General features: G+C 42.8%; 3 protein-coding genes, 5 long non-coding RNA genes, 2 other non-coding genes and 1 pseudogene across 69 annotated transcripts; 4 read left to right on the top strand and 7 right to left on the bottom strand.

Moving 5' to 3' along the window:
- The first annotated feature begins 1542 nt into the window (after positions 1-1542).
- Positions 1543-47283, top strand: LOC145528340 (uncharacterized). The gene is made up of 5 exons (XR_014070305.1): positions 1543-1887; positions 9125-9191; positions 42939-43138; positions 44751-44988; positions 45870-47283. It is a non-coding gene; the product is annotated as an uncharacterized LOC145528340 (long non-coding RNA).
- On the bottom strand, positions 32262-370675 carry TJP1 (tight junction protein 1). Of its 50 annotated transcripts, none has more exons than XM_081546603.1 (31): positions 370367-370675; positions 366547-366673; positions 284448-284580; positions 248230-248381; positions 123718-123774; positions 100048-100172; positions 99014-99116; positions 82216-82492; positions 78759-78862; positions 78000-78168; positions 77665-77812; positions 64849-64988; positions 63820-63925; positions 60933-61083; positions 58804-58912; positions 56083-56302; positions 55670-55854; positions 55476-55571; positions 52989-53071; positions 52064-52274; positions 51659-51759; positions 48244-48594; positions 46727-47072; positions 46215-46345; positions 45985-46082; positions 44416-44643; positions 42062-42237; positions 38947-39412; positions 37542-37759; positions 36487-36630; positions 32262-33770 (listed from the first exon to the last, which is right to left on the bottom strand). In XM_081546603.1, exons 5-31 carry the CDS (start codon positions 123763-123765, stop codon positions 33676-33678), a joined length of 4629 nt encoding a protein of 1542 aa, XP_081402729.1. In that variant the 5' UTR covers positions 123766-123774; positions 248230-248381; positions 284448-284580; positions 366547-366673; positions 370367-370675; the 3' UTR covers positions 32262-33675. The 50 variants fall into 50 exon arrangements, 47 of the variants coding, with proteins under 47 accessions (XP_081402729.1, XP_081402721.1, XP_081402730.1 ...); XM_081546595.1 differs by lacking the exon at positions 248230-248381 and adding an exon at positions 203840-204001; XM_081546604.1 differs by lacking the exon at positions 248230-248381 and adding an exon at positions 198589-198832.
- On the bottom strand, positions 169502-169617 carry LOC145530769 (U4 spliceosomal RNA; annotated as a pseudogene).
- On the bottom strand, positions 212743-216403 carry LOC145528344 (uncharacterized). The gene is made up of 2 exons (XR_014070309.1): positions 215304-216403; positions 212743-213253 (listed from the first exon to the last, which is right to left on the bottom strand). It is a non-coding gene; the product is annotated as an uncharacterized LOC145528344 (long non-coding RNA).
- LOC145528343 (uncharacterized) lies at positions 248416-252567 on the bottom strand. The gene is made up of 2 exons (XR_014070308.1): positions 252441-252567; positions 248416-251719 (listed from the first exon to the last, which is right to left on the bottom strand). It is a non-coding gene; the product is annotated as an uncharacterized LOC145528343 (long non-coding RNA).
- Positions 272386-279379, bottom strand: LOC145528345 (uncharacterized). Its single transcript, XR_014070310.1, has 2 exons — positions 279268-279379; positions 272386-273138 (listed from the first exon to the last, which is right to left on the bottom strand). It is a non-coding gene; the product is annotated as an uncharacterized LOC145528345 (long non-coding RNA).
- Positions 334139-334210, bottom strand: TRNAG-UCC (transfer RNA glycine (anticodon UCC)). The gene has a single exon. It is a non-coding gene; the product is annotated as a tRNA-Gly (tRNA).
- Positions 351353-351425, top strand: TRNAW-CCA (transfer RNA tryptophan (anticodon CCA)). The gene has a single exon. It is a non-coding gene; the product is annotated as a tRNA-Trp (tRNA).
- Positions 370676-370746: 71 nt separating the features above from the next.
- Positions 370747-421227, top strand: TARS3 (threonyl-tRNA synthetase 3). Of its 7 annotated transcripts, none has more exons than XM_081546628.1 (19): positions 370747-370997; positions 379984-380043; positions 381410-381606; positions 387006-387129; positions 388937-389058; positions 390171-390288; positions 392447-392511; positions 395473-395551; positions 396420-396566; positions 397379-397477; positions 399184-399350; positions 401978-402140; positions 408990-409127; positions 410800-410877; positions 410957-411057; positions 416330-416434; positions 418571-418643; positions 419278-419392; positions 420717-421227. In XM_081546628.1, exons 3-19 carry the CDS (start codon positions 381431-381433, stop codon positions 420863-420865), a joined length of 2019 nt encoding a protein of 672 aa, XP_081402754.1. In that variant the 5' UTR covers positions 370747-370997; positions 379984-380043; positions 381410-381430; the 3' UTR covers positions 420866-421227. The 7 variants fall into 7 exon arrangements, 6 of the variants coding, with proteins under 6 accessions (XP_081402754.1, XP_081402749.1, XP_081402748.1 ...); XR_014070292.1 differs by lacking the exon at positions 370747-370997 and adding an exon at positions 378465-378833 and having other exon boundaries at positions 416330-416443; XM_081546623.1 differs by lacking the exon at positions 370747-370997 and adding an exon at positions 378465-378827.
- Positions 421228-423253: 2026 nt separating this feature from the next.
- On the top strand, positions 423254-449182 carry TM2D3 (TM2 domain containing 3). Of its 5 annotated transcripts, none has more exons than XM_081546630.1 (6): positions 423254-423371; positions 423716-423808; positions 426293-426450; positions 431029-431203; positions 432700-432775; positions 434877-435628. In XM_081546630.1, the coding sequence occupies exons 1-6, from the start codon at positions 423281-423283 to the stop codon at positions 435040-435042; spliced, it is 759 nt and encodes a 252-aa protein (XP_081402756.1). In that variant the 5' UTR covers positions 423254-423280; the 3' UTR covers positions 435043-435628. The 5 variants fall into 5 exon arrangements, with proteins under 5 accessions (XP_081402756.1, XP_081402759.1, XP_081402757.1 ...); XM_081546633.1 differs by having other exon boundaries at positions 434767-435628; XM_081546631.1 differs by having other exon boundaries at positions 423254-423375; positions 423726-423808.
- On the bottom strand, positions 442153-442915 carry LOC145528334 (uncharacterized). Its single transcript, XR_014070299.1, has 2 exons — positions 442769-442915; positions 442153-442449 (listed from the first exon to the last, which is right to left on the bottom strand). It is a non-coding gene; the product is annotated as an uncharacterized LOC145528334 (long non-coding RNA).
- Positions 449183-488897: the final 39715 nt, after the last annotated feature.

The raw sequence follows: 488897 nt of genomic DNA, 5'->3' as shown, positions 1-488897 counted from the left end.
TTTCAAATAGCAAAACTGCTATTTCAAATAAAAACAAAGACAAAAATTCACCTGGACCCTCTCAAGATTTTCCGGCAGAGACAAAAAGCCCCCTTTGTATGTTTTTTTTTCTTTTTTTTGTAGGAGACATCCAGAATAGGTAAACACACCGAGCAAGAAAGAGAATTAGGGGCTGTCAGGGGCTGGAAGAGGGAGAAATAAGAAGAGCCTGCTTTGGATACAGGGTTTTATTTGGGGGGAATGAAATAGTCTGAACTAAGGTGGTGATGGTTACACAACATTGAGAATGTACTAAATGCTCCTCAGTTGCACAATTTAAAATGGAAAATGCTTAACATTTTATTATTTTAAACTTGAAACATAAACACATAGAATGTGACTTTAAAAAAAATGTGAATGAAAAAATAGATAAGTAAAAACAAAGAGAAAAAATGACAGAGGAAAGGAAGTAAAGTTCGGGCGTGGGAGTAGGTTGATGGTGAGGATCCGGAGCTGATGGGATGCTGGGTGCAGAGCCGGATCTGCCCTTGGGGCTAGTGCTTCCTGAGACAGCTCTGGGTCTCCGGCAGGGGTGGTAGTTCCTCACTGGGCTCTGGGTCTCCTGCAGGAACAAGTGTTGATGCTCCCTCCCTGCGGGATTTGTGGATCTGCTCCTTGCTCTGGGTCTCCTGTAGGAGCAGATGTGGGTTCTCCTGCAGGAGCTGTGTGTCCCGACCAGGCTCTGGGTTGTCTGCGGCAGCAGGAGCAGATGCTGGGGCGCGTTGGCCCTTTGAGCATTGTGGCGTCCCAGCCCCTCACTCGGGGAGATGGATCAGGTGTCCCCATCAGTCACCTCCTCGCTTATCTCTATGTGGGCTCTGCAGCCAACCCGGCCCAGAGGCGTCAGAGCCCCGCCCGGCCATGACCATGTGGCGACCTTCTGCTCCCAGATCAGGCCCAGACCCGTGTCTGTTCAGATCTGCCCGGAGGGCTTGGTGTAAGCCGCAAGCAGAAGGGCGCTGCCTGCACTCTCCTTCCCGCCCAGCCAGCTCTGACAAGGTGTGTGGACACCAAATGTCCACCAGGCTTCTAACGCCTCACCAGCCTGCTCTTGCTGGCGGCCGACCCACAGCACAGAAACCCCCACCCCCACACAGCCAGGGAAGGGACATGAGGCTACTCGGGTGGGCTCAGAGTGGTGGCCTGGGCTGGCCTGCCCGAGGGCTCCATTTCAGTGTGAATGTCCAAAGTTAAATGGATTCAGCAGTTCAGCTGGCAAGGAGCGCTATGTCCAATGAACTTTGAGGCAGGCAGGTTCTGCACCTCTCGCACTGACCACACGGTGGTGCTGAACTCACCTCTCTAACCCACACCACTTGAACGGTCCACTTCATGCGCGTCCCACGTACATCGTGCACGTTCCACTTCGTGCACGTTCACGTGATTCACGTGACACGTTTTACGTCACGCACGATTTACATCATGCACGTTTGCGTCACGCACACTTACGTAATGCCCGTTAACTCCATGCACTTTCCGTCGCACACATTTTACGTCATGCACGCATCCATCATACGTTCACGTCATGCACGCTGTCACGCACGTTCGCATTGCACACGTTTTACATCACGCATGCTTTGAGTCATGCACATTTACGTCATTCGCGTCACGTCATGCACGTTTTACGTCATGCACGTTCTACGTGGACTGGGCTCTGAACGCTGCTGACAAGCTGTGTCTAGTCAGCCAGCGCAGGTCTTCGGCTTAACTGACCCGCTCAGCGTCTCTGCAGTTGGGAGCTCAGTCTCCTTACTACTTGTTGGGTTTGGCTTCAGGACAACACAAGGCTGCTTCCACGCTTACAGGAGCTGGGTTTCCTGCCCACCCAGATGATCCCAGGAGGACAAGGTGAGGAGGAAGTGGGGAGAAACTTCCTGTGGGCGACTGACAGCTGAAGGTGTCACTCTTCAGAGGATACGGGAAGGATGTGGTGTGAAGAGCTGGGTTTTTGGCCAGTTCTTTGTGGGTGTAGAGGGCCTGTGGCACATGGTGTCAAGCCTCCCAGCGCTGTTTGTGGTGGAGCTGCTGTGCTGTCTTCCCCACGGGCTGCACCAGTTCACCCGGTTCCTTTATGACAGAATACTGAATGGTTTGTGGCCCAGCCCTCTTTGTTTATCCGCTTACACGCGGTGGACATTCGCATTGTTCCTTTCGGCTGTTGTGAACAGAGCCGCTATTAGAACGTGTGTGTGCTGTGTTCAGTTCTTTAGGTTCTTGTCCTGGCAGCCTGAGCGCGGGTTGGAAAAGAATTTCCAGATGCAGAGCATTTCTGAAGGGAGCGAGTGTATTAAGAATGAGGAGCAGAGATGATGTGGGCGCTGCAGATTCAGCCGGTGGGGGAGAGACCGCGGGGTACTGTTAGAACAGGGGCAGCTCGAGGGGGAGCCAGAGCTTTTTCTGGGTTAGTAGCCAGTTCTTACAGCCTGGGGGCAAAATTTCTGCTCAAAGGGTGGCATTTGAGGTGATTGGCTAGGGCGCTGTAGAGTGAGCCCCAGGAATGGGCATTTTTGCCTAATTTGGGGTCAGGGAGCTGGTGAGTAAGGATCGGGGGCGGTTACATTGGGACTCAGGCTGTTCCGCTATGACCTTAGTTCTGGGCTCCTTATCTGTGGTCTTGGTGCAAAGCCTACCACCTGTGCCCTTGGGTCAGGATTCCACAGGTCTCTTTCTGGAAGGGTAGTTGTAGTAAATATCGGGGCTTCCCAGGTGACTCAGTGGTAAAGAACCCACCTTCTAATGCAGGAGACACAGGAGACCGGGATTCAATCCCTGGGTCGGGAAGATACCCTGGAGAAGGAAATGGCAACCCACTCCAGTATTCTTGCCGGGAGAATCCCATGGACACAGGAGCCTGGTGGGCTACAGTCCATGGGGTCACAAAGAGTCAGACACGACTGAGCGACTGAGCAACAACAACATAGTAAACATAGGTTGCACCTTTTTCCCACAGGTAATGTTTAAAGGTTCCAACTTCTGTGCATTGTTGCCAGCATTGGTTCTCTTTAATTTTCTTGATTTTTAGTTGAGTGTGGAAGAAGTTATTGAATTGTGGTTTTTTGGTGGTTTTTTTAAGATAAAAAATTTGTATTTTTTTATTGTGGTAAAAAGTTCATAAAATTTATGTTAAGCATTTTTCTTCTTCAAATTGGAATATACTTGCTTTACAATATTGTGTTAGTTTCTGCTGTACAATGAAGTGAATCAGCTACATGTATACATATATCCCCTCCCTCTTGAGCCTCCCTTGAGCCCTCTCATCCCATCCCTCTAGGTTGCATTGTGGTTTTTAACCTGCATTTCCACCCTGTCTTCATCTGCTTGGTGTCCATTTGCATGTCTTGTGTGAAGGAAGGTCTATTGAAGTCTTGTTGGTTGTTGTTGATGAGTCATAAAAGTTTTTACTATGCCCTGGATACATTATCTATTTAAAATTTCTTTAAAATGTTCTATTGGAGTATAGTTGATATGACAATATTGTATTAGTTTCAGGTGTACAGTAAAGTGATTCAGTTCTACATAAATATGTATCTATCCTTTTTTGAACACATTTCCCATTTAGGTTATTACAGAATATTGAGTAGAGTTCTTTGTACTATAGTGTAGGTCCTTGTTGGTTATCTATCATTATTTTAAATACAGCAATGTGTATTTGTCCATCCCAAACTCCTAATCTATCCCTCTCCCACCCATGTCCCCTGGAAATCGTAAGTTTGTTCTCCAAGTCTGTAAGTCTGTTTCTGTTTGGAAAATATATTCATCTGTACCCTTGGTATGTCTACATCTGTCCTCACCTGGGTCCCCCCTCACATCACCAATTACAAGAACTGAATGTTTGCTCCCACATCTCAGTGGGAGTAGCCGCCCCTCCCACATCTCAGTGGGAGTAGCCGCCCCTCCCACATCTCAGTGGCCAATGCTCACATTCTGCTGAAACCCGAAGGCAGATCATTCAGTTCAGTCGAGTCCAACTCTTTTCAACCCCATGGACTGCAGCACACCAGGCTTCCCTGTCCATCACCAACTCCTGGAGCTTGCTCACACTCATAGCCATCGAGTCAGTGATGTCATCCAACTATCTCATCCTCTGTCGTCCCCTTCTCCTCCTGCCTTCAGTCTTTCCAGCATCAGGGTCTTTTCCAGTGAGTCAGTTCTTTGCATCAGGTAGCCAAAGTATTGGAGCTTCAGCTTCAGCATCAGTCCTTCCAATGAATATTCAGGACTGATTTCCTTTAGGATTGACTGGTTTGATCTCCTTGCCACCCAAGGGACTCTCAAGAGTCTTCTCAAACACCACAGTTCAAACGCATCAATTCTTCAGTGGTCAGCTTTCTTTGTGATCCAGCTATCACATCCATACATAACTACTGGAAAAACCATAGCTTTGACTAGACAGACCTTTGTCGGTACAGTAAAGTCTCTGCTTTCTAATATGCTATCTAGGTTTGTCACGGCTTTTTTTCCAAGGAGCATGCATCTTTTGATTTCATAGCCATGAAATAGTCACCATCTGCAGTGATTTTGGAGCCCAAGAAAATAAAAGTCCGTCACAGTTTCCATTGTTTCCCCATCTATTTGCCATGAAGTGATGGGACCAGATGCCATGATTTTAGTTTTTTGAATGTGCAGTTTTAAGCCAGCAAATGCTGTATGTTTTGGAGTCTTAATTTCTCACTAAATTTTGCATTTCAAGAGTCATCTCATTTAGCACCCTGCTTTCCATTCCTGTAGATCCAATAGTTGTTCAGTTTCAAAAATGTAAATAAACGTGTATGTTGTGAAATGATGACCACATTCAAGCTAATTAACACATCTGTCATGTCACTTGTTTGCATGTTTGTTTGTTTTTTTTCTGGTGAGAACACTTCAAATACATTTTCCTAGCAAAGTACAATATACTCCATAACTGTTTCACCAGGCTGTGCTTGAATCTCTTCAGTTTCTTCATCCTGCAGAACTGAATTTTTATATCATTTGAACAACATTCCCCGTCTCCCTCACAGCAAGTTCCTGACAATCACTACTATTCTGTCCTGTTTTGTGATTTGGACTTTAGTAGTTTCCACATATAATTGAGATAATACAGTGTTTTCCTTTCTGTGTTGGCTTATTTCACTTAGCATAGTGCCCTTCGGGTTCATTCGTGTTGTCCAAATGGAAGGATGTTCCTTTAAAAGGCTGAATAGTATTCATTCATATATATCACATTTTTAAATCTGTTTATGCTAGACACCAGGGCAACAATAGTGAGAGAGCACTTCAGATTTCTAGATGCTTACATAAAAAAGTATATTTACATAAACGGTGATAAAAGAATAGAAATTACCCTATATTGCTGATGGGAGTATAAAAAAATATATCCAGATAGGAAAACTAATTGGCTTTTACTTATAAAACTTTATCTACCCATTTAGGGAAAAAAAATAAACACAAAACAATGAAAATTCTGAACTTCTAAGATACCCCTTCTCTCTGAATTTCTCCAGCCATCTATGGTTAGCTTCTGTTGTATGCAAATATTGTTTTTAAGTCAAAGATAAGGAAACAGGTGAATCTCAGGGTTATTCTGAGATGCCCAGTGCCCAAATCCCAGGATGTTATGAAGATAAACTCCAGTAATATATGAGGGGCTTCCCTGGTGGTGCTAGTGGTAAAGAATCCGCCTGCCAATGCAGGAAATGCAAGAGACAAGGGTTCGATCCCAGGGTTGGAAAGATCCCCTGGAGAAGGAAATAGCAACCCACTCCAGTAGTCTTGCCTGGGAAATCCCATGGGCAGAGAGGAGCATGACGGAGTACAGTCTTATGGAGTCGAAAGAGTCGGACACAAGTGAGCTTCTGGGCACACAGTACTAAACAGTGCACAGTAACCTATTTTCAAACACATAGCAGATGCTCAGTAATTGTTGCTGTACTGACTATATACATATGTTGTCCAATTAGAGACTCATGTTACAGCCTTTATCAGCCTTCTATAAACTGTAAAATGCCAGCCAAACATGTGATCTTTCAAGGCCACGATGGTGGTCATTAGTGGAATTCACAGTAGTTGTGTCGAGATAAGGGAGTTGGTGTGAGGGGTTTGGGTGTGTTCTGCCTGCTTGCTTGCGTGCAGTGACACTAAAAACGGGTCTGGGGGCTGCATTGGCACAAAGAAGAAACTGGATAAAGATGCCAGATCATGGGTCCCTCTCCAGACCTGCAGGGTCAATTTCCTTCACAGGTCCTGGAATGCTTTGTCTGCATGTTTAAATTTGAGAGGAAAGATTTACATAAATGCTTATCACTCTAGGCTTACAATGAAGATGATGTGGTGAGATTTAATAACTATAACCTGTGTCCCCTCTCATAGATCCTATTGGCCTGGGCGGGAGGCTGTTTTTCTGAAATGAAGTAGAGTTGACCATCTGTATTGTATTTGATTCAGGTGTGCAGTGTAGCTTCAGTTGAACATAATTTACACAAATTACAAGTAAATTTGTTTTAATTAGCTGCTCTGGGCAGTTCCAGGGTGAAACCAGGGTTACTCAAGAGGGCTCTCAGATATTTTTGTGGTGAATTGAGTTCAGTCTTTAGTTGAAGAAAAGGTAATAGTCTGTGTGGGCTTCTCAGGTCGCTCAGTAGTAAAGAATCCGCCTGTTAGTGCAGGATACATGGTCGATCCCTGGGTGGGGAAGATCCTCTGGAGAAGGAAATGGCAACCCACTCCAGTATTCTTGCCTGGAGAATCCCATGGACAGAGGAGCCTGGCGGGCTACAGTCCATTCCATGGGGTCAGCAAGAGTCAGACACAACTGAGCCACTGAACAATGACAGTAGTCTGTGTGGGCGGGTCAGGTCCATGCAGCCCATGCTCCCCTCTGATGCCGCAGGGTGAGTGGCCAAGTGTGTGTAAACAGGGCGGGAGAAAATCGTGTTCTGGTCTCCATGGAGGTACTTGTGTTGTCCTGACTCTGTCAGGTGGCCTTTCCTGCATTTCTGGGTCTTTCTGCCTCTGAGTATGGGGGGGAACATGTGAACGGGCTGTGCTGACACCATTAGAAATACACAAGTGTGATTTCTGTACGTAGTATCACTGGAGAAAGAAACTTCGAAATGGAGGAGGAAGAGGAAGAAACGCCAGGGTCTCCCTTAAGTATTGTGACTCAGGTTGGTGGCTCTATCACCTTTTATTGCAGAAATCCCATGTGTTTAGAACTTGCAAACACTTTTGTAAATCCAGTGGGCCTGCTCATCAGACTTGTTTTCAGTACTTTTCTTCCTAGTGATAGCCAAGGGTAGATCTTTTCAACATTTCTCTCTTATCCTCCACCTTCTCTCCATCGTCTCCATCCAGGCTCCCTATACGACATGAAGGATTCCTGCCATGAATTACTGATGTGCAAATGTTAAAACTGTTCCCTTTTTGGTACAGATGAACCTATTTTCAGGGCAGGAATAGGGACACAGATGTAGAGAACGAATGTGTGGACGTGGGGGAAGGAGAGGATGTGATGAATTGGGAAATTACCATTGACATATGTGTGTGTGTGTGTATACAGAGTTGTTTAGTTACTAAGTCATGTCCGACTTTTTGGGATCCCATGGGCTGCAGCTCTCTCCAGGCTTCCTTTTCCTTCACTATCTCCTGGAGTTTTCTCAGATGTTCAAATATATACTATTATGTAAAATAGCTTGCTAGTAGGAAGCTGCTATATAGAATAGGGAGCTCAGCTCGGTGCTCTGGGATGACAAAGAAGGGTTGGGGGGGAGGCTCAAGAGGGAGGGGATATATGTGTGTGTGTTTTATATACATAGCTGATTCATATTGTTGTACAACAGAAACTAACAAAATATTGTAAAGCAGTTAGACTCCATCCACCCCAGAAAAAAGAGTAATGGATTATAAAATTACTTAAAAAAAAAAGAGTTCCCTTTTTGTCTTTCAAATCAATGTGGGGATGTGTTGATATACAAAATTCCCACTGAATGTGCAGCTGGGTCCTGGGATGTCACTGATGAAGGACCGTATGTAGGTTCTGTATGGAGGCAGCATGGGTCTGTGTAGACAAGAATTCTGAAAATGCACCAATAAAGCAGATGGCTATGCTGTCCAGAACCTGGAGTGCTGAAAAAGAAACAGAGCTCTCAGTTGCCTCAAGGAAAGATTTACTATTTAAAATACACAAGGGTACAGGATACAAGAGTTAATATGTGGCTTTAAATGTTCTTAACCCTGATCTCATGACTAGATTAATGGATTTTTTAAATTTGTTTTTTGTTTGCTTGCTTTTTTGTAAAACCAATGCAACAATGATGAGCCCTGTGTACATGGGGCAGGTGATATCAATTTGTCCCATCATAGCTAACGTTCATTTTGTTCATTTGGCTCAGAAGCCTGTCTGCCAGATTCCTCAAAAAGCTAAGAATTTTACAATTATCATTAATAGAGTGCTGGTGGGATTTACTGAGAGATGTGCATGAACCATCGCGTTTAATCTGAAAAGTCCCCTGTCTAGTTCATGTCCCTTTACCAGTAGATTGCTGTGGAAAATGACACCTCTCGGTTTCGTTCAGTCTTTTGTCGGTAAACATTCTGTAAATTTCGTATTCCACAGTCATGTCACAATTTTTCTCCTCTTTATTACTTTTTGTATCTTCAAGAAAAGAAAACAAGAGTCTTATAGTATGTGTTCAGGTATCTTAAAATGCCATAATACAACCAGCACAAAAGAGAAATGAGATCATTTCAAGGAACTAGGGGTTTATGGATGCAAAGCAAATCTTCACAATGTATCATCTCATCCTTCTCGTCTCTTGAGTTGACCTCATCTTTCACTCTAGATCATTCTAGAGATTCATAAAATAATGTTTCCTGTATCTTAAAGTCAAATAGTCATTCCTTAATTTGATAGAGTTCCTTATTTTTGGAAATAGAGTTAAGGATCTGTGAATGAGAAATACTTCCTGCATATTTTAAAGTATCTGTCAGGAAATGGTATTTGGTGGAATAATTTTCTATAACGTACAGTGTCCTCTCTTCTGTGAACACAGAACAGGGTTGGACATTGTAGAATCCCCGGGGTGATTCCCGTTCCTTTTTTAAATAGGTCTTGACGTCTGGAAGCTGAACCTGATCACCTTTTTTGAGCAAAGGAGACAGCAGTCATCACCCAGGTAGGTGGGAATGAATGAAGCACGTGGCACAACTGTGAGTTCAAAGAAGGGGAAGGAAGCTTAGTTTTTAAATGAGGGTTGGGAAGCTCTGCTTCAGTGGAAATTACTTTGAGGATTTATTTATCAAGGTTTATATCTCCTGCGTCACAGAGGTGCATCTTCTGAAAAGGATGAGCAGGGAGTAGGGGTGGAGCCATGGCAGGGCTTAGTTGTTGTTTTAAATATTATCTGAACTGACCTTAGCTATTGGCTCTACGAGTCTGATATTGGAAGAGGGACTGTTCTGTGTGGGGCTGCTGAAGCAGTTTAAGCCGTGCTGTCAGAGGTTGATGAGGGGCCTCTTGTGTTTATGTTTCTTGTGTGGTTCTGGTGGCCACTCCCTGACCCAAGCTGCTTTTGGGTCACGTGCTGCGCCGTTAGAGGAACTGGGTCAGGTCCTTGTGAGTCTTCCCGCGCGCCCTTTGTGCCTGTGTGACGTTCTGGGCTGAAGGAAAGGACAGAAAGGGGAAAGTTGTCAAAACCCCAGGGGTAAGGACAGGGGAAGGAGGGAGAACTGGTCTGAGCTACAGTTGTGGTGCCAGCTCCCAGCTTGCCTGAACTTGGAACTTAGGTGAGTGGGCGTCATTACAATGGGATTTGAGCCTGGTGGTCTGGAGCACCGGGATGGTGGAGGGAGGAGCCAGGCGCTGCGGGTGCTGGCCCTGGGAGGGGCTGGTGTGGGCAGAGTCCTGTGTGCACCGCTCAGTGTGCAGAGGGTTCTCTGATGGGAAAGGCTGGGTGGTGGTCTTACCAGGGTGAAGTCTGCTCAGGCGAGGGCGCAGTTGGGCTGTGTGTTAACATCCTCAGTGAGGTGGGGTGGGGAGAAGTGGGGAGAGCTGCTCATTGAGGCCTCAGGCCACGCTGCACATGGATGAGGTGTTTAGGGACGAGATAAAGATACTCCTCAAAGTAAAAGCTGACTATGTGGTGTTCAAAGGTAAACTTATCGCACGTTCAAGTTTCCAAGAGTTAATTCTAGTTCTCACAGCCTCAGATCAATGGTGGTTTTGGAGCACTTCGTCTGCAGGGGTTGGGGGAGAAGTTTTCTAGAGAAGACACCACATCAAAGCAAGGATGATACTTGACGGTATCTTAACCAGAGAGCTTGGTTTTGGAAAGCCCGGTTGGCTGTGTGTTGGTTAATCTTAATTTATAGTCTCAGGTTAAAATGTCTTGACTCTGGATTAAGTTTGCTTAAATAGGTTCCCAAAGCATTAGTCGTTCATGTGTGCATGCTAAGTTGCTTCACTCGAGTCCAACTCTTTACAACTCCGTGGACCAGAGCCCACCAGGCTCCTCTGTCCATGGGATTCTCCAGGCAAGAATACTGGAGTGGGTTGCCATGCCCTCAACCAGGGGATTTTCCCAACCCAGGGATCAAACCCGAGTCTCTTGTGTCCTGCATTGGCAGGCAGGTTCTTTACCACTAGTGCTACCTGGGAAGCCCAACCTCAGCCTAATGACCTCCTTGTTTAAGTACTTTAACACTGGAAATGCAGTAGGGGGGATATTATACTTTTCATCCATTTGCAAGGCAAGTCAGCAATTGTTCGATTAATGTAGAAATGCAGTCAGTGGGAGCAACAGTTTCATGCCCCAAACCACCAGGTAATCCACATGTGTACAGATCGAAGATCCAGTCTGTGATAGCAGGAGAAGAGCACACGCGAACATGGAAATGCATAACTAGGAAATGTTTCCGTAAAGTCATCTTATTCATAAGTACCATGAAATATAGTATGATGATGTCTGTTGGAATGCAATAGATCCGTTTCTGCTGGTGTGGAAAATATCACCTTCCTATATCATTGGTTAAGGATGGCAATTTGATTGATAGAAAGTTTGATTTAACAATATGTATGTCAATATTGAACCATGTACATAATATTTTGGGCTTCCCTTGTGGCTCTGCAGTAAAGAATCCACCTGCCAATGCAGGAGATGTGGGTCTAATCCCTGGGTTGGGAAGATCCCCTGGAGGAGGAAATGGCAACCCACTCCAGTATTCTTGCCTAGAAAATCACATAGACAGAGGAGCCTGTCAGGCTACAGTCCATAGGGTCACAAAGAGTCAGGCATGACTTAGCGACTGAACAACAATAACATAATATTTTAGTGTTTGTGTATGTGTGCATGTGTATTATACAAGTTCAAATGTAATTTAAATGACACATTTCATAGCAAGGAGGATATGCTTGGAACTGAGGATGTTACATCTGGAAATAAAACTTTAATTGCCTCCAGAGGTGGTTGATAAGTGGGCATTTTTACTTGACTTTTATTGTTTAAATATTTAATAATTTTGTCTTTTATAATGTTTATTATTTTATAATTTGATCCTATATGTAGTAGTTTTTTTTCACTGCCGTAACATAAGACCACACATTTAGCAGTTTAAAAAAATTTCTGCAGTTCATAAATTAGAAATCCTGTTGTTTTGGCTGAACTTGCTGTTTAGGGTTTTTCAAGGTCAAAACTCAGGGTGTCATAAGGCCTAGGTTCTTATCTGCAGCTTACAGAGGACAGTCCACTGCCAGGACCGTTCAGGTGCTAGTCAGAGCCTATTATATCCTGGTGGCTTCCATGCAAGTCCTCATGCTCACATCTTAAATCCTGTATCCCCCAAAGAGAGAAGAAATATAGTGTGTCATTGTTTTACTCTTTTTTTTCTCAAATCCTTTACTGTATATTCAGTTGAAGGGATGGTCACAAGGATTTTAGGGGAATAAAGTAATTTGTTATGTAGGTATGTAATTTGTCTTAAGGACTCAAATTAGAAACTGTTCACTATTGGATTATGATTTGAATGCAAATCATGGAATTAATGAAGAGGAGAAAAAAATGAGTGCCCCTCACACCACCGCTGCAACTGTCATCACCTCACCTCCATCGCTCTCCTCCATCATTATCTAATCCTCAGTGTGACCTCAATGTCCTCACCTGTGTGACGTTTCTCTCTAGAACTAATTCTTCCCCATCTAGGCTTCTTTATTGCTCTCCCACATCCATCCTATGCATTTTAGACCTCCATCCCATTGAGACCTCCATCCCCCTGATTCCAGAGGTCTAAGCCCAGCCTTCCTCCATTCCAAACCCTTCATCCTTCATGTCTTCCTTTTCCCTTGCCCTTTATTCTCCCCACACTCCAATGACTTCCACCCATTTCTCATGTTGTACTGTATGTCCAGTGCTCAATGCTCCAGCCATCAGGTATCAAGGTTTCATCGTGACCCTGCATCTATTTCCTCCAACCCTATCATTCCTGACTGCAATTTCCTCTGCAAGCCTTTGGAACAGTTTGAGAAGAATAAGTGTTAATTATTCTCTAAATGTTTGTTATAATTCATCTGTGAAGCTGTCTGTTCCTGGACTTTGATTTGTTGGAAGTCTTTTATTTTTAAATTTTACCTTGGTGTATAGTTGATTTACAATGTCCTGTTGGTTTCAGGTGGACATCAAAATGCTTCAGTTATATATATATATAGGTATCTATTCTTCTTCAGATTATTTTCCTGTGTAGGTTATTACAGAATTTTGGATAGAGTTCCCTAGGCTATACAGTAAGTCCTTATTGATTATCTATTCTACATATACTAGTATGTGTATGTTAATTCCAAACTCCTAAATTATCCCTTCCCCTAGCCTTTCACCTTTGGTAATGATGTTTTCAATTATCTGTAAGTCTATTTATGTTTTGAAAATGTGTTCATTTGTATCATTTTTTAGATTCCACATGTAAGTGATATGATATGATATTTGTCTTTTTCCCTCTGACATTATTTCATTTAGTATGACAAACTCTTGACCTGTATGCAGGTCAAGAAGCAACAGTTAGAACTGGACATGGAACAACAGACTGGTTCCAAATTGGGAAAGGAGTATGTCAAGGCTGTATATTGTCACCCTGCTTATTTAGCTTATGTGCAGAGGACATCATGAGAAATGCTGGACTGGTTGAAGTACAAGTTGGAATCAAGATTGCTGGGAGAAATATCAATAGCCTCAGATATGCAGATGACACCACACTTACAGCAGAAAGTGAAGAACTAAAGAGCCTCTTGATGAAAGTGAAAGAGGAGAATGAAAAAGTTGGCTTAAAACTCAACATTCAGAAAACTAAGATCATAGCATCCAGTCCCATCACTTCATGGCCAATATATGGGGAAACAATGGAAACAGTGAGAGACTTTATTTTTTTGGGCTCCAAAATCACTGCAGATGGTGACTGCAGCCATGAAATTAAAAGACACTTGCTCCTTGGAAGAAAAGTTATGACCAACCTAGACAGCATCTTAAAAAGCAGAGACATTTCCATCTAGTGAAAGCTATGGTTTTTCCAGTAGTCATGTATGGATCTGAGAGTCGGACTATAAAGGAAGCTGAGGGCTGAAGAATTGATGCTTTTGAACTGTGATGTTAGAGAAGACTCTTGAGAGTCCCTTGGGTGGCAAGGAGATCCAATCAGTCACCCTAAAGGAAATCAGTCCTGAATATTCATTGGAAGGACTGATGCTGAAGCTGAAGCTGCAATACTTTGGCCACCTGATGCAAAGAACTGACTCATTTGAAAAGACCCTGATGCTGGGAAAGATTGATGGCAGGAGGAGAAGGGGGCGACAGAGGATGACATGGTTGGATGGCATCATTGACTAAATGGCTGTGAATTTGAGTAAGCTCTGGGAGTTGGTGATGGATGGGGAAGCCTGGTGTGGCGCAGTCCGTGGGGTCGCAAAGAGTTGGAGACGACTGAGCAACTGTACTGCACTGATGACAAACTCTGAGTTCATTCATGTTGCTGCAAATGGCATGATTTTATTCTTTTTATGGCTGAGTAATATTCCATTGTATGTATGTACCACATTTTCTTTATCCATTCATTTGTCAGTGGACACTTATGTCGCTTCCATGTGCTGACTATTGTAAATAGTGCTGAAGTAGACATTGGGGCTGCATGTGTCTTTTTGAATTACAGCTTTCTCCAGATACACACCTAGGAGTGAGTTTGCTGGATCATATGTTAGCTCTATTTTTAGTTTTTTAAGGAATGTTCCTACTGTTCTTCATAGTGGCTGCACCACTTTACTTTCCTATCAGTGGTGTAGGAGGGTTCGTATTACTCCACACCATCTCTAGTGTTTATTGTTTGTAGACTTTTTGATGATAGCCTTTCTGATTGGTGTGAAGTGATAATTCACTGCACTTTTGACTTGCATTTCTCTCATAATTAGTGACGCTAAGCATCTTTTCATGTGCCTCTTAGCCATCTGTATGTCTACCTTGGAGAAATGTCTATTTAGGTCTTCTACCCATGTTTTGATTGGGTGGTGGTTGTTTTTTTTTTTTTTTTTTTTTGAGCTGCATGAGCTATTTGTATATTTTGGAGATTAATCCCTTATCAGTTGCTTCACTTGTAAATATTTTCTCCCATTCTGGATTGTCTTTTCATCTTGTTTATGGTCTCCTTTGCTTTGCAAAAGCTCAAGTTTAATTAGGCCCCATTTGTTTATTTCTGTCTTTATAATATTTTTCTTACTCTAGGAGATGGTCATAAAAGATGTTGCTGTGATTTATGTCAGAGTATTCTTTCTGTATTTTCCTCTTAAGAATTTTATAGAATCTGGCCTTACATTTAGGTCTTTAATCATCTTTTAGTTTATTTCTGTATGGTGTTAGAGAATGTTCTGATTTCATTGTTTTACATGTAGCTCTCTAGTTTTCCCCCCCACACTTATTGAAGAGCCTGTCTTTTCTCCATTGTATATTCTTGACTCTTTTGTCATAGAGTAGGTGATCATATGTGTGTAGGCTTATCTCCAGGGTTTCTATCCTGTTCCATTGATCTATATGTCTGTTTTTGTATCAGTACCATAATGTATTACTTATGGTAGCTTTGTAGTAAGTTTGAAGTCAGGGAGTCTGATTCCTCCAATTCCATTTTTCTTTCTCAATATTGCTTTGGCTGTTTGGGGTCTTTTGTGTTTCTATTCAAATAGTAAAATTTTTTGTTCTAATTCTGTGAAAAATGCCATTGGTAATTTGATAGGGATTACATTGAATCTGTAGATTGCTTTGGGTAGTATAGTCATTTTCACAGTATTGATTCTTCCAATCCAAGAACATGGTATATCTCTCCAACTGTTTGTGTCATCTTTTATTTCTTTCATTCAGTGTCTTACAGTTTTCTAAGTACAGATCTTTTGCCTCATTAGGTAGGTTTATTCCTAGTTATTTTATTCTTTTTGTTGCAGTGGTAAATAGGATTGTTTCCTTTATATCTCTTCCTGATCTTTCGTTGTCAGTTGGTTATCCATTTTAAATATAGCAATGTGTACATGTGGATCCCAAACTCCTTATTTATCCCTTCCCTCTGCCCTTCCCACATGGTAATCATAAGTTCTTTCTCTAAGTCTGTGAGTCTTTTTCTGTTTTGTAAATTAAGTTTAACTGTATCATTCTTTTTAGATCCACATATAAGCAATATCATACAGTATTTCTCTTTCTGTCTGACTTATTTCACTCAGTATGACAATCTCTAGGTCAGTCCATTTTGTTGCAAACGGCATTATTATTAACAACTGAGTAATATTCCAAGGTACATATATACCACATTCTCTTCATCTGTTCCTCTGCTGATGGACGTTTAGTTGCTTCCAGCTCTTGGCTATTGTAAACACTGCTGCAGTGAACACTGGGGTGCATGTGTCTTTTCAGACCATGTTTTTCTCCAGATATGTGCCCAGGAGTGGGTTTTCAGGATAATATGGTAGCTCTATATTTTTTAGTTTTTTAGGAATCTCCATATTATTTTCAATAGTGGCTGTACAATTTACATTCCCACCAACAGTGTTGGAGGGTTCCCTTCTCTCTGCACCTTCTCCAGCACTTATTGTTTGTGAATTTTTAACAAATTATTTAGTTAGTTATTTTTGCCTGTGTTGGGTCTTCATTGCTGCGTGGGCTTTTCTCTAGTTGCGGTGAGCTGAGGCTACTCTTTGTTAAGGTGCTAAGCCTTGTTGCGGAGCAAGTGGCTCTAGAGTGCAGACTCAGTAGCTGTGGTACACGAACTTAGTTGCCCCACGGCATGTGGGATCTTCCTGGACCAGGGATTGAATGCCTCTCCCTTGCATTGGCAGGTGGATTCTTAACCACTGGGCCACCAGAGAAGTCTGTGGATCTTTTGATAATAGCCATTTTGACTGATGTGAGGTGATAAATCTCATGATAGTTTTGATTTCATTTCTCTAGTAGTTAGCAATTTTGCACATCTTTTCATGTGCCTCTTGGCCATGTGAGTGTCTTCTTTGGAAAAATGTCTATTTAGGTCTCTGCCCATTTTTTGATTGGGTTGTTCATTTTGATGATATTAAGCTTCATGAGCTGTTTGTAAATTTTGGAGACTAATCCCTTATTGGTCACAACATTTGCAAATAGTTTCACCACTCTGTGGGTTGTCTTTTTGTTTTGTTTATTGTTTCCTTTGCTGTACAAAAGCTTTTGAGTTTAATTAGGTCCCATTTGTTTATTTTTGTTTTTATTTCCATTACTCTGGGAGTTAGATCTAATGAGATCTTGCTGCACTTTATGTCAGAGTGTTCTGCCTGTGTCTTCCTCTAGGAGTTTTATAGTGTCTGGTCTTATATTGAGTTCTTTGATCCATTTTGAGCTTATTTTTGTTTATGATGTTAAAGAATTCTCTAATCTCATTTTTTGAATGTAGCTGTCCAGTTTTCCCAGCACATTTATTGAAGAGACTGTCTTCCCACCATTGTATACTCTTGCCTCCTTTGTCTTAGATTAACTGACCGTAGGTATGTAGGTTTATTCCTGGGTGTTCTGTCCTGTCCCATCAGATCTTCATTTCTATTTTTGTGCCAATACCATACAATTTAATGACTACAGCTTTTTTTGAAAATTATTTTATTCGTTTATTTTTGGCTCTTCTGGGTCTTCATTGCTGTGTGGGCTTTTCTCTGGTTGAGGCAAGGGCTATTCTCTACTCGTGGTGCATGGGCTTCTCATTGCCATGGCTTCTCTTGTTGTGGGGTATCAGTAGTTGCAGCACGTGGGCTCAGTAGCTGTGACTCCCTGGCTCTAGAGCACAGCTCAGCAGTTGCTATTCTTGGGTAGTGGTGTTCCACTGCATGTGGGATCTTCCTCATCCAGGGATTGAACCCATTTCTCCTGCATTGGCAGGCACATTCTTTACCACTGAGCCACCAGGGAAGCCCAATGATTGTAGCTTTGTAGTACAGTCTGAAGTCAGGGAGCTTGATTCCTCCAGCTCTGTTTTTCTTTCGCAAGATGGCTTTGGCTCTTCAGGGTCTTCTGTGTCTCCATACAGATTTTAAAATTTCTGTCCTCATTGTTGTGTATAGTGCCATTCATAATCTGATAGGGATTGCATTGAATCAGTAGATTGCATTGAGTAGTATAGTGATTTTCACAATATTGATTCTTCCAACAAGAATATCATATCTTTTCCGTTTGTGTCATCTTTGATTTCTTTCATTAGGATCTTACAGTTTTGGGAGTACAGGTCTTTTGTTTCCTTAGGTAGGTTTATTCCTAGGTATTTTATTCTTTTTGTTTCTGTGGTAAATGGGATTGTTTCTTGAACTTTTCTTTATCTTTTATTGTTAGTGTATAGAAATGCAACAGATTTTTCTGTAATAATTTTGTAACTTGCAACTTTAGCATATTCATTGATGAGTTCTAGTAGTTTGCTGGTAGCATCTCTAGTATAATATTTTCTATGAAGAGTGTCATGTCATCTGCAAACAGTGACAGGTTTTCTCCTTTTCCAATATAGATTCCTTTTACTTCCTTTTCTTCTCTGATGGCCATAGCTAGGACTTCCAAAACTATGTTAAATAAAGGTAGTGAGAGTGGACATCCTTATCTTGTTCCTGATCTTAGAGGAAATGCTTTCAGTTTTTCACCACTGAGTGTGATGTTAGCTGAGGTTTCTTGTATATGGCCTTTATTATGTTGAGGTAGGTTCCCTTTTTGCTTACTTTCTAGAGAATTTTTCTCATATATGGATGTTCACTTTTGTCAAAAGCTTTTTCTGCATCTATTGAAATGATCATTTGGTTTTATTCAATTTCATTTTCCTTTTAATCTATGTCTTTTAGTTTTGATATTTTTTGGCAGAGATTTCATTTTTGAACTTTTTTTCTCTGTAATTACCTCAACTAAGGGAATTTATGTGTGCTATCTCTGTTTTGGCATGTTATAAAGTGTTTTATTAATTGAAATATGATTGACATAGAAAATTTCAGGAACACAACACAATGATTCAACATTTGTATATATTTCAAAGCAATCACCATAATTAGTCTAGTTTCCATGGGTCACCATATACACTTACAAAATTAATTTTTTATTGAGAACTTTTCCCATTTAGTTTCTTAGTTACTTCCAAATTGTCAATATGGTAATTTTTACTACAGTCACCTTGCTGTACATTTTATGTCCATTATTTTATAACTAGAAATTTGTTTCTCTTTTCCCCCTTTACCCATTTGACAACCCCCTACCACCATTCCTCTCTGGCAACTATCTATCAGTTTTGGTTTGTGTTTTTGGTTGCATGTATAGTGAAATTACGGAGAAGGCAATGGCACCCCACTCCAGTACTCGTGCCTGGAAAATCCCATGGATGGAGGAGCCTGGTAGGCTACAGTCCATGGGGTCACCAAGAGTCGGACATGACTGAGTGACTTCACTTTCACTTTTCCCTTTCATGCACTGGAGAAGGAAATGGCAACCCACTCCAGTATTCTTGCCTGGAGAATCCCAGGGACGGGGGAGCCTGGTGGGCTGCCATCTATGGGGTCGCACAGAGTCTATGGGGTCGCACAGAGTCAGACACGACTGAAGCAACTTAGCAGCAGCAGCAGCATAGTGAAATTATACAGTGTTTGTCTTTCTCTGACTTACCTCATTTAAACTAATAATACCAAGATCCATCCATGTTGTCACAAATGGCAATATTTCATTCTTTTCTATGGTTGACCAATATATGTATGTGTATAAGGGTACTTACATACTGACACACACATGTATCTTCTTGTAATATATATGTGTGTACAGATATCTATATCAGTGCTGCTTACTTTGTGTGTGTGTGTATAGATATCACCTATCAGTGCTGCTTACGTTGTTTCCATTTCTTGGCTATTATAAATAACAGTAAGTCCCCTGCATACAAATGAGTCCAATTTGTTTGTCAGTCCAACAAAGTTAGCCTGGGTACCCAACTAACACAATCAGCTATATGGTACTGTACTATAAAAGGTTTATAATACTTTTCACACAAATAATACATTAAAAAACCCACAAAAATTAGTTTTCATCATATGGTACTGTACCTTGAAAATTACAGTAGTGCAGAACAACAGCTGGCATACAGGGGCTGGCATCAAGTGAACAGGCAAGAAGAGATACTGACTGGAGGAAGGAGAGGAGGTGGGAGGTGGTAGAGCTGAAGGATCATCAGCAATATGAGATGGAGGGCAGGCTGCAACGTTACTCATGCCTGTTGTTGATGGCTGAGGTTCTGGTTCCTTGCTGGATTCAGTTCTGTCTACATCTTGAAAAAATAATCATGTGATGTCTGGGTAAAAGCTCTTTTTTTCTCATCATGGATGACACAGTAGGGCTGGATTGCATTCTGACAGCTGCTGCAACCCTTGTGTACCATTCTACATTCAGTCCTGGGCCTTAAAAACTAACAGTGCCTCCTCAAACAAAGAGAATCTCCTGGCCATTTCCTGCGTGGTGAATCTCTTTGGTTCTTCAGCTACTTCTTCTTCCTCTTGTCTCTCTTTGTCCTCTCTCTGGGACTCCAGTTCCATCAGATCTTCATGAGCTACTCATGTTGCATAGCAAGGAGGTCAGTGTACTTGTCCTTTTGCAGATCCAGCTCCAACTTCTCACTGAGGGTCACTGAGTTGCTGAAGATCTCTTTGGACTCTTCATCAGCCTTTTCAAATTCACAGTATCGCAAACAGACTGTCAGCAAAGATTCTCCCAAACCCTATTCATGGTGCCAGCCATAACCTCACTTCAAGTAAAGTCATTGTTTTTTATGGCCTTGTAGTTGTTATAGTCCTTACAAAATTGTCGCAGCGTTGTTCCTGTTTCATCACTCACCTTTGCTACCTGATGAAAAATGTGATGTAAATAATATTTCTTGAAAGTCGATATAACTCCCTGGTCTATAGGTTTGATGAGCAATGTAGTGATAGTATTCAGTAGCAGATGCGTTACTTTGACACTTGGATGAAAGTTGTCCTTGAATGGTGCATAGCCTGGAGCATTGTTGAGTAGTAAAAGAGTGTTGAATGGGAAATCCTTCTCCAAGCACCTCCAGGATAAAGTGGTGGAAAAACCAGTCCTGGGAAGTGGCCTGTGTAACCCAGGCTTTGGGGTTGCTCTTCCACACAACAAGAAGAGAGCCCTTGACTATGTTTTTAAGGGCTCCTGAGCTCTCTGAATGGTAAACTGAGAGAGGCTTCAGCTTCACATTGCCAGAAGCACTGCCACCAAACAGAAGAGTCAGCCTGTCCTTTGCTGCCTTATAGTCTGGCATCATCTTTTCCTCCTTACTGGTGTAACTTCGATCTGGCATCCACTTCCAGCCCAGTCCTGTCTCATCCACATTAAAAATCTCTGTGGTAAATGCACCACTTTGTCAGTCATTTCTTGAAGCATTTCAGGAAATTCCCGGGCAGCTGCTGTATCTGAACTTGCTGCTTCAACACCTACGTTTATGTCATGAAGGTTGACGATGGTTCTAGCCTTGAACCAATGAAATCAGCCATGGCTGGCGTTAAAGGATGCACCCTCTGATGCTTCACCGTGTTTCCTCTTCAGGTCTTCATACAGGCTTTTAGCTTTCTCTTGGAGCAGCGTTAAGATGAGCTAGGCTCGACACTGATGCAGATTGTGCAAGCACACACTGAGGAATTTCTCCATCTCCTCCTTAACTTTTCCATAATTTTTAAATATTATTGTTGACATCATCGGCACGGGAAAATCCACATGTTCGGTGATCATGTTCTTGTTCTTTAGAATAGTGCCAGTAGTTGAACAGTTCATGTTATAAGAATGAATGATATCTAGTATATTTTTGCCTTGCTTCACTCTAAATTATTTTCATTTTTGTTTCTGTCGTTATCCCTTGGCACTTCTTAGCAGTACCAGCTGCATCACTGCTGCTTTTACCCTTGCTTCCAGACATCCTGGGCTTGAAATAAAGATGCTGGACTAGTGTCCACTATACAGGACTCTACAGTGAAGTACACATGGACTTAACCAGCTGTAGAGGATGCACCCACTTGACAGTGTACACCAGTTGTGAACTAACTTATGTCATCGGACATGTGAACGCACATTCACATCTTTGAAAGCTCGCAACCTGAGGGTTCATATGTAGGGACTTACTATAATGCTGTAATGAACATGCACATATGAGTCTCTTTTTTCAAATAAATACCCAAAGGTGCAATTGCAGGATTGTGTGGTGGTTCTATTTGTAGTTTTTTGAGGACTTTTCATGTTCTCTCCACAGTGGCTTACCATTTTACATTCCCACCAGCAGTGTGCTCAGACTCTCTTATCCATATTCCTGTCAACAGTTGTCATTTCTTGTCCTTTTGATGATAGCCATTCTGACAGGTGTGAGGTATTATCTTATTGTGGGTTTAATTTGCATTTCACTAATTATTAGTGATGTTGAGCATCTTTTCATGTGCCTATTGGCCATTGTTATGGCCATCTATTTTGGAAAACAAACAAACAAACATTTATTTAGATTTCTCCTCAACCCATTTTTTAAGCAGGATTGCTTTATTATTATTATTATTATTATTATTATTGAGCTGTGCCAGTTTTTATATATTTTGGAAAGTACCATATATTTTATATATTTTGGCTGTTTGGTGGGGAGTCATATATAAGATCATATTTTCTGAAAATAAAAATTTACTTCTTCCTCTCTCTTTTGGATGCCTTTCTATATCTTATTTTCATGTCAGATTACTCTAACTCAGACTTCATTACTGTCTTTATTTAGAGTGCTGAGCGTGAATACCCATATCTTGTTCCTGATTTTAAAAAGCTTTCAGTTTTTCACCACTAGTACAAGGTTACTTGTAGGTGTGTATTATATTGTCTTATCTTGAGGTATGCTCCTTCTATTCCCACTTTCTTGAAAGCTTTTGTCAGAAAAAGATATTGAGTTTTGTTAGTTGCTTTTTCTGCATCTATTGAGATCATATATTTGTATTTCATTCGATACTATTGTTTTTCTGCATCTATTGAAAGGATCATGTATTTATTCTACCATCATTGTGTATACTCTCATCAATAGATAGGTTTAGATTCAGATAGATAGATACATAAATATTGTCATCATCCTTCCATGATAGAAATTCCACTTGATTATGGTGTATGTACTTTTAAATTTGCTCTTACATTTGGTTAGATTTTTGCTGAGACTTTTTGCATTTATAGTCTTCAGATATATCAACCTATACATTTATTTTCTTGTAGTGTTCCTTATCTCACTTTGGTGTCAGAGTAATTCTGTCATCATCAAAAAGAGCTTGGGAGTGTTCCCTTCTCCTCAGTTTTTTTGGGAAGAGTTTGAGAATGTTGGGTGTTGATTATTTTTAATGTTTGGTAGAATTCACCAGTGAATCCTTCTGGATTGGGGCATTTCTTTGTCAGGAAGTTTGTCTTTATTGTTTCAATGTATTCATTTATTATTGGTCTATTCAGATTTTCTATTCATGAATCAGTCTTGGTAGGTGTCATGCCTACCAATCCTGGGAACTTATTTATTTATTATAACTTATCTAATTTCTTGGTAATTGTTAAAATATGGGTTCCCAGGTGGCACTAGTAGTAAAGAACCCACCTGCCAGTGCAGGAGACATAAGAGACACAGGTTCAATCCTTGGGGTGAGAAGATCCTCTGGAGGAGGGCACGGGAACCCACTCCCATATTCTTGTCTGGAGAATCCCATGGACAGAGGAGCCTGGCTTTTCGGTCCCTTGTATTTCTTTGTCTCCTCTCTCATTTACCAGACATTTTGATTTCTCTTTTTTTCCCCTTTGTTAGTCTAGCTTAAAGTTTATCAGTTTGCTTTATTTTTTAAAACGCCAACTCTTAGCTTGATTTTTAACTCTTGTTTTCTAGCCTCTTACTATGCTAGTAGCCCCTTCTTGCTGCAACTAGAGAAAGCCTGCTCAGCAATGAAGACCCAGCCCAGTCAAAAATAAATAAATAAAATTTAAAAGTTATTTTTAAAAGAATTTTAAAAAGTAGACCTAATGGATATACACAGAACATTTCATCTAAAGACACAAGAAAACACATTCTTCTTAAGGGCAAAAAACCATTCCCGAGGATATATCATTCCTGGGCCACAAAGCCAACCTTAACACATTTGAGATTAAAATCACATGATGGGTTTCCATCTACAATGATATGGAACTAGAATTCAGTAGGAGAAAAACGGGAACATTTTATAAATCCATGGAAATTAACACACTCCTGAATAACCAATGGGTGAAAGTAAAAATGAAAGAAGTTAGTATTTTGAGAGAAAGAAAAATACAAAATACCACAATTTAGAGAGTACATCAAAAGTAGTTCTTATGTGCTTACATTAAAAATAAGTGAGTTTCCAAAGAAAACAACTAATCTTTACACATCAAGGAAGTAGAAAAAAGAATTAAACACAAAATTAGGAGAAAAAAGTAAAGACAGAACTAGAGAGAAGCCCGTGTGCTGCAACGAGTGAGCCCACACACTCCAGAGCCCATGCTTCACAGCAGGAGCAGCCTGCACACCTAAACTAGAGAACACCCCGGTGCCACAGTGAAGGGCCCGTTCACAGCACTGAAGACCTGGCACAGCCTCCCCCCCCCAAAAAAATGGTAAGATCCAAGTTGATGCTTTCTGTGAGATATGCCCTTTGGATTCAAAGACACAAATGAGTCAGCTCTTCGCATCAGGTGGCCAAATTATTGGAGTTTCAGCTTCAACATCAGTCCTTCCAATGAACACCCAGGACTGATCTCCTTTAGGATGGATCAACTGAATGTAAATAAAATACAACATATCAAAATTTAAGGAATAAAGCTAAAGCCCTGTATAGAGGGAATTTATAGTTTTTCAATGGTTATATTAGAAAAGACCTCAAATTGATGCACCTCTATCTTCAAAGGCCCAAAAAGAACAAACTGAACCCAGCTAAGCAGAAGGAAAGAATAAAAACTAGAGCAGAAACCCATTCAATGAGAAACAGCTGTTAGAGAAAATTCAGTGAAATAGACAAAAATTGATTATTTTACGTTTTCTGAGGTTGGTAAGTGTACTGCAGTTATGTAGACTAGTTTGTTCTCAGGAAATACACACCACACCTGCAACCTGTGTTCAGATGACTCAGAAAAAATAATCTGAGTGTCTGTGTGTCTTCTCCCTCCCCGTTAGTTTATATGTTGAACACATAACCTCCAGTGTGGTATATTTGCGCATGGGGTTTGCATGGGAGTGATTAAGGATTTTTTCCCAAAGAATAAAAGATAAATCCGTTTTTATTTACACTTTATAATAGGAGATAATTAAGAAGCAAAAATAGATGACAGAGAACGACTATGTGGAAGAAAAATTTTAGTCATTCTTTTATTTTTTTGTATTTGAGTGTAGTGGATTTACAGTGCTGTGTTATTTTCAGGTGTACAGCAGAGTGACTCAGTTATATATATATATATACACACATATATCCATTCTTTTTCAGATTCTTTTCCCATATAGTTTATTACAGAATATTGAGTAGAGTTCCCTGTGGTATACAGTAGGTCTCTTTTGATGATCTGTTTTACATATAGTAGTGTGTATATGTTAATTCCAAACTAGTAATTTGTCCCTCACCCCCTTTTCACTTTGGTAGCCATAGGTTTATTTCCAAAGTGTGTGAGTCTGTTTCTGTTTTGTAAAAAATTTATTTTGTAACTTTTTTTTAGATTCCACATGTAAGTGATAGCATATGGTAATTATCTTTCTCTGACTTACCTCATTCAGTATGATTATTTCTAGGCCCATCCATATTACTGCAAATGGCATTATTTCATTATTTTTAATTGCTGAGTAATATTCATATATATGTATATATATATATGTTGTTGTTCAATCACTCAGTCACGTCCAACTCTGTAACCTCATGGACTGCAGGACACCAGGCTTCCCTGTCCTTCACTATCTCCTGGAGTTTGCTCAAACTCACATCCATTGACTCAGTGATGCCATCCAACCATCTCATCCTCTGTCATCCCCTTTTCCTGCTCTCAATCTTTCCTAGCATTAGGGTCTTTTCCAATGAGATGGGTCCCATTTGCAGTCAGTCCAAAGGACTCTCAAGAGTCTTGTCCAGCACCACAATTTGAAAGCATTTCTTTGGCACTCAGCCTTCTTTATGGTCCTGTTGTCACATCCATATGTGACTACTGGAAAAACCGTAGTTTCCACTATACAGATCTCTGTTGGCAAAGTGACATCTATGCTTTTTAATACATTGTCTAAGTTTGTGGTAGCATTTCTTCCAAGGAGCAAGCATCTTTTAATTTCATGGCTGTAGTCACCACCTGCAGTGATTTTGGAGCCCAAGAAAATAAAATCTGCCACTGTTTCCATTGTTTCCCCATCTATTTGCCATGATGTATAGGGAACGGATGCCATGATTTTAGTTTTTTGAATGTTGAGTTTTAAGCCAGCTTTGTCACTCTCCTCTTTCACCTTCATCAAAAGGCTTTTTAGTTCTTTGCTTTCTGCCATAAGTGTGGTGTCATCTACCATATCTTGGTATTTCTCCTGGCAATCTTGATTCCAGCTTATGCTTCATCTAAGCACAGCATTTCACATGATGTACTCTGCATGTAAGTTAAATAAGCAGGGCGACAATATACAGCCTTGATGTTCTCCTTTCCCAATTTGGAACCAGTATATTGTTCCATGTCTGGTTCTAACTGTTGCTTCTTGACCTGCATACAGATTTCTCAGGAGGCTGGTCAGGTGGTCTGGTATTCCTATCTCTTTAAGAATATTCCACAGCTTGTTGTGATCCACACAGTCAAAGACTTTAGCATAGTCAATGAAGCAAATGTTTTTCTGGAATTCTCTTGTTTTTTCTATGATACAGCAGATGTCAGCAGTTTGGTCTCTGGTTCCTCTGCCTTTTTAAAATCCAGCTTGAACATCTGGAAGTTCTCTGTTCACGTACTGTTGAAGCCTAGCTTGAAGGATTTTGAGTATTACTTTGTTAGCCTGTGAAATGAGCCTAGTTGTGCAGTAGTCTGAACATTCTCTGGCATTGCCTTTCTTTGGGATTGGGATGAAAACTGACCTTTTCCAGTCCTGTGGCCATTGCTTAGTTTTCCAAATTTGCTGGTATATTGAGTGCAGCACTTCAGCAGTAGCATCTTTTAAGATTTGAAATAGTTCAGCTGGAGTTCCATCACCTCCACTAGCTTGGTAGTAATGCTTTCTAAGGCCTTCTTGACTTCACACTCCAGGAATGTCTGGCTCTAGCAGAGTGACCACACCATTGTGGTTGTCCGGGTTATTATACATACATACATGTACCACCTCTTCTATATCCATTCTTCTGTCGATGGACACTTAGGTTGCTTCCATGTCTTGGCTGTTGTAAATAGTGCTGCTGTGAACACAGGGGTGCATGTATCTGTTCAAATTATACTTTTTTCCAGACATATGCCCAGGAGTGGGATTGCAGGATCATATGGTAGTTTTATTCCTAGTTTTATAAGGAATCTGCATACTGTTCTCCATAGTGGCTGTACCAAGTTACATTCCTGCCTACAATGTAGGAAGGTTCCCTTTTCTTTACATCCTTTCCAGCATTTATTGCTTATAGATATTTTGATGATGGCCATTATGACCAGTGTAAAGTGATACCTCATATACTTCATTGTAGTTTTGATTTATGTTTCTCTAAAAAAGCTATGTTGAGCATCTTTTCATGTGTTTATTTGCCATCTGTATGTCTTCTTTAGAGAAATGTCTACTTAGATCTTCTGTCCACTTTTAAAATTATTGACCTGCATTAGCTGTTCATATATTTTGGAGATTAATCATTTGGTCCTATTGCTTGCAAATGTCATCTGCAAACAATGAGTTTTATTACTTTTCCAGTGTGAATTCCTTTTATTTCTTTTGATTGCTGAGGTTAGGACTACCAAAGCTATTTTGAATAAAACTGGCTAGAGTGGACATCCTTGACTTGTTCCTGATCTTACAGGGAATGCTTTCAGTTTTTCACCATTGAGTATGATAATTAGTCGTGGGTTTGCAATAGATGCCTTTTTTATTGTGTTAAGTTCCCTCTATGCCCACTTTCTCTAGTTTTTTTCATAAATGGGCATTAAATTTTGTCAAAAGCCTTTTCTGCATCTGTTGCAATGATCATATGGTTTTTATTCTTCAATTTGGTGATGTGTTCTATCACACAGATTGATTTGCAGATACTGAAAAACCTTGCATCCCTGGGATAAAGACCAGTGCATCATGGTGTATGATCCTTTTAATATCTTGCTCGATTCAGTTTGCAGTTATTTTGTTGAGGATTTTTATATTTATGTTCTTCAGTGATATTAGTCTATAATTTTCATGGTGTCTTTGCTGGTTTTGGTATCAGGGTGATGGCTGTCTCATAGAAGGAATTTCACAGTGATTCCTTCTCTGCAGTGTTTTGGAATAGTTTCAAAAGGATAGGTGTTAGCTCTTTTCTCAATGTTTGATAGAGTTTGCCTGTGAAGCCATCTGGTCCTGAACTTTTGTTTGTTGGGAGGTTTTCAATCACAGGTACTTAAGATTGGTTTGTTCCTGTTTTCTGTTTCTTCCTGGTTCAGTCTTTGAAGTGTGTACCTTTCTAAGAATTTGTCAGTTTTTTCTAAGTTGTCCAGTTTGTTGGCATATAGTTTCTTATAGTAGTCTCCTATGACCCTTTGTATTTCTGTGGTATCCATTGTAAACTTTTTTCATTCTAATTTTGACTTGAGCCCTCTCCCTTTTTTACTGTATGCATCTGGTTGAAAACTTTTCTATTTTATCTTTTAGTTTTGTTGTTAGTTTATTTGTCTCTATTTCTGCTCTGCTCTTTATGATTTCTTTCCTTCTACTATATTGGGTTTTGTTTGTTCTTCCTTTAGTTGCTTGAGGTGTGAGGTTAGATTACTTGAGATATTTTGTTTCCTGAGGTAAGATTTTATTGCTATAACTTTCCTCTTAGAACGTTTTTTGCTTCTTTCCATTGGTTTTGGATAGTCATGCTTTTGTTTTCATTTCTTTGTAGGTAATTTTTTGCTCCCTATTTGATTTCTTTAGTGATCTGTTGTTTAGTGACATATTGTTTAGCCTCCACATAATTCTTTTTTACATTTTTCTTCTTATACTTGATTCCTAATCTTATGGCATTGTGGTCAGAAAAGATGCTTGATAGGATTTCTATTTTCTTAAATTTACTGAGACTGGCTTTGTGGCCCATCATATGACCTATCCTGGAGAATGTTCCGTGTGCCTGAGAAGAATGTGTAGTCTGCTGCTTTTAGGTGGAATGCTCTGTAAATGTCAAGTCCATCTGGTCTAATGAGTCATTTAAGGCCTGTGTTTCCTTATTGATTTTCTGTCTGGGTGATCTGTCTGGTGATTATAGTGGGGTGGTAAAGGCCCCTACTATTATTGTGGGGCTTTCACTTTCTCCTTTTATGGCTATTAGCATTTGCCTTATATATTGATACTAAGGTGCTCCTGTGTTGGGTGCATATGTATTTACAATTATGTTTTCTTGGATTGATCCCTTGATCATTATAGTGTGTCCTTCTTTGTGTCTTATAATCAAGTCTTCATTTTAAAGTCTATTTTGTCTGTTATAACTATTGCTACTCCAGCTTTCTTTTGATTTCCATTTGCATGGAATGCCCTTTTCCATCCCTTCACTTTCAGCCTGTATGTGTCCCTTTATCTGAAGTGGGTCTCTTAAAGACAGCATATATAGGGGTCTTGTTATTTGTATCCATTCAGTCAGTCTGTGTCTTTTGATTGGAGCATTTAATCCCTATACATTTAAGGTAGTTATCAGTATGTATGTATATATGTATGCAGTTTCATTCTTTCATATTTGGCTTTGCAGGTCTTTTTACTTCCCTTCCTGTTTTGCTCTCTTCTTTTTGATTTGATGAACATCTTTAGCATTTTGCTTCAATTGCTTTTTCTTTTGTGTGTGTGTATGTATTGTAAATACTTGGTTTATGGTAAGCATGAGGTTTTGGTATAGCAGTCTATATATGTACAAGATTGGCTTAAGTCGCTGATCACTTTATTTCCAATGTGTTTCCAACATCCTGCATTTTTTACTCTACTTTTCTTACAGTTGCTGGTTTTGATACCATGTTTGTGTATGGATGATTTCCTACATTTACTATTTGACTGCATTTACCAGTGAGCTTTCCCATTTGTAATTTTCTAGTTTCTAGTTAAAGGTTTTTCTTTTCCACCTAGACAAGTTCTGATAGTACTTGTTATAAAGCTGATTTAGTGCTGCTGAATTCTCTTAGCTTTTGCTTGTCCATAAAGCTTTTCATTTGAGTGCCTTGCTGGGTATTCTTGGTTGTAGGTTTTTTCATGACTAAATATAATGTGCCACATACTTCTGGTCTGTAATTGCCGCTGAAAAATCAGCTGACAACCTTATGGGGATTCTGTATGTATTTGTCTTTCTTGCTTTTAATGCTTTTTCTGTCCATTTGATTATTATGTGTCATGGCATGTTCCTCCTTGGATTTATTCAGTATGGGACTCTGCACTACCTGGACTTGAGTATTTCTTTTTCCATGTTAGGGAAGTTTTCAGTTAGCATCTCATGTATTTTCTCAGGCTCTTTGTCTCTCTTGTCCTTCCTGAACCCCTGTAATATGAATGTTGCTTGGCTTAATGTTGTCCCAGAGGTCTTTTATACTGTCCTCATTTCTTTTCATTCTTTTTTTTTGGGGTGGTGTTCTTTTGTGTTGGAATATAATTGCTTTAGAATATTTTGCTCGTTTCTGCTGTACAATGAAGTGGATTAGCTCTATGTATACATACATCCCCTTCCTCTTGGACCTCCCTCCCACCCATCCCTTCTAGGTCATCACAGAGCACCAAGCTGAGCTCCCTGTGCTATACAGCATTCCCACTAGCTAGCTGTTTTACACATGGTAGTGTGTATGTGTCAATCTTAATCTCCCAACTTGTCCCACCCTCCCCTTCCACCATGTCCACATGTCCCTTCTATTCCTTCAAATAGGTTCATCTGTACCAATTTTTAAAAATTGCACATATAAGCATTAATATATTTTCCTTTGTTACTTCACTCTAGGTCCATCCACATCTCTACAAATCATCCAACTTCATTCTTTTTTAGAACTGAGTAATATTTCATAATATGTATATGTACCACAATCTCTTTATACACTCATCTGTTGATGGACATCCAGGTTGCTTCCATGTCCTGGCTATTGAAAACAGTGCTGCAGTCAACATTGGGGTACATGTGTCTTTTTCAGTTATGTTTTCCTCAGGGGTAAATGCCCAGTAGTAGGATTGTGATGTCCATATGGTAGTTTTATCCCTAGTTTTTTTAAGGAATCTCCACAGTGGCTGTTATCAGTTTGCATTCCCATGAAGACTGCAAGAGGGCTCTTTTCTCCACATTCTCTCCAGCATTTGTTTGTAGATTTTTTGATGATGGCCATTCTGACTTGTGGGAGGTGATATACTTCACTACAGTTTTGATGTGCATCTCTCTAATAGATGAGAAGATGCTCAATACTGTTATTAACCATCTGTATGTCTTCTTTGTTTAAGTCTTTTGCCCACTTCTTGATTGGGTTATTTTTCTGATATTGAGCTGCATGAGCTGCTTTGTATATTTTGGAGATTAATCCTTTGTCAGTTATTTGATTTGCTATTATTTTCTCCCATTCTGAGGGTTGTCTTTTCACCTCGTTTATAGTTTCCTTTGGCTGTGCAAAAGCTGAGTTTAATTAGGCCCCACTTGTTTATTTTTGTTTTTATTTTCATTTCTGTAGGTGGTATCATACATAGATGACCATAGGTGCATGGGTTTATCTCTGGGCTTTCTGCACTGTTCGGTTGGTCTGTATTTGCTTTTGTACCAGTACCATTCCTATATACAAACAACAAAAGAAAAGGAAGAGAAATTAAGGAAAGCATCTCATTTACCACTACAACAAAAAGAATAAAATACCCAGGAATAAATCTACATGGGGTCACAACGAGTTGGATACCACTGAGCAACTGAAAAAACAAAAGGAGGCAAAAGACCTGTACGCAGAAAACTTACAAAACACTAATGAAAGAAGTCAAAGGCTAAGGCATATACCACCCAAAGCAATCTACAGATTCACTGCTATTCCTATCAAATTACCAATGGCGTTTTTCACAGAACTAGAACAGAAAATTTTACAATTTGTATGGAAACACTAAAGACCCCAAATAACCAAAGCAATCTTGAGAAGGAAAATGAGAGCTGAAGGAATCAGGCTCCCCAACTTGATACTGTACTACAAAGCTATAGTAATCAAGACAGTATGCTACTGGCACAAAAGCAATTATAGATGCAAACTATACCTTAATTTATCGCCCCCAAAATATAGCAACATCAGAAAATGTCCATGTTATGTTTCTGGGAAACTGTAAGGAAGAGACAAATTATGTACCAGTTGGCCCTCAGGAATATGAATAAACATAACCCACCCCCATTACGGGCACAGTGGGAAGATGGCCTGTCCTCTGCCAGGCTGCAGGGAATCCCCTTGCCCCACCCAAGCAAAGCCCAACACGGCAGCAGGTGATGACAGTCGGTCTGCAGGATTTTATACTAGGTTGTCAAGTTGCAGGACACTAGAGACAGTGGGCAAACAGACCAAACAAGCACCTTATTTTAAAAAGTTTTATTCTGCAGATTTAGAAATTCGAGTTTTTAATAACTGTAAAAGAAATCCAGTCACACCTAATGATTAACAGAATGTAGTGGTGTATTATCTAAACAGAAATCGTGCTGATGTGCCATAATAAATTGTCTATTAGTAAAAAAATACACTTTAGGGCACAGCATTGTATCACAAATTACAGTAGGGATACTTTGCAAGAATTTATTCAAACTAGAGAATTCTGAGTAACTGTGTCTTCTGAATGCAGCACTTAAAAATGTAACAACTCTGTGCATTCTTTTTTCTTAAAAAATGACCTTGTGTGTGTCATAGAAATGCTGTTTTATTGCTGCAGAAGTCGAAGTTCAAGGCTCAAGAGGTACAGGAGAGAATACAAAGGTAGCCTTAAGAAACTTGGTTTTGTTTATGTATAAAAAAGGTAAAGTTTATAAAAGTTAATTTACAAACCAAGAACAAAGTGGTATGCACGCATTATGTACAAGCATCCTTAAAACGTCAAAATTTATCAAATGCATTGCCAAAAGAAAAACAACCACTGCCTCTTGCCAAAAAAAAAAAAAACCACCCAAAATCACACCATTATTTTCTTCTGGGTGATCACACATTTCTGAAACGACCAAATCCACAATTTACTCCATCTTTTTCATGATACAGTATCTAGATGCGCACAAAGCTATAAAACTTAGTGATACACAGACAGAATGATCTAACAATTAAAAACATGAGGGTAAGGCATTCCTGCTGGTCAGTATGTCTGTGGTGATATGGTTAATTTATAGATCCAGAAGAGGCCACGGAACCAGTCTCATGCTTTGGTGTCCTTCCCTAAGAAAAGTGAGTTTTCGTATACAGGAAGTCATTGTCTTCACTTGACCCGCACCACCACCACCCCCCCAACACACCACAAATTCCCCTTGCTGTACATATCTGTTAAATCCACTACACTGGTTATATATTCGAGGCGCATTTTAAAAACGTGTGCATATTACCTCATGCATAATAAAATAAATGTGTGTGCAGGCCAGGGCCATGATAAAGTCTGAAACAGTGTACTTTGGAAAGACTAGAACTCAAATGCACCCCATTTACTGGCTGGTATTTTAACGGAAATCAATGTTAAGCAGTGACCATATAAAAGTACAAAAGTCATTACAAAGCATCGCATCTCTAAGCATCCATCGCATCTCTAAGCATCCAGCCCACACCAGGCCCAAATGGACAGTGGGCAGCATGTTCCCAGGCACGCACACTCAGCCTCCCCCATCCAAACACAGCGCGTAAGACTAACACACTGCAGGATCAACTCCAGGAAAAGGTACTACTTGATAGAGTGGTTCCATTTTAGATTTAGTAAGTTTAACCCAGTTTCACATTATTTAATCAAGTTCGTATATTTTAAGGATTAAAAGTGGTCAATCAGGACAGAAACACAGTTTGCTCCAACAAGATAATTTGGATCTCCAGGAAGACACTTGTTTTGCCAGGTTTTAGGATCACCTACAAGAGGAAAAAAAAAGTCCACGTCATTTCTGGTTCTTAAACTGCTTGCAATCATGGGGCAAACGTAAAACATTCAGACACAAACTTCCTCTACTCCTTTAGCATACCACACTTGCACCAAAGCTCTTAGTGCTTTAGCATACCACACTTGCACCAAAGCTCTTAGTGCTTTTTATTTCATTGCAGACCCACTGGAATTGAAAGACCCAAAAGCTGTTGCAGATTTCTGTTGTTTTTAAGTTCATGCCTTTTAAAAAATAAATACAAGTCAGGGTAATTATATGCCTGGAACAGTTCCAATTTGCCCAAGTCCAAACACTCATTAAAAGTACCCTTCTTTCACTTTGACAAGTCTGGACTAATTGTATGATCACTCCATTTGAGCTGAGTATAAGAACACATTTCTCATACTTGACACACCAAATGAAACCCTGAACATTCTACAGAATTTGGTTCTTAAAGACTCTTCCCTGGGAATTCTGGGGTGGTCCAGTGGTTGAGACTGTGCTCCTACTTCAGGAAGTATGGATTCCATCCCTGGTCAGAGAACTAGATCCCACAGGGAGCGCCCCCACCCCGCCTCCACACACCCCACCAAAAGACCCTCTTTCCCTCTACCCAAAATAAAAAAAAAGTGAGATTGGGCCAGTTTCTCAGCCCACTCTGGCTGTACAGAAAAACCATCACGAAGCTTCAAAGTCAGTGAGCTGTGTGAGACTGAAGCCAGGCCTGGGCCCTTAACCAGGTGACTTGACATTCACAGTTGCAGCTAAGCAACCCTGGCAGTGGACTCGGCATGAAGAAGGCTTGGGATGGCCTGTTGTCTCCTGTGTCCATGGTAGTGTTGGTGTTAATCACTGAAGTTGTGTCTGACTCTTTGTGACCCCATGGACTGCAGCCCACTGTCTATGGAATTCTCCAGGCAAGAATACTTGGGTTGCCATTCCCTTCTTCAGGGGATCTTCCTGACGCAGGGATCGAACCTGTGTCTCTTACATTGCAGGCAGATTCTTTAGTCTAAACCACCAGGGAAGCCTACAGTAAAGTCACTGTCAAAGCTGCTGCCTGCACAGCAACAGTTCTTCACCAGGAGCAGTTGTACCCCCAGGGAAAAGTTGTACCCCATCTTGCACATCCCCCCAGGGGATGGTGTCCAGAGGCGATTTTGGGGTCCCAGCTGGCATCTAGAAGCCAGGGAGACTCTCAAACACCCCACAGAACCTTCAGGAGACTCTCAAACACCCCACAGAACCTTCAGACAGCAGGCTGTCCATTACCTCAGCAATGTCATGGGTCACATGAGTTCAGAGGGGTTCAATTCAAAGATACATGTAGGTTTATGTAATACTTCAGACAACAAATTGTTCAGGCACCGAGATAAGGTTTTCCTCAGAGTTATCGTAACTATCTTTAGGTTCAAAATTCTTTTCAATACACTCATTTTTCTTGGATTAAGTCAGTAGCTATCAAAATCTACCCTTGACTTTTTAAAAAAGAAATTTATAGCAGCAAAAGTATTCCAAAGTCATACAGAATTACACAGGAGCACATTTCTCTTCCAGGTGTAGGTACTCAAATTTAACACAGGAAAAAGTTGTTTCAATCTAAAAAAATAATGTGTTTTATGGCACAAGGCGAACTATTTGAAGCATACTGATTTTCACTTACAGTTAGGGCTCTCAACCTGTTTTGGATCTGAGGACGGTCACAGCTTATACTAAGACCTAACTTGCAGAATATATATTTTAAGTGTAATTTTATTATTAATGTCAATTCACTACCTCAAACTAGGCTAACACAATGTTCTCAGTGGAGGCCCTGAAGAAAGAGCTTTAATATTTACTATGTAAAAATCAACTTTTCCCAGAAAATGGGGAACTTGTGAATATATATAGTATTTTATGTTATGTAGTATTAAACTATGCTCTTTACACCATAAAACTTTCACTCATACTGTACCAAATTAAAACTGCATAATGGATCATCTGATTTATCAAAAATTCAGAAAATTTTTTCAGAAAATTCAGAAAATTTAAATTCTAAAAGTGATCTATACCAAGAATATAGAAAGTTCTAACTGACTTAGTCACCCAAGGAAGTGAGAAATGTGAAAATGCAATGGAAGCCTTGAAATGCAATGGAAGCCTTGAAATTAATGATCCTGACAGCAAAAAAGCCATTTTAAAATAGTGTGTTACAGAAGTATTTAGGGTTTTACATGGAAAAGCCATGGCCAAGTATGATCACAGTGTCTTTATCTTTCAAGTTTCTCTAGTGTATGTGTATATACACACACACTCTACAAAGTAATATATATGCACTTTGTACATTGAGAAATTAAAGAATAGTAACAAAAAACAAGTTATTACATAAATCAAGTCGTTTTTGTAAGAAGATGAAAATCCCTATGTATGCAGGACAGTATCAATTCTCCCACCACATCTTAGAAATTTTGACAGATAATTTTGTTGACCACCGTGAAACTGTCCACTTTTGGCCAAATCATCCATGTTAAAAGGCAGAGGCTTCCCCACCTTGCCCTTCTCATTTACGATAGATACACCACAAGGAAAAGTCCACAACACCGGTGATGCCTACAAGGCCACAAGAATGGAGGGCAAGTGGCTCATGATCGGCGTGGGTAGCGCCATCAGCCCAGGCTCAATCAATGACAGCACCCAAAGCCCCAAAGGACAGAGAGAAGAGAGCGTACCCGACGAGGAGTCGGATGATTTTAGAGCAAAAGACCAACCGTCAGGAGTCATGGACGCACAGTGTGGTAGGCGCAGCTCCACAGGCTTCAGGAACTTGAGGCCATGGGGCCCACACATCACTAGGGGGCTCAGCAGGGTCTCACCTGAGGGAGGGGGGAGCAGGGAGAAGAGATTAGACAGCCACCTCCTTCTGGACAGTTCTTCTCACCCTTCTCCTAACCACAGGCCTTAAAGCCAAAAGGGGGTTAGTTCTCTGAGTGGCGCTGACCAAGAGAAATGTAACAGAGACTCCAGATATAATTTAACATTTTCCAGTAGCCATGTTACAAAATAAAAAGAAACAGGTGATGTCAATTTTAGTATTTTATATAACCTAATATATCCAAAACGCTATTTCAAAAGTGAGCAATTCACTACATCTCTGGAACGTCTAACCCATCTCAGTTAAAGCAGCCACGTGTCAGGTGCTGCAGAGCAGCACACTGCTGGTGGCCGCAGGGTCCTGATGGTATGAGACACACGTCAATGCTTTACAGAGGTCACTTACACCTTATGTTTTTAATGTTGTATTTGCTACAGAGTTAAGTGAGTGAAAATGATCTATTTAAGGAAACAAGCAAACACTGCTAAAATAATTCTAAAAGAAGTTGTAACGTGGTTCATTATCATGTCATCCTGATTGATCCAGAACAGTGAAAAAACTAAAAGCATTCCCAGATTCCTGAAACAGCTCAGAGGCACAAGCCACGGCAGCCAGTGGGGATGCATCCTCCCTGTGCGGGGCCTGGGGGTGATGAGGGCTGATCCAACAGCTTTACTTGCACCAGCAGGCGGCTGCTCCGAGCGAGGCCACTGGAGTGGGTGTTAACCTGTTACCTAATCCATCTCTAGAGCTGCCAAGGGTAAGGGACTCACAGATGAATCTGGGGGAGGGCAGCCAGGACTGGCTGGCAGGCCCCTCCCCAGCAGAAGGAACCTGAGGGCGGCCAGATATCCTGTCACGCGGCCCAATATGCCTGCAAGAGCATGCAGGCTGCTTGAGGTGCGCACCCACCCTTCTCTTTGTCCAAAGGCGGCAGGATGCTGTTGTCGCGGCACACCTTGAAGTAGATCTCCTGTTCCACCCCCTCAGGAATGGCTCCCTGGGGGATGATGATGCTGACACCGGTCTCAATGGAGCTCAGCACCCCACCATTGCTGTTAAACACACCACGGGCAGTAGCCACCACTGTGTGACCGTCTTCATCTTCGTCCTCCTCCACGGCTGAGGGACTGAGTTCAGAAACAGCCAATGAAGTACATTGCTAGTGACACACAGAAGCTTCCGCTTCCACGGCTGTGCTAATCAAGCGTATTTCTCCGCATCATTAAGAAGTTATTTTAGTAAGTAAAGTTTCAGTGACAGATCCTACTCACTGGGATAACTAAGCATACACTTCCTGGACAAGTTGTTTTGCAACCAGAACATGCAAAGCCTGATACACTGCTCACCCAACATCTTACATCCATGAAAGTGGTGTTTTAAAACTGATGGCACATCATGTTTTGATAGCTTGTTTTTTTCCTTCTTAGTGATATGTAAGACAACAGTGGCATCTTAGACACGATAGAATATACACTCACTAGGCCTCCTCTCTCTCCACTGAGGATTTCTGGTGTGCACACATTTCCCTCCCCACCCAGAGCACAGACATCCAGCTCCATGAAGTCATGAAGACCCTGGTGCAGGCAGACACATGTGGAGAGAAGCCAGCCTGTTTGTGTGGTCACACAAGGCGGAGGGGATACGGTACCAATTCTCCTTCAAAAGTGGGGGCTTTTGGGATCTCCCAGAGTTAAGTTCTGAGCCAGGACTAAAGGTGAGCAGCAAGATATGTGGACAAAAGTGTGAGGGCCTGCAGCCTCATTCCTGAGTGGCCAGAGGCAGGGGTGGGCCTGTTCCTTCGGGACCCTGACTGTCCCTCTGTATCAGCGGCTGAGGGAGGCTGTCACGGTGCAGACAAGGGAGGGGTTCAGGGAGCCAGCCCCAGGCAGACTGTCTTCTTCTCATCTGCTCACCATCTGACCACAACTGTTAAGAAAGCGTTTCTTTTTACCTTCGCTGCAAATGAACAGTGGGTGAGGAAACAAACTCTTTCTGAGACACTCTCCAGATGTGCCTCCCCGGCTGGAGGTCAGAGGTCAGACCAGGGCCGTGTCATGCTGAATGAGCTACAGTGTCCCTCAACCTGGTTCTTACACAGCAGGGACAGTGAGTGAGGATGGCTGAGCCACATGAGCAGCAGTTTCAGGACACCACTAACATCATCTCTGCAGAATCCCTGCTATGGCAGTGGTTCCAGCGTTTGGCATGGCACCACTCACCTTCAAGTCTGAGCTGAGATCATCAGGGAAGTACCCCAACTACACCTGACTCACATGAGGCCGATCACCAGGCCGGGCAAAGACAAGACTCTTACCTCACGGGCACTGCTCTTGGCCCTGTGCTAACACTGTTTACTTGGTATTTCAGCTTGTTGTCTGTGTGGACAGAGAAGGTCTCCACGCCACTGTCAAACTCAGGAGGCTGCGCAGACTTCAGAAGGGTTTTTGGAGAAGCGGGGGCTTTGGAGGACAGGTCAGGTTTGTGTGTGGTTTCATTCGGCAGGAGATTGTGGTTGAATTTAGGACTTTCAAACTTGCGTTCGAATGGCCGTGCAGAGCTTGTGTATGGTTTTGGTGTGAATCGATTGTATGCTGGCGTTTTCTGCGTCTGCTCGACCCCATTAGTTGGGGCTTTCTCTGGGAAACTCTTTTGGGAGTAGAAGGCAGACTGGGCAGCGTCCTCTCGGGGGGCTGGCCTGTAAGCTGCTGGCTTATTCTGAGATGGAGGTGGGTCCGGTTTGGACATTAACGAGTTCTGAAAATCCAACGACATGGCATTACCTGAAAAAAACATATGTAAAGAAGTATTTCAAAAACTTCTGAAAATAATTTAATCTGTAAAAAATACTGAATTACTATGCTGTACATCTGAAACTAGTATAAAGTCAACTATATACTTCAATAAGAAAAAGTAAAAAGTATATTCAGTGGTGTGAATAAAAACAGAGTTAGAAATCCATCTCTTACTGACTTTAATGGTTGGTGAGATGGAAAAGATGTTACAACAGGCCAAGCATAAATCCACCTGGATGAACAATTTTCTCATCAAAGTATCAACAAGTATGTTCTGTGGAGACTATGGTATCTGTGATTCTAAGCTTGGTCTCTAGGAATAAATCTTGAAACAGTTTTTCATCCAACAGAAAATAGAAACCAATATGCCTTTCCCTTCCTGAAATAAGCTTCAACACCACCACCTGGTTCTCTCTCCCACTGTAACTGGTCCTGGCGTCAAGAGTCAGTGCCTGGGGCTGGTTGCCAGTCTGAGGACCACATGACCCTGGTGGCTGTGTGTGATCCTGAGGGAGCAGGAAAAAGCATGGTGTGACACCTGGACAGCGCTGATGCAACTGGAGTTGGGGCTGTGCCTCCGGAGACTGGCATCAGAGGAACTCCACTCCAGTGTCCGTAACAAATGAGAAGCAGAATGACAAATGTGTCTATGTGAAAACAAATTGGTACTACAAAACTCACCATAATTAAAGTCAAAAAAGAAAAGTCAGATTGGGAGAAGCTATTTATAACATGCACAACTGATAAGAATTAGGAGAAAAAACCCTGTATGTCCATAAGAAAGAATCAACCAATAGGAAAACAGGCAAAAAAACTGAACAGGCAAAAATACAAGTGAAAACGAGACTAAACCAGTAATCATAGCAAGATCACTATTAGGAAAATTAAAAACCAAAAAACACGATTTCACATCCACTGAATTTGTAAAATGTTGAAAGTGTGGTAATGCCAAGTCCTGGCAAAGATGTGGACTAACAAGAGTTTCCATGTACAGATCTTCCTCAATTCCCCTGGGAGTGTTACAGCAGAGTGGTGAGTATCTCATGTGATTCACTGAATGCTGTCCTGAGAGTAAAAAACTGGCTGGCTGGGTGCAGGACAGCTGTAAGGATGTCAGCTGTTCACCCCTGTGATGGGGCGGCTGACTAGGGCTCTGCTCACTGCCGCTGCTCAGTATCACGAGGGATTGTACTACTCACTAACCTGGGAGAAGACTGAAATTCAAAGTACAGTTTCTACTGAGTGTGTTTTGCTTTTGCACTGCAGTAAAGTGAAAGTGTCATTAAGTCAGGGACCTTCTGTACAGCTGGTGGCAGTGTAAAATAACACCCACTGCATTCTATGAAATAATTAATATCAGTATTTGACACACTCTTCCAGAAATGAGAGAAAGAGGAAACCTGTTCGAGCTCTCAACTTTGATACCAAAACCAGACAAGGACAAGAAAATTATAAACTCCAATTTCTTGTGAGCACAGTAATGTAACTTATCACAGAAGAGAATAAAGGAAATAAATCATAGGATCCTTTACAGTGCGTTTGGCCTCCTGTGTCCTCGGACGTGCAGCCCGAGTGGGGGGTGGGCGCTGTACTCCACCAGTCCCACGGGACTTGTGCATCCATGGGTTTCAGTGTGCACGCGGAGGGGGGGGTGTCCTGCGGATACCAAGGACAGCTACACATAAAGAAAAGTCAGCTGATAGAACGTTTTCAGCAAACTAGAAAGGATGTTCTAAAGATAATGAAGGGCACCCAGAGAAGTCACACACTGCCCATCTGCTCTCCCAAAGTGGGAGCTGGAGCAAAAGAGGTGTGCTACTATTGCTTCTACTCACACTGCACTGCACGTCGCAGCCATTGCAGAGAGGCAAAAAAAAAAAAAAAAAAAACACAGCAAAAAACAAAACAAAAAGGCATAAGGTTTGAAGAGTAAAAAGTTAAACTTTGTCTGCACATATGACAGTGTGTAAAGAAAATCCTAGCATACAAGTGACATCAAATCACAGCCCTGGGAGTGGACTCCTGTGACTACAGAACAGTACTGTCAGCAGCAGCAGGATGTGAGCAGGATATGTGAGCTGTGTGTGTCCTGTGAAGGCACCAGAGGGGGTTGGGGTGGGGCTACAGGCCCTCTCAGGGTGTCTGGGCTGCATGAGGCTCAGAAGAGGTGCACTTGCTGAGACGCAGGAGATAGCTGAAGGAAGCAGGAAGGCGGGGAGGGCGCCTTGGGCGAGGGTTGGCATGGGTGAGGGAGACGGTTTACTGATCACAGACATGGAGGACAAGACACAGGCAGACACGCAGGGACACTCCCAAGATGTCCCTGCTGAGAGACCTCGTGCAAGGAGGGATGTCACCATGAGTTTTACAAACCACCCTTCATTCAGTTTTGGACATACCGGGCAACTCCTCGTCCAGAAATTGAGCTGTGTGAGGCAGAATAAAATCCATCTAGCTAAAAGGCAACAGCCATGAAAAAGATGTACTTTTAACAAAATCCTTAACTTTTCACTGTCCTAAGCCCATAGGTTTCAACTGTGTCTTTCTTACATAAACCCACTTTTGCTTAGAAAGTATGAGAATTTAGCCTCGCAGGTCTGACTATAACAGCCGTCTGCCCACTCCTGAGCCGTCTACCTTCACTGTGCGCCCCCTTGGTGTGTGCGTGGAGGCCGAGAGCCGTGTTGGGGCTGGGCTGAGCACCCTGGCTGTACTGAGCGGGCAGTGGCGGAGGGGGGGGCGTCGCCTGCAGCGGGTCATAGCGCTTCTCCCCGAACGACCTGTCCATAGCTTCAGCCTCAGCAGCCTTCCCCCTGTGAAAAAACGAGGACACATCAACACCTGAAGATGGATGCATGTTACCAAAGAAATTCCCATTCTTCTAGGCATCCCCAAGTTGTTTGCTTTCAATTGAGAATTGCACAATTTATTCCCCACAAGTATGGGTACCCTACCAAAATACACAAACTAAGTTAAGCCATCATCAGCATGAGAGATGTGAAGACACTACAGATACAGTAAGAATATTAGTAAGTCATCCAGAAGATGGCAACCAAAAGGCAGATGAAATTTTGGGTACACTTGTAATATTTAAGATGGTTGTTCACAAAAAATTGTAATGATTGGTAAGTTTAACAAAGTCTTGGCAGTATTTTGAAGAAACATTTATTGGGTCAAATCCTCCTTAGATTCCCATCTGCTTTTCCATCTAAGGCACCGGCTGGGCACCAGAGGATGAGGCAGGGGCTAGCAGGCATTTTTGCTAAGGGCTGTGCAGGAATGTTTCGGCTTCTTGGGCCACACAGTTTCTGTCACAGCTCTTCAAACTCTGCCCCAAAGCAGCATTTAAGGGACAGGACTCTGCTGTGTCCAGTAACATGGACACTGTGGACTTTAAATCTGCCCTTGACTTACCAGATCCGTTCTCTGTTTAGCAATTCCTAGAGGAGCAAACATTGCTTGATTTTAAGACTCATTTAAATCAAACTGTGCCATGTATGCTTCTTTTTTTCAGATTGCCAACTGTTCATATGCAAACACGTAAAATTCACAAAGAAGATCTTTACAACAGGACCCAGCTGCAACTTGAGCTCTGCAGAGTCCCGATGCACCTGCTTTACGTGCACACACAGTAGCACAGAACTTGGGAATGTTCACAGATTCTGGTCACAGTCCAGTTGCATGGTCAGCTCAGACTACACCCTTAGGATGATGGTAAGTCTGCCACGTGTGCACTGTGAGGGGCCCTCACGGTATAGCTCACACTAGTGTCTTACATGGATGCTCCTGGACCAGCTGTCAGAGCTAGTCTAAGAGCCAAGAAATTTAGATGATGGCAAAGCCAGCACAAGAGCAAAGTCAAAGAAAACAGTCAATCTAAGTTTGCCACAAACAGAGCTATGTTTCCGCCTCATGTTATGTTAATGTCTCAACTTGGCTACACTGAAACCAGTCCTAGTAGTTAATAGTCCTAGTTACTGAATCAAACACTGCTACTGCAGGTGTCCCAAAAGAGACTATCTAGATGGAACTTTTTTAAGAGGACTTAATAGCCTCTCTGAGCTCAGACACAGCTCCAAAAATTTTCCTTTCCTGTTGCCTTAGGACTTGCTTACCATCACTGTGTAAACAACTTTCTTGTAACACATCCACATCTGTCTTCATTATTGTGAGTCTCTTCTGCTCAAGTATGGGCCCACCTGTGCCTGCGTGGGATTACACTCCAGTCTCAGAACCAAGTTCGCCACCAGTCAGGGCTGAACCAGAGGCAGAACCAGAACACACGCAACATAGGAACCCACATAGGCACAGGTGGGCTTGTAGTTTGCAACACAGAAAAATCCACAAAAAAGAAAAGCAACCAGAGGCCCAGTAGACAAGTAAACAGAAGGGTGCAGCACAAAACAGGAAGATGATGGGCAGGACCTCGGAGCTCAGTCCCCGTGCTGCCCCCTTCACAGCGCCGCACGTTGACAACTGGACCAGAAGTCACTAAGTCCCCTCAAGCTGAAACAATGATAGAAGGCAAGTTTGTTCTTGCCTTGGGAAAAAACCAAACAACTCTTCAGTATCTCCCCTCAAACATCACTCCCTAGCATAGCCTGCTTTTATATTTGAAAAACAAAAACCAAGAAGAATGACGAGAAGCAGCACTGAGTGTGCCACGTGGGAAGGAGGGACTTCAAGGTCAGTCTCGCTCACCCTTTTCCCTTTGTCAAAGCACTTGGACCCTTAGAACCCTTTGACTTTTAATATCTTTTCTAATGTAAGAACCTCACACAGATGACACCAGTCTAAGAACAAAGCTACACACCCCAGGCTGGATAGCATACATGCTGAACCGCTTAGCACCCACAGAAATCAAGTATATGACACAACTAACGTTTCCCTTCAGAACACACTGAACTTCATGTGACCGAGTCCACTTGAAGCAAGTGAACCTTTGTTTCATCTTAACTTTGAAACTTTCCGTATGAAATGAAGTGACTCACTTGGAAGAGTAACCGGCAAACTGTGGCTGAGATTGGGGGTGAGCCGGCCTGGTGGGCTCGGAGAGGTGGCTAGGGGGGATGTGGGCGGGGGGCTTGGCCTCAAAGCTTCTCCGATCGAAGTAGGAGAGCTGCTTCCGGTAGTACTCCTCATCCTCCTCGGGATCATAGTGATTTGCCCGAACGATGTCTTCAGGTGGCTTCACATGAGGCCTCTGTGGTTCGGGGATCCTGACAATGAATGATAGATGGAACAACTTTTGAGACATTAACTTGACAAGGAGAACAGAATAGGTACCTCTGACCTTCCACTGACACCCTAACTACTCATGACCTAGCTGAGCGGGGCAGACATCAAGGCCAAAACTTGGGCCCCACGTCCACACGTCACACTCAGAGGGCAGCCTTCTAACACAACCCATCTACTGAGCTTGACAACCACCTGGTTAGAAGCAGCTTATCAGAGAAAAGACAGAACGGAAGGCAGACAGTGGGGAGCTCCAGCACGTGCACCATCGTCAGAACAACAACTGAGAATTCAAGACCTTGACACTGGGATCAACAGATGATGCTCAGGTAAGGAAGGAGCTAGACAACGATGAGGGAAGCACGCAGCAAAGGAAGTCAATCATTAGCAAAGTGAGGTATTGTTACTTAGGCCCTGCTGGGTAATTCAGAAACTCAGCATCAGAAACAGATAAACTAGGTTTCACACTAAGAAGGAGGGCTAAGCTTTCAGTTATTACACATTTACTCTGTGTAGAAGAGCTCGCAGAAGAGCTTATCTGCTAATGACCCCAGCTAAAGGAGACACCTTAGTAGTTTACACTCGCATGATGAGCACCAGGCATCAGGAAAACCATAAGAAAATGTACAGATTAGACAGTAGTTCCTCTTATTACAAGCACAAATATAAGTGAATGAAACATTAGGCCAGAGAACTGCTCAGACGCAGCCCATCACTCAGCAACAGCAGGGGTAGCCACAGTGAGGAGCATGCACAGCAGGTCCCCCAAAGCTGTGTCCCGCCCAGTCATCCTGGTGCTGACCGTGCTCCTGGCCACGGCAGGCACGTGTCACGGGCTACATGCTCACTAACAGATTATGTTTGGGCTTCCCGGGGTGCAGTGGTTAGGACTCAAGAGTTCCACTGCAGGGGGCATGGACCCTCCTCAGGGCACTAAGATCCCACATGCCGCAGAGTACAGCCAAAAACTTAAAAGGTTAGTTCAGAGCTATCTCAGCTATCTGTTTTCTTGTCGCTAAAAACTAACAGCCTGTGTGCTAACAGCACTATTACACTAAAAACATCTTTCAGAAGTTAGGGCTCTAAAATTGCTAAAATTGTATATTAGCATATGTTAGAAATTTGCTAGAAAATTGTTTTCAGATTTGTTTACGGAAAGGATAACAAAGATGTGCTGCAGAAGATAAAATGAAGTTATTTGTCTTTCTAGGACCACTGTTTCAGTGGGGACATGGCAGATTTCAAGTGAAGACCAACAAACCCCCTGCCTCCCCGCCCCTCCCCAGGGGGCTTGTTCCCCATCCGTGAGGCTGCAGAGCACCCACCTATGTGCTGCTCTGTCGTGTTCACTGAGCTGACTCGGAGCAGGGGCTTTGGGACCTGGGATGGGAGCACCTGCCGGTTTTGACGTGACTTCTGGGGGCTGCAGAGAAGAAGACACACATCCTTAGGCAGAGATCAAGAGAAAACAGGTGTCGCTTAGGCGTGTTGCATGCTCATCACTAAATGTGTTCTGCACACAAGGCAGGGAGGGAAACCATAATCACATCTTTACCTTGAAACTAGTGGAATGGCTCTCATCCTTCCTGTTCTCCATGGAAGCAGACCTCTTGTTCTCAAACATCTTCACTCTGGTGAGCACGGATTGTGGCTTCATGGCTGGGTCTTCCTCCTCCTCGGCCGGAGCTGGGGGTGGAGGCAGGGGTTTGGTGCCTGTGGGTGGGACTTCGGGCTTGTGCTGGGATGGGGGGCCGAGTGGCGGAGCGAGCGTGGTGCTGTGCAGAGGCTCGTAGTGGCCTGGGCCTGCCCTGGAGGGAAAGCCCTGGGCTGGCGCTGGCTCGTAACTCCGAGGGTACTGGTCCAAGTACGGCTTGGGCTCAGGGGGCGCCTTGGGGCCAGTGGTGGAGTAGGGCTGCGTGTCAGGCCGGTACCTTCCATGCACGTCATACCCAGGGGCGGGGGCAGGCGGCTCTTCATGCCGCAAGGTGGAGGTCCTGGGCAGTGGGTCGTAGTGTGCTCGGCCTTCATAGGACAGGGGCATTGGCTCCTCAAAACGGGGGAAATAACCTCGTTCTGTGGGCTCCGCGGGAGGCTGACCATCAAGAGGCTGGGGCTGGTAGGGCTGCTTGTCGTCGTAGTAGGGCCACTGCTCCTCGTAGGCGAGGAGGCGGTCGTCATAGCGCAGACGGTGGTCATAGTTCCGAGCATACTGCTCCGGGTAGCTAGAGGCATCATATCTGTATGCGGGCTGCTCCAACTCCCTGCCGGCCTGTCGCTCTGTGTACGAAGGCTGCGGCTCGTAGCTCAGGCCTTGCTCCTTGTCTGGCCTCTGCCCAGAGTGAGCCACAGCCGGCTGCTTCAAGACATGGTTCTGTCTCATCGTCTCCTCGGGGTAGGGGTCCTTCCTGTACACCTGTGTAAACAGCCATGCGTAAGGACACAGGCTGGCTTCAAATCCTAGTCTAGTAAGAGACAGAAACGACATGTTCTACCCTTTATTACCAGGACAGAAAGAGATTAGTGGAGAAAGCAAGTTTAAGTGAAAGCTCAAAATTTATAATGCAAGTAGGGGCTTTTATGTTTCAGCATGTATCGACACTAAATGAAGTTTAGTAGAAAATTAATGCATTCAGCTGTTGATTCCACTTGATTTGGACACTGAAAATGAAAATCATGAAGAAAATTTATGAACATCGTAGTTTAGAAAACATAAAGCAGTTTACAATGGATCTGAACGATATATTAAGAAATTTTGGAAGACTCTAAAAGCCAAACATTAAAAAACCTATAAAAGTATTAGGTACCAATCCCAGTTAAAAGGCCTATTTAAAGAATCAGGCACCACTGGAAGCCATGCAGACTGCAGAACCAGATGACTCATAGTGATTTGAGAACATGGTGTTGAGCCCACAGTAAAAGCAGAGGACACTCGAGGGAAAGCAGACGTGCTCATGTGGCAGGCTGACGGGGAGCAGCGGGTGAGGGCAGCCCCCGCGGCACAGGTACCTTTGCTGGGCCCACATGCGACGACAGGGACGGCTCTGGACCTCTGAGCTGCACGTGAGCGGCCTCAGTGCCTGGAGCTCGTAAAGAGTCGGCGTGTGGTGAGTCAGAGGAGGGGGGAGCTGGGCTTGGCTCCTCCAGTCTGACATTAGTTAAGTCTACGTGAGGATTAACAGCAGAGGCTGATGGTGCCGGGTTTGTTTCAGGCGAAAGGTAAGGGCCTGGAGATGAGGCTTCTGCTTTCTGTGAAGTGTTTAAAATATTTTAAATATAATGCTGCTGTTCACTGCTAACTCCCCACTTCCATTTATAGTGGTTGATAGACATACATTTTAAGTGTGCTGAGTAAAAAAACTGTGACCTCATGTCCTGAGGTATACTGTCAGTATACATGTCCTGTCAGTATACTGCTGTGTGAGATTCTAAACACACAGTTTAGAATTAAGTCCTTGGTATTCTCAAGTTGAAATTAGAGATTAAATCTTAACCTGGAGAAAGGATACCACATTGTTTAAGTCAGTCACCACATCCTAGACTTTGATAAGTACCTCCACCTGCAGAACATTGATGCTGCTGCTTACCTGTTGAGAGGCTGTTTTAAATCCAGGGGAGTCTATTCTATGGCCTGGCTGTGGCTGCACTTGTGGTGAGTAGGGAGGATATGCCTGGTGGTCAGGATGCATTCCAGAGGAGTCCTCTCTGACAGGCTCAGAGGACCGGGTAATGGCAGACTCCGGGGGAGTCCCCACCTCATCATTTAGGGTCTCATCTAGTTCTTGATCAGTGTAGGCCCCGCCTTCTGTATCTGTGTCTTCATAGTCAGAAGTGTGTCTACTGTCCGTGCTATACATTGAGTATTCACTACCTGGGGCTGACAGGTAGGACAGACGATCATCATGCAAATCAAGGTCATCACTTGTAGCACCATCCGCCTGGGTCAAATAAAAGTAAATTAAAAATTTTATTCAGTAGTTTTGTAAGAGATGGCCTTTATTTCACAAGGGAACTGAAAAGAATACTTGTCCTCGGAGAAATCACAGCTATGTCTAGAGGCTTCTGCTGAGGAAAGGTCAAGAAGACTTCACAAGCACGCATGCGAACACACAAAGCACCCTCGGATATCTGAAGGGCTTGGATGAGTGAGGTCAGCTGGCTGACCATGACAACACTGGACCCTGATGCCCAGCCCCAGAAGACAGCAAAGGAGCCCTGGCCCTCCTCTGGTTCGTGGAACCTAGTCACTTGCTAGCCTGTCAGCCCAGGGCAGGGTGAAGAGGGGGATGTGGCCAGGCCAAGCTCACAGAAACAAAGACACACCAACTGACAGAACATCACGCATGAGACTAGCATGAGACTAACTAGGAGATAAACGCCACAGTTCAAGCTGAGTAAAAGACCTTATGTATATATAAAATCTATATATGAAGAAACACTACTTTTTAAAAGTTGGTATTTGGCCCTAGAGCTTTTATAAAACACAATGGAAAAGCATCAGCTAAGTGCTGGCTGCCTCACTAGGAACTGCTGTTAGAACATAACTCCTCTGCACAGATGCAGTCAGTGTCCAGTGGAAGCGGGGGTGGCGGTGGGGGGATGCAGGAACAATGCTCTATGCAGGATTAAGAGCTGAGTCGGCTCCAGGCTCCACTGAGTGTCTCCTGAGCCAGTGAGAGAGAACACACAAGTATCTAAAGGAACGGGAACAACAGGCTGTCGGTGCACTGACGTGACGCTACTGCCTGGACCACACACAACAGCCGCCCCCTGCCCCGGAAGACCCAGAGGTGGGGTGTGGCTAGAGAACTGGAAGATGTGGAACCCAGAATTCTACCAGCACAGACTGACCGACAGACAAGGCCTGAGCCACCTGAAGGGCACTTCCTCCAGTCTTGATCCTGGCTCTGCGGGAGCCTGATCCTGAATGCCTCCTCCAGGTGGGAAAAACCAGCTGTCCCTGACCAGCGGTTTGGAAAGCCACGGATGATGGGCGGAGTCTCTCCCACTGCAAAACCTGCCTGCTTTCTCCACTCTAATCTCCACTTGCAGAGCCCGCAAGACTACAACCCAGGGGCCAGTTGGGGCAGTACTTACGGCCCTAGGGACGAGCAACTCATAACTCTGATCTGCTGCAGGGTATGAAATGCAGAAGGAGCAAGAACCAAGTGCTTGGAGCCAGAGATGACATATGCCTCCTGTTAAGAAAGCCCCAGGATGACTTTTCTTGGTTCAGTAGGGAACATACAAGACCATCAGAACTGCAGAGAGGAACTCTTCCTGGAAACCAGGTGGAAGTCATTAACTCAGGGGAGTTCAGGGTGGAAATGAGAATCTATTTAAGAATCTCTTAACTAAATAGAATCTCTTAGTTTAAGAATCTATTTGGAAAAAATAGAGTGGAAGGGGGGGGATAAGTCAAACTTGATTTAAATTGTAACACCTTTTCTGATTTACAAAATGCATCAACCTATTATTCTAATAGTAAATGACTTATGAGACCTATTAATATAGGTCATTTTAATTAATTTTTTAAAATTTTCCTCACACACAAAAATAGTTGCGGAAGTTAGGCCTTCATTTTAAAATCCAAGCAAAGGAAGCACACAGTAATATCAGAGAAATCACAGAAAACTAAGATTTGTGGAATAAAAAAACCTCTCAGGTAGGCAAGTATATTTTGTGCATTTATAAACTAATAGCACTTCAAAAATCACCAATGAAAGCTAACAGTCTAGCTGACGAAGGCTGCTAGCGGAATTGTGTTGTCCTGGACAGTTAGTATGGAGTGGAGGTGATCATACTCACCCAAGGCCACAGAGTAAGTTAGTAAGTATGTCGTGGGAAGTGCTGCAGTGAGTTGTTCCACCTCTATCTATCAAAGTTCCCGGCTGACACGGCAGTGGTCAGGGGGGTCTCATGATCGCATGTGAGTGGTACTGACACGTGACTATGGGTGGGAGCAGCCACCACCACCTCCAGATGTCAGCGTTAGGACATCTCTTCTCGCAGAGGTGGTGTCTTCCGGGTGGGAAGCAGGGGTCCTGAGCATGCAGCATGCACTGCACTGGCCTCAAGGGCCACAGCCAGGCAGGGGAAGGGGGAGCATGCAGGGGAAAACACAGCAGAAACAAGCTGAGGAGGAAATACAGAAACAAAATAGAAGAGACATTCTCAACTTTCCCTAGCAGTGGAAACACACTAACAATGTATTCATCTGAAGGCAAAAGACATTTATAACAAAAGCTTCTTTAACTGTGTATTCTGAGAAAAGCATTAACACCCAACAAAATCGACATCCTGTACCATTAAGAACTGCTAGAAGCCCAGACAGGCCAACAGCAAAAGACAGTGCATGCTACTGTACAGAACACCAGAATGCAAAGCCAAAAGTCTGGGCTGCGTAACCTGACTTTTCCAGTGTGTCTCAGGGATGTTAGTTAACAGGTACTGATGCAGAAATCCCTCAGGTAGGGACTCAGGGCCATGCTTGCAGCAAGCAGCAGAGCCAAGTCCCTCACTGCAGCCCCTCCGACCCCCACCCACCACGCTGCCGTGTGTCCATGCTGCCCCAGAGCCGGGTCTGAGGACAGTGGGCCCTGCCCATTCCCTGCCTTTTCCTCCATACAAGTCCTGGATCTCACATGCAGAGGACAACACTTTGTGGGCCCTTATCGAGACCACTCAGCCCCTTATTTCCAGAGGAGGAAGGAAGCCAGGTTCACACTCATTCTCGGTCAGGTGGGTGGAGTTGGAGCTCAGCCCTGCTCTTCCACATCAACAATTCTGAGACAGAGAACACCACCGGATGGTAGCTCAGTGGGCAGGAAACCTCCGAATCCTTTACTACAAAACAAATTCCATAACCCCACATGCAAACTGTGAAGACCTAGACACTAAAGCCCCCAATTCCTCCAATACGTTGATCCAAGTAGAAAACAGTGTCTCAAAGGCTTCTCTTACATGAGTTATCAAATGGGTTAACAATAGGAAACTTCTTACCTTTCCCTCAGAAACCCATACCAACTGGTTCTGTTGTTGTTGAATTGCTTCTTTCAATGCACCATACCAGCCATCATTCATTGAATTTAAGTTAATTGTAGCTGAAAACAGACAACAACATTTTCTCTGGTTAGAACACTGCCACCAAATAAGAATTCACTCAACACTGCTTAGAGCTCAGCCTCCTCCACTGAGTTCTCTGACAGATGATATCTGAGGACACACCCCTGGAAATGTCTGTTTTGGCACCAAACCATTTCTTTCCATCAACAGCAGCCATTAACACAAGAGCAAGCAAAACAGGCAAAGGTTATATGTGTTTTAATATTTAAACAACACAACATTTTTGCCCACATATTATTGCATAGAAACTGTAAGATGAAAGAAGGCCTTTAATGTACTCACTTGTAAAAAGATGGTGATTATTTTTACGAAGTTTATGAGACCGCTCATATAACTTCCTGGCACTTTTCCGAGATTCTGGACATAACCTCATCCGCATTGTTTTCACACCCTGCTTAGAGTCCGGGTTAAGGAATACCACGATTGGATACCACTGGGCATAGTTCAGACGGTCTACTGCATTGGGCGTTACATCTAGTAAGGCATGTTTGTCCTAAAGACAGAAGGAGAAAGCAGACACAGACACAAACACAGGTAACTGAGAACCATCACCTTTAGAAGTCCGACCCAAGACTATGTTCCAGCAGGAACAGATGTTAACTCCAAACTGTCTCAGGAGCATGTCAGGAAAAGGTGTATTCTCAAGTTAATGCTATATACTTTCTAGCGCAATATAAGACAAAGTCTTAACGAGCTCACTTTTTTTTTTTTTGCTTACTCACAATGTTTAATTTATAAATTGAGTTGCACAAAGATATGTAAAACCACATATAGCAGGAAATACATTAAATTTAGAAAGATTATTCTTTCCCATTTTATTTTACACCAACTCTCCTGGCAGTTCACTTTTAAGACAGCCCCAATACTTGTGAGCAGAGAGTGAAAATAAGTGTAACATTGTAATGGTTCTGACATAACCCTGTGACTAACACACATTCCTATCATCTGAGCACCAAAGGGCGACCTGAACTGTCCCACTGTGACAGCCGCAGTCTGCCCACATGAGGACACTGGATCCCTTTCTGTGGTGATGACAGCTCATCACCAGCAAGTACTACTTACCGTCCCTGACACCAACTGTTACAATGTCTGGCTTAATTTTCTCATGGTAAGCCAGTAACAACTTGAGAAAAACTACCTCCTACTTTCAATTTAGCCAGACGCATCCCACAGCTTATAATGAAGAGGTCAACCTTCAGGAACGTACCTGATCTATTATCTGCTTTATCGTGTGGAGGCGAATAATGCCGGAGCTACGCTGGTCGGTTCCTGCATCCCGAGGTTCACTTTCTAGTCAGGAAGTCAGGAGAGAAACAAACCATCAGATTTCCACTGGTGAGACCAGGCCCTCGACTTCCGGGCACTAACAACACCGAGGGCTCCAACTGCTGGGTGTCAGCAGCAGCCCCGTGTCCCTCCTGGCCCACGGCGATACAGAACTGCGGCCACGTGTCCTCTTCAGGGCTGCTCCGGCTGAGAACACCCGGTGACATCAGTGCTTCGTCCCATCAGAAAGCAGGTGGGCGCTCACCCCAGGTGCACGATTCCAGGGGTGCCCCCATCCAGCAGCTGAACAACACTGGATGTAGTGTGCTCACAACATCAAACTAATGCTTCACAGTGAACAACCTTTTAATCAGGAAGCGGAACTTCACCATAAATTGTCTACTGGTCAAGAGAAATTGCCAAAATGGCAATTCTCTCAAGTGAAAATCAGCTTTTAAAAACTAATATTGATGAACTTGCTTCCATTAAAGTCAAGAAAGTAAAATTATAAATTATATGTTTGGTCCAAATATTTAAATTTAAAGTGATGTGAGTTTTTTAAGACGCATGTTTTCAAAAATGTTCCAGCTATTCTGAGGCAGAGATGTCGAAGTGCGGAGGTCAGGTTGAGGGACAAGGGGTACAAGGCCCTCCCAAGACAGAGGGCTAGATTCCAGTCCGCTGGACACAGGCAATGACGGCGAGAGCACCTGGGAGTTCTGGCTGGAGAAAACGCTACCAGTTTCTAAATTCAAATACTCTCATTCAATTCAAAGAGGGTACATAACTAAGCGATCTGAACCCCTTTTGTAAGACCCTGGTTGTAGAATAAACTCAATTAAATCCATTAATCAATGCTTAAGACAGAACTCTGTAGGTCTTCACACTTGTTCTTCCTAAATTTAAAAGACTTAGACCTGGTTACGGGTGGTATCTATAACCACCAACTTCTTTAGGCAAAGTGCTATCTATAAGCACAACCAAAAAAAGATCTCTTCTGAAAAGACTAACAAACTGAGTGGAGAATCAGAAGTGAACATTTTCTAAATTGCTCAAATTTTACTATCATTTGTCAGCATCTTCTGAGTTTCAGGACACACATGTCTTCATTCAGCTTCACCAGCAAGCAAATGAAAAGTAATGTATACAACACAAATACAAAAGCAACACCCTGCTCATGTAAACCAGCCCCTTGAGCTCACGGCACCAGGGGCAGTCAGAGGGCTACAGCAGCAGTGGGGAGTGCACTCGTCTCCAGGAATTCTAATGAACCCAGCACACACACACACACACACACACACACACACACACGCTCGCATAAAGCTACTGGAGTGTTTACACCCAGCAAACAAACTGCACAGATTTATGCACCCTCTGTATTAGTAAAATATTTGAAACAAACTATAAAAACAAAGGCTAACCAAACCACAAATTGATTATAGAACAGATAATAAAATGAAAATATGAGTTATCCACTAAGAAGGAAAGTGGAATATAAGCTTTTCTAAACAGTATAAAACTTCATAAAAGTATGAAGGGTGGGGAGGGTGGAAGAAAATACAACAGGGTAAAATTCAGGGTGATGAGCCATGTCAAAACTAATTTTCTAATTTTTCCAAATACAAAATGGTGTATTTCTAATTAGAAAAAATGTTTTTTAAATTTTTACATGTAAATTAAAGCAGGCCTAAGGGAAATGGCAACCCACTCCAATGTTCTTGCCTGGAGAATCCCAGGGACAGGGGAGCCTGGTGGGCTGCCGTCTATGGGGTCGCACAGAGTTGGACACGACTGAAGCAACTTAGCAGTAGCAGCAGCAAGGGGTCGTAACTAAGTCTGTGGATTTAAACTACTATGGTAGTTAAATTAAGGAAACAATGAAAGAGTCTGCAAGCAAAACCTGTAAGGCATTTAGAGCACGACTTCCTCAGTATCTACACGTAATATCTACACATAACACCAAAGCACTATAAATCTCTGCAGTGACTAACAGCATAACCATGCTTCTGTTACCTTTTGACATTGATATTTGAGTTCTCTATTTGCTTAATGACTGAAAAAGCTGGGCTGGAGCCAAAAAGAACTGGGTTCAGAGCCGAGTGTGTGACTTAACTGGTAGTCCTCATGACGCCCCAACTAGGGAGGTGGGCAGTGCACCCAGCTTGCCCAACTCCGGGTGAACATTCGGACAGCTGCTCTGGGATATTGTCAGGATTAAACATGACTGTGCGCTAAGGGAGAGGGACCTGGCAGAGTAAGGACACCATCACTCAGGTTTCCCTCCAATTAAACATGCGGGGTCAGCGGCAAATTTTCACTTACAAAAGCGTTACTTCTATTAGGTGAATGGGTCAGATCTACCTTTAGAGGAATAACTAGTAGAGAAACACCCTCAACCCCACTGAAAGTCTGAATCAAGACCACTTACTTGCGATCTGGTAAATATCTGGCTCCTCTCTTGCCAGCTTCTCCCTGGCAACATCAGCTATTGGTCCAAAGATGGTTACGGGCCTCAGGAATCCAGCTGAGAAGATTCAGATGGAAAAAAGCAATTTATGCTTTTTCTGTCTTAGGCAAACCGACATTAAAAGATATTAGGCTGGTTGGCAGGAAACAGACTACCTTCTCGAAGAACCACCCTCTCATACGCTGGGAACTTGGTCTGGACTGGCTGGGCCGAGAGGTCTTCTCGGCTCTTGCGCAGGTTTCTCTTGGAGCTGCGCAGGCCTCGGAACCTCCAGAAGTCGGCGCGGTCTCCCCCCGCTGTCTTGGGAAGTGTGTACTGCACGCTGGCTAACTGCTCAGCTCTACACAAGAGAACACAGAACAAAATGCACAAAGACTTGTGGTGGAACACAATGTCAAAACCCTGAACAGAAATTCAAATGGAATGTAAACCTTAATGCTTAAATTAAAATAAAGGAGTTGATAAATCTAGGTCAGTCTTAGACATGGTGAGTACAGTGAAGACTCCCCGTGGGGCTGAAATCTCTTCCTCATTCCCTAACCTGCAAGACGCAGGGGAGGGCTCATACCTGTTCTTGTTTGGGATGATGCCGCGTTCCACCTCCTTATGGTTTTTGCCAATCCGAATGGCAAGCCAGGAGCCCAGCTTCCCATTGTACAAAGTGTCCACAACACGGAACACCTCTCCTTTGTTAAAACTGAGTCCATAGGGAGATTCCTTCTCATATTCAAAATGGGTTCTAATATAGAAAGAATCACCCACATCGGATTCTACAATGCGACGATAAACTAAATGGAAACAAAATATAATCAATAGTGGAGAAAGAAATTAATATGAATAGAATACATTAGGTGAAGATTCTATTGATAACGTTAACAATGACAAAACCAACCGCATCCAACTAACAGTTCAGTTCAGTCACTCAGTTGTGTCCGACTCTTTGCAACCCCATGAATCGCAGCATGCCAGGCCTCCCTGTCCATCACCAACTCCCGGAGTCCACCCAAACCCATGTCCATTGAGTTGGTGATGCCATCCAACCATCTCATCCTCTGTCGTCCCCTTCTCCTCCTGCCCTCAATCTTTCCCAGCATCAGGGTCTTTTCCAATAAGTCAGCTCTTCGCATCAGGTGGCCACAGTATTGGAGTTTCAGCTTCAGCATCAGTCCTTCCAATGAATACTCCGGATTGATTTCCTTTAGGATGGATTGATTGGATCTCCTTGCAGTTCCAAGGGACTCTCAAGAGTCTTCGCCAGCACCACAGTTCAAAAGCATCAATTCTTCGGCACTCAGCTTTCTTTATAGTCCAACTCTCACATCCATACATGACCACTGGAAAAACCAGCCTTGACTAGATGGACCTTTGTTGACAAAGTAATGTCTCGGCTTTTCAATATGCTGTCTAGGTTGGTCATAACCTTCCTTCCAAGGAGTAAGCGTCTTTTAATTTCATGGCTGCAGTCACCATCTGCAGTGATTTTGGAGCCCAGAAAAATAAAGTCAGCCACTGTTTCCACTGTTTCTCCATCTATTTGCCATGAGGTGATGGGACCAGATGCCATGATCTTAGTTTTCTGAACGTTGAGCTTTAAGCCAAGTTTTTCACTCTCCTCTTTCACTTTCATCAAGAGGCTCTTTAGTTCTCCTTCACTTTCTGCCATAAGGGTGGCGTCATCTGCATATCTGAGGTTATTGATATTCCTCCCGGCAATCTTGATTCCAGCTTGTGCTTCCTCCAGCCCAGCGTTTCTCATGATGTACTCTGCATATAAGTTAAATAAGCAGGGTGACAATATACAGCCTTGACGTACTCCTTTTCCTATTTGGAACCAGTCTGTTGTTCCATGTCCAGTTCTAACTGTTGCTTCCTGACCTGCATACAGGTTTCTTAAGAGGCAGGTCAGATGGTCTGGTATTCCCATCTCTTTCAGAATTTTCCACAGTTTATTGTGATCCACACAGTCAAAGGCTTTGGCATAGTCAATAAAGCAGAAATAGATGTTTTTCTGGAACTCTCTTGCTTTTTTGATGATCCAGCGGATATGACAATTTGATCTCTGGTTCCTCTGCCTTTTCTAAAACCAGCTTGAACACCTGGAAGTTCACGGTTCACATATTGCTGAAGCCTGTCTTGGAGAATTTTGAGCAATACTTTACTAGTGTGTGAGCTGAGTGCAATTGTGCGGTAGTTTGAGCATTCTTTGGCATTGCCTTTCTTTGGGATTGGAATGAAAACTGACCTTTAGCTCATTTCTAAATATTCTGTCTCATGGGCATCACCGTGACCTGGTGACATGGTGACTCTTGGCACGCCCCCCTCCTGGATGAGGAAACTGCTGCAGACACCCGTCAAGCAACTTGTCCAGAGCCACACGTTTCCTGCTTCAGTCACCTAACAGTCTAGCCTCAGCCCTGCACAGATGCTCCCGCTCTCTGAACTATGGCTCTCAAATGAGGGCAACCCCATACCCGTCGGGTTAGAGGGCTGGCATGCATGGAGACGTTTCTGATAGCACCAATCATGTGCTGAAAGAAGGTATGTGCACTACAGACACCTAGTGAGCAGAGGGAGGACTTCAAACAGCCTGAAGTGTTAATACACAGGACAGCCTGCACAACATTACTTGGTTCAAAACATCAACAGTGCCAAACTTGAGAGACCTTGTCTGTTCTAAATGAAAAGTGCATTTTCTTAATCACAGAAAATTAGGCATTCTCTTGAAATTAATGCCAACAAACATCAGAGCATACTGCTTAGAAACATCAATACAAAATTCAGAAGCTGCCCATGTACAGTTCTGTGTGGAAGAGTATACAATTTTCCCACAGATGGCACTCTTACTTAAACAGAAGGCCAGAGACTCTGGCTGGTCCCATTATTGTGCTGTGCTAACACGAACAGTGTAAGATTGTTGATGTTGTTTAGTCACTAAATCGTGTCCGACTTTTTGTGACCACATGGACTGTAGACCACCAGGCTCCTCTGCCCATGGGATTCTCCAGGCAAGAATACTGGAGGGGGTTGCTATTTCCTCCTCCAGGCAATCTTCCCGACCCAGTGATCGAACCCGCATCTCCCGAATTGGCAGAATTCTTTACTACTGATCCACCAGGGAAGCCCCACGGTGTAAAGGCTGTGTGCCCCTAAATGACAAAATCCGTGGGGTTAACAAAGTCATTTATCACTCGGCTTTGAGTGATTTATTAAAAACATTAACATTAAAATTCCTTTCTAAGTAGTCCAGCATCTCCAGGTTTATTTTCTCGATTTCCTGAGAGTAACTCACCGTCTTTCTTCTTCTGAGCCAATATGGTCACTTCTTCTCCTTTTGGGAGATCAAGCAGGAAGAGGACGGCTTCTTCTCTTATGATATTTGTGAAGTCTACATTGTTTACCTGTTAAAATAACGTTTCACAAATTACTACTGGCCATATTTTAAGACGATAAAAACATTTAACTACACAGGAAACAAGTATTTCTAGAGTTTATCTACTCTAGAAATATCACATCTCCAAAAGTGAAAATATTTATTTTTGGAGAGAAGACCCTAGTTTGTAACAAGCAGAAACCAAAAAGTGAGTTAAAGTATAAATTCATTTAAACAGTGACAATGCCACCCAATATTAGAGATCATACACTGCAAGTTCCAACCAGTTCAGACCAAGAAAGCCAACTTCTAATTCCAATGATTATTGTAAAATCTCTTGATTTAAACTTTGAAATTAAAGTCCTGGCTGTACAACAGAGCCCTACTTCTTAGGACTCTCTGAGAAGCAATCAGAAGGAAACAGCGTGTGTGCTGTGCCACCTCAGTAAGAGCATGTGTACAGCACAGGCTCAGAGTCTGCCAGGTCAGTGCTCACTTGTATCAGATACCCCTGAGGACCTAACTTAAATGTCATCAGTGACTGTATGCAGGGTAACAGGGAGATTTCCTTCTATTCATCTTCTGGAAGTTTTCCACATTAAGAGAAAATGTTTTCAATAGGTACTACCTTAGTGATACAAAACAAAAATAAATTATTAGAAAATATTTTTAAATGACATATGATTACTTCAAACAGCATATGGAGTGGGTAAGAGAATAGGTCTACTTAATTATCAATGTTGTATCTGAGAAAACAGAAGCATTGTAAATACAAGGTCAAGTGGATATCAGCCAGGCAGAGCCAATGAATGCCCTGACCTTCTTCCATGCAAGTGTGAAGGGGAAGGAGGACAGAGCGGTCACAGGCAGCCACCACGGCTTGAGGGAGCTCACCCCACGCTCAAAGGGTGGTTTCCGACTGCGAGCTGCTGCCTCAAGTGACCAAACCCAACATGAAGACAGGGAAGCAAGAGGAAAGAGGGGGTTGCTGAACATGTGCCAGGTTTTAGGAAGAATGATTAAAGAAGTGTTGGGAAAAGAACTGAAACATTTATCGACTAGGAGGGCCAGAATCACAGTGTTATGGAATCCAAGGAAGAAAGTAATTACTTAAGAAAGTTAAAAACATAAGTAAGAAATACAGAAAAACGAGGGCTGAAGATGCCATCAGGTTGGTGGTGCCTCACGGAAATTCACCCTGGGCTGTGGTGAAGGTGGAAGGCAGGCCCCATGGCCTCATGACACAAACAGGCAGGGAAGGGCACCACCTTACCTGCAAGTTCAACAGCCAGAGGAGAAAGAGACAGCAGAAGGCAGATGAGGAACCAACGGGCAGGGAAAGAGAACTCAGAACAAAGCAGTCAGACTCTGGGGCAGGAGGAGAAGGAAGAAGAGAGCAGAGCAGAGGTGAGGTGGGAACTCCCACTTGAGAGCTGGTCCTCTGACTAGAATGGGATGTAGTATATCCAGCAGGAGGTGTGGATATTTTAAAAAGAGAGGAGATGAATAAAGATGGTACTATGTTACTAGATAACACTGCTTATGGAAAAGAAACAAAAACACAAAGAGCCCACCGGCACACTGCATCTAAGCTGGGCTTTCCTGGACTCTCATCCTTTTGGGTGTGAAGCTTCAGAGTGAGAGCGGCTTACACGTGTACTGGATGGACACCCGTCTTGGCACACCTGAGCCACAGCCCCACAGGCTGCGTATCTGATGCTGCCCTGCCGGCAGGCTGGGGCCCACAGCAGAGTCCAGCCAGCAGGAATGCTCAGCTGAACTGGAGATAACTGGGAGACATTGTGGGCTCCAAGACTTGGTTTTTCCACATTCTACAAATATGAGTGATTAAAATGAAACCAAAGCAGCATACTGTGCAGTCACACCTAACACAGACGCGAGCAGAGCAGAGGCAGGAAGGGGAGACCTGATGGAGTCCCACGTTCTTTAACACAGATGACAAGCTCATCATAACAGATCTGCTGTGTCTGATGCCTTGCTCTAGAGACCTAAGTATCTGAAACCATGTGAGCTGATCATGGACATACCCTGAGGATCTGGTCGCCCTCTTCCAAGCCTTCTTTGGCAGCAGGGCTGTCTTCAAGAACACCAGCTACAAATATGCCAACATCGTTTCCACCAGCTAGCCGCAGACCCACACTATCTCCTTTCCTGAATTTTACTAACTTCATGCTGGGCCTGTTAAAACAAGTATTTCATTTGAACCAGTTAAGAGAAGCTTAAACAGTTACAGCAGACTGCTATAATGAAAACCATATTTAGAATAAAACAAAGGACTATCACATCTGAAATTTCCCCCACATCACTAATTTACTTAATAAAATTTAGCATCAGAACTCCAAATCAGATTTAATAGCACTTTCTTTTAATTTCTAATTAACAAAAATAAGTTCTGAAATATCCAAATGTAATATGTTAGTACTGTTTTACATAATAATTGTAAAATTACTTCATGAAAACATGTTTTCCCAACTCTGACTCTTGGATATACACATTAACAATAGCTAAAAACTCTTCCATTTTTCCCATCCCAGTTCATACCATATCATCTCTACTGAATAACTGAGAAGTCCTATTGTACAAAGGTAGAAATTGAAGTGTAAACTGACAAATTTCCCTAATACCAGGAGTCAAAATCAAGCTCTAAGCACTGTGCCCGACAGACAGTGATTTTCAAACTCCACAGCCAGGGGCTCTTGCAGTAGCTCACACAGATTACTTGTTCTGAGGCCCCTTTGAACTTTAAACCAAAAAGCTCACCATCCAGCCTTTCTGGATGAGCCCATGTTAATCTCTGGCCCCTTCATGCTGGAAAGAATGGAGAAGAACTAATGAAGACACATTAATTCCTCTACTATCAGCACAGGGTCAAAACTCTTGACACTCCTGAAACAAATACTAAGAATGTCACAGAAGAATGGCTACTAGTAACTACACATTACCCTTTTTGGTAATTAATAACAAATTACATACATAATTACAAATTACCCTTCTAGGTTTCCATAGCTATCCCACATTTGGAGACAAGAAGACACAAGTCTTTTACACCTATCTGGACATGAAATGTAGAAAAGTTCTTTTAAAGTAACAGTGAGCAAATAAGTAGAAGTTAGTAGTAACTAAAAAACACAACTCAACCAATGGATGAATGAGTTGAGGGGACAGAGACAGATACCTACTTCTTTAAACCAACTAAAGACCACCTTGGCTTTTAGGACTTATAAGGTAGTCCCACTAGACCTGGTTTCTTCACATGAGCTAACCATGAACTGGGCAGAAGCCTGAGAACATGTAGATCAGACAAGGTCACTTACTGCCGGGGCTGGTGGCACCGGAGGTCCCCTGAATCTATGGATCATGGACGATGAGCCCCTTGCTCATGGTGGAATCTACTTTTCCACCTGCATCAAGAGCCTCCTCTCCCAAAGTCAACTATCCAGAGAGCTCTTTTAAGCACTCCCTTTAAGTCTTTAAGATTCCAGGGCCCTAAATCCTCTCCTAACACTGACCAACCTAGAGTGCCTCAAAAGGTAACAACAGTGGACTGCAGTCGGCTTCCTTCAGGAAGACCTGGCTTTTAAAAACCACCATTTGAGAACAGCTCCAGGCTCCATCTCAGGGTCATGTGACCGAGATGGGATACTTTATTCTTGGCCGTCTGTTGTGTTGACTGCACACAGCAGCAGAAGCCTCTGCCTCAAACATCCACAGAGTGTGAGTGAACGACCCCAAATACAAACCCTGCCCACTCCTCAGTTCTCTCCATACCTGTCCTTCAGGGCTCCTTCTGGCAAACAAGTCTCTGGAATCTAACAAAGTTTTGGTAAACCTTATAGAGTCAGGAAAGTGCTCAGGCAGGTCTTAAGAGAGGAAAAACAAGAAGATAATTCCTTTCCGATTTATAAAATTTTGAATTATCAGTTACCTAATGTGTAATTTTAAACTTGTGACACTCCCACCTATTTCAGGAGCTGTTTCTACCATGCTGGGTCTTAGGGTAACAACCCACTTTCCTTCAGCACAGAGAAGAGATGAGAGCAGGGGTCTAGATCTAACCTACTTTAGGAGATTTGGTAATTTTCTATTATTGACATCCTGTCACCTCTCTTTTACCACAGAGGCATCAAAAAACTAGATGATCATGACTGTTTGAAATCTGGATATAAAATCTACATCTCAGTCTCAGTATATAAGATACAAAGTAAAGAAATGTTTGGAAATCAAACACTGACTTCTGAGGTGCTGACTGATCTAGAGCAGGTTCTCAGGGTGATCCTGCCTTTGGGAATATCTGGCAGCATCTGCAGGTGTTTTTCGTTGGCACAACCAGGGTGTGTGTGTGTGCACGTGCACACTACTGACCACCGCTGGCTAGGGATGCTGCTCAGCACCCACAATGTATAGGACACTCACATGATAAACAGTTATCTGGCCTCAGTCAAGGTGCTGAGATGGAGAAACACTGATTTTTTTTTTAAAGCTAGGGATTGAGGATGCCTGTGAAAATTCTCATGTTTAACCAGAAAGTTCTTCTTCTTTTTGGTCACACTACATAGCATGTGTGATCTTTGCTGACCAGGGATTAAACTCATGCTCCCTGAGTTGGGAGTGTAGATTCTTAACCACTGGACCACTACTGAAGTCAAGAAAACAATTTTCTAATTTCTGATCCAAAAACTAGGTAGAAATTAGTGGTGAAAAAGAAGTAAACATCCACAAAAGTATGTTTTCCTCTAATCTCTGATTCTATCATATAAATAATTTAAAAACTAAACAAATAAAAGTCTAATCAGAGCATTATGCAGCACACACTATGTATAAAAGCGTTTGTAATACAGGTCACAATTGAACACTCACTCTAAACCATGCTCAGTAACAGGCAGAGAAGACAACACAAGTTTAAAGCCACATTACCGAAGAATGCCATCTTCATGAGTTGAATTGGGCAGGACGCCATCAGATGGACTGACAGGTAAATCCACATCTGGCTGTCCTACCTGGGCATACACAGGCTTTGGTTCTGAAAGAAGAGAAAATCTAAATTGTGCAGGAAACACTGTACAAAATGGAATAACAGTACAAGCAACCACTGCATAACCAAACAATAAAGTCTGCAAAATACAGTGAAAATGGAAGTTCAGAGAACCTGATCAGGGACATATATGCGTCTATCAGGGTACATCTTAGAGTCACATATTCTGATATCTTTATAACACATATGCACATCACATAGTCACCTGTGCTTTCCATAGCTCCAGCTGTTAAAGTCTGAATAAAATCTACTTTTTAGGGAAGAATAACAGAAGAAGAATGTATGAAGAGAGAATCCCTACATTTCTCTCCTGGGACTGTCACTTTCTTAACTATTGTAAAATTTATTTTTAAATATCTACATTCCTGTGACTAAGCAAGCAGAGGAGAAAGAGGTTTTGGGAGAAGGACCTGAGGGACAATAGAATCGGAACCTCTAAGCCTTTCAAGCAACCCTGCAGGATTTCAGAACCCTGTAGGTTGTCACGTGTGGTCTCGTATCCAGCTCAGCATGGTACACTCCATGTAGAGTTTCTGAAAACACTGTCCACTGGCAAGATAACTTTTAAAAGTGTCTGAAGTCAATCTAATGTTTCCCTTTAATGAGCAGTGTTGAAAAACAACCTCACTCACTGTGAACAGCTGTGAACCACGAATAATCACTACGTAGAAAATTTGAAAAACATTCAAGAATGCCTACTCATCTACAGTGACCTCCTATCCACATAGAAAATGCTGGAAATACAGAAAAATTCCATGGGTAGTTACCTACATGGGTAGTAGGTAACAGCAATAGTAGCAGTAGTAATAACTGCATCTTTGTATCTCCTGTAAATATAATTCTGGAAATTGTGAAACAGTTTAGTCTGACTGAATGTTTTCTGCACTTTGTATTTCATAGGTGAGGCTTACCTGGAAGATTGGGTGCTTGTTTCTCATTTCGCTCAACTACAACTTCTTCCACTGTTTTAGGCGTGTGATCATCTGCATGCTTTACTGGAGTCGAGACAGCCCCGGGTTTAGAAATTCTCTCTTCTTCTCTGCTCCGGAGACTGTACATCAGTAAAACAGAAAGTTATGAGCACACCATGAAAATCATTTGTAAAGAGTACAAGAACAGCCAAGACAATGTTGAGAAAGGATGACAAAGGACTTGCTCTAAAAGATATCAAAATACTGTAAAAAACTTAGTAATTGAAACTAGTGTAGCACTGCCACAGAAAGAGAAAAATAGATCCATGCAGAAAAACAGAAAATGGAGAGATACATCCACAGGACCAAAGTTTACCATGGAAGCAGCAGGCCAAAGCTGCTGGAACAGAATAGTGTAATAAGCAGTGTCAGAACTGTTCACTAATCTAGAAAACCTAGCTCACTACGGGTATCCATGACATAAAAGTAAATCAACTTCAGATCAAGTCCTAAACATAAAATACATTAAAAAATTTTTTATTATCAAAAATACTTTTAAAGTAAGTCTCAATTAACAAAAGCCATAATATATCAAGTGAATACATAAAAAGCTTTAAAAGGTGTGAAAATAATTGGAAAAAATGTCATATGTTGAACCAAATGAATTTTAAGCTCAAACAACTGAATATTAGCAATTTGACCAAACAAAATGTAACAGAAGTTCAATTTAAAACTACACATTGATCCAACAATACATATAATAAGAATTTGATATTTAGAATATGTAAGAACTATACATCAGTTTAAAAGAGACAATTCAGGGAAAAAATGACTACTAGGAAAAGGAAATTCACCAATAAAGAGTGAATAAACACAGACAATAAACAAAAAATATTCAACCTCACTAGTAACGAGGAAAATGCAAATACAAAAAATTAGAGCTCTTACTACTCGTGAGAGTTCTCCAATCATATCAAGCTGTAAGAAGGACAGGGAGATACAGACATTTGGAAAAGGACAAGAACAGCCAAGACAATGTTGAGAAAGGATGACAAAGGACTTGCTCTAAAAGATATCAAAATACTGTAAAAAACCTAGTAATTAAAACTAGTGTAGCACTGCCACAGAAAGAGAAAAATAGATAAACACAAAATAAGTATAAACACAAAAAAAGAGTGTACAACTACTTGAGTGAAAGACAGGAGTTATTTATCAAAACAACAAAAAAAATGCACATACACAAAAACCTGGAATCCTACTCTTAGATTTATCCTGAAGAAACACACACATACATGTCCAAGAAGACTTTATAAGAATATTTACTCTTGATAGCAGTTCGACTAGCAATAAACAAAACTCAGTGCCCATCAACAGTTCCCCCAGAAAAATACAAACTATAAAAAGTGAATTTATCTATTTATATATATATATATTAAAAAAGAGGCCAATACATATGCTTCACATAAAAAGATAAATCACAATCTACCATTTAACGTATTGGTAGAAGATTTTATGGCTGAGTTCTCCCAACTCTGAAAAACCTAATAATATTTTTCTTCAATTATCCTAGACCAAAGAAAAGTATGGAAAGCTCCCTAATTCACTTTTTAAAGACTTTTTATTGTAGAAAATCCCATACATACATACAGAGAACAGTATCATAAAAATCTCATGTACCTATCTTTAGTATTTTTCAACTTTCTGTTGATTAGCAATTCAACCTTAGGCTAGCAGAAGCTTAACACCCAAATCTTGACAATTAACAGTACCAAACGAGAAGACAAAAATATTTTAAAAGATAAATGGAGGGAAAAAATTCCAAATAAAATACTAAGGGAAAATAACACTGTATTAGAGGATTATTATACTGATACAGTGGTCACAGCAGGGCTGTTTCAAGGGTGCAAGACCAGTTCAGCATTAGAAGTCTACCACATAATTCTATCCAAACATTACAGAAAAAGTTAATACTGGTCAAATAAGCATGTGAAAACAATCAACAGTCATTCCTAATAAGTCACAAATAAAGCAAAGATCAGGCAACATAATAATGAAACTATTTTCTGAAACCAAGAGCTATTATCATATTATGGAGTGAAACACTGAACCTATTTGCTCTAAAATCAGTAACAGCACAGTGACACCTGCCAGCATTACTGTTATTTACCACTATCTGAAGACTCATGACAGAATCATGCGATAATGCGCCTGAAATACTGGCAGAAAACTCTTGTGAGTATAAAAGAATACTAAAAATTATTTGAATTAAAATAACTTTAATTACATTGAGAATTAAATATCCTCAACAATCAGATGGAAATGAAAGGGTAAAAATGTATCTCCAATAACAGCATTAAAAATTATAAATTCATACAAACCTAGACTAGGGGAGATCTCCCTAAAAAGCAAGATAAAAATTTAGAAGCCATGAAAAAACAACACCCCAGAAAAATGAGCAACAGAAATGAGCCAGAAATATACTAAAGAAGAAATCAACATGGATAATATCACAAAAAGATGGTCAGTTCCACTACTAGTCAGGAAATCAACTGATAATAAGAAGTTACTATTTTGCAGCCATCCGACTGGTACACATTGAATTCTGAGAAACAAATGAAAGCGCTGCCATGTATGTATCACTGAATCCCTTTCCTACACACTTGAAACTAACATTGTAAATTAAATGTACTTCAATTTTAAGAGCAAGATAAAAAAGTAAACACTGCTTTTGGAAAGTAATCTGGCATTAACCATGAAAAATTTTAAATGCCAACACACTCTTTTAAGTATTTTAACAGTTCAAAAAGCTAATACATGAACCCATGGACAAAAATGAAAAAGACCTAGAAACAGACTTTCCAAAATATGGAAAATTTCTGATCAAATGAAAAAGCTAAAATGCTTATCTTGTGTTATGTGAAATAAGCTAACAGCTGGGGAATAATGTGCAGAGCCTGATATTTTAAAATTCTTTGTAAAACACACAGAAACTCTATATATGATGCTAAACATTGACAGGAGTACAGAGAAAAGCTTACTTCAAGTCTGAGATCCAGATGTAGTGGAGTTGGTAGCTGTGGCCTATGTTACTTGTTCTAATGAGCATACAATGCTTTCATAATTGAAGATAAAAAACTAAAATCTTAAACTTACAATGAAACAGTGTTGTAACTAGAGATATGGAAATAGCCCCAAAACAAAATGTGAAGAACAAATGGCAAAATACATGTGGTGAGACACCACTGAGGTATTAAAGACCACTTTTCCCCACAGCTGCGCGTGTGTGCACATCCACACACACACCCACACACTCCATGTGCAGAATTACCAGTCAGATGGGGGTGACAGCGGTTCACAAAGGGGGAAGCAGATACAACAGCAGCCCAGAGAAACCTTAGATTTATCTTGACTGTTTCAATTTTCAGGTGGCTCATACAGTAAAGGATCTGCCTGCAATGCAGTAGACACAGGAGACATGGGTTCAATCCCTGGGTAGGGAAGATGCCCTGGCGGAGGGGGCATGGCAGTATTCTTGCCTAGAAATCCCATGGACAGAGAAGACTGGTAGGCTACAGTCCATAAGGTCACATCTTCTTATAAAAGACTGAAAAGTTTTTAAGTATTTTAAAATAATGATTATTTAAAGATGAAATTAAGTCTAACTTTAAAGAATTTAATTCCATAGTGCATATTATTAGCAGTCCCTTACCAGGAAAAAAATTTCTTCCTGATGTCCTCCTGAAAGAATAAACATACTTTTTTTTAAAAAAAAGTTTTCAGAGTTCTATTTTTAAGGTAGTTTAACTACTCTGGGGAGGGTGTATTCCAGTTTTAAATACTATATATTAAAAGAGCTGCATGTAAGTAAAACAATCTTTTAGTAAAACACACACACACACATATGCCAAGATATTTTCTAGCTCAAACCAGAATGAACTACTTTTAAATCATAAAAAGTTAAACTTTTTAGCTATTGCTTATGTAATAATGGGGTGGGCTTCCTTGGTGGCTCAGATGGTAAAGAATGTGCCTGCAATATGGGAAACCCAGGTTCAGTCCCTCGGTTGGGAAGATCCCATGGAGAAGGGAATGACTACTCCCTCCACTGAGCTACTCACTATTCTTGCCTGGAGAACTCTATGAACAGAGGAGCCTGGTGGGCTACAGTTCATGGGGTTGCAAAGAATGAGACATGACTGAGCAACTGACACTCTATGTATTAATATCTCACATACAATCAAAGTATAAATAAGTACAATTAAGCTATCTGCAAACTGTTCTAGGCGCTTCATAATAAAAAGGGCAATACAAAATAGTAAATTCTTCTTGCATTCTTTGCTCTAAAAATACAAATGTACATATGAACATTTTGAAGAGAACAAAATTAAAGAACTACATAATTTTAATAGTTCTACAGAATCTGTTGCTTTGCAACTGGCTTAAAACTATCTGTTTACTAAAGATCACATTTCTGGACTTTCCTGGTGGTCTCGTGGTTAAGAATCTGCCTACCAATGCAGGGTTCGATCCTTGGTCTGGGAAGATCCCATGTGCCACGGGGCAATTAAGCCCGAGTACCACAACTACTGAAGCCTGTGCTCCACAACCAGAGAAAACTGCATTGAGAAGCCCATACACCATGACTAGAGGTTGCTCCCACTCTCTCTAACCAGAGAAAGCTCATACGCAGCAACAGATTTTTTTTTTCAAGTCGTAAGTTTAAAAAACAATTTCCAATTCCAATTGATTTTCTTCCTTTCCTGTAACTGAATAAAAACTTCCTGAATCTACAACATGACTAAGTAACACTGATGATAACTAAGAATCAAAGATAATATTTTAACATGAACATCCTCCCCAGACGTAACCTGTAATAGGGCTCCTGCTCCATACAGCACACAAAAATCCTACAAGTATTTCATTTTTGGCTAATTTTCATTCTCTTCTGACTACCATCTTTCATTAACGTAATTACTACACCTTAACACTGCAGATCACTGGAACTCACATCATTCTATTAAACTGTTCACACGACCAATATTTTAACAAATCATTATTCTTTTTAGTGCATTTCCATTCTCTACCAAAAGGTGGAGGCATTATTCAATACATATAGATATAGAGCCATGCTGTTAATAGAATCATGAAGTTGTTTATGTAGCTGGAAATTTTCTGAAACTCTTAGTAAATAAATAAATGAGGTGAAATCAAATAATACATTTTAACTCAGTATACTTAAAATATTAAGAATCATAAGTCATAAAGTAATCATAATCAATTGCAATAAATCAGTAAGTAATCATAAATTATAAATGAGGTATTTTACACATCGTTTTTTGGTGTACTCAGCCATCAAACTCCAGTGTGTATTTGAAAGTATTAGCTGCTCAGTTGTGTCTGACTCTTTGTGACCTCACGAAGTGTAGCCCGCCAGGCTCCTCTGTCCATGGGATTCTCCAGGCAAGAACGCTGGAGTGGGTTGCCATGCCCTCCTCCAGGGGATCTTCCTGATCCAGGGATGAGAATCTTATGTCTCCTACATTGGCGGGCGGGTTCTTTACCACTAGCGCTACCTGGGAAGCCCCAAAGTTCTGTAGAAGACGATTGTTAAGACAAAGTCTCTTGAGAGAGTTTTTAGTCACATAAACAAACTCAATGGAAACAGAGCCTTAAGTCTTATCCCGAAAAGCTCTGTGTGAGAATAGCAGATATAACACACACTCAACCAGATCAGTAAGAGATGGCTTTAACAGCAAGACTTCAGGTGTGAAGTCTGGGGTGTGAATGTCTGGGGCCATTTTAGTGCAGGCAGAGGGCAGGCAGCTGGGTCAGAGGGACCTGGAGAGACAGGCACAGGGGAAGGGGTTTCCTCCTCCGTGTCCCCTTAGTAGGCAGGCAGGCGGCAGGCAGCGCACACTGGGGAAGGGCGCCTCAGTGTCAGGAGATTCCCGACACTTCCAAGAGCGTTCGGGCACTCGGTCTCTGACTAGACAGCTCCTCAAGCACTGCTTCCCTGGGCCCTCAGAGGGCAGGTTCCCTGTAAGTCCACCCAGCGACACCCCATGGTGCGCCTCCGGCGTGTAGGGCAGGCTCCACCTCAGCACCACTACTGCTGACTTCCTCACATGTGAGCCTCACATTCCTCAGAGTTCTCTTTCATTTCCTACTAGCTAATCCTCTGTCACTTCAATCTCCTTATCTTTAACCTCTCTATATTAAACCTGTTCTGCTGAAACTGTGCTTTCGGTTTCTTGGACCCTGATGAAATATACCAGACTGCCAACTCTTCAAGTTTTATTTCTGATTTCTAGCTCTCAAACACCTCCCAATGGACTGGTTAGATCTTATTTAAAAATAACCTGAATATAGGAAATCAACTGAGTCTGAATGTTCACTGTAATAAAACATCCTTTTATAAAGCCCATTTCCTGTTACCTAAGAAATGACTCATCCTACGGAAGCAAATTTATACTTTCTTTTCTGAAACATTTATTGCATACAGGTTGGCAAGAACTACACTGTTTAGAATGAAAACAAAAACTAGGTGCCCTTTGAAGATCACTGGACTATCTCACCCCTTAATTAACAGTAAAAAATAGAAACTCAGAAAGTAACTTAAACCAGGCTCCCAAGTTCTTCTCCACTGAGAGAGTTCAGCCCTAACACATACAAGGAAGAAAAGCCAAGGTGCACTCAAGTCTGACAACTCACAATGCTCCCACCAGTTAATCCCCTAAATTATATATGCAAACACACAGATATTACACACTGCAGTTTCTCCTTGACAGCAACTCAAAAATTACAGCATGGCACAGTGGATTAGAGGGTGAGCAAGGCAGAGTGAGTGCTATGGAGATTCTGGGCAGGTGCTCAGGCAGAGAAGCGAAGAGCTGCCCCTGAGCATGCTGAGAGAGCAAGGAATGACCACCATATATCCACTGGGCTGTATCTGCAAGCTAAGCTCTCACAATTTACAATCTGTTCTTTATACACTGTAATGCTTTCTAGAAATACACATGTTGTGGTGTATGCTTTTGAAGAAATAACGACTGCACTGCTCACTGTGACAAGGGGCTTTCATAATGCCTATCAGTCTGCAGAGATTCTCCTCCTGCGTGTTTGTTTGTTTCGATGGTGACAACGCTGTAACCTAGCCACCTGAATTAGAAAGAAAACAGACCCATCATTCTGCAAGTGTAATTTTTGAAGAAATAAACAACTTTTAGTAAGGAACGACTAAAGAAAAACTAAGAAGGAAGGGCACCCTTGCCAGGGCTTCACTGGTTGGATGACTGTTAGGCACTTGGATTAATGTTTTGAGTAAAACAACTCTTGACTGTGCAGGATGTTTGGCTGACCTTGTATCAAGACCAGTGTTACCACACTCTTCATTTTTATTAACATTTTCTCAAAGGGAATAAAGAACTGTCCTACATTATTTAAAAGCAGAAATAAAAGTCCACATACTTACTACTTTTATATGTAAGTGGAGTGGTCTGTTTTTAACTATTTTATGTTTTATAGTGTACTTGTATAAGAAAATAATTCCCAGCTGATGGAGTAAATAGAATGTATACTTTTTACTTTAAAAACAGTGACAATAAAGTATAATATTAAAGCTTGCCTTGGTGCCACTGGGCCCACAATCTCTGCTTAGAGGTTAAAATCCATCACTACATAATATCCACAACATCACTACACGGGGGTCTCCATTAACTAGAGAAACGTTATCAACTGTGACCGTCCCTTCAGCCTGGTCCCTTACAAAGAGTATGAAAACACAAAACGTCACTCTGGAGTTCTAATCCGGTAACCTAAAATTCCCAAGGATTGAAAGTAACAGTCAGCGCTTACCCTCAATAACAGAAGTTCGAGATGGGTCATCAACATTCCACTTACTTTCCAACGTTACACAAAGAATCTTACCAAAAAACCCTTCAGTAACAATTCAACTTAGAAACAACTGTGTTAAAGTTTCACATTCTTCCCAACCAATTTTCCAAAACCGGAAAAAAAGAGAAAAATTTCCAAGAACTCCAAAGCACCCGCTCCTCTGCTTCTGTGGTCCACCCCACTGGCTGCCATGCTGTTCTCCCAACAAGCTGTGAGCTGCCCTCTCTATCTTACTCTGGACCCGTCCTCCACTGTGGCCCCTTCTCACTGGCTCCCCTGAAGACAAGGTGACCAGAGAGAAGCCTTCTTTCCATATATACATATGTATATAAGAAACGACTAAGTAATACAAAATGTAACCTTTACAATTCATATTTTCTACACATGAACCATATCCTAATTAGTTTGAACTTTTACTGAAATAGAGTTTTTCAACAGTGTACCTGCTTATGATAAATCAGTAGCACAAGAGTCACATTAAAACAGTTTATAGAACGGAACCAAAGCACAAACATATGTTGCCCCTCTACAGAGAAAACTCACAAAATGAGCCTGTTAAATAACTGTAACGACTAGGGAGAGTGCAATATAGCCAGGCAGAGGCTTGGCACTCAATCTGCACCTCAAATACTCTATAGTGACAAGTCCGCTTACTGACAGTCCTGTCAATCAGTACGAGGCAGTGCCCCAGTTAGGATCCCCAGCTCCATCCTGAGCAGAGTCTCAGTCCAGAGCAGGCAGTGGAATGACACTGAATAAAGCATACAGAACAAACCTGGCAACAAGCATCAAGTGATTTAACAAAATCACTGTAATAGTTCTCTCTACACACACACAATTTTTTAATTTACAAACAAAACTATTTTAACATCCTAGACCAGGGAGGGACTGGCAGACTTTTTCTTTAAATGGCTCCGTGGGCCAGGCACTCTCTGCCAACTTTTCATAATTATGACAGTGTAGGATGGGTTCCAATAAAACTTTATTTGCAAAACCAGGCAGGAGGCTGGATCTGGCCCACAAGCTGCAGTTTGCCAGCTGCTTTGCAAGACAACAATAAGGGTACACTGTTCATCTGATTATAAGGAAGAATTGAGCACGTGTGTTGTGCTCAGAACTCAGCTCTCTAAGAAAAGAACATCATGTAGAGGAACCTACATAGGTCACAACAAGGGCAGGCTCTGAAGGTTTCTGTTCCCTTGAGTAACCTTCCCCTTCTTTCTCTACTCCAGGAAGGACAAACACTTGAGTCAGAAGACCAAGAGGCCTTAATCTCTTGTCAACAACATAACCCTGGACTTTATCCTTAGCTTAAACTGACTAGCCTACGAAATGAGGAAATCTTCTCAGAAATGGTCAATGTGAGCATATGGGAAAGCACATGTGGACAGTCTACAGCATGAACTGTTTCTACTACTAATCACTGTAATAAAGGAAGCTGCTAGTACCTGTGCCAGGTGCTACAGTCACCTTTCACAACTTTGTGGTGTATGATGCCTTCTCTACAGCAAATGAGGAAACTAAAGTTCAGAGAGGGATTCAAGAAGGCAATGGCACCCCACTCTAGTACTCTTGCCTGGAAAATCCCATGGACGGAGGAGCCTGGTAGGCTACAGTCCATGGGGTCGCGAAGAGTCGGACACGACTGAGCAACTTCACTTTCACTTTTCACTTTCATGCATTGGGGAAGGAAATGGCAACCCACTCCAGTGTTCTTGCCTGGAGAATCCCAGGGACGGGGGAGCATGGTGGGCTGCCTTCTATGGGGTCGCACAGAGTCGGGCACGACTGAAGCGACTCAGCAGTAAGTAACCAGCGACAGGCTGGGGCTCAAACCTAGGAAAACTGGCTTCAAAGTCCAAAGAGATGACTGCATTCTGTTGCTTCTGACAACAGAAGGTTACTCCATTTCTGAAAAAACGAAGGTTACTATTCTCTGCAGATAACTGCAGTCTTACAAACACAGAGATATTCAGAAATCCGGGGGGGGGGGGCAGTTGTGTTTTACACACTAAACTGAAACTTTTTTCATTTGTCTTTTCGTATCACTTTTTAAACAGCAGAATTATAACATTTGTAAAACAAAAGCATCTGTTCAAACAACAAAAGGAAAATGTTCCATGCTGTTTTTTTATAGGAGGATTTTACTCTCCTACTATATCTAAAGTAGGATGAAACACATGCTGGAATCAAGACTGCCAGGAGAGACATCAATAATCTCATATATGCAGATGACACCACCATTATGTCAGACAGCAAAGAGGAACTAAAGAGCCTCTTGATGAAAGTGAAAGAGGAGAATGAAAAAGTTGGCTTAAAACTTAACATTCAGAAAACTAAGATCATGGCATCTGGTCCCATCACTTCATGGCAAATAGATCGGGAAACAATGGAAACAATGACAGACTTTATTTTGGCAAGCTCCAAAATCACTGCAGATGGTGAATGCAGCCATGAAATTAAAAAACACTTGCTCCTTGGAAGAAAAGTTATGACTAACCCAGACAGCATATTAAAATGCAGAGACATTACTTTGCCAACAAAGGTCCATCAATAGTCAAAGCTATGGTTTTTCCAATAGTCATGTATGGATGTAAGAGTTAGACTATAAAGAAAGATGAGCAGCAAAGAAATGATGCTTTTGAACTGTGGTGTTGGAGAAGACTCTTGAGAGTCCCTTGGACTGCAAGGAGATCCAACCAGTCCATCCTAAAGGAAATCAGTCCTGAATCTTCACTGGAAGGACTGATGCTGAAGCTGAAACTCCCAATACTTTGGCCACCAGATGCAAAGAACATTCATTGGAAAAGATGCTGGGAAAGACTGAAGGCAAGAGGAGAAGGGGCCAACAGAGGATGAGATGGTTGGATGGCATCACCGACTGATGGACATGAGTCTGAGCAAACTCCGGGAGTTGGTGATGGACAGGGAAGCCTGGAGTGCTCCAGTCCATGGGGTCGCAAAGAGTCAGACATGACTGAGTGACTGAACTGATATTGAACTGATATCTAAAGTGTTTCTCAAAATGCAAGGACCCTTTAAATTAAAACTGCACAGTTATCTGGATTTTAATAGTAACTTTATGGAGGAAATGAAACCTTTAAGCAACTGGGACTATTTTTCATCCTGCCTTTAGGCAGGCTACTTAAATTTTCAGGAATTATATTATCAGCACAAACATCTGGAAATAAATCTGCAGACTTTTTGTCTTCTGTAGCCGAAGTACTGTCTTCTCCTTAGAATCTGCTATGTGGTAACATGCAGAAGAGAATGCTATTATGTTAGAAACTGAAAGTATTATTCCCTGCCTCCATCCCAGATGAACTCAGAAGCAGGCCCAAGATTCTTTATTTTTCAAAGATCTCATATAATTGGTGTCACCTATAAAGAATACTTGAGGCCCCCAAGAGAAGTAAAATACTCCAATATAATAGAAAGATACCTAAAAATTTTAAACTCTCTTCAACATTTAAAGTTACAGATGCTGAATATTTAGGAAATCTAAATGAAAAATGTAGGTATTAAAAAGACCTATCTAAAGTTTAGAATCTGGTTACAATAGATACAAATGGCCAAAATTTTGATGAGTATTTCTTTCTTTTTAAAGCAAAATCATGTCCAAACTGCTTGCCACCAGCCTGGCTTCTAGGGGAGAGAACTGTGTTAGGACTGCACCATGCCCCATGGCTCATCTGGGGGTCAGCTCTACTGCTGTGTATGTGCTGTGGGCAGCCGTCCTCTTCCAGGTAAGGGATGCGCTGTGTCAGCAAGATTTTCAGAATTAACATGTTAACGTACAGCAGTTAAAACTAGTAATCGGTTATAAGTCAGTTTTGCATGTGACGTACTATAATATTCCTTAAAAAATCATTGTAATGTTAATCACAAAGACCAGGGTTAATACAATTTATAAATCTAAAATCTGAAATTCAGAGAGAATCAGCTTCACAAATAGCTAAAATCAGCAGTGTGCAACAACTGTGTCAGGGTGATTTCTGACAGTCTTCAGGAAAGCTCTCTTCCGGGAGATACTTCTCATTTGCTTCCTCAGCGTCCTTGGGAAACACTCCGTGTATCCACTTCCGGGCATTCTATCTGTTTTGTTTCTCTTGGCAGTTTTAGTGACTTCATGGCTTAGGTGAACACCACCCTCACGCAAGTTAGTCACAAACAATCACAGTGAATCTTACACTGGTCAGCTCTAGACTTGACTAAGTGCACACAGAAGAGCCCCACACGGACTGCTGCTAAAACCTAGGTCCACTGTTGGCCTACAGAGCCCCGTGCACGTCCAGAAATCTTGCGTAAAATGCTACATGTATCTGTGAATGTGCATCTTTCTGGAGAGGAGGATCATCTTTTTTTTCAGATTCTCAAATGTGCATGTGACCCCCTCAGACCATGAACTCAAGTAAGTCACATAATACTAGCATAGCAGACCCTTTGACGTAAATAAATATCACACAGCGTACTTTAAAGGGAAAAACAAAAGTCCAGGTTTATCTCCACTAAAAGACTTCTACCATACACATTTAATTTGTCCTAAAGCTTGTGAGCATCTTCTAATGCAGTGGATCAGCAAACTGCAGCCAAGAGCCAACTGTTTTTTTTTAAATAAAGTTTTACTGGAAAACAGCCATGCCCATTAATTTACGTACTGTCTACAGTAGTTCTGAGCCACTAACACATAGCTGAGTGGTGACAAGATTTGGGTCACATACCTAACACATTTACTATTTGGCTTTTTACGAAACAGTTTGACCTCTGTTATTTTAGGTAAGAAATATATAAATGATAGAGAACCACAAAGCAAATTTAAGTAATCAAAAGAAAACCTATCTTCTAGTTTTATTTCTAAGCAAAACCAGAAGCATGCACCAAGCACACACCACTGTTTTACTTTACACAACAGAGAGTGATTACCTGCCACTGCTGGGCTGCTGTGGAGAGTGTCTAGAATGGTCAGACGGCTCGGACCGCTGGTCAGGAGACCGAGTGCGGCTATGACGGGGAGGCCGGTCGTGGGATCGACCTGAATGGTCTGATGCCAGTGACTGGATTTCTGAAATGTCTGTTAAACAAAAGGGTGCTGTTTATTTTCCCAAGATTATACTAAAATGATAAAGGAAATAAGTTACTAAATATAATTTCCCATACAATGGTAGATTTAAGCATTAACTTAAACTCGAACATGTCCGACCTGCCCACTTTAAGCAACAGATCATCTTGAGGGTCTCTAGAAACAGAACCAAACTCACCGTCCCTCTCGGAGGCGTCGGCAGAGTGGATGCTGTCAGAAAGGTCAGGGACATTCAGCAGGGTAGCCCGCTCATCTCTCTGAACCACCATCTTTAACTTGCCCTTAGACCTCTCGATCAGCGTCTTTGCATCTGTCAGTGACATGTTTTCCGTCACGGTACCATTTATCTGCAACAGAAAAGAAACTGTAGTTTGAAGCTAAATGACAAAAATACAAGCATTAACTTAGTGAGACATGGACAAGCAATATCTCAGCTGCTCCCAGGCTTGCTCTGAGAGCTAAAATATTCCCTTTACACTTTCCTAAACTATCAAAGTACCCCTCCTTTCCGAAATGATAAACCTTCACTACACTCACTGCATGGCTGCTCTGCCAGAGGCGCCCGCGTCACACCCTCTACCTCTTCCTGGTTACTTTCTGTGACTTATGAGCAAACCAATAAAGCTGACATTTCAGTAACATCTGAAGGAGTCATCAAAACCACTTAAAGTGGAACAACAGGCTAATGTGTCTACAAAGTAACTCCTGTTAGTGAATAATGTGTCTGGAGCTATTAATTCTCCAGAATGACATGATGCCCAAAGAAAAGCATCAGTATTGACATGGAGTAATAGTCATGGCAGGCTATACAGTCCCCCAAATACTGATTTCTAATTCTTCTTGGAAAAATCCATTCAAATATGAAAAGGAGCTATGTGGTCACACTAGAACTTGTTTTCTATTGCAGTTCATCAAAATGTTAAGAACATGACTATACCTTCAATACAACATCGCCTTCTTGAATATTGCCATCTCTTGCTGCCAAACTATCTTGTGAAATTTCCTTCACAAATATATGGCTGGCCAATCGAAGACCATATTCTGAAATAATATATTTAAATGTCTTTAGTGTAAAATCCCAAGACACTTAAATAGAGTTTAAAAGTATGAAACGAATAATCACCGCATAAAGAAAGTTTTTAAGTACAAGCAATAAGTTATTCTTGGCGTTCCTGCAAAGAAGACATTACTCGTGTCATCAGAAGTTGTCACCATCAGTGTGAAAGCACAAGGCAAGTCTGTGGTCCAACAGCAGACTGACACTCATGCCCTCACTGTGAGGAGAGAGGAGACTCTAAAGAGAAGACCATCCCCTCTGACCTGTCAGGCTGATGTACCAGGTTCTTAGAAGGTTTAATGATAACAATTCTGAAAACAAATACCCTGGGAAGCTCAATGATTTTAGTGATGACTTGTATTACCACGTGTATACTATTTTTGTTTTCCCCAGTTCCTACAGAAGAGGATTTTGGGTCCTAAACCCGTCCAACTCTGAGAGGCATACGCAGTGTATCAGCATGAGCCACTAGAACTAGGGCCTGGAAGGAGCCAAGCGGAGAGGAGAGAAGTTAAGGATGCCAGTCCTTCCAACAGCCAGCAGAGCACCCAGGATGCAGCAGCAGAACAGGAACCGTGGGCAGGGGAGCAGTCAGAACTAAAGACAGTATCGGCAGAGTCCAAAAAACCATCCAGGGGCCTGCAGAGGGATGGACTATTTTTTTTAAAATTAGAACAATATACAATCAGCAATGGCACCCCACTTCAGTACTCTTGCCTGGAAAATCCCATGGACAGCAGAGCCTGGTAGGCTGCAGTCCATGGGATCGGGAAGAGTCGGACACGACTGAGCGACTTCACTTTCACTTTTCACTTTCACGCATTGGAGAAGGAAATGGCAACCCACTCCAGTGTTCTTGCCTGGAGAATCCCAGGGACGGAGGAGCCTGGTGGGCTTCCGTCTATGGGGTCACACAGAGTTGGCCACGACTGAAGCGACTTAGCAGCATAATGTCTATAGGAACAGGATTGCTCCTGGTTGTGTTAGGAATCTAACGGGGGGGCAAGAAAAATAGAAGGGAAATAAGTGTTATTTTTAAGGTGGGCTAAGACCTGCTACTCAAGCTTTTAGAAGTTACATCAAAGTTACAGTTTAACTTAAGGTAAATATACAAAGAGTGTTGTCAAACAGAAATAGAACTGGGACCAAAAAAAAAAGACTTTACAGGATCTATGCAGTCCACTCTGTGCTTCAGAAACAGTCATCATATCTCACAGAAATAAAGTGTTGATTAAAAGACTGCCCTTACTTATATTTAAAAATTATAAATGGCCAATACAGAGATGACTGAAATATTCCCTATATATGAAAGTATTATTTATCCCAAGTATTTCTCTGGTAAATATGTACGAGGTGGCAGGCTCTACAGAGAAAAGCAGCAAGCAAGAGGCAGCCCCGCCCTCTGGCAGCACGGAAAGGACACCACCACAGTCTAGCTTCGGTGGAGCTCAGAGCTGGCAGTACAGCACTCTGTGCCAGGGGGGGTCTCAGAGGGCACCTCCCCCTCGGCCCTGAGAAGCCAACACTAAAGTTGAAGCTCCATCTAAGAAACACTGCCACTAAAGCTGAAAAGTGAGGTTGTGTGGTGGGGCGGTGGCACAGAGAATGGCTAAAAACAGACACAGCAGAAGGCATGAAGGGAGACAGGCAGGCTTGATGAAGCCTAAGTGTAGGAAGAGTTAGACACAGCAGCGCCCCAGAGGCCCTGTAACCCAAGGAGCAGAACCAACAGGAGCCCCAGAGACGAGCTCATGAGGGTGAGTGAGTCCAATTAAGAAAGGGTGGTGTGGTGCTCCTCACCAAGCCCCACCACCCCACCACCAGAACCCATGTAGGTTATCTTGACAGTAGTGATCGTTTTCTAGTGTGTACGCATCTCAAGCATCACACTGCACACCTCGGATATACACAACTTTACATACTAACACATACTGTTTATCACACGTCAGCAACAATGGGAGAAGAGAAGGTGCCAGTGGCTTGGATGAGGGGTGGGGGTGGAGAAGGGAGGAGCAGGACAGCAGGGCAGGCGTGCACTCAGCAGACACAGGAAAGCAGAGGGGAGACGGTGGCACAGGTAACCACGCCACAATGAGCATGGCTGGCCTGAGACACCAGGTGCAGAAGGACAATCAATGGGCTACTGTGTAAGAAACATGAGGAAACATTCCAAGAGGGACACGGGAGTTTCGCTGGAGATGTGCTGAGTCTGAGGGCCACGGAGGACGCTTCAGTTAACAGGTCTGAGCCAGCCGGGACCCTGGGGTTCACACAGGCATGGGGAAGGAGCTGCACCATCATGAGAGCTCCTCAACACCCCAGGGAGACCCCAGGAAAGAATTCACAGAACACTGGAAGGTAGGATGAGTATAATGAGCTTGCCATGGATACAGAAGGTGGGGGTAGCCCTGACACCGCAGCATTGCAGAAGCCAAGAGAAAACATGAAAAAATGGAGTGGTGAACTGTGAAATGGTGCTGAAAAGACAAGATACAGACTGGAAATTCCTACTGGATTCAGTGTGACCAGTTCTAGGAGCAGATACCAGAGCACCCACCAGATACTGAAGTGTGGGGCAGTGACTAGTTCTGGGAGCAGGTACAGAGAGGGGGCTGAAGAGTGGATGGTGAACAAGAAGCAGCAGTTCTGAACACAGACCGTCTGACTAAGGAGTCCCGTGGACAAGGGGGCGGAAGCCGTGAGCAGGGGATGCGTCAGGTTTCCGAAAAGCAAATCAAAGCCAAGCTGGAAAGACTATTGCACCGTTTCATCAAAGCCGTCATCACCAGTGCTTTCCTGTGTGGGAGAGACACACCCACAGCAGTGCTACGAGGCCACCACCAGACTCATCCAGTATGGACCGTGACTACCTGAGGGCAGGCAGCCAGGCTGCAGCCGCAGTTTTGACAACTGTGTCCTTTCTTTTAGAGTAGCATCCCAGCTCTCCATCTGGGGCAGCAAGCTGCCCTCCCTCCCCACCCAGTACTCTCGGCCTGGATGCGGATGCAGCCACGACTAAGCCCAACCCAAGCCTGACCACAAAGTCAACACTGAGCTGCAACCAATGCAGGGACAGTAGGGCACCTCCTGTATTAGCCTGTCTACTCATAGAGCTAACCTAACACTCCTACTGGACACGTTAACTGCTACAATAAAAAAGAAGAGGAAACCGACGACCCCTGAGGCCTGCGGTGACAGGATGTGCTTTTAAGCAAAAGGACACAGAACAAAGGTAACAAAAGACAACAGAGCAAAAATGTCAAGAGACAGCAAATTTACTTCTCGTTAAAATCAGTCTTAAAATTCTCATGTGAAAATGCTAAGTTGGCAGAAATACCTTCATTCTTCCGGGATTTCACTAGGGTGACTTTGGTGGGTCTGGCAGGCTGACTGGAGGCCACGGACCGCCTGTCGGACCGCGGGGACAGACTCCTCTCCCGACTGGCACTCCTATCTCGGCCCCAGCTCTTCTCGCTCCTCCTGTTTGCCAGGGCCCCACGGCCACTTCTCGGGTCGTGCGCCTCCTCGTCATAACTGTCCTCTTCGTTCTCAGACACAGGCTCAGGATCAGGGCGACTTACTGGGATCTGAACTTTCTTCTTCCTTCGAATGGTCTACAAATAAGAAAGAGGACGGTAAGAATTGACAGATGCACCTTCAGTTCTTTGGAGGGGAAAATCACATTTTTCTGATCTCATATTAACTATGAGTAACAGGTATAATAGATAAATATAACCAATTACTAAGAAACACATTTCCATACTGGTTATCTTTCCTGCTTTACTGGTAAAAGATCTGGTTAAGAAGCACATTGGCATAGAGGGCTAATAAAGTTTTTACTTAATTCAGAACATCTATGTGTAATCATCACGAGCTTAAAGGGGAACTAGTAACTACCAGTGGTCTGAATAAAGGCGGGAGTGCTGTACTCTTAACACCATAGAGCATCCTGCAGAGCTACCAAACCACTGCAGGCCCAACTCCGTTCCTTACAAGCTTCAGAATCCATCAGTACCAAGGATCACAAGTGTCCTGTGGGAACTCTAAGAGGCAAATTCACTGCACCTCCGCACTAACACTGGACGAGTATGCTAGAGCTAATAACTTCATGATACTTTATCAATATAAACTGCTCTCAGATTCCCTCTCCAACATGTGTAACTTCTGGTCCAGGTATGAACATCTTCTGGCTTTTCTTCCTGGCTGGCTCTGGTGCTGATTAAGTTTTCCTGTCCATTTCTTTCCCTCACTTTCCAGAAGATCAAGGTCTCTGTGCACTGTCTGCTCACATAGAGGCCGCCTACTCCCTGGCCTGCACCCTGTCTCCCCACACTGTGTACCCTTGCTCTCATCAGAGATCCGCAAGATCTCCTTGGGGAAGACTCCTTGTTTTCTACTTCTGACACCCTCATCTACTAAAACTCTTACCTCTCCATCTTGTTTCTGACTCCTGCATGCCCTCCTGTTCTCCTAAGTCCATTAACTCCCTCCTAGTTTCAACAGCCTTCTTCCAAGTTTGACAAGATGTCAGGCTTGGGTATTTAAATGATTTTCTCTAGTCCCAGGACCCCACAGCCCTGAGCCTGCTGAGTCAGGACCTAGCCGCCCCAGAAGGCCAGCACCAGCCCCTGTACTCCCAGGGCCCTGTGGACAGAGACCCCAGGACCAGCCTGCCTACCCTGGGCACTAGCCCTGGACACACAGGACCCTGACTCTGTCCACCAGCAAGCCAACACCAGGACCCCTGGTCACACAGCTGGCCACCCAGTTCTACCCACCAGCTGGCTGACAGCAGGACCCCTGGCCACGGAGCTTTTTAATAAAATTTGACATCCATGTATGATTGGAAAAAAAAAAAACCTCTCAACTAAGTGCATATAGAGGGAACATAGCTCACATAAAAAAGGTCATATATAAGCTCACAGCTAACATCATATTCAATGGTGTAAAGCTGAGAACATTTTCTCTAAGACAAGGATCCCCACTATCACTCTTTCGCTCAAAGTACTATTGGAAGTCCTAGCTCCAGTAATCAGACAAGAAAAAGAAATCCAAACTGGAAAGGAAGAAGGACAACTGTCAATGTGTGAGGATGACATGATATCACAAAGAAAATCCTACTAAAGACATCACCAATAAACTACCAGAGCTCATCAATAAGTTCAGCAAAGTTTCAGAATAAAAAACTAATAAACAGAAATCTGTTACATTTCTATACACTAACAACAAACTATCAGAAAGAGAAATTAAGAAAATAATCCCATTTATAAATTACATCAGAAAATAAAATTCCTGGGAGACAATCTAAGGAGATTAAAGACCTGTATTTGGAAAATAGAAAGACACAGATGCAAGAAATTGAAGACAAGAGGAAAAGATGGAAAACTACATCAAGTTCATGGGCTGGAAGAATTAATGTTAACACAACCACACCATCCAAAGCAATCTACATATCCAATGCAATCCCTCTCAAAACACCAGTGGCATTTTCCACAGAACAACTAACTCTAAAACATGTATGGAAAAACAAAAGACTGACTAGAAAAAAAAAAAACAACCCAGAAATAATCCTGAAAATGAATAAAGCTGTAGGCAACATGTGTCCAGATCTCAAACTACTCTACATGGTTACAGCCATCAAAAAAACCATGGTATTAGCACCAAAACAGACACATAAATCACTAGAACAGAACAGGAAGCCCGGAAGATGAATCCAGACTTACACAGGTAATTCATCATTGACAAAGGAGGCAAGAATATATAGCTCCTCAATAAATGGTGCTGGGAAAATAGGACAGTTACATGTACAAGAATTCCACTGGACTACTCTTTCACAATCACAATAAACTGTGGAAAATTCTGAAAGAGATGGGAATACCAGACCATCTGACCTGTCTCTTGAGAAACCTGTATGCAGGTCAGGAAGCAACAGTTAGAACTGGACATGGAACAACAGACTGGTTCCAAATAGGAAAAGGAGTACGTCAAGGCTGTATATTGTCACCCTGCTTATTTAACTTATATGCAGAGTACATCATGAGAAACGCTGGGCTGGAGGAAGCACAAGCTGGAATCAAGATTGCCGGGAGGAATATCAATAACCTCAGATATGCAGATGACACCACTCTTATGGCAGAAAGTGAAGGAGAACTAAAGAGCCTCTTGATGAAAGTGAAAGAGGAGAGTGAAAAAGCTGGCTTAAAGCTCAACGTTCAAAAAACTAAGATCATGGCATCTGGTCCTATCACTTCATGGGAAATAGATGGGGAAACAGTGTCAGACTTTATTTTTTGGGGCTCCAAAATCACTGCTGATGGTGACTGCAGCCATGAAATTAAAAGACGTTTACTCCTTGGAAGGAAGGTTATGGCCAACCTAGATAGCATATTTAAAAGCAGAGACATTACTTTGCCAACAAAAGTCCGTCTAGTCAAGGCTATGGTTTTTCCAGTGGTCATGTATGGATGTGAGAGTTGGACGGTGAAGAAAGCTGAGCGCCGAAGAACTGATGCTTTTGAACTGTGGTGTTGGAGAAGACTCTTGAGAGTCCCTTGGAATGCAAGGAGATCCAATCAATCCATCCTGAAAGAGATCAGTCCCGGGTGTTCATTGAAAGGTCTGATGTTGAAGCTGAAACTCCAATACTTTGGCCACCTCATGCGAAGGGTTGACTCATTGGAAAAGACCCTAATGCTGGGTAGGATTGGGGGCGGGAGGAGAAGGGGACGACAGAGGATGAGATGGTTGGATGGCATCACCGACTCGATGGACATGGGTTTGGGTGGACTCCGGGAGTTGGTGATGGACAGGGAGGCCTGGCGTGCTGCAATTCATGGGGTCGCAACGAGTCAGACACGACTGAGTGACTGAACTGAACTGAACTCTTTCGCACCACACACAAAAAATAAACTCAAAATGGATATAAGATTTAAATGTAAGATCCGAACCCATAAAACTCCTAGAAGAAAACACAGGCAGTCCACGGATCTGCCTCCTCAGGCAAGGGAAAGAAAAACAAAAATAAACAAATGGAACTACATTCAACTAAAAAGCTTTTACACAGTGAAGTTAACAATCATCAAAACGAAAAGGCTGCTGACAAAATGGGAGAAGATGTTTGCAAATGACATGACCCACAAGGGGTTACTATCCAAAATATACCAAGAACTTACAAAACTCAGTATCAACAAATAAATCAGTAACTTGATTGAAAACTGGGCAAAGGATGTGAATAGACATCTTTCCGAAGAAGACATACAGATGGCTAACAGGCACATGAAAACATGCTCGATATTACTAATATTCAGGGAAATTCCCATCAAAACCACAATGAGATATCACCTCCTACCTGTCAGAACAGCGGTTATTAAAAACACAAGGGCAAATGACAAGCGCTGACGAGGGAGAAGTGCTGAGCGTGGAGAAAAGGGAAACACTCAGGCTCTGCTAGTGGGAATGCAGACTGGTGCAGCCACTATCGAAAACAGCATAAACCCGTCTCAAATAATTAAAAATACAACTATCATATGATCCAGCAAATTCCACTCCCATTTATCCAAAGAAAACAAAAACACTAAACAGAAAAGACGTTTATGGGAATCCCTTGGTGGTCGAGTGGTTAGGGCTCCACCTTCCACACCAGGAGGATCAAGTTCAATCCCTGCTGCTGCTGCTAAGTCGCTTCAGTTGTGTCCGAGTCTGTGTGACCCCATGGACGGTAGCCCACCAGGCTCCTCCATCCCTGGGATTCTCCAGAAAAGAACACTGGAGTGGGTTGCCATTTCCTTCTCCAATGCATGAAAGTGAAAAGTGAAAGTGAAGTCGCTCAGTCGTGTCCGATTCAGTGACCTCATGGACTGAAGCCTGCCAAGCTCCTCTGTCCATGGGACTTTTGAGGCAAAAGAGTACTGGAGTGGGGTGCCATTGCCTTCTCCAGTTCAATCCCTGGCCAAGTAACTAAGATCCCACATGCCACAAGGCCAAAAAAAAGTAAGAAAAGAGAAGACATTTGCTCTCCTATGTTCAGTTCAGTTCATTCGCTCAGTCGTGTCCGACTCTTTGTGACCCCGTGAATTGCAGCACGCCAGGCCTCCCTGTCCATCACCAACTCCCGGAGTCCACCCAAACCCATGTCCATTGAGTCAGCAATGCCATCCAACCATCTCATACTCTGTCGTTCCCTTCTCCTCCTGCCCATAATCTTTCCCAGCATCAGGGTCTTTTCAAATGAGTCAACTCTTTGTATGAGGTGGCCAAAGGATTGGAGTTTCAGCTTCAACATCAGTCCTTCCAATGAACACCCATCTCCTTTAGGATGGACTGACTGGATCTCCTTGCAGTCCAAGGGACTCTCAAGAGTCTTCTCCAACACCACAGTTCAAAAGCATCAATTCTGCAGCACTCAGCTTTCTTCACCGTCCAACTCTCACATCCATACATGACCACTGGAAAAACCATAGCCTTGACTAGACGGACTTTTGTTGGCAAAGTAATGTCTCTGCTTTTAAATATGCTGTCTAGGTTGGCCATAACCTTCCTTCCAAGGAGTAAGCGTCTTTTAATTTCATGGCTGCAGTCACCATCAGCAGTGATTTTGGAGCCCAAAAAAATAAAGTCTGACACTGTTTCCACTGTGTCACTCAGAACACTCCTATGTTCACTGCAGCATTATTTACAATATCTAAGAAACAGAGGCAATGTAAGTGTCCATCAATAGATTAATGGATAAAGAAGATTTGATACACACACACACGAATACTACTCAGCCGTGAAAAAGAATAATGTTGTGCCATTTGCAACAACATGAATGGACCTGGAGGTCATTATGTTAAGTGAAATAATATGTGGAATCTAAAAAAACAGATGAACAAACCTAACAAGATAGCTCCTATTGGCCGCCACCCCCGGCCCCCGGCCCGGCCTAGCTCCTCTCAGCTGCCGCCCCCAGCCCGGCCTAGCTCCTCTCGACCACACTTCTGCGCGGATCGTCGCAGCCGCCTCGCTTCTGTGTGGACCGTTGCAGCTGCCTTGCTTCTCCACGGACCATCTCAGCCTGGTGATAGAAGCAAAGTCCGATGCTATAAAAAGCAATATTGCATAGGAACCTGGAATGTTAGGTCCATGAATCAAGGCAAATTGGAAATGGTCAAACAGGAGATGGCAAGAGTGAATGTCGACATTCTAGGAATCAGCAAACTAAGATGGACTGGAATGGGTGAATTTAACTCAGATGACCATTACATCTACTACTGTGGGCAAGAATCCCTTAGAAGGAATGGAGTAGCCATCATGGTCAACAAAAGAGTCTGAAATGCAGTACTTGGATGCAATCTCAAAAACGACAGAATGATCTCTGTTTGTTTCCAAGGCAAACCATTCAATATCACAGTAATCCAAGTCTATGCCCCGAACAGTAACGACGAAGAAGCTGAAGTTGAACGGTTCTATGAAGACCTACAAGACCTTTTAGAACTAACACCCAAAAAAGATGTCCTTTTCATTATAAGGGGCTGGAATGCAAAAGTAGGAAGTCAGGAAACACCTGGCGTAACAGGCAAATTTGGCCTTGGAGTACAGAATGAAGCAGGGCAAAGGCTAATAGAGTTTTGCCAAGAGAACACACTGGTCATAGGAAACACCCTCTTCCAACAACATAAGAGAAGACTCTACACATGGACATCACTAGGTGGTAAATACTGAAACCAGACTGATTATATTCTTTGATGCCAAAGACAGAGAAGCTCTATACAGTCAGCAAAAACAAGACTGGGAGCTGACTGTGGCTCAGATCATGAACTCCTTATTGCCAAATTCAAACTTAAATTCAAGAAAGTAGGGAAAACCACTAAACCAACCATTCAGGTATGACATAAATCAAATCCCTTATGATTATACAGGGGAAGTGACAAATAGATTTAAGGGACTAGATCTGATAGAGTGCCTGATGAACTATGGACAGAGGTTTGCGACATTGTACAGGAGACAGGGATCAAGACCATCCTCATGGAAAAGAAATGCAAAAAAGCAAAATGGCTGTATGAGGAGGCCTTACAGATAGCAGAAAAGAGAACAGAAGCGAAAAGCAAAGGAGAAAGGGAAAAAAATTCCCATCTGGATGCAGAGTTCCAAAGAATAGCAAGGAGAGATAAGAAAGCCTTCCTCAGCGATCAGTGCAAAGAAATAGAGGAAAACAACAGAATGCGAAAGACTAGAGATCTCTTCAAGAAAATTAGAGATCCCAAGGGAACATTTAATGCAAAGTTGGGCTCGATAAAGGACAGAAATGGTATGGACCTAACAGAAGCAGAAGATATTAAGAAGAGGTGGCAAGAATACACAGAAGAACTGTACAGAAAAGATCTTCATGACCCAGATAATCATGATGGTGTGATCACTCACCTAGAGCCAGACATCCTGGAATGTGAAGTCAAGTGGGCCTTAGAAAGCATCACTACAAACGAAGCTAGTGGAGGTGATGGAATTCCAGTTGAGCTATTTCAACTCCTGAAAGATGATGCTGTAAAAGTGCTGCACTCGATATGCCAGCAAATCTGGAAAACTCAGCAGTGGCCACAGGACTGGAAAAGGTCCGTTTTCATTCCAATCCCAAAGAAAGGCAATGCCAAAGAATGTTCAAACCACCGCACAATTGCACTCATCTCACATGCTAGTAAAGTAATGCTCAAAATTCTCCAAGCCAGGCTTCAGCAATACGTGAACCGTGAACTTCCAGATGTTCAAGCTGGTTTTAGAAAAGGCAGAGGAACCAGAGATTGCCAATATCCGGTGGATCATCGAAAAAGCAAGAGAGTTCCAGAAAAACATCTATTTCTGCTTTATTGACTATGCCAAAGCCTTTGACTGTGTGGATCACAATAAACTGTGGAAAATTCTGAAAGAGATGGGAATACCAGACCATCTGACCTGTCTCTTGAGAAACCTGTATGCAGGTCAGGAAGCAACAGTTAGAACTGGACATGGAACAACAGACTGGTTCCAAATAGGAAAAGGAGTACGTCAAGGCTGTATATTGTCACCCTGCTTATTTAACTTATATGCAGAGTACATCATGAGAAACGCTGGGCTGGAGGAAGCACAAGCTGGAATCAAGATTGCCGGGAGGAATATCAATAACCTCAGATATGCAGATGACACCACTCTTATGGCAGAAAGTGAAGGAGAACTAAAGAGCCTCTTGATGAAAGTGAAAGAGGAGAGTGAAAAAGCTGGCTTAAAACTCAACGTTCAAAAAACTAAGATCATGGCATCTGGTCCTATCACTTCATGGGAAATAGATGGGGAAACAGTGTCAGACTTTATTTTTTGGGGCTCCAAAATCACTGCTGATGGTGACTGCAGCCATGAAATAAAAAGACGCCTACTCCTTGGAAGGAAGGTTATGGCCAACCTAGATAGCATATTTAAAAGCAGAGACATTACTTTGCCAACAAAAGTCCGTCTAGTCAAGGCTATGGTTTTTCCAGTGGTCATGTATGGATGTGAGAGTTGGACGGTGAAGAAAGCTGAGCGCTACAGAATTGATGCTTTTGAACTGCCGTGTTGGAGAAGACTCTTGAGAGTCCCTTGGACTGCAAGGAGATCCAATCAGTCCATCCTAAAGGAGATGGGTGTTCACTGGAAGGACTGATGTTGAAGCTGAAACTCCAATACTTTGGCCACCTCATGCGAAGAGTTGACTCATGGAAAAGACCCTAATGCTGGGAAGGATTGGGGGCAGGAGGAGAAGGGGACGACAGAGGATGAGATGGTTGGATGGCATCACTGACTCAATGGACATGGGTTTGGGTAAACTCCAGGAGTTGGTGATGGACAGAGAGGCCTGGCGTGCTGCGATTCATGGGGTCGCAAAGAGTCGGACACAACTGAGCGACTGAACTGAACTGAACAAGATAGAGATGGAGTTACAGATACAGAGAAGAAATGGGTGGTTGCCAGAGGAGAGAAACAGAAGAGAGAAACCAAGAGGTACAAACTTCCAGTTGCAAAATAAATGGGTCATGGGTGTGAAATGTATGGTATGGGAAACACAGTAACTATGTTAATACTTTTGTGTAGTGACATAACATAGCTAGACTTGTCTTGGTGACTTTGAAATGTAGAGAAATACAGAATCACTGTGTTGTTAAACAGGGACTAACACAGTCTTGTAGGTCAATTATACTCCAAAAACGAACAAATTTATAGAAAAAGAGGTCAGACTTGTGGTTATAGAGGTGGAAGGGGTGGGGGATTGGATGAAGAAAATCAGAAAGTGTTAAGTTTCCCTTTACAAGATATATGAGTAGTAGGGGTGTCATGGACAACATTACAAATGTAATTAAAGTTGATAAGATTAAATCGTAAGAGTTTTCATTACAAAAATTTTTTTCTATTCCTTTAATTTTGTCTCTCTATGAGGTGAGGGATGCTCACTACACGTACCATGGTCATCATTCCATGAAGCCACATCAGCCTGCTGCACCCCTTCAACTTGCACAGTGTTGGCTGTCACCTGTGTCTCAATAAGGCTGGTTATATGCCAGGACAAACCCTGATCCTGTGCTAAGTCCCCTTTGGGTGGCCGCATCCCCCTACTCTATGATGACGTCATCCTCTACAAATTCATCTTACTTCAAAGAATCCTTTCATTTCTTCAGTAATCCTCTCATCTACCTCTGGCTGTCTTAGATTCCATGGAATCAACTAACAAGGGTGCCCCAAAACTTTTCTCTGAAACGTCATTCATCTGGGCTGATTTGCAGAGATCAGTCACTTCACATCCCCTCCACTCCTACATGTTTTCAGTATCTCATTTATTTAGTCTTCCTTCCTGGTCTCAAAGACAAGTCCACCTTCCTCCTTATGAGCAACACCCTTTCAGAGGAGCTTATTCTTATCCCTCCTCTCCTGCATGACCTTTCCTCATCAATTACCACCCCCTGCCCCAGGTACCACCCTATTTACCTTCAGTCTGTCTCTGCCTACTAACTGGCATATGCATGTGCTACTCATTTCCAAGTCATCTTTTCTCTTCTTTTTGTAGCTAACTTTATTCAAAGGGCTGCTCCACACTTAATACCATACCTTCTGACCACCAAGAGTGATCAGAGAAGGCCTCTCGGAGGGAGTAACATTGAAGCTGAAGGTCAGCAAGGAGCAAGATGCTAGCATGTGGAAAGGACAGGCAGCCGAGGCCTGTGCTGAACACAGAGAAGGCTGCCAGCGCTGCTGCTCCCAGTACCACCCTGCTAAGCCCTTCCCAGCAACATTCCCTGTAAGGTACCCCTAACTGCCTCCCCGAGTCTCGCCTCTATTTCCATCTCCTACATGTGGTATTAGAAGCTATTCTGTTAGCACTTGGATCTTCAACTGCTCCCTAGTAAGGTATAATCATATCCATCCAGCTTGTGGATGAATCACAAGCTGGAATCAAGATTGCTGGGAGAAATATTAACAACCTCAGATATGCAGATGACACCACCCTAATGACAAAGTGAAGAAGAACTAAAGAGCCTCTTGATGAGGAAAGGAAAAAGAGGAGAATGAAAAAGTTGACTTAAAACTCAACATTCAAAAAACTAAGATCATGGCATCCACTCCAATCACTTCAGGGCAAATAAATGGGGAAAAATGGAAACAGTAACAGATTTTATTTTCTTGGGCTCCAAAATCTCTGTAGATGGTGACTGCAGCCTTGAAATTTAAAAACGTTTGCTCCTTGGAAGAAAAGCTATGGAAAACCTAGACAGCATTATTAAAAAGCAGAGATCCAGTAGTCATGTGTGGATGTGCGAGTTGGACCATAAGGAAGGCTGAGAACTGAAGAATTGATGCTTTTACACTGTGGTACTGGAGAAGACTCTTAAGAGTCACTTGGAAACCAAGGAGATCAAACCAGTCAATCCTAAAGGAAATCAACCATTAATATTCATTGAAAGGACTAATACTGAAGCTCCAATACTTTTGCTACCTGATGTGAGGAGCTGACTCACTAGAAAAGACCCTGATGCTGGGAAAGATTGAAGGCAGGAGCAAAAGAGAGTGGCAGAGGATGAGATGGTTGGACGGCATCACCGACTCGATGGACATGAGTTTGAGCAAACTCTGGGAGATGGTGAAGGACAGGAAAGCCTAGTGTGCTGCAGTCCTTGGGGTAGCAAAGGGTCAGACAAAACTTCGCGACTGAACAACAATATTAACAAGATATAAACAGGGCTTCCCAGGTGGCTCAGTGGGTAAAGAATCTGCCTGCAATGCAGGAGATGCAGGTTCAAACCGTAGGTAAGACAGATCCCCTGGAGGAGGGCATGGCAACCCACACTAGTATGCAAGCTTGGAGAATCCCATGGACAGAGGAGCCTGGTGGGCTACAGTCCACAGGGTCACAAAGAGTTGGACAGGACTGAAGTTACTGAGTACACACACATACACAAGGTATAAACAAAAACAAGTAACCAATGGAGTCCTCAAAGCTTTCCCTATCATTACCCCAGGAGAGTGAGTGTACACTACTCCTCTGAAACCTGTGCCTGAAGCCCTCTCCATCTCTGGTTATGTGCATTATGCTGATGACTGTGTGTACCTCCCCATGGAGCCTGTTGAAATTCAAGTTCCCTGAGGAGAAGTATTTGCACCTAGTTAAGTGTTTAACTCACTGAAAAATATCCAATCCTGCTATGATTCTCCATTTATACTATGAATAAACCTACAAAGGCTTGCTGATCATGCCTGATGTTAACACAAATATTTTCTCAGGTTTTTTTTTGATGTGGACTACTTTTAAAATCTTGACTGAATTTGTTAACAGTCTTGCTTCTGTTTCATGATTTGGTTTCATGGCTTCAAGGCATGTGAGATCTTAGCCCCCTGACCAAGGACTGACCCCTTCCTCATCGCCTGCACTGGAAGGCTAACCAGCCTGAATCACTGAACTGCCAGGAAGTCCCAACTCTGAAAATTCTGACACAAAAGTTGGGGGAAAATGCTTACTTCAAAACAGCTTAGCTGAATAAAAGATTCAAATATAAAATAAAATAATGAAATTACATAGGTACCAGAATAAAACACAAGATACTCACTTTTATAACTCTGCTAAGCACCAAAGGCTTAGACTTTTGTAAGCACCAAAGGCAGAGTCAAGTAAAAGTCTGACAGATATGACAGGATAAAAATGAAAACATTTCCATGATGAAACAGGGTGACAGAAAAACAAACCAAAAAATACCATAAACTTACACACACTCAAAAAATAACTGGAAAAACAACATATGCTGTATATACAACAAAAGGCTAATCACCTTAATATACAAACACTAGTGTGACAGCATCACGATGGAAGGACATAGAAACAGGCAAAGAAACATCACGGGAAGTATACACACCACATGATGATCAAATCCACTTGTAATTTAAAAATCCTCATTTGACACAACAAGAGAAGCCACTGCAATGAGAAACCTGTGCACCACAACAAGAGAGTAGCTTCCACTCGCCCCAACTAGAGAAAAGCCCAAGCAGCAATGAAGATCAAGCACAGCCAAAAAAAGAGATAAGACTCCTTATTTGACATAAGTTTAGTCCATCGGTTTGGCAGAGATGTCAAGGGCTGATAAAATTGGACTCTCTCAAAACCTTACTGGTTCTCTGACTGGCAAAACAGCAACGCATGTATCTCAAGTCATTCATGCCACCTGACTCCAAAAAGCCACTCCCAAGAAAAGGAACTGAACAAGCAGGTACAAAATGACAATCCTCAACACAACTTTTAAAAAATATCTGTGGGAGCTGGACACTTAAATGCCCCTGGGCAAGCGGGGAAGGAAGAGTGAGGTGTGAACACACCGAGACAGTACACAGCCATGCATTCACACAATTGAGCATTCACACAGCTCATCTCTGGAAAGTTTCTGCCCATTCACTTCATAATGCTTTTTTGGTATGTTCAGAATTTTAGTAAAAATTATACATGTTCAGTACGCTATAAACACTTTTTCTATCTTCTCTTCACCTACTGTTAAACAAAATTAGGCATATTTATGGTAGTTATATTATCAAAGGAGTTCTAAGATTTTATTTCAATGGAAAAGAAAGTTACTGAGCCTAACACCCAGGGGGGTCTTAGTTTATGGAAAGATATAAACTGACAACCATAAATATGTAAGAGAACAGGGAAGAAGGAAGACTAGTAGATCAGAAAGCAGGAGGGAAGGAGCCAGTTACTCAGAACTGGGGAGGGGTGGGGAGCAAATATAAGATCTGAGGTTCTCGTTATGGCTGGAGGTAGAGACATCCTACAATGAAAGACCATTCTAAGATACTATGACTTTATCCTCAAACAGTGATGAAAAACTTGGCATCAACAGATGATATGATCCACTCTCTTTAGATGCAGAACTGAACAACTACCCTCTGCTGACTGAACAGAATTCCACCCAACCCCCTACAGCTTCTCCCTGAAGAGCAAAATTACTTCTCCAACCTGAGTTCCACCATCCCAAATGACGCAGCCAAGCACAGTGACAGGAAAATTCAGGTTGCTTCGTACATGTGCTGTTTCAAATACATAACAGAAAATCATTGCTTCTTACAAATCATTCCTATGGTGAGAAAAGTCTGGAGTACAGGTAACAATTTTCTTGGATGTATTATTGATGTGGGGCATATGTACTAAACATTCTGCATGAAAAAACAAAACAGTTCCATATTCCGGAAGAATGAAGTTGGAGCTAAAGCCCATAACTTCAGGTACAGGAGGAAAAATTCAATTTATCTAAGGTACTCAACTGGAGGCCTTACAGATAGCTGGGAAGAGGAGAGAAGCGAAAAGCAAAGGAGAAAAGGAAAGATATTCCCATCTGAATGCAGAGTTCCAAAGAATAGCAAGGAGAGATAAGAAAGCCTTCCTCAGCGATCAGTGCAAAGAAATAGAGGAAAACAACAGAATGGGAAAGACTAGAGATCTCTTCAAGAAAATTAGAGATACCAAAGGAACATTTCATGCAAAGATAGGCTCGATAAAGGACATAAATGGTATGGACCTAACAGAAGCAGAAGATATTAAGAAGAGGTGGCAAGAATACACAGAACAACTGTACAGAAAAGATCTTCACGACCCAGATAATCACGATGGTGTGATCACTCACCTAGAGCCAGACATCCTGGAATGTGAAGTCAAGTGGGCCTTAGAAAGCATCACTACAAACGAAGCTAGTGGAGGTGATGGAATTCCAGTTGAGCTATTTCAAATCCTCAAAGGTGATGCTGTAAAAGTGCTGCACTCGATATGCCAGCAAATCTGGAAAACTCAGCAGTGGCCACAGGACTGGAAAAGGTCCGTTTTCATTCCAATCCCAAAGAAAGGCAATGCCAAAGAATGTTCAAACTACCGCACAATTGCACTCATCTCACATGCTAGTAAAGTAATGCTCAAAATTCTGCAAGCCAGGCTTCAGCAATACATGAACCGTGAACTTCCAGATGTTCAAGCTGGTTTTAGAAAAGGCAGAGGAACCAAAGATCAAATTGCCAATATCCGGTGGATCATCGAAAAAGCAAGAGAGTTCCAGAAAAACATCTATTTCTGCTTTATTGACTATGCCAAAGCCTTTGACTGTGTGGATCACAATAAACTGTGGAAAATTCTGAAAGAGATGGGAATACCAGACCATCTGACCTGTCTCTTGAGAAACCTGTATGCAGGTCAGGAAGCAACAGTTAGAACTGGACAGGAAACAACAGACAGGTTCCAAATAGGAAAAGGAGTACGTCAAGGCTGTATATTGTCACCCTGCTTATTTAACTTATATGCAGAGTACATCATGAGAAACGCTGGGCTGGAAGAAACACAAGCTGGAATCAAGATTGCCGGGAGAAATATCAATAACCTCAGATATGCAGATGACACCACCCTTATGGCAGAAAGTGAAGAACTAAAGAGCCTCTTGATGAAGGTGAAGGAGGAGAGTGAAAAACTTGGCTTAAAGCTCAACGTTCAGAAAACTAAGATCATGGCATCTGGTCCTATCACTTCATGGGAAATAGATGGGGGAACAGTGGAAACAGTGTCAGACTTTATTTTTTTGGGCTCCAGAATCACTGCTGATGGTGACTGCAGCCATGAAATTAAAAGACGCTTACTCCTTGGAAGGAAGGTTATGGCCAACCTAGATAGCATATTTAAAAGCAGAGACATTACTTTGCCAACAAAAGTCCGTCTAGTCAAGGCTATGGTTTTTCCAGTGGTCATGTATGGATGTGAGAGTTGGACGATGAAGAAAGCTTAGCGCCGAAGAATTGATGCTTTTGAACTGCGGTGTTGGAGAAGACTCTTGAAGAGTCTCTTGGACTGCAAGGAGATCCAATCAATCCATCCTAAAAGAGATCAATCCTGGGTGTTCATTGGAAGGTCTGATGTTGAAGCTGAAACTCCAATACTTTGGCCACCTCATGTGAAGGGTTGACTCACTGGAAAACACCCTAATGCTGCGTAGGATTGGGGGCGGGAGGAGAAGGGGACGACAGAGGATGAGATGGTTGGATGGCATCACCGACTCGATGGACATGGGTTTGGGTAGACTCTGGGAGTTGGTGATGGACAGGGAGGCCTGGGGTGCTGCAATTCATGGGGTCGCAAAGAGTCGGACATGACTGAGCGACTGAACTGAACTGAACTCAACTGGAATATGCAGCAACTCATCCAAAGAACACTTACTCAATTTATAAAAACCAACAATTATAAAAATTAGCAATTTGCTTCTGTAAACAGTACAATCTCATGTTATAAAAACTGTGAAAAAACTCTACCATCAACTAGCCAGTCTGCACATGAACCACACTTTAAGACAACATCAGAGTTACAGCTGTAAAAACACAACTACAATGGAAGTTGTGAAACACCCACACATTAGAAGCTGCCTGTCATTTGGAATGCAGTAACTGAATACTGGGAGTGCTGCCATGAGAAAAGCAGGGACACTGCTGCAGAGTGTCCACACCAGTGGACACGGCAGCCTGCACCCAGTGACAGGGCCTCCGACTGGGGGTGAGGGCAGTCTCAGGAAGCAGCCCCCTGGCTCTCAGCACAGCTCCCAGAGGTCATACCAAGGCAGGCCTCCTCACTACAGCTCTCTCCTCTCTGCTGGGTCCACTGTGGTTCAGCTTGTCTGCTGCAAAGCAGAAGGTTCTCAGGGGACAGGGCAGGACAGTCTCTGCCTTGTGCTCCATACACAGGAGCCAAGGCCTCACAGAACCTCAGTCAGGCATTTCAGAGTTTAGATGAAGAAGAAACGGGGCAGCAAAGTGGCTAAGGTGCTCCTCCATGAAGAAATATACATGTATATGTATATATGTTTTTGGCCACACGTGTGTGGGCCCCTGGTTCTCAGATCAGGGACTGAACCCATGCCCTGCAGTGGAAGCACAGAGTCCCAACCACTGAACAGCCAGGGAAGTCTCTAGGTAGACATAATTTTTTTAAAGTAGGATTTTAACATTAATTCTATTCTCTGTCACAACTGCCTAGTTTTAACTGTGATTTGAGGCCAGTTACTGAGAGATTACTGAACTTTGTCTCTTACTAAAAACAAGAAAAACAGAGGGAAAAAAACAACTTCTTAAATATGAAGTAAGAGCCTAGCAAACATACAAAGAAACAACAAAAGTACCCTGAACAACTCTTAACAAAACAACTCTTTCCACTCTCTCTTTCCTCAAACTGTATCACAGTAACAAGGTAGCAACATTGTATGTGTTTAAGGGATGGCATAAAATTTACCCATTAAACAAATCTTGTAACAGAAAAATAGGGCTATAGACTTTAAACTGATTATATGTGAAGATTCCACCTAATTTAAGTGTTTTTTTTAAAAAGAAACTATTAAGCCATAAAGAAGTTTTAACCAGGAATTCATTCCTTCCTTCTACAATCAAAAAAATTCTGGAATCTGAGCTTTGAGAAAATACACACTAGTGACAAAACACACCATCAGTATCAGAAGAGGTGTTGTATGTGTAAATAACTAACCTTGAACTACTGTCCCAGATTTTATTTTCTTAAATGGGAAGAATGAAATCAAACACCAAAAACATATCAACAGTACAGCTGGTACCTTTATAAAGTTAGAGGTAAAAACACTTACAATTTTTGCATTTTTCCCACTTTTCCTTAGTTGCTGAACAGCAAACGCATGCTCAACATTATCCATGGAGACTCCATTAACCATGGCCACCCGGTCATTTTCTCTAAAGAAAAAAAATGATCAAAACATGTTCGACAAAATCACACAGATAAGTTTATAAAGGTGTTTTCAAGGTAAGATTTTAAAAAGATATTCCCATTATGGGCTAATTAATCTATCTTCAGATCAATAATTATAAAAATGTACAACTATTTTCTTTCAGATTGCCCACAAAAAATGTTTAGCAAGTAACTAACCACAGGTCATTTATTATTTACCTATTAATACAAAGGTTCCTGAAAGGATTGAACAGGTATACTGTTGTTGTTGGTCAGTGGCCAAGTCATGTCTAACTCGTTGCAATCCAGTGGACTGTAGCCCACCAGGCTCCTCTGTCCATGGGATTTCCCAGGCAAGAATACTGGAATGGGTTGCCATTCCCATCTCCAGGGGATCTTCCTGACTCATGGATCGAACCTGGGTCTCCTGCATTTGCAGGCGGAATCGTTACCACTTGATCCACCTAGGAAACCCTGATCAGGTACTACAGCACACAAAATGACTTCTGCTGGTACAGTTACATGCATTAATGATACTAAGTCATAAGCCTGGAAAAAGTTATTCTATCTTTAAAGATAAAGCCTTTCTCCTTTCAGTTTTCTTTCCATCCTCCTAATCATACTCATGTTTTTCCAAGTGCATTTTTTGCCTCTCTTCAATCTTGCTAATCTTCCTGCTTAACAAGAAATGGTAAGACTCTTGGTGAGCAGCTTCTGAAAGCTAGATTCTATTTCAAACTGAGTAACAAGTTTTCTTTTCACTATCTTTATTTTTTACAGTGACCTACTTAAGGTAAGTGAAACTAGCTTTCCATTTATGACAGATAAGCATAAACACATATTAATTTAGAGGAATCACTAGCATGACGTGCTGGTGGCAGAAGGCAGGAGAGTACCTGTGACCTGGTGCCCACGAGGAGAAAGAAGCACACTTACTGCAGCTGTCCTTCCGCAGGCCCCCCCTTCAGCACGTCTGAAATCACGATGGAGGTTTCCCCGCTCTGGAAATGTGGATTATCTCTTCCGCCAGATATTGCAATTCCAAATCCAAATCCAGGAGCCTGAAGTAACAATTAGAGTAAAATGTCATTATCAGGTCATCCTCTACAATCAGTCCTACACAAAACACTCCCCACTTGTCCAGACACACATGAGGATGAGAGATCCTGGTATGCAAACACAGCTCTAAAGAATGTAATGCTGGGTGGACCAGAACACTGAAAACTGCCAACCACGCCAAGGTTAAGAACTAGAACACACTTAAGAATTCTCAACACTGAAATTCTCAGTTCCTTTTTGTTTTCAGAAGGTTTCTTGAGGGAACTGTCAGTGCCCCAGTATGATCACCACAAACACTGGCAAACAATTCATAGACAGTTTTAATAAGCATATACATCAGAAGCTATTTTATATAATAAAATATCAATAGCTATGAAAATCAACTTCCTTCACTTACACTAAGAATCTCTATTGAAGTAATACACTAAAATGTCTTTGTACACTGTATTCAACAGAAAGTCCATTAACCATATCAAGCACCACTATACAACATTTTTTTAAGTTATGCTTTAATGACTATCACCACCAAAGCAATCGCAGTCTTTAAGTACTGCAAAGCATTGAGCTCATCTCATGGTGGCACATAATCCAAATTTTTGTTACAAAATTCAATTTTCCTTGCTGGAAACAAATATTATCAGTTGTCTTCCTTGAAGGAACAGGTAGTTACTGGAGAAAAATGCTTGTCAAACATTCCAGTCTGGATAATCATTCCTTCAAATAGTAGAAATGCCTTATGCATATTTCCCATTTCAATATATGGTGGCATGATAGTATCTTTTAATTTTTATATTTTTTAATACTTTTATTTATTTATTTTCTGACTATGCTGGGTTTTCGTTGCTGTGCATGGGCTTTGTCTAGTTGCAGCAATTACGCTCCAATTGTGGTGCATGGACTTCTCTTGTTGCAGAGCAGGGGCTCTAGGGCACATGGGTTTCCGTAGTTGTGGCTCCTCTGGCAGATGATTTTTAAAATGTCTTTTCAAAAGCTGACATGGTAAAACTAGTAACTTTTACTGCTTTCAGTTACTCTGCAGCAGAACTAGAAGTGTTCTTAGGAGCTGTGCATGCGCCCAGGGCTCCCCAAGGGTCTAGTGCCACTCCGTGATCTGTCAGGGCTGAGGCCAGACTCACCTCATACCTCTGCTGCCGAACCTTCACTGCAAGTATCAGCACAGTGAAAAAGACAAGTGACATGTTTGTGCTGTTATGGAAATAGTTTGTCCTAAGTACAAAAAGACTTCAGAGACCTTCGGGGGTCCTCAGCCCATACTTCTAAAACACTAACATTAAAAACCACTGAAAAATGTGGGGGAAAAAAGAGCCAATGAAACAGATAATTCACAAAAGATATGAAATGTTAAAACTCATAATTAGAGAAATCCAAATTAAAATAACACAGAGAATGGTAAAAAATTAAAGTACAACAGTACATTTTGTTGAGAAGGCTACAGCAAAATAGGCCCCACTGCTAATGGGCATGCAAAGTGCTGCAGCTCTGTGAGAGAGGAATGTGGCAATCTTAACAAAATCACAAAGTGTTTACTCACACAACAGTAAGAAAACATACATGTGCACAGTCATTCACTGCAGACTGTTACCTGCAAGTACTGGAAAAAACTAATGCCCAAGGGTTACCTCCAGGGCAGGGTGGAGAAGGGTATGTTCAGTTCAGTTCAGTTCAGTTCTGACTATTTGCAACCCCATGGATTGCAGCACGCCAGGCCTCCCTGTCCATCAGCAACTCCTGGAGTTTACCCAAACTCATGTACATTAAGTCGGTGGTATCATCCAACCATCTCAATCCTCTGTCATCCCCTTCTCCTCCCGCCTTCAATCTTTCCCAGCCTCAGATCTTTTCCAATGAGACAGTTCTTTACATCAGGTGGCCAAAATATTGGGAGTTTCAGCTTCAACATCAGTCCTTTCAATGAATATTCAGGACTGATTTCCTTTAGGATGGACTGGCTGGATCCCCTTGCCGTCCAAGGGACTCGCAAGAGTCTTCTCCAACACCACAGTTCAAAAGCATCAATTCTTCTGTGCTCAGCTTTCTTTATGGTCCAACTCTCAGATCCACATATGACTACTGGAAAAACCAGAGCTTTGACTTGATGGACCTTTGTTGACAAAGTAATGTCTCTGCTTTTTAATATGCTGTCTAGGTTGCTCATAACTTTTCTTCCAAGAAGTCTTTTAATTTCATGGCTGCAGTCACCATCTGCAGTGATTCTGGAGCCCAAAAAATAAAGTCTGTCACTGTTTCCATTCTTTCCCCATCTATTTGCCATGAAGTGATGGGACCAGATGCCATGGTCTTCGTTTTCTGAATGTTGAACTTTAACCCAACTTTTTCCCTCTCCTCCTTCACTTTCAGCAAGAGGCTCTTTAGTTCTTCTTCACTTTCTGCCGTAAGGGTGGTGTCATCTGCATATCTGAGGTTATTGATATTTCTCCTGGCAATCTTAAGGGATGTATTATTCTTTGGCTTTTTTTCCTCCTTGGGAAGAAGCTAGGACTAATCTTTTATTCTATATGCTTTAATGCTGTGCACTTGTATCTTGCTTGATAATTCTTTTGTTTAAAAATTTAAAATGTAACACAAAAATATTAAAGAAATGCCCCAAATGAAAATGTCAGGAACTCTCATGGAGGGGAGAGATGAGTAGCTACTTCTGAGGATTTGCTTGTGAACAGTGAATGCAGTTCTGGCTGCAGGAGACGGGGCCTCAAAGCCAGCCAACCACAAACTGCTGGGCGTCATCCTGCTGCATCAGCGCTCCCTACACTCTCTTCATGACTACCCAGGAGGTCTTTGATGCGGTGCCTGGCTGCAGATGAGACTCACTTGGGATCAGTGTCAAAAGTGCTTGACGATTTCCAACCCCTCAACCAATACCAATTAAATAAAACTAGATGAGGGTGATGGCAGGTATTCTTTTAAAAATCTCACATCATGCAAAATGCCAGGCTGGATGATTCCCAAGCTGGAATCAAGATTGCCAAGAGAAATATCAATAACTTCAGATATGCAAATGAAACCACTCTAATGACAGAAAGTGAAGAGGAAATAAAAAGCCTCTTGATGAAGGTGAGAGAGTGAAAAAGCTGGCTTAAAACTCAACATTCAAAAAACTAAGACCGTGGCATCTTGTCCCAACACTTCACAGCAGACAGATAGGGGAAAAGTGGAAACAGTGACAGATTTTATTTTCTTGGACTCCAAAATCACTGCGGATGGTGACTGCAGCCACAAAATTAAAAGATGCCTGATCTTTGGAAGGCAAGCCATGACAAAACTAGACATATTAAAAAGCAGAGACGTCACCTTCCTGATAAAATTCTGTATCGTCAAAGCCATGGTTTTTCCAGTAGTCATGTATGAATGTGAGAGTTGGAGCATAAAGAAGCTGAGCGCCAAAGAATTGATCCTTTCAAACTGTGGTTCTGGAGAAGACTCTGAGAGTCCCTTGGACTGCAAGGAGATCAAACCAGTCAATCCTAAAAGAAATCAACCCTGAACATTCACTGGCAGGACTGATGCTGAAGCTCCAATCCTTTGGCCACCTAATTCGAAGAGCCAACTCACTGGAAAAGACCTTGATGCTGGGAAAGATTGAGGGCAGGAGGAGGAGAAGGGGATGACAGAGGATGAGATGGTTGGATGCCATCATTGACTCAAAGGATATGAGTTTGAGCAAACTCTGGGAGACACTGAAGGACAGGGAAGCCTGGCATGCTGAACAGCAACAAAGTGATTCTAACGGGCAGTCAGGGCTAAAAACCTCAGCCTTAAACACTGTGAACATCAGACGTGAGTGACCGTCAACTCCACAAGGCTCAGCAACCCCCACACTCCCTCCCTCCCAGGGAAGGCCCCCTCTGAAACCTGTGCAGACTGACACTGTCACCACTGTTTCATCTGGCCTCTCCTGCATTGCACCACAGTCTAGTCTCCATTGGGCTGCAAGGATTATTATTCTAGAGCAAATCTGATACTGCTGTTCTACTACCCTCCACATTTGCAGTATCCTGAAAGGCACGGCCAACGTGCTTCCCAGCACCGGTCCTGGCTCTGACCCTTGTCACCCCTGTCCCCACTTCAGCAGGCCACGCATATCAAGCTCTGAGTTTTTACATTCTTCTCCGCTTGGTATTCCTATGGCTCCTCACCCTTCGACATTCAGGTTCACCGCTGTCTTCTAACCATCCCAACCCTCCACGGGCAGCAGTCCTGTCTTGTAGGCTCCCTGAGCACCACGCCCACTCCGACTCCGCACAAGCACAGTAAGTAACCTAGATGTCAGAGCTCCACTTGGGAGGGAGCTACACATGCTTCTACAGTCCCAGCTAAGCCCAACCCTGCACTGCTCTAACACAAAGTGGCTGATCAACGTTAGTGCGTAATGCACTGTAAGTATCTGACTGACTATTCAATTTAACTCCATTTCTCTTTACAGAGTTATTTTTTTTTACAACTCGCACAAATTTGAACACTATATACTCATTAGCAGCCATAGTAGTTCCAAGGATTTTGAATTTTCTGCATCTCCAAATAAAGTCAAGCAGGGCAACTATACAACAAAAACCCACAGACATTCACAACAAAACCAGGTAACCAATACACCTTATTGAGGACGCAGGTGGAGAGGAGCAACACCTGTTAGACCTGCATGCTCCCAACTTGAGAAGAGAGCCACAGGCAGCTGACATCGCCAAAACCAGAGGAACCTCCAAATAACTGACATAATAGCAGCTGAAATCAGTCATCAATGAGAGCAGGAGCCTGCAGAGAGCCTCAATGGTGGGAGCGGTGTCACCCCAGGATTTCTCAACACGGACCTGCCAGGTCCTGTAAAGACTGTGGGTTCAGACTCCAGGGGACAGGAGAGCAGAGCATACAGAGGGCACAGGCCTAGAAAGTGTCCGAAAACAGCACCTATGCTTCTTGAGCACGACTATACACACACAAGAAGACTAAGCCAATTTCTAAAAGCTCCAGAAAGCTAATTTCCCATAAAAATGAACAAAAAAGGGATTATGATAAAACCCCCAACAAAATTACTATAGAAGACAATGAGCAGCAGAATATCTCTAAGGAAAATGAAAGCATGGCAAAAAGAGTGCTCAAAAGAAAGAAAAATAAAGGATCAAAACTGCAACTTTTATGAAACAAGTGAAAAGACATAAGGAAAACTTACAGGACATAACAATACAAACAAGAATTTTAAAAACTAAAAAATGAGGCCGACAGAATTCATGCTAATTAGAAAATTTTAAAAGCGATCTTATATAGGGGCACAAATAAACATACTACCATGAAAGAAACAAAGTAAAACATAGAAATCATTTTTAAAACAGAAATGATTCAGGGATTTTTTAAAAAAGGATTTGAGAGGAAATGACAAATAATGAAGACAGGCAAAGAGATACAACATATAAATAAAAGGAGTTCTAAAGAATAAAACCAAAATAAAAGAAAAAATGAAACAGTAGAACTAGAATTAAATAATATTTCCTTTTCTATATACATTATATAGATAGATAAAAAAACTGTACGTACTCAAAGGACACAAATCCCTGTAGATATGAGAACATCAATTCAGAGGAAACACCAAAATATATTCAAGTAAACCGACTAGATATTAAGGAAGAAGACTCATTCATATCTAGGCAAAATTTTTAAAGAAATAAAAATCAGATTATCATCACATTAGGGTAGTGACCCATTATGCCAAAAATACAGGGAAACAGTGAGTTATGGGGTTTTATGTCCAGTAAAGCTAATCTTCAAGTATAGAAGGGGAGAGATAAGCTACTAAACATATAAAAAAAACCTTAGGGAATGTTGGTTTTCATGATCCTTTCCTAATAGAAAATAACTTTCTGACAATCAAAATGACAAGTATCACATGAAAAGGACTGGTGATAAATATACACCTACTTACAATACTAAGATTAAATGAGGATTAAAGGATTAAAGGGTTAAATTTTATAATAACTATATGATCAAGATAGTTGTAAAACCATTTCTTTAAATGCGGAGAGGAACAGGGTGAGCATTTGGTAAAAGATCTTTTAATACTGTTTCTAATAATCAAAATTGACAGTACTATAATCATTATTATCCCAAGGCAACTGTAGACTCTGTATTGGATTTACAAAAAGACTAGCACGGTGCTTTTCAGAGGGATTTTCAAAAGAAATGGAAAATAATCCACTTTTCTCACATATTTTAACCATAAAAAAATTTAGATGTATCAAAATATAGTTGATTTTCATATCTTTACATGAAAAAATGTCCAAGATAATGATTTATTATGGTGATGGGAGAACTGGTTTAAAACAGTATAATATGATCTCATTTATTTGTATGCACACACACATACATGGCCATAGTTTTTGGATGAATTAAAAGCATCAGAAGAATTTTATTTCCATCATATTTCATTCTTCCAAGACCACAGGCAGCCACAAGCAACACTAACCTGTACTTCTACCTTTGCCTGGAAGTGAAACTAATCTGATGATGAACAGGAGGCCTACAATCTGTTCAGCTACTTTCCAATTTCACTGGACACTAGACACGCCCACCCCTTTACATGATAATTGCTTCTGCGCAGAGTAGTTACGACAGAGGCTATATGGCCAACAAAGCGGAAACTATTTACTGTCTGACCTTTTGTATCAACAGGAATGGTTTGCCCACTCATCTGCTGAAATTTTTTTTATTTTTTAGTTGAAGGATAAATTGCTTTACAGAATTTTGTTGTTTTCTGTCAAACATCAACTTGAATCAGCTATAGGTATACATATGACCCTTCCCTCTTGAACCTCCCTCCCATTTCCCTCCCCATCCCACCCCTCTAGGTTGGTACAGGAACACCTGTTTCAGTTCCCTGAGACACAGCAAATTCCCACTGGCTATCTATTTACATATGGTAATATAAGTTTCCTCGTTCCTCTCTCCATACATCTCACCCTCTCCTCCCCTCTAAGTATTTCTTGATCCCTTAAAAGACTTTTTAAAAGGGGGGAAAGAGTCCTGAAAGTTGCTGGCTGACTCAGTTGCCGAAATAGAACTGTACAATATGAACACAATCCCCTCCAAAGACTCTTCTGTCTCCTTCAAAAATGCTCAACTCTTTCAAGATTCTCCTTGCCTTTTTTCCCTGTTTTTATGCCAAATTTCTATATTTCTACATTTATTCTAAAACTTAATTCTAACTTTTCTCACCTTACACACACAGTTTACTTCTACAGTTTCTGTCGTTTGCCTCCTCTTCCCTTCTTCTTCCAATCTTCCCTCAACAATCTATGGAAACTGTTCTAGTTATATGTTTTCACAGTGAACATGGGGTCAAAAAATTTTTGGACCAAATGGATCTTTGGCAATCATTTGCTCAAGTTGCTTTTCACCAATGAATTCAGGAAGCCTGGAGTCCTATACTCACTTCACTGCCTAATAACTAAACCACACGTAGGATCTCTGTGGACTTGGTGAGAGAGATGAGGATTTTCTCAACTCTGATACGCTTCAGTTCTGTGAGATCCCAAGAGATCTGAAAGACCTGTTCAAAATTAGCAGTGAGCCCATATTAGGTCAGAAGTCTCAAGACCCCTAACAGCTTTTCCATTGTACCTTGGTAGTTTTCAAAATGTTGTTTAAACCTCTATGACTGTCAAAGTTGTCTTTTTGGACCTCTACATCCTTCATCAGATGCTTGGCTACTCTGTGTGTGTCCCCACTGACTCTCACACTGTGTGTGCCTGTGTCCCCACTGACTCTTACACTGAGACTCCTACTCCTGCAGATCTGGTTCCAAAATTACAGCTTTCATTTTTATTCCTATTCCACTTTTCCTATTTCCAGCTTTCTATAGGACACCTCCAGAATACCCCCTTAGGGAATACCAGACCACCTAACCTGCCTCCTGAGAAATCTGTATGCAGATCAAGAAGCAACAGCTAGAAACAGACAAGGAACAAGGAACTGGTTCCAAACAGGGAAAGGAACCAGTATATTGTCAACCTGCTTATTTAACTTATATGCAGAGTACATCACGCAAAATGCCAGGCTGGAAGAAGCACAAGCTGGAATCAAGATTGCTGGAAAAATATCAATAACCTCAGATATGCAGACGACACTACCCTTATGGCAGAAAGCAAAGAGAAACTGAAGAGCCTCTTGACGAAAGTGAAAGAGGAGAGAGAAAAAGCTGGCTTAAAACTCAACATTCAGAAAACTAAGACCATGGCATCTGATCCCATCACTTCATGGCAAATAGATGGGGAAACAATGACAGCCTTTATTTTCTTGGGCTCCAACATCACTGCAGATGGCGACTGCAGTCATGAATTTAAAAGACGCTTGCTTGTTGGAAGAAAAGCTGTGAGCAACCTAGTTCAGTTCAGTTGCTCAGTCATGTCAGACTCCCTGCAACCCCATGAACCGCAGCACGCCAGGCCTCCCTGTCCATCACCAACTCCCAGAATTTACCCAAACTCATGTCCGTTGAGTTGGTGATGCCATCTAACCATCTCATCCTCTGCCGTCCCCTTCTCCTCCTGCCCTCAATCTTTCCCAACATCAGGGTCTTTTCAAATGAGTCTGCTCTTCACATCGGGTGGCCAAAATATTGGAGTTTCAGCTTCAACATCAGTCCTTCCAATGAACACCCAGGACTGATTTCCTCTAGGATGGACTGGATGGATCTCCTTGCAGTCCAAGGGACTCTCAAGAGTCTTCTCCAACACCACAGTTCAAAACCAACAATTCTTCTGCACTCAATTTTCTTTATAGTCCAGCTCTCACATCCATACCTGACTACTGGGAAAACCATAGTCTTGACTAGGCAGACCTTTGTTGGCAGAGTAATGTCTCTGCTTTTCAATATGCTATCTAGGTTGGTCATAACCTTCCTTACAAGGAGTAAGCGTCTTTTAATTTCATGGCTGCAGTCACCATCTGCAGTGATTCTGGAGCCCAAAAAAATAAAATCAGCCACTGTTTCCCCATCTATTTGCCATGAGGTGATGGGACCAGATGCCATGATCTTAGTTTTCTGAATGTTGAGCTTTAAGCCAACTTTTTCACTCTCCTCTTTCACTTTCATCAAGAGGCTCTTTAGTTCTTCTTCATTTTCTGCCATGAGGGTAGTGTCATCTGCATATCTGAGGTTATTGATATTCCTCCCGGCAATCTTGATTCCAGCTTGTGCTCCATCCAGCCCCGTGTTTCTCACGATGTACTCTGCATGTAAGTTAAATAAGCAGGGTGACAATATACAGCCTTGACGTACTCCTTTTCCTATTTGGAACCAGTCTGTTGTTCCATGTCCAGTTCTAACTGTTGCTTCCTGACCTGCATACAGGTTTCTCAAGAGACATGTCAGGTGGTCTGATACTCCCATCTCTTTCAGAATTTTCCACAGTTTATTGTAATCCACACAAAGGCTTTGGCATAGTCAATAAAGCAGAAATAGATGTTTTTCTGGAACTCTCTTGCTTTTTCAATGATCCAGCGAATGTTGGCAATTTGATCTCTGGTTCCTCTGCCTTTTCTAAAACCAGCTTGACATCTGGAAGTTCACGGTTCACGTATTGCTGAAGCCTGGCTTGGAGAATTTTGAGCACTACTTTACTAGCATGTGAGATGAGCAACCTAGACAGCATATTAAAAAGTAGAGACTTTGTCAACAAAGGTCAGTCTAGCCAAAGCTATGGTTTTTCCAGTAGTCATGTATGGATGTGAGAGTTGGACCATAAAGAAAGCTGAGCACCGAGGAATTGATGCTTTTGAACTGTGGTGTTGGAAAAGACTTAATAATTGAGTCCCTTGGACCACAAGGAGATCAAACCAGTCAATCCTAAAAGAATCAGTCCTGAATATTCATTGGAAGGACTCATGCTGAGGCTGAAGCTTCAATACTTTGGACACCTGATGAGAAGAACTGACTCACTGGAAAAGACCCTGATACTGTCAAAGATTGAAAGCAGGAGGAGAAGGGGGCGACAGAGGATGAGATGGTTGGATGGCATCAACGACTCGATGGACATAAGTCTGAGCAAGCTCCGGGAGTTGGCGATGGACAGGGAAGCCTGGCGTACTGTAGTCCATGGAGTCACATAGAGTCGGACATGACTGACTGGCTGAATGAACTGAACAGGACACCTCCAATCGGGGGTGTCCCTCTCTAAAACTGCCTTTTTCTCCACAAGACTTAACTTACCACCAATGTTCTTTAAAAAAAAAAAAAAAAAAAGGCCAAACTTTGGCCCCTTTATTATCAATGTCACTACTTTTTATTTGATTCATTTTATTACATATACATGTAGTTTATGTGTTAGAACTACAACAGTTTTGAATTTTAGGTATTATATTCCATAAATATTCCTTATATTTAAAGTTAAATTTTACATGTAAGTGAGAAGAGCATTGTATGCTGAGTCCAGAGACCTGCAATCAAGATGCTCCTCTTTGGGACCATTTCTCTAGACCTTTCTGAGACTTAAGTTTATTCCATGTGGTTATTGACATCTGTTGTAATGCTGGGAAAGATTGGGGGCAGCAGAGGATTAGATGGTTGGATGGCATCACTGACTCAATGGACATGAAATTTGAGCAAACTCTGGGAGACAGCGAAGGACAGGGAAGCTTGGCATGCTGCAGTTCATGGGGTCGCGAAGAGTCAGACATGACTCAGTGACTGAACACCACCACAGAGAATTAAATAAAGGCTCTGAAACATTCATAATGCACTCTATAAATATACACAATGGTATTCAACCAGATAAAACAAGCCTAGCTTACCTTATATCCTCACCTCAGTATAAATGCTTACTTCTACCCATCATACACTAGTTGGAAGCTATTCAACAAACATGCAGAATTCCACCCTCCTGGCCTGTTTTCTTAGAACAGCTTTATTGACATATAAATTCATGTCACAGCTCGTATCAGTACTTCATTTCTTGTTCAGCAATATTCCATTGTGCAGATATAACACATTTTGCTTATTCATCATTGGTGAATGGGCATGTGGGTTATTTGCAGTTTCAGGCTACTGTGAATAATGTTGCTATGAACACTCACGTTAAACCTATTGTGTTGGTATCCGTCTTCATTTCTCTTGGGTATACGCCTAGGAGTAGAGCTGATGGTCACATCTAATTCTATGTTTACCTCTTGAATACTTTAGTTTACCACAGTTGGCTCCACCAGCCAACATCCACATCTTCGTCAACACTTATTACTGTCTGCTTCTGTGATCACAGCCATTCCAGAGGGTGCCACTCTCACTTTTGACATATAGTTCCCTGATGGTCAATGCCACTGAGCACCTTTTCATATGTTTACTGAATAGTTCTGTATCTTCTTTGGAGAAATGTCTTATCAAAATCTTCAGTCCATTTAAAAAACTGATTTCTGTATTCTGAATTTCTGTATACAAGTCCCTTCTCATGCATCCTTCGTGCTCAGTCACTCAGTCGTGTCCGACTCTTTGTGATCCCATGGACTGTAGCCCTCCAGGGTCCTCTGTCCGTGGAATTCTCCAGGCAAGAATATTGGAGTGGGTTGCCATTTTCTCCTCCAGAGGATCTTCCCAACCCAGGGATCAAACCCGCATCTCCCTTGTCTTTCTGTACTGCAGGCAGATTCTTTATTGCTGAGCCACCAGGGAAGCCCCTATCAGATACCCAACGTGCAAATATTTTCTTTCTCCCATTCTGTGGGTTATCCCTTCACTTTCTTACTGAAAGTTTCTTGGTTTCCTTTGAAACACAAAAAATTTTAATTTTGATGCAGCCTCATTTTACCTGTTTACTCTTTAATTGCTTGTATTTTCAAGATCTTAGCTAAGAAATCACTGCCTAACCTGAGGTCATTAAGATTTATTCCTATGTTTTCTTCTTACATTTAGGTTTTGAGCACGTAGGTTAATTATGTTCTTGGTGTGCAACAGGAGGCAAAATTCACTAGTTTCCATATGGTCAACCAGTTATCCCAGTACCATCAGTTAGGACTATCCTTTTCTCATTGAATTATCCCAGTCCCTTGTTTCAAGGTTATTTATTCAACTACCTCTCTATCTGAAACACTTACCTGCTTGACCTTGTATTATCTATCTCTTAACTAGATTCCTTGCTTTCAACATACTTTCCCCATTTAATTTTTTTAGTTTTAGGTGTACAACATACTGCTTAAAAATTTTTTACTCACATATATTTAACTTATAATATTATTTTCAAGTATACAATATCATGATACAAGTTTTTATAGATTATACTCCTTTCATAGTTACTACAAAAATATTGGCTATAATCCCATCCTATATAATATAACCCTATAGCTTATTTTATAAACAGTAGTCTTATCTCTTAACCCCTCTACTCCTATCTTGAACCTCCCATTTCCCCTCTTCACTGGTAACCAGTAGTCTGTTTTCTACATCTTTGTCTGTTTCTTTTTTGTTATATTCACCAGTTTTATTTTTGATTCTGCATATCATCTTTTTCTGTCTAATAAGTATAATACTCCCTAGGTCCACCCATGTTGTTGCAAATGGCCTTATTTCATTCTTCTTTATGGGTGAGGAATACTCCATACTGTCTGGTGGCTCAGACAGTAAAGAATTTGCCACCTGCAATGTGGGAGAGACCTGGGTTTGATCCCTGAGTTGGGAAGATCACCTGGAGAAGAGCACGGCCACCCACTCCAGTATTCTTGCCTGGAGAATCCCAATGAACAGAGGAGCCTGGCAGGCTACAGTCCATGGGGTCGCAGAGTCGGACACAAATGAGCGACTGTGCACAGCACAATATTCCACTGTGTTCATGTACCACATCTTCTTTATCCATTCACCTGCTGATGAACACTTAGGTTGCTTTAGTATCTTGGTTATTGTAACTAGTGCTGCTACGAGCACTGAGGTGTATGTATCTTTACAAATTAGTTTTTGTTTTCTTCAAATATACACCCAAAAGTGAACTGCTTGATTGTATGGTAGTTCTATTTTTGGTTTTCTGAGTAACCTCTGTACTGTTTTCCATAGAAGCTGCACTAATTTACATTCCCACCAGTGAACTAGGGTTCCCATTTCTCCACATCCTCACCAACACTTGCTATTTGTAGACTTTTTGATGATGGCCATTCTCAAGGTCCCAAGAGGTCCTGGGGCTGGTGTCAGTCTGCTGGCAGGCAGGGCTGAGATTCAAGGGACCATAGGGCTGATGCCCACCCACTAGTGAGTGAAGAGAGGTTCTAGGGCTAGTACCAGCCAACTGTTGGGCACAGGCAGGTCCTAGGGTCTCTGGCTGCAGGGATGAGGAGTCCTAGAGCTGGTGTGGAACTGCTGGTGAGAGGGGCTGAGGCCCAAAGGGTGCTGGGCTGGTGCCTGCCCACTGGTGTGTGAAGCTGCTCACAGGGCTGTGCCAACTCACAAGTGGGTGCAGCCAGGTCCTCGGGTCTCTGGCTGCAGGCCCTGGGGGTCCTGGTGCTAATGAGCTGGAAGGATGATTCCAAAATGACCCCTGTCAGCACCAGGGGCCACAGGTTAGAATGAGCTCTCCAAAATGGGCGCTGCCAGTGTCCGTGTCCCCTGGGAGCCCTCTGGTTGCCTCCTGACTCTCTAGGAGGCTCTCCGAGATAAGAAGGTGGATCTGATCCAGGTTCCTTTCAAATTACTGCTTCTACCTTGGGTCCTGGACAGTGTGAGACTTTCTGTGCTCCTTTAAGAGCGAAGTCTCCACTTTCCACAGCCCTACTGGGGTTCAAAGCCAAGGCCTGGGGTTTCTGGGGACTTGACTTCCTGGTGCAGGACCCCTGGGCTGGGGAGCCTGATGTGGAGCTCACACTCCAAACCTCCGGGAGAACCTCTGCAATTATGATCATCCTCCCAATTTGTGGGTTGCCCACCTAAGGGTATGGGTCTTGACCATGACTCCACCCCTCCTACCCATCTCATGTGGCTCCTTATCATCTTTAGTTGTAGATCTTTATATCCCCGATCTTGGTCATCAGTAACTGCTCTGTAAACAGGTGTTCATTCTGGTGTACCCACGAGACCAGGTGAGCTCAAGGTCTTCCTTCTCTGCCATCGTGGCCAAGCCTCTCTCAAACTTCTCTCAACCCTTTCATTCTTTAGTATAGAAATATCATTTAATCTTTCACATATTAATAATACTTTTTCAGAAAATAAAAAAGTAGAGAGAACCAACTCATTCCTGAGCATTTATTCATTTCTCAAAGAACTATAAACATATACGTGTTTTCTAAGGGAGAACATCTGAAAGTAAAGAAAGCCGTGGGTACGTCACGGGAGGGAAGGGTGGGACACAGGGCCCCCTGGATGCACTACCATCTCAAGCGACAGACCTGCACCTGCCAATACTATAGCCATTGTATACACGACTACTAAGCACCCAAAACGTGGCTATTCTTACCTGAAATGTGCTGAAATTGCAAGATGTGCATCGGTTTTGTAAGACTCAGTATGGAAAAGAAAAAGCAAAGTATAGTATATCAATTTTTAAATATTAATTACATGTTGAAAATGACAATATTTTGGATATACTGAATTAAATAAATATCTATTATAAAATCAATTCACACACAGTTTACATTTTTCAATGTGAAGACTAGGAAAATTATAATTACATTGTGGTTTTTATTATATTGCTACTGGGCAATGCTGCTATTTTATCTCTGAAAAGCGACTGTGTTGAATATATAGGCCTCCTAGGAAATTAAGCTTCATTGGGCATAACTAAGTACACCAAGCACTAAAAGGGTAATGCAAGAGGAGATGAGATAAACAACCACTTGGGGTATATATTCATCTATCACTGAGGATAAAAAAAATCCACGAAGCAAGGAATGCTGCCTATTTCTTTTCTGATAAACTTTCCAGAACTACAACAGTGTTTGGTTTACACTGGAGCTAAATTACTCAGTTTTGAAGAATGAATAGGATTTCAATGGTTTCTAGTATTCTAAGAAGAGTTTCCTCTGAAGATGCAAACAGAAGAATGAGGAAATACAGAAGCATATCATGTATTATTCTGGACAGTAAACAGCAGAAAATGGTAGTTTAATCCACAGGCTTTTTATTCTTTTGAAAAACAAAGTTACCTTCGCTTTTCACGTAACTGACTTTGGATGTCAAAGAAGATAGATTTGCCTTTATCTGTCAAGACACAGTGTCTATATAACTCCAGGTTACTCCCAAAAGCACATAGCCTCAAATTATCTCCTTCACACTCCTGTTTCAAAAGTTCACTTGGCTCACCTCTAGGAGAATGACTGTCTCATTCCTTTGCCAGTGTTTCTTAAATATGTGATGCTAGAGGCCACAGCCCTCCCTTTCAAACATGTGGTTTTAAACATACACATGAGGGGTTCCATCCCAGACGGAAAGAATTTAGATCTTGAGGAGTGGGGATGATCCAGTTACTCTTCTTTACAATAAACCTAGAGGGCTACTGCTCTCCATCAGTGGTCAGCAGATCATGGCCTGCAGGCTAAATCCAGCTAGCTGTCACTGTGTAAATAAAGCTCTCCTGGAACAGAGCAACACCCATCTGTTAACCCACTCTCTATGGCTGCTTCTGCAACCATAAAATAGCTGTGACAGAGATGCATGGCCTGCAAGGCCTGAAGTATTTATTAGCTGGCTCTTCACAGTAAAAGTTTGCTGACAGTGCTCTAGATAGTCCGTATTTTATTCTGGATCAACTCAGAAAACCAAAGGAAAGACATTTGGAAGACAGTTCTGCAGCCTCAGAGAATGAAGTCAACTGAATTATGCTTTGGTGTTAAGTCTCTGGGCTTACAGTGACAGGTCTATTTTTAAAAACCTTCAAAAACGCTTCCTGGAGGGATGGTTGCTGAGGATCCATTCTGTCCTACTCTCTCTGATGAGGCCCAGAGGCACACAGCTCTGTGTTCCCGCACAACAGTAAATGTGTTTGAAAACCAAAAAATTGTGAATTATACACACTCATCTTCTCTCCGAGTTATCTTCTGATGACATTTTTTCTGGGCTGGTACCCTCCTCAAAGCAAAGAAACCTGAAGCCCAGGAAGAGTGAGAGAAGGGAATCCACACTGAGCTTCTCTCCAGACGGGATTTCCAGACCTTTTCCTGAGAACCACCAGTTCCATGAAGAGCTGGTGGGACGCTTTTAAATTAACACATTCAGAACATCACTCTTGTTTCTTCACCATTCAGAATCTTTTCCTACTTGGCCTAAGCCAATGAGACAGATCTGTAGAAAATAAACTAGCATTTGCCCAAAACTGAGAAAACCTGGCAAAACAGTAAAAAAGGAGAAACATACTTTAGCTAATTTAAGTGTCTTATTTTATTTTACTGATTTAAAAACTAAAAAGGTTATTAGGGGAAAAAAAATGTAATGTGGTATGTGGTTAAATTACACCCTATTGTCTCAAATGATCTAGCTTCTACCTTAAGAAATTATAAAAAGAACAGCAACTTAAACCCAGTATAAGTAGAAGAAACATTAAAATAAGAGCAGAAACCAGTGAAATACAAAGCAGAAAATTAAAAAATATCACTAAAACAAAAAGCAGGTATTTTGAAAAATCAATAAAATTGTTGTAAACCTACAGCCAGACTGACCAAAAAATAAGAGGCACAGATTACCAATATCAAAAGTGAAAATATTATAGATCCTAAGACATTAAAATAAGGGAGTGTTGTGAACAACTTTATGTCTATAAATTTGATAATTTAGATAAACAGAACAAATACCTCAAAAGGTACAAACTATCAAAGCTACAAAAAAAATCTCCAAAAGCTAACAAAGAAGAAATATATAACCTGAAGAGTCCTATACAAAATCAAAGAAAATAAATGTTTAGTTAAAAGCTTTTTCATGAAGAAAACTCCAGAACCAGACAGCTACACTGTGAGTCGAGGGAACTTCAGCTGCACATGGAGTCTGCCAGGGAACACAGCAGGGAGAAGACAGGCAGCCTTCCTCACTCCTAAACCAGCACATACACAAGAAAAAAGTACTAGCTAATGAAGGCGATGACACCCCACTCCAGTACTCTTGCCTGGAAAATCCCATGGACGGAGGAGCCTGGTAGGCTGCAGTCCATGGGGTCGCGAAGTCGGACATGATTGAGTGACTTCACTTTCACGCATTGGAGAAGGAAATGGCAACCCACTCCAGTGTTCTTGCCTGGAGAATCCCAGGGACGGGGGAGCCTGGTGGGCTCTATGGGGTTGCACAGAGTCGGACATGACCGAAGCGACTTAGCAGCAGCAGCAGCAATATCCTAAACCAGCACACACACGAGGAGAAAGTACTAAGCAATTCCTAAACCAGTACACACGAGGACAAAGTACTAACCAATATCCTAAACCAGCACACACACGAGGAAAAAAGTACTAACCGATATTCTAAATCAGTACACACACAAGAAAAAAAGTACTAATCAATAAGCTAAACCAGTACACACACAAGGAGAAAGTACTAACCAGTATCCTTCATGAATGCAGAAACAAGTGTCTCCACAGAACATCAGCAAATCAATCCAGCCATATATAAAATGAGCAACACATCACAACTAGGCAGAATTTATCCTGGGAATGGAAGGCTGTTCAACTCCAAAAAGCAAGAAACTGAACATACCAACAGACTAAAACCTTTAGAGTGATAACTTTAACCAATTTAATGATAACCTCCATCAATACTTAGGAAGAAAGCATGGGCAAAAATCCAACATCTATTCATGACTTTAAAAAAAGGCCTTTTAGCAAAGTAAGTATAAAAGGGCACTTCCTCAACCTATTAAATGGCAAAATAGAAACACAGGCCACTTCTTTAACCTCATAAAAGGCATCTACAAAAACCTTACTGCCAACATCACACCGTACAAGGGTGAAAAAGATGTCTGTTCACAGTACCTATTCAACAATATCCTGGAAGTCCTAGCTAGTACAGTCAGGCAAGAAAAAGAAATGAACAGCTTATAAATCAAAAAAGATGAAATAAAACTGCCTCTATGCACAAATGACTGCCCACATAGAAAAATGCAAAAGAAATCTACCATGAAAGTTCCTAGAACTTGTAAGTTTAGAAGTTTCAAGTTCACTATTAAACAAAAATCAACTGTATTTCTACATATTAATACACAATCAAAAACTGAAATTTAAAAACTATTTACAACAGCATGAGGAAACATAAACTATGCTTGTCAAGAAATCTTAACAAAGTGTGTGTAGAACCTGTATGCTGAAAACTACAAAACAGTACTAAGGTAAATGGAGAGACATACTACATCCATAATTTATACTGTTGAGGAATACTCAATACTGTTAAGATATCAATTCTCCCCAAATGGATCTGCAGATTCAATGCAATCCCAATGAGAATCCTAGCAGATTTTTTTTGTAATTTGACAAACATTCTAAAATTTATATAGCAAGGCAAAGGAATTAGTTAAAATAATTAAAAAAAAACAGTACATTTGGAGGAGTCACACTATCTGATTTCCACACTTAATATAAAGCTATAATTATCAAGGCAGAAATAACTAGCAACAGGATAGACACATAGCTCAATAGAATAGACTAGGGAAAGACCCACACATAAATGGCCTTTTTTTTTTTTTAAAGATTGTTTTTGATGTGGACAATTTTTAAAGTCTTTATTATATCTGTTACAATACAGTTTGTTTTATGTTTTTGCTTTTTGGCTGTGAGGCATGTGGAATCTTAGTTTCCCAACCAGGGATTGAACCAGCACTCTCTGCACTGGAAGGCCAAGTCTGGAACACTGGACCCCCCAGAAGGGTCCCAGTCATTGATTTTTGACAAAGGTAGAAAGCAATTAAATGAGGAAAGGATAACCTTCTCATAAGTGGCTGTTCAAAAAAGTGGACATCTGTATTTAAAAAAAAAATCCCTTGCCCTTATTTTATAATACATACAAAATTTAATTAAAAAAAAACAACAACACTTCCAGAAGAAAATAACAAGAATAATAACTAGGACCTTGGGTTTGGCAGAATTCTCAGATACAAAACTAAAAGCAAAATTGATAAAAGCAAAAACTAATAAATTAGACTTTATCAAAATTGAAAATGCATGCTCTACAAAAGATACTGTTAAGAGCAGGGAAAAGGCAAGTCATAGGGAAAAATATGTGCAAAACAGTATCTAGTAAAGAACTTGTATCTAGAAGATATTAAAACTTTCGAAACTCAGTAACAACTTCTGTGCACCAAGGGATACAGTCAACAGAATGCAAAGGTAATCCATGAAATGGGAAAAACAACATTTACAAGTCATGTATCTATCTGATTAGGGATTAACGACCAGAATATAGAAAAACTCCTACAATTCAACAAATAAAACCCCAATTAAAAAACTGACAAAGGAACTGGGGGAAAAAAAAAAAGGAACTGAACAGATGGTAAATTCTGTCATGTGTATTTTACCACAATTTTAAAAAACAGTAAGTGTAAAAATTAATACGCAAAAACCTCAACTAAAATAGAGTTAGGTGGCCAGCAGGGGACGCGCTTGTGCACTGTGCTATTAGCAGAGCCCAACAGGAATAAGACTGACTTCCTCTTCCTGCCTGCCAGGAGCTCCACTGTGACAGACTGTCACAACTCAGCCAGTGAACAACCACAATACCCTGGGCTCTCGATTCCTCTGGTGGACTTGCTGATTACTTTAGCCCTCCCAACTTCCTTTTCCCCTCCATAAAAGAGTGACCTTCTCCATCGTCTGCTGGGGTCCTGCACTGTCTCACCATGGTTGCATTCCCTCAACTGCAATTCTTTGTTGATCCCCAGCAAACCCACTTTTGCTGGAGAAATAACTGTTACTCTATTTGTTTAAGGTCAGTATAAGAAAATAAACAATTTAATTAAAAATAGGCAAAATATGTGAACACATTTTACCAAAGAATACTGGAGTGGGTAGCTATCCTTTCTCCAGTGGACCTTCCCGACCCAGGAATCGAGCTGGGGTCTCCTGCATTGCAGGCGAATTCTTTACCAACTGAGCTATCAGGGAAGCCCTAAAGAAGATACATAGATGACAAATAAGCACATAAACAGATATTCAACATCATTAGTCTTTAGAGAACTACAAACTAAAACTACTATGACATACCACAACACACCTATTAGATTAGATAAAAAGGAGGAGGAAAACAACACTCCAACTCTGATACAATCAACTGTGAGGATACAAAGTAACTGGAGCTCTTATGAGCTGCTGGCTGAGATGCAGAATAGTACAGAAAGTATGACAGCTCCTTATAAAAGTTACACATTCACTAACCATAAAACCCACAACAATGCATTCCCAGGAATTTACCCAAGAGAAAGGAAAAGGTATGAGCATACAAAAACCTGTATACCAGAGCAGATTTATTCATAATCACCAAAGGTATCCAGGCTGAAGAATGAATAAGCAAATTATTCTATATTCATACAATGAAATGCTACTCAGCAATAAGAAGGAACTAACTACTGATACAAGTCCATCACAGAGAAATGTCAAGTGCATTAGGTTAAGTGTAAGAAGCCAGTCTCAAAAGACTACATACTATATGAGTTCCTCTCATGACATTCTGGAAAAGGCCAATGTACAGAACAGAAAACACCAGTGGTTGCTAAGCGCTGAAGGTGAGGGCCTGGGGCTGACTACAAGTTGCACGTGGGAGAACCTCAGGGTAACCAACTGTTCTAGCAGTGGTGCTTATGTGATTGTCACAGGGCTAAATGCGTTTGTCAGACTCGGGACTGTACACTAAGGATGAATTTTAATGTGTGTAAATTATACCAATAAAAACAATGAAGGTATTAAGAAAAGTAATGCAATATGATAAAATAGTATCAAATTATTCTATAAACACTAGCTAACTGAATATTTATAAGGCATGATGATATATGTTTAATCTGATTTAAATGTTATCTATCAGGATATTTCAAACAAATTCAGGCCATACCTTAGCACTATAAATTAACAGTTAAGGTTAGTATTATGATTTTTTTTTTTTTTTTTTTACTATTTAGGGAGACACAAAAGAAATCAAGTATATTTTATCTGAAATCACTGTTTCTTTTCTAAACAATTAATTTACCCGTGAAGTGATGGGACCAGATGTTACGATCTTAAGTTTTCTGAATCTTGAGTTTTACGCCAACTTTTTCACTCTCCTCTTTCACCTTCATCAAGAGGCTCTTTAGTTCTTCTTCGCTTTCTGTCATAAGGGTGGTGTCATCTGTGTATCTGAGGCTATTGATATTTCTCCCAGCAATCTTGATTCCTTCCAGCTTGTGATTCACCCAGCGTGGCATTTCGCATGATGTACTCTGCATATAAGTTAAACAAGCAGGGTGACAATATACAGCCTTGACATACTCCTTTCCCGATTTGGAACCAGTCTGTTGTTCCATGTCCAATTCTAACTGTTGCTTCTTGACCTGCATACAGATTTCTCAGGAGGCAGGTCAGGTGATCTGGTATTCCCATCTCTTGAAGAATTTTCCACAGTTTGTTGTGACCCACATAGTCAAAGGCTTTGGCGTAGTCAATAAAACAAATGTAGATGTTTTTCTGGAACTCTCTTGCTTTTCTGATGATCCAGTGGATGTTGGCAATTTGATCTCTGATTCCTCTGCCTTTTCTAAATCCAGCTTGAACATCTGGAAGTTCATAGTTCACGTACTGTTGTAGCCTGGCTTGGAGAATTTCAAGGATTACTTTGCTAGCATGTAAGATGAGTGCAGTTGTGCGGTAGTTTGAATACTCAGAAAACTAAGATCATGGCATCCAGTCCCATCCCTTCATGACAAATAGACGGGGAAACAATGGAAACAGTGGGAGACTTTATTTTCCTGGGCTCCAAAATCACTTCAAGATGGTGACTGCAGCCATGAAATTAAAAAACACTTGTTCTTGGAAAGAAAAGCTATGACCATCCTACACAGCATATTAAAAAGCAGAGACATTACTTTATCAACAAAGGTCCATCTAGTCAAAGCTACAGTTTTTCCAATAGTCGTGTATGGATGTGAGAGTTGGGCTATAAAGAAAGCTGAGTACCGAAGAACTGATGCTTTTGAACTGTTGAAGAAGACTCTTCAGGGACCCTTGGACTGCAAGGAGATCCAACCAGTCAATCCTAAAGGAAATCAGTCCCAAATATTCATTGGAAGGACTGATGCTAAAGCTGAAACTCCAATATTTTGGCCTCTGATGCGAAGAACCAATTCATTGGAAAAGACCCTGATGCTGTGAAAGACTGAAGGCGGGAGGAGAAGGGGCCGACAGAGGATGAGATGGTTGGATGGCATCACTGACACGATGGACATGAGTTTGAGTAGGCTCCGGGATTTGGTAATGGACAGGGAAGCCTGGCGTGCTGCAGTCCATGGGGTCGCAAAAAGTTGTACACGACTGAGCAATTGAACTGAATTGAATTTACCCATTGCCTATCATGTGCAGATTCAAAGATTCACAAGATCGCAGTTTAGGAACATGACTTTCCCCCTCTCTAACTTGCTAGTAAGGGACACAGCAGGTAGAAACAGTACGTGTAAAACGTCTGTCTGTTCTCTCATCTCTTTCTGCACATTCTCCAGGGAGAAGGGGAATCAGCAATCAGCTCTCTTCAGAGGGAGGAAAAGGGAGACCTATGGGCAGCGCGACTTTATGCCAAGTACAATTAGGTGGCATCAGCCACATTTTACACCTGTGGAAACCAAAGTTTTAGAAGTGAGTTGGACCACAAGTGCTCATTTCTAAAGGGAAGCAGGCAGTACTAGGATTCAAATTCTGAACAGGTTCATTTCAGACAAAGCTCTTACTCTTTTCTTTTAACATAAGTATTTTAAAGCTATCATTTACTTAATACTCATTTCAGAATTTTCCATCTAGTTCTAGAGCCACATGGCATGCAGTACCTTAAGTTCCCTGACCAGGGACTGAACCCATGCTCTCTGCAGTGGAAGTGCACAGTCTTAACCACTTGACCTCAAGGGAAGTACCACAAAGTTCTTACTCTTACCCAGATCACTGTGATTTGCTCTCTGACCATCTGCAATTGCTTAAGCAACAGCTTGGTTCTACATGTTTCAAAACAAGGAATATCTTTTAAGATTTTACTACTTGCATGACCTTGTTCAGTTTTAAACTCCAAGCTTACAATACATACTTTTATACTCAGAAACACTAGAACAGTTTAGTCATATACACCAGCATACGGTGTCTTTTATCTGATCACTCAAAACTTAAAATATAAACCACTTGATTTAAGTCATGATTAAAAACAGCAATATACAAATAACAACCGAAAGGATATATGAAAAAGTAATCATGCTCACCTTTGACCTTAATAAAGAATTTATTGCAACTCTAATTTTAAACAAAGGATTATAGAAAAGTTCTTCCCCTTTCTTCTGGCTTCCTGACATCTGGCTTTCCTCTATTGTTTTCAGAAACTGCCAGGATCCTGAGTTACACACAGATTATTTACTCAACAGAACTCACCCTGTGAAGTGTCACCGTGTGTTGTTCCCATATAGCTGTTTCCTCCATTGTTGTGTTCTGACAGAGGAAAAGAAAAACAATTATCTTTTAAGGGAATGTCTTTCAAAAAGTAGATGAGAACCTCTAGCAAACAATTTAGCACAGTAAAATACCAAAATCCATACTTTTAATATTAGGTACTCTGAAAAACACTTAATAATTACAGAAGATTTTTTGCTTGCTTCTGTTTTTGTTGCAAGAGACAGGAAAGTACACATAGGAACTTCCTTTGTTTTAACTTAATTTGGACAGATGCCACCCTACACTCACTTCAGGCCAGCTGAAATCAGTGTTCAAGCTAATTCTGCAACTTAACAGTGACAGAAGTTAAAATAGCATTTTTAAAGTATCTAACAACATAAAACATTTAAAAGCTTTCCTTACACTGTGCAAAGAAAGAAAACGACAAATATCTCTGAACTCAGTAATTATAAATATACATATTACAGGAAAACAGATAAGACCATTTGATAGGTTTGGTCAGTGGTTGCTTCAGTACCAGCTGAAACACTACTGCTCAACCTAGTTTCATTTTACTACAGAATTATCTTCAAGTTTTGTTTATTACTCTGAAGGAAAAAAAGGGTGGGGCTTTTCTAGTATACACATCGTGCACACAAGCCCATACCAAAAGAAGAACAAACAATTCCACCCCTAAAGAATCCCTGGGTAAAATAAGTGATGCGAGCACCCAGAGTTGCTGCTGCTCAAATGTCCGTATAGTTCAGGTTCTTCTCCTGTCAAAGCTATTACTGAAGAGGGAAATAAATCACCATCTAAAGGATGGGCACTAAGGAACTGAGAGTAAATTTCTTATAAATTGGGTTCGTTTTGGCTCTTGGAGGTTTAAAGTAATTCAATCTCTTTTAATGTTATCATTCTCTGCAGCTGGGGTTGCTGAACATATACAGACATTTACAACTTGTCTAAAGGCTTTCTAGAATTATCCAAAGGTAGGGTGGAAGGGAGAACGCTGAGCAGGACACTGCCAAGCCATCGCTGTCACCCAGTGTTAGCGACGTCTGTGCCACAGGTGAGCTTTGTTTTCCCACTGCATTGCTGTCACGAGCATCATGAGAAGGTATCCACCATGGGGCCGTGGGCCCACTTCTTCCCACAGCAAATTTAATCGAACATTAATGCCCCTTGAGAAAATGAATCCCTATGAAGAAAGCCCGCTTCCCTAAATTCAGAGCCACTAGATGAACTTTCCTGCCAGATGAACAAGAGAGGGAGAGAAAGGATCCCTCTGTCCACTCCCATAGATAAGAACTGTCCACCAACGTTTTGTTTCAATCTTGCAGTCAAGTGCAGCAAAATCTCCTTTTAATGAGACCTCTACTGGAAACAAAGCTATTTTGTTTTTGTTTTTTTAAAAAATGACCAAGATCTATATATTTTAAAAAAATTCCTCCATCAATGTGACACAGTGATGATAGGAGTAATTCTGCTAAACAGAATGAGTCCTACTAAATTACACATGATAAAAATAATCTGCAACTGCCAGTTTGTCCAAGCTTAGCTGACTTATGAAAAATAAGAATTGCTTGCATGGCTCTAAGCTCATCATGCCTGGATCCACTTCTTTAATCAGCAGCACTGCTTTTAAATCCTTTCCTAACAAGGGCAAACTGAAAGTTATCTGATACCAGGAGAGAACCTCCATAACATAACCTTTGGAATGAAAATTTATTGTCCTGCATATAGTCTGAATGGCCACATAGCTTTTCATTTTGTAAAAGAATATAAGTCAAAAGAAAAAATTCATTTAATGTGAAGGGAGGAAAAGTAGATTCTGAAACAGCTTGTATACTGTTATCCTCATTTTTAACATGATCACTTTCAAATAGAGCAAAGTTTAAACACAAATATGAAAACAAAGGATACATAAAAGGATATACAGCATGTTAACATGATCATCTTCAAAGTGAGGGGACTATGGGTGATATTTCTTCATTAGGTTTTTTTTTTCTTTTCTTTCTCTATTCCCAATCAGAATAAATTGCCAAAATATTTTAAGACACTTTCATTAAATCCCACTTCGAACTTCAAGTATCTATTTTTAACTTTGCTTTTAGGAAAAATCAAGTAATATTTAAGAAGATTACTTTATGTTACTTATAAAAATTACTCTGTTAGAAAGGGGTTTATACAATAAGGTCTTAATGTACAAGCTTCTGGAGGAGTACAATAAGAGAAATTTAGATTATTTTACATAAGGGGAAAAATAAGAATTCTAAAACAATGGTGCTCAGCATTTTAATCAAAATTAGTATGTTTCTGGCATTTTAATCAAAATTAGTATGTTTCTTCAGAAAAGCACACACCTCAACCAACTCAATGGGTTCCCCAGAATGGGTAACACAGCAGCTCACTTCTCTGATAAAGCCGAACACAGCTTTATCAGCTCAATTCACCAGAGGGAGACAAATGAACAAGACAGGGGCCAACAGAGAATGAAATATGAAAAAGGATGTTCAGTCAGGCTCTTAGCCTACACACTAAACCAACTAAATCTATAACATAAGTTGTTATGCCCTGCTCATCCTTATCGTTTAAAACACACAGAGGCACACACAAGTATTCCTAGTTTAAACCATAGACCATGCCATGTCTTTCCACTCTCAGGCCTTTGGCTTCCATCACTGGCAAAAGCAGCAAAATTCTATCCACTCTTGTCTAACTAGGCAGACTTTATGAAGACTTCTGAAGGCATTGAGGGGTGAATAAGTGGATGAACACACAGATTTGTGAGAATACAAATACAGTAAAGTACAATGGTAGCCTCTTAGTTGATGAGATTCAAGTCCTCACTGTAATTCTTTCAACTTTGCTCTATTTGAAACTGATCATAAAATGCTGAGGGGTGGGGAGAGCAGATTCTTAAAATAAATCACTCAGTTTTATGAAGGCTAAAACTGAAATAAAACATTTTTAGTACTACTAAATTTGGACTTCAGAAATTTTGATACTTTAGAAAAAAAAGGAAAGGGATTTTCTCCACCCCAGGATTTTCTCCTCTGGGGTGGAGAAGGAGAAACTGGGGCAGGCAGGCAGGAAAATTTATTTTCACTGTGAGCACTTCTCACTTAACAGCATTCTGTTAAGTTCATCTACTACTTACTCAAATAAGTAATTTAAAAACATCATCCTTATTATAAAATTGCTTACTACTCGTTATTTTTCTTACTGGAAAAAAAAAAAACGCATAATTGTGTAACTTGCACAAGGATTTTCTGGTAAAGAGTCTCATTCCCCAAATATTCAGGCTTGTGGGGAGACCACAAGTAACAAAGTGTTGCTCCAATAAGAATGACTCCAGCACTATCACCCCTGTAATTCTGAAACATGCTGTTAAACAGAAAATGAAGAGGCCACGAACACGAAGATCAGAGACCAAGTCTGCCGTTAAATAGCTAAGTAACTTGGTGTTCCCCATTTAGGGAATGGGATACATCAACTCAAAGAGAAAGCCCTGTCTAGCTTCAAAATCGTACTAGGCTCTAATTCCAATTCCAAACAGGCTGCAAATTCATTAATTAGGTAACCAGTGTGGGCATCAAGAACAGCGACACTCTTGGCCACTGGGCTCTGAGTTCTATACACAACTTTAAAATCAGCATCCACTGACCAGAATCCCAATTTCTGAAGAAGCAAAAAGCTGCATTTCAGAAAGTGCCAAGAGTTTGTTTGGTTTCTTTGTTCTAAGCTCCAGCTGGCAAAGATACGACTCAGATCACCAACTGTGAAGGGCTTCCTGCCAAAACTTCAGATCCTGATTTTAGGCGGCTTCACTGTCCTTTCGGCAGATTCCAAGTGGTGGAAAGACAGGAAGCTACAAGAATGGACAAGACAAAGAGAACCTGTATGTTGTTGTTCAATCACTAAGTCGTGCCCGACTCTTTGCAATCGATCCCATGGACTGCAGCACACCAGGCTTCCCTGTCCTTCACCAACTCCCAGAGGATGCTCAAACTCATGTCCATCGAGTCAGTGATGCCATCCAACCATCTCATCCTCTGTCGGCCCCTTCTCCTTCTGCCTTCAATCCTTCCCAGTATCAGGGTCTTTTCCAAAGAGTCAGCTCTTCACATCAGGTAGCCAAAGTATTGGAGCTTCAGCATCAGTCCTTCTGATAAATATTCAGAGTTGATTTCCTTTAGGATGGACTGGTTTGATCTCCTTGCCATCCAAGGTACTCTCAAGAGTCTTCTCCAACACCAAAGCTCAAAAGCATCAATTCTTAAGCGCTCAGCCTTCTTTATGGTCCAACTCGTACATCCATACATGACTACTGGAAAAACTGTATCTTTAACTATACAGATCTTTGTTGGTATTGTCTCTGCTTTTTAACACACTGTCTAGGTTTGTTGGTATTGTCTCTGCTTTTTAACACACTGTCTAGGTTTATCATTGCTTTTTTTCCAAGGAGCAAGTGTCTTTTAGTTTCACTGGTACAGTCACCATCTGCAGTGATTTCAGAGCCCAAGAAAATACAGTCTGTTGCTATTTCCATTGTTTCCCCATCTATTTGCCATAAAGGGATATGACCGGATGCCATGATCTTCGTTTTTTGAATGCTGAGTTTTAAGCCAGCTTTTTCACTCCCCTCTTTCACCTTCATCAAGAGGCTCTTTAGTTCCTCTTTACTTTCTGCCATAAGGGTGGTGTCATCTGCATATCTGAGGTTATTGATATTTCTCCTGGCAATCTTGATTCCAGCCTGAGCTTCACCTATCCTCACATTTCACATGATGTACTCTGCTATAAGGTAAATAAGCAGGGTGACAATATACACCCTTGACACACTCCTTTCCCAATTTGGAACCAGTTCTTTGTTCCATGTCCAGTTCTAACTGTTGCTTCTTGACCTGCATACAGGTTTCTCAGGAGGCAGGTCAGGTGGTCTGGTATTCCCATCTCTTGAAGAATTTTCCAGTTTGTTGTGATCCACACAGTCAAAGGTTTTGGCATAGTCAATGAAACAGAAATAGATGTTTTTCTGGAACTCTCTTGCTTTTTCGATGACCCAACAGATGTTGGCCATTTGATCTCTAGTTTGATTCCTCTGCCTTTTCTAAATCCAGCTTGTACATCTGGAAGTTCTCAGTTCACGTACTATGAAAGCCTAGCTTGAAGAATGTTCAGCATTACCTTGCTAGCATGTGAAATGAGCACAATTGTGTGGTAGTTTGAACATTCTTTGGTATTGCCCTTCTTTGGGACTGGAAAGAAAACTGACCTTTTCCGGTACTGTTGTGACTGCTGAGTTTTCCAAATTTGCTGGCACACTGAGTGTAGCACTTTAACAGCATCATCTCTTAGGATCTGAAATAGCTCAGCTGGAATTTCATCACCTTCACTCGCTTTGTTCATAGTGAGGCTTCTTAAGGCCCACTTGACTTCACACTCCAAGATGTCTGGTTCTAGGTGAGTGATCACACCATCGTGGTTATCTCGGTCATTAAGATCTTTTTTGTATAGTTCTTCTGTGTATTCTTGCCACCACTTCTTAATAACTTCTGCTTTTGTTAGGTCCATACCGTCGCTGTCCTTTATTGTGCCCATCGTTGCATGAAATGTTCCCTGAGTATCTCTAATTTTGAGAGATCTCTAGTCTTTCCCATTCTATTGTTTTCTTCTGTTTCTTTGCATTGTTCACTTGGGAAGGTTTTCTTATCTCTCCTGGCTATTCTATGGAACTCTGCATTCAGATGGGTATATCTTTCCCTTTCTCCTTTGCCTTTAGCGTCTCTTCTTTTCTTGGCTATTTGTAAGGCCTCCCTAGACAACCATTTTGCCTTTTTGCATTTCTTTTTCTTGGGGATGGTTTTGATCACTGCCCTCTATACAATGTCACAAACCTCTGTCCAAAGTTGTTTAGGCACTCTGTCTATCAGATCTACTCCCTTGAATCTATTTGCCACTTCCACTATATAGTCATAAGGGATTTGATTTAGGTCATACCTGAATGGTCCAGTGGTTTTCCCTACTCTCTTCAATTTAAGTCTGAATTTTGCAATAAGGAGTTCATGATCTGAGCCACAGATCATGACGATCTATATCTGGGAGAAGACCAAATCCAGGATGGACTAAACTAAAAGTCAGTGTTTCCCAAATGTAGGAAAAATCTTAACTCCTTAACATTAACTAGACATACAGCCAGTCAAAACCTACCATCCTTATGGCTGTAATTTTATAACAATCCATTCATTTATTCAATTCAGACTTTGATGCTAAGTGCTGTGGAGGTCAAGAATAGAACCCTCTCTTCCTGAGGGGCTCAAGGAGAAGGTTTAGAACACTATATAAATGGTGCATATGAGGTACCACAGCAGGTGGAGAGGACAAGGCTTGCTGAGAAAATAAGAGACTGAGTCCCCAAGAAAGCAACATTTGAGTTTAGGCTTGAAGGATGACCAGGAAAATGGGGAAAGATGGTTCCAGAGAGGAACCAGCATGTCAACAGGCTGCTGCTGCTGCACACAGAGCTGCTGTCATGCAGGTAAAAGAGTCACTGGAGCAGTACATCAAAGGCCTTGTGATGTCAGGCTAGCAACAGTGAGCTCAGTGGAAAGACACTAAGGACTCAGTCTGACACTGTGACGTGGAAGACAGAGTTGAGGCAGGGCGACCAATTAGAAAGTAGAAGTGAAGGAAGAGGAGCTAAAGAAGATGGTGAGAGGTTTCTGAACTGGACAGCTGCATGAAGAAGCCAGCAGAAGAGATGACGAATTCAGTTTTAGCTGCCTTTAAGTTGAGGTGCCTGTGGAATACTGAAGCAGAGATATAGGCAGTAGGCCGGTGGATACAGGAGATCTGGTGCAGATAAGAATCTAGGAGTAATCTACAAAGTAGTTCTGAACCCAAGGGGAAAGCTCCAATTACCAAAGCACTAAGCTGACCCTGTGTAACATGAGTATTCTAAGGGGAAAAAGGAAGAACCACAGGGACTGGAGATGGAACAGCCAGCAAGGAACTCACACAGAAGTGTCACTTGATAGTGAAGGAAAGGGAAGCCTGGAGTGCTGCAATCCATGGGGTTGCAAAGAGTTGGACACAGCTGAGAGACTGAACAACTGTCCAGAAAACATGACAAAATAGAAAAATCAAGATATCATAAAAGAATACAATTTTCATGTATTTTTAAACTGTTGGACCTTTCCATATCAAATATGTATTTAAAATAGTTTATTCAGGGCCATCTCTTAAATAAAGCATACTGAGGATTCTTTGCTGATGACCGTGATCCTCACTAGGAAAACCAGGCAGTAAACAGAGCAGTCACACTCTGGTGGCTCCTACTGGGCTTTTTCTTCTCTGAGCAGAGCCGCTGCACTCAATTGTTTCTGAATTCTCCTGCCCTATAAAGCGTTGGGTTTCTTTTTCATTTTGCCTTCCTTCCAAAACAAAAATAGAAAGCAAGATCACCTATTGAGATAAGGTGAGCCAGAAACTTACTAAGTACAGCCTAAGTTTTAGTGAATAAAACAGATGCCCCCATCCCTCTTTGACCTTTACTTGCTGTTGTTCAGTCGAGTCCAACTCTTTGCGACCCCATGGACTGTAGCCTGCCAGGCTCCTCTGTCCTTGGAATTCTCCAGGCAAGCATACTGAAGTGGGTAGCCAGGCCCTCCTCCAGGGGATCTTCCTGTACCAGGGATGGAACCCGTGTTTCCTACTTTGCATGCAGGTTCTTTACTGCTGAGCCACGGATGCCCCTTTGACCTTCAGTTAAGCATTTAATTTCAAATGTGATCATTGCTACACAAATGAAGTGAAAAGAAAGAGACTAGTGTATGTGCTAAAAAGTGGGGAGAATATACATTTGGATTGATTTGAAGGGCTGTTATGCAAACTTTCAAAACAGAGATGTCCTGTTCAAGAGATAATAAAAAAGATAAATCTGAAGTCAAATGAAGAGCATCAGGAATTAAGCAAATCTCACAAATACAAGATAACTCGCTAAAGCATAAGAACTAAAAATAACGATCCAAGTAACCAGCAGCAACTGAACCTCTACTGAGCCTCTCAACCTCAACTGAAAGCAACTAAACCGAGCATCCAACACTCTGCTATTTGAACTCCAGCTAAATTTTCTAATACTTTGTTGTGTATACTCCTTGGCTGAGAATTTAGGAGACATCAGATACTGTTTGATAAAATGAATATGATTAAAAAATATTAAGAGCTAGAAAAAAGGCATAAGTGGACCTAGGATTTTTTTGGTTGATCAAAGTTTAAGTAAGTTTACAGATAAATTGCCTATTTGCTGCTGTCCTAAGATCCAAGTGAAAGAATATCAGCTAAGTAAGTCACCATTAACCATTATAGGCACACGAAGGGATAGTTACAGACAATCTCAAAAAATCAGTGCTTTCCAGTTATCAGCAATAAAACTTCTTAGGTTGACATTTTCTAGTGGCTAAAGATGGATAAAAGACCTTTCAAACTTTTTCCAGGTAGAAAGGGAAGGGAAAGGGACTGCAGAGATGGGGAAGTGGTATTTCTGAGTGTTCTCTGTGCACCACTCCTGCTTTATGGTACAGAATCCTCCACACACTCAAATCCTGGAGGGAGGGATGAGTAAAAAATGTAAACTGTTTTGTGTGTACACTAGGAGTGAACAAATGCACTGAAGATAATGAGAGGTGGGCTTCTACTGCTATAAATAAGAAAAGGAGGAAGAATAAACTGAATTGTATGATGTCAGACCAGACTCTGAGGTATCAGTATAAACCCACGGTTTAAATACACATGTAGACAGATACAGAAGAAAGAGAGTTCTGTACATCCACATACACATCCCTACTTTCCAGCTGTCTGCTGAGAGCCTAGCAGCATGAAAAGCCCAACAGCAATGAGCACCGCTAGCACAGAGACCTTAACTTCTAAGTACTGGTCTCTAGTAAAACAAACTAGAATTTCTCAGAGAAGGAGTTGGCTGCAGGGTTGGGTCAGAGTAAATTCAGGATGAACCTGGAATATTATGCAGCATTAGAAATGAAAGGACTGCTCAAAAAGTTATGGGAATTTGTCAAGAAAACACAGGAATCAGCAGGAAAGAGTTTCTAGAGGCCAAATCCAGAATAACTTGAGCAACAAAATAATGATAGTAATAGATTTTTAACCCATAAAATAACCCATGAATCCATATGATGTAATCAAATATGTAAATGCAAAAGGGACAGCTCTTTGTTAAGAGTGGAACTTCAATTAACAAATGTGGGAAGGAAAGGGGGTTACAGAATTACCATCAGGCAAACTCCACCAATTGCTGCAGATGAAGATCCAACCAGAGAGGATAAAACTGGTGGGTGAGTGCTTAAGGATTAACATGATTAGCACAGCCTCAAATACTCTTCTCCAAAATATTTATAAATTAGAAATATAATAACTTTCCAGGAGAGAACATCATCATAACCAAAGTAAACATTACCAACAGTAAGATATACCACATCATGAACTCCTTAACATGATATACAACATGACATGAAGTATTTTATAGTATTCTTGCCAAAAATGCACCATCTCATCCCAGTGATGAAAACACAACAGAAACCGAACTAAAGAAAGTGAAAGTCGCTCAGTTGTGTCCGACTCTTTGTGACCCCATGGACTATACAGTCTAAGGAATTCTCCAGGCCAGAATACTGGAGAGGGTAGCCTCTTCTCCAGGGGATCTTCCCAATTTGGGATCGAACCCAGGTCTCCCACATTGCAGAGGGCTTCTTTACCAGCTGAGCCACTAGGGAAACCCAAGAATACTGGAGTGGGTAGCCTATCCCCTCTTCTCCAGGGGCTCTTCCCAACCCAGGAATCGAACCAGGGTCTCCTGCATTGCAGGAGGATTCTTTACCAACTGAGTTACCAGGGAAGAAAAACCAAACTAAAGGGCAGTCTTAAAAATAATCAGTTCTTTTCAAAAAGTCATAACAGACAGAGGGAAAACTGAGGGTCTGTTACAGATTCAAAGACACCAAAAAGAAGTAACAACTAAACGCAAAGTGGAATCCTGGAAGAGAAAAAGAATGAACTAGAAAAGTTCAAATGTGCTCTGTCATTTAGTTATTATTGGATCAATGTCAACTTCTTATCCTTGATAGATGTTCTACAGTTACAGTTATAGGAAATGTAGGGTGAGTAGAATGAAAGATACAACTCTAGTATTTTTACAACTTTTCCCCAACATTAACTCAAAATTTAAAAGTTTTTCCATAAACAAAAAGAGACAACTTACAAACTGAGAAAGAATGTACAGGGCTTAATTTCTAAAACATACAAACAATTCATGCAACTCAATATTAAAAAAAAAATCCAATCAAAAAACAGGCAGAAGACCTAAATAGGCATTTCTCCAAAGACATACAGATGGGCAATAGACACATGAAAAGATGCTCAACCTCACTAATTATTAGAGAAATGCAAATCAAAACTACAATGAGGATCACCTCATACCTGTCAGAATGGCCATCGTCAAAAAATCTACAACCAATAATTGTGAAAGGGAGATACTTGCCTGAACCCAGACTGTCATACAGTGAGGTCAGAGAAAAACAAATATCATCTAGTATCACTTATATGCCCAGTCTAGAAAAATGGTACAAATGAATTTACCTGCAAAGCAGAAATAGAAACAAAGATGTAGAAAACAAACCTATGCATACCAAAGGGGGATGGAGGTGAAATGAACTGGGGGATTAGGACTGACATAAATACACTATAGATACTATGTATAAAGTAGATAACTAATGAGAACCTATTATACAGCACAGGGAACTCTACTCAATGCTCTGTGGTGACTTAAATGGGAAGGAAATCCAAAAAAGGGATATATGTGTATGTCTAGCTGAGTCACTCTGCTATGCAACAGAAAGTAACACATTGTAAAGCAATTATACTCTAATAAAAATTAAACAAACAAACATACATCACCCTAAAAACAGAGCTACCACATGATCTTGCAACCCCACTCCTGGGCACATATACAGGGGTTAAAAGATACATACCATTATATATAAAATAAACAGGGACCTACTGTATAATACAGGGAACTGCAATAGCAAGATCAGCAATACCTGATAGCAACCGATAATGTAAAAGAATCTGCAGCTAAACACTGGAAACATGATATTATAAACCACTATAGTTAAATTAAAAGTAAATAGTCACAGAGCCAAAAAAAAAAAAAGAGGAAAGAGGAATGATAATGACAAGAGTTAAGGAGCTGAAGATTGCTGGTACCAAAAAATGTCATCTTGATTACATCTGCTTTGAGCAGAACATCTAAGAAGTCACATTCTGAATACATAGGCAAATTTGTCAAATTCCTAACAAAATCAAAACCATTCTTCCTTTAGATGCTAAAATAAAGAAAATAATCAACTCACTGAAGGAACCTGAATGGGTACTTAACATACCAGTTTTGTGGAGTTCTTAGGTTATTCCTTCTCCTCACTAAACCACTATTTGATTTTCAAAAAAAAAAAAGGTTTCAGAAAATCTTTTCAATTTCTAAATAATAAAATATATGAAAAACCATGCTACTTTTCTAACAAAGCATTTAATGAAAAACAGCAAACTTGTACAAATGTGTACACTACACATTTCTTTAAAGGTCACGTCTTTAAAACCAGCCTCCTTACTTCACCTCAATCCTAAAACTAAACAAATCACAGAATGTCTGAGGTAAGGTCACAAGCCACGTCTCAGCTGCTTAGCCTCACACAGGCTCATTCCCCTGGGCCAGACATCTCACTAAAATTAAGGTGGAAGCAGCAACAGATCAGGTTCAGTGAGAAGGAAGTAAATGCACTAGTCAGAATGACAGTCACTGGGTATCAACGCTTAAGACTTCTTCCATATACAACAGAGAAGCAGCATATCTGTTTTCACATAAAACTGGGCTTTTAAAGTAACCTGCGAAGTTTCATTTTACCTCAGACTTTCCAGCTCGTGGAGCCTCCGGGCCTTCTCTTCTGTGTCAGTGGTCCCCTATCAGAAACATCCTGCCATCAAAAAGCTCATTCATCGAGCGGGACTTCCATTCCAGTAAATGCTTCATCCATTGCTTACCATCTTTTCATAACCTTATGCTATTTCCAGGGCAAATCTATATTACTTTTTAGCTGTATCCAGTTGGGGCTCTTAAAGGCATAGTGCCTTTTTTTCCTGCTTCACTAAGCTTGTTTCAAATATAAGAGCTTAATAAGCAATTTTTAAATGTAGAAAAATAATCTGCAAATATTTAACATACATACATACATATACATACATACATATATATATATATGTATATATATATATAATATTCACATCCAGAAAACACAAAAGAATTCCTATCAACAAAGACAGAGCACCTAACAGAGAAGATGGACTGGGGGCTTGAGGGGAGCACTTCAAACAAGAGGACATCAATATGGTCAGTAAACATGTGGAAAAAGTGCTCTACTTCCTTACTCAACAGGGTAATACAAATTGAAAACACAACTAAATGCTACTGCACAACCACACAAGAAGCTTAAAAAGAAAAAAAAAAACAAAACAATAATGAACACTAATCAGAACTCAGCACTGGTGGGAGTGCAAACTGGTATCACGGCTTTGGGAAACTGGCAAAACTAAGCACGTTAGATGATCAATCAATAGAAACGTTGTCCATATATACACAAGAATTTATGTACAAGAATGTTCACAAAAGCACTATTCTTAACAGTCAAAAACCAGAAACAATCTACAATAATCTAGATGCCCACCAATGATGCAACATTCAGTCAATGGAATATTACAGCCATGAAATGAATAAACTCAACCTACACAATCCCTGGTGGCTCGGACTGTTAAGAATCTGCCTGCAATGCAGGAGACCCAGGTTCTATCCCTGGGCCAAGAACATCCCCTGGAGAAGGACAAGGCTACCCATGCCAGTATTCTTGCCTGGAGAATCCTATGGACAGAGGAGCCTCGCAGGCTCTAGTACATGGGGTTGCAAGAGTCACACACAACTGAGCGATTAATACACATGAGTAAATACGGATGAATGCTGCTCAATACTGGACAAAAGAAGCCACACACAAGAACATGTTTCCACTTAAGTTTAATAACAGGTTAAAAAAAAAAAAAAACACTGCAGAAGAAAAGCTCCTGGGGGAAACTACCCCTGTCAAGTTATGGCCTCTGGAGTAAGACTCACCATAAGGCGCATCCACAATTAATGGCATGACACTGAGGCATGAGTAAATAGACCAGTGGAAAAATGGAAAAATTCTTAAACAGAAAGTGAAGTCACTCAGTCATGTTCGACTCTTTGCAACCCCATGGACTGTAGCCTACCAGGCTCCTCCATCCATGGAATTTTCCAGACAAGAGTACTGGAGTGGGTTGCCATCTCCTTCTCCAGAAGATCTTCCTGACTCAAGGATCGAACCCAGGTCTCCTGCATTGCAGGCAGATGCTTTACCATCTGAGGGGAAGCCCTACCTTCCAATAAACGGAAAATCAGTGTATGAGAAAGGTAATGTCTCAAGTCACTGAGATAGACATGTACTTTTTAATAAACACTGCTAGAACATCTGGGCTGTCACTAGGAAAAAACATATATTAGATTTATATCTCATCAAGCACAAGAATAAGCTTCCAATGAATTTAGAAATCTAAATGTAAAAAATGAAATCAGAGACATACTAGAAGAAAACCTGAGTGGATTCCTCTTTAGTGATGGTTTGCTGCTGCTGTTGCTAAGTCGCCCCGTCCCTGTGATTCTCCAGGCAAGAACACTGGAGTGGGTTGTCATTTCCTTCTCCAATGCATGAAAGTGAAAAGTGAAAGTGAAGTCGCTCAGTCATGTCCGACTCTTAGCGACCCCATGGACTGCAGCCTACTAGGCTCCTTCGTCCATAGGATTCTCCAGGCAAGAGTACTGGAGTGGGTTGCCATTGCCTTCTCCATTAATGATGGTATAGGCAAAGGCTTTCTAAGAATGACTCAATACGTAAGGGATATAAAATAAATTTAAGTACACAAAAAATTTTAAAAGTATGCCTGACCAAAATAGAAACATGAATATTTTCACTTCTTTAATTATGACTGAGTCTGAACATTGTTTCAAACCTTAATATTCTTTTTGTGAAATAGATTTTTCCCTTTTTTAACTGAACTTTTGTTCTTCTCCCTGCAGTTTTGGATTTCTTTATATATTAGAGCCACTGGCTCTCACACTCGGAAGTGTTGAGAGCCAGTATCTCAAGTGTGAGAGCCAGTATAAGCCAGTGTATCTAATATATAAAGAAATCCCAAACTGCAGGAAGAACAAAAATTCAATTAAAAATGGGAAAAAGATATTTCACAAAAAGGATATTAAGGTTTGAAACCATGTTCAGACTCAGTCATAATTAGAGAAATGCAAATTAAAATAACACCAAGATAAATCCAAAACTGCAGGGAGAAGGGAAAAAATTCAATTAAAAATTGGGAAAAAGATATTTCACAAAAAGGGTATTAAGATTTGAAAAGATATTCAAACTCAGTCATAATTAGAGAAATGCAAATTAAAATAACACCAAGAATCATAAGGTGAAATCAATGCCACTGGAAGAAATATCAACAACCTCAGATATGTAGATGATACCATTCTAATGACAGAAAAAGAGGAGGAACTAAAGAGCCTCTTGATGAGGGTGAAAGAGGAGTGAAAGAAATTGGCTTAAAAACTCAACTTCAAAAAACTAAGATCATGGCATCCAGTCCGATCACTTCAAGGCAAACAGAAGGGAAAAAAGTAGAAGTAGTGACAGATTTTATTCTCCTGGGATCCCAAATCACTGTGGATGGTGACTGCAGCCATGAAATTAAAAGATGCTAGTTTCTTGAAAGAAAAGCTATGACAAACCTGGACAGGGTATTATGAAGCAGAAACATCACTTTGCTGACAAAGGTATAGTCTGTATAGTCAAAGCTATGATTTTTCCAGTAATTATGTACTGCTGTGAGAGTTGGACCACAAACAAGGCTGAGTGCCAGAAGAACTGATGGTAACTACCACAGGGAAAACGCAGACCCAGAAATCCTACAGGACAAACAATTCTGTTCCTCACCAGTAAGACTGCACCACAGGCGGGCAGAACAGAGCCAGATGGGGGGGAGTCTTACAGTTTAGAGACATAAGACACAGCAATCACAACGGGAGGTATTTACTTGGATCTAGATTTTTTTAAAATACACTTCAAGAGCAAGTTGATACTTCAGACAAAAAAATTGCACACTGACTAAATGGTGGATTTTTTTCATTTAGAAGTTATTTTTAAAGTGTGGTAACAATATATATATATATATTTTTTTAAGGGTTCTTGGACTTCCCTGGTGGTACAGTAGATAGGAATTCCCCTGCCAATGTGGGGGACATAGTCTAGGAAGATCCCACATGCCTCAGGGCAACTAAGCCCATACATTACAACTACTGAGCCTGAGTGCTACAACTACTAAAGCCCATTCACCCAAGAGCCTGTGCTCTGTGATGAGAAGCTACCACAATGAGAAGCCCGCACACTGCAACTAGAGAGTAGCCTGCCCACTGCCACGAGAAAGCCTGAGCATACAGCAATGAAGACCCAGTGCAGTCAAAAATACTAAATAATTAAAAAAAACAAAAACAAAACAAAACTACCTTTAAACAGAGTTATCTTTTAGAGATACATACTCAATGCTTTGGCCACCTGATGCGAAGAGATGACTGACTGGAAAAGACCCTGATGCTGGGAAAGATTGAGGGCAGAGGAGAAGGGGACAATAGAGGATGAGATGGTTGGATAGTATCACCAACTCAATGGACAGGAGTTCGAGCAAACTCCAGGAGATAGTGAAGGACAGGGAAGCTTGGTGTGCTTGGTTGATGGGGTTGCAAAGAGTCAAGACAGGACTTAGCAAGTGAACAAATTTAAATATTAGCAGATGAAAAGACAAGTCTGGTATTTGCTCTGAAATAATGGGGGAGAGACAATACAATGGGTAGAAGTATAGATGGAACAAGACGGCCATACTGACAACTAGGCCCGTGATGCTAGCGTGGGGCTTCATTATACTCATTTACTTTTGTATGGTCTTGAAATTTTCCCACTTAAAAAAATGGGGGTGAGGGTGGGGGGTAATTGAGGGGACTAGAAGTTAATTACTGAATCTAGGAAAGGCCTGACCAAGAATCCTGCAACAAGATGCCAAGCAGGTAAGCCACGCTTCCAAGAGCTGGCTCCTCCAGCAGCTGTCTCCTCTTTCATAAGTACAAGCGCACATGTCCTGGAGACGCAAAAGCAACTTCTGCGAGTTTCTTGGCTAAATGTAACCTGGTCTCTGAGCAGTAATGAGCACCAGAGAGAAAACGGTGCCCCTGGTCTAGAAGCGGCATCAGATTCTAATCAAATAGGCAGCAGGCAAGGAGGTAACACACTGTCGTGCAGGACAGGACAGGGAGAGCACAGGGTGTTTCCTGGGCTCAGAGCAAGGCTCTCTCTCATGCAGAAGAGCTGGGCCAGGGCTCTGTGAGGAAGAGGCAGCAGAGATCTGGCCACTCCCAGCCGAGGCCACACCCAGAGAAACAAGGTGGTCTGGAAGCCTAGCTTTGACCTTGCTTTTTAAAATGCAGGAAGAACCTGCCAGACCAGAAGTGGCAGTTCATCGAACCACAATCATCTTCAGCAGCCTCAACACTGACCTGACCAGACACACAAAGGAAAAGCACCTCAAACTGGAAGGACCGGTCTGGGTGCATACCAAGACCCGAGAACAGCTACAAGGAAACCTGGTGGGGAAGGTCCTCAGATGTGGGGTGGCTTTCAGAAGAGGCTCCGCAGAGACTCACAGATCAGCAGGTCCTTCTGAGACATAATTAAGTAGAGTACCTCCACCAGGACCAGGCCAGGGGTCAGGGCTGAAGTCACCACTGCAGACGCTGAAATGGGCTTATTTAATAAGCTGATAATCAGTTGTTTAAAGAAAAAAGAATTGGCACAAATGCTGGGAGAACGAAGGACAGAGTCCCTCGTTTCTTCTAGGTGGAGAAAACAGTATGTGTAATAGCCCTAGGGTATGAAAGCACTTTCCGCATTCATTCAAACGGTATCTACATTTATTATATACTCGATACTGTGTTAAGCTCAGTGATAACAGGACACATCAAGGTGACCTTTGTTCTCATGGAGCTTAAAGTCTAACAGGAGAATCAAATGATTAAGAAATGTCACAACTCAACCTATTACCACAGGCTTAAATATTATAAAGGAAAGAATGAGAGCCATGAGAGGAACTAAAGACAAACAGGCAGGAAGTTCAGTACCTGCTCAAGAGGACAGCGCAGGTTGAGAATGGAACCCAAGGTGGCAGGAGATGATGCAAGGTGAGGCTAGAGGGGTAGGTAGGGCCAAATAACCCTGTAGGAGTGCATTGATTTTATTATGAAGTTTGGTCTTTACTTATAAAGGCAATTAAGATGCAGAGGCATTTTTAAGTGGAGCACGTGTACTGGGGCCATTTTAAAGAGACTCATCCTGATGCTGGGAAAGACTGAGGGCAAAAGGAGAAGGGGTGACAGAGAATGAGGTGGTTGGATGGCATCACGTACTCAATGGACATAAATCTGAGCAAATTCTGGGAGATAGTGAAGGACAGGGAAGTCTGGAGTGCTGCAGTCCATGGGGTTGCAGGGAGTTGGATACAACCTACCAAGTGAACAAGAACAACAAAGGGAGAAGAGGTGTGATATATATTACATATGCGTGTGTGCTAGGCGACCCTATGGACTGTAGCCCACCAGGCTTCTCTGTCCATGGGGATTCTCCAAGTAAGAACATTAAAGTGGGCTGCCATGCCCTCCTCCAGGGAATCTTCCCAATCCAGGGATCAAACCTGCATCTCTTAGGTTTCCTGCACTGGCAGACGGGTTCTTCACCACTAGCGCCATCTGGGAAGCCCCATCATGTGTTCACGTGTGTCTATGTCTGTGTGCTAGAGGAGTGGGATGTGAATGGTAGACAGTACAGATGGAACAAGTGGAGAGATACGCGGTGCTCAGGTGAAAAGGAATTTGCTAATTGGTCACTCACTATACTGGACAGGTAGCCCAACTGGACTGGGTGCACTGGAGTAGGGATAGTCTTTCATCTCTAATCACTAATTCATCATAATAAAGACTGTACTTCTTCCTCAGCGTTATTGTAAAAACATTTTGGAAAGCAATTCAGGAACTTCCTCTGGAACCACAGCACATCTAACTGGTCTGGGGCTCAACCAACCTCCATCCCATATTAAATAAACAAGTACATACACACACGAATATACAGAATAAGTAGATGTCTGTGTGAGTGTACACACAGAGAAATATCATAATTCCCATACGCCTCTTCTCTGCTATTAAGATGGGCTTCACTGAGCATGCCAGCTAACATGATAGTGCCCCTGTTTCAGGCACTAAGTGGAGTGTACCAGCACCCTGAGTATGGGCACTGGGACCACGCTCTCCCCTATGAGAGGAGAACACAGTGTTAACTGGTGGACTCAAGATGCAGATTCCAGAGCCTGAACTCAGGATACCGGGACAAACACACAAGGTTATTCAATGACAACCTTCTCAGTTCTTACACTGCCTGACCTCTCTCTGTGCAGGTGTGGTCTGGAGACAGATACCTCTCTGGGGCCCTCTGGTCCCCTGCTAGTATCTCCGTGCCACGACACTTGGACCACATGCAAATTAAGAGCTTCATCAAAAGACCATCAAGAGAACCACCACATTGGAAAATACACCCACAACACATAAAATCAACTAGCTTTTATCCAAAAATAAAAACGAAGCAAGTCAATAGGATAATTCCAAAGAAAAATAGGCAAAAGACTCAAACAAGTCATAAACATGAAAAGCTGCTCAACTTCACCTAGTCAAAAAAATAAAAAGAAAACGAAAACTTCAGTGAGATTTACTAAAGACCAGAAGGGCTAAAATTTAAGTGTCTGATAATACCAAGTCTTTGTGAAAATCCAGAGCATCAGAAAGTCTCATTCACTGATGATGATGAGTATAAACCGGTATAATCTCTCTAGAGAAGACACTGTCTACTAAAATTGAAGACACACTAAACAATCCAGGAGCAATTCCATCCATAAATACATCTTAGAGAAATACGTGCACATGTTCACGAAGAGAGCTACCCAAGTGTTCATGGGAGTATTATTGTTAATAGTCCAAATTAGTAAATACCCCAAATGTCCATCAACAGTAGAATAAACTGTAGCGCAGTCACACAACAGAATACTAAACAGATATGAAGATGAATGAATTCATAATGCCACAACACATGAATCTTTAAAACATAAATTTAGAACAGTGCCTGTCTTGGGAAAAGAATGGAGCTGGCAGGAAGAGCCTAACACAGGGGTCTTAGGGTCAGGACAGCAGCTCTGTTGGCAGGATAGTGCTGCCAGGTAGGGATGCTGTCAAGTAGGGGCAAGGGAGGAAGTGAGGAGCCCGCAATGTTGTATGCCCTGACCTGGGTGGTGTTTACATGGGCATTCATTTTGTGGTAATTCACTAATGTACACGTGCATTCTGTGCTTTTACATAGATATTAAGTTTCACAATAAAAAAGTATATTAAAAAAAAATGAAGTCAGCTGGCAACATGTAAGTCAAAGTAATTTACATAAAATCTGGGTTTCTGACCAGTCCTGAAAAACCAGACAATTTGGGCCTGCCTTCCTCCAGGCCAGCAACAATTCGCTGGGGTTGCGCAAATACCCTTCCTTCAGAGCAGCTCCTGCTGTCTGACCGCACTGCACCCTCTCTTCCACCCTCTGGTCCGACTCCTGTGAGTCACGATGCACCTAACACCATTCCTTCCTCCTCTCCCTGACACTCCTTACAACACAGGAACTTTGTAAAAGCATGTGCATGTGTGAATTACAAAGCCTAGAAGCAAGTATGCCATTAGCCAGAGCAGTAAATTTAACCTCAGATTCCTCACCTATAATACAGAGGTGCTAGGAGTGGCTACAACAATTGCTAAGATCAGATGAGACAATGCACATAAAATAGCTAGCTTAGTATTGTCATGGAAACAACACTCAGTATTAGGAGGCTTTTATTTATTATTAGTACACATTTCTCATATTTACACCTAAAATGTAAATCTGCTTGCCATGGCCACTGCCTTTTGACTATACAGGAAATACAGCATCAAAATACAGGTTGGTATACGTTTAATTAAATATCCCTACATGTATCACTATTTAAAAAAGAAAAACAACATATAAATCTTCCAAAGTTCCTTTACATGACACCACTGGGAAAGACTTCCTACGATTATACTTTGAAAAGTACACTTTTGTTTACTTGTTTTTGCCAAAGCACATATTTCTCCCCATCGGGGCTTTTACTGGTCTCATCAGCGTCAGGTGAATGGATACTTATGAAAATACACTTTAAGATAATGAATTTTAAGACCTCAGTCATAAAATGTCCTCAAAATTAAAACTGACTTTTCAAAGTAAACATCCTGTGAACACCAAAAGCAGCTTATTTTTCACATATTTTGTGTGTCCCAATGCCTAGCCAATATACTTATCTAATTCTTGCCCTTCAGTCAAGTACACATTTTTCTCCAAAACCTCAAGGAAGTCTAATTCAAACTACTTTTTCCAGAAGCTGATCTGGCAGTAACTCCTCCCTAAAAAGGAACACTATGAATTTCATCCACAACTACAATGAAAGCTACCAAACTAGTCACCCTCAACACCCATCAACTAACAGACACCACGCTGAGCAAGAGAAGCCATACACAATAGAATCCACACCGGAAGATTCTGTTTGTATACAAGTTCACAGGCAAAACCACAGTGTTTACAGAATGTGTAAGTGGTAAAATTATAAAGAAAAACTACAAAATAAGTATTATGGAAGATCCTTGTGATCTCTGGAGAAAGCAGGTTATGACAGAAATGGCCTGCTGGGGATGCCAGTGCCCACCATCATTTACAGCATTAAAACGGCCCTTTTAAGTACAGCACAGTGATGTGTTCACTGCTCTATTTCTACCACCTACAACAGTGCCTGGTACACACTAGGCTAGCAGAGAATACCTGCTGAATATAGAAAACAGTTTCGAAACTGCAAACAGTATTTCAGAGCTGGCCAGACCCTAAACATAACAGTGACAGCCAGCTTACTGTCCATTTTTCCATTTCAGTATATTCAATATATAAATAAATTAGAATTGCTTTGTAATTCTTGACCTTTTTGTCCTATTCAGACTTTCACCAAATGCATGCATACAATACACACACGAATGTATCTGCAGTCTACTGAAATTTTTTAATTAACAAAAGAAAATGCAGAAGCGCATGTGTTACATCAAGTCCAGGCTCTAGATAGGATTCCATGATCTTCCCTAACCAAAAAAGCACACCAGAGAGCTATGCTATTGTATCAGTAAGATGACCTCAAGTGTATTTAGAGAGAAAAATGCAAAATTCTTTTATCTTAAAAATGACATATTTCACAACTGATTATGACAATACAGACCAACTAGAAATTATAAGCCTTTAGAGGACAGTGCGGAGAAGGCAATGGCAACCCACTCCAGTATTCTTGCCTGGAAAATCCCATGGATGGAGGAGCCTGGTAGGCTGCAGTCCATGGGGTCGCTAGGAGTCAGACACGACTGAGCGACTTCACTTTCACTTTTCACTTTCATGCACTGGAGAAGGAAATGGCAACCCACTCCAGTATTCTTGCCTGGAGAATCCCAGGGACGGGGGAGCCTAGTGGGCCTCCGTCTATGGGGTCGCACAGAGTCAGACACGACTGAAGCGACTTAGCAGCAGCAGCAGAGGACAGGGATCCAAAACAAATTGTTCTCAACTAATGCTCACTGAACAAAAAAGAACGTCATTACTGAGGGCCTCCTAAATTTTAGCATTATGTACTGAATTGGAGAAGACTCTTGAGAGTCCCTTGGACTGCAAGGAGATCCAACCAGTCCATCCTAAAGGAGAGATCAGTCCTGGGTGTTCATTGGAAGGACTGACGTTGAAGCTGAAACTCCAATACTTTGGCCACCTCATGCGAAGAGCTGACTCATTTGAAAAGACCTGATGCTGGGAAAGATTGAGGGCAGGAGGAGAAGGGGACGACAGAGGATGAGATGGTTGGATGACATTGCTGACTCAAGGGACATGGGTTTGGGTAGACTCTAGCAGTTGGTGATGGACAGGGAGGCCTGGCATGCTGCGGTTCATGGGGTCGCAAAGAGTCAGACACGACTGAGCATCTGAACTGAACTGAACTGAGAGAGCAATCATAAATTACGTTTAATTCACTCATCAAAACTGTGCACAAATCCAGAAGATTACTAATGACAATTTGCAAAGAGTGAAAATTCCTAAAACAGCCAAGAAATAAAATGAACTTTCAATCTTTGGGATGTATACTATTTTAAAAAACAAAAAATACTTCAGGTAATCAAAAAAACAATTTTTTTAAATAAACTATTTATTGCAAAAAAACAATTTAAAATTAAACCAGATATATGCTAATCTTATATTCCTAATTAGTATCCAAGTAATATTCATTCCAGTCTTCAGCTCCTTCTGGGCATGATAAACTAGAATGACTGAGACCACTCATCAATCAACTCATTTCCCAGCATGCTACCAGCCTGAGTGAGTTAAGGTGTTCTAACATATACCGAAATGCACCTAGACACAAATAAAAACCTGTCTTCTGATACATCCCAAAGTTAAGGGCTTTCTGAGATTCAGTATTTAACAGATTAAATCTCAAATGGTATTTTATGGTACAAATTTTGGCAACATTGGTTTTATCATGTTAAAACAGTGCTCTGAGTCACTGTTTTCATCCACTTCTAGGATATAAAATGAAATTCCCTACCCTTGTAGTCACCACACACATCTTATTACTAAGGATCTGTTTAAGGCATGGAAATCAAGCACCTGGCTAGCTCATCAAGGAGCAACTTGAACCCACTCTTGTCTGCAATAAATAAATTAGGAAGTACCCTAGATCACCAATAGCAAAAGGCCTGTTTTTACTGCTGACTTGTACTAGAAATACTGTACTGAAACAGGCCCATCTTAGATTCAAAACTTGGTGAACTGTTCTAATGTCTCTTTCTACAAGATTTAAAAATTAAGCTAAAGAGATTTTTCAAGATTGCCTTCTAAAATTCATAGATGCAAAGCAAGTTCAAGTCAAATATTTCAGAAATATCATACTAGAAACTATCTTTTAATCTTAATATTTGATCAAAAACTCTACTAATAAGAAAGAACTCTGCTCGTCCCACAGCTAATCTCCAGCACCAGGAGGCTTGGTAAGTGTTGGACGTTGAGTGGGTGACAGACAGAGCCTGCAGTGAGTGGTGGCTAGGCAGCCAGGGACCAGTGGCACCACACTTAAGATTTACAGTCAGACTCCTAGTCTTCCATTAGATTGAATTTTTATCATGTCAGAGCTACATCAATAAATAGGATTACATTTCCAAATTTTTCACCGAAATTATTATTTTTAATGACATTTTCCTTAGCAGCATAGTGCTGTCTTGTTTATACTCAGTTCTATTCTTAGAACGACACTCAGTTTACATTTGGTCTCTAATAGACAAAAGATTAAAGAGCAAGTAAGTTAGAGCCAGTACATTGTTAACAGGATTGAAAAAAAGAAAAGTGAAACTACTGTAATCTTTTTCCTTCAAACCAAACAGGAAACAGGACTCCATCTACTAGCCCACAGCTTTGAGAACTGCAGATGGGTCTTAACCACAAGACTTGTAGGTGTGGATGGCTGACCTCTGTCACTCACTGACAAGTCACCAAAACACAGCATCGGTCCTTCTTAAATACACAATAAAAGTTTTCAAATCCCTAAAATGAAATCATCATCATTCTCTAAAGGGAAAGAAAAGAAAAGAGGGTCTTTCCTAATAGCACAGAGCAATTTCTGCTACTGAACAATCTGGGGGGCCAGCACTGTGCAATCTGAAAAGCACCTATCTAATGGAACTGTCCTAAAATGAACTGGAGGGCTGTAAATGTGGTCAGGGATCATCAACCAAGAATATAAAGGACAATCCTAAGCATAAGCATCTACAATGTCAAACACACCAACATAAAAAATTAAACATCTTTCCCTTAAATACTATACAAATATTTCTAGTTAAAAACAGGACATATGTATACCTATGGCTGATTCATGTTGATGTTTGATAAAAAAACAACAAAATCCTGTAAAGCAATTATCTTTCAATTAAAAATAAAGAAAATTTTTAAAAAGTATTATACAAACTTGACAGCTACAGAAAAATGTTACCACAGTGAAGCTCAATAACACTGAAAGACACAATCAAGTGAATTTTCATAAAGCAATCAAGTGAGTTTTCAGTTTACCTTTAAAGCAGCAAGAGGGCTTCCCCGAAGCAAATACACACCAATCACAAAGTACCAAAACTAAAAACTATGTCATAAAAGCCACTCAAGACAATTCCTATCTACAAGGACTAATTTTGTAATTATTTTTGTTCATTTAGCTATATTCTACAGTTTTTAACTTTCAAATGATCAGCTATTAAGGATACAATAAATCAATTTCTACTAAGTGGGGTAAATAATTTCCATACTAAAGTACACTAAAATTTTAGAAATAATCAGTGGAAAAAAAATTCTGTTTGAGACAAAATGGAAACTTTTAAGCGCAAGATCTGTAACAGAACAATGCTACATTTTATTGTTTCCTCTGGAGTGAACAGCTTGAGTCCACAAGCAGCTGAACTTCCTTCAGACTCTGTGATTCAACCAATGGAAATGTTTCTAACTATTCCTGTCCTTTTCTCACATAATTAAACAATTCCTTGGTGAGACAAAACTACCCTCAAATTCCTGGTTTCAACTTTTGAATCATTTGCATCAGGTACACTAGTGATTCTGTTTGTAAATTCAGATATGTATCACAGATAAAAACTTTTCCTTTATTACTTAATATACACAGAGACGCCCATTCCACTGAGGATTTTTTTAAAGCCTCCTACACTTTCTTCTAGTATTTTATGATTTACCTTCTCTGCATATTTTGCAAACATTTCAAATAGATTTTTTTTGGAGGTGGATGGCCTAAGGGCAGAAACAACATATATATTTTCAAAGCAGAGTCAACAGTCCCAGCTCTGTATACTGACTAATGCATCCTTTCTCCAGAAATCTACTATGTTATTTTTATCACAGTCTCAATTTCCTCTCCTGTAGGCTAGGTGAATTTGGGGAAGTTACCTTATCTGTTTCAATTTCCGCATCCATAAACTGTGGATAACAGCAGTGCTCATTTCATAGGGATATAATGAGAATTAAATCAGTTAATTCATATTAAGCACTTAGAACAATAGCTAACATACATTAAATGCTGATGACCATAATCACTAAAAACTCATAAACACACAGATGTTTCTGGACTCTGCGATTCCAGTATCTATTCCTGAACTAAAAGACTGCTTCAGATTACTCTGAATTTATAACACATTAGATTTTCTAATAAGGCTTCTTTTTCTGAACTTTCACAGTTATTATCCATTTATTTTATCAGATAAACTTTCTCATCAACACATTAAGTTTTCTAAAATACCACCCTGAAATTTTATTTGGAATTGTATTAACATTTATATACCAACTCTGGGAAATGTGATATTTTCTATGATATCCTCCCCATTCAGGGACTGTATGTTCTCATTTCACTTACTGAAGTTTTATGTCCTTTAAAGTTAAGTTACCAATAATCGCTGCATTTATTCCTAGGTACAATCTTTTTGGAGAAAGATTTAGTGGTATATATCAGAATTTTAAATGCACATACATACCCTTTGATCCAGAAATTCCATTTTTTAACAATGTGACACACAGTAGTACTACACACATGCAGAAAAATATAAGGCTATTTATTACAAAATCATGGAAACAAGTTAAATGTGTATCAGTAATGATCTGCAGCCTATTCATGGAATTGAAAAATCTTCAATCATTACAAAGAATATAGAGTCAAAGATAATGACTTAGATAAGAGCTCTACAAACTATTATGCTAAAAGCAAGAAAAGCAAGTTGCAAATTAATGTCTTTTTTTTTTTAAACAGAAGTGGGGGAAACAAAAATATCACATGTAAAGTGTTGAGTACATACACAGCTTGGTTCTTATTAAGCATTTTAATCATCTTAGAAAATTAAATATGACTTGATTGGTTGAGTATTCTTTCATTCCCCCCATCTTTCATGGCCTTTTTCTATATAAGATTTAACGGTGGTCCCCAAACACAGCATTTTAGAAAAATAAGCTTTCAACTGACATTCTACTCAAATATTTAAGAATGCAAACGTCCCTAAAATGTAATGTTTAACTACTGATACTTGTTAATATGCCATAAAATCTCAACACCATAATTGATGAGTAAAAGTATGACTCTTTCTAAAGCATCATTTTACTATGGCATTCCACTAAAAACTTATTTCCCTCCATAAGTGAAATATCCTTTTTGGATATCAAGTGCCAGAGAGCACACTACAGGAACACAGTGACATTCTCTATAATATGGAAACAAAGCCTCTCTTCCCCGGAAAGGAAGTCCCAGGAAAGTAAATAGTGTAAGACTATTTTAAAATCATGCGAAAATTTGCCTTTAATTCTAAATCTTTAGATCAGGTTTTACTTTTAGATTGGTCTTTATCAATGTAGAGCAAAAAGGTACACATAAAGTTTTCTTAAAGAGAGAACACTAAATTCCTTACAAGAATTTATTCAATGCTAAACGTAACCGCTAACTGCCAGCCAAAAATCAAAGTCTTGAGTTCAGAAACTTTAGGACCTAATTATGCCTGGTCCAAGATGCTATGAATAAACATCTCAAACAGAAAAAACAAAAAAACAAAAACATGAAGCCAGCACCTGCTTAAGCACCTGATACTACTTGAAGTAATACACTGATTTTTAAGCAAGATTTTTACTCTTCATATTTCTGTATTCCCGCAACCGTTTACGGTGAAAAAGATTAAGCTGTACAAAAGGAGAGGAGAATATTAACTGATTTTTAGAAGTTCAGCTTTTTCATGTAACATACAAACTGGCTTGAAAGCACTGAGAAAATAGCACAGTACTTCAAAGCATGTGAAAAAACCTATAGGAAAACGTTACTTTTTTAACGAACCCACAGGTCTTTGCCAACTTTTATTTTTAAAAGTTCACTGTCCACTTTTAAGGGTATTGTGCGGTACTTTTGAAAGTGTAACTCGAATTAAACCCTTAAAAAGTGTTAAGAAGTCGGTTTTTCCAATGTCACCTTAAATAAATAAAACAGCGAAAAGATCCAACCTACTCCACAGAGGCTGAGTGCCGTCCCAAAGCCGTGTCGCGGGCGCGCGCATACCAGCGACAGTGACATCAGACCGAAACCACACGGTTTCGCCAGGGACCAGCCACTCCCGCAAAGACTGCAGCCGCCGGAGTGGCCCCGGCCCGCCCGCCGCGCCCCGCGCTCAGCTTCCCGGCGGGACCTGTTGCGCGTCCCCGCCCGCCCTGCTCCCGCCCGCCGCGGGCCGGGGCTGGAGCCAGGACCGGGCAGCGACGCCGCCGCAGTGCACCTGCCCGGCCCCGGCCGGCCCCAGCCCCGCCGCCCGCCCCCTCCACGGCTGGCCCGGTAGCCCGCGGGCAGAGAAGGAAGGGACGCCAGCGGACGCTCCCCGCGGCGCTCACCTTGGCGGCCGCGGCCCTGGCGGACATCTTGTTGTCTCTCCCGCGCCGCGCAACGATCCTCGGACCCGAGACTTCGCGCCGCCAGCCGCCGGCTCCTCACGCCGCGGCCCAAATAAACATCTCCCGGGAGCGAGCGGGGCGGGGGCTGGGGCGCCGGAGAGACCCAGCCCACAGGGAGGAGACTCAACTCGGACAAAAGTCCGCGCCGCGCCCGCCCCGCCCGGGGCTCCCCGCGGGGTGCGCCCGGCCGGCGCCTCCTTCCGAGCGCTACGCCCGCAGCCAAGTCGCGGGCACGTCGGCTCGCCGCTCGGCCGCCTCGGGGCCTCCGCCGCCCGCAGACCGGCTGCCGGCTCTTCGGGGGACGCTTTAGCACGTAACTTTCCGGGAACGAGCCGCAGCAACGGGACGTGGCGTCGGCGGGCTGAGCCGGCGCCGGCAACCGCGGACGGCCACGCAAACCTGCCAGCCCGGCCCGGCCCACTGAGCATGCCCGACCTGGGGGTGGGGGCTGGGACGGTGCGATCGACGGGGGCGGGGCCGTAGCAGGAGGGGCGGGGCCACGGGGGCGCGGGGCGTGCGGCCGGTCCGCTTCCTGTCCGGATGCGACCCCTGTCGCGGAAGGAAAAGCCCAGTTTCCGAAGTAACTTGGAGACGGAGTTTCCTGTTTATTCGCTGCACGGGTCAGGCGGAAAGCGCCCCCGAGGAGCGAGCCCCCCCATACCCAGCCTTTGCGACTTGGAGAGAGACGCCCCTGGCCACGACCCCTGCTGCCCGCCTGCCTGAGCCTCGCTGAGAGGTGCTTCCAGGCTGTCGTAGTGGACGGACCGACTGCCCCGCGAACACTGGTCACGGGGTCATGGGCACCCGAGGGCCCACCCACACAAGGCCTTGATAGAGATCCAGCACCACCTTCAACAGCCCATGTAGACAGGGATCCCAAACGCATATTTTTGGCATCACAAATGCTGGGATTCTCAGTGGCGAGGGAAGGGGTCGCGCCGGGAAGAGCCGCGAGGACGTTGGGTCCACAGTCCAGGGGACCGGCCCGCAGTGCAGACGGCCTCGCTAGACACCAAGGAATGTTTCAGAAACCTCTCCCGCCCTCGTTCTGCACTCTGTAAAACGTAAAGTTCTCAAATGGTAACTTCCTAAAGAACCTAGTACAGTGATGCAAAAGGTACATAAGAAATGGAAAAAAGCAGAAACGATGGTTTCCTCTTTAGAATTCAGCTGTAGGGAAAATCTAACGTAACCAAGAAATACCTGCCTATCATACATAAAAATGAATGGAAATTTCAAACTAAAATACCATACATTTTGCAACCTGAAGCTACGGAACTAAAGTGAAAGTCATTCAGCCATGTCCGACTCTTTGCGACCCCATGAACTAGACAGTCCATGGAATTCTCCAGGCCAGAATATTGGAGTGGGTAACAGTTCCCTTCTCCAGGGGATCTTCCCAACCCAGGGATCGAACCCAGGTCTCCCGCTTTTATGGAACTAAACGTGTTGTGCAAATCAAATCCTTTCTTTTTTCTCTCCCTCTCCCCGCCCTACCTCCCCATTACTGTCACTTTTGTTTTAAAGTCATGTTGGATGTGACTTGTGTTTTTGGACAAAGTATTATTTATTCACTTCAGAACTGTAATGAAAAATTTCTTATGAATATTTTTTATTGTGGCATTTTTTTATTTTCAAAGGTGACTGTGGAAAACCTTCCACGTTATCTTTATTAGTCTACCCATTTAATAAGATGTGCAGTCAGCATGACCTGCCCAGAACCAGATACCATTGCCTTAAACAGACCTAAACCTGGAAACGTTTAAAACAAACGCAGAGACCTTTCCTCTTTCCTCATTTGTCACTTTTCACCAGGCCTACTGTACATAAGTTAAATGCTAGATTACATAATGATATGTCAAAGATCTAATATATCTGATGACAGTTTGTTTATTTTTGCCATGGTTTTAAAAATAATGAAATTAAGAAATTTAAGCTTGAGAATACTATGCTTTAAAAATTACATTAATAAAAACATTTCAATAATTGTATCCTTTAAAATTTTTTCTAGTGGTATTTATAATATCTAAATTAAGCTGTACAACTTTTTAAATGTATCTCCAATTCTCTAAAGAATGAAGAAAGTTTTGTCATTTGTAAAAATAAAGGTAAAACCTAGTTGTCAAGAATTTAAAACCTATCTCCATTCCTACAGTTTATTTCTTAGAAAATGCTTTGATAAGAAGTGGCAAGTATAAAGCATAATTTCAGATAGTTGCCCCTTTAACAATGAAGAGTTTATCCACTGAACATCAAAAAAAAAAAGGTTCACATTATACCACAACTTTAATGTCTTGTATGGATGTTGTTATACCGCCTCTAAATCAACTACATGAGAAGAAATACAAGCAAATTTGAGAGTCTCCTTCACAATTACAATAAGCTTTAACCAACAATCTCTGTCTATTTCATAGACTATTTCTGGTCATCTAATGCAAACTGAATAGGAAACTAAAAAACCGCAACACTTAAAAGACAACTTCCTGTGGGATTTTTGGTGTCTGTGGCTCAGAAGGAAAAAAAAACTATGTGTACAAAATCTTTATTAATCTTTTAGAATCATTTATTAAAACGGCTTTGACCAAGTGAAAAACTATATCCATACCCACATTTTATATATGTGTATTTATGTTTCTATTACCAAAAATATCCTTAGAAAACTGTTATGTGTTACAGTATGAGCAGTGAGTTTACACATGAAATACAAAGGGGAAATATGGCACTGCGGAAGAAAAGGAGACAGTCTTGATGATGTCACAGAAGAGGACATATACACAAAATACTAGAATTAGGAGAATTTTATCAGAGCATAGGAACAACAATATAAAATAAGTAATTTTACTCTCTCTCTTACGAGGTATCTTAAAAATTCTAAAAATTGCTTCAGAGTTTTCCTCCACCAATAAGAGTTGTATAACACAGAGAAATGCTTTGTGAGGCTCATAGCATTTCTACATTTCACAGACCAGTAAAATTTCACACCCCCCCACACACAAAACCACTTTTGGGTACCATATAGGATGACCAATTTTTAATCTTACTTTATTTTGCACAGTGAAGACATTTTAAAATAAACATTATGAACTATACACTTAAAGATGGTTAAAATGGTAAGTTTTATATAGATTTTGCCACAGTAAAAAAAAAAAATACCAGAAGACCATTATGTGATATTACCAATATCATTTCATTTTTTAAAAAGACATAGAAACACTAAAAACAGGACTTTTTGAATTCAATTCAGAATAAAGGACAATCCTTCCTAGGAAGAGCTCCTCCTAGGGAAGAGTGGGGCCGTACTCCCTCTGAGCAGGACAAGGCAGGGTCTCTCTCTTTAGGTTCCTGAATGTCACACAGCCAAGCCCACTGTACACTCCATAATCTCATGGAGTCCATGACTGCAGTCTCCTCTCCTTTACAGCTCAGTTCCCCGCCTTCTACATTCTCCCAGTGATCATGATCCCTGAAACACTCCCTCCCAGCCCAAACACATATTTCACAGAGGAAACAGAAACAGAGGAATGGAAACTCCCTTATCTTCCTGACAAACAGGACACACCAACCCTAACACCAGGCTTCCCAGGAGGCAATAGTGGTAAAGACTCCACCTGCAATGCAGGAAACACAAGAGATGCGGGTTCAATTCCTGGGTTGGGAAGATCCCCTGGAGGAGGGCATGACAACCAACTCCAGCTTTCTTGCCTGGAGAATCCCCATGGACAGAGGGGCCTGGTGAGCTACAGTCCATGGGAGGGGGAGTCTCAAAGAGTTGGACATGACTGAGCATGCATGTGCGTGCATGCGCGCGCGCGCACACACACACACACACACACACACACACACTCACACTCACACTCTTAACACCTGCTTTTCTCCTCGCTCCCTCCCGCTGGGCTAGGAATCCCATTTAGGGGGCTGGCCCTATCAGTTCTCCGCCATCACCTTTGTCCTCTCTCAGCTAAAGGATTCTACCTCTCAGAATTCATGCTTCCCCTAGTGTCTCCCATCTTAAAAGCAAAACCCTCTGACCCACCCAGGCTACCTTCCTAGGTGTGCCAGCACTGCAGCTATACAACCCGGCGCTGGGAGGGCCCTTGCACCTGGGTTTAATGCTCTGACTCTGAACAATTTTCATTTTGGATTTGTGTTTAGTAACTGAAGGTTGAGGGACGATGCAGGGCACACTGGAGACCTGGGGCCGCAGCTCACGCTGGCTCTGGCTCCTGCGGCCTCTGGGGAGGGCTTCGCCAGGCAGTCTGTGCCTCCCTGCCTGACAGGGACAGGCAAGTGCTGGTATCACAGCATCCTGAGCAAGCAAAGCCATCGCTAACCTTGGTAGGAGGGGAGCCTCTTGATCAGCCCCCACTCGGGTACCAGGGCTTCCCAGCCTGGAGATTTAAGGATCCTTACTGGCTGCTGTCTACTGTGGACGTGGCAGCTTGGCTCCCCTAGACTCTGTGCCTAGCCCGGGTGTTTCAGTCACGTGTTTGATGAGAAGGGGGTTCTGGTAGGCCCAGCAGACAAATGGGACCCCCAGGGTCCATGAGGGTCTATCCTGGCTGTGATTATCCCCAGGCCCAAGGATGCTCCCTGTGCCTGTGAGTGAGGAGTGGGGTCCTCTTTCTCCTCAACCATCCTGAGTTGGCCAAGGCTGGTCTTTTCTACTGGCTTGAAAGACAACTGCAGGGACAGCCCCTGATGTATCAAATGTGTAATTCTGCTAAGTCCTCATACAAGTTCTTATCTCTGCATCTAAAACCAGCCCAATACAAAGATACATGATAAATCATATGTACCTTTAATGATGTGTTGTCCTGCGTTTTGAGCAAAGGATCCCACATTTTCACTCTGCACTGGACCCCACAGGGACACAAGCAGTTCAGAGTCCATCCCTGCTAGACAGCATTGTCTCCATTCACGACAAGCTGCCTGAGACATCACCCGCTCCACCCCACTCCTGTGTCTCTGTGACCAATTATGGAAAAGACTTGAGCTATAGACAGATGTTGAAAGTCCAACTGGCCCACATTGCCCATTCCCACTACCCAGGAATAACAGTATTTAAATATAACTAGAGAGTATATACCAGATCACTTTCTGCATATTTATTTATGCATATACATAGAAAAAGAGAAAGAGAGAAATGTGTAGATATATAGCAATGCCTATTTTCTTTAAACAAATGATAGACTACATTTACTAGCTTACAATTTATTTTTTCACTTAATATTTTTGTCTTGGAGATGATGTCAAACAATAAAAATCTACCTCATGATTTTTAAATGGCTGTCTAGCATTCCACAGTATGGATGTACCATAGTGTATCTAGGGTTTCACCAGTGGCTTAGAGGGTAAAGAATCCACTTGCAATGCGGAGACCCAGGCTTGATCCCCGGGTGGGGAAGATCCCCTGGAGAAAGAAATGACAACTCACTCAAGTATTCATGCCTGGGAAATCACATGGAAGGAGGGGCCTGGTGGGCTACAGTCCATGGGGTCGCAAAGGGTCAGACATGACTGAGCACACACATGCACATACTTAGTTAAAATAAAAATTTTAAACTGATACTGTCAACTTGCCAACCAAGAATATTAGGTCAACCTATCCTGTCTCCCTCACCCATATGAACACTTGATATTAACCTTATACATTTCACCTGTGTGGTAAACAAAAACGGAATATCACTTGGCATGCATTTCATTTAATCCCTTTTTTCTGTTGGGTTACTTCTCTTACCACTTTGTTGAAGTTCTCTAAGGATCCCTTTGTATTTCATGCATTCTAAGTCTTTTTAGTTTACTGTCTGTGTGTGTTAAGTGTGTGTGAAATAAAATTTCATTTGGAACAATTTTAGCTTTACAGAAGAGTTGAAAAGATAGTACAAAGTATTCCCTTATACCCTTCATCCAGGGTGCCCCAAAGTCAACATTTTATATAACTCTGGTATATGTGTTAAAACCAAATAATAACAATTTTCTAACATTACTAACAAAAGTGCATCAAGTTCTACCAATTTCAACTCTAATTTCTCTGATATTCTCCCAATTTTGCCAAGCCTCCTTCTTTCCAGATCTTATGAACACAATTTTGGCCATGTTCATTTTGAGGCTCTAAAATTTCTCCGGAGAAGGCAATGGCAACCCACCCACTCCAGTGTTCTTGCCTGGAGAATCCCAGGGACGGGGGAGCCTGGTGGGCTGCCATCTATGGGGTCGCACAGAGTCTGACACGACTGAAGTGACTTAGCAGCAGCAGCAGCAGAATTTCTCAAGTTCAAGTCTATGAGCATGACTATGAAGGAGGCAGAGAATGAATTAAAAAGTCAACACAGGACAACACACAGGGTACACCTGGAGTTTCACGGTTCTTACTCAATAACTTTTTAAAAAATGTCTTTGTCATCTTGCTATTTTTTTTTAATTGAAGTATAGTTGACTTCAACTATACACCAGGGCTTCCCTGCTGGCTCAGAAGGTAAAGAATCCACCTGCAATGAGGGATACCTGGGTTCAATCCCTGGGTTGGGAAGATCCCCTGGAAAAGGGAATAGCTACCCACTCCAGTATTGTGGCCTGGAGAATTCCATGGAATGCACAGTCCATGGGGTTGCAAAGAGTTGGGACATGATTGAGTGATTTTCACTTCACATAGTTGATTTACAGTATTGTGTTAAGTTTCTGTTGTACAGCAAAGATATTCAGGTATATATAAACCACATATATATATTCTATTTCATATTATTTTCCATTATGGTTTAATTCAAGGAACTTTTTTTCTCAGACTCATCTTTGTAAAAGAACTTCTGTGAGATATTTTCTCAGCCTCAGACAACAAATGGAAATTAGAAAAAATCTTTCTATTTCACTTTAGTTTGCAGTCTATTTCCTGAACGTACCAAACTCACTGAAGAGAGAGAGATATTTCTTAAAAGAAGCTAAACAGTGTCATCTGCCAAAGAATGTTTGGATTGTTCTTTTACACTTGACACAGGTAGGTGTGATAAAACCTTTATAATACTAGTTTTTTAAAACAAATAATAACCAAAAAATATAGAAAAGCTAGTGGAACTTCATTGAAAAAGATGTAAATATTTTTTTCTATTTAACATAATTTCTAAAAGGAAATATATTTGCAAAAGAAACACTGGAAGGAAAATTAAGAACAAATGAAAGGACTTGCCTTCAGAGGAGGGAGGTAACACTAGTAACACGAGACTTTTCTAGGCAGACTCTATATTGTAGTTTTGACTTTGGAAACAAAAATGTTTTACATATTTTTAAAAAATGAAATCAAGAAGAAAAAAGGCATCTGTGAAAACTGAAAACCAACTGGGGTGAGAATATATACATTAATTTGGTGCTCTAACCATACAAAGAAAAGAATGGTTCCCAGCGACATGTCCAAAGTACTTTGATGGAATTCTCAGTGGAATATTTCCGAAGGAAAAGGGCACTACAGAGAAAACTTAAATTTCATCCAGTCAGAAAAAACCCTGATGCTGAGGAAGATTGAGGGCAGGAGGAGAAGGGGGCAAAAGAGGACGAGATGGTTGGATGGCATCATTAACTCAATGGACATGAGTTTGAGCAAACTCTGGGAGATAGTGAAGGACAGGGAAACGTGGTGTGCTGCAGTTAATGGGGTTGCAAAGAGTCAGACAGGACTTAGCGAGTGAATAACAAGTCTGTTACTAATATTATCAGCACTATTATTTCAAAACTTTTATTTATGTGTGTGTGTGCATTAACTAATCTAAAACTGTTACAAACTCACTAGTGTACTAATACATAATAATGAGCTGTATTATATGTGTATTACCTAATATACTAGTATACTTAATATATATTAGTTATTATTAGCATACAATAATTTATAATATTAGCATTATCACATTGTGTATTTAATAGTTCAAAATTAAATATACATACGCAACAATTTCAAAGTAATAATGCTGATACCATATATTATTAGCATTAGTATATGCTAATAATACTAATATTACATGTTTTCACACATTAGTTAATATATCAATACATATTAGTGTTAACATACACTAACCAAAACTTTTCATTGAAAAGAGAAAAGAGTATAAAAAACAAAGAAGTAAAATAAAAATTTTGGAATTCTAATTTAAGTTAAAAAATCAATTATACTTGATTTTTTAAATAAGAGAAAAAGAAACATGTATTTATATGTACCAGGACTCCCTGCACATACCAAAATTCATGGAGGTCCCTTATAAAAAATAGTGCAGTATTTGCATATAAACTGATGCACATCTTCCCATACACTTTAAATCACCTCTCAGTTCAGTTCAGTTCAGTCGCTCAGTCTTGTCCGACTCCCTGCAACCCCATGAACCACAGCACACCAGGCCTCCCTGTCCATCACCAACTGCCGGAGTCCACCCAAACCCATGTCCATTGAGTCAGCGATCCCATCCAACCATCTTATCCTCTGTCGTCCCCTTCTCCTCCTGCCCTCAATCCTTCCCAGCATCAGAGTCTTTTCCAATGAGTCAGTTCTTCACATCAGGTGGCCAAAGTATTGGAGTTTCGGCTTCAACATCAGTCCTTCCAATGAATACCCAGGACTGATCTCCTTTAGGATGGACTGGTTGGATCTTCTTGCAGTCCAAGGGACTCTCAAGAGTCTTCTCCAACACCACAGTTCAAAAGCATCAATTCTTCAACACTCAGCTTTCTTTATAGTCCAACTCTCACATCCATACATGACCACTGGAAAAACCATAGCCTTGACTAGACAGACCTTTGTTGACAAAGTAATGTCTCTGCTTTTTAATATGCTATCTAGGTCGGTCATAACCTTCCTTCCAAGGAGTAAGCGTCTTTTAATTTCATGGCTGCAGTCACCATCTGCAGTGATTTTGGAGCCCAGAAAAATAATGTCAGCCACTGTTTCCCCATCTCTTTGCCATGAAGTGATGGGACCAGATACCATGATCTTAGTTTTCTGAATGTTGAGCTTTAAGCCAACTTTTTCACTCTCCTCTTTCACTTTCATCAAGAGCCTCTTTAGTTCTTCTTGACTTTCTGCCATAAGGGTGGTGTCATCTGCATATCTGAGATTATTGATATTTCTCCCGGCAATCTTGATTTCAGATTGTGCTTCATCCAGCCCAGCGTTTCTCATGATGTACTCTGCATATAAGTTAAATAAGCAGGGTGATAATATACAGCCTTGACATACCCTCTTCCTATTTGGAACCAGTCTGTTGTTCCATGTCCAGTTGTAACTGTTGCTTCCTGACCTGCATACAGATTTCTCAAGAGGCAGGTCAGGTGGTCTGGTATTCCCATCTCTTTCAGAATTTTCCACAGTTTATTGTGATCCACACAGTCAAAGGCTTTGGCATAGTCAGTAAAGCAGAAGTAGATGCTTATAATACCTGACACAATGTAAGTGCTATGTAAGTAACTGCCAGTGTGCAGCAAATTCAAGTTTTGCTTTTTGGAATTTTCTGGAATTTTTTTCTGAGTATTTTTCATCATAGTTGGTTGAATCCACGAAGAGCCCACAGATACAGAAGGCTGACTATATATATGTGTCTTCCAGCTCTTGCCAGAGAAAGGACTAAAAACAATAAAAACTCAATAGCAATGAGCCCAACCACTGCCCACACTGTAATCTCCAGCCAGGAACAGATGATTACAAGAAATATATGAGATAGGCTTCCCTGGTGGCTCAGATGGTAGAGAATATACCTGCAATTCAGTAGATGTGGGTTCAACCCCTGGGTCAAGAAGATCCACTGGAGGAGGGCTGCTACCCACTACAGTATTCTTGCCTGGAGAATCCCATGGACAGAGGAGCCTGGCAGGCTATGGTCCATGGGGTCGCAGAGTCAGACACGACTGAAAGACTAACGCTTACTCCCCCAAATATCCTGAGATATACTGTGCCAGAAAGCAAGGGCACTCTCAAGGAGTAATGGTGCCAAGGGAGCCAGAAGCCAACAAGCAGCTCCCAAGGCCCAAAGATGAAACAATTTGAGCCTCAAAAAAACGCAAATGATTGAAACACACTGAATATCTAAATCCCATGATGAGTTCATAATACAAGCATACCTCATGTTATTGTACTCTGCATTTTTTATAAACTGAAGGCTGTCAAGGATGGCTAGCATTTTTTTAGTAACCAACTACTTTTAAATTAAGGTATATACATTGTTTTTTCATACACAATGCTATTATTGCACACAGACTATAGTATAGTGTAAACATATCTCTTGTATGCACTGGGAAATAAAATAATTTGTCTGACTCTACTATGATATTCACTTTATTGCAGTGGTGTGGGTTAGAACCTTTCATATCTTTGAAGTCTGGCTGTAATATCAAAAACGAGGGGAAAAAAGAAAGAGACACCCCAAACCACTATGAATTGAGTAGCCCTGGATATAACTAGTGCACTAACTCCTTATTCTGTAAGCCATCAATTAAAAGAGTCAGCTGTCCAAACACACTGCAGATAACTAAGTGACTCTAATTGATGAGGGAAAGTTCCTTATAAAAGAAACTCAAGCTAACAAAATCTGGAAGAAATGACAGAGTTAGGAAATCATTGGCTTATAATAACTGAAGTAACAGATTCGTGTAATGATCATCAAAGGGTCAGCCCACCCGTCAACGTTAGCATCAATGAAAATAAGACAAGCCTCCACGTGACGAGACTGGAAGCATGGGGGTCCTCTTTAAAAAAGACACCTGTTCCAGGAGTGGCACTGAATGAAATTCACCCACTGGGCAACTTTCACAAACAGAAGTACAGGAGCTAGAGATGCACGTCAAACAATCCCAAAGGAAGCAGCCACACAAATACAGAATGTGGGAGGTTCTTTGTAGGAAAACAGACCAGTCTTCAAAGCAGATTAATAGGGAAAAAGGAAAGAAAGGCAAGTTGGGACTGTTATGGACTTTATGTGGACGGAATCCTTTCCAAATCTACCTGCTGCAAAAAGAGACAACTGGGAAAATTTAATTATGGACTAAGTGCTGAGAATACCACGACATGACCACGGCTGGCAGCTACCTAAGCAAGGTCTCCTTTTTCATGGGAGGCATATTGAAACATGCAGAGCTGAAACAGCACCATGGGACTTGCTTGAAAATACTTCAGCAAAGAGAAAACTTTTAAAACAGAGGCCAAAAAAGAGGCAGCAAAATACTGAAAATTGTTGAATCCAAGTAATGGGCATACAAGAGGTTTACTGTGTTATTCTTTCTAATTCAGGGTAGGTTTGACTGTTGGTATGCATTTGAAATTTGTTATGAAAATACTCCCATCAGCACAGGTAGATACATTGCAAATAACTGTCATAAATTTCTGCCAACCCCACTTTTGATGTCCCATTGCAATGTGACGTGGCAGCTCTTCTTGGCATGAGGGAGAGTCCTTCTTTTCCCCCTTGAATCTGGGCAGCAGCATGACTTGTTTCAAAGGGTGAACACAGGACAAGCAGAGGCCTGAAAAGCAACCAGCTTGCTCTCTCTCGTTGCCGACACCCCTGCAACCCCCGGGAAGGAACCCAGGTTAGCCTGCTGGAGTGGTCACAGGGGAAAGAAATGAAATGCTTGGGCTGACAGTCTGCCGGCCTCCAGACATACAAGCAAGGAAATTCTAGACCCAGAGTCCCGGCCAAGTCACAGGCTGATGGCATCTGCGTGAGTGAGCCCAGGTGAGTCTAGCAAAAGAAACCGCTCAGCTCATCTGAGCCCAAACAGCCAGCCCACAGAACCATGATTATGTTTAAAGATGCTAAGTATGGCGGTGGCCTGTTACACAGCAAGGACAAACTGATATGTAAACTAAACCTGTAGGAGTACTACACAAACATATGCAAAACATCATCAGCTTCTTAGTACTGTGAGGCAAGGGCACACGCTCAGTCAGGGTATCTGAATGGGCGTTTCAGAGCACTGGAAAATGACGCACTGAAACTGCTCTAGAGACAGGGCAGGCTTGAGTAGTCTGCCTCCCTTTGTATGTATAATGAGAGCTACAAAACCAATCAGTCTCTCCACAGATAGAGGCAAGTATGCCAGATAAACTTAAGGGAACATTTTTTTTTTCTTTTCAGGACTAAAAAGTTCTGGCTGTGACCCTGGTCACCGTGATCAGATATGACACAAAAGCCTTTGCGATGGCTGGCAGATGGCCCTGCCTGTCTCCTCAGACACACCCCAACCAGCCAGTGCTAGAGAGAGCCTGGCTGACCCTCCCTCCCCCTAGGGCCGTGCTGGGGCTGCCTGGCACCCAGGAACACATCTGGGCCACCTTCCAACAGGGCAGATTTCACCCTGTGAACCCCAAGAACAAATCATGTCTCCTCTTTACGACAGATGTTCACCAGCAGATGATGGATTCATATGGGATTAATTAGAGAGTGCTCAGGGCATCACAAATAAACTAGGCAAAGTCACTGAGGTACACAGGGATGCTTCAGCTAAGGTATTTTTTACTAAAAGAAAATATGAAAAGATTTTAAGCTATGATCAATTTAGCTGAATCACACAGCTTTAAAATGATCTTCATAAGGACTGTGTAGCTCATCTTAGTGTCATTAGCAAAATATTGTACTTGTTAAAGAAAATTTCAACATAGTTAAATATTTCCCCAAATATTTCTCCATAATAGCTATTTATTTGGAAATATTTGAAAGTTAATTTGCTCCTTTAATTTTTGATGAATATGGCTATTTTCAGTAAATTAGAATTATTCTTCACACCCTTGCCACCACATTTACATGCTAATTTATCCAGTCTCTTCATTTATATTTTTAAAGGTGCAGAATAGTTTTTTGTAAGTACATTTTTTGTTTGTTTGTTTCATTTATTTATTTTTGGCTGTGTTGGGTCTTCGTTGCCATGTGGATGTTTCTCTAGTTGCAGTTATCCAGGGCTATTCTCTAGTTGCAGTGCACAGGCTTCTCATTGCAGTGGGTTCTCTGTTGCTGAACACAGGCTCTAGGTGCCCCGGCTTCAGTAGTTGTGGCACTTGGGCTCAGCAGTTGTTCCCAGGCCTGAGAGCACAGGCTCAATAGTTGTGGCGCACAGGCTTAGTTGCTCTGTGGCAGGTGGGATCTTCCTGGATCAGAGATCAAACCCGTGTCTCCTGCATTGGCAGGCAAATTCTTTACCACTGAGCCACTAGGCAAGGACCCTATAAGTACATTTTTTAAAGCACAAGAATCTTGAAAGTAAATAACCATATTTTATACTATTTTGAATTAGCAAATTATTATTCAGTAAATGCTGTAAAAGCTTTTTTGGACTATGGATTTGGATTAACATTATTCAACAAGGTTTAGCAATATTTTGGGGGAAAAGGGACTTAAAAAAAAATTTTTTTTTTAAGCGGTGGCTGCTTTGTTATCCGTGAAACTACACTTACAGAGAACACATGGAAATCTGAGGCTGAGCTGAAGGTACACCAGGAACTAAGGGCCCCAGACATATCCCTCACCTGGGAGAGGCTTTGAGCTCCTGGCAGCTCTGCCTTCTCTTTTGGAAAGGGCCACACAAAGGGCTAGGAAAAACCATTAACTCATTATCTTTCTACTTAAAACTAAAACAAATGTTCTCTTTGGCTAACAAAGTGTGGATACACATGCTGAAAGCATCAAAGAGAATGTGATGGAAATATCTGTAAAAGGTCTTCTGGGACTAAGGTTTCCTTATCTGCACAGCAGAGGGGGTGGGAGATGGGGGCTGACTCCAAGGGATTTGCGTGAGTGGGGCAGGGCTGGATTAATTCTAAGACCCTTTCCAGCCATGACTTTCAGTGATCTGAACAGTCAAAAACTGAAGATCTTTTTCATTCCTGAGGCCATGAGGCCACTGTGGGATGTGGTTATTTGGAGGTCTTACAAGTTTTAGAAATATACATATTATAAAACCATATACTTTGTTTCTATGAAAAGCTAACATTAAACCAGTTCAATCTTAAATGTGATTAATATTTCCACAAGAGAGTACATATTTATATAAAATGAAAAGTTTTATAACAACTGGGCAAATTAAAAAATACATAAAAATCCAGCTTAATTTAAATCTGTGTGTAAGAGTGTGTTTTGAAAGGGTGTGGTTTCCTGGCTGGGTTGTTTGGAAACATTCTGACAAAGCCAAATTTACTTCTCTGATATCCTAAGTCAGCAAGGAACAGGCAACTAAAATAGCACAGAAAAGGATATTCCTATAAATGTAACAATTTAAATCAACTAAGAACAGTGATTTAAAAAAAGATTTCTTATCTGTATTCTCCTAATTCCCTTTTAGAGATAGTCTACACAATTAGCTGGATTGGAAAATGTACCAACGTTTCACATACTTTTCACTCATTCACTCATTAATCTTCAGCAAATATTTCTTCCTTGGTGGCTCAGACGGTAAAGAATTGCCTGCAATGCAGGAGAGCCAGCCAGGTTCTATCCCTGGGCCAGGAAGATACCCTAGAGAAGGGAATGGCAACCCACCCCAGTATTCTTGCTTGGGAAATCCTATGGACAGATTAACCTGGTGGGCTGCAGTTCATGAGGTCGCACGACTGAGTGACTAACACTTAATTTTTTACAAATATTTATATATATCTTAGTATGTGCCAGAAATAATGTCTTTTAATTTTTTTCCCAGTTTTTCTTTTTCATACTCCTGCTTTTGTTAGGTACGAGGCCATATTCAGATGACTCAAGCATACTTGTAAAATTGAAATATAGTTGATTTACAACACTGTGTTAATTTCTGCTAAATAAATAATTTTAAAAGAATACCTTTAAAATATGGTACTAAAACCAGAATGCTCTCTTACTAAGGGAGAAACACACCACTCTGGGTCACCCCTCACAATGCAGTGTCAGGAGGAGCAAAGAGATATCCCAGTACTTTCTTACTGTTCACCATCCCCACCCCCCACAAGGGAAGCACAGTTCCGGCTGGACTTAACTTGTGCTTCTCCGACTATTGTTAAGAGAAGTTATTCTTGTAATGATCAACTTTTAGAGAGTCAACCCAGGACATGGCAATAACAGACAAAAAAACATAATAATATAACATTTAATAAATAATTATACACATATTATTGCTTTAACCTAAAAAGTAGGTACTGATGGAAATTATATTATTCTGCATTATTTCTCTTTCTGTTATACAAATGTTATTATTTAAATAAAACAACAACAGAATTTGTTGAGTGGCAATCAGTAGTAATTAATAGGAGTAAAATAATGCATGAGAAATATGTAACAATATTTTTAAATGTTTCTGTGTCCTCTGATACAGCAATTTAGCTCATTTACAATCATTTATTAGATATTTAGATTTTGTAGGCTGTAATGGTGCATACATGACTATCAGCTTGTCAGAACACACAGAACTGTACAACACAAAGAATGAACTCTAATGTTAGCTATGGACATTGAGTGAGTGAGTGAATGAAGTGAGTGAAAGTCACTCAGTTGTGTCCAACCCCTTGCGATCCCATGGACTATATAGTCCATGGAATTCTCCAGCCCAGAATACTGGAGTGGGTAGCCTTTCCCTTCTCCTGGGGATCTTCCTAACCCAGGGGTCGAACCCAGGTCTCCCACTTTGCAGGCGGATTCTTTACCAGCCAAGCCACAAGGGAAGCCCAGCTATGGACATTAGTTTTTTTTTAAATGTTAAGTCTCTCTGCATTTAATAACTTTTTTTCCTTCAGCATATTTTGTTTTGTATTAATACGCCCACTGTGGCTCTCTTACAGTCACTGTTTGCATGATATGTCTTTCCCGTTCTTTTACTTTCAGCCTTGTTGAATCTAATGGATTTTTTCTTAACATCCAGCCTGACGATCTGTGAATTTTGATTGGAGTGTTTAATCTATGCACATTTAGTTTTTTAACTTATCCAGTTGGAAGTATCTCTGCCATCTGGATATTTATTTTCTATATGACTATGTGTTTTGTTCCTCTATTCCTCCAGATATTGCCTCTTTTTCAGTAAGTAGATGTTTTGTTATGTATCATTTTCATTTTTTCATGGACCTTTGGACTATTTTTGGTTTTAGTTATCTTCCTGCATGCTAGGTCACTTCAGTCATGTCTGACTCTTTGCAATCCCATGGACTGTAGCCCACCAGGCTCCTCTGTCCATGAGATTTTCCAGGCAAGAATACTGGAATGGGTTGCCATTTCCTTCTCCAGGGGATGTTCCTGACCCAGGAATTGAACCTGGGTCTCCTGCATTGCAGGCAGATTCTTTACCATCTGAGCCACTACTATTTAACTACCATACACACACACACACACACACACACACACACACACACGTCCTGTTCCTTTCTGCTCCATGACACCATAGGGTATTAGTATCATTACTCTGTTTCCTGTCCCTATAACACCTGTCTGCCTTTGTCAAGCCCACAGGACAATGATGCCAGGTGTCAGTCCAGTGCGATGACATCAAGCTAAATACCCTCTCAATACAAATGAGCAGGTTTTCAGACTTGTGGTAATTCATTTCCACCTCTCCAAAAATGTCCACCCACTTCATATCTACAGGCTTGTTAATCAGGTTGTCTGCATCTATAAATTCATCAAACAAGCTACATCTAAAAGATCCACTGTTTCATAAAAACTCTTCACTTTTACAAAAACTCTTCAGGAGAAACTGCAAAGCAATGCATAGGGAAGTTTCACGTTGCCTCCACCCTGCCCACACTGAGGTCAGCACCAAACACATCCCCAGGACAACACTGCTACCAAAAATGCACACTGGACAACCGGAGACTGTCTGGATTTCATGAGCTGTCTGTGCCTGGGTGCCTGCTCTATGCTGCTTCTTTTAACCACAACCACCAGCACCCCCCAAGACATTCACTCACACTCGGCCTTTCCCACAGGGCTCCCTCCTATCAGCCCTTCATAACCACACCCATCCTGTCCCCCACCCCCTGACCCAGCAACTAGTGATCTGATCTTCATCTCTGTAATTACTTCACGAATATTACATACATGTAATCACAAGGTATGTAAGCTTTCGGAACTGGCTTTTGTCACTTGGTACAGTTTCCCTGAGATTTCCACAAGCTGTTGCACATCCCAGAGGCTCATTCCCTCTTGGTGCTGAGTGGTGTCCAGGGTACGGATGGATCACAGTCTGCTCAACCATCACTCACTGAAGGATACCGTCATGGGCAAACCTGCTCTGAGTGTCTGTGTACCGATCCCAGCATGGAAATAACTCCTTACTTCTCTGGGATAAATGCCCAAGAATTCAAACGCTGAGTCCCTACAGTGAATCCACTTTTAGTTCTGAAAGAAACTGCCCACCTATTTTCCAGGGAAGCTGTACCACTTTACATCCTCACAGCAATGACTGAGGGATCCAGACACTCTGCATCTTCAGTATTGTCCATAGGTTATACTTTAGCCACTCCGATGACTAAGTGTGTAATGGTATCTTGGATGGTTTTAGTTTGCATTTCCCTAATGGCTAATGATACTGAACAGCTTGTCAGGTGTGGGTTTGTTTTTTTTTTTTGCCATACCACAAGATCTTCATTCCTGACTAGGAACTGAACCCGGGCTCTTGGCCCTGAAAGTGCAAAGTCCTAACCATTGAACTGCCAGGAAATTCCCCCATTTTCCCAACAAATTTTTCTTTACTGTTATTTTGAGAGTTCTTTAAACAGTCTAGATATAAGCACTTTGTTGGATTCCTGGTTTGAAAACATTTTTTTTTCCAGTAAATAGCTTATCTGAATCCTTTCAACAGACTCTTTCCCAGAGCAAAGGCTGTTTTGATGAATTTGAACTTATCAATTTTTCCCTCTTATGAATCACACCTTTGGTATCAAGTCTAAGAGTTCCCAGCCCTGTTCTAAGTCCTGAAGATCTTCTCTTACATTGTTTTCTAGAAGTTCAATAGTTTTACATTTTACATTTAAATTTTTCTTTTTTTTTTTCAATTAGCAATAATCGCACCTTGGTAAACCTCACTGGTTACGATACTGCCACTGTGCAAAGCTTGTCTATCATTTTTCAGTTCCGTTCAGTTCAGTCCCTCAGTTGTATCTGACTCTTTGTGAACCCATGGACTGCATCACACCAGGCTTCACTCTCCATCACCAACTCCCAGAGCTTGCTCAAACTCATGTCCATTGAGTCAGTGATGCCATCCAACCATCTCATCCTCTATTGCTCCCTTCTCCTCCTGCCTGCAATCTTTCCCAGCATCAGGGTCTTTTCTAATGAGTCAGTTCTTCACATCAGGTTGCCAAAACATTGGAGCTTCAGCTTCAGCTTCGGTCCTTCCAATGAATATTCAGGACTGATTTCCTTTAGGATTGACTGGTTTGATCTCCTTGCTGTCCAAGGGACTCTCAAGAGTCTTCTCCAACATTTCAGTTCAAAAGCATCAATCTTCAGCACTCAGCTTTCTTATGGTCCAACTCTCACATCTATACATGACTACTGGAAAAACCATGGCTTTGACTTTGTGGGTAAAGTAATGTCTCTGCTTTTTAATACGCTAAGTTTGTCATAGCCCTTCTTCCAAGGAGCAAGTGCCTTTTAATTTCATGGATATAATCACCATCTGCAGTGATTTTGGAGCCCAAGAAAATGAAGTCTGTCACTGTTTCCATTGTTTCCACATCTATTTGCCATGAAGAGATGGGACCAGATGCCATGATCTCCATTTTTTGAATGTTGAGTTTTAAGACAGCTTTTTCACTATCTTCTTTCACTTTCATCAAGAGGCTCTTTAGTTCCTCTTTGCTTTCTGCCATAAGTGTGGTGTCATCTGCATATCTGAAGTTATTCATATTTTTCCCAGCTATTTTGATTCCAGTTTGTGCTTCATCCAGCCCAGCATTTCGCATGATGTACTCTGCATGTAAGTTAAATAAGCAGGGTGACAACATACATACAGCCTTGACATACTCTTTTCCCAATTTGGAACCAGTCTGTTGTTCCATGTCCAGTTCTAACTGTTGCTTTTTGACCTGCATACAGATTTCTCAGGAGGCAGGTAAGGTGGTCTGGTATTCCCATCTCGTGAAGAATTTTCCACAGTTTGTTGTGATCCACATAGTCAAAGGCTTTAGCATAGTCAATGAAGCAGAAGTTGATGCTTTCCTAGAATTCTCTTGCTTCTTCTATGATGCAACCGATGTTGGCAATTTGATCTCTGGTTCCTCTGCCTTCTCTAAATCCAGCTTGAACATCTGGAAGCTCTCGGTTCACATACTTTTGAAGCCTGGCTTGGAGAATTTTCAGCATTACTTTGCTAGCGTGTGAGATGAGTGCAACTGTGTGGTAGTTTGAACATTCTTTGGCATTGCCTTTCTTTGGGATTGGAATGAAAACTGACCTTTTCCAGTCCTGTGGCCACTGCTGAGTTTTCCAAATTTGCTGGCATATTGAGTACAGCATTTTAACAGCATCATCTTTTAGGATCTGAAATAGCTCAACTGGAATTCCATCACCTCTGCTAGCTTTGTCCACAGTGATGCTTCCCAAGGCCCATCATCATTTTTAAACTACCCAAATGGATAAGTTACACCTCTCTCAGAGAAAACAGTTTTAAAGCAAAGATGTAATTTGAACTTGTGGGAACAAAGTTTTATTTTAGTTGAGAAAATTGCCCTTATCTGATGACTTAACTTTTAAACAGTCATTAAAAAATGAGTCATCTTCTCACCATATGAGTTTTTGCCTCAACCTAAACGTAACAGCAAACAACTTGGGTGCAGTTGCTCAATCTTTTCCTAGGTTTCTCACACATTGTCAAAGACCATTAAGCAGTTCTGAAGAAACAGCATACAAATATTCAGACCTTTTTTCTCCATTCTCATCCTCAATGTGTGTCCAAATCAGAGAAGGACATGCCTTTTATCTGCACTTTGGAAAAAGGATTTGGGGGATGGGGGTGCAGGGAATACTATTTTATGTCAGGTCAAAGTTTTAACATCACATGATGTCTGAGGACAACGCCAGCCATTGGGCCGACAATCTCTTTGCATTTCTATAAATGCAAACATTGCATTAAGTGCTTCTAAATATTCTGAGGAAGCTGGAAAGTAACCAAACACTTGCATTCGGAAAGCATCTCAGGTGAATCTTTTTAGGAATGTTGTGTATGAGGTGTGCAGGCATGTAGCATGTGAGACCATTTCAGTTTCTTCACTCAGACTAACTGGGATTCACATTTGCTCTGTCTGCAAATAAACAGAGTAGGACAAGATATCAACAACCTTGCACTGTTTGCTTACTGAGATATCATTTAAACCTTTACAGAAAGGGAAGAAAGTGTTAGTCGCTCAGTCATGCCTGACTCTCTGCGACCCCACGGACTGTAGCCTGCCAGGCTCCTCCATCTCTGGGATCTTCCAGGCAAGAATACAGGAGTGGGTTGCCATTTCCTTCTCCAGGGCATCTTCCTGACACAGGGATCAAACCCGGGTCTCCTGCATTGCAGGCAGACTCTTTATGGTCTAAGCCACAGAAATGAAGATGATCTGAAATGTCAATTTTCAAATCAAAACACCTCACAGCTGGGTAGAACACTTCTGCTGCCCTGATCTGACACACCCCTGACCTACTGCAGAAACAGGATGTTGGACAAGCCCTGACAGGATCAGATCTAAGCCACACGGCCCAACATGTCCGCCAGGGAGATTCCCTCTTTCTTGCCCACGTGGCACATTATTGCAACTTCTGGATCAGGAAATGTAACCTTCCTCAGTTTCACAGAGTATTCAGGCAATAAGGTCGTATTGCATTCCTGTGGCCTGCCAGAGATTCTTCCACACCAGCTAGTCTCAATTGCATATTGGTGTCTTTAGCGGAGATGGAGGACTTTTGATTGACTGGGAAGTACCTGCCTATCTCAGCCCCAGTCGGTGGGCTCCTCCTCTGCACTTCCACAGCCCCCTCCCCATGCCCTACCCCCGCTCCATTCTGGGTGCTGCACTCTAGGCTCTGTTTGGGTCACCGGCTCTTCCTGATCCAGTCCTCCTGGTCCCCGTGCATCTTTTTATCTGTTGTTAAAATTTCACAGTCATTCTGTCTTTTTCAGTGAGATCTGGGTGATGCTGCCACTGATAATAGCAATTGTTTTCATTTTAATTATCTGAATCCTTAGAAAGCATGATCAGAATGTTCACAATGTTTAACACTTTAACCAGCACTATCTCAACACAAAGCACACAGTTAACCAACAGTCAACACTGAATTCTTAATGCTTGGGTTGCACCACCCTTAATTACACACTTAAACCTCCACGGCTCAGTGATGCAACAACAGTGCCGATTTACTGTGACCTGCAAATCGTGGTGCCACTGGCGGTCAGCGCAAAAAGTCACACCTGGCACAGAAGGCAAATAACCCACACAGGACCCGTGAAACACTAAAATGGTGTTGTATCCAGGCCCTATTTGGGGGGAGGGGACCATCTTATGGGCTTTGTACTCCCCTTCACCCAACCTTCAGTACCCATCACCAGAAGCCAGGGTTTCACGTCCCAGGGTGCAGCTTCTTGGGACACAGGATATTGAATGCTAGAATGAGGACACTCTGCGCCAAGGAAGTCAGTGAGTCCCTTAGGGACACCAGAGAAGAGCCTTCTAGGGGGCCCTGGGCCAGGATGACCCTGCTCTCTGGCTCCAGTGGAACCTTTCTGGACAACCAGGGGGAGACGGCTCAGAGAGCAGATAAACGGGCACGCCTCCTCCTCCTTCTCAGCCACATCCCCATTTCATCCCTACACCAAAAGTTATAACTGTCCACAGCCTCCTCATTCCCCAAAAGGAAGAGGGGCAGACTCTGAACCCGGAGAGCACAGTGTGCAGACTTCCTCAGACATCGCTACTCAAGGCTCAGAGGAGAGCTGCCCGCAGCAGCACCTGCCATGAACACAAAGCACTGGTCTTCACCATCCACTGTATTTCTGCTTTAGATGCCATGCACCATTCTGCACATTTGGGATACAAGAAAGAATAGAGAGAACGTCTCTCTCCTCAAAGAATCTCTCCTCCTAGAGAAGGAGACGATATACGAGATAAGAACCAGAGAGCGAGGGCTGAGAGCAGGTGGAGGCAAGGGAAGCAGAGAACAGGGAGGTTTGCTTAGATGGGGGCTTAGGGAAGGCATGCCCAGGAGGTGGGTCGGTGGGAGGGTAATATCTGACACAGAAAAACGTGGACCTGAGAATAAATCCCTGTATTTCAAAGTCCTTGGAGTACATTTCAAAGGGTGCCACCACTTCGAGGGCAGGAGCTGGCATTTCCCACGAGTGGCAAGAAGACCCCACCAAGGGTGCACATGACTGCATGTGGTTGACAAGAAGGGGAGGCAAGCCTGGCAGTGTCCCCGCCAGCCTAGAGGGCTGGGTTTCTCTGTGACCGGACGGTAGGGGCGCTGATCCCCACGCCCCATGCAGTATGGACTGGAGTCAGGTCTGGCAAGTCCACAACAAAGAGCTGACCAGGCACAAGGGCAGGGGGAAAATATTTCAGCAAAAATATTTAACCCACTGAAGATAATTTATATCTGTGTACAAACAACCTGCTGATTAAAATGGATCCTTAACTGCTCATTAAAAGAAGGTCTGTCCTCCAGGACCTATACTTTGGAGCACTTAGTTACCACTGAATTGGAGTCACAGTATCAGCAAAGTAGAGAAAGGCTGCATTTATTTATATGCTGTAACTTTACTTCTTTGACTAAGTAAATTTATACCATATGCATCGGTGGAGATGCTGTCCATGGATTCCACGTGGGGTCTGCTGGCAGAGCCCACAGGATGTGCTGAGAGAAGAGACGTCAGAACAGGGCAAGAGAGGAGCCAAGGAAAATGCTAAGATTTTTGATTTAAGCTACTGAAAGCATGGAGCCTCCATCAAGTAAGATCATATACCGTGTGGAAAAGCAGGTTTTGGCGGCTGACGTCAGTAGCTAGTTTTGGCGTGTTGTGTAAGAGGCTCGTGTGGATGTCCACGGAGAAACACAGGGTCAGCGTGGGAAATGTGATTGGACTTGAGGTCCAGGATGAATGCAGAGATCATCAGTGTGACGTTCTCTCTGAAGCCATTGGTGGTGAGCTCCCACAGCAAGGGCTGTGAATGCACAGAAGAGAGCCAGGATGGAGCATGCCAGGGTCAGAGGTCAGGGAGAAGAGGTCCAGGCGACTACGAATGAGGAACCAACAAGACGGAGGACAGTGTCTTAGAAGCCAAGTGAGGCTGATGTTTGAAGGAGGAGGGAGTTACAAACACACAAGGACAAAGAGACAGCACCGGTCAGGAAGTGTCTCCTTCCTCTCCCTCTCCCCTAAAACTTTAATCAGTCCCTGGAATCTATTCCAGACAACATCCCAACAGACCCTCAAAATGCTTGAAGCAAAAACTGACAAAGATGAAAAGCCCCTTCTTGCAGTTAGGAACTGCAGGCTCCTCTCAGCAGGTCTGATTAAAGTTTATAGCACTAAATACTTGAATGGAAAATGCTGGAAGGTCTCAAATTAATAACCTAACTTCCTACCTCAAGAAACTGGGGGTGGGGGTAGGGAGAGCAAAATCAAGCTAAAGTGAACAGAAGGAAGTAATACAGATAAGACCAAAACCCAGCAAAATTAAAAACAGAAAAACAAAAGAGAAAAGCAAAAACCAGGAGGCTGGTTCTTAGGGGAGGAGGATCAATAAAATTGAACAAAAGTCTAATGAGACTGACAAACATAAAAAGAGAGAAAACACAAAAGACCATTATCAGAAATGAAATAAGGGACATCAGTACAGATCCCATAGTCAGTGATAAGATAACAAGGAAATCCCATGAACAATCTTTTCAGAAATTTGAAAACTCAGAAGAAATGGACTAAATACCTCAAACCCCACAAACTACCAAAACTCAACCAAGATCAAATAATCAATCTGAACAGTCTTGTCACCTTTAAAAAATGCATATCTAACTTTAAAGCTTCCAAAAGATAAATTTCCAGGGCCAAAATGATTCACTGGGGAATTCTACCAAACATTTAAGTAAAAATTAACACCAATCAAGGGCTACGCTGGTGGCTCAGCAGTAAAGAATCTGTCTGCCAATGCAGGAGACATGGGTCCAACCTCTGGGTCAGCCAGATCCCCTGGAGGAGGAAATGACAACTCACTCCACTATTCTCGCCTAGAGAATCTCATGGACAGAGAAGCCTGGCAGGCTACAGTCCATGGAGTAGCACAGAGTCAGCCGTGACTGACTAAACACTACCACCACCACTAATCAAAATCATTGCAAGATATTTATTGATACAGACAATATTATTTCATAATATATATAGGGAGAAGTATATATTAAGAAGAGGTGGCAAGAATACACAGAAGAACTATACAAAAAAGATCTTCAAGACCCAGATAACCATGATGTGACCCAGATCACTCACCTAGAGCCAGACATCTTGGACTGCGAAGTCAAGTGGGCCTTAGGAAGCATCACTACGAACAAAGCTAGTGGAGGCGATACAATTCCAGTTGAGCTAGTTCAAATCCTAAAAGATGATGCTGTGAAAGTGCTGTACTCAATATGCCAGCAAATTTGGAAAGCTCAGCAGGGGCCACAGGACTGGAAACAGTCAGTTTTCATTCCAATCCCAAAGAAAAGCAATGACAAAGAATGTTCAAACTACCACACAATTGCATTCAACTCACACACTAGCAAAATAATGCCCAAAATTCTCCAAACCAGGCTTCAACAGTACGTCAACCATGAACTTCCAGATGTTCAAACTGGATTTAGAAAAGGCAGAGAAACCAGAGATCAAATTGTCAACATCCACTGGGTCATCAAAAAAGCAAGAGAGTTCCAGAAAAACATCTATTTCTGCTTTACTAACTATGCCAAAGCCTTTGACTGTGTGGAGAATTCTTAAAGAGATGGGAATATCAGACCACCTTACCTGACTCCTGGGAAATCTGTATGCAGGTCAAGAAGCAATAGTTAGAACTGCACATGGAACAACAGACTGGTTCCAAATTGGGAAAAGAGTATGTCAAGGCTGTATATTGTCACCCTGCTTATTTAACTTATATGCAGATTACATCATGTGAAATGCCAGGCTGGATGAAGCACAAGCTAGAATCAAAATTGCTGGGAGATATATCAATAAACCTCAGATACACAGATGACACCATCCTTCTGGCAGAAACCGGAAAAGAGCTAAAGAGCCTCTTGATGAAAGTGAAAGCAGAGAGTGAAAAAGCTGTCTTAAAACTCAACATTCAAAAAATGAAGATCATGGCATCTTGTCCTATCACTTCATGGCAAATAGAGAAACAATGGAAGCAGTGACAGACTTTATTTCCTGGGCTCCAAAATCACTGTAGATGGTTAATGCAGCCATGAAATCAAAGGACCCTTGCTCCTTGGAAGAAAAAATATGACCAACCTAGACAGCATATTAAAAAGCAGAGACATTACTTTGCCCACAAAGATCTGTCTAGTCAAAACAATGGTTTTTCCAGTAGTCATGTATGGATTTGAGAGTTAGACTATAAAGAAAGCTGAGCACCAAAGAAATTATACTTTTGAACTGTGGTGTTGGAGAAGACTCTTGCGAGTCCCCTGGACTGCAAGGGGATCAAACTTGTCAATCCTAGAGGAAATCAGTCCTGAATATTCATTGGAAATGCTGATGCTGAAGCTAAAGCTCCAATACTTTGGCCACCTGATGCAAAGAACTGACTTATTGGAAAAGGCCTTGATGCTGGGAAAGATTGAAGGCGGGAGGAGAAGGGGATGACAGAGGATGAGATGGTTGGATGGCATCACCAACTCAATGGATATGAGTTTGAGCCAGCTCTTGTAGTTGGTGATGGACAGGGAAGCCTGGCATGCTGCAGTCCATGGGGTTGCAAAGAGTCAGACATGACTGAGTGACTGGACTAAATTGAATACATAGGAAGGCAAAAAAATTAGAGTAGGTAGATTCATTTTGAAAAAATAAATAAAATGGGAGGAATCAAGTCTATGTGGTCTCAGGAATTAAGTCTATGCGGTTTATTACATATCTATAGTAACCAAGACTATGTGGTACGTACAAAGATCAGTACAACCCATACAGACACGCCTGATTCATCTTGACAAAGGTGCAATTCAAAGAAAGGACAGCCTTTTGAACAAGCAGTGCTGTAGCAATCAGACATTCATCAGCAAAAAAAAATGAATATGGACCGAAATCTCACATCTCATACATAAACTAATTCAAAATTGATCAGACACTTAAATGCAAAACCTTTAGTGAAAAAAAGAGAAAATCTTCAGGATCTCAGGTTAGGCAATATTCATTGGAAGGACTGATGCTAAAGCTGAAGCTCCAATACTTTGGCCACCTGATGCAAAGAACTGACTCACTGGGAAAGACCCTGATGCTGGGAAATACTGAAGGCAAAAGGAGAAGGGGGAGACAGAGGATGAGATGGTTGGATGGCATCACCGACTCAATGAACATGAGTTTGAGCAAACTCCAGAAGACAGTGAAGGGCAGGGAAGCCTGGCGTGCTGCCATTCATGGGGTCAAAAGAGCCGGACACGACTGAGCGAATGAACAACAAGAACAAAGATTTCCAAAACTCAACACTGAAAGGACAACCCACTAGAGGAAATAGTGAAGAACTGTACATCATCAAACTTAAACACTTTTGCTCTGCCAAGGACCCTGTTAAGACAATGGAAAAGACAAGCCACAAACTGGAAGAAAATATCTGCAAACCACATACCTAACAGATAGACTAAAATATATAAGGAACAGACGTTTCACTGAAGGGAATATTCAGATGGTTATAAGCATGAAAAGATGTTCAATGTCCTGAGCCCTCAGGGAAATGCACATGCAAAGAGGTACCATTGCACATTTATCAGTCAAACCCTGCTTTGTGACAATACCAAATGCCCAGAAAGGATCTAGGAAAACTGGGTCACTCATACATTGCTGGGCTGCCCAGGTGGTGCTAGTGGTAAAGAACCTGCCTCCAGATGGAGGAGACGCAGGTTCCATCCCTGGGTCTGGAAGATCCCCTGAAGCAGGACATGGCAACCCATTCTCATATTCTTGCCTGGAGAATCCACAGAGGATCCTGGCGGGCTATAGTTCATAGAGTCACAAAGAGTCGGACATGACTAAAGTGACACGCATACATTGCTGGTGGAAACACGGTATGGTAGAGCCACTCTAAAAATGTTTGGCAGTTTCTTATGAAAGTAAACATGCAATTAGTACACCCAGAAATTTCATTCTTGGGCATTTATCTCAGCAAAATTAAAACTGATATGCACACAAGAACTTGTACATGAATATTCATAGCAGCTTTACTTATAAGAGCCCCAGATTAGAATCAGTCCAGGTGTTCTTCAGCAGGTGAGTTACACTGGGGTCCAGCTATACCAGGGAATACTATTTGTCAATAAAAAGGAAAAACCAATTTAAATCTGTAACAACTTGGCTGAATCTCCAGGAAATCATATCGAGTGAAATAAGCCAATCCCAAAAGGTTCAGTCTACACCGAATGCTTGACTCCATTTATATGACATTTGAAATGATAGCATCTTATAAACAGAGAATTAGTTGTTGTCAGTAGTTAGGGACCTGCCATGGGAAGGGAAAAAGTTGCATGTGGTTATAAAAAGGTGACATATGAGAGTTTATTGTGGTGTTGGAAATAGTATCTTGACTGTAGTGGCAGATACACACAAACCTACACATGTTGCACAAGTGACGAAACTGTATAGAACTTAATACACACATATAAATAAAACTAAGGAAATATCAATAAGATCAGTGGACTGTATCAAAGTCAATAACCTGGTTGTGATATTAAACTGTCCTTCTATAAAATGTTATAAATGGGGAAACTGGACAAAGTACTCAAGGGACTTCTCTGTATTGATTTTTATAACTGCATGTGAAATTACAAATATCTGAAAAAATTTTTAATTAAAAATATAAAAGGCTAGATAAACAGAAATATTCATATCAAAGTGGGTCCATTTTTTCCTACAAACTTCATATTCAACACAATGGCCATGCTATAAAAACTGAATAAGAGGAACGGATACCCTGTGGTTATTTATCAACATATCAAAAGTAAAATAAATACAAGTACATTCTAAAAATAAATTCAAAGCTCTGTAAAATGTAATCAGACAAGGTTACTAAATGTTCTTGTTTTCCGGATCATGACAGTGATTTCCTTACATCAAAACCTAGAAATGAATATCCTTTGTTGACTGACTTTCGTGATGAATGCTGTTCTGCCACGATAACAATACCAAGGCGACGGTGGTTTTTTCACGAGAGGCTCCCTCATGGAGGGAGCAACCATGCATTTGCATCTCCAGCAGCCAGTCGCAGCAACTTCTCCACATCACCACCAGGTTCCCACGAAGCAGGGAGAAGGAAGCGAGTGGACGCATCTCAGTACCTCCCCTCTAATAATACATGGAGACACGACCAGTCAGTCCATTCTTGGGCCATGACATTTTCAGAAAAAATCATGTAATTACTCGGGAAAAAAATATGTATTTACCAAATATATATTTCCCATATGCAGGAAGTTAGGTGAGCAACAAGAGGTGGCCCCTTTAGCTAACTGACCAATAGCCACCTAATCCCACCAAACACTTTATCAGTCCCGCCCATGATACACCCACCAGTCCTCCAAAAATAGGGGGCCAAAAAAATCTCCTTACTGCCTTGTTGTTCAGTCGCTCACTTATGTCCAACTCTTTGTGATCCCTTGGACTGCAGCACGCCATGTCCTTCACCATCTCCCAGAGTTTGCTCACACTCATGTCCATTGAGTCAGTGATGCCATCCAACCAACTCATTCTCTGTCTACTGGTGGGACTGTCCCTACTCTGGAACATGTTTTTTTTTTTTTTAATAAATTTATTTATTTTAGTTGGAGGCTAATTACTTTATAATATTGTAGTAGTTTTTGCCATACATTGACATGAATCAGCCATGGGTTTACATGTGTTCCCCATCCTGAACCCCCCTCCCACCTCCCTCCCCATCCCATCCCTCTGGGTCATCCCATTGCCCCAACCCTGAGCATTTGTCTCATGCATCGGACATGGAATGGTGTTCTGCTTCACATATGATAATATACATGTTTCAATGCTATTCTCCCAGAACGTCCCACCCTCACCTTCTCCCTCAGAGTCCATAAGACTGTTCTATGCATCTGTGTCTCTTATTCTGTCTCGCATATAGGGTTATCGTTGCCATTTTTCAAATTCCATATATATGCATTAGTATACTGTATTGGTGTTTTTCTTTCTGGCTTACTTCACTCTGTATAATGGGCTCCAGTTTCATCCATCTCAATAGAACCGATTCAAATGTATTTTTTTTTAATGGCTGAGTAATATTCCATTGTGTATATGTACCACAGCTTCCTTATCCATTCATCTGCTGATGGACATCTAGGTTGCTTCCATGTCCTGGCTATTGTAAACAGTGCTGCGATGAACATTGGGGTACACATGTCTCTTTCAATTCTGGTTTCCTCGGTGTGTATGCCCAGCAGTGGGATTGCTGGGTCATATGGCAGCTCTATTCCCAGTTTTCTAAGGAATCTCCACACTGTTCTCCATAGTGGTTGTACTAGTTTGCATTCCCACCAACAGTGTAAGAGGGTTCCCTTTTCTCCACACCCTCTCCAGCATTTATTGCTTGTAGACTTTTGGATAGCAGCCATTCTGACTGGTGTGAAATGGTACCTCATTGTGGTTTTGATTTGCATTTCTCTGATAATGAGTGATGTTGAGCATCTTTTCATGTGTTTGTTAGCCATCTGTATGTCTTCTTTGGAGAAATGTCTGTTTAGTTCTTCGGCCCATTTTTTGATTGGGTCGTTTATTTTTCTGGAATTCAGCTGCAGGAGTTGCTTGTAAATTTTTGAGATTAATTGTTTGTTGCTTCGTTTGCTATTATTTTCTCCCATTCTGAAGGCTGTCTTTTCACCTTTCTTATAGTTTCCTTTGTTGTTCAAAAAGAAATAAAAAGAATACAGATAGGAAAAGAAGAAGTAAAACTCTCACTGTTTGCAGATGACATGATCCTCTACATAGAAAACCCTAAAGATTCTACCAGAAAATTACTAGAGCTAATCAATGAATATAGTAAAGTTGCAGGATATAAAATTAACACACAGAAATCCCTTGCATTCCTATACTCCAACAATGAGAAAACAGAAAGAGAAATTAAGGAAACAATACCATTCACCATTGCAACAAAAAGAATAAAATACTTAGGAATATATCTACCTAAAGAAACAAAAGACTTATATATAGAAAACTATAAAACACTGATGAAAGAAATCAAAGAGGACACAAACAGATGGAGAAATATACCATGTTCATGGATTGGAAGAATTAATATAGTGAAAATGAGTATACTACCCAAAGCAATCTATAGATTCAATGCAATCCCTATCAAGCTACCAATGGTATTTTTCACAGAACTAGAACAAATCATTTCACAATTTGTATGGAAATATAAGAAACCTCGAATAGCCAAAGCAATCTTGAGAAAGAAGAATGGAACTGGAGGAATCAACCTGCCTGACTTCAGGCTCTACTACAAAGCTACAGTCATCAAGACAGTATGGTACTGGCACAAAGATAGAAATACAGATCAATGGAACAAAATAGAAAGCCCAGAGATAAACCCACGTACCTATGGACATCTTATCTTCGACAAAGGAGGCAAGAATATACAATGGAGAAAAGATAGTCTCTTTAACAAGTGGTGCTGGGAAAACTGGTCAACCAGTTGTAAAAGAATGAAACTAGAACACTTCCTAACACCATACACAAAAATAAACTCAAAATGGATTAAAGATCTAAATGTAAGACCAGAAACTATAAAACTCCTAGAGGAAAACATAGGCAAAACACTCTCCAACATAAATCACAGCAGGATCCTCCATGACCCACCTCCCAGAATATTGGAAATAAAAGCAAAAATAAACAAATGGGACCTAATTAAAATTAAAAGCTTTTGCACAACAATGGAACATATTTTATACAGAAGTAACCTTTGATGGTCACTGGACTCATTAGCTGCTCATAAATATTCCATGAATACATACATCTAATTATAGTAGACTGAATTACAAGAAAAACAGGAGGATAGAGAATCTAGTTATATAACCTGCAGCTGTCAATCAACAACTTCCCTGGATTATGCAAATAGCCCTGCCTTAAAAACTCTGTAATGCAGCCCTCTGGGGCCATTGCTTCCCCTGGCATGGCCCACCTCTCCCTTGAGGTGTCCTCTCTGTTCTTCCTTTCTGTGTGCTCAGTTGTGTCCATCTCTTTGAGACCTGTTCTTTCTTTCCTTATTGTTAATAAGCTTTCTTGCAACAGATAAGTTCATTCTTCTCTGCGTCCTTACCAGGAACTGAGGCCCACGGAAGGAAGGGTCTCCAGACTCTACTACACTAACGTAGATACAAAAAAGATAGAAGCACCAAAAAGCTATAAACAAGACAGACAGCCTCTGTGCTGGCAACTGGGGGGTGGCGTCCACAGTAGGGTGGATGGTGGCCCATGAGACAAGTCCACACCCTGATCCACAGGAGCTGAAAAATGTGACCTTATTTGCAAAAATGGGTCTGTACAGATAAGGATTCTGAGATAGGAGGCTGTAAATCCAGTAAATATCCTTATAGAGGAGGTGTGAGGGAAACAGGGAGAAGGGTGTGAAGCCCAGCAGAGGCTGGAGGGCAGAGGCCACCAGCCCGGCATGCCCAGCACTGCCCAGGAAGACCAGGCAGCCACCCAGACTGGAAGGGACAAGGATCAGTCTCTCCTGGCCTCCTGCAGGGAGCATGGCCCTGCCAGATTCTGGACTTCAAGTCTCCAGGACTGTGTGCTAATTTGTTAGAGCAGTCTCCCTTCAGCAGGAATATAATCCACATACCTGCCAATCAGAGGAAAACATGAAAACCACTATCTTTCAAATTCAGGATAAAACAGGTCTCAAGAAGACCATAGGGTGGTTTCCTGCGTGGTAAAGAATCTGCCTGTCAATAAAAGAGACATGGGTTTGATCGCTAGTCTGGGAAGACCCTACATGCCTTGGAGCAACTAAGCCTGTGCGCTGCAAGTACTGAGCCTGTGCTCTAGAGCCTGGAAGTCACAACTACTGAGCCCATGCACTGCAACTACTGAAACTCGAGCACCTAGAGCCTGTGCTCTGCAACAAGAGAAGCCACCTCAGTGAGAAGACTGCACACCGCAACTAGAGAGTAACCCCTGCTCGCTGCAACTACAGAAAAGCCTGCACAGCACAGACCCAGCACAGCCAAAAATAAATGGATTTTTTTAAAAAAAGAATACCTTAGGGCTCTAGCTCACAAAAGTGTGAAAATATGAAACACAGTATCAAGGAATAACTTTAGCCTACTATGCATGGACCTATATGAAAACAAAGAAAAAAGTTAATTACTATTTTAATTATTATTTATACGTGTTTATTTATTTAAGTCAAGAAGTGGGACATGCCCAGCTGCTGAGTGAAGAACTAAACACAGTAAGATGGAAGTCAGTCTCAAATTTGTTTGACACAATGAGAAAAAAAATCCCAAATATATTTTTCAAAGGAATGTAAATGATCCCAAAGTACAAATGATATAGAAATCTAGTGATAAAAAAGATTTATGAGGAAACTGACAGATATGATGATAACAAGACCTGCTGGATACTAGACATAATATAAAGGTATAACTAATAAAACACACGGAAGAAGCTAAATGGAGCAGAACAGATAACAGAGAAATAAATCCTGTTATATAAGAGAATTAATCTATGGTAAAGCCAGCAACAGGAAAGAGAGTATCAAATCAGTAAGCTTTACAAGGACGAAGGCTAGCACCCAGGTTGGGTAGGGTGGGGATGGGGAGGGATTCCTATCCTTGTATCATACTGTATGTGACAATGAACTACACAGGAACTGAAGACAAATTAAACAAGCCAGAAAGAGCGGGCTTCCTGGGTGGCTTAGCGGCAAAGAATCCGCCTACCAGTGTAGCAGACATAGTCAGACACAAGTGATCCCTGGGTCGGGAAGATCCCCTGGAGAAGGATATGGCAACTCACTCCAGTATTATTGCCTGGAGAATCCCATGGACAGAGGAGCCTGGTGGACTACAGTCATGAGGAAAATGCAAATGAAAACCATGATGAGACACCCCTTCACAACCACGAGGATGGCTATAATCAGAAAGAACAATAAAAACAAGAGCGGGAGGACACAAAGCTGAACTTCCATGTATCACTGATGGGGATGTAAAATGGCTCAGCTGCTTTACAGAATAGTCTAGCAGTTCCTCAAAATGTTAAATACAGAGTTACCAGCAATCCCACACCCAAGAGAATTGAAAATATACACCTCGATAAAACTTGTAAACAGAGCGGCATTATGTCACAATAACCGAAGAGCAGAAACAGCACAAACATCCACCAACTGATGACTGAACAAACTGTGGTCTGTTCACACAACAGAGTATTGCTCAGCCCTAAGAAGGAGCGAAGTGTGGCTACCACATGAATAAGCCTTGACAATATCATGTTAAATGAAAGAAGCCTGACATGAAAGGCCACATATTGCATTATCTCATCTGTATGAAACGTTGGGAAGAGGCAAATCCACAGACTGGTAATGACAGGGGCTCAAGAGAGGGTAACTCGGGATGACTGTTAATCACCATGAAGTTCTTTTGGAGTGAAGGAATCATTCTGGTATTATGAAGTTGTATTTTCATCTTAAACCACGTCATGAAATAAATGTGGGAGAAAAAATTTTAAAATAAAAAGAACAGAAGAATATTTCAACAATCTTTCACTGGGAGAGGTCACCCTTCTAAGCATGACATGGATTAAAGAAATTTTAAAGGGTGGATGAACTTAAGTTAATAAAATTTACAAACTTTTACAACACAAGAGACTTCCTGAATGGTTACTGTTGGACTGAAAAGAGGTGGTTACAATTAAAGTTTTTAAAAGGCCAAAGCAGTGGACACCTGCAGGTCTGTCTCCTTCACATGTGGACCCACCCTTGGGCCCTGGTCATGTTTTTCTGCCACATGGACAAGAAAAGCAGAGGAGGCCTTTCTGCAGCCAAACTGAATGAAAGATAGAGGACGGTGTTCAAGTGCCCTGCTCCAGGGGCCTCCAGCCAACATACAGCCTGCCTTTGGCAACTGGGAGATAATTAGGACTGTTTTGGGTTTTTTTTTTTGGGAGGGGGGTTGTTTTTTTCTTTGGTCACACCATGAAGCCTGTGGGATCTTAACTTCCAACCAGGGATCAAACTCGCACCTCCAAGCACCTCCAGCAGTGAAAGCACAGAGTCTTAACCACTAGACTACCAGGGAAGTCCCCACACTGGGTACTCTTAAATAAACAAGCCTGTATTTTCAGTTAGTGGCTCATAACAAACATTGCCTCATTCCCAATATTATTATTATTAGAAAGTGTTCTATTATTAAAACAATGGCTTTATTTCTTTTGTTTTTGTTTTTTTATTTTTTTGGCTGTGCTGATTCTTAGTCACAGGATGCAGGATCTTTAGTTGCAGCATGTGAACTCTAAGTTATGGCATGTGGGGTCTATTTCCCTGACCAGGGATCAAACCTGGGCCCTCTGCAATGGAAGACTAGAGTCTTAGCCACTGGACCACCAGAAAAATCCTTATTTGTTTTTAAATCTTCTAAGTATTTATGCCTTTGGGTTTTTGCCCAGTGTTTCTGTATTAACATTCCAATTTTAACATTAACAGTGTCATCTTCCTGAAATCCAACTAGGAAGTCAGCTCTAACATCACACCTGAAAGCACACCAGCTTGCTGCTGGATGGTCTTGTCCATGGGTCTGTCTTATTTACAGGACCATCTTATTTAGATGGTCCTGTATAGCCAAGTGTTTTGTGCCATACATTTCTCTGTATGGTAGAAATTAATTTTTGGTTGGTTTTTATTTTTACATCTGTGCTCAATCATTTCATGACTTTTTAAAATGAAGTATAGTTGAGTTAGTTTCCAGTGTACATCAAAGTGATTCAGTTACGTGTGTGTGTGTATATAGTTTTGTTGTTCAGTCATTCGTGTCCAAGTCTTTGAGACTCCATGGACTGCAGCACGCCAAGCTTCCCTGTCCTTCACTATCTCCTACAGTTTGCTCAAACTCATGTCCATTGAGTTGATGATGCCATCCAACCATCTCATCCTATGTCATCCCCTTCTCCTCTTGCCCTCAATCTTTCCCAGCATCAGGGTCTTTTCCAATGAATCAGCTTTTCACATCAGGTGGCCAAAGGATTAAAGCTTCAGCATCAGTCCTTGCAATGAGTATTCAGGGCTGATTTCCTTTAGGATCAACTGGTTTGATCTCCTTGCAGTCCAAGGGACTCTCAAGAGTCTTCTTCAACACCACAGTCTGGAGAAGGCAACAATTCTTCGACACTCAGCCTTGTTTATGGTCCAACTCTCACATCCATACATGACTACTGGAAAAACCATAGCTTTGACTATACGTACCTTTGTCAGCAAAGTGATGTCTCTGCTTTTTAATACACTGTCTAGGTTTGTCATAGCTCTTCTTCCAAGGAGCAAGCGTCTTTTAATTTCATATATATATATATATATATATATATACATATATACACATATGCACATGTATACATACACATACATATATATACATGTAACATATATATCTATTCTTTTCCAGATTCTTTTCCTTATACGTAATAACAAAATACTGAGTGCACTTCCCTTTGCTACAATGATTTTATAACTTGACAAGAAAATACCTTGGGGAGAAAAACCCCCAAGGACATCTTCAAAGATATGCTGGCCACTACCTGAATGAAACCACAAGCATGTGTGTCCCACAGATACACCCTCTGTCTCTGCCCTGCCTCCACACCACTGTCAAGGAGACGATGACCTCACACCTGCTGTCCCCACCATGTCCCCACCCTGGGGACTGCGTCCCTCTCCTGGGGACTGTGTCCCTCCCCTGGGGGATCACATCCCACTCTCTGACTTCACTCTTCCCGGGAGTCCTTCATACCCTCAGTTTACTGCCCTCCTCTCCTCCTGTCCCTGTTGCCTGGGTCCGGACATCAGGCTGGAATCACAGGTTCTGCTTTTCACTCGTCCTAAAGTCATCCAGGGCACTGTCAGACTTGCACAGCTATACTCATCTACTGAGAGAACATGCCACACTTGCTCTACAGTAACCCAAGTGTGTGCACTGCAGACAGGACTACTGTTTACTATGAGTCTTGCAGGTGGAACCCTACACATGTTTCGGTCCTGCTGAAGCTGAACCAGGACATGAGAACAGAAGATGCTACATGTACTTTAGAAAAGCTCTCACAGGGATTGAACAAAACAGCTTTCTTGAGATTTGTGTAATTCACATACAAAGACACCATTTTAAAGTGTACAAACTCAGTGGTTTTTAGTATATTCACAAAGAAGTGCAACTATCACCAGTATCTAACTTCTGAACATTTTCAGGACCCCATTAAGGACCTCATTCCAAGTAATTGTCACACTCTACTCTGCTCCCCTTCCCAACCTTCTAGTCCCTGGCAACTACTAATCTATTTTCTGCCTCTGTGAATTTGCCTACTCTGAGTATAGAAGGATAGAATATGTGGCCTTTTGTGACTTGCTTCTTTCTCTCACACACACAACGTTTTCAAGGTTCACCCATGTTGTAGCATGTGTCAGTATTCCAATATTATTTTCATGTCTGAATAATATTCTATCATATGGATATACCACAATCTGTTTACCCATATATCAGCTGATGGACATTGGGGTTATTATGAAATAAAGTTGCTACATATGTTTATGTACAAGTTTTTGAGTGAATGTACATTTTCAACTCTCTTATGTACACACTCTTAGGAATGGAATTGTTGGGTCACACAGTGACTATCCCCTTCATGGATCACAGTCTTGTCGTGGTAAAGGGACTTACATAATTCAACAAAGCTATGAGCCATGCCGTGCATGGCTACCCAAGAAAGACAGGTCACAGTAAAGAGTTCTGACAAAATGTGGTCCATTGGAGAAGGGAATGGCAAACCACTTCAGTATTCTTGCCATGACTTAGTGACAGTTTTCAGACACAACTTAGCAACTGAACAACAACAAAATTAATGGTAACTATACCATGTGATCTATATTAACATTTTTAGGAACTGTAAACTTTTTTACATAGCAGTTATACTGTTTTACATTCATACCAGCATCCACAGGGGTTCCAATTTCTCCACTTTCTAGTCAACATTTGTGACTGTTTATCTTGATTATAGCCAACCTAGTGGTGTGAAGTGGCATCTAATGTGATATTGATTTGTGTTTCCCTGACAACCAGTGATGCTGAGCATCACATGCTTGTTGGCCATTTGAATACTTTCCTTGGAGAACGGTTTATTCAAGTCTTCTGTCCTTGCTTCTTCATAGCTGACTTGTAAGAGTCCTTTATACTTTCTTGACACTAGGCCCTTAGGAGATGTGTGACATGCACGTATTTCCTCCCATTTTGTGTGTTGTTGTTTCACTTTACTAATGGCATCCTCTGTAGCACAGAAGTTTATAACTGATGAGGTCTAACGCATCTGTTTTTTCTTTGGTCACTTGTGATTTTGTTGTCGCATCTAAGAAGCCACTGCTTGTTCCAATGTCAGAAAGGTTTAGCCTTGGGTTCTCATCTCATGATTTAGGTCTGTGATCCACTCTGAGTCAATTTCAGTGTCTGGAGCAAAACAGGGGCCCCAGTTCACGACTCTATATGGGGTGTCCATGTGTTGTCCAGCACACACATGGGACTCCAGGTGACCTTGATGGGTACCTCCAGTCAAGAACCACCAAATTCTGGTGGTGGTAGACACCTCCAGTACCTTCATTTCATAGATGAGAAATTTTAGACCCAGAGAGACCGAGGTAAAACTGCTCTGTATTTGGAATAAAGGAAGTTACAGGAAGAAAGAGAACCTGGTTCCCACTGTTTAGAATTTCACAAACATTGCCATGTTAGAATATAAATACAATGAATCAGGAGTAAGCACAGAAATAGGCAGGGTGGCACGGGATGGCAACAAAGAGACTGAGTTAACTGGTGATGTAAGCTAAGATGCACCATGTGGTGAGGGTCATTCCAGCAGAAAACTCACTCAGGAAACCCCTAGGCTGGGCTGTCATGGCACACACACATAGTCACCTGAGAGGTGGGGCCTTAAACCGCGGCCAACAGGACAGGGAGTGAGAGCAGACGAGGATGAAGCCCGGGCAGCTGTGGAGCACTGGGTGTCCACAGGGAAGAGGCTCCACCAGACCAGATCAGGAATCAGCGGCTGGTGACAGGGGTGGTTGGTCCCAGGCAACAGTGGTGGTGGGTCCTAGGCAACAGGAGGCCCTGGAACAGCTCCTGACAGGGGCCCAGTGCAGAGTCCTTAGCCCACACCCAGTTTTCTGATGCAGCTGGCAGAGAAGTGTTGTTTGGCGCCTTTAACACATTGACCTCAAATGCCTGCTGGGGGTTAGGGGTGAGGAGAAGCCCTCCCTGGGGCACTAGAAGCCAGCACTCCCTCCTCAGGCCTACCTGGAAGGAGAATCAGGGATGCAGCTGGTCAGGCCCTGAGAGCCTTTCAGTTCACCACCTGGATCTAGTCTAGAGAGAAACAAGCTGAGGCGGCTCCGGGGGAAGGTGAGAAAGCAGCTGCTGCCAGTCCTCTGGGGGTGGAGAACGGCAGAGCAAGGCTGGCCTCGGGACCTGGGTGTGTCCCACCGGCCCTCCCACCCACCGCCTGCTCCCAGGAGGACGACAAAACCTTTGTTGAACCTGCTGCTCGCAACAGTTTGCACTGCCGGCTCCCAGCCTCCATGGCCAGTCCTTCAAGATGGCGAGTCAACTGTGGTTTCTATTTTCCTGCTGGAGGTTTATGACAGAAAGCTGTGGAAAGTTCCTACCTGTCATTCCCTGAGCAGCACAGGCTCTTTTAAACTACTGGCTTCAGCTTTTCCAAGGCTGCCTGGACATTCAAGGGGTTGGTCAGTGATACAGTGTTCACTTCCTTTGTCTTCAATTGGTATCTCTCCAAAGATTTCTCTCTCAAGATGAGAAGACGTTCTCTTCTGAAGTCTGCTCACTGCTTCCTTCTTTCAGATCTTTCAGAGCGTAAGCTCCTTGAGGGGAGGGACTGTACCCGGCTTAGGTGGTAAGTCGTGAGTTTAGCGAGGTCCCAGCCTCAGGCCGTGGTCACTACTGAGAACTGTACGGGACACCTACTGTCAGGACAGTTACCTGCAAGTTCTTTTCCGCTCCAGTTGCCTGGAGGCCTCTGGGTCAGGTTCAAGTCAACAGAGCTCTCACCCAAATCAGGGACACAAAAGACAAGCAACCTAGCATCTGACCCTGAGGCCTCCAGGACCGAGGGGCTGAAGCTCCAGCTGGAGGGGCTGGAGTGAGTCCTGCTCCACCATCACCATCTCCACTGCATTTATCCACTGGCCACATAGGCGCTTTCTCTCCTGTTTACATCTAGCTTCCTTTTTCTTTGTCTTACTGGGCACTGAGTGGTAAACACGTCTGCTATTTACCATTCCTTTCAACTTTTTGCTTTACAAACACCTGTATTTTGCTTGTAAATCTCTTTTCTAAAATTGAAACAAAAGCTTTATGATAAGAAGCAAACATTAACTAAATTTAGAAGGCTTAAATTTAATTTAAGCCTTTTTTCCTCCTCCTCCAGGAGATATAAGAGGGCATGGCCCTTCCAGGTCTGATGTGAACATTCAGGAAACCATGAGAGTTCACATGAGCCAGGATCTTCCTAATTCACTTGAGCTAGAATCTGCAATTAAGTTGTTTTTTTTTTAATTAGTTTACTTTCTCTTTTTTAACTTTACAATATTGTATTTGTTTTGCCATACATTGACATGAATCCACCATAGGTGTACATGTTTTCCCCTTCCAGAATCCCCCTCCCACCTCCCTCCCCATCTGAGCAAGATATAACAGGACCAGGAAACTATTCGGGGACAAGATCAGATGGTTGTTCCTGGTTTTAGCTACACAAGTCAACACCAATCCCCCGACAGGTAAGAATCACTCTTTCTGCAGCTACCGACAGCAACAAATGGTAAGATGCTAACTGAGAGCATCTGTGTACAGCCCCAGTGCCCGTGGGATGAAGCGGACAAGCTGTGCATGTTAACCTGAGCTCTGCCTCTCTCCATCCTGTTGAAGACTCTACTCTGCTGGGTCTTGTGCAGCCTCAACACACACTTCTCCCCCCAGAGTGGGCTGTGGCTTCCCTCAGCTCCAGGGTGACTGTAACATGGAAAGAAACTTGCAATATCCGTAAGAACTGGGGGCCTTTCATAATATGATCATCTTTAGCACTATATCTGTATTTGTAAAAAGTATTGTAATAGATAGTTGACAAATGAATGAATGAAGGTACACAGACATGGTGAAGAATCTAGAACCATGCTGCACACCTAGAGGAAGAACAGTCTGCATCTGTCAGTGAGGGGGGCTAGAGAAGATGTACACACACCCAGCAGCACCTCACATGAGGCCTCAGCCAGGCACCATCACCAACACCAGACAATGGGTGGATCTGGCCCTCCAGAGCCTTAATAGCTGCTGGAGAACACAGAAGAGGAGTGAGAGAGCAGACAAGAGAGACAAACAGGGAAGCTAAAAAGGCAGAAGTAGCTTGTTGAAGGGGGGCTTCCCATGTAGCCCGGTGGTAAAAACCCACCTGCCAATGCAGGAGACATAGGTTTGATCCCTGGGTCAGGACGATCCCCTGGAGGAGGCAATGGAAACCCACTCCAGTATTCTTGCCTGGGAAATCCCATGGACAGGAGAGCATGGCAGGCTGCAGTCCATGGGGTTGCAGAGTCAGACAGCACTGAGCGCGCACACACACACAGGGATCTAGTCTCATGACTAGTCTCTGCCGAGTGGGAGACACACGGTCTCCACTGAGAGAAGTCCCTGCCCTTGGCTGTTAGTGACAGAAACAAACCTGCCCACATAACAACTGCAGAAGCATTCTTCCGTCACAGGCCCTCAGAAGAAAGAAAACATAGGGCGTACATAAACTTGATGCAAACATAGCTGTAAGTATTTTTTCTTTTCCTTTCGGTGATGTGACACCTTCTCCTTTTCAAAAATAGCAGCATATTAATTCTCTGTTACCTCTACTCTGTGGAATCTGCCTGTATCTCTGGCATGACTTTCTCCCATGCACCCGAGTCTTGCCCCCTCCCTCCCTGCCCCTTCTGTAACACCCACCTGAATTTCAACACATTTTCCCTCACAAATGGAGCATTAGCTTAAGTCACTAACTATATTTAGAGCCCATCTTCACTCTCACTGAGACATACAGGGTAGTTGCCATAATGGTTCTGGTTGTTTATGAAGAGAAACCATCCATTTTCCATCAGTTCGTTTAACTACATCATTTGTGTGCTGCAACACAGCTTTGACAGATGCGAGGGGAGGGGGGTGAAATGTCCAGGCCAGTGGGAACACAAATGAGCAGCATTCTTCACCTTATTATGTGAACTCCCCGCACAGCAGGCTATGTGGAATTCGTGTGGGATCTTATTTACTATATTACAAAAGTTGCCCTTAGTGTATGTTTTCTGCAGGACAAAAAAAAAAAAACAGGCTGCTTTCAGAGAAGTCAAATGTCAGATCAGAAAATAGTCTGGAATGTTTGGAAAGCATTCCAGTGCTTTGGATCCACTGAAGACTATAGTGTGTCCTTCACGACAACAAATCGATGGAGGGGAAAGGCACGCTCAGTAAACACAGTTGCCTCTGGTTGGAAGGGAGCCGTCAGGAGGAGAGGTCCAGTGGCCGCCCTCAGCCGAGCCGGCCTAGGAGGCCATGGGCTGGGGGCACGGGACCTCAGGGAGCCAGCATCAGGAGCCCCCAGCCTCGCAAGGAAGGAGAGGAAGAGGGGTAAGGAAGGAGGAGGAGGAGGGCGGGTCACTAGGGTCCTGTCCTGTCTGTATGGGGACACAGTGCTGCCTGTGTGTCTGTGCTCCCTGAGACCCTCCCAAAAGACCAACCAAACTAGACTCAAGACATTTATTCAGAACATTTAAGATCAATCCTGTGGGGCTTCCCCTGGCTCATCAGTAAAGAATCCATCTGAAATGCAGGCAATTCAGGAGATGTGGGTTTGATCCCTGGGTCAGGCAGATCCTTTGGAGGAGGAAATGGCAACCCACTCCAGTATTCTTGCCTGGAGAGTCCCATGGACAGGGGAGAGGAGTCTGGCAGGCTACAGTCCATGGGGTCGAAAAGAGTCAGACACGCCTGAAGCAACTGAACACACATGCACACAAAATCAATCATGTACCACATCAACCGTATGAAGTGGAACGAGTGATTCCTGATGGGCACCGAAGCTGCCCTGGACACAAGAAACCTCTGCCATCTAAGCTGAGCAACACCCAGATCAGTCGCACTGGCTGTCTGTGGCCCATATTAGAACCTGGTCTTTAAGTGTAAAAGCCAAGGGCAACAATGAACAAGAAACCAACTGAAAAAATGAATGACCTAAGTGACGACCATCACAAGAGGGGACAAGGGCAAAACCGTAAAGGCACTTGTTGGATGTCCAAGCATGGACCCTGGGGAAAGGGCCTGCCTGCCTCCACACCCGCTCAGCCCACGCGCTTGGGCAGGAGAACAGCGCTTCCTTCCCTCCCATGGTGGGCTCAGAACTCGGCCCTCCACTCCTCCCATAGGAGAAGAGGGTGTGTACTCCCTTGAGACTGTCTCAGTGTGTAAAGTATGTGTTTTGAAAACATTTCCAAGTAGAATTAGTAGAATTTTAGAGTGCCAGCTCCTAGCTGCTTCTCTGTGATTTTCTAGGCATTCAGCATCAGTGGTCAGTTCTAAGAACCACTGGCTGGTCTTAAGGCTGCTAGCCCAGCCTGGGGGCTGTACAGAGGCTCAGGACAGGACGTAGGAATGGTTGAGGGGAGGCTTCACTCCCTTCTTTGACTTTCCTGGTGTTCTAGAGTCTACACAAGCTCTGAGACCAGGCCCCGCATGTGCGGCCCAGCTCCAGGGGCACCATCAGTGAAACGGAGGCTGGTGCTCCTCTGTGTCTCCCACCAAGTTCAGTGTTTGCACAGAGCATCACGCTATAAACACTGAAGGAGAGAAGGAAAGAGGGGAAGCAAATCGAGAGAATGAAATAGCCATTGAGTCTGGCATCAACAGACAGTAGCTTCCCCAATATTTGTTGAAAAAATGAATCCCCTAATAAGGAAAACAGCCCAAATTCTATTTTTTTCAAACTTCCTTTATAGACTGTTTCTGAGGACCTAAGAGAAAGATTTTGCTACTGCTAACAAACTTTGCAAAAAGAAAAGTTTTCACAATGGGAAAACAAAATTTTGAAAAAAAAAAGTAATGAGTAGGAACTAGCTCTAGCAGATAATAAAACATATTACGAAGCTTCAATATCAATACAATTTGGAATTGAAGAAGAAATAAACAAGACAGATGACTGGATCACAAAAAGGATTAAAATACATAAGAAAATTTAATTTACAATAAAGGTGCATGCATGCACACTACGTTGCTTCAGTTGTGTCCAACTCTTTGCGACCTCATGGACTATTGCCTGCCAGACTCCTCTGTCCATGGGATTCTCCAGGCAAGAATACTGGAGTGGGTTGCCATTTCCTTCTCTAGGGGATCTTCCTGACCCAGAGGTCGAACCCGTGTCTCCTGCGGCTCCTGCACTACAGGCAGATTCTTTACTGCTGAACCACCGAGGAAGCCCATGATAAGGATTCAGTTCAGTTCAGTTCAGTTCAGTCACTCAGTCATGTCCGACTCTTTGCGACCCCATGAACTGCAGCACGCCAGGCCTCCCTGTCCATCACCAACTCTTGGAGTTTACCCAAAATCATGTCCATCGAGTCGGTGATGCCATCCAGCCATTTAATCCTCTGTCGTCCCCTTCTCCTCCTGCCCCAATCCTTCCCAGCATTAGGGTCTTTTCCAATGAGTCAACTCTTCACATGAGGTGGCCAAAGTATTGGAGTTTCAGCTTCAACATCAGTCCTTCCAATGAACAACCAGGACTAATCTCCTTTAGGATGGACTGGATGGATCTTCTTGCAGTCCAAGGGACTCTCAAGAGTCTTCTCCAACACCACAGTTCAAAAGCATCAATTCTTCGGCGCTCAGCTTTCTTCACCGTCCAACTCTCACATCCATACATGACCACTGGAAAAACCATAGCCTTGACTAGACGGACCTTTGTTGGCAAAGGTGTATCATGATAAATATAGGATTTCAAGAAAAGAGATCACTCAGGACTTCCATGGTAGTACAGTATCTAAGACTCTCACTACCAATGCAGAGGGGTTTGACCCCTGGTCAGGGAACTACAACCCACATGCCACAACTAAGACCCATGCAGTCAAATAAATAAATAAAAGATCACTCAATCAACGTGTTTAAATGTAACCAGGAAGCTATCTGGAAAAAACAAAGCCAGACTCCCTTGTGCTTTACACCACAATTAATCTTAGACAAATCAGAGGTCCTAATGATGCAAACATGAAGCCGTAAGAGGAAGCCTGGGAGAACAGTGAGGATGTGCATCATCTCAAGGCCGGAAGAATGGTCTCTTTTTGGGCGGGACATAACCTCAGAACCAAACAACAAACAAGGAAGACATTAGAGACAAGACACAAAGGGTAACTTCCTTATTTTAGAAAGTGCTCATGTGGACAAAAAAATAAATAAAGCAACAGAATAATGGGGAAGGTATCAGAAAATTCATGGGAAGAGAAATACACATCTCAAAAACAAAAATCAGAAGATGCTCGACTTCACACATATTTGAAGAGGTAAAACAAATAATGAGACACTGTTCATTTTACCCTTCACACTGCACAACAGTTGAGAGGGCCTGGAATGAAGCAGAGAGACACCACGGAGGATAGTACACATTAGATGCAGCATTTCTGGGGACTGTGGCAATGTTTACCCAAATGCAGAGAACATCTATCTCAGCATGCCTGGACCACAAAGAATCTGCCCTACACATACACTCCCTGCTCCGAGGGCTGCTCTAGGGCCAAGGGTGCAGCAGCAGCAGTACTGTCCCCTGGCGACGCTCTGTGCTCAAGTTCAGCCCCATGACCGCGGACACTGCTCTGCACCCTCCCCGACAGTCCCAGACACCCTGTGCAGACAGCTCACCAGGCTCCAGTGTCCCATCTTTCCTATCTAATATTACACAGCCCACACCAGGCATACAAAGTAACATTTGTTGAGTAAATGAACAAATGGGTGAGTGAACGTGTCAATAAGGCAAATTAAATTAGCTAGCTAGAAATACCAGTGGGCAGATGAGAGTCAGGACTGAAACACAGAGGAAAGGCTAAAAAGTAAGAACTTTACAACAGTTCTCTAATGAATTTAACATGACTGGTGTGTAAAGCAACTTTTATATTGAGGGTGTAAAACCATGTTACAATAATATACAGAGCAGCACGAGTAGACGGTAAGGGTCTCACACAAGGGGCAGGCTGGGTGAGACTGGGATGAAAACAGACTCAAGCTCTGGAGACGAGTTTGTTAAATAACCATGTTCCTGTAAACAGGCGGCTAGATTTATCGAGCCCCCGGGAAACTCTCTGGAATGAGCACAGAAAATGCTGCTGCTGATTAGCCCTCCTAGCTGGCGGCGGAATGCTGACCTACAAGAGAAAGGCTTGCCCTCCAGATTTTACATAACGTGCCCTTATCAACTCCCAGCCGGGGCTGTCCCCCCAGGACATGAGGAAGGGGACCCTCCTTCTGAGCAAAAGCCTGTCCTCCCAGAGCCCACTGCCCACCAGAAACTGGTCGTCCACACCTGCCTGCTGATCAGAATGGATCACTTTACACTGAGGGCAAGGAAAAGGACAAGGAAGGATGGGGAAATTAACACAACAAAGGGAGGAAATCAGGGCCATGCGTGTGTGACCACCTGCCCCAGGTCACAGGGGACTTCGGGGCAGCAGGACAGGTCCCCTCCCCACACTGGGGCCTTCTCCAGCCACCTGAGGGCTAGCTCCGGTGGCAGGGCAGCGCTGTGCCCAGCAGGTCCCACTGAATCCTGTTCAGTGTCTTCACTTGACAAAGGAAAGGAAAGCGGCTCCTACAAAGAGGACATTGCCCTCACTCAGAGCTAGTAACTGAAGCATCCAGCTACAACTCCAGGCTCAGGTTAACCAGCTCTGGGGCTGTTTCCCTGACAGTTCTGAAAAAGAACGCAAAGCAGGAAACGGAGCCAGAGAGAGATGGAACTTCCAGTCTTGTGAGAGTGACAGTAAAATGAGCAGATTGTAATGACCACAGGGAGCACTGTAAAATAGGGAAGTGTCTGCTGCTGGTTTTCTGGCTGTGGTGGCCAATCTCCAAGGGTGACACCCACAAAACCCCCACGTTCTTCCCACAGGGATACCTCCACCCCCTGAAGGCAGTGAGGCAGAGCCCTATGACCTCTGAGGTTGAATTCTGAAGAAGCCTGGCAGCTTCCATCTCTGGGGCACCTTCCCTGGGAGGAAGCATGCCACTCAAGAGGGGACACAGCCCAGAGAGCGATGCCCAGCAGGCACTCGAGAGGCATCCTGGACACCCAGCCCAGGTCTACAGGAGCCCTGCCCCACCCTAGCTGACCACCAGCCCAGGGCAGACCCTGGGGAGAACCAAGGAGAACAAGAGACAAGTCAGCAAGGTCTGGGGTGGGTTCCTATCCAACAACAATCATACAACATCAGGTACCCACGGTGTGAAAAACCCAGAAGTAGATTTCATGCTCTAAGACGTGAGAAATGTGAACCAAATAGGTTAATAAACAACGACTGTGCTCTTACACTGCTTCTTTGAATGGAAGGCCTCAGAAATGCTTCTCTATTCCTGAGGTCTTTTGAAGGAGCGCAGGTCTGAACACACAGCAGCACCAATGCGGGGAGGAAGGCTGGGGGCTGAGAGAATCACGACGACGGTGACCACAGGAGGTCCAGGAGGCCGCAGCTGAAGGGCGCAGGACAATATTTAACTTTCCATCAGAAACACCTCAGCCCTGCTGGTTACTTCTCTTACAAATTCTGGACTGTTCTAGGGTTAGAAAAGAATTTATACTGTGAGCATAAGTGTGATTGCACTGTCCAATTATGTGACGAAATCTTTTTTTCTGTACTTTCTCAAGAGTTCTACCTCTTTTTTTTAGACTTACACTTTATTGTATTGCAAAGAGAGATGATTCTGAAGGACTGTGAACTCACATTCAGATTTAAAATAGAAAACAAAGATGAAAGCACAGACTAGAACAGAAAAAACAAACAAAGCACAATTCAAGGATAGAGTAACCAAAACACGTTTCAGACCCTGAAGCAAGTGGGTACTTTGGGTTAGGTTCTAGGGGTATCTCACTCTCCACAAGCAGTTGAGTCTCCCAGTTCCTGAGCCAAGTCACTCTTGCAGCTCAGAGTCAAACTGAAATGGGCCTCACAGACGCGTGGGGCCTGGAAGAAATCTGTGCAAGAGCAGGTGCCCATGAAGCCACAGGCACACACACTGGGGGCCCTGGCGGGGAGGGGCAAGGCCCCAAGCCCAGGAACTCCCAGCAGCTCTGAGCTTTTCTTTTCATGTCTATTTGGCAAAGGAATTTCTTTTACAAACAGACGAACTCACTGTGTTTTTGCCAATGATACTAAACACGTGCATGACATTTTCTCGGTCAACATTAATTGCGGATATTAGTGGTTCCAAGATTCAAAGGAGATATCATTTGATGTTAAAACCTAATTTAGAAGCTAGAAACATCTGGGGGAGGATCAAACAGGTAGATCCTGCTCCCAGGCCCAGTGGCCACCACCCATCCTGTGTGAGAGCAAACTACTCTGCATGGGGAGTTGGCCCCTCTCATGAATCAAATTGGGTTTCCCTGGTAGCTCAGCTGGTAAAGAATCTAATGAATCAAATTAGAGACAAAGAATCTAATAAATAAAATGAGAGATATAGAGAGAACATAGAAGACTGTTCACTTATGATGAAGGCACTGTTTGCTAGTCCCGTGGACAGCAAGGAGATCAAACCAGTCAATCCTAAAGGAAACCAACCCTGAATATTCATTGGAAGGACTGATGCTGAAGCTGAAGCTCCAATGCTTTGGCCACCTGACATGAAGATCCAACTACTGGAAAAGACCTTGATGTTAGGAAAGACTGAGGGCAGGAGGAGAAGGGGAAGACAACCAAGGATGACATGGTTGGTTAGATGTCACAATGGACATGAGTGTGAGCAAACTCTGGGAGATAGTAAAGGACAGGGAAGCCTGGCATGCTGCAGTCCATGTGATCACAAAGAGTCAGACATGACCTAGTGAACAACAACATTTGCCATGCTTGGTATGCTTCTTCAGTGTCATGCTTCCATGTTCTCATGGAGCAGATATCGAGCTCGGTTCTCCCTTTCTCTCAGCAGGGTATGAAGGTGACTCTACCTGCCCAGTGAGACCCTGGCCACTTTCTAGGGGATGGACCAAAAAGGTATGCTGTTCCAGATAAACCTAGAAAGCCTGTACTGTAAATGCAATTGCTGATCATCAGAGAATGTTTTGCTGAGAACAGAAATATATCAGTGCTGCACATAGCACAGCACTGGACGAGCTCCCACCCCTGAGGCTCAAAGTCCACATCAGAACAAAACAAGGGACAGAAAGGAGGGCAGCTTTCCCCAGCCCACCTCCTCCTCTCCCCCAAAATGCGCCACCCGTGGGGGTGTCCTGGTCATGCAGCTTAGTGCACAGACAGGGATGACAGGCCATGCTCTCCTCGGGTCCCCATCTCAGTGTCACCACCATCACAGCAGTGACAATGAGGGGGTGCAGCCACATGAATAAAACAAGAAGGGCCTGTTCTGAGGCCACATGGGGCCTGCGTCCTGGCTCCTCTCTGAGAAGGAGGGTGATGGGTGAGAATGGCCTGCAGGGTGACAGTGGGCCTTGTGTCACCGATGGGGTCGCTGAGCCCAGTGAAGTCCCCACTCCACACTGTTGGAACCAATCAGGCCCTCAGCTCATTGGAAGCTGCTCGAAGAGCAGTAGGGGGAGGGCGACTCCACCAGCACACCCTAGTCACGGGGCGCAATTGTCGGCAACCCTGACACAGCCTGCAGCAGCCAGAGACAATGCCAGGGCATGGCAGGAATGTACCCAATTATGAAAGAGGAGAAACCTCAGCAAATTGTTGTCTATGCTCTTTCTGAGCTGACAGAATGGCATTACAATGAGCCAGGAATGGCCAGTCTCTCAAAATCCAAGTTACTGAAATTTTCTAAAACCAGTAAAAACTAGTAAAATCATCCTTTTCAACAAATGCAGAATTAAGCATTCTTATTTGTTGGCAAACCTGATCGTTGAGCTTTTGAGGCAAAAAGTCCAATTCAGCTCCTTATTACATAAGGAATGGCTTTTAAACATGACTGCTTAACAAGTTGCTGTACCAGAAATGGCAACCCACGCCAGTATTCTTGCCTGGAGAATCCGATGCACAGAGAGTGGGCTACAGTCCATGGGGTCACAAAGAGTTGGACACAACTGAGCAGCTAACACTTTTCACCAGTATTACAGCTATTAATATACTTGCTGCTTCTAACGATGTGTGTATATATTACATACACACACACAAATATCATATAAAAGTATTACCTACTTGATTATGACATGCATATGTATAAAACAGGACCATTTCATGATCACAAAAAGTAAATACACCCATGAGAACGACATTAAAGGGAGCTGGATTTCCACTCCCTTTCTTGGTGGAAAGTAGCCTTCACTGCTGTCTATTCTTTGCTGGGGCTGCAGCACAAAACCTTGTCCAGACTGAAGGGATCTGTTACAAAAGAAACTCTTCCTTAAAGTGGATGTCCCCCCAAAGTGCCTACCCATCAGGCACTCACAGACCCTCACAAGGGGCAAGGAGTGCCACGTCTAAGTCCGGCAACCACTGTGGACCTGAAGCCGACCTTCCACTCTGGCCCAGTAAGTGTGTGGCCCAGGGGAACTGGGCCTCCAGAGAACTCAGCAGAATCCTGACACCCAGCGTACCCGTGGATACAAATGTGAGAACCCCTCATACCTGCTCTGAGGGTCAGGACCCTGCTAGGGGCAGAGCCCACACATTTATGAGGACAGAAACACATGAGAGGCCCAAGGAGCCAGTGCACTCACAAAGTGGGAGTTTCAGTTCATTCAAGTTACCTACTCATCCCTCCCTCCTGCTGCTTTTCTGTACAGTACATCCATTCCTCTTCTGCTTCAGTGTGGCACACTCAACCCTGATCTTAACTAGCTCAGGACCTTCCCTTCATCGAGGTTCACTGCTTTTACTGTTTCATGTAAAGCAATAACAGGCGTAGAAGATTTTAGAGGATTTGACTTCACATTTGACTCCAGGACATAAAACTGGAAGATCATTTCTTTTAAAAACAAATCCTTTCACTTTTTAAATTAAAATTTGCCTGTTTTCCCTAAAAGTATGGTTTCTTAAAAGCCAGTTAATTGTGACTTATTGAGAGCAATGTAAACTGACTTGATCTCCGAGGGCAGCCAGGACTTGCCCAGAGCCACGAATTCCTGGAAGGAGTTGAGATGGAGGCTCAGATGAGTACTTTGCTCTTATGTCAGATGGTTCCGATACACTCTCATCTGAGACAACGGGTCACAGTTGAGTCTACAACCACCACCTGTGCTTAGAGCGGAGATGAGCACTTAGAGGAAGTCACTGCAGGCATCTTCTGAAAGGTCCCCACAATTCCAGAGTCCACAGCATGAGTGATTTCTGATCACGCACGTCAGTGGCTAAAATGAAGAACAGTCTCCCTTTTGTATGTCTCCGTTTTCGCATTTGTTCGCACAACATTCCCGTTCTGCCTGGCCCAGCAGGGAAACTGGTGTGGGAGGAGAGCTGCCTGGGGGTTCGAGCATGCACCAGAGCAAGTGACCTGCACGTTGACTAGTGCCCTGGCCTCCCCAGCACCCTCTCCCCCACACATTCCTACACAAGGGTTACAGCAGGATAAAGAGAACAACAAATACCATGTTAGTGGGAGAGCAGCATCTCAGAAAGGCGGAAGATAAGCCTTGAGGCTGATCTGTGTCCCCTCCTGCTCTCATGCTGCAACCCCCTCTCCACCTCCACCACCAAGGTGCCTCCAGGACTCACCGCCTCCTCTAGGGCCAACACAATGGGGCCAGATTCTCCACCACCTTTTTTTCCTCTCTTGAATATTTTCCTTAGGTGTGTATTTCTCATGGGCTTCCCAGGCATCTCAGTGGTAAAGGATCTGCCTGCCAATGCAGGAGACAACGGAGACATGGGTTTCATCTCTGGTCAAGAAGATCCCTTGGAGAAGGAAATGGCAACCCACTCTCCAGTATTCTTGCCTGGAGAACCTCACAGACAGAGGACTCTGGTGGGCTACAGTCAACAGGGTCACAAAGAGTTGGACATGACAGAGTGATTGAGTGCATACCCACAGATTTCTAATGCTACATTAATGATTTAATTAGGCCAATCAATTTTCACTGGTTTAAACCTAAATCTTGGTGTTCTAGGAAATGTGTCTCTGGGCAAAGCCCTCTGGTCATGAGCATCAACCCCAGTCCTCTGACCTGCTGGTATTTCAGGGACAGGACCCCGATGTCCACACGTGATCTGGACCAAGCGACAAAGTCAGCTCCTGTATCACAAACACCTTCATCTTGTTAGCTACTCTGAAACATGTTGAGTATTGTCTTGAGAAAACAATTGTTTCTCATTAATATAGAGTTACTTTCAAAATTGCACAAGCTTCTACTACAGAGCTACACTGAAATACGTTGAGTATTGCTTTAAGAAAACAATCGCGTCTCATTAATACAAAGTCAATTTCAAAATTACACAAGCTTTTACTACATTTATTGCTTTCGTCTAAACCACATTCTCAAATATTTCTTTCTTGGTGCAATTAACTGCAACAGTTGATTCAACCATTTCTCTGTGTGTATGTACATTCAGGGTTTTTCGTCGCTAATAGCAAAGCAATAATAATAGTTGTAATAATAAAAACAGCAATGACCTTGTCCATGGTCTGTTGCATCCTTTGCAGCCAGGTAGTCCAATGCAGTGGGTAAGGAGGTAAAGCTTTAGAGCTTCATTACCTGCGCTCACATCCTTCCAGCATCACTGCTAAACCAAGGACAAGCAGCTGACTTTCTGCTCGGTTTCCTTCTCTGCTCACCTGCGGTGACACAAACGGACAGACACAGCGTCTCATCTCCAAAGTCTTTACCCAGCCAGAGTGCAACTCCCGCTGTGAGAGCAGATGCAGATTTGACCCACAACTTGCATACCTTTTGCCCCTATTCAGGAAGCTTTGGGTATTTAATAGTAATTTCCAGATAAATCAGTAAGATTTAAAAAGTGTTTCTGGACAGTAAAGTCTGACGCCCTTGCCTCAGCCCAAGCCGGCCTGAAGCTGCCCCGGAGCACCGACCAACAAGACCAAGGAAGTGAGCCCTTGCATCGATCCATGTCCCACCATGTGCTCTGCTTGTCTGTCTATGTTGTGGTTTGGAGGAGGGGAAAGAGGTGTCAGCGGACTCACAGATATATCACAGCACAGACCTTGAACACGACACGACTCTCAGGCCCCCATCCCCAGCATTAACAAGAAAAGACTTCCTGGTCGAACCTGGAGAACCTTTCCAAGATGACTTTGTGACATTCACCCTAAATTATCAGGCAACAACTCATTCAACAGGCTGCAGCAAAGGGGCCACACAGTGACCAGGAGGCACGCGTTTATCAGCACAGAGGATGGGAGGGGGACAACCGTTAAAGTTGTAACTGGGCTTAAATACAAAATCCCCAAGAGATTTAGGTGGTGGATTAAAGCTGAAGAGCAACCGTCCACAAAGTTCCACCCCCACTCCACCTAACCACCCTCCCCACATTCACAATCACGAGTACAATTCATGTGACCAATAAAGATTAAAACACCAACCACAAGGAAACCTGTTGGATCAATCTGGTGGAGGGATTTTGAGTCACTAGGAAAAGCAAACAGACCCAAGATCTGACCAACCTCCTTGCCCAGTGGCGACATCATCACTGTGGAATGCCTCCTGATGGCTGTCTGGGGCTTCTTTCAGCTTTCTGATGCTGCCACTCCTAGGGCTTCAGTGGGAGGAGTGCTCACATGACTAAGGCACTAAAACTCTTTCAAAATGGTTCTGAAAGAACTGATGTAATTAATGAAAAGACATGCCTCTCCTTGAGTTCCAGGACTTCTGCTCCCGCTGGGAAAGACGGTCTGGTAAATCTGCTTCCAATGCTAAAGTGCAGAGACCCCAGCGTGTGGAATACTGTCTATAGCCCACTGGAAGTCTACCTGCTTCCTCCGACTAATGTCAAAGAAATTCAATTTGGAATCTAATAAAAGGAAAAAACATCTCTTTCAAGCGGTGGGCTTGCCTGAGGATTTAAGAGAATGCTGGGTCCACTTCCTGCGGCCCTGGACAGCCTGCAAGGGCAACTCTCAGGGCGGGGCTTGGGGCGGCTTGTGCACAATGCCGGAGAATGTGGGGAATGCAGACTGTCCCTTTGTGTTCTCTGTCACTCTGAACTGTTCATATTACTAAACAACCTCTATTTTCTCCTCAGTCCAGAACAACTTGTGCATCATGACTGAGGCGTAAGATGACACAACAATCTCACACATTCCTTGCAGCAACCCATCTCCTTACCAGCCGCCACACAACTTTTCAGTGGTAAAATGGAGGGTTTTTCCCTTTTAATCCTGACATCATTTATTCCATCAGTGCCATTTAATACAATGACCACATAACACAGAAGAAAAAGAGGTACTTTGAGAAAGGGTTTCATTTCTGGCTCTAAGTATAAAGATAAAGCTTTTTCTTCCTTTCTTTTCCAGAGGAAAAAAATTAGTGATAAAAGAATTGCATTTTAAAGAACGGTGACTATATAAATTTTTTAGAATTTGTGCATATATTCTCTTCATCAAATATTTACAGCTTAATGAAATGAAGGACAAGACAAATTATACATGGAGCTTGATTGCCTCATATTGTTTGGGGGTGAAATTATTAAAACCATGGTCTATGGCTATATTTGGAAAGTCCCCTATACATGAATGAGTTCCATTCCAAGGGCACAATCATCCTAAGTCCAACAAAGTTAGCCTAGGTACCCAACTAACACAATCGGCTATATAGTACTGTACTGTAATAGGTTTATAATACTTTCCACACAAATAATATATAATAAAGAAACAAACACAAAAAATAAAACATTTTTAATCCTACAGTACAGTACCTTGAAAAGTACAGGAGTACAGTACAACATCTGGCACACAGGGGCTGGCACTGAATGAACAGGCAAGAAGAGTTACTGACTAGAGGAGCGAGAGGAAGTAGGAGATGGTGGAGCTGAAGGGTCATCAGCAACAGGTGACAGAGGGCAAGCGGCAGTTTCACTCACATCTGACACTGATGGAATGCACGTTTACATCTTTGCAAGTTCACAACTTGAAGGTTCGTAGGTAGGGGACTTGCTGTAATGTGTTAATAAAGTGAACAGATGATAAATATGGAAACTCTCTAAAGGTAAAGTTCTCGGGAAAAAGCCTTTAGGCCGAAAGCTACATGGGGTTTCCTTGCTGCAACAGCCACCCTACTGACTGCTCCCTCCTTGCAGAGAATCTGAAAACATACCTTCTCTCCTAAATGAGGCACGTGCTCATTATCTGTGCTTGTGACTATACCCAACTCACAAAATGGAAAGGAAATTAAACGATGATAGAAAGTAACTTCACAGAGCTGTCCATCCTAAGTGTCCTTTAAAAACAGAGCTGGAGACACCACAGAGGTCACCTTGCTCAGTGCTTCTCACATGTGGCCTGGACCATTGGGCTGGTTAGGGGGAGTGGGGGAGTGGATGTACTTACATGGCTCAGCCCTGCAGCCTGACAAATCTCAGAGGCCAGAGCCCAGGCGTCCACAATTTTAATAAGCACCTAATTCACTCTTCTCTGTACTGAATTTTGAGGGCCTTTTCAAACACAGAAACTCCAATCCAGGTTGTCCAAGGTTAGAGTGGTGAGTTGAGCAGAATGTAATCCAATAATCACAACACCACACCAACTCTGACCTAGAACACTCATGTCATGCCTCATGCCTGTGTCCTCAGTCGTCTCCGACTCTTTGTGACCCCATGGACTGAGGTCCACCAGGCTTCTCTGTCCATGGAATTCTCTAGGCAAGAACACTGGATTGGGTTACCATTTCCTACTTCAGGGGATCTTTCCAAATCAGGATTCGAATCCGCATCTCCTGAGTCTCCTATACAGGCAGGCGGATTCTTTACCACTAAGTCACCTGGAAAGCCCTACCAGAACACTCACTAAACACCAAACGTAGACAGGAGAGCAGACATGTACCTTCTCTTCACTGCCTCACAGTGACATCCAGGCTGTTCTTGTTCCACAAACTTTACTGAATACCCAGATGATACAGGCACCACTGTCACAGCAGTGCCCTCAAGGAGTTTACACCTGAGCAGAGAGAAGACATTTACACAGACAGGCACAATTCACATAGCCTGCAATAAACACAACAGGAGCAGGATGACTACAGGGACCTAGGGCTTCTAGGCAGCTGGCTCTCCTCCAGGTTCAGGTGATCAAGAAAGACTTCACACGTGGAGGCCCTGCTGGCCAGGGCAGCAGGAGGGCTGGCCGGCAAGGACAGCAAAGGCAGAGAGAACTCAGCTCGCCAGCTCACGCACTGCCCAGTGTGGACATCATGGGGCTGCAGCTTTTGGACAAAGTGAACTGAACGAGAGGTGGGGGTGGGTGCCAGGGGCAAGACCCTGCCTGTGAAAAAATACTGAAGAGTTTGCTGGATCAGGATTTTCTAAGACTGGATTGAATTCAGTTGGGTAAATGGATTCTGTTGGGAGTAAGCTGAAGTAAGACTTGGGTTTGATTTTCTTTCTGGTAAGAGAACAAAGTTTTCTCAGAATGCTGTTTTTGATAACAGATTGTATGGACTTTCTTTGCCTTTAAATGATCTGAATTTACTTTTGAGATGTCCTGTAACTTTGGTTAAGAAATAAGTATTGTCTCAAAGTGACTGTGGTCTTTGATCAAGTGTTTCAAAATTTTTGACAAACTTTCCAAATATCAAATTTCAGTCAAACTTCTTTTGACTTTCAACTAACTTTGGGATGCGTCCAAGGGCCCCTGAGGCATCTCAGAGAAATATTTTAAGTAGCATTATATTTGGTATGTTAAATTACATGGAGAGCATTATCACATGAGTGAAAAACATACTTAAAAATACACTGTAGGAAACAGAAAGAGACTCACAGACTTAGAGAATGAACTTATGGTTGCTCAGGAGAAGAATGGGGGAGGAAACAATTAGGGAGTGTGGGATGGACATGTCCACACAGTTGTATGTAAAATGGACAATCAACAAGCACCTGCCATACAGAACAAGGAACTCTGCTCGACGTTATGTGGCAGCCTGGATGGGAGGGAAGTTTGGGGGAGAATGGATACATGTATACATATGGCTGAGTCTCTTTGCTGTCCAACTGAAACTATCACAACACTGTTAATCAGCTATACTCCAATGCAAAATAAAAAGTTCAGAAAAAAATACTGTATGGATGAATATTATTAATATGGATTTTCCAAAAATTATATGAGGTTTCTAAAATTTGGATATGTCCTGGTATAATGCTAGAGTTCTAGTTGCTATCTTAAAATGCTGTCACATTAGTAATCAGGCTTCTTTATCGATTACACTGTAGTCAAATATTTAATCATGACTTTTAAGTCTTTTTGTCATTTATAGACAGTTATTGTGCTGTGATGCTGTTACAGAAAGGGCTTCATCATCAAGGAGACCCATAGGAAGGCTACTGAGGTTCCACATCCAGATGACAGCTATGTGAGGATTCCAGCCCATATGGATTAAAACAAGGAGCCATCCTGCCCCTAAGGCCCCTAGATCAGACATCCAGATTTTTATTCCCTGACAGGCAGGGTCGACGCTCCTACTCAGCCTGGAAAAAATCCCTGAATAGAGAATGAGACAGGAAGGGGGCCAGGCACCATCTTTAAAACGGGTTCCCTACCCGGACCCCACCCTAGGCCTCACAGCAGGAGGTGAGCCTCGGGAGAGGGAGCAAAGCTTCATCTGTATGTACAGCTGCCCCCTACCACATTCGGGTTAGTGCCTGAGCCTCTGCCTCCTCTCAGACCAGTGGCGACAGCATTAAGTTCTCCTAGGAGCATGAACTCCACTGCGCTTTGGAAAAACTGTCTTACACAAAACCAGTCCCTGGTGCCAGAGTGGTTGGGGCCTGCTGCTCTAAAAGAATGACATAGCCCAAGGACATGACATAAACTGATTAGAACCAGCTAGGTCCAAGATGGCAGACCAGCTGACTCTCAGCGCACGCTCACTGTAACACATGCTAAGTGACACACGCACCAGCACCATGGTCCACGATAAACAATTAGGATTAGGATGAGGATTAACTGGTTTGATCTCCTTGGAGTCCAAGGGACTCTCAAGAGTCTTCTCCAGCACCACAATTCAAAAGCTCAGTTTTCTTTATGGTCCAACTCTCACATCCATACATGACTATTGGAAAAACCATAGCTTTGACTCTATGGACCTTTGTCAGCAAAGTGATGTCTCTGCTTCTTAATACACTATCTAGGTTTGTCATACCTTTCCTTCCAAGGAGCAAGCATCTTTTAATTTCATGGCTGCAGTCATGGTCTGCAATGATTTGGGAGTCCAAGAAAATAAAAAAGTCACTACTTCCACTTTTTCCCCTTCTATTTACCATGAAGTGAAGGATACAGATGCCATGATTTTAGTTTTTTGAATGTTGAGTTTCAAGCCAGCTTTTTCACTATCCTCTTTCACGCTCATCAAGAGGCTCTTTAATTTCTCTTCCCTTTCTGTCACTAGAGTGGTATCATCTGCAAATCTTAGGTTGTTGATATTTCTCCCAGCATCTTGACTCCAGCTTGTGATTGATCCAGCCCAGCATTTTGTATGATGTACTCTGCATACAATTTAAATAAGCATGGTAACAATATAAAGACTTGACATATTGCTTTCCTAATTTTGAACCAGTCAGTTGTTTCATGTTTGGTTCCAACTGTTGCTTCTTCACCTGCATACAAGTTTCTCAGGTTTCTTACCTGCATACAGGTAAGATGGTCTGGTATTCTCAACTCTTTAAGAATTTTCCAGTTTTTCCACTATCTTCTGCCATTTTTCAAGCAACTTCATAATTCCACCTTCCCCAAACTTTTTATCTTTTTAAGCAAAGAACTGTTCCAGGTTACTTACAGTCTTCCAGGGAATTGAAATTTTTTCCATTAGGAGAATTCTGTAAAGATTGAAATCAATGGGCATCAAAGGTACATCTGGTGAATACGGAAAATGAATCAGAACTTCCCAGTTAAGCTGTAACACTTTTTTCCTGGTCATCAAAGGAACACATGATCTTGTGTTATCCTGATGGAAGATTATGTATTCTCTGTTGACTAATTCTGGACACTTTTTGTTAAGTGCTGCTTCCAGTTGGTTTAAATGGGAGCAGTACTTGTTGCAATTAATCGTTTGTTTTTCTAGAAGGAGCTCATAAGAAAACTCCCTCCCAATCCCACCATATACACAACATCACCTTCTCTGGATGAAGACTGGCCTTGGTACGGTCAGTGGTGGTTCATTTCGCTTGCCCCACAATCTCTTCCATTCCACATTATTCTACAGTATCCACTTTCTATTGCCTGTGACAATTTGTTTTTTAAAATGGGACAGTTTTGTTATGTTTAAGTAGAGAATCGCATGCAGAAATGTGGTCAAGAAGGGTTTTTCCTGTTTAACTTATGTGGAAACCAAACGTCAAACTGATGAACATAACCAAGCTGGTGTGAGTAATTTTTAACGCTTAATTTGGGTATTTTGAGTACGTTCGCTCTCTCTCCTGTGGTATAATGTTGATTGTTCTCGATTAATGTCTCAATTTGATCTCTGTCAACTTCAATCGGTCTACCCGATAGTGGAGTATCACCCACGAGCAGTCTCCAGCATGAAACTTCACAAAACACTTTGGTCACTTTCTCCATACACTGCACATTTGTTTTTGTGTGTGTTTTTATCTTTTTTTTTCTTTAATTACTTACTTAATTTTTGACTGAGCTGGGTCTTTGCTGCTGCACACAGGCTTTCTCTACTTGCAGCAATCAGGAGCTGTTCATTGTGGTGTACAAGCTTCTCAGTGCAGAGGCTTCTCTTGTTGCAGAATACGGGAAATAGTGCACTTATGCTTCAATAGTTGCACCTCATGGGCACCAGAGTACAGGCTCAGTAGTTGTGGCACACAGGCTTAGTTGCTCCAAGGCATGTGGGACCTTCCCAGACCAGGGATCAAACCCAAGTCTCTTGCATTGGTAGGCAGACTCTTAACCACTGGACCACCAGGGAAGCCCTCTACCTCTCAAAATAATTAAGCATAATATGCTGAAAATGTTGTTTTTTTCTTCTATTTTCACTATTAAAATGGTTACACAAAAATTCACCAATTTTGATAAATTTTTTTAAAAATGCATGCTAATATGAAAGCTCACAGAATACAATCTAAAAAACTATTTTGAATGAAGTTAAAGACAAAAGCACTACCAGAGCACCTCATGGAAAAAATGGAACCTTTTGGCCCACCCAATACATTCCATAACGAACTATTCTAGCCCAGTGTGCCCAGAATTCCAACATCACCTGTGTGCATTTTCACTCCTGTCATTTGAGTGACACCCCGACAGAAGCACTAGAAGAATATCAAATACAATGGGATGTTACTGAAAGGACTAAACATGGGGCTGAAAGCCCAACAAGGAAGTAGGAGAATGAGTGGGGAAGCCAGGGAGGGAGCAGAACAGATTGGATCTCACCAAATGCTGGAGCTGAAAAATGGCCAGAAAATGTGCTCATGAAAGCCAAGCACTCCTGTTCCTTGGGACCAAGAGGGAGCAAATCCACTCCCCAGGCTACGTAATCAGTCCCAAGAGAGAAATGAGATGAGAGATTTGGCAACAATGGCCATTCCAACTGGTTTGAGTTGATTCCTCATTGTAGTTTTGACTTGCATTTCTCTAAGAATGAGCAATGTAGAGTACCTTTTCATGTGTTTATTGGCCATCTGTATGTCTTCTTTGGGAAAATGTCTGTTCAGGTCTTCTGCCCATTTTTTTTAATTGAGAAAATCTAGAAACAATAATGGAGGAAATGGCAACCCCTTCCAGTTTTCTTGCCTAGAGAATCCTGTGGATGGAGGAACCTGGTGGGCTGCTGTCCATAGGATCGCACAGAGTCAGACACGACTGAAGCGACTCAGCATGCATGCATGCATTGAAGAAGGAAATGGCAACCCACTCTGGTATTCTTGCCTGGAGAATCCCAGGGACAGAGGAGCCTGGTGGGCTGCCGTCTATGGGGTCGCACAGAGTCGGACACGACTGAAGCGACTTAGCAGCAGCAGCAGCAGCAGAAACAATAAATGCTGGAGAGGATGTGGAGAAAGGGGACCCGTTTGCATTGTTGGTAGGAATGTAAATTGATATAGACATTATGGAGAACACTATGTAGATTCCTTAAAAAACTAGGAATAAAACTACCATATGACCCAGCAACCCCACTACTGGGAACATACTCTGAGAAAATCATAATCAGAAAAGACACATGTACTCCAATGTTCACTGCAGAAGTATTTACAGTAGTTAGGACATGGAAGCAACCTAGATGTCCATCAACAGATGAATGGATAAAGAAGATGTGGTACATATATACAATGGAATATTACTTAGTCATAAAAGGGAACAAATTTGAGTAGGTTGAACTGAGGTGAATGAACCTAGAACTTGTTACACAGAATGAACTAAGAAAGAGAAAAACATACATTGCATATTGATGCCTATATATGGAATCTAGAAAAGTAGTACTGATGAACCTATGGGGAAAACTGTAACAAACTAGACAGCGTATTAAAAAGCAGAGACATCAGTCTGCCAACAAAGCTCCATATAGCCAAAGCTATGGCTTTTCCAGTAGTCATATGCAGATGTGAGAGTTGGACCATACAGAAGGCTGAGCATTGAAGAAATGATGCTTTCAAACTGTGATGCTGGAGAAGACTCTTGAGAGTCCCTGGGACAGCAAGGACATCAAACCAGTCAATCCTAAAGGAAATCAACCCTGAATATTCATTGGAAGGACTGAGGCTGAAGGTAAAGCCCCGATACTTTGACCACGTGATGTGAAGAGCCAACTCATTGGAAAAGACCCTGATGCTGGGAAAGATTGAGGGCAAAAGGAGAAGAGGGCAGCAGAGGATGAGATGGTTAGATAGCACCACCAACTCAATGGATATGAATTTGAGCAATCTCCAGGAGATAGTGAAGGACAGGGAAGCCAAGCATGCTTGGGGTCACAAAGTGTCAGATATGACTTGGCAAGTGAACACCACCACAGTGAGTAAGAATCCACCTGTCAGTTCAAGGGACACGGGTTCAATCCCTGGTCTGGGAAAATTCCACATACCATGGGGCAAGTAAGCCTGTGTGTCACAATGACTGAGCCCATGTGTTGCAATTACTGAAGCCCACATGCCTAAGGCTGGTACTCTGCAACAAGAGAAGCCACCACAATGAGAAGCCTGCACACTTCAACTTGAGATTAGCACCCTCTCTTCACAACTAGAGAAAGCCTGCACAGCAATAAATATCCAGCACAGCCAAAATAAATAAATAAATTTTAAATGTTTAATATTTTAGAAGACCTGTCAAATGGTCTTGTCATCTATAAGCTGAAAGATGTACCATAAATGTATTAGGTTTATAAATAACAGTGTTATGTTTGAGATAACCTGATTACTGCACTAATAGTTTATCGTATTATGTTAGCTTGAGACTTGTTTTTCTCTTGGGATTGTAAATTTGCCTCTCACACATTTTAAAGGCTTAAAAATAAAATATACTAAACCCACAAATGTAGTATAAAATACTGGAGAGAAAAATCGTTTAACTAAAATTAATTGAAAGGTGAAAGTGTTAGTCATTCAGTCACTCCTGACTCTTTGCGACCCCATGGACTGCACCCCACCAGGCTCCCTTGTGCATGGGATTTTCCAGGCAAGGATACTGGAGTGGGTTGCCATTTCCTTCTCCAGGGGATCTTTCCAACCCAGGGATCGAACATGGGTCTCTTGCACTGCAGGGCTTCTTGACTGACTGAGCTACGAGGGAAGCCCTAAAAAATTAATTGACAACTAGTTTAATTTTATGCACAAGAATGAGGTTCATTAATGAAATAAGATTTTTAAACTGAAAAGGAAAAGGAAAACTAGCTTTTAAAAGTATTACCTCCATAAACTGGATGTCATCTATAAACACAAGTGACTGCAAAAGTCCCCTGTGAGGACAGCAGTCCCTCTGGACACGGGGACTCTCACTGTCTCCTCCCTCCACAGGCCCTCCTGCAGCTGCAGCCATGGAGGCTTTCTGGGAAAGAAGCCAGGCCAGCCCCTCCTGCTTTGAAGTGACACAGAGTAACTCATCTCATCCTCCAGGGAGACCTGGTGCCACAAGGCATTATCAAGTCATAGTCATTTTACCAAAGAGTTCACGGGGAAAAGGTCAGCAAAATTAATACTTTTTCCATATACCATGTAGCAAAAAATTTTAATTTCTTCCGTTAACTATCTCCTCCTTCTCCTCAAAAGTTCCTGCCAATTTCATTATCTCATTTGGCCTCTCCCATGACCTCTCTTCACATACATTTCTCTTTTTTTCCCCTAAATATTTATTTATTTGGCTGCATTGGTTCTTTGTTGTGGCACATGAGCTCTCTAGTTGTGGCATGCAAGCTTAGTTGCCCCACAGAATGTGAGATCTTAGTTCCCCAACCAGGGATCAAGCGTGCACACCCTGCATTGGAAGGTGGTTCTTAACCACTGGACCACCAGCAAAGTCCCTAGACACACCTGCATTCCCTATTTAGGAGAACAAAAGCTCCACAGTGGGTCACACAGTGGCCCTGATCCCCTGCCACCCTGAGTCCCCCACTCCATGTAAAAACCAACAACATGATAGCATTCTACTGCCAAGGAAATAAAATTTTTCTCATATCATTTAAAATAAAATAACTGACAACCAGCTGAGACAAAATGAGAATTAAGGAGAACAGGCCATCATAAGGGGCTTCCCTGTTGGCAAAGACAGTAAAGAATCTGCCTGCAATATGGGAGACCCAGGTTCGATCCCTGTGTGGGAAAGATCCCCTGGAGAAGGAATTAGCAACCCACTCCAGTATTCTTGCCTGGGAAATCCCATGAAGAGAATAGCTTGGAGGGCGACAGTCCATGGGGTTGCAAAAGAGTCGGACATGACTAAGCAACTAACACTTTCACAGGCCATCATAAAGGAATAGAAGTACAGCCTCTCCACTACTTGCTTACTTCTTAATGTCATCAGTTAGATCTTTGTGCTACTGAAAGCAGTCTATTAACATCACCAATGGCACTTTTCACAGAACTAGAACAAAACATTTTTTTTTATTTGTATGGAAACACAAGGACCCCAAATAGCCAAAACAATCTTGAGGAAAAAAAACAGAGGTGCAGGAATCAAGCTCCCTGGCTTCAGTCTATACTGCAAAGCTACAGTCATCAAAACAGTATGGTACTGGCACAAAAGCAGACACATAGATCAATGGAACACGACAGAAAGCCTAGAAATAAACCCATGCATCTAGTATTCTTTTAAACTACAATGAAAAGAATTAAACTGGTCAATTAAATTACAAAAAAGGCGGCAAGAGTATGCAGTGGAGAAAAGACAGTCTCTTCAGTAAGTGGTGCTGGGAAAACTGGACACCTACATGTAAAACAATGGAATTAGAACAGTCTCTAACACTATACACAAAAATAAACTCAAAATGGATTAAAGTCCTAAATGTAACATGAGACTCATCTTATGAGATAGTATAAAATTCCTAGAGAAAAACATAGGCAGAACACTCTTTGACATAAACCTCAGCAGTATTATTTTTGGATCTGTCTCCTAGATTAATGGAAAGAATAATAAAAGTAAACAAATGGGACCTAATTGAACTTACAAGCTTTTGTACAGCAAAGGAAACCATAAACAAAATGAAAAGAGAACTTATAAACTGGAAGAAAATATTTGCAAATTATGTGACCACCAAGGGCCTAATTTCCAAAATATATCAACCTTCAATATCAAAAGAACAGCCCAATGAAAAAAATGGTCAGAAGACCTAAGTAGACATTTCTCCAAAGAAGACATACAGATGGCTGACAGGCAAATAAATCAAGCTTAACTTCGCTAATCATTCAGTTCAGTTCAGTTGCTCAGTCGTGTCCAACTCTTTGTGACCCCATGAACCGCAGCACGCCAGGCCTCCCTGTCCAACATCAACTCCCGGAGTCTACCCAAACCCATGTCCATCGAGTCAGTGATGCCATCCAGCCATCTCATCCTCTGTCGTCCCCTTCTCCTCCTGCCCCCAATCCTTCCCAGCATTAGGGTCTTTTCCAATGAATCAGTTCTTCACATGAGGTGGCCAAAGTATTGGAGTTTCAGCTTCAACATCAGTCCTTCCAATGAATACCCAGGACTGATCTCCTTTAGGATGGACTGGTTGGATCTCCTTGCAGTCCAAGGGACTCTCAAGAGTCTTCTCCAACATCACAGTTCAAAAGCATCAGTTCTTCAGTGCTCAGCTTTCTTCACCATCCAACTCTCACATCCATACATGACCACTGGAAAAACCATAGCCTTGACTAGATGGACTTTTGTTGGCAAAGTAATGTCTCTGCTTTTAAACATGCTATCTAGGTTGGCCATAACCTTCCTTCCAAGGAGTAAGCGTCTTTTTATTTCATGGCTGCAGTCACCATCAGCAGTGATTTTGGAGCCCAAAAAAATAAAATCTGACACTGCTTCCACTGTTTCCCCATCTATTTGCCATGAAGTGATGGGATCAAATGCCATGATCTTAGTTTTCTGAATGTTGAGCTTTAAGCCAACTTTTTCACGCTCCTCTTTCACTTTTATTAAGAGACTCTTTAGTTCTTCTTGACTTTCTGCCATAAGGGTGGTGTCATCTGCATATCTGAGGTTATTGATATTTCTCTCGGCAATCTTGATTCCAGCTTGTGCTTCATCCAGCCCAGCGTTTCTCATGATGTACTCTGCATGTAAGTTAAATAAGCAGGGTGACAATATATAGCCTTGACGTATTCCTTTTCCTATTTGGAACCAGTCTGTTGTTCCCTGTCCAGTTCTAACTGTTGCTTCCTGATCTGCATACAGGTTTCTCAAGAGACAGGTCAGATGGTCTGGTATTCCCATCTCTTTAAGAATTTTCCACAGTTTATTGTGATCCACACAGTCAAAGGCTTTGGCATTAGTGAAACACAAATCAAAACTATAATGAGGTATCACCTCACACTGTTCAAAATGGCTAGCATCAAAAAAATCTACAAATAATAAATGCTGGAGAGGGTGTGGAGAAAAAGGAACCTCCCACACTATTGGTAGGAGTGTAAGTTGGTACAGACACTATGGAGAAGAGTATGAAGCTCCACAGAAAACTAAAATCAGAATTACTATGTGATCCAGCAATCCCACTCCCGGGCATATATCCAGAAAAGACTAAACTCTAATTTTAAAAGACACACGTACCCCAATGTTTACAGCAGCATTATTTACAATACCCAAGACATGGAAGCAACCTCAGAGTCCATCAACAGGTGAATGGATAAAGAAGATGTGGTACATATATACTATGGAGTATTAGCCATAAAAAAAGAGAGAAAGAAGCCATTTGCAGCAATATAGATGGACCTAGAAATCATCATACTAAGAGAAGTAAGTCAGACAAAGACATATAGCAGATGATATTACTTATATGTGGAATCTTTTTTAAAATGACATAAATGTACTCATTTACAAAACAGAAAGACTCACAACTAAGGCCTGGTGCAGCCAAATAGATAAATATATATTTTAAAAATATCCTCAGGATACTTCCCTGGTGATCCAGTGGTTAGGATTCTGCATTTCCTCTGCTGGGGAGCCCAGATCGATCTCTAGTCAGGGAACTAGGATCTCACAAGCTGCACGGCACAGCGAAAAAAAACCCCAAACAATCTCAAAACAGAAACAGCCCAAATGTCTATCAATTGACACATGAACAAATAAAATACGGCATATCTATATGATGAAATATCACTAGGCAATAAAAAGGAATGGTACTGATACACGGTAAGATATGGACAAAGTTTGAAAACATCATGCTAAGTGAAAGAAGAATATACTACTCCATTAATATGAAATGCTGGAAACTAATAAATCTACAGAGACATAAAATAGATTAATGGTTCTGCAGGGTAGAGTCAGACATGAGTGATTAAGCACAGCATATCAAGTAACGTCTCACCTTCTCTGAAGGTTGTTTTTGGGCTTCCCAGGTGGTGGTAAAGAATCCATCTGCCAATCCAAGAGACAAGCGACGCAGGTTTGATTCCTGGGTTGGGAAGATCCCCTGGAGGAGGAAATGGCAACCCACTCCAGTACTCTTCCTTGGGAAATTGCATGGACAGAGGAGCCTAGTGGGCTACAGTCCATGGTGTCACAAGAGGTGGACACAACTGAGCAGTATTTGGGGGGTTGGCAGAGGCAAACAGGGAGGTTAATGGGTAGTGACTACTGATGAGCCCAGGATTTCTCTAAGGTGATGAAAAAGTTTTAAAATCAGACTGTAGTGAGAGCTGCATAACTCTGTCAAAATGTTAAAAACCACTGAAATGTATACTTTAAATAGGTAAACTGTATTTTATGTGAATATCTCAATAAAGTTGCCATATAAAAATTAGTAATCATCATTTCTAACCTACTCTACACTAAATAATCTTAATTTTTAAAACTTTTAATGATTTATTTGTTAGTTTTCTATGATCCATTTTTCTTTTTTTCATATCCTTTAAGAGATGATAGCTGAATTACAGAACACATTTAATCTAGAACAGGGGTCAGCAAACTACAAGCTGAGAACCAAACAGAGCTCAGAATGGTGTTTTATTATTTTAAAGGGTTAATTAAAAAAAGGAATATACTACAGACACCATGCTTGGTCCACAAAGCCTAAAGTATTTGCTGTCTGGTTGTTACAGAGGTTTGCTGATGCATGACCTAGAACAACAGTGAATCTGCACAGTATGCTCATCATAAAACAGACAGAAACATGTTCACTTTGATCCACATTAATGTTGTGACTGTGTTTAATGGGCAGAGGAAGAATAAAGGGACTGTTGTTAAACTCTTAATACACTAATATAACCCATTTTAAATGCCTGTATTCCAGGGTATGAATCACCATAGGTGACCTGGCAAAACTGGTGACTACATGCACAGTTGCCTCATCCTGAAGAGGGAAGAGGTGCTGACTCAGGCAGGTGCACCACTCAGAGTCTCTTAGAGGTTATTTTGCAAAATCCGTCAGGTTTTGGCCAAATCATCTCGCAGCAATAGAGTCAAGGATGTACCATCGGGACTGTGAACATGTGTGAAGGAAACCTGACTCAGAACTGCAGTCAGGAAGCTGGGAAGGAGCATGCTGGCCCAGCCTCAAGGTCCCCGCCTGTGGCCCCAGGGAAGCCCCTCACGCTGCACTCCAGTTTTCCTGCAGTGACCTCTGTTTCAAACAGCCCCTCCCAGTCTCCTCCTTTCCTCCACAGAGAACACTCTCCTCCTCTGTTCCCTGCACTTGTCTCAGGGCCACCAGGGTGCTTGCCGCGAAAGGTGATTCCACTGCTGTTTTGAATAAACTCATCTCTGCTGAAATAAAATAGCTCTTTGCTCTGCTAGAGGTTGACAATACCTGAACCCTGAAAGTCCTCATCCTTCCATCCCCACCCGTTAGTCCCCACCCATCCTTCTGTCCCCATCCTAATAGCAGAGGCAGACAGAACTCAGGCTCTGCTGACGAGCCACCCAGCCTGCACCTGTGACGTCATTCCTGACCCTGGGATCAGATGACCAGTGAACACAGGTAAGCACACAGCCTGATGCCGGGAACAGAGGGCCCTCAGGTTACATTTGGGGCCAAGACAGTCAGCAAGTCCTGCTGAATGTCTGCTCTGTGCCTGGTCCAGAGATACAAACGGGGAAGGTGTGGAACCCCCTCCAGAAGTTCAGGATCTAGAGAGAGAAAGAAGCCTTCCTCGGCAGGGCAAGGGTCCACAGGAGTGCAAGTAAGACAAGAAGACAGGATAGGCAGGTGGGGGTGTCTCAGATCGCTTCTAAGAGGAGGTGTTGGCAGAGCAGAGGAGAGGGATGAGAGCTGGCACACCCAGGAAGTGGCTGGAGAGAGGAGGGACAGGGCACCGAGCGTCTGCCACTGAGAACCTGAGAACAGGTGGCTCCCCTCTACGCTCCACAGCGTCGTGGGGTCAATCACCTCTCCTGGAGATCACAACATGGACACGGGTCCCTCTGAACAATCCCTGACCAGCAGGTGGTTGCCATTTGGTTTGATCATTCTTACTTTCATAATCACACCATGTCCTCTTGACTATTACAGTCAGATCTTTTTTTTTTAAGTTGACATGCTGTACTTTCATTTTTATTCAGTTCAAGAAATTTTCTTTTCCTTTTTTGTTTTTTTGGCGATGAGGCATATACGATCTGGAGAAGGCAATGGCAACCCACTCCAGTACTCTTGCCTGGAAAATCCCATGGACGGAGGAGCCTGGTAGGCTGCAGTCCATGGGGTCGCTAAGAGTCCGACACGACTGAGCGACTTCACTTTCACTTTTCACTTTCATGCATTGGAGAAGGAAATGGCAACCCACTCCAGTGTTCTTGCCTAGAGAATCCCAGGGACAGGGGAGCCTGGTGGGCTGCAGTCCATGGGGTCGCTAAGAGTCCACGACTGAGCGACTTCACTTTCACTTTTCACTTTCATGCATTGGAGAAGGAAATGGCAACCCACTCCAGTGTTCTTGCCTAGAGAATCCCAGGGACGGGGGAGCCTGGTGGGCTGCCGGCTATGGGGTTGCACCGAGTCGGACACGACTGAAGCGACTTAGCAGCATGTACGATCTTACTTCCTCAAGCGGGGAGCAAGAGAAACGTGCAGTCTTAACCACCTGACCACCAGCGAAGTCCCAGTCAGATCCTCTTATACTGTTCACATATTAAGTACCAGCCTATAATTCCATATTCTCTATATATTTAATTCTATATTTAATTTGATTTTTCTTAATAACGTGAAATAAAAAAACTATACACATCTTAAATAATATGGAAAAATAAGCCATGAGTTTCTGATTGAACCCCCGAGTTCACATCAATTCCAAAAACAACTCCACTTTCAAGAGTTAGAAGATAAATAGGAAAAAAAGTCCAAATGGTAAATAAAAATTTTTAACTGTCACATTGGATTCTTTAATTAAATCATGGAGATCTTTGAAATTTTATTTTGTAAGAAAATCAGAAAATGGGAAACAAACTGGCCATTAAAAAATGCAATTTAAAAAACCTTTTCACTGAAAGAAATGCAGCATTTTATTTTTTTTCCCTTGCTGGTCATTTGAAAGTTATAGGTGCAACTGAATGTGAATTAATACTTCAGTGTCATTAGTTTGTATTTTGTTCTAACAGTCCAAATGGTAGAAGAAATCATTGGTAAAGATAAAACAAACTCAGTTAATTACATGGAAACAATCAAGAGTCAGGTTTAATTTAATTTCATTTATCTAATAAAAATTTATAATGCAGCTCTATCAATACTAAACTTAAGAAAAAATTCATTAATTTATCTATTTAGTTTTGGCTCAGCTGGGTCTTCGTGGCTGCATGCAAGCGTTTTCTTTGCAGTCCTCAGGCTTCTCGTTGTGGTGGCTTCTTTCGTGGTAAGAGCACGGGCTCTAGAGCGGGGGCTCAGTAGTTACATTTCACAGGCTTAGCTGCCCCATGACATGTGGAGTCTTCCCAGACCAGGGATCAAACCTGCATCCCCTACATTGGCAGGTGAATTATTAATCACAGAAATACCAGGGAAGTCCCGGGTCAGGCTTGAATTTAAAAAGAACCTTTCTAGAATATTAAAAATCAATGTTACCTCAATTAAAAAATGTTCTTAATAAAAAATAAATTAAAAATAAAAAGAAACTTTCTATACATTCACAGTACTCATGTAGGTCAGATGCCTAGTCCCATTGAAAAATGCTCAGGAACGGGGGAACTCTTCTTCATTATTGCTCTTTTTTGGCCATAAAGCAGTTCTGTTAAGACAGAACTCCTCCCCTCAATAAATTATACTAAAGTACCACTTGCCCTGCCCTAGAAGAATTAGTTTGATCCAAAGGAAACTGATAAGAACCAGAGAATGTGAAAACCAACAGTTAACATCAGTGACATGCCCTTCACATCCAAGGAAAAAAACAACACACTGCCAACCCTATCTAAGAAAAGTATGTGTTGCATCTCATAGGCCCAGTTTTGACCTGAGTGATCCACAGGCAAGCCAAGTCTTAGTGAACACAGCCAGGCTTCTCACAGACACACCTGCCCAGTCCCTTCGACCTTTCACACTCGTCTCCTGGTGGCCTCTGACTCAGGGAAGGGTGAGTCTGAATGAAGCAAAACATTTCAACTTATGTACTGTCCTCCCCACGCTGTGTATGAGGCTCAAGATGAACTTTTTATAAAGACATAGAACACGCATACCAAAAAAATGCTTAGTTTCCTACCGTGATCAAAGGTACCTATTGTGTAATATTAGTAGTTACCTAGAAGTATCTCCTTGACATCTGGTAAAACAGTAGATAAAGATTAATCATTGAGAAATTATTAAGTGTTCACTCTTACATGTTTAATCTTACCAAGTTTCAAAATACTAAAAAATCAGAAAACTTCCCTCTGCAGTCTTCAAGACATTTGTTCTTTCTTTTTCAGACACCAGAGGAGAGCTTTCGTGAAAAGCAGCAATCTAAGCAGATCGTCTGAAGAAGAGGATGGCAACCCACTCTGGATATTCTGGCCTGGAGAATCCCATGCACAAAGGAGACTAGAGGGCTACAGTCCATGGGGCTGTGAAGAGTCAGACACAACAGAGCGACAGCACTAGCACGAAGCAGATCATAGCAATGGGAAATTCCTCTATGGGAATTTAAAAACTCCAAATAAAGATATGTATTTATAGTAGGCAACTTGAAGACAGAACACCACACTCAAACTGCAGAGCTGGCGAAGGACGAGCTGGGGGCGACCCCAGGCGTTATCAAGTTTTGACCTCTCTGAGCCCAAAATAAGCAGGCGGATTTCAGCAGAGTTGCCTGAAGGCCTGTCTGGATAAACCAGAGGGAGGGGGCAGGGAGAAGAGGGGCAGGAGAGGAGGTGGGGAAGGCGCAGGCCCAGGGCTAGAAGCAGGTCTCAGGCTTTTGTTCACATGTGAGCTGAGCCGCTGAAGGGCTTTGAGCCGGAGAGCTGTAGGGTCTGATTTACATTTGAAAAGGGCTGTTCTGGCTGCTGGTTGAGATCAAACTGGGTGGAGCCAGAGAAAGGCCCCTGCAAGGATCCCTGAGAAACAAAGGATGGCTCTGGCCTCGAAGGCAGTAGAGGAGGAGGTGAGACGTGATGGAATACAGGATGTATTCAGAAGGAAGACATGAGATCTAAGAAAAAGACAAAGGTCCCTCTCTGCTTCTTTTCACAAATAAAAATAAATTCCAGATTGTTAGATGAGTTAAGATGAACCACTGAATTGAAAACTAAGAGCCGACTCACTGGAAAAGACCCTGATGCTGGGAAAGATTGAGGGCAGGAGAAGGGAATGACAGAGGATGAGATGGTAGGATGGCATCACCGACTCAATGGACATGAGTTTGAGCAAACTCCAGGAGATAGTGAAGGACAGAGGAGACTGGCATGCTGCAATCCATGGGGTCGCAAAGAGTCAGACATGACTGAGCAAAGTGAACAACAAGAAATTGAACTGAAAACAAGGTAAGGGCTACAAACAAGAAATACATGCAAACAACCACATCAAAAGATTTCAACACCACCAGTAAAGCAAATTGCATTACATAAATACAAATTAAAACAAAACCAGGATGCCTTCCCCTCTGTTTCGATTAGAAAAGAAATTTAAAGGTAACTGTGGTGGTTTGGATGGTTTCCCAAAGTCCTATTCACCAGGAGCCTCAGGGAGGGAACTTGTTTGGAAATAGGGGCTTGGCATGTGTGATGATGGGTTAGGATGAGATCATACTGGACTCATCCTACTGGTCTAGGTGGGCCCTAGACCCAGTGGGCCCTAGACCCAGTGGTGGAGAAGGCAATGGCACCCCACTCCAGTATTCTTGCCTGGAAAATCCCATGGATGGAGGAGCCTGGTAGGCTGCAGTCCACGGGGTCGCTAGGAGTCAGAGACAACTGAGCGACTTCACTTTCACTTCTCACTTTCATGCATTGGAGAAGGAAATGGCAACCCACTCCAGTGTTCTTCCCTGGAGAATCCCAGGGATGGTGGATGGAGCCTGTTGGGCTGCCGTCTATGGGGTTGCACAGAGTCGGACACAACTGAAGCGACTTAGCAGCAGCAGACCCAGTGGCTGGGGTCCTTCTAGGAAAAGGAGATATACACAGAGACACAGGCCTGGGAGAGGCCGTATGAGATGGAAGGAAGACTGCAGTGATGCAGCCATAAACCAGTGGACACCCCAGATGACAGAGCCATAGATGCTGAGGAAGCCAGGAGACTCCTTCCCAGAGCTCTGGGAGGGAGCATGGCCTGCTGACACCTGACTCTGACGTCTGGGCCCCAAATGGAGAGAATACATTTCTGGGTTGTTGTGTGTGTGTGTGTGTGTGTTTTTTTTAATTAATTATTTATTTATTTGGCTGCAAATATTTGGTCTTAGTTGTGGCATGTGGGATCTTTAGCTGGGGCATGTGGGATCTAGTTCCCTGACCAGGGATCGAACACAGGACCACTGCACTGGGAGCTCAGAGTCTTAAGACACTAGACCATCAGGAAAGTCTCCATTTCTGTTGTTTTAAGCCACCAAATCTGTGCTTATTTGTTACGGCAGCCCTGGAAAACGAATGCAATAACTGATGATGTTACCAAGAACATGGGAGGTGGTCAGTCCTGCTCCCTGCTGGCAGAGCCTAAGTCAGTGGCACAACCTTTGGGAGACACGATGTCACAGAACTTACACAATTCTAAACAACCAGATCCCTGGGACTAGGAATTCCAATCTGAGAAATTTACATTCAGAAGATAATTAGAAATGTATTCAAAGACTGGAAAAGAAGAATGTTCATCCTAGGATTATAACGGGAAAGACTATAATGTTGTTGTAAACTTTGCATTGGGATGAGAGTGAGGTTGATGTCAGCTCATCAGTTTTAAGAAATGTAGTGCCCTGGGGGGACGCTGAGAATGGGGGATGAACACACATGGGACGGGGCACACGGGAACTGCTCTTTCTGCTCAGTGTCACTGTGAACCTAACATGGCTCTAAAAAATAAAGTCTATTCATTTTTTAAAAGTTCAAAGGAAAAAAATGATCTTGAAAAAATATTTAGAGCTAAAAATATTCAAAATATGTGATGCACTGTTAACTGGAAAAGGAATATAAAGGCAACCTATAGTAGGATTCTAATTTTGTTTTTAAGAAGGAATACATATTCATATATTCATATACTATTAGAGACAGCACAGAAAACACTCAAATATTAATAATGGTTATCTCTGAGTGGTGGAATTCACACAATCTTTATGTTTTTCTTTGTGAGTTCTTATATTTCCCAAATTTCTACAATAAACATGTATTATTTTCGTAGTCAGGAACGTAGTTAATGTCATTTAAAAGTAATAATAAATATAAGGGTCTGAGAAACCTAAGAACATTAGTCTGAGAAAAAACAAACCTCCTTCAGATTCCTTTTCTTTTACTAAGCAACCTGCCCACTTCTTCAGAGACACTGAAATGCATGGAATATGAACAACCTCCGACTCCCTCGCTCGCACAAAGAAGCTTCCTAGTGTATTCATCCCCTGCATCTCTCACTCCTCTGTCACTCTGCTCTTTAAAAACAGAACAGGGAACAAACGTGCTCTTGAAAACTAAAAATATGGGAGAAGGGAGGAAAAAAATCAATGGAAATTTGGAAGATAAAGTTGTGAAATTATCTCATAAAGCAGGATTAAAAGGGGGAGTTAAAGGAGGTAAACAGGAGGATAAATAGAGGTAAAAAGAGATGGAAATTAAAAAACAGTCCCACGGTCCCAACTAGAGAGGAAGAAAATGCCACTTAACTTCCCAAAGTCTAGAAGATATTTCTGGTTTCAAGCTTCTACTTGGAAGTTGCAAGTGCCCATCACAACGAACAAGAAAAGACCCATTTCACAGCACATCGGAACACCAGGGATAAAGAGGATTTCCTAAAAATGTCCACAGAGGGAGGGAGGAACAGGAGCACACAAAGGGCTGAGGATGAAAATGCCCTGTAGGCAAACTGGAAGGCAATTAAGCGGCAGCTGCAGAAAGAGGAGAACTGGTCTCTGCCCCAGAATCCTACCCCAACCACCTGTCCGGCACAGGGGCCACGCGAAGATGCCCTGGACATTCCATGTACTGAATCCTTTAACACCACAGTGGCCACTGCTGACAGCCAACCCAACAGCCACCCTCCTCCTCTCAGTGAGAAACCCTGACTTTATTCTTCTGTTATGTGGTCATCCATGTTGTGGGGGTGGGAGGCGTGGGGGGAGGGTGTTAATCCTTTCTAGAATCCAGTTACAGCACCTTCATCTTTGGTCCTGGGGCCTGAGATGTGAACTGAGGCTGGCGGAAAGGTCTCGACAAGAGCATCTTCTGGCCTTTGAAGAGAGCCTCACCAGAGAGGATGGTTCACCTTTTGCTCCTGGATATTGCTGCCTGCACAGGGAACCCAAAACACGGCGGCCACCTCGCAGCTGGCCAGTGAGTCCAGATTCTATGTGGGAGCCCAAGGGGTCGAAAGTGAAAGAATCTATGTTTGAAGATGTCACTAAGCCAGCCCTGTACCATCCTAGCTCCTGACTTCCCTGATATGTTAAAGTCTTTTCTGTTTAAGTCACTCTTAGCTGGCTCCTACCTGTAGCTGAAAGCACCATAAACTGCGATGTCCTCATTCTCAGAACACCAATGGAGGCGGCCTCACTGGAGCCATGGAACAGGATCGCAAGGGAAGCCCTGGGATGACAGTGAACTGATGCCCAAAGAAAACAGCCGTGTGAAGGCTGAGGGACACACGTGTGCCTAGAGCCAGAGGACGGGCCACAGGAGGGTCTCCAGGAAAAACCAAAGATGTGCGGCTAGTGACCAAATGGAGAATAACACGAAGAAGGGCTCTGCAAATTGACAGTTTAAGAAGACATAATAATAGCTGCTTAGAAAATAAGCAAATAGATGAGGCAAGTTTTAAGTCCAAGGAAAATGAAAATTTGCACAAGAAAGGAGAAAATGGTCATAATATACTCTTTGGCTCAGCAGAGAATAATATTTATACAGTCACACTACCTCAGCTCTGAATTCTAAGATGGAGGAAAGGAGAGGGAGGGGGTCCGGGGAGTGAGCGTCCCCCCACATCTTCAGCAACAGAAAGTCAATGGGGAATGCTTCACGTGGTCACACCAAGAGACTTCGGAGAAGGTCTATTACCTAGCAATGAGGAGGTGAGCAAGTACTGCAGAGGAGTCTCTGAGTGCTTCTGAAAGCTAGAGGAACTCAATTTCTGAGAACTATGTTTCGCATTAATCATGTGACTGCACTGCTGTAGTATACTAAAGAACCCATCTGGGCTCCGTCCCTGTCCCAGGTCTCTGGCGGAGCACCTACAGCCTAAGCTTTCCTGAGTGACAGGAGCATCCTTGTTATCTAACAAGGTAACTCCTCAGTTGGCTTCCCACTGAGGGCTGGACCCTGGGAGGACCAGGAGGACCTGTTCTGTGAGGAGGGGGCTAGGGGGCTTTCCGCTGCCTGACCTCCATGGAGGGAGTCGGGGTGAAGACCAACTTCAGTCACGTGCCCGTGACTCAGTGAATCCCCAGTAAGATCCCTGTACCACAGAGTTCAGTGGAGCTTCCTGGCTGTGAGCACAAGATGATGCTCCCGGCTCCGAGGCCGGGGGGGGGCGGGGGAGAGGGGGAGCAGAAATCCCACATTCCCCCCAGAGCACACCCTCTGCGTCTCCTCCTTGGCTTCTCCTCCTGATCTGCGTCCTTTTATAGAAATAAGACTGCAACCATAAGTACAGAGCATTCTGAGTGTTGAGCATTGTTCTGGTAAGTTCTCTAGCCTGAGAGGATCGTGGGAAGCCCCTCGTTAACAGCTACATGGTCAGAAGTGCAAAGTCCTGTTGGGGACCCAGCCCTATAACTTGTGGGGTCTGAGCTAATGCTAGGTGGTTAATGCCTGAATGGAACAGCAGGAGACCCAGTTAGGGTTGGCACAGAATAGTTACTTTGCTAAATTAGTTTTTACAAGAAAGAAAGAGGAAATCTCATCACCTTAACCATGGGAGGGTGCTGAGGCACAGGTCTGAGGGCCCCCTAGGAGGAGCACAGCTGTGAGAGCGCTGCCCACTCTGGCCTGTGAGGGCTCCTGGCGGGGAGCATCCCTGGGAGGTAGGGGTGGGGGCTTCCTTCCTCCCACCTTCGGAGACCCTGGCATCGTCCGCGTGGAGCCTCTCTGGGCGCCCCCAGGCTGCTCTCCCTTTCCTCCAGGGTCTCCCCTCCCCTGCCGTCCTGCTCCCATTAAACCTCAAAGGCCTGGTTTTGACTACTTTGGGGAAATGGATTCATTAATTCACAAATGAAAGCAAGTGACTGCTTTGTATAGGAGTGAAGTTTTTAAAGGAGAAGACTGGATAATTTAAAAGTGAAATTTCAATGTGATAAACCACAGAAAAGGGATTGTGACAATGGACAAGCTGCTTAGGAGCTAACAGCAAAATCACGCTTCCTGGTCCAACAATCACAGCAGCTTTGGGGCAAGTCTGGCTGCGGCTCCCAGGACACTGTGCCCGTGGGGGTCTCTGCTCATGCACCATGCACACAGAAGGTTCTAAGGGCAGCCAAGCATCCCTTCCCACCAAACACGACATTTCTGCACTGGTGCCAAACTGAGGCCTGCAGATTAGAACCCAGGTCCCCAGGGCACAGGGCAGCCATGGCTGTCAGGGCCCTGGGAGGGCTCAGCGTCATGTGGAAGGCATCCTCAGGGCTCAGCGTCATGTGGAAGGCATCCTCAGGGTACGCTGCAGCAGGCAGAGGTGGAAAATAGTCGGCTCTTTGAGAATTCTTCATGTCTTCATCGCTGATCTGGTCAAAGCAGAGTTTCCAGAAGGATCCAGTTCACGCTCCACAAAGGGCTGAGATACGGGCACTGAAATTGGAAAATACTCTGAGAGGCAACGTGATATTTGCTTGTTTGTACTGCTAGAAACCACTGGAGAAAACGCCTTATTTATCTGCAAAAACAATCTGAACCTTTACTCACCTCCCCACATCTAGATTGATATCTAACACCCACTTTCCTCCCCAAACAATAGCAGGCAGTGGGGGCAGAGCCTTGATACTGAGAAAGGTTACAATGTCATAGAAACCTGATATGATATAAATAATGGGACTTATTTTCTGCCCACTCACTTTCTCCCTCAAATACAAGCCCCTTTTGTCAACAGTGTGGTGGAAAGAGTGACCATAGATGTCCAGGCCACCCAGGTCCATTGCTACAATGCCTGAACCTCTGCCAAAGTGCCCGCCCATCGCTAGGGAGCCACACACACAGCCTGTTGTGAACCCTTCACCACTCCCTTAACCTTTCCACTTTCAAAATATTTTCCAATATTTTGTTTACTTTTCTATTCCAAACACTGTTTATCTGAAGCAAAGTATTTTAATTAAATCGAGCAAAAGAGCTTATGCTTACCATCTGCATGCAGATGATTCTACAGTATGTTGTTAAAGTTGAAAAGAGTTGTATATACTCTAACAGCTCTGCTAATAATGCTAGTGATGCAAATGGACTTATCAGTTCGTTTTTAAGAAGCCCTGCTATGCAGAGTGACCAACATCAACCCCACCCACCTCAATGGCTCTGAAGACATGAGGCTCAGCAGCCCCTCTTCCGCAAACGGAAGCACAGGGAGCCCCAGGAGACACAGACACCACGTCCTCTGTGACGTGTAAGGGCTGCATGGAAGGAGACAGGACGTGCCCTGCACTGGAAGAGGCGGGTGAGGATGCACATCCGGGCTGGGGTGCGGGGGACACCTGAGAGCAGGGGTGCCCAGCACTAGTCACCGGCTGCCCCCTGCTGCCCCAGGTGGCTCTGCTGTTCTCAGAGCACATGAGGCAAGGAAGCAGGCTACGAGCAACTCATGGAGCACTGAGGCAGACAGACTGAAGTGAGGGGACGCACTCTAAGTCCTTCACCTACAGAGGTGTCTTCTGAAATCCAGCAGGTACCCACCACCTCCAAGAAGCTGACCCCACATCCAGCTCACCTGACCCACCTGCCCACACAACTCAATTCCAAAACCCCAAACTGGGCAGGGCACAGGGAACCTGGGAGGAGATTCAGCTGAAGGAGGAAAAGGCAGGAAAATGAGGGTGAGGGAAGTTCAATCTCATAATTAAAGCAAGCCTTATAATTAGTTGTGTCAACCATGACTTCACGTGTTGACTCAGCTAAGACTCACGCCCTGGGAACGTAAAACACACCAGATTCTGTGGTAGGAATGATTGGGAAACCAAAAAATGAGATGGGGTTTCGCTACAGCCTGATGAGGAGAAACAAGAAAACAACTATTTAGTTTTAGATTAAATATGAGGTTGAACCACACAAAATTACATTAAAAAACAGAACCCTACAGAGGGTAGCATGAAGGAATGTACTGGGGCAGGGGAGGTGATGGAACTGTCCCATATCTTGAGCATGGCAGTGGTGACACCACTCAAGCACCTGTGAAGATTCTCAGACTGGGACACCAAGAAGAGGGAACTCAACTTTTCTAAATTAAACGACACATTTTACAAGCAATGGATATCAGCAGTTTCATGCAGTTCAACCCCGTGGATGCTCCAGTGCAGGAGCACAGGGCACAGAGATGAGCAGAGACTAACAGGGGACCCACAGTCATCTCATCAGAGTTCTGAACAAGCAGAGGCTGTAGACAGACAGACAGAGAAGGAAGGGGTGCTGGTGAGCACTGTAAGTACAGGAACAGAATGAGCAGGCAAAAAGTTACGCAAACTCAGCATGTCAGGCGGGAGAAAGTTCCTGAAAGTGGGGAAACAACAACAACAGCAAAAAAAGAGGGGGGGGCAGAATTAGATGATAGAGGGCCTTCTAGACAATTTAGAAGAGATGAGAATTTATTCTTCAGGGACAGTCACATTTTTAATTACAGGAGGGATATTATTACATCTAGTTTGGAAAGAAAACCTCGGTGAAGATGTGGAGAATATGTATTGCAGGAGCTATTAGAGACCAGAAAATGGCTCTGATGAAGTTTTCTGTACCAGGATCTGCAAATCTCTCCAGATGATTGTGTGTGGTTGTGAGTGTGTTGTGTGTGTGCTATGTGTTTGTGGGTGTGTGTATGTGTGTGTGTGTCTGCGTATGTGCCCATGAGCATAAGCACTTTCTCAGCAAGAGGGCCTATGCCTTCATCAGACACCCAAGGGTTCGTAACCTCAAAAAGAATTGCACAGGTAACACTCCGTGCACAGAGTGGGGCGTGGGCCATGTGTGTGCAGAGAATAGAGTAATTCATGAGACCCTTGGTGATGACTGCATTTCTGGACCGGCAGTCAGCCAGTGAGCGAGAGTGAGAGGAGAATTTAACGATGACAGCAGAGATTCTAGCTTGGTGATCTGGAAAGTGCGAGGAAGAGAGAGACACAGGGGGTATCCTTACACAAAAAACAAAAATAATAACTGCACTTCAAAGAATCAAATACTTAACCTTTTCACTTAGCTGGTGGTTTTGGCCCATTTTTATGGGCACAAGTATTTCTGGCTGAAGACAGAGATAAGGTGAACTACGGAGGATCCTGTTTGCATATAAAAATAAAAGGCAGATGAGAAAACAATCTTCAAAGTCTTTTTCAAGGAGGTTTCTCTTTCCACATTCTCATGGCATCAGCAAACCTCAGGGAGACAGCAATGAATTTAACACACGTAAGTAAAGCAAGCTGAAGACATTAATGCAGAGAGTGTTATTTTTTTATGTATGGAACATTTCATATTACTTGAGGTTTTCATAAATTAGGGACTAGACGCTCCAGGGTGGATTATCCCTTAGAAGAACATAGCTTCACCCCTCCTGTTCTTACACACACACACACACACACACACACAACATATAACGGACAACTCACACGTCTTCAGCAAACCTTTGTTAAGAGGAGCCTGAAGGCCCCTTTCGGCATCCCCTTCTCCATGTCCTGACCTCCAAAGTCAAAACAGTGACTGACACACAGCAGGTGTTCAGAGCTGGGTCCAGAACAGTGTGACTGCTCACCTCTAGCTTTCCAATTTCTAAGCAAAACAAATATTTCTGTGGATTTAGAAAACAATTCCAAAGATATTTTCTTTTATTACATAAACAAGACATGAAAGAACTCCAACTGTGAAATAAGCCCCCATTAGCCAGTATGGGTTCGATTACAGGAGCCAGAAAAGTGGTCCATGGACCATGGAGGCACACTGTCCAGGTGCATGTGTTAAAATGCAGATTCCCAGGCCTCACATGCCAACTAAGTCAGACCCCCCGTGGTGGGGTGGGGTGTGAACATTACAATCCTTGCTCATAGTCTGAAAGCCACTGGCCTGAGAAACAAGTGGTGGGGAGAGAGACAGGGGTAAGGACCAGCAGGACAAAGCAGAATGTCTAGGGAAGAGATAGAAAGACCACAGAGAAAATCCGCCTGTGTGTCTCGCGGGAGGTGCTGGGACTGGAGCGCCACAGACTTCGACCTTGGCGACTGTCAAGGCAATTGGTCCCACAGATTTCCTTTCCAGCTGTTCTTAAAGAAACGGCTTGTCTGTTGCTTTCTCTGATTCCACCACCCTTGAACTGGCTCTGACGTCCAAAAACCTGTGAGTCGAGGGCTGTAAGGGCCCCCCACTCCCGCCCCCATGGAGCCCAGGCCAGTAGGTCTCCCCGGTCGCCTGACAGGCTGGGGACTAGGACTGCAGGCAGCTCCTGCCCTGCACCCGCTGACCCAGGGCCCCAGCTTCTCCTGGAGAGGCCCGCAGGGGCTACACAACTGGCTGGAAAGGGGCTTGAAGCCGAGTGTACAGAGAACTTCACACGTTCTGGGAAACACTAATTAAACCCAGGGGAGTAGAGCCCTCATCCCCTCTGCCAGTGGTTCTCAAACTTCAGCCTTGGGGCTCAGCAGGTCTGGGCAGGCCAAGAGCCTGCATTTCCAACCAGCTTCAATGTGGCGCAGGGCTGGCCGGCTGAGAACCGCTGGGTCACACTGTCATCTCTGCCGCTGCCGCCCCTTTACCACTGAGCAGCCTGTTTAACAGGCAGATTTCTGGCACATTCAGGGAAAATGCAGATTAAGAGCCAACACCACTCTTCAGCCCTCGGGCTGGAGGAGTGAGCAGGGGTCTCCAGGCTTCACAGGAAAGAGGGAGAAGGAGGAGGGTACGGGTGTGCCAAGGTCCGAAAGGGAGAGGGCAGATTCCAGAAGAGGAGGATGAGGGGTGCCTTCCCTCACCCTAGAGCCTTGGACAAGCCTGAACTACACAGACCTGCATAGATGGCTGCAGGTTTCTGTGTACTTTCCCTGAAAAGTCCATGGACTCTCCGGGTCTGCCCCCAGAGTGGCCTGTGATCTTGTGCCCTGAGCCGAGCGTCCCCAGCACGGGCCAAAAACTGACGGAGTCCAGCAGTCGGCCAGTGAGCCACCTGCCTGCCCACGCTCTGGGCAAACCAAACCAACCCAGCAGAGAAGGAGGCCCATCAGGGACCCACCGCTGTGGCCCTCAGAGGCACTGATGTAACGTGTAGCCAGCCCTGCTTTTCAGAGCCCTGCCAGCCCTCAGGGGCTCACAGGCCCCAAGTGAGGCGGGTGCTCTACAGAGAGCTCCCAATCATTTTGTCTGCTGTCTGATCCAGGGTCCAGGGAGCTAAGGCATAGCCCTTTCATAAAGCCTGGAGAAAGTCAGACAGCGAAGGCCGGCGAGTCTGTGTGCAGTAGGCAGGACTGATGCCATGACCATATCGGGATGCATGGCCATGAGGGGGCTCACTGCTGGTGGGGCCAGCTCAGGCACACAGGGCAGCCCCAGAGGAGGAACTTGCTTGGGTGGGAGGCCGGGAAGGCTGCTGCTGCAAGGAGCCGGTTGCCACAGGGAGCTGAGTGGGGCACCTGATGCTTCAGTCCACACCGGACAGCAGGGCACTCTGACCTAGACTCCATGCCACAGCACCACTGGGTCAACCACCGCCCTCGCTTCCTCAGTGAAGCATCACAGATACCAGGACCACAAGGTATGGGGCCTTCAGGCCTCCTGGCTGCCCACAACACATGCAAGCCAAGGATGCTCACACATGCACGCAAAGGCACATGCACACTCGCAACTTATGCTCTCACCAGCCAAGCTCTGTGAACCATACAACCTTAGCCAATTCACTGTTACAGTTGTACTTATTATTGTAACTGGTGAATGGGTTCAGTGAATGCTTTGGAAGCACCTGATAAAGGCAAATTACTATAAAAAATAGCTGGAAAATTTAGCATGGAAGAGATTAATGGTAAAAAGGAGGAAGGGAAATTATTAAAACTCACGGGGGCTTCCCTAGTGGTCCAGCGGTAAAGAATCTGCTTGCCAATACAGGAGAGGCAGGTTTGATCCCTGGTCTGGGAAGATCTCACATACCACAGGCCAACTAAGCCCGTGCGCCACAACTACTTAAGCTCAAAGCCTAGAGCCCATGCTCCACAATAAGAGAAGCCACTGCAATGAGAAGTCCACGCACCACAACTAAAGAGTAGCCACTGTTAACTGAAACTGAAGAGAATCCTGGGTATCGACGAAGACCCAGCTCAGTCATAAATAAATAAATTTATAAAAAAGATAACAGTAAAAAAATTACATTTACTTCATGTGATAGGCAGCCAAAATGGAAACTACAGGCTGCTGTGAATTTTAAACCATACACAAATGCAGTCACACAAACTCATTTTCTTCTGTTCTTCACAATGTTGCCCAAGTTCACAAATCAGCTCCTGCACACCTAGGTTCTGTTCTACAATGGCTACTGTCAATTCAAAGAGGGGATCCCTGTCTAAGGACCACAATTAAAAGGGCAGATGTCCCTAAAAAGTGTTACTATATGGCTGTCACAAGTTAGTTTTTAAACAAACTCACTGAATTTTAGTGTATCAGTTTATAGCACCCATTAAGCAATTGGTATCAAGCATTTTGAAAGCAGTTCATGGGGTCACAAAGAGTGGTACATGCCTTAGCAACTGAACAACAATTTTGAAACCAACAACAAACCAGTAAGTGGTGATGTCACGTACATGTTGCTTTAAGCCCTCCCCTCTAATCCACTTGTCCAATAGCCACTACAACACACACACAGTACACACATATACCTCAAAGTTTTGTGGCAACACACGTCAATCTTTCATGAATATATTTATGGTTTTTGTTGTTGTTCAGTTGCTGAGTCATGTCTGACTCTTTGCAACCCCATGGACTATAGCATGCCACACTTCCCTGTCCTTTACCATCTCCCAGAGTTTGCTCAAACCATGTCCACTGAGTCGGTGATGCTATCTAACCATTTCATTCTCTATTGCTCACTTTTCTTCCTGCCCTCAATTTTTCCCAGCATCAGAGTCTTTTTCAATGAGTTGGCTCTTTGCCATCAGGTGGCCAAAGTATTGGAGCTTCAGTATCAGTCCCTCCAGTGAATATTCAGGGTTGATTTCCTTTAGAATTGACTGGTTTGATCTCCTTGCAGCCCAAAGGACTCTCAAGAGTCTTCTCCAGCATCACAATTCAAAAGCATCAATTCTTTGGTGCTCTGCCTTCTTTAAGGTCCAACTCTCACATCCATACACGACTACTGGAAAAACCATAGCTTTGACTAGACGGACCTTTATGAGCAAAGTGATTTATGGTTTAACTTTAGCCAATCTTTAAAAAATTTTTATTGAAGTATAGTTGATTTACAATGCTGTGTTAATTTCTTCTGTACAGCAAAGAAATTTAGCCCAATTAGTGTTAATTTCTTCTGAAAGCTTTGGAAGTATTTTTCAACCCTGTTTAGACAAATGACAGTAAGACTTTTAGGACTCAGCTCTATGAAGGTATCTTTGTCATTACCACTGTTTTCTGTCCTCTCTGGGGAACGTCTCATGGTATCGGGCACAGAGCTGTCACTCAGCCATGAGGAACGGATGCTGCCTCGTGGGGCCTGTCACTTAGCAGAGCCTGGGTTTAGAAGCTGACTCTGCACTGTTACCCCAGCTCCCAGGGAACGGCCGTCCTGATGTGGACAGTGACATCAACTGAAGAGCTGGCTGAAATAGCACTTTGAGTTTTTGTTTGTATGTGAAAGATTTAAGAGATTAAAGTGGTATATCCATAATTATATGATTAGAGCTATTAAAAAATAGCTATGCCAACTTCTGATTAAAAAGGTAGATAGTACATATATAATATGTTATTTCCTCTCTCCCCTGAATCACAGCCCCTCCGTAAAAAAGATATAAAGCCAAAGGATAAAGATCCAAGTGAACGGGAGCCGGCAACATACTGTGGAAGAGGGAAAGGGGTGCAGGAGCGGTTTCGAACTAGAAGGAGCAAAGGCAACAGCCCAACCTGCAGATCACAAAGCACAGAGAAACTGAATTGTTCTGAGACCTAGCGAGAGCTCCGGGGGCAACTGCCCAGGCAGGGCAGGGGGACAGGGAAGCTTTGTGGCTCAGGGAGCAGCCACACGGGGCAGGGCTGGGCAAGGGGGGTGACAGGGCTGAAGACGGGCCCCTGAAGGCCAAGATGCGAGGACTTCATCCCCAGGTCTGCCCTGCCGCCGTCCGGCCTGCTCAACCACTTCAAGTGCTTGTCAGTGAGTCACTACTTCATATAAACTGATAATTAAAGATTAGAGAACTTTCAGGAAAACTTTCCAATGTTAGTGACAGAAAACCAACAGAAATGAGGAAGGAGTCTTGAGCATTTAAAATAGTACAATAAACAGTTTTTAGAAGAGTTGTGCAAAAAGAGAGACCAGACGCTGCAGACGAAAGAGAAGAATCAATATTGTCAAACACCAAACTAATAGAGAAGAGGAGTTTGGGGAGTTTATCCCAGATGTCCAGCAACTGTGCTACCCAGGGGAGGGGGCAGCCTGGCTGCCCCTCACCCCACAGGCCCCCGCCACGCACGTCCTTCTGGTGGTGAATCTCCTCTCTCCTCCACGGCCCAGATCTTACCAGAGAGCTCAGTTTACTCTCATTTTGATGGAGCATGCCTTTCAACAGCTTAAATACTTTTTTAAAAGAAATTTTAAAAATATACTCAAAAGTAGAAAGAAAACCCATCCCTCATACTCAACAACATCAAGATTTTGATATATCTGCTTTACTATTCCTTTTCTTCTTTTTCTTTTCTTTGCTGAGTACTTTAGAGGAACTCTCAGTTCTTTAATACACCTCTCTAAAAATGTGGAATTGGAAAACCAATACCCCAATGTCACTAACACATATAACAAAATTAAGTATAATTTCTTGCTAGCATGTAATACTTAGTCCATAATAAAAATATCCTGATTGTCTGAAAAGTAACTTTTACCCAAACAAGTTTTAATCAGGATCCACACAGGGGGCCCATACCTGCTCCCTGTAGCTGCGTGTCTCCTGGGGCCTCAGAACTCAGAAGTCAACCCCCGGCCTCCACCTCTGTTTATTTAACACCATTAATTTGTTGTGTTTGTTCTAGCTGACCCACATTTTGGACTTGTCTGCTTGTTTCTTCATGGTGTTATTTGTTTAATTTCTTCCTTTCTCTCTCACAATGGAATTTAGCTCCAGCAGCACGATTATTCTCAGGCTATGGTCTTTGGTGGGCAGGATTCACAGGAGCGCTCTGTGCTTCCTACTGCATCTAGCTGGGAGCCCCTGGTTGTGGCAGGCACCTGTCTTAGGACCGGGCAGTGGACTGAGCTGGTGATCACCTGAATGCTGCACTGCGAAGTCTCCTCAACTTGTCACCCAGTGCTCTCACCACCTCCATCTGTCTCCTCACCAAGGGTGGTGTCAATACTAGGACAACCTTCTAAGTCTAGCATCCTTCCACAGCTCCTAGCTGGAAATCTCTACAAAGAACAAATTGTCCTTACCAGTTACAGCTGTGAGTTCACCTGTATTACAGTTCATAAGACAAAAGGTGCATAGAACAATTTTATGGACTCTGAGGGAGAAGGTGAGAGTGGGACGTTCTGGGAGAATAGCATTGAAACATGTATATTATCATATGTGAAACAGAACACCATTCCTTGTTCGATGCATGAGACAAGGGCTCAGGGCCGGGGCAATGGGATGACCCAGAGGGATGGGATGGGGAGGGAGGTGGGTGGGGGGTCCAGGAAGGGGAACACATGTAAACCCATGGCTGATTCATGTCAATGTATGGCAAAAACTATTACAATATTGTAAAGTAATTAGCCCCCAACTAAAATAAATAAATTTATAAAAACAAACAAACAAACAAACAAAAAAAGACAAAAGGCAGGACAAGGGAATAATTCTTTCCTTTTAATTGCTAACTTTCCAAGGACGACTCTGGCCCTAATTCTGAAATAATCCAACAGGGCCCAAAGAATTGTTTGTTTGACTTTCTCTTTTAAAGTTTTCTTATGAACTCATAGGATTGTACAAGTTCTTTGTGTTTTAATTAACTGCATTTTTCCTCCTGTGTTTGCCTTTCCCGAACTCTCCCATCTTTGTCCAATGAGAGCTCTTTCACATTGGGTAGAGTGTGTATTGACACGCCCCATTAGCCTTGAGTAACTTCTTTGCTTTTTGGCACAATAAAATGTTCCAGACTCATTATGAATATTTCCTGCCCAAACAGGAACTGGCCATTTCTCAAGAAGTCAGGGCTATATGCTACAGTCTGTGTGCTGGATGTGTTCACTGCTACAATCATCATCTCCCCTAGGACTTACCATCTAAAGAGAGCTGGGATAACAATTTTAACTTTTTTAAAAAATCAGTTCATACTGATATTTCCAATTAAGATTTCACATCACAGGGTATTTACTTAAGATCTACCAACAGAGAAGACTTTTAACTCTCTTTCCAGGTTGCAGGCCTCTAACATTCCTGACTTTAAAAGGAAGGCCTCAGCAAGAGTACACAATGTTGGAAAGACAATCTCTTCAACAAACGGTGCTGGGAAAACTAGACTGCTGCTGCTGCTAAGTAGCTTCAGTCATGTCCGACTCTTCACAACCCCATGGACTGCAGCCTACCAGGCTCCTCCATCCATGGGATTTTCCAGGCAAGAGTACTGGAGTGGGTTGCCATTGCCATCTCTGGGGAAAACTGGACAGCCACACATAAAAAAAAGAAGTTAGATCCTTCTTTAACTCCATACACAAAAATAAGCTCAAAATGGACTACAGATTTAAATATGAGATCAGATATTATAAAACTGCTAGAGGAAAACATAGACAGAATACTCTCGGAAATAAATTGCAGCAATATCTTTTTCAATCTGTCTCCCAGAATGGAAATAAAAGCAAAAATAAACAAATGGACTTAAACTTGTAAGCTTTTGCACAGCAAGGGAAACAATAAAGAAAACAAAAAGACAACCCACAGACTGGGGGAAAATATTTGCAAATGTTATTGATCATTGCAAATGATTGATAAGGGATTAGTCTCCAAAATTTACAAACAGCTCATAATGCTTAACAGCACCAAAACAAACAACTCACTCAAAGAATGGGCAGAAGATCTGAATAGACATTCCTCCAAAGAAGACATAGAGATGGCCAAGAGGCACATGAAAAGATGTTCTACACAACTAATTATTAGAGAAGCGTAAATCAAAACCACAATGAGATATCACCTCATACCAGCCAGAATGGTCATCATCAAATAATCTACAAACAACAAATGCTGGAGAGAGAGTGGAGAAAAGGGAATCCTCCTACACTGGTTGGTGGGAATGTAAATTGGTTCAGCCACCATGGAGAGCAGTATCAGTTCAGTTCAGTAGCTCAGTCATGTCCGACTCTTTGCGACCCCATGAATTGCAGCACGCCAGGCCTCTCTGTCCATCACCAACTCCCGGAGTCTACCCAAACCCATGTCCATCGAGTCGGTGATGCCATCCAACCATCTCATCCTCTGTCGTCCCCTTCTCCTCCCGCCCCCAATCCTACCCAGCATTAGGGTCTTTTCCAATGAGTCAACTCTTCGCATGAGGTGACCAAAGTATTGGAGTTTCAGCTTCAACATCAGACCTTCCAATGAACACCCAGGATTGATCTCTTTTAGGATGGATTGATTGGATCTCCTTGCAGTCCAAGGGACTCTCAAGAGTCTTCTCCAACACCACAGTTCAAAAGCATCAATTCTTCAGCGCTCAGCTTTCTTCACCGTCCAACTCTCACATCCGTACATGACCACTGGAAAAACCATAGCCTTGACTAGACGGACTTTTGTTGGCAAAGTAATGTCTTTGCTTTTAAATATGCTATCTAGGTTGACCATAACCTTCCTTCCAAGGAGTAAGCGTCTTTTAATTTCATGGCTGCAGTCACCATCAGCAGTGATTCTGGAGCCCAAAAAAATAAAGTCTGACACTGTTTCCACTGTTTCCCCATCTATATGGAGGCTCCTTAATAAACTTAAAATAGAGCTACCATATGACCCTGTAATCCCACTCCAGGGCATATATCCAAAGAAACACATGATCTAAACAGATACATGTACCCCCATGTTCACTGCAGCACTGTTTACAATAACCAAGGTATGGAAGCAACCTAAGTGTCCATCGGCAGAGGGATGGATAAAGAAGATGTGGTACATATGTAAGTGTGTGCGTGTGTGTGTATGCACGCACGCTCATTAGCTCAGTTGCTCAGTCATGTCTGACTCTTTGAGGCACCATGGACTGTAGCCCACCAGATTCCTCTGTTCATACGACTTCCCAGGCAAAAATTCTTGAGTGGGTTGCCATTTCCTTCTCCAGGGGACCTTCCCAACCCAGGGGTCCAACCCACATCTCTTGCATCATCTCCTGCATTGGCTGGCAGATTCTTTACCACTGTCTCACCTGCAAAGCCCCCGTGGTACATATACACAATGGAATTATTACTCAGCCATTAAAAAGAATGACATAATGTCATTTGCAGCAACATGGATGGACCTAGAGATTGTTATACTGGGTGAACTAAGTCAGACAGAAAAGGAGAAATATCATATGACATCCCTTAAATGTGAAATCTAACAAGAAATGATACAAATGAACTTACAAAATAGAGACTCACAGACTTAGAGAACGAATTTATGGTTGCTGGGGGAAGAGATAGTTAGGGAGTTTGGGATGGACATGTACACAGTGTTATATTTAAAATGGATAACCAACAAGGACCTACTGTATACACATGGAACTCTGTTTAATGTTTTGTGGCACCCTGGGTGGGAGGGGAGTTTGGGTGAGAATGGATACATGTATATGTATGGCTGCTGTGCATATCACACTTTGTTAATTGGTAACACCCCAATATAAAATAAAAATTTTTTAAAAAGGAAGGCCTCTAGCTTCCCCCCACTATATAAGGTGCTGACTTTGGGGTGTGTGTGTATGTCTTCATGTGAAAATGTTTCATGCCAGCCTATACACAATGAGTCCTATTTTATTGAGCATTTTTTTAAGGGGTGAGTGTTCAATGTTGTTAATGCCTTTTTGGTATCTATGGAGATGACCACATAATTTTTTTCCTTAAATCTATTGACCTAATCTGATAAACTACATGAATGGATTAATAAATCAGATTTGAATTCCTGGAGTAAACTTTACTTGATCATGATCGTTTTTATGTACCATCAGATTATTGTATTTGTTAGCATTCTACTTAACATTTTTACTTAAAATCTCTATCAGATTTTAGTATTAGTTATATCCACTTCATTAAAAGAGTTTGGACTTTCTCTTCTTTTTCTGTGCTCTGGAACAGGTTAAGAAGTAAGTACTGAGATTATCAGGGTTTGAAGCTTTGACAAAATTCCTCTGTGAGACCATATGGGCATGGTAGTTAAGTTGTGCAATTTTTCCAACCTCATGTATTCCTGGGCCCTTGAGCTTCTCTGTTCCTACTGGTAAAGTTTATCTTCATAACACACTGCCCATTTTATCTAGGCTTTCAAATATATTTGGATGGATCTGTGCAAAGTAATCTCTTGTTTCAGTTTAAATTTCTTCGGTTTGATGGTTATTTCTCCCTTGTTGTATCTTATTTGATAATATATGGTTTTCTTACACCACTTTTCTTTTAAATTAGAGGGGGCTAGTGGTTTTTATCTTTTCTTGATCTTTATCTTGAGAACCAGACTCTTGATTTAGTAATTATTCTATTTTCTGTTTACTAACCAGTTAATTTCAGTTTTTATATGTATTAATGCCTTCTTCCCGTGTTTTTTTTTTTTTTTTACTTTGTCATTTATTTCCCCAGAGTTTTTCTCAGTTCATTGTGTTCATTTTCTGTTCTGATTTTCATTTATGTAGACATTCATGCTATGATCTTCCTAAGCATTGCTTCATTCACACTGCCCCTGACCCAGCCTGGCTTTAATATTGCTATTTTCTCAGCACGCTGTTCCTGCTTCCCTTGTGATCCAAGAATTACTGACTAGAGCTTTAAGCATTCCAGACTAATGAGGCTTCTTTTTTAATGAATAGAACAACTGTTATTTAAAACTGCACCTTGGAGCAAATGGGCATTTTTACTCTACCCTAAAAATTTCCACATAAAGTAGGTTTTGTTTTTATTTGTACTTGCATTACTTTTTTGTTGTTGTTATCCCTCTTCTTCTGGCCCTATTAGTTTTACTCCAAAGATGTGCTTCCTGTGTACACTCCCAACACAAAACCAAGTCAGAGCCTGGCTCCATCACTAACCAGCTGCGAGATGCTGAAGGAAGCAACGAACCTCTCTGGGCTTCACTATCACCCCCTGTTTAAGTACAGTGCCCTCGCTTCCAAGGCGTGTTCTGGGTCTAAGTTCTACTCTACAGCTGCACTCAAGAGTGGTAAGTACTTCCGTTTTCTATCTGGAATAAACCAGGGGTCCAGTAAAACACTCCTCCTCACCTGTCCATGAACTTTAAAGCTGTGGGAGTTGGAGATTTGTGTGATCACTTTCTGCATTTTCCTCCTGACAATCAGGTCCAGTATCTTCTCTAAATGTTAATGGAAGTAATGAGTTCACATCAAGACTGCTCATCATTAGTTCACTTCACAGAACTATTTTAATGCCAAAAACTCTAAAGAAAGAGCACCATCACTTTTTTTAAAAACTTGAATTTGCCAGGAATTCACCACAAATTCTAAGTAAATCTTCACCCTAAAGGTAAGTGATATTACCTAGTTGAAAACTGGGGAAGCACTTTGCAAAGCTGTCTGTTTTTCTTGGGCCTCAAAATGCTGGAAGGCCCCTGAATTGAGCCTAGCTCTGGGTGGTGGCAGAGTCTGCCCCATTCATACTCATCTGCTCTAGGTCAACCATGTGTTCTTTCTGGTTCTATCAGGTCACTGGGCTTTTTTTTTTTAGGCTTTAAAGAAACTGTGGTAAAATACACATAACACAAAAATTACCATAATAACCATTCTAAGGGTAGAATTCAGTAGTATTAAGTACATTCACACTGCTGTGAAACAATACTTTTGTTTTTATTACTTTCTAATTTTATTTGGAATATGTTGATTTATTTCTCTTTTTCAAAATTATTTGAAGTTTTTTACAATCAACTGATATAAGGTCAGCTGGTATCAGCGGTACAGTCTCTGTCCCGGGGTACACAGTTCAGCAAGTGTCCACAGGTCTCTTCACTGATCTCTTCCTTGGGCATCATGCCCTCACGCACATCTGCACCTCATCTGTGTCATCAGAGAGCACGTCAGAAGTCCCTACTTAGCAGTATGTGCTATTCCTCCTCACAGCTACAGTTTCTGCTTTAGGAACATTGTTCCTGTGTTAATAAAAGCATAGATGTTAAAAATTGTCATTTTTTTAAACCTGAAATCATAGCCTTTAGCATTAGATACTATCTGTGTCTTAAGTAATCTTCTCCCCCCGCCAACCCCCCACCAGTATTTATTTCTTTATTTGGATGCACTGGATCTTAACTGTGACATGTGGGATCCAGTTCCCCAACCAGGGATTGAGCCCAGGCCCCCATATTAGGTGCAGAGTCTCAGCCACTGGACCACCAGATTACAAGTCACTCATATAATCTTTCTTGGCCTAAATTCTACTTCATCTGATATCAAGACTTTCCTTTTTGTTTATTTATTTTGGTTGGGCTGGGTATTTGTTGCTGTGCCCGGGTTTTCTCTAGTTGCAGGGAGTGGGGGCTACTCACTAGTTGCGCTGCCCTGGCTTCTCACTGTGGTGGCTTCTCTTGTTGCAGAGTATGGGCTCTAGGGTGTGTGGGCTTCAGCTGTTGCAGCTCCTGGGCTCTAGAGCACAGGCTCAGTAGTTTCAGCACATGGGCTTAGTTGTCCTGTAGAATGTGGGATCTTCCCAGATCAGGGATCGAACTTGTGACCCCTGCATTGCCATGTGGATTCCTATCCACTGGACTATCAGAGAAGTCCCTCATGTAATCTTTTTTGGCCTAAATTCTACTTTGTCTCATATCAAGACTTTCTTTTTATATGCATTTTCCTGCCGCATCTTTCCAAATCCTTTATTTCTCGTATGTCTCAGTCACTCTAAGTGTATCTCTGCACACAGCACAGAGTTAGCCTTACTTTACCAACTGGAGACTCTTTAACTTCTAATAATCATTTAGGTTTGCTTACATTTATCAATATGAATAATTTCTATAATATATGTATAATAATATATATCATGAGGTCCAATTGCTTTGCTCTGTTATTCCTTTCCAGCATTTCTTTTGGTACTTAAGAGTGTTTTATATTTTCTACTAGCTTCTCTATCTTAAACTTTTAAGTAATATTCTCAGTCATCTCTTTATTCAGCTATTACCTTCTGGCTTCATAATCCAGAATTGTCATTCAGAGCTAGTGATAAGCTATTTCCACCGTGACTACTCAGGACCCAGTAATGCATGGAATGAAAAGTAAGATTTTCCAGGGCACATTAAAGAATGAAGCTTTCCCTCATTCCAAAGGGAAAGGAGGGAGATTAGGAAAAATGAAGAGAGCAGTAGAGAAATTAAAAAAAAAAAGAAGCCATATAGAAATAAAGGAAAATTAATGCAAAAAGTCAGCATAAATTAAGCCTATTAACACGATATTCAGTAACTCTGCTTTATAAATGAACAGATTAACCCTGAGGCTACACATATATGGTATATTTGTGAAGGGCCATGCTTTTAAGTTTCTAAGAAAATCTTCAGTTAGCAGTTTAGAGTCTTCTAAAATTAAAGTAAAAAGAATTAACTGGTGTGAAAATACAAGGGTTAGCTGTGTGGGAAAAATGTCTAATTGAGGGTTGTAAGTGTGTTGCATCTTGAGAAGAATAAATATTTTGAAGAGTAACACTGAAGGTGGCATTTTAAAAGACATTAAATGCTTATTAAAAGCCATAGGAAAAGTAGTGGAAAGGAAACGGTAACAGAACAGTCAAAGAAAAGGATAATGGAATAATAAACAGGTTAACAGTAGAATAATGATAATTAACAGTAATAAAAAGATACTATTATAGTCTCAATGAAACATAAAGCAGTGGAAGGAAATATTGAAAATACTCAACTATATAAAAATTCTAAACTTTTACTCATAAGCTTCCAATCTTGTATGTTTTAAATGAAAAAACACAAATGGCCAAAATGTAAAGTGGCTATATCCTTTCAACCACCATATCTACTTCTAGAAATTTATCCATAGAAGATAATCACAGAAATATCCAAAGATTTATCTGAAACAGTGTTCAGAAGAGCAAAACTAGGAAATACTCAACTATCCACAAACAATGGCTAGGGCAAATAAACTACAGTACATCCTCAAAAAGGATTCCTGCTACAGCCATGAAAACGTAAGGGTGTTGGAAAAAGTCACGTAACAAGGAAACTTGTGTCACCTTACATTCATGACACTGCTCCCAAATGGGCCCTGCACACTGTCTCTAACCACACCCAAAGGCCCTTCTGCTGAGCAGCCAAAGCTCTCCTACCCACAACAGGAAGGAGTGAGTACTGACATACACTGCAGCATCGAAGACCCCTGAAAGCATCATGTGAATTGAGAAAAGTCAAGCACAAAGGACCACATGGTGTATGAAATGTACAGGGCTGGGGAGGCTTGAGTGGGGGATAGGGGAATGGGAGCGAAAGGGAGTAGGTCTGGGGGGTAATGAAAGTATTCTAAAATTGATTATGATGATGGGTGTACAACTCTGTAAATAGATTCAGTTCAGTTCGGTTCAGTTCAGTTCAGTCGCTCAATCATGTCCGACTCTTTGCGATCCCATGAGCCACAGCACGCCAGGCCTCCCTGTCCAACATCAACTCCCAAAGCCCACCCAAACTCACGTCCATTGAGTTGGTGATGCTATCAAATCATCTCATCCTCTGTCGTCCCCTTTTCCTCCTGACTTCAATCTTTCCCAGCATCAGAGTCTTTTCAAATGAATCAGCTCTTTGCATCAGGTGGCCAAAGTATTGGAGTTTCAGCTTCAACATCAGACCTTCCAATGAACACCCAGGACTGATCTCTTTTAGGATGGACTGGTTGGATCTCCTTGCAGTCCAAGGGACTCTCAAGAGTCTTCTCCAACACTACAGTTCAAAAGCATCAATTCTTTGGCGCTCAGCTTTCTTTATAGTCCAACTCTCACATCCATACATGACCACTGGAAAAACCATAGCCTTGACTAGACAGACCTTTGTCAGCAAAGTAATGTCTCTGCTTTTTAATATGCTGTCTAGGTTGGTCATAACTTTCCTTCCAAGGAGTAAGCGTCTTTTAATTTCATGGCTGCAATCGCCATCTGCAGTGATTTTGGAGCCCAAGAAAATGGTACACTTTAAATGATGACTTGTGTGGCATGTGTATTATAGCTCAATAAATGTATTAAAAAACAACAGCTCTCCCATATGCTGAGTATCTTTGTGATACCCCTTTACCACCGCAGTGCTCTTATCCTTTTTTTTTCCGAAATGGGTAAAGGGTATTAAGAGGTACCCATTTCCAGCCGGAAAATAAACAAATCACAGGAATGTAGTGTACACACAAGGAATAAGTCATTAATATTCTAACAAGTCTGTGTGGTGATGGATGACAACCGGACTTATCTTGGTGATCATTTCCTAACATATACATATACTGAGTCACTATGCAGTACACCGAAATGAATACAATATTGTATTTTAATCATAACTCAACAACAACAAAAAAACTGAGAAACTACTACCACACAAAGTAAAACATAGCAGGACTTCCCCAAGTGTAATGGCCAGCAGACCTTAGGAGGTACACAGATGAACCTATTTTTTTTTTTAACTTTTTATCTTGTATTGGGGTATAGCCAATTAACAATATTGTGCTAGTTTCAGGTGAACAGCAAAGGAATAAGCCATACATATACATATAACCATTCTTCCCCAAACTTCCCTTCCATCCAGGCTGGCACACAACATTAAGCAAAGTTCCATGTGATGTATACTAGGTCCTTGCTGGTTATCCATTTTAAGTACAGCAGTGTGCACATGTCCATCCCAAACTCCCTAACTATCCCATTGCCCAGCAACCGTAAGTTCGTTCTCTAAGCCTGTGAGTCTCTTTCTGTTTTGTCAGTAAGTTCTTTTAAGGGGTGTCATATATTTCTCCTTCTGTGTCTGACTTACTTCACTCAGTATGACAATCTTTAGGCCCATCCATGTTGCTGCAAATGGCACAAATTTTGTTCTTTTTAACGGTTGAGTAATATTCCATTGTATATATGTACCACATCTTCTTTATCCATTCCTCTGTGGATGGACATTTAGGTTACTACCATGTCTTGAGTGCTCTTATCCTTAAAGCTGGATATGCCTTACCTGTTTAGCATGTCTCTGTCATCATCTGTATGCACCCAGCCAGCTCTACATGCATCAGTCACTCCACCATTCCAGAAAGCCATCTGATGACACATGCCAACAGCTAACATAACAATTCTCATCCACTGGTTCAAAGATTCTCCTTCAGAAACCTATCATAAGGAAATGTAAACTTAGAGACTTATATTCAAAGCAGTAATTTTTTAATTTGGGGGAAAGATGCAAGCAATCTAAATGTTTAACAATTGAGGAATCAATCAGCTGCAACATGTCCATGTAAGAAATAGCAAAAAGTCATTAAAATGTCTCTCCCGCACTTCAGGCAGATGCTTTACCCCCCGAGCCACCAGGGAAGCCCCCAAAGAATACAGAATACTAAAACAGAGTGGAGCACAAATAGTACAGACAGTGTGGTTGCTGTTACATACATGACACATGCCTGCAACATGAACGTGGAGGATGTCCACTGTGTCTCAAGACCCCAGGCCCCCACCCCGCATCACCGTGCTAGTGCACTATAACCCCACTGCCTGGCCACAGGGACAGGGGCTGATCTGGAGTGGGGTGGGCAATCGGGTTAGCTTTCCTGGAATGAAGTTCTCCTGGAAATGTGCAGCTGAGACCATAAAATCTGATCTGGCTGCTCCCTGAACTGCCCAGGTTTGACCCAGGCCCAGTCTGCCCGACGCTGGGCCTGCGGTTATCTGAGGAATGCTGCCGGGTCCCTGCCTCAGTCCTGACATGCTGCACTTGCATTCCATGTTCCCGGTGCTCAGTGGAATGCAGGCTCGAGAGTGCCCAGCACACACTGGCTGGTAGGGACAGCAGAGCTCATCCCCTGGAGCAGTCCACCTGTGCCGGCAGCTTCCGGCAACACCCACGTGCTCCAACCGCAGAAACGAATCCAAGAGCCAATTCAGCTTCATCAGCAAGGGGAGTTGTGAACAGTGAAGCTTGCTTAACTTCTCAAGTACTGCGTGGGCTGAGAGGACTGTGCACTCTCACCTGGGGTCATGGTGGGACGTCCCAGGCTGCGCTGTCTCCCTTCAGTTTCCTCCTGTCCTGAGACGAGACAGCAGAAACAGTGAGAGCAGCACAGCATGAACTATGCAGGAGACCTCTCAGCCTGCCCCCCTCATCCCCCCGAGTTGAGCATCCTTCTCCAAGATCACCGGGATCTCTGAGAACAAAGCAGCCATCCGGCCCCTGAAACCAGGCTCCGTCCTCCCCTGTCCTGGTCACTAGAGCCCCATGGTTGGCGACTCACTAGAGGCTCTCGTCAAATAGTATGCTCGTTCCTCCTCTGTGCTACCTCCTTTTCTATATAAAAAAAAATTTACAAACAGAGATACCGACTTGCTGCTGTGGACATAATAATTACAACCTGTAAATGATGGCATTCACCAAGAGCTCAGGAAGTCATTCCTGTAAACACACACACCCCTTCCTGCCTGTGTGCACAGTACTTGGAAATACCTGTCACACTGAGTCAGCAGACTTGTGGAATTCATGAGCAGGTCAGCAGTTTCTGATGCATTCCCCTTATCTCTCTGATGGCAGATCTTCCCTTTTACAGCCTGATTAAAGTATGTATCACACATCATAAAATTCACCCACTGAAAGGGTAAAGTTCAGTGGTTTTTATTATTTGCAGGCAGATCCTGACCAGCATAGAGCAGAAGATAAAAGATACGTGTTCTCCGACACATGTTGGTCTTCTCCTCTCCTTCTCTGTTTTCCTGAGCATTCTGTCTAACTAGAGCTGTCTTCAGCCCCCTGGGGGCTGGCAAGCCTGGGAGGGAGCCTGACCCAGGGCTGTGGGCTAGACTCAGCATGTCATGACCACAAAATCCCCCAAAAGGAAACAAACTCTCAACTCAGAATGCTTGATCTTACTGAAAGCCAAAGGAAAAAGGATAAAAAGGAAGTGAAAGAAACATATTTTTGTGTACTTTTAAAGTACAGAGAGCAAATTGAGAGTTTATAAATAAAGACTGAGTTTTTTTAAAAGAGCTTTTTGCATAATCTTTGTCTTTATCCCCACAAATAATTAAAACCTCACAAATAACCAGAGAGACCCATCAAATGGTAAAGAATTATTTGGTGTAACGAACAAATTCATATGTGTGATGGACAAGAAAAGGCCCAAGAAAGTGAAAATCCCAGAAGAAGTAGGGTAAATACAAAGCACAGAAAGACAGGATAGAAATCCATCTAAATATATCATAAATCACAGTAAGAATACATACAGGCAATGTGTCTAAGTGGATAAAAACTTAGATTGTGAAAAAAGAAAAAGAACTCTACAAAATCCACAGAAACACATAAAAAGAGGTTAAGAATAAAAGGAGGAAAAAACATGTCTATGGGAGGAGTTGAGACTCTGGGAGAGGTAGCCTAGTAATTGAGACTAAACCTCTACCTGAACACAACTGGAAAAACACAAATGATATTTTTTGGAAGAAATCACAGAACCAGTAAGAGAGCAAAGACCTTCTAAGTCAGATCCTGGGAGAATGGAGGTCTGGGGGCATGAGTCAAGCACATGGGGGTCACTCTCCCTGAGGGTGCTCTCTGACTCTAGGATGTGGCCAAGCATCTCTGTGACTCCATCATGTGTCCAAGGGACGGAAACTGGAATCCAAGCCCACCAAGTGAGAGTGCCTGGGAAATGCTCGTTAGTTTGGGATAGGTTCTGGAAAGCGTGCTCCCTTCAAATAAAGAGACTATCAGGTCTTCACAGGCACCTCACAGGTTCACTTCTGAACCAAGTCCCTGCAACTGGACTAAGGTGGGACAAAGATTTCAAGTGCCTGCCAGAAACAAACACAACCCATTTTGGAAGAAGACTGGACTTAAATTTCTTGTTAATTCTTTTCATCTTTAGGGCACTTAGTCAATAAATATAAACAGACATACAAAAAGACAAGACTCTGTGGAAAAAGCTCACAAGCAGTAGAATACCCACAATCACTCTGAATATTAGAGAGCGAGACACAAAGTATAAAATAACTTGTGGTCGACAAGATACAAGAAAAGATTGTTGAGACAGAGAGCCAGAAACTGCAAAGAAGAATCAATAAACATGAAAAATAGCTCAAACTCTAGTTATTACAGAAATACACACTAAAACCACAATGTGCTACTATTATACCCCAGCTTGTTGATCAGTTGCTGTATTGTGTCTGACTCTTTGTGATCCCATGGACTGTAGCACACCAGGCTTCCCTGTCCTTCACCATCTCCCAGAGTTTGCTCAAACTCATGTCCATTGAGTCTGTGATGCCACCCAACCATCTCATCCTCTGTCATTCCCTTCTTCTCCTGCCTTCAATCCTTCCCAACATCAGGGTCTTTTTCAATGAGTCAGCTCTTCGCATCAGGTGGCCAAAGTAACAGGGCTTCAGCTTCAGCATCAGTCTTTCCAATGAATATTCAGGACTGATTTCCTTCAGGATTGACTGGTTTGATCTCCTTGCAGTCCAAGGGACTCTCAAGAGCCTTTTCCAACACCACAGCTTAAAAGCATCAGTTCTTTGGTGCTAGCCTTGTCTATGGTCCAACTCTCACATCTGTATGTGACCTTTGTCTGCAAAGTGATGTCTCTGCTTTTTATATGCTGTCTAGGTTTGTCTGGGTTAGTAAGATGCTTACTCCTTGGAAGGAAGGTTATGACCAACCTAGACAGCATATTTAAAAGCAGAGACATTACTTTGCCAACAAAGGTCCATCTAGTCAAGGCTATGGTTTTTCCAGTGGTCATGTATGGATGTGAGAGTTGGACGATGAAGAAAGCTGAGTCAAAGAATTGATGCTTTTTAACTGTGGTGTTGGAGAAGACTCTTGAGAGTCCCTTGGACTGCAAGGAGACACAACCAGTCCATCCTAAAGGAGATCAGTCCTGGGTGTTCATTGGAAGGACTGATGTTGAAGCTGAAACTCCAATACTTTGGCCACCTCATGCGAAGAGTTGACTCATTGGAAAAGACTCTGATGCTGGGAAGGATTGAGGGCAGGAGGAGAAGGGGACAACAGAGGATGAGATGGTTGGATGACATCACTAACTCGATGGACATGGGTTCGGGTAAACTCCAAGAGTTGGCGATGGACAGGGAGGCCTGGCGTGCTGCAATTCATGGGGTCGCAAAGAGTCGGACACGACTGAGCGACTGAACTAAACTGAGGTTTGTCATAGCTTTTCTTCCAAGGACCAAGGAGCAAGGGTCTTTTAATTTCATGGCTGCAGTCACTATCTGCAGTGATTTTGGAGACCAAGAAAATAAAATCTGTCACTGTTTCCACATTTTCCCCATCTATTTGCCATGAAATGATGGGACCTGATGCCATGATCTCTGTTTCTCTAAATGTTGAGTTTTAAGCCAGCTTTTTCACTCTCCTCTTTCACTTTCATCAAGAGGCTCTTTAGCTCCTCTTCACTTTCTGCCATTAAAGTGGTATCATCTACATATCTGAGGTTGTTGACGTGTCTCCTGGCAATCTTGATTTCAGCTTGTGCTTCATCCAGCCCGGCATTTGTCATGATGTACTCTGCATATAAGTTAAATAAGCAGGGCGACAATATACAGCCTTGATGTACTTCTTTCCCAATTTTGAATCAGTCCATTGTTCCATGTCTGGTTCTAACTGTTGCTTCTGTCCTGCATACAGGTTTCTCAGGAGATGGTAAGGTGGTCTGATATTCCCTTCTCTTTAAGAATTTTCCAGTTTAATGTGATCCACACAGTCAAAGGCTTTAGCATAGTCAATGAAGCATAAGTAAAATTACTTGGAATTCTCTTGCTTTTTCTATGATCCAATGGATGTCGGCAATTTGATCTCTGGTTCCTCTGCCTTTTCTAAATACAGCTTGTATGTGGTAAGTTCTTGGTTCATGTACTGCTAAAGCCTACCTTGAAGGATTTTGAGCATAATCTTGCTAGCATGTGAAATGAGTGCAATTGTACAGTAATTTGAACATTCTTTGGCATTGCCTTTCTTTGGGATTGGAATGAAAACTGACCTTTTCCAGTCCTGTGGCCACTGCTGAGTTTTCCAAATTTGCTGGCTTATTGAGTGTAGCACTGTTTAATAGCATCATCTCTTAGGATTTGAAATAGCTCAACTGGAATTCCATCACCTCCACTAGCTTTGTTTGTAGTAATGCTTCCTAGGAGCCACTTGACTTTACACTCCAAGACTTCACACTTACCACGCTACCATCCTGGTTATCCAGGTCATTAAGACCTTTATTGCACAGTTCTGTGTATTCTTGCCACGTCTTCTAAATCTCTTTTGCTACTGTTAGGTTATCGTTTCTTTCCTTTATTGTGCCCATCTTTGCATGAAATGTTTTCTTGGTATCTCTAATTTTCTTGAAGAGATCTCTAGTCTTTCCTGTTGGATTATTTTCCTCTATTTCTTTGCACTGTTCACTAATGACGGCTTTCTTATCTCTCTTTGCTATTCTTTGGATCTCTGCATTTAGTTGGGTATATCTTTCCCTTTCTCCTTTGCCTTTCACTTCTTTCCTTTTCTCCGCTGTTTTTAAGACCTCCTCAGACAACCAGTTTGTCTTTTTGCACTTCTTTTTCTTGGGGATGGTTTTGGTACCACCTCCTGTACAGTGTTATGAACCTCCGTCCAGAGTTCTTCAGACACTCTTGTCTACCAAATCTAGTCCCTTGAATCTATTCATCACCTCCACTGTATAATTATAAGGGATTTGATTTAGGTCATACATAAATGGCCTAACAGTTTTCCCTACTTCCTTCAATTTGAGTCTGAATTTTGCAGTAAGGAGCTGATGATATGAGCCACAGTCAGCTCCAGGTCTGTTTTTGCTGACTGTACAGGCTTCTCCATCTTCAGTTGCAAAGGATATAATCAATCTGATTTCAGTATTGACCATCTGGTGATGTCCACCTGTAGAGTCGTCTCTTGTGTTGTTGGAAGAGTGTTTGCTATGACCAGCGCATTCTCTTGGCAAAACTCTGTTAGCTTTTGCCCTGCTTCATTTTGTACTCCAAGGCCAAACTTGCCTAGTACTCCAGGTATCTCCTGACTTCTTACTTGTGCATTCCAATCCCCTATGATGAAAAGGACATCTTTTTTTGGTGTTAGTTCTAGAAGGTCTTATAGGTCCTTCACAGAACCGTTAAACTTCATCTTCATCAGCATTTGTGCTTAGGGCATAGACTTGGATTACTGTGATACTGAATGGTTTGCCTTGGAAATGAACCAAGATCACTCTGTCATTTTTGAGATCGCATCCAAGTACTGCATTTCAGACTCTTGTTGACTATGAGGGGTACTCTATTTCTTCTAAGGGATTCTTGCCCACAGTAGTAGATATAATGGTCATCTGAATTAAATTTGCCTATTTCCATCCATTTTAGTTCACTGATTCCTCAAATGTCGATGTTCACTCTTGCCATCTCCTGCTTGACCATGTCCAATTTACCTTGATTCACAAACCTAACATTTCAGGTTCCTATGCAACATTGTTTTTTACAGCATCAGACTTTACTTTCACTATCAGACACATCCACTACTGGGCATTGTTTCTGCCTCTTCATTCCTTCTAGAGCTATTTCACCTTTCTTCTCCAGTAGCATATTAGACACCTACCAACCTGAAGGCTCATCTTCCGGTTTCATATCTTTTTGCCTTTTCATTGTGTTCATCGGGTTCTCAAGGCAAGAATACTGAAGTGGTTTGCCATTCCCTTCTCCAGCAGATCACGCTTTGTCAGGCCCTGACCAGGGACATGCCCTTCAGCTGGCACACCCCAGCTACAATGGCTAAAATTAAAAAAACTGACAACACCAAGTGCTGCTAAAATAGTGTAAAGGGAACTCTCATGCAGTACTCATAGGATTATAAATCATTTAAATCACTTTAGAAAACTATGCAGTATCATCTAATAAAACTGAACATATGCACAAGGTTGTTGTTCAGTAGACCAGTCATGTCTGACTTTGCAAACCCATGGACTGCAGCATGTCAGGCCTTGCTGTACCTTGCCACCTCCAAAGTTTGTCCAAGTTCATGTCTACTGTATCAGTGATGCCATCCAGCCATCTCATCCTCTGATGCCCTATTCTCCCTTCTGCCCTCAATCTTTCCCAGCATCAGGGACTTTTCCAATGAGTCAGCTGTTCACATCAGGTGACCAAAATACTGGAGTTTCAGCATGAGCATCAGTCCTTCCAATGAATATTCAGGGTTGATTTCTCTTAAGATTGACTGGTTTTATCTCCTTGCTGTCCAAGGGACTCTCTGGAGTCTTCACCAGCACCACATTTCAGAGACCTCAATTCTTTGGTGCTCTGCCTTTTTTGCAGTCCAGCTCTCACAACTGTACATGAGCACCTGGGAAAACTATAGCCTTGACTATATGGACCTTTGTTGGCAGGTAACGTCTCTGTTTTTCAACACACTGTCTAGGTTTGTCATAGCTTTCCTGCCGAGAAAGCTTTCCTTTCCTTTGATTTCATGGCTGCAGTCATCGTCCACAGTGATTTCAGAGCCCAAAAAGAGGAACTGTCACTTCTTCCACCTTTTCCCCTTCTATTTGCCATGCAGTAATGGAGCCGGATACCATGATCTTAGTTTTTATAATATTTAGTTTTAAGCCTGCTCTTTACTCTCCTCCTTCACCCTCATCAAGAGGCTCTTTAGTTCCTCTTCGCTTTCTACTATTAGAGTGGTATAAACCACATATCTGAGGTTGTTAATGTTTCTCCCGCCTATCTTGATTCCAGCTTGTAACTCATCCAGCCTAGCATTTCTCATGATGTGCTCAGCATATAGGTTAAATACACAGGGTGACAGCAGACAGCCCTGTCGTACTCCTTTCTCGATCCTGAACCAATGAGTTGTTCTATACAGGGTTCTAACTGTTGCTTCTTGACCTGCATCCAGGTTTCTCAGGAGACAGGTAAGATGGCCTGGTATTCCCATCTCTTTAAAAGCTTTCCACAGTTTGCTATGATCCATACAGTCCAAGGCTTTAGCACAGTCAATGAAACAGAGGTAGAGGTTTTTCTGGAATTCTCTTGCTTTTTCTATGATCTAGCGAACTGTTGCCAATTAGAGGCACAAGCTGCTGCTGCTGCTGCTGCTAAGTCACATCAGTCAGTCGTGTCCGACTCTGTGTGACCCCATAGACCGCAGCCCACCAGGCTCCTCTGTCCCTGGGATTCTCCAGGCACAAGCTAATATGTAGCAATTCTACACCTAGGTTATATAACCAGCAGAAACAAATGTGCATGTACACCAAATGACTTATACAAGTAAACTTCCAACAGCAAAATTTGATCACTAGAAGGAAAAATCGAGAACTCCACTATCACAGTAGTAGGAGTTAACACATTTATTTCAGTAAATTAATTGATCAAATAGAGAAAATCTAAATAACTAGTAAGTCTAATCTAAAGTGATTGGGCTTCCCTGGTGGCTCAGATGGTAAAGAATCTGCCTGCAATGCAGGAGACCCAGGTTTAATCCCTGGGTGGGGATGATCCCCTGGAGGAGGAAATGGCAACTCACTCCAGTAATCTTGTCTGGAGAATTCCATGGACAGAGAAGACTGGCAGGCTACAAAGAGTCGGACATGACAGAGCAACTCACACAAAGTGACTGGAGAACTCATTGTTTTCAACCCATTGGCATCTTAAAGAAACTGACTTTATCAGACAATATGCACATTTCAACAATTATCAAAGAAACATCATCACACAGACCGCACTATCTTACGACAATGAAATCAGAAATCAAGGGCAGAAAGGTAACCAATTTGTGTCCTTGGAAATTTATGAACACAGGTAGAAACAATCATAGGTCAGAGAAGAAACCATAAAGGATATTAGAAAATACTTAAAACTAACGACAATGAAAGCTGTAAATATTGCAATAGGACTCAGCTATACCACTAGTTAGGGAGAAATCTGGTGTTACAAGTGTATAATAGAAAAAGAGAAAGACTGAAAAACACTAAGCTAAATGTGCAACTCAAAGATGAGGGGAAGAATGAGCAGAAGATTAAGAGTGTGTGAGGAGAAGGATGAAACTAAAAACAAACCATGACAAGAAGCAACACAATCAAAAGCTGGCTCCTTGATTAAGAAAAATACAGAAGGTACAAAGAAGAAATATTGGGAATGAAAAAGAGAGTCACAGTGCAGAGACAGCTGACACTAAGAAAAAGACAGAATATAGTGAACAACTTTATGCAAATGAAAGTGAAATTTTGATGGAGAATGACAAGTTTTTAAGAAAACTGTAATGAGACTCCCCCCTCGTGATCCAATGGTTAAGACTCCATGCCCCCAAAGCTCAGGACCCAGGTTCGATCCCTGGCCAGGGAACTAGATCTCACATGCCACAACTAAAGATCCCATGTGCCACAACAAAGACCTGGCACAGACAAATAAATACTTTCTTAAAAATAAAAGAAAAATATAACATTAAAATTAACTCAAGAAGAAATGTAAAACGTGAATAAACCTAGAAGCACTGAAGAAATTGAATCAGTAGTTCAATATCTACCCTTCAAAACATACTAATAGAAACAAACAAAAATCAGCCTTTGACGATACTTTTGGCAACTTATATCAAACATCGAGATACAGATAAATTTTTGCTTACACAAACTACCCCAGAGAATGAGAAGGGAAGGAATCAATGCCAGCTCATACCATGAAGACAGGAAAGCCCAGAAACCCAAGAGCGTAAGAACAGCAAGCACCAACATCTCGGTTTCTAAGTAGATGCAAAAATCTTCCTAAAAATGTTAGGAAACCCAATTTTGCCAAGTCTTAAATAACATCAACATTTTCAAGTACAATTTATTCAAGTGACACAAAAACAGTTTTACGCTATTAATAGAAAATATAACAGTAGAACTTTGTAACTCACCACAGTGACATGAAGATGTCAATTAAATTTAAAGGAGAAACACTGGATTAGCCTAATCGGTATAGGAAAGGCACTCTTCAAAAGTGAACACTAATTTATGATACAAATTATTAGTAAACTGAGACTAGGAGTTCTCTAACCTAATAAAGGTGACCTACGAAAATATGCAGCAAATACCACCCCTAAGGGCAAAGCATTAGAAGCTAAGAGGACTACTATCACGGTCCTCATCTGGCCATGCACTGGGGTGGCCACCACAGACGGAAGATGCGCAGGGTGGCGTGAGGGCCCAGACAAATCCATCACAACTCGCAGGGATCAGCAGAGTCTACAGAGAATCTCCAGGAAATCTAGACACTATGAGAATTAAAATGGCAGGCTGCTGGTTATAACACCAAAATACAAAAGTTAATTACACATCTACACATCAGCAGTTAGAAAGCAAAAATAAAATTTAAGCCATTTACAATGACAAAAAAAAACTAACAAATCTTACAAGTCATATAAGATGCAACTTTACTGAAAATAATTTTAGAATAGAGAGACATGCTCTGTTCAAGTATAAGGAGTCCAAACTATAAAGAGATTAATTCTCCCCCATTCTAACTCTACACGTTCAATGTCATCCCAATCAAACTCCCAAGGGTGTTTTGTGTGGAATCTGATGACTGATTATAAAACGTAGAAGGAAGATAGAAGGGCCAAGTGTAGTCCAGGCAGCTTTCAACAATCAGGGTGAGATGGGAAGGCACTTGCCCCACCAGCTTTCATGATTTGTTTGTGAGTTACAGTAATTAACACCATATGGTCTCAACATAGGACTAGGTAAACAGACCAATGGAAAAGAAAACACATAAGAACCTTCTATTTGACAGGTAAGGTATTACAGATCAGTACAGAAAGAATGAAACTTTTCATGAATAGTATCCATGCTGAAAATAACAAAGCAATCTCTGCCTCTCACAACACCCAAAAATAAATTTCAGGATTAAAGACTCAAACATGAAAAGCAAACACTAAAACATTTTTTAAAATGTAAGGGAGAACATTCTCTTTATGACTTGGAGAAAGAAAGGGCTTTTTAAATAAGACATTAAGAGGATAAAAACCATAAAGGAAAAGACAAATAAACATTAAAATTAGGGCCACAAAGTAGCCAATGAAAGGTAAACCATGGATGAGAAGACTTCTGCAATGCATATTGCCATCAGAGGACTAACAACTACAATGTACAAGAAGTTCCTACAAATCAATAACCAATCTCCTCTCCAAACAAATCAGCTCATTCTATAACTGTGAAAAGTCTCCATTTTTGTTTCCATTTTGCAAAAGGAATATTTAGCTTCTCTGAGAGTTATTCTTCTTCTCTTATTGTAATTTCCAACACAGAATTCTAAAACTGATTTGAATAGTATTAGAACTATTAAAGAATATATTAAAACTAATGTAGTTTAGGGACTTCCCTGGTAGTCCAGTGGCTAGGACTCTGCCTTCCCAATGAAGGGGGTCTGAGTTGGATTCCTGGTCAGGGAACTAGACCCCACACGCCACAACTAAGAGATCCCACATGTTGCAATGAACGAGGATTGAAGATCCAGATCCCAAGTGCCACAACTAACACCCAGTGCAGCCAAATAAATAAATAAAATTTTAATACTAATGTATTTTAACTATTTTTATGATTAAAAATAATTCATAATTGTACAAACTTTATAAAGACATTAAAATAAACATCTGAAATATTACTTAAAATGTTAAAATAAAATGGAAAAGAAACAAATTAAAAGAATAAAAATCATTAATAATCCTTGATGCACACACACATCCCTGTGAATATTTTGGAATTTTTCTCTAGACTTTGTTTCTGTTAATACCTACAGACATGTCCATGTACCTTGTAATACACACATTAATATAACACATGCACGACCATCTCAGTTGGGTCTGAAATAAGGGCAGGTTGTTCACATGCCAACACCGTCCATCAGCAGGAGATGCCAGCCAACAAATGAGGCTCAGAGCAACAACAGTTAATGTCACTCCTGGGGGAGGAACCATCACAGGAGCAACAGCTCAGCACCAGGTAAGGACCACACGAAGATGGTGGGTTAAAGAAGTCTTGGAAAAACAGAAGACAGAATCGGAGGGGTTGGGATGAGAATCAGTACACTGTGAAAGAACTTCAGGAAGATGATACTGTTCAACTGATGGATCCTGCAAAGAAGTCAGGACAATGGCTGAAGAAAAGGCATCTGAGAAAAGGCACTTCACCTGGTGAAATATCAGATTACAATGGGAAGAATAGGAGATAAAGCTGCATGTGGACCTCACAGTCAGCAAACTCAGCAGGAAGAGAGGGTGACACATCAGCGGAAGTTCAGCCTGGTCCACTGAGAGACGGGGATGCGGGAAGAGACAGGAAAGGAGGACATGGTGGCCTGTAGACAGCATCCCCACAGAGACGGGCCCAAGCTGAGGATGGACCGGCAGATGGCCTCCAGCCAGTAACTGTGGTCAGTTTACTACTAGGGTCTAGCACGGGACAGAAGTCTAAAGCAAGACGCGTCCCACCAAGTTGTATCTGACAGCACACAGGAAATACAAAAAAGGGGAAAATCTCTCATTCTGTCTTTGCTTCAAGTCACTCATGGCAGGAGACCCAAGATTTGAGAGAAATGTCACAAAAATTGATGCTGAGGGAAATTTTTAAAACTAGGTATCTGATGACACAAAGGACAGATAAGCACTTGTTTCCTTAAAAGAAAGAAAGTCCTGACTTCTATATTATCTTTGACTGTGTCTATCTACACTACTGGCGAATGTTAAAGGTAATGAATGTCTCTGTGCTACGTGGGCAACTGACTGGGTCTATCTACACTACTGGCGAATGCTACATGTAATGAATGTCTCTGTGCTACGTGGGCAACTGCATAAGTGCTAATTTAGACACAAAATTAAAAGCAAAACAATTCAAGGTGAAGCAACCCAACCCGTGTTTTCTTAAACATCTTCGATTAAAGTAGGAATGTGGTGATTCATAGTTCTCTGCAGGTTACCCTGGGGCAGCGCCCAGTGGTGACAGAGGAGCACGCCAGCTGTGATCTCCCAGCCCCCTCTGCGTCCCCTACACCCTCCCTCGCAGCACCCTGACTGATGCCATGCAGACACCCCATGCCAAGCCCCAAAACTGGAGAGACAAGGACGCTGACTGGCCACTTTAATTACTCCTTAAAACAGATCTAAAATTCATGAATAATAAAATTTTTTTCAAACTTTAAACTTTTTATCTTATATTGGGTATAGCCAATTAACAAACAATGCTGTGATAGTTTCAGGTGAACAGCGAAGGGACTCAGCCATACACATACATGTATCCATTCTCCTCCAAACTTCCCTCCCACCCAGGCTGCCACATGACATTGAGCAGAGTTCCCTGTGCTATACAGGAGGTCCTTGATGGTTATCCATTTTAAATATAACATTGTGTACATGTCCATCCCAAACTCCCTAACTATCCCTTCCGCTTGGCAACCATAAGTTCCTTCTCTAAGTCTGTGAGTCTCTTTCTGTTTTGAAAGTTTATATCACTTCTGTTTGATTCCATATACAAGGGATGTCATAAGGTATTTTTCCTTCTCTGTCTGACTTATCTCAATGAGTACTAAAATTTTTAAAAGAACGTTTATCTTCTAAGTGTACACATGACTGAAGCTTATGGCTGAAGTATTTGGAACTTCTAACATGGTTTTCAGCTTCAAATACAAACATTAGAGGTAAAAGCTAATCAGCTTTATTACAGGGAGGGTGTGAAGAGCTGATGTGATTTGAGGAAGTAAATAAAGCTTGCAAAGACTGTCATTTGACTGAATTTACAAAATGTTCGATGATTCTGATTTCTGAAATAGGTGTGAACTTCCTATAAATCAGTCAGCTAAGTGTGGAGGCCTCGGAGGTGGTTCGAATCCATGCACAAGAGGCAAACTCTCAGAAGTGCCTGGAGAGTGAGCGTCGGAAATGAAGTCAAACAAAGCACCACATGCTCCGTGCTTCCAGGCACACTTCTTCTGTTTATTACACTAATACCCCACAAAACACCTATATGTCTCGTAACACTCAGCATTTAACTCTCCTAGTAGCTGAAATCACGCCACAAACCATTTCTTCTCTCTCTTTTCAGAGGGTCCTTATTCTCAAATTTCTCCTCAAATTCCGCTCTTCATCTTTACCTTCTCAATCTCTTCTGCCCTAGTCATCCAAGTACTCGACTCTGTTGGCCCCCGTCACTTTGCCGTCACTGTCAGGAATTTTCTTAGAATTCTGGCATCTCACCTGCAGTGCAGGTGGCTTTACAAGCACCATCCAGAGCGGTGTTAACACAACCAGGAGAGGACAGTTGGGAATGGCCATTTCACGGCCTGTGGTCACTCCAAACAACGTAATCAGCTCCCTTCATGGAGGAAAGACCCTGACCCCCACTCCATTCCAACTGTCCCTTCCAGAGCCACACCTGGTCTCGGTGCCACTGCTCCCCTGACAACTTCTTAAACTTCTACGCCCGGCACTCCAGCCAAAGCTCCTGAATTCTCCACTAGGCCCGCCAACACTCTCTCTTCTGACTTCACATCCTTGCATTATCACTCTGGCCCCAGGGGCCATCATCTCTATCATCCTCTCATCTAGAACTTCAATTCTCCCCACTCGGTCTCTTCTAGACCGGCCAGCCTGCTGCGCCAGGCTGCAGAGCCCGTCTGGAGAGCATCACACAGGCCCGCCGCCCCTGCAGTCATGGTCTCTGACCTCTGGGTCCCTCAACCATGCCTGCAATCCCTGCTCACACTCCCAGTCACTTCCCTCTCCTTCCGTCCCTCAGCAGCAACCCTGCATCATCACCTCTCCTCAGAAGCTCACCCACCCCTTCCTCCTGACTGGTGCTTTCCATGCCCTCCCAGCCCACCTTGCTCTGTGCACACTATTCAGCTCTCCTCTGTGGGGCGGCGGTCCTTACTCTGTGCTGTGAATCCCACCCACCCGACCCCCTGCAGCAGCAGAGCCCTCTATCTCTGTTCCTGCTCCCCTCTCCTGCCCCAGTAACTCCAACGGATCCCCCAGGCATAGAAAGATGCTCAACACTCTCCCATTTCTACAAAATGGCATATATTGAAAATGACAAACTTCTGCAGAGTAGGTTTAACACTCACCAAGTACTAACACAACGGTATGCTCAACCTTCACCATATCGTTTGTCAGTAGATGGCTCCCCTGCTCTTTCCTGTATACGCTGACTATTCTCATCCCTGGGCCACTGATCAAGCCTCCAGCCATCCTGTGGGATCAAGCGGACCACACACTGGCTCCCCAAATTGAGGCTTTTTTCTCACATCAGCAGCTCTGATCACCTCACCCATGACCTGGTTTCAGTTGGGACTTGGCCACCTGCTGGGATGGCAGGTGACCCTGGACACCCAGTGACTGCACTTGCTTCTAACCAATGTTCTGACAAAGAACCAGCTTTTTCTGCTGAGGGTTCTGACTCCATCTTAACCCCAGGAATTAGTAGGGGTCCCTTCACCTCAACTTCACATCACTATACTTGAGAGCTGAATAAAAGCCTGGCCTTTAGGCAGCTCTACCTGGGTGGACAGTTAAGACTATGCACACGGGACACGGGCTGTCCTGCTGCAGTTCAGCTGGTCTTCTCACCCCTGGCTTCTTTGTTCCTTTTATTTTCTACCATCTCCAAGCCATCTCTCATCAAATCTATGGCAAACACCCATGCCACAACAGCCAGCCATTTCATTCACTACATATTTTAAGTTCTGGTAAGCGTTACAACCAGGGCTTCCCTGGTGGCTCAGTGGTAAAGAACCCACCTGCCAATGAAGGAGACTTGGGTTTGATCCCTGGGTCAGGAAGATCCCCCAGAGAAGGGAATGGTAACCCACTCCAGTACTCTTGCCTGGGAAATTTCATGGACAGAGGAGCCTGGCGGGCTATAGTCCATGGGGGTCACAAAGAGTCGGACATGACTGAAAGACTAAATAACAACACAAAGTGGTATAACCAGATTCTGAAATCTATACTATTCCTCAGTGTTGAGCAAACGACACTATTACAGACCCCATTACATTTCATCATCATATATTATATATAACAATGAATGCTCTATGGTTTATGCTCAGAGAAGATCATCATTTTAAGGGTACAGAATATGCGAAACTGTTCTGCCAAAAACAAAGAAGAAAAGGTTACCATCAGGTGGTCATAAACTGGAAAGTCAGGCCCTGAACAAAGATTTAGGGAGTCTTAGGCTTACAAGGGGGTTAACTGGTGGCTCAGTGAGTTAAGAGTCACCTGCAATGCAGGAGATTCAGGAGACTTGGGTTCAATCCCTGGGTTGGGAAGATCCCCTGGAGGAAGAAATGGCAACCCACTCCAGTATTCTTGCTTGGGAAATCCCATGGACAGAGGAGCCTGGTGGGCTATAGTCCAACGGGGTCACAAAAGAGTTGGACACAAATGAGTACATACACACACACAAACACAGGCTTACAAATATACTGGTTTCCACTGGATAAATTCTCTATTGTCTCATTTTTTACCCTCCAAACAAAGGAACTGATATGATTTTTTTAAAAAAATGATCCAAAATAAATTTGAGAAAATACAGAGAAAGTTAGCTATAACTTTATATATTGTATCTTATGAAATTAAAATGAAGAAAAACCCAGCATGCTAAAACCCACAGGCATTATTGTTACTTCTTCATGACCGCACCACAAAGCAGAATTTAATAACTTCAAAAAGCAGGTATCTAGGACTTCCCTGGTGGTCCAGTGGTTAAGAATCTGCCTGCTAATGCAGGGAACATGGGTTCAATCCTGGTTTGGTAGCATCCCATTGACCGCAGGGCAACTAAGACCCTGCACCACAACCACTGAAGCCCACATGCCCTAGAGCCTGTGCTCTATCACAAGAAAAGCCACTGCAATGAAGAGCCTGGGAACTGCAACTAGAGAGTAGTCCTCACTCCCCACAACTAGAGAAAAGCCCATGCAGCAAAAAAGACCTAGTGCAGCCAAAAAAAATTTTTTTTAATTAAAAAAGCAGTTATCAGATACCATCTGCATGTGATGTGCAAAGGAAACAATAAGTATACAACCTAAAACAGACAATGCTAATGCCTGACGCAGTCCAAGATACAAAATGACAGAGACACGCTGAACACACCATCATCTGGAGAGTAAGTCAGGAAACGGCACAGCCAGACTCTGTCCTCTCCTACAGGACGGTCTTGGGAATGCTACTTCTTCAGCAAGGCTGTTCTTGTGCCCTGCTCAAAATGCACCTAAACATGAGAAAGTGAAAGGAAGAGCACATCTCTTCACTAGAAAGAAATCTAATTATCAGACGCTAAATCCAAGTGTTACGCAAAAACAAAATTTAGATGAAATAAAATACGGCTGCCTCAAAGCGTTAGCAGGTCTTGCCAATCTCACTGTACCTCACTAACAGTTTCAAGGAGGAAAACATAAACATTTGAACCATTTAAAATTACACAGTCCGCTAAACATTCTGCTGTGAACACAGAATACATGGTGTGCTTGTTTTACAGGACATGTACAAAGAACCACATTTATGTGGAAGCCAAAGGTTAAGATTTTTAAAATATGAACAGTAGCAATAAGAACATGCTGAATTATATAATTTCCAAAATTCTGAAAATGAATTCTCATGCCAAAATAGTAGGAAAATGCCAGTGATTATGAGTTATTGAAATAAAATGCAGTAACTCAAAGTATATAGTAAGAGCAAAAGGGAAAAACTAAAATATTTTAAAATCTAGTTCATGATTTTCATTCTCTAATTATAATACATCTTTCAAAATTTAATACACAATAGAGAATGGAAAAACAAAGTTAATAAATGCTTACAAAGATGGTTCCCATAATAAATGCTTACAAAAATGGAAATGACTATCAAAATATGATTTTTAAAACAACTGAAAGCTAAAATCATGTTTGGAGTACAGGTATATAGCTAGTTTCAAAGAATTTCAACTAAGTTGCTTTTTTAAAAGCAATCAAGAAAATAGTTGACTTCTTCCAGACAGCAGAGTCCCTTTCATTTTTCATCCCAAAGAAGAAAACAGAGCCACTGCTGTCATCCTGCTGCAGCTATCCTCAATTATCAGAGTCCCTGGCATGTAAGTCACCTGTAGACAAGCACAGGGTGGCCCTGTACTCTTCTCTGCCCTCAGCAGCACCTTCTAACTACCAACAGCTTCCAGAGACTCAAACAACAAACACCTTACAGGTGGAAAGGCCTTCCACTTTCATTTCCATCTTAAAGTCCACCAGTCACAAATATAAGCAGAGTTGCGACAGGCAGGAAGTAGGAAGAAGGAACTTTTCAGGCAGCAAGGCCCCAGTGGGCAGTCCTCCCGGGTGGCAGGTCACTTGCTGGGGAGCCCTGCCCCCAAGTGGCCACCAGCTATCCTGCCCAGGCAGCAGGGAGAAGGCCACACGTTCTGTAGAAAGATCCAGAAAACAGTCTCCTACCAGACTCTCTGCCCAGGCTTAGGCCCAGTGTCCTGGACCTGGTGACCACATGCAGGTAGCTGCCCCAAAGGGAAGCAGCTGCCAGGCCCACAGCTGCCTCGTGGAGCGGCCCTCAGGGGCTTCAGCCAATGCTGATTTTCAAGATCTGAGCCCCAGTTAATGGATATCTTCCCTGCTCACACCTGTATTTTACTGCCAGTGCAATACAGAAAAGGTTGTGTGCGATATCTACGACCTTTTCATTAACAGTAAAGTTGTATGTAAAGGTCATAGATGACTTCCTCTGATCCTGGGGCCTACAGGACGTCCCAGTGTCCTGGCCCTGCTGTGTTCCTCCTCTGCTCTGGACCAGGTTTGTGGGCTGGGACCCGCCCTTCCAGCTGCCTGGGCCTCTCCTGTCATGCTTCAGTCTTCTCCCAAGGCAGAGCCCTCAGCCACCAACGTCTGCCCACCAGCCCCACATCCCATCTGTCCTGTGCCCCTGTCCACCTTGCGGGCAGGCTCTCAACACCTCTGAAGGTGAGAGCCAGCTCCAAGCCCATGGGGGACTCTCAGAGCAGAGGTGGTTTCCAGAACAAACAGGCCACATAGAGATTAGGCAGGACTGGGTCTTGTGGCCGCACCCAGACAGGCTCTGAAGAGCAAGCCCTCCTATGATCTATGAAGTTACCACTGAAGGAAAGTGACTCTGGCGTTACCCTCCACACCCTCCACCAGAAAGGACACAGTGAAGAAGCACCGAGGACACCAAAGGCCTCCTCTCCGCCTGCTGTCCTCTTAGGGCCGCCCCAGCTCAGTCCAAGAGTTGGCACCTCCTATACCAGGCCCACAGTCAATAGCCCTCACTATTGACTACTGAGTGACCACAAATGTGGGCATCCCAAAGATAGCAAACAGCAGAGACAGCAAACTACACATTCTGAATCTTTCATTTCTCCTTCTAACACTCAGCAGCTTTGGTTGCATGCAACAAATTTGGGTAAATTCTCTTTTCCTTTTTATTCTGTTACAGATATTTTCTAATTTTCCTTGTTATGGTTTCTTAGACACATCCATCATTTAAAAGTGGACAATTTCCAAATATATGGGGTTTTTTAAGTATCTTTGATATTAATTTCTCATCTTGAAATGAGAAATTTTGAAATTTCAATTTAAAATGTTGCGGTCTACAGGGTCACAGAAAGCGGCACACCACATAGCAACTGAAGAACAACAGCAACTCTGCAATCACTCCCTGTGCTTTTTCAGTCTTTTAACTTTACTGAAGTCTTTTGCACTTCGCTGGTGGCTCAGATGGTAAAGGGTCTGCCCACAATGCGGGAGACCTGGGTTCGATCCCTGGGTCGGGAAGATCCTCTGGAGAAGGAAATGGCAACCCACTCCAGTATTCTTGCCTGAAAAATCCTATGGACAGAGGAGACTTGTGGGCTACGGTCCATGGGGTTGCAAAGAGTCAGTCATGACTGAGTGACTAACATTCACACTTTACTGAGGCTTTCAATGGCTAAGTCAAAGATCTCTCTTGGTAGATGTCACACTGCACTTGAAAATATGTGGGGCATTTTCAAATAGCTCTTGATATGATTTCTAACATAATTCCACAGTGATAAGAGAACAGATTCCATATGATTTCAATACCTTTAGACCATGAAATTTTGGCACCTAGTTTTATATCCAGTTTCTCCCGGTTTATAGCCTATAGGAACTTAAACAAAATTTATATCCTACTGTTGTGTGAAAATCATATGAATCCTAACTACATTGAATTGGTTCATAGTGCTTTTCAGGTCTACTATAACCTTCTACTTTTCTGTCTATTCACTAATTTTTGAGAGTTTGATATTGAAACTTCAACTAAAAATCTTATCTACTTAAAAAAATAATTGTTATAGTAGAACTATATGTAACCTTGTTCTGTATTTTCCAAGTTGCCTGTAAATGGGTTATCATACTTTCATAATTTAAAAAAGAAAAAAATGTCACATAATAACCAGGTAACCAATTTCTACATATCCTTGAAATTACAGTGTGTGTGCACACAGACACAGGTACACTATGTTGTTATTTTTTTTCAGAGATTATTTATTCTGTTCAGCGACAAATATGGACATCAAATGACTCAGTTCCTTGAGTTAAAAGTAATAAAACAAGATCATTTCTAAAAACCTGAAACAGATCCATTTCAGGTCAATCAGTTCAGTCACTCAGTGATGTCCAACTCTTTGTGACTCCATGGACTGCATCACGCCAGGTTTCCCTGTCCATTACCAATTTCTAGAGCTTGCTAAAACTCATGTCCATCAAGTTGGTAATGCCATCCAGCCATCTCATCCTCTGTCGTCCCCTTCTCCTCCTGCCTACAATCTTTCCCACCATCAGGGTCTTTTCTAACGAGTCAGTTCTTTGCTTCAGGTGGCCAAAGGAAGCTTCAGCTTCAGCATCAGTCCTTCCAATGAATATTCAGGACTGATTTCCTTTAGGATGGACTGGTTGGATCTCCTTGCAGACCAAGGGACTCTTGAGAGTCTTGGACTCTCTTGGACTCTTCTCCAACACCACAGTTCAAAAGCATCAATTCTTCGCTGCTCAGCTTTCTTTATGGCCCAACTCTCACATCCATACATGACTACTGGAAAAACTATAGCTTTGACTAGACGAACCTTTATCAGCAAAGTAATGTCTCTGCTTTTTAATATGCTGTCTACGTTTGTCATAGCTTTTCTTCCATTTTAGGTAAAAAAAGAATTATTTCCATAAATTTACTCATTCAGCACACATGAAAATAATCTTTTTATTTCTATAATTTCAACCTCTTTTGCCCTGCCTGCCTGTCATCCCACTGTCCTTGGCTAACATCACCAGCAACCCCCAAACGCTCCCCTCCCTACCCTACTCGCCACCATAAGTATAGAACGTAGAGGCTGAGTTCCACTGCCCTGGGCCCTCTCATAGCCCTGGAGGAGGTGCTGTCAAGAAGATGGTACAACTGTCAGCGTCCATGACATGGCTCTTTGTTCTGTGACGGTACAAAATAATTACACTATTTCTCTTCTCAAGATAAAAAGACAAACTCTGGTTCCCACTCCTTAAGTGACCCTCTCTGACCACAGGCAGGTCTTTTCCCCTCCTCCACGTAACTGCAGGTCATTTACTCCTTTCTGGAAACTGTCCTCCTCAGCTAACACCCATCCACAAATGTCCTCTCCTCGCTCCCCTCCTGTGCCCCATCCTTGACCTGGCCATGCTCTGTGGTTCAAGCTTTAGCCCTCTTAGTTCCCAGAAGCATCCTCATAACAGAATCCTTTCTCCCCAGTGAAATGGAGCCTGTTCCCCTGCCCTCCCGAAGTCGAATAGGTGAACATGGAACTCCAGGCTGGCGGGGAGGGTGGGGCTCTGCAGAGCTCCAGGCTCAGAACAACCTGGGGTCCCTCACAAAGCCCTGGCAGCTCCCAGCTCGTCCCCATTCCCTGCTCAGCTCCCTCAACCTGGGGACACCCCCCACCTCCCTGCTCACAAAGTCAGATGCCTCCTTCAGGTCCAGTTCCAGGTCAGTTCTTGGTGATTCTCTTCTGTGCCAGGCAGGGATGAGCATGGCCTCTACTACTGTCCATGGTGCAGTGATGTTGTTGACATTTCTGCCTTCTCTATTAAATTGAGACCATTTAAAGGCAGATGAGATGGTGGTGGTGGTAATGGTGTGTGTGTGTGTGTGTGGGTGTGTGTGTGTGTGTGTGTGAGAGAGAGAGAGAGAGAGAGAGAGAGAAAGGTGTGGAAGAGAGGAGTTCCAGATGAACCGAACACAAGGCTCAGGAGTGTTCTGCTGTGGGCTAGTGTCTTGCTCTGCATGAACAGAAGTGAGGCCATAGGGCGGGCAGTGACTGGAGAGCTGGACCGAAAAGCGGCCACTGGCCTCCAGTCCTGCCCACAAAAGGACAAAAGTCCTGCCCTTGAGGGAGATGGTCAGGCAAAATCCAGGAGCGGCTTTCCTGAGACTGAAACACGAACTAATGCAGAAAACTAAAGGCTTCTCCATGCTTCCCAGGTGGCGCTAGTGGTAAAGAACCCACCTGTCAACGCGGAAGACAGAAGAGACAAGATTTCAATCCCTGGGTAGGGAAGATCCCCTGGAGGAGGGCATGGCAACCCACAGTATTCTTGCCTGGAGAATCCCATGGACAGAGGAGCCTGGTAGGCTACAGTCCATGGGGATGCAGAGAGTTGGACGTGAGTGAAGCGACTTAGCACACACACGGTCAATTCACCAGTTGGGAATTTCTCACTGGCCAATTTCTCTGAGTCTCTGGCTTCTACCCAGTTTGCTCAAATATATACACCGTGTTCTGCTTCCCTCCATCCAAAGGCTTCTCATTCAGTTCTTGGAAATCGTATTTTTTATATTTTTTCCTTAAGACCTAAATTTCTAAAAGGACCCTGTTTTCTCCTCAGTTCTGGCAAATAAAATCCTGCCTAAAACTAGAGCCAACAAACTTTCTAACTAGCAGTTGCTTGTGAAAAGAAACTCTGAAGAGATAAGGGGTATCAGCAAAGGTCCAAGATGGAGACAAAATTCTGAGCTCCAAAAGCAATCCAAAAAGCCTGCTGGATAAAGACAGGCTGACAATGTTACAAGAACAAGAGTGCTTGGAGCTGCTGTGTTTATTAACCATCCAGAAAGTCCTTGTAAGACTGTCTATAAGAGTCCCTTAGAAATATCTGGACATTCACAGTTTAATGGAGAAGTGACCATTACAGACAATGCAGCTCCTACTAACTGGTTGTCAACGGGCAACTGCATTCAGACTGGTCAATGGAAGTCATGAAGTCACATTGGCAACTTGATTTTTTTTTTTTTTCCCCAATATTCAATTGGCTGTACTGGGTCTTAGTTACAGCATGGGGGATCTTTAGCTGGGGCATGTGGGATCTGGTTCCCTAATCAGAGACTGAACCAGGTCCCCTGCATTGGGAGCACAGAGTCTCAGCCTCTGGACCACCACAGAAGTTCCAATAGCCAGACCCTTCTGTTCCCCAAGCTGAATACTCTGACTCTGGGAAACTGCTTTGGGTGGTAATTCTGGTGGATCTCTGTACCCTCCAGCCATGTTCCTTCCCAGGGAGGGCCGGGACCGGCCACAGCACATAGGCATCCAGTGATGCAGCCACTCAGGGAGCCTGAACTAGTGAGGACAGACTGTTTCTGCTCGAGCACAGAACCTGAGGTTGGTCATGAGGAAACACAGAACAGACCGTGGATGAGGATTCTTTCAAACTGCCAATAAGGAGATACGACACCCAGAAATGATGCATGTTTGGATGGGAGATGTGGACTGGACAGAACTGCCCTGACAGTGCTGACTTTCTGCCTTGGTTATATGGGCTGCATCGTGATTAGGCAGGGAAAGGCTAGTGTGGGGGAACTAAACCCAAAAGAGTTCAGAGGTTGTGGGACATCGTATCTACAGCTTGCTCTCAAGTGTTCAGCAAAAGACTAGTGACAAGGCATGTATTCACACACACACATACATACCTCTATGTAAAGAGCGGGGCAGTGGAACAAACACTATGAAATGTTATCAGTTGGGAAATTTGGGAGATTTGTTATGGCCGTTCTCTGTACTGTTATAATTTTTCTTCAAGTTTAAAAATATTTCAAAGTAACATTTAAAAATTCTTCCTATTATTTATTCTAGTATTTTTTTTAATCTCTCCTTTCCTTACATCTGACAAAGCCCAACAGTCAAGACCTCCAGACACACCTGTGGACAAACAGAGTGAGGTCTGTGAACTTACTGCAGTCACAAGGAACCCTAAATATCTCTATGGCAGGGGAGAGGGAGGGCAACAGGGTGGGAGGTGGGAGGTGACAAGGGTTAAGGGCTCTCAGAGCACCTGGGGAGGGATGAGGCAAGAGTGGGTCACTGCATGGTTCTGGCAAATACCAGTCAGAATTTATAAACCAGAGGGAAGCTGGACTAGTTGGTGGTTTATCTTCAGAGCTCAGGAGAGTTTGAGGAGTAACTGTCAGACCTCTATGGATGTTTGGGTCTGTATGGACAGGTGTTAAGAGCCTAAACACGGTCTGTGGTGGCCACCATGGTATGGTTGAGCACAGTTTATGTTTTGCAAGTTGTGGTTTCCATTTTCATTCACAGTGCCTCCTTCTGGCCCATCTGTCAGCCAGGCCATTGATCCACCTAATGAAATCTCTTCCTTCACTCAATAAATATTTGCCCTGAGCTCCACAAAGTCCTTAACATTATGCCAGGCATTATGAAGCTCTCTAGTTTAATGACACATGATCCATCTTTGAAACTAGTGAGGCAATGCTGCTGCTGCTGCTGCCAAGTCACATCAGTCGTGTCCGACTCTGCACAACCCCATAGACGGCAGCCTACCAGGCTCCTCCGTCCCTGGGCTTCTCCAGGCAAGAATACTGGAGTGGGTTGCCATTTCCTTCTCCAAGTGAGGCGATGAGTAAACATAAACGATGATACAAGAGATCCTTGCGAGGCTGCATTGTGAAAACAGAGACTTGATGGAATGAGGTAGAACCTAGGGAACACTTTGTTTTGGATAGAGAAGTCAGACCCAAGTACCATATCAGGCACAAAATCTTATATTTTAACCATATGGTTATGTAATTTTTTTAAAAAATGCATTATATACTTTACTGTCTTAAACTGAACATAATTTGATGACATGCTAAGCAAATTTTAGTGGTGCAAATCTAAATCATGCAACATAAAATATTAATGGCCCCACTTCATACACAAATCTGAAATTATGCAAATGCCCTAAATTAAGAATGAGTTTCAAGAATTTCATAACTTCAAGCATTGCATACTAGCAGGCTGACTGACAGAGAAGGCAATGGCACCCAACTGCAGTACTCTTGCCTGGAAAATCCCATGGATGGAGGAGCCTGGTAGGCTATAGTCCATGGGGTGGCTAGGAGTTGGACATGACTAAGCGACTTCACTTTCACTTTTCACTTTCATGCATTGGAGAAGGAAATGGCAACCCACTCCAGTGTTCTTGCCTGGAGAATCCCAGGGACGGGGGAGCCTGGTGGGCTGCCATCTATGGGGTCGCACAGGGTTGGACATGACTGAAGTGATTTAGCAGCAGCAGCAGCAGCAGCAGGCTGACTGAAATGTAACCAGACCACTTTATCTGGAAAACAGAAATAAGTCACCTTATTTTGTGAGTGCTCTGGGACAATGGGTTCATGACTGTATTGTTGCTGTTGCTGCTCAGTCGCTCAGTCATGTCCGACTCTTTGCAACCCCATGAACTGCAGCACGCCAGGCTTCGCTGTCCTTCACCAACTCCCAGAGTTTGCTCAAACTCATGTCCATTGAGTTGGTGATGCCATCCAGCCATTTTGTCCTCTGTCATCCCCTTCTCTCCTGCCTCCAATTTTTCCCAGCATCAGGGTCTTTTCCAGTGAGTCAGCTCTTCGCATCAGGTGGCCAAAGGACTGGAGCTTCAGCATCAGTCCTTCTAATAAATATTCAGGATTGAGTTCCTTCAGGATTGACTGGTTTGATCTCCTTGCAGTCCAAGGGACTCTCAAGAGTCTTCTCCAACACCACAGTTCAAAAGCATCAATTCTTCAGTGTTCAGCTTTCTTTATAGTCTAACTCTCACATCCATACATGACTATTGGAAAAACCATAGCTTTGACTAGATGGACCTGTGTTGGCAAAGTAATGTCTCTGTTTTTAATACGCTGTCTAGGTTTGTCATAGCTTTTCTCCCAAGGAGCAACCGTCTTTTAATTTCATGGCTGCAGTTACCATCTGCAGTGATTTTGAAGCCCAAGAAAATAAAGTCTGTCACTGTTTTCATTGTTTCCCCATCTATTTGCCATGAAGTGATGAGACTGGATGCCATGATCTTAGTTTTTTGAATGTTGAGTTTTAGGCCAGCTTTTCCACTCTCCTCTTTCACCTTCATCAAGAGTCTCTTCATCAAAAGATCTTCCTCACTTTTGGTGTAAGGGTGGTGTCACCGCATTATCTGAGGTTATTGATATTTCTCCTGGCAATCTTGATTCTAGCTTGAGCTTCATCCATCCTCACATTTTGCATTGTACTCTGCATATAAGTTAAATAAGCAGGGTGACAATACACAGCCTTGACGTATTCCTTTCTCAATTTAGAACCAGTTCCTTGTTCCACATCTGGTCCTAACTGTTGCTTCTTGACCTGCACATAGGTTTCTCAGGAGGCAGGTAAGGCAGTCTGGTATTCCCATCTCTTTAAGAATTCTCCACAGTTTATTGTGATCCACACAGTCAAAGGATTTAGTGTAGTCAATGAAGCAGAAGTAGATGTATTTCTGGAACTCTCTTGCTTTTTCTTTGATCCAACAGATGTTGGCAATTTGATCTCTGGTTCCTCTGCCTTTTCTAAAACCAGCTTGAACATCTGGAAGGTCACCGTTCATGTACTGTTGGAGCCTGGCTTGGAGAATTTTGAGCATTACTTTACTAGCGTGTGAGATGAGTGCAATTGTGTGGTAGTTTGAACATTCTTTGGCATTGCCCTTCTTTGGGATTGGAATGAAAACTGACCTTTTCCAGTCCTGTGGCCACTGCTGAGTTTTCCAAATTTGCTGGCATGTTGAGTGCAGCACTTTCACAGCATCATCTTTTAGGATTTGAAATAGCTCAGCTGGAATTTCATCACCTCCACTAGCTTTGCCCATAGTGATGCTTCCTAAGCCCAACTGACTTTGCACTCCAGAAAGTCTGGCTCTAGGTGAGTGATCACACCACAGTGGTTATCTGGGTCATGAAGATCTTTTTTGTATAGTTTTTCTGTGTATTCTTGCTACCTAGTCTTAATATCTTCTGCTTTTGTTATGTCCATACTGTTTCTGTCCTTTATTGTGCCCATTTTTGCATGAAATGTTCCCTTGGTATCTAATTTTCTTGAAGAGCTCTCTAGCCTTTCCCATTCTATTGTTTTCCTCTATTTCTTTGCCCTGATTCACTTAGGAAGGCTTTCTTATCTCCCTTGCTCTTCTTTGGAATTCTGCATTCAGATGGGTGTATCTTTCCTTTTCTCCTTTGCCTTTCGTGTCTCTTCTCAGCTACTTGTAAGGCCTCCTCAGACAGCCAGTTTGCCTTTTGCATTTTTCTTGGGGATGGTTTTGATCACCACCTCCTGTACAATGTCATGAACCGTATGGGTCTTGACTATGCAGAAGCCTCACAATCACACATCTTCTCCTGGGACATCACACTGAGGCTGGGGCACACACACCTTTCACAGAACACCAGATCCATCGTAACTTAACCCCTTCAATTTGGCTTTAATTAAGCATTAACTGTCTGGTCTGTACAGTGGTGAGCTCCAGACCTGCAAGGGTATGTAAGTGGACCTTGCCAGTTACTGACACAATGCCCACTTCCTCCTTCTTCCTCACCAGCAGAACCTTACTTTATCCCCTGTAGCTCTGTGCTACCAACACTTCCCACTTCTTATCCTTCCTCAGAACTGGGGAGGATAACATGACACAGTTCCTGCCAATGAGATATAGGAGGACATCCCTAAGTGAACGTGATCTCCTCTGAAATAACTGGACAAAGCTTCCTGGGGACAAAGTCTGCCCCTTTAGGCTGGCCTGTGCTTCTCAATGGAAACACAAGATATGAGGGCAGTCTTGCAGCAGCTACGCAGAGGCTATAGGAGACAAGCCTGAGGACCCAGGCCTACAGACTGAGTGGGCCTGCACAGGTGGAGAGAGCTGGGTCTTATCACAGGAGAGGGCTGCTGGGCCCATGACTGCCTACCTTAGAAGCCTACTGAGAAAAATCCTTGGCAGCTGATTTTATTACTGTTATAAATAACATTAATAAATGATAAATAAATTCTTACATTCATATAGCTATTGTTTATGGATTTTTTTTTTTTTTTTGGCAGTTCTTTGGTCAAAGAGCCCAAACTAAGCAAATCAATACACATCATTTGCCAAATCCTGGTCCAGGAAACGGGCTGATGAGAGAAATGGGAAGAGGTAAAGGGAGCTCCAGGGGAGGGTTACCAGGCTTGTATGAGAGACTCCCCTCCTTTTGGACTTCATCCATGTAGATGTGAGGTCTGTGCCACACTCATCATGTGACGATCCTACTGATAAAGTCCACGCAGAGGGGAGAGGAGACCAAGATTCCAGGACAATGGAACTGGATCCACTGATTCAGTGAGTCCTGAAGATCACCCCACTAGATTCTGCACCTCTAGGAATGTGAACTGATAAACATCCTGAAAGTTTAGGCTACTCTGAGTCAGTGTTTAACATGCAATCAGGAACATTTTCACTGTCTCAAAATGTGAAGGACATGGCAATTTTGAGAACAGTAGCTGCCATAATCATCTCCTCCACCACCACCATCACCTCCACCACCACAACCTCCACCATCACTACCTCCATCATCTCCATTACCATCATCTACACCACAATCACCACCATCACCACCACCACCTGTACCACTACCATCACCATCACCTCCACCTACCAACACTATCCATCACCATCACCTCCACAATTACTGCCACCACCATTATTACCTCCATCACCTCTACCACCATCACACCTCCACTTCACTGCCACAACAACTATCATACCACCACCACCACAATCATCACCATCACCACCTCCATCACCATAACACCACCTCCATCACCATACCACTACCTGCCGGGAGCCAGCTCACGAGATCCCACCCATGACAGAGTCATGAGGTAGAGGGCTGACTGAGCACGGCTTCTCAGCCCTCAGGGATTCTCGGAAGGCTGCCTCAGCACTCACCTTAAAGATGATATCTATCTTTCTGATGTTGGCTACAATAAACCTCTTCTTATTTTCTGCGACTTAGAAAAAAGGCTTTTCCTGATTCTCTTCTAAAATAGATCAATCTGAAATCTCAATCGATAAGGCCCCTGAACGGTAGCACCCTAAATAAAATTATCTGGGATATAAAATATGCTAATCTAAATTCCTCTTGCTAGCATATTGGTTTGTTTAATAAATGTACCTGTGCCTTTGGAGCTAATGTGCTTGACTGCCCCTTAACAACAGAACAGCATTGAGAGCCTCCACACAGAAAGCCCCAATGGGCACAGAGCCCTTTGTAGGAAAGAAAGGCTTGTTAGAAAATATAAGAAATGTTGCTTTATAAAACTGTAACTTAGTCTATACTTACTCATTATGCCTTTTCTACTCTTAACGTATTTAGCCTATATAATGAAAACATAACAATTAGAGATTTGTATAAATAAAAGTTTAGCTTTAATACAAATAATAAGACAATCGTTAATTCAGCTGGTGATTTTGCTAAGAACTGACCTTTGTGCTATATTGTTTCAGCTTGCTGTACTATAGACTTTATGGAACCACATTCTTTTCTGTTAAGCTCAAGGCATAGAGTAAATTACCGAAAACAGGTTTTACCTTGAAACTTTCTATTAATGAATTCTTTCCTGCTGTGCCTGATACAAAAGTGTCCTGGCTGATCAACCTTTATCAATAAAAGAGTCACAAGATGTTAGCAGGCCTCTGGGCCAGAAGATGATGTAAACAATTTTAAACCTTTTATAACTCAGAAACACAAACAGTGTTCTGGTTCCGATATGGATCAAAAACTGCTGATCCATCGAGCTGATCTGGCATGACTCTATACTTTACATTTGTTTCTATGTACCACTAAAAATATAAAAGCTGTCTTAAAAACAATAAAGTCAGAAGACACTTGGAAACACCGAGACTCGCTGTGTCTTCTCATTCGTATCGCCAACGCCGTCCATCCTGAGGGAACTCTGACCTGCTGGGGCTGGACTCCGGCAACTACCATCTCCACCACCACAACCACCTCCACCAACTCCATCACCACACTACTACCACCTCCACCACCACCACCACCACCTACATCATCTTCACCATCTCCATCGCCATCACCAGTTCCATCACCATCACCACTTCTACCATCACTATCGCCACCACAATCATCACTACCAACTACATCACCACTACCACCATCACTTCCATCACCACCACCACTACCACCTCAGTTACCTCCACTAACCATCACCACATCTACCACCATCTTCACCACCTCTACCACCACCACCACCTCCACTATCACTACCATCACCACCACACCATGACCATCACCACCATTACCATCACCTCTGCCACCACCACCACCACTATCACTTCCACCTCCACTATCATCAATACTACTCCACCATCTTAATCACCATGACCCTCACCTCCATCTCCACCTCCACCACTTACCTCCTCTACCCCCATCAGTACCGCCACATCTACTTTGGTTATTCAAAAAAAATGTTCCCCTTATTGCTTCATGCTCAGGCATATTCCCCGTAACAGGAACGAATATATGAAGCTGCTTCCTTTTCCTGTATGTCAAATGCTAATGCTGCTGCTGTTGCTGCTGCTGCTAAGTCGCTTCAGTCGTGTCCAACTCTGTGCGACCCCAGAGACGGCAGCCCACCGGGCTCCTCCATCCCTGGGATTCTCCAGGCAAGAACACTGGAGTGAGTTGCCATTTCCTTCTCCAATACATTTAAGTGAAAAGTGTAAGTGAAGTCATTCAGTCGTGCCTGACTCTTTGCCAGCCCATGGACTGAAGCCTACCAGGCTCCTCCGTCCATAGGATTTTCCAGGCAAGAGTACTGGAGTGGGATGCCATTGCCTTCTCCGGTATGTTAAATGAGGGACATTATTTTCCATGTCCTTTTGCTCCTCAGCTTTAACATTTAGTGGTCTCTCAGCTTTCCTCTACTCAGCTACCACAGCTATTGAAGCAAAGAGTTAACCAACACAATCAACCAACAAACACTGAATGAGCATAGACCTGTCATGCTCAGCATCTGGGGAATACAAAAGACATGCTCCCTGCCTTTGAGAAGCTGAAGCACATCATCAGTGGGGAGCAGACCATGCACTGAGAGGTGACAGTGCAATGAGGAGATGTGCGGATGGCCTGGGGCCAGCACCCCCGACTACACAGAGATACCCAAAGAAAACAGAAAGTTGCAACGTCATTAGAGCTCAGGGTGAGAGGAGCGGAGAGGGCCCGCAAGGCTCACTGCTGTTTCTTCTAAACTCTCCTTGGATGAGGCAGGTGTGGGGGTCAGCAGGGAACAGGGAGCAGCGGGCTCCTCCCACCTAACCAGGAAGCAGGGTTAGCTGGTGTTCAGTGTCCCCCACATCTTCTCCCTCCACAGACTCTCTACCTTAACTGCCAGCTTGTCACTCATCTGTCAGGCACCAGTAAAGCAAACCTGACATACAGTCAAGGTCAAAGGGATATTTAGTTTTAAATCAGGCCTCAGCATTCTGCACATCTCACAGGAGGAGGTCGTGGGGAAGGGAAGAAGGAGAAAATTTCGTCACTGAAATTCCCACAGGGGTACATAGATCCTCCAACAGCCTACAAAGACGCCCCTTTACCAGGAGAAAATGTTTCTTTTCAAATGTGAAAACTGCTGATCATTACAAAACCTGAGAACTATTATTCATGCAGCAGTGAAATGTGACTTATTGGCCCCAAAATGTAATACTCCAAATAATATCTTCACATATTTTCCAGCTTCAGGACAAATACTCCTGGAAGGGTTTGAAACATGTATCATTTTGCCAAGGGTTCTCAGTGATGACTGAATCCTTCTTTCACTCAAGGCTAAGTGAATAGAGATACAAGTTATTAATTAATTCATTGTTTCCATTTATTGTGCATAGAGTTTTTGTAGTATTTCTCTGTTGTAAGAAAGAGAAACTAACAATCAAGGTTTACACCCACAAAGCAGGAAATAAATTCCTTAAGTTCATGTTCAGAACAGCTTCCCAAATGGAAGGAGTCTCACCCAGCTGGTTCCATTCTCCTATTTTAGGGGGGAGGAATAATCAAGAAAAGCCATCAAATTCCAAGCAATCTATTGAATTTTTAAAGTATCACCTAAGATTCTTTGACAATACACTTCAGGATATGAGAGGGAGGGAGGGACAGAAGTGAAAATGCAACCCGATGGCCCATGGCAAGGACACCACAGTTTCATGGAAGAGCTAAGAACAGAAACACCATTAGCTAGATCTCAAGACTTTTCTTCTTCATATGGATTATCAATACATCACTCTATCACCCCAAGGGAGAAAATGAACTTGTCACGTCATTTATATAGCATTCTGCACATGAAAGTGTTGAAGAATGGCTCAGGTTTTCTAGGTGTAACACATCTTCATAACAGACTCGTCCATTCCAGGTCTCGCCTGAGAAAACTGTACCAACATCCCTGGGAGCTGTCTAAGGACCTTGGCAGACTGGATGGATTCCAGTCCCCTTAGGAAAATGGGATGTCAATCAATGATGCTGCAGGGTTTACCAAGTGAACTGGAAAGACCATCTCATTAAACCCCCATAGAGAAAGCTGAAACAATCACCTCTCCCCAGAGGTGAAATGGCATTGCTCTGACGCCAGAACCAAAGCCAATGGTCTCAGCTGGAACTTGAGGCCTCTCAGCCAGAAATCAGGACCTTGACACCATGGCAAGTGGACCTGCTGCTCCACTTGCCAAGTTCTTCCAAAATCAATAAAGACTGCATTTTTTCTCAGGCAAAGTTAAAAGCAAAGTGTAAAAATACCATATGTTACTCTGCTGGTCACACAAATTTGATATATATCCATATGAACAAAGTTTTAGTTCATGACCATGAACTTAGACCATGAACTAAGTTTTAGTCTTTCAATTTTAAGGCTCTGTTTACTGTGGCAGACAAAAGAAGCCATAGAGTTAATAAGAATTTTTACAGTTTAAAAATTAGCATACAGTATGACAAATTTTCCAGTCTGCTTGAATTAGAAGAACATCTCTCAAGAGAATCCTGCAATGGCTGAGCTATATTCTGACGAGAGTGAGGGTGTGTACTCCTGTCCCATTGGAAGTCATTATGGACCCTTTCCCAAGGAGCACCTGCCCGTTAAGACTTTGTGGCAAAGGTTTTAAAATCTGGTTCGCCACAATTATATGGTAGAGCCAACTGCATTAGAGAATCAAATCTAAATACCTTTTGCCTCCCATGAAATCCTTTTCTAAACTATGCTTTTTAAAAGTGTAATACTCCTTTAAAAAAAAAAGATAAAATTTGAAAGTGGGGGCGGGAAAGTCCTTTTCAGCCCCAGGCCAAAGATACTCCATGTCCTTATGTCTTCTGGATACTAGAGTATTATCTGACTGCAGCTTGTGGTAGAAACTGGGAATAGCCAAGCTGGGAGAGTGTTCTTTCTATTATTTTATTGTTCAGAAAATCATCAGTTCATTGCTTTGCTAAAAATGTTACATGTTCATTGTAAAAATTTCTGATAATCTAAAAACGTTAAACAATAAAATACGGAATTGCTGCCCCACCAACCGTAACTGCAAAAACCTGAGACAGAAAATAAAATCGAATTGCAAAAAATGCAAACTGATTATGGTAATTACATTTCATTAATACATTCCCACCACTGACAAGTAGACGAACTATCAGAACGTGGCCTTTCAATGCACTCTGCAGAAAGTAGAACACCAAAGTCAGAGACAGCACAGTGTGTGTGGCCGAGTACATCCCATACCAGCACCCATGGCTCCTCTCCAGAATCCACTTTCCTGAACTCAGCTGTAACTCTCCTTGAACCTCAATGTCAGAATCTTTCCCCAGAGAGATGCTAAAACGTTTCACTTTTGAGATAAAGTCAAATAGGAAAGATCATCAGAAAGAAATAAACTAAGTCTGCACCTGGCCAGTGCTATTTTTCCCATGCTTGGGACTGTAAACTGACTTCAGCCAAATCAGCTCTTTCATACATAGAATAAGACAGGAAATCTACCATCAATAATCTGTAAACATGATCATGACAATAAAAAGATAACTCTATTCACCAACTTTTCCTCCCAGATGAAATAATCTATTATCTGAGAAACTGAAGGTAACCTTATAAGAAGTTAAGCCTTCCTCCTGTCACATTCCAGAAAAATGTTAACATCTTCCCCAACCACAAAAAACTGTTTAAGCAAGTAAACATACTTTATGACATGCCAAATTAATCAGCTAGCTGATTATGCTTCAGTAATGATAATAATGATAACATTTAACATCATATAAAATAATGTGATGGAATTTCAACTCTCATTTGTATATTATTCCCAAATTTGAATTAACAAATAATTAAAATTTGTTTCTCAATTTAGAGTTTCACTTTTGAAAAGCAGTTCACTTTATTTTAGACAGACTTCTATTTTCCTCTGTCACTCTGGTAGGTCTATTCAGCAAGAATTTACCATCTTTTTACCTTTTTCAGTTATTGTTTGAACATCTTCTGATAGGTCACATTTCACCTTCTTAAGTCTGACATGGTCAAGCGTACTTTTAAGTAAAATAGTTGGGTAAAATTATTATTATTATTATTTTTTAATAAATTTATTTATTTTAGTTGGGGGCTAATTACTTTACAATATTGTAGTGGTTTTTGCCATACATTGACATGAATCAGCCATGGGTTTACATGTGTTGCCCATCCTGAACCCCCCTCCCACCTCCCTTCCCATCCCATTCCTATGGGTCATCCCATTGCCCCAGCCCTGAGCATTTGTCTCATGCATCAAACCTGGAATGGTGTTCTGTTTCACATATGATAATATACATGTTTCAATGCTATTCTCTCAGAACATCCCACCCTCACCTTCTCCCTCAGAGTCCATAAGACTGTTCTATGCAAAATGAAGATGTTGGAAAATGAAGAAAAAAAACCCCAAAACATCCACTATTACTAAAACTTTTGTTTTCATCAATTATAGGTAAAAGGTGCTGCAGTTGTGTCCTCAAAAAAGACAGGCTTTACTTCTATACTTTCTAACTGCCTTTTGAAACAATAATGGTCAGTGGTATTTTCATAATTCTGAATTTCTCAGAGCTCAAAAAGGGGAGGAATTAACATATCTAGTCTAAGCATCCCAAACATCCATTAATTTGCCAATGAATCCTACAGCACAGACATATGAAAAAAATCTTCTCACTGCTGGTTTTCTCACAGAGAAAACCCTAGTGTTTCCTTTATGGTATTAAGCAGCTCTTCTAGACCAGGAGAACACAATTAACAGGAAAGGACAACGGGGCCTGAATGCACCACTGTTCTCTAAAAACATCACGAATTTACCACACGCCCTTGTGAAAACCTGTTACTTGGCCTGGTGAAAAAAGACCACTAATGTTAAATCACCGAGTACGAAAAGGAAACACCATCATTAACTGAACCAGGATCTGTCCTAATATAATAATATGAGGGCACCTCTGTCTTCCAGAACTACCAGGAAGTTGGGTGTTTGGGGTTCATCAAATACTTAGGTCTGTACCCACATTAACATGTGGATTTGCGATTTTCTAAGAAATTTACTTCATCCATTGACCTTAACTCAGTTTTTATTGTAGAGTTCAGGAAACACATCTTTATCTTGGTCTGTGAACCAGAATCATCATTATGAACCACTTATCGTAAATGTATCTATGGGTACTGGTTAAGAAAGTTATGCCAGTTGGTAACCTGTTGGGTAAACCAGTTTTTACTGAAAAATGCTTAACACAAAATAAGCCTGTTGCCTTTTAATGAAAATTTTTAAAAATCAATTTTTTCATATGCTTTGAAAAGGAAGAAAAGTCTTAAACCATCCACTCACAGTGAGTTCACAGAAATCGATGCTATCAAGGCTCTTGCTTCTGTGCAGTCTCCCTTTAATTCGTCTTAAAGAAGGCTTTCCTTGGCTGACACTAGAAGTAGCACCATTGGGGTTTTCAGAGGACGGTGTTACCCTGCAAGAAGAGGAAAGCACTTAAGATGACAGGCTCGCAGATGAGCACATTTCTCAATACGAGGTAGACATTTACTCGAGAACTGTGGAAAAGCCATCCTTTTCCAGCTAGAGAGCTAAGAACCAGGGTGGAGCTGCCTTCTATCAGGTGCCTTCCTAGATATTTCTCAGCAGCTTGTGAGTTTAGAAATCTCTAGTGACAGTTCAAATATTCCAACATAGGATCCACTGAGAGTCAGCTCTGTGACCATCAGAGAAGCAATCAGGACTGGACTGAAGTTTCCTAGGTGACTGAGAGGCGCTGTTCCCTGGGATAGTTATTCATCAAGTGCTCAGCTGGGCGCCTGGCACACCAGTGCACCAGCCATCATGTGCACCAACACAGACACTGTTCAGGAGGCTTTTGTTAAGCATGAAAATAGCCTTTAAAAATCTAACCATGACAGTCGACACTTAATTCAGTATTACTATGGAACCAAGAAAATACAGATAAGAAGAAACGGCACAGGAACTAAACCATCTACAGAACACACACTGGGCTACGTGTTCACACATACAAACACACACTCCAGACTGCCATGTGTTCTCCCGTGTCTGTGCCACTGCTGGTGGCAGTCCTGAACAAGATGCCTTTCCCATCTGGGAGGAAACTTGCTCAGTGGATTATGGTCTTACCGATAATAAAGATTGTAAAGTAATGAGACTGATTTGTAAGTGTGGTCTGGGAAAAACAGCATTCTTATTTTATGCTCAGAGCTTCTATTTGTAATACATTTCATGTTCATAAATTTATCAACCTTCACACCATATTTAACTTTTGATATTTAAAATGTTGTTTTCTGGGACTTCTCTGGTGGCCCAGCCTTTATGACTCCATGCTTCCACTGGAGAGGCCATGAGTTCAATCCCTGGTTGGGGAACTAAGATCCAGTATCCAGCATGGAGAGGCACAGATCAAAAAAAGGGGGAAAAAAAGGCCTCCCTTATCACCCTCATGCCAAATCTCCACCCTTTTTCTTAAGGACAATCATTACCAACAGTTTTCTGGAAAACCTCTCAAATGATCACATTTATCTATGTATGTTTTAATCTCCTTTTGAAACTTTTAAGGAACCAAATTGTTTATATCGCCTGTATATTTTTCACTTAATTACCTATCTTGACACTCTTCCCATAATAACCCATACATATCTATTTCATTCTTTTTAAATGGTTAACCACAGCATTGTTATTGCTGTTTAGCCGCTAAGTTGTGTCCAACTCCTTGCAACCCCAAGGGCTGTAGCCAACCAGGCTCCTCTGTCCATGGGGATTCTCCAGGCAAGAATACTGGGGTGGGTTGCCATTTCTTCATCCTGGGCATCTTCCCGATCCAGGGACCGAACCCAAGTCTCCTGCGTTGCAGGCAGATTCTTTACCACTGAGCTATGAGGGAAGCCCCATTTCATAGTAAAGGTGTACCATATTTATTTAAACATTCCCCTGTGATGGGCATTCAGTTTAGCTTTCAAATGTTTGCTCCAAAAAAGAAGAAAAAAGAAGCTCCAATTAAGCGAGTATGAAAGTGAAGTTGCTCAGTCATGTCCGACTCTTTGTGACCCCATGGACTAGAGCCTACCAGGCTCTTCTGTCCATGGGATTCTCCAGGCAGGAGTATAGGAGTGGGTTGCCATTTCCTTCTCCAGGGGATCTTCCCAACCCAGGGATCAAGCCAGGTCTCCCGCATTGTAGGCAGACGCTTTACCGTCTGAGCCACCAGGGAAGTGCTATCAAACCACAAAGCAATAGTTTTAGGAGCTCCTAACTTCTCTCTCTTTATCCCTTTCTTTTGTGACTCTTCAGCTTACTCCTCCAGATTTCTAATTTGCTTTTCAGTTCTGTCAATTTGTCCATTCTTTCACTTCAATGAGTAAATTTTACATTTCTAGTGTCCAGTATGTTTTTATTAACAGAATTCTCTCCTCTATCTTTCTGAAAAACATGTGGATCCAATGTTTTCTTTTCCTTCAGAGACTAGTTTCTCTGCCTGTTGAAGATGCTAAGTAAGTCTCTAAAGACTGGCTTTTCCCAACTGCTGTGTGATCTGTACAGTCTACATCTATCTCCACTGGAGAACTTCTATCTCCCCACAGGAGCACTTACCAGGCCTGCCCTCAGCGGCTCTGGCAGACAGGACACACTGCCAGAAGGCGTGTGAGGTGGTGTCTCTTCTGGGTCAGGGCACACAGTGGCCATCTCAGGTCCAGCCCTGTCTCTCTGGCCCTAGTGCCCACAGTAACGCCACAGTGAGAAAGCAACATGGCTGTCTCCTCAGCATCACAGCTCAGTGAGGACGAGCGGTCGTATCTGATGCACTCCCCCCACACCCTCAGCTCCTTCCAGTCCTTGAAGCTGCCTTAAGCCGCCCACCCCTAACTTCGCAGGAATCTTCTGCACATTTTCTGGACAATGGTTTCAGTGAGGCTTTTCTCTCTCTAGAACTACCCCTATCTACTAACTACTTCTCAGTTGTTGCTGTTGTTCAGTTGCTAAGTCGTGTCTAACTCTTTGCAACCCCCAGGACTGTAGCATGGGGGGTGTAGCAACCCCCATGCTCCTCTGTCCTTCACTATCTCCCAGAGTTTGCTCAAATTCATATCCATTGAGTTGATGATGTTACCCAACCATCTCATCCTCTGTAGCCCCCTTCTACCCTCAATCTTTCCCAGTCTCAGGGTCTTTTCCAATGAGTCAGCTCTTCCCATCAGGTGGCTAAACTATTGGAGCTTCAGCTACTTCTCTACTTCTCAGAGATCCCTCAAAAATGCTGGTCCATTGATGGTATTCTTCATTGTTTACCCAGACTGTTATTATTAATGCTGCAGCTTTTTTCATTTATATTTTTGTTATTTCTTTGGGTTCCAATGAGGACACCTTTCAAGTCACCTCCCAAAGTAAAATCCTGCTGATGTCCTTTTCACGATTCTCAATACAAAGAGCAGCACCTTGTACAGTTTTGTTCTCCTTTCTGCAGGGAAGAACTTCCATGAACACAGTGAAGAACTGTGCTCCAGAAGAGGGCATATGGTAAAGAGAAACCGAATGGCACAATACAAGTCTTAGGGTGTGGAAAAAAGGGAACTCTCTTGCACCACTGGTGAAAAAGTAAATTGGTACAGCTGCTATGGAGAACAGCGTGGAGGTTTCTTAGAAAACTAAAAATAGAGCTACCATATGATTCAGCAATACCTCTCCTAGACATAAACCCTGAGAAAATCATAATTCAAAAAGGCACATGTACCCCAATGTCCACTGCAGCACTGTTTACAACAGCCAGGACACAGAAGCAACCTAAATGTCCACCAATAGAGGAATGGATAAAGAAGATGTGGTACCTATATACAATGGAATATTGCTCACCCACAAAAAGGAATGGAGTTGAGTCATGTGTAGTGATGTGGATGAACCTAGAATTTGTCATACCATTTGACTCTTTCTGAAGTCAGAAAGAAAAAAACAAGTATTATATATGAATGTATATGTATGGAATCTGGAATAATGGTACTGACAAATCCATCTGCGGGGCAGGAACAGAGATGCAGACATAAAGAATGAACTTGTAGACACAGCAGGGGAAAGGGAGGGTGGGACACCTTGAGAGAGTGGCAGTGACATATATATATATATATATATATATATACACATATATATATATATATATATATACCACCATGTGTAAAACAGACAGCTAGTGGGAAGGTGCTACATAGTAAAAGCTCAGCTCGGTGTTCTGTGATGACCAAGAGGGATGTGATACGGGGTGGGGTGGGAGGTCCAAGATGGAGGGGATATAGCTGATCCACTGTGTTGTACAGCAGAAACCAACACAAAATTGTAAAGCAATTATATTCCAATTAAAAGAAATATATATACAAGTCTTGAATTCTCTTTATTTCCTCTCTCTCACTTCATGTTGACAGCCCTGGTTAGGTGGTATGATAATATTAGAAATTAATACAAATGGGATATAAATTTTTTTGACAGAAGAATATTTTCAAAAGTTTTTCTTCATCTGACTAAGAGATCCATCACCAATTTCCTTTTTTCCAAACTAAAAGCCTAAAACCTAAAGTCTTCAGTAAGAATTTATGTCCACCAAATTTTGAAAATGACTAAGAGCCAAAAAATGTATCAGGATCACAATAAAAAACCTTCAATAACCAGGAGGACTGAGCTGGCATCCACCAGGGGAATATTGGGTCGGGCAGAACCCACCTACCCACACATTCAGCAGGAGGAGGAAAGGGTCTTATCCAAGGACTGAACCAGCTCCTGCGGAGAAATCTCAGTGACTTCACAGCTCAGACCAGATCTTTGTGAAGCTAAGAGACCAACTGTTAACAAGCACATGGTTCAATCATGGCCTCCCTTTCTCTGGTGGGAGATAAAGAAAAGGAATAAACAGGTCCAGATAAATATGTAGAATATTTATACTCATATTTAAGTAGGAGGAGTCTTGAGATATAATTTAAGATGTTGCTTCTCTTTCATTTTAATGTTTTTTTGAGAATTAATTCCAGATATAGTCATGTATGGACGTGAGAGTTGGACCATAAAAAAGGCTGAGCACCAAAGACTTGATGCTTTTGAGCTGTGGTGCTGGAGAAGACTCTTGAGAATCCCTTGAACAGCAAGGAGATCAAACCAGTCAATCCTAGAGGAAATCAACCCTGAATACTCACTGGGAGGACTGATGCTGAAGCTGAAGCTCCAATACTTTGGCCACCTGATGGGAAGGGCCGATTCACTGGAAAAGACCCTGATGCTGGGAAAGATTGAGGGCAGGAGGAGAAGGGGCCAACAGAGGATGAGATGGCTGGATGGCATCACCGACTCAAAGGATATGAGTTTGAGCAAACTCCGGAGTTATTGAAGGACAGGGAAGCCTGAAGTCTGCAGTGCACGGGGTTGCAAACAGTTGGACGTGACTTAGCAACTGAACAACGAACAACAATATTTGTGGAAATATGTGTGTCTGACAGTTCTGTGCTGGACACGTAAACACGCACGAGGTGTCTGAGGTGCGTCCACAGCTCAGGAGGGAAGCCCTGTCCACGGTGCTCCTGATGTGGAGAAGACAGCATCTCTGTCACCCGAGGCACCCCTCTCACCCAGCCTGACCTGAATGCCTCAGACTCTGGAGATGACTCCCTGAATATCAGGAGCATGGCCTCTGATGACAGGGAAGTAAAGTCAGGAACTGAGCTGTAAGCACCCTTCAACTCTAGAGTGCTTTCCCTTCAACTCTGGAAAAATCAACATTTGGCTTAAAAGGAAGTTTTTCTTTTCCTAATTGTTAATTCTACTGAATCATCCCTAGAGGGCAATTGGGGAGAAAATGTTTGCCTCTCTCCATTCCCTTCATAACTTCTCTAACGGGGTCATGTTTTCATTTTGCTGATAGGCTTAAAAGGCAGAAACCCGGGGTCCACCCTGTCATTTTGTTATAACACAGGAGATTTGGCTCACGACCACTTCTGATCACAGTTCACTTAGGACAAATAATTCCCAAGCTCATCTGCCGTTCCCACTGCTAACTTCCAATGGAAAAGAATTCAACAATAACACAGAATTGGGAAAAAACAATCAAGATGGTAAAAACAAAGCAGTTCCATCAGGACAAAACTAACAATGCTTCTACAATATACTAATTCTAAAATGTCAGCAACTGATGGCTTCAACCAAGTCAAGCTAACACGGATGAGTTAACAAGGCACCCTTCCCCGAATGTGGGTGTGAGAACAGGAGCCTTGAGATACTGCCAAGCACAGCCGGCAGCTGACTTCAGAAGGACACTGAGTACTGTGGAAGGGTTCGTCACTAAATGCTAGTAAAGTGCTAGTTTTTGTTTACGAGCATCAAGCTTCAGAAACTCTACTTGCTCACTGAATTGCTGTTGTCATTCAGGTGCTAAGTCATGCCCGACTCTTTGCAACTCCAGACTGCAGCATGCCAGGATCCTCCATCCTTCACTATCTCCTGGAGTTTGCTCAAACTCATGCCCATTGAGTCACTGATGTTATCCAATCATCTCATCCTCTGTTGCCCCCTTCTCCTCCTGCCCTCAATCTCTTCCAGCATCAAATTTCTCAGATCACTGAAAAAGTTTGTACTAAATGGCCCTTAGTTGTACTTATAAATAATAATGTGTGTCACTGCCTATAATCTGCTCATTAAAGAAACCAAGGGGACATCCTTGGTAGTCAGTCCAGTGGCTACGACTCCACACTTCCAATGCAGGGGCATGGGTTCCATCTCTGATTGGGGAATTAAAACCACAACTAAGAGTTCATGTGTTGCAACTAAGACCCACTGCAGCCAAATAAATAATTTTTTTAAAAAAGGAAAGAAACAAACGGAGGACCTGGATATGGTCCTATCCCATCAGGGACCTCTGTGAGCCATGAAGGGGCCATGGGCCACCCTGGGAGAAACAATATCATGTAAGACATGTTCCTGTCCTTTGGTTCCTGTCTTCAGTCCATCTCTCTTTCCAGACCTGCAAATCCTTGCTCAAACATGATTTTAATCCTAAGAACTGGCATAAAGCTGAGGTGTGACTCTGGACAGGCCAACGATCTCATCTGTAAAGTTGGGGGAGACATAGCTCCCACCTCCAGGGAGATGGAGGGCCCAGCAGGGAGCAAGCTCAGTGAACGGCAGCTCTTCTTACTTTCAGAATCTGATTATGAGATGACAGCTTCAGTGGTTGAATGGATACTGCATGACTTACAATAATTACAGTCTCAACAGGGAGAAACAGACTTAGAAATACAAGAAAATGATACGACACTCTTTTCCCCTAAGATCCATGTAAATGCTCCTGAAAGCACTCAATGCAAAAGTCAAAACTCTGACAACGATAAACTTATTATGAAAATACTTTCCACATTTCATCTAAAACAGACAGGAGTAACAACTCTCTGGGCCTCACACCTGCTGAGCAGGTGTGGTTCCTGCACTGGACTGAGCCTTGCTCCTCCCTGCCCACACCCCCTAACCGCATGAATGTGACCCTGGCTAGAGAAAGGGTCTTCATACAGGTTACTGACTACCTAACTCTGATGACAGGTGTTCTCATAAGAGACAGAAGAGAAGACAAGACATACAGGGAAGATCACATGAAGGAGCAGAGACAGACTGAAGAGGTGTGTCCCACAAAGGAGCCCTGGAGCCAGACACAAGTGGCGACAGGAAGGGTCCTCCAAGGGCACTTGGGGAGCGCAGCCCTGCCAACACTGACTTCAGACTCTGGGCCCAGAACTGGGAGAAAATAAACTTCTGTTGCTTTTGGCGATTTGCTAAAGTCTCTAGGAAGCACTGTGCTCTGTGGCTTCTGTCCACTACTGACCATTCACTGGAGGCCCTAGGGCAGGCAGCAGCCACATGAACTCATGTCTCCCTCAGGTAACAAGCCTGAGTTCCAGCTTTGTGAACAGTAATGATTCAGAACCAAACACTGCAAACACTCCCATGTACTAAACTTCTTGGAGAAGGAGCCTCAAGAAGTGGGCTCCTGCAGGCTCCACTGACACAGTGGAGTGTGTCCCCTTCAGGTTGCATGTAAAAGTGTCTGCAAGTGTGTACTCCTTAAAGGATGTGCAGAGCCAATCAGAAGGACAGAAGGACACTGCAGAGAAGAAAGTAGATGTGCACAAATGGCCAGACCAGAGAGGAGAGTGGGGCCAAAGCATTGGCCCCCTCAAGCCTAAGCTTTACTTGGACAGGCGTAAGCTTTGCGAACGAGCAGTCTTCTCACACAGACTGTAAGAGTTAAGACAGAGGAATGCAGGCAGCATACATATCTTTCTAAACGTCCTCACATAAAGCTTCACACAAGCCATGATCAACGATCACGATATTATCTCACATTTCATAAACGGACACAAGCTGGTGCATCCCAAGGTCTGAATGCACTGTCGATGTTGGATACTAGTTCCCACTCACCACTTTGAGGTCAGAACCCATTCACACATCTAGACAAATAACGGTGCCTTTGCCTTTCATCTCCAATTCTCCACATGCAGTTGTCAGGACATTGGCAAAACAAAATGTCATCTAGAAAATAAAATGTTACCTAGAAAATGAATTCCATAAGACATAAGAGACAGAGGAACCAGATGGCACAATATTCTCCGATGTAACAAAAGATTATGCATCTGTGTTCAAAAGTACCACCCACTCCAGAGTTTCATAAAGCATGATCTTCACTTTGCCACAAGAGAAACTAGACGAACATTTGCAAATCCACTTAACATTAAATAGAATTTCTCAAATGCTCATTTAAGACTGGGGAAAGCTCAACAAAATCTGCCTGATCTTTTCAGGCTGTCTCTTCATAAGACGGTTTTTAATGTTGGTCCCAGGTCTCTGCCTGCCTCAAACATGAATCTCTAGAGTACAAACATTACCTGGATTTCATTTTCTTTGTTCTGTCTTCACAAACTGTATACTCGGGACAGCAGTTTCAGAAGCAGTACTCCAGTAATGAAAAGGAGTAAACCTAGTTTCCTGACCTTGTGACCAATCACTGCTAATATTCATGCGAACAGCTCCTCAAACATTGTATCCACATCTTGGTTTTTAAATGTAACATCAAGAAAATTTCCTTGGGACTTGCCAGAGGGTCCAGTGGGCAGACTCTGTGCTTTCACCACTGAGGGCCTCGGTTCAATCCCTGGTCAGGAACTAAGATCCTGCAAGCTACTCAGAACGGCTGAAAAAAAAAAAATTTCCTCAACTTTCCTTCCCAGTTATGCATTATGAAGAATTCACCAATTCAACAAACACACATCTTCTGGGAATCTATTTGTACTGGAAACTAGTTGTGTAGGGAATTTAGTAATCAACTAAACAGACAAATGTCCTGGTCCCATGCTACTTACATTGCAGGGCGGGTGGCAGGGGGTGGGGTGGGGGGAGGGATAAAATATGCAGCATGTTCCATACTGGTAAGCACTCAGGAGGAAAGCTGAGTTGGGGGTAAGACTGTTGGTGCCAACTTTGGTGGCTTTGTTTTCTCTTTTTCTGTAACCCATCCATCTGGAAAGTCATCTTCAAACGTTACTGCTTATTGCTTCAGAATAATGACATATTGTTGATACATCTGCTAAAATCTTCTTCCATGGACATTTCTTAATTCAGTGACTGCCGATTATTACCAGCCTAGTCTTCCAGGTGTTGTCACTTGCTGTTCTTCAAGTTAAAATACCTTTTGCAAAAATAAATTTCTCTTTTTCTGAACAACTGGGGGCAGGGGAGGGGGTTTCATGGGAAGAAAGACAGTAATATTTACTCAGCACCTACTATGCAGCTGGGGAGAGTGGCACTATGCACTGACCATGGCAGTTGATCTACCCACGACCCCACGAGGTAGAGAGTTATTATTTCCATTTTACAGAAGAAACAGTCTCTCCAGTAACTTGTCTACAGTCACACAGTAAGTGGCACAGTGGAAATGTGAACTTCGCTGCTCATGTATTTTGGTCTTACCTTCAAAATTCTTCACTATTGCGACAGTTTTTCTAAGCTCTTCTTTTTTCCTGACCGCTCAATATTTATGTTCTTTGGATGGTTATTCCCTTTTGTTTCACAAAGCTGATATTAGTTTTCTACACTGCCTAAAAGCAGCCTCTTTTCCTTTCTCTATTACCTTCAAATTAAACTGGACTATGTTCAATTGAATTGAATCAACCTCTATGAGACTGTATTGAGTACGCATTTTTTAACTGAAATGACCGCCGAATCCCATGATCATCACACCTTTTTTCTACATCATCATCCTTTTTACTGAACCATTTCCCTTGTGACAGAACCAGGCACCCAACTCTCAAGTGGATGGAACACCAGGGTGACCACTGGGATTCTTGTGACATGTTTACATCCTAACAAAACGGGATACAATCCGACGGATGATCCCATGTGTACACGGCTCCGGATGATCCCGGACACCTTTCTCTAGCGGCTTCCAGGTGGGAGCACCGCCCCCCTCCACCGATGATGACCCCGACCTGCAGCCGATGGATGGGAGGCGCCGCAGGAAACGCAGCGCGAGAGCTGCTGGACTTTCCAGCCAGACCCGCCGGCGCGGCCCCTCCGTCTGCAGCGGTCCGGGCCTCGCCCGGTCGCGCGCGCCGGGGGTCCCCGAGCGGACGAGCGCGCCCCCCGCCCGCGCGCGCCGGCCCCCGCCCTCACCACAGCCTCCTCTTGAGCGGCAGCAGGCTGCCGCGGTTGGACGGCGTGACGCCGATGGCCATCTGCAGCACCGTCAGGTACTTCTGGTACTTCATCTTGTCCCCGCTCCGCTCGCGGCCAGGGCCCCGCCGCCGCCGCCGCTGCCGCAGGCACAGCCCCTCCAGGCGCCGCATAAGTCAGCCCTGGGCCATCCGCCGCCGCCGCCGCCGCCGCCGCCGCCGCGCCCGCCGCCCGCGCCCCCTGCCGCCTCCGCCGCCGTGCGTCCGGCCGTGCGTGCCGCCCCGCGCCCGCGTGCGTGCGTGCCCGCCGCTCCCGCCGCCGCCGTGCGTGGCCCGCGCCCCACCGCCCCCGCGCCGCGCACCGGCCCGCGGCGTCCGCGCGCCTCCGGGCGGCCAGCTGGCAGGGCTGCGGTACCGAGCGGCGGACGAAGCCAGCGCCCGCCCCGCCCCACCCCTTGCTCTCTTTCCGCACTGCCCCCGCGGCCTCGCCCCCTCCCCGCACCGCACCGCCCCCTTTCTGCGGCCTCGTCCCCCTCAACTCTTGGCGGGAGCTCACTCCCCACCGCCTCCCGCAGAAGCCCAATCACAACTATCCCGAGAGGAAAATGACTATTCTGCATTTATAATCTCCCCCAGTAGCTGTCGCCGCGACTCGGGCTCCACCTTGCAGTGTGTGGACGCGCGCTGTGTAAATTGCACGCGTGTCCGTGTGCTGTACGTATGGGTGGTGCGTGTGCACAGGAGCCGGCCTCGCCGGCGGTGGACAGGACCCTGAAGTGCGAAACCATCTTCATCGTACGTGAGGAAAACTAACATTGTTCCACGAAACAGTCCTAACTCTTCACTGATGGTTACGAATGTGTAGGGAAATGAGAAAAATAGCAAAACTAATCACTGCTTATACTGTAAACCATCACACACACGGAAACTTGAACTGTTTTCTTTCTGTGCAGGAAAAGCTTAACAGGAGTGGCTTGAACAGGGCTTGTCTTCTCGTGGACGTGTCGTTTTGTGCACAGAGAGCATCTTTTTTCCATGTCTTGGCAGAATGTCCCATTTGGATCACTTTCAACACGTTATCCTCTGGGCGTTCCCTGTCATAGTGCCTTGAATGCCTCGTCTGTCCTCTGGGACATACGATCCTTTTATCCAAGCCTCTTTCCTCAACTTTTCTTTCGTGCATTCTCCTGGGGGCAAATCTGGCGTCTTTGGAAAGGTGTCGAGGTCAGCATTCCCACAGTTGCCTATTTTTTTTTTTATAACTCCAGTTACATTCCGTGCATATTTCATGTCACTTCCATCTTTATCATTTTTTTGTTTCTTTGCTGCACTTCCATCTTTGTCGTCCAATTCTTTCAGTTACCTATTTTTGTTTTTTGCTTGTGGGGCGCGGGGTGGGCAACACAATGACACACTTTGCTGTCAGTGTCTGAGCTTAAAAATGCTCAAAATTTGTAGAGACCTGGATGAACCTAGAGAATGTCATTCAAAGTGAAGTATGCAAGAAAGAGAAAAATATCATGTATTAACGCACATGTGAAATCTAGGAAAATGGTACAGATGAACCTACATGCAAGGCAGGAATAGAGATGCAGATGTAGAGAAAAATGTATGGATACCAAGGGGAGGAGGGTGGGTTGAATTAGGAGACTGGGATTGATATATACACACTGTGCTTATTTGCTTAGTCTGTCTGACTATTTGCCACGGCATGGACTGTAGTCTGCCAGGCTCCTCTGTTCATAGGATTTCCCAGAATACTCCCAAGAATACTGGAGTGGGTTGCCATGCTCTCCTCCAGGGGATCTTCCCAACCCAGGGATTGAACCCAGGTCTCCTGCATTGCAGGCGGATTCTTCACCCTGTGAGCCAGGAGGGAAGCCCAGAAGAAAGGCTTACTGCTGCTGCTGCTGCTGCTGCTGCTGCTGCTGCTAAGTCGCTTCAGTCATGTCCGACTCTGTGCGACCCTATAGACGGCAGCCCACCAGGCTCCACCATCCCTAGGATTCTCCAGGCAAGAATACTGGAGTGGGTTGCCATTTCCTTCTCCAGTGCATGAAAGGGAAAAGTTAAAGTGAAGTCGCTTAGTCGTGTCCGACTCTTAACAACCCCATGGACTATAGCCTACCAGGCTCCTCCATCCATGGGATTTTCCAGGCAAGAGTACTGGAGTGGGGTGCCATTGCCTTCTCCGGAAAGGCTTACTACTAAGTATAAAATAGGTAACTAATGAGATCATATTTTACAGCACAGGGAACTCTACTTAATGCACTGTGGCGACCTGAAAGGGAAGAAAGTCCAAAAAAGTGGAGATAAATGTACTTGTGTGGCTGTGCAATAGAAACTATCATAACTTTGTAAAGTAAATTCAGTAAAAGTTAATTTAAAAAAAAAATTTTCAGAGACCAAATACTGACTGCTCTGAAAGAACTGCTTCAATTGCTCTCTGGCCATGATGCACCTGTGATTTTAGTGATTTCTGGACTAAAAAGCTGGTGTCAACTTGGTACTAGATGAGCTGGTACTAGACACATTTACTCACAGTATGCCATGATAACTGAAATTTGAACCATATCATTGATCCGCTGGTATTATTGAATCAAACTATGGTAGCTGACTTCAGGCATATCTGAACCCTCAAAGCAAGGACTGCCTGGAAGCAGTCTGTGTATGTCTGTGTATATGAAGAGCACAGATAACAAGTTCACCCACCGGGCAGAATGATCAAATGTCATCCCACTCTTTCTGCAGTGTGTCCCTCATGTACCTCTGCTTAAATGCTTCCTTTCCAAAATAATTAGCACATAGGAAAATTAGAACAAAACAATCTCCTGGTTTAGGCTCTTAACTTAATTTCACAGCCACTTTGGTAGAAAACTAGGTCTAAATCTATTTCACTTTTGTTTATTCAGAGGTTTTAGCTCTCATGTAAAATGAGGGATTGGAAGATCTTTCACACTTCAAATGTATATACTAGGGAGAAGACCTTTTAAAAGACATCAGGATCTGTACTTATCTATTAACCATTTCTTACATGTGCTTGGTCTTTTGTACCACCCTGCTATATTGTTGTAACATATTCGATGAAAATGTAAGATGTAAGATATTTGATGAAAATACTGCACTATCAAGGATTTAGAGAACTGGAGGTTGAGGGGATCTATTCAGGATAAAGAGAGATAAAAATAAATCTGGCAGAAGCACTTCCAGAATGGCAGAAAAATCTGATTCTCTGTAAAAAACAGAATACCGGCTTAAATTGTCAAATCAACCTTTTCAGAACTCCAGACATTAACCAAAAGCTTCCAACCATCCAAAGATTGTTTTTCAATAAAAATGACTGAAGCTTGATAGGAACAATGACCCTGATGGCATTGTAACTTGCCCAATTCCCAACCCCTTCTATCCGGTTCTGTGGTAGCCTTGGGAACTAATAGCCTCATAATTATAGTAGCTTTGAAACCCAGTAGACTAGCAGCCACTGGATGGGAAGAATGAGTTTAGATATTCCTAAAACCCCAACCCTAGAGAGTTGTCATTATTTGACCTGTTGGCAGCTCCTTTCACAGGGCTCGTCTTTATTTGACCTGCTTCAGAATTCACTCTGTGCAAACAGTTCTATCCCTAGGGCATTTGTCAAAAACAATCAACAGCAGTTGTTTAACATCACAGCTGCCTGAGGGAGTAAAACCGATTGGGGCTAACAAGAAGTTAACCAAAAAATGAAAGCAAAAAATGGGGAATGAGAGTCCATAGGGTGCCTTGAAAGCTAGCTCTGACATATTCCTGGGAATCCAGAATGCCATGCACAGTGCAAGACTCTGCACACTCTTGAAGCATCTGAGAAGGCCCTAATCTCTCACTTCAGGTTGACTTAGAGGTTCCAAGCCAGCAGAAAGTGAAGGCAAAGGAAGAGTTGTAAGTTACCTACCAGAATATTGAAGGCATAAAAAGAATAAAATAAAGTCTGTCCCTGCTTCCACTTTTTCCCCTTCTATTTGGCATGAAGTGATGGGACCAGATGCCATGATCTTAGTTTTTTGAATGTTGAGTTTTAAGCCAGTTTTTTCATTCTCACCCTCATCAAGAGGCCCTTTAGTTCCTCTTCACTTGCTGCCATTAGAGTGGTATCATCTGCGTATCTGAGGTTGTTAATATTTCTCCCAGAAATCTTGATTCCAGCTTTTGATTCATCTAACCTGGCATTTCACATGATGTACTCTGCATATAAGTTAAACAAACTGTGCATTTATATATATGTACTTATATGTAACTGGAATGATAATAATACTAATAGCACAAAGGAGAAGAGAGAGAATGGAGCACAACTGGATCTTAGTTTGAGTGTACTACTGAAATTAAGCTAGTATTAATTCTACCTAGATTATTTTAAATTAATTGTAATCCCCAACACAACCATTAAAAATGACTTTTAAAAATATCATAAAAGAAACAACAAAGAAATTAAAATACTACAGTAGAACATATATAGCACAAAAGAAGGCAATAATAGGGAAACAGACAAACAAAAAGACATAAGATATGTAGAGAACAAATAGCAAAATGGCAGTCATAAATCCTGCCTTATCAGTAATTTCATTAAATGTAAATATACTAAATACTCCAATCAAAAGACAGAGATTGACAAAATATATATAAAAACACGATCCAACTATATACCATCTACAAGAGACACTTTAAAGTCACAAATCGGTTGAAAGTAAAAGAACAGAAAGACATATACCATGTAAAAAGAAAAATGAAGTGGCTATACTAATATCAGACAAACTAGACTTTCAGCTGTAAATTGTTCCTAGAAACAAAGAACATTTTATACTGACAAACAGATCAATCCATCAAGAAAACATAACATTTAAGAAACACCTGTGTGGCTTCCCTAGTGGCTCAGTGGTAAAGAATCTGCCTACCAATGCAGGAGACACAGGTTGGATCCCTCTCCAGGAAGATCCCACATGCCACTGGGCAACTACTGAGCCTGTACTCTAGAGCCTGGGAGCTACAAGTACTGAATCCTCAGTGCGCTAGAGCCTGTGCTCCACGACAAGAGAAGCCACCACAATGAGAAGCCTGCAACTAAAGAAAGCCCCAGAGTGCAGCAAGGAAGACCCAGCACAGCCAAAAAGAAAGAAACGTTAAAAAAAAAAAGTAAATACCGATAGATTTTTAAAAAGGGAAGCACTTCTGTGCATAACAGCTGAACCCCAAAATAGCAAAAACTGACAGAATCAAAGGAGAAAACTAAACAATTCAACAATAATAATTGGAGATTTCAACACCCTCACTTTCTGTAATGGAAAGAACAAGGCAGATGATCAACAAGGAAAAAGAAGTCGAGAACAACACCAATATTCAACTAGACCCAACACATCTGTGGAACATTTGCACTCAACATGGTCAAATACACGTTCTTTCCAAATGTACATGGAACATTTTTCAGGATAAATCATATATTAAGCCACAAAGCAAGCTCTCAATAAATTTAAAAGTAATGAAATCATACAAAATATGTTCTCCAACCACAATGGAATCAAATTAGGAACCAGTAATAGAAGGAAATTTGGGGAATTCAAAAACATATGGAAATTAAAACACCCCCAAACCAAATAACCAATGGAACAAAGAAGAAATCATAAGAAAAATTAGAAAAAATTATGACTGAGATAAAAAGTATAACATAGGACTTGGATGCAGCTAAAGCAGTGCTCTGAAGGAAATTTAAAATTGTGATCCCAATAGTTTAAAAAGATGAGAGAGTTGAAATTTATAGCCTAACCTTCCATCTTAACAAATTAGAAGAGTACAGTAAACCCAAAGCAAGCAAAAGGAAGAAAATAATATAGAGTGGAAATAACCAACATAGAGAATAGAAAAACAATAGAGAAAAATTAGCAAAAGGAAAAGTTGGTTCTTAGAAGAAATCGATAGAATTGACAAATTTTAGCTAAACGCCGGGGGGGCAAAAGGGAGGAAAACACAAATTACTGATATTTGGGATGAAAGAAAGGACATCACTACCGATCTGGGAATAAAAAGGATTTGAATGGAATACTATAGTAATTGTATGCCAACAAATTAAGTAACCTGTATGAAATGGGAAAAGGTCCAGAAAGACCAAACTACTGAAACTGACTCAAGAATGAACAGAAAATCTGAACAAAACTATATCAAGTAAAGAGGTTGAATTCTAAAACTTAACCACCATTCAAAGCCCAAGTCCAGGGGAGAGGGTTTAACTACTATACCTCCAAAACAAAAAGAACTGGGTCTGGTATATGGTAGGCACTCAATAAATATTTGTTGAATTTGCATGAGGGCACAAATGCAAAATGAAAGACTCTATGACTTTTCATAAAGTATTTCATTATCCTAGCCAATGAGGAAAAACTACCCATAGAGCTTTGCATGCAGTGTAGATAAATACTACAGCTGGAAAACTGACATCATTTTACAGAGTCAAAGGCATTAAAATGTGCTGCAGATTCTCAGAGGATAGCCAGTGCTTCACAGGAAAATGACTTCTCCTTTCCTTATTTCCAGTGTAGTTTTAAAAGACTTCAATATCCATGTGGAGGGACCACCCGACACTCTTGCGTCTTAGTCCCCTGGCCTCATCTCTTCCAATGACTTTTCCCTGTCACGTGTCACTCCCTGGGCCTGGACTCACATATCCAAAGCCACCCCAAAGCCAGTGGGGTGAGGCAGTCACAGCCTGAAGGTGGCCAGGGTTTGTCCACAAGGAGTGGTGGGAGCTGTGACTCACCCACCAGGTGCTGAGGTCCTTTTAGGAAAGGACCTGTCCACAGTCATGTAGAGATGCTAGATTGTATTCCCTCCAGTTCGTGTCAACAGTGATTTTCCTGGGCCCACATGTTAAGTGTTACCAACAACATGGGCTTTCAGTTTTAAGGTGGTGACATTCTTCCCCACCCCTTTTTCTTCTCTCTTGAAAATCAGCTCAAAAGGATAAGCACAGGGACTTTTCTGGTAGTCCAGTAACTAAGACTCCCATACTCTCAATGCAGGGGCCCAGGCTTGATCACTGGTCAGAAGAACTAGATCCCACATGTGGCAACTAAGAGTTCACATGCTGCAACTAAAGATTCCACATGTATACTCCAATGTAAAACAAATAAGTTTAAAAGATCCCACATGCCTCAATGAAAACCTGGTACATGCCACAACGAACACCTGGGACAGCCAGGAAAAAAAAGCATAAGAAAGGGAAATAAAAAAATCCATCTTCCTTGAAACCTGGAGATATCTAAAACCCTAGTTCAGAAGCTGAAAGCAGGGATAAAAAAATCCATCTTCCTTGAAACCTGGAGATATCTAAAACCCCAGTTCAGAAGCTGAAAGCAGGGACTTTCTTGGCAGTCCAGTGGTTAAGACTCAGCCTTTCAATCCAGGGAATACAGGTTTGATCCCTGATTGGGGAGCTAAGATCCCACATGTCTTGGGGGCAAAAAAACGAAACAAAAACATAAGCAGTATTGTCTCAAATTTAGTATTAATCCCTCAGTTGTGTCCGACTCTTTGCGACCCCATGGACTGTAGCCACCAGATTCTTCTGTCCATGGAATTCTCAAAGTCAAGATTACTGGAGTGGGTTGCCATTCCCTTCTCCAGGGGATCTTCCCAACCCAGGGATCCAACCCAGGGATCCTATATTGCAGGCTTTTTGTTTACTGTCTAAGCCACCAGGGAAGCCCAGCAAATTCAATAAAGACTTTAAAAGTGGCCCACATTAAAAAAAGGAAACCATAACAGTGTTTTGCTCTTTTTTTTTTTTTTAAAGAAGAAATTGAAAGCAGCACAAAAGTAGTAAACGTTTCAGCAGAAGGAAGGGGTTCATGAACCCATGAACCCAAGAACCTAGCCAGAGTAGGGTCATGAAGCAGGCTCTCTTCCCCTGCAGAGATGCTAAGGAATACCGGGGAGGCACTAGGTACCACGGAAGATGGATGAAGGTGAGGGAGACAAGAAGCATGGAACACAGGGGCTTTATTCAAAAGATCAAATAAGAAATGTCATTTCTTTTGGTATCCCCTCCCGCCCCATCTGTTAGGCAACCACTCTTCCTCTATCCTGCAGAAATGGAGGAATGTTCCCAGGAGAGAAACTAGAGTGCAGTCGGGTGGGCTGTCAGGCTGAAAGGGGGAGGAATGTGGGAAAGTCTGTGCACTGAGTGCTGAGCTACTAAGCTCTCCTCCCCACCAGGCTCCTTGTTACAGTGACCTCAGGCAGGAGAGTCAATGCACTGAAGGGAAATAAGAGTCAGAGTCGAATTCTACAGCCACTGAAAATATCTTTTAAGAATGATGGTGAAACAAAGACATTTTCAGTCAAACAAAAATTTGTCTTCAAATTTTAGTTTGTCTTGAGCAGACTTTCAATAGAGAAAATTTGAAATGACACATGTTTGTCAGAAGGAAAGTTTTCCTAGATGGTAGGTTTAAGACACAGGGATAAACAGTAAAGTGAATCTAAGCAAGTACTGATTAATAAAAGAATAATAATAATATCTTCAAGGGTTAAACAAGAATAGCTAAAATTCGTGGAAAAATGATTATAAGTTGGGAACCGTTCTAAGTTTCTTTTATTATGCAGGAATAAATTAAGGGATTTATTCAAACTTCATTAACTTAAGTAAGCATATTATAATTTTGAGGACAACTACTAAAAGAAATGAACAGAATGTATAACTTCTTAAACTACTTAGCCGGGTGACTGTTGTCCAGTTGCTAGACTCTTTATGACCCTATAGACTGCAGCATGCCAGGCTCCCCTGTCCTTCACTATCTCACAGGGTTTGGTAAATTTCATGTCCACTGAGTCGGTGATGCTATCTAACCGTCTCATCCTCTGCCACTTCCTTCTGCTTTTGCCTTCAATCTTTCCCAGCATCAGGGTCTTTTCCAATGAGTCAGCTCTTTGCATCAGGTGGCCAAAGTATTGGAGCTTCAGCTTCAGCACCAGTCCTCCAATGAATATTCAGGACTGTTTCCTTTAGGATTGACTGGTTTGATCTCCTTGTAGTCCAAAGGACTCTCAAGAGTTTTCTCCAGTACCACAGTTCAAAAGCATCAATTTCTTGGCACTCAGCCTTCTTTATGGTGCAACTCTCACATCTGTACATGACTACTGGAAAAACCACACCTTTGACTCTTCGGACCTTTGTTGGCAAAGTGATGTCTCTGTATTTAATACACTGTCTAGGTTTGCCATAGCTTTCCTTCCAAGGAGCAGCATTAGAGGGGACAACATTGGAATAACTAAAATACTCAGTAAATTCAAAATAAGGTAAAAAAAAGGACAAAAAAGTACAACAGGTATGACAAGTAGAAAGCACAAAATATGTTTTCAGACCTAAGTGCAAATATATGTACAGTGTGAACTGTGCCTTTAGGAGCAGTACGATGTCATGGCATTCATAATGTAGAACTAATTACATTTTAAATAAATGAAATAAATACCCCAGTCAAAAAACAAAGATTTTCAGACTTCATAAAGACAAATTCTACCTGTGTGTTATTTACAAGAAACATATCTTAGAAGTATAAGGATTAAGGATAGAGAAAATTTGGAAATGACATTATTAAATAAGACTTCCTAATACATTCTACACCAAAAAAAACTAGTATAGCTATATTTAGGGAGAAAATATCTTTAAAGAAAATAAAATTATAGCAGTAAAGGAGGTCGAGGGTTTCCCAGGTGGCCCTAGTGGTAAAGAACCTGACTGCCAATGCAGGAGACATAAGAGACGTGGATTCTATCCCTAGGTCAGGAAGATCCCCTGGAGGAGGGCATGGTTACCCACTCATGGACAGAGGATCCCGGTGAGCTCCAATTCACAGTGTTGTAAAGAGTCGGACACAACTGAAGCAACTTAGCATGCATAGCATGCATACATACAAAGAATATTGATTCATGGTTAATAAAAGGTTCCATTGCTGAAAGTATATGACAATCTTCAATTTGTATATTTTTCAACATATACCCTCAGGATATGCAAAGAAATAGAGAAAAACAATAGAATGGGAAAGACTAAAGATCTCTTCAAGAAAATTAGAGAAAAATTCCAAGGAAACATTTCATGCAACAATGGCCACAATAAAGGACAGAAACGGTATGTTCCTAACAGAAGCAGAAGATATTAAGAAGAGGTGGCAAGAATACACAGAACTATACAAAAAAGATCTTAATGACCCAGAAAACCGTGGTGTGATCACTCACCTAGAGCCAGACATCCTGGAATTCGAAGCCAAGTGGGCCTTAGGAAACATCACTACAAACAAAGCTAGTGGAGGTGATGGAATTCCAGTTGAGCTATTTCAAATCCTAAAAGATGATGCTGTGAAAGTGATGCACTCAGTTCAGTTCAGTTCAGTCGCTCAGTCGTGTCCGACTCTTTGCGACCCCATGAATTGCAGCACGCCAGGCCTCTCTGTCCATCACCAACTCCCGGTGTCTACCCAAACCCATGTCCATAGAGTCGGTGATGCCATCCAACCATCTCATCCTCTGTCGTCCCCTTCTCCTCCCGCCCCCAATCCTACCCAGCATTAGGGTCTTTTCCAATGAGTCAACCCTTCGCATGAGGTGCCCAAAGTATTGGAGTTTCAGCTTCAACATCAGACCTTCCAATGAACACCCAGGATTGATCTCCTTTAGGATGGATTGATTGGATCTCCTTGCAGTCCAAGGGACTCTCAAGAGTCTTCTCCAACACCACAGTTCAAAAGCATCAATTCTTCATGCTCAACATGCCAGCAAATTTGGAAAACTCAGCAGGGGCCACAGGACTGGAAAAGGTCAGTTTTCATTCCAATCCCAAAGGAAGGCAATGCCAAAGAATGTTCAAACTACCACACAATTGCACTCATCTCACACCCTAGCAAAGTAATGCTCAAAATTCTGCAAGTGAGGCTCCAACAGTACATGAACCAAGAACTTCCAAATGTTCAATCTGGATTTAGAAAAGGCAGAGGAAGCAGAGATCAAATTGCCAACATCGTTTGGATCATAGAAAAAGCAAGAGAGTTTCAGAAAAACATATACTTCTGTTTTATTGACTATGCCAAAACCTTTGACTGTGTGGATCACAAAAAACTGTGGAAAATTCTGAAAGAGATGGGAATACCAGACCACCTTACCTGCCTCCTGAGAAATCTGTATTCAGGTCAAGAAGCAACAGTTAGAACCAGACATGGAACAACAAACTGGTTCCAAATTGGGAAAGGAGTATGTCAAGGCTGTATATATGTCACCTTACTTATTTAACTTATATGCAGAGTACATCATGCAAAATGCCAAGCTGGATGAGGCACAAGCTGGAATCAAGATTGCTGGGAGAAATATCAATAACCTCAGATATGCAGATGACACCACCCACCCTAATGGCAGAAAGGAAAGAGGAAGTAAAGAGCCTCTTAATGAAAGTGAAAGAGGAGAGTTAAAAAGCTAACTTAAAACTCAACATTCAAAAAAGGCACATCATGGGATCCAGTCCCATCACTTCATGGCAAATAGACGGGGAAACAATGGAAACCGTGAGAGACTTGATTTTCTTGGGCTCCAAAATCACTGCAAATGGTTACTTCAGCCATGAGATAAAGACACTTGCTCCTTGGAAGAAAAACTATGACCAACCCAGCATATTAAAAAGCATACCAGAAAGCGGAGACATTACTTTGCTGACAAAGGTCCATCTAGTCAAAGCTATATGGTTTTTCCAGTAGTCATGTATGGATGTGAGAGTTCGACCATAAAGAAAGCTGACTGCTGAAGAATTGATGCTTTTGAACTGTGGTAGTGGAAAAGAATCTTGAGAGTCCCTTGGACTGCAAGGAGATCCAAACAGTCAATCCTGAAGGAAATCAGTCCTAAATATTCGTTGGAAGGATTGATGCTGAAGCTGAAGCTCTAATTGACTAATTGGAAATTAGTCTAACTGACTAATTGGAAAAGTCCCTGATGGTGGGAAAGATTGAAGGCAGGAGGAGAAGGGGGTGACAGAGGATGGGATGGTTGGATGGTATCACTGACTCAATGGACATGAGTTTGAGCAAGCTCTGGGAGTTGATGATGGACAGGGAAGCCTGGTGTGCTGCAGTCCATGGGGTTGCAACAAGTAGGACATGACTGAGTGACTGAACTGAACTGAATTCAGAATATGGAACACTGACAGAACTTCGAGGAGAAACAGACAAATCTATAAGGATAGAAGGAGTGCTGCTTTTGGTACTACATCTCTTAGTTACTAATAGGAAAAACAAACAAAAATGAGTAGACATGAAAAAATTTGAATAAAATAATAAAATTGACATACTGAGATCTCTACATAACTACTATAGAATACATTATTTTTTTATGCATACAGAACATTTACAAAATGTAAATGAACCATAAAGCAAGTCTCAATATATTTCAACAGTTCAAAACCATACAGAGCATGGTTGTACCATAAGACAAACTAGAAATCAGAAAAATTAGAAAGAGAAAAAAACCCCAGATGCTAGAGACCTAAAATGACCATGCGTCAAAACAAAATTAAGAAAATATTAGAAAATATGTTAAACAGAATATTTCATGTCAAAATTTATGAATGCAATACAGAAAGAGTAATGTACAATCCCAGAGTGAGTTGCCTTCAGATGGTTTGAAACCTAAGTAATTAAATATTCATCTGAAGAAGTTAGAGCTATATCAGCAAGAAAGAAGTAATGAAGATAAAAGGAGACACTTTAAAAACAGAAAACAATTACATAACAGAGATGTTCAACAAAGCCAAAAGTTGCTTGTTGATTTTAACAAATAACAATATCTCTATCAAGAGTGATCAAGAAACTAAGGCACAAATAACAAATAAGTGAAGTTGCTCAGTCGTGTCTGACTCTTTGTGACCCCGTGGACTGTAGCCCACCAGGCTCCTCCGTCCGTGGGATTCTCCAGGCAAGAATACTGGAGTGGGTTGCCATTTCCTTCTCCAGGGGATCTTCCTGACCCAGGGATCGAACCCAGGTCTTCCGCATTGTAGGCAGATGCTTTAACCTCTGAGCCACCAGGGAAGAAATAACCAATATCCAGAAGCAAAAAAGAGACACACTTACAGATGTCACAAATATAAATAAGACAATGTAAGATTAACATGGTCCTCAGTAAAGCTGGTGTGTGTTGGGGGGGGAGGAACATGTTAAATAAAAGAAAAAGAAGATTGATATGAAATCTCTATACCAATACACTTGAAAATTTCAGACAAATTGGACAGTTTTTAAAAAAAATACATAACTTAATTTTTTCAGAAAGAAATAGGAAATCTATAAGAAGAAATAGAAAATCTTACTATTGTGATATCCATAAATCTCATTTTGCCCAAAACAGTCCCAGTTTATGCCCATCATTGATTAATATCTATTCATTGTTTTAATAACCCTTTTAGTTCTCGGATGTGGTACATTTTGGAGGATAAGCCATATGTCCGTCCTTCCTACTTCTAATAATTAAGAGAAATGAAACCCATAGTCCAAAATGCTCATCCTGAAAGAGTTCTAGGCTCAAACTCACCAGCAAGTTCTACCAAACACTCATGAAAGAAATACTATTTATCTTAAATTCTTTCAGAAAATAGAAAAAGAGGAATCACTAACTCTTGAGACTAGTATAACCTTGATACTAAAACCTGGCAAACACAGTTCATGAAAAGAAAATTACAGGCAATCTCCTGGATGAACATAGGCACAAAAATCCTAAATATCTGCAAGATGAATCTAGCAGTATATAAAAAGGATAACACATCATGACCAAGTTGGTTATATCCCAGGCATTCAAGGTTGTTTTACGCTAGAAGATGAATTAATATAATCTACCACGCTACCATATTAAAGAAGAAAATCATAACATCTTCTCAGTAAATGTAGAAAAACCACTTAATAAAATCCAACATACTTTCATGATTTAAAAAAAATTCTTCTTAAAGTGAGAATGAAAGGGTGCATTCTTAAAAGTTATCTTCAAAAATCATACAGCAAATATTCTTAATGGTGATATTTTGAGAACAGGACAAGAGAAGAATTTTTACTATCCTCACTGCTATTTGCATTGTAGCAGTGGTCCTAGGCAATGAAGTAAGTAAGTATAAGAAAAAAAATTGTGTAAGAACTAGAAAGGAAAGAACAAAACTATTATTATTAGAATATAATGTTCATATATAATAGATAATTCAAAATAAAACTAAAGATACATTTTATTAGACTTAATAAGAGAGTTAAACAAGTTTACTGGATACAAAAAAATCAATTGCATTTCTATATATCAGCATCAAAAATTTGCAAAATGAAAAAAAGTAAAAGATACTATTTACAATGGTACCAAAATATATGAAGGATCTAGGAAGAAAATCTAACAACAGATGTTATAGAGAAAATTATAAAATCTTATTGAGAGCTATCAAAGAAGATATAGAGAAATATAATAAACTTATGGATTAGAAGGTTGACTATTATAAATATATCAGTTTTCCTCAAATTAATATATGGATACAGTGTAATCACAATAAAAACAATAGTTTGTGTGGTTGTTAAACTAGGCTAACATTTTAAAGTTTATATGGAACTGGAAAGGGTTTAGAAAACTGCAACAAACTAGATGGGCATATTTGCCCCATAAGATGTCAAGATTTAAAACAACACTGTAATAATTAAGAAGCTGTTTATTGGTTCAGGGACAGATAATTAGATCAGTGAGCCAGAGGGAGCACACAGACATAAACCTACACACCTGTGGACACTTGATAAGTCGTCGGAGCTGCCATTGCAAGTAAGTGACAAAAGGATGGCTTTTCATTAACTAGTCCCAGAACAACTTGGATTTCATATGAGAAAAACCCTGAATATGATGGTCATGTATCTTTCATTACACATAAAAATCAGTTATAAGCAAATAAACATGAAAACCAAAACTATAGTACTTTCAATAGATCAGGTGCTAAGCCACTTTAGTCGTGTCCAACTCTGTGCGACCCTATGGACTATAGCCTGCCAAGCTCCTCTGTCCTTGGTATTCTCCAGGCAAGAATACTGGAGTGGGCTGCCATGCCCTCTTCAGGGGATCTTCCCAACCCAAGGACTGAACCCGGATCTCTTATATCTACCTGCATTGGCAGGCAGATACTTTACCACTAGTGCCACCTGGGAAGACCTCAACAGGTAATATAGGAGATCTTCAAGACCTGGAAGTAAGGAAAGATTTCTTAAATATTACATAAAATGTATTTTGACATAAAGAAAAAGATGAATAAGTATGACAACATTAAAATTAAGAGCTCATCAATAAGACATCTGCCCCATCATCAGAAGACTGAAGACTAGAGATACTTGTAATGAAATAACTGACAAAGGACTCATATCAAGAATATATAAATTTTTAAATGCCTACCAATGAGAAAAAGGCAGATAACTCATTAGAAAAATGCACAAAGGACTTGAACAGGAAGCTGCTCCACATGTGTAATTGTTGGTGTTGTTCAGTCACTCAGTCGTGTCTGACTCTTTGCAACCCCATGGACTGCAGCACACCAGGCTTCCCTGTCTATCACCATCTCCCAGAGCTTGCTCAGACTCGTGTCCATTGAGTAGGTGATGCCAACCAATGATCTCGTCCTCTGTTGTCCCCTTCTCCTCCTGCCTTCAATCTTTCCCAGCATCAGGGTCTTTTCTAATGAGTCAGTTTTTTGCATCAGGTGGCCAAAGGATTGGAGCTTCAGCATCAGCCCTTCCAATGAATATTCAGGATTGATTTCCTTTAGGATTGACTGATTCGATCTCCTTGCAGCCCAAGGAACTCTCAAGAGTCTTCTCCAACACGGCAGTTCGAAAGCAGCAATACTTCGGCACTCAGCCTTCTTTATGGTCCAACTCTCACATCCATACATGACTACTGGAAAAACCCAAAAAATGTGTACTAAACACACCAAAGATGTTTAGCCTGCTTTGTATTCATGGAAATGCACCTTAAAACCACAATGAGACCCTCTACAGTCGTATCAGAGTGGCCAAAATTATAAATGTAAAATAAGTTTGGTAGAGGCTATGAGGACTATTTTCATAGACAGTAACAGGGGGAAATGCTTTCTGTATTATAAAAACAGCAACTGAGTGTAGGAGAAGAACCCAGGGACTCTGGGGAGTGCCAGGATGCACACCTGCTCACTTCCTGCATTATTGGATTTGGTGAATGGCCAGGCAATCAATTCTGGCTCTTGTCAGTCCCACGGCTAAATTGTTCAGCCACCACTTAGTGGAAGTAACAGCTGTCATATTGCTTCAATAGTCTCCTTCCTCTGACATGAGAAGAGGAATTTCTTCCACAGGAATGCTCAAGAGTTGGCAAAACTCCTAATGGCATTCTTGTTTTGGCCTCCACTGGCTCTTGTATTCAGCTAAATTGTGTAGAAAATAGTTAGAAAGAAGGAATTATCAATCATATTCCTCTCTCAAGGAAATGAGCCATTTTCTTCTTCTTGTCTGTAGTCTGATGGCATCTTTTTTTCAAGCTTGCTTTGTTTGAAACCTACATACGTCACCTTCTTCAGGATGTTCTTCTAAACTGATATCTTACTGCCAGCTCCCCTTTCATCCTCTTCAGTCTCTATTAATCTCTTGTATCACTGCCGTAGGGAGGACATGCCGTAGCTCTTTTAGTAGACAGTGACTTTGTGACAGACAGGATCCTTATCTGATCCATTTTTGAGCTCCCTACAGAGAAGCTTTCCCAGTTTACTACACATAGTAGGTGGTTAGTAAAAGTCTGTCTTATGATCTTCAGATTATGAGGTAGTAAACATGCAGAGTTTTAGGATGTATCAGTTAGGAAGGGTGTTGGTGCTAGTACTGAGAACCTGTTGCAGTGGCTTGAACAAATGAAAACTGAAAAATCCATTGGTCTGCCAGTATGGAGTTGGTAAAGTGGTTCCACAAAGTCATGAGTGACCCAGGCACTTTAAAATTTCTGCTCTGCATTCTTTAGCAAGTTGTTTCCATTTTCAAAGTCACAAGATGGCTTCCGGGGCTCCATCCAGTACATCTGCATTTTAGGAAAATAGAAAGGGAAACAAGGGACAAAACAGGCTCTTCTCTCATCCAAGACAGGCCCTCTTTGAAGAGAATTTCAGACAACACAAGCCAAAGACTTTTATGTAAATTTCAATGAATACGCCTTTAATTGCAAGGGAAGCTAGGAAAAAAATGTTTTAGCTTGACACACTGACCTTCTGAACAAAATCTAAGTTATGTTGTCATTGTTGCTTAGTCGCTTTAGTCGTGTCCGGCTCTTTTGCGACCCCATGCACTGCAGCCCGCCAGGCTCCCCTGTCTATGGGATTCTCCAGGCAAGAATACTGGAGCGGGTTGCCATTTTCTTCTCCAAGAGTTGTGTTACTAAGGAAGAAAGAGAGTTTACATATTGGGCAAGCAGCCTGCAATCTTTGCCATAAGGAGTCTTAATCACTCATCCATAAATGTTATCATTTTTTTCCATACGTATTCATTGTTTCTTCAAGATTTTTAAGTTTCTCTTCAAAGTCTGTAGGTAAGTTATTGAAATTTATCCAGACTCCATCTTTCACATTCAGAGTTTTAATGTCATACAACCCACTTGATATTCTCCCCTCCTCAAATGAACCCTGTTTTTCCTATATCCTCAGGTAGACATGATACCATCTGGTGTTTTCTGCTTTTGACCCAAAGCCACAGCTGGTATCATCTAACTAATCAGGAGCTGGGAAGGGACAGGGTCAGGAAGGGGTTAGTCTCACAAATCACTTGGTAATTAAAAAACCCTTGGTTATAATGTTTGTTCTCCACAATAAAATATCCATTGCAGGATTTTGATAAAATTGTGTTATATTAAATGAGAAACTGAAAGGTCAAGGTACAAGTCTAATTGATGCCATGGCTGATATGAAGTATTAAGTTTCAAAAACACAAATGGAGAGGCAGTTAAAGAAACATTTCTTGCAGACTTCCCTGGTGGTCAGTGATTAAGACTTCGCCTTCCAGTGCCGGGGGTGCAGGTTTGATCCCTGGTCAGGCAGCTAAGATCCCACAGCCCTCAGTTGCCCAAAATACCAAAACATAAAATGGAAACAATATTGTAACAAATTCAATAAAGACTTTTAAAAAGTCCACATCAAAAAAAAAAAATCTTTAAAAAAAAAGAGAAACATTTCATATATGTTAAATTCCTCCTAAAAGTAACGTGAATGACTGAGGTACAAGTGACTAAAGATTATAGTTGATCTATTTATCATCCATTTCATTCAATAAATAATTGTTCAGTACACACTATTTGCTAAGCATTGTGCTAGTTCCTAGATTTTTCAATGTAGACATTTCAGAGATAAAGATATGTAGAAAGACTGTAATGGACAGCAGAAAACTGAAATAAGTAATCTGAAATCAGCTTCCACAGACTAACATTAATAATTCCAGAGAGCCTACCAGGAAATTAATAGCAGAAACCAAGCTTGGACATTTTGTAATTCTTTTTTAGCCACATGAAATTAAATTAGAAATTCTCAGAAGACTCAGGCACAAATTGCTAATATAAGATTTTGACACTTACAAATTAGTCTACCTTAATGAATAAAGAAAAGAAATGCAGTTGCTTATATGGCATAATATAGAAAAAAAAAAAGGGGGTGTCCTAGATTGCCAACAATTCTGCTTGAAAGATAAAAAGAAGTTCTAAAAGGTTACAGCTGAGTGAGTGGCTCAACATTCCATTAGAGTAGTCTTAGCTTTAGTACCAAAGTTTACACAAGAATTACAGAAAATGGAATTTAAAACAAAGACCTGGAAAACACTCATTGACTTAAGGGCAGGTCATTTTTTGAGGAGAATAATCACTGGATTGTCAAAAATTGAAATAGGTTAATTTCAGTTGCATATGGTTGGTCAAATCTTTGAAAGTCATGAACTGAGAAGCTACTGATGCTATGGAAGACAAAATCTGTCCATAAGAAGGTGTTCAACCAGTAGCTGCTAGATGTCCTTGGGTTTCCAGTATGTTTCACTTAGAACTCAGGCCACTGTCCTAAGTTTTTGACCTTGGAACATCAGTTGGTCTGACATGCTTGTTTTGTTCCTGTTAGTAGTATGAATAATTTATAATCTCTAAAACTCAGTGTACTCTTACATAAATTGTGTTTAAATATAACCATTATGATGTCCTGTGTATACTCTTGTTAACTTTTTTAATGATTTTTTAAAGGCTGGAAAGGATTTTATCCACAAAATTTATAAGGCTGATTTCGTAGATTGATAAGAGTGGCTTAAATACTTAGGAAGATTTTGTTTCTTATATTTTTAATCCTCTTGGTGTATCTGAAATGTTTGAGGAGGTCAATTGTATTAAAACTGTACTTTGAAACAGCCAAGGGGATGTGATTAAAGTTAAATATCTAAATATGTTACATGTATGAATTAACTGAAAAAGCACAAGTGAAAATAACTGTTCTTATTTTTGATTAAAATTATAAAATTTGCAAATGAAAAAGAAGTTGTAAATGTTTAAGGAAAACAAGGTTTTTACCTTTATAGGTATAATAATATAATATGGATTAAAACAATTATAAGGATTCCTTTCTGTGCACAAGAGCCCAACTAGGAGAGTAAAAGCCCCAAACTCAGAGATTACCAAGAAGACAAGTGGGAGTAGGCCATGGTTGTGAGCTGTGGACCCCCATTCCTAGCAACAAGGTCAGTGGGCTCCACAGCTCATACACAGGTTCCAAGTCAAAGGATGAAAGAAGATATTCCATGCCAGTAAGGGGTAACTATACCTATATCAGACAAAATAGGTTATAACTCAAAAGCTGTAACAAGAGACAAAGAAAGTTGTTACATAATGATAAAGAATTCAGTATGGAGAGGATATGTGCTGGGGCTTCCCAGGTGGCACTAGGGTAAAGAACCTGGCTGCCAATGAATGAGAGGCAAGAGATGAGAGGGTCACAGAGAGTCGGACTTGACTGAGCAGCTGAGCACACTAATAAAGAATTTAATGCATCAAGAGGATATAACAATCGTAAATATACAGGCACCTATTTGGAGATCTGATGAGAGTTCAGAAATAAACCTTCATATTTATAGTCAACTAATATTTCATAATGGAGTCAAGAATACCCAGTGGGGAAAAGACAGTCTCTTCAGTAAATGGTGCTGGGGAAAGTGGATATGCACATGCAAGAGAATGAAACTAGACTCTTATGCAACTCACAAAAATTAACTTGAAATGGATTAAAGACCTAATGTGAGACCCGCAGCCATAAAACTCCAATGATTGTTTATGTGTGTCACCTTAAAAACAAGTAACAGGAACAAAAATAAACAAGTAGGACCACAACAAACTAAAAAGCTCTTCACGGCAAAAGAAACCATCAACGAAATGAAAAGGCAACCTGTGATATGGGAAAAAATACTTTCAAATCATCTGTGTGATAGAGCTTAATATCTAAAATATATGCTATTTGAGACTTCCCTGGTGGTCCAGTGGCTGGGACTTCACCTTCCAATGAAGGGGGTTGCATGTTCTACCCCTGGTTTGGGGAGCTGGGATCCCATTTGCCTTGAGGCGGAAAAACCAAAAGATGAAACAGGAACAATACTGCAATATATTTAATATGCAACTCAATAGCAAAAAAAAAAAAATCCAATTAAAAAATGGGCAGAAGATCTGTATAGACATTTTGTTTCCTAAAGAAGCTATTCAGATGGCCAGCAGATACACGAAAAGGGTGTTCAATATCACTAATCATCAGGGAAATGCAAATCCAAACCACAATAAATTATCACCTCATACCTGTCAGGATCAAAAAGACAAGAAATAACTGCTGGTGAGGATGTAGAGAAAAGAGAATGCTTTGGTATGCTCTTGGTTGTTGTTCAGTCACCAAGTCTTGTCCGACTCTTTGTGACCCTATGGACTGCAGCACACCAGGCTTCCCTGTCTATCACCAACTCCTGGAGCTAGCTCAAACTCCTGTCCATTGAGTAGGTGAGGCCATCCAACCATCTCATCCTCTGTTGCCTGCTTCTCCTCCTGTCTTCAATGTTTCTCAGCATCAGGGTCTTTTCCAATGAGTCAGTTCTTTGTATCAGGTGGCCAAAGGATTGGAGCTTCAGCTTCAGCATCAGTCCTTCCAATGAATATTCAGGACTGATTTCCTTTAGGGTGACTGATTGGATCTCCTTGCCGCCCTAGGAACTCTCAAGAGTCTTCTCCACTACCACAGTTCAAAAGCATATCAATTCTTTGGCACTCAGCCTTCTTTACCATTTATCTCTCACATTCATATATGACTACTGGAAAAATCATAGCTTTGACTATATGGATCTTTGTCAGCAAAGTGATATGACTGCTTTTTTAATATGCTGTGTAGGTTTGTCATACCTTTTCTTCCAAGGAACAAGCATCTTTTAATTTCATGGTTGCAGTCACCATCTGCAGTGATTTTGGAGCCCAAGAAAATAAAGTCTGTCACTGTTTCCATTTTTTCTCATCTATTTGCCATGAAGTGATAGGACCGGATGCCATGATCTTCATTTTTTGAATGTTGAGTTTTAAGGCAGCTTTTTCACTCTTCTCTTTCACCTTCATCAAGAGGCTCTTTAATTTCTGCCATTAAGCCATCAAGAGGCTCTTTAATTTCTGGCTCTTTGCTTTCTGCCATTAGGGTAGTGTCATCTGCATATCTGAGGTTATTGATATTTCTCGCAGCAATCTTAATTCCAGTTTGTGCTTCATCCAGCCCAGCATTTCACAGGATATACTGAGCATATAAATTAAATAAGCAGGGTGACAATATACAGCCTTGACATACTCCTTTCCCAATTTGGAACCAGTCTGTTGTTCCATGTCCAGTTCTAACTGTTGCTTCTTGACCTGAATACAGATTTCTCAGGAGGCAGGTAAGGTGGTCTGATATTCCCATCTCTTTAAGAATTTTCCACAGTTTACTGTGAGCCACACAAAGACTTTAGTGAGGTCAATGAAGCAGTAGATGTTTTTCTGAAATTCCTTTGCTTTTTCTATAATCCAGTGGATGTTGGCAATTTGATATCTGTTTCCTCTGCCTTTTCTAAATTCAGCCTCTACATCTGGAAGTTTTCACTTCATGTACTCTGAAGCCTAGCTTGAAGGATTTTGAGCATTACCTTGCTAGTATGGGAAATGAGTACAGTTGTGTGGTAATTTGAACATTCTTCAGCATTGCCCTTCTTTGGGATTGGAATTTCCAGTCCTGCAGCCACTGCTGAGTTTTCCAAATTTGCTGGCATATTGAATGCAGCACTCTAATAGCATCATCTTTTAGGATTTGAATTAGCTCAGCTGGAATTCCATCACCTCCACTAGCTTTGTTGGTAGTAATGCTTCCTAAGGCCCACCTGATTTCACATTCCAGGATGTGTGGCTCTAGGTGACTGACCACATTATCATGGTTATCTGGGTCATTAAGACCTTTATGTACAGTTCTTCTGTGAATGCTATTGGTGAGAATATAAATTGGTGCAGACGTTACAGAAAACAGTGTGGAGGTTCCTGAAAATACTAGAATCGGAAACAATATGATCCAGTAGTTCCACTTCTGGGTAGGTTCCTGAAGGAGATTAAATTATGATCTTAAAGAGATGCCTGCACCTGCATGTTCACTGCAGCATTTTTTACAGCAATCAAGACATGAAAACAACCTATGTCCATCAACAAATGAATGTATAAAGAAGACGAAATATATATATATATACTTATTTATACTTATATACACACAATGGGATATTATTATTTCAGCCACGAGAAAGAAGGAAATTCTGTCATTTATGACAACATGGATAGACCTGGAGGGTATTATGCTAAATGAAGTAAGTCAGACAAAGATAAATACTGTATGATTTCATTTATATGTGGAATCTAAAAAAAACCCAAACTTATAGAAACAGAGAACAGATTAGATTGGTAGTTATCAGAAGTGGGAATTGTGGGGTGAGGGAATGGGTGAAGATGGTCAAAAGGTAAAACTTCCAGTTATGAGATAAATTAGTTCTGGGGATGAAATGTACAGTATGATAACTATAGTTAACAATACTGTGTTGTATATTTGAAAGTTTCTAAGACAGTAGATCTTCAAAGTTCTCATCACAATAAAAATGTTAACTATGTGAGGTTATTCAGTCTTGAATATTCAGTGGAAGGACTGATGCTGAAGCTGAAGCTCCAATCCTTTGGCCACCTGATGCAAAGAACTGACTCATTGGAAAAGACCCTGATGCTGGGAAAGATTGAAAGCAGGAGGAGAAGGGGGTGACAGAGGATGAGATGGTTGGATGGCATCATCGACTCGATGGACATGAGTTTGAGCAAGCTCCGGGAGTTGGTGATAGACAGGGAGGCTGGCTAACTGCAGTCCATGGGGTCGCAAAGAGTGGGACATGACTGAACAACTGAACTGATGATGTGAGGTTATAAATTTTAACTAAATATATTGTAGTAATTATTTTGTAATATATACTTATATCAAATCATGTTGTATGCCCTAAACTCATAGAATGTTATATGTCAATTATATCTCAATAAAACTGGGAAAAGGAAATTTTTCATTTTTCATTTACTTAATCCATATTTTCCTCTACATTCTTTAACACATTCATACTAATGATTTGAAGTCCTTTTTTGGCCAACTCAAATAGCTAGGATATTTGTGGATCTGTTTCTTTCTCTATTTTTTCACCTCAATTAATCAGTCATGTTTCTCTGTTTTTTCTTATGTCTCTTACTTTTATTCTGTGCTGCATAGTGTGTATAAAATAACCACAGAGATTGAAGTTGACTTTTATTTTTTTCAGGAGGTGGTCCCCACTTCCTCCATGAGTCGGAGGGCTGAAAGGCCCAACACTTCACTCTGCTCAGAGATTGTGCTGGTCTGGGCTACACAGGTTTGCTCTTGTGGGCATCTGACCTGAGTTACTAGGGTTCTTTTAGAGACAATACCTAGCACACACAATCACGGCTGGTCTTCCATACTGCATAATATTGATATTACATAACTTGCAACAACAGTCATTGGAAAATGGATTTTACCATGTTTGTTCTGTCTGCTCTCTAAGCATAATATTTGCTGTTAACCTTGAGACTATCCTTGGAAATATAGTGATCTGTACTAGTTTTTACAGGATGCTGCGATCATCTTTAGTTTTACATTTTCTCCTTTAGAGACACAGTTTGTCAGGTTTGTGCTGAAACGCATTATTTGTTTTGTAAAACTTTCATTGCTCAGACAGAAGCTCACCGTGCTGTCCTTGAAAATTACATAAAACATTGATGGATTGTGCCCTTATTTGTCAAATTTATATAATGGGGAATTATTAGAGGAATAGGTTGCTGGTCCTCAAATCCTCAGTTTTCAGAAATTAATCTTTGTGCTTCCTGTTCAATGGTTCATATATTTATATTTATTTTGGACACTTATTTGAATTCTCTACTCTGGTAGATATCTAGCCTGAGCATACATTGATTTCTGTTCTAATTTACACAGGAGTCCTATTCAACATTTAACCTTACATTTTAAAGATATATAGTTTTTTCTATCTCAAAACTACTTTGAAGCTTAATTAACAACCCTGAGCAACTGGTCCACTTGGAGAATTAAGGTTGTATTACAACACAATAATAGTAAGAAGAAAAACATAGAAAAATGTTCAATGTAAAAATTAGCAGAGTTGGGGATGTTAATAAGACAAATTATCCAATGAAGAAATACCAACAAAATTAAAATAAACAAGGAATGTTTATTTTTGGATACTAAACAGTCATTGGAGTGATTTCATGATTCCTGTAAATTCATGTGTGTGTGAAGTCGCTTCAGTCATATCTGACTCTTTGTGACCCTGGTAGACTGTAGCCTGCCAGGCTCTTCTATCCATTGGATTCTCCAGGCAAAAATACCGAAGTGAGTTGCCATGCCCTCCTTCAGGGAATCTTCCCAAACCAGGGATCGAATCCACATCTCTTGCATCTCCTGTTTTGCAGGTGGATTCTTTACCACTGAGCTACCTGCAAAGCCCTGCAACCTCATAGAAGGAGAGAAGAACTGAAAACCCTGCAGCACAGTAATGAGCTCACTCTCCTTTAGGAACAGGAATAGAGCCTTGCTCATGGAGGAAACATTTTTCCTTCCAATTTGGCAAATTCATGGCCTAGGATCTATATTAGATCACAGACATCTTTGTTTGGCCTGCATAATACTTTTTAAATCAGGAAAGATCTGGCACCTCTGGAACAATCAGCCCTTTAGTCAGCAGCTGGAGCTGATTAGAAGTGGTTCTCTGTTGGCACTTGCCCCTCTAATTTGCTCCAGTTGCCATTACTTCCTGTTTTGAAACACTTGCCTTGCATTACCTGCCTGGCTTCCGTAAACATTTTCATTTGCGACTATTGACTAAACTATTCCCGAAGTGGGGAAAATAGGTCTTATAGGGAAGGGAGGAAGCAGCAGACCAGGCTCCTGCTACAGGAAGACTAGAAATGAAACCCAAGGCCAGGATTTCGAAAGCCTAAACTTTCTCTCCAGACTGCAGACTCAGAAAGCCTGAGAGAGCTGTACCTCTTCTTATGGAAACTGATGAATATTTCAGTTTCTAGGGAGAGGAAAGTGGAACTGTGGATTGAAAAACTTGAGAAAAGGAGGTAATTAGTTATTCACTGTAGGCATAAATCTGAGGGTGGGTAAATCCCATTCGGGCTAGATGGAGCCCCAGTCAGATAACAAATAATTAAAAAAATTTTTCAAACTTCAAAAATATGCTGACTGTACTAGTTTTTTTTTTTTTTCCTTTCATTAAAGTAAATTTTTTACAAAGGTTAAAAGGACCCTGTGTCTGAGTCTAGGAGTATAATTGCTGGGTCATGAAATGTGTTCATCTCCAAAGTTGGATGGAAAGTTTCAAATTGTTCTTCACATGCTCCCACTGGAGTGAACCCAAACACACATTGTTCTGCAGCTAGCCCGTCCTTGATGGTGTGATGCTCTCTCTGTACTTGATGCCAGTCTGATGATTATAAAATTATATCTTTTTGTGGTTTTAACCTGCATTTTCCTGATTATTACTGAAAGTGAGCCTTTCCTATTTTCTTCTGTCTGAATTATCTATTTATCTAATAATTTTCCTATTGTGCTGTCTTTTTCTTTTTGATATACATATATTCTGAAATAATTGCTTGAGGGTGATGTGTGTTGCAAATGTTTTCTTCTAGTTTACAGTGACCTTTATTTTCTTTCTTTTTAGTGTTTCTTTCACTGAGCAGTTTTATATTCTCATTTTGTTCAGTCTGTTAATCTTCCCTTTTATAGTTTTTTAGTTGGTGCTTAGTTTTTGAAAATCAAGGACAATTCTGGCAATATTTCAACAATTTTGCCTGTAAGACACAATGTATTTTATATGTACATACACAAATATGCCAAAATAACAGCTCTGCCTAAATTATACAGCTCTAACTAGCTTTAAATATTGTAATTAAAAGTGTATTATTAAAATAAGCAAGCCAGCCAGTGGTTTAAAAAAAGTTTCACTCCAGTTTGGTATTTATTTAGCTTTTGAGCTGCTGTAATCAATGGCCAGAGAAAAGCAATTATCTGATACTTGTGGGTGGCAACCTTGGAGAATCTCAGCCTCTTCTTCCATCTCATCCTATTTTCGTCCTTAATAGTAGATATTTACCTCAATTTTAGATTCTATTATTTTTTATAATCATAGTCTAAAAATGTTTAAATGGTACTAAATTTCATGTGGAATGAAGCTTCATATTCTCAGCAACTTATCTTTCTTAGTGATTTCTACTCTAGCCCCCAACATCATTATATAAACTCTTATATAAACTGTGGCTTTTATTTAGTATTATCTAAAAGAAAGGGGAAAGGGAAAAATACAGCCCAAATCATCCATTATTGCCTCTGCCTTCTGAGGAAGGCAACATAATTTATACCACTGAAGAGAGAAATCTCTCTATGGCTTTATTCTCCTGACATGAACCAGTGGGAGAAAGGAAGACATGAGATCCCAGTTCAGCAGAGCCTTTGGGTATTGAATGGAGACTCAGAGCTGAGTTCTCCATAGGAATGGACTGAGATGGAGGTGAACAAAGGACGGGGAGGGAAAGAGAGGGCTAAATATGTTGGTGAAAGGCTGGATTCTGAGCTGGCAGATATGGTCAAAAAAGAGTTAATTAACTATACAAATCAGAGATTTGAGGTGACCCCACTTTCCCTATTACTTTAGATTCTTCATCTAGTCTAGTTTATTTTTTTTTTTTTAAGTATTTATTTGGCTGTACCAGGTCATAGTTGAGGCATGTGAACTCCTTAGTTGTGGCACACGGAATTTAGTTCCCTGAGCAGGGATTGAACCCAGGCCCCTTGCATTGGGAGTGTGGGGTCTGAGCCATTGGACCACCAGGGAAGTCCCTAGTCTACTTTATATATTGTGTGAACAATGATTTTGAGGAAAGGTAATCTATGTTTTACGTGATACAGGGTATGAAAGGAACAGGACGTATAGATGGTGAGATTATCTCCTGTTCAACCAACTCAGCTATGGAAGATGATCAGAGCAGAAAGAACTGGGCTGCTCTGTGGTCCTCAAAAATGTTAAGAAGGATGTATGTCTTTGATCACCCACGACAAGGGGATCAGGCAATTTTATTATCATCTCCTGTCATCTCAGTTATACAAACTGAGAAGAATGAGACATACACAGCAGTCACTGGTCCATTATAAGTCCAAAGTCCAGCCAGGCACATATGTACCAGTGGCAAAAAATGTTCCTTAATTAGGGTCCATTTTCTGCTCCCTGGCAGTAGTTCCCTGGTCTTTATGTTTTGGGACTCCTGAATTCATCCTCTCTGCTCATGGCTCTGCCTTCTTAATTGTCCTTCCTTTTCTTTGGAAGCTTCTCTCTCAATCCTTTTCTTGCCTTCCCAAAACTGGGGGCCTGCTGAGCTCTTTTCATCTTGAACTGTCTCTGCTCCTTTTAGTGAAAGCTCATGGTGCTTTCACAAGTATAATCTTCTTTAAAGCATTTTGGGTTCCCTATGGATTTTATTGTGGACCACACCATGACCAAAAAAAAAAAAACATGCATCCATAGTTATTTCTAAGTTAGGCTTCTTTTTATTTGGGGCTACATGGGAGGCAGCTATGGAAAAATACGGCCTTAATATTCTTAGCAGTCCAGCGTCTAGTTGAGAGGCTATGCAGCCTTAAGTTTTAATGGGGTTTTAACTGGGGATCTTATAGCCAAGCCTGTGATTTAATCTGTACTCCAAGGCTATTTCTTTTTCTTTTATTTATTTATTTTTTATTAAACTTTTTATTTTATATTGGATTATAGCTGATAAAAATATTGTGATAGTTTCAGGTGAACAGTGAAGGGACTCAGCCATACATATACATGTATCCATGCTCCCCCAAACTCCTCTCCCATCCAGGGTGCCACATAACATTGAACAGAGTTCCCTGTGCTATACAGTAGATCCTTGTTGGTTACCCATTTTAAATATAGCAGTGTGAAGCTATTTCTTACTTTGAGAATGTTTTGCTGGCCAGAGGCTGTGCAAGGCCCTCTGTATTTCTTCGTTATCCTACCTAAAAGCTAAATACCTCCTTCTTTAGTTAATTGCTCTCTTCCTGCATTTTATAAATGCAGCTAAAAGAAGCCAGTTGCATTTTCTTTTCCTTTTTATAATACTGGGTTGGCCAACAGGTTCGTTCGGGTTTTTTTCCATAACATAGAAAATCCCGTAAGAACCTGTTGGTCAACCCAATATGTGCACATGTTTAGTTTATTTTTAAAAATTGCAGTGTAATTGACATATAACATTAGCTTCAGATGTATTAATATAACATAATAATTTGATATTTGTATATACTGTGAAGTGATCACAATTAGTTAACATCCATCACTATAGTTACATAATCTTTTTTCCCTGTGATAAGAACTTTTAAGATTTATTCTCTCAGCAACTTTCAAGCGTGCAATACAGTATTATTAACTATAGTCACCATGCTATACATAACATCCCCAGGACTTACTTATAACAGGAATTTGTACCTATTTATCCCCTTCATCCATTTCTCCCACCCACACCTTCTACCTTCTGTTAGCCTTCAATCTGTTCTCTGTATCTATGAGTTTTGGTGTTGTTTTTTTTTTATCACACATAAAAAGTGAGATTACGCAGTATTTGTCTTTCTCTGTTTGGCTTATTTCACTCAGCATAAAATCCTCTAGGTCCATCCATGTTGTTGCAAATGGCAAGATTTCCTTCTCTTTTACTGGTTAAGTAATATTCCACTGTGTATAAAGACTATATTTTAAAGTCCATCCACTCATTGATGGACACTTAGGATGTTTCCATGTCTTGCCTATTGCAAATAATGATGCAATGAACATGGGAGAATATCTTTTCAAATTAGTGTTTTGGTTTTCTTCAGATACCAAGAAGTGAAATTGCTGGATTATATAGTCCAAAAAAGGGCTTCCCTGGTGGCTCAGATGGTAAAAAAAAAAAAAAAATCTGCCTGCGATACAGGATACCTGGCTTCGAACTCTGAGTCGGGAAGATCTCCTGGAGAAGGGAATGGCTACCCACTCCAGTATTCTTGCCTAGAGAATTCCATGGACAGAGGAGCCTGGCAAGCTACAGTCCATAGGATCACAAACAGTCAGACACACATGAGCAACTAACTCCCTTTGGAATATAAGATATAAGAATATATTAGTTCTAGCTCTAATTTTTTCTGGCACCTCTATACCATTTTCTATATAGATTGCACCTATTTACATTCCCACCAACAGTGCCCAAGTGTTCCCTTTTTTTCACTTTCTCACCAATGCTTGTTATTTTTTAAAAACACTTGATTCATATTTTATTTGTAAATCAATAAATACATATGCTACACCAAAATAATGGCATCCGGTCCCATCACTTCATGGCAAATAGATGGGGAAACAGTGGAAACAGTGGCTGACTTTATTTTTCTGGGCTCCAAAATCACTGCAGATGGTGATTGCGGCCATGAAATTAAAAGACACGTACTCCTTGGAAGGAAAGTTATGACCAACCTAGACAGCATATTGAAAAGCAGAGACATTACTTTGCCAACAAAGGTCCATCTAGTCAAGGCTATGGTTTTTCCAGTAGTCATGTATGGATATGAGAGTTGGACTATAAAGAAAGCTGAGTGCAGAAGAATTGATGCTTTTGAACTGTGGTGTTGGAGAAGACTCTTGAGAGTCCCTTGGACTGAAAGGAGATCCAACCAGTCCATCCTAAAGGAGATCATTCCTGGGTGTTCATTGGAAGGACTGATGTTGAAGCTGAAACTACGATACTTTGGCCACCTGATGCGAAGAGCTGAGTCATTTGAAAAGATCCTGATGCTAGGAAAGATTGAGGGCGGGAGGAGAAGGGGACGACAGAGGATGAAATGGTTGGATGGCATCACTGACTCAATGGACATGAGTTTGGGTGGACTCTGGGAGTTGGTGATGGACAGGGAGGCCTGGCGTGCTGCGGTTCATGGGGTCACAAAGAGTTGGACATGACTGAGCGACTGAACTGAACACCAAAATATCGAGACAATCAAGACTGCATTAGTAATGCATGTGTATGGTGAATGAAACTCTATTTGAATCAGTTTCAGTGTTTTGTAAATAGCATAATCACTGAAAAATATATTGTGCTGCAGAGCTGTCCCTCAGTATCCATGGGGGATTGGTTCCAAGATGCTCTCCCCTCCCCGGGATACCAGAATCTGTGGATGCTCAAGTCCCTTATACAAGATGCTATGGTTTTGGATATAATCTATGCATGCCCTCCCATAGACTGTAAATCTCTAGATTACTTTCAATACCTAATACAATGCAAATACTATGTAGTTGACAGTGCACAACAAATTCAAGGCTTCTTGAAACTTTCCAGAATCTTTTTCCTGAATATTTCCAAACCAACAGTTGAATTCAAAGATGTGGAACTCACAGGTACAGAAGGCTGACTGTACAGTGTTTATAATCTCATTTGTATTTTTCTTTCCTCATGATAGCCAGTGTCACTGTGGCTTTGATTTGCATTTCCCTGATGAGTGATGTTGAGCATCTTCTCATGTACCTGTTGGCCTATCTGTATACTTCTTTGTGTGAAGTGTTTATTCAGATCCTTTGCCCACTTTTTAACCAGAATTGTTGTGGGGTTTTTTTTTTTGCTACTGAATTGTATGAGTTTCTGACACATTTTCAACACTGATCACTTATCAGATAGATGGTTTGAAAACACTTTCTCCCATTCATTCAAGTTGCCTGCACTTACAGTATTTGGCCTGGAAATCTTATCCAGATCAGCAAGTTCATTAGCTGCAAATTTTCTATCTTCCATGATACAATGTGGCCAAAAATTCCACCAGATGTAACACAGCTAACCCTTTTCTTGAGCATCCACTAGCAATTTTCTTGCTGCTGTTCCAGGCTTCCCTAAGTTTTCTCACTGATTCTTCAGCCTCTTCAACCCAGTATCAAAACTCATGATGTTACCAAGTGCAAGTCTGTGCACCTTACACACAGTGAGGCCAAACGCCACCAAAATGTCAAGAGTTTGGAGCAGAGAAAGGTTTATTGCAGGGTCATATAAAGAGACAGGTGGCTTATGCCGTAAAGACTCCAAATTCCCCAAAAGCTTCAGCAAAACCCTCATACAGGAGGGGTGAGGGAAGGGAGTGGTTAGCTGTTGCAGACTTCTTAGTGTCAGATTCTTTGTTCTTGAGGTCAGGTCACAGTTAGGTCACCATGTTCCTGTAAACCTCCACAAAAACAAATGTTATTCTCTGTTCTGACAAGAGAGGGCAAGGGCCAAAGGCTCAACTCTCACCCTCTAATGTCCAGGCCAGGCTACCAGGAGGGGTACCAGCCCAGAAGCACTCGCCCAGCACCTGGTCTGGGCCCTCCCGAGTGCCCAGGCCCAGTGGGAGAGGCCTTTCTTAGTTGGTGGTGCCCTCAGGGCCGGATCCCTAGACCCTGCCTGGCCATCATCCCTGAGGGCACCGGGCACCCAGGCAGCTCTCAGGCTTTTCACTGAAACTGGAGAGAATCGTTTGTACAGGATCACTAGGAAAGCACACTGCAGCAAATACCCACCAGGTGAAGCTCCCGCTCACCACAACTGCCCCTCTTTGAGAACAGTCCCAACCACAGAGGTGGGCCTCAAGTAACCAAATGCAAGGCCCTTATAACTTAACTTAACCTCTGGCCATCTCCTAAAGGCAGACAGTTGAGCTAAACTGGACCAAGTACTGAAACATGAATGGAGAAACCAATGCTGGTTGACGCTCTTACCTGCCCATGGCAGTGTCCACATTCTCCTGTTGGTGAGGTCTCCCTGGACCATGACCCATAGAGACTGCTGTTGCCATTAAGTCATGGGAAGAAGGGAGCGGCTCATGGCTGCCTCAAGGCCTAGGCTCAGCTGGTGGGTGGCTGTGGTGAGGGCTCTGGGCCACTATAGACACAGCCCCCTTCCTATACCCAGGACCCAGCTTACCCACGAGCCGTAGGTTGGAGGGTCTGGAGAGCCCAGGCAGACAGCCAAAGTCCACCTCGCACCATAGTCTTGCGGGAGAACCACTGTCCACTGGCAGTTGATCCAAAGGGAACTCTGGCCGCCAGGCTATGCATCTTGCTCCAAGCGTCTCGCAATATCTGAAGGTCTTCCGGTAACTAACGGTCTCAGGGTAAATAACGGTCTCGCGGTAACCAAAGGTCTCGTGATAACAGTCTCCTAACTAACGGTCTTCCGGTAACTAACGGCCTTGTGGTAGCCAAAAGTCTCACAATAACTGACAGTCTCATGGTAACTTACTGTCTCACAGTAGCCAAAGGTCTCACGGTAACTAACACTCTCAAGGTAACTAACAGTCTTGCGGTATCCAAAGGTCTCAGGATAACTAACAGTCTAGTAGTAGCCATAGGTCTCATGGTAACTAACGGTCTCACGGTACCAGCTGTGTGCCCACCCCGCCAATAATGGATGTTTTCGGTTTTTGCAATGGCAGCACCAATGTCTGTTTCACTTACCTGTTTCTGTGTGATAATGCAGCCCTGCATTTAGTAGCTTAAGTCAGTGTCAGTTTTACTGCTCAGAGTGTGTGAGCCAGGACCTTGGGTAGGGGTTGGTGGGAGCAGCTCTTCTGGGCTGCAGTGTGGTCAGCTTGGGCAGAAGAGGCTGGATGATCCCAGCTTCTGCCCGTGGTGTTGGTTGGCTTGGGTTCCTTGGTTCTCCTCTTATTGTCTGGACCCTCTTTCCTTCCACATTACTTTGCTATCAGCGTCGTCTGGACTTGCATACATGCCAGCTGGCTTCCAAAGTGCAGAAACAGAAGCTACAAGGCCTCTGGAGGCCCTAGCTGAAAACTCAGACAGCGTCACTCACACTGCATCCCATGGTCAGAAAAAGTCAGAGCCAGTCCAGACTCAAAGGAAGAAAGAAGGAATGTCAGTTCTGAGTTGGAAAAGTCACACTGCAGAAGGGCATACAGGATGGGATAAATTGCTGTGACCATCCTTAGGAACAACCTACCCCATGGACAGATGGAGAAAGGTCATGAGCCCACATGCCCTCTGAGGCCGCCTCTATTCCTATCCAGCAATGAACCTGAGGTTCAAACCATCTCCTTAGCAAAGTGGCAAATTAATCCAAGGTAGGCCAGAAGGGAGTTAAGCCAACAAGGAATCAATACAAGGCTGCTTTTACGGCATTCCCATCTGTATTTTCTTGGGCATTTTGAGAGAAAAGTCACCTCTGAGAACAACCTGTGAATGACTGTAAATTCCAAAAAGTGTTAGTCACTCAGTTGTGACTCGTTGCAACACCATGGGCTGTAGCCTTCCAGGCTCTTCTGTCCATGGAATTATCCAGGCAAGAATACTGGAGTGGGTAGCCATTTCCTTTTCCAGGGGATGTCCCGACCCAGGGACTAAACCCAGGTCTCCTGCATTGCAGGTAGCCTCTTTGCCATGTGAGCCACTGGGAAGCCCTAAATTCCAAAGCAGTGTCCATCTGTGAGGCTGACCCTGCCTTTCCATGACTCCTCCTGGGGTCAGAGATACACCCTCTGGAACAAGCTCTCTTCCAAATATGGCTTTTTTTTTTTCATAATTATTCTTTTTTCAAAAAGTTAAAAGAAAACAACCTTTCTTTGGTTGGAAGGGGGGGAGTTGACCACTTTTAAAATCTTGACCGAATTTGTTACAATATTATCTCTGTTTTATGATTTGCTTTTTTGGCCCCCAGTCATGTGAGATCTTAGCTCCACAAACAGGGATCAAACCTTCATCTCCTGCATTGGAAGGCAGAGTTCTAGCCATTGGACCACCAGGGAAGTCCCTACTTGTTCTTTTTTAAAAAATTTCATATAGGAGTAAGTTGATTTCTGGGAGATAATGAGGGACAGGGAGGTCTGGCATGCTGCAGTACATGGGGTCGCAAAGAGTCAGACATGACCAGGTGACAACAGCAAAAGAGTTGATTTACAATATTGTAGTAGTTTCAGGTGTCCAGCAAAGTGATTCAGTATACATATACATATATCCATTCTTTTTCAGATGCTTTTTATATATAGGTTATTAGAGAATACTGAGTAGAGTTCTCTGTGCTCTCCAGTAGGTCCTTGTTGATGACCTGTTTTATGTATAGTAGTGTGTGTATGTTAATCCCAAACTCCTACTGACTATGGCTTTCATTCAGATTTAGATATTCTTGACTCAAGGCTCAACACCTCCCAGCTATTTTTACTTGTCTATCCTAAGTCATGATTTCCCAAACATGTGTTTGTGTGTATAATATATACTCAGACCATGAATTTTTGCCCAGTTAGTGTTTAAGAAGAGAGGAAAGTAACGGATTATTGAAAGTTTTAAAATATCTGACAGTGCAAACAAATGGGTTATTTACTGTAAATGTATTTGTTACACAGATTCCCTGGTGGCTCAGTTGGTAAAGAGTCTGTCTTCAGTGTGGGAAACCCAGGTTCGATCCCTGGATGAGGAAGATCCCCTGGAGAAGGAAATGGAAACCCACTCCAGTATTCTTGCCTGGAGAATTCCATGGACAGAGAAGTCTGGTGGGCTACAGTCCATGGGATCACAAAGAGTTGGACATGACTAAGTGACTAACACTTTCTTTCTTTCTGGCTTAAACATTCATTTTCATCTTGTGGAAAACCAGTGCTTGATCTTTTCCCAACTTTTTCATAATGTATTCACTCTTAAGCAAAATCATTATCTAAATGGAGCATTTTCTAGAATTAGTATTCAGTGGGTGATACAAGTGGGGAGCAGTAACACACAAATTCTGAGAAGAGCTGCATGCAAAGTGTGCTATTAGGTTACAACTGACAAAACAAAACAAAACAAAATTGCCCAGATAAGACAAACTCTGCTTGATGCTTTCTGTGCCAAATGAAAAATAGGATCACATATGACTGGCCAAGAATCATTTCTCCCCATGGATGGTGCTTATGTAGGAAAATCCAGCAGATCCAAAATTGTTACTGAAAGGTATGTGTAGGGGGTCTGGCTGCTTGCCAGTCAAAAACCAATAAGCAGGGCAGGTTGGTGGGAAGGAAAGTTTGCCTTATTTCAGATGCCGGCAACTGGGGGGCGGAGAGTGGCAGACATCTGTCCAAAGGCGGACTCCCCTGCTGGCAAGCAGGAGGTGAGAGCATTTATAGACAGAGTAGGGGAGGGTGGTTACATGCAGAAACAGCACAGTCATCTCTGTCATCTTCAATTGGTCATCAGTGGTCTGACTAGCATCATCTTGGTTGTTTTAGGTACAGTTAATCTTCAGTTCCGGGGGGCACTTGTTCCCATTTCTCTGCGGTCAGTTCTCAGAATTATGGCAGCTCAAGTCCTGGGTACAGTCTGGTCATTATGTAGTTAACTTCTCCATCTGGGGTTTTGGTATCTATAAGACAGCTCACAGGATATGGCTCAGAATATTATCTACAGCCCTTGAGAAAGAACTAAAGGTCCTTGACTATGCTTAATGGCTACATTATTATTAGTTATTCTCCTTAGACTGTTTTCCTTTGTTTCAGCATTTCTCACTTCTCTGATTAAATTTATTCTTTGACTAAAGTTTTCCACAGGTAAAAGGCAGGCAGAAGACACAGTAGGGGGCAAGGATCATAGAATCCTGCTTCATTTCAAAATTAGGGTGAAGCTTTCACTATTCGGGGAAGGTGACTGGAGAAAGATGAGAATAAAGAAGATCTATGCCCAATAAAAAGAACAAGAATTTAATCACAGTCGTATCAGCCCCCAACCAGGGATCACAGAAAGCCTTAATCATGTCCTGTGGTGTTAAGACAACAACCCTACATTTTCCTGACAACAGATGTTGGTGCTCACATTTTGGTCTTTGCCTCCAAGCACTGGCCTCCTCATAAAGTCAGACAGCTTTAAAAATGTATGTGTGTGTGTGTTTGTTTTATAAACAGAAATATATTTGAGGTTATATGAAAGGAGCAAAATATTTATCTCACCACCCAGTTAAGGACTTTAAAAATATTCATGCCCTATAATGTCCTTTACAACAGTAAAGTAAGTGGGAGCATTGCTTTGAATTTATCAAGAATAACATATATAATTAATGACTCGCCCCTTCTGTCTGCATTGTACTTGCTCAGTTTTTTTCAGGCTTTGGGAAAAGGCTATATATAGGGAAAAACAATGTGTATATGTAATAATAAAGAAATATCTGGTGCTCTGTGACAACCTAGAGGAGTGGGAGGTGGGAGGGAGGTTTAAGAGGGAGGGGACATACATATACCTATGGCTGATTCATGTTGATGGATGGCAGAAACCAACACAATACTGTAAAGCAATTATCCTCCAATTTAAAATATATTTTCTAAAGAAAGAAATAATGTGGACTGTCAATGAAATGAAAAATGACCCATTTGCATACACATATTAATAGTTTGAAGATAGTTCCAGATATTCTCTCTACATTCACCTTTCATATTTAGTGCATAACTGGCATAAGAAGATCTTCAAAATTAGGTAACTCAGATGTATCCTAGTTGAACACAAAAAAGTGAGAAAAAACTAATTTTGCTAAATATATACTAGAGGGTAGAAGACTGTTGGAATTGTAGAAATCTTTTTCAAAATTGATTCTGAAAAAAAAAATTTGATTCTGAAACTAGTGGCAATGGTTGTTCAACAATGCGATAGGACTAAATGCCTCTGAATCATACACATTAAAATGACTGAAATGGAAAATTTTGCTATATGGATTTTATATAATAATTAAAAAAATGACCTTTCTGGGCTTCCCTGGTGGCCAGTGGTTAAGAATCCACCTGCCCATGCAAGGGAGTCTAGTTTGATCCTTGATCCAGGAAAATCTCACATGCCAAGGGTCAACTAACCCTATGCATCATAATACTGAAGCCTGCGTGCCCTAGAGCCTGTGCTCTGCAACGAGAAGCCATTGCAATGAGAAGCCTGCATGCCACAACTAGAGAGTAGACCCCACTTGCCACAACTAGAGAAAGCCTGCACAGCACAGCCAAAAAAATTAAATAATTTTTTTAAGAATGACCTTTGAAAAAAACAACAACCCATAATTCATCTAAATGGGGCTGGAAATCTACTCTGCTAGGAAGCTAAGATCTGAGACTTGAAGGAAAAAAGAACAAACCTGGATTGACTTTGCTAGGATTGCCCATCATTGTCTTTGTTGACAACCTGCGAAATGTTTACAAACTTCAAGGCAAACCTGGGTTCAGTCAGTACAATCAGCAAAGACATGACATGCACTTGGGCCCAGGCAGATGGTACCCAGGTGTCTCTGGATGTTGAATTGGCCCAGTTCCCTACTGATCCCGTAGCAGAGAGGAGCTGGTTTGAGAGCTACTGATCCTAAGAGTGTGCAACAGAGTCAACTGGCCATTAACGGGGCCAGCACAAGTGGCCTTTCATGCCAGAGCCCTGCTGGCCGCCAAGAGGACAATCCCTCTATTCATTTCTTCCCTTTGGACACTGTGGTCTTGGGGCCTTTTGGATGTTTGTTGTTGCAGATGACAGAAAATAGGGGTGGATCAGTGTTATAATAGGATTTTCTTTCTCTTTTTAAAAAAAAATATTTTTTCTTTTTTAAAATTCATTTATTTTTTTATTTAAGGATAATTGCTTTACAGAATTTTGCTGTTTTCTGTCATGAATCATGAATCAACATGAATCAGCCATAGGTATACATATATCCCCTCCCTTTTGAACCTCCCTCCCATCTCCCTCCCCATCCCACCCCTCTCGGTTGATACAGAGCCCCTGTTTGAGTTTCCTGAGCCATACAGCAAATTCTATTTTACATATGGTAATGTAAGTTTCCATGTTACTCTTTCCATACATCTCACCCTCTGCTCCCCTCTCCCCATGTCCATAAGTCTATTCTCTATGTCTATTTCTCCATTGTTGTCCTGTAAGTAACACATGAAGAGATGGCCAACATCGTTCATTATTAGAGAAAAGCAAATCGAAACTACAATGAGATATCACATCACACTGGTCATAATGGCCCTCATTAAAATGTCTACAAACAATAAATGCTGGAAAGGGTGTGGAGAAAAGGGAATGCTCTTGCACTGTTGGTGGGAATGTAAAGTGATACAACCACTATGAAAGACAGTATGGAGATTCCTTAAAAAACTAGGAATAAAACTACCATATGACCCAGCAATCCCACTCCTAGGCATATACCCTGAGGAAACCAAAATTGAAAGAGAAATATGTATCCCATTGTTCACTGCAGCACTATTTACAATAGTTAGAACATGGAAGCAACCTAGATGTCCATCATCAGATGAGTGGATAAGGAAGTTGTGGTACATATATATATATATATATATATATATATATATATATACACAATGGAATATTACTCAGCCATAAAAAGGAACACATTTCAGTCAGTTCTAATGAGGTGGATGAATCTAGAACTTATTATGCAGAGTGAAGTGAGTCAGAAAGAAAAAGATCTATACCATATTCTAACGCATATATACAGAATCTAGAAAAATGGTACTGAAGAATTTATTTACAGGGCAACAGTGGAAAAAAATTATTTATTTATTTATTTGTTTGTGCCAGGTCTTAGTTGTGGCATGCAGGATTTTCCATCTTCATTGCAGCGTGTGGGATCTAGTTCCCTGACCAGGGATCAAACCTTGGCGCCTGCATTGGAAATACAGAGTCTTAACCACTGGACCACCAGGGAAGTCCCAGTAGGGTTTTCTTTAGACTAGGAAAATCCCTGATTTGAAATAAAACAATAGAAAATGGGGAAGGTGAACAACACCAGGCAGCGTAGCTCCTGAGAAAATTACTTTATCCAGACTTTATCTTAAAATATAAGGTGGCCCAGCATGACTCTAGGCCAGGTCATGGATTATTAAAGTGTCATACATCAGATGGCCAACAAGGACATGATGAGATGCTCGTCATTGCTAATTATTGGAGAAATACAAATCAAAATTACAATGAGGTATCACCTCACACAGGTCTGAATGGTCATCATCACAAAGTCTACAAATAACAAATGCTGGAGAGGATGTGTAAATTGGTGCAGCCACTATGGAGAACAGAATGGAGGTTCCTTAAAAAACTAAAAAATAGAACTACCATATGACCCAGCAATCTTACTCCTGGGCAAACCATAATTTGAGAATGCATATATACCCCAATGTTCACTGCACCATTGTTTAGGATAGCCAGGACATGGAAGCAACCTAAATGTCCATTGAGAGATGACTTGATAAAGATGTGGTACATATATGCAATGGAATATTACTTGACCATAAAAAAATTAATGCTATTTGCAGCAACATGGATGAACCTAGAGATGATCATACTAAGTGAAGTAAGTCAGACAGAGAAAGACAAATATCATATGATATCAGTTATATGTAGAATCTTAAAAAGAAAGAGTTCAAATGAACTTATCTACAAAATAGAAACAGGCCCACAGACATAGAAAACAAACTTATGGTTACTAACAGGGAAAGGGTGGTAGAGTGGTAAATTAGAAATTTGGGATTAACAGACAGACCCTACTACATATAAAAAAGATAACCAACAAGGACCTACTGTACAGCACAGGAAACTATACTCAATATTTTCTGATAACTTATATGGGAAAAGAATCTGAAAAAGAATAGATATATCTATATGTATAACTGAATCACTGTGCTTGTTATACACTTGAAACTAACACAACATTGTAAATCAACTACAATAAAATAAAATTTAAAAAAGATGTATCCAGATGAAAATAAATAAATATAATTTTTTAACAAAAGAAATGAAAAAAGAAAATGAAGGTCTTTTCTGGAGGGCCCAACAAACTTCTCAGCTTGCTCAATGATCCAGTTTGGGTCTCATGCCAATTTCTGAACTGATTTAGGGCCATGAATATGGCCCCTGTGACCATCCACCTCCCAGGTCTGGAGGTGAAATTTACCTTCACTAAGGCACATGAGGGGTCCCATGGGTGGGGTTGGGGAAAAGAACCACACAAAATTGGAGCTCTGGTAGCAAGGAGGAAGCAGTGAATGAGTGCTGTGTAAGCACAGAAGGTGCAGAAGGAGGAAGGTGCAGGACGGTATATACAGGAGGCTGACAGTTTTTGTTAAAAAAAAAGAGAGATGGAGAGAGAGATAAATATATATATTCATGTACTCATAAAATACATTAAGATGGGAAGCAGCCAGGTGTCTGGAGACAAGCAAAGGCGAACTTTTCACTCTACACTTATTTGTACCTTAAAAGAAATTTTGTTTTGGCCACATAGCTTGTGGGATCTTAGTTCCCTGACCAGGAATCAAGCTTACCCCCCTGCATTGAAAGAGTGGAGTCTTACAAAATTGGACTGCCAGGGAAGTCCCTATACCTTTAAAATTTTGAACCATGTGAATACATTGGCGATTTGAAAAAAAAAATGAAATTAAAAAAAGTGAACTTTCAGAAGCATGAGAGTGTGAAGGGGCTTGAGGACTCCAGATCTGAACACTTTCAAGGGCTTTGCTGCAGATTAAGTGGACACTATGCTTATGTATTCACCCAGGGTCCCAGAGGGTGACTGTTGGCTTAGATAATCACACACACACACACACACACACACACACACACACACACACACACACACACACACACACACACACACACACACCAAACATAAATTATCAGAGGCAGTGCAGTCTGCATTCATCCTTAGGAAGGATGTCTCTACAGTTACCGCCTCCAATGGGCGGGTCATTTTAGTGACCGTGCAGGAGGGTGGCAGGCCCTTTCTTCTGTTACCAGACTCTGAAGCAGTGGTCCTCAACCAAGGGTGATTTCACAGCCCTCACAGAGGGACCTCTGACAATATCTACAGGCATTTTTGGTTGTCAGGACTTGGGGGTGGGTGCTACAGGTATTAAGTGGTTATTACAAGGGTACTGCTAAACAAGCTAAAATGGGGGCTTCCCTGGTGGTGCAGTGGCTAAGACTCCGTTCTCCCAATCCAAGGGCCCAGGTTCACTTCCTGGTTGAGGAACCAGGTCCCACATGCCACAATTATAGATCCCAAGTGTCCCAACTAAGACCTGGCGCAGCCAAATAAATAAGTAAGGCATGTTAAAATGGACAGGACAGGCAGCCACCCCTCCTTCCCAGTAAAAAACAATCCGTTCCAAAAGGTCAACAGTGCCACTGTTGAGAAACCCAGCTCTAAGGCAAGAAGTACAAGAGCTGAGCTGTCCATGGCCACCATGTAAGAAGATATCTGTCTTCGTAATTGCCACTTGTCTTACTCCCAGATGAGAATTCTTACTAGAATCCTGCCATGAAAAGGAAGTGATGTGGGAAGCGGTGCTATCCAGGCTTTAATGGAGTGCAGACACAACCCTCCCGGTCAGAGTTGGTTTGCTCCGTCCGAGAATGGGATACGGTGCCTGTGGAACTGCCGTGCTGCACTTGTCTTCAGCAGCTCACAGCTGAGAACCAGTTGGATGTTCTCTTTACAGGAATGTTGTGATGACCACCTCCCATGTGCTGAGCCTTCTTCTAATCTGTACAAATGAAATGGAGCAGGACCCTACGGTCCATCCCCCCATGTCCTCTGCCTGCCTTTTGTCTGTGGAAAACTTTCGTCAAAGAGTAAGTTTAATCAGAGAAATGAGAACATGAAGAAACAAAGGAAAACAATCAAAGGAGACTAAATAATAATAAGGTAGTGATTAAGCACAGTCAAGGACCTTTTATTTCTCCTCAAGGGCTATAGATAATATTCTGAGCCATATCTTGTGAGCCGTCTTGTAATACTGAAAGCCCCACCAGGTGGAGAAGTGAACTACATGATGACCAGACTGTAGCCATGACATAACCTGTCACAATAGCAAGAACTGGCCTCAAAGAAATGGAAACAAGCTGACCTTGGAACTGAAGATAACTGTACCTGAAACAACCAAGATGACGCTGGTCAGACCAACGATGACCAACTTCAAGATGACTGTCAGAGCTGCCTGTGCTGTTTCTGCACAGAGCCCCCTCCCTCAGCCTATACAAGCCCTTGCACCCTGATTGTCAGAGAGGGAGTCACTTTTGGACAGATGTCCACCTTTCCCCACCTCAGTTTCCAGCACCTAAATAAAGCAAACTTTCTTTTCCACCAACCTGGGCTGTTGATTGTCTTTTGAGTGGTGAAGGCCCAGACCTCACCAACTTTCGGAAACACAAATACACCTAATCTTCGTCAACTCCACCTCACAGATGAGGCCCAGGTAGGCTAAGGTCACTTGTCACAGTCAGACAACTAGAGACTTGCTGAGGTGACCTCTGACCCCTGGCAGGCTGGTTCCAGAGCCTGACCGATCACATAACACACCCCTGTCCTGCCCCTGCACACCCGAACCATCCTGCCCCTCTGAATGCTCTCGTGAGAAGGAAAACTCTCCTCCATGAAGGTCATTCTGACATACTTTCCAATGAATAATACACTGGAGTGACTATTTTCCCTCATCCTCACCAACAAACAGTGGGTATAATAAAGTTTTAAAGACTTGTCATCAACCCTTATTATTTCTGTTTTTCATCTCCCACCTTAAAATGAAATAATTAAGAATCTTTCCATGTATTTGCATTTGTGTTTTGTGTTTCTTTTTCTATGAGAAGTTTGCCTGTCTTTCTATTGGGATGTTTATTCTTTTCTTCCAGACTTAAAACACTTTGTTTATTAGGAACATGTAACAATTGACCATCCTGTATCACCAGTTTTTTGCCCAGATTTATCTTTTACAGCTTTTACTGTATTTTTCTCTTCCTCCAGACTTAAAACACTTTGTTTATTAGGAACATGTAACAATTGACCATCCTGTATCACCAGTTTTTTGCCCAGATTTATCTTTTATAGCTTTTACTGTATTTTTCTCTTCCTCCAGACTTAAAACACTTTGTTTATTAGGAACATGTAACAATTGACCATCCTGTATCACCAGTTTTTTGCCCAGATTTATCTTTTATAGCTTTTACTGTATTTTTCTCTTCCTGTGCAAAGGAGCTTCATTTTTTTTCTGTCCTTGGATGTATCAGTCTTTTCCTACTTGGCTTCTTGAGTCTGATGTCACCCTTGAAAACTTCTTACCTATAATACATTGGATTGGCCATGTCAACTTAAAGAAGATACACAATGTGAGAGTTGTGAGTTAAAAGCTTTATTGGGGGCAAAATGAGGACTGCATCCTGGGGGACAGCACCTCAGATAGCTCTGAGAGACTGCTCTACAGAGGCAGTGGGGGAAGCTCAATATATAAGATTTTGGTGAAGGGGGAGTTCAGTGCAATCAAGTGCTTACTTTACAAAAGGTTTTCTGTTAGTCACGAGGAGCTGATGTCACCATAAGAGATTTAGTGCCTTTTTAGATATGAAGAGATGCAAGGACTGGGGTCATGCTGTCAGCTTCTGAAAATTAAACACCTGTTCCACCAGTTTCCCTAGAGCACAGAGTGCCTCACTCCATCCTGAACTCTCTGGGGTGTTGAAGGTCAACAGTTACAACAGCACAGGGTTCAATCTCTGCAGAGGCAGATGGCAAATGCCCTTGGCAAGCGCCAATTCACAGTTGACAGCCAAAAGTTCATTTGGCTTTTTTTCCATAAGATGTTAAGGGAAAACTTTTTTAGCCAAAACAAAATTATTCAAAATATTTACCCCCGTTCCCTTTTTACAGATTCTCATCTCAGAACTCTAGTCTTTAGTCCATCTGAAGTTAATACACTAAATTTGAATGTGCTTGTGTATTTTAACATGGGAAGAATCACAGATAGATCATGTATAATCTTAACATACTTCAGATTTCAGTTGAGGTCACTCTGTCTTTTGAGATTTACCAAAAAATCAACCCAAATCCCTGTTGCACACCTGAAGGGAAACCCAACCCTGTTTCCAGGGTTTTGGTCAGTTCCACAGTCAAGTCCTGATTCTCTGCTCTGGCTGAACTGTTGAGCTCGTTTTTTCCCCGACCCTCACCACAGTCTGCTCTCTGTTCCCTCAGCCAGATGAAAACTCCACTTACTGTTTTCATCTGGTTTCAACTTTATTTTCTTGGCCTCCAAAATCACTGTGGACAATGACTGCAGTTGTCAGTAAAAAGACAGTTGCTCCTTGAAAGAAAAGCTATGACAAACCCAGACAACATATTAAAAAGCAGAGACATCATTTTGCTAACAAAGGTCCATATAGTCAAATCTATGGTTTTCCCATAGTCACGTACAGATCTAAGAGTTGGACCATAAAGAAGTCTGAGCACCAAAGAATTGATGCTTTCAAACTGTGGGCTGGATAAGACTCTTGAGAGTCCCTTGGACAGCAAGGAGATCTAACCTGTCAATCAACACTGAATAGTCATTGGAAGGACTGATATTGAAGCTAAAGCTCCAATACTTTGGCCATCTGAGGCCAAGAGCTGACTCATTAGAAAAGACCCTGATGGTGGGAAGGGCTGAGGACAGGAGGAGAAGGGGGCGGCAGAGGATGAGATGGTTGGATGGCATCATCAACTCAATGGACATGAGTTTGAGCAAACCTTGGGAGATGGTGAAGGACAGGAAAGCCTGGAGTGCTGCAGTCCCTGGGGTTGCAAAGTGTTGGACATGACTGAGTGACTGAACAACAAACCACTAAAGCCCCTCCCAGCAGACCTTTCTATGGGGGTGGGGGAAGGGTGCAGCTTTCCTGAGGCTACACCAACAGTAAACTGGACATTAAAGTTCTTTGGTCAATTCATGCTTCACAGGTGTCACTAGTGGTAAAGAATCTGCCTGCCAATGCAGGAGACATAAGAGATGCGGATTCCACCCCTGGGTCAGGAAGATCCCCTGGAGGAGGGCATGGCAACCCACTCCAGTATTGTTGGCTGAAGAATTCCATGGGCAGAGAAGCCTGGTGGGCTACAGTCCATGGGTATGCAAAACATTGGATACAACTGAAGCTACTGAGCTCGGACATGGTCAACTCACCAGTTTTGAAACGGAGCAGGACCGTATGGTCCTTGCCCCCACCACCATGTTCTCTGCCTTCCTTTTGCCTGTGGAAAACTTTAGTCAAAGAATAAGTTTAATCAGAGAAGTGAGAAATGCTGAAACAAAGGAAAACAGTCTAAGGAGAATAAATAATAATAATGTAGTCATTAAGCATAGTCAAGGACCTTTAGTTCTTTTTCAAGGACTGTAGATAATATTCTGAGCCATATCTTGTGAGCTGTCTTATAGATACCAAAACCCCAGGTGGAGAAGTTAACTACATGATGACCAAACTGTAACCAGGACTTGAGCTGCCACAATTCTGAGAATTAATGGCAAAGAAATAGAAACAAGTGCACCCCAGAACTGAAGATTAACTGTACCTAAAACAACTAAGATGACGCTAGTCAAACCACTGATGACCAGTTGAAGATGACTGTTAGAGATGACTGTGCTGCTTCTGCATGTAACTTCTCCCCCCTCTTGTCTATAAAAGCTCTCACCCCCTGCTTATCAGGGGAGGGGGAGAGTCAGCCTTTGGACAGATGTCTGCCACCCTCTGCCCCAGTTGCCAGCATCTGAAATAAAGCAAACTTTCCTTTCCACCAAACTTTCCTTTCCTTTCCTGGCCTGTTTATTGGCTTCTGCTAAGTCGCTTCAGTCGTGTCCGACTCTGTGTGACCCCATAGACAGCAGCCCACCAGGCTCCGCCATCCCTGGGATTCTCCAGGCAAGAATACTGGAGTGGGTTGCCATTTCCTTCTCCAGTGCCTGAAAGGGAAAAGTGAAAGTGAAGTCACTCAGTCATGTCCGACTCTTAGTGACCCCATGGACTGTAGCCTACCAGGCTCCTCCGTCCATGGGATTTTCCAGGCAAGAATACTGGAGTGGGGTGCCATTGCCTTCTCCGTACTGGCTTCTGAGTGGCAAGCAACCGGACCCCACACACATACCTTTTGGTAATAGTTTGGAGTTTCTCACTGACAAATTTCTCTAAGAGTCTTAGGCTTCTACCCATTTTGCTCAAACATATACACTGTATTCTGCTTCCCTCCCACCTTTTTTCCCCTTCCAAACTTCTGTTTGTTTTTGTATACTAGGTGTCACAATTTTCTTGTTGAGCATTCCAGGACAAACCACTCCCTCAGGATTTTGTCTTCCAATCAAAATATTTTCAAAAACAAAAAGAGCATTCTATCATTAAACATATCTTGGTATTATCTATTTAAAAACAAACTTCTCTTTCTGTTACAGTATTATTTTGAAAGTCTTGTCAGTAACGCAAAATTTTCAAATGGCTTCATAGAATTAAGATAATTGTAAGACTTTCATTTTTTAAAAATCAGGCTTTCATTATTACTTATCAATGAATGAAGTTCCTACATCAAAGGATTCTTTCATTCTTAAATTAAGTCTTGCTTAGTAATATTGTGTGTTTCTTGTAAAACATGCTCTCTAAGTATGTCTCAGGGATGTGTAACTTCATAAGCAAGTTCATAAGTAAGACTTTAAAATAGGGATGCTCTGTGAGTGTGTGTATCTGTATGGGAGCCACCTGCAGGATGGTTTTAGAAGTCATGATGCACTAACTCAAGAATAAATTAAGAAGGTGTCCTTTCTCCTCTGTGCTTTGAAACAGTTTAAATGCCATTGGAATCATCTTTCCCTAAAATGGCTTTATTTATATAAGACAAAGTAGACTTCAGAACAAAGAAAATTACCAGAGCCAAGAGGAAAAATACTGTTTTTTGGTTGGACCACACATCTTGTAGGATCTTAATTCCCCAACCAGGGAACAAACCTATGCTCACTGCAGTGAAAGTGCAGAGTCCTAACCACTGGACCACCAGGGAAGTCCCCAAACACTTTTAACTGTAGATGAACAAAGATGATAATTCATCTAGCTTTTTCTCAAAAACCATGTAAGCAAGAAGATAACAGAGTAAAACATTTAAAGTACAGAAAGAAGAACAATACCAATCTAGAATGTCATATCCAGTGAAGCTATCCTTGAAAAGTGAAGGAAGGAAGAGAGAGTTTCTCAGAAGAAAAAAAATCCAGGTAATTTATTACCAGGAGACACACTTTGTAAGATGTTAGAAAAAAAGATCTTCAGAGATAAGAAAATTGTTATTGATCAGAAATTTGATCTATATAAAGAAAGGAAGAACAGTATATATGCAACCAAGAGACAAGATACATAGACATAAAAACACCAAGTTAGGTAAAGAGGCACAGAGGAATATATTCCAAATGAAGAAACAAGATAAAGCCCCAGAAGAACTAAATGAAGTGGAGACAAACAGTCTACCTAAGAAAGAGTTCAAGGTAATGATCATAATGATGATCAAAGAACTCAAGAAAGCAATAGATGAACAGAGCAGGAAGTTAGCGACTTTTAACCAAGACTTAGAAACTATAAAGAGAGACAGTAAAAAGATCAGTCATTGCCAGGGGTTCAGCAGAAGAGGGGAGAGAGATTAATAGGTGGACTACTAGAGTTTTTTAAAGAAAATTTTTTGGCCACACAGCATGTGGGATCTTAGTTCCCCAACCAGGGACTGAGCCAGCACTCCCTGCATTGGCAGCTCGAAGTCTTAGCCATCGGATCACCAGGGAAGTCCCAAGTATTGGACTTCTCTGGGGTGGTGTAACTAGTCTGTGTCATACTGTAATGGTGCATACACAACTATGAGCTCGTCAGAACACACAGAACTGTACAACACAAAGAATGAATTCTAATGTTAAATATGGACATTGTTTTTTTTAAATGTTAAGCCCCTCTGCATTTAATAACTTTTTTCCTTCGGCATATTTTGTCTTGTGTTAATACGCCACTGTGGCTCTCTTACACTCACTGTTTGCATAATATGTCTTTCCCATTCTTTACTTTCAACCTCTCTGAATCTAATGGATTTTTAAAAAATCCAGCCTGACAATCTGTGAATTTTGATTGGAGTGTTTAATCCATGCACATTTGGTGTTTTAATTTATCTAGTTGGAAGTATCTTTGCCATCTGGACATTTGTTTTCTATATGACTCTTGGTTTCTCTATTCCTCCTCTATCACCTCTTTTTTAGTAAGTAGATATTTTGTTGTGTATCATTTTCATTCTTTTGTCAACTTTTGGACTATTTTTGGTTTTAGTTATCTTCCTGCACGCTAGCTCACTTCAGTCATGTCTGACTCTGAAATACCACGGACTGTAACCTGACAGGCTCCTCTGTCCATGAGATTCTCCAGGCAAGAATCCTGGAGTGGGTAGCCATTTCCTTCTCTAGGGGATCTTCCCAACCCAGGGATCAAACCCTCATCTCTTACATCTCTGGCATTGGAAGGCAGGTTCTATACCACAAGTGCCACCTGGTTGCTCTAAGTCTGAAGCACCAAGGAGGGACAGAATTGGAATCAGGAGAACCGATAAGTCACCATGTGGGTACAAACTGCTGACCACACTCTCTCCTGGCTTCTGGAAGCTGATTTGGTCCCATGTCTTCCTCTCAGGGGACTGATTTGGCCTTTGGTCCCTATCTGGCTTGCTGCTCAAGTCCTTGACTTCAGTCTGAGCCTGAGGAATCAGTCCTTCCGACCTGGCTCTTCTTACAGTCACTGGCTGTGATTCCAAGGTTTTCTGATCTCTGAGCAGCCCTACACGCCTGCCAGAATTCAGGAAGGAAGCTCCTGTCTAGGTGCTGAAACCTTGGATCTCAATCAGCTAACACTGAAAGGTTCTTTCCAATTCTTTTATTCCCCAATTGCCTTAAAATAGTACTGGAAACATTTCTCACCTTCTGCTGTTCCCATGTGTCACCTCACTGAATCTCTACAAGGCATCTGTTCCATGCTTTTGACACCTTTCTGCCTGAGTTCAGATAAACAATACCTGAAATTGTAACCCTTTTATGATAGGATGATTTAGCTTTAGTTTTTCATATTATGAAACTACAGAATATCTTAAATATGTTTCCTGATAGATCTAGGGCAGCAAATCCCTTCTGGATATTTTTCTCTGAAATTACACTGAAAGAAATAAACAGCTGTCAGGCGGATGCAGGCTAAATCGTTAGATTGCTGACTCAGTGCTCTGGAAGTTACAGTGTGTCCTGGAATGCAAGTCACTTGCTCTGATATTCAAGTACTCTCTTTTTTGGGGAAGGTTAACAGAAATTAGTTGAGGGAGGCTGAAAAGAGGACAGGAGAATAACTGGCAAATGCATGGACTACTAACAACCAGGATTCTAGCTGTACAGGCAGATAGTCAAATGAACAGGTCACATGGAAAATATGAGTCATGCCTCATTTTGGATGTCAAAAGCCTGGTGTTAACAATGGTTCTCTTTACAGGCTTCTCTCTCCATGGGATTCTCCAGGCAAGAATACTAGACTGGGTTGCCATGCCCTTTTCCAGGAGATCTTCCCAACTGAGGGATCGAACCCGCGTCTCCTGTGTCTTCTGCATTGGCAGGCAGATTCTTTACCACTTGTGCCACCTGGAAAGCCCCCATTAAAGTTGCTGAATTATATATTTCTTTGTTGCTTGGTCTTGTTTTCCCCTGTAAGACCCTATAAAACAGTTGTAATGAAAACAGTATTTTACAAACACAAAACCAGTGCATTTTATCCTTAAGTCATATTTCATTTCAACCTCTCTCATCTTGATGCAGAGTCAAGAGGCTTGCTAGCCGGGGCAGAGAGCTCACATGTGCCCTCTTTGGCCTGATGCTAGGCTTGAAATAAGGCTTTGTGCGTTTGGTTGACTCATTGAGCAGCCATTCGAATGGCCTAGTCCCGACTTGGAACTTAAACCATCTCCCAGAGTGATGAGAGAAGAGGGTCCTTCTGTCTGTCTCTGCTGGGCCTCAGGGCTTTCTTCAGTCCAGTGAGAGGAAGCTCTCAAAGAAGAGATGTGAAGGGAGCTCCTCCTTTCTGAAGGAGGGTGCTACAAGAGAGCAAGAAGGGTCTGGCCACGTGGTCAGTGTGATGTGGGTGTCAAGCTCCAGCAGGAACGTGTGAAGAATACAGGGGATCTACAAGGGGGCTGCTGGGTGGGGTCCCGTGGGCCCACGTGAGGAGCCCCAGCTTCCTGAGGAGTCCTGAGCCCAGAGCTCAGCTGAACAGTTTGCCGGTCCCCACTCCGGTGGCTACCCGGAGTCTTGGTGGTGGGGTGAGGCCAGGCTGCAGGGGCCCTGAAGGAGTCACAGGGAAGATAATGCAGGCTCTTGGAGGAGCTCAGCCAGAGAGATGGGGGAGAAGCTGGGTCTATCGGGGCCACGCCTCCCCTGTGGAAACCTGCAGCCTCCCCCAGTCCTCAGCTCTCAAGCCATCAGGGAGCTCAGTGCCCACACAGCCAGGAGTACCCAAGAGAAGGACCGTCTCACACTTAGACACTTGGACACATGGAACCAGGAGGCTCGCCCATGCTCAGCAACAAATGAAAGACCCGTTTGTCTCTGAGCTTTAAACCTGATGAACCATTTAGTCGGGTTTGTTGGTGTGTTTGCTCTGTTGCCCTGAGAGGTACTTGAGGAAGGTGGGACGTTATGTAAACACAACGAGAAACAACATTTTCTCTGCACATCCCGGCTGTGGCCTGCATCGCTGCAGGTAGGCTACAGGTTGAGGGGAAGCACACATGTGTGCACACACTCACAGCTGGTGTAACAGCATATGAGAGTGAGTGTGAGCTGCAGAGCAAAGCACACACAGCCTTCTCCACGTGGCTCTCTCCGGCCTGGTGGTTCCTCCTGGGTCTCACAGCGGCCTTCTGCAGGAGGGGGCCTGGACATCCTGCCTACATCCCTTACACTGGAGCTTGTGGCACCACTGCAGGAGAACCTCCACACACCATGCCTTTTTTTTCTTTTTAAACCACTTTATTGATGTATGATTGATATGCCAAAAGCTGTATATTTAATATATGCAAATTGATGAAATGGAGATAGCTCTATATCTATTAAACTATCACCACAATCAAGGCCTTTAGCTCCTCTTTTTTAATTAATTAATTACTTATTTATTTTTGGCTGTGCTGGGTCTTCATTGCTGTGCAAAGGCTTTCTCTAGCTGCAGGAAGTGGGAGCTACTCTTCATTGCAGTGTGTGGCCTTCTTATTGTAGTGGCTTCTCTTGTTGTGGCACGTGGGCTCAGTAGTTGTGGAGCAAGGCTTGGCTGACCAGGGATGGAACTCGAATCCCCTGCGTTAGCAGGCGGATTCTTAACCATTGGATCACCAGGGAAGTCCCTTTTTAAAAAATTATTATTTTATATTGAAGTATAGTTGATTGACAATGATATGTTAGTTTCAGGTGCACAGCAAAGTGATTCAGTTCTAATAAACAGGTATCTATTCTTTTTGAAGTTATTTCCCCGTTTAGGTTATTATAAAATATTGAGCAATTCCCCACACACCACTTTATAAGAAGTTTCACCAGGGCAGGGAGCTTCTGGTTCTTGAAGCCAAGTTGGCCTCAGTGCGGCCAGTTCTCACCCAGAAGAAGAGAGCCCTACCAGGCCTGGGGCCCTGAACCATCACCTGCTTCCAGCGTTCGGGGAATATTGTGTCGGGGGACTGGTCAGCCACCCACAAGTGAGCATCTTCATGTGAACACATGATTATGGGCGCTTCAAACACATGATGTTACTTATGTAACTAACTTTTTATCAGATGAAGTGTTTACCCATCTTACAGTTGTTGGAGGATAGCTATCCCAGTGTGGTGAGGGGGGAATTGGAGTATGAACACAGTGGAACTGCCCCTCTTGGGCACTGGAGATTGTTCCCATCTTCTTGGCTCCCCCAGGCCCCCAGGATGAACAAACCTTCCCCAGACTGAATGGCACTGGCCCTGCAAAACCCCTCCAGGAGTTTCCCAACTCAAACTTAATATGGAAGCTTGAAAAGCTACACATTATTGTCATAATTATATTGTGTTGAATATACTTATTGCCGTATCCAATAGTTCATCCTTTTGTTTTCAACTAGTCTCTGAAACCACAGTTGTGAAGGCCTCTTTTCTACCACACTGAGTTGATTCGAGTTTTCCTTATCTTCAAAAATGTCTTGGGACTTCCCTGCTGGTCCAGCTAAGATTCCGAGCTTCTAATGCAGGGGGCTCAGGTTTGATCCCTGGAGAGGGAAATGGCAGTATTCTTGCCTAGAGAATTCCATGGACAGAGAAGCCTGGTGGGCTACAGTCCTTGGGGTCTCAAAGAGTCAGACACAACTGAGTGACTGAGCATAAGGAACAAGATTCCACATGCTGCAACTAAGAGTTCAATGCCATAACAAAGATCGGAAAGATCTACATCCCCTCCAACAAAGATCTGCATCCCCTCACTAAGACCTGGTGCAGACAAATAAATAAATACTTTTTAAAAATAGAAATAAATAAATCTCTTTTAAAAATGTCTCACTTCATTTTTCTCTTTTCTGATTTTTCTTTCAGAATATCAATGGATACAGACTCTGAAGGACTTCCTGAATTCTTCCCCATTGAGCTCATCCTCTGTTGAGAGATTGACCACTACTTGATGAAATATGGTACCAGCGTGGGCCTCTCTTTCCTCTGGAAAATTCCAAAGGCAGCCAAAATTCTGAAAAGATGCGCTAAAACACACAGGCAAGGCCAACTGTTCCAGACTACAAATTCAAAAAGATGTTCAAAGAACTGATCGCCTGAGGTCTCTGGCATGGGCTCAGCATCTATCTCCAAAGGGGTTGGCCATATATCTTCATGGGGCTCTCTTGGCATTTTGGGTGGGGCAGTTCTTTGTTCAGAACTATTGCACACATTATCAGATAGCATCCTGGGCCTTCGGGCACCAAATGGTGGTAGAATTTCCCTGTTGTCATGGCAACCATGCTGACTCTAAATGTTTCTGAATCCCCCTAGAAGGAAGTCTCTCCTCCAACTGAGATCCATTAGCTCTTCCTAAAAAGTATGAGCAAATGATTCTAGAGTTCTTCATTTAGATAGAATTTCACGTTTGCAATCAAGTCTTTAAAAACATGAAATTCTAATTAAACAAAGGTCTCTGGAATCATCATTGGTACGTCTTAGACAGAGCTAATGGATCTCAGTTGGAGAAGAGTCTTTGGGCCTCCCAGGTGGCATTAGTGGAAAAGAACCCACCTGCCAATGCAGGAGACATAAGAGATGTGGGTTCGATCCCTGGGTCGGGAAGATCCCCTAGAGGAGGGCACAGCAACCCACTCCAGTATTCTTGCCTGGAGAATCCCATGGACAGAGGAGCCTGGAGGTCTACAGTCCATGGGATCACAAAGAGTAGGACACGACTGAAGCGAATCAGCACACATGCAATCAAGCCCTTAGATCAAAATCTACATTTTAAAACTCAATGAACTAGTAGAACGAAGGGCTCTAATGGGAATCATGTTTGTCTCCCACTGCCCTTAGTTTTTCAGTCTTTCTACATTAAGTGCGTCCTCACAGAAGCAGCACTAGCATCATCTGAGAGCTCATGAGAAATACAAACTCTCCTGAATCAAAACCTGTATTTTTGACAAAATCCCCATTTAATCCATATGCACCTTAAATTTTGAGACACAGTGCTTTAGCGAATGCCCTGGACAGTCTTGTGACAGCTCTTGTAATTAGACTTTTCCCCACTCAGGGGTATAAATGATTTGGATCCCAACCCTCAATGTTATATAAATAGTTCCCATTTACACTTTGATGTTGTGATGGGATCAGCTACATCTTTACCAAAAAAACCACTGTGCTCCTCACCAGCGTGGTCTCCAACCACATCAACTAAGCACTCTCTCTCTTTTTTAAAAGGTTTATTTATTTAGTTTTCTATTTTGGTTGTGGTGGGTCTTCGTTGCTGTACGAGGGCTTTCTCTAGTTGCCACCAGTGGAGGCTACTCTTCATTGTGGTTCCTGGACTTCTTGTTGCTGTGGCTTCTCTTGTTGCAGAGCACAGACTTAGTAGTTAAGGCTCACAGACTATCTAGAGCCCGGGCTTGGTAGTTGTGGCATACAGTCTTAGTTGCTCTGTGGCATGTGGGATCTTCCCAGACCAGGGATCCAAGCAGTGTCCCTTGCATTGCAAGGTGGATTCTTAACCACTGGACCACTAGGGAAGTCCTAAACGGTCTTATAATTATGAGAAAGCCAGAATATCAGGTGATCTCAAATATTCCTCTTGCAGTCTATGATAATATGTTTCTTTTCCATTATGGTTTTTTGTTTTTTAACATTTATTGAGCTGTGCCTGGTCTTGGTTGCAGCACATAGGAATCTTCGATCTTTGTTGTGACATGTGGAGTCTTTAGTTGCTGCATGCAGGATCTTTTTTAGTTGAGGTATGTGAAGTTTAGTTGTGGTATGTGGGATCTAGTTCCCTAACCAGGGATTGAACCCCACTCCCTACACTGGAAGTGTAGGGTCTTAGCTACTGGACCATGAGGGAAATCCCTCCACTTATTTATTATAGGATATTTAATACAGTTTCCTGTGCTATACAGTAGGTCTTCGTCATTTACCTATTGTATATATAGTAGTATGTATCTGCTAATCACCAACCTCCTAATTTATCCCTCCCTACTTCCCCCTTGGCAACCACAAGTCTGTTCTCTGTTTGTGAATCTGTTTGTTTTGTAAATAAATTCATTTATGTCATATTTTAGATCTCGCATGTAAGTGATATCATATACTATCTGTCTGCTATTGGTCATCTGTATGTCTTCTTTAGAGAAATATCTGTTTAGATCTTCTGCCCATTTTTGATAGGGTTGTTTGGATTTTTTTTTATATTGAGTTGTGTGACCTGTTTATTTTGGAAATTAATCCCTTGTCTGTAGAATAATCTGAAAATATTTCCTCCCATTCAGTAGGTTGTCTTTTCATTTTGTTGATGGCTTCTGTTGCTGTTCAAAAGCTTTTAAGTTTAATTAGGTCCCATACACGTATTTTTGCTTTTATTTCCATTACTCTAGGAGAGGGATCTATAAAAAGATACTGCTTCAATGTCAAAGAATGTTATGCCTCTGCTTTCCTGTAGGTTCATTTCCTTTTTGTTACACTATGGTTTTTTTCTTAAGTGTTAAGATCCATTTGTTTTATTTTAAATTAGAGTATAGTTGACTATTAATAACAATGCTGTGTTAGTTTCATATGTACAGCAAAGTGATTCAATTATTCATATACATGTGTCTATTCTTTTTCTAGTTCTTTTCCCATTTAGGTTATTACAGAATATTGAGCAGAGTTCCCCGTGTGGTACAGTAAACCTTTATTGGTACCCATTTTAAATATAGTAGCACGTACACGTCATTTCCTTTTGAGAGAGCTATGGAATGGACTCCTGCTGCTTCCCTTGGACACCTCTGTGTTGGGAAATAAACATGAGGCAGACACTACAGGCACAGCACTGGAGGACTGGAGTGCCTGGATTAAGCCAACCTTGAAGCCTGAAGCAGTCCTTCCAGGAATAGGACAGAGGTATCTAGCAGACGAGGTTAGGTTAGGAGGCAGTGACATGAGAGCTGTAACTGTAAACACAAAGCCATTTCAATCCAACTCTAGTGGGCTTGCAGGCTTCTGGTTAACAAAAGTAAAGTTATTTCTGATGTATAGCAAGTTATAGTTTAAAAAGTACTCTCACATTCAGGTCTTGTTTGACAGTGACTGTGCAAGGCAAACCCTCCACCCTGCTGGACAATGAGGAATGGAAAACACCGTGGGGGAAGCTTTGGTCCAAGGCCACGCATCTCGTAAGAGGCAGTACTGGCACCTGACTGAAGTGTGCTTCCGAACCAAGGTTACATTCCCTGACTTTCCTGTGAACCCTAGGCTGCTGGTTTCCAGGCATTTGTACCCACAAACATGCAGGGGACATCCCTGGTGGTCCAGTGGTTAGAACTCCATGCTGCCAATGCAGGGGGCCCAGGTTCAATCCCTGGTCAGGGAACTAGATCCCTCACTACAGCTAAGATCTGCTACAACTAAGATCTGGCACAGTCAAGTAAGTAAATAAATAAAAATTTAAACAAACAAACAAACAAACAAACATGTACTGAAGGCCCATGCTGCCTCCAGAGCAGCAGGACCAGAAATCCCTGGACAGGCAGGAAGTAGGAACTGACAGGAAGATCCCCATTGGGATACAGCTACTGCCACCAGAACAGCATGACCTCTAATCCCTGCCCCTGCCCCCTACCCTTGCATCCAGTCCTCAAGATTCAGTGTTAACATGTAGCCTCCAGGCTGCACTGAGGCAGGAGACAAGGACCCAGTGCCCCTTATCTGATGGAAGACCCCCCAAGACAGACATTAGGGTGCGATGCTAGGGAGCCCCAAGTGGCCTATGTCCCACCAATCGCTAAGGCTCCTGCCATCCCCAAAACTCTGGTGGCAAATACAATGAATACACTTTAGCAACCTCCTTCCTCTGGAGAGTTCTCTTTCTTTTAAAAATAATACTTCAACTGATTTAAAGAGAATTCAGTCTGGAGAATCCCAGGGATGGGGGAGCCTGGTGGGCTGCCATCTATGGGGTCGCACAGAGTCGGACACGACTAAAGCGACTTAGCAGTAGCAGCAGTCTGAAACATGAGAGCAGAGTTGACGATGGGTTCAGGGAGCTGACCTCAATCAAAAGTTAGGAGAAAGACACGTGCAATAGGATCCTTGGGCTCAAACTTAGTCCCAGAGCTTCAGCTCATTTAGAGGCACACTAGGCATTGCACACACTCTTTTGCTTCTGCACAAGCCCCGGCACGCCACAATGGTGTTGTCTCCTTTTGTTTTTAATCCTTCATTTATTTTTAGATCCTAAAGCACAAAACAGAACTCAAGAAGTGTGAATTTACTTGAACCAAACTGTGAAAAGGTTTCAGCCTCTAAAAAATGCAGCTACAGAATTCACAACAGTTTTAATTATAACACACTAAATTAATACAGTAAAGCAACTCCACTCTGAGGTTGAAATCTCTATTTTTATCTCCAAGCAAATAACAGACCAGAAGGGAAAGTTACTACATCGTGAGTGGATTGTTGGATCTAAGCGTTAACAACTTCTTTGACATTATTTTGTACTGCAATGCTGAAGAAAATCATTTACCTGCAAATATGACTGTAAATAGGCTGAGTAAAAAATGTAAGATTTTTTAGAAGAGATTTTCTTCCCACAGGCAAAGAAAAAATAAGCACATAAAAAACACTGCTCTGCAAATTGTGCTCTCTCCATACAATGGAAGATTATTCAGCCTTAAAAAGGAAGTAAATTCTGACACAAGCAACAACATGGATGAACCTAGGGAACATTATGCTGAGTAAAGCAAGCCAGTCACAAAAAGACAACCACTGAAGCCCATGTGCCCTAGAACCTGAGCGCCACAACAAGAGACACCACTGCAGTGAGAAGCCCACACACCACAACTAGCCAGTAGCCCCTGCTCTCTGCAACTAGAGAAAAGTCCGCATAGCAATGAAAACCCAACACAGCCAAAAATAAATAAACAAATAAAATTATTTTTAAAAAGACAACCTATTGAATGAGAAAAAATAATTGGAAATGATATGATTAACAAGGGGTTAATATCCAAAATTTACAAACAGTTTCCACGGCTCAATTAAAATAAAAAAAAAAAAAACCCAAAGAACCCAATTAAAAAATGAGTTGAAGGCCTGAACAGACATTTTTCCAAAGACAGATGGCCAACAGGCACAGGAAAAGATACTTAACATCACCAATCATCAGAGAAATGCACATCAAAATCACAATGCGATGTCACCACACATCTGTCAGAATGACTATCATCAAAAAGACCACACATAATAAGTGCTGGTGAGGATGTGGAGAAACCCCTACACTGTTGGTGGGGATGTAAACTGGTATAGTCACTGTGGAAAACAGTATGGAGTTTCCTCAAAAAGCTAAAACTACCATGTGACCCAGCAATTCCACCTTGGCCATACATTGGAAGAAAATGAAAACACTAACTTAAAAAGATGCATACACCCCAATGTTCATTGCAACACTATTTACAATAGCCAAGATTTGGAAGCAACCTAAGTGTCCATCAACAGATGAGTGGATAAAGAAGATGTGATTTATATATATTTATATATATTTGGGCTTCCCAGGTGTCTAAACAGCAACGTATCTGCCTGAAATTCAGGAAATGCGGGTTCGATCCCTGGGTTGGGAAGATACCCTGGAAAAGGAAATAGCAACCTATTCCTGTATTCTTGCCCGGGAAATCCCATGGACAGAGGAGCCTGGCAGGCCATGGTCCATGGGGTCACAGAGTCAGACATGACTGGGTGACTAAACAACAACAAAATGCATGCATATATATATATAGTGGAAATACTACTTAGCCATAAAAAAAATGAAATCTTACCATTTATAAACTTGGATTGACTTGGAGCATATTATGCTTAGTGAAATGTCAGACAAAGAAAGATAAATACAGTACATTATCACTTATATGTGGAATCCAAAAAATAAAATAAATAAATGAATGTAGCAAAAGAGAGATAAACTCATGGACATAAGGAACAAACTAGTGGTTACCAGTGGGAAGGAGAAAGAGGGGAGGGGCAAAGCAGGAGTTGGGGAAGAGCTACCAACTACTATGTACAAAATAAATGAGGACTTCCCTTACAGTCCAGTGGATAAGACTCTGCTCCCAATGCAGGGGGCCTGAGTTCAATCCCTGGTCAGGGAACTAGATCCAGCATGCTACAATTAAAGATCCCACATGCCACAACAAACTCCCAGTTCAGCCAAATAAATAAATAAATATTAAAAAATAAAACAAAATATCTCTTTAAAAAATAAAATAATATAAAGTACAAGGCTATATTGTATGGCACAAAGAATATAGCTAATATTTTATAACAACTTTAAAGTTGTTATATCATCTATAAAAAATATTGAACTAGTATATTTATATACCTGAAACTAATATAATGTTATAAATCAATTATACTACAGTTAAAAAAATGGTTAAAATGGTAATTTTTTTCTTTTTGTCAGAGTACTCTTTATTTTTATTTTATTGAAGTATAGTTGATTTACAGTGTTGTGTTAATTTCTGTTGTGCAGCAAAATGATTCAGTTATACATACATATACATTCTTTTTCACTGTGGTTTATCTAGAATATTGAGTATAGTTCCCTGTGCTCTATAGTAGGTCCTTGTTGTTTTTCCATCCTATATATAATAGTTTACATCTGCTAATCCCAAACTCCCAATCCATCCCTCTTCCACACCCTCCCTCTTGGCAACCACAAGTCTGTTCTCTATGTCTGTGAGTCTGTTTCTGTTTCATAGATAAGGTCATTTGTGTCATATTTTAGATTCCACATATAGGTGATATTTGTATTTCCTTGCCATACTTCACTTAGTATGATAATCTCTAGATCCATCCATGTTGCTGCAGATGGCCTTATTTCATTCTTTTTTATGGCTGAGGAGTATTCCACATGAGATGGCAAATTTTCTGTTACATACAATTTTACCACAATAGAAATTTGAAAACAAAAGAAAACAAAAGCCCCCTACTGCTCTGAAGTATTTTTAAAGTATAATTCTCCTCTTGACTTTCAGAGGAGCCCTTAGAGACTCTTCCTTTCTCCCTCTTCACAGTCACCAGGGCCTAGCACTCAGGTCCCTGCAGTCACCGCCGCAGCTGGGCTCTAGGGACCGTGGGATCCAGGAAGACAGCGCCCTGGGCATGGTGGGCTGGGGCCATGGTGGGGGCTGCCAGTTAGAAAAGCCTAGGGCATGCTGCCCCACATGCCTGCCCTCCGCCTCACTTCCCTGCTCTTCCCACATCAGAAATGTCTGCGGGCCGAATGCCTTCTCCGTACATGAGGTCACATTATAGAACCCTTGTAAGAAAGGGACAGCAAAGCGAGGAGGAGGCAACAGACGTTGAGGTTCACTCACTTCACTTTCAAAGCAGCCCCCACTGCAGATGAGGAAACAGGTGCACAGAGGTGGTGAAGAGCCTTGCAGGGGACCATGCTTCACCCCAGCTCTGTCTGACTTGAAACTTTGAATTACATCATAATAACTTCTGAAAGAAAGGGTTAGAGAACCGCTGATGGAAAATGTCCACCTCGACCAGGCAGAAGGATAACCACTTGCCTGAATTGTCTCACAATAGGACATCTGGATAAAGAACGCTCGATGCTGCCACGAAAACTAACCTGGAAGAATTTGGGAGGGGCTGAAAGGAGGAGGACATGCTAGCCCATAATATATCCTAGCAACCTCCCAGAATATTTTGTGCTTGAGTTCATCTTGGCCAAGAGAGGCCTGCACCACCAGGAAGGACCCTGAGTCACCAAGTATGGACCAAACAAGATGACTGGCCAAGACAACCCAAAATCGAACCCATCACCATGAAACCTGAGACTGCAAGCCTTATGGCAGAGCGGTTCTCCTGGGTTCCCTGACCTGCTGCTCTCCTCCCAGGCGCCCCTTCCCAGTAAAGTCTCTTACTCTGTCAGCATGTGTGTCTCCTCAGACAATTCATTTCCGAGTGTTAGAGGAGAGCCCACTCTTGGGCCCTGGAGGTGGTCCCCTTCCTGCAACAAAAGAGTTGATCCTCAAATTTACAAAAAAATTTAACAAGCCACCCAAAGGACTTGTTTGGGAGATTCAGTGAAATGACTACACAAGAAGTTTTCCATCAAAGGCAGCCTCATTGAACACTTAAATTATGTTTTAACATAAACAGTTATTAAATTGCTTAAAGATGTTTCAGGGCTGAGTGGGTTAATTCTGTATGATGCATTCCTGATGAAAGGAAACATGGACGATTATTATTCATTATGAAGTGTAAAACAGGAGATTTCACAGCCAGTCAAACTGGAGTTTAGAACCGGGCCCTCTGGCACTTCCTCCTGCCACATGTGGGTCACAGCCATTCCCTTCTTCAGGTTTCTGCTGGTCTCTGAGCACCCTGAACCACCAGCTACAGGGCGCTGCCTGCCTGATCTAGCCAGGAACACCCCTGGGGAAGAGGCATCATCTTCCATGGAGCTTCCAAAACCCTGGGGCTTGTTGCCACGCCTGGCTTCACTTATTCTAAAGATTTATCAAGTCAACAAAAACACAGTAGAATCTTAGTGCTTGGCTTGGGGTTTGAAGATCAATGGCATCTACTATTGGAATGACCTTGGGGCTTTCCAACTGACTGATGGACTGACTGATTGTGGTGTGGATGCCCAAGGGTCCTCAGCTTGGCCCAGCTCTCTCTCTCTGTTGCTAATTCCACCCCTAGACTCTCAGCTGCCTCCCTGATCCTTGCCTCTCCATTCATACCATCTGGGACCTGAAGCTTGTCTGTCCCGCAGCCCCAGGACCTTGGCTTGGTAGCCTCCCCGTTGTCTCCTAGCAGGGTACGGCTGCCTTTTCTGGGTCAGGGCTGCACAAGGAACCACACAAAGTTTCCAGTTTTGTTGGTTACTTTTGTCCTACAAAGAGGACAGCGTCATATCCTTCGGTTTCATACTTCTGGAGGAGTAAATGACCTGCTTTTGTTGGCCGATTCAGGGAAGGGAATGGCAACCCACTCCAGTATTCTTCCCTGGGAAATCCCATGGACAGCAAAGCCTGGTGGACTCCAGTCCGAGAGCTCGCAAAGAGTCAGACATGACTGTGTGACTAACACACAATAATCATGGAACAGATAGTTCCTGTCTCAAAGACTTTTTCTGAACCAAACCACCCTTGTTTGATGCCTGTTTCCTCTGCAATGCCATGGGTGGCACCATCACAGGAGGCCTGGGTTCCTTCCTGCTTCCTAGAGAACTCATTGCCCTTTGCCTGACAAGTATCCTTCCTAGGATGGCTCCACCGTGATCGTCTTCTGAGGGTGCAGTGACAGGAAGAACATGAAATACTGATCCTGTTCCATTAAGTAATAAATTAGTTTCTTCCATATTCTCTTTGGCTGGAAACTTTACCCAACTTTAGACGTCTTTCTCTACTATGTAAAGAGCAAAAAGGATATGACGGATCCATCCAAATAGCCTGCTTCGAGCTGGAAACATCAGTGACCCCTCTGCTTACTGTCTTAGAAGGCTTAGTAGCTGATAAATGTTTCTTCCTCAAATAAACTGGAACACATGCAATCCCACAAAACCTGGGCCTGGGCTCATCATACAAGAATGTGGAGCTTCTCCATGTGTGTTGCTGGCCTGTCCCATAGAAGCTCAGAGTCAGGGGTAGAGTGGGGCGGAAAGGCCCAGCCAGGGTGGCTAGTTCCAGGAGAGGACCCTTGTCAGCTCCATATGTGACATCTCACTGCCAGAAGGGGGCTGGAGGTGCATTAGAGGAGTGCATACATACAAAATCAAAATACAATGAGCAAAGAAATGGAGACAGAGGAGAATGAAGGTAAAAAATTAAGATGAAGCCACGTTTTTCTCTTTGCCTCTTCGTATTTTGAGTTTTCTCTCTTTCCTTATTGGCCTGTAGGAGTTTCTTGTATATTCCAGGTCTGTGCTGCCCAGTGGGGTCATTATAGGTCCTGTGCGCCTGTTAGAATGACAATTAATTAAAGTACAGCTGCTCAGGCACACTGGCCTCATTTCAAGTGCTCAGTAGCCATTCATGGCTCTTGGCCAGAGCAAACCTGGAACATTCCCATTGCATGGAAAATCCTCTCGGATAGAGTCGTTCTGTCTATGAGCCCCTTGCCAATCTTATTCATTTCAAGTCTTCTTCCAGATGCTTGTTTCCTGCTAACTTTGACTAAGAGGCTTTCACAGGGTCACATATAGAGTTTTTATGTGGTCTTATCCATCCTACTTTGCCCTGTTGTTGGTAAATTGAGGCTCTTGTATGATCAGTCTTCTCCCTGAGGTCTCCAAGACATTTCCTTTGAGCTTTTTGCATCCACTTCATGGTTTTACTTTTTCTTGTCTTTTGCAAAAAATTTATTGGCATATAGTTGATTTACAATGTAGTGTTAGTTTCAGATGTACAGCAAAGTGAATTAGTTACACATATACATATATAGTGGAGGGCAGGGGAGCCTGGTGTGCTGCAGCCCATGGGATCGCAAAGAGTTGGACGCAACTTAGCTCGACTGAACAACAGCATAGCTATATCTATCTTTTTCTTTAAGATTCTTTCCCTATATAGGTCATTACAGAGTATTTAGTAAAGTTCCATGTGCTATACAGCAGGTCCTTGTTGGTTATCTATTTTATATATAATAGTGTTTATCAATCCCAGTCTCCCAGTTTATCCCTCCCTCCCTTCCCCTCTGGCAATCACTAAGTTTGTTTTCTACATCTGCGACTCTATTTTTGTTTTATAGATAAGTTCATTTGTACCCTTTTTTTTAGATTCTACATTTAAGTGATATCATATGATATTTGTCTTTCTCTGTCTAACTTAATTCACTCAGTATGACAATCTCGAGGGCCATTCATACTTTTCCTGTTTAGGTATTGACTCTAAAAGGACGTTGCCTATTTTGAGAGGGGTGGGTAGGGAGGAATCCATTTATTGAGACAGGTGTCCCAATCGCTGTTGCTAACACATGGGCTTCTCCCCGCTGGTCTGGGGGGCTGCTGCTCTCCCAAGCCCATCCCCAGACCTTTGTGTGGCTTGTGGGTCCATGGCTCTCTCAGCAGCTACATTCACCTCTTTGTTTTTCCAGAGCACACTGCCTTCTTGCTACAACTCTGTAGTGTAACTTCATGTGGAGAGCGTGCCTGAAACCCCTAGCTCTTCTTTTGCCAAAGTATCATAGCTATTCATGGACCCTACCCATCCACCCATGCACTTTAAAGTTCATTTTTTAAGTTCCTCAAATATATTTATGTGCGTACATGCTCAGTTGTGTCCGATTCTTTGTGACCCCATGGACTGTAGTCCACCAGGCTCCTCTGTCCATAAGATTCTCCAGACAAGAGTACTGGAGTGGGTTGCCATTTCCTACTCCAGGGGGATCTTCCCGACCCAGGGATCGAACCAGAGTCTCCTGTAGCACCTGCACTGGCAGGTGGATTCTTTACCATGAGCCACCTGGGAAGCCCCCAAATATATATGTATATAATATTATATATAAAAAACCAGCATCCACTAATGAAATACTCTCCTTTAATTTTCAAACAGTGTATGTATGGGGCAAGCTTTGAGATGTCCTTCTGAACCTCAGAACGAAGCTGCAAGTGTGAACAGTAATTCAAAGTCCACACCTGGAGTCTCGGTAGCCCTGGTGCACTTCGTTTCCAGAGCACTCTGCTTTTGGAGGCTCCTGATGCAGGCAGTGTGTTGCTATGGTAACAGTTACTTTTAGTTAGTACTTTTTATAGATTAAAGGGTTACACCCTGGAGTCGATGCCTGCAAAGGAGTCGATGCCTGCAAAGGAATAAATCCTAAGGCTGTGTGGTACTTCATCTAATGTAGATACTTAACAGCACAGAGGTGACCTAACCCACTAGCAATGGGAAATTTCAGCCTTTGTATTTGATGTGGATATACACTGTTACCAGGGCTACAATATTTTCTTCAAACTTTTTTTTTTTTTTTACAAAATACAAGTTAATCTTTTTTATCCAATGAAATATATCCATATTTAATAAGCTGTGGCAGAAATACGTGTGTGTCAGGAGTTTGCCCAGATGGCTGTTTTCTACCTGAGGCAGAATCCCCAGTTACTGGGGGAAATCAGAAGACATGAAGAAGAGTGTCTCCTGACATGACTGGGGGACCTCAGGGGCGCCAGGGGGAGAAGGGAGCAGGTGGGCCTGGGTCTGGACATAGCTCAGCCCTTTACTGCCTATGTAGGGTTGAGCTTCAGAAGATGTGGTTTCCCTATCTACAATGCAGACAGACATAATGCCTCAAAGAGATCCATGTCAAAGTTGCATGATATTCATATGAGGAATCTGAAAATACAACAAAGTAGTGAACACAACAAAAAAGAAGACTCACAGACACAGAGAACAAACTAATGGTTACCAGGGAGGTGGGGAAGAGGGAAGAGGGAGGGGCAATTCAAGGATAGGGCATTAGCAGGTGCAAACTTTCAGATATAAAATAAGCTACAAGGATGTATTGTACAAAATGGGGAATACTGCCAATATTTTAATAACTATAAATAGACTGTGATCTTTATAATAACTCTAAAATTGTGAATGACTATATGATACATCTAGGAGAAGGAAATAGCAACCCATTCCAGCATTCTTGCCTAAAGAATTCCGTGGACAGAGGAGCCTGGTGGGCTGCTGTCCATGGGGTTGCACAGCGTCAGACACGACTGAAGCAACTTAGCAGCAGCAGCAGCAGCATATGCTACATCTGGAACATATAGTATTGTATAGCTATGTGGGCTTCGCTCATGGCTCAGATGGTAAAGAATCTGTTTACAATATTGCTTCTATTGAACGTTTTTGGTGTTTTGGCCCCTGGCATTTGGAATCTTAGCTCCCATAAAAGTGATAAAACCTGCACCGCTTGCATTGAAAAGTGAAGTCTTAACCACTGGACAACCAGGGAAGTCCCCTCAAAATGCATTTATGAACCTTATCTCACTTGGCTCCCGAAAGAACTTTGTGAGCTAGAATCAGCAGGCATTAGTTACACCCTTGTCTAAAATCAGAAGAGACCCTTTCCAGAAAAGTAACAATTGCAGTGAAGGTGAAACAATTTTTTAGGCCTTATACTGTCTCAAAAAAAAAAAAAAGAAAGAAAAGAAAGAGGCTTCTTTTGTCTCTGTGGTTCAACAACACCGCCAAGGTCAGGCTTATGTTGGTTCTCTGGGAATCAAGAGGAAATTGCTGATAAACAGACATTCCCAGGAAGAATCTCTTAGACCTCTCAAGGGCAGTCGTGATTGTCTAGAAGACAGATCAGTTTACTCTGCAATGAAATGAACATGTCGTGGGCATGGTCAAAACAGGGTACTTCCCAATCTATGAGCTCTCCCAGGGCTCAGATGGGCATGGGTTGAGGGACACCTACCATGAATACAGCATCTAGATCTTCCCTGGTGGCTCAGACATTAAAGGATCTGCCTGCTAATGCAGGAGACCTGGGTTTGATCCCTGGCTTGGGAAGATACCCTGAAGAAGGAAATGGCAACCCACTCCAGTATTCTTGCCTGGGAAATCCCATGGACAGAGGAGCTTGGCAGGCTACAGTCCAGGGGGTCACAAAGAGTCAGACACGACTGAGCAACTAAACAATATCATCATCTGGGTCCCTGTGATCTCCATCTCAACTGTCCCATTGTGGCCCATGGTATTTCCACTCTTTGAGTCCTCTAGGGAGGAAGAGCTTCCCAAATGGCCCCCAATGATCCCCGCCTCCTGGTATTCATGACTTTGTGTGTATGGGCTGGACCACTGACTTAACTTTAATGAACAAAATACAGCAGAGGGAATGGGTTATCACTTTTGAGGAGAGGTTATGAAAGACTTCCCTCTTTTTCATATACTCTATCTTTCTGACTCTCCTCAAGTGTTTGCTCTGATAGAGTAAGAGGAAAATTCACATGGTAAGAGACTCTGGGCTGCTTCCAACTGTGTTGGTCACTAAGTTGTGTCCGACTCTTTGCGACCCTGTGGACTGTAGCCCACCAGGCTCCTCTGTCCATGGGATGCTCTAGGTAAGAATACTGGAGTGGTTTCCATTGCCTTCTTCAGGGAATCTTCCTGACCCAGATATCAAACCCAGGTCTTCTACATTGCAGGCAGATTCTTTACCATCTGAAGCTTCTAACTACCTGCCAGTAAAGATTCAAGAGCTTGGTTCTAACATCTCAGAGGGAGCTGAATCCTGCCAACAACCGTGGGAGGGAGCCTGGAAGTAGGTCGTTCTCCCATGAAGCCTTCAGATGAGACCCCAGCCCTGGCAGACATCCTGATTGTGATGGCATGTGAGAACCCCTGAGCTGTGTAAACCAGATAAATTGTGCCTGGATTCCTGACCCACAGAAATGATGAGATGATAACTGTGGGATTTTCTGCTTTTGTTTTTGTCTTCTTGGCATGTGGGGATCTCAGTTCCCTGACTAGGAATTGAACCTGCGCCTTCTACCATGGAAGTGCAGTGTCTTAACCTCTGGATCACCAGGAAAGTCCCTCAAAACTGTTTTTTAAGCTACACATACTGCGATGACTTGAAGATAATTTATTATGTAGCAAGCAATAATTAACATACCCAGATTCCAACACCTGGGGCCATCTTTGCTCCTATTGATTATGACAAGGCACCTTGAAGTTCTCCTGCCCTTTTCTCAAGGCCTTTAAATTTACACTTCTCTACGAAGGAAAGCGGAGAAGGCAACGGCACCCTACTCCAGTACTCTTGCCTAGAAAACCCCATGGACGGAGGAGCCTGGTAGGCTACAGTCCATGGGGTCGCTAAGAGTCGGACACGACTGAGTGACTTCACTTTCACTTTTCCCCTTCATGCACTGGAGAAGGAAATGGCAACCCACTCCAGTATTCTTGCCTAGAGAATCCTAGGGACGGTGGAGCCTGGTGGGCTGCCGTCTATGGGATCGCACAGAGTCGGACATGACTGAAGCGACTTAGCAGGAAGGAAAGATCTCCAGTATCAGCCTCCTGGCACCCCTTCCTCTGCTGGAAAACACCTCTCCAGCTTCTTGTTGGAAAACAACACCTTCCTTGCCTTGGACTCGCTACGTCCCAACACTTAGCTTGAGTCCAGACTGTCTTCTTCTTCCTTGATGGATTCCAATCCCAGAGCTCGATGCTGGCATTCTGAGCCTGACCCAGGCAGCAGACCTTTTATCACTGCTGTGTTTGATGCTTGGTCTATGGCATTCTTGACCCCATATGACACCCACTCAGATCAAACCGTCTTAGCAGCCTTGCCGGATGGCCCGAGTCCCTCTGTGACCAGTACACAGCCAGGTTCCCAACTGGGTCCTGGTGGCCAGCCCTGGCTGTGGCTCCCCAACTGCTCTGCTCAGGCTTTTCGTGTCACTGACCCTCCCAATGCCACCCCCTGAGGAGGCACACACCATCTCTCAAAGGCCTGTGCCAAATTCTGAGCTCCTTCTCCTATCTTTCCAGGGGACAGGGGTCGGGGGTGGGTGGGGAGGACTTACGGATGGGCTAGTTCTTCAGGGGAGATGTGAGCACAGTGGGTCCAAGAAGAGTTTGGCACCAGAACCCCCCTCAGTGGCACCGCAGTGACTCACAAGGCAGTGGGGGATGGGACGTGGGTCAGAAACAGCTCTCAGGCCCTTTCAGCAAGGATGAAGCAGACTGTTGACTTGGAGCCAGGAAAATAAGAGTAAAAGTCCCTTTCTCTGGCTTCCAGGGAAAGTCACAGACAGACACTAACCCACTCATCCAATCTGTCCTCATCTCAAGCTTTCTGCTCTCACCACTTTCTAGTCCAGAATCTTTACTTTAAAAAATATTTATTGAATGGATGAGCCCCTCACACGTTATGTGAAGCAAAAGAATCTGGATGCAAAAGAGTAAATGCTGTGTACCTCTTTTAGACGGCTTTTTAGAATAGACAGAGCTCGGCTAATGCGAAAAAAAGAAAAAGTCCTACTAGTCACCTCTGGTTGGTGAGTGATTGCCTGGTGAGAGATAAAGAACTTTCTGGACTAATGGAGATGTTCTCTGTCCTGAGTGTATGTATTTGCTAAAATGATAAGCCAACTCTGTGGTTCTGTCACTATGCCATTTTCACATATGTAAATTTTATCTCCAATAAAAGTAAAAAAAAAAAAATTAAACCAGGGGCATGGAGTGGGTGAGGTTACAGAAGCAGAAATAGCAGAACAGTAATGAGGGTGTGCGGATAAGTGTTTTTGAGGGGAGGAACCACCTTTTACTTCTTTGCATTCCTCCCAAAACTTAGCCCTACAGTGCTCAGTAAACATTTGTTCAAAGTATTTATTTAGAAAATAAGTATCTCCTTATAAAACTTGCCCATATTATACATATATATATTTATAGACTGAATGTTTGTGTCTACTCCTGTGTTTAGTTGCTCAGTCATGTCTGACTCTTTGTGACCTCACGGACTGTAGCCTGCCAGGCTCCTCTGTCCATGGGATTCTCCAGGCAAGAATACTGGAGTTGGTTGCCATTTCCTACTCCAGGGGATCTTCCTGACCCAGTGATGGAACCTGAGTCTCTTGTGTCTCCTGCACAGGCAGGTACTCTTTACTACTAGCACCACCTAGGAAGGCCCCCCCGCTCCAAATTCTATGTTTAGATTGTAACCTGTAATATTGAGGGTGTTAGGAGGAGTCTTTGGGAGGTGGTTAGGTCATGAGGGTGGAGCCCTCACAGGTAGGATTAGTGCCCTTATAAAAGGGGCCCCCAGAGAGCCCTCTTGCTTCCTCTCCCAGGTGAGAAAACAGAGAGAAAGCAGCCATCTATGAATCAAGAAGCTCTCGCCAGTCACTGAATCTGCCAGCACCTTGATCTTGGATGTCCCAGAATCCAGAACTGTGAGAAATAAATATTTGTCTTTAAACGCCACCTTGTTGAAGTTATTTTGTTGTAACAACTCAAATGTATAAAGATATATGCAGATTTATGAATATATCAAGAATTCTTTCTCAAAGTATTGAACTAAATGATTAATTGTTACTGGGACATGCTGTTTTATGAAAGGAAATAAAAAATTGGTAAAATTTGAACATAACTTTTCAGTTATTTAATTTTGTGACATGCCAATTCAGTGTATTTCCTGTTTGACAAATTCTGTCTGTATTATTTTTGGTATCTGTCCTCATGCAAACCATCCATATGCTGAGTTGGTTGTAGGGGAAACATTTGTTCTAACAGAGTTCTTGGGACTTGAGCTGAATCAGAACCCACTAAGGCATTTGGAGAACCATCATTCTTAGGAGCTGACCACAAATGAGAGAAACTATATGTATCTATTGGGCTTGTCAGGTGGCTCAGTGGTAAAGAATCCACCTGCCAATGCAGGAGATGTGGGTCCAATCCTTGGGTCAGGAAGATCCCCTGGAGAAGGAAATGGCAACCCACTCTAGTATTCTTGCCTGGGAAATTCTACAGACAGAGGAGCCTGGCAGGCTACATTCCAGGAGCTTGCAAAGAGCTGGCCACAGCTGAGCACACAAAGAAGCATTAGAACACATTTTAGGGGGTCAATACATGATTCTTAACCTCCATTGAGATGTTAGAATTTTACCACTGAAATGCAGAGTTATCTGGGAGGCTCCGAAAGTGCAGAGTTGGGGCTCCAATAAAGAACAAAACACCATTACAGATGAACCTATTTCCAAGGCATAGAGACGCAGATTTAGAGAAAGGACTTGTAGACACAGGAGGGTAAGGAGAAGGTAGGATGTACTGAGAGAGTAGCACTGACATATATACACCACCATGTGTAAAACAGCACAGGAAGCTCAGCTCAGTGCTCTGTGATGATCTAGAGGTGTGGGATGGGGGCAGGGATGGGGAAGAGGTTCAAGAGGGAAGGGATATATTTATATATATATATATATATATATATATATATGATTCACTTTGTTGTACAGCAGAAATTGACACATTGTAAAGCAATTATCCTCCAGTTTAAAAGAACAATACCCCAGGAAAGTAGGGAGTGTGCTCCCACAGCATCAAGGGCCTACGATAACTGTGCTCTCCAAGAACTGTTCTTTCTATACTATGAAACAACCCAAGAAGCCACACAGCGACCTAGGTATGTCCTCAGAAATATGGGCATCAGCATGACAATTTGTGAAAGGCTTTCCCAGTGGCTCAGCAATAAAGAATCTGTCTACCATCAGGAGGTGCAGGAGACCTGGGTTTGATCTGTGGGTTGGGAAGATGCCCTGGAGAAGGGAATGGCAACCCATCCCAGTATTCTTGCCTGGAGAATCCCATGGACAAAGGAACCTGGCAGGCTACAGTCCATGGGGTTGCAAAGAGTCGGACACGACTGAGGACACAAGATGATTTCTAAAGGCTCAGGGGTCAGGGTGGAATCAGATCTACACAGGAGGAAGAAATCTAAAAAGAAAAAGGCAGGACTTTTGAAAGGCTGCAAACACACTGGGAATGTGAACATACTTGTTAAATAATTGAAGACTTTCCAGATCCTCCGGCTCAAGGACTCTGTGAAGTTTTTCAGGCTGAGCTCCAGCCTTTGCCTTCTGCTCTGCAGCAGCTGTGTCTTGCAGGGCCCCGCGGGTCCTCTCTGAGTCAGAACAGAACCAGGAGTCAAAGTCTGGCGAGACGCTGGCTCACCTGTCACTGCCCGCTTCCCTTCCCTTAAGTCGTCTGTCGCTAGAGACGTGGCCGTTTAAATGGCACAGAAAAGGACAAACAGGGTTCGGGCCAGATTTTGCTGACTAGACACCTATTAGTTCAGTGAAACATGGTTCATGCTTAGTCCTTCAAAATAAACAGTCTCTCACTTGCAGGGGCTCGAAGAGATGGGCTGGCTTTCAGAAGCCTATGTTGCTATCTTCCTGGGTACAGAACTCTGGAGTCAGTACTTACATTCCTTACGATATGGAATGTTTGTTTCATGGAAACAAGGAAGGAAGAAGAAGAGGAAGGCGGAACGAGAATCCCTTTCTCAGGTGGCTTCCTGCGAGCCGCTGACCCAGGACAGGCATGGCCTGGTGGGGTTGGGAGGTACAGTCACATGAGGTTCACCAGGGAAGCTCGTCTTCTCCCTCTCCAGGGCCTGGTTCAAATCGTTACGCCTGATCAACCTGTCTGAGACTTTGTTCTTGGCCAGCATCTTTGTCCCACCTCCCATCTGTCATAAGAGGCCATCTTCCCTGGCAAAGAGCTGATGGCACCCAATTAAACCTTCTGTGGGGGCCCTTCAGCATCCGAGGCCACTCACCAACCTCTCTGCCCACCTCTGCCTGCCCTGGCCCTCGCTCACGTGCCCCACTCCCTCACATGCCCACTCACATGCACTTCCTCCACCCTCCCAGCACTGGTCTCAAACCTACCAGTTGCTGATGTGTTGTGGTCTGTGCGGCCACAGGGAATCCCATCATCCTGGAAGAGCTCCCTCAGGAGCTGGGCTGAGGGAGAGGCTGGCTCTGCTCACACTTAGTGGTCTTTTCAGCTCTAGGGCCTGCCTCTCTGGCCTGTGCACAAGGATGGGAACAGGAGAAATGGGGCGGCCACCTTAAGGGGCCATAGGGATGAGTCTCTCTCCTTATGTGGGGGCTTCTCTCCTGTAATTAAGAGTGTCAGGCACCCTTCATTTCTATGGGCACAAATGACCGTTACAAGTCCTCCCACAAACAACATTACAATGTGGACTTAGGACTTCCCTGGTGGCACAATGGATAAGAACCTGCCTGCCAATGCAGGGGACACGGGTTTGATCCCTGGTCCAGAAAGAATCCACACGCCAAGGAGTAGCTAAGCCCATGTGTCACAACTACTGAGCCTGTGCTCTGGAGCCTGTGCTCTGCAACAAGAGAAGCCACCACACTAAGACTTCTGCACACAGCAACAAGGAGTAGCCCCCACTCACTGCAACTAGAGAAAGCCTGTGCACAGCAACAAAGATCCAGCACAGCCAGACATAAATAAATAAAACTTATTTTTAAAATGCGGGCATAAAACACCATTGTGCTCTTGGGCCCCACATCGCACTAGCTGCTGATACGGAGTGAAATACAGTAACTTCTGGCCTTCACCTTTATACTGATTAGGTCATTTTTCCTTTGCATTTGCTCTGAAGCATAACTGCTGACTGGGATGCTTTCTTGCGTGGTCACGCTGGGACGTGTTTGTTTATAGTATGTATGTCTAATGATGGCAGTTGGCCCTGTGTATATAAGAAGAATGGAAAGGCCTCCTAGGCTTTTGCACATTCTAGTCCCACTTAAGGAGACCAGTTACTTTTAAAGGGAGATGTCATGATCGGCCATCATAAAGCAGCTCCTTCTGGGGACCCACAGAGGGCGAGCCCCACAGTTGGGTCACCCCATACTGGAAGAAAGCAAACCTCTGTAAAGAACTTGCAGAAGAGCTTGAAATTGTTACCTAGGGAACCAGCTATAGAGGTTACTTTAAAACTCTTAAATCCTGACCATCCATATGGAATTCAATTAGCAAAAGACATTGAACATTTTAGAATTTGATTTTTGAAAAATAATCCCTCCAGTTAAATTCTTGAAAATGTATTGCTGTGTTTATACACACACACACACACACACACACACACACACACACACACACACACACACACACTAATTTTAATTTTCGAGGAGTTTTAGGCTTGTGTAGAAGTTGCAAAAATAATACAGACATCCCTCATGTATCTTTCACTCTACTTCCTCTAATATATTGTTTTGCATAATCTTAGTTACAATATCAAATAGTCAACCATCTAAACCAAAAAGCTGATACTGGCACTGTACTAATCCATAGATGTTATTCAGATTGTACTACTTTTTACATGCACTCTTTTTTGTGTATTTTTGGTTTTTTGCTTTTTGTGGTTGTTGTATAGTTCTATGGCTTCCCTGGTGGCACTAGTGGTAAAGAGCCTGTCTGCCACTGCAGGAGACAGAAGAGGCGGCAGTTTGATCCCTAGGTCAGGAAGATCCCCTGGAGAAGGAAATGGCAACCCACTCCAGTATTCTTGCCTGGAGATCCCCATGGACAGAGGAGCCTTGTGGGCTAGGGTCCATGGGGTCTCAGTGACTTGGCACGCAAACAGGCATATAGTTCTATAAAATGTTATCATTGATACAGATTTGCATAACCACAGTCACTCCTATTCCCTTTACTTGCAGCCCTGGACAATCACAAATCTATTTTCTGTCTCTATGGAGTTATCTCTTTTGGACCTTTCATATGATTGGAATCATACAATATGTGGCATTTTGTAACTGGCTTATTTCTTTTAGCATAAAGTTTTCAAGGCCCATCCATGTTACAGTATCTTTTAGGCCTTCATTACTATTTATGTCAGAGTAATATTCCATTGTACAAGTTTACCATATTTTGTTTATTCACTCATCACTTGATGGTCATTTGGATCATTGCTTCTTGGCTATCATGAACAATGCTGTTGCAAACATTCTCATACAGGTTTTTTCTGTGGACATATGTTTTTACTTCTCATGGGAACATACCAAGCAGTAGAATCCTGGTCATATGGTAACTCTTACATTTTGAGGAACCATTGCAACTTGTGTGCCTTCACATGTAGAATGAAAGCTCAGGCCAGCTTCCATGAACAGAACCTTAATCTATTAATGTTTTGGTGGTGGTTTAGTCACTAAGTCATGTCTGACACATGACCCCCATGGACTGCAGCCTGCCAGGCTCCTCTGTCCATGGGATTTCCCAGGCAAGAATACTGGCGTAGGTTGCCATTTCCTTCTCCAGGGGATCTTCCCCACCCAGAGATTAAACCCACATCTCCTGCATTGCAGGCAGATTCTTTACTGACTGAGCCACCAGAGAAGTTCAATGAATATTTTATGCTTTGCAATTAAAAGTCCCCTCGTTAAAATCAGAAAGGTGAAAATCATTCTATCAGACAACTGAAATCACCCTCTAGGCTGTGTTGTGTAAAGTTTTATGTGATGCCACAGACATTTATTTCTGTATCATCAGTACTGGAAAGGAGTACTGAAAGAAGTACTGGATCTTTTTATTAAAATAAAAATCAATGCTCCTTTTTTTTTTTTTGGCGTGTAGCGGGGCACGTGGGATCCTAGTTCCCTGTCTGACAAGGGATCTAACACACGTCCCTTGCAGTGGAAGAAAAGTGTCTTCATCACTGGACCACCAGGAAAGTCCCTGAAACTCATTCTTAAAAAGCGTGGTTGTGGTACCAGATATTTTGATTAGACCATCATTCATCCTTCTTACCACTTCTCAGAGCAAAGCGTGTTCTTACCTTGGAAGTAAAGAAAAAAGCAGGTGAGCAGGTAAGGGCAGAATTCCTCCAGATGAGAGCAAAAAGCACAGAACGCCTCCGGCCCTTTGGAGCCCAGCTTCAGGAAGAAAGCGTCCACTCTCTGCTGATAGCCAGCCCGGGAGAGGATCTGGGTGCCCTCCTGCAGAGAGAACAGGCCATCGTACACCAGATGTGGGAGCACCGAGCCCACGTCCAGGGCCCGCAGCGCCCTCTCTCGGTAACTCCCGGGGATCTCCGCGAGCAGCTGGGCCCGCCTCTCCCTTTCTCTCCGTGCCCTCGGCTCGCAGTGATAGAACCAAGAGCCAACGCCTCTCTCTGCTGCCCTGGCACGCGGAGGGCCCGAGAAACCGCTCCCTCCGGGGCCTGGCGGCTCCTCGGCCTCCGCGGGCACCGTCCATACCGAGCGGGCATCTGCAGGCCGACTCATCCCGCCGTCTGAAGAGACTGCAGGTCTGCGGGGAGGGCTGGGATTAAACCTGTAGTGCTGGCGGTCGTGCCCTAAGAGGATTGCGCTGCACCGTGAACCCCTTGCGGGGGTGAACATGAAAAGATGAGCCAGAGGCAGCCTGACTGAATCCCCTCCCGCTGAAATTCCTCCTCCGGTTCCCAGGTGAGCACTCTCATCCCACCCCAGGTGACCCCTACATCGCCACCCCCACGCTCCCCACCATAACACATTTACAGGTGACTTGGAAAATACAGAACGCAGTTATATACAGTTCCACTATTGTTGTTGTTCAGTTGCTCAACCGTTTCAGGCTCTCTGCGACCCCACGGATTGCAGCACTCCAAGCTTCCATGTCCTCCATTATCTCCTGGAGTTTACTCCAATTCATGTCCACTGAGTTGGTAATGCTATCTAACCATTTCATCCGCTGCGCCCCCTTCTTCTCCTGCCCTCAGTCTTTCCCAGCATCAGGGTCTTTTCCAATGAGCCAGCTCTTCACATCAGGTGACCAAAGTATTGTAGCTTAAGCTTTAGCATCAGTCCTTCCAATGAATATTCAGGGTTGATTTCCTTTAGGATTGACTGGTTTGATCTCCTTGCTGCCTTCTCCAACACCACAGTTTGAAAGCATCAGTTCTTCAGCACTCAGCCTTCTTTATGGTCCTTGTTTATGGTCTCTCACATCCTCACATAACTACTGGAAAAACCATAGCTTTGACTACATACACCTTTGTTGGCAATGTGATGTCTCTGCTTTTTAACATGCTGTCTGGTCTTGTCTTAGCTTTTTTTCCAAGGAGCTGCTGCTGCTGCTAAGTCACTTCAGTCGTGTCCGACTCTGTGCGACCCCATAGACGGCAGCCCACCAGGCTCCTCCGTCCCTGGGATTCTCCAGGCAAGAATACTGGAGTGGGTTGCCATTTCCTTCTCCAGTGCATGAAAGGGAAAAGTGAAAGTGAAGTCGCTCAGTGGTGTCCGACTCCCAGCGACCCCATGGACTGCAGCCTACCAGGCTCCTCCGTCCATGGGATTTTCCAGGCAAGAGTAATGGAGTGGGGTGCCATTGCCTTCTCCGTTCCAAGGAGCAAGCATCTTTAATTTCCTGGCTGCAGTCACCAATTTGCCTTGATTCATGGACCTAATATTCCAGGTTCCTATGCAATACTGTTCTTTACAGCATCTGTAAAGTTCTTTACAGGACTTTACCTCCATCACCAGTCACATCCACAACTGGGTATTGTTATATTGTCACTCTGCTTATTTAATATATGCAGAGTACATCATGCGAAATGCCAGGCTGGATGAAGCACAAGCTGGAATCAAGATTGCTGGGAGAAATATCAATAACCTCAGATATGCAGATGACACCACCTTTATGGCAGAAAGTGAAGAAGAACTAAAGAGCCTCTTGATGAAAGTGAAAGAGGAGAGTGAAAAAGTTGGCTTAAAACTCAACATTCAGAAAACTAAGATCATGGCATCCAGTACCATCACTTCATGGCAAATAGATGGGGAAATAATGGAAACAGTGAGAGACTTTATTTTTTTGGACTCCAAAATCACTGCAGATGATGGCTGCAGCCATAAAATTAAAAGACACTTTCTCCTTGAAAGAAAAGTTATGACCAACCTAGACAGCATATTAAAAAGCAGAGACATTACTTTGCCAACAAAAGTCCATCTAGTCAAAGGTATGGTTTTTCCAGTAGTCATGTATGGATGTGAGAGTTGGACTATAAAGAAAACTGAGTGCTGGAGAATTGTTGCTTTTGAACTGTGGTGTTGCACAAGACTCTTGCAAGTCCCTTGGATTGCAAGGAGATCCAACCAGTCAATCCTAAAAGAAATCAGTCCTGAATATTCACTGGAAGGACTGATACTGAAAATCCAATACTTTGGCCACCTGATGCAAAGAACGGACTCATTGGAAAAGACCCTGATGCTGGGAATGATTGAAGGTGGGAGGAGAAGGGGGCGACATAGGATGACATGGTTGGATGGCATCACCAACTCGATGCATATGAGTTTGGGTAAGCTTCGGGAGTTGGTGATGGACAGGGAGGCCTGGCATGCTGCAGTCCATGGGATCGAAAAGGGTAGTACACTACTGAGCGACTGAACTGAACTATAGTCACCATCCACAGTAATTTTGGAGCCCCAAAAAATAAAATCTGCCACTATTTCCATTTCTTCCCCATCTGTTTGTCATGAAGTGATGGGATTTGATGCCATGATCTTAATTCCACCATATATTACAATATTTTTTAAGTAGATAAATTAAGATTTTTAGTTGGAGTTTCAATATCAAACCCTCAAAAATTAATAGAATGAATAGACAGAAAAGTAGAAGGATATAGCAGAACTGGAAAGCACTGTGAACCAATTCATCATAATAAAGATGTATACAATTTTCACACAACAGTAGGATACAAATTCTATTCAAGTTCCCATATACTATAAACCAGGAGGTACTGGTACATATACAGGGACATAAAAGAAGGTGCCAAAATTTCATGGTCTAAAGATAATGAAATCATACAGAGTCCGTTCTCTTATCATTATGGAATTATGTTAGAAATCAATATCAAAAGATATCTGAAAATAACCCACACATTTATAAGTGCAGTGTGACATTTACCAAGAGAGATCTTTGACTTAGCCATTGAAAGCCTCAATAAAGTTAAAGACTGAAAAAACACAGATGGTGATTGTGAGAAGAAAGCGTTTAAATGAGAAATTAATATCAAAGATACTTTAAAAATCCAAGTCCAAATGATTATTTTTAACATCACAAATGTAACAGGCTCATGGTCTGTATGAAGGGTCTCCTTGTGACAGTGGAAGCTGTGTCAGGACCTGGCTGCTGATCTCTCTGGCCTTCTCTGTGCCCTCGTGTGGGGTTGGACACAGCCTGACAACCAGCCTGCCTGCAGATTTTGGACAGGGCATTTCAGTTTTCCCAAACTGTTCGCTAAGTGCTATTTCTTAGTACATGGTTTCTTTTCTTTCAGAAATTGGGACACCTCATTTGTAGCAACATGGATGGACCCAGAGATTGTCATACTGAGTGAAGTAAGACAGACAGAGAATGAGAAATATCATATGACATCCCTTATATGTGGGATTTAAAAAGAAATGATACAAATAAACTTAGTTACAAAACTTACTCGCAGACTTAGAGGACGAACTTATGGCTGCCGAGGGGAAGGGATAGTTAGGGAGTTGAGGACGGACATGTGGTGGTTTAGTCGCTCAGTCGTGTCCGACTCTTTGCGACCCCATGGGCAGTAGTCTGCCAGGCTCCTCTGTCCACGGGATTCTCCAGGCAGAAATACTTGAGTGGGTTGCCATTTCCTTCTCCAGGGAGGATGAACATGTACACACTGCTACATTTAAAATGGATAACAAACAAGGACCTCCTGTATAGCACAGGGAACTCTGCTCAATGTTATATGACAGCCTGGATGAGAGGGGAGTTTGGGGGAGAATGAATACATTGTATGTATAGCTGAGTCCCTTCACCATTCACCTGAAACTATCGCAAAATTGTTAATCTAGTATAACCCAATACAAAATAAAAAGTTCAAAAGAAAAAAAAAGAAATTGGGACACTTCTGTGTGATGACTTGGTTAAATGATCCGGTCTCATAGATGACCCCTCCCTTCTGATCCAGCCCTGGTGTTCAATTAATGGATCAGATTAGAAGAGATTATTGCCAGGTTGGAAGAGTGCACGGCCATAAGCCATGCCTCATTGAGGATTGTATAATATGATTACTCTACCTGCTGGAGCCCCGAGGCCCTAGTGACCTCGGGATGCTCCCTGGTTGCGTCTGAAGGGGACCTGTTCTTCTCTGGTCTGTCCCTCTTCCTTTACCCGTGAGATGAAGTATGGCCTCAGGGTCCTTTTCCTGCTCACATCACTCATCTTCTCTCTAAAAGTCACTCTAAGATCATTCACCCAAGAAGAACCTACTCATAGCACAGCGAACTCTACTCAATACTCTGTAATAACAATACTCAGTAATAACCTGTATAGGAAAAGAGTTTGAAAAAGAGTGGATGCATGTATATGCATAACTGAATCACTTTGCTGTACTCCTGAAACTAATACTATATTGTAAATCAACTATACTCCAATACATTTTTTTTTTTTTAAACAAAACAGATCATTTCCAGGTGAAGAGAAAAGATTTAAAGAAGCCTGACTTTCTAAAACTTTTTTTCCGGTTAGGAAATTGATAAAAAAAAGGTCTGCTATTCTCTAATATCCCTGCCAGTTCTGTTTATAGAAGCAAATAGATATTTTTCTACAATATCTGTGTGGAAGAGTTACTTTTCATAAATCCAAACACCCTTGCGGTTGTCTGGTGGTAGAGTCACAGAAGACTTCCTGGTTTTGCTTCTGACCTCGTGTGTGACCTTGAGAAAATAATTCTGTGTCATCATACTCATTTGTGTTAACCATGTTTTCCTGGTGTTTTGCTATCTTGGGGCCTTGCTGACTCTGAAGAGATGGCCTCCTTCCCCTTGAGGGCTGGCCAGGTCCTAGAGACAGAAGAGGACTTGCCTGCAAGCATGCCTTTTATAGGCAAGTTACCAATCTAAAAGCCACACCCCCCACACCTCCTTTATGGGATCCTTACACCTGGGGCCACACTCCACCTGCCCTAATCACTACAAGGCCAGAAAACTAGGCACAGACTGTCTGCCCCACAGGCTGCTGAATGTACTCAAACTAGCCCATTGTAAGCCTGCTTACTAAACCTCACCCATTCCTCCCTGCAGAAACCACATAAAGGCTCTTATCCACATCTGCTTCCTGCTCCTCCAGTCTCCTGATGGACCCCATGATTCCCCACGTGGCCTTGCCTGAAACAGAGCACCCTCTCCTCTTGGAAACTGTAGGTGACAGACCACCTTTTCAATGGTCTCCTGATCTGTTGGCCTCACCCTGCCTGAGTAACAGTAAACTCCATATTTTAAAACATCTATTGAAAGTACAAAGCTGGAGCTGAATTGTGACGACTGTAAAGCATTTTGAGTGTTGTTAGAACAGGACCAGATGACATAGAATCTGACTCCTTTCTTCAGCACCAGCAGCAAAGGTCATGAGCCCCACGCTGAAACTTCTAAGGGAACCAGTGCCATCTTGTGGTATTTGGTAGTCTCTCAGGCGATTTCTTTTCCTTCATACAGCAGTCCCCAATCGTTTTGGCACCAGGCACAGGTTTCACAGGGCTACCTTGGTGGCTCAGATGGTAAAGAATCTGCATGCAATGCAGGTGACCCGGGTTCGATCCCTGGGTTGGGAAGATTCCCTGGAGAAGGGAAAGGCAACCTATTCCAGTATTCTTGCCTGGAGAATCCCATGGATAGAGGAGCCTAGGGGGCTATAGCCCATGGGGTCTCGGAGAGTTGGATATGACTGATCGACTTTCACCGGTTTCACGAAAAGAATTTTTCCACTGACCAGAGAGTGGGGCTGGTTTTGGGATGATTCAAGTGCATCACATTTATTGTGCCCTTTGTTTCTATTATTACCACATTGTGATATATAATGAAATAATTGTACCACTCACTATAGTGTGGAATCAATGAGAGCCCTGAGCTTGTTTCCTGCAACTGGAGGGTCCCACCTAGGGGTGATGGGAGACAGTGACACCCCGAGTGTGTTGCTTATGTCCAGTCTACTCTGGAATCTCATGTTGGTTGCTGTCACTGCAGAAAACTGTGCTTCACAAAGATGGGATACTGGAAATGGAAGCTGGCTTTTCAGTACTTTTGTGGTAATCTCAGGATATTCTGCCTTGAATTTAATCCAGAATGTATGGAGATTTGAAGCTATCTCAAACATGTGTGTTGCCGGCTAAGTCGCTTCAGTCATATCCGACTCTTTGTGACCTCTTTGTAGCCTGTCAGGCTCCTCTGTCCATGAGATTCTACAGACAAGAATACTGGAGTAGGTTGCCATGCCCTCCATAAGGGGATCTTCCCTAATCCAGGGATTGAACCCATGTCTCCTGTGGCTCCTGCATTGCAGGCAAATCCTTTACTGCTGAGTCACCAGGGAAGTCCCATTTCAAACATACCCTGACCTTAACCCTAACTCTGACCTGCTGTGCAGCCTGGTTCCTAACAGGCCACAGGGACCCCTGTCTTAACAGACCTTATTTTTTAGAGCAGTTCTAGGTTCGCAGCAAAGTTGAACAGAAAGTACAGAGCATCCCATGTACCCGCTGCCCCCCCACCACAGCCTCCCCCTCACCCATTATCAACATCCCCCATCAGAGGGGTACTTTGGTTACAAGGATGAATCTACATTGACATGTAATTATCGCCCAGAGTGCATAGTTCACTCTTGGTGTTTCAGATCCTGTCGGTTTGGAAAATGCATAATAACATGTGTTCGTCATTACAACATCAGATGGAGCTTCATTGCACTAACATCCTCTGTGCTCCACCTACTCATCCCTCCCTCTACTCTTGATCATGTAACCTCTCTTTGCTCCAGTTTCTCCACCTATAAATGGCTGTGTCTCTCAATATACGTATCTATTAAAGGAGTTCATTCTTGTGTAAAGATCTTAGAACAAGGTTTGCCACATCCCAAGCCGTAAGAATGTTAATAAAAACCAATTTGTGTTGCTTCTATGGGAGGGTGTGTGCTCATGGTTATGTGGGACACAAAGACCTAATGGCATTTGCCCTACCCTCGAGGCGCTAGCGTTTTTGTGCCATCAGATGTAAATCTCTGTAGCGATCTGAGTGCCCTGGTGCTGTGGCCTCTGCACTTGGCCAGCCTTCGCATGAGGCCAAAGAAGGTCAGTTCTCAATGGCCACTTTTTAGAATCTGGGGACAAATTAAAAGAATGGTGACTGCCAGCATTTGAGAGGGGAAAGACAAGAACCATTCTGGGAAGGGAGATGTTCCCAAGGTTTTGGACAATTTGCATTTTGGCAACATAATGGCGTGCTGCAGTCCATGGGGTCGCAAAGAGTCGGACATGACTAAGCGACTGAACTGAACATACTGGTAGCTCTGAAGGTACCTTGAACCTATTCAGGGCCAACGCCGCTCTACAGGCCAGCCTGCCGGTACCGGGAGGTCTCCCCCCAAAAGAGTGCCCAACCTGGATCCACCTGCCCCGTCCCTTCCTGGGCTCCTGGCCCCTCTTCACCGCCCCGCCCCTCGTTCCATAGCCCCGCCCTGCAGTGTACAACTGGCCCCACCCCTCCCACTGCCTCGTCTTCTTTACGGTACCTTTCACTCCGCCTCTTCTCTTCGCCCCGCCCCCTACAGGTCCTATGGACCCGCCTCGCTAGAGCCTATCGTCCCACCCCGGCTGTGCACACCTGGCTCCACCTTTCCACATGGCCCCGCCCCTACAGTTCCTAGAGCCCCGCCTCATACATCCGCCCCCCTCAGCTACTATCGCCCCGCTCCTGCGGTGCATGGCCGGCCCCACCCTTCCACATCGCCCCGCCCCTACAGTTCCTATAGCCCCGCCCAGTATCTGCGTCCCCGTCTGCTCCTATCGCCCCGCCCCTGCAGTGTACAACTGGTCCCACCCTGCCCTGGCGCCCCGCCCCCCAGTTTATACAGCGCCCGCCGTGCCCCGCCCCCGCAGTGCGCCCTTCGCTGTCCGCTGTCCACGCGTGGCGCCGGTGCGTGTGGGAGGCGAGGTTGCTGCCATGGCGGCCGAGGCCCTTGCGGCTGAGGCGGTGGCGTCGCGCCTGGCGCGGCAGGAGGAGGACATCCGCTGGCTGTGGGCAGAGGTCCACCGTCTGAGGGACGAGCAGCTGAACGCTCCAGATCGCTGCCAGGCCGAGGGGCCGTGCCTCACGCGCGAGGTGGCGCAGCTGCGGGCAGAGAACCGCGAACTGCGCCACCGCCTGCACCGTCTGCGGCTGTGCCTTGCGGAGGAGCTGAGCCACCAGGCGCGGCTGGAGAGCGCGGCGCGGGCGGAGGCGGGGCGCGCGGCGGCAGGCGCACAGGTAAGGAAGATGGGGCTGTCTGCCGGGCGGGGCGGGGCGGGGCGGGTGCGCTGCCGGCCGAGGGTTGAGCGGGCGGCAGTTGCGGGTGCGCTGAGGGCCAATGGGCAGCAGGAAGGTGCTGAGACCAGGCCTCCTCCCCGTCCCCCCCACGACCTCGCTCGGGCCCGGAGCCCACCGCAGGCCAGACACCCCAGGGCCGCTGCGTTTGCAGCGATCGCCAGGCTGACCTAAGGCAGTGATGTCTCAGCTCTTCTAAATTTTCCGCTACTCATTTTCTTCAGTGGCAGAAATAGGGTTCTCCTTTCTTTGAAAAAAATGCTGCGGTGTTTAAAACTCAGTGCTCTTTGCTTGGGCAGTAGACCAGTAGCTCCGTATAGAAACCCTTCCCTTCGTTCTGATTAATGGCTGGTCTGACCTGTTGACGACAGGTGGCTTGGGGTGTTTGGTCCTTGCCTTGTTTCGGGGTGGGGGGGAGGTCTGTCTTGAGATTTGCGTATTTAACCTTGTCACTTAATAATGTCTGAAAGATTGAGGGCACAAGGAGAAGGGGGCGACAGAGGGTGAGATGATTGCATGGCATCATCGACTCAATGGACGTAAGATTGAGTGAGCTCTGGGAGATGGTGAAGGACAGGGAAGCCTGGTGTGCTGCAGTCCATGGGGTTGCAAAGAGTCAGAGATGACTGAGCATGCATGCATGTTAGTGTTTTGATTCACTTACCTTCCAGTGATGTAGGGCATTTTAAGTTCTTACTGTGGCTCAGTAAGACTGTGGACGCTCCTCACTTTTTTGCCAGGGGACTGTGGTGTTCCTGGGTAACACCTTCCTGAAACAGTGCATTTAAAGTCGCTGGTGACAACTCTGCAACTGACTTCCAGGGACATTGTTTAAGATTTGGGGTGGGGGGAACAATTAAAGAGCAAAATCTAGTAAGTGCACTTAGCAAGAATGTGTGAAAGTGCACAATCAGGAAGCACTGAACCCCAGAAAACCACTTACCTGTTGAGGGTTGAAGGTGGTGGTCAGGAGAGCCTCTCACATGGGATACCTGCTGCATGCTGACCTGTCCCTCCCCTTCCTTAGGCTTCAAACGTGTTGCTCTTTGTGGTCATTGGTATGAGTTGTTTATTATTTCCGTTTGTTTGTCAGCCTCCACCTAGCCAAAGCCCAGAAGAGGACTTTAAAAAGAAGATCGAGCCTGACAATAAGGTAAGTCATTGCTGTGGAAATAATATAGAATACTACCTGTAATTTAAATATGCTTATATAGTTAATTGCCCAGGGGTGTGTGTGTGTGTGTGTTTGTGCTCAGTCATGTCCAACTCTTTGTGACTCCATGAACTGTAGCTCTGGAGCCTGGGAGCCACAACTACTGAGCCTGCATACCTACAGCCCATGCTCCGCAAGAGAAGCCACTGCAATGAGAAATCCATGCACCTATAATAGAGAGTAGCCCCCACTCACCAAAATTAGAGAAAAGCCTATGCAGCAAAAAAGACACAGCACAGCCAAAAATAAATAAATACAGATTTTTTATTTTTTAAAAGAAAGCTATCTTAGCTTAGAGAGATGAGACAGCCACACAGCCATAAAGCACTGCTTAGTCTAAGTTGAGACAGCAGAGCTTTTCTTTTGTGTTAAGGAAACTGGTTTTGTTGCTTTTTTAATATAAGTCATTACAGCAACTGGAGAGAACTGATAAAGCACATCAACATTTGGTAGGAGCAGAGGAAGAGTTCTTGGCCTCACAGGGGTCCCTAGAGTTGAGTTCAGACAAATAGGAGAAACAACTAGAGAACAAAGTCAGATAGTGTATCAGTAAGGGCTGAGTTATGTGGCTCTGTGCACACACTTGCTGAGTGTGCAGAGAAGGGCGATGCCAGTGGATATAGCAGTTGGAAGAAGAGGGCTTTGCGTGGCTCGGTGGTCAAGAACCTGCCTGCCAATGCAGGAGCCTCATTTTCAATCCCTGGATTGGGAAGATCCCCTAGAAAAGGAAATCCAGCATTCTTGCCCAGAGAATCCCAGGGGCAGAGGAGCTTGGTGGGCTACAGTCCATGGGGTCACAGAGGCAGACAGGAGCATGCAGACACTGAGTTGGGAGGGGGTCAGCCATGTGGAGGGGAGTCTCTAGAGGCTGGGAGTGAAAGCAGAGCCTAGGGGCTGGTGCAGGGGGATGCCCTGGGCCTGCTGAGGAGGGTGGGGCTTATTTAGAGCTGCTGCTACTGCTGCTGCTAAGTCGCTTCAGTCGTGTCCGACTCTGTGCGACCCCATAGACAGCAGCCCACCAGGCTCTGCCGTCCCTAGGATTCTCCAGGCAAGAATACTGGAGTGGGTTGCCATTTCCTCCTCCAATGCATGAAAGGGAAAAGTGAAAGTGAAGTCGCTCAGTCGTGTCCGACTCTTAGCGACCCCATGGACTGTAGCCTACCAGGCTCCTCTGTCCATGGGATTTTCCAGGCAAGAGTACTGGAGTGGGGTGCCATTGCCTTCTCCGATTTAGAGCTGAGCAGTTAGAAAAAAAGTGGGCTGTGTGTGTTAACCTTACCATATTCTTTATTCTGATGGCTTTCAGGTGAAGAATCCACCAAATTTTATGAAGGAAAGATTGAAGCTTTTTGAAATATTGAAGAAAGATCATCAGCTCTTACTTGCCACTTATGAAAAGAAGGGAGATTCAAGCGATGTGATCACAGTAAGAGTGGCTGATGGGAGAACAGTGAAAGGGCAAGCTTGGAAAACAACGCCTTACCAGGTGGCTGCTGAAATTAGGTAAAGCGTAGTGTGGAGCAGATAGTGTTAAGTACTGCGCCAGAGCTTGGTGAGAGTGTGTTCTTGAGGCTGCTGAAGTACTTTTTTCTTAGTTGAATAAATTAAATGTAATCAGTTTATTTATTCCCTCTTGGCTTCTAAAGAGGCCATTTAATAAGTAATTGAATATCAGAACACGGTCTCTTCCTCTTTAAAGTGTCTAACTTTTAGAGTTCTAATAAAAAGACATAATAGAGAAAAGTGCCTGTAATCCTTGACAGGCGACATGATATTGACTCGGTTTATCATTAAGATACTTCCATGAGATTTTACAGGTCTTTTGTCAGACTTGACTCCAAGCCATTCTTCTGCCAGTAGATAACCACGGGTAAGTCTTTGGACCAGTGTGGGCAGATGCCTCCAGCTGTCCAAGCCTGTTTTCTTATATCTTAAGTGGAAATGATAATCCTTTCATCATTTACCTTATAAGGTTGTAAAGATTAAATGAAATAATGTATATGGAAGATACTCTGAAAATTAAAACCTCTCTAGAAATGTACAAAGAAGGCTTACTAATTACAGATTGAAGATGTATGTGTTAGAGCTATGATCAGCCCTGGAATACATGCTTTGAACTTCCTAGAATTTAGACACTTCAGTGAAGTTACGTTGTTCTGACTAATGTTAATTCCTTGCATTAAATAAAATTCTGTGGAAGCTGTAGCTCAGAACTGCCATGTAAATAAACTTTTATTTAAAAAGCAAACTTTTCAACAATTCAAATCCTCCGATTCCTTTGAAAGCTATGGTTAAGATTGTATTTTTTTACCCTATTACATCATACAACCTCGAGGGCCCTCCCATCTGTTCCTGTGCTTTCCAGGAGAGATGGATAGATGCACTGCGAAAATGGGCTTTGAGGAAAAAGTAAACTTCTGTCTCCTCGTGGAGAGTCATATGCATATTGGCAGATTGAAGTCTGAGCTGCCCTGCACTGAAGAGGCGGTCCAAGCTCGGGAAATAAGGTCGTTTCATTCTAGGCCATGTTCTTCGTTTCACTGTCAGTTCAGTTCAGTTCAGTCACTCAGTCGTGTCCGACTCTTTGCGACCCCATGAATCGCAGCACACCAGGCCTCCCCGTCCATCACCAACTCCGGGAGTCTACCCAAACCCATGTCCATCGAGTTGGTGATGCCATCTAACCATCTCATCCTCTGCACTGTCAGTGATATTCATTTCCACAGGCACCAGGTTAAAACCACCCTCGAGTTTGATGACAGAGGGGTTGCAGGAGTTGTCTACAAAGTAAAATTGTCCAGAGCTAAAGGATGGGCCTAGCCACATCAGACATACCTGATAAGAAGAAAGCAGAGGTCATGATATTACCTTCAGGTGGCAGAACTAAGGGATACAGTCATCGAGTGGTTGACTGGGGCTTATTTTTAAAATAGAACAGTGCAATCCCCAATTTTTCACACCCCTTTATGAGTTATATAATGTAGCATCACACCAGAAATGCAAAATTATAAGAACTCAATAGTAGCAGGCTTTAATATACCTGTGTCAGTTCTTGATCAAATAGGCCAAAGTTAAGATGACATGGTCTGAATGGTAACATTTAAGGTGGGCTTCATGGCTACTCCCCAGTCTCCATGCTGTGGCCCACACAGTGCCTTCTCTCTTGGGACGTGTGGTTGTGCTTTCGGCTCCTCAGAATAAGATGCAGAAACACACAGTTAGCATTCTGTGAACAAAATGAAATCCATTGTGAACTCAGTAAACATTAAATGGCAACAAGACAAAACAAAACTAGGAAATTAAAAGAACGCCTTCAAGATAGGTGAAGGGAAATAAAAACAAGTATTCTTAGGAATAGAAAGGAATATTCTTAGAAAATACTTCCTTTTTAAAAACTATTTATTTATTTAACTGTGACATGTCTTGGTGGCAAATGAACTCTCAGTTGCAGCATGTGGGATCTAGCTTCCTGACCAGGGATCAAACTCTCTGCATTGGGAGCTCAGAGTCTTAACCACTGGACCACCAAAGAAGTCTCAGAAAATACTTATTATAGGAGAATACATTTCAACATCTGTGGAATAAATCTGAAGTGGTGATCAGAAACAGATTTGTATTGCTGAAGGCTATTATTATTGAATAAGAAAAAATGAAATGACTGAGACTTTAACTCAGGCAGTTGGGACAATTAAACAAGGAGGAAACTCTAAAAATGTGACTTAGAGAAGTAACTGAAAAACTCTTAAGGGTAAGGGTGCAGTGAGGTGGCTGGATACAGAAATAAAGTTAAAAATAATAGTTTTATTAAGTTATTCTGCCTGTTGCCTTGGTTTCCTGAGAGTAGATTGCATAGATGACGCCAGCACTGGCGTCACCTGGGAGCTCGATAGAAGAGCAGTGCTCCGGGCCCCTCGGGAATTAGTCAGTCACCTGTGCTCCCAGTGCCCTTGGGGCTCCTGACTAAACTGCTGCCGAAAGAAGCCCCTCAGAGACCACAGCTTAGATAAGACAGACGCCACATTCTCCCCTTACAGTGTGGCGGAGGCCTGCTGGTGGGTATCTCTGGTCCAGGCCGTTATTCGTGGACCCTGGTCCCCCCTTCACCATCTTGTCACTCAGCTGTCCCTTAGGTGGGATTTGTCTGCATCTGGGGTGCAGGCTGGGTGTCACCCATGGACCAGCTCGCAGGCCAGGGGAGGAGCAGCTGAAGAATGAGGGTGCTTTGAGGCCAAGACCCCGGAGTGGCACACTTTAATCCCCTAGGGGCTGTGAGCTCATACTGAGTCATAGGCCCTGCCGAGCTGTGGGAGAATGGAGACACAGCTCCTACTGACCCAACACATGTCCAGCCCAGGTGTTCTTGCCACAGGAGAGAAGACTCTTGGCATCAGGGACAGTGTCTCCTGGCCGTGTCCCTTGATGTCCAGACCCCTGTGAGTAGCCCTCTGCCTCATGCCCCACCATCCCTCCTCCACCCACTGTGAGTCAACTCCAGGCACCCCCAGTGGCAGCAGAAAGCCCGGGACTGACTTTAGGTGAATCACACAACTGCCCTCCCCCCTCTGCCCATCAGCCGGCTGCAAGCAAACTAACAGACAAGGCTGCGCATGTCACATGGGTTACAGTGAGGGATAAATGCAATCACAGGCATTTGGAACAAAGAGGAGCGGTGAGGCTGTTGGCTTGGGTCAGCCTGTCTGGCCACCCTCTGTTCTCTGGGAGTAGCTCGATCGCCCACCGTCCTCTGTTGGGCCTGGTTTTGTAGTTTGGAAGGTCCATTGTCATCTCTTGCCCTCACCTGCCATGTCTACAAGTGTAGACCGCCACTGGGTGTGGAGGCTGCGTGTTTGGTGCAGCTCCCCTGGTGCACATCGTGAAGCTGGGGGTGGGGAGCTCAGGGCTCCTCTGAGGGGCAGTCACAGGTGTCTGTGAGTCGGGCTTACAGTTTGTTCTGCAAAACAGTTCCCTCAAGCAGTTAACTGAAGTAGGCCTCTCACCAGAAGCTTCTAATCAGTCTCACATGAGAGTAATCTTCCTAAAGATTTCTCCTAGACTGGGACTTCTCACCCTCTTATTCCCTGGCTTTGTACTTGACTCATTTGTCTCTTCCTCCATTTAATGGACCAAGATTAGACATATCGTAGGCCGGGGGAAAGTGGCTTCCTTACTCTAACCTGTGCAGTTGGACGGGCCCATCTTGTCTGTCCCTGCATGGACTCTGAGAAGGGCTGTCACTGCCTGTCCCCCTGCCACCTTTGCTTGCAAGCTGAACAGGTCTCACCTGAGCATCCCTTGGTCTGGTGTGTGCATGCTCAGTTGCTTCAGTCATGTCTGACTCTTTGTGACTCCATGGACTGTAGCCCACCAGGCTCCTCTGTCCATGGGATTCTCCAGGCAAGAATACTGGAGTGGGTGGCCATGCCCTCCTCCAGGTGATCTTTCTGACCCAGGGATCAAACTCACATCTCTTAAGTCTCCCATATTGGCAGGCGGGTTCTTTACCATTAGCACCACCTGGGAAGCCCTCTTTGTCTGGTTGTCATTGTTTAGTCGCTCAGTTGTATCCCACTCTTTGTGACCCCATGGACTGCAGCATGCCAGGCTTCCCTGTCCTTACTTACCTCCCAGAGTTTTACTCAAACTCATGTCCATTGAGTTGATGATACCATCCAACCATCTCATCCTCTGTAGTTTTTTGCTAAAAGCCACAGGAGTTCCCTGGCATATCCCAACATTCTGCCTTTTCATACCTGTTTGCTCATGTGCTACAGGCGTTGTGAGCAGATCTTTTGCCTGCAAGTCTTATGAGATACTTTATTGTGCTATAACAAGGGTTGTTGGAGAAGGCAATGGCACCCCACTCCAGTACTCTTGCCCGGGAAACCCCATGGACGAAGGAGCCTGGTAGGCTGCAGCCCATGGGGTCGCGAAGAGTCGGACACAACTGAGCGACTTCACTTTCACTTTTCCCTTTCATGCACTGGAGGAGGAAATGGCAACCCACTCCAGTATTCTTGCCTGGAGAATCCCAGGGACGGAGGAGCCTGGTGGGCTGCCGTCTATGGGGTCTCCCAGAGTTGGACACAACTGACGCGACTTAGCAGCAGCAGTAGCAGCAGCAACAAGAGTTGTTAGCTCTGCGCATCTTAGTGTCTCTCCTTGTAACCGCTGCCCATCTGCTAAGCCAGTGCCATATAATTTGTCTTGTTACTTCCAGATCCTTGTTTCTGTGTTAGTTAAGACACAAGGTAAACTGCTGCAGTGGAGGCCACAGAAAACTCCGTGGCTTAAATGTGGTCAGCATCTCTCTGAGAGCAGTTGAGGGGTACAGGATCCAGGCTGGGAGGCAGCCTGTTAAGTTTAAAAAGTGAGTGAAAGTCACCCAGTCGTGTCCAACTCTCTTGCGACCCCATGAACTATACAGTCCATGGAACTCTCCAGGCCAGGATACTGGAGTGGGCAACCTTTCCCTTCTCCAGGGGATCTTCCCAACCCAGGGATTGAACCCAGGTCTCCCGCGTTGCAGGTGGATTTTTTATCAGCTGAGCTACCAGGGAAGCCAAAGTTTAAAAAGTAGGTTATCAGATAATATAAGCAGAGTAATACATTCAAAGTTTTATGTTGATGTATAAATGTTGTGAGTACTTATCTATGGGTGGTAAGATGTATGTGATTTTATTTTATTCCTGTGCATTCTGTTTTCTGAATTTTTACAATGAACCAATCATATTCCTTTTGTACTTAAATGTCACAAAATTTTTTAAAAAATGTATCCTATTAGTTTACATTTGTACTTTCCACTTAAGAAAGAAACAAACCCTGGAAATTAATTTCATGTTTTGTTTTAAGGAATAGCTTTAGCCTGTGATGGGTTAACCCCCATGTGACTGTCCTCTCCCCAGTCAGGAGCTAGCGGAAACCACTGTGGTGGCCAAAGTGAATGGGGAGCTGTGGGACCTGGACCGCCCGCTTGAAGGGGATGCCACTGTGGAGCTCCTCACCTTCGAGGATGAGGAGGCCCAGGCTGTAAGTGTCTGAAACCAGCTGACCACACTTTGGGTGTTTATGTTGTCAGATATACCATGTACAAAGTCACACACTAAAGAGTAGAACAGTGGGTTTTGTGATCTTCTAAGTTTGGTGTTTAATAAATCTGACATTTATGACACCATATTTAAAAGTGATTCATAAAGAGCATGAACAAAGTATGTGATGAAATACATAGCTTGTATATGTGTGTTAGTTTTCCTCACTTAAGGACTAACCCTAATAACTGTCACCTAGCTTCATACCAGATGCCACCCTGGAACTTGTAAACCTTTGATTTCCTTGGTCAGCTGACCAGCGTCCAAGGTGCTGGGTGCATGTGCCGATCCTGTGGGCGGCAGAGTTCATGACAGGTGGAAGGGTTAGTTAGTAAGCAAATCAAACAGCTAGATGCTTTCAGGTAGTGTCAGCATCCGGAGAAGGTCAAGTAGGAGCCAACCCGGAGCAGCTGTGGTGGCTGGCCTGGCAGGTGGTTTTAACCCTTTCCTGAGGTCAGAATCCTGCTGAGACCTGAGCAGTTTCCCACACAGGTGGGCTCTTGGTTGACCTACAGACACAGTTCTTTGAAACAGTGGGCTGCTAAGTGCCTTCAGTCTGTCAGGAATATGGGTGGTGGGGACAGGGGACCACCAAGCTTAATGGTCCACAGAGGGGTCAGCCTCTTTGATATTCTCTCCCCCTGTGTTCAGTGACATCATGAAAGATAAAGCATTTATCATATTATCACAGGAAATCTTTCTAGAGTGCCTGATCAGTCACCCTGGCACCTGGTGTCGTGCTGTAGGGCTTCCAGAATAGTTGTGGTTGCTCGTGAAAATGAGAATGTTACCTCCCAGGCTCCAGCCCGAGCCCTGGTGTAAATTATCTAGGTGAGACCCAATGACCTTGTCACAAAGGTACCATGTTAATAGTATGCAGAGCTCAGATGATTCAGTAACTTTTCCTTCCAAGAGACTCCTCTGCCTTCCTGAGTCTTCTTTCAAACTTCCACGGCCACGTGCTGTTTAGCGTGTGAAGACTGCTGCTGCTGCTAAGTCGCTTCAGTTATGTCCGACTCTGTGCGACCCCATAGACGGCAGCCCACCAGGCTCCGCCATCCCTGGGATTCTCCAGGCAAGAATACTGGAGTGGGTTGCCATTGCCTTCTCCAATGCATGAAAGTGAAAAGTGAAAGTGAAGTTGCTCAGTCGTGTCCGACTCTTAGCGACCCCATGGACTGTAGCCTACCAGGCTCCTCCATCCATGGGATTTTCCAGGCAAGAGTACTGGAGTGGGGTGCCATTGCCTTCTCCGGTGAAGACTGCTATGTAGATGCAAAATCTTGTTAACGTGAGTGATGTCAGGAACAGCCACTGTGGCCGCATCTCTGACTCAGAAAGGCTGGCCAGAGGAGGAGGAGGAAGGGGGCCAGTGCTCACGCTCATAGGCGGTCCTCTGCACTGGGCCTGAACCAGCTGTGGGCGGCTGCTCTGCTCATGGTCCCACTCTTTTCTGCTCATGGTTGAGGCCCAGAAGGAAGTATTTAGGAGCCAGGCTCAGCGCTGCTCAGAGAAAAGCTGCAGGAGAAGCACACAGCTGACTGGTGGGGCAGGGGTGGGATGGGGTAGGGGCACAGTGGGCTCCAAGGGGGGCTCAGAAACAGGTGGGTCTCAGCAGTCTGCAGAGATGATACTGCCTGTGTCCTGAGGTCTGTCACCTAATGCTGTACCCACATGCTCACTCGTCTCTGCGTCTGCCTGGTGACTTCCCATGATGCAGCTGTGGCCTGGCCTCCATCCCACTGCAGGTATACTGGCACTCCAGCGCCCACGTACTTGGGGAAGCCCTGGAGCTCCACTACGGGGGACTCCTGTGCTGCAGCCCACCCGGCGATGGAGGCTTTCACTATGACATGTACCTGGAAGACAGGTAACCCTGAGAGCTTACTTGTCAGTGCATTGAGTATCTGATACAGGACATGATTACAGATGGGGTAACTGTTTGTGAAAATTATTACTTTCTATGAGTGTAGATTTAAGGGTAACTTCTCAAATGGTTTTCTTTCTTTCCTCAAGAAAGACATGACACACTATTTATCTAACCTGAGGCTTGTTAGGGCAGACTACTGATTTGGACCAGAGTGGTCAGGTTAATCCCCAGAGAGCAGGTAGTCCTTGTCATGATGGTCAAGGACGACATGTCCCCCAGCCACTCATCCCATGGCTGGTGCCAGAAGGGCTAGTCTCTGGAGGTTTCACATTCCCTAGGTCTGTGCATGAACTCCAGAGCCTCAGGCCCCAGCTCAGCCCTCCTTACCTCTCACAACTCTATATGGAAACCTTCCCAGCTGTCAAACTGAAACCCCTCAGTAGTTCTCTTCGACCCCCCTTCTCGCTCCTTCTGCCTTAGTGTAGACCCCTGGCATCTGTAGCCTGGTTGCCTGTGGTTCATTCTACCTCCAGCTGTTACCTCCACGCTGCCCGAGTGCCCAGTGCTCTGTAGCTCCTCCTAGCCCAGCCAGCTCATCCCCTGTGAGCACCCCTCCCCACCAGAGTCATCTCAGAATGTGTAGACGCCTCCTGTGTGCCAAGCTTGGTGCTGCTGATTCCCCAGTGGAGATCAGCCTGTCCGCATGAGCTCAGCCATCCAGTCAGGGGAGACAGACGGAAACAGACATACTGCTGTTTGCTGTGGGAGGTGACAGAGCTGTGGGACAAGCAGGTGGGCACTCAGCCGAGAGCTCGGTGACCTGAAAGTAGGGGTGGGACGGAGAATGGCAGGGAGCTGTCCCAGATCATCCCAGGCCTCTGTGGGGCAGCCTTGGGCCCAGGAGTTGGGGGGGGTACAAGACTGGAGGGACATGAGCACAGATGGTGGGGGAGGGAAGGAGTGGGGTTAGGAGGGACATGTTGAGTCTCTGAAGTCCTGGACCATAGAGCACCACGTTCCTCTGGGGAGAAAGTTGATCTGCTGATGACTAGGGCCTCAGGTCACAAGTTCCGTCCCAGCGGTCTGTGGCGACTCTCGCTTCTTCCCTGCAGGGCTGTGTCCAGCGCAGAGCTGCCGGTGCTGGAGAGCATGTGCCAAGCCATCATCAAAGAGCAGCAGCCATTTGAGAGACTGGAAGTCAGCACGGAGGTCCTCCTAGACCTATTCAAGGTGATTATGGGGGAACTTAAGCAGTGATAGCACACCACTGCTTTAAACAAATGGTCAGTCCCTGCTCACCACATTGTTCCTAATGCTTGATTCAAATTTGTAATGCTGATATAAGTAGGTGAAGGGCTGGGAGAATAGTGTTAATTTGTGTGTTTTATAAATCTGATTAATCCTGAGTGTTGTTAGTACTCCAGCTATTGAATTCAACAATGTTAATAATACCATATAAAATTCTGGCTTTTCCTCTTTTCATTGGGGTTTTCTGCTAATTTTTAAAATAGATTCTAGCCTGGAGTAACCTGTGTAAAACTTCAACTTTCTCTTTTTATTGTTCAAACTAATTTACTTAAATATCTTCTAAATTTTATTTTTAAAATCATAAATATCAGAGAAAACATAATTTGAGAATGCATGCGATATTGTTAGTTTTGTGGGCTTGAATTAAAAAAGTAGATTTGGATTTGGTAAAAGTTGCAGCTACTTTTTTTCTGTGTGTGGTAAACTATCCAAAATATAAAAATTACCATTTGAATCATGTTCTAAGTGGACAGTTTTGTGGCGTTAAGTACTCGCACACTGTTGTGCAGCCACTGTCAGCACCCATCTCCAGAGCTCTGCACCTCCCAGCAGTTACGCGGAATCCCCTTTCCCCCACCCCTTCTGTCTCCTTGAGAGTGACTGCTCTAGGGCCTCATCGGGTGGAATCACACAGTAATTGTCCTTCTAAGTGGCCTGTTTCAGTGTTGTTTGCTCAAGGTTCATCCATGTCATAGCAAATGTCAGAATTGCCTTCCTGTTTTGATGCTGAATAATATTCATTCCACTGTATGGATGGACTACCTTTTATTTATTCACTCTTTGTCAACGGACATCTCTTGACTACTAAGAAAAATGTTACTACATGAGTGTACTCGTATCTGTTCAGGTCCCCACTTTCAGTTCTTCAGTGTATACCCAGAAGTGGAGTTGCTGAATTATATGGAAATCTTGTGTTTAATTTTTTGAGCAACTGCCATACTGTTTGCCACAGTGGTTGTACTGTTTTACATTCCTACCAGCATGAGCATTCCAGTTTCTCTGTATTCTTGCTAATTTGACTCTTTCTTTCTCTCCCTTCTCTTCCCTTTCCCTTCAAAAAAATAAAATAACTGTTCCAGTGGGTGTGAGGAGGTACCCCATTGTGGTCTTTATTTGTACTTCTCTAATGGCTGGTAATCAGCATCTTTCCACATGCCTGTTGCTATCTGTAGATATCCTTTGGAGAAATGTCTGTTCAATCCTTTGCTCATTTTTGAATTGGGTTGTTTGTTTTTTGGTGTTGAGCTGTAGGAGTTCTTGATATATTCTGGATATTAATCTCATATTAGATATGTGATTTGCAATTATTTTCTCGCATTCTTTGGGTTGAGAACTAAACTCCATCAAAACTTTGTGAAGAAAAATGACTTGATTTTAACGTGTAAGTACACAACAGTTAAATCATACAAATCTATTTTTTTCCCCCAACAACTACCTCCTTTAAGTAGTTATTTAATACAAAGTATTTGGCACAATAGTAATAATTATGAAAGCAGAAAAGTCTGCTAAGTTTTTTAATGTAATAATATCATTTACTATAGACTTTGTTTTAATTTTTTGTACAAATTCATAATGTAGCTGTGTCTTCAGAATTTTATTTCATGTAGTTAAAGCTGAAATCTTCTAGAACAGTCCAGTCTAATAATGCCATTCCCAAATCTGAGCCATGTATGTCATCTGAAATTTTCTGGTAGCCACATTTTAAAAGTAAAAGGTGAAATTAATCTTTATAACATTTTATTTAACCCAATAAATCAAAAAATATTACTTCAACATGTAACCAACATAAAAAGTGATTTTATATTCTTTTTTTTTTACATTGTGCTTCTGGAATCCAGTGTGTTTTGGCCTGATGGTGCCCCTCAGTTCAGATCAGTTACGTGTCAAATGCTCAGGGCCCACACAGGCTCTGGGCATCCATCCTGGACGGCACAGAACTGGGCACTGAGCTCCATGTGTCCCCAGGGTCTCAGCACCTAGAACATAGCAGATGCCCATTCAGTGTTTGTTGGAAAAAAGGAACATTTTTTCCCACTTAAACGTTTTATGTGATACTATTTGGGTATATTTTTCTTTGTAGTACAATAAATTTAAATGCCGCATCCTGAAGGAGAAGGTGGCCACGCCAACGACCACAGTTTACAGGTAACGTGTGTGTGTGAATTGTAAACTCTGCTCAGTGATGCATCTGAAGGCGTTAGCAGAAGCAAGTTTGTCTTTGAGTGGGAGGCTTTTGTAAGTTTGCATGGTTGATAGAGTACTCCTTTGTGTGGAGACTCTGAAATGTCACCCCAAAGGGAGGTAATGATTTTCTCATTTGTATTTATCAGGATGGTACTAAAAAGCCACAGGATTCCCTGGTGGCTCAGGGATAAAGAACCCTCCTCCCAAAGCAGGAGACATTGGTTTGATCCTGCTTTGGAAAGATGCCCTGGAGGAGGAAATGGCAACCCACTCCAATATTCTTGCCTGGAGAATTCCATGGGCAGAGGAGCCTGGCAGGCTACAAGTCTATTGGGTCGCAAAGATTCAGACACAACTTAGCAACTAAACAACAACAAACCCATATTCTGTTTTTGGGATGTTAGCTGTAGAGCACCTCTCTCCCTGCAAGTGAGACCGTGTTCTCAGGGCCTCATGTTTTGGGGGGCTGTTCAGGAAAGGAATTCTGTTCACCCTCCCATGTTCATATTGGGGGGCAGTGGAGCTGTAGTGGGCAATCTCCTCAGGTATGATTCTCTGCCTCTCACCACACTCTCCACTGTTTGGGGGCCAAGAGCATCACCCTCTGTGCATCAGTAAGGCAGAATAGAAGTGGTGGATACCAATGACCGTGGGATCCCAAACCCAAACCCTTAGTTCGGCTGTACATCAGGCTCCAAGCCCCCCTTACTGTCCACTTGTTCAACTGCCTTATGGGTACTGCTTGTCCCCACTCCTGGTGTCCCCTTCTTTGGCTGCCTGTGACCTTCTCAGTCCCATCAGAGAAGACTTGTCTCTATAATAAGTATGACCACAGATGTCCTGCACAGGGCACTTCCTTTCCACACTCAAGTGCTATGGTTCTGTGACTTAGCTGCACCGTGACTAAAGTCACACCCCCTTCATGCATAGCTGTTCACAGTGTGTTTCCTGAAGGGTCATGTGAACACGTGGCCACTTTATGCTGAAGGTGGATACCATGCTTGTTTTTACCACTCCCCAGTGACCTGAAAAGATTTTATTATTTATTACCTGTAATACAAATAAATGTTAGTGTATCATTTCAGAGTTTAAAAACAAGTGAGGAAATTGACAAGATATGGTGAGTTTTAAATTTCTGACTTTTAATACTTGATCTTTTGGGGTTTTTAAATACAATTTTATTTATTTATGGCTCTGCTGGGTTGTCATTGGTGCACAAGGGCTTTCTCTAGTTGAGGAGAGTGGGGGTTGCTCTTTGTCGCAGGCCCTAGAGCACCCAGATTTCAGTAGTTGTGGCACATGGGCTTAGTTGTTCTGCAGCATGTGGAATCTTCCCGGACCAGGACTTGAACCCATGTCCTCTGCATTGGCAGGTGAATTCTTATCCACTGCACCACCTGGAGAGTCCCTTTTTTTTTTTTTAACTTTTCTTATATCAGCATTAACACTTATTTTATCAATTGGAATGGCTTGTGTTTAATTTTTTGAACATAAATGACTTTTTTCCCTATGGGGTTATTTAAAGATTGGCTTATTTAAGTCTTTCTTGCTAATCAGGCATTTTTTTTCCCATTTATCATCTTGAGCATTGACTTACAATCTCCTCTTTGGACAGAGAACAATACATAAATCCCGGTCATTCAAAGAAATGGTGTTTTCATGTTCAAAACTTCATTCTACTTTGATGAATGATCCAGTCCCTTTATGTGTTCATTATGATTTTTAACTTTTTAACCAGTGAACTTTAAAAATATTTAAAATTGGTTGGAATAGTTAAGGAACAACTTTTTTCTTTACTAAATTTCCCTTAAATTGGTTGACGTTGTCACCTTCTCTCTGACCTGCATTGTTGGTATCTTAACTCTGTTCATGTTTCTGTACTTGGGGAAGAGTCTACTCTTGTTAGGGTTTTATGGCCCCTTGCTCATTACAGGTGCAGGCAAATGCTTTATAGTGGTTTTGTCTCTGAGCTAAACTTTTGCATCATCTAATAAACCAAAATACAAGTAGGCATTTTGTTATAAAACCAGAGGGCCTGAAAACAGCAAAGAAAACCCTTGAATTTATATATTTATTTAATAGAGTTTACTTTTTAGAGCAGTTTTAGGTTTGCCGTAGGATTTATTTTAGAGGAAGGGTAGAGAGTTCCCATACACCCCTGCCCCTGTGTACACGTGGCTTTCCCATGGTCAGGATCCCCCCTATCCAGAGTATGACGTGAGTTATAGTCCATCTACACTGCCACGTCTCTGTCACCCAAGTCCAGCATTTACATAGGTTTCACGCTTGGTGTTGTGCATTCTGTGGGTCTGGTGAAGTTTATTTTTGACGTAAATTATCAAGTGAATGTATTTTATATATCTTTCATGTAATTTTGGTTTTGAAAATTAGTGTAGAGCAGGAAAGTGGATTTTTGATTTTCCCACAGTGAAAGTTTTTAAGAGCCATGTGTGTGTCCAACTGTTTGCGACGCTATGGACTAAAGCCCTCCAGTCACCTCTGTCCATGGAATTTCCCAGGTAAGAATACTGAAGTGGGTTGCCATGTTCTCCTCCAGTGGATCTTCCTAATCCAGGGATTGAACCCACGTCTCTTGTGTCTCCTGCATTGGCAGGCAGGTTCTCTACCGCTGAGCGACCTGGGAAGCCCTTTAAGAGCCTCAGGATGTGACAGTGAAAAGAGGTGTGTCTGTCTGCAAAGTTTCTTTCCAAAGATTCTGTGGCTTTTGTATGCGACCTGAAGGGGGAAGATTGGAATCTGAGACCGGGTGACTTGCCTCTTTCCTGCACCCTAAATTAAAGATGGATTCATACTAAGTTGTTCCTGAATTAAACATTGCCCCAGAACATAGAACATGGTTTCCAACCAATAATCCCCAAAGCTGTAACTGTGTCTGGAGATGTTTTAAATATTTCACCACAGGTGCGGTCCACTAGTTGAACTTTGTAAAGGCCCTCACATAAGACACACTGGAAATATTAAGGTCATAAAAATTGTCAAGGTAAGGATTGATTTTTTTCTGATATAGTAAACTTTAAGTGAACTAGATAAGATGGTAGTTCAATACTATCTTGAGCACTGTGGCACTTTCAAACACTGCAAGTGTACTTGACTTTTGTATGGGCTTCTAAAAATAATACAGTGTTTTAGGATTGATAATTAGAACATTTTGCATAGCCTTTGATTGTCTGTCATTTAACCTTGCTGTAAGTTTCACAGTGCATTTCGTTTTTATCTGTGAAGATATTCTGCATACCCTTGTTTTCTTGAGTTGTTTTAATGTGAACAAGAGTGCTTATCTGCCATGAGAATAATATAACGTAGGAAAAGAAGGGAAAAAAGAGATGGAGTGGTGTGATGCCAAAAACACGCTGTGAAAGCGAGAGGCCTGGGACTGATGGAGCTGTCCTCACCTGCCTTGGTTTTCTCAAAGCGGGAGGAGGCGGGTGGAGGAGGGGGCCGGCCACCATACCCCTTTCTCCTTCACTGCCCACTCCTGGGTGATGCATGTGGTGCTTGCCTTTCCTCATTGTCACACTTTCTTTCTCACTTTTCACTCCTAGAACCCACAGCAGACTGACTCTGTAATTTACTGATTAATGGTGTAATTTGGAGTAGGAAGGTTTAGTTAGAAACAGTCTATGATCCTAAGTCTACAAGAAGTCCCCTGTGAGTCAGCTGTGCTGATGTTCGGGTGGGAGGTTGTGTATAGTCCCTCATCCCTTGGTGTCCAGGATGCCTGGCTTATATCCAAGTCCATGGCAGTGCAGGCCCCTGGTATGAACCACCTGCACATATTAGTATTTCAGAGTGGTTTTACTGGTCACCAAGAGTTTGACGTGTTTACCCAAATTTTGTCTGATGTCTAGAATTCCTCAGCATACTGGGAGGACAACCCTGAGATGGAAATGCTGCAGAGGGTCTACGGGGTGTCCTTTCCTGATGAGCAGCGGATGGCTGCCTGGGAGGAGCTCCAGGAGAAAGCCAGGGCCCGGGACCACAGAACGATCGGGAAGGTGCGCCCGCCAAGCGCTGCTGCAGTGCTCTGTGACCAAGGCTCGGGACCAGGCTGTCTTAGTGCTGACATTTCTTCCCCTCTCCTGTCTTCTGTTTCCCTGGCACTCGTGGTTTTCTGCTGAGTTCTTTCACACTCCTACCCCCAGTGTCTACTAACCTTTTTCCTTCTTGTATTGCCATTAGATTTAAAAAACTGCACTTCTCTCATTTTTATAATGATATAAAAATTTTTAAAGAAAAAAGTGTGTATACCTGATAGTATAGTTTGTATTTGGGAAGCAGAGCAAGAACAAGACTTGGCAGGCAGGTGGACCTGGTCTAAGTCTCAGTCCTCCACGTGGGAGCTGTGATGTGAGGGGCCGGTGCTCACTGTGGAGCTCCGTGTCCTTGGCTCTGCTGGGTGGTGTGTGGGGTGGCAGGAGGGTGGACACTGGAGGGTGGTGGCCACCCGGGTGGGCTCTCAGCATGACGGCCATGCAGAGGTCACTGCCACTCAGAGCCCACCTCCAGCAGTGAACTTTCCTGACCTTTTTGCCGTGTCGTCTCCCCATGAGATCCATGCCCCAAGGTGCCAAGTAAGAAATCAGCAGTAAATCCCAGGTGAAATAAAAGTTAAGTTCAAAGCTGAGTAATCATAAATATGACTTGTAACTTCACATGCACTGTTACATAAATCAGATTCAAGTATTTGGAATGTCAGCTATTAGAACTTGGAAATAACTGAGTGTATGTTTTATTCTAGCATATCATATGTGTACAGTAAATATGCAACAGCAGTGGAATTTGAAACGCAATTACTTTTTCAACCTAGGAACAGGAACTTTTCTTTTTCCATGATCTGAGCCCTGGAAGCTGTTTCTTTCTTCCTAGAGGAGCCTTCATTTATAACACGCTGATAGACTTCATACGAGTAAGTAATTTTTTAAATATCCTATGCTTATTCAACTCCATTTTGTATCTTACCATTTTCTCTCATCATAAAATAGCCAAGCATTTCCATTGATTTTATTTTAATAATACTCAGAATTTTGAACCTCAAAGAGAAATGCTGTATTGTGCCTTCAACTAAGAACACGGAGACAGTTTGTATTTTCCTTGGATTTCATTAAATGTACCTCTTGTCTGTTTGAGTTTCTAGAGCACATATGATACAAAGATAAACTTTAGACCAACTGTGGAACTCCCTGTGAGAGAGGAAGGAGGAAATGGTCTGTGTGACACATTACCACCTGAGATTGCAAATGATGGTGGCCTTAAGAGTATGTTTGACATAACTCCAAATCTCCATATGTTTTAGATTAAAGTTGAGGAGGAACATCCTGAGATTGCCACAGAAGCACTGAAAAGCCTGCTTCCATTTCCAGTATCCCATCTTTGTGAAGCAGGGTTTTTTGCAGTGAAAGTGAAAGGCATTCAGTCATGTCCAACTCTTTGCAACCCCATGGACTGTACAGTCCATGGAAATCTCCAGGCCAGAATACTGGAGTGGGTAGCCTTTCCCTTCTCCAGGGGATTTTCCCAACCCAGGGATGACCAAACCCAGGTCTCCTGCATTGCAGGTGGATTCTTTACCAGCTAAGCCACAAAGGAAACCCAAGAATGCTGGAGTGGGTAGCCTATCCCTTCTCCAGCGGATCCTCCTGAACCAGAAATCACACCAGGGTCTCCCGCATTGCAGGTGGCTTCTGCAGTGACAGCAACCAAAACGGGATTATGGAGTAGGCTGGACATATGCAACACACTCCAGGTGTCACTGTTTTCCAGCGCCCCTAGTGGGACCATCCAGGCTCAGGAAAACAGGCTTAGGGCTCCCACTGATTCTGCATTATGGTCAGTTGTATAATTATTTCATTATATATGACAGTGTAATAACAATGGAAACAAAGTACACAATAAATGTGGGCTTCCCAGGTGGGACTAGTGGTAAAGAACCCACCTGCCAATGCAGGAGACCTGGTTTTGATCCTTGGGTTGGGAATATCCCCTGGAGGAGGGCATGGCAACCCACTCTAATATTCTTGCCTGGAATCCCATGGACAGAGGAGCCTGGTGGGCTACAGTCCATCCATGGGGTCCCAGAGAGTTGGGCACGACTGAAACAACTTCACACACGTGGACACACACAATAAATGTAAATGTAATACACTTGAATCATCCCAACCTCCTCCACCCCTGCCATCAGTGGAAAAATTGTCTACCCCAAAACCGGTCCTGGTGCCAAAAATGTTGGGGACTGCTGTTACATACTACATACCATTATATTATGAAATGAATGTGTGTGTGTATGCTTGCATGCTCAGTCGCTTCAGTCGTGCCCAACTCTTTGCGACTATGGACTGGAGCCTACTAGGCTCCTCTGTCCGTGGGATTGTCCAGGCAAGAATACTGGAGTGGGTTGCCATATAAAATGAGTATACTTAATGTGAAAAGTATACTGAGCATACATGAATCTTTCTTTTATGATCCATAAGGTACCACGCTTAAAACTAAGGGCATATTAGCTTTGAACTGATGTAATGCATGATCCTGAATTTAGCAGTCCTTGTCTGGGTATCTCTTGCCTGCAGTTATGCCCTGCCCCAGCAGATTTCAGCTCTACGTGCCTGTCTCCTTTAGGAGCAGCACCACCAGCACAGCTTCACGGAGGTCCTGTCCCCCAACATGTACAGCTGCAAGCTCTGGGAGGCCTCTGGACACTGGCAGTATTACAGTGAGAACATGTTCACCTTTGACATCGACAAGGATACTTTCGCCCTTAAGCCCATGAATTGCCCAGGGCACTGGTGAGTATGAAAAATGAAGCAGATCTGTACCTAGCAGGTACTTCACTACAGTTAGTTTTTAATGTTATTTTGCTTTTTGGAGTTAAGAGGGTCCTTTAACATGAAGAGCAGTGTTTAGAAATCATCTTTACCAAGTTGTTTCATTTTGGAGGGTGAATTTACTTTTAAAATATGTTTATTCTTTGCCAGATGTGGGCTGTTGGCTGGAAAACATTTAGTATTTTGTGCTTCTCAGAGGATAATATTACCCATCAATTTTATAAATTATTACATTTCTCTTCCCAGTGGTGATATACTTCAAATATACATATTTGCAGAACATTTAGTTCTTACATGCTATTTGGGTTGGTTATAACAAGACCAGTGAGCTCACAGTCAGTGACTGGATTTCATTGATTCTAAGATGCATTCCCCCCCATATTTCAACATCCCTAAAATTGAGATGTGTCTTATAGTTGGTATCTTAGCATAATGCCATAATTTAATTCATGGTGGTTTTCTTTCTTGGTTGTACATAATGTAATGGTCCATCTTACAGTCAAGGTTGTCTTAGAGTCTATGAAAGAATGTAATTATCATAAAGCTGCATAGGATGCGAATGCAGCCTTGTCAGAGAAGCAGATTTTACAACCAGAAAGGAACAGGTACAATTTTCCACCAAAAAATATCCCACCTATTGTAGCTTCGTATCAACATACACAGTTTCAGTCAATTGACCTTAGAAGGTAACTACTTAAAAGAAACCTCTGAATACTGAAGAAAACTCTTTGCTCTCTTCAGTGAAGACTAAAGGAAGTTCAACTCTGTGGTTCAGTTCAGTTCAGTCGCTCAGTCATGTCCGACTCTTTGCGACCCCATGAATTGCAGCACGCCAGGCCTCTCTGTCCATCACCATCTCCCGGAGTCTACCCAGACCTATGTCCATTGAGTCAGTGATGCCATCCAACCATCTCATCCTCTGTCGTCCCCTTCTCCTCCTGCCCCCAATCCTACCCAGCATTAGGGTCTTTTCCAATGAGTCAACTCCTCGCATGAGGTGGCCAAAGTATTGGAGTTTCAGCTTCAACATCAGTCCTTCCAATGAACACCCAGGATTGATCTCCTCTAGGATGGATTGATTGGATCTCCTTGCAGTCCAAGGGACTCTCAAGAGTCTTCTCCAACACCACAGTTCATATGTAAATATTCTGTAGCCTCTTTTTTTAAACAAAGGTGGAGGCTAAGACCTAGTGCTTTGCATTCTCCAAAACACCTGTATTAACTACTTCTTAACTCAGTTTGCCATTGGGTACCAGTTGAAGCTGTGATTTCAGTATTATTACAAGAAAGCTGAACACAAGCAGAGAGTGTAATTTTGTATTTTCTTATCTCAGAACAAGGAAACAGGACCACAGTGGCTTAGTGGTGATGGGGTGTGGGAGCCAGGGTTGCTTCCTGCAGAAGAGAGGCCTTTCATGCAGAGAGAATATTAGTGGGGTGCTTCAGATACAACCATTCCTCCTGGAGCTCACGAGCAGAGTGGAGAAGGAACAAATACACAGATAGTCAGTTATTGAAAAAGTAAGACCAGTGTCAAAACTGAGGCAATTCTGGCTGTTCTTGGAGCCTGAGGCTCGACTGACCAGCCCTTCTGGGGAGTGTCCAGGGCTGCCTCACTTAGGAAGTAGCCTTTGAAATGGATTGTAGATGGTTAGTGCAAATGGGTGAATGAGAATAGGGAGCAGTATTTCCGGAGGAGATGATTGGGTTCTTTCTCAGAGTGTGCAGTGATGTAAATACAGTGTTCAGTAATTCATGGGAGAAGAAATTTCTTTTAATTGGTGATCTAAGAACCAGAATCAGGTGTTTACAAATCCTGAGTCATTTATTGTTAACTTACTAACTAAGATCATGGCATCTGGTCCCATCACTCCATGGGAAATAGATGGGGAAACAGTGGAAACAGTGTCAGACTTTACTTTTTTGGGCTCCAGAATCACTGCTGATGGTGACTGCAGCCATGAAATTAAAAGACGCTTACTCCTTGGAAGGAAGGTTATGGCCAACCTAGATAGCATGTTTAAAAGCAGAGACATTACTTTGCCAACAAAAGTCCGTCTAGTCAAGGCTATGGTTTTTCCAGTGGTCATGTATGGATGTGAGAGTTGGACAGTGAAGAAAGCTGAGCGCCGCAGAATTGATGCTTTTGAACTGTGGTGTTGGAGAAGACTCTTGAGAGTCCCTTGGACTGCAAGGAGATCCAATCAATCCATCCTAAAGGAGATCAATCCTGGGTGTTCATTGGAAGGTCTGATGTTGAAGCTGAAGCTCCAGTACTTTGGCCACCTCATGCGAAGGGTTGACTCATTGGAAAAGACCCTAATGCTGGGTAGGATTGGGGGCGGGAGGAGAAGGGGACGACAGAGGATGAGATGGTTGGATGGCATCACCGACTCGATGAACATGGGTTTGAGTAGACTCCGGGAGTTGGTGATGGACAGAGAGGCCTGGCGTGCTGCAATTCATGGGGTCGCAGAGAGTCGGACACGACTGAGCGACTGAACTGAACTGAACTGAACTAACATTCAAATGGTTACTGCATCTCTTCTGTGGTAAGGAAACACTGTGTGCCCCTGTGTCTTTTCTAGTCTGATGTTTGCCCATCGTCCACGGTCTTGGAGGGAAATGCCGATCAGACTTGCTGACTTCGGGGTTCTTCACAGGAATGAACCATCAGGAGCTCTGAGTGGCTTGACCTGTGTCAGGCGCTTCCAGCAGGATGACGCTCACATCTTTTGCACAGTGGAGCAGGTAGACTGGAACTCAGGGAGGCATGGTCAGCACAGGTCCGTGGTGGAGTAGGTAAACGGGGACTCGGGGAGGCGTGGTCAGCACGGGTCCACGTTAGGGCAGGTAAACGGGGACTCAGGGAGGTGTGGTCAGCATGGGTCCAGTGTGGCTGCCTTAGACACATTGCTGGGTCTTTCAGAGTTGCTATGAACTGAGTTGTTCAGTCTAGTCTCTGAGGTCCCATCAGTTCCAACACATTCTTTTGTATCATTTTTTTAGATTCCACATATAAATGATCTCATATGAATTTTGTCTTTCTCTGTCTGACTTACTGCACTTAGTATGATGATCTCTAGGTTTATCCATGTTGCTGCAAATGGCATCATTTCTTTCTCTTTATGGCTGAGTAATATTTCATTGTAGATATGTGCCATATCTGCTTTATCCATTCCTCTGTCAGTGGTCGTTTAGTTTGCCTCCATATGTTGGCTATTGTGAATAGTGCTGCAGTGAACATTGGGGTGCATGTATCTTTTCAAATTAGGGTTTTCATCTTCTGGATATATGTCCAGGAGTGGAATTGCTGGATCATATGACAACTCTATTTTTAGCTTTTTAAGGATGCTCCATACTGTTCCTTATAGTGACTGTACCAATTTATATTCCAGCAACAGTGTAGGAGGGTTCCCTTTTCTCCACACCCTCTCCAGCATTTATTATTTTATAGACATTTTGATGATGGCCATTCTTAATGGTATGAGGTGATACCTCATTGTAGTTTTCATTTGCATTTCTCTAATAATTATTGATGTTAAGCATTTTTTCATGTGCCTGTTGGCTATTTTTATGTCCTCTTTAGAGAAATGTCTGTTTAGGTCTTCTGCCCATTTTTTGATTGGGTTGTTTGTTTTTCTTGACATGAAGTTTATTTTTTTTTCTTTTAAGCTTCTTCCAACTTTATTAACATTAATTATTAAGTAACATTATTTTAAGGGTATTGGTGAAATTTTGGATGTGTTTGTTTTTCAGTTTTGCCTGGAAGTTAGAATTTACTTTTTCAGGTTTTTATCTTAATTCAAATTCAAATTGTCATGCAAAGGGCCACTATTAAATGGTTTGACCTAATAGACAGTTATAGACCCCTCCAATCAATAACAATGGAGTACACATTCTTTGAAAGTGTCCACAGGACATTTTCCAAGATAGACCATATTCTAGGCCGTAAAATGAGTCTCAGTAAATTTAAAGGGATTCAGTTCATGCAGAATATGTTCTCTGGGGCTTCCCTGGTGGCTCAGTGGTAAAGAATCTGCATGTCAATGCAGGAGACATGGGTTTGATCCCTGGTCTGAGAACTAAGATCCCACATGCTGTGGGCAGCTAACCTTGTGTGCCACAACTAGAGCTTGTGCTCTGAAGCCTGGAAGCCCCAGCTGCTGTGTCCATACACCCTAGAGCCCATGCTCCACAAGAGAAGTGACTGCAGTGAGAAGCCCGTGCACTGCAACTAGAGAGTGGGCCCTGCTTACCACTAGGGAAAAAGCCTGTGCAGCAATGAAGACCCAGCACAGGCAAAAAAAAAATTTAATAAATAGTTTTTAAAAAGTTCTCTGGCTGCTTTGAAATTAAGGTAGAAATCAATAACAGAAAACTATCTGGAAAATCCCCAAATATTTGGAAAGTGAATCATGCACTTCTAAATAATCATGTGTCAAATAGGAAATCAAAGGAAATTAGAAAATATTGTACACTAACCTGTGCACAACACAAGTTTGAACTGCCCCTATTTCTGCACAGCAGTTTTTATGAATACATACAACACTGCTCTGTGAGTCACAGTTAGCTAAATCTGCAGGTGTACAACTGCAAACCGAGGGCCAACTGTACAGTTATGTGTGGGTTTTTCATTGTGTGAGGGGCCAGTACTCCTAACTCCAGCCTTGTTCAAGGGTCAGCTCTATACCAAATGAAATGTAAAAGAAACACAATATATCAGGATTTGTGGGATGCCATTAAAATGGTACTTTAGAGGAACACCCGCATTAGAAAAGAAGAATGTTTTCAAAGAGGTAGCCTCAACTTCTACTTAATAGACTAGAAAAAGAGCAAATTACATTAGAGATAAGCAGAAAAAAGAAAATAATAACAGAAAAGAAATCAGTGAAATAGAAAAAAGAAAAACAATATGCAATATCAACCCAGAGGCTGGGTCTCCTAGATGAATAAAGTTCATAAACCTTTAGTTTTGTCAGAGAGAAAACTAATTAAAAATATCAAGACTGGAAAATTCCCTGGTAGTCTAGTGGTTAGATCTCCATGCTCTCACTGCCTGGGGCCTGGGTTTGATCCCTGGTTCGGGAACCAAGATCCCACAATCAACAATGTGTAGCCAAAAAAGGATAATAAGGTAATAGTATGAACGTGCTTATGCCAGTTAATTTGACAAATTAAATGAACAAATTCTTTGAAAAACACAAGCTACCAAATTTTACTGAAGAAGAGATAGATAATCTGAGTAGTCCTTTGTTTATGAAAGAAGTTGAGTTGGTAGTTAGCAACCTTTCCACCAAGAACACTCCAGGCCCAGAAGGAATCACTAGGGAATTCTACCAAACACTTACAGAAGGAGTCATGCCAAATTCTGCTCATTCCTGGCAGACATTAACGGGGAACCCCTACACCCACCCTGTATTGTCAGCGGTGACTAAGTGGTGCCTGGACTTCCACCTTCACCTGGCAGTCACACGGTGCTGCCTCCACTACCTGCTTGAGTGGGGAGATGAGACTCCCGCCAGCACTCCTCAGTGATGAGGCCACACCTTGGGGTCAGTAGAAGCCACATGAGGAGTGGTACCAGGACACTCTGGCCGCTCCTAGCCAGAGTGTCATTGGAGAAGCCTACCAGGGTGTAGAACTCTTGCTGTCACCCAGCAGTAACAGGGAGCCCCGGCCTTCCTCCCAGTCCCCAGTGGGAAACCCTGACATGTGCTCCCGCTTTGCAATAAACAGGCAGTCCTCCCTCCCTGTTGGGGTAGAGTCCATGGAAGACAGCTAAAACAGGTAATTTAAATAAAATCCAAAGTCTTATAATAGCCAAAATGTCCAGATTTCAGAAATCAGTCACCATGTCAAGAAGAAGAAAAATCTCAACTTGGATGAAAAAGGGCAGTGTAGGCACCCTGCTGTGGAGATGCTAGGGTTGTTTGAATTATCTGGTGAGGCCACCATAAAAATGCCTCGATAAGCAATTACAGACACACTTGGAACAAATGCAAAATTTAAAAAATCTCAGGAAATAGAAGATATAAAGAACCAAATGGAGATTTTAGAACTGAAAAGTGTAATAACCAAATGAAATATTCAGTGGATGGATTCATGAGAAGAATGGAGGGGACAGAAAAGAATCAGTGAACTTGAAAACACCAATAGAATTGACGCCAGCTGAAAAAACAGAAAAGAGACTGAGAGAAAAATAAACAGAACCTCAGAGACCAGTGGGACTATAACAAATGCCTAATATATATGTCACCAGAGTTCTGGAAAAATGGAGTAGGGTGGAAGTGAAGAAGTACTCAAAGAGGTAATGGCTGAAAACTGGCTGGCCACGTTAGGCAAAAGCCATAAGTTTACAGATTCAAGTAGCTGAGAAAGTCCAAGCAGGATAAACCCAAACCAGGTGGCGCAGTGGTAAAGAACCCATCTGCCAATGCAGTAGACATGGATTTGATCGCTGGGTCAGGAAGATCTCCTGGAGAAGAAAATGGCTATACACTCCAATATTCTCACCTGGGAAATCCCATGGACAGAGGAGGAGCCTGGCAGGCTACAGTCCGTGTGGTCACCAAAGATCAGACACGACTTAGTGACTAAACAACAACAAAGAAATATTAGATACAGTAGAGCCAAACTTACGAAAACCATAAAGAAAAACATGAAAACAGAAAGAAGTGATACCTTACCTTCAAGAAAAAAATTAAAAATGAAATAACAGCAGATTTCTTATCAAAATGAAATATAACCTACTGTATAGCATGGGGCACTCAATGCGCTGTGGTGGCAAAGGGGATATATGTACACATGTGACTGAATCACTTTGCTGTAGAGCAGAAACTAACACAACACTGAAAAGCAGCTATACTCCAATAAAAATTTAAAAAACAAAATTCAGAGGCCAGAAGAAAGAGTCACAGCATTTTCCAAATGCTGATATGACTGTTAAACCAGAATTCTATATCCCCAAAAAACAATCTCTCAGTGATGAAAGTGAAATCAAGACATTAGATCTACCTTAAAAGATTGCTATAGGACTTTCTCTAAAGAGAAAGAAAATTAAAAAAAAAAAAGAGTCTCAGAACATTCAGAATGAAGAAAGAACTAAAAATGAAACATGGTAAGTACAATTTTTTGCTGTCGTTTAGTCACTTAGTTGTCTCCAACTCTTTTGCAACCCCATGGACCGTAGCCCGCCAGGCTCCTCTGTCCATGGGATTTCCCAGGCAAGAATATTGGAATGGGTTCCTTCTCTAGAGGAATTTTCTGGACCAGGAACTGAACTCACGTCTCCTGCATTGGCAGGCAGATTTCTTTACTGCTGAGCCACCAGGGAAGCTCAGTTAACTACAATAAATATTACTTTTCCTTTTTCTTTTGAGTTTTCTGCATTACATCTGATGATTAAAGCAAAAATTATATCACCATTGGGGACACTGAGTAAATGGCTCAAGGATCCCTGTCTTACTTCTTGAAACTGCATGTGAACCTCAAAATAAAAAGTTTAACTTTAAAAAATGGGCAAAAAGATGTGACCATTCAATTTACCTAAGAATATGTACAAGAGAAGGTTCACACCTAAGGAACTAAGCAGATGGCAAAGAAGCACGTGAATGTTAATGTTAAGGATCATCGGTTACTGAGGAAATGGAGATTGATGCCCTGTGAGCTGCCTCTATGCCTGCAAAATCGCTGACATTTCAGAGACTGACTCTGACATGTGTTGAGTGTGTGGAGGCACTAGATCTCCCTCTCACCAGTTGTGGAGGTTGAAGATGGTACAGTTCCTCTGAGAAATAGTTTGGCAGTTTCTTAAAGTGAAACACGCACCTACCATATGTCCCAGCCATCTTACTCCTTTTCTTTTCCCAAGAGAAAAACAAAGCACACATCCATACAAAGACTTGTACACACATGTTCAGAGCAGCTTTGTTTGAAGTCGTTGAAATGTAGAAACAGCTCAGTGACTGGTGAGTGTGTAAAGGAACAGTGGTGCATCCACAGAGTAGACAGCTGCTCAGCAGGAAAGAGAGTGATCTGCTGCTGACACTGCAGCATGGATGGATCTCGAAATAATCATTTACTGTTAGGTTCAGTCGCTCAGTCGTGTCTGACTCTTTGCAACCCCATGGACTACAGCACGCCAGGCTTCTCTGTCCATGGAATTTCTCCAGGCAAGAACACTGGAATGGGTTGCCATTTCCTTCTCCAGGGGATCTTCCTGAGGGATCAAACCACGTCTGGCGTCTGCTGCATTGGCAGGCGGATTCTTTACCACTAGTGCCAGTGGGGAAGCACCGAGTGTAAAAACTGAAAGAAAATAGCATGGACATGTGGTTCCACTGATGAAAATCTGCAAACCTAATCCACAGTGACAGGACAGAAGCAGACCCTTGCTGGTACCTTTTCTCTGCATCTATGTTTTTGCTGCCTCATCTCAGTCACACTTAGAAGTGGTCGTCTTCCTCCTCTTTCGACCTCTCAGCTCAGCCCTGCTCTTGTCACCCTGCGCTCATTCTCTGGCTTCAGTCCCTCTGCTAACCTCAGCTGTTATATCTCAGCTGTCCCTGTGAGCTCCAGACCCCAGCCCTCCAGGGGACGTTTCTGCTTGGCCATCACACGCACCCTCATGGAGGCCAGGTCCAGTGCTAGCCCCTCTTCTGCCTCTCTCCCCACGTCCTCTCCTTTCAGCGACACACCAGCACCTTCTCCATGGCCCCGGCCAGGAACCCAGGCCGGATTTTCAAGTCTCATGTCCAGTTTATCACAAGCCCCGTGGATCGCTCTTCCTGAGCATGTTATTCCTGAATAATTTCATTCATTCCTTATTTCCCTGCATCCGGCACAGTGCTAACTCTGCAGGCAATCACTGTCTGTTAGTGAACAAGGACAGGTGTCCTGCAGATGCAGCCTACCCCTGTTTCAGCCAATTGTTTCCAGCACCAGCCTCCTGCTCCTGAAGGATCCCAGGAACTCCCAGATGGGCTGTTCTTCTCATCTTGCTGATCAGTTTCCCAGATTCAAACAATCATGGTGAGCTGTGTTGTTCCTCTGCGCCGCTTCTCACTGCTCGCTGGCTCAAAAGTGCAGCCTTCACCCTGGTTCTGGAAGCACTGGATTTCCTCCAGCCCTGGCCTGCCTCCGTCCTGTGTACTCCCTCTCTGCCTTCTGCCCAGTCACGGGCAGCTCCCACGGCTGGCCTGCTTTCACTCACTCCTCCGTCCTCTGGGCCTTCACCCTCCATGTTTCCTGTGCTCAAGGGGTTTCTTGCCCTGGCCACATTGGAGGACTCTCACCTCTCTTCTGGGTGCAGCTTGGGCATCACCTCCTCTGGCCAGCTGCTCTTCCTCCTGGGTGGCATGTGCACGGAGAGGCACCCTTGCCTGTGTCTTTGCCCGGTCCTGTGCTGGACCAGCAGCCTGGAGGTGCATATGGGCATCTGGCAGGTGTCCTGTGAATATTCCAGTGAGAAAAAGACAACAAGGCAAACAGTGCCATGGACTGTCCTCCACAGTAAAAGTGCACTTTATTTCTAGCTGACAGGAAGAATTTTCTTTAATGCTGTAAATGGATTTAATTTCTCATTTGCTCTAATTTCAGATTGAAGAGGAGATAAAAGGGTGTTTGCAGTTTCTGCAGTCTGTTTACTCAACGTTTGGCTTCTCCTTTCAATTAAATTTGTCAACAAGACCTGAAAACTTCCTGGGAGAGATTGAGTTATGGGATGAAGCTGAAACGGTAGGGAGAAGCAAAGCGTTACCTTTCATTTTACCTTTCATGAAGTTGTGATGCTTTGTGGTGGAAATTAAAGACTGGGAAGTTTGGGATAAATGTGCTAATTGTAGAACACAATCAATCCAGTTTTCTTCAAACACCGGTAAGAACGATACCTAACATTTGTTTCACACTTTAGTTTATATCAGGTTTTTGTTCGTAGTCTTTTCAGTGCTGCTTCCTAATAACCAATTTCATAAGTTTTTCAAGAAATCCTCTGGCTCCTTTTTCAGCAGCTCTGGTCTGACCTCTGCCCGTGGGACCAATGTAGGTCCCTCAGCTCCTTGGAGCCAGATTAACCCCAGCCTCTCTCTGTCCTACTTTCCAGAGTAGTAATGAGTCATTAAGAGCACTCCAGCCCCACCCACACACCATAAGCAGACAACTGTGTCCAGAGCCCAGCAAGTACCACAGTCTAGACCCCAGCGCTCCTGGAACCCAGAGACGTGGCGAATGTGGGACAGGACAGATAGACGGCAGGGAGAAGGGGTGCTGGGCAGTGTATATGGCCAGGCCTAGGAGCAGTGGTTCCAGCCCTGGCCAGACCTTGCATAAACCCGAAGCTTTCTGACCCTCGGGCTCTCCAGCTGGGCCTCCCAATCCCTGTGTCCTCAGAGGCTTCTGCTGTATGCTCTTCCCCCAAACCTGGCTTTTTAAAAAAATTTTAATTCCCTGAAACTCCTCCCCTCCCTCAGCTGCTGTAGCTGGGCCTCACTTTGTCTGAGAACACTCACCAAAGTCCCTTCAGAAACACTCCACCCCCAGGGTCACCCCCTCTGGTTGCTCCACCCCCAAGGTCACCCCTTCAGGGTTCTTCACCCCAAGGGTCACCTCCTCGGGGCCCTCCACCCCCAGGGTGACCCCCTCAGGGTGCTCCACCCGCAGCGTCACCATTCGGGTCCCAGTGCACGGGGACAGTGATAGGAGTCTGGCTGCTGTTCTGACAGAAGCCTGGATGCTACCCAGAGAAGCTGCTTCCACAGGGAGGGAGTGTCCAGAAGACCCAGAGTGCCCTGACCCTACTGTTGTGTGCACATCTGGCCCCGTCAGCATGGATGGGTGTCTCCACTGCCAGCTGGTTGGAAGGACTGTACGCGGCTTAGTCTGCAGACAATGGAGGGCCTCCCACTTCCACACCCCATGGGTCACCAGGGGCGCTGCCCACCAGCCACAGGCACAGAGATGGGGGAGAGCAAAAGAGAGTGCACAGCCTGCCCCCACCCCAGGTCTTCTTACACCTGTCCACGGAGTGCACGAGGGGCAGAGCAGAGCCTGCTCGCCCTTTACTGTGCAGGGTCCCTCCTGAGAGGGGCTGGGAGTGTGAGGTGGCGGGGCTGCAGGGGCAGATGAGCCTGAGTTCCCCCTAAATTGCACTGGGATTCACTGGACGTGTCAGTGAGTGATCCTTTCTCCCCCAGTTAAAATGTCTGTTTCTTGAGAGCAGGCACCATCTTAGTCATTTTCCTTTGTCCTCACCCAGAGTTTACTGACTGTAAGAGAGGCTCAGTGAGAGCAAGTGGAACTAATATGGAATGTAGTGAAAATTGACAGTGACTTACTATTTTGAGTTATAGGACAAAAAGAAAATGTACAATGAAGTGGAAGTTATTAATGTTCTCTTCTTATTAAAAAATAGCAACTACAGAATAGCTTGATGGAATTTGGGAAACCATGGAAGATAAACCCTGGAGACGGAGCATTTTATGGTCCTAAAGTAAGTAGGCGGTATGCCTCAAAAAGAGTAAAACTGGAAAGTAAAAACTGTGTCTAAGCAAACATCTTTGAATTTACAGATTGATATAGAAATCAAGGATGCTCTTGGCAGATACCATCAATGTGCTACAATCCAGCTGGACTTTCAACTGCCTATAAGATTTAACCTTACATATGTGAGGTAAGTGACTGTGATGAATAACACAGGACTGATGTCTTAAATACTGTCACTCACGCCTTAGCAACATAAGAACGAGCATCAGTGAATGTCTGTCTGTGTACAGTGCATTTGTATTGGTGTATTTGTTCACCTGCTTCTTATCTTGTTGGAGGTCAGCCTTAGTTTCCTCAGGCCCTGGTCAGTGGGATGACGAAGATTAGAGCAGTGAACAGAGGATGTAGAAACACACCCCAGATGGTGACGTCTCCCTGAGGTGGAGGAGGGGGCTTTGTACAGGCTGATCCTGGGTCTGTGTGTCCAGGACAAGGTGTTTGCCCAGGAGAGCAGACAGAAAAGGCCATTTCATCACTGCAAACAAGCAACTTTAAAATTTTTTCTCAATACACAGTAAAGTCGATTTCGTATATATGTATGTTGTATGTGTGTGTGAGTCTCTGTGTGTCTGTGTGTGTGTATAGTTGTGTAAGTTTTATCATTGTATGGAGCAGTGCCCACCACCCCCATTGTGATCCGTCAGACCAGCACACTCCTGTTCCTCTGTGGTCACACCCTCCCCTCCAGCCCCTAGCAGCCAGTGGCCTGCTCTCCTTCACTTACCCAGAAGGTCACACACGTGCGGTCATGCTGTATGTCACCTTTGAGGGTGGCATCTCCTGTCAAGAGCGTGCGTGGCAGCAAGGTGACCTGTCACCAGTGCTCAGATCAAATAGAATTTGCCAGGTTTCCCCACGGCAGAGTTACTCTTACTCTCTTTCCATAATCTGTTCAGAATTGTGACTTTCCTGGTGATGCTTATGCTGAGTGATTTTGGACTGCATCCCAGATATTGTTAATATTATCCTATGAGATGCTGGGTTTTGTTTCTTTTTTCTATAACAATTTTTTTATTGATTTATCTTGGCTGTTCTGGGTCTTTGTTGCTGTAGCGAAGGCTACTTTCGGTCATCGTGCATGTGCTTCTTGTTGTGGTGGCTTCTCTTGTTGTGGAACACAGGCTCTAGGGTGTGTGGGCTTCAGTAGTTGCAGCTCCCCAGGCTCTAGAGCACAGGCTCAGTAGTTGTGGTGCACGGGCTTAGTTGCTCCGCGGCATGTAGGATCTTCCCAGACCAGGAATCAAACCCATGTCTCCTGCATTGGAAGGCAGATTCTTCACCATTGAGCCACCAGGGAAGCCCTGGGTCTTGTTTCAGTCCTAAGCAGATTATTGATTTTATAGCAGTCATTGTGCCTGGGCAGGTTCAAGCTGTAATTTCCAGCCCTCCTTCTGTGGCTGCAATGTCAGCTTAGTTCGCCAGGCCTATGTACTATGTACTCAGCCCTCTGTATCCATATCCAAAGCCCAGGGAGGCCCGTGGTACCCATCACTGCGAAGGACTCGAGTATTCCTGGATCTCAGCATCGGTGGGGCCTCCTGTCCTGTGTGCGCCACCCCAGATCCAGGTCCCACAGCTCGGTTCTCAAGGCTTCTGTGTGCTGTTGGATCAGGTCCTTATACACGCGGTGAGTGGTGAGGCCAGGCAACTCTCCCACACCCCCTGCTGTCTGATTTTCCTGAAGTCCTTTCTGCAGTCCATGGCCAGGAGGCTGGGCTTTAGCTTCCCTGCCCCACATGCTCTTCCCAGACTCTGTGTCACACACCAGGCATCGGAGCCAGAAAGCGCAGGGACTCACCCCGTGCACCTGGGCTCAAGGCTGTCTGGTCAGAGAGAAGGGTCCCTGCCTCAGAGCTTTAGGTGCCTGTTTACTCTCTGTGCACAGTGGGGATGCTGGAGGCTGGAGGAAGATAGCAGGAAAAAGAAACAGAAGGAAACCCCAGGACCCCCCACTCCGCTCTTTCTGAGACTTATTGGTTATTTTTCTGGCTCTTGGCCAGAAAGCAAGGATTTCTCCCGAAGCTTTTCCTGTCTGCACCTGGTGTGTATTCTTGGTTGTGGACTGTCTTTATCTCCAGGTCTCACAAAAGGGAAGACAAAATTATAAAAACCTAAGTGCTGGTTTGGTGGCACTTGAGGTTTGGGTCTTCTTGGGCATAACTCAGTTCTCCCAGCCCTTTCGTTCTCTCTTGGGTCCACGTCTGTGTCCAGTGAGAGTGCTGGGTGTGGCATGCTTACTTCATTCCACCCTGGAGCCAGCTTCTTTTCAAAGACATTCCCCTGCCTTGAATTAGACAAAATCACAACCTCCTTCCTTTAAATGCTCCTCTTCTCACCATGTCCAATTTTAGGTGTAGTGTTGATTAGACAATGTGTGGAGATCTCTTTCACTCAAAAGTTACTAAGGCAAGAAAGGAAAAATTATTGGCATATTTTAAATCTAATAATTTTTATTAGACTATTTTCCTGATAAGATTCTTATAATAAATGAACAACTACCAGTTCCCCAGAGCATATGATATTATGGGTTGATCTCAGTTTGTGTTCAACCAACAGTAATTTCATTTTGGATTCCCTGTGTTGTGTTTTAATTAATAGTTATAGAACTACACTCAGAGTTAGGTCCTGGGAGAAAGTAAAGAGCTGAAGGAATGGTTGCAGTGTTCATATGGAGTTACACCAGGACATGAGAAGAGTAAAAATTATCGGAGAGTAAAGGGGAAAGCACAGAAACTTCAAGAATAAATTTGGGCCTTTTGGAAAAGATTGTGTCTGGAGTTTATATTTGCAAAACCATCTTTCCCCAATAACCTACTATTAATAAAATTAGGAGTAGGGGGACTTTATTTATGCTGTAATGGCCCAACTAGTTTAACAAAATTTGAATACTTCTGGCCATCTAAAGGGGATGTGGAAAAGAAGCAGATCAGGCAAGCCAGCATCCTTCCATCCATCCACCCATCTACCCATCCATCTATCCTCATCCATCCACCCACCCACCCATCTATCCATCCACCCATCCACCTATCCATCCACCCATCTATCCATCCATCCATCCATCATCCTAGGTGTTGTGTGGATGACAGGGACTGGAGAGCATAAGTGGAAGCAGTGGTCTGAAGACAAGGTAAGAGATGACAGTTATAACAAGGTGGCTGTAATAGTAGAAATGAGAAAAGTAGAGGTATACAGGGTTTATTTTGGAGGCCGAACCAGTGTGATCTGTTGTGGCTTAAATATGAGGAGAGAAGGAGGGAGGAGCAGTGAGGTCATTATCTTGATCAAGTAAGTTTTCTACCCAAGAAAGCAAGGTTTAACATGAAGAGGCATATTGCCACCCATTACCTTCAATAGTACTGAAAGGCATTGGGTAAAATGTAATTCATTCCAGTGAAAGGAAAGGAAATAAATTTTCCTATCACTATAAAAAATATCTATTTAGAAAACAGTGATAACATATTGACTTATTTAAGAATAAGGCAAATAGCCTGTTTGTACTTTTACTCGCAGTTGTGCTGGGATATGTAGACACATTGAAAAAAGAGACAAAATCATCACTATATGTAGATGCTAAGATGTCAAGAAATCCAACAGGATCAGATGGAGGAAAAATTAAAACTGATAATAGAGTTAAGTAGGGTACCTAGCAATAGGTCAATGCAAACATCAATTTGCTTTCATGTATATATTAAAAACAACCCACCGTGAAATGCAATCGAAAACAAATTTCAGAAACAACAACAACAAAAACCAAGCAAATATCTAGGAATAAACTTAATAAGAAATATATAATACACATATGAAGTATATACTATAAAACTTAATTAAAGGCCAAAAAGTTACTTAAATGAAGATTCATACACATTATTGGAATGGGAAGAATAATATTGTGAAGATACTGATTCTCTTCAAGGGTATCTTTGAATCTAATGTAATTTCAGCTGAATCCACTGGGATTATTTGGGGGGAACTTGACATTGATTTTAATGTTTACCTGAAAGTGTGTCCATGTAAGCATAGTTTAGGTCATTATTTGCCCTTCTTAAGGCTAGACCCAATTTTAGTTCTTTTAAAATAAATGACAAGACAGCAATTTCTGGTACCCAGAGGCCTGTGAAAGGATTGTGTGGCTTCTCTTTCATTCCCTCCACAAAACATTATATGACATTCAGGAATATCCACACTGGTTCCAGGTTGTGGAGTGAATCATTTCTTCACGTATATGAGCAGGACTGATCCGGGCCCACACCCCACCCGGAAACTCCTCTTGGCTCTGACAGAGGACGTGGCCTTTAGTCAGTCTGCCATGACCCTCAGCAGAGGTGACTGGCAGGGATGAGATCCAGTGAAAACTCACCTGAAGTGAGTTCAGTGAATGACTCTCTGTTTTTGTTTGCTTGTGTGTACATGAGTTTTAGTAGTAACTAGCTGGTACAGCCCTATAGATAAAAATTCCTCCTAAGAACTTTGTAAGCATTGTGAAGACATTATCTTCCTGGGAAGAGTGTGCACAGATCTTGGAGTGAGTTACTTCATTACAGTTAACAGTCATAGTTTGCTTTTTACATCTTTTTTGAAAGAGGGGAGAGAATCCTCCAATGTAAGGAGCAGGTCATGAAGGTTTCAGGTCTGTAAAGGGAATTAGACCAGGAACATTTTGATATGTAATATGGGGGCATAGCATTTACAGGGTGGCACAGCGGTGTGTTTACAGCGGGTGGTGTCAGGAGTGGGCGCATTTGGACCAAACAAGGTGGATTGTGAGCTGACGTTTGCCGATCCTGAGAAAGGGATATATGTGAGTTCATTATACAACACTCTCTAGTTTTGTATATGTTCTCAATATTCTCTAATAACTAATGACTATGTTATACTAATTAGACAAGGTTGGTAAATTTTTTGCCAGCCATGGTGGTCATACCATTAACCTAAATTAATGGAATACCAACGTATTCTAACAGAATACAGAAACACATTTTATTTTTTCAATGTCTTTGATAATTGTTCAATAAATTACTGGTGGAGTAAGCCATAGTTCAAAATAACATTAATTTTAAAATGTGATTTGTTAGATTGCCTCTTGGTAAACTGGTAACTTAGATTAAAGCTAGTAGTTTAGAATAATCAGTAGACTTGTGATAGAAATAGTGATCTAATATTACCTTGCTTTTTCCTAGATGATATATTTCATTTCCCTTTGGTTTACTAAAGATACTATAATTTGAAAGACAAAACCCTTTATTTCTAATTAATGCATGGCACATTTATGCTTAAAGATAGTTCATGAGGAATCTTTTGTTTTACCTAGTTTGGAAAAATAACTTTTAAATATAAGGTAAGAAGATAAAGTTATTCCTGAGTCTGAAGAGAACATTACATGTGCAATTTTCATTTTTCAGTAAGGATGGGGACGATAAGAAGAACCCTGTGATCATTCACCAAGCCATTTTGGGGTCAGTGGAAAGAATGATAGCCATTCTCTTGGAAAACTACCAGGGAAAATGGTGAGTGATGTGGGAAGGCTACATGTTTCCTGTTCTTTAAAGTCATGTCTAAAGATAAAATTAATATGAAAAAAAATGATGGCTCCTGCCTTATAATTAGCAAGTGTCCAAACAGCAAATAAAAAATTCTTGTGGCATCTGCCAGACCAGGAAACAAAGAAAACAAAGGCAGAGTGTCATAACCCTGTCATTGACCTTTTTGGGAACTTGGTGAAATGAGAGAGTAGCCTTTTCATGTGTGTGTCTAACCTTCAAAGATCTGGTTTCTGGAACGCGTGTGGGCTACACTCCAGGGCACGCCTCCACCCCCACACCACCGCTGGCTGTCCTGCTCTCCTTTCTTCCACTCACAGCCCTGTGACCACTGACTTGGGGGGAGATATGTGGACTTGGGTCACATGTGGCCCCAAAGCCAGAGGCTGTCTGCAGTGGCAGCCCCACCTGGAGTTGGAGGGGCAGGTGAACTCCCTGAGGGCAGCTTTCAGTGGTTCATCTGGTCACCCTCTGTGCCCCCAGGGAAGAATGGCTAGAGGTATGAGTTACACTGACTTGTGGGCTCTAGTTATTTCTTTGGCCGCAAGGTCAGACTTAGCGATAATTAGGCTGGAAAATGTAGATTTGATCACTCAAAACGGTCCACAAGGATGATATTGCCTGAGTCTGTGTCTGTCTCCGAGATTTTATTTGTGATTTTAGAGAAACATACTGAAGTGTCACAGGGTGTCCAAGCCATTACAGGTACAGGTATAGATATGAATGTGTGTGCCTCCTAAGCGTGAGTTAACTTGTTTGTATTTCTCTCCAGTTGATTCTGTTGTAAGTAGTTACCACAGTGAGAGATGGTGGGTCTTTCACAAGAGCCGTAGAGCTAGGGGATCTGGAGATGGGGTGGTGCACTTCCCCATGGAGCTGCCGTGCACACCCTCCACAGTTTACGGTGCAAGCCTTTGGACACCTGCTGAGTGCTGGCAGAAGACACCCCGAGATGGAAAGTAGAAGTGTGCAGAGTGCGGCTTTCTGGGGCTGGTGGCTGGGTCTGGGGCAAGGGCAGAGCTCAGAAGGAAGCATTTACTATATTTCTCTGTTTCATCATGTATATAATTACATTTGTCACATGTATTATTTTGGTTTGTAATTTAAGAATAAGTATATAAAAACATGCGTTCACAGAATGCCATCCACAATAATCTCCATGCATTTCCCTACACCTTTAAACTAAATCCATGTGATGAAGAAAAAAGCAGCCATTTCCCACATCAAACATTGCTTATCCCTACCTTTCCATCTTGAAAAACATTTTCATTCTGAAAATAACTGTAGAATCATATACACAGAGGTCTAGCACACCTGTTACCAGTTTCCCCAGTGGTGACATACTGTAGAACTACATACAGCATGACCAGGAAGTGACTCCGATACACTTACCAGCCTCGTTCAGATCTCGCACTTGTGCACACGAGTGAATTTGTGTACCCGCTGGTATAGGACAGGTCCGTTACTTACAAGGATCCCACACATCTCCTGCTCTACTCTGCCCCTATCCCCAGCAGCCACTAATCTAGCCTCCACCTTCATAATTCTGTCATTTCCAGAGTCTTACAGGCTTGGAATCTCAGTGCACAGCCGTTGAGACTGGCTTTTCCACTCCTTGGATGGAATTGCCTTGGGATCCGTCCGAGGTGTCTTGAGCCCTAGTCCTCGGCCCCCTGTCACTTCTGTCAGTGTGTTTGTATGCGGTGACAGTTGAGCACTCACTCGCTGAAGGGCACTGGGGCATTTGGTGCTCTGATATGGAATACTGCTGTAAATTTTAGCGTGCAGGGCTAAACACGTTCATGCAAACACATTTCCACTTCCCTGGGGTGGATGCTCAGGAGAGCAGTTGCTGGGTCAGATGGTCAGTGATGTTTAGCTCTTTCACCTGGCTGCCAGCCTGTCTTCCCCTCCCCTTCCAATCAGAAGGCCCCATCTCCTCTTTTGTCTCCTCAACTGCTTTTCCATATAGTTTGCTTGACTTACACCCCTCTTCTGAACCTGCTCTCATATGAAGTCTTATTTTAAAAAAAGTCTTCGGTTAGTTTTTAATCTTGTAATAAATGGTCATTTTGAAACATACATATTACTTACATTTTTCAGGCCTTTCTGGCTGTCTCCTCGTCAGGTGATGGTCATCCCTGTGGGGCCAACTTGTGAAAAATACGCACTTCAGGTAACATCAGAGATGTTTAAAGTACATAATCTTGGCATGTGGTCAGTGAATGTCATTGACTTGGAATGTTATTCACGCCTTAAAACATTACATAACTAATACATTTATTTACCATCCCATGTTTTCAGTTAACACCTGAGTCAAGTCTACGTAGCTGTATAAGAGCTACTTTATATCTTACTGTTTTTGAGAAATTGGTGTTTTAAAACATCTCATAGTTATTCTTTTCCTTGCGGCTCTGTTAGGGAAGAATACTTATATTATCTGTTGCTGTGTAACTTGGTACCTTAGAGCAAAGAAACAGGCATGTATTATCTCACAGTTTATGCGGGACAGGATCTGAGCCATCATGGCTGGTGGGCTCTGGCCCAGGTGCCTGGTGAGGCCACAGCCCTTGGGAGCTCAAAGGTCCCAGCTAGGGAAGTGGTCGCAGCCCTTTAAGCTCATCTCAGAACTTATGCGCCATCACTCCCTCTCCACTGTGGTCAAATGGACCAACCTGGGACCAGGTGGAAGAGACACACCAGGGTGTGAATACTGGGCGGAGGGGATGCTGGGGTTCATCTTGGAGGCTGGCTACCACACTACGCTACCCTACACAGTGTACTAATGAAAGTGTCTCATTGTCTTGTAGATATCCAGTGACTTCTTTGAGGAAGGATTCATGGCTGATGTTGACTTAGATCATGGTTGTACACTAGATAACAAAATACGAAATGCACAGCTGGCTCAGTATAATTTTATTTTCGGTAATCTAAATTTATATGTATATTCCCAAATGCTTGTTTTTTCCAATTTAATTCCAAAAAATCTCACCAAAAATAAAGAATATGGTATAACTGCTTGATTATGACAAATAATTGTTGAATACTTAAACACAAAGAAAAGCCTGTGGTGTTCCTGGCTAGATACTCTGTAATTTGCTGAAAGAAGACTTAGGAAGCTTCATGTGCATCTTATGGTGTAGTATTATTAGCAATAATTAATATCTTAAACCAACAGTGGAAAAACTATATAAATGATCTTATTGGTAGAATTATACTCCTCATGTTTCAGCCATGTGGCAGGCCTGAAATAATATCCTTTGCTTTTCTGGTTTATTAGAACTCTTTAGGATTCAAGTAATGAGTAGGGAAAGTTCCGAATTTAAGATGATCAAAAGAAAAGAATTAAGTGAAAAAATAAAATGTCCTTGAAGAACAGGAGCAATTAGATGTTGAATCTAAAATTTTGACTGTAAGAGTAATTTAAAACCAAGGGAGACGGATATTGACATGCCTGTGGGCACAATGTGGTTATCTCCTGAAAGTTTCCGTAGAAGGCAAAATAAATATGCAGGGGGCGGTCCTATGGGCAGTTTGTCATCAAAAGTGTTTTAATGGGTATTGGTGATGGTTCAGTCAGACTTCTTGTGGTGACAGAGATTTCACATTAGCTTATACACAGTGAAATGTATTGGGAGTCAGAGTGTCTCACGCCATGGAAGGTAGAATTCGATAGCTGAACCATTAGAGAAGTAACTAGGACAGGAGGGAACTCCACCCTGATCAGGACCATTTCTCCTCATTTCTGTTCCCTTTTTCTTTGGTTCTTTATGCTTCCTTGATCTACTTTATCCCACCCTCGCCTTGATGGCCAGTGTCTCCCTTCCAGGTGGCAAGACATATGACTGCAGAATTCTGCATCATCTCACAGTATGGGTTGCTAGCGAGAACAGACCTTTTACTTATATTCTAGAACATTCTGTCAGCTGGTTGACCTGTGTCTAGTGCCCACCCTGATTCATCAAATGTGCCAGGTGGAGTTGGGGAGTCTGTAGGAGCTCTCTGCTCCTCTTGGTACCCCATAAACACCACAGGTGTTCTCCAAAATGGACAATAGACCAACGGGATTAGAAGTCATTCCTTGTCTCCAGAAACTTACTCTCAGTAGATGACCCAATGGACATTAGATTGATATTTGGTGATTAGTGCTAAGAAGGAAACTCAATGTGACACAAGCCATGTGACTGCTGACTTAATATTTAGTAAAGCATTGATTTAAAATAGATTTATTTCCCTTTGTTTTCTACAGTGGTTGGAGAAAAGGAAGAGACAAATAATGCTGTAAATGTTCGAACAAGAGACAACAAAATTCATGGGGAGATCTCAGTAACTTCCACCATTGATAAATTGAAAAATCTCAAGCAGTCACATACGCTGAATGCTGAGGAAGAATTCTGAAGTCCTTTCCCTGTGCTCAGTCTGTGTAACCTCATTTTGACCCCTGAGCTTGCATTTTCCCTAATTACTATTAGTACTTCTAAGAATTTGGGACCCACTGTCAGCTCTGCTGCTGGGCACAGTGAGAAGCGAGATAGGAACTGAGTGGTTGATACCCACAAAATCTGACTCACTCATGTGTCTACAGACAAAGGACAAGGGTGGGAAATTTTAAATTTCCTAAATGTCTTGAGAAACTTAAATGGGAAAATGTTCATCAAAAGAGGGAAATACTAGGAAATGAATAATATGAGATGTTACTGTTAAGAACTGTGATTTTTCAAAAGATAAATCTCAAATAAAAGTCTGCAAAGCTTTTTGAATGGGGGAAAATCTTATTTTCTAGTAACGTTATGTCTCAGGTATTTTTTTAACTAAAGTTTTACTAAAGTTCACACTGAAACTTTATTTTCAAAATCAGAATCAATTTGTTTTAGCTAACCTACAATCACAACAGAAGCTAGTACTAAATATTGGATTACTAACAAAGGATTCTAAACTCAAAGAAATTCAGTGCTGTGTAATCTTTTGTAGTTTCCACTGTAGGATGAGTTGCTATTTTAATGCTTCTAAATGACAATTGAACCTTATTTATCTTTAGGAAAAAAAACTCAAAATGTATTACATAGTGCTTCCAGGGTTACACCTGTGGGTTTTTACCATAATAATTTGCTCCCCTACAATTAAATTGCTCTTTTGATGGGATCACATTCCACTGACTTACAGACTCAAATGGCTTTCTGATTTTAACTGAGAGGAATACCTTGCTTCCCAGAACCGTATTAAAATAGCTTTATGTCAGTAGTGAATTTAGCTTGCATTCCATCAGTCTTTATTTGCTATGTGCTCTGGAATTCGAAATAGATTTAAAACCTGCTCTCTTCTGTACACACTGATCGTTTAGCTTCCTGAAGAGGTGGTGGACAAAACAGAACAGTTGACCGTGGATGACAGCAAACTGAACTCTATGGGTCCACTTTCCCGTGGGTTTTTTTCAATAGTAGGCTTCCCTGGTGGCTCAGCGGTAAAGAACCCACCTGGGACGCAGGAGACGTGTGTTGGATCCCTGGGTTGGGAAAATCCCCTGGAGAAGGGCATGGCAACCCGCTCCAGTATTCTTGCTTGGGAAATCCCATGGACAGAGAGGAGCCTGGCAGCTACCTTTCCTGGGGTTGCAAAGAGTCCGACAGGACTGAGCAATTAACACACTTTTTCAAACTAGAGTATACAGAATCCTACCTGCGACAGGTGGAAGAACCGGACTTGGAGGGCCTGCTCTAAGTTATATGTGGGTTTCCCCCTGCACCCCTCTCCCCGAGGTGGTTCAAGGGTCACACCTGTGCGATGCTAGAAGCTGAAGGTTGTGTAATGTAACTTTTTAGGCCAACTTTTATTGAAGCCAAGAACTATTCGATAGATTTCTTTATTCACCAAATGTACTAGTAAGGGAAGGGGTGTGAGAGGACTACCCACCCGGACGGTCTTGTGGAGGGTGGACGCGAAGAGGGAGGCCTATGTGCGGCCCAGAACGAAGGATGCTGCAGCAGGAACACGTGTGGGTCGCCGTGTGGGCCTCAGGGAGCCGCGGCCTGCGAGCAGCTGCCTTCCCGAGCCGGGCCTCCTCCGGATGGCCTGGGGGCCTCAGACCTGCGCCACCGGGCAGCCCGCCTCTCTGTGTCCTCGAGGAGCGTCTCTAGGGGCTGGCTAGACTTCGGGGCGGGACGCTGGCCGGGCCCCGGGGTGGCGCGCAGTGGGGCCTCGGGTCCCCCGGGCACACCTGGAGTCCTTCCCGAGCAGTCTGGGCTGCATCTGTACACAAGCGCCTTTTCAGTCGGACAAACCGTGACTTCGTCAGATCTCTGCACGGTGCCAAGCGCACAGCAGCAGTTTTTGTCTCTAAAGGTATAGATCCAGTCACAGGTAAACAGTGGCCAACTTCTCAAACTTGCCCGCCTCTGCCCTCAATCTCTCAGGGAGGAGAAAGGGAAGTGAAAGTCGCTCAGTCTTGTCCGACTCTTTGCGACCCCATGGACAATACAGTCCATGGAATTCTCCAGGCCAGAATACTGGAGTGGGTAGCCTTTCCCTGCTCCAGGGGATCTTCCTAAATCAGGGATCGAACCCAGGTCTCCTGCATTGCGGGCAGATTCTTTAACAGCTGAGCCACAGGGGAGAAAGGTGAGCGTCTTATTCCAGGGGCAGGCGGCACCCGGGTACCGGCAGCCTTAGCGGGCGGAGCGCAGGGAAGCAGGGCAGGGCTGCCGCGCCTGCGCCGGCGCTGTGACCCCCCCCCCGTCCGGACCCACCCCCTCGGCGCGCACCGGCGCCCCGCCCCTCGCGCGTCCCCGCGCAGCTGGAAGTGAGCGCGCCGGCAAGATGGCGGCTGCGGTGTTCAACTTGCGGCCTCTTTGCCGCTTGTGTCGTGTGGTGCTGTTCCTCTCACAGTTCTACATCCTGTCAGGCGGCGGTGAGTTGAGGGCTGGGGGCCCCGGGACCGCAGGCGGAGGCAGAGTGCAGGAGGAGGGCGCGGGTCGCTGCGGCCGAGTCCGGCGCGGTTTGCCGCCGCCCCTCGGCTCGCTCAGGGACCCAAAGCCACGAGCCTGGAACTGGGAGGGCCCGGGGGCTCGGCCGGGGGCGTGGAGCTGTGTCCCGGCCCCGCGCTTGGTACCAGGTGCTCGCAGACCGGGACGAGTGTCGACCTCGTTGGGTTTCCCCTTTAGTTCGTGGGCGATCAGGCCGCCAGGTTTGCCCAGGCAGCTGAAGCCTGGAGCGCAGCCGCACCGCCTGAGGTTTCCGTCTTTCCGGTCGCAGGGTCCTTCAGCGAGGAGCCCTCGCAGCCGCTGCCGCAGGCCATCAAGGACCCGGGCCCCACACGGACCTTCACAGCGGTGCCCAGGGCAGCAGGTACCGTGCGTTTTCCGTGCTCGTAAATGTGTGTGTTTATATCTAGTGGTCTCTCCCTTTTTGGTGAACATTTCCTGTAGACTATGAAATCACTTCCCTGGTGGCTCGGATGGTAAAGAGTCTGCCTGCAATGCAGGAGACCCGGGATCAATCCTTGGGTCGGGAAGATCCCCTGGAGAGGGGAATTGCAACTCACACCAGTATTCTTGCCCAGAGAATCCCATGGACACAGGAGCCTGGCGGGCTACAGTCCATGGGGTCGCAAAAGATTCGGACACTACTGAGCGAGTTTCACTTTCCATGTTTTGAACATTTTATTGATTGCATTTTAGGTTATGTGAACTAAAGACAGATGCACAGACCTTTTCTGTAGACAGTCTCGGTATTTCAATACCTTTCTACATTCCTGCCTCATCTCTTTCCAGTCCCAGGCTCCTCATACCCATCTCTTTATTTTTAGTATTTTTTCACCTCACCTATCAAGATTACCTTCAACCAATGTTCCTTTCTGTTCAGAAAATTTCTTGTACCTCTTGAACCCTGATCCTGATGTTGGGTATTAAAAGGCGCCCCCAGGGCTGTGTGAAATGGGGCTGGGAGGTGGGGGTGGGGGGGCGGGAAATCCCAGAGGGACTGGTTGAGACTTGGCTTAAGTCTGGTGATGCCGCTGGAAGCTGGAGCAAATTACTAACCTTTCAGGCTTCAGAGACATTTTGGTTTTGTGATTCTAAGTGTCCATCCTCCAGCCTCAGTAGTAATAGGAACAAAACAATAAAGGAAAAAGTGATGTTTTGCATCAGTTCAGTTCAGTCGTTCAGTCGTGTCCAGCTCTTTATGATCCCATGGACAGCAGCACGCCAGGCTTCCCTGTCCATCACCAACTCCCGGAGCTTGCTCAGACTCATGTCCATCGAGTCAGTGATGCCATCCAACCATCTCTTCCTCTGTCGTCCCCTTCTCTTCCCGCCTTCAATCTTTCCCAGCATCAGGATCTTTTCCAGTGAGTCAGTTCTTTGCATCAGGTGGCCAGAGTATTGGAGTTTCAGCTTCAACATCAGTCCTTCCAATGCATATTAAGCGTTGATTTCCTTTAGGATGGACTGGTTGAATCTCTTTGTAGTCCAAGGGACTCTCACGAGTCTTATCCAGCACCACAGTTCAAAAGCAACCATTCTTTGGCGCTTAGCTTTCTTTATAGTCCAACTGTCACATCCATACAGGACTACTGGAAAAACCGTAGCTTTGACTAAACGGACCTTTGTTGGCAAAGTAATGTCTCTGCTTTTTAATATGCTGTGTAGGTTGATCATAGCTTTTCTTCCAAGAAGCAAGCGTCTTTTAATTTCATGGCTGCAGTCACCATCTGTAGTGATTTTGGAGCCCCCAAAAATAAAGTCTCTCACTGTTTCCATTGTTTCCCCATCTGCTTGCCATGAAGTGACCCGAATGCCACGACCTTCGTTTTTTGAATGTTGAGTTTTAAGCCAGCTTTTTCACTCTCCTCTTTCACTTTCAACAAGAGGCTCTTTAGTTCCTCATTGCTTTCCTCATTGCATAAAGGTGGTGTCATCTGCGTACCTGAGGTTACTGATATTTCTTCTGGCAATCTTGATTCCAGCTTGTGCTTCATCCAGCCCGGTATTCTGCATGATGTACTCTGATATTATGCATAATTGCCCACTATAGTGACTTTAAGTAGGACCAGTTTTAAATGAGTGTCAGTGTTCTTTGCCGAGTGAAACCTTGTTTTCTGTAGTTTCATCCCTGTAGAGTTCCGTTATTTCAGTGAACTGAAACTAGCAGCCATATATTATTCTTTCTGTTAAAGTCTGCTAGAAGACTCAGCATACTTGAGTTTAAAACATAGATTATTTTATAGAGAAAGCACAAGAATTTTTGACTCTTTCGGACGTTTTTGAGAGCTTTTCTTCCTTCCTGAGAATAGTGTTTACAATTTTGGTCATCTCTTAACTCATAGTAATATATTATACTCCTAGGTAGGCTGGCTGGAAAAAAAGAACTGTAACCCACTGAATAAGTTGCTAATATAAAAAACTATTTGCACTTAGGTAGTGTAAAACTGCATAAGCCTTGCAGATTGTGGCTTGTGGAAGTTCCAGTGTGTAACAATGACGGTATATCTTCTAGGGGTGGTTCCTTGTTGTACTGATTCTGTTAGAGGGTCAGTGGCTTCTCTTAAAAATTAGTGAATTCAAGAGAAAAGCACAGTGAATGGGAAGTGGAGAAATTTGGATTCTGATTCCAGTTCTACCCGCCCTCTGTGATTTTGAACAAACTTAACCATCCATAAGCCTTTGTTTTTTCATCTTGTAGCACAATAAACTTTTTGCAGTCCAGATTTATTACTAGCACCATATATGTATGTTGTGCTCATGATTGTGTTTCTTAACCTTGGAAAATTGCTTTCATCTGTTATTCTAATCCGTATTCTAAGAGAACAAGCTTCTCTCTCGCCCCTTGCAGAAAGTACCGATATCCCACCTTATGTGATGAAGTGTCCGAGCAATGGCTTGTGTAGCAGACTTCCTGCAGACTGTATAGATTGCAAGACCAATTTCTCCTGTGTCTATGGGAAGCCTGTCACTTTTGACTGCACAGTCAAACCTTCTGTTACCTGTGTTGTAAGTACTGCAACTTACGAATTCTTAATAAACTCACTGTAAAGCTTGAGTTATAAATAGAGTTTAGACGTGAACATGGGGAAAATTGAGAAAGTGCTCTACATTTTGAAAGTTAAGATTTGAGGAGTAAAGTCCACTTTATCAGATGAAACTTCCGTCTCCCAACAAGTAAGGGTATAATGGTTCACATAGCGATTTTCTGACATAAGACTAAACTAAAGTAATTGTCAGACTGCTTATGACAAGTAGGGCATAGAACAGGCTCAAGGGCACCCACTGCTGTGCATCAGCAATGACCCTGTTAGAGTTGTCACACTGCAGCCTATCTCTGATATGTTGACAGCTCTCGGGACACCTGCTTCAGAGCTTGGTTCCTGGAGGCAGCCCTACACCTGCTGAGTGTGACCAGGTCAGAGAGATTCACATATGTGCATTCTTGAATGGTTGGACCAGGTAAATTACTGCACACTTCGTTGTAGTCCCATTATCTGGGTGAGACAGAGAGTAGAAATGAATAACAAAGCAGTGTCTACTCTTGCCCTTGCCAGGACCAGCTCTGAGATTTATTCATCTGTCTCCTGTTTAATTAGGAGATGGACCTAGAGCAGCTTTTCCTAAAGTGTTTCTGTGGAGCCCTTGTTGTGGGAGATGGTCAAGAAAACGCAGATTCTAGGTCATGTTCTTTTTAGCGGATTTCCATTGACCCAGCAATTCTCACTTGAACAAGATACCTTTCCCCATCCGTCTTTTGGAGCCTGGTCTACAGAGGGCTAGATTAGAAAGTTTCTCCCCTCCCCCCACCCAGGCTCTTTCTGTGTTTCTCCTGAAGTCCAGTATCAGGAGAAGGCCTGAGGGAGGCTTCACTCCAAGGGGGCATGAGATTTTATGTGGCCTCAGCATCTGGATGTAGTGTTGGTAAACTTCAGTATTTGTCATTTTCGTGTATCAGTATTGCTCTTGAAATTGTGCTGGAAAACTGAGCTAGTTGGTAGGTAGTCTTCATGACTGCCCTTGGATTATCAGTTAGTCTTTGTTGCTTCATCTTAAGTAGAATTTTCTCCCTACTCACCTAATAACAAAACCTGTTTGATGGCTTTTGAAATCACATACTTCGTAAGTCTGGCACATAGTAGGTACCTTGTGGAAAATGAGAAAACCCTGATGGCTGAGGGGAGCTTTTCCCAGAATGAGCCTACTTTGTTTGCCTTAGTGTCTTGGACATTCATCTCTCACGACTGGTTCCTGAGTGAAACTTAGTTTTCAATTTCTTCCTCCTTTAGGTGTTCCAAAAAAACACCTCATTGGTCTCATTTTTCAGAAAATAGCAGAGGACAGGAGGAATGACAAAGGTAGAGAAATGACAAAACTTAGGGAGGGACTTTTCCTAGATGATCCTGTCCTTGGTCCGTCCTCAACCCTTGGCTGAGACATGCCCTGGAAGCACTCTTTCCCTCCTCACACCTCAAGTGCTTTCATCTCACCTGCTTCGTGACTAGCCAGTCATCACGAATCCTGTACAGTAGCAAGTGCCCAGCCCCCAGAGGTGGCTTTTGAAGGTAATCTCAAGAGCATCTGGTGGTCTGTTTCTTCTCAGAAACGAAGAGCAGTCAAACAATTGGCTGTCAGAAGCTGTGGGTCCCAGGAGTGCTGCAGCTGTGATTTGGGGCCGGCCCCGTGTTCTTCCCTTGGTGTTTAAGACCATCACAGGTGTACACGCAAGTACTCGTCCTCTCACCTGCTGCATTCACCCCCTTCCCTCCCTCACCTTATGTTGAACCTCAGATTAATAGAAGGAAATAAACTCTTCTCATCCTTCTAATGTTCACTCTTAGGGACTCAGGCCAAGGGAATCTCCCCTGGATTACACTAGTCAAAGAAATTGTTTTATAATGTATGTAAATAGAAGTAAGTGCAGAAATCTGGCTGTAATGGAAACTGCCAGCCAGGCCAGTTGACATCAGCTGGAGATGTGCTTGACAGAAATGGTTTTTGTTTCTGTTACTTGAAGGAGAGCTTAGTCTGCTAGTGTAAGTGAGGCAAGTTTAATTCCTTTGGGTAGGTTCTGTATTCTCAGTAATGACAGTTGTATCACAGAGGGAAAGATATTTACCACAGATGAGCTCTTGTTGGGGTCTGTACTTTTTTGTGGTGTGAAAGTGGACTTAGTGAATGCTAGGGTGCCCAGGTGCCCATGGAAAAAAAGTGGAATCCCTATTTTGTCCAAAGTAAATTCCAGATAGATCCAAGACTTTATGTGAGAAGATGAAACCTCAAAGTACCAGAGGAAGTGTGAGAGTTTTGTTATCATCTCAAAGTGGGCAATATTTTTCTAAGTATGAAATAAAGTTTAGAAGTTATACAAAAAAGAATTTATACATTTGACTACTAAAGATGAGAGGTTTCTCCATGACCTTAAAAAGCATAAAGGCCAGAGATAAATGTTGACAAACGATAAAAAAGGTTTTTTTAACACATGTGACAAATAATATACTAATACCCATACTATATCAAGACACCCAAAAAGCCAATGAGAAGATGATGACAGTCCCGTAGAAAAATGGTGCTAGAGCATGAGCACGTGGTTCATAGCAAAGGAAATACAAGTGGACTTTCAACTTGTATTTGAAAGATGCTTAATTTTCTCATAGTTTAATACAAATTAACGCATTTTTTTAACCTGTCAGATTGGCAAAACAAAGAGTTTGATAACACTTTTCTTGAAGGTGTAAGAGATAAACATTGCTTAGTCTTGTCAGTAGATGGGTGGGTTAGTCAGCCTGTGGTAGACAGTTTGTCTCATCTCTGAAACCTGCGGGCTTCCCTGGTAGCTCAGAAGGTAAAGCGTGTGCCTGTAATGTGGGAGACCCGGGTTCTATCCCTGGGTCAGGAAGATCCCCTGGAGAAGGAAATGACAACCCCCTCCAGTACTCTTGCCTGGAAAATTCCATGGATGGAGGAGCCTGGTAGGCTACAGTCCATGGGGTCACAAAGAGTTGGACATGACTGAATGACCTCACTTCTTTCTTTCTGAAACATACAGATGCATGTAAGCTTTAACCTGGCAGTTCCATATCTAGGAATTCATCTAACAGGTGTTACTTATTGCACATTCATACACATAAGTATGCCTAAGAGTATTCTTAGCTGCATTGTTCACCCAGCAAGGTTGGAAGCAAGCTAAATGTCCAAGAAAGAGCAGTTCATTTACAGCTCATTGTGTAGTGAAATAAATACGTTGCAGCTGTTGAGAAGAAGTAGGCAGCTACGGAGATGTTTACTGATATCTGCAGAATTAAGTGAAAAGTAATATCAATGGAAACATTAAATTAGAAAAAGAAGAAGCATATCTGACGTAAGCGTGCCCATGCATAGAACAGAATCCCTGGAAGACCAGCATGGATGAGCTGTGCTCGGTGCTGAGGGCCAGGCCAGGCCAGCCATCTCTTTATTCTCCTCTTGTCTCCCAGAGTTTGTACGATGTGCACTGACTGCCCAGTGTTAAAAAGCAGTTGATAAGAAACATGTGTTACAGATGCATCACTAGAAATATGCAGACATTTACCATAATATTGCTTAAATCAAGCGGTGCCTTACTTGTGAATACTGCCCTTATAAGTGGTTTTGCATTAATCAAAAAAAAAATTAGTAAATATACTTCCAGAGGTGATTGTGTTACCATTTAAATACAGTTTTGAAAAGTATGTTTTATAGCATAATATTAAGTGGTGGTAAAAGGATACAAAATGTTTTCAGTATAATTCCATGTATGTAAAAGTGTATCACAGGAAGCAAAAATGAAAGAAGGTTAGACGAGCTTCTCTCTGGAGAGGTTACCGGTTTTCCTGTAATTTCCAAGTGTGCAACATATAAGCACATGGGGTGCTCTTTACAGGCAGAAAACAAATTTAAAATTGAAATGGAAAACTCTTGTTTCGAGGCTCAGGGCCACAATAACACTGGCTGAACCTCTCCAAGGGGTTCTTTCTAAGTTGGGGGTGGTCTTCTGGGGCTGCCTCTGGATGGGTCCTGTTGGGTGCTCCTGGGAGTGTAACGGCAGTGACTGCCCTGGGGCTCAGGACCTCAGGGACTCCTAGGAAGAGTTGAGACCCGGTGGGCAGGCTGTTCCTCCAGGAGCGTCAAGCTGGACCCGGGCTCCCACTTACTGCACAGTACTTTGAGCAGAGGGACTCATCTGCCCTGTCGGCTCTCTTGTGTCTCTGCGGCTTCATAAAGTGCCTTTTCCTTTCTTCTTTGTTATATAAGTATGCATGTGTGTTATTAAAAATTTAGCCAAAGTAACAGTGATGAAGTAATCTTATCCTGATAACCTTTGATATTTTGATGTGCATTTATCTAGGTATTTTTTCTTAGGTATATATTTTGGAGTGTATACTTATGATCCCAGATCATGGCATACGCATTTGTTTTGCATACATATTGCCTTGATACCTATTTGTCTGCCACTTCCTCCTAGATCATAAATAGAAGTATTTTTGACACTTGTGCCTTGTAACTGTGTAGTTTTATTGACATATTGACAAGCTGGATTATGACTGAATAGCTCTGTGTCCTTTGTAGGACCCAGACTTCAAATCCCAGAAGAGTTTCGTCCTCAACATGACCTGCAGGTTCTGCTGGCAGCTCCCGGAGGCTGACTACGAGTGCTCCAGCTCCAGCAACTGCAGGGCGGTGTCCTGCCCTCGGCAGCGCTATTCAGCCAACTGCACTGTGCGGGACCACATCCACTGCCTGGGTGAGTTGGCTGAGGGAGGCTTCTGGGCAGAGTGCTCTTCTTCAGGTGTACTTGCAGAACCATCGCAGAAGTTTGAGAATTAGGTTTCAATTGTGTAGTCAGAAATGTTTATCAGCACCTTTTAGTTAAGCCAGTTCTCTTATCTTTTAAAATATAGTACTTCATAAAATAAAAATGTATAAGGTGTAAAGCATAATGTGTGATTGAGTCTCCCCCGGGTTAACAGCCAAAGCATCTGATGCCATCGAAACTGCCAGAGTGTTTCCTGCGTCTTCTTTAGGAGTGACACCCTTTTGAGGTTTCTTATGATCCCCACCCCTTCCTTTAAGTTTTTTATAGTTGTCTCATGTATGTGCTGGAATATGGTGTGGTATATTATTCAGTAATGCATGTCTCAGAACTGGGTGAAGTAGTAGCAGGCTGTTTATGGTCTCCTGGGACTTGTTTCTTTTCATCATTATGGCTCTAAGGTTCTTCAGCTTGTCCTCTTCTTTTTTCACTTCTTGATAATAACCTGTTGTAAGATTATGGCATAGTTTATCTGCTCTCCAATGTATTTGGACTATTTACCTTTTATTTTTTCCTTTTTTACAAATTGTGCTGCTCTTAAAGCTTTTGTCCGTGTCTCTTGTCACACGTGTACAGGGGTGTGTCTGGCATGCACTCTCTGGCATGTGTTCTTTTCCAGGTGGTTGTGTCTGTTCACACTCCCACCAGTGGTGCACAGCTGTTAGTGAGGATCCACATCCTCTCCAATATTCGTTTCTAAGTTTTGTTTTTTCTTACAGAATTCTTACAGAATTTTCTTATGAATTCTTTTGTATTTTGGATAGTAACCTTTGATGGCCCTAAAATCCTCTCCTGGATTTTAACTTTTCCCTCCACTTTCATTTGGTCTCTTTTGAACACAACTTTAAAATTTTAGTTAGTTGGTTTTTCATCTTTCATAGTTAGCCCTTTTTTGTTGTAAAAAGCCTTTCCCTGCTCCAGGTTCACAGAGATAATTTCCTGTACTTTCTTTTAAAAGTTGTAACTGTGGCCTTTCACATTTAGGGCTTTAGTTCCCTAGGATTGGTTTGGTGTATGGTGTGAGGTGGATTCAGACTCACTTTCTCTAGTTTGAACAGCCAGATGTCCCAGGACCCCCAGGCCATCTGTGGCCTGCGTCCACGTGATGTATCGGTCCTGTGTGGCCTTATCCCCTCCCAGTGCCTGGTTTGTCTGTCTCGTTCACCCGCATATCATCCACACCTTGACAGCAGGTGGGGTGGTTCACCTTCTTCAGGCTGTGGTCCTCATGAACCTGTGCTCCTCACAAGCCTGTGCTTGTGGACAGTTAGGGCTTTCTGTTTAGCATTCAAGGTAGTGAACATTTATTTTTGTGAAGAGAGTTGTCTTTTTAGATTATAAATCATAAGACCACCAGCTATAATTTAGTCTCTGTGCCAGAGTATTGTTATAGCCGTGTTTCACTGTGGAGTGTTGCCCTTTCTTAGGTAACCGCACTTTCCCGAAGATGCTCTACTGCAACTGGACCGGTGGATACAAGTGGTCCACAGCCCTGGCTCTGAGGTAAGCGCTGTTCCCAGTGAGCAGAGACACCACTGGGCATTTGCTGTGGCTGCTGGGCTCTTCTCCGCTCCTCTCCTACTCTCTCAGGCCCTGCTACGTGTTGGGTAAACCACAGGGACTGTGCTGCTGGGGGCTGTTGAGGTGGTCAGACCTCTGTCTTTGTGGAGCTTGGTGGCCTATTGCTGGCTTTCCTCCCAAGATGCCTGCACGTTCTGGAGGGGACTCGAGTCATTATTGGAGCTCATTAGAACCAGTCAGTCTTCCCACTCTGAGCATACTGTGAGTCAGTGAAGTGCTGCCTACTATTTAAAGTAGCTAGGCTTATGACTGTCTTTAATTTTCAGTAATTTCCTTCTAAATCATAAAAAAATAGTACATGCTCAGTATTGAAAACTAGAAAAAACAAAAATGACAAAGATAAATGTTGAAAATCACCTGTAATTCCACTATTCAAGCATAATTATAGACTTAATTTTTACATAAAAATATACTTGTATTTGTTAAACTTTTCAGCAGTTTGGAAAGAAAATTGTAGCAGTTCTCCCCACCTCCACCAGAGGGAAGGGCAGGTGGGCTGCTGGCTAAATGGTCCCCGATTCAGAAGTTGTGCGGCCGCTGTTGGAGGTTTAGGGTGAGAGCCCAGGGACTGGTGGATGTGGGCAGGGCTTCTCAGCCTTGCCGTTGTGGACATTTGGGCCAAGAATTCTTGGTTGTGGGTCATCCTATGCAGAGTAGGGTGTGTAGCATCCTCTCTGGACTCCATTTATTGGGTGTTGTTTACAAGTCTCCCTACCCCCGTGGTGACAGTCAATAGCGCCTCCAGGTATTGCCTCTGTCTGGGGACCACTGCTTGAGGGTCTGGCTAGGAAGGTGGAGGGTCCTGTCTGGCAAGAAGGCTCCCCTGGAAAGTGAAAAAATGGGGTCACGACAGAAAGTCAGACACAGCAAAGGTGAGATTGCCCAGCGTCTTTGACACAGCGGTTTATGTTGAAAATAACAGCTGACTTTCTGCTTTCCAACAAACTTTTTCTTTTGGATTGATTTTACATTTATAGAAAAGTAAAAGCAAAGCTAGAGAGTTCTGTACACCCCTCACCCAGCCTCCCCCTCATTGTGAACATCTTAAATTCCTATGACACGTTTCACAGCTGGCTTTTAAACAGTAAGAATAGAGTTCTTCTCTGGGCTCAACATGGTTTCTTGCAGAATATTGAATGTGATAATGCCTGGCAGTTGCTTAATGGTTCTTGGATTGGGGTGGGAAGGAAAGGGTGTGATGAACCAGGGTGGGCACATGGTGATCATTATTGGGGCTGGGTCATGGACTTCCCAGGTGACTCAACGAAAAAGAAACCACCTGCCAATGCAGGAGATATAGTCTCGATCCCTGGGATGGGAAGATCCCCTGGAGAAGGAAATGGCAACCCACTCTAGTATTCTTGCCTGGAGAATCCCATGGACAGAGGAGCCTGGTGGGCTACAGTCTATGGAGTCGCAAAGTGTCAGACACAACTGAGCGACTAAATAACAACAATAAACATGGGTGCTGTTCACTTTCTTTTTATTTGTGTATGTTTTAGAATTTTCCATAATAAAAATTTTAAAAGAAAAACATGAGAAGTTGTCTGAATATTGTTAGATGTTAGAATTTGAAGGAACCTTAAAAGTCATTTTTTCCTAACACAGAGCTTTTTTACATGGGTGATTGACAAAGGTCAGGACTTGATGAGGTGGCCAGCTGGCTGGCTGCCTTGAGATGCTCCTGCAGCCTCCACATTGCCGGTCTGTCTGTTAGACTAGCCCTGCTTTGCCTTCCCAAATGCACTGTTTTTTTGCTGCTTAAAAAAGTAGCAAGCTAGATTTTCTTCAAAAGAGAAGGATTCGATTTCATTACAGCTCATGTGTGTTCATTGTTGACATGTGAGCAGTCTTCTTGCCTGTGATTGTTTGGTGGTGTGCATTTGTGAGATGATCGCTGTGTCCTCATCCAGGGTCTGCTGATCTGAGGCCCTTTCACACATGTGAGTCAGCACAGTTACTGAGCCCTAGCTGGTGCAGTTGGGGGGCTGTTGATGCATCGCAGGCCTGTTTGCTGTTGCAGCATCACCCTCGGTGGGTTTGGAGCAGACCGCTTCTACCTGGGCCAGTGGCGAGAAGGCCTCGGCAAGCTCTTCAGCTTCGGGGGCCTGGGAATATGGACGCTGATCGATGTCCTGCTCATTGGGGTTGGCTACGTGGGACCAGCGGACGGCTCTTTGTACATTTAGCTTCAGTTCCATGCTTCAGAGAGGAGTGGAGCTTAGCAAATGTGCTTTGCCTGTGGGAATCCACGTGCTTTGAGGGACTTGTATGTGTGTTTAATGTACAGCATCTGTACTTTGCCTGCCTTGATGAAGGTAAAATAAAAAACAGTGAACCATGCTTATCTGGAATTTGGTTTTCTTTGCCTGCAATCTATTTTTTTTTTTTCTGTGAAAAAATTTAAACTGGAAGAACAACCTGTGCAACTGAAAATCTGTTTAGTTCCTAGACTTGAGTTTTATATTACTTACCTCAGAGTGTATCATTTGTATCTCCAACTTGAATGTCATCTGCCATAAAAAACACTTCAGCTGTAATTGCAAGAAATGGAAAATGTTTTCATTCTTCAGCTAAATAAAGTTATCTACCTAAACTTCAGTCATCTCTGAATTTTGCAGTGTAATAATGTCTGTGTAGTGTGGTCTTTCTATATGATTGTTTGAAATAAATGCAGAAATTTTGTGTCTGGTTCCTGTGATTGCACTTTTGTTAGTAATATAAAAGGTTGCAAGAGTACTGGAAAATAAATAAAATTACAAGTTACTTTAAAAATTTTGCAGACTTTGGTTATTTTTTTATATTAAAACATAATCTTGAATAATAGCAACTTTTGTTTATTATTAAGAAGTGAAATGTTTCTTTTTCAGGGTAGTAGTCAATTCTGATAGATTTATTCATAATTGGCTGGTTCATTAACACACAGTGGAAATGTTTAAAAATGTGTCAGTGTGATAAGTGCTTTTGAGTCTTTATAAGATCTGTTGTAGACCCTTTCTTGGAAAGAAAAACATTTATTAATCCAAAACCTCTTTTTTTCCAAAAACATTTTTAGTTAACTTCTTAAAATTCAAGTATAGTTAATATACAGTGTTTCAGGTGTACAGCAGAGTGATTCAGTTATGTATGTTGTTGAGTCACTCGTTGTTTCTGTCTCTTTGCAACCTCCAGACTGTAGCCCACCAGGCTCCTCTGTTCATGGAATTTTCCAGACAAGGATACTATAGTGAGTTGCCACTTCCTTATAGTTGTGTGTGTGTATGTATATATGTGTATGTGTGTGCATTTATTCGGATTCTTTTCCATTATAGGTTATTACAAATATTGACTGTCGTTCCTGTGCTGTACAGTAGGACCTTGTTGGTTATCTGTTTTATTTAGAGTACTGTATATGTTAATCCCCAGTTCCCAATTTATCTATCCAGGCCTTTCTGCTCTGGTAACCATAAATTTCTTTTCTGTGTCTGCAAGTCTATTTCTATTTTAAAAATAAGTTCATTTGTATAATTTTTATGATTCCACATACAAGTGATATATGGTATTTGTCTTACTCTGTCTGACTTGCTTCACTTAGTGGGATCATCTCTGGGTTCATCCATGTTGCTTCAAATGGCATTATTTCATTCTTTTCTATGGCTGAATAATTTGTTGTTGTTCAGTCGCTCAGTTGTGTCTAACTTTTGCAACCCCATGGACTGCAGCATGCCAGGCTTCCCTGTCCTTCAGCATCTCCTGGAGCTTGCTCAGACTCATGTCTGTTGAGTTGGTGATGCCATCCAACCATCATATCCACTGTCGTCCCCTTCTCCTGCCTTCAGTCTTATCTAGCATCAGGGTCTTTTCCAATGAGTAAACTCTTTTTATCAGGTGGCCAAAGTATTGGAGCTACAGCTTCAGCATCAGACCTTCCAGTGACTGATGGTATTTTTGTTAGGGATTGCATTGAATGAACAGACTGCCTTGGGTAGTATAGTCATTCTTTTCATTTGTGTGTGTGGTTTTTAGTTTCTTTCATCAGCATCTTACAGTTCTTGGAGTATGGGCCTTCTGCCTCCTTATGTAGGTTTATTTAAATTTATTTTTTTTTTATGCAGTGGTAAATGGGATTGTTTCCTTAATTTCTGTTTCTGATATTTCACTGATAGTGTATAGAGATGCAAGAGATTTTTGTATGTTAATTTTTTATCCTTCAAATTTACCAAATTCATTGATGAGCCCTAGTGGTTTTATGGTAGTGCCTTTAGAATTTTCTGCATATGGTATCACATCTACAGTGACAGTTTTACTTCTTTTCCAGTTTGGAACTGGAACTGAAGTCGCTCAGTCGTGTCCGACTCTTCGCGACCCCATGGACTGCAGCCTACCAGGCTCCTCCGTCCATGGAATTTTCCAGGCAAGAATACTGGAGTGGGTTGCGATTTCCTTCTCCAGGGGATCTTCCTGACCCAGGGATTGAACCCAGGTCTCCCACATTGGAGGCACATGCTTTACGATCTGAGCCACCAGGGAAGCCTTTATTACTTCTTTTTTTCTCTCTGACTACTGTGACAAGAACTTCCAAAACTGTGTTGAATAAAAGTGGTGAGAGAGGGCATCTTTGTCTTGTTCCTGATCTTGGAGGCAGTACTTTCAGCTTTTCACCGTTGAGTATGCTGTTGGCTCTGGGCTTGTTATGTATGGCCTTTATTATGTTGAGGTAGATTCCCTCTGTGTCCACTTTCTGGAGAGTTATTATCAGAAATGTTAGATTTTGTCAAACGCTTTTCTGCATCTATTGTGATAATCATTCGTTTTTTCCTGTAATCTCATAATATGGTGCATCACATTGAGTGATTTGTGGATATTGAAAAATCCTTGCATCCCTAGGATGAATCCCACTTGATCATGCACGGTGTGGGATCCTTTTACTGTACTGTTAGATTTGGTTTGCTACTATTTTGCTGAGGATTTTTGCTTCTTTGGTCATCAGTGAAAATTGGCCTATAATTTTCTATTTTTTGTGATATCTCTGTCTGGTTTTGGGATCAGGGCGTTGCTGGAGTGTTCCTTTCTCTGCAATTTTTGGGAAGAATTTCAGAAGGATAAGTATTATTTCTGTAAATGTTAGATAGACTCCACCTGTGAAACCATTTGGTCCTGGACTTTGATTTGTTGGAAGTTTTAAAATCACAGGTTCAATTTGATTACTTGTGCTTGATCTGTCTATATTTTCTGTTTCTTTGTGGTTCTGTCTTGGAAGGTTGTCTTTTTCTAAGCATTTGTCCATTTCTTCCAGGTTGTCCATTTTGTTGGCATATAGTTGTTTGTAGTAGTCTCTCATGATTCTTTGTATTTCTCTGGTGTCAGTTGTAGTTTTCTCCTTTTTCACTTTTGATTTTATTGATGGGGGCCCCTTACCTCATTTTCTTCATGAGTCAAACTAAAGGTTCATCAATTTTGTTTATCTTTTCAAAGAACCAGCTTTTAGTTTTGTTGATCTTTTCTGTTTTTTTTTAAATTTGTATTTCACTTATTTATACTCTGATCTTTATGATTTCTTTTCTTCTACTAAGTTTGTTTTGTTGTTGTTTTTTTTTTTTTTTGTCTTTTTGTTTTTTGTATTTTCTCTTGTTGCTTTAGGCATAAGTTTAGGTTGTTTATTTGAGATTTTTCTTGTTTGCTGAGGTAAGCTTGTGTCACTATATACTTCCATGTTAGAAATGCTTTTGTTGCATCCCAAAGATTTTGGATTGTTGTGGTTTTGTTTTCATTTGTCTCTGCTGCTGCTGCTGCAAAGTCGCTTCAGCCGTGTCCAACTCTGTGTGACTCCATAGATGGCAGCCCACCAGGCTCCCCGTCCCTAGGATTCTCCAGGCAAGAACGCTGGAGTGGGTTGCCATTTCCTTCTCCAATGCATGAAAGTAAAAGTGAAAGTGAAGTCGCTCAGTTGTGTCCAACTCTTAGTGACCCCATGGACTGCAGTCTACCAGGCTCCTCCATCCATGGGATTTTCCAGGCGAGAGTACTGGAGTGGGTTGCCATTGCCTTCTCCAGTCATGGCAGTTAGTGTTTGCCTTATATATTGAGGCGCTACTGTGTTGGTTGCATCTGTATTTGCAGTCATTAATCATTATCTTAGACTGATCCCTTGATCATTATGTAGTGTCCTTTGTCTCTTGTAGCAGTCTTTATTTTAAATTGTTTTGTCTGATACAGACTCTATCTCTTGATTTCCATTTGCATGGAATATCTTTTTCTGTCTACTCGGTTTCCGTCTTTATGTGTCCCTAAGTCTGAAGTGGGTGTCCTGCAGACAGCATATATACAGGTCTTGTTTCTATATCCATTCAGTCTGTTTCTTTTGGTTGGAGCATTTAATTCCCTTACATTCTGGGTTATTATTGATATGTATATTTTTATTTCCATTTTATTAATTGTTTTACGTTTGTTTTTGTAGGTCTTTTTGGGTTTTAGTAACCTTCCTTAAAAACATTTACAGGCTTTTAGCATTTTTCCCTTTAAATTGGGTATATGTTGCTATTTTCCTGATATAACAGTATTTATTTACATCAGTTTCCCATCAACACACAAGTCATTTAATGATATTTATGTTGACCGTTTCCATTGGTTGGCAGGAGGCTCTTCCACGAAAGACTCCCATGATTTCCACTGAACCATTTTTCTTCCCAGACTTAGTTTATTTTCAGCCTGAAGAATCACCTCTTCTATTTGGCCTCCCTGAAGTTGCTCTTCTAGTGTCTTAACATCTGGTTTGGCTTTAACCATACTCAGCTTCTCATTTGTAATCTGTTCTGTATGCTTTTCTAAATTAAAAAAAAAATTTAATTTTTTTGGCTGTGCCATGTCCTCATTTTTGCATGGGCCTTTCTCTAGTTGCAGAGAGCAGGGGCTATTGCAGTGGCTTCTCTTGTTGCAGAGCACAGGCTGTAGGGCTCTTGGGTTTAAAGTAGTTGTGGCTCCCAGGCTCTAGAGCACAGGCTCAGTAATTATGGCACATGGGCTAAGTTGTTCCACATTATGTGGGATCTTCCAAGACGAGGAATTGAACCCGTGTCCACTACGTTGGCAGGTGACTCTTCACCAGTGAGTCACCAGGGAAGCCCTGTATACTTTCTGTATGCTTCATTTTTAGAGATTTGTGTAAGAACATCAAGAATCTGTGTATAGTATTTTTAGCCTCTCATGTAGACTCTCACATACAGCCAGTTCCACAAAGCCAGTCATCTTTATTTAGCAAGCCCACCATGACAGCAGAGTGTTACTTTTTAAACATCTGTGTCAATAGCCAGAAGATATAATTAACCAGGTTATCAGATATTTAGCTATAAAATATTTTTTTGAGAGTATCTCCATAAATCTCAGGTGACAAAAACATGTTTCTTTGCCAGAATAAATTACAGTTTACCTGAAAGGGGAACTGAATCATTTGGTGCTATAACGCCCTTTTGTGGTGGTGGTTTAGTTGCTTAGTCATGTCCAACTCTCTGCCTGCCAGGCTCTTCTGTCCATGGGATTTCCCAGGCAAGAATACTGGAGTGAGTTGCCATTTCCTCCTCCAGGGGATCTTCCTGACCCAGGGATCGAACCCACATCAGCTGCATTGCAGGTGGATTCTTTAACACTGAAACCACCAGGGAAGGTCCTACTTGCCCTTTAGAAACCAGGAGTTGTGTCTGGGCAGTTGTGTGTTGGTCTGGTCAAGTAGCAGTTCCAGCCCTGGGCACTAGGTGGGGCTTCGCCGTTACAGTTGCTTTCCCGTCGTATTCCAGAAGCAGCCAATCTTGACTTGTTTTTCCCTGGGACCATGAGCCTGGGCACAGAACAGGCAGCACTTCAGGTGGGCAGCCCGGGTTGCATGAGACTTTATTTTCTAGAGACAGGACACTTTCTTACCCGACCTGGGTACTTGAGACTGGGCTGAGCAGGTATTTCAAGGAGGAACTGTCCTGCCAGGAAACAGGACCTTTGTTAATTATGGTAAAGATTTCCCAAGAATCTGTTCCATATTCAGCTCTGCATAGAAGAGAATCTCCACTGCTGTTACTCCCACATGAGGAGGAGCCAGGGACGTGGCAGGAACTGCTGGTGGTGTGCAGTGTGTATCCTGACTGCTGGCTATCTGTATGGCTTTGGGGCCTGAGTTAAATGACCAGTGTCCAGTGTTTGAAAGGTGAAAACTGAAAAGACTCTGAATGCACAAGAGGCAATGGATTAACTTCTTCCTAAGCCGTTTCACATGCAGACCTCAGCTTCCTTGGTCACCCAGTGGTAAAGAGTCTGCCTGCCAGTGCAGGAGACATGGGTTTGATCCCTGGGTTGGGAAGATTCCCTGGAGAAAGGAATGGCTGCCCACTCCAGAATCCTTCCTGGAGAATCCCATGGACAGAGGAGCCTGGTGGGTTAGACCATGGGGTCTCAAAAGTGTTGGACATGACTTAGTGACTAAAAACAACACCTAAAGGAACCTAAAGAATATAAGCAAATCGGGAATAGTTCCTATCAAGGATTTGATGGAGCCAACGGCCTCAGAGAACTAGTGGGAAGATGAAGACATTCTCAAAAGTTATGAATGAGGAACTCATGTGAAAGTGAGAGTTGCTCAGTTGTGTCTGACTCTGTGACCCCATGGACTATACAATCCATGGAATTCATACATGGGCCTTATTTTGCCAGTAGTTCTAATTGTGAAGGATTAATTTTGAACCTAGGTTTGAAGGGTTTGTTAGCAAAACAAACCACTCGTTACACACATAAATAATTTCAACTTTTTATAGAAGATTTTTTTACTTAATTTCAACGTACAGTCATTAAAAAAAATAGAAACAATAGACAGAAGTAACAGCATATACTCATCACTAGATTGGGCTGACCTACAACCAGACTTAACAGTTGTGGGAAATTCCTTGTTACAGCAATCTGGAGTCCCAGGTAGGAGAGGGTCTTGGGCAGTGTGTCCACTCCATGGGTGAGACAGTTCCAGGGCTGTCACATGTGATCCCAGGCTGCAAAGTGATTTCATCAGTTTGTGCACAAAAATGCAGCTCTGGTTAACTTTAACCTTTTTACAATGCTGTTCTTTTCACACTGTGAATCATAGGATTTTGTTAGATTCTGGGGCGAGGTGGGGTGGGTGGTGGTTGACCAGATCCTCAGGGACTCAAAAATCCAAGACCTACTCCCCTCCTTATCTAAAGTGCTGCCTGACTTGCTACACATGCCGGCAGGCACAGAATCCAGGTGTTACCAAAACCCCAAGTCCATGTGCCCAATGCTCAGTGAGATCAAACAATACTAAAACATTGGAGTTTGGAACAGAGAAAGGTTTATTACAGGTTCATTCGAGGAGATGGGTGGCTTATGCCCTAAGAACCCCAAAGTCACTGAAAACTCAGCAAAGCCCTTTATAAAGCAAAAGGGGAGGGAGGGGCGTGGTTTGCTGTTGAAGATTTCTTGGTGTCAGATCCTTTGTTCTTGAGGTCCAGTGATGGTCAGGTAATGATATTCCTGTAAATCTCCACCAAATGAATGTTACTGTCTGTCCCGACAAGAAAGAGCAAGATCCCAAGGCATAGCTGTCACCCTCTAGGGTCCCCATCCTGGGTAAGGGGAGGCAGAGCTCAGCTGGCAGCTCCCTCAGGGCCAGGTCCCCACACCCTGCTCAGCTGTCATCAATGAGGGAGCCAGGCACCCAACCCAACTGGCCCTCAGTCTCTTCAGGCCACCTAAAGGTGTTGACCAGGTTTCACAGACTGCAACCCAGGCAGATGGCCTCTGCTATTAGATCACAGAGACAGGGATGGGGGAAAGGTTCACTGCTCCTCAAGGCCTGGGCCAAGATTAGTGGATGGCCTTGGTGAGGGCTCTGGAGCCCTGCAGGACACAGTCCCCTGCCTGGTCCCTGGACCGCCAGCTTACCTGCTGGCCCAAGGCCAGGGAACAGGCTTGAGGTCCTCCAGGAGTGTGCTGGGATCCAGGAGTGTGCTGGGATCCGGGAGCGTGCTGGGATCCGCTTCTTACCTCACTCTCCACCTGATAACCATCACAGCACCTACTTGCTGAATCACTCCCCTGATGGTCGCTCATTGGCAGTTTGTTACTTGTGGGCGGGGCCCATTGTGTTGCTGACCAATAACTGAGCAGGACTGCTAATAGTTCATTGACAATTGTTGCTTGTGGGCGGGGCCCACTTTGGCACTGACCAATAGCTGAGCAGGGCCCATTGCTTGGTAACGGGGCAGAATAATGATACACAGCAATGGCTGCTGAGATCTGCACTTGCTGTGCTCTGTCATAGAGGCAGAATCCAAGCAGGTCAGAGGCAGGTTAGAGGTCTGCTCTCCTGCTTCTGAAGCCTGAACAAGACTTCCTCCATTTTAGCTTCCCTAACAGGCCCCTTGAAGGAAGTCTAATAGAATGGAATATTCAAAGGGCAGCAGAGAGGGTGGGGGTGATCTCTAGTCAGTTGCAGGAGCCTCAGCTGGCAGCCAACTGTCTTGTTTGGGTCTGACCTTCAGACTCTGTTCCCCTGTTGTGGGAACTCCAATCAGAGGCTGTTACATGGGGAAGCTCATCACAGGCTGGGCACCATGCTGGTCACTACCCACAGATGACAGTTCTCTAGAAATTCAGAATTTATCACTGCAGCACGCCATGTGTCATTACTTTGAAGAACGTCTATCTTGCTTTGTCAGCGTTCTTCCACTCACCCCAGTAACTCCTGGTGGGCAGGTGTTGTGTTATTTATTGCTCTCTCCATACCACTGTCCCCAGCACAGCATCATGCAGACAGTGGCCCTCATATTCGCTGCTGAATGAATGCCATAGGTGTCTTGCAGGTATTGAAGCACCTGAGTGGGATTCTGGACTCTGGCGGGTGAGATGGTTGCAGGGTGGTGACATATAGAAATTGGCTCTAAATAAATATTGGTCACAGCAGCATGTGAATCTGATTCCTGCAAATTACTGAGGAGCATTGGTTTATGGTGCCTGTAAAAAGTTTTAGAGGATTTTATGTTTCAAGGGATTTCTCTGGCAGTCCAGTTGTTAAGATTCTATGCTTCCACCACAGGGGGCGTGGGTTTGATCCCTGGTTGGGGAACTAATGTCTCACATGCTGCACTGTGCAGCCAAAAAGAAAAAGAATAGATATTTACACTTCAAGATTTAAAATGTAAAGATGTCTTCTGTACGCCACACAACTTTGTTTTCTTCACTTTTAAAGTACTTTGTGCCAGAATTGCATATATTTTTGGCACATGATCAGGTAAGGAATTTGCAGATAGTTCTGATTCATTCCGTTAGCAGTGAGTGGAAAGCACACTGTAACTGATGCTGCTTTTCAGATACGTCAGGAGAGCTTGAAAAGGCAGGCAGGTTCCTTCATGTGTGCTCTCAAGTTTCCCTCTGTCCAAGCCAGAGTGTGTGAACTGTCATAAGAAGGTTAGAGGGTGTGCGGTTCGGTATAAATTCTTGGATTTGAAGTATTGAAATTGTCCTTTATAAACATGCTTTTAGGCAGGAGGAGGCAGCTTTGATTAAGACACTGGATGTGGTTTACTGAGACTTCAGGAGAGCAGGGCTCAGGGTCTGTGTTGTGGCCCAGCATCTCAGGAGTAAGCTAAAAAGTAAGTTAGAGACCTAAACACATTGCTAAGACCTTCTGGAGAGAGCAGCTGGATCAGAGCATCTCCCTTTTCAAATACTAAGTGAGAGGAACACGGTGGTTAAACTGGCACCTCCTTAGCACAAAGAACAAGCAAACAAATAAACCTGGCAGGAAATAAGTAAAAAGACAACCAACGCCCCCTAAAAAAGTCCAGAAATGGTAAGAGAAGAAAAAGTTATTGCTCATGTGTGCCAGGTTACTCCTGCAAGTGGTGTTGGTGGTGAATCACCACAATTTGGGGACTCTGCCTCAGGAGAGAGGCTAACTAGGAGTGGATTGGGTATCCTTATCATTCCCTGTCTGCAGGGGAGGGGTGCATGGTTAATAGGGTGGCTGAGGAGCAACCAGGATGGACTCTGATGGAGGTGGGGGTTCCATTTTGAGCCAGAGAATGGATCCAGAGCCTGGGATGTTCCCCAGGGGTTATGGCATCACCTCTTACACAGGGGGCAGGAAATGCTGCCAGGGACATTTAGAAAACCTTGGTGAAGAGACGGGAGATCATATACTCCAGGAAAGACAGTCTCAGCTGAGCTCTTCCTGCATCGCCTCTGGCAGTCAGGCTCCAGAGCATTACATGAACGCAAAATACAGCTTTCACACTGCTCAGAGAGGAAACAAGCAGGGTGATCTGTTTACTCGATACCATGCGGTTGCCCACATCATACAAGAACACGATAAAAAGAAACGACATAGCTTCATATCCACTAGAATAACTGCAATAGGAAGGACAGTCAAACAAGAATTAGGATGGGGAGAAATTGGAACCCTCATACATTGCTGGTGGGAATGGAAAACGATTGCAGCCACTTTGTAAAAACAGTCTGGCAGTTCTTAAAAAATTTCAAACATGGAGTTAACTGTTTTTGACTCATGAATTCTACTTCTAAATACATGCCCCCCCCCAAATGAAAATATAGGTATATGCAAAAACTTGCTCATAGCAGCAATATCCATAATAGTCAAAAGTAGAAACAAGCCAAATGTCCATCAAGTGATCATGTGGTGTGCTTAGTAGCCCAGTCGTGCCCAACTCTCTGTGACCCCATGGACTGCAGCTCACCAGGCTCCTCTGTCCATGGGATTTCCCAGGCAAGAATACTGGAGTGGGTTGTCATTTCCTACTCCAGGAGATCTTCCCTACCCAGGGATCGAACCCCTATCTCTTGCATCTCCTGAATTTGCAAGTGGATTCTTTACCACCGATGCCACCTGGAGACTCCCCAGTGATGGGTAACACGTTAAGAAAATGTGGTCTATCCCTACAATACAATAGTGTTCAGTCATGGAAAGGAATGAAGTACTGAAACAGGCTAAAACATGTTTTGGAGGTGGTTAAACCTCCAAAACACAATGCCAAATGAAAGAGCCAGGTATATTTTAGGCTGATTAACTTTATGGCATATTATCTCAGTAAAGCTGAAAAATGGTGCAGCAACTGTATATACTATAGCAGAGGGAACAGGAGAACTCAGAAGAAAGAAAAAGGAGGAAGGAACATCTTGGAAAGAGAGGAAGAGCCCATCTTGCAGAAAACATGACTCAGGAAATAGAAGACAAACTGCATTTTTTTGCGTGTGTGTGCCGTAAGGCACATGAGTGTATTCATTCAGCGAATAGATACTGAGGTTCTGATAATACTGGGAGTTAGAGCAGAGGGCAAGTGCTTCCTGTCCTAGAGCTTCTATTCTTGTGTACAGATATGAGAAAGTCAAAGTGTTAGTTGCTCATTCATGTCTGATTCTTTGCAACCCCATGGACTATAGCCCGCCAGGCTCCTCTGCCTATGGGATTTCCCAGGCAAGAATACTGGAATGGGTTGCCATTTCCTACTCGAGAATCTTCCTGACCCAGGGATTGAACCTGTGTGTCCTGCACTGCGGGTGGATTCTTTACCTCTGAGCCGCCAGGGAAGAACAGATCTGTGAGCACAAGGTTGTTGATTCCATTGGACCACTCCTGTCCAATTGACTTATTGGACAGGGTTATTGATTTATCCTCATGGAACAGACACACTCTGCATGTGGATTTGTCTTCCTAGCCTTTTTCGCTGATTCACACAAGATGGCTTTTGCTTAAAAAACTCATTTCACAGCAAACTGTATGTAGCTCCAAAAGTGAGGTGGTGCTCAGAAAGGGGAAGATGGCCCCAATAGTAGCCAAGTTGTGATTTTTAACCTCTGAATATTAAAAAAAAACAAAATGCTCTGAATACTGCTCTAGTTGTAGTGAGTAGGGGCTACTCTGTTTCTGTTTGCTAAGTTGTGATACACAGGCTTCTCATTGCAGTGGCTTCTCTAGTTGAGGAGCACAGGCTCTAGGGTGCATGGGTTTCAGTTGTTGTGGCACATAAGCTCAGTAATTGCAGCTCCCAGGCTCTAGAGCACAGGCTCTATAGTTGTAGTTCGTGGACCTAGTTGCTCCATGGAATGTGGGATCTTCCTGGCTCGGATCAAACCTGTGTCTCCTGCATTGGCAGATGGATTCTTCACCACTGAAACACCAGGGCAGCCCCAGAATTCAGTCCTTTAAAAGGTTGTATAATATTCAACTGTTTGTCCATTCATCTGTTGATGGAAATTTGGGTTGTTTATGCCTTTTGGCTACCATGAATAATACTGCTATGAACACTGGTGTACAGATACCTGTTTGAATCCCTGTTTGAATTATTTTGGGTATATGCCCAGAAGTGGAATTCCTTGATCATATAGTAATTCTGTTTAACTTTTTGAGGGATATATGATGTTTTCTTGATGAACTGACCCCTTCATTATCCTGTAATGTTCATCTTTATCACTGGTAATATTCCTTCTTCTGAAGTCGACTTTTCTGATATTAATATAATCACTATTATACTAATGTTATACTATTTATTAGTGTTTTCCTGGTGGTGTATCTTCTTCCATCCTTTTATAGTATATAAAAGTTTTTATATTTAATTGAGTTTTTATGTTTCTATTGAGTTTATATGTCTTTATATTGAGTTTATTTTAGATGCATATGTTGGGTTATGATTTTTCATCTAATCTGACAGTCTCTGCCTTTTTAATTAGGTATTTTAGACTATTTACATTTAACGTCACTAGTGATAGAGTTGGATTTAAGTCTACCAGGTTGTTAGTTCTTTTCTGTTTGTTCCATCTGTTCCTTGTCCTCTTTTTCATCTTTTCCTGCCTACTTTTGGATTAGTTGAATTAAAAAAAATTATTTTCAGTCATTTCTATTCAAATATCTTTTCAGCTTCATACTCTTTCTCCTTTTTTCCCAAGACTCCAGTGATACAAATGTTAGATTTTTTGGTAATCGTCTCACAAGTTCCCAAGGTGCTATTTTTCTTCTTCTTTTTTAAAGTCTATATTCTCTCTGTTGTTCAGATTGGAAATTTCTATTGATTGGTCCTTGCATTCACTGATTCTTTCCTCTACTGTCTCCAATTTACTTCTAAACAACAACTGTCCAGAGAGTTTTAATTTCAATTATCACTTTTTTTTTCATTCTATAATTTCCCTTCTGTTCTGTTTTTATGTCTTCTGTTTATTTGCTGACGTTTTCCTGTTTTTTATTTAAGATTGTATGTAATTGCTCACTGAAGCATCTTTATCATGGCTGCTTTAAATCCTTGTCAGATTAATTCCAACCTCCAAGTAATCTCAGCACTGGTGCCTTTTGATTATCTTTTTTCATTCAGGTTGTTGGTTTGTGGTGTGGCAAGTAGCTTTGTGCTCTGGCCACCACTCTGGCATTGTGTTGCAAGACCTGTTTGATATTACTCCTGTTTAAATCCTTTTTCTGTTTGGGTGTAGTGTGCAGGTCCAGCCTGGGTTGCATGCAGAGCTCCTGTGGGGCTTCACTGACTCTACCCTGACAGTGGTGCAGGGACTCATGCCTTGCTGCAGATGGTGTAACCTGGTCACAGGAGCCCTAGTAGGACAGGCTGCTGTGATGTGAACTGTCTGTAGAGGGCCAGGGGTCAGGGAGCATGTGGCAGACTTCAGGAGCTGAGAGCTGCCATCCTACAACTTTGAGGAATCCAGTTCTTTCCACAACCATGTGAGTTTGGAGGAAGACCTCAAGATCCCAAAAGAAGCACAGCCCCATGGCACTTGAATGCAGCCTGGTGGGATGCTGAGACAGAGAACCAGCTAAGCCACTCAGACTCTAGATCCACAGGCGTCCTTCTGAACCATCCACATTTTACAACTGTGGAAGACTGACACGCCCTTTCTGCTGCTCCTCCTCCTTCCCCATGTTCCAGGTTTCCTTCCATTGTCATTTCCTTTCCATCTGAAGGACTTCCTGTAGCATTTTTTTGTTTTTATTAGAGCAGGTCTGCTAACAAGAAATTCCTTAGATTTCCTTCTTCTGAGAATACCTTTATTTCACCTTTGTCCCTGAAACATAGTTTTGCTAAATATAGAATTCTAGGTGACAGCTTTTTTTTCCTCTCAGCACTTGAAAAATGCTTCTTTCTGGAGTTCATGATTTTTAATGAGAAACATGCTGTCACAAGAATAGTTTTACAGTTCACATCAAGTAACATATCATTTGTTTCTGGTGGCTTTCAAGATTTTTGTTTGTCTTTCTTTTTAAGGGATTTGATTATGATGTATCCAGACATGAGTTTCTTTTGGCTTATCCTGTTTAGGGTTTGCTTAACTTCTTGAATGTGTAAGTTTCTTTTTCAAATTTGCAAAGTTTTCAGTCATTATTTCTTTATTTTTTCAGCATTACACTCATTCTTTCCTGCTGGGTCTCCGATGACAAGAATATTAGATCATTTTGTTGTTGTCCCACATATTGTTACTGAGATTCTGTTCATTTTCAAAATCTATTCTCTCCCTGTTGAAATTGGATAATTTCTGTTTTTGTGTCTTCCGGTTCACGGAATCTTTCTAATGTCAACTCCACCTGCTGTTCAGCCCATTCAGTGAGTTTGAAATTTTCATTTTTTTTTTCAGTTCTCAAGTTTTTATTGGGTTCTTCTTAAGTCTTCATTTTCTTCACAAAGTTTCTATTTTTTCCTCTTTTCCCGGATTTAATGTATATGCCTTGGAACATTTTTATGATAGTGCCTGTAAAATTCTTGTCAGGTAATTATAGCATCTGTATCATCTTGGTGTTGGCTCTGCTGATAGCTTTTTCCCATTTGAGTTGAGGTTTTTCCGGATCTTACTATGATGAGTAATTGTACGATGTGCCAGGACAAATTGAGTGTTAGTTTATGAGATCCCAGTTTCCATTTCAGGCTGCTTTTAGCAGGCACTCAACCAGCTGGGGTCAGAGTGCGTGTTCTGGCACACCTCTGTGGGCTGCGGTGCAGAGGCCAGTCGGATCACAACACTGTCCTGCCCAGCTTCGTGCTCCCCAGAGGCCAGCATTTGACGTGGAGTGCAGTTCTTCAGTCCTTTGATGTGCTCATTCTGGCTGGTCATGTCTGGGCTGCTTGGGGGTCTGCCCAGGACTCCATGCACAGATTTAATGTCCATGTCTCGAGCTCTTTCCTCTCTTCATCTTCAACCCTCCGCCCTGATGGGGAGGGAGCGGGTGCTGCCTCCTTGTTCCTGTTTGCTGAGTGAGTGTGAGTCTGCCAGAGTCTCTGCAGTAGTACTGCCTGGTGATGGGGAGATGGAAATGGTAGCCGGGGACCCCTCCACAGTTAGTGTGAGGTGAGATGTGGAGCGAGTCTATGCCTCTGCTCACATTAGTGTAGGACAGAACAGTCGACAGGGTCACCCTGAGGTCTGCCTGCAGGCAGGGGTGGTCGAGAGCTTTCCCCAGTCTCCATGGCCCTGCTCCAGTATGGGGGGATCCTTGTCAGCATAGGGCACCAAGGCTCTGCCTGCTGTCCATCCCTCTGGCTGCAGTGTTGGGTGGAGTGGGGGTGGAGTGGCTGTTTTGAGGTTTCCTCTGCAGTGAGTGGGTTCTATCCTGCAGGGCTGCCCTTTGTCAAGGCTTTGGGGCAGAGAGAAGAGGCTCCCCTTGGAGGCTGTTGGCCTGTACAGGGCATGCTGGCATTTGTGGGTTGTGGCCCCTGTGGCTCCCAGGCAAGGATCTGTCAGAGGAACACCCTGCCTGGCTGTCCTCCAGTCAAGATCCCAATGCCTACCTCCTCTCTCCTCTTCTCTGCCCCTGAGTATCCTGCCAGCTGGTCTATGTGTTTGTGAAGAACTTTATTTGTACACAGTGAGGAAGGGGTGAAATGTGTACTTTGTCTGGAACCAGAAGCTGTGGATTATCTTCCATTGTGATTTACAGTAAGAAAAATCTTTTCTAGTCACCTCCATCTTTATCATTTCTGGTGCCCCTCATCTCTCTGTCAGTTGAGTTTCTGTCTGCTGTTCTATCCATGTAGTAAAGGGTGAGTCTCCACTTTTGATGTTGGACCGTACACAACTTTCTCTCCTCCTTCCCTTTTGGCTCCACACCTGGGGCAAAAGCCAATAAGAAAGTAGTAAGAAAACCTGCACTCTCCCTCCAAGGGTGGGGCCGGCAGGAAGCTCACACCTCGGGAGCTCAGCCAGATGCCAGAGCCCCTTCCATTACCACTGGCCCTGCGCTGCTCAAGCCAGCTGGCCTGGCTGGCAGCCCCTGCCCCTCTCTCCTCAGGAAACCCCCTGGGTGGTAAATCTTTTGCATCTTCTTGGTGCCCGTGACCTTACAAGTCTCAACATCCCAGTCTTCCCCTGGGAGAGGGTCCCTCCCATCCTCCTTTCTGCCTCATGAACTCAAAGTCTGCTTTCTTTAAAGAAGTGTCCTGTACATCTTGTGTTCACTCTTCTGTGTATAAAGTACTCTTTCCTCTGGCTGCCTTCAAGCTTTTTTCTTCAAAAAAGTTTTTTTTTCTCTAGTTTTATTGAAATATAATAGACACACAGCACTGTGTAAGTTTAAGCTATATGGAATGATTGGACTTACATCATGAATTGATTATCACAGTAAGTTTAGTGTATATGCATCATATCATATATATATATGTGTATATATATATATGTATGTATATATATATATGCAGAATTAAAGAAAAGGAAGTTTTTCCTTGTAATTGATGACTCTTAGGATGTGATCTCTCAGCAGCTTTCATAGTTAATATGAGTGCATGGGTGCTCAGTCGCTCAGTCGTGTCCGACTCCTTGTGACCTCATGGACTGTAGCCCACCAGGCTTCTCTGTCCAGGGGATTCTCCAGGCAAGAATGCTGGAGTGGGTAGCCATTCCCTTCTCCAGGGGATCTTCCTGACCCAGGGATCGAACCCAAGTCTCCTGTGACTCCTGTATTGCAAGCGGATTCTTTCCTGCTGAGTCACCAGGAAGCCCCATATGTAACATAAGCAATGTGAATTCTCTTCATCATATTGTACAACTTTTCATCTTTCAGCAGTTTAACTATGATGTTTATAGGTGTATGTGGGCTTCTCTTTGTGGTGGTGTCTGTTTTTTGGTATTTATTCTTTATATTCTTTATAGTGTTCTCTGAATTCTTGGATCTATGGTTTAATGTTTATTCTTATTTTTGGAAAATTCTTCTTTAAAAAAAATTTATTTCTTTGCCCACTCCAGGTCTCAGTTGTGGCACACAGGATCCTCAATCTTTGTTGTGGCATGTAGCATCTTTTAATTGCAGCATGCAAACTCTTAGTTGCAGGATCTAGTTCCCTGACTAGGGATTGAACCCAAGCCCCTCCGTTGGGATCCCAGAGTCCTTAGCCACTAGACCACCAGGGAAGTCCCTCAAAAATTCTTGACTAAAACTACCTTCCTCAAATAGTTCTTCTCTTCCAATTCTCGGTTATCTTCTGTCATTCCAAGTACATGTATGTTAGACTGTCTGGTGGTTTCTGTAGCCCTGGAGTGCTCTGACTTGCTTTTGCCACTTTATTATCCTTATGTTTGAAGTCACCTGATTTCCATTGACCCATCCTCAAGCTTGTTGAATTTCCAAAGCTATATTCATTCTATTCATACTGATCTGTCATGATCTGTCACAAGAATTTTCCATTTGTGACATCATATACTTTATTCCCAGCATTTCTCTTTTACTCCTTCTCATGGTTTTCATCTCACTGGTGAAATTTCCTACCTATTCATGCTTGTTGCCTCCTTATCCACTAGATGTACCAACATATTAATTACAGTTATTTTAAAATCCCTGTCTGACAGTTTCAACTGTCTAGGCCAGCAAATCTATTTCCATTGATTGCTTATCTCTAGATTGCTTTCTCTGAGTTCTTTTTGGAAATTATATATTTTTTTTAATTGTATGCCAAACATTGTGTGTACAAGGACAGTACAGAAGACTGAGGTAAACTATATTTTCACCTGCTCATTAGCACGCCTCTTCTGTCTGGTGTTTAATGTGTGATGTTGAGTCCGTGTAGTTAGGGGTTGAGCAGCATTTGGGCCTTATTGTTTCACTGCTGCTGTCTGTGTAGCTAAGGCATCTGCTTTCTCTGAATGTGGGTGCTTTTCCCTTGTGCTTACGGGGGTGGGGGTGCCAGGTGGTTTTCATCAGTGATTCTGGTACTCCCTTCACCTGCAGCTGTCCCTGCATTTCTGTGTGGCTGAGGAGCTTCTTCTAGACTCTTGCCCCTGCAGCAGGGGTGGACGGCTACTGTCTGGTCCTCAGCACAGGGCTTATGGTGACATGAGGGTTCCTGTGCTGATGTGCTCCTGGATCTCAGTGAGGGACTCCCCACCGCTCCTTCCCGCACAGCATACATCTGCCTTGTGTCTGTGTTTATTCTGGACAAGAACTCCCCGCCCCACTTCCTCTGCCTGGTACTGGTCTTGGGTCCCAGGCCCCACATGGTTTCCCATTTTTCCCCGGTAGCAGACTCTTTTACTCCTACAGCAGTGATAAGTCTTCCCCTTTTCTCCCTGAGGCAGATGAGTTTTGCTTTTCTTTCTTCAGACGTGATGGATTTTGACCTGTGCCCATGGGTGAGAGGACCTGGGGCCCTTCCCTCAGCCCATAGGATGGATGATTCTAGGTGGGGGCATCATGCCAGTCCCTCCCAGTTCCTGCTTTGCTCTGTATTTCCCTCGAGAGCATTCTCACTGGGTTCCTCCTCAGCTGTTTCCAGTGTACCTGCAGGCCCACATTTGGCCTCTAAAGACTTTTTTTTTCTTTTTTTACTTTATTTTTATTGAGACATAATTGACATAAAACAGTATTAGTTTCAGGCATACAACATAATGATTCCATATATATATAAATATAAATATAATGCAAACTTGCAAAATGATCACCATAGTAAGTCTAGTTAATACCACCTATAGTTACAATATTTTATCTTGGAATGAGAACTTTTTTTTTAAGAGTGCTGTGTCTTTTTTTTTAATTTATTTCTATTAATTGGAGGCTAATTACTTTTCAATATTGTGGTAGTTTTTGCCATACATTGACACATGAATCAGCCACAGGTGTACATGTGGCCCCCCATCCCGAACTCCCCTCCCACCGCCCTCCCCATCCCATTCCTCTGGGTTGTCCCAGTGCGCTGGCTTTGAGTGCCCGTTTCATGCATTGAACTTGGACTGGTCATCTATTTCACATATGGTAACATACGTATTTTAATGCTATTCTCTCAAATCATCCCACCCTCGCCTTCTCCCACAGAGTCCAAAAGTCTGTTCTTTACATCTGTGTCTCTTTTGCTGTCTCGCATATAGGGTCACCGTTACCATCTTTCTATATATGCATTAATATACTGTATTGGTGTTTTTCTTTCTGACTTACTTCACTCTGGATAATAGGCTCCAGCTTCATCCATCTCATTAGAACTGATTCAAATGCATTCTTTTTTATAGCTGAGTAATATTCCATTGTGTATATGTACCACCACTTTCTTATCCATTTGTCTGCCTTTGGACATCTAGGTTGCTTCCATGTCCTAGCTATTGTAAACAGTGCTGCACTGAACGTTGGGGTACACGTGTCTCTTTCAATTCTGGTTTTCTCGGTATGTATGCCCAGCAGTGGATTGCTGGGTCGTATGGCAGTTGTGTTTCCAGTTTTTTAAGGAATCTCCATGCTGTTCTTTACAGAGGGTGTACTAGTTTGACCTCCCACCAACAGTATAAGAGAGTTCCCTTTTCTCCACACTTTCTACAGCATTTATTGTTTGTAGATTGCAGCCATTCTGACTGGCGTGAGATGGTACCTCATTGCGTGAGATGGTACCTCATTGTGGTTTTGATTTGCATTTCTCTGATAATGAGTGATGTTGAGCATCTTTTCATGTGTTTGTTAGCCATCTGTATGTCTGCTTTGGAGAAATGTCTGTTTAGTTCTTTGGCCTATTTTTTGATTGGGTCGTTTATTTTTATGGTATTGAGCTGCATGAGGTGCTTGTATATTTTGGAGGTTAATTCTTTGTCAGTTGTTTTGGTTGTTATTATTTTTCCTATTCTGAAGGCTGCCTTTTCACCTTGTTTATAGTTTCCTTCATTGAAAGAATTTCCTTCATTCCTTAAAAGCAAAAGCTTTTAAGTTTAATTATGTCCCACTTGTTTATTTTTTCTTTTATTTCCATTACTCTGGGAGGTGGGTCATAGAGGATCTTGCTGTGATTTATGTCAGAGAGTGTTCTGCCTATGTTTTCCTCTAGAAGTTTTATAGTTTCCGGTCTTACATTTAAATCTTTAATCCATTTTGAGTTTATTTTTATGTATGGTGTTAGAAAATGTTCTAGTTTCATTCTTTAACAAGTGGTTGACCAGTTTTCCCAGCACCACTTGTTAAAGAGGTTGTTTTTTCTCCATTGGACATTTTTGTCTCCTTTTCAAGGTAGGTGCATGGATTTATCTCTGGGCTTTCTATTTTGTTCCACTGATCTATATTTCTTAAAGTCTTTTTAAAAATATGTATTTATTTATTTTTATTTATTTGATTGTGCCGGGTCTTAGTTGTGGCATATGGGATCTAGTTCCCTGACCAGAGATTGAACCTGGGCTCCCTGCATTGGGAGCCACTGAACCACCAGGGACATCCCTCAGCCTGTTATGATTTGCTAACATGTTATCTGAGGTCTCCAGCCACCATGAGGGGCGGCCTCTTGTTTCTCCTGGCTTGACCCTAAAGGAACGAATTGAAGCCAAGTTTCTCCAGGAGGTTCTGCCCCTCCTTTGGAAATCAGCTTATTTGGTAGCTGTGCAGTCTCACACCTCTAATCAGTCAGTTCAGTTCAGTTCAGTTGCTCAGTCAAGTCCAACTCTTTGCAACCCCATGGATTGCAGCACGCCAGGCTTCCCTCTAATAGACCCAAGAAAAATGACAATTTATGTAGACTATCCAGATTTTTCTCATTGTTCTTTGCAGCATTCTGCTTCCAATGTGGAAGCAGAAATTAGCTGATTTAAATCAAAACTACAAACTTACTTTCATTTATCTGCATTTATCAAGAATATTGCATGGATTTTTTTTCCAGTTATAAAATGACTTTCAAAGAGTTTCCCAGCCATATATAAAAGCTAAAAGCTGTGTATGATCTGCTTTTCTTCTTATTTTGTAACTTGGTAACCAAGGTTATTAATGAACATCAAAGTTACGTTTTTTTCCCTTTGAAAAAATTTGAGTCAACATATGATCAGAAAGTTAACTTTTTTCTCTTTTCTTTGGAAGTTATTAAATTACAGGCAGACCTCATTTTATTGGGCTTTGCTTTAGTGCACTTTGCAGATACCACTTTTTTGTTGTTGTTGTTAATAAATTGAAGGTTTTTGGCAACCCTGCATCATCGATGATGGTGAGCATTTTTAGCAGTAAGGTGTATTTAGTTAAGGTGTATACATTGTGTTTTCAGGCATAATGCTACTGCATACTTAAGGGACTACAGTTGAGTGTGAACATAAATTCTGTGTGCACTGGGAATCCAAAATATTCACATAACTCACCTTATTGTGATATTTGCTTGATTGCAATGGTCTGGAAACAAACCCATGATGTCTCTGAGGTCATATGCCAGCATCTTTCTTTTAAGTTTATGTAAACTTTCTGTAACCACTTAGGACAGTATCTCCTGTGGACTTCAGTGGACCTTATTTTTCCTTTGTGTCAGGTCTTTTTATCTGGAATAGTTAGCTCTGCAGTGTGGACATAATGGCATGCATGGACCTGGGTTCTACATTCTGATATGGCTCCAGAGCCATCAGCATCATGTCCACCACAGTCCACTCACCAAGTCAGCAACAGGCTCCTCAGGACCTGAGGGACAGACACATAAACACAGCTTTTACTGGGGAGTGGGAAGATTCAGAAGAAAAGCGTGTGAAGCTAGAAGAATAGAGCTGGAAGAATCATAGTCCCTGACTTCAGACTATACTAAAAGCTACAGTTATCAAAACAGTACAGTACTGGGCACTGCCAGCCTCAGTGGAGCTGCTCCCTCGGGGCACATCACCTCTTCACTTCTGTGCCCCAGCCCTGGATCACTACGATTAGTCTGGTTATCACTTGTCACTGAATAAACTTAACAACTTTTCTTTCTTCTGATGAGAACATTTAGAATTTACTCTCTTGGCGGATGTCAAGTGTGCACGGCAATGTTATGCCTGTAGTTACTGTGCTGTACATTATATTCCCATGACTTAACCTATTTTATAAGTGGAAGTGTGTACCTCTTGACACCCTTCACCCATTTCTCCCCACACTCCCGCAACCCTTCTTCCCCTGTAGCAACTATTATGTTCTTTGTATCAATAACTTTTGTTTTGTTTGTTCATTTATTTTTTAAATTCCACATATAAGTGAAATCATATAGTATTTTATTTTTCTGCCTTAACTTTTTTCACTTAGTGTGGTTCCCTCGAGATCCATCCATGTTATTGCAAATGGCAAGATTTCTGTTTTCTTTCTTTCTTTCTTTTTCCATTTTTCTGGCTAGGTAGTTTTCCATTCACTTTGCTGACAAAGGTCTTTGTAGTCAAAGCTGTGGTTTTTCCAGTAATCATGTATGGATGTGAGACTTGGCCCATAAAGAAGGCTGAGCGCCAAAGAATTGATGCTTTCAAACTGTGGTGCTGGAGAAGACTCTTGAGAGCCCCTTGGGCTACAAGGAGGTCCAACCAGTCAATCCTAAAGGAAACCAGTCCTGAATATTCATTGGAAGGACTGATGCTGAAGCTGAAACTCCAATACTTTGGCCACCTGATGCGAAGAGCTGACTCATTAGAAAAGACCCTGATGGTAGGAAAGATTGAGGGCAAAAGGAGAAGGGGATGACAGAGGATCAGATGGTTGGATGGCATCAGTGATTCAATGGACATGAGTATGAGAAAACTCAGGGAGATAGTGAAGGACAGGGAAGCCTGGCATGCTGCAGTTGATGGAGTTGCAAAGAGTTGGACACGACTTAGCAGCTGAACAACAGCACTTATTCTATTAAATATATATACCACATCTTTATTCATTCATCCATCAATGAATAGTTAATTTCCATATCTTGGTTATTATAAAAAATGCTGAAATAAACATAAGGGTGAATATGTCTTTTTGAACTAGTATTTTCATTTTCTTTAGATAAATACCTAGTAGTGGGATTTCTGTATATGGTAGTTCTGTTTTTAATAATTTGAGAAACCTCCAAACTGTTTTCCATAGTGGCTGCACCAATTTACATTCCCACCAATGGTGCCCAAGAGTTCCCTTTTATCCACATCCTCACCAGTACTTGTTATTTGTCTTTTGGATGATAGCCATTCTGACAGTTGGTGATACTGATTGTGATTTTAATGTGCATTTCCCTAATGATTAGTCATGTTGAGCACCTTTTCATGTGCCTGTTGGCCATCTGTATGTCTTCTCTGGGAAAATATCTATTCAGATCCTCTGCCCATTTTTAAAATGGATTGTTTGTTTTTTGGCTATTGAGATGTTGTGATTGATTTCTAGTTTCATACCATTACTTGATATGATTTCAGTGTTCTTAAATATATTTAGGTTTGTTTTGTGGCCTAACATAAAATCTGTCCTGAAGAATGTTCCATATGTACTTAAGAAGAATATATATCCTACTGTTTGGGGATGAAATATTCTATGTTTATCTGTTAAGTCCATTTGGTCTACTGTGTCATTTAAGACCAATGTTTCCTTATCTGGATGATATACCATTGTTATAAGTGGGAAGTATTAAAGTCTGTTACTATTATTGTGTTGCTGTCAGTTTCTCTCTTTAGTTCTGTTCATATTTGCTCTATATATTTAGGTACTCCTATGTTGAATGCATAAACATTTACAAATTTTGTATCATCTTGTTGGATTGAACACTGTATCATTATGTAATGCCTTTATTTGTCTTTTATTACAGTCTTTGTTTTAAAGTGTATTTTGTCAGATATAAGTATATACATGTATTTATAAGTATATATAAATGCATATATTTATTTATCATTCTATTTCAAGTTGGTAGCAACTTAAATTTGAACATGTTATAAAGCTCCTCTACATTTTATAAATATGTTTTTATGTCACATTTTACATTTTTTAATTTTGTGTATTCCTTAACTAATTGTTGTTATGATAATTTTTACTACTTTGTCTTTTCACCATCCTGCTAGCTTTGTAAGTGATCAATTCACTGCATTTTCTCTATACTGAATATTTACCTCTACCAGTGATATTTATGCTTTCAAGTTTTTGTTACTACTTAGTGCTCCTTTTTTAAGATTAAAAAAGTCCCTTTATCATTTCTTGTAGGGCTGGTTTATGTGATGAACCTCTTTAGATTTTACTTGCTTGGAAATTCTTTCTCTTAATTCTTAGTAATACCCTTGCTGGGTGGAATCTTCTTAGTTGGAAGTTTCAACACTTCAAATGTATCATGCACTCCTTCTCACCTGCAAAGTTTCTACTGAAACATGTGCTGACAGTCTTATTCAGTTCCCCTTGTATGTAGCAAGTTGTTTTTCTCTTGTTGCATTTAAGATTCTCTATTTAACTTCTGACATTTAATTATGCGTCCTAGTGTGGATCTCTTTGGTTTCATCTTCTCTAGAACTCTCTGGGTTCCTGGACTTGGATGTCTGTTTCCTTTCTTTCTAAGTCAGATTAGTTTTCAGCCATTATTTCTTAAAATAAGTTTTCTACTCCTTTCTCCTTCCCTTCTTCAAGACCCCTGTAATGTGAATATTACTGTGTTTGATGTCCTATAGGTTCCTTAAGCTGTCTTCCCTTTTTAAAAATTTTCTCTTTGCTTCTCTGTCTGGTTGAGTTCCACTACCCTGTCCTCTGCTCACGGATCCCTTCTTTGCTTCATCTAGTCTGCTTTTGAACCCCTCGAAGGTACTTTTCAGTTAAGTAATTGTATTCTTCAGTGTTGTGACTTCTGCTTGGTAGTTTCTTACATTCTCTGTCTCTGTTGAAGTTCTCACTGTGATCATCCTTTGTTTTCCTAAGTTTGGTGAGAATGTTTATGAACATGGCTTTGAATCTTTATCAAGTAAATTATTTATCTCTGTTTCATTAAAGTTTTTCCCTGAGGTTTTGTCTTGCTCTTTTATTTGGGACATATTCCTCTGTTTGCTCATTGTGCTTTAATCTCAGTGTTTATGTGTTCAGTGAGGCAGCCACCCTGTCCCAGTCTTGAAGGACTGGCCTCTGTAGGAGATGAACCGCTCAGTCTATAAAGAATCTGCCTGCAATGCAGGAGACCCCAGTTCAGTTCCTGGGTTGTGAAGATCCCGTGCAGAAGGAAATAGCAACCCACTCCAGTATTCTCGCCTGGAGAATCCCATGGACAGAGGAGCCTGGTAGGCTATGGTCCATGGGGTCGCAAGAGTCGGACACGAGTTAGTGACTAAGCCACCACCACAGCAGCCTGATCCATCTGTGACAGGTCCCAGTCTCGGGAGAAGTGCTGAGACCTGCTCGCATTCCAGAGGGAAGGATCTCGGTCAGCACCAGGTTTCAGGCTGACTGGAAGTCAGACTCCCAGGCTGTAGTTTTTAGGGTATGCAGATGTGTACAGTCCTGTGGGACAGCACTATAAACCCATAAATCTGCTGGCCTGCAGACCAAGTGATCTGGAGCTGTCCTCTGTGTGACAGTGCAAAAACTGGGGCTCCTGCCGAGTGAGTATTGGGCGGCACCCCACACCCCTACAAGGCCTGCACTTGCCCAGCTACCAGGCTGAAGAAAGAGCCCAGAGCCAGCAAAAGAGACATCAGTGGTTTAATGGACAAGGGAGTGTACATGTCTGAAGCGGGTCCTGGAGTGACATGACAAGCCAGTGGGATGTGGCGTTAGTCTTCACTCCAGGGAGAAGAGTGTGTTGCCAGTTATAGAGGAATCCATGTTGTCAGATTGGCTCATTAGTTACTGGGGAAACCAGAGCATGAAGATGGGCCCCCACCTATTTGAGACCCTGTCCTCAGGCTGAGGTTCCAGAACAAGTACACAGGCCTTTTCCACAGGAAGATGGGATATGTCTTAGTCTGCTGTCTGTGTGCTGCTCTGAGGAGGAAGCCTGCAGTGAAGCATCTCCCTGATTTTTACAGTCCCACGGGACCCAGGGGCACAAGTGCTCTACCACCAGAGACAGTCTGGAGTCACCTGTGTTGTCTGTGCATGGCTGCCAGCTTTAGTGGGGCTGCTGGAGGGTCCAGGGGTGGGTGTTCAGCTTTTTTTCAGAGGACGCTTTCCCACTCCTGGCTGTATAGTGGCTGTGTCTCTGGGAGGAGGTGGGTTCAGGATCTTCCTGTGCTGTCCTTGTGGGCCTCCTTGTGGTCTTTATATTTGAAATAATTGTTATTGTTGTCTATCCTCAGGACACATTTCCCCATACTGGATTACAGAAGCAGTGTTCCTAACAAATAGTTTACATTTCATCTACTAGAGGATTATGTTTTGAAATAGTAGTTACCCTTTTCTTTTTTTTTTTTGATCCTGTTGATACATACAAATTTAGAAACTAAACATCTTAATTTACATTCTGTGACTATGTGGGTGAGGGAAGAAGAAACTGTTCGGCATATACTGTATTTTTAGGTTGTTAAACTCCCCCTTCTCTTTTTGCTAATGTGGTGAGATTAACACTACCCAGAGACTCAGAATTCCTGCGGCAGCAGCAGGGGATTGTCCCTCCCAGGGCCCCAGGGTCAGCCTTGTCACTGCTTTCTATGAACAAGCCAGTTAAGGGGGTCAGGGCCCCTCCTTTCTCAGGAGACTCAGTCCCAGAACTGTTTAGGGCACCTGTGAGCATAGCCTTACTTACACTCTCCTTTCGGTGTTTGGACACAAGTCGGGGAGTCCTGGGACTTGGGACCTGGTGTTAATTACCTGTCTGCACCTGGAGCCTTGAAGATCCTTGTCCTGCAGCAGGTGTAGTGGACATTGGTCACTGTGGGTTCCCACAGTCTTTTCAGCACCTCCTGGCACTCTCACCATCCCCTGCATCATGAATCCTACCTTCCACACTGACTTTCTCTCCCATAAGGCACCACATGCGTGTGACTGAGGCGAAGAGATGCCTGGGTGGAGTGTGTCGGGGGCAGGGCAAGACAGTGGAGGCGCCTCCTCCCCAGCACTGTGGAGGCAGGGCGGTGTTGGGTCGGCAAGTCCAGTTCTCAGGTTCTGGGAGCTCAGCCAGAGCTGAATTCTTCACTCTTCTTGAAGGATCTGTGAGACTTAGATCCATCAGTAAGCCCTGGCCCATCTGAGCCAAATGTCATGGTTCTGTGGGAGTTCATGGATCAGAAGCGTGACTCATTTATCTAATTGGGAGTCCCCTTTATGAAGAAGAACATAGAATTATGCGAACAAAACTAAGTACTCAGGTTGGATATTTAATGAGAAAAAATAGAAGACATACAAGAAAATACAAAATTTAAACCTCAAACATATTCTGAAAAATAACAATTTTTAAAAAAATGATTTTATATCCTAACATACCTCTGGGCTTCCCTGGTGGCTCAGATGGTAAAGAACATGCCTACCAATGCAGCAGATATAAGAGACTAGGTTCAATCCCTGGGTCAGGAAGATCCCCTGGAAGAAGAAATGGCAACCCATTCCAGTATTCTTGCCTGGGAAATTCCCTAGACAGAGGAGCCTGGCACGCCACAGTCCATGGGGTCACAAAGAGTTGTACATGACTGAGTAACTAACACTTTCACTTTCAGCATACCTCTAGGATTCTTCTTTCTTATAAATGTTTCTTACAGTAACTTTGCAATGGCATTTTCTGTAAAGAGAATTGAAAAATAAATGAAGCTTTCCTTTAGCACTGTTGATTAAAATTTTATTTTCTTATTGATAGTTTAGAAAAGTTATTTTTCAATTTTACAGCTTGTCATTAATGAAATCTCGTGTAAAATTCTGAGTTATTTCCAATTTGAGAAAATCTCTATCAAGTACCTGTCATGTGAGCTGTAAGATTACAAGGCATCTCAAGTTTTCTTGTACAGTGGATAATCTGAAATATTCTTTTGATTGATGACATTTGTTATTCAATTAGTCAGTATTTTCTTGTCACTTGTCAGGTGAGTTGAGACAGTGGGCAGTAAGCAAATTTTTTGGATGACATTACTATACCAGATGACTTCCAATAATTTAATTATACACTGAAGTCATGAGGAATCACATAAATATTTCTCACAGGACTCAAACTTAATGTATCCTCAGCTCACTTTCTCTTCAGATCTGTAGCTACCCCAAAATGTCTACAACCACTGCCAAACCACCCAGGAATGGAGGGGAAATCAGAGTGGAAAAAGAAACTGCTCAAAGCAATTCCAATGAAAATCCCTTAGTCTTGAAAATTTTATAAAATGTGCAACCATGTGACCATGGCTAGAATCCTTGCTAGGGACTCAGAAGGACCCATGCTAGTGGGGATCCTGACATGCAGGGTGACTGACATTGCTTCAGTCTAGAATAATAATAATAGTAATAGTAATAAAGTAAAGCTGTTTAGCCTCAGATTTGTATAAGGACCAAGTCACCAAGTCACAAAAAGCTAATTAATATCCTGAAATCCTCAGTAAATTGTCTTAACATTTCCATGGGCTTTATGCCACAGTGTTGCATCCAAACTCCACGATAGAATTAGGATTGTTTCTGTCTTGCACATTCGGCTTGGAATGTGTGAGACACATTCACTTTGGAAGCAGAACAGTAGTATGTGCTCTTGGAGATTTGCAACATATGTAAAGAGTGGCCCCCTCCTTTTTTAAATTGAAGTACAGTTGATTTGCAATGTCATGTTAGTTTCATGTGTAGAGCATAGTGATTCAGTTATATATATATATATATTCTTTTTAGATTCTTTTCTGTATTAGGTTATTACAAGATATTGAATGCAGTTTCCTGTATTGTACAGTAGGTTCTTGTTGGTTATCTGTTTTTTTAAATGTATTTATTTGGCTGTACCAGGTCTTACTTATGGCACGTAGAATCTAGTTCCCTGGACAGGGATCAAACCTGGACCCCTTGCATTTTGAGCACAGAGTCTTAGCCACTGGACCACCAGGGAAGTCCTGGTTATCTGTTTTATATATGGTAGTGTGTGTCTGTTAATCCTAAACTCCTAACTTATCCCTCCTTATTAGCAAAACAGAAATAGATTCACAGACATAGAAAACAAACTTATGGTTACCAGAGGGAAAGAGGGGCAAGGTATCATCTTTCTACTGTGATAAATAACCTTGGTTCCTGATCATAAGTTGGAGCACAGAGAACTTTTAGGGCAGTGAGACTATTCTGTATGGATTGTAGTGAGGATACATGTCATGATACATTTGTCCAAACCCATGGAATGTACAAGCCAAGAGTGAACCTTAATGTAAATGATGGGTTTTGGATGATAATAATGCATCAGTGTAGGTTCATAATAACAAATGTACGACTCTAGTGTGAGATGTTCATGGTGGGGAAACATGGTGATGTTCATGGTGGGAGTGTGTGTGAGAAGGTCCTGTATGGAAACTCTGTACTTTGTGCTCAATTTTGCAATGGATCAAAAACTGATCTAAAGATAAAAGTCTTTTTTTAAAAAAGCATAGTTTTGACTTTTCCAAAATATCATATACATGGAATCATACAGTATGTAGCCTTTTCAGATTGGCTTCTTTCACTTAGTGCAATGTGCATTTACATTTCCTCCATATCTTTTCATTCTTGATAGCTCATTTATTTTTAGTGGTGAGTAATATTTCATTATATGGATATACCACAACTGATATATCCATTGACATACTACTAAAGGAAACTTAGTTGTTTCTAAGTCTTGGCAATTATGAATGAAGCTTCTGAAGACACCTGTATGCAGGTTTTCATGTGGAAAGAAAGTAGTGTAAGTCACTTGGTCATGTCTGACTCTTTGTGACCCCATGGACTGTAGCCCATCAGGCTCCTCTGTTCGTGGGATTCTCCAGGCAAGAATACTGGAATGGGTTGCCATTTCCTTCTCCAGGGGATCTTTCCAACCCAGGGATTGAACTCCTGCATTGCAGGCAGATTCTTAACTATCTGAGCCACCAGGGAAGCCCATTTCATGTGGAGATCCTTTCAATTTATTTGGGTAAATACCAAGAGGTGTAACTGCTGGATTGAATGATAAGACTTAACTTCCTAAGAAATTGCCAACCTGCCTTCCAAAGTGCCTGCACCAGTTTGGATACCACCAGCAATGAATGAGACTTCTATATGCTCCACATCCCCACTAGCATTTGATATTGTCAGGGTTTTGGAGTTGGGTCATTCTTATAGGCATGTAGTCGTACCTCACTGTCATTTTAATTTGAAATTAATTAATCGTATGTGATGGTGAGCATCTTTACATATGCTTATTTGCGGATGTGACTGGTGATAGAAGCAAGATCTGATGCTGTAAAGAGCAATATTGCATAGGAACCTGGAATGTTAGGTCCATGAATCAAGGCAAATTGGAAGTGGTCAAACAGGAGATGGCAAGAGTGAACGTTGACATTCTAGGAATCAGCAAACTAAGATGGACTGGAATGGGTGAATTTAACTCAGATGACCATTATATCTACTACTGTGGGCAGGAATCCCATAGAAGAAATGGAGTAGCCATAATGGTCAACAAAAGAGTCTGAAATGCAGTATTTGGATGCAATCTCAAAAACGACAGAATGATCTCTGTTCGTTTCCAAGGCAAACCATTCAATATCACGATAATCTAAGCCTATGCCTAAACCAGTAACACTGAAGAAGCTGAAGTTGAACGGTTCTATGAAGACCTACAAGACCTTTTAGAACTAACACCCAAAAAAAGATGTCCTTTTCATTATGGGGGACTGGAATGCAAAAGTAGGAAGTCAAGAAACACCTGGAATAATGGGCAAATTTGGCCTTGGAGTACACAATGAAGCAGAGCAAAGGCTAATTAGTTTTGCCAAGAGAACGCACTGGTCATGGTAAACACCTTCTTCCAACAACACAAGAGAAGACTCTACACATGGACATCACTAGATGGTCAACACTGAAATCAGATTGATTATATTCTTTGCAGCCAAAGATGGAGAAGCTCTATACAGTCAGCAAAAACAAGACCAGGAGCTGACTGTGGCTCAGATCATGAATTCCCTATTGTCAAATTCAGACAGTGATTTTGGAGCCCAAGAAAATAAAATCTGTGATTGTTTCCATTTTTTCCCATCTATTTGCCATGAAGTGATGGGACTGGATGCCATGATGTTAGTTTTTTGAACGTTGAGTTTCAAGCTAGCTTTTTCACTCTTCTCTTTAATCTTCATCAAGAGCCTCTTTTTAGTTTCTCTTCACTTTCTGCCATTAGCATGGTGTCATCTTCATATCTGAGGTTATTGATATTTCTCCCAGCAATCTTGATTCCAGCTTGTGCTTCATCCACCCCAGCATTTTGCATGATGCACTCTGCATATAAGTTAAATAAGCAGGGTGACAATATACAGCCTTGAAGTACTCCTTTCCCAATTTTGAACCAGTCCGTTGTTCTATGTTCAGTTCAAATTGTTGCTTCTTGACCTAGATACAGATTTCTCAGGAGGCAGATAAGGTGGTCTCGTATTCCATCTCTTTAAGAATTTTCCACAATTTGTTGTGTCCACACAGTCAAAGACTTTAGCATAGTCAATGGAGCAGAAGTAGATATTTTTCTGGAATTCTCTTGCTTTCTCTATGATCCATTGAATGTTGGCAATTTGTTCTGTGGTTCCTCTGCCTTTTCTAAACCCAGCTTGTACACCTGGAAGTTCTCAGTTCACATACTGCCGAAGCCTAGCTTTTGAAGAATTTTGAGCATAACCTTGCTAGCATGTGAATTGAGTACAATTGTACGGTAGTTTGAACATTCTTCGGCATTACCTTTCTTTGGGATTGGAATGAAAATTGACCTTTTCCAGTCCTGTGGCCACTACTGAGTTTTCCAAATTTGCTGCCATATTGCATGCAGTACTAGAACGATGTCATCTTTTAGGATTTTGAATAGCTCAGCTGGAATTTGATCACCTCCATTTCATTTTCCCTTGGTATCTCCACAATTTTCTCCATTCTATTGTTTTCCTCCTTGTCTTTGTATTGTACACTTAAAAAGGCCTTCTCACCTCTCTTTGCTATTCTTTGGAACTCTGCATTTAGTTGGGTATATTTTTGCCTTTCTCCCTTACCTTTCACTTCTCTTCTTTTCTCAGCTATTTGTGAGGCTTCCTCAGAGAACCAATTTGCCTTCTTGAATTTCTTTTTCTTTGGGATGGTTTTCGTCACCACCTCCTGTACAGTGTTATGAACTTCTATCCATAGTTCTTCCTTCAAGTTAAGTCTTTCTATACATGAACATGGAATACCTCTCCCTTTATTTAGTCTTCTTTTATTTCTTTCATTGTGCGTGTGTGCTAAGTTGCTTCAGTCATGTCTCACTCTTTACTACCTCATGAACTGTAGCCCACCAGGCATCTCTGTCCATGGGATTCTCCAGGCAAGACTACTGGAGTGGGTTGCCGTGCCCTGATCCAGGAGATCTTCCCAACGCAGGGATTAAACCTGGGTCTCTTATGTCTCCTGCATTGGCAGGTAGGCTCTTTAATTACCACTAGTGCCATCTGGGAAGCCCCTCGTACATTAAATATGTGTAATTTTCCACTTATATATCTTGTACATATTTTGTTAGATATATGTCTGAGTACTGTATTTCATTTTTTGGTGCTAATGTATTTCATTTATGGTGCTATTTTAAATTCTAATTCAATAGTTTATCACTTGTATATTAGAAAGCAATTGATTTTTTGTATATTAATATTGTATCTTGAACCTTGCTCTAATTGCTTTTCAGTTCCAGGCATTTTTGTTTCTTTATTTAAAAATTTCCAAGAAAGAAATGACAGGAATAGATGGTTTCATTATAAGACTCTACCAAGTGTTTAAAGAATAAACATTCAACATAAATCTTTCCAAATATAGAAGCAGAGGGAACACATCCCAACTCATTTTATGAAGCCAATATTACCCTAATAGCAAAAGCAGACTAAGACAATACAAAAACGGGGAAATTGCAGACTCACATCCCTTTTTAATATAGATACAAAAATTCTTAACAAAGTATTAGCAAATAGAATTCAGCAGTGTATAAAAAGGCAACTGTAAATTGTGACCAAATAGTGTTTAGTCCAAGGATAGAAGTCTGGTTCAGTATTTAACATTCAATCAATGTAATGCCCAATATGGGCTTCCCTTGTGGCTCAGCTGGTAAAGAATCTGCCTGCAGTGCAGGAGACTTGGGTATGATCCCTGGGTTGAGAAGATCCCCTGGAGAAGGGAAAGGCTACCCACTCCAGTATTCTGGCCCGGAGAATTCCGTGGACTGTCCATGGTGTCGCAAAGAGTCGGACACAACTGAGTGACTTTCAGTTTCACTTTCAATGCCCAATATGAACAGGCTGAGAGAGAAAAATTATATGATCATATCAATTGATGCAGAAAAGCATTTGACACAATGCAGTACACATTTGTGATTTTAAAAGTAGAGGAGAACGTTCTCTGCTGGGTAAATACCATTTACAAAACCATACAACTAATACCATACACCATACTTAATTGAAACCCTAGATACTGTCCCTCAAAGGAAATTAACCAATAATTCCTCCTGTAATAAGGCAAGAATGCCCATTTCATCACTCATTCAGCACAGTAATGAAATTCTAGCCAGTGCAATGGAAGGAAGTAAAAATTATACACATCTAAAAGGAAGAACTGGGAATTTCCCTATTTGCAGATGCTATGCTTATCTAGGTAAAAAAATCCCAAGAAATGTACCCTTCAAATGATAGAATAAGTGCATCCTTCAAACCCACAAGAAGATCAGCATACAAAAATCAGTTGTATTTCTTTATAATATTAATAAACACATGGATGCCAACATTGAAAATACAATATCATTTACTATACTGAAAAACTTAAGTGTATATTTAACAAAACATGTACAGGACTTATATGCTGAAAACTATGAAACACCAATAATAGATTCTAGAGAAGCTCTGCATAAATGGTGAGATATACCATACTCATGGATTGGAAGATGTGATATGGTAAAGATACCAGTTCTCTCCAAATTGATGTATTGGTTAAATGTAATTCCTATCCATATTTCAGGAGGTTTTTGTAGTTACAGATATTCTAAGATTTATGGAAAGATGATAGAACTAGGAGAGCTGAAACAATTTTGAGAAGAAGTAAGTAAATTGGGAGGAATCAGTCTACCCCGTGTCAAGACATTATACAGCTAAAGTAGTCAAGACCCTGTGGTATTGGTGGTGGGATAGACACATGGATCAGTGGAACAGAAGAAGAGAACCTAGAAATAGACCCACACAAATATGCCAAACTGATTTTTTACAAAAGTGCTAAGGAATTCAATGGAGGGAAGATAGCCTTTTCAATAAAAGTTCTAGAGGAACTAGACATCCGTCAGGGAAAAAATATACACCTGGACCTAAACTTTATATGTATATATATGTATATATATATGAAAGAAAGAAAGTGAAAGTCTCTCAGTTGTGTTAGACTCTTTGTGACGCCATGGACTATATATAGTCCATGGAATTCTCCAGGCCAGAATACTGGAGTGGGTAGCTGTTCCATTCTCCAGGGGTCCCAACCCAGGAAGCGAACCCAGATCTCCTGCATTGCAGGTGGATTCTTTACCAGCTGAGCCACCAGGGAAGCCCATCTATACATACAGACATACATACATACATACATATATATATATATATATATATATATATACACACACACACATATATATATATGAATCAAAATAGCTCATGTATAAATGTAAACTATATTTTTAAAAAATGTAAAAGTGTAAATTTTTAAGAAAAAATTATAAGAGAAAATCTTCAGGATTTAGAGCTAGGCAAAGAGAGGTTGAACTTAACACCAAAAGCACAATCCATAAAGGAAAAATCAATAAATTTGACTTCATCAAAATTTAAGCCTTTTGTTCTATGAAAGACCTTGTTGAGAGATGAAAGCTTCTACAGAGTGGAGGAAAACACTGCAAACCACATAAATGGCAAAGAATTAATATCTATAATATATAAACAACTTTTGAAACTTAACAGTGAAAAATAAACAATTAGACAGTAGGCTAAAGGCATGAACAGACATTCCACCAAAGGAGGTATATAGGTGGCAAATAAATATATGAAAAGATGTTCAATATCATTAGCCACTAGGGAAATGCAGGTTGAAACTACAATGAGATACTACCGCACGCCTATCAGAACGACCAAAATGGAAAACAGTGACAACACCAGTTGTTATTAGGAAGGATGCAGAGAAATTGGATCACTTATATATTGCTGACAGAAATGTAGGTGGAACAGCTGCTCTGAAACAGTTTGGCAGTTCCTTAAGAAGATAAACAGGCAGCTGCCATACAACTCAATAATTGTGTTCCTAGGCAATTATCCTGGAGAAATCAAGACTTAGGTTCACACAGTAACTTGCACAAGAATGTTCACAGCAGCTTTATTCATAGTAGCCAAAAGTGAAAAACACCCAGATGTTCCTGAGCAGCAGGTAAACAGAGCATGCACACTGTGGAATTTCCTTGGCAACAGAATGAATAAACGACCAATACATGTGCAACTAGGATGAATCTCCAGGGAATCATGCTGAGTGGGAAAAAGCTCTGGTTACCTACCTACTATATGAGTTCATTTACATGACATTCTTGACAGCAACATTATAGGAATGGAGAATATACAGTGGATTAGCAGTTGCCCCAGGTGAAGGACTGGGCGTGGGAGGTGTGGTAAGTGGTGTGTTTATGAAAGGGCCATGGAAGCAGCCTTGAAGTGATGGAGAGGTTCTGAGTCTTAACTGGATCAATGTCGGTTTACTGGGTGTGATGTTTTACTGTTTGGAGAAACTGTGTAAAGGGTACATTGTTTCTCCATATTATTATTATTTTTTTTTTTTTGAAGATGGTTGACAGGGTCTCAGTATTTATTAACTCAGTGTTTAGTTTTTTGATTGAAGTATAGTTGGTTTACAATGTTGTGTTAGTTTCTGATGTACAGCAAAGTTACTCACATATATACATGCTCTTTTTCATATTCATGATTTATTACAGGATATTGAATATAGTTCTCTGTGCATTACAGTACACAAGGCTGTAATCCATATGATCACTTTGGTTAGTTTTCTGTGATTGTGGTTTTCATTCTGTCTCCCCTCTGATGGACAAGGATCAGGGGCTTATGGAAGCTTCCTGATGGGAGGGACTTGCTGTGGGGTAAACTGGGTCTTGCTCTGGTGGGTGGGGCCATGCTCAGTAAATCTTTAATCCAATTTTCTGCTGATGGGTGGGGCTGTGTTCCTTCCCGGTAGTATGGCCTGAGGTCAAACTATAGTAGGGGTAATGGCAACCTCCTTCAAAAGGACTTATGGCAGCACACTGAGGCTCCCAGGACTGTTGTATTCAGTGCTCCTGACAGTTGACCTACACCTCCACCAGAGACTTCTGGATACTCACAGGCAAGCCTGGCTCAGTCTCTTGTAGGGTCACTGCCCCTTTCTCCTGGGTCCTGGTGCGCACAAGGTTTTGTTTTTGCCCTCCAAGAGTTGTTTCCCCAGTACTATGGAAGTTCTGTAATCAAATCCCACTTGTCTTCAAAGTCAAATTCCCTGGGGGTTCTCAGTCCCTTTGCCAGATCTCCAGGTTGGAAAGTCTATTGTGGGCCCTAGAACTTTTGCGAAAGTGCGAGAACTTCGGTATAATTGTTCTTCAGTTTGTGGGTCATCTGCTTGGCAGCTCTATCATGACACTAATGGTGACCGCCTCCAAGAGAACTTATGCCACATGCTGCATCTCCCAAGTCTGCTCCATCCAGAGCCCCTGTCCCTATGGCAGGCCACTGCTGACCCATGCTTCAAACACTCAAAGGCAGGTCTGGCTCAGTCTCTTGTGGGTGTCACTGCTCATTTCCCTGGGTCCTGGTGTGCACAAGGGTTTTGTTTGTGCACACATACCCTCTGAGTGTCTCTGGCAGGTATGAGGTTTGATTCGAAATACGATTTTGCCCCCCCTACTGTCTTGTTGGGGCTTCTCCTTTGCCTTTGTATGCAGGATATCTTTTTTTTGGTGGGATTCAACATTCTCCTGTTGTTTAGCAGCTAGTTGCGATTTTGGTGTTCTCGCAGAAGATGAGTGCACATCCTTCTACTCTGACAGCTTGCCTATAGTAGGACCTTGTTGTTTATCTATTTTATATATAATAGTTTGCATCTGCTGGTCCCAAAGTCCTGATTTATGCCTCTCCCACCCCATTTCCTCATTGGTAATCATAAGTTTGTTTTCTATTTCTGAGTCTGTTTGAAATGAAACAAATGAAAGAAGTTCATTTGTGTCTTTTCTTTTTCTTCAGATTTCACATATAAGCGATATCATATGATATTTGTTTTTCTCTGTCTGGCTTACTTAACTTAGTGTGATCATCTCTAGGTCCATCCATGTTGTTGCAAATGGCTTTATTTCATTCTTTTTATGGCTGACTAGTATTTCATGGTATATGTATCACACCTTCTTTGTCCATTCCTCTGTCAGTGGACACTTAGTTTGTTTCCACATCTTGGCTATTGTGAATAGTGCTGCAGTGAACGTTGGGGCACAGGTATCTTTTCACACTGCTTTTCTCCTTTCTTCTTTCTTGTGGTGTGGCAACATTCAGGGAGGAGGAGTATTTTTAAGGCTGAAGACAGCAAGTAGATGTTGCTGCAGCTGTTTAATAGGCAGCTGGGGAAAGAGAACCTGCCCAGCCTGGACTCTGTTGCTTCAAGTCTGAAAGGACCCTCCCCCGCCGCCCCCAACCTTTGCCAGAACTAAAGCTTTCCCTGTGTAGTTGAGGACCTGGCATCCATTCGTCAGCCCAGCAGCCACTGAGACAGGGAGAAGATGCTGCCCCTGAAAGAGGCATCCACTTAGAAACCAGATGGCAGGGCTGGGCACATGAATGGACTTCCTGCATCTCGGGAAGCAACAAAGGCTTTTCCTCAGGAAGGCCTTTCTGAATTATAGTTTTGTCCAGAGGCATACCCAAGAGTGGGACTGCTGGATCATACAGTAACTCTGCTTTTTGTCTTTTTATTATTATTATTATTATTTTTTAATAAATTTATTTATTTTAGTTGGGGGCTAATTACTTTACAATATTGTAGTGGTTTTTGCCATACATTGACATGAATCAGCCATGGGTTTACATGTGTTCCCCATCCTGAACCCCCCTCCCACCTCCCTCCCCATCCCATCCCTCTGGGTCATCCCATTGCCCCAGCCCTGAGCATTTGTCTCATGTAGCGAACCTGGAATGGTGTTCTGTTTCACATATGATAATATACATGTTTCAATGCTATTCTCCCAGAACGTCCCACCCTCACCTTCTCCCTCAGAGTCCATAAGACTGTTCTATGCATCTGTGTCTCTTATTCTGTCTCGCATATAGGGTTATCGTTACCATCTTTCAAATTCCATATATATGCATTAGTATACTGTATTGTTGTTGTTCTTTCTGGCTTACTTCACTCTGTATAATGGGCTCCAGTTTCATCCATCTCAATAGAACTGATTCAAATGTATTCTTTTTAATGGCTGAGTAATATTCCATTGTGTATATATATGTACCACAGCTTCCTTATCCATTCATCTGCTGATGGACATCTAGATTGCTTCCATGTCCTGGCTATTGTAAACAGTGCTGCGATGAACATTGGGGTACATGTGTCTCTTTCAATTCTGGTTTCCTCGGTGTGTATGCCCGGCAGTGGGATTGCTGGGTCATATGGCAGTTCTATTCCCAGTTTTCTAAGGAATCTTCACACTGTTCTCCATAGTGGCTGTACTAGTTTGCATTCCCACCAACAGTGTAAGAGGGTTCCTTTCTCCACACCCTCTCCAGCATTTATTGCTTGTAGACTTTTGGATAGCAGCCATTCTGACTGGTGTGAAATGGTACCTCATTGTGGTTTTGATTTGCATTTCTCTGATAATGAGTGATGTTGAGCATCTTTTCATGTGTTTGTTAGCCATCTGTATGTCTTCTTTGGAGAAATGTCTGTTTAGTTCTTCGGCCCATTTTTTGATTGGGTCGTTTATTTTTCTGGAATTCAGCTGCAGGAATTACTTGTATATTTTTGAGATTAATTGTTTGTCCATTGCTTCATTTGCTATTATTTTCTCCCATTCTGAAGGCTGTCTTTTCACCTTGCTTATAGTTTCCTTTGTTGTGCAAAAGCTTTTACGTTTAATTAGGTCCCATTTGTTTATTTTTGCTTTTATTTCCAATATTCTGGGAGGTGGGTCATGGAGGATCCTGCTGTGATTTATGTTGGAGAGTGTTTTGCCTATGTTTTCCTCTAGGAGTTTTATAGTTTCTGGTCTTACGTTTAGATCTTTAATCCATTTTGAGTTTATTTTTGTGTATGGTGTTAGAAAGTGTTCTAAGTTCATTCTTTTACAAGTGGTTGACCTGTTTTCCCAGCACCACTTGTTAAAGAGATTGTCTTTTCTCCATTGTATATTCTTGCCGCCTTTGTCAAAGATAAGGTGTCTATAGGTGCGTGGATTTATCTCTGGGCTTTCTATTTTGTTCCATTGATCTATATTTCTATCTTTGTGCCACATAGGAGCACCACAATATGTAAGGCAAATACTAACAAGTATGAAAGGGAAATTAACAATAACACAATAATAGTGGGAGACTTTAATACTCCACTCACACATATGGATAGATCAACTAAACAGAAAATTAACAAGGAAACACAAACTTTAAATGATACAATAGACAAGTTAGATTTAATTGATATTAACAGGACTTTCCACCCCAAAACAATCAATTTCACCTTTTTCTCAAGTGCACACGGAACTTTCTCCAGGATAGATCACATCCTGGGCCATAAATCTAGCCTTGGTAAATTAAAAAAAATTGAAATCATCCCAGTCATCTTCTCTGACCACAATGCAGTAAGATTAGACCTCAATTACAGGAAAAAAACTATTAAAAATTCCAACATGTGGAGACTAAACAACACGCTTCTGAATAACCAACAAATCACAGAAGAAATCAAAAAGGAAATCAAAATATGCATAGAAACGAATGAAAATGAAAACAACAACCCAAAACCTATGGGACACTGTAAAAGTAATGCTAAGGGGAAGGTTCGTAGCAATACAGGCGTACGTCAAGAAACAAGAAAAAATCAAATAAATAACCTAACTCTACACCTAAAGCAACTAGAGAAGGAAGAAATGAAGAACCTCAGGGTTAGTAGAAGGAAAGAAATCTTAAAAATTAGGGCAGAAATAAATGCTAAAGAAACAAAAGAGACCATAGCAAAAATCAACAAAACTAAAAGCTGGTTTTTCGAGAAGATAAACAAAATTGACAAACCATTAGCCAGACTCATCAAGAAACAAAGGGAGAAGAATCAGATCAACAAAATTAGAAATGAAAATGGAGAGATCACAACAGACTACACAGAAATACAAAGGATCGTAAGAGACTACTACCAACAGCTATATGCCAATAAAATGGACAACTTGGAAGAAATGGACAAATTCTTAGAAAAGTATAACTTTCCAAAACTGAACCAGGAAGAAATAGAAGATCTTAACAGACCCATCACAAGCACGGAAATCGAAACTGTAATCAGAAATCTTCCAGCAAACAAAAGCCCAGGACCAGACGGCTTCACAGCTGAATTCTACCAAAAATTTAGAGAAGAGCTAACACCTATTCTACTCAAACTCTTCCAGAAAATTGCAGAAGATGGTAAACTTCCAAACTCATTCTATGAGGCCACCATCACCCTAATTCCCAAACCAGACAAAGATGCCACAAAAAAAGAAAACTACAGGCCAGTATCACTGATGAACACAGATGCAAAAATCCTTAATAAAATTCTAGCAAACAGAATCCAACATCATATTAAAAAGATCATACATCATGACCAAGTGGGCTTTATCCCAGGAATGCTTTTAGTCTTTTAAGAAACATCCATTCTGTGTGCTGCTAAGTTGCTTTAATTATGTCCGACTCTTTGTGACGCTGTGGACCGTAGCCCACCAGGCTCCTCTGTCCATGGGATTTTCCAGGCAAGAATACTGGAGTGGGTTGCCATTTCCTTCTCCAGAGCAACTTAGCAGCACACAGAAGGGAAAAGGTGGAAACGGTGACAAATTTCCTCTTCTTGGACTATAAAATCTATGCAGATGGTGACTGCAGCCATGAAATTAGAAGACAATTGCTTCTTGGCAGGAAAGCTGTGACAAACCTAGACAGTGTGTTAAAAACCAAAGACATTACTTTGCTAACAAAGGTCTGCATAGTCAAGTCTATGGTCTTTCCAGTAGTCACGTACGGATGTGAGAGCCAGACAGTAAAGAAAGCAGAGCACTGAAGAATTGATGCTTTTGAAATACAGTGCTGGAGAAGACTTTTTAGAGTTCCTTGGAAAGCAAGGAGATCAAACCAGTCTACCTTAAAGGAAGTCAACCCTGAATACATCTTCAAAGGACTGATGCTGAAGCGCCGATACTTTGGCCACCTGATGCGAAAAGCTGACTCACTGGACAAGACCCTGATGCTGGGAAAGACTGAAGGCAGGAGGAGAAGGGGATGACAAAGAATGAGATGGTTGGATGACATCACTGATTCAATGGACATGAACTTGGGTGAACTCCAGGAGATGGTGAGGGACAGGGAAGCCTGGTGTGCTGCAGTCCGTGGGGTCTCAAAGAATTGAACATGACTTGGCAACTGAACAACAATAAATTAGGCTGGTGCTATAATTTTGATTTATCAAAGATTGCAGTCTATTTTAAACCAAAAAAAGTTGACCTTACACCATGTAAGACTGAAATACATCAAATACATGAACATGAAGGAAATCTAAGAAGCAGATTAATAGAAGTAAGAACAGAAGAAAAACTGACTATTTTTAAATGCATGAGCTGTATAGTATAAAAATTATATTTCAATAAAGCTGTTTTCCCAAAACAAAAAAAAAAAAAAGAAGAAACATCCATACTGTTCTCCATAGTGACTGTACCAATTTATATTCCCACCATCTCTCTATATTATTCTTAAAGCTGCAACTGAACCTGGGATCATTAATATCTAAAATTAAAAAGTTTAATTTTTAAAAAGCAAGTAAAATGCTATAATTAGTAGGGCTCCACCATGTTCATCGTGAGGCTCCAGCACCTGACAGTAGGAATTCTCCCTGACAGTTCCAGAGGTGAGCGGAGGTGGGACCCAGTGTGTGTTAGTTACCTGGTGCCTACTCCAGACAAGTGTGGGGAACCTTGAAAAGTGGGATTTCAAGTCATTAGGAGGGTCACTGGCCTGGCGTCGTACCCGGTTCTGACTCTAGTATGCTGACGACTGTGGAATGCAGTAGTTGGTTGCTTTGAGCAGCAAGTGGCAGAAGATGACACTGTCTCACTCACACAGGTATCACCTAACCCAGCAGGAGGCAGCAGGTGGGCAGCTGCAGGGCAGGTCAGCTGCTCTCAGTTGACTTTTCTGAAATTCCCTAAGTCAGTCCAGCAACCCAAGGCAGCACTGCCCAATAGCACGTGTGCAGAGTAGAAAAGGGAACCCCAGGAAAGGGTCTTCTCTGGTTGTGAAGGTAAATGATCGCAGTTTCCTAGTGGATTTGTTTCACTGCCAGAACTGCCAGTCACATGCCCGCCTCTACCACAGATGACCAGCAGCCAGAGTCATGATTCATTTGTCTGGTTCCTGGACCCATCGCCACCCAGAATAACTGGAGCTCTAGTAGCACGGAATGGTGACCCAGCTGTGGGGTAAGCCAGCAGCATGCTGCCATGGGGAACCAGTTGGCCCCTGCCCTGTGGAATGTTCTGGCTCCAGTACTGCTCAGGTCTTGGCTCTGTGGTCTGGGAGAGGCTCTCCATGGGGTGAGGGGGAGTCCTGGGCCTTGTGGCCAGTCCCAACCCCAGCTCTTTATCCATCTAGCCACTTCGAGCATTCACTGAGACCAGGGCATCCTTGGCCCTGCATCTGGCTGGATGTTTGCCCACAGCCTGCATCTCTCAGCCGGGGAAATATGCTTTCCAGCTCCTCAGAATGACAATGCAGCAACAAGGGGCCTGTGAGGTGACCCAAGGACCAGGAGACAGATGAGCATCTGCAAGATGAGCAGAATGAGGTGGGCGTGAGCTGACTGCTGGCAAGTCTGCCCTCTCTCTCCATCCTTCATCTGTCCCCCGAGGAGCTAGAAGGCGGCCAGGTTCACCCCGTGCCTGTGCGGTTTAATGTAAATGCCTGTTAGATTTCTCCTGCAATCCAGGGCCCATGTCTGGTTGGCTGTCTCAGTCAGCTTTAGGATATTGGCTTGAAAAAGAGTCATAAATTCTATTTTCAATTTTGTTTCCGTGGCACTTATACTGTAATATGCCCCCGCGGACTTGCTGGGCCTGATGGTCAGGTCACAGAGAGGGGTCCTGCACCCTGTGGGGGTATCTGCAGCCTCGGAGAGAGCCCTTCCCATGTGGTGTCGTCTAGTGGGGGGTCTCAGCTGGCGTGTGGGCTGAGGTGGCCCCATGTAGGTGCTGTGTGATCCTCCTCGGAGGTGGAGAGGACCCAAGGTGGAGCCGTGAACCCCACCCTGTGACCCACATCCAGCCAATCAGAGGGCTCAGCCCTGTGTACAAGTTGGGGACGAGTCCAGGCCTTGGCGGGAGCCTGGGGGCTGCAAGCTGCCCATCCCTGGTTCAGTTGTGCCTGAAGCCAGACGCCCCGCAGAAGCCCCGTTACACAGGCCAGTGAGTGCCCCACCTACGTGCCCCTCCTCTGATCTTACCAAGTATTTGAAGCTGGTATTGTCTCTTGCAAAGGCAGAGACATTACTTTGCTGACAAAGGTCTGTTTAGTCAAAGCTATGGTTTTTCCAGTAGTCATGTACGGATGTGGGAACTGGACAGTAAAAAAGACTGAGTGTCAAAAAGTTGATGCTTTTGAACTGTGGTATTGGAGAAGACTCTTGAGAGTCCCTTGGATAGCAAGGAGATCAAACCAGTCAATCCTGCTGCTAAGTCACTTCAGTCGTGTCCGACTCTGTGCGACCCCATAGATGGCAGCCCACCAGGCTCCCCCGTCCCTGGGATTCTCCAGGCAAGAACACTGGAGTGGGTTGCCATTTCCTTCTCCAATGCGTGAAAGTGAAAAGTGAAAGTGAAGTCGCTCAGTTATGTCCGACCCTTAGCGACCCCATGGACCCCCTACCAGGCTTCTCCGTCCATGGGATTTTCCAGGCAAGAGTACTGGAGTGGGTTGCCATTGCCTTCTCCGGCAGTCAATCCTAAAAGAGATCAAACCTGAATACTCATTGGAAGGACTGATGCTGAAGCTGAAACTCCAATACTTTGTCTACCTGATTAAAGAGCTGACTCATTGGAAAAGACCTTGATGCTAGGAAAGATTGAAGGAAGGAGGAGAACTGGATGATAGAGAACGAGATGGTTATATGGCATCACCAACTCAATGAACATGAGTTTAAGCAAACTCCGGGAGATAGTGAAGGACAGGGAAGCTTGGCGTGCTACAGTCCATAGGGTCTCAAAGAGTTGGACACGATTGAGCAACGAACAACAATTTGCTATCATATTAAGGGGAAGATACATATTTATCTTGGTATATTTCTTAAAAACCCTGACACCCAGCCTGATCAAAATCCTCAATAAGTTAATAATATAAGGAAACTTTCTTAACCTAAAAAAAACAAGCCACCCCAATTGTCACAGGTATTCCCCATAATAATGCAAGATGTTAAAAACAGGGAAGTTAGTGGGAGGTGAGGCTCTGTGGGAACTCTCTGAAGTTCCACTCAATTTTTTTTCTCCTGAAAACATAAGTCCACTTAAAAATCTTAAAACATATAAAATAAAAAAACAACCCACAGCAAACATATTTAATGGTGAAACTCTGTAAGCATTGTAATTAAACTAAGAATGAAAAACGTAAATGCTATCAGTAAGTTCTAGTTGCTCAGCGATGTCCGACTCTGCGACCCCATGGAGCCCGCCAGGCTCCTCTGTCCATCAGATTCTCCAGAGAAGAATACTGCAGTGGGTTGCCATGCCCTCCTCCAGGGGATCTTCCTGATCCAGGGACAGAACCCGTATCTCCTGCATTGCAGGCATTTTCTTTACCATCTGAGCAACCAGGGAAGCCCTAAATGCTACCAATACCTTGTCTGCATTACTGCTCTCTCTGGCAAACGTCATCTGTTTCTGGATCCCTTTGTCTGTGACTTGAGGCACCTTTGCTCGCTCCCAGTTCTGCTTCCTAGCCTCTGTCAGCTCATCTCCCCTCATTCCCCGCCTTACACTGTTGAGATGTATACAGATTATCATTGCTTTGTTTGTGGATGGATTCTCAGAGGTGGAAAACAACAGACAACAGAACAACTAAGCCCAGTCAAGTGCCAGAGTTACACTTCCTTCTTTATGAGTCCATGGTCAGCATCCTCAGGTCCCTGAAAGGAAAATTTCACATGGACCGTGTTTCCTGCTGTCAGCTACTTGAAACTGACGGAATGTTTGGTCTATTTCATATTCAAGTCACATCTTTTATGTCCAGTTCGATTTTCTTTTGGAGAGAAGACACATCTGTCTTATTCTACAAATGCTTGCAGCTTCTGGCTTCCTACACCTCTGTGTGACCCTACACCTCGGTGTGACTCAAGGTCTGTGTCATCCTTACTCTTGAGTCCTGCCTGAATCCTCTACTAGTCTGAATCAGGTGCTTTGGCCTTCTGTGGAGCTCCTGGGTGCCCCTCTGCCCGTGTCTCACACACTCTGTCCTTGACATGGCTCCAGGGTCTGGGCATACAGTGCTCAGAAGCCCATTCTTCCGGGCCCTCGCTCCCAGGGCCTCTGACCTGCCCTAGCCTAGAGCTCTCTGCTCAGGTGTGGTCCTGCGGCTCTCCTAACTGCAATTCTGGGTTTGGACCCACTGTTTCCTGGAGTCTCTGTTTTCCCTTTTCTTGGTTTCTTCTCTTATTTTGCTGGAGGATTCTCTGTTTCCTAAGAAAATATGCATGAGAGGATAACTTTCTGAATTCACAGGTATCCAGAAATTTCTTTGGTGCACCTCCTGTTGGAGGTCTCTGTGGCTGGACCTTTAGCCAGAAGTCTTTTCCCTGGGGGTCAGGAGGCTCTGCCCTGTGTTGCCCAGCATCCTGCAGGTTGCTGGTCGCTGCTTGTCAGGCTCTCATTCCACTGAAAACCATCTCTCTCTTTGCCCTCTGGAAATTTTGGGGGATTTTCTCTTGATTCTGGCTACTCTGAAAATTCATCAAGCGTGGTTAGATATGGATCTTCGCGTCATTCAGGATGCTTTCAGCTGCAGTAGAGCTCCCAACATGTGACAACATGAAGGTAAGGAGCTTGGTGGCTTGTGCAATAAGGAGTCCCAGAGTAGGGCCATTCCAGAGTAGGCTAACTGGGGCCCCAACTTCTCCCCATCTTCTGTCTCTACCGACCTCGACATGTCACAGGGCAGCAGGGACCCCAGGCCTCCCCTTGCCCTGCAGTGTTTAGAGTAGGAGAGGAACACTCTTGTCCTTGTGTCTTATTTTAGGAACTAAGAAATCTGTCACAGATTCCCTCCTGGGAGACTTTTTCTGTGTCTCCCTGGCTCAAACCGGATCACAGGCCTCTCCCTGTCCTTGTGATGAGAATTACCGGGATTGCACCAGACCAGTATAGAGCCAGTCTCTGGGTCTGCCCAGAGGAACATGAAGACAAAAAAAAAAGAATCATAATCAGTTATAAAGAAGAAAGAGAGAGGAATGGCTGTTGAGTAGTGGTCCAATCCTTTATTTTTCTATTTTTATTTCAGACTTTCAAACACAAAAATTTAAAATTCTGACACTTGTCATCTCAGAACCATGCAAAGCAACTCAAAATGTTTTACTCAAGAATTTCTGTTGAGTTTTTCTTTTTTATACAATATTTACACAAGTTTCTTCTTTACACAAACCATGTGATTCATGTTACATGGTTTTCCTGGGTGGGGAGAATGTATAGACAGACAGATAATAGAGAGCCAGACCAGTTCACTGGTAAGCGGAGCACTGTCAATTCATGGCAGCCTTACAGGAGAAGGGAGTGGCACTGCCCAGCAGGAAGAGTTTCTTTTCTCAGACTATGCAGAGACAAAGGCCTGCCCATCTGCGCTGTGACCAGGACACTAGTCTCATGGTCTCACTGCTCACCTATGTCTTCTCTTGTTCTGAAAGCTCCACCCAGCTCCTCCACCCCTTCCACCCAGGAGGGGACACTGAACTTGACCTCCATACAGCACATCTGCACCCACCACTGCCCTGGGACAGAGAAAAGCCCTGCCATGCACACATCCTTGAGGGTGAAGGGACACCCTTTTCCTTGTTGTTGTTCAGTCATTAAGTCGTGTCCAACTGTTTGTGACCCCATGGACTCTAGCATGCCAGGCTTCCCTGTCCTTCACCATCTCCTGAAGTTTGCTCAAACTCATCTCCTTGTTACTGGTGGTTAATCTGCTCCAGTCTGAAAGTTTGATAGGTGTGGGGGAAGCTCTTCAAGAGGAAAGAAAGGCCCTTAGGCCTTTTAATTTGACTGAGCTAGGATTCAGAGAGCTATGTGGTGAGAATCACCCCTGTAGAACTGTGGTGTTCAGCTGTCCGTCTCCCTGAGCACTTGTCTCCTTTGACTTTAACTCTTTAACTCCTTTTCTTATATTATTTTTTAAGAAGCAGTATACCTAAACTTAGGACTTCAGTGGCTCAGCAGGTAAAGAATCTGCTTGCAGTGCAGGAGTCACAGGAGACATGGGTTCGATCCCTGGGTCAAGAAGATCCCTTGGAGGAGGAAATGGCAATTCACTCCAGTATTCTTGCCTGGAGAATCCCATGGACAGAGGAGCCTGGTGGGCTACAGTCCATGGGGTCGCAAAGAGTCAGACATGACTGAGCAACTGAGCGTGCACCTACATACCTAAACTTAAATACAGAAAGACAGACTGCATGGGGGAGAAAACCTGAGATTCTTTGAATAAGCGTTCTTTTATACAACCGTGGGATAATTCTTACTTTTCTAAGAAAATACTGGAGTAACCAACAAGTTTGTTTGTGTGTTTCCATAAGATGCTGAATACTATGCATATTTTTTAATAAAAAAATTTACATAGGCTAATAATTAAATAAGTCTTCCTACCTCATCCATGAAGCTTCAAGTTTTTACTCCTCTGCCCCAAATGTTTTTAACTATTTTACTATCTTCCTGGCATTTATATCCATATTTCTATACAACCTGATTAAGCTACTATTTATTGAATGGTTAATTTTAGTTATCACTTATTGATAATTACTCCCTCTCCATTCCTTGTCCACAGACACATGTGTGGATGTTGTGATTTCTAGGTATAAATTTCTAGGTATAAATCTGTTTATATGCATGTTATAAGCCTGCAACTGTCATTCATAGCCAGTTGTGTACTGTGCTGTGTTTACTGGTTTTGTCTTTGCTCAACTTTTTGTCTTTCTAGATTCAAAAATTTTCAAATGTTTCCATTTGTTTTCCTATTTGTTACCTGTATGTTGTTGTTGTTCAGTCACCCAGTCATGTCCGACTATTTGCGACCCCATGGACTGCAGCACGCCAGGCCTTCCCTGTCCCTCACCATCTCCCGGAGTTTGCCCAAGTTCATGTTCATTGCATGTATTACCTGTATACTAACACCAAAATGATTATGAAATTCTTTTGAGTATGTTCAGACCACCAGCACCAGCTCCACTCTTGAACTGGTAACATCTTTCTTAGAGGCCCAGTCTGCTCTGATCTGGCCTCGTCACCTACCCGCCACCCCCACCCCCCGCCCCCAGCAGCTGCACAGCTGTTGTCCTGGGGCTTTAATATCATCCTTGGGGTTCCTGTCAACCCTCTCTTATGTTGAAGCCCCTGTTTTCTGAATCTCCAGAAATCTATGTTCTCAGTTTACATATTTATTTTTAATTGAAATATAGTTCATTTACCATAAAATTTACCCATTTGAAGTATAAAGTTCGGTGGTTATATTATAGTCACAGTACTGTGCCTCTGTCTAATTTAAGAAGATTTTTCATCACCGCTACAAAAAGCCCCAAGCCCATCAGCAGTCTCTTCCTTTCTTTTCTCCCCCAGACCTGGAAACTGCTAACCCACTCTCTCTGTAGATTTGCCTATTCTGGGCCTTGCAGATAAACAGAGCCACACAATAGGTGGCCTTTTGTGTCTGGCTTCTTGCACTTAGCATGTTTTTGAGGTTCCTCTATGCTGTATGCTGTATGGGTGTCAGTGTCTCATTCCTCACATACTGAGCTGAATGATACCCACTGAATGGATGTAATACATCCATTTAATCTGTTCATCAGTGGAAAAGTATGAGCTGCTAAGTCGTGTCTGACTCTTTGTGATCCCATGGACTATAGCCAGCCAGGCTCCTCTGTCCACAGGATTCTCCAGGCAAGGATACTGGAATGGGTTGCCATGCCCTTCTCCAGGGGATCTTCCTGACCCAGGGATCGAACCTGGGTCTCCTGCATTGCAGATAGATTCTTTACTGTCTGAGACACCAGGGAAACCCCCATTAGTGGGTAGGCATGGGGTTGTTCCAGTTTTTTGAGTGTTATGAATAACATTGCTAGGAGGTTTGTGTGCAGGTTTTTGCGTGGCTGTGTGTTTTTTATTCTTTTGGGCAAGTGTAAGTATACCACCCCAAAGTGTACTTGAGCTGTAAGGAAGCTTGAATACTCACTCACTCATTCTGATAAGGTGCATCCTTTAGCAGCTCCCTGAGGCAGGATACCTGGCCGAACACCTCTGGGACCTTGAATGTTTCCAGATGTCTTATTTCACCCTCACCCTCACCCTGGGCTGGTAGTCTGAGTACAGACTTGTCAGGTGTACACTGATACCTCAGAATCATGAAGGCATTTTCTCCTCTGCCTTCTGGATCCCAGTGCTGCCAGTGAGAAGTCCAATGTCATGTTTATTCAAGATTTGTTTGTTTGTTTGTTTTACAATATTTTTTAAATATTTATTTTTATGTATTTTTTTTATTCGGCTGCACTGGGCTCAGTTGTGGCACACAGGATCTTCTGTCTTAGTTGCAGCATGCAGATTCTAGTTCCCTGACCAGGGATCAAACCTGGGCCCCTGCATTGGGAGCACAGAGTCTTAGCCACTGGACCACCACAAAAGGCCCCAAGATTCTTTTTATATGACTTTTGTTTCATCTTTGAAAGTTTATAGAAACTTTGCTTTTCCCCTCAGTTCAGTTCAGTCGCTCAGTCGTGTCCGATTCTCTGCAACCCCATGAATTGCAGCACGCCAGGCCTCTCTGTCCATCACCAACTCCCGGAGTCTACCCAAACCCATGTTCATCGAGTCAGTGATGCCATCCAACCATCTCATCCTCTGTCATCCCCTTCTCCTCCCGCCCCCAGTCCTACCCAGCATTAGGGTCTTTTCCAATGAGTCAACACTTCGCATGAGGTGGCCAAAGTATTGGAGCTTCAGCTTCAACATCAGACCTTCCAATGAACACCCAGGATTGATCTCTTTTAGGATGGATTGATTGGATCTCCTTGCAGTCCAAGGGACTCTCAAGAGTCTTCTCCAACACCACAGTTCAAAAGCATCAATTCTTCGGCGCTCAGCTTTCTTCACCGTCCAACTCTCACATCCATACATGACCACTGGAAAAACCATAGCCTTGACTAGACGGACTTTTGTTGGCAAAGTAATGTCTCTGCTTTTAAACATGCTATCTAGGTTGGCCATAACCTTCCTTCCAAGGAGTAAGCGTCTTTTAATTTCATGGCTGCAGTCACCATCAGCAGTGATTCTGGAGCCCAAAAAAGTAAAGTCTGACACTGTTTCCACTGTTTCCCCATCTATTTCCCATGGAGTGATGGGACCAGATGCCATGATCTTAGTTTTCTGAATGTTGAGCTTTAAGCCAACTTTTTCACTCTCCTCCTTCACCTTCATCAAGAGGCTCTTTAGTTCTTCTTCACTTTCTGCCATAAGGGTGGTGTCATCCGCATATCTGAGGTTATTGATATTTCTCCCGGCAATCTTGATTCCAGCTTGTGTTTCTTCCAGCCCAGCGTTTCTCATGATGTACTCTGCATATAAGTTAAATAAGCAAGGTGACAATATACAGCCTTGACGTACTCCTTTTCCTATTTGGAACCAGTCTGTTGTTCCATGTGCAGTTCTAACTGTTGCTTCCTGACCTGCATACAGGTTTCTCAAGAGACAGGTCAGATGGTCTGGTATTCCCATCTCTTTCAGAATTTTCCACAGTTTATTGTGATCCACACAGTCAAAGGCTTTGGCATAGTCAATAAAGCAGAAATAGATGTTCTTCTGGATCTCTCTTGCTTTTTCGATGAGCCAGTGGATATTGGCAATTTGATCTCTGGTTCCTCTGCCTTTTCTAAAACCAGCTTGAACATCTGGAAGTTCACGGTTCACGTATTGCTGCTTTTCCCCTAGTATTCTGATATTTCCCCATGATGTCCCTCGTGTAGGATTTTTCCCATTTATTATAGAGGAGATGAAGTGGAAACTTTTCATCTGAAAACTCATCTTTTAAGTCTGGGAAATTTTTCTGTACTGTGTCTTTGGCAATTTCCTTCTCTTTCTCTTCTTTGCTCTTTTTTCTTGATGTGTTAACTAGTGAGATTGTGTACTTCTTGCATTGGTGCTCTGTGTCAGTTAACTGCAGTAAACCACCCCCAAATGGAGTGACTTGAAGCAGCCACCACTTGTTTAGCTGGAGACTCTGGAGGTCAACAGTCAGGTGTGGGCCTGGTCAGGCTCATTCACACATCCGTGGTCTGCTGCTGGGCTTGAGGGTGGCTGACTGGTGTCAGACGGTCTCAACTAGGACAGCCCTTCCCTCTCCACAAACTCCCTGACCTTCCAGCCGGTAAGTGTGGGGTCAGTTCTCATGGTGGCCACATGTGTGTTCCCATGGCAAGAGTCCAGGGAGACTCCACTCCTGCATAGGAGTGTTCCAGGCTGCGGGGCCTTGGCTTGTATGTCACTTCCTCCACATTCTGTTGACTGAAGCAAACCCCCAAGCCAGCCCGGTTCAAGAGAAGGGGAGGAGACGCTTCCTTCTCTCGCAGGACCTGCAGAGTCTCATCCACAAAGGGTGTGTGCTACTCCTTGAGTTCATACATGGAAACCCTAATCCCCAAAGTAATGGTGTTTAAAAATGGAACTTTGAGGAGGAGATTAGGTCATGAGGGTGGCGGTCTCATAGAGGGGGGTCAGGACCCTTATGAAAGGAGACAGGAGGAATCTTGATTCAGCGCCATCACTGCCACATGACGATACAAGAAGACTTTGGTCTAGGACCCTAGAAGCAGCCCTCCCTAGACGACAGATCTGCTGGGCCCTTGGTGCTGGGCGTCCAGCCTTTGTAAATGCGGAAAGCAGGCGTTAGTCATCTGGCTGTCTGGTCTCAGCATCATGGCTACAGCGGCCACACTGACTGGGCGGCAGGGGAGCGGGAAGGAAGGGCTCTTGGCCATCTTTGCGATCAGCCCCACATTTCCGTGAGCCACTTCTCTACTTTTAATATCGTCATCTTCTATTTGACTCCTCAAGCCTCTTGTTTTTAATTTCTACTACTGTATTTGTGATTTCCAAGAGTTTTTTTTCCTCATTTTTTAATCATTAAAAAAAAGCAATAGTGTGATGATTCCGGCCTATAACAAACCCATCCTTGTGTCATTTGGAAGGAGCCCACCCTACTGGCACTTGGATGTCCAGCCCAGCCTCCAGACTGTGAGAAAGTCCACTTCTGCTGTTGAAGCCACTCCTGCGTGGAGTATTTCGTTCTGGCAGCACCCCCCCCATTACCTGAGGCACGCAGTGGCCTGCCTCCTCCAGGACTGTCGGGCAGCCTCTCTGCACTTTTCTGCTGAGCACCACCATCCCCCCTGCGCCCCCCAAGGACTGGTCCCCACCCCCTCCATCAGCGGGAGGCCGAGGCACAGGGAGAACCCAAGTCCCTGGGATGCTGCACACCCCTTTCTGCCCCTCCACCCCTATCCGAGGTCGTCACCCTCCCTGTCCTTCCCTTGGCTCCTCTCTGTGTGCTTTAAATTGGTTCAGCACCAGAAGAATTTGAGAAACGCTGCTGTCAGCGAGCCTTTCTGCCCTGCGTTGGCTGTGCTGCCCCCCTGCAGGGAGCCTGCAGCCCCGGCCCTCTTGCCCTGACCTCCCCCCACCCTCCCCACCCCCTACCCCCCACCCTACTCCCGCTCTGCCCAGTCTTGTTTTTCTGCCACGGCTGCTTTCCTCCCATTCTTCTGTCTTCAGACAGCAAATCCTGCTGCTGTTGTTCTGTGTTGTTACTAACCCCAGGCTCCCTCTGCCTTCTGAAGCAGTATTGACCCTGCAGAGGCCTAGGGACTGTTTGCTGGTGACCTGTGGTGGCTCCCCCAATGCCCCTGCTTTCCTGCCCAACACGCTGCACCTTCTCTGCCTGCTCTGGGGCCCAGTCCTCGGGGGAGCCACTCCATCCTCTGGTGGTGGGGGTAGTCTAGTCCCAGAGGAAGTCCCTCCATCCTCTGGGCCAGGGACCAGTGAATCCCATCCTCTCATGAGGGAGAGGTGGTCTGACCATGCCGCTGGCATCCAGTTGAGGAGGACTTTCCAGGCAGAGCCTTTAGTCTTTGCAACCCTGGGTCTTTCTGACAAAGAGGAAAGAGTGGTGGTGGCTTTCATTCAGCTGTGAGATCCACTGCTGTTAAGGTATCCCGTCCCATGACCCCACCGCAGGCTGTAGAACTTGATGTGATTCCTCACACAGCCAAGAG

This window comes from Giraffa tippelskirchi, chromosome 12, assembly GCF_054371585.1.
Source record: "Giraffa tippelskirchi isolate mGirTip1 chromosome 12, T2T-mGirTip1v1.2.pri, whole genome shotgun sequence".
Classification (NCBI taxonomy): Eukaryota; Metazoa; Chordata; class Mammalia; order Artiodactyla; family Giraffidae; genus Giraffa; species Giraffa tippelskirchi.
The sequence above is the reverse complement of the archived record's forward strand: the minus strand, read 5'-3'. Positions and strand labels throughout refer to the sequence as shown.

Excerpts from the sequence above, each read along its gene's own strand:
- TARS3 (XM_081546622.1), top strand. The coding sequence starts at position 378,531 with ATGGCGGCCGAGGCCCTTGCGGCTGAGGCGGTGGCGTCGCGCCTGGCG. Across the intron at positions 397,478-399,183 it reads CGCTGATAGACTTCATACGA|GAGCAGCACCACCAGCACAG; the intron begins GTAAGTAATTTT and ends TGTCTCCTTTAG. Across the intron at positions 410,878-410,956 it reads GAGCATTTTATGGTCCTAAA|ATTGATATAGAAATCAAGGA; the intron begins GTAAGTAGGCGG and ends TTGAATTTACAG.
- TM2D3 (XM_081546630.1), top strand. The coding sequence starts at position 423,281 with ATGGCGGCTGCGGTGTTCAACTTGCGGCCTCTTTGCCGCTTGTGTCGT. Across the intron at positions 423,809-426,292 it reads AGCGGTGCCCAGGGCAGCAG|AAAGTACCGATATCCCACCT; the intron begins GTACCGTGCGTT and ends CGCCCCTTGCAG. Across the intron at positions 431,204-432,699 it reads GGACCACATCCACTGCCTGG|GTAACCGCACTTTCCCGAAG; the intron begins GTGAGTTGGCTG and ends GCCCTTTCTTAG.
- TJP1 (XM_081546562.1), bottom strand. The coding sequence starts at position 294,985 with ATGCGGCGCCTGGAGGGGCTGTGCCTGCGGCAGCGGCGGCGGCGGCGG. Across the intron at positions 44,644-45,984 it reads CACGACAGAGCAGCACATAG|GATCCCCGAACCACAGAGGC; the intron begins GTGGGTGCTCTG and ends ATTCATTGTCAG. Across the intron at positions 42,238-44,415 it reads TTTGCCGGTTACTCTTCCAA|GGGGAAGGCTGCTGAGGCTG; the intron begins GTGAGTCACTTC and ends GTTTTTTCACAG.